General features: G+C 53.7%; 4 protein-coding genes, 2 long non-coding RNA genes, 2 other non-coding genes and 1 pseudogene across 17 annotated transcripts; 5 read left to right on the top strand and 4 right to left on the bottom strand.

Annotated features, from left to right (window-relative positions):
* The first annotated feature begins 44829 nt into the window (after positions 1-44829).
* Positions 44830-148465, top strand: Xpo6 (exportin 6). Of its 7 annotated transcripts, XM_058582641.1 has the most exons (27): positions 44830-45418; positions 55424-55498; positions 75932-76022; positions 79020-79132; positions 79888-80085; positions 88408-88567; positions 91160-91237; positions 96191-96644; positions 96741-96769; positions 99667-99700; positions 99852-99978; positions 105002-105111; positions 114710-114818; positions 116346-116438; positions 117586-117655; positions 124226-124385; positions 127766-127858; positions 132710-132854; positions 134547-134693; positions 135472-135661; positions 139444-139599; positions 140611-140725; positions 140904-141075; positions 142695-142856; positions 144905-145003; positions 145148-145378; positions 147841-148465. In XM_058582641.1, the coding sequence occupies exons 3-27, from the start codon at positions 75971-75973 to the stop codon at positions 147940-147942; spliced, it is 3399 nt and encodes a 1132-aa protein (XP_058438624.1). In that variant the 5' UTR covers positions 44830-45418; positions 55424-55498; positions 75932-75970; the 3' UTR covers positions 147943-148465. The 7 variants fall into 7 exon arrangements, with proteins under 7 accessions (XP_058438624.1, XP_046310341.1, XP_058438625.1 ...); XM_046454385.2 differs by lacking the exon at positions 55424-55498 and having other exon boundaries at positions 116349-116438; XM_046454384.2 differs by lacking the exon at positions 55424-55498 and having other exon boundaries at positions 44831-45418.
* Trnav-aac (transfer RNA valine (anticodon AAC)) lies at positions 111216-111288 on the bottom strand. Its single transcript has one exon. It is a non-coding gene; the product is annotated as a tRNA-Val (tRNA).
* Trnaa-agc (transfer RNA alanine (anticodon AGC)) lies at positions 141373-141445 on the bottom strand. Its single transcript has one exon. It is a non-coding gene; the product is annotated as a tRNA-Ala (tRNA).
* Positions 148466-172794: 24329 nt separating the features above from the next.
* Gsg1l (GSG1 like) lies at positions 172795-343104 on the top strand. The gene is made up of 8 exons (XM_046454586.1): positions 172795-173159; positions 232529-232576; positions 289747-289899; positions 315050-315161; positions 324845-325012; positions 328261-328314; positions 335923-335993; positions 342569-343104. The coding sequence occupies exons 1-8, from the start codon at positions 172829-172831 to the stop codon at positions 342664-342666; spliced, it is 1035 nt and encodes a 344-aa protein (XP_046310542.1). The 5' UTR covers positions 172795-172828; the 3' UTR covers positions 342667-343104.
* Positions 343105-344910: 1806 nt separating this feature from the next.
* LOC124099493 (uncharacterized) lies at positions 344911-347018 on the bottom strand. The gene is made up of 2 exons (XR_006853965.2): positions 346882-347018; positions 344911-346274 (listed from the first exon to the last, which is right to left on the bottom strand). It is a non-coding gene; the product is annotated as an uncharacterized LOC124099493 (long non-coding RNA).
* A 2223-nt stretch (positions 347019-349241) lies between these two features.
* Positions 349242-492290, bottom strand: Katnip (katanin interacting protein). Of its 3 annotated transcripts, XM_046454568.2 has the most exons (30): positions 492140-492206; positions 473685-473740; positions 445602-445678; positions 439180-439322; positions 437184-437260; positions 427861-427992; positions 425008-425136; positions 420020-420284; positions 415607-415738; positions 403431-403615; positions 402606-402671; positions 401844-401950; positions 400385-400487; positions 396194-396409; positions 389602-389739; positions 376439-377297; positions 372905-373036; positions 369990-370703; positions 369635-369840; positions 367977-368064; positions 362398-362575; positions 359303-359468; positions 356317-356474; positions 355059-355123; positions 354158-354268; positions 353276-353415; positions 351874-351975; positions 351232-351392; positions 351037-351125; positions 349242-350702 (listed from the first exon to the last, which is right to left on the bottom strand). In XM_046454568.2, exons 1-30 carry the CDS (start codon positions 492144-492146, stop codon positions 350644-350646), a joined length of 5061 nt encoding a protein of 1686 aa, XP_046310524.1. In that variant the 5' UTR covers positions 492147-492206; the 3' UTR covers positions 349242-350643. The 3 variants fall into 3 exon arrangements, with proteins under 3 accessions (XP_046310524.1, XP_046310525.1, XP_046310527.1); XM_046454569.2 differs by lacking the exon at positions 473685-473740 and having other exon boundaries at positions 492140-492290; XM_046454571.2 differs by lacking the exon at positions 415607-415738.
* On the top strand, positions 469892-470465 carry LOC124099455 (uncharacterized). Its single transcript, XR_006853956.2, has 2 exons — positions 469892-470004; positions 470148-470465. It is a non-coding gene; the product is annotated as an uncharacterized LOC124099455 (long non-coding RNA).
* A 79-nt stretch (positions 492291-492369) lies between the features above and the next one.
* Gtf3c1 (general transcription factor IIIC subunit 1) lies at positions 492370-556473 on the top strand. 2 transcript variants are annotated; one of them, XM_046454566.2, is made up of 37 exons: positions 492370-492644; positions 495861-496070; positions 500061-500237; positions 500413-500556; positions 502761-502857; positions 508826-508949; positions 520956-521117; positions 523417-523532; positions 524701-525010; positions 525597-525757; positions 527950-528086; positions 528973-529126; positions 531306-531409; positions 532155-532339; positions 533646-533915; positions 534090-534235; positions 535276-535373; positions 535751-535847; positions 535941-536118; positions 538164-538302; positions 538668-538803; positions 539084-539165; positions 539280-539468; positions 540799-540956; positions 542254-542396; positions 543401-543482; positions 544662-544774; positions 546799-546861; positions 547437-547530; positions 549242-549414; positions 550243-550530; positions 550987-551246; positions 552088-552377; positions 553421-553937; positions 554283-554334; positions 555342-555534; positions 555964-556473. In XM_046454566.2, exons 1-37 carry the CDS (start codon positions 492424-492426, stop codon positions 556165-556167), a joined length of 6267 nt encoding a protein of 2088 aa, XP_046310522.1. In that variant the 5' UTR covers positions 492370-492423; the 3' UTR covers positions 556168-556473. The 2 variants fall into 2 exon arrangements, with proteins under 2 accessions (XP_046310522.1, XP_046310521.1); XM_046454565.2 differs by having other exon boundaries at positions 525540-525757.
* LOC131424558 (proteasome subunit beta type-7-like) lies at positions 511432-518507 on the top strand (annotated as a pseudogene).
* Positions 556474-566669: the final 10196 nt, after the last annotated feature.

Here is a 566669-nt window from a genome sequence, read left to right as displayed (position 1 = left end):
TGACCATGGACTGAAACCTCCAGAACTTGGAGCCAAGATGAACCTTATCTCTTTATAAGTTGACTACCTCAGGCATTTCGCTACAGTGAAGGAAAGCTAATGTGAAAAATTTGTGCAGAGAGCTGGGTGGTCTCTGCTGTTACTACATACCTGTTGAGGTGAAGCCACCGGGACATCACAGAGTTCTTTCTAGAAGTGTGCTTGTGGAGAGGAGAAATTAGGTGTTCTGGGAGCAGGCAAGGGTGAGTTACTTTATCATTCTCTTAAAAGGAGAGAACTTTGCAATGTATAAATATTGATGAGTTGTCAAACTTGGGGATTTTTTTTTTGCGCTACACTTTAATGGGTGAAAAATAGCCTCTCAGTGTGGGTTTGATACACATTTCTCTTGTTATGATTGAACTTGGCATCTTTTCATAGATCTAGGAGAATTTTTTTTTTTTTTTGTGACTAGCTTTTTTATGTTTTTAACGTTTTTCCCACTGGGTCATCAATCTTTTCCTTATTGATTTCCAGAGTCCTATATATCAGGCAGAATGGCCCTTCATTAGTAATCTGAGTTGCTAAAAAAAATGTGTCGTTTTTCTTTTGACTCTAGTGAGGTGAAAGAGACATCCGCTCTTGTGTACGTTTCCGATGATTTGTACAAAGTGGTACAATTCCTATGATTGATGGTTGGGCATTACCTGTCAAAATTACAAATGTATTTGTTCTTTGACTCAACAGTCTCACTTCTGGGAATCAATGTTATAGAGCTACTTGATATGGAGAAAAAGCGTGTGTGTGTGTGTGTGTGTGTGTTGGTGGCGTTGACCTTTCTCTTACAAGACTAGAAATAGCCTAGGAGGCCATCAGGTGGGGGTCTGATCATATAAACTATGATATAATCTGCAAAGTGGAATATTTTGCTGCTGTAAAACATTGAAGTAAGTTTCTGTGTATCATAATGGAAACATTGCTAGGATGCAGCGTTAAATGAAAACAGGAAAGGAAGAGATATTTAGTGTGCCACAGTTTGTACAGGACCTGTGGGAGGTGGGAAACATGAGAATATACTTGTACTGTAGTTGCATAAAAACACTGAGAAAATCTGGGCCCGATGGCCTGTGCCTGTAATCCCCAGGGGCTCGGGAGGTTGAGGCAGGAGGATCGCAGGTTCAAAGCCGGCCTCAGCAATTTAGTGAGGCCTTTAAGCAATTTAGCGAGAACCTGTCTCAAAATAAAAAAATAGAAAGGGCTGGGGATGTGGCTCAGTGGTTAAGTGCCTCTGGTTCAATCCCCAGTACCAAAATAAACAAACAACAATTAAAATCCCACTGGGAAAAAAAGTAAAAGCTGATTACCAGAGAGCAGTTGGAATATGGAAGAATAGGAGACAGAGATGGCAAATGTAGCCTTTAAAAAAATAAATAATAAATAAAACTTGTGAATTTTCTACTTTTTTTTTTTTTTGGTTCCAGGGATTGAACCCAAGGCTACTCAACCACCAAGCCACATCTCCAGCCTATTTGTATTTTTATTAGAGATCGGGTCTCGCTGAGTTGCTTAGGGCCTCGCTAAGTTGCTGAGGCTGGGTTTGAACTAGCGATCCTCCTGCCTCAGCCTCCTGAGCCGCAGGGATTACAAGTGTGCACCACCACACTTAGCTCGATTTTCTACTTTTAAAAAGGTAAATGGATGGATGCAATTGAGAGAAAGTGTTTGCTGAGAAGGGGGGGAGGGGTGAGATTCAAGGCCCAGGTGTAGCTGTGGGTATCTGCCTCAGTTTCTCCATCCACAAAACAGGGTCTTTGGCCAACCATAAAAAGCACCCTAGCCCTGACCTTTGTCAGATGTAGCTCATCTCTCAGCTGAGGCTCAGGCCACTGGGCAGATGCCTGCCCGGGAAGCAGGCCTTGCCCACCACTCATCCAAGTGCACCCTGGGAGGACTCTCAGTGGTCAATTGAGACCCGGGTCCCTCTAGGAAAGGAAGGGAGGCCTTGCGTGAAGCCGGGAGAGGGGAAGCCGCAGGCCTGCAGCCATCAATTTGAGAATCCACCCACGCCCTTCTCTACTCTGTGGAGCCCACGGTGGGGACAGATTGGCCCTAAATTTAGCTGAAAAACAGGCCCAGAAGTTGCTTTTGAGAAGCCTGGCGGCACATCCCACCCTTTGGTTCACAAAAGAGGAAACTGAGGCCCAGAAAGGGCAGAGGACTTGTCTGCAGAGAACTTCTCTGCAGGAGGGTCCGGCTTCTGCTGCCAAGTGTATGTTAGGTGTCCTGAAAAGTGTCCTCCTAAAATGTGTTTGTTGAATCCTAACTCCCAACACCTCAGAATGTGGCTGGATTTGGAGATGGGGCGTTTAAGGAAATAATAAAGTTAAAATGAGGTTGTCAGGGTGGGCCCTAACCCGATAGGACATGTACCTTTAAAATAAGAGTGTAGAGCCCGGCATGGTGGCCCACGTTTGTAATTTCAGCGGCTCCAGAGGCTGAGGCAGGAGGATCACGCGCTCAAGATCAGCCTCAGCAACTTAGTGAGGCCCTAAGCAACTTAGTGAGACCCTGTCTCTGAATAAAATATAAAACTGGCTAGGGCTGGGGCTCAGTGGCTAAGCACCCCTGGGATTGATCCCAGGTATCAAAAAATAATGATAAAATAAGGGTTTAGGACCCAGACTCACAAAGAGAGAAGCTGATGTAAAGGCTCAGGGAGAAAACGGAGGCCATCTACATGCCAAAAAGAGTGGTTTCAGAAGAAACTGATTCTCCTGGTACCTTGATCTCAGACTTCTTTGCTGAGAGCCATTGCCAAGTAGGAATGACGCATGGCAATTTCTTCGTCAGCCTACCCCATATTGCTTAGAGGAAGGACTCTCCATTGTGGACCCAGATCATTTGCAGTGACTTTGCATGAAAGGTGACCTTGCTCAAGGACCAGGGCGGTTCCAGGTTTAAGGTGTACCCTGCTGGGAATAGGGCGTATCCTGCTGCCTCAGACGTGCCGCTCCTTGAGTTCCCGTTGAGTTCTCGCAGGATTCAGAGAGTATTTTGGGATACAGAGCCCAGTGGAGATGTGGATTTGCCCAGAACGTGTTTGTAGAGTGCCGGTGTGAGTTCGGGAATAAAGAATTGCTGTTTGAATCTACAAGGCTGTGAGTGGCTCGTGATTTTGGGCCCAGCCAGACTGCGGCATTTGGTGGCCCGTACGCGGAACGTCTGAAACTTGGAGGTAAGTGAAATTGCTCATCTTGTCCCTGAGGGAAGGCGAGAGAATGGGTGACCATTTCAAAAAACAATGTGTTCTTGTTTTGATTTATTTTGTTTTTGTTTCAAGCTGCCTATCCCTAGAAATTTCTCAGGCAAACTGGGAAAAATGGTTGGCTAAAGGTTTGAAGTTTGTTGGCCCTGAGGAAGAGAAAATTGATACAACGATTTTTTATTCCGTTTTTGTTTCATTCAGTTTTGGTTTTGTTTTGTGTTATCTTATTGGGTTGCATTATCTTTATAGTAGATTAGAAATTAGTAAAAAACAAACCAAAAAGGTGTTAAGTAAATTGTTAGCGGTTCAGACCATGGAGAAATACATTTTAGATCAAGCAAAAGAGAAGGTCTCTCGAGCTAGTCAGACAGAGGAAGAAAATTTAAAGGAAAAGGGGTATTAGGAAAAAGGCTACAACAGGAGGCTGTTACTAACTCCGTTTTATCACCAGAGGGCGTAATTCAACCAACAGCCCCACCTATGGAGACAGCTGAGTGGCCCTCAAACCCCATAGTTGATAAATGGGATCCTGAGACAGGACCTCAAAGATTAGCATGCCCTGTACTTGAACAGGTAGGAGGGCAGCGAATTCACCGTGCTTTAGATTTTAAAATAGTGAAGCAGTTAAAGGAGGCTGTAACAACCTATGGTCCCCAAGCACCCTTCACGGTAAGCATGGTCGAGTCCATTACTAACTTGGACATGACGCCAGCAGATTGGGCTAGCATGTGTAAATCTGTGCTAAATGGAGGACAATATTAGTTATGGAAGGTTGCCAATGAGGAATTTTGCACGGAGACAGCTAGGTGAAATGCAGCAGCCGGTTACCCTCAAAGAAATCTAGATATGTTGTTAGGAAAAGGACCTTATGAGGGTAAACGGCAACAAATTGAATATGATCCTGCTATATATGCACAAATTGCTGCAGATGCAGTTAGGGCATGGAAGACTTTACAAGGACATGGAGATTTACAAGGTCAGCTATCTAAGGTAATACAGAGAACTAATGAAACTTACACTGAAGGTTCAAACAGCTTCCAGAATTTTTGGGGATACAGAACAGGCAATGCCATTAATAAAACAACTGGCTTATGACCAAGCAAATCATTGCTGCAGAGAGGTCATTAGACCATGGAGACGTGAAGATTTAAACACATATATTAAATTATGTAGAGACATTAATGAACAAGGGCAAGTCTTGGCAGCTGCAGTACAACAGGCTTTAGATGCCAGGCCAAAAACATGCTTCAATTGTGAACAAACAGGACATTTTAAAAGGAGTTGCCCCATAGGAGGAGGGTTTAACAAAACTAGGTATCAAAGGAATAGAATACCGGGTATTTGCCCACGATGCCGTAGAGGGAGACATTGGGCTAATGAATGCCGTTCTCAAACCACCATAGAGGGTATTCCCTTATCAAAAAACGGACAAGGACCAGGTATTTACCCACGATATCGTGGAGAAAGGCATCAGGCTCCATTGCCAAAAAACGGACTGGGGGGCCCAATGCTCTGGGGCCCACAACCACAAATATACAGGGCAGTGGAGGAACCCAGCAACACCATCAGGGTAGTGCCCAGGACACATTGTCCATTAAATCCCTCATCAGACAAACCCAAGGGAGCGCAGGGTTGGACATCTGCGCCTCTGCCAGAGCAGTACTAACTCCAGAGATGGGAGTTCAAATCATTCCCACAGGAGTACAAGGACCTCTTCCCCAAGGAACAGTAGGCTTATTATTGGGACGTAGTTCATCTACACTAAAAGGACTTTTGATAAGTCCTGGGGTAATTGATCCCGATTATGTAGGTGAAATAAAAATTATAGCTAGTTATCCAAGAGGTATATCAGTAATTTCACCAGGAGATAGAATAGCACAGTTGTTAATAATACCCAGCCTACATAATAAATTTTCCAGTCATGCTGTAGAAAGAGGTTCCAGGGGATTAGGCTCCACAGGTGTAGATTGGGCTATGCTGTCTTTAAATTTAGATTCTCGCCCAATGCTAAAACTAAATATTCAAGGCATGAGTTTAATGGGATACTGGACACAGGTGCTGACCTTAGCATCATATCTCGTCAAGAATGGCCAAAACATTGGCCATTACAACAAGCCACTCAAACGCTTTGAGGCCTAGGAGTGGCAACTAATCCCCATAGAAGTGCAATGGTATTAGATTGGAAGGATCCTGAAGGATGTGAAGGAACTATACAGCCATATGTATTGGATCATCTTCCCGTAAATTTATGGGGACGAGATGTCCTAGATCAATTAGGTTTGACATTAACAAATAACATCAACCAAAATGCACCCACTACTAGGGCTAGACAAGGTTTTAGGAAAGAAAAAAAGATTAGGAGAACAAGAACAAGGTATAGCAGCACCAATACAAATAGATCAAGGAACAGACAGACATGGGTTGGATTTTCAGAAAGGGCCACTGAGACAATCAAAATTACTTGGAAATCAGAAAGACCAGTGTGGGTTCCTCAGTGGCCCCTGACTAAAGAAAAGATACAAGTAGCCCATGATCTGGTCAAACAACAATTAGCGGAGGGACATATACAACCTTTCGTATCTCCCCATAATACTCCCATTTTTGTCATCAAAAAGAAATCTGGTAAATGGAGATTATTGCAAGATTTAAGAGCCATTAATAATGAGATGGTTATTATGGGACCTGCTCAATCAGGGATTCCCCAATTGTCTGCTTTGCCAAAAACCTGGTATGTTTTAGTTATAGATATTAAAGATTGTTTTTTTTTCAATTCCAATTCATCCCGAGATTAGTCCATGTTTTGCATTTACTATCCCTGCACTAAATCATGAAGGTCCTGATCAGAGATATGAATGGAAAGTACTCCCTCAAGGGATGGCTAACAGTCCAATTATGTGTCAAATCTATGTTAACAAAGCAATACAGCCACTTAGAAATCAAAATCCTGAACTACAAATATTTTACTATATGGATGATGTATTATTAGCACATAAAGATAAAAACATATTGCTGGAATGTTATGCCACACTTACAAACTTATTAAAAAATTATAATCTAGAGATAGCAATAGATAAAGTACAATTAAATTTTCCAATTAATTATTTAGGAGTTCTATTATCCTCAACCACCGTCTATCCACCAAAAATTCAAATACGAGTAGGTCAACTCAAATCACTTAAAGACTTTCAAAAGTTATTGGGAGACATAAATTGGATAAGGCCTTATCTAGGCATACCAACAGGAGAGTTGGGACCTTTATTTGATATCCTAAAAGGTCCATCAGATCCAAATTCACCCCGCATGTTAACTCCTAAAGCAAGAAAGGCATTAAAAATTATTGAAACATATATGGAAAATATGCATTTGGACCTCTGATCAAACTTTTACATTTTTAGTACCCAAACAATCAGCTCAAAAGGTAGAGCTTAATGCAGTTTTACAAGCTTTTGTGATGTTTAAAGATTTTGTATTTAATTTATTTTCTGATAGTCAGTATATAGTTAATGCTATAGCATCCCTTGAAGATGCTGGTAGGATTTCTCCTTCCTCTACTGTTTTCTCTTTGTTTTCCACTATACAAAGTCTAATCTGGGACAGAAAAGATCCATTCTTTATAGGACATATCAGGGCACATACAGGATTGCCTGGAGCCCTTAGTTTGGGCAATGATTTAGCAGATAAAACTACACATGACATACATATTTTTTCTACACTAGAAGAAGCTACAAATTTTCATAAAAGATTCCATGTTAATGCTAATACTTTACAAAAGCATTTTAAAATAACTAAGGAACAAGCCAGACATATAATAAAACAATGTCAAAATTGTGTGACCTTTTTACCACAAGTTAATCTTGGAGTTAATCCTAGAGGATTGATACCTAACCATATTTGGCAGATGGACGTCACACACTTGCCAGAATTTGGAAAATTAAAATATTTGCATGTTACAGTTGATACTTCTTCTGGATTTTTGATGGGCTCCCTTCATGCCGGAGAAAAAACTAAAGATGTTATAGCTCATTGCTTACAAAATTTTGCCACTGTGGGCGTTCCTAAACAGTTAAAAACAGATAATGGTCCTGGCTATACCTCTACCTCTTTTAAACAATTTTGCTCATCATTTGGCATTATTCATATAACAGGAATCCCATACAATCCACAGGGACAAGGCATAGTTGAAAGAGCTCATCAAACTATTAAAACGTACTTATTAAAGCAAAAAGAGGGAATTGGAAAGGGGTATATATATATATCCCCCAAAGATAAACTTAAAATAACGCTTTTTACTCTAAACTTTTAAAATTTGGATTCATCAGGACTTAGTGCTGCGGAAAGACATATGTATCCAAAAAATGTACATAAGCCTAAGGTACTTTGGAAAGATATTCTAACAGGACAATGGAAAGGTCCTGACCCAGTGATTGTCTGGAGTCAGGGTTCTGTTTGTGTGTTTCCACAGGGAGAACAGCAGCCGATTTGGATTCCAGAGAGACTAACCAAAACAATTTCTACAGACCAAAAAGAAGATGATTTGACTCAAATCCATAACAGCTGATATCCAGAGCTCCAGCTTGGCTATTCTTACATCTGTGACAGTGATTAACCAGGATGCTTTTTTCAATATCTATTTTATTATTGCCTTTTCCCACATCATAAAGTTCTATTTTATTTTTGAGCTCATACAGACCTAGGTTAATGTTTTTCTGATCAGTTTTATTTTTTGACTGTGGAGTTTTTAAACATTGCAATGGAGATTTCACCTAGGTAAAGCTACAAGGCCTTTACTATTGTCTTATGTGTTATACGTTTGTGTGAACATTTGTGTTTTGTGTTGTATGTCTGTGTGTGCGTATGTCCATATATCATATATGAGGAGCGCTCATGAAAAAATGGATCCGAATTATTATTTTTTTTATTCACGTGATTTAAATGGTTTAATTTAAATTAGGTAAACAGCTGTTAAGGATTGTTTTTTAAGGAGGTTAACAGATCTGTTTACTTTCACCTTTCCTTTTTATTATTTTTAATCATTCTGTTTAGGATAATGTCTCTTTAGCATCATTGCCAGAATTCCTATCTCCATCCCAGTGCCGGTGAAGACTAAGATAAAACCAAACTACAGCTTCTATGATAGCTATCACAGTAAACTGTATAAACTGATGCATCAATGAATATAACTCAACAAGAAATGCTCAATCAAGGAGTCGATTTACTTTGGGAGGAAATGGACATATTGATAGACTCCTCCACTTTGAACTGCTTGCAGAACTTGCCTGGACTATGTATCACTTGTATACATTGTGAACTGTCGTTTGGTGCAGCAAATTGTGGTAGTGCTGGCATATCTTTGCTGATGGTGTCACCAGTGATGCAATTTTTCCAAAGGAGCCGTCAATTGGCTTGGTGTCGTGGCATTTCTGTATCCTCCTCCCTTCTGCTAGTGATGGTCTAAAATTTGGGGGCCAACAGAGGTGAGGCAAGAACCTCACCCCCCCACCGGTGCATAGGCCTATCCACAAGTATGGTCGTATGCTGGACCGGTAGTCAGTGACGGGTATCATCCAATTGCAGTGGTACCAACCTAAGACAGGAGGCTGATGCCTAGAGGTCAGTTTTTCCCATGACGGGTAAGGACCATATGTTGAATTGGACAACCTACCAGGCACGGTCCTTAAGCCACATTGTTTGTTGTTTAATTAATCAGAAGGGGGGAGATGCTGGGAGCCATTGCCAAGTAGGAATGACGCATGGCAATTTCTTCGTCAGCCTACCCCATGTTGCTTAGAGGAAGGACTCTCCATTGTGGACCCAGATCATTTGCAGTGACTTTGCATGAAAGGTGACCTTGCTCAAGGACCAGGGTGGTTCCAGGTTTAAGGTGTACCCTGCTGGGAATAGGGCGTATCCTGCTGCCTCAGATGTGCCTGCTCCTTGAGTTCCCGTTGAGTTCTCGCAGGATTCAGAGAGTATTTTGGGATACAGAGCCCAGTGGAGATGTGGATTTGCCCAGAACGTGTTTGTAGAGTGCCGGTGTGAGTTCGGGAATAAAGAATTGCTGTTTGAATCTACAAGGCTGTGAGTGGCTCGTGATTTTGGGCCCAGCCAGACTGCGGCACTTCTTGTCCTCAGAACTGTGAGAAAATTAGTTCCTGTTGTTCGAGCCTCTGGTTAGGTCCTCTGGCTGGGCCGGTGCCTGACCTCCTCCTCAGCTCTCTGCCCTCGGCTTGGACTGGGACTGGCTGCTTGGCTCCTTTGACCTCTTCTGCTCCAGGCTCAAAGCCCAAAGATTGTCCTGTTGCTCCTGGGCCCGGGGAGGTGGGGGCGGTTGGGGACAGAGCATGTGTCAATCATATCTTTTCCCATCTGCTCCTGGCTACTGCAACCTCTCTTTGTGATCTCACCATTTTCCCCACAAGAAGTGGGGTTCAGAGCTTCTCCTCTAGGATTCCCCAAACTAACTCTGTCTCTCTCTCCCCCTCTATCTGGGGTACTGGAGATCAAATCCACCACGGAGCTCCATCCCCGCCCCTCGCCTTCTATTCCCCAGGAACAGTCCTGATCTAAAGGGAGGAAACCTCATTCTTGGCTTTTATGTTTCTTTAATAAGGATTTAAGGTACCGGGTCACAAATGCCAGAGATTTATGCCCTCCACCCCCCCGTTTTTTTCATTCCTCTGTGGAATGACAAGGACAGGTTTTGGCTTAACATCAAGGAAGGGAAAAAAAGCAACAATAACATGCAAAATATCAGAAAGTTAAAAAGGAATGTTTGCTGTTGTCTCAAAAAAATCTGATCCTAGGGCTGGGGTTGGGGCTCAGTGGTAGAGAGCTCGTCTTGCACCCGTGAGACCCTGGGTTCAATCCTCAGCATCACATAAAAATAAATAAATAAAAATAAAGATATTGTGTCCACCTACAACTAAAAACAATAAAAATATATAATCTTGCCATATTTACAATAAACTGTCCTGCAATTGATACCTTTTGGGATTCCTCACCCCCTCCTTTCTCTCTCTCTCTCTTTCTTTTGTACCAGTCATTGAACTCAGAGGCACTAGACCACGGAGCTGCATCCCCATCCCTATTTTGTATTTTAGAAGAGACGGGGTCTCACTGAGTTGCTTAGTGCCTCTCTAAATTGCTGAGGCTGGCTTTGAACTTGCGATCCTCCAGCCTCAGCCTCCCTCACGGCTGGGATTATGGGCATGCACCACGGTGCCCAGCTTTAGCCCCTCCTCTCTGTCACAGTGCAGTCTAGAAAAGCTAAACATCTCTTTGCCCAGTCCCTCTTGCTGCTCAGGGAGGCAATTGTTTCTAGTTCTGGTAAATCAGATGGGAGTGGAAGGTTTGTAGGAGGGTTTTGTCTTTATAAAAAAAAATGTGTGACTTGGGGGTCGAGTATGACTATGCCATCTCCTTCCCTCTGCATCTACTTAGAATGTGAACACAATGTGAACACACTTAGAATATGAACACAATCACTTGGCACTATTATCATTTGGGTCTTAAATGTCCCCTATAGGTCCGTATTATAAAGGCTTGGTGGCCAGCCTAGGGTTCCAGAGGTGGAACCTTAATGAGGTTTGGCTGGTGAAAGAAGTTAGGTTATTGGGTAATTGGGGGCAAGCCCTTGAGCGGGATATTGGGACCCCAGCATTCTCTCTCTCTCTCTCTCTCTCTCTCTCTCTCTCTCTCTCTCTCTCTCTCTGTTTCCTGCTGCCATTAGCCAACAGACCTTCTCTACCTGAGCTCCACCGTGACGTTCTGTGTCAGCACAGGCCCTAGGCCATGGGGTCCATGACCGTGGACTGTTACCTCTGAAACTGTGAGCCCAAGGCAACCTTTCCTCCTCTGAAGCTGCTTTTCTCAGGTATTTTGTCACAGGAATGAAAAGCTAACAGCCACTGTGAGGATAAGGCCAAGAGGACCACAGGCGGGCCACTGTCCCACTGAGCACCAGAGTGTGCACAGTATCATTTATTTACTTTGAAGCAAGAAAACTAAATTCCCTCTTTTAAAAAGTCTTGTTACTTGCTGCTGAAAGCATCACTAACGTAGATACTTTATTTATTTCTTATTTTTACTTTTTGGGGTACCAGGTATTGAACTCAGGGGCACTCAACCACTGAGCCCCATCCCCAGCCCTATTTTGTATTTAATTTAGAGACAGGGTCTCACTGGGTTGCTTAGTGCCTTGCTTTTGCTGAGGCTGGCTTTCAACTAGTAATCCTCCTGCCTCAGCCCCCGAGCTATGCCTGGCTACTTTAACTTTATTTAAATTAACCCTAGAAGTTTTCTCTGTATTGCCCCAAACTGTGCCCAGACAGTTACAGACCTCTGTGTCCTACATAGATGCAAGACAGCTTCTAACCATTCTTCCATGCTGCTTAGCACAGTCCACACACCCGTTCCAACCCAGGTATATCATTGCTATGGTCTGAACACTTGTGTCCCTTCAAAACTCATATGTTGAAATCTCACCCGTCTCTTGGCGCAGCAGTGCATGCCTGTAATTCCAGCAGCTTGGGAGGCTGAGGTAGGAGGATTTCATGTTTGAGGCCAGCCTCAGAAACTTAGCAAGATCTTCCGCCACTTAAGCAAGACCCTATCTCAAAAAATAAAAAAATAAAAAAATAAAAAGGACCAAGGAGGCAGCTCAGTGGTATAGAGCCCCTGGGTTCGATCCCCAGGACAAAAGAAGAAGGAGGAGGAGGAGGAGAAGAAGGAGGAGACCCTACCTCCATGGTGATGATATTAAGAAATTGGACCTTTGGGAAGTGACTGGGTCATAAGGGCAGGGCTTTCCTACATGGGATTAGTGGCCTGATAAAAGAGGTTTGAGGAGCCAGTTTGTGCCTTCTGCGGTGGGAGGACAGATCAGCAAGGAGCCATCCACAAGGAACAAGCCCTCACCGGATACCGAATCTCTCAGGACCTCGATCGTAGATTTCCCAGACTCCAGAACTAGGAGCAATAAATTTCTGTTGTTGACAAGACACCCGGTCTAGGGTATTTTGTCATAGCAATCTGAATGGACCAAGGCAGTCTTCATGTGCTAGACAGGCTCTTGGCCACTCCAGAGGCTGAGGGCTCTTTCTCTGAGGGGAAGTCCCTTTTGCACTCAGGCCTGGAAATGGAGGGAGACAGAGTACAGAGGGTCGGAGTGTGGAATATGTGTACCATGGACTTTAAAGTCCCCCCCAGGACTTTAAATCAGATTGCAGTCACCTCAAAAGCCCTGACCCAAGCCAAGCCAAACAATGGGACACTTTGTAGAACAATTCAGGAAGAAAAGCCTATTCCTTTTAGCCTTAATCCTGAGGGGATGACAGTCAGGAACAGCCAGGTGCTCCACTAGGAGAGAGGCTGCTCAGAAGTCAAGCAAAAGCTAAGAGAGAGACCAAGTAGTGAAGACGTAACAGAGATCTCCTGGATCCAGCTATGCCTGAAGGTCATCAATGACCAGATTTTTCATATATGCGAATCAGAATCTATCCTCGTTTTGCTAAAGTCAGTTTGAATTACTTTTCTCTCATATAAACTTATAAAAACATCTTGAGACTTTTAACCCGTGTCAAACACTGTGGTATGCAGCCTGCTGGGCTGGGATCTAAAGCCCAAATTGCCTGCTCTTGGATGAATGGCAGTGAACCCATTAACCAAAGCCTGAACCCAAAGCGACCCTGGGATCATTTCTGTGCACAAAGCTTATCCTGATGTTGGTGCTCTGCCCCGTCTCGGAGGATTTCCCAGATCACTGGGTTCAGCCCAAAGCGCATCTCTCTGCTGTCCGCATTGGTCTGAGCAGAGCATTTGGCTCTGATGCGTGCCCGTCTCATCTCTTATTATGCTGAGCTGGTCTTTCAATCTTGGTAAATTTGGGCTGCTCTTCAGATTTTTTTTCTTTTGATGTGAACACTCCCCAGGCCAGGGATGGGCTCTTATTGATTTAGTTTTCCTACATAGTTCTTGACACAGGGCTCTGTCTACAGATGGAACTTTTGAGCGTCAGCATGGGATAGTAAAAGGACCTCTGGATTTTATTTTATTTTATTTTTTTGTACCAGGGATTGAACCCAGGGGCACTCAAGCCCTGAGCCACATCATCAGCCCTTTTAATTTTTTAATTTTGAGACAGGGTCTCTCTAAGTTGCTTAGGGCCTCACTAAACTGCTGAGGCTGGCTTTGAACTTGCGATCCTCCTGCCTCAGCCTCCCAAACCGCTGGGATTACAGGTGTGCGCCACTGTGCCCAGCAGGAACACTGGATTTTAATTCTGGCTCCACCGTTTACTGTCACGAGCTGTTCATGGGTGCGTAGTAGCCCAATGAGGGGACAGGCCAGGCATTGCGGGCTCCCTGTCAGGGATTGATCCCATGATGCAGGTGTGCCTCCCCCTCTGGCTCTGCCTAAGGTTCCACACATCACCTGAGATGGGTGTGAGTCGCCGAGATGTCAACCCATCTGCTGACCACGGGACATCAAGAAGCAAGACCCCATCCTTGAAACCTTATGCCCCTCTGATGTCTCCGCTATAAAATAAAGGAGAGTGGGCTCACCACCGTCTCTTTGGGGGAATGATGCTCTAGGAGGGGGCGTCACCCAATGAGACTGGGCTACACCCCCCCGAGACCCAGTCCCTTACCTCATTTGGGTGGAACTTTCTCGAATGTCTTTCTCCCCAATAAGCAGAAGATTTTCAGGTGGCTTGCTCTGTCTTTCCAACTGACCCTTAAGGTCAAGAGCTGTCCCTGATTCCTGCAAGCAATGTGTGATGTGAGCTTCTTTCGCCGTTTTTCAGTTATTGAAGTAGCCAGATTTTGTGAAACCCAGCACAGGTGGCCAGCCCGGCTGGATGGCCATAACTTCACCACCCTGAGCTTCACGGGGATAATGACGACTGAGCAACATCACGTGTATGATAGTCCCTTTGGGCTGCTGCAATAAAAGACCATGAACCAGGTAGTTTAGAATCAATGCACTTTTATTGCTCATGGTTTTGGGAGCTGAGAAGTCCAAAATCAAGGTGGTGAGGGCCCGCTTTCTGCTTCAAACATGACGCCTTCTAGCTATGTCCTCACAGAGTGGAAGGGACAGGTGGCTCTCTAGGGACCCGTCTATAAGGGCGTCAGTTCCATTCATGAGACCAGACCCTTCATGATGATCACTTCCCGGCCCTATCTATCTCCCTCTCCTTTTCTTTCTTTCCTTCTCCCTCCCTCCTTCTCTTCCTCCCTCCCTCCTTCTGTGTGTGTGTGTGTATGTGTGTTTCTAGGCATTGAACCTGCGAGGCTCTCTCCCTGAGCCACATCCACAGCCCTTTCTATTTTTTTAATTTTGAGACAGGCGCTCACTAAGTTCTCCCAGGCTGGACTTGAACGTGCAATCCTCCTGCCCGGTCTCTCAGGGGGCCGGTATTACAGGTGTGCGCCCGCCGTGATCAGCGAGGCACTGTCTCTTAATACCATCACATCGGTGACTGGGCTTCAACCTATGGATTTGGGAAGGACACAAATAGACCATAGCCTCCGGCCATTCCTTTGTTTGTTCATTCCATAAGTATTTATGGAGTGCATACTCTGTGGCAGGTGTGCAGCTGGAAGCTAAAAATATAATGGTGAGTGCATCAGATAAGATGTACTTTGAGCTGGGTGTGGTGGAGCATGTAATCCCAGTGAGTCTGGAGGCGGAGGCAGGAGGATTGAGGGTTCGAAGCCAACCTCAGCAATTTAGCGAGGCTCTAAGCGACTCGGCGAGATCCTGTCTCAAAATAAAATAAAAAAAATTAAAAAAATAAAATAAAAGGGCTCAGGGGGCTGGGATTGTGGCTCAGTGGTAGATCATTTGCCTTGCATGTGTGAGGCCCTGGGTTCGGTCCTCAGCACCACTTAAAAATAAATAAAATAAAGATATTGTGTCCACCTACAACTAAAAAGAAAAAAAAAATTTTAAATCTTGGGATGTGGCTCAATGGTTAAGCACCCCTGGGTTCAACCCCCTGGTACCAAAAAAAAAAAAAAAAAAATCAAAAAACCTACGGCTGTGACACGAACAAGAAACTTCCACTGTGTTGAGCTACTGGAATTAGAGGTTGTTACAGCAGCACAACCTACCCTGACATCCACTGTGGCCAACTTAAAGCGAGAGTGGATTTCATAGAAAGAAAAGGATGAGGGAGGCTGGGATTGTGGCTCAGCGGTAGAGCGCTTTTCTAGCATGTGCGGGGCCCTGGGTTTGATCCTCAGCACCACATAAAAGTAAATGAATGGAATAAAGGCATTGTGTCCAACTACAGCTAAATAAAATAAATATTAAAAAAAAAAGAAAGAAGTGGATGAGCTGTTCATGGGCTCAACAGGAGGCTCAGAAAGGGGCAGCTGCGGAGTGGGCCCTACTTCTGGAATCATCGTGGAACCATTTCCATTTCTTTGTCCCGATATTCAAAGTCCTGGGAGGGAGAGTCCTTTGGCCTAGATTTGATCCAGTCTTCCCTCTGCCTAGAGGACCGTGCACTTTGGATTCCAATCCCTGCTAACAATATTTTATGAAAAGACAAAAAATCTCAAGGGGAAATCCAAAGGACGAGACGGGAGCTGGGCTGAAAACCAGTGCTCCCCAGAGTGTGCACACCGCCTTCCTGTCCTGGGGCTCAATCTGGGAGCCACTGCTGATAACCTGCTCCCCCAAACATGGCTCAGTGGGCTGGGGGACCTCCAGGATGGAGTCACACAGGCCAGCCGGACTTGCTAGGGCTGAGAGGTCAAAGAGAGCTTCCTGGAGGAAGTGACCTGGGAGCTGGGACTTGAAGAGCAGTGGGGTCACGCTAGGTGCAGGGGGCGTGGCAAGTGGGATGACAGAGGGAGGGGCAAATGTAAATGATATGCAAATCGCCCCCCCTTTTCTTCCTCCCTGAAGGTGAAGGCCTGAAGCTTTTGATTTTCAGCCAAATACTGTTGGAATGATGCAGGACGGAAACTGACAGGCACAGAGGCGAGCGCCTATAACACCAGCGACTCAGGAGGCTGAGGCAGGAGGATTGTGAGTTCAAAGCCAGCCTCAGCAACTTAGCGAGGCCCTAAGCAGCTCAGTGAGACCCTGTCTCTAAATAAAATACAAAATAGCTCTTGGGCATTTCCTTTGTTCTAGGCATCAGGCCCTGCTAAGTGGCCTGCCTCTTTCTGGGAACTAGATCACCCCTAAGTCTGCCCCCGCCTTGGGTTTGGCTTTTGCTGTCTCAAAATGATGTCTTGGATCCGTCCCTTATACCGTACACCACAATGCACTCCACGTTGATTAATGATTTACCTGGCTTCTAAAAAAAGCCATTGAAAGTGCTTGGAAAAAAAAATCATGGGCAAATTCTTTTATTGCTTTGGCATAAGAGCATCCTTTCTAACCATGACTCAAAACCCAGAAGCAATAGAGGAGACAAATTCAACTATAAAAAGTACAATAAGCATATCTGTTATTCCCAGTGGTTTGGGAGGCTGAGGCAGGAGGATCACAAATTCAAAGTCACTTTCAGCAATTTAGCGAGGCCCTAAGCAACTTATGGCTCAGTGATTAAGAGCCCCTGGGTTTAACCCCTGGTACTAAAACAAACAAACAAACAAATCAAAAACACTATTTAAAACTTCTTCAAGGGAAATAGGAAAGTAAAATGAGAAAGCAAATGATAATCTGAGAAAAATGTTTGCAAGTCATTTCACAGATAGTCTATTATATAGCTAATTTCCAGAAGTTCAGACAAAAAAGCCCAAGTAGTCAATAGAACAGGCTAGACAGCCAATTCACAGAACAATGGCCAGGATGCTCAAGTATTGGTTCTTATCTCTCAAATTAGCAAAAATCTGAAGATTGACAATTGTCTGTGTATATATAAATTATTTCTGGGTTGATGGTAGGAGCTCACAACTCCAGGGGTGATTTGACACAAGCTATCCAAAATATAAAGGTGGTTATCTTTTGACCTAGCAATTCCACCAGTGATCATTTATTTACTCTGTAGATAGGCGCAGGCACACTAATATATGTACATATGGGAGGCTCTTTTTATAGCATTGTCTTAGTGCAAAGGAAATAAAAAAAAGGAAACAATATAAGCTCACCACAAACTCACTCTGGACACAAAGAGTAGTGTCAGTTTCACCCAAACATTAGGAACTGTGTGTGGATAAGAGGCGATCCTTCATAGGGAAATCAAGTTTATCAGAGGAAAAAACAAAACAAAACAAAACCTGACTTTGTATTAGTCAGGTTTCCATTGCTATAACAAATACTTGACATAAAGCAACTTATAAAGAAAAAAGGTTTATTGGCTCACGATCCCCATTGCTTTGGGCCATGTTGAGGGAGCACATCATGGCTGGTGCACCTGGCAAAGCAAAAACATTTACCTCATGGCCAGGGAGCAAAAGAGAGAGGAAGGGTCCAGGATCCCATAATACCCTTCAAGGGCACATCCTCAATGGCCTGAAGACCGCCCACTAGGTCTTAAAGTTACACCACCTCCTGATTGTTCCAAGCTGAGACCAAACCTCTAACACATGGACCTCTGTGGGGTATTCCAGATTCAAACCACAGCAAAAAAATAGATGTTCTCTGTGCCATCCAGGCCCTTCCTATTAACAAGATGGAGACAAGTTATACTTGTCTTACATCAGAATGTTCTAGAATGAGCACAGGGACACATCCCTGGGGCAGAGGGATAGGATTTCAAGGTGTTGGCTGAGGATGTAGCTCAAGTGTGGAGCATTGGCCTAGCAGGTGCGAGGCACTGGGTTCCCCAGTGCCAGGGGTTCAGGGAGAGAGAGAGAGAGAGAGAGAGAGAGAGAGAGAGAGAGAGAGAGAGAGAATTTCAAGTGTGTTCAGAAATGATAGGTAAACCACCTTCCTAGGGTGGTGGGTTCTGTTGGGATGAAGACCCTTTGTGTGCTGAGCACGGTGAGTGTGGCTCACACATGTGAGGCAGCATCTGTACAAAAAGCAAGGAGAAAAACTTCAAGTGTGAGGTGAAGTTCTGGAACGAGGAGAGATGCACTAGGCAGCCAGGCAGAATGTGAAATAAGAGACTCAGGAAAATAATCATCTAGGAACAGTCCCACTGGTGGAGGATCATGGGAGAAAGCAAAAGGTGGGAGCAGATGGTTTTGCGTTGTTTGCTTTGGGGGTTGCGATGGAAGACCTACCTGTCTTCTGTCTCCTCAGGAAATCTTCAGTAAAGAAAATCCCTGTGGCTGGGCTCAGTAGCAAACCCATGTAATCCCAGTGACTCAGGAGGCTGAGGCAGGAGGACGGAAAGTTCGAGGCCAGCCTCAGCAAGTTAGAGAGACCCTCAGGAACTTAGAGAGACCCTGTCTCAAAGTGAAAACAAACAAACAATAAACAAAATGAAACAAAACTGGGGATGTAGCTCAGTGGTCAAGGGCCCCGAGTGGTTCAATCCCCAGTATTTGGGGGGGGGGTTCTCTATGGCTTTGGTGTAGCAGTTCTCATCCAGCTGACAGTGGGTGGAGGAGAGAGCACGTAGGAGACAGAGGACAAAGGAGCAGCTGATGCCTGGTGGCACCTGTATTTAAGACTCGGTTGTATCACAGCTGCATTGTTTAGTGAGTCTTTTTATATCTTCCTCTATTGCAGTGCTAGGTTTGCTTCCTCAATTGTTACCTGCTTCACAGTAGGTTGTCCTTACTTTTTAAAATTAGTTCCAAACTGCATATAAAATCGAGGAAATTTTATACTCGATTTGTATTCGTTGGTCACGTTATATTTTTTGATCCATTCGTGACCCTAATTATCCTCACCAATTTCATGTACCATTAAAACAAGTGATGATTGGGCTGGGGATGTAGTTTAATGGTAGAACACTTGTATAGCATGTGTGAGGACCTGGTTCAATCCTAGCATCCAAACCACACACACACACACACACACACGCACACACAGTGACTATTGTTCGATAACACACTGAATTCCCTAAATTTAGATCTTGTTTGAGAAATAATCTGGTTAAAAATAACTATTATTCGAGACTGTTCGGAACTGAGGTGTGGACATTTCACAATTTTTTTTCTATTAATAATACATACGCCCTGATTTATCATTTTATAATTTCTTCCCAAGTTTTTTATGCCAACAGAAATCCATCAATTAGGACGACAAGCTAAAAGTGAAGGTGGAGATGGGTGAGGTGGCAGATGCCCATAATCCCAACAACTCGGGAGGCTGAGGTAGGAGGAGCACAAGTTCGAGGCTCGTCTCAGCAATTTGGCAAGACCCTCCGCAAGTTAGAGAGAGACCCTGTCTCAAAATAAAGACAAACAAAACGTGTATTAGTCAGATTTCCAATGCTATAACAAATATTTGAGATAAATCAACTTATAAAGAAAAAAAGGTTTATTGGCTCACGATCCTCACATCCTCAATGGCCTGAAGACCTCCTATGAGGTCTTTTCACTTGGAAGAGAAGTGAAAACTGGGGATGTAGATCAGTGGTCAAGTACCCTTGGGTTCAGTCCCCAGTAACACACACACACACACACAGGTGCAGGGGGAAGTTGGGTTTGAGCAGAGGGGTCTCACAATCTGAAAGTGGCCTGGGGCTCACTGAAGCCCTTGTGGGTTGTCTTGGAGGTGGAGGGAAATAGCCTCAAGGAACATGAGCCTCGGGTATTTCTTGTCTTTTAAGGATACAGTCAGTAGATGTCAAATCAGGTCTCCATGTTGGGTTGTCCTGCACTGGTTGGTTGGCTGGTTGGGGTTACGAACAGCTGGTTTTCATCGTCCTAGAGAAAGGAGCTATGGTGGTTCTTGATTACTTCCCTTAAAGAGCAGACCCGTACTGGGTGTTCTGGTTCTATATTATGGCATGACAAATGTATTTGTTAGTTTTCCGCCGCTATAACAAATGCCTGAGATGATCAACTCATAAAGAAAAAAGGTAAACTTTGGCTCAGAGTTTTAAATGTTCTAGCCCATGATGAGTTAGACCCACTGCTTTTAGGTCTCTGGTGCTGGGGGGCAATGGTGGGGTGCACAGGATGGAGTTTACCCCCAGCCAGGAAATGAAAGAGAAAGAATAGGGACGGGGGTTCCACAATACCCTTCAAGAACATGCTCCCAAAGACTAAAGGCCTCCCTACTAAGCCCCATGTCCAAAAGGTTCCACTGCCTCCTCATGGCACCAAGCTGAGGACCAACTCTTTAACTCACGGCCTTTGAAGGACGCTTTTCCAAACCACAGCAACAGATCACCTCAAAACTTAATGACGCCCTCCCCCTGCGCCGGCAAGGTAGACGGAACTGTGATCACCCACAGAACAGGCCCAGCGGCCTGCTGGGGGCAGAGCCGCCACCCACCCCCCGCGCCTGCCAGGTAGGCGGAACTGTGACCACCGACAGAAAAGGCCCAGTGGCCCGCGGAGGAGCAGAGTTGCCAACCACTCCTGCAAGGTAGGCGGGCCTGTGACCCACCGGCAGAACAGGCGCAGCGGCCTGCTGAGAGGCAGAGCCGCCCCCTCCCCCCGCGCCTGTAAGGTAGACGGAACTGTGACCACCAACAGAACAGGCCAGACCTGCAACCGACAGACAGAACAGGCCCAGTGGCCTGAGGAAGGGTAGAGCCGCCCCCCCCCCCCAGCGCCTGCAAGGTAGGCGGACCTGCGACCCACTGGCAGAACAGCCCCAGAGGCCTGCAGAGGGGCAGTGCCGCTGCCTGCGCCTGCAAAGTAGGCAGAACTGCGACCACTGACAGAACAAGCCTAGCGGCCTGCAGAGGGACAGAGCCGCTGCCCACGCCTGCAAGGTAGGCGGTCCTGCTACCGACCGGCAGAGCAGGCCCAGTGGCCTGCTGGCGTGGTAGGCACATTGCCCCAATTGGAGGAGGGGCAGAGCCGCCGCCCGCGCCTGCGAGGGAGACTTTGCAACTATACAAGACCAATATAAATATATAGGGGGAAAATTCAATAGCACAACAGTTTCACCAAGTAGAAAGGAACGCGAACAGTATGAAGAGACAAGGAAAGAAAGGACCACAAGCAATGCAGGTCAACTCAACGTTAGAAGAGGTAATAGCTGCAGCAGATGGAATGTCAGATAAAGAATTCAGGATATACATGCTTCAGATGATCTGGAGTCTCAAGGAAGACATCAGACAGCAAAATCAGACAATGAAAGATCACTTCAACAATGAATTACATAAACAAATCCAAGAAGCAAAAGATCAACTATACAGGGAGATAGAGGTTATAAAAAACAAACAAACAGAAATCCTAGAAATGCAGAAAGCAATAAACCAACTTAAAAACTCAATTGAGAATACTACCAGCAGAGTAGAACACTTAGAAGATAGAACATCAGACAATGAAGATAAAGTATTTCAACTTGAAAAGAACATAGACAGCTCAGCAAGACTGTTAAGAAACCATGAGCAGAACATCCAAGAAATATGGGATAACATCAAGAGACCAAATTTAAGAGTCATTGGGATACAGGAAGGGACAGAGTTTCAAACCAAAGGAATGAGCAATCTATTCAATGAAATAATATGAGAAAACTTCCCAGACTTGAAGAATGAGACAGAATCCCAAATCCTAGAAGCCTACAGGACGCCGAATGTGCAAAATCATAAGAGACCCACACCTAGACACATTATAATGAAGATGCCCAACATACAGAATAAGGAGAGAATTTTAAAAGCTACAAGAGAAAGGAAGCAGATCACATTTAGGGGTAAGCCAATCAGGATAACAGCTGATCTTTCAACACAGACTCTGAAAGCTAGAAGATCCTGGAATAACGTATTTCAAACACTGAAAGAAAATGGGTTCCAACCAAGAATTGTGTTTCCAGTGAAATTAAGCTTCAGGATGGAAGATGAAATTAAAACCTTCCACGATAAACAAAAGTTAAAAGAATTTGCATCTAGAAAACCATCTCTTCAAAACATCCTTGGCAAAACATTACAGGAAGAGGAAATGGAAAATAACAATGAAAACCAACAGTGGGAGGTAGGACAGTAAAGGGGGGAAAAATAATCAAAGAGGAAAACAAACCATGTTTAGTAACATAAATAAACAAATATGGCTGGAAGAACAACCCATATCTCAATAATAACCCTAAATGTTAATGGCTTAAACTCACCAATCAAGAGACACAGGCTAGTAGAATGGATCACAAAACAAGACCCAACAATATGCTGCCTACAGGAGACGCATTTGATAGGAAAAGACATACATAGGCTGAAGGTGAAAGGTTGGGAAAAATCATATCACTCATATGGACTTCGGAAACAAGCAGGAGTGTCCATACTCATATCAAATAAAATAGATTTCAAGCCAAAGTTAATCAAAAGGGATAAAGAGGGACACTACATACTGCTTAAGGGAACCATACACCAACAAGACATAACAATCATAAATATATATGCCCCAAACAATGGTGCAGCTATGTTCATCAAACAAACTCTTCTCAAGTTCAAGAGTCTAATAGACCACCATACAATAATCATGGGAGACTTCAACACACCTCTCTCGCCACTGGACAGATCTTCCAAACAAAAGTTGAATAAGGAAACTATAGAACTCAATGACACAATTAATAACCTAGACTTAATTGACATATATAGAATATACCACCCAACATCAAGCAGTTACACTTTTTTTCTCAGCAGCACATGGATCCTTCTCAAAAATAGATCATATATTATGTCACAGGGCAACTCTTAGACAATATAAAGGAGTAGAGATAATACCATGCATCCTATCTGATCATAATGGAATGGAACTGAAAATCAACGATAAAAGAAGGAAGGAAAAAGCATACATCACTTGGAGAATGAACAATAGGTTACTGAATGATCAATGGGTTATAGAAGACATCAAGGAGGAAATTAAAAAATTCTTAGAGATAAATGAAAACACAGACACAACATATTGGAATCTATGGGACACATTGAAAGCAGTTCTAAGAGGAAAATTCATTGCTTGGAGTTCATTCCTTAAAAAAAGAAAAAAAACCAACAAATAAATGATCTCATACTTCATCTCAAAATCCTAGAAAAAGAAGAGCAAAACAACAGCAAAAGAAGTAGAAGGTAAGAAATAATTAAAATCAGAGCTGAAATTAATGAAATCGAAACAAAAGAAACAATTGAAAAAATTGACAAAACTAAAAGTTGGTTCTTTGAAAAAATAAACAAAATCGACAGACCCTTAGCCATGCTAGCGAAGAGAAGAAGAGAGAGAACTCAAATTACTAGCATACGGGATGAAAAAGACAATATCACAACAGACACTTCAGATATACAGAAGATAATCAAAAATTATTTTGAATCCTTATACTCCAATAAATTAGAAGATAGTGAAGACATCGATAAATTTCTTAAGTCATATGATCTGCCCAGATTGAGTCAGGAGGATATAGACAACCTAAACAGACCAATATCAATTGAGGAAATAGAAGAAACCATCAAAAGACTACCAACTAAGAAAAGCCCAGGACCGGATGGGTATACAGCAGAGTTTTACAAAACCTTTAAAGAGGAACTAATACCAATACTTTTCAAGCTACTTCAGGAAATAGAAAAAGAGGGAGAACTTCCAAATTCATTCTACGAAGCCAACATCACCCTGATACCTAAACCAGACAAAGACACTTCAAAGAAAGAAAACTACAGACCAATATCTCTAATGAACCTAGATGCAAAAATCCTCAATAAAATTCTGGCGAATCGGATACAAAAACATATCAAAAAAATTGTGCACCATGATCAAGTAGGATTCATCCCTGGGATGCAAGGCTGGTTCAATATACGGAAATCAATAAATGTTATTCACCACATCAATAGACTTAAAAATAAGAACCATATGATCATCTCCATAGATGCGGAAAAAGCATTCGACAAAGTACAGCATCCCTTTATGTTCAAAACTCTAGAAAAACTAGGGATAACAGGAACATACCTCAATATTGTAAAAGCAATCTATGCTAAGCCTCAGGCTAGCATCATTCTGAATGGAGAAAAATTGAAGGCATTCCCTCTAAAATCTGGAACAAGACAGGGATGCCCTCTCTCACCACTTCTGTTCAACATAGTTCTCGAAACACTGGCCAGAGCAATTAGACAGACGAAAGAAATTAAAGGCATCAAAATAGGAAAAGAAGAACTTAAATTATCACTATTTGCAGATGACATGATTCTATACCTAGCACACCCAAAAGGGTCTACCAAGAAACTATTAGAGCTAATAAATGAATTCAGCAAAGTGGCAGGATATAAAATCAACCTGCATAAATCAAAGGCATTCCTGTGTATCAGCAACAAATCCTCTGAAATGGAAATGAGGACAACCACTCCATTCACAATATCTTCAAAAAAAATAAAATACTTGGGAATCAACCTAACAAAAGAGGTGAAAGACTTATACAATGAAAACTACAGAACCCTAAAGAGAGAAATAGAAGAAGATCTTAGAAGATGGAAAAATATACCCTGTTCATGGATAGGCAGAACTAACATCATCAAAATGGCGATATTACCAAGAGTTCTCTATAGGTTTAATGCAATGCCAATCAAAATCCCAACGGCATTTCTTGTAGAAATAGAGAAAGCAATCATGAAATTCATATGGAAAAATAAACGACCCAGAATAGCAAAAACAATGCTAAGCAGGAAGTGTGAATCAGGCTGTATAGCGATACCAGACTTCAAACTATCCTACAGAGCAATAGTAACAAAAACAGCATGGTACTGGTACCAAAACAGGTGGGTGGACAAATGGTACAGAATAGAGGACACAGAAACCAATCCACAAAACTACAACTATCTTATATTTGATAAAGGGGCTAAAAGCATGCAATGGAGGAAGGATAGCATCTTCAACAAATGGTGCTGGGAAAACTGGAAATCCATATGCAACAAAATGAAACTGAATCCCTTTCTCTCGCCATGCACAAAAGTGAATTCAAAATGGATCAAGGAGCTTGATATCAAATCAGAGACACGCCGTCTGATAGAAGAAAAAGTTGGCTACGATCTACATACTGTGGGGTCGGGCTCCAAATTCCTCAATAGGACACCCATAGCACAAGAGTTAATAACTAGAATCAACAAATGGGACTTACTCAAACTAAAAAGTTTTTTCTCAGCAAAAGAAACAATAAGAGAGGTAAATAGAGAGCCTACATCCTGGGAACAAATCTTACTCCTTACACTTCAGATAGAGCCCTAATATCCAGAGTATACAAAGAACTCAAAAAATTAGACAATAAGAGAACAAACAACCCAATCAACAAATGGGCCAAGGACCTGAACAGACACTTCTCAGAGGAGGACATACAATCAATCAACAAGTACATGAAAAAATGCTCACCATCTCTAGCAGTCAGAGAAATGCAAATCAAAACCACCCTAAGATACCATCTCACTCCAGTTAGATTGGCAGCCATTATGAAGTCAAACAACAACAAGTGCTGGCGAGGATGTGGGGAAAAGGGTACACTTGTACATTGCTGGTGGGACTGCAAATTGGTGCAGCCAATTTGGAAAGCAGTATGGAGATTTCTTGGAAAGCTGGGAATGGAGCCACCATTTGACCCAGCTATTCCCCTTCTCGGTCTATTCCCTAAAGACCTAAAAAGAGCATGCTACAGGGACACTGCTACATCGATGTTCATAGCAGCACAATTCACAATAGCAAGACTGTGGAACCAACCTAGATGCCCTTCAATAGATGAATGGATAAAAAAAATGTGGCATTTATACACAATGGAGTATTACTCTGCATTAAAAAATGACAAAATCATAGAATTTACAGGGAAATGGATGGCATTAGAGCAGATTATGCTAAGTGAAGCTAGCCAATCCCTAAAAAACAAATGCCAAATGTCTTCTTTGATATAAGGAGAGTAACTAAGAACAGAGTAGGGTCGAAGAGCATGAGAAGAAGATTAACATTAAATAGGGATGAGAGGTGGGAGGGAAAGGGAGAGAGAAGGGAAATTGCATGGAAATGGAAGGAGACCCTCAGAGTTATACAAAAGTACATACAAGAGGAAGTGAGGGGAAAGGGAAAAATAATACAAGGGGGACAAATGAATGTCAGTAGAGGGGGCAGAGAGAGAAGAGGGGAGGGGAGGGGAGGGGAGGGGGGATAGTAGAGGATAGGAAAGGCAGCAGAACACAACAGACACTAGTATGGCAATATGTAAATCAATGGATGTGTAACTGATGTGATTCTGCAATCTGTATATGGGGTAAAAATGGGAGCTCATAACCCACTTGAATCAAAGTGTGAAATATGATATATCAAGAACTATGTAATGTTTTGAACAGCCAACAATAAAAAATTAAAAAAAAAAGAAAATTAAAAAAAAAAACTTAATGACTTCAAACAACAAGTTATTATGATCTCTCAGAAGATGGAAGCCTTCTTTCTGTCTGGCTAAGCAGAACTTCCCCACGGCACAATGTTCTGAAGTAATTGTACTTCCTATGCAGTGGTTGAGGGGCTCTAGAGGAATAAGTTGTCCAAGAGACCCGGGCAAAAGCTATAGAGCTTCCTGTGATTCATGCTCCACTTCACTGGTCAAAAGTGAATTCATAGGGCCAAAACTCAGATTCAACAGTGGCGGGGCTGCATAAAGATGTGAAAAATGAGTGACATTGTTCAGTGAGAAAGTATCTTTATAAACCATTTCTCACCTGCGCTCATGTGTATCAGTCAGGACAAGTCAGGATAAGCCGCAATAACAAATACCCCCAGACCCCAGGGCCTCAAAACACACAAAATATATTTATTTCTCATTCTGATGGTCTGGTGTAAGTCAGTGAGGGGTTCAGTCCTAATAATCACTCCATCTCACAATGTCACCATGTCAGCATGATGTCTCAGGATTCATCCTGGCAGGGAAAGCACAGAATCAGAGGGATTTGCCCAGGCAATGGAATGATCTGGCTCAGAAGCGACATATGTCATTTCCACCCAGTTTCTCAGTCCTGTGAATTGCAAGGAGTAAGAAAGGTGTAATCCTCCCTTGTACTTGGAAGAGAAGTGAGGCAGATAAAGATCGCTCCCACGTCATGCTACGCAAATGGATATTTCTGGGCTGATGTCACAATTACATAAACCTTTGGGCACAACTTCTCCATTAATCATGTTAATGGATGTTTATAAAACATCCATGTACTCTGTGTGCAGAGGACCCTGAAGAGGAGACACATGAGATGAGTCTTCCGGACGAGTAGGAATTTGAAAGGAAGCTGAGAAGGATGAGAAAGGAGACATTCCACATGACGGAAAAAAGAAATCACAGGCTCAGAGACATGAAAGAAGTCTGCTGATTCTGGGAGCCACGAGGAGTCTGGCTTTGTGGGCTTAGAGAGGGCCAGGATACAGAAAGGTGTGTTGGAATCGGGATGGAAATAGTCATTAATAACCAGTAATTAAAATCTATTGAAAATATTTTAATGTGCCCAGCACAGTTGTAAACACTTCACGTGTTTAATTGCAGCAATGGTGGCCTGCTGATCTCATCCACCTGCCATCCTGGAGTCCCTCGCCCCCTTCTGTACCCTCCCTTGTGCCTAGGAGATTGACTTCTATGACCTGCGTGTTCCTTTGGGCTTCCTTCTACCCTCCCTTTTGGAAATACTCTCCTTGTTAATTCTTCAAATCCTAATCTGAGTTTGATGATAGAACCCGAGTGGTATAGGTACCTATCCAGCTAAGTACTCGTATTATTCCCATGTTATAGAGGAGGAAACTGTGGTTAGAGCGATTAAGCATTTCTCACGGTTGCCTAGCTATGGAAGGCTCACTCCAAAGAGTTTGGCTTCAGAGCTTCAAGGGCCTGGCAGATCAGACTAAGCAAGGACATTCGGGTTACCTTCAGAGGGAGCCAGACCCGCCCCCTTTCTTTCTCCTTGAATGCCACATTGAGTGACCTTGCTATTTCCATGCCTGTTGGGAAAACCACGTGGGACCTCATTTGTGAAATGGGAGAAGTCTCAATCTTGACTAGCCACTCAGAGGCTACGGTGGGGCTCAGGGGAACCTTGGCCAGGAAAGAGCTATTGTGGAGCTTGTGGGCGGGGCATGTGACCAGGCCCAGCCAATCAGAGCAGTGTGTGGCCCTGGTCACAGTGATGGCTTGAGGAGTGGACATTTGAACCCAGCAAGGCCAATGGGATGACCGTAGGCAGTACTCTGGGAGTACACGGGAGGAGTCAAAGCCTGGGTGTCTCCACTGTCCCCATGAGGATATGGGACCTCCTTTCAGACACTGCATCCACCATGTTTGAAGGCTCCCAGGGCTTTGGGTGGTTCTTTTACATGACACAGTATCTTTCCTTTCCCCGCCTTATGTCAGTTAAGCCCCAATTCTCTGGAGTCCCCACTTTGTCACAAGGAAAAGAGTCCTGAAAGTGGATGACAGATTGAAATGAAAAAATAGAGTGAAGACCGCAGCAGTGAATTTCTTTTTTTTTTTTTAATTTTAATTTTTTTCAGTTGTAGGTGGACACAATACCTTCATTTTACTTATTATTTATTGCTGGCAGCTGGAAGTCTGTTTGGCTGGGCAGTCTGGCTGGGCACAATCAGGAGCCACTTGTCAAAAGAAACTAACTTTATTTTTAGAACCACACACGCCAAACAAAACAGCCTCTCAGGAAAAACCCTCAGAGACTCAACTGCCACCACCGGCTTTCCACAAGCCTCTCTCTCCCACACAAGCTTCTCTCCACCTCCCACAATCCTCCTGCTCTTGAGGCCGATTGGCTGGGTCACGTGGGCGGAGCCAAAAAAGTCCCCCAATGAGCAGCTCCGTGGTCTGAAAGGGCAGGGAAACAGCCCAATGAGCATCACCGCAGAGGAGCCAATCAGCTAGATGTTGCTGGGGCCGAGGAGCCAATCAGCTAGAGATCAGCTAGATGTTGCTGGGGCCGCTGTGAGCCAATCATCAGCCAGCAGCTGGAAGTTTGCTGGCAGCTGGAAGTTTGCTGGGGCCCCTTTGGCTGTGGCTGTGGCTCTCAACAATTTATTCATTCATTTATTTCATGTGGCCTGAGGCTCGGACCCGGGGCCTGGCACAGGCTAGGCAAGCGCTCACCACTGAGCTACACCCCCAGCCCAGCAGACAGCTTCTGTTCATCCGGACCTTTCCCCACGACCCAGCCCCAAGGTTCTTCCAAGTGACCTTCCAACTACTCACGGGTGGCCAGAGTTAGTCGCCCCCTCCCACGCCTGCTATGTGCTTAGAAAGTTTAGACGCCTCCGTGACAGCACCTGTCACACTGAGTGGCTTCTGCTGCCACCAGGCTATGAGCAATTTGTCTGAATTTGCTTTCATTTTAGGAGTCTCAGGTTTTAGCCAAAATTCAGGCACAAGGTTGACGTTCACTGGACGTTTGTTGACTAACAAAATAAATAAGGCCAGGGCGTACCGACAGGCAGGCAGAGGATGGATGGGGGCTGCCCCTGCGGTGTCAACAAAAAGTAATAGCTGTCTTAAGTCCTTTTTGGAACAAGGTAGGCTTGAGATTAATATTAATAACAAAATGTTATTTAGTTGACTTGGGCAAAAATCCCTGGGGTGAAATTAAAAACAGCTGTCATTTACTGAGTGGCTCATGTGCTAGGTGTTTTATGTACATTAAATTTTCACCCCAAAGCCAGGAGCAGTGGCGCATGTCTGTAATCCCAGTGGATCAGGAGGCTGAGGCAGGAGGATTGTGAGTTCAAAGCCAGCCTCGGCAATTTAGCGAGGCCCTAGGCCACTCAGTGAGACCCTGTCTCTAAATAAAATAGAAAAAAGGGCTGGGGATGTGAGTGCCCTGGGTTAAATCCTCAGTACCAAAAAAAAAAAAAAAAATTCATCCCAGCTTGGAAATGGAGGTACAAGGGACATGTGGTGACCTGACTCCATAACATCCAGATTATTACGAGGAACTGAAAGCGGCTCTAGGGGTGGATTTTCTGAGCTAATCACTCTCCTTCACTGTGGTTAGAAGAGGGAAGAGGCCAACTAGGATCAGTTGGGTAAATCTTTTTTTTTTGGGGGGGGGCGGGTACCAGGGATTGAACCCAAGGGCACTTAACTACTGAGCCACATTCTCAACCCTTTTTATTTATTATTATCATTTTTTAAAATTTTGAGATGGGGGTCTCACTAAGTTGCTTACAGTCTCACTAAATTGCTGAGGCTGGCCTTGAACTTGTGATCCTCTTTCCTCAGTCTCCCAAGTTGCTGGGATAATAAGCATGTGCCGCTGTGCCTGGCTCAGTTGGGTAAATTTTATTGCTGTGGGAAGTGATTCAAGAAAACCCTCTCTCTCTTGCTGGATGTAAGGGGAAGTCTATGGCTTGGGCTATCTCTGGTAGCCATCTTGAGGTCAGGCCTGACGCATGGAGAATAACAGAGCCGAGAAAGTCCTTGGAGGAGTGGATCTCAGGTGTGGGGGCCCCACTGCACCCAGCCTGAAACTGACCTGTCCCCACTGCACCCAGCCTGAAGCTGTCCGGTTATAGGTTTATGTGAGTCAAAAATCACACCTGTATATGAGTCTAGTTCAACTTCTGTCACTTCATTCAGTTACATAGTGAGGAAACCAAGACTTGGCTCGAGATACCTCAGCTAGTGAACTTTTAAAAATTTCTTCTGATTAGTTATATGTGACAGTAGAATGCATTTTAACACATCATACACATTTGGAGTATAATTTATTCTTCTGGTGGTGCATGGTGTAGAATCACACTGGTCATGTAGTCATACATGCACACAAGGTAATAATATCCGATTCATTCTACTATCATTCCTACTCCCATATCCCCTCCCCATCCTTCATTCCCCTCTGTCTAATCAAAAGTACCTCTATTTTTCCCGAGTCCACCCACCCCTCATTGTGAATTAGCATCCACATATCAGAAAGAACAGTCAGCTATGGTTGTTTGTGATTGGCTTATTTCACTTAGTATGATATTCTCCAGCTCCATCCATTTACCTGCAAATGCCATTATTTCATCCTTCTTTAAAGCTGAGTAATATTCCATTGTGTGTGTGTGTGTGTGTGTATGTGTATATATATATATATATATATATATATATATATATATATATATCTCACATTTTCTTTATCCATTCATGTGTTGAAGGGCACCTAGGTTGGTTTCATAATTTAGCTATTGTGATTGAGCTGCTATAAACATTGATGTGGCTGCATCGCGATAGTATGCTGTTTTTAAATCCTTTGGGTATAAACCGAGGTGTGGGATAGCTGGGTCAAATAGGTGGTTCCATTTCAAGTTTTCTGAGGAATCTCCATACTGATTTCCATAGTGGTTGCACCAATTTGCAGTCCCACCAGCAATGTATAAACATACCTTTTCCTCCATATCCTCGCCAACATTTATTGTTATATGTATTCTTGATATTTGCCATTCTGACTGGAGTGAGATCAAATGAGTAGTTTTGGTTTGCATAGGAAAACTACACCATTCACAATAGTGTCAAAAAAAAAAAAACTTGGGAATCAATCTAACAAAAGAGAGGAAAGACCTCTACAATGAAAACTACAGAACACTAGAGAAAGATATTGAAGAAGACCTTAGAAGATGGAAAGATCTCTCATGTTCTTGGATAGGCAGAATTAATATTGTCAAAAATGGCCACTCTAACCAAAGGGTTATTCAGATTTCATTCAATTCCTATTAAAATCCCAATGACATTCTTTATAGAACTAGAAAAAGCAATCATGAAATTCATTTGGAAAAATGAGAGATCCAGAATAGCCAAAACAATCCTCAGCAAGAAGAGTGAAGCAGGAGGCATCACAATGCCAGACCTTAAACTATACTACAGAGCAATAGTAACCAAAATGGTGTGGTGTTGGCACCAAAATAGACGTGTAGACTGATGGAACAGAATAGAGGACACAGAGACAAACCTGCATAAATACGGTTATCCCATACTGGACAGAAGTGCCCAAAACATTCATTGGAGAAAAGAGACCCTCTTCAACAAATGGTGCTTGGAAAACTGGAAATCCATATGCAACAAAATGAAATTAAACCTCTCTCTCTCACCATGCACAACATTCAACTCAACGTGGATCAAAGACTTAGGCCCTAGAACAGGGACCCTCTGCCTAATAGGAGAAAAAGCAAGCCCGAATCCCCATCATGTTAGCTTAGGAACTGACTCCCTGACAAGACTCCTAAAGTGCAAGAAGTAAAATCAAGAGTTGATAAATGGGATGGAGTCAAGTTAAAATGCTTCTTCTCAGCACAGAAAACAATAGCGTGAGGAAGGAGCCTACGGATGGGGAGAAAATCTTTACCCCCCACACCTGGATATCTCCAGGATATAGAAAGAACTCATAAATCTCAACAAGGAAGCAAAACAAAACAACCCAAAATATCCAATAAACAAATGGACTAAGGAACCAAACAGATGCTTCACAGAAAAAATACAATCGATCAACAAATATATGAAAAAATGTTCAACGCCGCTAGCAATTAGAGAAATGCAAACCAGCTAGTAAATTTAAGAGACGGATTCCACTCCAAATGCAACTTATCCTACAGCTTTCTCATCCCCCTGAACTTGGCCTCCATCCTGATTCATCTGTTCACCTGCTGAGACGGCTTCTCTCGTTCATGCTGTTTCTAATGCTTAGAATGTTCTATGCCTCCTCTCTTTGCCTGGCAAGCTCCAACTTGTTTCAGGTCACAGCTTCAATAAATGCCACTTACCTACCTGACCCCACCCCCCCACCATCTCCACCCCCCAGGTTATCCTAGATCATGTCGTTAGTGAACCCAGGGGCACTTAAGAAATGAGCCACATCCCCAGCCCTTTTTAAAATTTTTTTATTTTGAGACAGGGTTTTGATAAATTGCTTGGGCCTCGATAAATTTTGGAGGCTGGCTTTGAACTTGCAATCCTCCTGTCTCAGGCTCTCAAGCCGCTGGGATTACAGGTGTGTGCCACCTCCTCGGCTAACATATAGCTACGTTAACATAACACTAGAGTTACCAATGGGGTATGGATTTTTCCTTCATTGCTCTTATTCCAATTGAAAGGAAAGAGAGGAACTAGGAGAAGGGTGAGTGAGAAATGGAAGACGGAGACCAGGCAGGGATCCACACGAGAGCTTATCTGTCAGAGCTGACAAAGGAAGGCCACCTCTCCATAGATGGTGAAAGGCAATACAGGCTTGGGTTCTGGGACTTTTATGGGGAAGGCTCAGGGATTAGAGCCGGTGGATCCTAATGCCAGCGGTGAAGGGTGGAATTGGTATGAGGGGTGGTGAGCCTTTCTCAGAGCCTTTCCCTTGGGAGGGAAAGCGAAACTTTTTTCTTAAAAATGACCACTGTCACTTAAGATGGCCACCCAGATGCTAAGCAATGACTTTACATCTCCCCCCTTTTTTTGTTTGTTATTGGGCCCCTTAAGGGACAGGGGCCTAGATCAATCTTCTGTATCTTCTTTCTGCTGGGAAGGGGCAGCATCTGGACCCTTGTTAGGGGTGTGGGGTGTCACGGAGACAGTGATGATGGTTAGGAGGTGCCAGGCGATGCTGACTCTGGACGGCTCAGTTTTGGTGGGGGATGGGAAGTCCTGTGACAGAAACTGGTTTGGTTAGAGATCCTTTGAATCTTGTCATGAATAAATCTAATGGCACAGGAGGCAAGCATTAGCCAAAGGCCTATGACAAGGAGAGAGGTCAGGAAAGGAAGTGCCCACTGGAGAAGGGGGTTACTTAGCTGCCATCCCTCAGTTCCAATGGCAGTGGGGAAGCTTTGAGGCCTGAAGGAGATCGGAGATAAAGGGGGCATTGTTGAACCCTGATGCAAGAAAAGACCACCTACTCCAATTTTAAATTAAATTAAAGCACGCTTGTATTTGTGTACACAAAGGCTGGCCAGCTGCCGCAGTCTGGCTGGGCACAATTCACGAGCCACTTGTCAAGCGGAAACAAACTTTATTTTTAGAACCACACATGCCACACCACACGAGCTCTTCAGGAATTCCCTCAGAGCCCAACTGCCACCACTGGCTTCCCACAAGCCTCTCAACCTCCCCCACTCCTCCTGCTCTTGAAGCCGATTGGCTGGGTCACGTGGGCGGAACAAAAAAAAAGTCCCCCAATGAGCAGCTCCGTGGTCTGAAAGGGCGGGGAAACAGCCCAATGGGCATCACCGCAGAGAGGCCAATCAGTTGGCAGCTAGAAGTTGCTGGGGCCGCTGTGAGCCAATCATCAGCTGGCAGCTGGAAGTTTGCTGGGGCCCCTTTGGCTGTGGCTGTCAACATCTCTCCCTCTCTGTTTAAACAACAAGCATGTGGCTTAGGGACTGTGCCTGCCTTAGGTTGTCCAATACTACATATGGTCCTTACCGGTCATCGGATGAGCTGACCTCAAGGTGTCAGCCTCCTGTCTTAGGTTGGTACCAATGCAATTGGATCTTACCCGTCATTGACTACCGGTTCAGCATACAGCCACACCTGTGGATAGGCCTTTGTACCAGCGGGGGGGGGTGAGGTTCTTTGCCTCACCTCTGTTGGCCCCCAAATTTTAGCTGAACAACCATCAAAAGCAGAAGGGAGGAGGATACATCAAGCCAATTGACAGCTCCTTTTGGAAAAATTGTACCACTGATGACACCATTAGCAAAAATACCCCGGCACTACCACAAGTCGCTGCACCAACAGATAGTTCACAATGCATACAAGTGAGTTCACAATGCATACAAGTGATACATAGTCCAGGCAAGTTCTGCAAACAGTTCAGTGATAGCTATTGCAGAAGCTGTAGATTGGTTTTATCTTTGTCTTCACCGGCACTGGGATGAAGATAGGAATTCTGGCAATAATGGCTAAAGAAAAAATTATGTAACATTCCAGCAGGCACTAAAAGAAAACAATTTTCTGAACAATTTACATTATCCTGAACAGAATTATTAAATATAATGAAAAGGAAAGGTGAAAGTAAACAAACAGATCTGTTAACCTCCTTTTTTGTTCACATATTAAAACAACCCTCAACAGCTGTTTACCCAATTTAAATTAAACCATTTAAATCACGTGAATAAAAAAAACCAATATTTGGATCCATTTTTTCATGAGTGCTCATCATATATGATATATGGACATACGTACAAACACACATACAACACAAAACACAAGTGTGCACACATAATATAATACATACAACACATAACATAATAGTAAAGGCCTTATAACTTTTTACAGGTGAAATCTCCATTGCAATGTTTAAAAACTCTATAGTCAAAAAATAGAACTGATCAGCAAAACATTAACCTAGGTCTGTATGAGCTCAAAAAACAAAATAGAACTTCATGATGTGGGAAAGGGTAATAATAAAATAGATATTGAAAAAAGCATCCTGGTTCTGTCGCAGATGTAAGGATAACCAAACTGGAGTTTTGGATATCAGCTGTTATGGATTTGAGCCAAATCATTTTCTTTTTGTTCTGTAGAAATCGCTTTAGTTAATCTCTCTGGAATCCAAATCGGCTGCTGTTCTCCCTGTGGAAACACACAAACAGACCCCCGACTCCAGACAATCACTGGGTCAGGACCTTAGTCAATCTCTCTGGAATCCAAATTGGCTGCTGTTCTCCCTCTACGGCATTGTGGGCAAATACCCAGTATTCTACCCCTTTGATACCTAGTATTGTTAAACCCTCCTTCTATGGGGGCAATTCCTTTTAAAATGTCCTGTTTGTTCACAATTATAGCATGTTTTTGGCCTGGCATCTAAAACCTGTTGTACTACAGCTGCCAAGACTTGCCCTTGTTCATTAATGTCTCTACATAATTTAATATATGTGTTTAAATCTTCATGTTTCCATGGTCTAATGACCTCTCTGCACCAACGATTTGCTTGCTCATAAGCCAGTTGTTTTATTAATGGCATTGCTTGTTCTGTATCCCTAAAAACTCTGGTAGCTGTTTGAATAAGCCTATCTACAAATTCAGCGTAAGGTTCATTAGCTCCTTGTATTACCTTAGATAACTGACCTTGTAAACTTCCATGTCCTTGTAAAGTCTTCCATGCCCTAACCGCCTCTGCATTAATTTGTGCATATACGCCAGGATCATATGCAATTTGTTGCTGCTGATCCTCATAAGGTCCCTCTCCTAACAACATATCTAAATTTCTCTGAGGATGACCAGCTGCTGCATTTCGCCTAGCCGTCTCCTTGCAAAATTCCTCATTGGCAACCTTCCATAACAGGTATTGTCCTCCATTTAGCACAGCTTTACACATACTAGTCCAATCTGCTGGCGTCATGCTCAAATTGGTAATGGATTCGACCATGTTTACAGTGAAGGGTGCTTGAGGACCATAGGTTGTTACAGCCTCTTTTAGCTGCTTCACTGTTTTGAAATCTAAAACATGGTGAATTCACTGCCCTCCTGACTGTTCAAATACAGAGCATGCTGATCTTTGAGGTCCTGTCTCAGGATCCCATCTATCAACTGTGGGCGTTGGGGGCCTCGCAGCATATGGAGGTGGCGCAGTTGGTTGGACACTTACGCCCTCTGGTGATAGAAAGGTGTTAGTAGCAGTCTCCTGTTGTAACTTTCCCCCTGATGGCTTTTTCTTCACTAAACTTTCTTTCTCTGACTAGCTCGAGAGGCCTTCTCTTTTACTTGAATTTTTTCCTCTGTCTGACTAACTTGAGAGACCTTCTCTTTTACTTGAATATTTCTACTATAACTATAATACAACCCAACAAGATAACGCCAAACAAAACTGAAAAAGAGTGAAACAAAAATGGAACAAGAAAAAAATCATTATAATAGCCTTTCTATCCTCCTGAAATCTCCATCCGTCCTTTCTCCCTATCTGTTCCTCAGATGTGAGCTGTTTTACTTCCATCTCACTCATCTCCAGGGACAGGCAACTTAAAACAAAAGTGAAGCAAGACAAAAGAAGAATCTTAAAATGGCTACCCATCCTCTCTCCCTGCCCTCAGGGGCAAGCAGTTTACCTTATCACTTACCCTCAGTCGTTTTCCCCTTGTGGGCCACCAAATGCCGCAGTCTGGCTGGGCACAATTCAGGAGCCACTTGTCAAAGGAAACGAACTTTATTTTTAGAACACACACACCACACCACACGAGCTCCTCAGGAAAACCCTCAGAGCCCAACTGCCACCACCGGCTTCCCACAAGCCTCTCAACCTCCCCCACTCCTCCTGCTCTTGAGGCCGATTGGCTGGGTTGCGTGGGCGGAGCCAAAAAAAGTCCCCCAATGAGCAGCTCCGTGGTCTGAAAGGGCAGGGAAACAGCCCAATGGGCATCACCGCAGAGAGGCCAATCAGTTGGCAGCTAGAAGGTTGCTGGGGCCCCTTTGGCTGTGGCTCTCAACAGCCAGCGACTGTCTCACTCAAAATCCCGGGCCAGAGAACAGCACCCCAGCTCTCCAGGAACAAGATTTTATAGCACAAAAAGTTGCAAATGGGGGCGTTTTGAGAACTTACAGATAACAGGATGTTAACAAGCGTAAAACAAAGGCAGATGGTAGGTTAATGATCTACATGGCATGATATTCCAAGGTAGGGAGTAAATTCAGATCCCAACATCAGAATTTATGAGGTGCCACTGAGGTTTCAGAGAGAAAATTGTTATCCGGTCAGGGGGAACCAGGATTTATGAGGCACCACTAAGGTTTCAGAGAGGGTTGTTATCTGGTCAGGGAGAGCCAGGCATGGGCGAGTTCAAGGCACGGGCAGGAATTCCTAACAAGTTTAGAGATCGCAGTAATTTATAGGAAAACAGAAATTAGCTTTTCATGACTTTGTGATGAGATGGCTCCCAATTTTAAGATGAAATTGGGCTGGGTTCATCAGCATTAGTAATTGAAGTTCCCTTGGTGGTAAGGAATCCGTGCTCCTTCCAAGTAGCAGAGTGGGAGAGAAGTATGTGAAAAGCATGTTTGGAGTCCGTGGAGACATGGAGGGAGGCTCCCTTTGCCAAAGCAAAGGCTCTGATGAGGGCACCCAGTCCAGCCTGCTGGGTGGATGTGTTACTGGGGAGGGGAGCGGCTTCCACAACCGAGGTGAGAGAGACTGGAGCAGACCCTGCCTGAGGAGCTCCCTCCTGAAGGAAGGAGGAGCCATCTGTGGACCATGGGCCTGTGGCCTGGAGCAAGGGGCCTTCCTGTACGTGAGAGGGATATAAAAGAAGCTCTTCCAGAGTTTCAGTGCATGAATGGGTGAGAGGAGGAGAGTTGGGAGAGTCCTGAGGAGCAGGGAGGAGAGGAGCAGGGTTTAAAGGTGAGCACCAGTGGAAAGTAAGACTGGGATCTTCCAGTCTTAGTTTAGCACCTTAGTTTAGCCTCAATATCAGAAGAAGGGAGCAGGGTTCTGGGTCCCTTGTTTGTCTAGAAGTTGGGTCTCTGGAGGAGTCCAGAGCTTTAGTGGCAGGTAGAAGCTGGGCGGGGGAGCAAGAGGAGCCAAGGGAAGGCTTAGAGCGGAGACAGGAGAAAGCCCACACATAAGGGACTTCCTTCCATTTTCCTGAGCACTCGTAATAAAAGTTATGAAGATGGGAAGATTGAATTGTGGTTGGGCCTTCAGATCAGGAGCCAAATGGAGCAGGGCTAAGGGTGCGAGGAGGCAGCCGAGAGGGCGTCAGGTGGGATTTTGGAGTTCCCATGGTGACCTGGAGTCTGGGACTGAGAGAAGGGAGTCACCCACTACTTCCCTAGTCCTGGGCTTGGCCGGTAGAGAGCCTTGGTTGCCTGGCCAGGGCTTTCACGAGACCCGAGAGTGAACTCGCCAGGGGGAAGAGATGGCCGAGAATCTTGGTGCTGGGCCAAGATCTAAGTTCTAGAGAGGAGACTTGTCACTGTCGTCTCTAGGGAGTAGACTTGTGGGGAGGAGAGGAGGGGAAGGGCGAAGTCACTTACCCAAATGAGGTGGGAGTCCGTGGATGCAGAAGACAACCACGAGGTGCATGGAGGAAGGTGTGTGGTCATTGTCCTGGGCCCTCAGGCCAGGATCCCAGAGCAGCTCAAATCCCCAGAGGGGAGAGCAAGGCTGATGGGAGAATGTGACCGAGTCACTGGCATCAATGAAAGAAAAGTGGCTCAGGACTAATCATAATTACACACACCTGGGGTAAGGAGCGGTTATTATCAGGAGCCTGATGAGGCTGTTCTGCAAAAAAGAGAGGGACAGCAGCAGCAGTAAGGGGGGACAGCAGTATTGTGACTGGGCCAGAAAATGGAGGGGGTTTTGAGACAGAGGTGACTGGGATCGTGGTGTGAGGCGATAGGAGGACTTGAAACACCCCAGACAGTAGGGTTCACCTTGGAAGGGGTGGTGGGAAGGCACTGGCAGACGGGATTGGGAAGGGGCCTAAGGTCAGGGTGAGGATCAGGGGAGTGAACATGAGGGGAGAAGGAAAGCGTAGCCCCCAACTTTGTGAGGATGTCCCTTCCCATAACGGGAACAGGACACTGTGGAATGACCAAAAAGATATGGGATAAAATTAGAGAGCCAAAGGCGCAAACAAGGCTAGGTGTCTGTAAGGGTTGGCAGCAGGCCCCCAGAACTCCTTGGGGACTGACTATGTAGCCCTAGTGTCCAGGAGGAAGGAGACAGGCCGACCCAAAATACACAGAGTACCCTGGGTTCCTGCCGAGTAATGGTAGTGGTCAGTGATGGGGACCTGGGCTTTGTAAGTCCTCTGCAGCCAGTTCTTAGAGTTGGAAAGGAGAACCAGAAGGGCCGATGGCCAGGGGCTGCTATGGGCTCAGGGACAGTCAATGACCCAGTGTCCCTCCTGACAGCCTTTAGGACCAGGGCCGGAGGTTTGCAAGGCTTGGGACATGTATGAGCCCAGTGACCTGTCTGACCCTGTTTAAAACAGGGTCCGCGTGGTCCCTTCCCTGGGCCAGTGGAACAAGGGACAGATGCTGAGGCCGGATAGGGGGCTTGAGCGAGCATCTGATATATTTCTGCTTCTGGGCTTCTCATCTCTCCCGTTATAACCTTAAAGTCCACTCCCAGAACCTCAGCTTGGGGAGTTAGGGGCTCCCTTTTGAGGCACCTTAGTTTAGCCTCCATATTGGGGAAACTCTGGGAGAAAAAGTAGGTCATTAGTCGTTGTCTCCCATCTGGAGTCTCAGGTCCAGCTTAGTATATTGTCATAAAGCCCTGGTCAGGCAGTCTAAAAATGCTGAAGGGTTTTCATTCTTATCTTGGATGACTTCCTGGAGCTTTTCATAATTGATAGCCTTATGGGCTGCCTTTCTAAGTCCTGCCATGAGGTGAGTAATGAATTGGTCTCTACTAGTTACTCCTCCAGGCGAATTATAATCCCAGCTGGGGTTCTGACCAGGGACCATTTCAGTGCCAATCAGATGGGCAGGACAGGTCTGATGTACCCCATCAGCATGATTTCTAGCTTGCTCCCAAATTCGCCTGCACTCCTTGGGCAGGAGGGTGTTCGACAAGATCATATGGACATCATGGAAGATCAAATCATATGATTGGGTCAGAGATTCAAACTCTTTGATATAGGTGGTGGGGCTTGAAGTACAAGACCCAAGCTGCTTTTGTATCTGTGAAAGATCTGACTAAGAGAAAGGCACATGAACCCGGATTACACCATGTACCCCAGCCACCTAGTGTAGAGGACTTAGAGATTCATGTTGGGCAGCAGCAGCCTGTGAGCATGTAGCAGGAGGAGACAAGGGCGGAGGGGGGGCTGAGGGGACAGTTGCTGTGATAGCTTCATCAGAAAGAGAATTGTGGTATGGTGGGGGCTCATCCACTGGGTTGAAGGAGGAGGAGTCCTCAGTTGGATTTTCTGTCCCTTTGGAAACAGGCATAGGGGAGGTGACAGCTAAGAGGACTTGTGCAGGAGAGCAAGAGTTGCAGGGAGAGGGCTTAGAACACAGAGAAGAGAAGGCCTGGATGTATGATATCTCTTTCCATTTTCCCAAACGCTCACAATAGTTGAAAAGATCCCTGATAATATTGGGATCTAGAATGCCGTTAAGCGGCCATTTAGAGTTCACATGATATTGAGGCCAGATCTGATTGCACAAATGGCTAAATTTTGGGGGGGGTTAGGCAGAGAGAGAGAGAGAGACCCCCTAGGTTAGCCAGAAGGCAGCCTTGGGGACTATGGGAGGGAATGGAGGAGGGGCCACCCATGGTGAGATGTAGGAGGTGAATTTTGAGGTGGGGCATCCCCCAGTCTCTAGTATCACCTGGTTGAGAGGACGGTTATGCTTAAGGGGTTGTCACCACCACTGGGTAAGCATTGGGGACAGGAGCCCATGGAGGCACATGGGCGCCCGGCCAGGACTACATAGGACCAGAGGCCATAGAGATTAACCCAAGGCCAAGAGGTCTCACCAGGAACAACTCCCAATCACCCTCAGTGGCTTTTCTCAAAACCCAGGACCCAAATAAAAGGGCACCTATAGACCTGGTTAGCAGTAGGGACCAGCCAAAGCTGTGAAAGCTGAGGCTGGGGGTGCCCCTGACCACATGGTAACTCTGGGAGTGCTGGACAATCCATGGTCACCTCCCAGGACTCATAGGTTGTTTAAGTCAACCAGAGACGGGGTATTACCTGAGATGTCTGGTGGTGGGTGCAGAGAGGGTGTTCTGCAGAATGGAGGGCCTGGGCCCATGATGGAATTCAGATCGGGGCCCAGGAATGCTCAGTGACCCTCGAAGAGGGGAGTGGGCACACTGGGAACCTGATCCCAGGTTTTGATACCATGAAAGAAAGTGAAGAACCGAGAGAAGGGCGAGCGAGAAATGAAAGACGGACACCAGGCAGAGATCCACACGAGAGCTTCTCTGTCAGAGCTGACAAATGAAGGCCATCTCCATAGATGGAGAGAGGCAATACAGGCTTGAGTTCTGGGACTTTTATGGGGCAGGCTCAGGGATTAGAGCCCATGGGCCCTAATGGGGGCAGTTGAGTGTGGGGTTGGTGGGAGGGAGTGGTGAGTCTTTCTCAAAAAGGCCCTTGGGCGGGAAAGTGAAACTTTTCTTAAAATGGCGGCTATTTCTTAAGATGGCCGTCCCGTTGCTGAGCAAGGACCTTATTGCAATTGTAACTGATTCATCATTGCATAATACTTTTAAAATAACTTCTTTAAGTTCCATAAGAAATTCTGGAATATACACAAGTATGTCTCTTTTTTTCAGCAGTGAATCTGGAACACGGGTCCACTTTATGCTTTGAATACAATCCTTGCTGCTCTGCCTCTGCAACTTATTTCTAGAATAGACATGTTTGTTTCCCTGCTCCTCCCTAGTCTCTCCCCCTCTCCAATATCAGGGGAACAGGATCACTTTTCTTCCCCATCCTAGGCAGATTTATCTGTCCTTGAGTACACATCCACCATAGGAATGAAGTCATCCAGACTTTGGGGATGGTACCAGAAGATCTCAGAAATGACTGTCTCCCAAATTATCAAGTGAATTACCACTGCGACAGAGAACACGTGGAATGTAGCCTTTGAGTCGCCTCTTTGAAAGCCCCCTGTTTCTGCAGATGGGGGAGGAAACACAGCCTTTGGGACAGGACTCCCCTGTGTTTCTCCTTTACTGAAGGTGAAGCAATAAACCTTTTTTTTTTTTTTTCTTAAAACTATGTCCTTGTTATTGGATTGGCATTGGGGACAAGGACTGAGCATTCAGCAACAAATCCTTAGAACGGTGGTTGTCACTTAGTGCACCAAAATAAATATTTGCTAAAAAGTAAACAAAATTGTTGACCTCCATGGTAATCAATATTAAATAAAATTTGCAGGAGGCCATTGGTTTGTACTGAGCTCCTACACCAGGCCTAAGAGACCAAACCAAAATGGAGGCGCTCATGCTGAAGTTCCATGTCACCTAGCTGAAACTAGTTTATCTGACCTTCTGAGAAGTCAGGAGAGTTAAAGCCAAATTTCTCAAAAGGCCAGTTTTAGCTGGCCCAATAAGGAGGTCTGCTTTGCTTAGGAAAACCAACTTTGAAATGACTAATCTGCTTTTTGGTTTCTGTTTCTGCTTTCCTCAGCCTTTTTTCTGTCTATAAAACTAAACTCCTTTGCTCTGGGTTCATTGGAACACTCCCATTTTATGGAATGAGGTGTCCACCGATTCTAGACTCACGAATAAAAGCCTTAAAACTTATCTTATTAAACTTATCTGTAAACTTATTTGTAATTTTGTTTTTTGACATGAATAATGCCTGGTGGTTCTCCACAAGTGGTCTCAGCATCTGCATCACCTGAGAACTTGTTAAGAGATGCAAATTATCAGGTCCTACTTAACAAGCAGGGGTTGAGCAATCCCTAGTTAAATATGCCTTCCAGTGAGATTTTGATTCACACTCAGATTTGAGGCCATGGGTTAGATTGCTACAATGTATGCAGGAGGCACACCCTAGAACTCAACCGCAGCTGCTTGGGTTTGCTTCCTGACACTATTCCTCAAAAGCAGCATTTTACAACTGCGTGGCCAATAGCAGCATAGTGAATTCTTGCTTTGAATACAATCCATTTTTTTTTTCTTTTCCCTCTCACAATCTTTGGAGTTGCATTTCCTTTGGCTGTGGGCAAATCTGATTTGAGCCTTCAGGTCTCAGTTGACATTTGACAGGGCAGGGACTACAAAAGCTTTATTTACCTCTTGTAAAATAAAAATTCTAGGAGGCCACCGTTTTGGACTAAGCTCCCGCACTAGACCTCAGCAGGGGAGGCTAAACATAAAAATGGAATCCCTCATGCCAAAGCTCCATCTTACCAAGCTGAAACCAAGTATCTGACTTTATGAGAAATCAGGATTGGAGAAAAACAACCAAATTTTCTCAGGTCAATTTAATTTAGTGAAGTTCCCTCATCTCAATCCTTAAACATTATAAGTAACCTGGTGTTAACCAGCTATTTTTCTATTGTCTTCCTGTCTCAGCCTTCAGGAGAGTAACTTTGAAACAACAACAAATCCGTTTTTTTTTTTTTTTTGATGGGGGGGGGGGTTTGATTATGATTTTCTTTTGCCCTTTTTCTATCCATAAGGCCCACGTTTATAGCTGAGCTCATTAGAACACTTAATTCTATTTTATGGACTTTAGTGTCACCTGATTTTATAATTGAAAAGTCAATGGAGATCGTTGGGCAAAATTGTCCTTTGACACTTTCGACTCCTAGGGCTAAATTGTGTGTGTAACGAAGGTAGATAAGCTCCGCGAGAGCAGGAGCTGTGCGCCGCTAAATTACTAGCCCGGAGCGTGGCATTTGAAATGCGCTCCGCAAAGATTTGCAGGATGAAAGAAGGAAGCGAAAGAAAAACCTCCCCTTTACTAAAATGGCAGACCCCGTTTCCTTTACCAAGATGGCTGCGCGCAGGCGCACGAGACGGCGGGCACAGGGGGCGGGGCCGTGGAGAGGCGGAGTCAGCGGGAGCCGTCAGGTGCGGCCCCGCCCCTCGCCCTCCGCCCTCCTTCTTGATTCCGGATTGGTCCGGTTCCAGCGCCGCAGCCTGGCGGCAGCGCTTTGGCGCCGCCCGGCGTTCGCCACTTCCGGCGCGTTGGGGCTGTTGGTCCGGGGCTGCCGCGCGGCGTGAGCGGGCAGCTCCGGGGCGGGCGCGCGCAGGGATGCTCTGGGGGGCGGCGGCGGCCTTGTGGGCTGAGGCAGTGGGGACAGCGCGGGCCCGCGGGCCTCTCTCCTGAGCCGGCCACCCGGGCCTAGCCGCTCCGCCGCGGCCCCTTCAGCCTCCGCCCCTTAAGCCTCGGGGCCGGGCCCGCCGCCGCCTCTGTCCGCGGAAGCCGGGGAGCCCCTGCCTGGGCCCGTAGCCTCCCCCTCGGGGGTCGGGCCCGGGCGGGGGGCCCCGAGCCGCTGCCCTCCTTGCCGGCCTCGGAGCCCCATTTCCTGCTTTTTCAGTTTTCTTGGGGAGGAACGGGTGGGTCTGGATGAATTGCCCCCGGGGGTCCTCCATGAGGTGGACCGGGAGGCCGTGCTCCTTTTAGAGGGTCCCTGCGGGACCGGGTGGGGAAGGGGTTGCCTTTGCATGGTCGGGGGACTTCCCGAGCTTGCCGGGACCATGACCTGAACTGTGCGGGCGGGACGTGTCCGAAGCCCTAGAGCCAGCTCACCTGAGCTGCCCCCTCCCCGGCCAGCATGGTAAGTGGAGTGGGACCCCCGCCCCACTGAGGGCCCTGCCGCAGGGGTGGGAGTGGGTCCCGGGGCTGCTGAGCCATCGTTTCTCTCCCCCGGGCGGGGAGAGGCGCGTGCGGAGCCTGGCTGGTGACACATGCGTGCAGGGTGTGCAGCCCCGGCTGTGCGCTCCCATCCCCCCCAGGGATGTCTCAGGACTGGGAGGGCCCTGGAAGCGCTGCAGGCACAACCCTTGCATCTCCTTGTTTGCTTCCTTCATAATGATAATAACTATCATTTACTTATGGAGGGTTTTCTGTGTGCCCAGGGCCTGTGCTAAGTGATTGACGGGTATTACCTAATTATCACACCAACTCCTTTGATCGGAAGTGGGGAGACTGAGGCATAGAATCATTAATTACCCGGCTCAAGGTCAAGCGCTTTTTAAGTGGCAGTGGCAGTGGCAGTATTTGAACCTAGGCATCCTGACTTGAGAACTCCTCCGGGTTCGGGGAGAACATCGTGTCCAGGTGTAGGTTTATATATATGGGAAAACAGCAAGATTTGCAGAGGTCACTTGGATGATAGCAGAGTCGGCAGGAGTATCCCCTGGACCCACAGCAGCTGTTCTTCATGCTGCGAGCTCTCTGGCCTTCTCCCTGGTAGTGTTGGAAAGCTCCGTCCTTTCTGATCCTGCTAAGAAGCCTCTAGAGGATATCTTCCTCATTTTCCTGAGCCATAAGTATTCTCAGTGCTCCTTTAGATTTGTGTACCGCCATCTATCTATAGAGCATTGTCTTTTTACTTATTTTTGTGGTGCCAGGGATGGGACCCGCGACTTTGTGGGTACTAGGCAAGGCTGTATCGCTGAGCTATATCCCCAGGCTGAGCATTTGTCTTTTTGCAATTTTTTTTTAATCGAGCCTTATCTGTCCATTGCAGTAGACTCAACTGTCTCAAAGGTGAAGTTGTCTGAATCTTTATCTGCCCTAGTTCTTGGCACCGTAGTAAGCCCATGGTGAGTAGTTAATTGCCCAGCCTGTGTTTGGGCACATCCAGGGCTAGCTCTGTGCTCCTCAAGGCCACTTGTTTTACCGCTGCCAAGTTAGTGGAGTAGTAGAGAAAGGGATGCCGCTTCTGTGACACAGCCAGTGGAGGTTTGAAAACTTTCAAGGGGCCTGCTTGTGGTTTGGTAGGTCCTGGAGTATAGAAAGAGGATCTATGTCATTGACCTTTTCCTCATAGGGCTTTTATCCAGCTGGATAAAATACAGCCGTTAATGTCCAGCAGCATGGCATAAGTCGTACTCACACACTCTGTCTCTGTACGTGTAAATTATGCGTTTATATGTGTGCACACATACTCTGGTGGCAGACGAATAAAGCTCTTTGAGTTCCAATTTTCTTATATATACAGTGTGGAGATAGGAATTCTCTAAATAATCCAAAGGTATGAGGTACATGTAACATTTAGCAACCGAGGAAAGTAGTACTCCTTTCCTTCATTTATAATTTCAATAATTAAAACATTTCTAAATTATTCTTTCAGTTTTTAATTTTTGTTTTTTAGCTCTGGTAGAATTTACATAAAACAAAACATTTTACCTGTACAGTTAGTTGAGTGGCATCACATACATTTACGTTGCTGTGCAACTTTCTTGGCCATCTACTCCAGAAGTTTCTCATCTCCCCAAACTGAAACTCTGTACCTTGGGCATGAACTCCTAGTCCCCTCTGTCAGCAGTCCTTCTCCTCTGGGGCCTTGGAAACCATCATTTTGCTTTCTGTAAATGTGACTACGTTAGGGCCCTCATGGAAGTGGAATCATACAGTATTTGCCCTTTGGTGACTGGCTTATTTCACTCAGCTTAATACCTTCAGGTTCATCCATGTCGTAGGGTGTGTCAGTTTCCTTCCTTTTTAAGGCTGAATTCCATTGTGTACGAGGCACATTTTGTTTATCCATTCCTCCGTCAGTGGATACCTGGCTATTGTGCTTAATGCTGCTGTGAATATGAGTGTACAGCTATTTCCGTGGATTTTACAAGGCGACTATATGCCACATCCTGGAGAAGGCACCGAAGGAGCCAGACCCCAGGTACCTCCCAGGGAACTTAGATCACCGTTTGCACCCTTGTATTCAGGTTTCACTTAATTGGCAGTCAGTAGAGCACTGGAATGACCACCTTTGAGTAATTAATTGTAAAGTTGTTGACTTCTTGACCTCTAGTAGATTTTTTTCCTGAGGTAAGTTGTGATCAACCTTAGTTATTTAAGCACACAGTGAGTGGCCACTGTGGATGTGAGGTGAATGATCACATCCTCTTTGTGTCTTTGATGCCAGTGGGTTGCCTGTAGTTGTTCCAGGGGTTTGGGTGGGGCAGGCTTTCCCCCCTAAAAGCCAGGAAATCATTGCCTGGTTTGTGTCTGTCAAGAGAAGGGTCTTTTCCCTGGGATCACAGCTCTTAATTCAAAGAATTCTTTCTTCATTTATTACTGATTTACAGTTTGACTTTTAAGAGTGTTGGTTGGTCTAAGTTTGAGCTTTTTTAATATCTTTTTAAAACATCAAGTCTAGGAAGACTTGAAGAAAACTATCATTTATTAAGTATGCAGTGCGCATGTCAAATATGCAGTTTTTCATTTAGCCATTCAGTATCAGTTCACCTCACCAACCCTGTTAGGTCACATTGTTGCTGTTACTACCAGAGGAAGAGATTAATAGACCTGCTCTAGGATGGAGCTGGCATCTGGACCCATGGTATTGTATTCCAAATCCTGTGTTCTTCACATTGGGGCATGTCATGGGAAAGATTATCAGGAATGTCACTGAACTGTGTGCTTGTTTAGTTCTGAGATAGATAGTGGTGGAGCGTAGGGAGAATGGGGGAATTTCTTTAAACTGTCCCTCCAGCCGAAGAGAATTTGACCTGCATATTTACAGCCAGTTAAATGAGAATGGTAGTTCCAGTACAGAATTAGTTAGCTGTACTCTAACTCCGTTTGATTAAATCATCATTTTTTGTGGAATTCCCATGAGATTTTAAGTGGTGTAACATGTTAGAGGTTCCTACTACTTCTCTGAAGAGTTGTTACTTAATATTGAATGAGCTGCTGCTTAAAACGGAAATTTTGTGCAAAATTGAATCTTTGCTTAAGTTAGTATTTCTTTTTTAGTTGCTTAGAAATTCCATTGGTTACAAAGGCTTATTTATTTATTTATTTATTTTTTACGTCCCAGTCCGTGAATGGTCCCTGTAATGGAGACAAAATCAGACTTTAAATTTGGCCACTCACATGGTGTGTCATGGTGCCAGATTGTGTCCACAGTGTTGTGTGGTACACAGTGCTGTGTGAGGCACAAGGAAGCCACCATGGTGGTGTGAGCAGATGCAGGGAAAGGTTCAGCAGAATCTAGGGGTTCTGTAGTTCTGTCACATCATTAGAGATAGTTTGGGTGACATTTAAATATCAAGAAGTGACTTTAACAGCTTTTGGAAAAATTGGTGCATGACATGGTTCAAATGATGAAATTGCCTGGTAAACAAAAACTCCTGTTAATGTATGTAAAAGCAATTCTCAGCATTAAGCCCAAAGCTTTTTAGTATCTCATACATTCATGAAATATTTTTTGATTTCTGTTTCAAACTTAAAATCTCAGGTGCTGTGACTACAGTATAACAGTGTGTTAGTTAATGTTAAATATAGGTTAGTTTATGCCAGCTATTTTACATATATTAATTTACTTTTTCTTCTAAACAATGCTAGGAGGTAGAGGCTATATTTATATCCCATTTTGTTTTGTTTTGTTTTTTAGATGATGACATTCAAGACACTAAGAAGTCAGGCAGCTTCTCAGAATTACACTGCAACCAAGTGGTAGAATTGGGGTTCAAACCCAGGTAGTCTGGCTCTGGAGTCAGTGCTCAGGGTGTAGGAAGTGTTTGTTTAGCATGCTCAAGGCCGTGGGCTCCCTCCCCTGCAGTGCAGAAATGTTGTTGCTTATAACTGTTACACTTTCTGGGTAATTGTCCTTGCCCCTGAGGAGTCAGGTTAGTGGGGAAGAGGAGATGGATATTCTGATGAATACAGGGCCTGTGGTGAGAGCTGTGGAGAGGAATGCTTTGGTACTAAGGCATGTTGCCATGAAGGTACCTGGGGACAAAGAATGCATTGAGAGCCCGGGTGAGGGTCAAGGAAGGATTTCCAGGAGGGCATATTTGAGTCTTGAAGGATAAGGAAGAGTTTGATAGTTGAATAAGGAAAAAAAGGGCTTTCAAAGTAAATGTCATTTACATAAAGATCAGATATGTATCAATAAAAATAATAAAATAATGGGTGTCAGGTGAGAGTGAAGGAAGGAGTAAATGTTGAGTGTTTAGGACTTTCTGGGGCTTTATCTGCACACATATCTTACAGTACACAAACATGCTGTGTTTTTCTCATCTTCAGAATTCTTCATTCATACTTTGAAGTGTATTGCTCCATTTCTTTGTTCCCTTTTCAAGGAAACTTCAGGAGAGTGTGTTCTATACCTGGTCTCTAGTTCTTTACTTTGTGTTCTGTCTTAAGCTTACTTGTCAAAATTCCTCCTGCCTCTGTTACTGACTCCAGTGGTTGTCTCTTAGCCTTCATCTTATTTGATCAGTGGCCTCAGACAAATCAGACGTTCCCCCTTCACTTAAATATTTCTTTACTTGGCCTCCAGGACACTAAGATGTGCACTTGATTTCCTCCTCCCATCTCCTGAATGTTTCTTCCCATCTCACTGATCTGGGGATGGAACTGAGGAGGAATGATGTTCTAGCATTTTTAAATTTTGAGACAGGATCTTGTTAAGATGCCCAAGCTGGCCTTGAACTTGTGTTCCTCCTTCCTCACCCTCTCTGGTCCCTGGGTGGACAACACCACCCTGGCCTTCTCTCTGATCTTTAAACAGTTGGAGCACTCCAGGCCTCAGACTTTGTGAACTCTTCCAGGCTACCATAAGCCAAGAACTCTAATCCAGGCCTTTTTCCCCAGCTCCAGTGCTCATATATGCAATTGCCTGCTTGACAGACTTGTCACACTTTCTTTCCTGCAGGTGCTGTTACTGTTACTCTACCCTGTGCTCACTCTGTTCAGCTTCCCTGGCCCCTTGTCCTTCTAACCTTCTGGATGTGCTCCTGCTCCAGCTTTGGTCTTGCTGTTGGCTCTACTGGCCTGTTGATGTGACTAAACTTCTTCAAGCTTCCTCAGAGTTACCTTCCCAATGAGGTCTGCCCTTACCAACCTATGTAAAATGGTAATCTCGATGGGCGTGGTGGTACACACCTATTATCTCAGGTGTGGAAGGCTGAGGCAGGAGGATTGTGAGTTCAAAGCCAGCCTCAGCAAAAAACGAGGCATTAAGCAACTCAGTGAGACCCTGTCTCTAAATAAAATACAAAATAGGGCTGAGGATTTGGCTTTGTGGTCGAGTGCCCCTGAGTTCAATCCCTGGTACCCAGAAAAAAAAAAAAAGGTAATTTGTGGGCTGGGGCTATATAGCTTTAGTGGTAGAGTGCTTGCTTTCATGTGTGAGGCCCTGGGTTCCTCCTCAACACCATCAAACAAATCAAAAAAGGTAATCCCATTTCAGAATGCCCAGTTCCTCTGACATCCTGCTTTACTTCTTTTTGTAGCATTTACAGGTTTTAAATATTTTATATACTTAAGGCTTAGTTGTATAGTCCATTTTTTGTTGTTTCCTGCTAACATATTAGCTTTGTAAAGCTAGGGATTTCTGTTTTGTTCACTGATGTATCTCTAGTGTAGAACAGATTCCCAGCGTAGCACACAGTTACATGGTGGTAGGAATGAGTGGAGGCCTTAGGTGTTCAGAGGGGGTTTCAGAGGTTTCCTTGGTGATTAAAAGTTGCAGAGAGGATATTTGAGAAGAGAAGAGAGTAACAATAAGATATGTAATGTTAAGAAAACACTGGAGGACTGGTTTGGCTGTGGTGCTGGTTTATGAAAGGAGGTGGAGGAGGGCCATAACGTTAGTTTATGGCGAGGTTGTGGAGGGTCCTCTCGGCTACCCTTGGGAATTTGGCTTTGATTTTTGGCTGATTTTTCAGTCCATCTGTTGTATATAGGTTAGATTGGTGTGGGAAGCTAGATGTGACACCATACCTGTGTAGACGTGACAAAGGCCTTTTCTCAGATGTAGAATTAGGAATGGAGAGGAAGACTTTTACTCAAAATAAGAGAATTGTCCCTTAAATCTCTCAACTGATTTCAGAGTGTAAGGATGAAGGGAAGAGCCTACACTTTAGCCTGGAGATGGGAATAGTGAGAAGTGTGAAATAGTTGGTGATTTGGAATTGGAGGAATGGAAGCGATGACATTGACCATTACACATGGTAAAGTGTTGGTTTGTTGTTTGGCAGTGCTGGGGATGGAACCCAGGGCCTCACACAGTCAGAAACAAAGCTGACAGGAAGAGATGACAGGAGACGGCCATGTGCTGATAAGTAAGGGTTTGGCTGTGTGGGCTGCTGTGTGGAGAGGGAGGTAATTGGTACCTGGCTGGAGGAGGATGTTGGATATTTTAGGGAGTTGAATTGTCAGTGCACACGGCTGCATAAAGGAAGGCGTGATGGCATGCACTAGGGTGAAGAGGGAGAAATTCTGGACAGTATAGCTGCATCTCTCTGCCCCCGTTTCTCTTCCTTCCTTTCCATCTTTCTTCCTTTTTTCCCCCCAGTGCTAGGGATTGAACCCAGGGCTCTGTGCCTGCTAGGCATGTGCTTTCCCATAGAGCTGCATCCCCAGCCTCACCTCTTAATTTTTCAACCTTCCCCTACCCATTTTCCCCCATATTCTACAACCCATTGTGGACTGACTTTAAAAAAAAAAAATCTTATTGTATTTCCCCTAAGATTCTTTTATTCTTTTTTTTTTTTTTTTAATTGTCACATATTTGTGGCGTAAAGTGTGATTTTTTTGGTGGGGGGGCAGGGAACCAGGGATTGAACTCTGAGGCATTCAACCACTGGGCCACAACACCAGCCTTATTTTATATTTTATTTAGAGACAACGTCTCACTGAGTTGCTTAGCGCCTCGCTTTTGCTGAGGCTGGCTTTGAACTCCTGCCTCAGCCACCCAAGCCACTGGGATTATAGGCGTGAGGACCAGCACAGTGTGATATTTTGATACACGTATACCATGCGTAATGGTCAATTATATATCCATCACCTCAAACAATTATTTCTTTTGGTGAGAGCATTTAAAATCCTGTCCCCTATCTATTTTGAAATATATAATAATTGCTTACTGGCAGACGGACTTTTTGTCTTGATTTTTCAAGATTGCCTATAACCTTAGTGTGCTGAGTCCAGTTTCCATCCATAAGCCATTTGAATTCTTGTGGCCTTTGGCAGCTACTGTCTCCTTTTGTTGAGACACTTGTTCTTGGCTCCCTTGTCTTTCACGTGTTACTTTCTTGGGTTAGTCTCCCTGATCTTTTCTTCCCATGACTTCCTATTCTGGAAGAGTGAAACCCTCCTCTCCAGGCTTGGATATCCACTTAAGTGTGCATTGAATTATTTGAAACCCATCATTTCTCTTCCGGTTAGTCCTCCTCCCATGCCCTAGTTCTGTTAATGACCTTATCTACCAGACTAGTCATAGACCTTGAGTCATCTTTAACTTCCTCCTCTCCTTTAGCCCCCACTCCCAGACCTCTTGATGATGTTACTGTAACATACTATGCCCTGACTGGTTTTCCCTTTATTTCCTCCACTTGGGTGGGACTTCGTTGTCTTTTGCTTTGATTGTTGCTGTCTTGTCTGGGCTGTGCCTTCCAGGTTCTCCCTTCATCAGCCCATCTCTGTGCCTCTGTCAGAGCTACTTCATAGAGCTCAAATGGGAGCCTGCCACTTGACCCCGGTCCTTCACAGCAGAGGGTCCCCATTGCTGTCAGAGAGCAGGTTTCCATTAGGGCAGAATAGTGGAAGCACACAGGCTCTGGGTTTTCACAGACAGATTGACTTTCAGGCCGCAGTAGGGAAGAGGATGACTTATTAAATACTTAAAGTGATTTATTTGGAATATCTTTTTTGTTTGTTTGTTGTTTTGGTGGTGCTGGGGATTGAACCCAGTGCCTTGTGCATGTGAGGCAAACACTCAACCAACTGAGCTATATCCCCAGCCCTTGGAATATCTTTAAAGATTTCCCAAATTGTACCTTGTTCTCCAGCCACAACAAACTTCTTGTCATTCCAGACCATCCAGCACACTCCCGTGCTTCTCTGACTTTACTCTTGCTGCTGTTTCTCTGCTTGTCCTTTTCTTGAGGGAGACTCATCCATCATATTCATGGTCATCATAAGCATGTCTTTGAAGCTTTCTAACTCCTGGTTTAACGTACATTATCTTTTATTTTTTGGCTTTTATTATTTTTATTTATTTATTTTTATTACATAAGAATTACAGGACTACATTCTTGTAGTGATGTTCAGAAGTTTGAAGAGAATAATATGAAACCTGTGCCTCCTTTATGCTCCCTCCTCTCCATCCCAACCCAAGTCTGGTTCTCTTTAATAAAAGAGTCCATATCAGGTGTGTCTTCCTCCTCTCTGCCTCTCCAGTGCCTAGTAAGGATTCAACAGGCATTTATTTGGTTGAGTCAGGAGTGAAAATAAATCCAAGGAGGTCAAGGTGGCCCTTGAGATTAGAAATGATGAAAGTAGCAGTACTTGGAGAGACTGGTAAAATTGAAACAGTATGAATGTAGTTACCACCCTGTTTAACCAGAATCCAGCCAGTGAGCAAGGGCAGTGGTTAGGGCACTTGCTGTGTAGATTGTGTGCTCAGAAGCCCCAACAGCTGGGGGTGGGGTCAGGTGAGGTGAGGCAGTTGGTTGTAGATACCTAGGAAAGCCACAAAGCAGAGAATCAAGGGAGGTGGAAGAGGCCAACGGGAAGGAATTTAGAGGAACAAAAAAATGGGTAGTTCATAATTACATTCTGTGCTAGCCATTGCTTGGGGGCCCTGCTGCAAACTCCTACTCCCATAGCCACCCTACAAGGTGGTTATTATGTTCCCATTTTACACTTGAGGAAGATATGGACACTGAGGCTCAGGGGAGGGTAAAGTTAAGTTGCTTGTCAAAAATTTACATAGTGAGGGCTGGAGTTGTGGCTCAGCGGTAGAGCACTTGCCTCTCATGTGTGAGATCCTGGGTTCGATCCTCAGCACCACATAAAAAAATAAATAAATAAACAAAATAAAGATTAAAAAAAAAGAAGCTTAAAAAAATTTACATAGTGAGTTACATAGCTAGGTTTCAGACCCAAGGTTCCAACCCCCAAACACGTGTTTTTTCGTAGATCATTAGATTTCTTTTTAACCCTATGCATATATACGTAGACATATTTACTTGAAATATAGCCTATCTACTTATATTGTCCCATGAAAACAGTGCATCTAGCCGGTTAAACTTAATACCTGAAAAAATTTGCCTCATAGTAGAAGGGTTCAGATGGTCAGCATTGGCTAATAAATAGCTATCTCTGCATGTCCTATAATGTGATAGAATAGAGAAAGTGGACTGTTGAGGGCACAATGGTAGCTGGAATAATGGAATTGACAGAGGAAAGTTGCTTTCCTTGAGTTTCAGTTCAGATAAGCCCATTAAGCTTAGTCTATGCAGTAGGCTCACTTAAATCACAGCAGCTTTCTGTCGTTTTATATTAAGGTCATAATAAAAACTGTCTCTGGTCTAGGACTCTCTCAAAAGGTTAGGTGGAAAAGAAAGGCCATCATTGTTTTCTCAGCCAGTAATTAGACCTGGGAAGTGTTTCCTTTTTTTTTTTTTAGAGGAATAACTACATAAAAAAAAAAAAATTTGTGTGTGTGTATCCATGTGCCTGTCTGACCATTTTTCCAATACTGGGGATTGAGCCCAGGGCCTCACTTCTGCAGGCAAGCACTCTACCTCTGAGCTACATACATCTCTGTCTTTTTATTTTTTTTAATTATTATTTTTTAAAAATATTTATTTTTTAGGTGTAGATGGACACAACATAATGCCTTTATTTTTATGTGGTGCTGAGGATCGAACCTGTGACCTGCCCGTGCTAGGTGAGCACTCTACCGCTGAGCCACAATCCCAGCCCCACATCTCTAGTATTTTATTTTGAGACAGGGTCTTACTAAGTTGCGCAGGTTGACCTTAAATTCCTGCCTCAGACTCCCAAGTAGCTGGGATTTCTAGCTCCTACTTTAAGACATATTATCTTTGATTTTGTTTAGTTTAGCAAGCCTGCACCACTGTGTGCCTGGCTGAATTTTTTTTTTTTTTTTTGAGAGAGAGAGAGAGAGAGAGAGAGAGAGAATTTTTAAATATTTTTTTTTTTTTTTTTTAGTTTTTGGTGGACACAATATCTTTATTTTTATGTGGTGCTGAGGATCGAACCCAGTGCCCCACACATGCCAGGCGAGCGCGTTACTGCTTGAGCCACAACCCCAGCCCGGGAAAATTTTTAAAAAAGTGACACGTGGCTTCAGTGACACACACCTTGTAATCCCAGTTACTCTGGAGGCTGAAGCAGGAGGATGGCAAGTTTCCAGCTTTGACAGCTTAGTGAGATCCTGACTCAATATAAAAAATAAAAAGGGCTGGGGTAAAACCCAGCTTAGTGTAAAGCCCCCTGGATTTAGTTCATAGTATCACAAAACAAAAACAAAAAACCAATAAAATGACAAACCAAAAAAAAAAAAAAAAAAAAAAACAACCCAAAACTCTAAAATACCAAAGTACAAAGCCATGACAAAAGGGAAAAAAGGAAATCACTGATTTTTTTATATTATATAAATATCCCATAATTTTCTGAAAATTTATCTATAGCTATATATCTGTAGATGGATGAGGGATACTTAGCATAAGTACTTTTGTTAAGAAAGTGAATGTACTGATGCTTTTTGATCAGAATATTTAAAAAATAAAAACTAAATTACTGTCATTTATTTTGAAATAATTATATGATCACAGGAAGTTGTAAAACTATGAGTTCTATGTACCCTTCACCCAGATCCCCCGATGGTGGCATTTTATGTACCTTTGTGCAATATCAAAACCAGGAAATAGGCATTGGTATGTGTCAATTATTGACTAGACTACAGGCCTGATTGAGTTTTTACCAGTTTTAGACCTGCATTTATTTGTATGTATATGTTTCTGTGCAGTTTATTCCATGTGTTGATTCGTGTAATCACCACCCCAGGTAAGGTACAGAATTCTCTCATCACAGAACTCCTCATGGGTACCGCCTCTTTGTCTTCGTACCCCCCCCCCCCCCCAGCAACTACTCATCTCTAGGGTTTTGTCAATGTTATTTTGAGAATGTTATATAAATGTAATCAGCAGTATGTAACTTTTTAAAAATTTTTTTCTTTTAGTTGTAATTGGACATAATACCTTTTATTTTTATGTGGTGCTGGGGATCCAGCCCAGCGCCTCACACGTGCTAGGCGAGCTCTCCACCACTGAGCCACAACCCCAGCCCCAGTATGTAACCTTTTGAGATTGACTTATTCACTCACCATAATGCTTTTGGCTGCTGTCCATTTCACTTGAATTTATAGCAAAAAAAGAAAAAAGTGAAACTGAAAGGAAGTAACACATTTCAAGTAAGTCTTTGTCTCAGTTATTAGTGCTGCATAAATCCTCGTTGGTTAAGGAAGAAGACTATAAAAAACATTTGGAAGATGGCATCATTTTTTATCAATATACTATGTCCCAGTTGTAATCAGTATTGGTGAACTTTGTAACAGCAAAAATAAGAAAATTTGTACTCTTTCCACTTCCCCTCTTCTTCCCTTTTGATTGTTAATTTACTTTGTTATGTTTTAGAGCATTTTTATACTATTTTATTATCATAATTTCCTCACTTTAGTGTTACATGTTTTCAAGGATTCAGTATTTCCCACTGGTTCTTTTTATGTTTTTTTTTTTTCCCCTCATATTCTGTAGTTCATTTCCTTACTGCTGGATTTTATTGTCAATTTTTGTACAGAGTGCCCTATTTGGTCATGTGTGTTTGTATTTTGAAGAACATTTTGGCTAGGTATAACATTCTTGGGATTTACTCTTTCCCTCTGATTTTGTAGACATTGTTCTACCATCTGGGATGGAGTGTTCTTTTGATCTTTTCTGTCATTTATTAGCTGATAATCCTTTTTCAAAAGAGTTTGTAATTGTTATTTTTCTGGAATTATTTCATATTTTAAAATGCCTATGTATTATCCTTATCCATAAATGGTAACCTTGCTGGGCATAATACTTATAGGTAGTGCATTCTTTTCCCAAGTATTTTGGAGACCTTTCTTCATTGTTTTCTGAAGGATGACATGTGGAATATAGTAATTTCTACCTCAGTGAGAACCAGCTTGACTTCTGCCTGGCTGCTGGAAGAAATCTGCAAGTTCAGCAACTTCTGCATCTCTCAGAGTAGATAATTTTTTTTTTTTTTAATCAATTTGCCCTGGAACACCAGTGGTGTGCCTGTGTTAATGAATTAATACTGAATGTTACTGTGTTTCTGTTAACTTACTTTTTAAGTTTGTAGGATAGATAACTTTTTTTTTTGGTGTTGGGGATTGAACTCAGGGGCACTCAACCACTGAGCCACACCCTCAGCCCTGTTTTGTATTTTATTTAGAGATAAGGTCTCACTGAGTGCTTAGCACCTCACCTTAGCTGAGGCTGCATTTGAACTTGGACCCTTCTGTTTCAGCTTCCTGAGCCTCTGGGATTACAGGCATGCGCCACTGTGCCCTTCTAGATAACATTTTCGCAATACTCAAGAGTTGGGTAGGCCCTGTTCCCCACTTTTGGTTAACATTATTAAAACTAATTAATGTGAAGGGTGAAATTGAACTTCAGGAATTACTTTTTGAAATAAAATACCAAAAGATGTTCCACTTCACTCATCACTTATCACCTAAGGCACTCTTGAGTGGAGTGGAACTTTTTTTGATGTTTATTACAGTATATATTTAATTCCCATATCAGCTTACCATTCTTGATCTCCTGATCTTTGTACATTTTCTATTGGGTCAGCCAACATTTGTTTAATTTTAAATATAATTTGGTTGGATAATTTTGGAGTAGCTTGCACATTTGGTTGAGCAGTTATAGGGTAAATTGAACGCAGGTACTTTTGTTGAAAGGAGAGCGCTAACTAGCATTTCATGTGCACTAATTATTTGGAATTGAATAAAATGAGAATATCGAAGGGGCTGTGGAATCTGATGGTTTTCTAAATCACTGCACATGTACCTTTTGTCTTATCGTGTAATTAAAGTGTTCATTCCCTCCTGCTTGGCTAAAGGTTTATTTGTCATAACATAATTTAAGAACTTTAGAAATACAGGTCTCATTGTAGGATAGAGTTTCCTTTACCAGAAAGTTTGGAGTTTCTTTGAAGTGATTTTCCAGTAATTTTTTATTGTTGATTCTGTTAGTTGGGCTTATGAACCAAAGTGTGAATTTACAATGTTAAGAGGTCGTTTCATAGAAGGATTGGCTAGTCATGCTTAGAGTTTCTGTAAAGGAAAGCACATGTCCGTGGACTACAAGTCATAGAAGGCTTCCTGTAAACTTGAAAATTCTTGAAAATCTTGGCTTGTACCTTAAACATTTATTGTTTAATAACCAGTGTAGCTAAGTGTGGTTGTGCACACCTGTAGTCCCATTTATTTGGAAGGTGGAGGCAAGAGGATCACCGAATTGGAGGCCAGCCTGGGCAACTTAGCAAAGACCCTGTTTTAAAGTACATCAGTAAGTCTGGGAATGTAACTCAGAGGTAGAGGGCATGTCTAGCATGTGAGACCCTGGGTTCCATCACTAGTATAGGGAGGAGGGAACAGCGTAGAATCTTTTTGCTTATCTATTAACTAGTCATAACTGTTTGAATCTTCACAAGGAAATAAAAGTACCAGGCACACATGTTTGAGGAACACAATGTGGATTCATCTCATTTGTCTGTGGGGTGAGTGGCTCATCCTCACATCCTCATCTCACTCTGCACAGACATACTTTATTGAGACATGCTGCAAAATCATATCTTGATCTATTGGTAAGTGAAGCCTCTTATGAAGAGAGAAAACTTGAAGGTGTTTGAAAAGGTCTCAAAGCACTATAAGAAAACATTTTGAGAAATAATGAAGAACTCCCATTTCAATAGTGTCAGATTGAAAGAGTTTTGAGTTGATACTCTTATTGGGATACTTAACAGACCAGTTGATAATTTAACATTTGTGTTTCTGACTGCCAGGAACCTTCAGAGCTTTTAAGGAGGAATTTGTTAGGATCTGCATTGCCTCCAGTGGTCTGGAGCAGGTCACAGTGAGTGGACCCAGCTTAAGGCACTTCCTAAAACTTGGATGAGTGGTGAGCCGTGGCAAAAATTGCTGATTATTTATTTAGAGAAAGTTGAAAAGACAAGTTGTAGAGAGAATCTGCACTGAAATGCATGAAATTTGTAATTTTTTTCTAAAATGGAAAGTCAGGAGCTGGGATAAGCACTGGTTCATTTGGGGAATCACTTGAAAAAAGTTACAAATAGTTGGGCATTCGTCTAGTCCACAGATATAGATGTAAGAATGGAAAGGGGTGAGTAGAAGTTTTGAAAGTTTATAATTCCTGGGTGAGTCTAATCTTGGATGAGGGAGATGTACAGGCCAGCGTATGATTTCAGTGCTGGGGATAAGTGCAGAAATAGAACTTGTAAGAGAGATAGCTGCACTTAAAAAACAAAAATAAGCCTTGCTAAATTGGGGATGGGAGTCTGTATCAGGGAAGGCTTCCCAAAGGAGGTGATGTCTAACTTAAGTTTCAGAGCAGCTGTGGGAAGTCTTTTGGCAGAATGGTTTTTCTTTTGATTCATGAGGAAAGGAACCGTGGACTTATTATCGCCCAGGAAACTGTTCATGTACATTCTGCATTCTGTTTTTAGAGAAAGACAAATTAAGTGATATCAGGATTGATTTATTTTAAGCCTGTTATTGAGATACTTTTAGACTTATAGAAAAGCTGCTAAGATCTTACAGGGAATTTCTCTGTACTCTTCTTTTGTAGGGATTTATTAAAAGCAAACATCAACAAAAATCGCAGTAGCCACCCTTTGAAACATTTGTGACCACTCCGTAGTTCAATTTTTACCTTCTTCATTCTGGTAGAATGAAGGAATTAAAGGAGAAACTGATGCTCCTACAGAATCATAAAATCTGCCGCCTCTTGATTTTGCTTAGTTAACTATTTTGAACTCTTACAAATATTTGAAAAAAATTTTTTTTAGTTGTAGATAAACACAATACTTTTATTTTATTTATTTTTATGTGGTGCTGAGAATTGAACCCAGTGCCTCACACATGCTAGGCAAGCACTCTACCACTGAGCTATGACTGCAGCCTTCTTAAAAATATTTGATAGCTTAAAAAAAAAAAGAAATTACCACCATCTGATTCAACTATTAATAACATTTTGGTTTGGTTTGCTCCCTTCTAGCTTTTTTCTCTTTACATATGGTTGAGGTCATACTGTCAATGCACTTTCTTCTTTTTTTACTTAACATTATAGCAGAAGTGTTTTTTGTTTTGTTACCAGGGATTGAAATTGGGGGCACTCACTGAGCCATATCCCCAACCCTACTTTGTATTTTACTTAGAGACAGGGTCTCACTGAGTTGTTTAGCCCTCGATTTTGGTGAGGCTGGCTTTGAATTAGCAATTCTCCTGCCTCAGCCTCCCAAACTGCTGGGATTACACCATTGCACCTGGCTAAAAGTTTTTTTTTTTTGCCACGGTAAAATGTGATTAAAGTCTTTGCAAAAAGCTTTTTCTTTATTATAGAAAATTGCTTCAGAATAGGGTCCCAGAAAAGCCCAAGGGTATCGAGATTTTTTTTTTGTCATAAAGTTTTTATTTTCAAATAATTTTTACATTTGGTATGAATTCTTTTTTTTTTTTAATGTGGTGCCAGAGATTGAACCCAGGGCCTTGTGCATGTGAGGCAAGCACTCTGCCAACTGAGCTATATCCCCAGCTCCAGTATGAAAATTTTTAAGGCACTTCATCACATGGTACAATAGAAAGGTTGCACCAGTTTATTCTTCCCACTAGTTGTACATAATTATGCTCATTAGCATTGGTAATCTTAAGAAAATTGTTGCTAGTTTTTTTTTTTTTTTTTTAAACTGTAGATGGACACAACACCTTTACTTATTTTTATGTGGTTCTGAGGATCGAACACATTGCCTCACACATGCTAGGCAAGCCCTCTACTACTGAGCTCCAACTCTAGCCCCCAAACTTGCTATTCTATACAGTACAAAATTCAGCAACAGGTCTGGGGGTGTAGCTCAGAGGTAGATCACTTGCCTAGCATGTGCAGGGCCTTGGGTTCCATCCCTAGTACTATGTGCAGCATATAAAAATCAGCTCTATTAAGTACATTTATCATGTTGTGTTCTTTCATTACTCCGAAGGAAACCTCATCACTTCCCATTTCTCTCCCCAGCCCCCGGCAATCACAAGTCTACTTTCTGTGTCTATGGTTATCCTTATTCTGGACTTTTCATATGAATGAAATCATGTAGTACATGGCCCTTCAGTATCTTTTCTTTTTTGAGATGGTAGTCTCTCTATATTGGCCAGGCTTGCCTCAAACTCCTGGGCTCTAGTGATCCTCCTGCTCCAGCCCCCTGAGTAGCTGGGTAACTACATCAGTATATTTTAAAGCATAGAAAAAGGTGAAGATGAATGAGCTGGGTGTGGTGACATGTGTCTATAATCCCAGCCACTTGCTGGGATCCTGGTCTGGGCAACACATCGCCAAAAAAAAAAAAAAAGTTTAAATTGGTCAGGATGCCCCATGCTCCAGCCATTAGGAAGAAATAGTTTACAGCTATTGTCAGTGGACAAAGGGCTCTAGGGAAGGATGGAACCTAAAATAAGGAAAAGGGGGAAAATTTATCGTGCCTAGAGAGTGAAAGCCAATGAAATGACAGCACATTTCCTGGATGGGAATATGCAGGAAACTTCTAGACATTACTCTTGATTTGGAATGTGATTTGGAGAACTTGCAGGTAAGGTGTTTTTATTTCTGTCATAGAAAATAGCCAGCCTAGAAATGAGTATGACAACATCTAATACAGAGGACCTTAGGAAATGTATGAATTTTTGCCTAAAAACAAGAGTTCTATTGGATGTCAAGGAGAACAGACAAGGCTCCAGAGCATCAGTTTCTCAGTATTGGATATTTTCACTGGGACCCCTGGGGAGAGAAGTCCTGTGTTTTTATTTAGGTGAGTGGTTTTTATCCTTCATGTAGGACTTTTTCCAAAACTGGGACTGAGCCCTTCAGAATTTGATCTGACAGCTGTGTTGGAATGGGAGTGCTTGATGTAGATGAGGATTTTATGTTAACAGTTATCACTTAGGTATTACATTCAGGTTCTGGCTGATAAGTCAGGTCTTGTTTTGATCAGTGTGTTAATCATTCCCCAGGGCCTGAGCCCTTAGGGGTGGTGGTGGGGGCTGGAAGATGTGAATTCGCAAGGCCAAGGATCAGAGCCTGCATGATGTTATGAAATATTTGGTCTTCACTTCCGAAGATCCTTAGAATCTCCAGAGTGATGTTCTTTTGTATGTCATTGAATTGACTGATGGCTGCTAGCCTCTAGGGACCTTCAGGATGGGGACTGGTCATAGGAAAAACAAAAGCAGGATTAGAGAATTGGGACTTTGAGCTCCACCCCTCGACCTCATGGAAAGGAGAGGGCTGAAGATGGCTAACGTGAGGAAGCTGTCATAAAAGTCCCAAAGGACTAAGTTTGGGGAGGTTCTGGATAATGTCACATGGAAGTTCCTGGAGGGTGTTGCACCAGGGGAGGGAGTGCCTTCTGCCCTCTCCGCATCCACCTATGCATCTCTTCATCTGTGTTCTCTGTAGGATCAGTTTTAATAAGCTGGTAAATGTAAGCATTTCCCTGAATTCTGTGAGCCACTTTAGGAAAGGAATTGAACTCAAGGAAGGGGTTGTGGAAATGTGGATTTATGACTTTTTAGAAGCACAGTTAGAACAGCTGTGCTAGGTCTTGGTGACTGGCACCAGAAGTGATGTGAGGCAGAGCCCCCCACCTGTGGGTGGGATCTGATGCTGTATTCCAAGAATTGAGGTGGCACTGAGATTTGCACACCTGAGTTCATTTTAGCTTATTGAATTCATTGTAATGTGATAAGCCCAGGGGTGGCTGCTCTGTGTGGGAATTGCAGTAGTCATGGTTATGCTTATTCTGGACTTTGGTGGTGACTTTGCCAAGGAGTGAAAGGCATTCTAAAGAGAAAATGGCATGGACCTATAATGTGGAGGGAAAAGTGAGGCTTTGGGTCTGGCTGGAGTAGAGGATGGATAGGGGGTCTGGGTAGGGACAGTAAATTGTCTGTCATACATTAGGGCCAGAAGGTGGAGTGACTCCATCACCCCTGGTGATCAGGTGGCAAAGACACTCGGTGTTGGTGGTGTGGTGATGTGCAATTGAAAGGTGCTTGAGAATTAACAAACCAGTATTTCAGCGACTGTTTATTAGCTGGACTTGATAGAACCTGAATCATGAATCTGCAAGGGCTTTGGCTTACAGGTGGTATTAGCTAAGGGATTATTTTTTCTTTTCTTTTCTTTTTTTTTTTTGCTGGGGATTGAACCCAAGAGCAAGGGTTTCTGTGCTCTGTAGGCCCATAGGGTTTCTTGGAGATGTCACAGGTGCTGGGCTTGGGAGTACAGGCATTTTGGGGTCATAGTAATTAAGCAGAGTCTCTGAGTCTGTTTTAAATGGTGGAACTCTGGGCAATACATTTCTTTAAAAAACAAACAAAAATGCAGCTTTTGCTGCTGGAATTATGGATCTGTTCCCAAACCCTTCCTGTCTCGAGCACAAATGGAGGCCCGCAGGGCATGTGGTATCATTGTCTCATACTTTGTTTGCAGCACATTTGTATATGATCCATATAAAAATGAAAGTGAAAGCATTTGGTATTATTGGAACTTTCTGAGCATTTGGTTGGTTTATTATGTGGGATTTTTGTTTATTTGGTTTCTTTTTTAAAAGCTCATTGAGTCACCCATGATATGTGTAGTGAAGGTAGTGATGTAGTTTTGTTTATGGTTAGGGTGTCATTTAGTTCTCACAACTACCTGGTGAAGGGATGTGCTGTTGTAAGTTCATTTTGCAAATAAGAAACTTAAGGCTCAGAGTGGTTAAGTAGTTTGCTCATCATGTCATTACTGTATAGGGTGTTAGGGTTAAATCCTTATTTTAAAATAACAATTTTTACTTAAAAAAAACACAACAACTTTATTTTTACTTCTCCTTGCCCCCATATTCTAGCAGGGTTGTTTGAGAACTGTGGAAAAGATGATCCATGCCTCTCTCCCATGCTAATTATGCTTGTCCTGCTGGGAATTGGAGGTTGACAGAAAACTGCGTGTAGGGCTATCTTTCCATTATCTAGAATGCTAGCAGGGCCAAGGTTTTTGGCAGGGTAACAGGACACAAGTGAAGTAAGTACTTGTTTTCTTCCTCCTGTGTACCTCCACCACCCCTAAAAAAAGTCACCATCTGCTTTTCAGCTGCCATAGCCGTTTGGGAATCACAAGTGGGATGGGGAAGGAACAGTGTATAGCCCAGCATTGCAATATAGTTTTCTTTTTTTATTACAATTTTTTTTCTTTTGGTGTATTTTGGTGAGATATATATATTTTTTTGGTGATGGTGCTGGGGATTGAACCCAGGCCCTGTGTATGCTAGGGAAGCACTCTCCCACTGAGCTATGTTCCCGGCCCATTTTTTATTTTTGTTTGCAATAGTTTTCTATATTGTATACGTTATAGCTATTTTTAAAATCATAGTTTTAATGAGAAAAATTGCATTGATTGGTAGTACTGTGTGGAACCCAGAGCACACGAGTTCCTGGTTAGAGAGTTGCTAAGCAGACTTCTCACTTTGTGGCTAGTGATCATCTGTGGTGATGGGAGGAGTATCATCCCCTGGCCAGGAAGAGTCACTTCCTATTAGACAGATCTCTGCTTGTGCAGCACCCTCACACTTCCGGTAGAATGTAATGCCCTCAGCAGCTGCTCCTATGGGCTCCTATCTCTTGCATGAGATACTGCTTGGTCATTGGTTATGAGCCTTTGAGAACCTTCGAAAATGTGGCTGAACAGCAATTAAAAATTGAAATATTAGGGTTGTGTTAGGCATATTCAGAGGGAAAAGTTGGTGACTGTCTAATGGACTTTGATTTTTTAAAAGCAAGTGCATACGTGGAGTTTGTGCAAGGAAACGTGTTATGAGAGATGGCTCTTATAGTGCTTTAAAACCATACACATTGTACACACCTGATCACATTTAATGCCCAGGGTGCTACAGGAGCTTTCAGGGTTTGCCTAAAGTTTTATACAGGCTGTCCTCAGTGGAGTCAGGCAGGACTGGCTCTAGCCTGGTCCTTTCTCTGCCTGCCATGCCGGGCTGTGTTCCTCTCTTGGAGGTGCACTGTTCCTGTAAGTTTTCTCCTTGCTCATGTGGTGGGCACCCTTTCTAGGTTCCCTCATTCTTGCTTTGGTTTACATTCAGGGGCGGGTTGTTTGTACCCCAGGTGGGAGCAGGATTGGAGCAGTTCTCCTCTGCCCTGTCTCCATCCTCTTTGTTTCTTCCTTTCTACAGGAATGATTGGTGCACTGGGGACAGTGTGACACGTTGGCTTACATCTGCCAGGTGTAAAGTCACTGCATCAGAACACTGCGTAGTTTCGGACTTAGAAACTGTCTCACCTGCTTGAAATGTCTCACCTGCGTATCCCTTAAGAGAAGCCTGTCCTCCCTGTTGTGGTCAGAACCAGCTGTATTTTTGCCTGGCCAAGGGGTATGGGGTGGTAAAACCAGTTCAGAATGGTAAGGAGGAGGCATTGTGGCTTTGTGAGTAATAGGGACATTCAGCTTTGATCTGCACTTGGTTTCTTGATACATCCTGGAGGGGAGAAAGAAAGTGATTCTGCTCCCCCAGTTCCCAACAGTCTGTTAAACAGTCTGGAGGTTTCATCCGACATTAAATATATTTTAATTGGTATTTAAAATGCTAGATCTGTTTGATAATAATTTAGGATGAGGTGATATGCGTTTGACAAAAGAGACTTAGGACAGGTGGTAACAGCAACTGCAATGAAATTATTTACACATGAGCAGTAGTGTTGATCATGATTTTAGATTTGCAGCATGATTTTATAGTGGTCTAGCAGCATCATACTCATCATCACCTGATTTCATCCGATGCCAACTCACTTGTTATCTTTAAAACCCATGGGAGCAGAACCATCACTGTTCAAGGGATGGGGAACCATCACTGGAAGGAGCTTTGCTGGCCTCCATGTCTTGACTTGACCAATAACAGGAGACTTTGGGCAAGATACTCTGGCCTGAGACTTATTTTCCTTACTGGTAAAGCACGTTCGACTTGCTGTTCTTTGAGGTTTATTTTTGTCACAAGATTCTCTGATCCTGTTGTAGAATTTCTTGGTAGCATGCCTGTGTTAATGTACTCAGTATAGGTCTTTGGAATTTAATTGACTAGGCATACAAACACTTATCCTCCTGGGATATGTACCTGGGAAAGAGAAGCAGATGGGATGGTGAAGAGAGAGCCTGTTCTCTGCTGTATTACTCATTATGTTCCTGTAGAATAAATATTTTTATCATTTACTTTTTTGGCTGTCTAATTAAAGCTGTCTGGAATGTAAAATAAGTAAAAAAATATATGTATTCTAGCTCCCTGTGAATATGGTTGTTGCCCAACTACTAGATGCAAAATTTTTTAATGTCTATATAGCGTTCTTTTCAAAAATAGTGGATGAAAATACGCTTGGAATCTGAGAGACAAGAAGAATACTCTCTGCTTTTATCACTTTCTTACCCTCTTTACTGTTTGCAAAGCCAGCTTGGAGTAGTAGTGAGGAAGGAGCAAGGTGGAAGATGGCAGTCCAATAGATTTTTTTTGGGGGGGGGGCGGTACTAGGGGCACTTAACCACTGAGCCACATCCCCAACCTCCACTCCTTTTCTTTTGGTACCAGGGATTGAACTCAGGGCACTCAACCACTGAGATACATCCCTAGCCCTATTTTGTATTTTATTTAGAGACAGGGTCTCCCTGATTTGCTTAGTGCCTTGATTTTGCCAATGCTGGATTTGAACTAGCAGTCCTCCTCTCTCAACCTCCTGAGCCACTGGGAGGGATTACCACCGCGCCCAGCCCCAGCACCCCACCCTTTTAAAAAAAATATTTTATTGCACTCTAAGTTGCTGAGGCTGGCTTTGAACTTGTGATCTTCCTGCTTCAGCCCCCAAGCCAGTGGGATTACAGATGTGTGTCACTGTGCCTGGCTCAATTGATGAAATTTTAAAAAACCTTTTAGAGTTGGGGAATGGTTCAGTGGTCCAAGACCCTGGGTTCCATTCCTAGCACTACAAAAAACCCCAAACTAAATCAAACAAACAGAAACACCCCTCATTCACTGTTAACATTTTGCCCTGTTTCCTTTGTTTTATAATAAGGATACTTTTTTTATATTGCCATTTATACTTACAAATCAATTTATTGCTTCAGTACTTTTATCTACCATCTGTAGTCCACTTTTGTCAGTTGGCGTAATTATGTCCTTCATAGAATTGTTTCCCCTTTTCAGTACAGGGGCCAGTCAAGGATCAGATGTTGCATTTATTTGTCAAGACCCTTTGGTTTTTAGATTTGTTTTAAAATTTTGAAACTGGTGTACCTATACTTGGTAGCTGCTTGGTGACCCTTGTTCTTATGCATTCAGTAGTACATAGATAAGTTTTCCCAGCATAAAATGTACTATCCTCTGTCTACAAGGATGTTTCTTCTGATTGGTCCCCATGGGGACAGAGTAGATGCCTCCACCTTATCACTCCCACAGTGGGACCAGTTGAACTTGCTAGCTCAGATGCCTGGCAGTCACCCAGCATCTCACTCATGGTCCTCAGAAATAATCAAGTCCCTTTTTGTTCTTGAAGGAGACAGAATCTGACTTGGCAGTTTGTACAAACCCAAGAAGTACTGGAGGAATGTTCTACCATTGATCAGCTTTATGGGAGTTTTAGTCTCAAGCAGAAAAGTGCCCTTTAATGACTAGAATTATGTTTGGATGCAGCCCAAGTGTAATAAATATTAAGTCTCTACATAAAGATACTGTGCAGTATCTATGGTATCAGAAGATATTTTCCCTGCAAACCCTGTGCCTAAATTTTTAGAGTTAATACCATCAGTGCATATTGGTACCTCAGTATCCTCTGTTTCACCAGCCCTCACTCCTCTGTCACAGACAGGCTAGGGCAAAGGACTGCCACACCGCATGGGTGGGCTTGTGTGGGAGTGCTCTCCTCACAACCTCTGTCTTTGAGGGAGTCGTTCAGGACCTCAGGTTTCAGCACTGCCACTTCTGACTGCTGGACTTCAGAAGGGTCAGCTGGCCCCACCCATTTGCTTATGAAGAAGTACAGTGAGATTCCTGCTTGTGGGCCTGTGTTTAGTTTGTGTTTTTAAAGGAAAGTACCTGCAGGCTGAGACACAAAAGAGCAGTGATGGGGAAGCGGGAAAATGGGAGGAAGAAACCTTGTTCTGAACGGTGCTCTCCCAGCGGGGCTTTCCTTCCTGTCCTTTGCTATTTTCTAGCTTTTTGAGCAGCATGACTTCAGGAGGGGGTTAGGTAGACAACACTCACATTGATTACCACGTGGGTTACTTTGAGTTTAGTATCTCATCTCATATTTATCTGCAGGCCTACAATAGGCCAAAGAGATTTTCCCCTGTGTTCTTTGCGGTGGTGAAAGGCTTAGGGAAGAATGAGAGTGCTCATTAGAGAGTTTAAACATCTATGATAATCCTGTTAGCTTTCAGGGAGAGTTTACAAGAGATCAAATTTCTTTGCTAATGGCATCTGTTGTAACACACCAGGTAGGTTTTGCATGCTTTTATACCTTGGCTAGCAGCTAGCGTAGAATCCATTTTCTCAGAAGCATTCTTTATATACAAGCAAATAGAGAAATAAACTTGTTCCAGGCATACCACAGGATGGGCATATGTTTGAGGATCTTGTTTGAAAGGGACTGTGGGATGCTAGCCCATTTTGTTGAGGTTTGGTATCAAGGAGGCCATGAACCTGAATACAGGACACCTGTATAATGCACTTTGTAGTAGGATATACAAGATGTAGCAGAAAGTGAGAAAAACTTTTAAAAGTGCATGCCTGTAATCCCAGCAACTTGGGAGTCTTTGGCAGGAAGATCTTTAAAGTTTGAGACCAGCCTGGGCAACATGGCAAGTCTCTGGCTCAAAGAAAGGAAAGGCAGGGAGGGGACCTAACCTGTGTGTGGGGCCTGGGTTCTTCATCAGTACTGCCTCTTCCTTCCAAGAAAGGTAATTTTTTTTAATATAGTTGTGCTGTAGAGGTTTATTCAGGGTTTGAGAAAACTGTCTTCTAGGTGTCTTATCTTTATCTTAACAGACAAAAGTATCATTGTTATCCACCTTCAGCTTAGTGTCTTTTAAGAAAAATTTTAGCAATTTCTTACTTTTCAAAACAGATTGACTTTGAGCAAAGGTCATTATGATCAGAGCCCTTAATGGGGAATTTTTTTTTTTTTTTTGTATGTAGACACAATATCTTTATTTATTTATTTGTTTATTTTTATGTGGTGCTGAGGATCAAACCCAGTGCCTCACACATGCCAGGCAAGTGCTCTACCACTGAGCTACAAGCCCAACCCCAACCCAGAATTTTTTTTTTTTTTAAGTTTCTAAGGATTGAATTCAGGGGCACTTTACCATTGAATTACATCTTCAGCCTTTTTATTTTAAGACAGGGTCTCAATAAGTTACTTGGAGCTATGCTAAGTTGCTGAGGCTGGCCTGGAACTGGTAATCTTTCTGTCTCAGCCTCCTGAGCAGCTGAGAGTACAGGTACCACTGTGCCTGGCTAGGGGTTAATTAAATAGATAATCACATGCATCTTAAATATGGAGGAATTACAGATATTCCTTAGATGCTGAAAGCCATACTAGCAGTCTTCTTGTTCCTTTTACTCTCCTGAATTTGATCCATATGAGACCAGTCTTCGCTGGATGTTGTAGAAAATACAAGGATATTATGCATTCTCTTTGCAGATAGCTATGTTGTGATTAGATAGAGAAATGTAGCATCTATGAGGCAGTAACAGTGCTGGCCACTATATGGAGATTATTTAATCCTCAGAAGAACCCAGTGCTTTTGTTATTCCCAAATGTGCACAAAAGGAAAAAGTGACAGGTTAAAAAAATAGGCCAACACTGAGGTGCGTTTGGGTTGGAGCTCTAGGAACTTGTCCTCTGAGGCTGCTTTCTTTAGTGTTTTGTCATTGGAAATGACCAAAGAACAGTAGCATGGGCAAAAGTCTATGGTACTTGGGGCTGGGGTTGTGACTCAGTGGTAGAGCGCTTGCCTAGCATGTGTGAGGCACTGGGTCTGATTTTCAGCTCCACATATAAATAAACGAATAAACATAGGTTCATCAACATCTAAAAAATTTTTTTTAAAAAGTGTGATATTGATTACAAGACAAAGAATGAATGGGTTCATGCTGTAATCTTTGTCATAAATTTCATGAAGGTCGAACTATGAATTGCAGACCTATGAGCAGGTACAGGATGGGAGTAGACATTTACTTCTGAGACCAGTGAGTTCAGATGGAGTGATGGTTTCCTATGGGGAGTGATGTGGAGCCAGGCAGTACACTCTCCTCTTAGTAAACTCTGCATTCTTCAAGACTTAAGGTAGCTGCCACCCCTGTGGAGCTTTCCCTCAGTTAGTGTGCACTCTGGGCTCTGAGGCTGTGATCTGTGTGCCTCTACTATAGGATGCTAACCATCACATTCTGTTTTTCACTTACAGGTTCTGCTTTCCCCTCTCAGGCAAGCTCCAGTTCTTTGAAGTCAGGGACCAAGCTAGTTTAGAATAGTTGGGGTAGGACGTCATATATGGGAGAATTCATCTGGTAGTGAAGTACAGATTGGATTGGAATTGGAAAAGCTGGTATCAGTGTGACCAGGTAAAAGAAGGTACAGTAATCTAGGCAGGAGGTAAGTAGGGCTTGGTAGAAATAGGGACGAGAGAGAAGATACAGATTTAAGAAACAGTGTGAAGAGTCATCAGGCCTGATGGCATTTGTTGTGGGCATAGAGAATATGAAGAATCCGAGAATATTCCAAATTATGTGACCTTTTCCCTTGTCTCAAGTTTTCTTTTATGAGTTGATTTTGAGTCTTGGTTGACTTAGTAGTCTCTTAATAAATGAGCCAGTCGCACAGGTCTCTGAACTGCTGACCCATGAACAGCAATAAAAGGAGCAGATAAAAATCAAGGCAGGCTGTTGAAAGCTTATCAGCTTTGTAGGTTTTAACTGTTTCTGGAACAGAAAACTTTGAGTTTGTCTTAGCTGTCCAGGAGTATATTTTGAGCCAAACTTACCTCATCATCGGGGCCAGGGATGTAAGTATGTATGCCATTTGCTATTGAGGTGAGTGAGCCATGTAGTCCTCTGGGATGCATAGGCAAAGGGGGTGCTAATATCTTCTATTGCTTCTCTGGTGGCGCAGAACGTAAACAGGTGACGGTACCAGAAGTCTTATCTGCATGTAGTCCCCAAATTGCTTTGAATAGTTGTGCTAGTGGAAGGAAGACAGTTTTAAACTCAGTCTAAAAATGCCAATCTAAATTTTAAAAATAAGTATAACATAGTTTTAAATATTGAAGTATAGTACATACAGAGAAGTGCAGAAATTATAAGGCAAAACGATGAGCCTTGTATAATTAATATAATTAACACTTAGATCAAGAAATAGAATATTACTAGAATTCTGAAGTCCTTCTCCAAAAGTCACCACTGTTCTGATAATAACACCATAGTTTTTTGCTTCTTTTTAATATAAAATCAATAATGGAAGGGTGTGTTTTGGTTACTCTTTAAGTAGTATATGTGAGATTTTTGCATGTTGTTGCAATTAGAGTCATTCATTTATGTATATTCTTCTGTATAAATAAAAAAGTTTATCCATTTCACTAGTGGTATACAGTTGGGTTCTTTTGGGTATTGGTGTAATGGTGCTGAACATGTGTGTACCTTCTTTTTCTTATCCATGCACAGATTTTTGTTCGTTATTATCAAGGAGTAGAATTGCAGGGCTATAAGATATGCATATGATTAACCATCAGTTTTCCACAGCGATTGTACAGTTTATGCTTCCACCAGTGGTGTGCATGCATGTTCCAGGTGCCTGGCATTCTCACCAGCACTTGTTATTATCAGTCTTTTTAATTTTAACCATTATACTAGATGTGTGGCACTAGCTAGTTTTTACTTGTAGTTCCTTGATAATTAATGAGGTTGAACAGTTACTCATAGGTCTTTTTTTTTAATTTTTTTTTTTTTTTAGGTGTAGTTGAACACAATACCTTTATTTTACTTGTTTATTTTTATGTGGTGCTGAAGATCGAACCCAGCCCCTCACATGTGCTAGGCGAGCGCTCCACCGCTGAGCCACAACCCCAGTCCCCTCATAGGTCTTTTGATTATCTTCTTTCTTAAGTACCTATTTGCCTATCTAAAAAAGCCTTTGTGTTTTTCATATTGATTTGTATGAGTTACTTTACAAACTGATATAGGTTCTCTGTCACTTACTATATTGCAAATATCCTTTTCCATTTTGTAGCTCTCTCTGAACTCTATACTGTGCCATCTGATGATTATTCCAGTTTATCAATCTGTTCCTTTGTTTCATGCTCTATCTTTGGGAAGAGAAAAAATATTTCCTGCCCCTGAATCATGGAGATACTATAAAAACTTTATTGCTTTCCTTTTCACATTTTGTATCTATAATTTGACTTTTTTTTTTTTTTTGCATGTGAATGTATCTCACTTAGTTTTATTTTTTTGTATGGTGAGAATTAAACTTGGGGCTTCATGCCTGCTAGACAAGCACTGTACCCCTGAGCTACATCCCTAGCCCCCTCACCGAGTTTTAAACTAATCTATCTTTATTTTGTCAATACAAGAGGCATAAATCCCTAGCCCATGATGGGAAGCAGTCAGATAAAATTGGATCATGAATGTTCTTCATAAACGAATTAGTGTAGTGTAGAAGATAAAGTGAATAGGCTTTGAGAATTGAAGTCTTCTCTTCTACCACACAGTGTCACTTGATTTTGTTTTAGATTCTTTGTCCCTTTCACAACTTGAAAGTACAGTGATTTATGGAGTGTTACCAGTTCCTCACTTGCCATTAATTCCTTAACCCACATAGTCTGGATTCTGGCTTCACCACTTGATTGAAACAGCTGGCAGAGGTTCCAGTGGCCTTCTTGCCAAGGGCGGGAGGGCATTCTGCAGGATCCTTCAGCTGTTCGCAGGTCTTGAACACATCCTTTTTTCTTTGTTCTTGTCCTTGGCTCTGATTGTATAACTTTGGCAAGGTCTCAGCCTCTTTTTTTTTTTTTTAACCCCCTCTAAATTTAAATAGTTTCATTTTGAAATCTGATTGAAAAACCCAATAAATAGGTTTGGGATGAAGCCCCATGAGTCTCTGCTAGGCCCGACCTCCTCTGCTCTGCATTGGTCTTGCCTTGGTCTGTTTCATTTTGAATCTAGGACCAAGTGAAAATGAGAGCAGCTATAACTAACTACTAGTTAAGACAATTCCTTACAGTTTATGTAGTAGTTTTATGTGGATCACCTCATTTGATCCTCATAACATCCTGTGAGTCAGGTATTAGCCCACGGCTCCTGCTGGGAAGTACCTGGTGATGCTGCTGGATTAGGTTCTGGCGTTTCCTTTTCTCTGTAACCATCTGTAATCCTTACATGTACTTTTTTTTTTTTTTGGCAGTACTGGAATGGAACCCTGGGCCTCAGGCATTCTCGGCAGACACTCTACCCCTCCACCCCAGCCCCCTTATGTGTGCTTTTGTCTTTTCATTTTCCTTAGCTGTTTGGATTGGGACAGGGAATGTGGAGTAGGTAGGACTAGGGATGGAGACAGAGTTGGTTCTTTGGGACTCTCATCTAGGGTGACTGGGATTACAGCAGGCTCACCGCCTGGTACCTGGACTTGTAGTTTGGACACGTAAGCAAAGCTTATCATAACTATAAAGTTCCTCAAACTCACAAGTGCTTGAACTCTGCGATAATTCAGTACTCAGCAGGTTGGAGTTCAGTTGTCATTGTGTAGCCATCACACTGTGGATAGTCTGAGGGGGACAGCTGTGCCTGGCACTGCTTAAACATGGCCCATGCTCTAGGTCGTGAACTTGTATGTACTAGTTGATGTGGATGTGCTTGTGCAAGCCTGGGTTAGTTTCTTAATTGGTACTCATCCTGGGAAGTGCTGGTGATTGTCCTCAGTCTCTACTAAAGTAAGCTACTAGTTGGAGGCCTTTCTAATACAGTTTGACATGGAACACATTTGAATGTGGGCCTGTTGTTTTAAAATGCAGTTTTTATAGTCAGCTCTCACTCTGGGGTTAATAGAGGGCCTCTGGGGGAGGAAGGGATATGAAGAAAGGAATTAAGACATAATTCAAAAATCAGTAATGCCTTAGGCTCTTGATCCCCTCAGGGGTAGGTTAACGCCAACAAGGATCCTGGTCTGAGAGTGCTCACTGTTTTGCAAACAGGTGTGTGAAGTTTTGACTCAAGTTCATTGCTGCAACAGCTGTTTGTCCTCCTACTTATCAGTGAAAAGGAAGTGGGTTTTGGGGACTCCATATGGAAGAGGGAGAGGATGAGCACTGGGGGCCTCGGTACCTTCTCCTTTCTCAGCCTGGGGAGTTCTGGGAGTCTGGTTCTCTGTGGGTCTGTGGTTTGGAGGTGTGGTCTCTGCTCAGCTTGGCTCTGAGCTGCATGCACCTGCTCTCCGTTGGCTGCTCATGCAAGATTGAGAACTGTCTGTATGCATGACTCCTGAAGCATCTTTAGTAACCCCAGGGATCCATGAGGCAGTGCAAAACAATTCCTGTGAATCAAAATAGGTGATGATTCAGACATGGAGCAAGTATATTGTGGAAGGAGAGTCTCCAAGTCTCCCTGAATCTCTTCAATCTGCCTATTCAGGCAGAGTCAGGGACTGTTGATTTTCTTCATTCCAGAATTGACTTATTTGTTCCCTTTTCTTTAACATAAATAATTAAAAATTACACAGTAGCATGAATTACTAGAGGATACAAAAACTTGTGTTTCAAGCCAGCTGGGAAATTCCCTTTAATTTTTCTGGCTTGTACCACATATTTGAAGAATGTTGAACCCAAATGTTTTGAGGAAGTAAATTGCTCTTGCTATTGAGTGTGATCTGGAAGGAAATGAGAACAGTAGAACTGAAGATATAGTTTATTGATGTTTTTTCAAATTCTTTTGTCAGGCATCTGAAGAAGCCTCCCTCAGGGCACTGGAAAGTTTGATGACAGAATTTTTCCATGATTGTACAACCAATGAAAGAAAACGTGAGATAGGTAAGTGAAGTGTTGTGCTGTGAGGAATTGTTTACAATAAGTGGGGAGGAAGGAGTTGGTGCCTTGGCTGCTCAAGCCTGCTTCTTTTCCCTTGAATCATTTCTCTTTTTCTCTGATTCTCTTGTGTGGCTGGTGAGGTCTGCAAACCTAGCTATAAGGGCATAGTGAAGGATTTTCTTTTTCTTTTTTGTGGGTTCTCTATGGCTGAGAAACATCCCCAACCCTTTTTATTTTTTGAGATAGGGTCTCACTAAGTTGCTGATGCTGGCCTTGAACTTGTGATACTTCTGCCTCCGGAGTTGTTGGGATTATAGGTGTGCACCACCAAGCCAGGCGTCAATGGATTTTTTTTCCATTGGTCAAGTGTAAAACTTCTCTCCCACTTTATTCCTAATTTCAACAATGTTGTTGAACTTTTATAAGAAGCCTGCAGCTGTTGATTAAAATAAACGTGAGAATTCACTGAAGTGTGAAACATGTTTTGTAGGCACAGGTCTGATCTGAATCCCTTACCTGGTATTGCTTTGGGGGCTTCAGCTTTTTCTTATCTCTGCTATTATCTTTTTCATTCTGCAAATTTTTAGGAACTAAGGGCTTCAAACAACAAAGAGATGTAGGTGTAATCACTTCAAGTCTTCTGGGGCCTCAGCATGTTCTGGAACCCACTTTTGATTTTTATATTCATTCACACAAACAATATTAATTAAAGCATACTATGCAATAGAAACTGCATTCAAGTGTCAGATTCTGCATTAGGGGCATGCTGTATTGTGGTGCTGGAATAGTCTTTTTCCCCCCAAATTTTCAGTAAATTGAATAGAAAATGCTTTTCTCTGTCCAAACCTGCAGGCTTTTCTCTTGGGTGTCTGCTTTGTACTAATCTTGTATTCATTGCTTCCACCTCCTTGGAGGTCTCTTTCTGTGACTCCTAGGCCCTGTCTTCATTGGTTTCTGTAATCATTTTGGCCAATTAAATCTCATGGTTGAGTCCATCTTTGGCACAGAGCTCATTTGTGGTTCAGATTTTTCCAGGTGGCCAGAAGACCTCTGGCTGCCTCCCATTTCCCCTGCACATGTTTTAAACATCACATTGGCTCCTGAGGAGATGCTGCTTCTCTTTCAGTTTTAAACTTGAAGGTGTCTTTTGGGCCTGCCCCCTGCATGTCTTTCTTCCTGAGGGAGTACGCTGTGCATCATCAGAGCATTTATGAAGAAGGAGTCACTGACATACTGAGCCCCACCTGCTCTGCCCCTCTTGCTTCTCTGATTGCTCTTATCCAGGTGGGCAGACCCTCTTGCTGCTAAGTGGACCACTGGCTAGTTTTATGCTACCAAATGCCTTACACTTTCAGTGAAAATACGAGCTGGGATTTTTACCAAAGGAGGAGGAGGAACTTTCCCTCACATTAGTTTACTGTATTCCAGATTCTCATTTCTTTGAAGGTTTTTTTTTTTTTTAAAGCTTATGATTGAAATGCTCTTTTTTAAAAATTTTGGTTTGCAAATTAAATGTTGCTCACCTTGTGTACTCATGAATTAAAAGTGTAACCTTCTATAACATGTTCATGTTTGAATTTGATTTTAAAATTGGTCTAAATAACCAGATGCTCCAGTGTCTAATTAAATGGAGTCTGAGGGGAATCCGGAGGTTTGGCTCTACACAGTGGGCATGTCTTCTTTCAGTTCTCTTTGTACCCAGTCTTTGTAGCGTTGAGTGTGTGGGCTATAGCCATTTGCTTCTTTTCTGTTGTCTTAGGATCTAAAGGCTCTATTCCTAGCAAGGTGGGAGAAAGGAAGGAAGTCTTTTCTTAAAAGGGCTTCCCCTTCCTCCAGCAAAGGCGAGTTACTAGTGCCTAGAGGGTGACAGAGCTGTTAGAGGGGACCTTGAGAGGGCATCTGGTTCTTTTAACAGTGTAGGAAATGGAAGCATCAAGGAGCACTGACTCGCTTGGGGTCAGACTCAGTAAATTTGTGGCAGGATCTGTGCCTCGGGTACAGCCACAGCTCATTCTGTCTGATTTGACTTCACCTCTGGGATTCATAGAGACTTCTGCTCAGTTAGTAGGACAGGCGTCCGTTTCCTTTTACGGAGTTTTTAATGAGACTGCCTTATTGCATTTAGCCTAGATGGTCGGGGACTAGCAGAGCAGTGCGTTTAGGATTGGAAAGCGTTCTGCCTTTCCACAGGCTTCCTAGAATCTCAGCATTGGGGCCTTTTTGGGTTATATTTCACTGCCTGTGCAGCAGGTCAAGGTGACTGAGGGGCAGCATGTCTAGAAACATGGTGAAAGTCTCCCAGTGCTTGCTGTCTTGTGGATTTTGGCTGATGCTGGCAATAGCCTAAGCAGGAGAACCATTGCCAACTGATTCAGTGTGTGGACACGCTGCTCCTGGCAGCTCTCATGATTGTTAACTCTCAGATTTTTTTTTTTTTGTGTGTGTGTGTGTGTGTGTGATTTTTTAAAAAATAAAACTGACCCGAATAAAGAGAGTTAGCCAACTTGAATTCACTTAAATTTTTTTTTCTGTCATCTTTGTAAGGTCTTAATCTTTTTTTCCTCCTCATTTTGTATGAGCATGTGAACAATGTAGACTTTACTGAAGATTTATAGAGGAGTGGTTGGGAAATCCATAATAGCTCAAATGTGAGGAAACAAGTAAGCCATCATTTTTAAGAAGGTGAAATGACAGTCTTATGACTTGCCATCTACAGCTGAGCTTAAGTAAGAACTTTAACAGTGAGAATTTCTGTACCTCAAAAAGAATTCACAGTAAAGTTACTGGCTTTTTGATGGCTGAGAACACTGCATTGATGGTTACCGCAGAGTCAGTAAAATATTGCATCATCTGTTCTATCTTGAGAATTAGCTGGGTTTTGTGGTTGTTTTTGATGCCATTTAAATGAAGAAGCACACTAAAAAAAATAAAAAAGCCCAGCCTTCTGTTAATTGCATGTGTTTTTATAAACTTTCTTTTGTTGCTTTTTAACTTTTCCAGAGGAGCTTCTTAATAACTTTGCCCAGCAAATAGGAGCCTGGAGATTCTGCCTCTATTTTCTCTCCAGCACGAGGAATGACTATGTAATGATGTACAGTTTAACGGTTTTTGAGGTAAGTTGTCAGATAATTTCACACTTTTCTGAAATGTTTGCTGTAGTCACTTTGCCATGTTATTGGGACTAGACTTTAGCTTTAATGTACCAGGTGACTAGGAGCAGTGGGAACTCAGCCCAGGGACTTTGTCCCACACACTGCTTCTGTCTAGATACCTGGTGTTCTTAGGCACCTTTCTGTCCTTGACACCAGACAGATCAGATGGGTGGTTGACTATATATATTGTTGAGCTAAGTTGTGTTTAATGACATGTACCTTTCCCCTCCCTATTATTATTTAAAAGAGAAAAATAACTAGAGAAGAATGTTATTAGAGGAGAAATGAGGCCCCCAATATCATTATCCCCCGCCACAAAGGTTTCATTTTATATTAACTTTCTTCCAGTGCACTTAAAAAATGTAATAATCATGTTAGTTAAGCTATCTGCCTGCCACCGCCACCATGTTATATTCTCAGAGATGGTTGTACCATTATTCATCGCTAGTTTTGAACAGTGGTTTAATTGTCATTATTTTTGGGTGGCCATTAGAGTCAATGGTATAATAGAAAATTTTTTGTACATATTACAGCCTTTTGTTTTTATTAGATTATTTAGCAGGTTTTCCTAGGAATGTGGTTGTTATATCATAGGATTTTAATATTTTTGTTGCTCTTTTTGCCAAATGCTTCAAACCATTAGGATTTTTTTGGAAGTGAACTAGTTATTTTTGCATGTAGATCATTAATTTAAAAGATGTATGTTTGTTTTTCAGAATCTGATCAATAAAATGTGGCTTGGGGTCCCATCTCAGGATAAGATGGAAATCCGCAGCTGCCTGCCCAAACTCCTTTTGGCTCACCATAAAACCTTACCTTACTTTATCCGGAACAAACTCTGCAAAGTTATTGTTGATATAGGACGTCAGGATTGGCCCATGTTCTACCATGACTTTTTTACTAATATTTTACAGGTGAGGATATTCCTGAGGAAAATTTATCCTGTCAATTATTTGTTTGCAGAAGTTATTGTTTCTTTCCCTTGAGGAACACTGTTTTAAGATCAGTGACATGGGACTTAAGTCCTGAGGTTATTGCAGGATTATTGCATTCACTTAACTTTATATTCCTGAGACATGTCGTCACTTTCTGTAATGGAGGAATGGGGAAGAAACCCCACCACTTTGTTAACCTCTGGTGAAATTGGGTTCAGTCTGTGAGTTATTGTAGGTGTTGGGGTGTGAAGATGAGGGCTTCTGTAGTTTCTGAAATTAGTGGGAAAATAGCTGTGTGAACAGTTAACCATTGACAACGGTGTACTTACTATAGTACAAGCACACGCAGAGTGCAGAGCTGTCAGGGCACATAGGCTCAGTGTTGCTGGGCTTAGGGGTGAGCTGGGGAGGCCGTGGTGGGGTTTCCATGTTTAATTCATAGTACTTTCTTGGGAGGTGATGAGAGGGGAAAAAAAGACACATTTTCACATTGGAATGATGATGCTCGCATAGAGGGGAGGCAAGAGGGAAGGGGACCTGTAAGGCAGCTGTTGGAGTCTGGCAAGGTTTTCCAGGCCAAGAATGAAGGAAAGGGAATAGTTTTGGGTAGAAGATGGTAACTTCTGTTTGACAGAAAGTACATGTAAGATTTGTGTATTTTAAATAAAACAACAAAAAAAGGTGCATTTTTTTTTTTTTTTTTCTGTGTGATATCTAGGAAATGAAGATCTGGGGTTTAGGAGAGAGGTGTGGTTATAGGCAGGGTTGGAAGCTGTTAGGGAATAGGTGGGCCCTAAAAGCTAAGGGAGATACTATTGCTTATTTGAATCATGTGATCAAGATGGAATCATTTTCATGTTATTAAGACAGTATTGGGTATACAGGAAATGGACACTAGGTGCTTTTATAGAAATAAAATCCTTTGAAAATTGGCTGTGATCTGAGTGCCTGTAGGTTGGGATTTTTCAGAATGCTGTCTTTTTTTGGACGGGGTGGTGGTGGTGGGGTGGTGTGGGGGAGAGGTTACCTGGGATTGAATTCAGAGGCACTCAACCACTGAACATCTCCAGCCCTATTTTTGTGTGTGTGTGTGTGTGTGTGTGTGTGGTGCTAGGGATTAAACCCAGGGTCTTGTGCATGTTCACATGCAAGTACTCTATCAAGTGAGCTATATTCCCAGCCCTCCCAGCCCTATTTTGTATTTTATTTAGAGACAGGGTCTTACGGAGTTGCTTAGAACCTTGCTTTTGCTGATTCTGGCTTTGAACTTGTGATCCTCCTGCCTCTGCCTCCTGAACCACTGGGGTTACAGGCATGCGCCACTGCGCCTGGCCCAGAACACTATCTTTTTCTGATGTTTTCCTGCTTTCCCTACAAATCATTTGAATGATGCATCAATTTAAAAACATTTGGTATTCATTATGGCTTCTCTTAGATTGCCTCAAGAGTGACCTGAGAATTCTTTATTTAGTTTTGTTTTGTTCTATATGATTCATTTACCTTGAGACTTATTGGATTATAATGCACAGAAGAGTGATGCACTTATTCAGAAAACTGCTTATTGAGCACCTGCCTTGTGCTAACCAAGTATGTGGTAGGAGTATAGTAATGAATAGATGTAGTCTTCCCCTTTATTCTTGGGATATGACCCAAGGTTCCTAACGAAAGGTTGAATCACTGGTAGTATTAGGCCCTAGATGTTACTGTGTGTATTCCTCTACACACATGCTTATGAGAAGGTTTAATTTATAAATCAGGTACAGCAAGAGATGAGTAACAATAACTAATAATAAAATAGAGCAGTTATAACAATGTATTGTAAAAAAATTATGTGGTCTCTTCCCCATCAGAATCTTCCTATACTTCTACGTTTTCTTTTTTAAAAATTTATTTATTTATTTATTTATTTATTTATTTATTTATTTATAGCAGTAGAATGCATTAGAATTCTTATTACGTATGTAGAGCTCAATTTTTCATATCTCTGGTTGTATATATAGTATACTCACACCAATTCGTGTCTTCATACATGTACTTTGGATAATAATGATCATCACATTCAACCATCATTAATTTCCCCATGCCCCCTCCCTTCCCCTCTTACCCCTCTGCCCTGTCTAGAGTTCGTCTATTCCTCCCATGCTCTCTCTCCCTATTCCACTATGAATCAGTTTCCTTATATCAAAGAAAACATTCGGCATTTGTTTTTTTGGAATTGACTAACTTCACTTAGCATTATCTTCTCCAATGCCATCCATCTACCTGCAAACGCCATGATTTTATTCTCTTTTATTGCTGAGTAAAATTCCATTGATTATATATGCCACATTTTTTTTATCCATTCATCTACTGAAGGGCATCTAGATTGGCTCCACAGTTCAGCTATTGTGAATTGTGCTGCTATAAACATTGATGTGGCTGTGTCCCTGTAGTATGCTGTTTTTAAGTCCTTTGGGTATAGTCTGTTGAGGGCCACATCCGAGTCGGGATGACGCATGGCATTTTTGCCAGAAGTAGTGGTTGAGAGGTGACGTTAGCGAGCCAGTAAGATGATGAGTTCCCGTTGAGTTCCGCTTGAGCTCTCGCGGGGATTCCCAGAGAGTTCCCATTGGTTGGGGAAGTGCCGGAGGAGGGATATTTCCGGTTGCTGGTTCCTGGAGGAGCCGCGTGGCATTTGGGAGAGTGTGGTGTTTGGGAGAGTTCCCGGGGGGATCGTATGTGGAGTGTGCTGGTGGAGTTCAGAAATAAAGTTTGTTCCTGCTTCAGTGGCTCATGATTTGTGCCCAGCCAGACTTCGGCAATAGTCCAAGGAGAGGGATAGCTGGGTCAAATGGTGGTTCCATTCCCAGATTTCCAAGGAAACTCCAAACTGCTTTCCATATTGGCTGCACCAATTTGCAGTCCCACCAGCAATGTATGAGTGTGCCTTTTTCCCCACATCCTCGCCAACACTTAATGTTGTTTGTCTTCATAATGGCTGCCATTCTGACTGGAATGAGATGGTATCTTAGAGTAGTTTTGATTTGCATTTCTCTAATTGCTAGAGATGATGGACATTTTTTATATATTTGTTGATTGATTGAATATCCTCTTCTGAGAAGTGTCTGTTCAGGTCCTTGGCCCATTTGTTGATTGGGTTATTGGTTTTTTCGGTGCTTAGCTTTTTGAGTTCTTTGTATACTCTAGAGATTAGTGCTCTATCTGATGTGTGAGGGGTAAAAATTTGCTCCCAGGATGTAGGCTCTCTATTCACCTCACAGATTGTTTCTTTTGCTAAGAAGAAACTTTTTAGTTGAGTCCATCCCATTTATTGATTCTTGATTTTAATTCTTGTGCCACAGGAGTCTTTTTTTTTTTTTTTTTATTTATTTATTTATTTTTAAGTTTTTTCGGTGGACACAACATCTTTGTTTGTATGTGGTGCTGAGGAGGATCGAACCTGGGCCGCACGCATGCCAGGCGAGTGCGCTACCGCTTGAGCCACATCCCCAGCCCCAGCCACAGGAGTCTTATTAAGGAAGTTGGGTCCTCATCCCACAGGATGAAGATTAGGGCCTGCTTTTTCTTCTATTAGACGCAGGCTCTCGGGTTGTATTCCAGGAAGCTTCTTTCTCTTTGGCAGATATGGCTAAGAGAAGTGTACGGTCCTTGCACCTTATTTCACTAATAAGTGAAATAAGGGTTGAAATAAGGGTTCTTTGAACATCACTGAAGTGCCAAGACTGTTGATCTGCTGACTGAGGTGGCTACTCTGCCTAATGGGATACACTGGACAAGGGAGGACTCATATCTAATGTGGATTGGAGCAGGATTCCGAGATTTATCACATGACTCAGAAGGGCTTATTGTTTAAAACTTAGCTGTTTGTTTCTGGAATTTCTGTTTAATTTTTTTAGACCATGGTTGACTATGGGTAACTTCAACCTCAGGAACTGAAACTGTGACAAAGGGGGTACTTCATTCGAATTACTTGCCATTAGGGAGTTTAGATTTTTGAGGTGGGAACTGCAGCAAACCATAGCAAGTGAATACCGTGAGGTAGTTATAAGTATCGTGAAGAAAACTGAATCCAGGGTGGGCGAAGAGACTCTCGGGGGTGTTATTTAGATGGGATGCTCTTGGACACACAGTTGAGTAGAAACCTGAGCGGAAGTGTTGGAGTGGGCCATGTGGGTATCTAGGGGAATAGTGTTAGGAGCAGAAGGAATAGCAAGTGCCAGGAGCCTGCGGAATAGCGGGACGCTGGAGAGCCCGGAGTGCTGGAGGTAGGCGACAAGGTCCTGGCTGCTACACTTGCCTTCCTGCCCAGTTGAGGACAGTATGATAACTTCATGGCTCCTAGGGGGGAGCCAGGGAAGCCTGCTGGGCGTCTTAAGTGAGTTGATTCCTGGTTTGTCTATGTCTTGGAGAAGCAGCGAGGAATGTCAGGTGGAGACCTGAATCCTGGTGGTGGCCGGCTAGGAGGAGCTGTTTCTGCCCTGGTGGGATTGGTTCTGTGGATGAAGCCTGGAGCATAATGTCCTGTCTTTTCTCTCTCTCTCTCTCTCTCTCTGTCTCTCTCTCTCTCTCTCTTTCATAACCAGGGATTAAACCTAGGGGTGCTCAACCACTGAGCCACATCCACAGCCCTTTTATTAATTTTGAAATTTTGAGACAGGGACTCTCATTAAGTTACTGAGGGCCTTGCTGAGTTGCTGGGTTGCTGACTTTGAGGCACAAGGATCCTTGAAGCCTAATTATTTCTAACATATGAGAATCTAAAAGAACATTTTTAGTTGAAACACTCATAGAGGTTTAGAAAGATTGGTTGTGTTCTGTGCTCCGCAATTACCCACTTTGTACTTGTTCAAAAACAGCTCCTTTTGCCTGAAGCCTTCGTGACTTTGAAACCACAGATTGTGGAAGGAACACTGGACTGGGAGGCCGAGGGATGAGTTCCTTGTCCTTTGCTGTGTAAGTCATCTCCGACTGCAGCAACCCCGAGCCTCCGTTTTCTTCTTTGTAAAGTGAAAGGGCTGGACTAAGCAGTGTTTAAAATCCTTTGTAATTATATTATTTCCTACTTCTAATTTATCCATGCAGTCAAGTCAGTGTATGGAAGCCAGGTCAGGAGTGATGCATGCTCAGTTGCTGACAGTTTTGATAATGATAATAAATTAAACCTTTTCTCCAGTTACTGGTAAACAAGAGCAAACTGGTTCTAGAACAGAGCTAACTCTGACAGGATCCTGAGAGTAAAACATATAAGAGGTTTTTCGGTTCTTTTCTGCTGTGTTCTGTTTGCAGCCTAGGTGCCTAGATTTGTCTTTTTAAGAAACAATTGACACTAGACTGGGAATCTGTGCAGTTTGTTATAATTGTGGCAAATATAATACCAGGCAGAGAGTTGATTCAGGGTCACAGCATCAAAACTTCTGTGGTTGGTTATATTCTTTCTAGGCCACTGGAGAAGGGAGTAATTGAAGTTGGAACTGACCTCAGTTCTCCTTCCCCATCCCACCCCCTGCACCAGCACACACAGGACACCTTTCTAGAATCTGTTCTCAAGATTCCAGAAGTCTGCAGAGGCCAACCAAACCTTTGGTCACATTGTGCCTGGGTACAGATAATTAAGGGACAAGCAGCACAGGAAAGAATAGCTCGCTCTTCTGTTTGTTTCTGGTTGTGTAATCAAAACTGTTATAGAAGTTCACTAGAAATCTGATCTTGATCTTCCCTAAACATACTTACTTGTTAAAAATCAGTTGCAGAGGGCTGGGGATGTGGCTCAAGCGGTAGCGCGCTCGCCTGGCATGCGTGCAGCCGGGTTCGATCCTCAGAACCACATACAAACAAAGATGTTGTGTCCGCCGAGAACTGAAAAATAAATATTAAAAATTCTCTCTCTCTCTCTCTCTCTTAAAAAAAAATCAGTTTCAGAGATAACAGTGTTGTGAGCTTAAATTATATATGTGAAGATGACGAAGGGAAGCATTTTAATAAAGTTTTTTGGATATAAAGTTAATGAGAAGAAAATTTACAAGTACTCAAGCTCTTTTTTTTTTTTTTTTTTTTTTTTTAAGTAAAGAATGACTTTTTCTAGCATGTTTGAGGCCCCAGGTTTGATTCCCAGTACTGCCCCCCCCATAAAAACAACAAAACCCCAAACCCACAAAAACCGAAACAATAGCAACCCAAACCAGGAAGCAGCCAGGAAGAAGAATGACTGTTTTTTCATCAGGCTTCTTGCCTTGCCTCTTCCTTCCCCTAAATGATGAGAGAAGGGAGAGCTTTATGGTACATTTCCCATTTTGTAGGATTTTCTTTTCTCTCCCCACCCCAGGATCACAGAAGCATTAACTGTCTATAGGAAAGTACATAGTGCCAAAGGAAGCAGTTGGCAACACAAGTCCTTCCCAGCTCAGAAAGTAGGGCTGAGGGCTTGGGGGAAAGTAGGGGCCAAAAGAGGAAGAAGAGAAAGGAAATAAAGGGGAAAGGAATGGCAGCTTTTATCTGGAGCAGAGATTGGTAACCCAGAGGTCTCATGAAGAGGGCCAGTTCTACTCCACGGTGAAAAATGTGTAGGGGCAGGTTTCCTGTTCCTCTAGTGTGTGATTTGATTTTAAGTTAGTGTTAGAAATAGTTTGGCTTTGTAGGAAAATGAAGAGAAAAATTGCAGAGGTGGTAGCACTCTACAGAGCTGCCTGTCACAGAGCTGTAGCACACGGCTGGTGGTTGCTGGCCTCACAGGGTGCTGTCTTTGTGAGCAGGTGGAGTTTTCTTATGGTTCCTCTGGAGAGTGCTTTTCCTACTTTTTGGAGATGAGATTTTCCTTAGATGTGATGGGAAGAGTTTTCAAAGGAAAGGAAGGTGCCCCTGCAGTTTTTGAATGAAGAACATCTGGTTTGTGGGTGCACTTCCTGAGCCTATGTTTCGTAGCTTGAGTAAGGAACTTATGTGTGCCAGGGAATGAACCACATGTAAAGTTCATGATGACTAAAGGAAAAGTGAAATTCTCCTTAAATTGTTTGCTTTTAATAGATTGTAGATATAACTCAGCAGAGAACGTCAGTGACAACTTGAGCTTACTTTGATCATTTCTGGAAACTAGGAAATAAACACAATAATAATGTTCTGAATTTTGTGAAAATGATTAGGAAGATATGTGACCTTTTTTTCCTATCTTTTATTTAATTAGACTTATGGTAGAATATAGAAAAAGCAACTTAATTCCCTACATAATTATTTGCAAAACTATAACCATAATCATAGTTTAATGGCACGTATGTGTGTTGCTGTTTTGCCATGTTTAATGTTGAATTTTCCTGAAGCATGCAAAGCTTAAGAATGTAAAGTTTACTTAACAACCTGAATGTTGAAAAGAAAGCACAAATTAATTTACACATATTTTAATCACTAATATGCAAAATATAGTTACCACTAATATATACAGTGATGTGCCATTTAACAACAGGCACATTATGAAAAATGCATTGTTAGTGTGTCTTACACACCACTGGGTGGTGTAGCCTACTACACATCTGGCTGTGTGGTGTGACTTGTTGCTGCTTTTTGCAAACCTGTGCAGCCTGATACTAGACTCCCAAATACTCTAGGCACTGTTAACACAGTGGTGGATGTTTGTGTATTTTTAGTGTATTTAACATTGAAAATATGCAGTAAAAATGCAGGATGATAGGAATTTTTCAGCTCTGTTGTAATCTTATAAGACCACTGTAGAGTATGTGGTCTGTCCTTGAAGGAGATGTCAGTACTCTGTGTGCTCCGTGTGTGTGTGTGTGTGTGTGTGTGTGTGTGTGTGTGTGTAATTAGGTCATTAGGCAAAGAGTAACAAGGCTCTGTTGGGAGTCAGAACTTGTATAAAAATTGTCATGTTATATGTGAGAGCATACTGTCTGGTTGTCTAGTTTTTAAGTTCATGGTATTAGATTTTTGTACTTAAAGTAAGGGATTTTTTTTTTTTTTTTCATTTTATTGTACTTCAATTTTACTTCAATAAAGCTATGGGGGAAAAAAGTAAGACAATTTTTTTGTGTTTGTTTTTGCGGTACTGGGTATTGAACCCAGGTCTTTGCATGTGCTAGGCAAGAGGTCTACCACTGAGCTACACACCCAGGCTGGTAAGAATATATTTTGAATGGTTAGTAAGGCTATATAAATTGTTCTTAAATTGTTTTTGTAGTGTTGATTTATGTAGCCTATTCATGTAAGATCAAACATGTACAAAGATACTACCCAGGTTTGGTGCTATGAAGTCTTCTTTGTGCCCGACGCTGCTCAGAATTTGTTTTTTCTTACTAGTTGATCCAGTCACCTGTGACAACCCCCCTTGGGCTGATCATGTTGAAGACAACTTCGGAAGAGCTAGCTTGTCCCCGCGAGGATCTTAGCGTGGCTCGGAAGGAGGAGTTGCGGAAGCTGCTGCTGGACCAGGTGCAGACGGTGCTCGGGCTCCTGACAGGTGAGCAGTTTGGCACCCATGGACAGGGGTCTGCCAAGATAGGCAGAACTCAGGCCTTTGAACTGTTCCTGAACTGAACATAAAAGTGTAAAGAATATAGTGCTGCTCTCCCAGCCCAGTGTCTGGCACGGGATAGGACTACAAATAGATTTGTAACTTAATTTTCTTATAGTCTTGATTGATCCTCACCATTCCTGTGATTAGCAAGGTAGAGTCCAAGTCATGGAATTTGATTGAAATACTGATACTGTAGTGTAAGGTGGGTAGCAAGCACTTTATTTAAAATGATTTGAATTTAAGATCAGGAGAATTTGCAGGAATAAGTCGATATGAAAATTTCCCATTCTTTATTGGGAGGTGAGATGAGACGTGGAATCAGCCCCCGTGCCCCCTGAGGTGTATGTAGCTTCTCACCTTGTCTGTTCAGTTAGAGCCTCATGATATGTGAAGGATGAGAGTAAACAGGAAGCAAGCCACCCAGCGAGGCAGGCGGGTGCAGGGAGAGTGGAGCACAGGAGTACCAACGGCCGGGTGCCTGCTCAGTGTGCGGGGGGTGTGCCGTGCCAGCCCAGGTCCCGAATGTCCGGGGCCAGGCTCACTACTTGAAGGAGTGCTGTAGTCAGAAGAGATCTAGTCTCCAACTCCTCTGCTCTAGGTTTTCTGTATGTTTAGGATTTCTTTCTTTCCTATGTCCTCTTAAGTGCTTGGCATGTGTGGGCACTTAAATTATTGATACTATGATTGAGAGTGAATTTATCATTTTCCCCTCAACATTTCCCTAGATCCCAGGTGGAAGCTCAAGCGTAGACCATCCACTCAGAGCACACTAGGTGCTCAGTTGATAGTTAGGGACCTCATATTAATAGCTCTGTGTCCTGTGCCTACCAGCATTTTAAATATTTTAAGACTTGAGATATAATTCACATTTCATAACTTTCATCATTTTAAAATGCAGCAGTCAAGTGGTTTTCATATACTCATAGGTTGCGTAGCCTATCACCACTAACTGCAGAACAGTTTCCTCATCCCAGAAAGACACCCTGTACCCATCAGTAGCCACTCCCTGGTCCCTCTTCCCATTCCCTGGAAACCAAGACTCTCCTATCTGTGTGTGGATTTGCCTATCTTAGACTTTTCTTAAAATAGAATCATAATATACAATTTTTTGTCTTTTTGTGTCAGGTTTCTTTCATTTAACATCTTTTCAAGATTTATCCATGTTGTAACATGGATTGATATTGTGGGGACAAAATATTTTCATAAGCCTCTATGAAAATCTCTTGTGCCAGGTTCTGTAGGTACACAGAGAATAAGAAGTTCTTGCCCTCATTGGGGAGAGGCAAGGAAACAGGTAAAACAGTGTCTTGGGGTGAAGAGGTGTGTTCCATGTGCAGGCACCACTGAGCAGGCAGGTAGTCTTCCTGGAGAAGGTGACAGCTGGGTAGAATTCTGAGGGCCAGCCAGGTGGCAGTTCGCCTGGAGGAAAGGTCAACTTGGGATTTGGAAGAGGAGTGCAGGTCAGAAGTTGAGAAAGAAAGAAGACACCTGTTTAAGGAACAGCAGGTGGTCTGGGCAGTGCATGTGTGCATGTGGGCTGGGCTGCAGGCTGGGCCAGAGGGGTGAGCAGAGGCCTGTTTGTAGGTGAGGAATGTATGAGGATTAGTGACAGGTTTGGGGATGGAAGAAAAATTGAATCTGGGACATCCAGGAAGCAGATGGACCTGCAGGACTGTGAGTGAATGGCTGGCCTTTTTCTAAATCCCTGCCAGGACTGGGAGTTGGTGAATATAGTTTGGGATGAGTTTTGGCCTGAGAAACTCCACAGGGTTTTGTTGAAGCCGTGACTGTGGGTGAGCTACTCCAGCTGAGAGGGTGAAAGGAGAGGAAAGAGGGCCAACGAGAGAAGCTGAGAAAGACAGGTAGTATCGTGATGGATGGCAGAGCATCGTAGAGATGGTGAAAGAGGTGGAGTCTTATTTAAAGAAGCCAAGAAAATCCAGAAAAGGATGGCATCATGGGGCTCAGAGAAGAGTTTGGGCAGCGCCCAGAACACCATGGAGTTGTGAAGGAGGATGAGGTTTAAAGCAGCCCCGAGAGGACACAGCAGCCAGCTGGCCTGGGTACGAGCAGAGCTGGGGGAGACAGTGGGGAGAGCCACACGGCCAGCAGAGATCCTGAGTGAGGACCGCGCTCTTCCAGAAGGCGGCTGGAGGTGAAGCAGAGAGGTGCAGCCATTAGCTAGAGGGGCCATGTGGCTGAGAGCTGGCTGTTTAAACACTGATGGTTGATTATAAAGGTATCAATAACTCACAACAAATAACTTTTTTTAAAAAAAAATTTTAGTCCTGAGGATTTAACCCAGGGGTGCTTTACCACTGCGCTACATCCCTAGCCCTTTTTTATTTTTTATTTTGAGGCAGGGTCTAAGTTGCTGAGGCTGGCCTCAAGCTTATGACCCTCCTGCTGCAACCTCCCAAGTCACTGGGATTACAGTCGTGTGTCACTGTGCCTGGCTTCAATAAATCACTTTTTAAAATTTGATTTTTATGTGCTGGATTTTATATCTCAAACTCAGCTTCTCTTTTCTTATAGGTATCTTGGAGACTGTCTGGGACAAACACAGTGTTACTGCTGCCACTCCACCACCATCCCCGACCTCAGGAGAAAGTGGTATGGGCTGTGTCCAGCTACAGCATTTCTGTCTTTAAACATGGTCGGGCGTCTCGCAGGGCCACGTACAGAAGCTTGTTCTTTCCTAAGCTATTTTTGTTTTTCTTCCCCCGCTATCTGAGTGGCTAGCTTTCTGTTTTCATAGGTGCATGTGCTGTTTAATATAATATTTTTGAAAAGCACTTCTTCCTTGTCCATCATGCACATGGCGTCTCTGATCTTCTGTCATTCACTTCTGTTTCTGTCAGGTTTAACTGCTGCCCCTCCTAGTTGGTGGCCATCTTTGTTTTTCCTCTTTTTCTCAAATTGTATTGCTGTGTTGCTTGTGCTGAGGTTGACATGAGCCTGAGGGCTTTAAAGATCTGCTCCCCCTTCTGTAGGGTGGAGGCAGCCCGAAGGGGATGATGTAGGAATGTGGAGCACTGTCTTCCCCCTTGGACCAGGGCAGAAGTCATGTTGGCCAGGATAGATTGGGGAGCAGTGTGCAGTAGTCAGTGCTGAATTTACATCTGTTAAGAATAATTCAATCAAGCCTGGGTGTATTAGCATTGGTTATTAAATACTTCATGGGTAGGTAGAAATTGTCCACAGTTATATCTGTTTCAAAAGTCATCTAAATATCTGCTTCAGAAGCCATTGAGTACTTTCAAGGATGGATAGAAAGAGGAAATTGTGTATGAGCAGGAACTTTTAGTTTGTAAATGCTTCTGTTTACACTAAATATCACAGAAGCTTTTCAAGTAAAGTACATCCTGTGAATTGGCACATATTTCTTCCTCTACTGTAAAAGTTGATGTGGCTAATGAGAAGTATTTCCACATCTTTCTCTCTTACCCCAGGGAAATGGACTGTTGAATGCAGACGTCTCTAAGCTCAGGCCGTTTTGTATAGCCTGTTGCTGATAATGTAGAAATTGAAGTTCTTTCAGTTATTGGAGAAATGAAAACATTCCATGAATTTTGAGGCTGCTGATAGTACTGTATCTCAAATTGCATTTATCGTACTTGGATTAAAAACTGTTAGATATTTATTAGACTACTTGATTAAAAACTATTACAGAGAGTCCTAGAGTATATTAAAAGCCCATGGGAATTTCAGCTTTATTTGTACTTGGTGGCAAACCCAATAAAAGTAGGGTGTTTGAAGTGGCTCAGCATATTTGTATTTTGAAGTGTTTGAAGGATTAAAGAAAAATTTGTAAATGATGTATAGATTTGATTTTGTGATTGGACAGATACTTTGTAGCATCCTATTATTTGCCTACTATATTTGGGGGGATATGGGGGAGTTACCGGAAATTGAACCACTAAGCCACATCCCCACCCCTATTTTGTATTTTGTTTAGAGACAGGGTCTCACTGAGTTGCTTAGTGCCTCACCATTGCTGAGGCTGGCTTTGAACTCATGATCCTCCTGCCTTAGCCTCCCAAGCCACTGGGATTACAGGCATGTGCCACTGTGCCTGGCTTGCCTAGTTTTAAGTTTGTCATTTAATTGTGGTTTGCAAAGATTAGTTATTTGGAATTAGATTTGTCTTTAGGTAATGCAGTACTAGTCTAGCATCTAGTTTAAGTTAGCCTCAGCTGTTTACTGCAGTAAAATTTAATTGTTTTTCTGAACTCATTTTCCATTACCAAGAGCTGTGTTTTACTTGGCTTTGTTCAGGTATGTTCTGAGCTAACTCCATTTATATTCTGATAGACTTGATTTTCCTTGGGGTCCAGTTGGGGAATATCAGATCTTACAAATCAGAAATATGTGCTTGTCTGTTTTATGGGTTGCATAGGTTATGCTTATGAGTTTAGGTGAAGTAACCTGACACTTTGTATTATAAAACCTAAGCACATTGGTGCCTGCTTCTTGGGAATTGCCATTTAGATGCTGTTCAATTTTTTGAAGTCCTGAATTTTGGTATTTGAGAAAAAGCTAAATAAATTGAGACTTTTTTTGGTGGGGAGTGGGGATCGCAGGGAGTTAAGTAAGCTGGTTTACTTCCTCTTTTTTTGTTTTTGAAGAACTGCATGTTCATTTGTTAAGTTTCTTCTCTTTGTAATTGTACATGAGGTCATCAGAACTTGCTCCATTATTTGCACAGTGCTGATGATTTAATCAACATTTATTTTGCTGCTTTTACTCAACTATCTTTGTGCACTTAAGACACCAAGTAAAATTTCCTGAAAACTCTTTCTTTAGCAATCTTAACCCCATAAACTTAGTTTTGTAGAGGAAATTCATTCTGAGAAACTCCAATGCCAGAAAATAAACCAAACTAATTCCTTAGCGTACCCCATGGGCAGTGCCTGCTGGATGTACACTGTTCTGCCTGAAGTCTGTCACTCACAGTCAGATTTAGGAGCCTCCTCAGGCTTTTGGTCCTCCTGCCCCAGCCCCGGGTGCTGGGGATTGTACCCAGTGCTGTACCGTATACTTATCAGTCATCTACCGTGCCCTTTCTTTTGGTATAATTTTCTGTTTGTCACTGTCAAAGAAGAAAGACCCGCAACAGCTACTCTAGGCCTGGATGTAGAAAAAGATTTGAAGGCCACGTATGGTTCGTTTCTCAGTCGTTCCCCTCCTGAGCCTCCTCCAATGCTTGCCCAGACTGCTGTGGAGCAGCTGGTGGTTCATCTCTCTCATTTACAACCAAGGGAACTGGGGCTTCTGGAGGAAACTTGTGGAGATGACAAGTCTCGTGAGTGGTGGAACTGACTGAGTGAGTGCTAGAACATTGTCCCAAAGTCTGGGCACACAGTCTGCCTCTTAACTTCGGCCTTCTTAGTCACTATCACTGCTACTGGTGGCATCCTCCTTCCCCTGGTTTGAGTCCTAGCCTTGCTACTTACTGTGTGACCTTAATTTGATCTTTTTACCTTCTCTGACCATTGATGTCCTCAGCTGTAAAAAGAGATTAACTACCTCTGAGGATGAATGGAGGAGGAAGATGTGGATAGTGTTTCCCACCCAGGACGGCCGTTCCTTCCTACTGCACTTTTGTGGCCGGTGCCTCTTAGTCTCCTCTTGGCTGTGTCTCTTCCTGTTTGGACAGATGACTCTTCCCAGTCGCATTTGCAAATCTTTTCACTTATCCCATATAAACTACCTGTAGAAAGATGAGACTCAGGAGGGTCACCCACAACTCCTTGTGATCCCATGTTCTTCTCCTACGGGCTCCTTGAATAGAGTCTTCCCTTACTTTATTGAGTTGAGGCTACAGTTACAGTAGTGGTTCTTAGCTGGGATGTTTCGCCCCACAGGGAACATTTGACGGCATCTGGAGAAGTTTTTGGTTAACACAACTGGAGAAATGCTGCTGGCATCTAGGCCACGGAGGCCGGGATGCTGCTGAAGAGGCCTAGATGAGAAACATGTTAAAATGTTCTTTTTTTTTTTTTGAGGGGATTAAAAGAAAGCAAACAAACCACAGATCATCTCTATCACAATTTTTACCTTTTTACCTTCCATGATTCCATTGTATCTTTGTTCTTGTGCATATAGTTGCAGTTATGGCATATACAGTTTATTTTATGTATGATTTTAAATCCTGCATATTTTTCTGCATTATTACCTTTCTCACTATTCTTTTTTTCCTAGGTAAATAATCTTTCTAGTTGACAAGTATTTTGGAAAGGACATTGGCTTTGGAGCCAGACCTGATTTCAGTTTCATTTTTCTGTCTTATTGGCCGAGGGACTAGATGGAACACTTGATCCATCTAAGCCTAGGCTATCCTAACAGTTCCTAATCATAGCTATTAATAATTTTTACCTTACAGCTATTAAAATAAGAATTGGCATTAAAGGAGAATGAGAACACACATGTAAAGTTGTCAGCATGGGGCTGCCGGGCCAAAGCAAATAATAACACAAATGGGAGCTATTAGAAATCCCTTCCTAAGAAAATTTTTTTGAGCCCACAGAATAGGGACAATTTTTAAATCTACTTTTAACTAGGAAATTAAGCCCTGTTATTAAAAAATAACAGCCCTCATGTAATGGCTGAGGAGATTAGGGTCAGACTGAGAAAGGTTAACTTACTTGTTTATATTAAAAACTAAAGTAGAAGTTCTTGACAGGTCTGGGCACCTTTGGAGGTCCCCCTTCCCCCTTTTTGGAAGGTCCCACAGGTCAGTTGTATATTCACAGAAATCCTAAGACATTCTCATTTAGTCCCATTCTCTTACCACAAAATAATAAAATGTTCAGATTCTACATGGATGTGAGCCTCACATGTGCTAGGTGAGCACTCTACCACTGAGCCACAACCCCAACCCCCAAAGTAACTTCTTAATAGGGATCCCTTGACACAGTGCCCATGCTCCTGCCAGTGAACATTCTTCTATCCCTTCCTCATCCTCTGAATTCAGCATTCTCCAACATTCTTATTTTTCTCACTTTCCTTTTAATTTGTGTTTTCTGATTTTTAATTTGTTATCTGTATGCTGGTTTTCCTTTTGTATTTCTTCTCCTGAAAATTGTCTCTTAACATGCATTGACTGTCTTTGTATTGGGGTGGTACTTACTAATGTGCAGCATTTTCCCTTCCCTCCTTCCTTCCCCCACTCCTTTCCTTCCTCCCTCCTTCCTTCCTTCCTTCCCCGGGGATTGAACTCGGGTACACAGCCCTGTTTTGCGTGTTATTTAGAGACAGGGTCTCACTGAGTTGCTTAGCGTCTCCCCATTGCTGAGGCTGACTTTGAACTCGTGATCCTCCTTTCTCAGTCTCATGAGCTGCTGGGATTACAGGCCTGTGCACTGTGCCCAGTGCAGCATTTTTCTTGTACATTAAAATAGATTTAGATTTAAAGTAGAAATAGATTTTAGTCGTCCTTGGTATTAGACATTATGACCATCTTCTTGTAGTCTTTATCTGCCTGGTCACATTTCTTTCATGTTTTTCATTGATTATTAAGAGATTTGATACTGGATGTTGTAAAAACCTTTTTTAAATTTTTAGGTGACTTACTGAGTAACCTGTTGCAAAGTCCTAGTTCAGCCAAACTGTTGAATCAGCCAATTCCCATCCTCGATGCGGAGAGTGAGTATATCTGTTCCCTGGCCTTGGAGTGCCTGGCCCACCTCTTCAGTTGGATTCCTCTGTCTGCCAGCATCACCCCGTCCCTCCTCACCACCATCTTCCACTTTGCGCGCTTTGGCTGTGACAGCCGGGCCAGAAAGATGGCATCAGTGAATGGTAGCAGCCAGAACTGTGTTTTGGGTCAGGAGCGCGGCCGGCTAGGGGTCCTGGCCATGTCCTGCATCAATGAACTCATGTCCAAGAACTGTGTGCCTATGGAGTTCGAGGAGTACTTACTGCGTATGTTCCAGCAGACTTTCTACCTCCTGCAGAAAATCACCAAGGATAGCAATGCCCACACAGTGAAGAGCAGGCTAGAAGAGCTCGATGAGAGGTAATGGAAACAGGTGTGAGTGGGTTGTGTCCTGAGAAAGGGCCTTGGCTGTTTAGCATGCTGTGCCGCAGTGTCTGTAATCCCCTTTGATTTCAGAATGTGGGCTCCTGGTGAGGACCAGAAAGGTAGGTGTGTACAGTAAGTCCCAGATGAGCTGGAAGGGCTAGGGTGGTCCAGGGCAATGAGATGACATGAAAAGTGATGGTGGATGGTGTAGGTTGTTGTTTTTTCTTTCCCATCCATTTCCTGTCTTCCCTCCACCACTCTTCCCCCTCTCCCTCACTATTTGCCTGCAGGTCTGAGGTGGTACAGGAACTGACTCTGCTGCTCCTGCGTAGGCAAGAACAGGAGAAGAGGTCCGGGAGGTACAGGAGTCACAGTCGCCCTTTCCCAAGGGGTGTTGCTTGTCAGTTTTTACTCTTTGACTTTTTCCAAGTGAACATCTTGCAATGTAAATGTACCAAGGATTACTATTATTGTGAGTTTTACCCAAATGACAGGTGCTCATCAAATGATAGGAGAGATGGTAATGTGAGTCCAAGTTAATGTGGAGCACATCTATTTTGCTTTGTTATGATTCCCTGGAATGGAGCCCAAGGTTGCCCAGGCCCATTTTTCTTAAAATATTTTAAAAGATGACTTCATCACAGTAGTCAGAGGCAGTGATCATTATTTATTTCCTTTGCAGATGATGTCATTTATGTATCTTACAACTTGCATTAACCCGATGCCATTGCTGCATAAACACAAGGGGAATTGGAAACATATTATGAACAATCCTGTTGACTGTTCAGAAACATCCAAGCTGATAAATTGTATTGAATTAGAAAATATAACTTGCCTGACAGTAAAAGTTGTTAATATCTTAATGAGTTTTCCTTGGACTGTGTGTTGTTATTAAGCTATAACAGAATTAAGCTATTTCCTTTTTCTTAAAGTAGCAGAATATAAAGGTAATTGCCTAAAGTGAAGAAAGATTTATGCTTTTGAAATCAGACACTTTTTTAATGTTTCTATTTAAAAAATTGATAACGTATGATTATTTTGGTTTGGTTCATTGTAAACAAGGTTTGTTGGCATTTGCTTTGTATAAATACAGAAACTCATGGTATGGTATATTTTTTCATGACTTAATGGTAACTTTCTATAAGAACACAAAGGTTTTAGTATTCACACAATTTCATCTCCTTTCTAGTTTTGGTTAAGAAAGTCTGTCTTGTCTTCATATGTTAATAAAATGTAGCTGCTTGTACCAACCATCAGTATCAGTTGTTTTGACTTTTCCTTGAGGCACAACACAGTCCCATGCACTGTTATGCCTTAGTCCAGATGGTATAGAAATGTCTTCATGGATTATCTGTGTACTGATTTTGTTCCATGTAACTTCTGTGCTCTTGGTTTCATATTTTAATCCTATGCTTCCTCTTGCCCTGTGAAAGCTGAGAGGTACCTGGAGGCAGAAAGGTGACATAAATAATGCTGTGTGCTTGTTTCTGGTTCTGGGGTCCCTTGTACTAATTCTAAACAGCTCTGTCCGTCCTCAGTTGTTTAGGAGCTGCTTAACCGGGTCCTTGGCTTCTCTCATCCTCTATTGCCTCCCCCTCCTAACTTCCTACTGTTCATTAGCACCTGTACCAGAAGGTGGGCAAGGGAAAGAAAATGAGGTGAAATCAAACCTATAGTTTAAATATTGAGCAGCCTTGTTTGTAATTTTTAAAAAATTGGGTTGGACAGTAAAATAAAATTGAGATTGCTGGATATCTTACCCATGCTTCTCTTTGGTCTTTTATGGGTGATAGGAAATTGAGTGCATTTTACTAAAGAGCAGTAAACTGGGTGACTTTGAAGATCATGTAAAAATATAATGTAATAAACATGTTGAGTGAGGAATGAGGGGTCTGCACCCGTGAGTGTTAGTGATTGGAGACATCAGAGAGCAGTCTCCCTGTACTTTGCTGTCTTTCAGCCATTTAGTGCATGTTTCCAAGTGTTTGACTCCTTGGTATACAGAAATAGCCATTCTCTTTATCCGATCAAAATCTCATATTTTCAAAAAAGCTGAGAATAAGCTCATGTATCTGTGAGCTGGCTGAGTAGAAGTCATACAGGCAGTTGGCCACCCTCGTGGAGATAGGTCCTGCGAATGGCATGGGACATTTTATTTCTGGACCAGTTTTGCTCTCTGAGGAGTAATTGTCTTTTCACCTTTATTATTTCACACCTCTGTTTTAAAAAACAGCTTTTGCAGGTATGAGTTTCAGAATTGCTTTTAGACATTAATTTTTAGCTAAGGCCTATTATGTTCTTACTTTTTTGTTGGTCTCTGAAATGTGATTTTTGGAGGTATGTCCATCTCATTTTCTAATCACCTTTTGGTATCGAGGGGCTTAAAATGACAGTTTCTGAAATGTGAGAGTGATGATGTGCTGTGTATTTAATAACAAAAATCTCTTATCCTTGCAGCTGTGACCCACACTCCTCTGTGAAATGATTTTGTGAATACAAATGAGTTGGGGATTCACTGTGATGTGAAAAGAAAGAGCCCTGGATTGGGAATGACTTTGGCCCGTCTCTGGGCTTCATCTGTCAAATGGAAATGTCAGACTAAATTGTCCTTGAGCCTTGGCCAGCACAGCCTTCCTTCTTAGAGCTGAAAATCACTTTTAGGGTGGAGTGGGATGTGCTAAGCTTCACTGGCTCCAGGAGCCAGAGGGGGAGACCTGAGTGTTAGGGTGTAGGTCTGAATGTCTTTTGCCTAGATGCCACGCCCTCATGTAGCCTTGTTGTTATGTCTGTAGCACAACCTGTTTTAATATTTTGGCCTCTTGGTACAGAAGACCAGACCTCTAGATTTGCAAGATTGAAATAACACAATAATCTGCCATCAACTTCTGAGCACCATTTCCTTTCATTCTAATTGAGTCTTAATACTAATGAGTGAGGAAATAAGAGAGCACTAGCTCACAGCAAGCCTTGGTGGATGGTGTCTAAGGATTAAAGTTGCTTTTCTGCTATGTTTCAGGTGGTAATGGAATGAAGGGTTGCCTGTCCTGTAGGTAATTGTTGTAGGTCTTTATATTTTTAACTGAAAAAATATATAAATCTATATAGTTCTATACTGAATGAAATTTGGGTTGAATTTAAGTTCTCTTCTGAGGAAGATGGCTAGGTTCATTTGGTCACTTTTTGTCTTCTTGTCTTATCTAGCTATATTGAGAAGTTTACTGACTTTCTGCGGCTCTTTGTAAGTGTTCACCTGAGAAGAATCGAGTCCTACTCCCAGTTCCCGGTGGTAGAGTTTTTGACGCTTTTGTTCAAGTACACGTTTCATCAGGTAAAGCACCAACGTGGCCTTTCCTTGTTCCTTCACGGTGTTTACTCTGTGTGCTCTGTACCAATAAACTAACACCTTAGTCTTTACAGCAGCCTGTGAGGATGGCACTACTGTTACAGCTCCACTTTACACACACAGAGACCGAGGCACAGGAGTAAGTGTGCTCAGGTCATATAGGCAGTGAGTGGTAGAACCAGGGTTTGGACACACAGTCTGTGCTCTTTACCACTGTTATGTTAGGGAAGCAGAGTACAGAAAAAGTCTCAAATTAGGGACTTTAATTCCATTCTGTAACTGTCACTAAAATTCCACAGATTATATATGGTGAAGCTCTTGAGTTAAGTTTGTGTGGTATCAAGTTTTTTTTCCTGTTCAGTAAATATATTTGAGCTCCCATTATATTTTAGGAGCTAGGCATATAAACTTCACTAGCTGCCTTTGCTTTCAATCATTTGGTAGCCAAGTGACCCAGGTTTTACACACACACACACACACACACACATACTTTTAAAAATTTTATTGAGGTATAATTTTACATACCCTGGAATTCACTCATTATGATTTGACACTTCATTGAACTGATAGTCACGTAACTGTTACCACAGTCTAGATTTAACGTTTCTGTCACACCTTGTCCCTTTGCTTATTTGTGGGTATGTTTAAAACAAATAAGCTTTCAAATAGAGCATGACACAATACAGAAAAATACATAAGTCATGTACAGCTTGATGAATTTTCTCCAAATGAACATGTCCATGGAATTACCACCCAAGTCAGGAATAGAACTTTACCAGCACCCCAGAAATTCCCTCACGACCTTTCCCTGAATCACTCTCCCTCCCTTCTACTTAGAAGTAGCATGGTTCTGGCCTGGATACCACAGGTCAGTTGTGTCTGGTTTAGAATTTCTCTGAAAAGCATATAATGTATGTTTGGTATTTTTTTGTCTGGCATCTGTTTGTTTTTTTTTTTAGATATTTATTTCATAGTTGGACACAATACCTTTATTTCACTCAATTATTTTTTACATGGTGCTGAGGATTCAACCCAGGGTCCCACGCGTGGGAGATGAGCACTCTACTGCTGAGCCACAACCCCAGCCCCTGGCATCTGTTTTTTTGGGGGGGTGGTGGTGGTAGTGGTACTGGTGATTGAACCCAAGGGTGCTCTACCACTAAGCCATGTCCCCATCTTTTTTTTTTTTTAATATTTACTTTTTAGTTATCGATGGACACAATATCTTTATTTTATTTTTATGTGGTGCTAAGGATCGAAGGCAAACGTTCTACCTCTAAGCCAAATCCCAGCCCCCCAGCCCTTTTTATTTTTTATTTTTTTGGTAGCAGGGTTTGAATTCAGGGACATTTGACTGCTGAGCCCCATCCCCAGCCCTATTTTGTATTTTATTTAGAGACAGGGTCTCACTGAGTTGCTTAGTTAGTGCCTTATTTTTGCTGAGCCTGGCTTTGAACTCATGATTCTCCTCCTGTCTCAGCCTCCCAAGCTGCTGGGATTATAGACATGCGCCACAGCACCCAGCTATTTTTTATTTTGAGACAGGATTTTGCTAATGCTGAGACTGGCCTCGACCTTGCCATCTTCCTGCCTCTGCCTCCCAAGTTCCTAGAATTTAGGCACGTGCCACTGTGCTTGGCTTTCTCTGGCTTTTCTTTTTTGCCCCCGTTCGACATTTTGCATGTGAGCTTCCTCCATGTTGCTTGTAGCAGAGGTTTGGTAGCAGGTTTGAATTCAGGGACATTCTTGCTCATTGTGTTGTGGTAAGCCATTGTCTGAAAATCCATTCCACTGCTGATTTGGCTGCTTCTGGTTCTGGATAATTATGAATCCTGCTGCAGTGAGCACTCTTGAATTTGCTTTTTGATGCACATGGGTAGCTCTTTCTGTTTGTGTATACCAGGGATGAGATTGCTGGATCAGAGAGGACGTCTGATTTTAAAGATTTAAAGAAAAAAACAAGCACTGACACTATACCTTAATAAGGCTAGAAGAGGCAAGGGTCGATCCTGGGTGGTGTGGGCAATGCGTATGTGATTGGGGACTTGGAGCAAGGGTTAAAAGCCAGCCTTTCTCAAAGAGGGACTTGGTATGTAAAAATAAGATTCCCCAGTGGTAAGGGTGACCTTTCCTGGGAGCAGGGGCAAGGGCTAGGGCACAGGTGGCAGGACAGAGGAGGACCCAAGCTTGAGGATGTGTGGAAGGGGAGGGGGTCATTGTGCAGAGCAGGGAGGAGGCCACCTGCTCACAGGCCTGGTGGGAGGGCAGCAGAAGAGGTGACCACGAGATGATGGGTGGGGGCCGTGGGAGGAGCAATGGAGATGGAGAAGCTGTTTGAGAAAGATGCAGAGCAATCTTAAAGGGACAAGGAAAATTGGATTTGAGAGAAGTTTGAGTGAGTGTCAGATAGATCCTGTATGAGTGAGGCAGAAAATAAAAGATAGGGAGTCAGGGCTGAGATCATAAAGGAAGGGCTGCTTTGGGAAAGAGGGATGAAAATGTCTTGAAATTCCCTCCCCTGCCAGATGCAGAGGAAAACTGGAGACTGCCCCAGGGCTGGGCTGGGCCTCAGTGAGGAGCGCTGGCCCAGCCTGGGCAAGGTCCTGGGGATTGTCCCCCCCCATTAAAGAACAAAGACTTTTCAAGTGTGCACATCTTACTTGTCCTTCTTCATACGTGAACCCCAGAAGTTCTATGTTCCAACTCTGGTTATTTCTATGGGTCTGTGTCTTGGATGAGCCATTTTAGTTTCTTACCTTAGATTTCAGTTTCCGCTCCCAATGAGGTGGGTTAGGAATTTCTTTCTTTCTCAAATTAATGGAATTTTAGTACTGGAAAATATATTTTGAAAGAAGAGCAATTAGACAAAGGATGATACTGATGTCTTCAGCCATTTCTTCTTTTCCGTTCCTTTCCCTGCATTTTTCTTCAATCTGTACTTCCTGCCACCAGTTCCTGCAGCACCTCTCTCCCGGCTCGGGGCTTCCACCTGACTGTCTGACCGCTGAGCCTCCCGAGCCTTCTGTGCGAGCTCCTGCTCTCCTGGGCCTGCAGCTCCTGCCGCTGCGCATTCATCTGCCCCTTCTTGCTAAAGCCGTGCCTGAGGGGGTGTGGCTTGGGGGACAGATTCTGGACAGGGAGCTGATCCTCGTGCTGGTTCTGATTGTGTTGCTTAGTTGTCTTGTCATCTTGGCTGGGTGACTTGACTTATGAAACTTGGCTTCTTTGGTATACGGGGAGGGGGGGACACAAGCCACTTTCCAAGGTTACTGTGAAGATCAGAGAGAGCAGCGCAGATGAGAACAGAGCGCTGTAAACTCCCTGGAAGACAAGATGGGGTGTCGTTCATTTCTAGAGAAACCTGTCAGGATTCTCAATGATCAGGAGCCCTAGAATGTGAAAAGTGAACCTGAGTATAGGTACCTTCTAAAATGCACCTGTGAGAGTTAGGAAACTGGGTGACTCCAGAAGTGGTGTCAGGCTATCCTCGTAAGACCTTCCTGACTGGATCCACAGATACGATCAAAGGCCACATCCTGGCCAGCCTGTGTGCAGCGCCAGGCTCCCAGTGGGGCCTGCAGGTGCAGATGTGAATGGCAGCGTTTCTGGCTGTACAGGGGTATGCCTCCACCCCTGCCCCCTCAGGGTAGTGAGTCCCCAGTTCAAAGGCACGGAAGGTGACACATGTAACTGTAAAGTGCTTAATGCAGCCATCAAGGTGTAATTATGTGGTGGCTTTTCCTAAAAGCACTTCTGCATGCATCTGATCAGTCATTTTCTTTAGAGGGTAGATATTTTCAACAAAGGAAGGATGATTGGGTGACTGACCGATTTAAGGGAAGTTCAGCAAGTGATAGCAGGACAAGTCGCATCTTCTGGATGTGCAAGTCTTAAGGCCTATCTGCTGACTCCCCACGTTATTTCCACGTCTTTCTTATTGTTTTTCTCGATTATTCTCCTGGTTCACTTCATGTCATAGACATCCTGGCTTTTACCAAGTAAGAAGTAGAGGCAGGACATGGGTCATTGAGGTTGGTCCTGTCAGCTCCGGACTGATCTTAGCAGTATAGTCCCAGGGATGCTTTTCAGGTTGTGAGGTTGGCATCTATGGTCAATTGTGATTTCGGACGATATGTAGGACGCCATGGCTACCTACCACCAATGTTAGTTATTCTTGGCACATTCCTTCTGTGCCCTTGTAAACTTTTGAATTTCCTCGTGGCTCAGAAACAGAAGGAAACTGATCCAAGAAGGTAAATGTGTTCTTTCTTTCCATATCTGACCCTGTCCCCAAATATGTGGTTCATGAGGCAAGACATTAGCAAAACCAAATAAAGGACTCTTGTGGACCAGCATTTGGGGGTCACAGGTTGAACCTGAATGTGTGTGGTAAAGATTAGCTATTGGAGAGAATGGTCCCTGGATTTTTCATGAAAGAGAATCTCAGGGCTCTTAGTAAAGTTAACAGTGTAGCAGTCCGGGCACTAGGACCCTGCAGTTGCTCTACTCTTGTTCCTTTTTGTCCTTATCAAAACCTAGTTTGAGGTTGCTGCCAGCCTGTTGACACCCTTGCTTTTGCAAATGGCATGTGCCTTGGGGAGTGACACTTAACAGCTCCTTTTCAATCTGTTATATAAGAAGACTTGCGAGTAGTACTTTCCTTATATTCAAATGTGTAAACCTGTCACCTTTGAAGCCGCTTTTACTTTTGGTTTTGTAATGGTTTGTAGCAGAAAAAGCATTGACTCTAGAACTGGGCACTGGGCACTCAGTTTGTCCTGCATAGCATCTCCCTAATGATGTGTTCCACTGCACCCTTGTCTTGTTAAGTTCCATAGGGGTCAATGGTGAAGACACCAAAAGCCCCCAATGATGGTTACAAGGAAATAGAGGGAGTCTGTCTGTGCCTATGTTGTGCCCTTTTGGTGGAGGTAAACCCTGGTGAGTGTGTTTCTAAGCAATAGTTGCATTAAGTAATTTCATTGTCTGGATTTCTTTTGTACCATAGCCTACTCATGAAGGTTACTTCTCTTGTTTGGATATCTGGACACTCTTTTTGGACTATCTGACAAGTAAAATTAAAAGTCGTCTGGGAGACAAGGAAGCAGTTCTCAACAGGTAAACCCCAGAAACACTGATCAATAGAAACAGTCATTTTTGCCAGTTATTCTCGTGGACTATAGGGGCAGCCATGTCTCTGGACCTTTTTAGTGAAATTTGACCCATGTGAGCTGTTCAGAAGTAATGCCATTGAGTGTTTTCTTCATTTTTTTTTTTCTTTTAAAGATCTTATTTTTAAAAAACTTTTTTTCTGATTAAAAAAGTAATTGTGTTATTAATTTTTTAGATATGACAATTGTATGTTCTCTTTAAAGGCTTTTGTTTTAGAGATATAAACAAAAATATATTGAATGAAATGATATGACCTCTGAAATTTGCTTTAAATAACCCACTGAGGGTAGGAGGGAAATACTTTGTTACATTAAAAAAAACAGGATTGGTTATGTGTTGATAACTGAAGTTGAAGTTAGTTGATAGAAACTTGGGGTTCATTATATTCTTAACTCCTTTTTATGTGTTAACAAATTTCCTAAACATACTGGTTGTGTGGCGCATGTCTATAATTCCAGTGACTTGGGAGGCTAGGCAGGAGGATAGTAAGTTTGAAGCCAGCCTCGACAACTTTGTGAGTCCCTGCTATAAGGAGGCAGAATGCTTACAGGCATAATGTTCCTGGATTCAATTCCCAGTTCCACAAAAAAGAAAAAGAACAAAATGTCCTAAATAAATTAATAAATATATTATGGAGGGCTGGGGTTGTAGCTCATTGGTAGAGCACTTGCCTAGCACGTGTGAGGCACTGGGTTTGATCCTCAGCACCACATAAAAATAAATAAATAAATAAAATAAAAGGTATTGTATCCATCTCTACAAAAAAATAATGTCATGGAAAAAAATGTTCTTTTTCCCCCCCCTTTTTTTCTTTTTTTGCCCATTGTTGTTTTGTTTTTAGTGGGGCTTGAACCCAGGGGCACTTTACCACTAAGTCACATCCCGAGTCCTTTTCATTTTTTATTTTGAGACGGGGTTTCACTAAGTTGCTTGGGCCTCAGTAAATTGCTAAACTGGCCTTAAACTTGTAATTCTATTGCCTCAGCCTCCTGGGTCTCTGGGATTACAGGCATGAGCCACTGCACTTGGATCCTATGCATATTTGTTTGTTTTTAATGTATTTTTTTAAAAACAGGAAAAGATGAAAAACATAAGGGAGATATTTATCCATAATCCTTCACTCCACAGTAATTGTGTAATTTTTATCGCATTTTTTTTTAAACACAGATAATAGGGAAAGGTTGCCCATGCCCCATTTCTTGCTTGCAAGCAGCGTGTTTCTTGTACGGTGTAGTGCCACGGAGTGGGGAGAAGAGGAGGGGAAGTTGGGAGTTCAGCATGCTGGAAAATTGCAAAGGCCACGTGTAGGTCCACATGTAGTAGAATGGCTGCTTTTCTTAGCAGAAATAGACACATGACATTTTGGCTGTTCCGGTGGAGTGGCTGTATTCCAGTCACATCCTCAACAGGCAGGCTGGAAAGAGGCAGAGAATTCTGTTTTTATTATCAATCTGGTTCTTAGGTTTCTAGTGCACGCGTGTAAGGATGCTGGGAGGGCACTGTTGGTGATCTCATCCCAGGGACTTTCTCACACTAGAGCGTCTCAGGTTCTGTCCAGTTTAGTCATAGCTCTTGTGTCTTTGCACAGTATTAATAAGAGAGGTTTCAGAGCAGGTAGTCAATGTGTGTGAAACTGACCAGCGGCTGAGGGAGGTTCTGCACTGTGATGTCATGCTTGGGAATTCTGGCTTTGTAGTGTCTTTCTTTGTTTTTAAAGAAATTTTATTTCATTCTGATTTGTTTTATATGATAGTAGAATGCAATTAAATTCATATTACACAAATAGAGCACAATTTTTCATGTCTCTGGTTGTACACAAAGTAGAGTCCCACCATTCATGTTTTCATACCCATGTACTTAGGATGATGATGTCTGTCTCATTCCACCCTCTTTGCTACCCCCACGCCCTCTCCCCTCCTCTCCCTCCCCTTTGCCCTGTCTAAAGTTCTTCTATTCCTCTCATACTGTCCCCTTCCCTCCTTGTAAAAATGGGGACAGTGATGGTTGTTTTTCAGACATTTAATAAATGTTGTTTAAAAGAGTGTTGTAAGTGCTGAGTACATGGGACCTGTGGGTGGTGGTAGCATTAGTGGACACCCTCCTCAGTCATGTGCCCCGGGGAGGGAGGCTGATGGGAGAAACTCCACCTGGGTAGAGAGGCTGGATTGGATCATTCTAAGTAAGACATTTTAAATTTAAGCATGTGTTCTTTTGTTTCCAAACATCATTTTTGTTATTACAGAATAGTGTCTAAATTGCTGTAATGTCAGGGCAGAAATTACACAATAGTAGATTCTGTTTTTATTGAAATAATTGTCTTTTTGAATGAAATTCTTCAAAGAGAATCTCCTTCTACCAAAATATCTTTCTCATACACTGATCAGACATATCTTTTGATTCTGGGATTGTGCCAGATTTTTCTGTTCAGTGATAGGTATTTCTTCATATCCCTCAAGCTTGTTGAGAGATAAGCAGAAAGAGGGATTAATATGAAAATGCTTTTTTAAAAATAATACAATTTGGAGGTGTGACGAATATAGTTATGTTGAGAAAGCATATGCTAGCAGATTAGTAACATTAAACATGTAGATGAGGGCTGGGGTTTTAGCTCAGTTGGTAGAGCACTTGACTCACACGTGTGAGGCACTGGGTTTGATCCTCAGCTCCATATAAAAATAAAGGTATTGTGTCCATCTACTACAAAAAATATTTTAAAAAAACATGTAGATGAGTATTATAGGTAAGTGAGTATTACTTTGTGCAGGTTGTTGTACCTAGAGATGGAGCAGTGAGACAGCTTAAATTCTTTTCCTGCTCTGTGATTGCAGTGTTCTGTTGGTCAAATTTTATGTGCTCATCTCATTTCCAAGATGGACATACTAATGTCTCATATTTTTTACTTTGTTTTGTTTTTAATGTGGTGCTGGGGATAGAACTCAGAGTCTCACACATGCCAGGCAAGCATCCTACCACTCTACTACTGAGGTGCATCCCTAGGCCACTCACATAACTCTTGAAGAATGGTTAGTATTCAGATAAATCACGTACATAAAACACTGGCACTGTGTCTTGATATATTAGGCACTGAATAAGTGGTCTCATCGATGATGATAGCAGCATGTAATGGAAATGTTACTGCCAGTCAACAGTAATCCCTGGAGAGGCTGAGGGCCTTTATCCCGTGCAGATGTTGACCTGGCTGCCTAGGTACCTGTTACCTGATGATATCACAGGTGATTGAGTTGCTGGCTAGCCACTTCAGACACTAGAAATTTTCTCATTGATTGTTTGATTACACTAAAAGAGGTTTTTTTTTTTTTTTTTTCCTTCCCCAGATATACACACAATATTTGTATAACACCCTTTTTTTTTTTTTTTTTAATGCCTTTTGAAAATTAAACAGAATAAGGGAAAATCCCTCAAAGCTGGTCAATCCCTCAAAGTTGTTCAATAGTAACCACCATCTGGGAACTGCCTCTTCTGTCACACACCCCCTCGTGGGTTAAGGTGGTAGACTGTGAAGAAGAGCATATTGGGCAGTCCACTGGTTTTGTGTCCACTGGTGCACAAAACATTTGAACTTTGCTTATGTCACCCTTACATTGTACGTTTGTACAAGTATATGCTCCATAGCTTTTAATTGAAAGCTTGAAAGTTGGTGATCACTGCTCCATGTTACGAGAGCCCCAGTTTATCAGAGGTGTGCTGTTTTTGTTGGAGCAGCTGATAAAGACCATTGGCTACTGGTGATCACATTTATTTTAACTGAGAGCTTGCAAACATGGTCAAATGTTTTTTAACTGATAAAATAATGTGGGGATGCTTTTGGAATCACATTTGTGGCTTAAGCCAGAATTTCAGAAGCAACTAATCTTGCAGGAAGTTTTTTTGTGTGTGTGTCTTAAATGGGAAACGTAGGTGTGGTTAAGTCACAGAGACAGCACTTAGTTCCTGTCCCTTGTGGTTTAAGGTTTTGCATCATTCATCACAACAAAGTGGTAGGCATTGTAAGCTACAAATTTAGAAGCACAAATGTACATAGGTTTATTTTTGGTTCTAGGAGCTTGGAGATTGGAGCTTTGCGTGTTTCTTACTCAGAATGCTCAAGAGTGTCTTGATCAGAGCTGTGGGGACTTGAGAGAACTGGGTTCCAGTGTTAATGGGATGAACGTTCCGCTGAGCAAAGTTGCTTTTGGAGTGATTGTCCTGATTGCCATTGTGAGCTGTCCTATGTAGAAAGGTGTGGGTTTCAGGCTCCCTTTCCTCATTTGTACTTGGGGGATGGTCGCACCTTCACAGGCTCCTGAGAAAACGGGCCGAGCCAATGCACGTTGGTGCTCACTAAATGGTGTTGCTTCTCTTCCCTCTTTTCTCTCCCCCCTTTCTTTACGCTCACTGATGTGAAGGGAGGCACCTGTGTAGAAACTTATTTTTACAAGAAGATGAGGAAACCTGTGTGTGTGAAGCAACCTAAAGTATTTTGAGTCATGTCCTGTGAACCTCTTTGTCATAAGAATAATGGCAAGAGCTGGCCACCAGCAGCACAGGAATTCTGGGTAACATGAGATTTCCCTGTAAACAAATGTGGATGAGAAAGACTGCTGCTCTCTTTTTGGAGTGGATTATTCAGCTTCATAGAGGAAGTGCCATTTCTACACGTAACATTGATGTACTTAATAACGTAGTGCAGAGGAGCGTTAGACCAGTGGCCTTCTAGCTCCTGCTAGGAGAAATTATTTTGTTATTTTATTTTCTGTTAGGAGAAATTAATGCCCCAGATTGCTCTGGATAGCAAATGATGGGATCTTTGTTATTTTATTGAGTTGAAAAAGCTATCCAGGATCATGCTTCTGTCTTTCACCATTTCTGACTCGGAGTTTTGTTTATTGCCTATGTGCTTATTCATTTCTTTGTTTGTGTGTTTATTCATTATGCATTTATTAGGCAACTACTTTACCATAATAACGATACATTTTGTTTAACTTCCAGAACTTTGTGAGGTATATAGGGTTTTTATCCATAGTGTATATAAGCATTCAATGCTTTTATTGGCTTTATCCATCAGATTTTAATGTTGCGTATCATTGTTATTTGATTTACAGTATTTTCTAATTTCTCTTGATATGTCTTATTTCCAAATATTTGGGGATTTTCCTTGTATCTTTTTGTTACTCTCTTCTAGTTCAGTCTTAGTATGGTCTGTAAACATAGATCTTTTAAATTTGTTAAAGATTGTTTTATGACCCAGTCTTCATGCACCTGAAAAAAAGATGTGTATTTCTGCTGTTCTTGAATGTTCTATAAATATCAGGTCAGGTTGGTTGATAGTATTGAACACATCTTCTTTATCCTACTCGTTCTATCACTTAGAAGTGGATTCTGCCAGTGTAATTGTGGATTTGCTTATGTTTCCTATTAGTTCTGTTAGTTTTTGCTTCTATTTTTCTTTTGAGACGCTGATGTTAGTTGTATGCACATTAGTTTTCCTCAACATATCTATTAGTGCTTTTTTTTAATATATATATTTTTTAGTTGTAGTTGGACACAATACCTTTATTTTGTTTATTTATTTTTTATGTGGTGCTGAGGATCGAACCCAGGGCCTCGCATGTGCTAGACGAGCGCTCTACCGCTGAGCCACAACTCCAGCCCTCTATTAGTGTTTGATCATAACTCTCTATATATGGGTATATTTTAGTGGTTGCTCTGGGTCTTTATATATTCTCTTAATGTGAAAAATTAACATTTTATATCCATGTAATAGAGAAATCTTACCACCATAGAGATTCTTTTTACCCTCCCTTCTTTACTTTGTGGTTGTCATGTGTTTTATGACTATGAGCTTTGAAAACCCAATCAGAGAATGTTACAAGTTTTGCTTTTATCCATCACCCATCTTTTAAAGATCTTACCAGCAGAGAAATAGTCTTCTCAGATTTACCCAGACATTTGGCCACTCTTGCTTTTCGTCCCAAGTTTTTCTTTCTTTCTTTCTTTTTCTTTTTTAGATTTATCTTTTAGTTGTTGTTGGACACAATACCTTTATTTTTATGTGGTGCTGAGGATCGAACCCAGGGCCTCGCACGTGTTAGGCGAGCGCTCTACCACTGAGCCACAACCCCAGCCCGCCCCCAACCCCCCTGAGTTTCTTTTTCTTATCAGTTGTCTTTGATATTACTCTGCTTGGGCTGCCATAACAAAAGGCATAACAGGTTGTGTGGCTTAAACAGTGGAAGTTTATTTTCTCACAGTTCTGGGGGCTGGAAGCTCAAAGGTAAAGGTGCCAGTGGTTGATTTGTGGTTAGAACTGTCTTGATGGCTTGCAGACGACTGCTTTCTTGTTGTGTGTTCATGTGGCCTTTCTTTTCTGTGCATGTATGGGAAAAGAGACCTCTCTTGTGTCTCTTATGAGGGCATCAGTCCTCATGAGAGGATGAAGATCCTACCCTCTCACTCCACTTAACCGTTATTGCCTCTTTGTAAGCCCTGACTCCAAATATAGTCACACTGGGGGGTACTTTTAGTGCTTCAACTTGTGAATTGGGGGTGTGGAGGGACACAGTTCTGCACAACACTTTCCATTCAAAGAACCTCATGTTATAATAGTGCATTAAAGTCATTGATAGTCCCAGCATTTGTGACATCTTGATATGGGCATCTTTGATTGGTTGTCTTTCTCTTGGGAAATGGTCAGTGTCTGCTTTTCTTTGTTTACCAAGTAATTTGCTGGATCCTTTTGCCTGTGTTTTTTTACCAGTTTTACGTGTAGAAACGGCCTTCCTATCCACAGTTGCCCTGTGGTCAGTGATGAATGCTGGATGATGCTGCACCACAACCCTGACTTAGGAATGATGGGTGGCAAAGGCTTTCCTAGAAGTCTCAGTGATGTCATTGACAACCTTTATATTCTGCAAGGGAACCTGGGAAATGTGTCTTTCAGGTGGCCTCCATACCCATTATTCTCTTAGACGGGGAGAATGGGAAGAGGGCACAAAACTCGCATCCCCGCCCTGTCCCTGTGCCTAGTCCAACTTTGTCAGACACCTTGGGAGATAAATGAGTAGACTTCACAGAGGGGTGACGTCAAAAGCGGTACCTGCAGCACAGTTGCTGGTAGTTTTCTAAGTGATGAGGTTTTCTTTTCTTTTTCCTTTTTGGCAGCTAGAGTTGCCAACTGCTAGTAAGGATTTGAGGTCTAATTTACAGTTCTCTTTTTCATACAGAGTCTCTGAATTCCCTTTTAGTTCAGAAAGACTGTTTATGGATGATGTAAACAGAATTTATCTGTTCTCTTGTCTGCCCTCTTGTCTAAAGATTTTCTTTCTGTGAAAATGTTTTGGTCTGACACAGCAATTTATAGCATGAAATTTCTATTAACTTTAGGAATTTTTAAAATTTATAAATTTATAAAATGGAACTATAAGCTCTAAGTCTAAGTGTTTGGTCTTACCTTTCTGTAAAGTCTCCTGAAGTGGGATTTGGACTCTGGGGTAGTTGCCCCCAGGTGTTGCCAATTTTATTAATGGTTTTTCTTGCTGGCATTTTTTCCTGGCCATCTTCACTTGCTGGTCTAGGACCAATGCTTGGTAGGTTGTGAAGTCATTTGCACACATTTGGCAGTCACTGTTGGGGTGGATGGGCTGAGGCTCTGTGTTAAGACTTGAGCGGCTGTGCACATCAGACTCTGAAATGTGACATTCCAGGAGGATCTGTAAGGGCTGGAGATGGGCTCTGCAGAGTCTCATCTCCTGGGTTGCAACTTTTAGAGTAGATGGATTGTATTTGGTTTGAATTTTGGTTGTCTTCTTGTTCCTGGACTCAATCTGGATTAGATTGGGTGACATATGAGGGCACTCTGAGGAGAACAGAAAGCACGCATACAGAATTATTTTAACAGAGACTTGAGTGTAGGAGATTGGTTTAGTAGGTTTTAGAAGACCAGAGAAGCACAAAGGGAACATTGAGCTGCGCAGTTAGAAACTACAGGAAGCAGCTCCACCCCTACAGCTAGGGGCTCGAAGAAAGGAGATGGGGGTTTATCACAATCAGAGGGATGGGCCCCCGGGAGCCAGGACTCTGCATCTAGCTGCCTTCAGAGGAGGGCCCCCCCAACCCCGAGGAGGTAGGCTCATTCCTTTGAGGAGCAGGTGCAGTCCACTTCTGGTAGCTCTGAGGGCCAGCAGGTTGGTTCTGGAAGTGTGGAATGAAGGTGGAAATGGGAACTGATTGCTGCTGCCAGGTGACCATTGCTGGAGCAGTATTGCCGTGACAGCAAGCCCATGGGAAGAATGGCGTCTCCTCATCCCTCCTTCTGCTTTCCTGTCCTCCTCAAAAGTGTTCTTTTCGGTAGAGCCTAACAGGCCGAGGAGATATGTGCTTTGCACAGCCTAAGTCCTTGAGTCACAAAGTATGGCAAGTAGATTAGTATTGCGGTTTGCTTTATGAGTGGGAGCAGTCCTTTAACTAGTCTCTGAAACATTTCAGGACAGGCAAGCATTTAGGCAATGATTTGTTTTTGAAAATGAGTTGTTTGTTGACTCATGTGGTAGCAATGTTGTTCTCTGCGTTAGGTTCTTATCAAATGGAAAGTATCCAAACCTAGGGATCCAAAGACACAGACCAGACCGTCAGGATTTCCCCAGGCCTTTCCCATTGCTGCTTTTAGTTTCTGAGTCTTCTTAAAATTGACTCAAGGTTAGGTTTTGGAGTTGTGTGGAACAGGTTCAAAGTCCACTGGTGGTTTATGTGTAGAGGGAACATGGGATTTTGAGTCCAAAGTGGCTAGCTAGCTTTGTGACCTCAGGCAATTTATTTTACTTTTGTTAACTTTGGTTTCCTCATCAGAAAAATATGGATGATACAGACACCTTTCCCAGCTGTTAAAGCATTGAATTATTATTTAATTGATTTTTATATATAATGTCTATAATCTCCAGGATAATTGCTAAAAAAAGAAATCCCTCAGGAACATATAAGTAAAAGAAATGACAAAGTATTTAAAATGATATACTAGAAAATATCTATTTAATGGGAAAAAACGAAACAGTGAAAGAACTTAGGAACTTAAGGGAAGATGCATTTCTTCCATTTTGCTACTTAAGTCTTATCAGCAATTACATTAAATGTAATGGATTAAATTCTCCAGTTAAAAGGCAGAGATTTCACACAGGTTGAAAGTGAAAAAATGAAAAATATATTCCATGCAAACAATAAACAAAAGAGCTGGGCTAGTTGTACAAGTATCAGACATGATAAATGTTAAGCACCCAAAGAAGGACATTATGTAATAATTAAAAGAGTTGATACATCAAGAAGATATTTGGTGCCTATTTACATAGTTAAGTAAGCAATACCTCTGCTCCTGTTCCACTCTCCATGCCCTTGCTGACCCATAAACCAAGCATTGGGGATTCAATTTATTTAGATGCTTCTTGTGTGTGGTAGCCCAGTGGATATCATTCCCTTCATAATGCAGGAGGCCTTTTTGAATTCCTGGAATAAAGCTCCCTTTTCACCTGATGTTGAGTTTCCCCCTCCCACATAGGTACGAAGATGCCCTGGTCCTCTTGCTCACAGAGGTGTTGAATCGAATCCAGTTCAGATACAACCAGGCCCAGTTGGAGGAGTTGGATGATGAGACTCTGGATGATGATGTAAGTGACATGCCTTAATTGACCCTTGATCATTGTCATGTGTATGGAGACTTGGAGCCTCTAACCCTCTCCTCTGGAGAATTCTTAAACCAGAGTACTATCACCGATTGAATTTGAAACTTCAAAATACATTTGAAATTCTTTTATCTCCTACTGGTCTCTTGGCTCATTGAGTATAAAAATTGCTGTACAGGCCACCTGTTTGGACCAGACATGCAAGTAGAGAAACGGTTGTGTAGTGAAAAGCGGTTTAGTGCGAACTCTGTACCCTTACTTCCCTTGCCTTGCTCCCCCCACTCTGCTCTCTATCCCTAGTGACAGAGAATATTTGAGCGGATATTGATGGAAATAGTTTAAGAGATATTTAAATGATGAGGCTAGAATGAAAGGAAGTCTGTTTTGAGTATATGTTGTATGGCTGATTTTGTTTTCATTTTGTTTTGTTTTGCAGTTCTGGGGATGGAACCCAGGGCCTTGAGCATGCTAGGCAAGTGCTCTACCACTGAGCTACTTCCCCAGCTTAAGTTTATATCTTTTTGATATAATCTTGAATGTATTGATGCTGGTGTGTTCAACATTGATAAGGAAAATGTCTCTAAGAACACAACTCCAGTCCTCCTCTCTCTTAACCACCAGGCACTTTAAAATTTTCAAGTAATTGCTGTCATTCTTGAAATTAGAGTGATGGTGGTGTGGTGATAGCCACATTTGGGTTGGGAGGAAGAACAAGAACGCTGTGCTTGGAACCAGGTGGCCTGAATTTGAATCCCTGCAGCTTTGGGCATGGAACAGATGGAGGGTCTGGGAATCAAGTTTCTCTGAGCCATAATTTATGCTTATCACCCCAAAGGGGAGTGACTTGCCTCACTGACTTGTGTTAACAATTACATGTGGCAACATATATGGCAGGGCTGGTCGAGTGCAGGAGACACAGAAGGTGCATGGTAAACTTGGGTTTCCTTTCTTATTAACTGATTTAGGCTACTGCTTCTTAACCTTTAGCTTGGTTGAGAATCACTGGGCCAGCTTCTTTAAAATAGAGTGATTTTGGAGGTCTGGGTAGGGGCCAGAGAGTTTGCATTGCTGACAGGCCCTTGGGATAGGATGTCCATCTATGGGCCACACCTTGAGTGACACTGAGGTAGTCAGTATGTTCAGATACATGGTAATGGACTGTCTCAGAAGGTGAAGTGACCAACTGATTCCTACAGATGGAACCATGTAAAGGGCTCTTAGACCTTTCACAAGTGGCTCTTAGGTATCTGCACTCCTATGATCATAGGGAAAGGTAGGTTATTCTGTGTAGATCATTTACCTTCTGAGAAAACAGCTTGTTATGAAATTAACATAACAATTTTTGTTGGATTAAAAAATAATTCTAACTTGGCCTTTTAAAATACCTGGTTCCATTATTGATTATTTCTTCAGAATTTTGTTTGAGAGTGAATTTGAGGCAAAAGGGAGATTGGCAAGGAAGATGGCGAGGTTCTTCCTGTTTGGGAGAACTGATTTCCTTTGTTTCCACAGCAGCAGACCGAGTGGCAGCGGTACTTACGCCAGAGCTTGGAGGTAGTGGCCAAAGTGATGGAGCTCCTTCCCACACACGCCTTCTCAACCCTGGTAACTCACGAGGGAGGGGACCAAGAATCCTCTTACTTCCTACACCTGTAGCCTGGCTTTTTTTCTTTCTTTCTTTCTTTTTTGTTTTTACTTATCTGTCTGCCTTAATCTCCTCTTTAAAACAAACAAAACACACACACACAGAATAACTCCCATAACCAACTCTCAAATTTTACAAATGTTAACAATTTTGCAAACTATTTTAAACTAACTTTTAGAAGCCTTGTTTAGTCTTGGATAGAACACGAATTTTACTCTTGTCTTAATACCTTCATTGAAGTTTGAAGGTAGTTGGGCCACACAGAGGAGATGTTATTTTTAAAAGTGACATTACTGAAAAGCTAGACTCTGTAGAGCTTACTATGGGCTAATTGCTAGCACTTTCTGCCTGTGTTTGTATATTGGTGTCTTTAGTCATAGGGACGCATTTCATGCACCGAGTCGTGCTTGCTATTTGAAGAAATGTCATTAAATTCATCTCTTCTTCAAAGGCAAGAACTTCCTGGTTCAGCTTTTGCATATCCAGCCCGGCTGTATTGTGTCTTCTTATGGAAAGAGCCATTTTACCGTGCTGTCTGCCCCTCTTAGGCACATACAAGGGGCACATAAAAGTCTTTGTTTTTATCTTGATGGTGAACATAGCAGCTTTGCAAAGAAAGACCCATCTCTGGTTGTCTCCTTGTCCCATTCTAGAAAGGGAAACTGACTTCCAAATAATGTGGCCCATCTTTTCACTTTGCCATGCTCTTTAACAAGGTGTGCCTGATCTCTCTCTCCTTGAGAAGGGAGACATGACCCTGTAGTAGAGCTCTAGAAGGATAGATAGATGATTTAGGGGCTTGATAGTCTATGCTTGGAATGTAATAGCCATGCCCCAGTATCCTTTGCTTTGCTTAAAAACAAAAAACAAACCGAGATACTGTTTTCTTTCTTACTCTATTACTTGGTGGTTTTGGCCATAGGAATTGTTGGCATGGCGGGTGTCTGAGGTGGGGGCGCCATCTCATCTTAGCTGCATGTGACTGTTCCTGGAGAAAAGTCTTTTATCCTGTCCCTCTGGCTACAGGCACTTAATGTTTTAATGTTAAAATTTTATTAGACTGTGCATTTTATTTTGTTTTTTAAAACTTTGTTTCTTTGTTTTCAGTTCCCAGTTCTTCAGGACAATTTAGAAGTGTATTTGGGATTACAGCAGTTTGTAGTTACTTCAGAGTCAGGTAAGCAGGTTTTTATTTTCTGATGTAATCAGACATTTAAAAAATTGCACCAGTATTTAATTCCCACTGCCCCTGCTGTCACGTGTGACTTCCCCACTGTGGCCCCTCCTCTCCCCAATTCTCCCTGCTTCTAAACAGAGAACACTTATAAAAACTCATGAATAGTGAAGCTGTGGGGAAGTAAATGATAAGTTTATGACATTGTATTCCAAAGAAGCATTTGGAAAAGAAGCTAATATGGAGCGGAGATAAGACTTACCAAAATCCCCAGAATATTTCCTTATGTCCTTTAAAATAACAAATAGGGTGAAAAGAAAATGGCCTTGGACTTCCCTGAGATGTGCTCCTTCTCTGGTTTGTAGAATCAAGAGACAGGAGCAGGTCAGAGCAGGCAGGGTCATGGTGGAGGTGACGGCGAGCTCAGCAGCTCTCCTGCTGCAGTGGCCTGGAGATGCTCCTGCGAGCCTGCTGGGAAGACTCTGGGCCACTGTTCAGAGTCCTCACCCGCTTGGGATGTAGACTGAGCACTTGTTGTCACTTGGCTGTTATATTAATAGCCTCCCTTTGTTGAGCACTCCTTAGACGCCAGGCACCGTTATTCAAATGTCTCTCAACTGTCCTGGAGGTGTCCGTGCTGTTACTTGGTGCCTGTGTTTTACAGAAGAGGACACTTATGTTCACAGATATCATTGACCCAGAGTCTCATAGCTGGTTAATGCTGGTCCCAGGTGATACAGTGGGGAGCCATAAAACATTGACATGCGGGGTGTTCCTTTTTGCCAGCTACAAACACCAGTGACTTTAAGTCCCATGTGCCATCCCCAACCCCTGTCATGCGTGTCTTGACACCATTTCATACCACTCTCCCTCCTACGTGGCATTTTCTTACAGGAGTTACCCCTGGCCCTGGCCCTGGCCTGGCCTGCAGCCTGCCCCTCTGTAGTGTCACTGTTGTTCAGTGGCACCAAGCTCCCTGGACAGCAGCCATCTCCTGGGTGAGCGTGTTATTTGTGGCAGAGCCTCCAGGGGAGGCTTTTTCTGAGGCTGCCCTTCCTGATGGCCTGTGGTGGCCTGTTTCCATGATTATATTAGCTTCTCAATGACCCAGTGGGCCCCAGGAGGTTGATGGGACTCTGCATTCCCCGGGGCCAGGCGCAGCTTTGTGGATGGAGTAACAGCAGTGTATGCATAATTCTGAAGGGCACTTTTCAAAACAAGCATTCCTATGAAACATACTTTCAACTTATGAAAATCATTTGACTTTGTATAAATGCTGTAGATGTTTCCAGAATCCATTCTTGGAACTAATGTACCCAGGTGTTCTCTTCCTCAGGACTATTATTCAAATTAGCATGTACTCTGGACCCTAAAAACATTCTTGATATGTTGAAAAAATTAAGCATGTACCCCTACCCCATTGACCCGTAAGTTTCCTATTCAGTGTTATTGTTGACTTTTTTACATTATAGAGTCTGTCTTGAAGTGAAAATCTGCAGTGAGTCTTAAATCCTTTTTCTGAGACAACTGATAACTGAAGAGTTTCCCATTCTAGAAAGATAATCTGATTTATTTTCCTCCTAAATCAAATATCATCTACCTGCTCTTGTTGCAGCCCATTTACTGGCAATTTCACAGAGCACTTGGTTCTTCCAGGTCGTTCATAAATCTCATTCTCACCATGATCCTCGGTGCATACTCTAGTGCAAAACCTCTCAGGCTAGAGAAACACTTATTTCCTGTTTTAAAATGAGCTTTCTTATCCATGACGAAGCATTCTCCCATGTCTTAGTGGTACAAAAGCCAAGTTTCCAGGGCAGAGGCTATTAAAAAATTGAAACTGTTGAGTACAGAGTGTTCCCTGGTTCCCAGGCCGCTTGCTCCCTCAGATAACTGCCTTGCCTCTCAGTGGAGACCATGTGCTCTTCTCCTCTGTCAGGGGATGGCCTGCTCCTTCCATTTGCATTTACCTCTACCTAGCCCTTATTCTTGGGTTCCTGGAACTTGTGTGGGTGGGAGTCAGCCACAGTTTTTGCCCTCTTCTGGTACTGTGATCTTTGTGGTGTTATTACCAGAGTGAAAGCTGTGGGGTGTCACCCAGCTCACCCTTGGATCCCATTAGAGCATGTGATTGAGAAGGTCAGCTGCGCTTGCTGTTGCCCAACGACTGCTGACCCTCTTGCTTCCACCATAAAGACCAGGGCAAAACATGTTGTGTGGATGTGGCCATCACTTGCTGTGTGCCTGTGCTCTTGCAGGTCGTCCTCTGTTCTCTCTTTCCTACAGTGTGTGGGTTATAGAACCTTCTCATTGGTTCTTCTCTTTATATCCATTGTGCATTTGACCTCTGCTGGTCCTCCTCACTGAGACAGTATTTCAGCTGAGCAACCCTTCAACTTTTTTGGTCAGCCATGCAGGCTCTTGCCAAAGAGATTGTGTCATCTGCGATATGTAAGATTTCGACTTATTTTCTTTGTTCTGCTTGGGTTCATTTAATATTTGTTCTCTCAGGGTGGAATTCCTCCAGTGCTGATTCTCATACCTCTACCCTCCCTCACCTCCCCGAAATGAGAACATTGTGCTGTGCTTAACTTGAAGACCCCCCCCTTCCCCGGCAGTGACTGCCAAGGAGTGTTCTGGAAGCACATTTTATACACTTGCAGATGACTTTGTTTATGGGAGATGGGATATTTAAATGTCTCTGCGTAAGTCTGCAGAGCAGAATTCTCATCTGGAGGTCCCACTTCACACATGTTCTGTGCTTTTGGAGGTGGCAGTCTAAGTCGTAGCCAAATAGCAGAAAACATGGGTAGGTGTGAGCAGCTTTCATGTCCCCCTCAGCTTAGTTGGTGCTTTGTGTGATTTTAGTTGGGGGGAGACAGTAGGTTTCTAGGCTGGGGAATTGATTTGGGGTACGTCCTGCTTGTGTGTTTGCCTTGGAGATGAAACCAAAAAGAACCTGCAATTCTCAAGAACGGGAACCATAGAGGGCACATATGTATTAATTGAATTCTGTGGAATGCAGTTTTGTTGTTGTTGTTTTTAAAGAGAGAAAGAGAATTTTTTAATATTTATTTTTTAGTTTTCGGTGGACACAACATCTTTATTTGTATGTGGTGCTGAGGATCGAATCCAGTGCCTCACGCATGTCAGGCGAGTGCGCTACCGCTTGAGCCACATCCCCAGCCCTGGAATGCAGTTTTGTTCAGTCAGAAATGGCCCAATCTCCCAATTTCGTGAGGTTTAACCTAGTAGTTTACACACACAGCACTGCCAGGCCCTTCCATTCCAGGCGCTGTGCTTCTCTGGTCAGGACAGCCAGGGTTCTCAGAGGAGGGTAGCACGGGAAAAGGAAGGGACCCAAGAATGCGTTCCAACCCAAAGGGGATTTGGAAGGACAGCCAGTCTTCCCATCGTGTGCTGGCAGGCTGTGACTAGATTAGTGGCCTACGGAGTGGGTGGGACCAGGGATGAGAAGGAAGAGTGATAGGGAGTCATTTTCCCTGTGTTTTGACCAAATTGTCCAAAGATGGAGGCCTCCCTCAGGAGACTGAGCTCCCTAGTGCTCAGGTGAGGTGTCTAGGGGAGACTGGGCCAGGAGAGGAAGGGGAAATGCTGGAGCAAGGGGCAGCGGGGACGGGCTTGGGCAGCAAACCCTGAAGTGCTCGGGGCTGTATTCAGGGGCAGGCTGAATTTAGGGTGGGCTGTTGGTTTGGTTTTTAAAAGAAACAGTGTGTTTCCTTTATATGTTTAAATACTTCAAGACCTAGATCTTAGGTATCCCTAAGGGTCGGAGTGTGCAGTACAGGGAGGAAGAGGAGACCAGCCAGTGGCCTGGAGAGGAGGACGAGCTCTAGCAGGAGGGTGAGGGCTACTGGCGCCAAGTCCGCGGCCTTCCTGAGCTGCGCCTTGAACACCACCTGGCCGCACCTCTTCCTGCCCCTGCCCCATTCCAGGGGGTCCTTTTTGTTTTTTTTATCATGGAGCAGTGATGCTTTAGTGAGCACTGGAGGGGCACACCTTCAGGAGCAAAATGGCGGCAGGCCACCATGAGGGTCTGGCTTTTTTTTTTTTTTTTTTAGTTAATTTTATTTTTTAAATACATGACAGTGGAATGCATTACAATTCTTATTACACAGATAGAACACAATTTTTCATGTTTCTGGTTGTATATAAAGTATGTTCACACCAATTCATGTCTTCATACATGTATTTTGGATGGAAAGCAGTATGGAGATTCCTTGGAAATCTGGAAATGGAACCACCGTTTGACCCAGCTATCCCACTCTTCGGTCTATACCCAAAGGACTTAAAAACAGCGTACTACAGGGACACAGCCACATCAATGTTTATAGCAGCACAATTCACAATAGCTGAACTGTGGAGCCAACCTAGGTGTCCTTCAGTGGATGAATAGATTAAAAAAAAAAGTGGTATATATACACAATGGAATATTACTTAGTAATAAAAGACAATAAAATCATGGCATTTGCAGGTAAATGGATGCAGTTGGAGAAGATAGTGCTAAGTGAAATTAGACAATCCCAAAAAAACAAATGCCGAATGTTTGCTCTGATATAAGGAGGTTGACTCATAGTGGGGTAGGGAGGGGGAGCACGGAGGAATAGACAAACTCTAGATAGGGGTGGGAGGGGAAGGTAGGGGCAGGGGCTTAGCAAGGGTGGTGGACTGTGATGGACATCATTATGCAGGTTGTCTTTTTCATTAGAGTTTAAATCTCACAGAACCCTAAGGTTTGGTCAGAAGGAGCAGCAGGCTTTAGAAGCTGGCCCTGGGAGTTGGTTGCACTTATACCTTGGCATTCAGAAGGTGTGCAGTTGTGGCACTTTTGTTAACTTGACAGTTAGGGCCGTCTCACTCTGTGGCTCACGAAGGCAGTGTTCCCTCATGACCAGAATCCACGCCGTGGGCTGTCTGCCTGGCCCTCCCCTGCTCAGCTGGCAGAGCTATTGCTCTCTGAGCTGCCAACCCAGCATCCCCATGGAGCTGCCGACAGGCTGGGGATGCTGTTTTCTGCACCAGGGCGCTGCCCCATTCCTGTGGAGCAGAGGAGGAGGAAGCGGGGAATTGGGGGCAGGTCAGAGCTGATTTTTGTCACTGCTTCTCCTTGTATTGCCCTTCCTTGAGTTTTTCCTTCTTTCACTCTGTTCCTTGGGCTGTGGCCTGCTGTGACAACACCCTAGCTAAAGTGTCCCCTTCTCAGGCTTGTCTTCCTTTGGTGGCTGTCACAGGCACCACTGCTGGCCTCATCACTTGGAAGTTCGTGTAGAGTCCGGGGCATTGCTGCCGCTGCAATCACCGGTTTCTGTGTGTGTGTGTGTGTGTGTGTGTGTGTGTGTGTGTGTGTGTGTCTGTATCTCTCTCTCGCTGGCTTCCTCTGAGTAGGTGCTTCCTGTCCATGTTCATCTTTAAATAACAGAAGTGAATAATTGAGGGACAGTAAGAGGAAGGCAAACTCCTGGAGACCCCTGTCGTGCTCTAGATGGCCACCAAAATACTCATACACTTATGGTCACTCACTAGTACAAGGTGCTATGCTGGTTGTGGGGGCGTGGCCCTTCACCACAGGGGTCTTCATGGCTGGTAGGTGGTCGTAGAGTTCCTGGGGAAGAGGGTTGGTGACAGGTAAAACCCTGGGATGGCTGAGGAGGGAGCAGATCTGAAAGAGAGCTGTGGGCGCTCAAGGGCGGGGCTGGGAGCTCACTGATACTGCCTCCGTCTCTCCTTAGCCTGCATCCTTACTGTTCTCTGCTTTGTGGACATAGTGAGGAGAAGGGACTGACTGAATAAAGGATATTTTTGTCCTTCATTTTAGCACCCTTCCTAGGTTGGACATCTGTCGAAAAGTAAGAAACTTCAGGTCTTAGAAAATCCCTAGTTCTTCATTCATGATAGTCATGACATTGAACAGTGCCCTGTGGTTTATAGGTTTTCTTTATGCATTCTGACTTAGCCTTAAAATAGTGAATGGAATTTAGCCCCTTTTCCATTTTAAGGATGAGAAGACTGAGACTTGGAAGGGCTCGTGAGGTTGGAGCCTGAAAATGGCAGGGAATTGTGTCCTCTGAATGCGAGTCCTGGCTCTTTATTCTAGTCTGTGCCACCTAAAAACCTTCTGGGTGTAATGTGGGATGCACCCTGTTCTTCTAGTGGGGGATTGCTATCTGCCATGGGGGTTTTATTCTGAGAGGGGCCCTGGGTAGGGCAGCAGGTTTGGAGCCACACACCTAGCTAAGAACACCAGCTCTGCCTTAGAGATAGAACCCATGTTGGGCAAATTACTGCCCCCCCCCCCCCCCCCGTCCTCATTGTGTGAAACTAATGGCATCCACATCTTGGGAGGATCCTGAGGAACCAGGTCAGGCTCTTGTCTGTGACATCACCCCAGGCAGTCTGTTTCGAAGTGCGTGTGGTGATGGCTTTGGTGGAGCTGGGCTGTTCCCCACTGGGTCCTGGGGTCTTGGGTCTGCCCCACGCAGCTGCTCTGGACGAGGTGTTCTGTGTTAACTGAAGCGTGTTCTTCCTGTGACAAACTGTGGCGCGTTGTTGCAGGACACAGGTTGAACATCACAGCGGAGAATGACTGTCGGCGGCTGCACTGCTCCCTGAGAGACCTGAGCTCCCTGCTGCAGGCCGTGGGCCGCCTGGCCGAGTACTTCATCGGGGATGTGTTTGCTGCAAGGTTCAATGACGCCCTCACGGTGGTGGAGAGGTAGGCCGCCTGCCCCCAGGGGCCGCTCCTCCTGCAGAGCTGCTTCACCTGCCGCACACTTCCCCTCTGGTGCCAGCTCTGCCACATTCGCCTCTCTGAACTTCAGGTTGCTCATCTGTAAAGTGGAGTGGGGGTCGTTTCTTACAGGCCTGTTGTGGTAAGGCACTTAGCACAGTGTCTCGCGTCTAATCCAGCAGTCCGCAGCCTGGCCCATGTTTCCACTGCTGTCTGAGGTGTAGATGTGGAGACAGGGTTGAACTCAGAAGGAACCAGAGCAGGTCAGTCCCCATGACTTTTCTCATAGGAGCAAGCCACATTAAGGGGACAGCGTCACTATCCTAATAGCCAGATATGAGAGCTATGGGGCTCTTCCTGGTTGGTCTTGTCCCATTAGGGTCCTATGGAGTTAAAGCTGGGTGGCTCCGAGGCCTGGCCTGAGAGCTGGTCTCAGCCTTTCACCAACAGGCATCTTTTATTACTGCTTCCCCTGAGGTCCCTTGAAGAAATTTCCCAGCTGATTTTATTCTAGCTGTACGTAAGAGGGGACTGGATCATTCCAGACTAGCTAGTGAATTGATTAGATCCACCTGGTGGATGTGGCTCCAGCCTGACGCCCAGGCACCTGCTGCTTTCCTTGGTGCAGTATCCTTATTGCTGTAAGACACAGGGAAACCAAGCTCAAAGAGCTTAATTACGTGTGTACCAGATTTTTAACTGTTAAATCTTAGCTTAAAAGCAGAGATAACTAAGAATTTTAAATCCCTTAAAAGGCAGATTGATATTAATTCATAAAAGGCTGGTCGTGATAGCTCTTGCCTGTAATCCCAGCAACTGAGGAGGCTGATGCAGGAGGATCATAAGTTTGAGGCCAGCCTCAGCAATTTATTGAGACCTGCAGCAACTTGATCCTGTCTCAAAAAGAAGGACTGGGGATGTAGCCAAGTAGTAAAATACCCCTGAGTTTAGTCCATCCCTAGTACTAAATAAATAATAAATCTTGATAATATAATAATAAAAGCAGCATCCAATAGAAGGACATTTTCAAAATGGGGTTTTTTTTTTTTTTTTCATTCTACACTTTGAGAGATCAGGCCATTTTACTGGTGAGTAAATTGTGGCTCAAGAGTTGGCAAATATCTTAGTCCACGTGGTTTATAAGAGGGAATTTTAATGAGTTTCCTGAGTTCAGATGTCAGGCTTTCCATATGACAGCCTTTCCTCTTCCACAGTTGTCTGTCTTCTTCATCCTGTACGAGGCCCATTCCCACTGATGTTTAGCAGGGATGAGACAGGTTGTTTGAATTACTCTGTAAGCAATATCAAAATGTCTGTCAGTCAACTATGTAGTGAGATGATTGGCAGAGATCCCAAGCTGCTATTTTGTAAGTTCTTGTTTATACATCTTTCTGCACTGCTTAGAGATGCTTACTGTTTTGTCTTTATATAGAATAAAGTGTGAGGGAAGGCTCTCCTGTGCCACATAATCTCACTACTTAGTGTGATTAGCAGTGTTTTCACTTATAAGTCACATAGAACAAACCTAATGTGAAAACTGTGAAATATAGATGTGTTAAGAGGGACATGTTTAGAAGTCCATTTTTAGTGTGGAACAGGAGAAATAGTAGGTGCACATAGTGCCTTATCACATTGTAGGTGCTTACTGAGAGGTAAGTTTTGATTCTTAGTTATTACCAACACTTTCTTGGGCTTCAAATGAAGAACGTGGCTCTTCACCCTCACTTTCTAGACTCACTGGAAGTACCCTTTTTGAATGCTCTCCAGCCCTGAGCAGTTTGTGGTTTTCTGTTTGAAGAAAGTCCTGCATTTTCTCCCATCAGACAGGAATGTTTTCCAGGGTGTGGGCCTTCATGTATCAGTCCTGGCCGCTTTGTAGAGGTGCTGATTTCCAGATCCTCTTCACATCTGCAGAATCTGCCTGGGGGTGGGACTAGGCAGCTGGTGTTGTAGCACTTTCCCAGTTGATGGCCCTGTGCCCAGGTTTCCATGCAGAGTAGCCTAGGGCCTTGGCAGCTGTGGGATTCCTCTTTGGGGAGAGAGGCACTTTCCCAATGGAGCCGGCTGTTGGTTACTGTACTTAATGCTCATTTGTATACAGTGAGCTCTTGAGCAATCCTGGGCTCATTTGACCTCTGTTTACCCTAAAAACATTTGCTCCCCTCTCTCTCTGTCCTCCAATGTTTTATTATAAACATTTTCAACCCTTCAGAAAAGTTGAGAGAATATAGGGGAATACCTATATCGCTACCCGCCCTCCTGATTCTGCAGTGTACATTTTGCTGCATTTTCTTTGTTACATGTAATTCCATCTGATACATTTTCTTTTAAAAGTAATTTTACAAGAATGGGAGTTTGCAGTGACTCAGACATGCACAGATATTCACCTTGGCATTACTTATAGCAAAAAATATTGAAAATAGTTTAATGTCGTATAAATACACTGAAGTAGGAACGAAAGGAAAGAATGATGAACATCTCTGTGTACTGATGTGGACAGAGTTTTCAGATGCTCACAGGAAAAAAGGCATATGTGTTTGTTGAGATATAATTATATTGCCATTAAAGCCACCATTTTAAAATATAAAACCAAAACGGGGAGTGTGGTTCAGCAGGAGAGCACTTGTCTAGTGTGTGCAGTGGCCCCGGGTTCCATCCTCAGCACTATAGTCAGACAAAGTTTTAAGTCAAAGTTAAGTTGATTTTAACATTACAAATTTTATAAAAAGGTCTTTGTCAACCTATTTAGATAAATTTTCAGTAGAACAAGTCTGCTTTTTAAATTTTTTTTTATTCTCATTTATAAAAGCATTGTTTATTCATTATAGAAATACAGAAAAATAGAGGGGGAAAAATCATCCATACTCTACCTATTCCGTCCTACCCCTAAGAGCAAGTGATACCGAGAGCACATTTTGATGGGTTTTTTTCCTTAACAGATACACATTTGAAAAGTTAGGACATTTTCTCTGTGTGTGTACATAAGAGCCTTTTCACGTTTTGACTACCTTGAACATTTGTCATTAAATATACCTCTAGCATGGTTTTTATTGAATATTATATTACATACTTTGTGTTGGATATTTATTTTGCTTTTAAGTAATGTAGATAATGCTTTTAGTATCCTTGTTATATAAATCTTTATGTACATCACAGATTATTTTCTTTGGGAAAAAAAATGATGATAATGTATTCCCTCCCTCCCTGCCTCCTTCCCTCTCTCCTTCCTTTCTTTTTCTTTTTCTTTTTTTTTGGTATGGGGAAGAAAAGTATGTCCTGGGGCTTCTCCTTGTTGAAACTTGTTAATTTTGTCACTTTAGTTCCTAAGCTGAATGTTCTTTCTTAACCTGCCTCTTTGCCAACAGGTTGGTCAAGGTCACTCTGTACGGATCTCAGATAAAACTGTACAACATTGAAACTGCTGTGCCATCGGTGCTGAAGCCCGACCTCATTGATGTGTAAGTGTGGAGTTTGGGATTTTGCCTTCTCAGGAAGCACCATTTACCCCCAGATCATTTTATAGAAAATAGGAAGAGTGGGAGCTGCTACAAGAAGGGGGGAGTGACTTTGAACTTTGGAGGAAGGATTGTTGGGTTTTGGGGACAGGAGGGGTGGGCAGGAGTGGCCGGGGCAGGGGGACTCCCCATCAGGCAGCTGAGAGCTGTGGTGAAGGGGCTGTGAGTACTGTGTGGCAGGAGAGGCTGGGAGGGTCCACAGGACTGACACGGGAGCTCCTTAAATGCAGTGAATATCAGCCTGCCCAGAGCCCATTCACCGAAACGGAGATGTGTGGAAAAAACAGCAGTTTTAATTCCCAAGATGCTTCTGAGGCCAGATGAGGGGTGGGGTGGATGTATCTCCCCATTCACAAGCAGCAGAGACCAGCTGGCTGTCCTCATAATTTAATTTAGTCTGACACCACCTGGAAATAGTGTCAGATCCTACAGGTCATACTCAGTTCCCAGTTCTGTCCCCTCCGTGTCCTTCTTTCCAATGCTGGAGACAAGCTCCAGGTTATTTCCCTGTGCTTCTGCCCAATTGGCAACAGGTTGAGGTTGCCCCAACCTCTTCTGGTTTGTAGAATTTGCCTAGAGTTGGTCAGAACTCAGGAAAACCCTTAGGCTGCTGGTTTACTTGTTTGTACAGGGTATTACAAAATAGACCCAGGAACCCCGGATGAGAGGGGGGTGGGGCCGATGGGGCGGAGCACAGCTGCCCTGCAGGAGCCTCCAGCCCTCAGGCGATTGGTTCTCTAGAAGCTGGCAGAGCCTCTACCCAGTGCTTTTGGGTTTTTATGGGAACCTCATTAGGAGGTGTAAGTGTGTGATGAATCATCAGAGTGACCTCCACTCCCTTCTACCCTCCTCAAAGCTTAGGGGTGAGACTCAGAGCTTCAACCCTCTGAGCAGAAGGTTCCCCTGACAGCTAGGTTCCATCCTGTGCCCATCTAGGGATTTTCCAGAAATCCCCTTATTTTAACATTTGCTCAGGGGTGTTGAGAGGGCTTGTTACCAATAACAGGAGATTGTATTTCACTACTTGGAAGGGACTGGAGGAACCCAAGACAAAAGGCCAAATATTTTGTTGTTGTTGTTGTTGTTGATGTTTGTTTTGGTGCCAGGGATTGAATTCAGGGGCACTCAACCACTGAGCCCCATCCCCAGCTCTATTTTGTATTTTATTTAGAGACAGGGTCTCACTGAGTTGCTTAGTGCCTCACTATTGCTGAGGCTGGCTTTGAACTTGCTCCTCCTGCCTCAGCCTCCTGAGCTGTTTGAATTACACTTGTGCACCACTGTGCCCGGCTGAAAGGCCAAATATTTTTAAACAAAGATGCTCTTTTAACCAAAACACATGTATCATAATATCCTAGAAAGGTACAGGAGAATACTAGGGGAACACAGTTCTTCAGAGATTCTGATTTGGGTAGGATGGTGTAGGCATTTATTTGATATTTGCATATTAAACAAGAACTTCAGATTGTTTTGAAACAAGACATCCAGGGACTGTCTTAAGAGGAGGAGGCCCCAAGGAAGTCCTGGAGAAGGGAACCTCAACTCAGAATGACAGATTCCTTGACCCACATGAAGGAAAAGAATCTGAGCACACATAGATACCAAGCCACACAGATTTATTTAGGAAATCAAGGTTTATACCTTGAAGGAAGAGAGCACAGGCTCTTCAGAGTGTGGAGGCCACCCCTGGGTCTGGGGTGTTAACACTTATAATGCCACAGTGGCTAGGGCTGGACTGAGGTCAGGTTCTGCTGATTTCCCTGGCTTTAGCTGTTGTCCTTGCTTCCTGGTGCTACTTTCTGCAGACAAGGAGGGCTGAGGACACTGGCTGGCTCACTCAGGACCTGCTTGTTTTGCATTCCAGAGGTTTAAGGGCACTTCTGTCTTTAGATTCAGTTCATCTTTATTTCTCTGTACCCTCAAATTCTTAGGACCACACTTTGAGGACTGTACACATGGGAAGCCATTAAGAGAGTGACATGGTCGGGATAGAGGGCGGGGCTGAGGTGGGTCCTGTCCCAGAGTCTGTCCTGATCAAGTGGCTCACACTAGAGTAGAGTACCACAGCTGCCCCCGGCCCCCCCCCCCCCCGGCATGTTTCTGTAAATAGTTTCCGAGGACAGAATGACAAGTTAAATATCTTAATTGCCTTTTTTGGATTCTAGAATCAGGCCATACTTAATTCCATAAAATAGAATAATCGTTCCAGTGAGTTAAGCAAGAGACCCTCCTCCTCGTGTGACCGTTCCTGGATGTCTTGTTTCAAAATAATCTGAAGTTCAATATGCAAATATCAAACAAATGCCTACACCATCCTACCAAATCAGAATCCCTGAGGGAATGTGTTCCCCAAGTATTCTCCTGTACCTTTCTAGGAAAAGTGCTTTGGGTTTATCCATTAGAACAACAAGAACATCTTTGTTTAAGGGAGAACAAAGAGAGAACATTGGTTTAGTAGATATAGAAAGGATTAAAGAAAACAGAAACAAAAAACAAAAAGGGGATTGGTCATTTCAAAGTTACCTTCCCTGGAAAGCTGGGGCAAGAACACAGAACAATAGAAATATAACTGGTTCACTTCAGATTGCCTTTTTGTGTAAAGATTAAGTCAGAGGGACTTCATTTTCATGCCATTTGAAACTGATTTGTTTGGGGAATTTGGCTGTTCTGTCTAATCCTGAATTCTGGGACTGGCAGGGTAAATAGCTTAGTTTCAGCCTGGTGGTGTGGAACTTGAGCTTGAGTGACTGCATTATGGTTTCTAGCCTGGGATGTTGGACTAGTGCAGCAGCTTAGCCCAAAACAATGGCCTCCTGGAATTTTTTTTTTTTTTTTTAATTTAACAGGAGTTTTATTGGAACAGGCCCTTGCCTTGTCATTTGCATATCACCTGTGGCTGTTTCACACTCAGCAGAGTTGAGTAGTTGGGACAGTCTGTGGCCTGCAAAGCCTAAGACACGTGCACTGTATTTACAGAGAGAGAGAGAAGGCTGCTATTCCTGTTGTAGAGCATTCTTGAGCTGCACATTAAACAAGTGAACTTTAAGAAGAATCTATATACTGTGGTCTTAAACTTTTTCCCTTAGTTATTACTTTCCACTTTGAGAATTAGAGGAAGCCGTGATGCATCCTCTGGGTGAGACACCAATTTGCTCATGAACTCCCCAGCTTACAGTTTCAGGAAGTTTGAGAGCACCCCCACCACCTCGCCTTTTTCAGCCGTAAGACGCTCCAAATGTGGTAGACTGACTGAGATTCTTGGGTTTCAAAAGCTGACTTTGATGTCCTTCCTATTTAGTTTTGATGCTTAGAACTCAGGTAAAATGATCAATGGATTCTGAATATAAAATACAAAATAACTGCCTGGTCTCTCTGAATTTCAAACTCTTGATTGGCATGCATATATATGTGTGTGTGTGTGTGTGTATTTTTTTTTTTTTTTAAACCTTAGGGTACTTAGAACCTTTTCTTCCTATTTTGATAAAGTTCAAACCTATAGAATATGGTAAAAGCAGAATAGATGCCCTCATTTTTTTTTTTCTGAGCCATTTGAAAGTAAATTGTAGATAACATGTCACTTTACCCACAAATCCTTTAGCGTGTGTTTCCTAGGAATAAGGTCATTCTTCTACATAACCATAATACCATTGTCAGCACTTAATACATTTAATGGATACAGTAATATAATTTGATAGTCCAGATTCACATTTCCCCATTTGTCCTTTATGTATATATAATTTTTTGGATTGAAGATCTAACTAATCGTGAACTACACATTAAATTTGCCCCAGATAATCTAGAATAGCTCCCCCAATCATATGTCTACCTTTGTCCTGTGTCTACTGAGAGGTTCCAGAAACTGTGACATCCCCCAGCAGTGCACCTCTCATGCCTACCCCCATCTCCGTTTTTAAAGTAGTGTCTCCAGCATAAGAGCCAGAGCTCCTTGGAGAAACGATCCAAGTCTGGGGCGGGGCAATCCTGGAGAATCCTGTTCATCAGTGAGTGGGGAAACACGGGGCAAGTGTTGAGAACGTGTGAGAAGGACATGTGGGGCTGACGTGAGACCAGGCCATTGGATCATCCAGAAGAAATAAGGGTGATAGTAAATTATTCCATGTTGATTGATCTTTTAAAATTAGGTCATCTCAAAAGTATCACCTTACACAGAGTACTCTATAGTTCTTAACAGGAAGAGGAGAGGTTACACTTAGGTGTATTGCATGGTCTGGTGTTATCTTGGAAGAATTATGAGCTTTTGTGATGTATATTTTATCATATGTCAGATGCAGTTCATCCTTTGCAAAACCAGAGTCTTTGCTGCCTCAGTTAATCTCTAGCCAGATGTGTGGTGTGATGGAAACTTAAGCTTTGGGATCTTAGGTCAAAGCTTTATTTGTAAAACTGCAATACCTAGTATTTACCTGAATCTATGGATGTTCATTATCACTAATAGGTCCTCTGTGAGCAGGTAAATGGTTTCCATGCTGTTGCCATGTCCGGGGACAGCCAGCACAGTGGGTAGTTTTTGTTTTTTTGGGTACTGATGTTTTTGAGCCCAGGGGCACTTCATCATGGAGCTACATCCCCAGTCCTTTTTATTTGGGACAGGGTCTAAAGTTTCTGAGGCTGACTGTGAACCTGTGATCCTCCTGCCTTGACCTCCTAGGTAGCTGGGATTTCAGGTGGGCACCATTATGCCCAGCTATCGGGTTGAATTCTTATCTCCTGTGGGAACAAGTTTTATGAATGTTCACCTGACCCTCTGGACCTCGTCTTCTTTCCTTTTCGCAGGCATGCTCAGTCCCTGGCTGCTCTCCAGGCCTACTCCCACTGGTTAGCACAGTACTGCAGCGAAGCCCATCGGCAGAACACGCAGCAGTTTGTGACACTCGTCTCTACCACCATGGATGCCATCACACCCCTGATCAACACCAAGGTTTGAAATAGTGAAGACCACACCTTTTATCTAATTCTCTGTCCTTCTGTTTATGATTTGTTTACTATAAAATCAAAATATTAAACAAAGTTCAACAGATAATTCTTACTACTCTGATGTAATGGCTAGCTCGTGTCCTTCATAGTAGTAGTCCACGTGCACCCAGGTAATGCAGGTAAATTTTAATTCTTTTAGTCCCACATGATGCATTCTCATTGTGAAAAAGTAACGTATTGTTCATGTTCACAGAGTAAGAAATTTTGCCTTCTTTAATCCCTTCCTTAAAACACTTTCTTCCCAGGGGCAGCACGGTCAGCTGCAGGTTATATATTATTCTAGACTTTTTTCTATTTTACATACATAAGTAAAAGTTGGTAGGTAACTGGAGATGGCCCCTGCTTTTTTAAAAAAATAGGCATAGAACAACTACAGTTTTTCACATTGGCCAGTGCTTTCTTTTGTGAGATTTATTATGATTTTCTGTTGATGAAAGGACTGTCCTTAACTGCCCATTTTTCTGTATACATTAGTGGGTATGGTTTCCCATAAGTGGGATTACTGAGTTAGAGGTTAAGTCTGGAGGAAGTTTGTCCTCCAAGAAGACTTCCAGTTTGTTACTAGACTATACAGATGCTTACATTTCTTAATTTTTTAATGTAATTTTAATCATGCATAGCATTTTGTACCACTTTTAACAATGTATTGTTTTAATAAAATAATGTATTTTTTCTATAAATTTGTGTTGTGTTTATAATTATAATTTGTAAAAGAGCTGTAATATCCCCTTAGGAGTGTATTTCATAATTGACCTGACTGTTGCTGGACTTTATGGCTGCCTCCATTTAAAAGAAAAAAAAATTAGATAATTCTGAGATGCATGCATTCATGAATGTAGCTTTATCCTTTTAGATCATTTCCTTAGATAAGTAGAGATCATAGTGTTAAAAGTTGGAATATTTTGTGGTTCTAGGAAATTATAGTGATATTTCTTTCCTAAATAATTCCTGCGTGCCTTGACTCTGGTGTGCTGTGGCCATCACAGTCTTACCAGCATTAGGTCCTATCTATAAAAAGTTTTCTTGGGGCTGGGCGTATAGCTCAGTGGCAGGACATGTTCATAACATGCATAAGGCCCCAGGTTCAATCCCTAACCCCCCCACTCCCAGGTTTTCTCTTTTGCTAATTTGAAAGTGACAGTGACACCTACACCCAATTTTTGATAGGCATGTGGAGGTCAAAGCAGCGGGTGAGATGAGTTGATTGATGAAGCACAGACAGGAAGGGCTGAGGGAAGTCTTGGCTTGGTGGGAGCCAGAGGAGTGAGCTGAGGAATCCCACATTGTTTGAAGCAGGAAGACTTAGATGCTGTACCAGGGAGTGTGCCGTGTGATGTGACAGCTCTCAGGGATCCACTGTAGATTCTTGAGCTAAGAATTTAAGAATTGACTGAGTTTAGAGATACCAGTTACAGTGAAGAAGAGTCTAGAAGAAATAATATTGGCTCGAGGGCAGGAGCTATGGATGTGGCAAAGAAGAAGGAACCTTGTTGCTGATAGTTATCTTGGGAAGAATTCTGGAGGTAGAGCCTTGTTGGTATGATTTGGCAGCCAAGAACTGAGTTCAGATTGTGGCTGCCTCAAATACCAGTCCCCTAGGGCATGTGGCGCGCTCACATGTTCTCTCCTTTTCCAGGTCCAAGACAAGCTGCTGCTTTCTGCGTGCCACTTACTGGTCTCACTAGCCACCACTGTGCGGCCTGTCTTTCTGATCAGCATTCCTGCAGTGCAGAAGGTGTTCAACAGGATCACGGATGCGTCTGCCCAGCGACTTGTTGATAAGGTGAGACCCAGGACACCCTGGGATCCCCACGACATGTGGCTCAGATCCAGGGAAGTGGAAGAAGAAGAGGCAGGCTTTGTGTGCGCTCTCGGCTTACAGGCCATGCCAACACTGGCACACTTCAGGGGTTCATCTCCTTCCCTTTCTGAGGCCAACTGAGTGCCAGTGCAGGTGTGGAAATGTCTTCCCGACATGCAGAGAGGTCTTGCTGCTCTGAAGTCTCATGATTTGGCCAACGTCATGAGAATCCTCTTTGTGTACTTTTTGGTTCAAACCATTCTGGTTTGCGTTGTTTGTGGGTTGAGAAGTTCCAGGCAAGTGTATTCTCTAGAAAAAGAAGTGGAATGGGGTGGGGTAGGGGGTGGGGCAGGTTCTTTAGAGTGTGTGCACGTGCGCTCCTGCTGACGAGTCCCCTCGCAGTCCTGTTCTAAGTGGCTTCTCCAAGACTGTCAGAAGGAGCTGCCAAGGTCCTGGCTAGATGCTGTGTCCTCAGTGGGACTTTTCCCTCTGTAATGCCCAGGTGCTGGGTTGGAGAGGAAGTGTGAGCACCAGTAAGGATTCTTGAGGGCAGCCCTGGGGGCTGCTGGACTGACATGGGGGGTTATTTCTGCCTTTCTTTTCCCTGCCTGGGTTACCTTGGAGGTGGACTGCAGACTGCACTTAAGTTATGAAAAAAGGAGCCTGGTAACTAAGCTCTAAGGCAGGCTTCTAAAAGCTCGGTCAGGCATGGCCGTCTACTCTGGTCTCTGACCTCACGGTGCCTTTGGATCTCTTGCAGGCCCAGGTGCTGGTGTGCCGAGCACTCTCCAATATCTTACTGCTCCCATGGCCCAACCTTCCTGAGAGCGAGCAGCAGTGGCCCGTGCGCTCCGTCAACCACGCCAGTCTCATCTCTGCACTGTCTCGGGACTATCGCAACCTGAAACCCAGTGCCGTCGCCCCCCAGAGAAAGATGCCACTGGATGACAGTAAGTGACCCCTGGACTGGGAGAGCACAAGGAAGACAGCAAGGCAGGCATCGCTCTCCCTTGTGGCAGATGAGCATGTCCACAGTCACTGCTGAGTCAACTGTGGGGGTGGGTCCAGCTCATCCATAGAGCCCAGGTAACACAGCAGCTGGACATATTTCCTGAGTGCAGGCTGCCCTTTCTCTTAATTAAAATGTGAAAAACATTGGAGACCCTAGGAAGACATCCACAGAAGACCCTTGACGATGCCGTCAATAAATACCACCAAGATTATTGACCCATTTCAGAGACTGCGTAAGCAAAGAAAGCCATTCCCCTCTACTGGGAAAATGAACTTTAGAACTGCCTTGTGAGATTAGTTTGAATCTTTCCCAAATACAACTACTTCAGAGGTTTTGGAAGAGGTTTTTTCACAAGTGGTACTTGAAGTTTGGTTGTTTAAAAAAAAAAAAAATGAATTAGGAGAGCTGTAGTTTAAATAAAAGGTGACAGGTTTCCCTGAAAAATCTTCCTGAAATAACAAATATTATAGAAATAATTCTAAATTGTAGTCTGTTTTTACAAGAAGAAAATAATAAGGGTGTCATTTATGAAATGTCAACAGTGGTTTATGAAATGTCAACTAGTATTAATATTTGGCATTCTATTTAAAAATAGTGTTTTATAAACAAGTCAATATATGTTTGCTCAAAAATAGTAGGATAGTATAAAGAAGGAAACTCTTTAAATCTTACCAGTTCTGATATTTTAGAAAGAAGCCATTTAACCATGCTGTGTTTATCTTCCTTTTTCTACTTTTAAGTATATTTGTAGTGACATGGTTGGGTGAGAGCAGCTGATCATCGAGGGCATACCGTGTACGAAGCTCTCGCCTCCATGATTTTATGTCCATCATCAAATCTCTGATAGTTTCAGCATCAGTCTTCTAAGTCTGATATTTCTGATTTGGGGTCTAAGTATTTTTTTAAACATTCATTTCATGTTCATATTAGCCGTGAGTTAGGTGCTATTATCCTGATTTCATCCATGAGGAAACCAAGGTCCAGGAAGGTTAAATAGCTTGCCCTGGAGGTCACGTGGCAAAGGGCACATGGCACTGTGGAGGAATCATGTTTTATGAGATTTAACCATCTTCTTTTCTCTTTCTTTTATGTGGTCTTCCTGTCATAGCACAGGCTAGATTGTGCTATGTAGTAACAAACAATCCCAGCGACTTAGTGGCTTCTTGTGAGGGGAAAATAGTTCTGCTCACGTCTGGCCTGGCACAAAGCCCAGGAGGCCACTCAAGCTCCAGGCTCATGAGCCTCCCCTTCAGTCTGTGCTCACACTGGGAAGTGCACATGGTGAGGGGTGGAGCATTCCCAGAGGTCCTGCCTGAGAGCGACACGTGTCACTTCCATTCACATCACATCAGTCTGAGCCAGCTGTGTGCGGTCTTGCCGCACCCTCAGAGCGGGTGCTAGGGACAGAGGAGCATCTCTTTCCCCCAGGGAACATGGTTGGAAACACTGTGCGTGGTTCTGAGTGTGCCAGCGCTGAGCGGGAAACTCGGTGCACAGAGTGTCATTCAGTCTTGTGTGACCCTGTGAGGTGGCTCTTACATCCTGATTCCAGAGCAATGAAATGAAGATCCAAAGGTTTTCTTTCAACTTTATATTTTGAAAAAATTTCAAACCTACACAGTAGTTGAAAGAATAAGAAAATGAACAAATATATGTGTTTCACCCAGATTCACCAGCTACTAATGTTTTGCCACATAGGTGCTTGAATGCCTGATCTTTATTTGGAAACTTTACATGGAACCTAATTAGAACCTTTATGTAACCCAGTCTTCCATAACCCAAACTCCATCAGCACAGCCAGGATGGTAACCATTGTCACAGTGTCACGTAGCATTGAGACCACATTGAAAACTCCCACAGTTGGTATCAAAATGTCTTTGTTGCTTTGTAAAAGTCCTGGATTGTGCATTATATTTGGTTGTCTTGTCTCCTTCATCTCCTTCAATATAGAAAAGCGTCCCCCTTTTTTGACTTCCGTGACATTGGCATTTTGAAGAGTCCATACTTGTTCTCTTGTAGAATGGTTATCTGATTGTTCCCAGAGAGTTTGATACTGTGATGTGTACTTCCTATTGCATCACTTTTGTCAGTTTTCCGGTGGCTGCCAGTCTGTCCTTGGAGAGGTACCTCCCCCCGAGGCCTGGCAGGTGTAAGTTGCTTAGAAACCCAGGGAATGTGGTGGGTCAGGGGTCCCACCTGGCTGAGCGGCTCAAAGGCTGGACTCTGCCATGTGGCTCTGTGGCCTCCTTGGGAATCTGGTTTAGAAGGGTTTATAGTATCCTGTCCCCATAGAAGTACCATTCTATTATTATGTACTTACCATGCTTTCAATTTCTGACTTTTACAATTTTGTCAAATAAACTTTGCTCTTTGTTTTAATTTTCTTAAGTCAGAGGTCAGATTTTCGTCTCTTGATTGTTGGTTTTTCTCCCTAAACTGCTTCCCCAGGGCCGTGTTCCTCTTAGGGAAACACCTGCCCTGTGTGTGGGGCCCTGGCTGGGTGGGTGTCCTGTGCTTGCCGTCGTTGTGGGGGCTCATTTCAGCCTGGTCATGCCTTGCCTTTACTTTCCAGTCACCACCCCGGGTCTTAGTGGACAGGGCCTGTTGTGAGCCCGTCTTCTTCCACCCTCAGTCGTGCAGGTCAGGTGATATGAGCTACCCGTGATTTCAAATCAGGAAAATAAGACTCAGCTTCTCGCACAGTTCGGGGTCAGACCCAGTTCTGTGCATTCCCTGTCACGTCTTCTTTCTGCCATACCCTGCCCTGGAAGTGGCTTCAGCTTGGACTGGGGAGCTTTGCGGGTCAGGACGGCTCTCAGCCTGGTTCTGGTTCAGCCTGGAGGTTGAGTCTTCCAGGCCTGTGCTGAGCCCTGGGGGTCTCCACGCATGCTGAGGACCTTCCTGTCCTGGACCTTCTTAGGTTCCAGGTACCTTGTTAGAATTATTCAGAACCAGTGTCCCGTCCTCGTAGCACTGCAAAGGGGGTCTGTGGGCTCTCCCTCGTGTACTGAGGAGGATCCTGCCCAAGGCTCAGAGCTGTTTTCTGACCTCTGGGTTTTCTCTCCAGGGCTCTCTGACCACCTGCCTGTTGGCTGTCTACCACCTTCATTTTTCCTTGTGCTTTGTGAAACATTGATGTTAACTCGTACAACAGGGTACTGTAGGGTTGTGTATTGCTGATTACATATAATAATAATTATATATTATCAGCCTACAGGCCTACTAGGCCAAGGATTGATTGGGCATTCTATTTCTGAATCCAGCATCACTGCACTGCACGGCAGGGTATGAGTGTGGGTTGGCAGACCGGGGAGCATCTGTAGTTGAAGGAGAAGGTTTGATCTGCATGTGTCCTTTGTGGTGTGTGGTAATTACCTTCTGGCACTTATTTTCTCACCAGTCTTCTCAGCGCCTTATAGTTTTGATTAAGTCCATGTCACCTAACTTGGAAGTACGAGTCATTTTTTCTTCTCTGTGAACTTGTTGCTGGTAGGTAGAGGCACAGCCTGTACAAGCAGATGCCTGGAGTCTTGGCAGTAAAAAGGTGGGGTAAGGTGAGAGAGGAGAAGATGTAAAGGAATCGAGGGAAACTGTTCAGCAAAACTTGAGTGTGACCATCTTCCTGACCCCGTGGCAGGTGTCTTTCCCTCCCTCTGTGTTCCCTCGTCTGTGCTTTATTCTCAGATAACTTACAGCCTGCACCTTATTCTTGATTTGCAGCCAAAGTGATTATCCACCAGACACTGAGTGTCTTAGAAGATATTGTGGAGAACATCTCCGGGGAGTCCACCAAGTCCCGGCAGATCTGCTACCAGTCGCTGCAGGAGTCCGTTCAGGTCTCCCTGGCCCTCTTCCCAGCTTTTATCCACCAGTCAGGTAGGAGCTGGCCCAGAGGCCTTCCGTGGGCCTCGTGCTAACCAGGCCTGCTTAGATCTCCTGAGCACGCCAGGATGGCGCAGTGCAGGCCTTGGCACGCTCTGGTGGAACAGTGGGGTGTGGAAGGCAGAGGGCAGTGCTGTTTCTTGGGAGAGTGTGGCCCCTGGCCCTTGTCACATGGCAGCGAGTCACTTGCAGCCCCCTTCCTAGTCCTTGTGTTCCCTCAGCGGGGAAGACAGATGGGTGAGCGGGTAAGGGGCTTTACACAGGAAGCAAGAGAGCTTTCATTTATGCAGCCTGCGTATGTGGCAAGGTGAGCTTGGCTGAGATTGTTCCCTTGCCACACTGTCACTGACAGGCTTTTCAGCTCTCTGGGTGTACTTGTCTGGCTCTCCTGAGAGCATTTAGAGTGGACTTGCCAGTCTTGTGAGAGAAGTGTGGGTTCTTCTCAGCATGTGTTCACTGATTGCCTCTTGCAAGCTGAGCATGTGCAGTAAGAGCCAGACGGTTGCCGAGGTCTGGAGGAGGAACCACACCAACTGTGACCAGTGTTTTCTGCAGTTAATTCATTTGATGGAACAGGGCCATGCAGCCTGGTACACCCTCATTATCCACTTCAGCCACTCAACCCCTGACCCAGCTGCAGAGATTCTTGGTCAGAGAGAGCAGTGGCTGCGGCTGTGAACAGTTCCATCAGCGTGGGCCCCAAATGATCCATCTGCAAAGAAAATTTTGACCGTGGCTGGATGCTAGGCCCTGAGTGAGGCTTTCAGTTGACCTCCATTTCCTGTTGTGAACCATCAGGCAGAGGTTCCCTGGACCAGAGTTGTTTTCTCAGCAGGTCCTTAATCATTTTCCACTTTCCATCATTGGCTCTGATGGTACTGGGGAAATTTTTTCCAGCAGGAAGCATTAGAGAGAGATGACAGTGCAGTTTGCAAAAGAAGTCAAGCCGAGGGCTGTTTGCCCCGTGTGTGGAGCTTTGACCACGTGTTCTGTCCTTTTATTTAGATGTGACTGATGAGATGCTGAGCTTCTTCCTCACTCTGTTTCGAGGCCTTAGAGTACAGATGGGTGTGCCTTTCACTGAACAGATCATACAGACTTTCCTCAACATGTTTACCAGGTAACCACGCACACCGCTGCCCAGGCTTTCAGGCTTTTCAGATTCAAGTGAGAAGTAGCGGGACCTGGCTACAAAGTATGGGTCTCTGTTCCCTTTCTTCATTGGCCACAAGCATTGGTTTTCATGTGCTCTGTGGACAGAGTTCTTTAGTTATCATGTGGCTGTGTCTTGTCTGCAGAGAACAGCTGGCGGAGAGCATCCTCCACGAAGGCAGCACTGGCTGCCGGGTGGTGGAGAAGTTCCTGAAGATCCTACAGGTGGTGGTGCAGGAGCCAGGCCAGGTGTTCAAGCCCTTCCTCCCCAGCATCATCGCCCTGTGCATGGAGCAGGTGTACCCCATCATTGCAGAGGTACGCAGGGCCGAGGGAATGAATTTTCAAAAAACACCTTGTATTCTAAAGTGCATTTGTTAGTTGTTTTAATGCTCTTAAAAAAATATTTATTTATTTATTTTTAGTTGTAATTGAACACAATACCTCTATTTCGTTTATTTTTTTGTGGTGCTGAGGATCGAACCCAGGGCCCCGCACATGTGAGGCCAGTGCTCTACCGCTGAGCCACAACCCCAGCCCCCCCCCTTTTTAAAAAATATTTATTTTTTAGCTAGACACAATATCTATTATTTATTTGTTTGTTTGTTTATTTTTATGTGGTGCTGAGGATCGAACCCAGGGCCTCTCACATGCTAGGCGAGCGCTCTACCACTGAGCCACAACCCCAACCCTGTTTTAATATTCTTGTAAAATTGTTTTTGTTTTTTCCAAGAAAGAATGCCTTCAGCTGACAGAATCTTATTAAATTGGTCAAGTTAGTTAGAAAGTCTAGGATAAGCCTAGCAGGCCAGTCATCACAAGATTGGTCGGTAAGGAGGGTCAGTTTGTAAAGTCGGGGGCTGTGTGGTTTTCTACAGGCAACACGACAGATTTACCTTTCCATTTAAAAGCATTCTTGGTCTCAAGGATGCAAGGCAACTCTTGGGACCAAACAAACCTGTCACTGTTAGAGGAAAGCACTTGGTCCTTGGAAAACAAGCCCTCAGCATGACAAGGTCCAGGGTCAGTATAGCTGTAACTCGAGCTTTCTGGAAATAGTTATGTAACTAAGAACTAACCTTTTTAACTGTCTGAACTAAGACCAAAGCGAGTGCCTTGCATCACAAGATACATGTGAGCCCTGTATGGTTTTCTACCATGGAAGCTTGTGACCCGAGGTGTTGGTTTTAATTTTAATTAAGGCTGGGCCTTATAGTTTTGAATTTTGCAGAGACATCTGGAGTCATGTGACTTGCATGTTCTCTAGTAATTTTGGAGATTTTCTTTAGTTAAAAAATCCTGCTGAGCCCGCCCCCTGCTCCTCTCAGAATCCAGGCTGCCAGCGAAAGAAGAGGCGAGTCCAGAGAGCAATCAGCTCAGCCTGCGGCCTCCACCAAGGGGTCCTCTGTAGTGCTGCTTTCTGTGGTTCCTGAGTGCTCTTTAAACCCTCTTTCTATGGAGAGCAGCCCTGCTTTTAAGGATCTTACTGTCTTTAGCCTCATAGGTTGTGGAAGACCAGCAGGTTAGCTGGGATAGTGTTTTTATCCTGGGAAAGGGAACAGCACAATCAGGAAGAGAAGACACATCAAATTGGCTGTTTTCTCAACAGAAAATCCATATTCCTAATTGTTCCTCTGCTCCGTAGCCTTTTCTCCTAGTGTATAAAGCTGAGTTCTTCTACCAGAGAAAGGGCCGTGGGCACTGACCTGTGCATTCTGAATCAAGTGCCCTCCAGTGCTCAAGCATTCTGGTGTGAACTGCCACCTCCAGGGGCTTGAAGCTTTCTGCCCAGGAAGTGACATGGTGTAGGGGGCTTGTTGACACTGCATGCTTCACCTGGTGTCTCTTAGGCTTCTGTGTTGCCCTGGCACCAGCTGTGAGTGGCTCCCTGAGCTGCATGAAGAAAGGGCTGAGCTTGTGTGTGTGTGTCCCCACAGCGCCCTTCCCCTGATGTGAAGGCTGAGCTGTTCGAACTCCTTTTCCGGACGCTCCATCACAACTGGCGGTACTTCTTCAAGTCCACTGTCCTGGCCAGCGTGCAGAGGGGCATTGCTGAGGAGCAGATGGAGAATGAGCCCCAGTTCAGTGCCATCATGCAGGTAAGGGGGACGAGCCAGTGAGCACGTACCCTGGAGCAGATGATTGTCCTGGGGGCCACCTGGGCCCACTGAACTGCTGCCCTTGGGTAGCCTCTCAGGCACGTAGTCCCACTTCCGCAGCCTGACCACATTGGCATACTGACTTTGAACCCCTGTAGGTTGGGTCTGAAGCTCAGCCCCACATGCCTGTCTGTATTATTAACTAGCGTCTTCGGGTCTTAGTTTCTTCACCTGTGAGTAGGGCTCTTACTGCCTGTGTGATGGGTTGGCTTTGAGGTAAGTGAGACAACATGCGTGACCAGCCTGGACGTGTGACCTCAGCTTGCTTTACTGTAGAGCAGTATTGCCCCAAGTGTGCAAGAAGCGGGGACGAAGAAAATGGGAGTCTTTCTGGGAGGGGCCCAGCAGTCTGTGTTTTTCAGAGATGGTTCTGGCACATACCACATTGGGGGAAATGCACCCCCGTGGATCAGTCCTCACCTTCAGGTCAGTGCAGCTGTTACAGCAGCAGGCTTGATAACATTTTTGTTCTAAGCCCTCATCTAAGTGGAGGTTTTTTTAAGTACAGGCTTTTTGTCGCAGGAAGCTGGGCAGAGGGTTTCCTCCTTCCCTCCCTCCCTCCCGCCCACCTCCCAACCCACAGAAAACCTCAGCCTGCTGGGTCTTCCATCTACCATGCTGTGCTGAGGCTGGGGTTTGGGGTGCTCAGGACTTTGCTCCCCTCTTGCCTCTCTCAAGCTTAAATTCTGTCCTTGCTCGTAAGACTTCTTGGGAAGATTGAGGCCTGGTCCCACACTCAGAGCTGGTAAAAACCATTCTGGAAAACAGTCTCACACTTTGGCAATTTCTTACATGTTAAACATAGGTAGCGTGTGACCCAGCAATGCCATTTCTAAGGGTTTTGCCAAAGATAAGTGAAACCTGTACATATTTATTTGAAGTGGCTTTTTTCACAATTGTCAAAACCCAGAAGCAATCCAAATGTCCATCTGCCGGTGAGGGGGTGAACCCACGGGGACAGTTGTAAAGTAGGTTACTGCACAGAAATACAAAGGAACATATTATTGGTGCAAACAACAAGCGTGGATTTCAGGTACATTGTGCTAGGTGGGAGAGGCCTGACCCCAAAGGCTGTGCACTGTGTGGTTCCAGCCATTATGGGACATTCTGGGAAAGGTGAAGCAGAGACACAGAGTGTCACTCGTGGCCCAGGGGCAGCGGGAGATGATGCTACACGGGGCATGAGGGAGCATTCTGGGTCAGTGGGAATCCTATGTGTCTTGACTGTGCCGGTGACTGACTCCTGTAACGGCAGCCTCAGGAGGTGCCTCTGTGTCACCCTCAGTAACCCTGATGTTAAATAATAAGTCAGTGGAAACTTATCATTATGGAGGTCCCAGGGCTGCAGCAGGGGTTACAGGAGCCCCCTCTCAGCAGCCCAGGTGGAATGATGAAGTGGTGACACTCAGAGAGATTTTCTGTGGGCCACCAGCCTCCCTTCCTACCAGGGTCACTTTCTATTAGATCAAGGCACTTGGTGTTTTGGGGGGGCATGCTTCATTTTGTTCCTGAACTAGTAATTTTTATATCCAGAGCTTCCAGGGCAGTTTCAGAACTGGTGGTCACTTAACCCTGAGGCAGATGCAGCTGATCAAGAGGAGCTCTCAGGATTCGGGGCCTGGGAGGCCTGGGAGGCCTGGAATGCCGAGGAAGGGGGGAGGTGGTCACTTACTGGAGACACACAGATTGCTGAGGGGTTTGGCCAGAGCTGTGGGCTTCCTGCTTTAAAGTCAGGTCCTGTGAAGGGATTCTAGAGATTTCTTATAAAAGGTGAAAGATGAGGCTGAAGTAGACATCAAGGCCAGTGGGGAAGACTTTAGCCTGGAGACTCCAGGGAGCACCGTGGAAACCTAGCCAACTGAGAAGTCCAGCTGGGCCTCGTCCTGGCATCGGTGTGGGGAGCCGCACCTGGGAACAGGTTTTTTGGCATGGGGTGGCTGTCACAGAGGGTGGCTCTGGGAGGCCTTACCTGATGGTCTCACTTCCAGGCTTTTGGACAGTCCTTTCTCCAGCCCGACATCCACCTTTTCAAACAGAATCTCTTCTACTTGGAGACGCTCAACACCAAGCAGAAGCTGTACCACAAGGTGAGTGCCCCTCTCTCCCAAAAGAGCCCTTCATCCAGGTGTCCTTGAGCTTCCTCACTGGGGAGCATCATGGGGGATAGGTGGGACCTGGGGCAGGCCCAGGGGCCTGAGGGCGGCCCCACTCACCATTGCCTCTGCCTGTAGAAGATCTTCCGGACCACCATGCTGTTCCAGTTCGTGAACGTGCTGCTCCAGGTCCTGGTTCACAAGTCCCATGACCTTCTGCAAGAGGAGATTGGCATTGCCATTTACAACATGGCCTCTGTCGATTTCGATGGCTTCTTTGCAGCCTTCCTTCCAGAGTTCCTGACCAGCTGTGACGGTGTGGATGCCAACCAGAAAAATGTGCTGGGGCGGAATTTCAAGATGGATCGGGTGAGGAAAGAAAGGTCCAGGCCAAAAGGAGGGCAAGTGTGGGCCTCAGGTGTGGCACCTGCCCAGCGAGGGGCAGACTGCCTCAGGCACATTAGGTCCTCTGGGCAGGGCTCTGCCGGCTGGCAACTTGGTAGCAGCCTAAGCAGTGCTTGGGTGACATACTCTCTGGCCTTGGCTTCTGTCGCAGTGTTCTTAGTCTCAGCCATTGAGGCCTGCTGCTTTGTCTCAGAGAAGGGACTTGTCTCAGCTTGCTGTGTGTACCCACCCCACCCGAGCACACCCTGACTAGAGGGTTCTGGGGGGGGGATGAGCCCCCGCAGGGCCAACACTGTAGAGTGTGGTAGAAGACACACTTGTCACTCTTGCTAAAACTCAATTAAGAAGACCGGTGCTTTGGGGCTGCAGCTGTGGGCCCCCAGGGTCAGAGACTGACTCAGGTTGCCTGGACTCTCTCCAGATTGGCTCCAGCTCAGTGTGGGCTGACGTGCTCCATGGCCATGGAGGGCCCCTTACAGCACCAGTGCTCTCTACCTCAGGGACATCCGGTGGGCTGTCCCTGCCTGAGCATTACCTTGGGTGGGAGCTGGTCTCTCTTGTCTGTCTCCCCCCCCCCCCCCCTCTCTCTCTCTCTCTCTCTCTCTCTCTGGTAGTACTGGGGATTTGAGCCCAGGGCCTCATGCCAAGCAAGTATTCAGCTGCATCCTGAGCTCTTTTTATTTTATTTTGAGACAGAGTCTCGCTAAGTTGCCCAGGCTGACCTCAAACCTGTGACCTCTTGTCTCAGCCTCTCAAGTGGCTGAGATTACAGGTGTGCACCACCGTGTCTGACCAGGCTCTGCCTCTTCATGCCATCACCCTGGTGCCAGCACGCCAGGCCCCCTGGTGCTCTTGGTGCTCTGCTGAGCAGCCTGTGCAGTTCCTCTCCAGGGCTCACAGCGCCCCTGCTGGGCAGACGCTGCCTGCTGCCACTCTGGCCTCTGATAAGCACCAGGAAAGTGTCTCCTAGACTGAGGTCCTGCTTGCCCTTGTCTTGGAATCTTCCTTTCCTTGAATCTTTCCTGTTCCATCCTAAGCTTGAGGTTCACTTAGGAACCTAAGTGGGATTCCCCGCTTCTTTTTCCTACAGCCCAAATCCCAATGACCAGTTTCTGAGTACAGCACTCAGTAGCTTCTTGACTAACACAGTGGTTTCTAAATTTAGTTATTCATCAGAAGCACCCAGGGTGCCGATTAAAAATGGAGAAACAAATTCCTGTGTTCCACTGAAAATTCTGATGAGGTGTTTGTGTGCTGCATCCCTTGGTTGGTTTTCTTGGGGGTGAGGTGTGGAGTCACGCTGTGTGCTTGTGTACTCCCCGTGTGTGCCGAGGCCCAGCGCCAGTCTCTGCCTTCACCCCGTCTTTTGTAGAAGACAGTCAGCACAGCACCCTCTGGGCCCAGAGCAAAGCTCACTCCAGGCCCTTGCGGGCTGGGGCTTCCTTGGTCTCTGAGGAGCAGGTGCTGTTCCCTCCCCTCATGGATGGCTCAGGCCCGGGCTCAGGGCAGCTGGCAGCGGCGGCATTTGGAAGTTGCAGAGCCAGGGAACAGGGTCCTGACCTGGGTGTTCTGGCTCCAGAACCCCAGGGTGAGCCAGGGGTGCCCAGAGGGCTGTGAGCAGGAGGCTGACCGGCCAGGAAAGAGGAGAGTCCAGGCAGAGGAGGAGGCCAGCTTTGAGCCAGGCTCTGGAGAAGCTGGGGTAACAGGAGAAGTCCTGGTGGGTGGGTGGGTGAGGAGAGCCGTAGGGCTCCTTTAGCCTTGTCCTGTCACCGGCCAGGGTGGTGTCAGCTTTGTGTTGCCTACTGTGCTGCTCATTTCAGCCTGCACAGCAGGTGTCAGTGGGACATGGTTCCAACTGTGAGGCCCTCACTTCACAGCCCTCGTGCTTCCCACGGTTGCTGCTCCCTGCTGGGTCACTAGGGGGTGCCATGTGCACCTCTGCACCCGTCACCCTTGACTGGCGGCAGTGCTGGAGCCCTGTGTGGGAAGGGTCTGGATGTTGCTGAGTGCTTGCTGCCTGCCTGCAGCAGCCATGCCAGAGCCAGAGAACCTGGACTTGGCAGCAGGCGTACTGACTCCACCTGGACCCTCTCCCTTCCCATCTGTGTAACAAGCAAGGTTCCTCATGTGTCCTGCTGACGGAGCCTGTGGCGCAGTGTCACTTGGAGGGTTTAGTGGGCTGATAGCTGAGCTGAGCCTTGCTTGCAGGAGCGCCTGGTGTGGTGGGCCCAGGCCGTGTCTGCGAGTTTTCTTCCCCCATAGTGCTCTGCAGGTAGGATTTGAGGCTATACGTTTCAGCCTAGCTCCAGAGCCTGCTGAGGCCCCGGGTGTGGGAGCAGCTGGTAGGTTTTCGCCGTGGGGCCTGGGTGTTGGGGGCGTGGGCCGCAGCCCCCTGCATCTAGTTGCAGCTGTCCCCTGCCTTCCAGGACCTGCCCTCGTTCACCCAGAATGTGCACAGGCTGGTCAACGACCTGCGCTACTACAGACTCTGCAACGACAGCCTGCCCCCCGGCACCGTGAAGCTCTAGGAGCCCTGTGTGCAGCTGCGGCCTGCTTACTGCCTGAGGGACACGGGCTGCTGCCCCCTGCACCACCTCCACCTTCTGCCGCAGATGTCTCCCAGACAGGCCTGGCCACCCCCCGGAATCTCACGCCCTGAGCCACGCTGCCTGGATTCAGGGCCCATCTTAGCGCTGGCTGGAGGTCCCAGTCCAGGGAGCCCCGGCAACCCCCAGGGGTGGGCCGTGCAGATCATGTGCATATCAGCCGAGCAGAAACGCCAAGGACAGCTTACAACAGTGCCACCTTCTCACCATTCCACCTCCCCACCCTCCCGGCGCAGCCCGCCATGGAGAGAGCCGCAAGTGGGCGCTGCCTCTGTGGAGCCCGCCCGATTGCCTTGAAGTCCCTGCTCTTTGTCAGGGATTTGCAAAGACTCCTGTTTTTTTTTTTGTTGTTGTTGTTGTTCTTGTTTTCTCATCATTCCATTGTGATACTAAGGAACTAAGAAGCTTAATGGGAAAATAAAAGCTTACAATGTTGTTCTATAAATTCCGCTTCGAGAGCTTCATTCCGTTCCTCCTCAAGGCTCCTCCAGGTGAGTGGGCCGTGCTGGGGGCACAGTGGGCAGCAAGGGCGCCCGGAGCCCCTCTTTGCCCTTGGCAATCACAGCAGAGAGGTGCTGACGGGGTGGGGTCTGACTGCGTCCCACGGTCTTCTAGAAAACACCCTAAACTTCTAAGCCATGTGGGAAAACGCACTCAGTGCCGGGAGTGGGTGTGGCCAGCAGGCAGCCTGTGATGGAGCAGGACGCAGGCCCTGCGCTTTGGCATGGCGAGCCTGGACCTTCCCCTCCCAGAAGAGGATCCCTCCCACAAAGGGCCCCACAATGGACCCAAGTCTCACCTGAGCACGGCAGGGAGGTGTAGAGGTTGCCGTGGGTGCCAGAAGACAGCTTGGCATGGGTGAGGCCCCGCGCCCTCTGAGTGAGGGCCGGGTGGAAACAGCGTCCGTGCTTGCATGCTCCAGAACAGATCAGCAGAGGCTCTTGCTCCAAGACGCAGCGTGACTGGATGGACAGGCAGAGCCGGGGTGGATCTGCTCACCTGGAAGTGAGGCGGGCAGTGGCTGCGCCTCGGCTTCTTGGTGAGCCAGGATGCAGGAGGGAGTTGGGGGATGCTTCTGTTTCTGAGGCCTTTATGGGAAGCCTTTGCCTTAGTCTGGGCCAGCCGGAGGTGTGTGAGTGTGTGTGCATGCGCACACTCGCATGGGACTTCAGATATGCCTCGCGGCCCCTCTGCAGCCCCTCGCCCTGGCAGCTGCGGTCGGCCCCTCTGCAGAGCTGGAAGGGGGTGCTTGGGAGCTGGCTGCTCTTCTGCAGGGGCATCGGCCTCCAGTTATCCCCAGGCTATAAATAGGCGTCACCTGTGCACTAGGGAGGCTGGGGCGGCTTTCTACTCTTAGAGGTGGGGCTTGTCCCTGTGGGCCCCACTTTTGGACAGGGAACACCGGCAGGAGCTGGGACAGTAAAGGAGCAGCTGAGGGGAGGGAGCAGACTCGGGTGTTGGGGGGTCTTGATCAGGACTGATGGGCAGGGCCCAGCTCTGAGTTCTGCTCCTGGTTCTTGGCAGTGCGGGCAGAGAGCGGAGGGAGATCTCTGTTCCAATTCTACTTTTTTTTTTCTTTTTGGTGTTGGGGCCTGAACCCAGGAGTGGATTACCTCTGAGCCACGTACCCAGCTTTTCAAATAAGTCTTGAGACAGGTGCTCACTAAGTTGCCCAGGCTTGCCTGGAACTTGTGAGCCTTCTGCTCAGCCTTCTGAGTTGCTGGGTTCACGGGGGTGCCACCACACCCGGCTGTGCCTCCACACCTGGCTGATCTGGTTCTCAGGGGCAGTACCCCAAACAGGGCCTGTACCACGCAGGCCTTCAGAAGCCGGGTGAGTCAGGTGAACTACTGGACTCTGACAAATCCAGAGGTCGTCCTTGCATTCCGGGGATGGGGAAGGGTGGAGATGGACCTTACTGAGCCTTTGATTAGTCTCTAGTGGAGACAGATCACGGCAGGGGCCTCTCAACCAGGGGGACTGCTTTTGGTCACCTTGGAGTGTGAGGAGGATGCCCCATGTTCTGCTGTGGCCCGCGTCCTGGCTTCTTTTGGTTTATGTCACTTATATCCACCAAAGACAAAGCCACCTGCTTTGGGAAATCTGATGAACTTTTTCTGTTTTCTTTTTTTAACCTGGGGAATCTCATTGGGCTATACTCCAGCCACTTTTATTTTTTGTGACAAGGTCTTGATAAATTGCCCAAGCTGGACTGGATCTTGGGATCCTCCTGTCCCAGCCTCCCAAGCCGCTCAGTGTTATGGTCTGGATGTGAGGTGTCCCCCAAAAGCTCATGTGTAAGACAATGCAAGAAGGTTCAGAGGGGAGATGATGGGTTATGAGAGATTCAACCCAAGGGATCCCCTGATGGGGGTGAACTGGTAACTGGAGGCAGGTGGGGTGGGCACTGGGGACATACGTAGTTTGGGGGTACATACCTGTGTCTGGGGAGTCTCCACTTCCTGATCACCATGCCGCCTGCTTCCTCCCCCACACTCCTGCCCTGGTTTTCAGCCTCACCTCGAGCCCCAGGGACTGCGCCTCCAAATAAAACATTTTCTCCTCTACAATTGTTCTGGTCAGATCTTTTAGTCACAGCAGCGAAAAAGCTGACTAAAACAGAAATCAGGTTCTGCGGTGCCCTGGTGCCCGCCTGATGGGATCTCCATCCTCGCCAGTTGTATCATTCTCCTCCACGGCTGGCCACTGACCTCGTGCAATGAAAGGTGAAGGTTTTTGTTTTAAAACAGCAAGTGTTTTTCTCCCAGCTATAAAATGTTCATAACAGACTGTAAACTATGCAGAACATTCTTTAAAAATGGCCGTCTAATGCTCTGCCACAGGAAACAGCTGCTGATATTTTGGTGCGTCCTCCCTTCTCCTTTCCCTGTATGTGTACAAATGCGCTTTTTCTTTTCTTTGTTCCCATTGGTAAACTTGAGCTCTCCCTGTGTTGTAGCTCCTTTTTGTACACTGTATTGTGACCTCCTCATCTTATTTTTTTTTTTTAAGTTTTTCGTGCCTTTTTTTTTTTTTTAAGAGAATTTTAATATTTATTTTTTAGTTCTCAGCGGACACAACCTCTGTGTTTGTATGTGGTGCTGGGGATCGAACCCGGGCCGCACGCATGCCAGACGAGCGCGCCACCGCTTGAGCCACATCCCCAGCCCCGACCTCCTCATCTTATTAATATTCTACCAAAACCTGCTCCCTGTGGCAAGTGGCGTCTCCACACGCGGAGGTGCCCTGTCCTGACTGTCCACCTTCGTGGCCAGGGAGGTGGCCCTGGGCGTCCGTGTGCACGAGTCCCTGTGGTTGTCTGGTTTCTTCCAACGAGGAATTGCTCCTTGGTTTGGCCTCATGGTGGGGATTGTTGGAGCTCAATTTCTGTTCTGAAAAAGGATGGGAGGTGCAGGCTTTGGAGTCACCAGGAATCTGAGCAGAGAAGCTCCGCACAGACCACTGGACTCCATCAACCCTGTCTGTGCATCTTGGAGACTCAGGCCCTTGGAGAGTCAGGTCCCTGTGCACTCTGAACACCTTTGCTGTCCCAGAGCCCTCTCCATTGCCACATGTCTCAGGGCAGCTGACAGGGACAGGACAGGTGGATACTTCTAGTTGGCTCCCCGGGCTTTGGCAGGACCCTGATTGGTGGCCAGTCGTCAATTTAACACACATCATTTGTCAAACTCTTCTGCAAGCCAAGTGCTGGCTGCAGGGGGCGGGTGGCGAGACAGACCCGCAGATAGCTGCAGACTGATGTGCTCAGCACATAGTGGGTGGGGACAGGTAGAAGATGCTGGAGGGAGCAGGTGGGGCTCTCCCCAAGTGACAGACATCGGGCAGCTCCATGGAGCATGTGAATTTGCCAGGAACTTGGCAGTGGGCAGATAGGGGGGCCGGGTGGGGTCTCCAGGACAGGGTGAAGAGCGAGAGAGGGGCAGGATTTTCCTTCTGGCTGGAGCTGACACATTGCGGGTCACCAGGAAGGTTTGGTGGGGCACTGGGGAACATGGCTGTCATCTTTTCCCTTGAAGCCAGGACATGGTGAGCAGAGACATTCTCGGTGATAATTGTGGGGCAGCAGGTGTATGCCAGGACTTGTCTCCTTGGTCATGGGAGAGGAATCCCTGACTGAATGTCACGGAGAAGACAAGAAGCCCTGGGACAGATGGGTGGCAGGCAGCATTCTGGTGGGCGTGATCTGGCCACCTGGGGCCTCCCAGGCAGCTCTGGGTGGCTACTGGCTCCTGCTCCTACTGCCCCAGGGCCCCTTTGTCCCTTCTGGTCACTGGTGCCACGTGTCCCCCCACCAATAGGAGAACTCGAAGGCAGAGATGGCCCTGCTCCCCAGCACCGGGCATTGGGGCTCAGCCTGCAGCAGATGCCCCCAGGATGTCAAGCTGTGAGGATTTTTCAGATGTAGCCAAACGGGGTTTTCCTCCCAGGAAGCAGCTTGGAGTCACACTGGGTGCCCTTGACTAACTTTCAGCCTAAGGAAGCCCTGTCCTTGGCGTCTGGGGCCTGGGCTTCTCCTGAGCTCCGCAGGAGGCGGGAGTGCAGCTCTTAGTGAAGGACCCCTTCAGCTCCAAGCCCCCCCTCCGCACTCTTCGCTATCACTTGCAAACATCTTTTCAAAGCCTTGTTAATTAATTGGCTCGGGCCTTGGGCAGTGGCAAGGTGGCAGCTCGAGAGCACAGGGCAGATCCGTGTCTCCTCGTCAGAGCTGCTGCCCGCTCCCAGGGGCTCTGAAGGGCAGTGACAACCTGCACAGGGTCACGGGTAGGGGAGGGTGGAAAGTTAATTATCTAGACGAACCACCCAGGAGATCCACAGGCCTGACGTGGAAGGCGTTTTGACAACAGGTAGATTTCCTTTTTAGAAATCAGGGCCCGGGGTGCGGCTGTGGCAGGACACTTGCCTGGCCTGCTCAAGGCTCTGGGTCCCATCCCTAGCAGTGCACAAAATACCAAGTGTTTCTTCCTCCCTTTTAGTGTGGAAATAATACATGTCTTTGTAGATAAATAAGCCTCTGAAGGCACTCAATAATGGTGGGTGGGCTTCCCGACCTTTCTGTGCATTTATGTGCATATACTCATCCATCAGGAGTAAGGTCATGTTACATGCAGGTCAGGGTCCTCCTGCCCCCGGGCCTGGCACAGACCCCTTCAGGAGGCCCCTGGAGACCCCAGCTGTCAGTCTGTCTCCTTCTAAGCCACAGACTGGCCCCTGGGGCAGACCCAGCCTGTGTGGAACATGGATCCGGGCCTCATCTCGGACCCACACTTGTGTTGGGATCCTCAAGGGCCAAGGCCAGGCACATGAGACACAGGTCACCTTGGAAACCCCGAGGATGGTGGAGCCCCATTTGCCAAGGCTATAGCTTCCTCCCACCCCAGTCCCAGTGCGCCACGCAGGGTAGATGATTCCCAAGCTCCCGAGTCGCAGTGACCTTGCTTCCAGCCTCTGAAGGGCACTCGAGTGGAAGTGATGCAGCTCCTGGAGAAGGATGTGCCCGGCATCTTAATCTCCCCTCACCCAGCTGCCCGGGGAGGGCCCGGAGCAGGGGAGTCTCTGGGGCTGGTGTTAGGTCACTGATCTGTTCTGTGGCATTGCCCAAAATGGTCCCCCTGCCTTCCACAGAGGAGACCAGCCCAAGGGTTTGCCTTCTGCAGACACCCACCCCACCCTTTAGGATTCCTTAACCTTGAAGCAAATACTTCCTCGTGAGGCCTCTGAAGCCCAGAGAGGGGAATGATTTGCCCAAGGCCACAAAGCCCCGGCTCACTTGTCTGCCTTCTCATCCACTGGGGACCTCGGTGCAAGGGCCTGGGAAGCCTCAGCTATCCATAACCTCACACTGACAACAGAGGAAACAGGTCCTCTGTCACTGTTCCCACTGAGCCAGAAGGACAGGCTCCCAGCTTACATGACTTGCCTAGAACGACCTAGGGGACAGGAATTCAGGCCAGATTCTGCCCTTCCCTCTGTTCTCACAGAGGAGTGGCCGCGGGTTCCCTCCTGTCCCCCCCCCCCCCCCGGGAAGGCCTGAAATGGCTCTTCCCAGGCTCTGTGTGGCTCTGCCAGAGGGGTCCAGGGCTGGGCCTGGCTTCAGGAAGAAAGGAGGCCAGCAGTGTGTGGTCAGAGTCCCTTTGGGCCCTGGACTGGCCCTGACTGCCACATCCCCTCAGGCCTCGTGGGGCCGTGTGCGCCAGGGATGGCTGGGTCCTGGCTGGTTCTGCTTCCCCGGCAGCTCGGAGCTGGGCTGGCAGAGTCCACCTGCAGGTGGCCCAGGAGCGGCTGCCCCAGGGAGAGGCCCCGGTGCTGAGCGGAAGGCCCGGGACTGTCGCATGGCATCTGACCTGGCACCCCCTCCCCAGGATGGGGACACTTAGGCATCACAGTCTCTCTCCTACCACCTCCTGGGGCTCTGCTCTGTGACAGGTGCCAGATCAGGAACTAGGAAGGACAGGGACCAGCGACCGGGAACAGGTGCCTCGCGGGGCTCTGCACATGTGCGCTGTGTGGCCGCCCGAGCAGACCCCGCGGAGCGGCTGGGGAGCCCAGAAGGTCCCCGCTTTCGTGACGTCTCCTCTTGCTCTGGAACCTGAGGGCGGGAAAAGATGTTTTCTAACCTTCGCCAGTTGGAACCGCGTCTACTGGGTGTTCATGTGTCAGCCAAGAAAAGGGAGAACTGAAGACCCAGGGCGGCGACCCGCGGAGTCCAGGGCCACGCCGCGGCCACTTCCTGCGAGTGTCCGCGACCAACAGACAGCACTGACCTCACTTCACGTCCAAAAAGTCCAGGGATTTATTTTAAAATCAAATTAAAAAAAAATAGCCCGATTACCTGCCTGTGGGGTGTCCGCTCTGTGGCCCCGGGAGCACTCCCAGGTCCTTTGCCACCCAGAGGGACAATGGCAGTGGCACTTGAACAAATAATAGTGTGGTTCCTGGTCATATTTTGACAAATCGCCTTTTCATTACTATTTTCAGACCAAAAATAACCATATTCATTGGTGACCAAGAGTTCCAGCCCCAAATCCATCCACACGTGAAATAGCATTTAAATAAGCAGAAGTGTCCTGTCGCCCACTCCCTGGCTCAGGGCTGGACCCGAGAGAGAAGGCGGCTGCAGGTTCCCGGGAGGGCCAGGCAGGGGAGAGGAGCGCGCTGCGGGCCTGATCTCAAGCCTCTATGGTCCCCACTGGGCTCTGCCTCCCACTCCCAGAGGCGACTCCCGTCCTCCGGGGTTGGGATCTCTGAAGGGGTGTGCACCTGGTAGAGCCCCCGCTGCCCCCAGGGTGTGGCCGGCCCCAGAGAGTTGACTTCTCTCCCCTGGAGAGGCGGGACCCACAGAACTGCCCCCAAACTCTAGAATCCACCTGTTCTCACTGAGGAGACCTGGTCCTGAGAGCCACACTTGGGCAGGTCTGGGCTCACGGTCACACAGACCGCTTACTAAGACCAGGGTCGACCCTCAGCCCTAACCCTGGACAACCACGGGTGCACTACTGCAGTGCGAGTCCCCTCTCCACCTCAAGGTAACTCAAAATGTAAACAACACTGAGCCACAGAATGAGGTTTCATATTTCAAGGCAATGCTCACCTCGTGTGGCCAACTTCTCTCTCTGGGGCTCTTAGCTCATGCATCCGTCCAGCCTCGTAGACCTCAGGTGCATCACTTAGGTTCAGTCCTCATCTGTAGAGTGGAGTTGGTGAAGGACCCCGGGAAGAAGCTGGGGGAGAGCAGGATTCAGCTGTGGACCTGGGTCTCAGTAGTTGCTCAATAAACAGCAGCAGGTTATGGGCTCTGCAGTCTGTAACCATGGCAATGGTGGTCTTGTGGCCACAGGTCAGCAGTAGTTGGGTGATGGGGTTTGGCTGATCCCTGACCTGGAAAGGATGAAGAGTGTGACCCCTGGGTGGACAGGGTACAGATGGCCGAAGATGAGCCTGTCCCAGCCCGGGCCCCCAGGGCTCATCTCACATCCCCACCACATCCCTTGGGCATTCCCCAGGCCTTGGTGTTAGAGTCTGTAAACAAGTCAAAATAACACCTGGCATTTTGCCAGGGGAATGTTAGAGTTCGTAAACAAGTCTGGATGGTGCCTGGCAAAATGCCAGAGGGAGTGGTTTGAGAAGTAACAAAAGTGAGCCATTAAGTGTGGAGATTCCTGATTGGTTGACTGATGTATCTAGTTTATGCTAATTAAGATAAGCTGGGTACAATGTATAAATATCTCTGTTGTCCTACAGTAAACGGCTCCTACTCCTGCTGTATCAACGTACGCAAGTTATTCGTCACCCCCCGGTTATTCTGCTGCAGCCGGACTGCGGCACCTTGGCACCGGGGAGAGTGGATTAACTTCCCTTTCAGAGACTCAGAGACGCTCAGAGATGGCCTGAGACTTGGGCAGTGCCAAGGGCGGGGAGCTGGGTGGCTGCAGTGTCCCCGATCAGTGGGAGGGAAGGCCCAGCGGCTGACACTCCTGAGCACACACTCGGCTCACTCCTGGGGTATAAACGGGAAAAGATGTCCTTCCTTCAACAGGACGGCTCAGGGCTGGGGCGACGCTCAGGGGAAGAGCATGTGCCGAGCAAGCCCGAGGCCCCGGTTCTAGCCCAGCCCTGCAAAAAGAAAAAAAAAAAATCAAAGTAGAGCAATAGCACCCGACAGCCTCTAGATCCCAGTGACCCGGAGCCAGATCCTGGTCCCTCACCCTCTGCTGTGTGAACTTGGGCACCTTAGGACCCCTCAGCCTGGGTGTCCTTGTCTTTGACACGAAGGTCATCGTGCACACCAAATGCCCAAACAGTGCAGCCCTCCGTATCCACGGAGAGCACGTCCTGCGTCCAACCAACCCCGGGTCAGAGACAGCCAGAAAAACACTGCGTCTGTCTGGAACATGCGCAGCCTCTTTTTTTCTTGTCATTATTTTCTGAACATCCACACTTTTTACAGCATTTACATTACATCAGGTATCGTAGTCATTTAGAGAGGATTTAAAGTAGATGGGGGCTGGGGATGTGGCTCAAGTGGTAGCGTGCTCGCCTGGCACACGTGAGGCACTGGGTTCCATTCTCAGCACCACATAAAAATGAAATAAAGATATTGTGTCCAGCTAAAACTAAAAAAATAAATAAAAAAAAAAGTAGACGGCAGGGTGTGTGCAGGTTATATATGCAAATACTCTCCACATAAGGGATGCCAGCACCGTGCACTTTGGTATCTGAGAGGATCCAGGAGCCAGCCGCTGTGTCACAGAGAAACGCATGTGCTGTTCTTGTGGGGTGGCCTCAAAGCTCGCTACACAGAAAGCACTTAGAGCTGGTGGCTCTCGGAGGCCATGTGTGCGGGGTTGCTGTGTCCTCTTTCTTAGGTGGCTTTTTTTTAGAGAGTAGGTACCAGGGATGGAACTCAGGGGCACTCCACCACTGAGGCCCATCCCCAGCCCTGTTTTGCATTTTATTTAGAGACAGGGTCTCACTGAGTTGCTCAGGGCCTCGCTGTTGCTGAGGCTGGCTTTGAACTCACGATCCTCCTGCCTCAGCCTCCCGAGCTGCTGGGATGACAGGCGTGCGCCACTGCACCCGGCGGGTCCCCTTTTATTTTTACAGTAGTGAAGCTTGGGCCTGCACAACTCAGTCTTCAGGTCAGCTCAGAGCGTCCCTCCCTACCTCCCCACCACGGGCCAGAAGGCCATGTGGCACTGCTCGTGGTGGAAATATGGTGGGCAGTGCCATGTGTGTGACCCACGCCCCCCAGTGGCCCCCATCTCCTGAGGAACTGCGTCCAGGCCAGGGGGTCACGGCGTCTGAGCCGACATGAACTGGGAGTCCTTGCAGGGCTCCTCCCTGACTCCTTCCCCACCTTCCCAGAAGAGCAGCTGCCCGGGCTGCGTGGGGACTGCCTGATGTTTGCCAGAAACAGTAAGAAGAGAGGTGGACCCCGGCGGATGCTCTCTGCCTGCCCCTCCCTCCTCCTTCATCTCTTCCTCTGATGGACATTCGGCAAGACTTGACCTCCTCCCAGGCTCTCCTCCAGGCGCACAGGACTCAGCAGTGGGGTGGACAGCCCGGACCTGCCCCTGTGTAGCCGGCAGGCCAGTGGAGGCAGAGCAAACAGTCCAATTCGTCCATTTCCGTTACTATGATAAAATGCCTGAGGCTGGGTAATGCGTAAAAAAAGGTTTATTTAGCTCACAGTTTTGAAGGCTGCAAATCCAAAAACCAAGGATCCCCCTTATCTGACTCACATCATGGTGGATGGGATCCTGATGGAAGCATGAGAGACGGAGACGCCTCAGCAGGACAGGAAGCCAGAGAGTCTGGGGAGGGGCCAGCCTTGCTAGTGTGACCCTCTCGTGAGAACAAACATTGCCTCCTTTCCCAATCACCCAATTGCCACTAGTTCCCACCCCCTCGAGGTCCTACCACCTCTCATATCTCCACTCTGGGGACCCAGCTTCCGACCCACAAATCCTTGGGGGCCACACTCCAACCATATCCAGTCACAGCACTGGGCCACACAGGGGAGGCCACGCTGGGATGGGAGACGGACCGTAGTGGGGAGTGGACGCCTGTGGATGAGCAATCGGGGAGGCCTCTGCAGAGGTGACCTGGGATTGAGTCCATAGAGGGCTCTTCAGGCAGCAGGAACAACGTGCAAAGGTCCTGTGGCAGGGACCACTGGGTGTGTCTGAGAACAGAAGCAGCCAGTATGGCGGAGGGCGCGGGGGACGCGGATATCATCCCTTTATGGAGATGTGTGGGTGCGTTATCTGGACAGGATTTTCAAACAATAATTGGGAAACACCAGCAGAGTGCAATACAGGGCTCCCCACCCCCTGCAGTGTCCGGGTCAGGGCTGCCATCTCGCCGTGGCCACCTTGTCTGGGTGGGGGCTCACCTTCCCTTCCTGCCTCAAACTCAGGCATCCGAGCGGCCCCCCAGCCCCTCTGGCTCCACAGAGGGAAGTGGTCAGGGCGGTGGCTCAGAGCGGGCGTGCTGGCCTGTCCAGCCTGCCATGGCCCCCACAGCAGCAGGCCGGAGGGTGGAGGTTCAGTGCAGGGATGTTGGATCTCCTTCAAAGTCACGCAGGACCGTCCCCCCGCCCTCCCCAGCGCCACCAAAGCCTCCGCTGCAAGAGGAACCCATTTGTCTTTGGTCCTCCACTGACCTCCTTTTCCTTCTCTTTGTTTCCTGGAAGCCCCTCGCGGAAGCCCCGTGAGGAAGCGGTGGGGACAGGGGACCCTGGGCTGGGGTCCCAGCTCGGTGGCCTCCTCTGGAAGTGACCCCACGCAAGCGACCTCAGTTTCTTTATCCAAACGATGAGGAGCGTTTTGATTATTAAAAGACGAACAGATAACTGGAGGGAAAGGAGAGGAGGAGACCACCTGTCCCTCTGTCCCCCCACGCGTGACACCGGGGTGGGGACTTGGCCCCCAACCAGCTCCCCAGGGACCCCAGCCGGCCTCCTGAGCCAATCGATCCTGACCCTGTCCACCCGGAGCTGGCCCCGGATCCCACAAATGAAGGGCTCCGCCATGGAAGACTGACCCCATTTCAGATGCCAGTCACCAGCCCTGGGTGTGGCCTGTGCTTCTGCCCAACAAGTGGTACCTTCGGGGCAACTCGCGGGACTCGGGGTAACACCCCACTGACGTTTCCCCCCTTATTCTAAAGGCTCTGATAGAGGAGAGCGACAAGCAGCCCGGAGAAGAGAAGCAGGGGACATGCCACCCTCGGGCATCTCCCAGCCTGTTCAGCCCGGCAGCCGGTGGACCGTGTCCTTTTGGGCCTTACGGAGTCCTCGTTAGATGGCACTGGATGTCGGTGACCAGCCAAACTTCAGCCAGAGGTCAGGGTTCGGGGCAGGGGGGCTGGAAGTTCCAACTCTCTCGTCACACGGTTGTTTCCCGGCCCCCTCCCCAGGCCATCGGGGGCCCATTAGCAACCTGCTCATTAGAACAAAAGATGCTCCTTTCACTCAGGAAGTTCCAAGGGACCTAGGAACGGTGTTGGAGCCCGAGTCAAAGACCCAACACCACAGCGAGACTCTCAAATGTCCCCATCTTCAAGAGTTTTAGTCAAGAACCGGGGACAGAGACCAAATTCGGGGCATATGTCTTCTGACAAGAGCAGGCCCCTTCTTCCCCAGGAGGTTAACCGTGAGAGCTTCAGACGAGGCTGGTTGAAGGCACAGCTCATCCCGGTGAAGCGTGGGCCCAGCAAGGACCCCGGGGAGGAAGCCGTCCTTGTTGCATGGTAACCAGTGGCACCTGGGACCATAACTACTGTTCTGTCCCGTGCTCACTCCCACCCCAGCTACAGGTCTCCCCTGCGGCTCCTCCTGGTGCAGCCTCCCCCAGGTGTCCAGGGCTCAGCCTCTGCTCAGGAATATGCAAGTGGGAGCCTCCTCCCCCTTCTCCCTCCTCCTCGCTCTGCCTTCCTCTTGCTCACGGTTCTTATCCACACCTGGCCTGTTATTCATTTGGCGTGGAGGGTGCATCAGTCCGCTTTCCGTCACTGTGACAAAATGCCTGAGGTAATCAACTTAAAAGGAGGAAAGGTTTGCTTGGCCCTGTTGCTTTGGCCCTGTGGCAGCTCCTTACATGGTGGAGGGAGCACACGGCAGAAGCGGACTGCTGAATGGTCATGTCTTCCTTCAAAAGAATGGAATCTTGTAGAAGGCACGGAACTGATTGTATTGGTTGAATGGTGGCTCCCTTCCCCAGACCCATATCCACTTCCCAGAACCTGCGAAGGTCACTTTATTTGCAAAAAGGAAACTTGAGATGAGACCATCCTGGATCACCTGCGGACAAGTCTCCTTGTAAGAGACACAGCAGGAAGACACGCGGAGGAGATGGGGACAGAGCCTGGAGCCCGGTGGCCACCGCAGCACGACACAGGGCCTGGGGTGTGGCGGGGCTGGGAACAGCAGTCTTCCCCAGAAGGGCTCTGCGGGCCGTGAGCGCCTGTCACAGACGCTCCAGGTAGCATGTAACCAGCGGCCTCGTTCGGATAAGACTTTATTTACAGACACCAAAATTTGAATTTCATATCATTTCCACGTGTCACAAGATACGATTCTTATTTTGACTTTTTCAACCGCTTAAAAATGTCAAGCCCGTCCTTAGCTGTGGGTCGAACAAAACCAGGTGGTGGTGGGGGCTCCCGCCAGGGCCCGAGGCTGCTGCCTCTGTGGCAGATGCTGCGTGAGTATTTGTTGAGGTTGGGGAAGCGTCAGAGGTGGCAGCTGGATGTTCCAGTCCAGTAGCCCCGAGACAGAGATGAGCCATTTGCAAACTCAACTCCCCGAGAATAAAAACAGACGTGGGCTCCGCTTCTTGGCAGCCACATCCTGAGCTGCGTCCCTCTGCAGCGCCCTCCGCCCCACGGTCTGCCTCACCTTGGGCCCAGAGCTGTGGGGCCCGCAGACCTGGGGCTGAACCTCTGAAACCAGGTGCCTGGCTGGCGTGCAGTGCTGGTCAGTGGTCCCCCGCCCTTCCTGCGTGGGACTGGGGGTGTCACTCTGTAGGTATGGGAGGGTGGATCCTGACACCAGGAGCTGGTGGAGCTCTGGAGGACGGTGAGCCACCACGCTGAACAGAGGTGGCAGACTGTGGGGATCCCGGGATCAGGCCAGGAAGGCAGTGAGCAGAGTAGGTCTGAAGCAAGACAGCGGGGCATGGTGGGGACTGTGGCCAAGTGGGGACCCGTCCCCTATCTAAAGCCGTTGTCAGCTCCAGCCAGTTCTGCTGGGTGGGGACGCAGGCCCAGGGCTGCAGGACTTGGACTGCTCCTGAGAAGCTAGAGAGTTTGGGGGTTCACGTGAAATCTGATTCAGAAATTGGGGGGGGCTGGGGTGTCACTCAGGGATAGAGGGCGTGCTTAGCATGTTAGGCCTTGGTTCTGCCCACTCTTTCTCACACACACAGACACAGTGAATAACAAATAAATAAATAAAATATTGACTCCAATACAAAAAACAAAAGTGAGCTGGGAACCTAGCTCAGGGGTACAGCACTTGCTTCATGGCCCTGGGAGAAAGAAAGAAAGAAGAAAAACCAATGAATTGTGCCAGGTGGTTGTTGTACCTGTCCTACGGAGAGTTCTGATGGGCTGCGGCATTTGATCAACAGCACACCACCAAGAGATGGCCACAGAGACCTCACATCTATCTTCCAAGTTGCACCTCTGTGTGGCCCTGTAACTGGGGGAAGAGGGAGAGGCTCAGAGGGTCTCTTTCCAGTCAGATTTCAGCCCCAGTCGGAACTTGGAAACTAATTCTAGCTCATCCATTTCCAAAGAGCGTTATTTCAGAGCATTCAGTTAGTGGCTGGAGTGGAATGCTCATTGTGAAGTGTTTAAGCTTACACACACATATCTAAGAAGATTCTAGAACTACTATCCTCTGGTCTGTTGGAAAACAATTTTCAGAAAAATTGATACAGTGACCATGTTTGTGTTAGTCAGCTCTCTACTACTATAACAAAATACCAGAGGTCATTGCCTTAAAAAGAGGAAAGGTTTATTTTGGCTAATAGTTCTGGAGGGTTAGTCCATGTTGCTTTCAGGTCTGTGATCAGGCAACACACCATGGTGGGCATATGTGGAGGGGCACACCTCACTGCAGCTGGAAAGTGTGAGAGAGAAAGAGATGAATATCCCACAATTCCCTTTGAGGTCATGCTCCCAATGACCTAACTTCCTTCCACTAGGCCCCACCTCTTAAAGGTTCCACTATCTCCAAATAGAGCCAGAGGCCTTTAACACATGGGCCTTTGGAGGACAATCCAGATCCAAATGATCATATTTAAAGACACAGGCATTAAAGAAGACATTAACATGGCTCCGTGCTCTCCTCTTCGTGAACAGTGACAGTAGCAATATTATGATCATTATGATATGGCTATGATTTGATTACTAATACTATAAACCTGAAGGCTCCCTCCTAAACCCCAAGAATAAATCTCAGTTTTAACTGCCAAGCTGCGCCACCTGCACCCTAAAACTCTGCCCTCCCCATGGCTGGGCCATCTGGGCCATCTGGTAGACCTTCTGCACCTCCAGCAAGGTGGACTGGTGGCTCCTGTGGCCTCCATTCACAGGGGCAGGAATCCTCTGGCTCCTGGAGGGACAAAGCCATGCGGGACCCCCTTGGGCACACGCAGCCGGGATGTGGCTGCTGCTCAGGGACCGGGAGGCCTCGGCCTGAGCTCAGCTGTGAGACAGCCTCTTCTGCGAATCCCCTCTGTCCGCCCCCAGCTCCAGGTTCCATCAAAACCCGCGACGGCACGAGTGCAGGAGGATCTTCTCTTAATGAGTCTGCCCAGAATTGCCTTGTTGTTTGACGTTGACAAACTCTATCCCTTAATAAAAGTTTCATGACTTAATTCAGTGTGGGAGCGATGTCATCCCAGCCCCCCGCTGATCTCAGGGACTGCCTCTGAGCACTGGTCCCACCCAGGCTGGTCTCGGGGAGGTCACCCACCCAGATTGGTGAGGGCGTCCCTGCACCCAAGGAGCCTCCTCTGGGAAGGCCTCTCTGCCCTGGCCTCCTCCTGTCCTCTCAGGGTGGCCACGGGTGACTTGGGCGGTCCAGATCTGCCCTCGCACTGGGAGAGAGATGGCTTTCAGGCAGCCACACGGTCCCTCCACCCTGCCAGCCTGGGGCAATAGGCTCCTCCCCAGGAGGTGGAGCCAATTCCCTGCCCCTCCCCCAAGAGGTGGAGCCTATCTACCATCCTTTGCTTGGGCTCTTCCTTTGCCCCGTGGAAAGCAGCAGCAGAGAGTCCACGAGTAGTAACTCAGAGAGTCCTTGAGCCTCGAGAGGCTGCGCAGCTTCCACCTGGGCCTTCTTAGGCCCAGGGCTCCAATGCGCAAGAGAGGCCCAGTCTAGCTCCCTGGAGGGGGAAAATGAGAATTGGGGCACTCCACCCACCGCCAGTGCCAGATTGTCATTGACCCTACAGCTGAGCCTGCAATCCGTGAAGGATCCCAGGAGAGAAAGGGTCCCTGCCACCCAGGTTCCAACCCACACCATCATGGGGAATAATTGTTGCTTTAAGCTACCGAGTTTTGAAAGTTTGTTATGTAGCTATAAACAACAGTTGCAGTCACCTCTGAGCCTCAGCCATGATATTTGTGGGGTCATTGCAGCTCCGGGGATAGGTCTTGACTGGTGTAAGCCAATCAGAACACCCCCTTCTCCCTATCCACAGTGAGACTTCAGAAACCATTTGCTAGAGCTTCCCTAGCATCTTAAAAAGAGATGGTGTGGGATGAGAATGTGATGTCTGGAATGGAGGCAGCCGTTTTGTTCCACAGGAATTTCCATGTGAAGCCAGAGGACAAAAGAATGAAAGTTAATATCTGAGAACGAAAACTAGAAGTTTGGAAGAACCCAAGTCCTTGATATCTTTGAGTCACCAGGTCAAGTCACACCTAAAGCAAGATATCCCTGTGAGCTTTTCAGTTGTACAAACCAATGATATCCCTAAATGATATAGCTTCAAGTTGTGGCACAACTGTAAGCAGAGATGTATTTATAGTTTTTGTCTTTAAAAGAAAAGAAATTGAAGCCTGTGGGAACAAAGAAGTGTGTTAAAGGATGTCCATTAGAGCCTTGCTTCTGTTGAAAAACTAGAAATAACCTAATTATCCAGCAGCAAGATATTTTAAAAGTAGACCAGGACATCTCTGTATGCAGTAAAACACACAGCAGTCATTAGGATCTAATAGAACTCGTCAGATCTGATGTCTCACGGAGTCACTTATTTCCTGTGTGACCCTAAGCTAGCTGGGTAACTTCTCTGAGACTCCGTTTTTGTCTGAAAAATTGGTACATGAGCAGAGCCTACCCCTGAGATTTGTATGAAACTTAAATGAAATATGCAGAGAGATCGACCCAGCGCCTAGAGCATTCCAAATGTTTAATTAATGACCTATTATTATTAACATCTAATGACATTGGGCCGTGATCTCGATACGATTTCAAGTATAAAAAGTCAGATTAAAAAGTGGATATGCAGTGTAATTAAAATTTTATGAAATGTACACGCGATTTTGCGATAAAACCTTGACTTATTCACTGGAATGCATATCAAATACTTGTGAAATTGCAGGCAGTTTAAATAAAATCGTGTACTTTTTTTTTTTTTTGTATTCTCTAAGATTTCTACAACACAGACCTTTAAGTTCAGAAGGAAAAATTTTGAAAAAGAAGAAGGGGAGGGAGGGTAAAAGGAAGGAGAGAGGAAGGAAGGAAGGAAGAGAGGAGGGGGGAAGGCAAAGGAAGGGACCCCGCCTCCTGTCAGTCACCCCTCTGTGTGCTCCTCTCCCATGGTGCATAGCACTGAACTGCGTGAACCACAGAAATGACAGCGTGTGACATCAGGACTTGATTCTAGTTGTGTTAGTCAGCTTTCTGAGACTATAACAATTATCAGAGATAATCACGTTATAAAGAAAAAAAAACATCAGGGCTGGGTCACAAAAGACATTGTAGCTTTCTCTATGATCACTCATTCTTGTGGGAGTGGGCGGCCATGGTGTGAGGACACTCAACCAGCTCTGTATCTGTTATTTCCACCATTACTACTAAAAATAAGATCTTCCCCAGAGGACTCGGATGATACTCTGTTACCAGAAGGGGAGGAGAGACCATGTTCAGGTGACACCAAATGGCTGCTAAGTCCAAAGATGAGTTTCAAGTTTTTCTTTTGTGAAAAAGACACGTGCTCACATTTGCTAACCTCTTCTGGGGTGACCCGTGGCTGTAGCAATTTGTTTCTCCCCAAACAAAGCACCTAATCTGCCTCTTCAAGAGAAGAGTGTTTTTTTTTTTTCCTGTATTGGGGATTGAACCCAGGAGTGCTTAACCACCAAGCCACAGCCCCACTCTTTTTTATTTTTTATTTTGAGACAGGATCTCACTAAGGAAAGTGATTTCTAAACAAGGGATAAGAGTTATGTTAGCTTTCTGAGACTATAACTATTACCAGAGATAATCACCTTATAAAGAAAAAAGGTTTCTCTGGCTCAGTTTTGGAGGTTTCAGCTCATGATCCTATTGGTCCTATTTCTTTTGAGCCTGTGGCAGGGGCAGCCCATCATGGTGGGGGTACGTGGTGGAGCCAAACTGCTCCTCTCAGAAACAGAAATAGAGGAAAGGACTGGGATTCCACAATCCTTCAAAGGCATGCGCCCAGTGACATGAAGACCTCCCACTAGGGCTCACTTCTTAAAGGGTCCAGCCTCCACTCTGCTGGTACCATGGACCGGGGCCCAGGCTTCTACCACATGGGACTTTGGGAGGACATTTAAGATTTTAACTATAGCAAGAACGAAACTGCATTTTGAGAGAAGCTCAATGTTTTAGGAATAGTTTTTATTTTTATTTCTTTTTGAGGTGGTGGGGATTCGATTCAGGGGTAAGTCTACCATGGAGCTGCATCCCCAGATTGATTTTTTAAGACTGGGTCTCACTAAGTGGCCCAGGCTGGACTTGAACTTGCAATCCTTTTACTTTAGTTTCTGAGTTGCTGGAATCACGGGCCTATGCCAAGGCACCTGGTGGGAAGAACAGTTTGAAAGCAGAAGTTTGGAAATGTTGCCATTGAGCTTTTATCTGCCCCAAAGCTGTGAAAGTATGATTCCTTGTAAAACCTCCCCGATCTGCACACTTTAAGAACTGGAAAAAGAAAAATTTCAGATTTAAGGAAGATATCAATTTCAGGAAGATAGCCAATTCCAGATTTAAGGAAGGAATCAAAGGAGTGAATCTATTTGTTTGCAAAACACACACACATGCTAACACTCTGATCTGTTTGGCGGACTGAATGACGGGCACCCGAAAAAAAATGGATGCATATTAACCAAATCCCACCCAGCATCGTACCCTACTTGGTGAATGGGATTCTAATATGAAAACAAAATATTAAAACAAAAAAAGCATATCCACTTGCATTGAGATCAGTAAAAAAAATAATTAAGACTGTTTAAATGAAGGTCAAAGGGTCATTGTAAAGGAAAATGAAAATATTTAAAAGCAATGTTTAAGTTTTATGTTCTCCTGTATCAATCTCTCGGCTTCGTATGCACTTGATATCTGGCTCATATCTGTGCATCGTTTGCAGTGTGCAGATATTTCTACCCCTTGGAGACCTCTGTTCCTAATCACATCCCTGAGTGCGGGTCCCCCTCTGGGCAGTTCAGATTCTTGAGGTGCAGGTGGGCGTGGAACTGGGCTCTGCTTGGTCCCAGGGTGGCCGCTCTGCTCTTGGCCCCTAGGGGGCAGCAGAGGGATGAAAACGACAGCTCCCAGCACTACCCGAAAATCAGCCCAAGAAAAGGGACCGCCCCAGACACCCCAAATCCTCTTGTTCCCACGTCCTGACCTTCCTTCCCGTCCCTCCTCAGGAACGGAGTGAAATAAACCAAAGACCCCGAGGACCGAGAAAGATCCCGCCCAGTGCGGGGAGGGAGGATGGGGGGACTTTAACTGAAGGCTCGTCTCATTTGAGGATGACAGAGAGAGAGATGTGCCAGGCCACGAAAGGTCAAGGGGACCCCGGGTGGCCCTGGACTCTGGACCTTGCCTTGCTCCTTCTTGAGGAGCCTCAGTTTCCCCAGCAGAGATCTGGGAGTGCTGGGGACTTGGGAAGGATTCCCCCAAAGCCTCAATCAATCCCATTCCTTTGGCCAACGTGCTTGACATGCAGTTGGTGCCAAATCAATGTTCATCGGCCCCAACCTTCCTCCTCCTGCCCCTGAAGACAAGGTCAAGTTGAGTTTGATGGCTGCCCAATCACTGGTTTCTGAGCACCTCAGCCCTGGTCGGTCTCCTTCAGGAAAATCCTGGGTCAGAGAAACTTCCTGAAGCCCGTGAGGGTTGCACAGACCAGGCTGAGGGGCAGAGGGGTGGCTCAGGGGTCGACCGCTAGCCCCGCAGGTGCAAGGGCCTGGGTTCTAGCCGCAGCACCCCACCCCACCCGGGGACCAGGCAGGGACGTCCAGCCAATGACTCTCCCAGGGCGCTGGGCCCTTGCTCCTCTGAGACTCTACCCCCCCCCCCAGATGCCTTTGATTGCTGGAACTGCAGACCCCTCTGTCCCCTGGGGACCACCCCAGCAGCAGGCCACCCTGCAAACGCACCTCTGGGCCTGCGTCTGAGCTGAGGAGTGGAGGGGGCATCGGGCGAGGGGACCTTGGGAGTCAGAGTTTAGGACAACCTCTGATCATTGGAAACGGCTAATCCCTTGCTATAATTAGGAGGCCCCAGGCCAGCCTGCTCTGCTTTCCCAGGCTCGTGTTTTGAAGGTTTAAGAAACAGGAAGTGACTGTTTCGGAAGACCAGAAGCTGGCTGGTGTCTTTGTAGCCGCCGACTCCAAGGGAAAGTCGCAAGTGGGAATACACTGGGGACGTGTCCCCTCAAAGCGCATCCGTAGTTCCTGAAAAGCGCGGATTCATTATTAATGGCCACGGTCTTTCAGGTAATTTTTGTTGAACATAACAAAGCGGACAATTCCCAACTGTATGGCTCTGAGTTTACGTGAACTGAACACACCTTATAACCAGCCCCCCCAAAGTCCCCTCTCGGGGTCCCTCCCAACCCCTACACCACTCCCCAAGGGGAGCCATCGCCCTGACTTGTAGCATCATCGTAGGTTGGTTTTATCAAACGTGCTTTGGGCCTTGATTCTGAGTTCTCAAATTCACATGGCCCTGGTGACCCCATAAGTATCTTTAATGCTAGAAGGGCCTGGGGGTCCTTGTGCCCTCATGCAGGGACATTTGCCAATGTCTGTCAGACAAAGGCTCTGGGCTGGTAGGTCGGTGATTCAATCTTGCAAGAGAAGCTCAAGTGCAGACTTTTATGTGAGCCCATTATATCCCATGCATGAACAATTACGTCCAAACGAACCCCAACAGTGTGTGTAGCTCCAGTGCACGGAGAGAACGTTTTAAAAAATGAGATCTCATGGTTCTAGAATGTTGGCTGCGTGGAGGCCGCCCGCATCCTGGCCAAACAAAACACGCCTTTGGGGCCAGATTTGACCTTCAGACTGCCAGAGGGTGACTAGAGGGTCCCCAGGTCGTGGGAGACACAGGGGTGGGAGACAGCACAACTGGGCGATTCACTGAGATCCCGGTGGGAAGAGGGGCGACACACCGCAGGGACAGTTGGGGTGGAGGTGAGGGAAGGCTGTGTCTAGGAGAGGGATCTCAGGGACACCCGAAGTCACCCAGGGAGAGAAGAGCCAGGCGTTCTAGGCAGAGGCAGGGGATCCAGTGGTTTTGACCTGAAGGACAATCGGAGGCCATTAGACTTGGGCGGGCTGGGCTGGCCCCTCTGGCAGCAGGTGCGGGGGCGGGGGAGGCCACCTGGGGTGGCCGGGTCACCGGAGGCTGTTGAAGGGACTTGACCTCTGCCAGTGGACCAGGAGGGCCATGGGCCCCAATTTCTGGCCTAGTGCACAAATCCCACCTCCCACAATCCCCTGTCCAGGCCCAAGGTCATTACCACGGTGTCCTTATCCGAGACAAACATTCTCCTGTGTCCAAGGGGCTTGCTGAGGAGTCTGGACTCGTTTCAGGAAGGGAGCCTAGAGGTGGCCCTAGAGGTGGCTCCACTCAGCTCCAGGTGGAAGGCCCAGCGTGGAATCAGACAGAATTGGGGTTTTCTTGGCAGGGGCTGTCTGTCGCTGGATGGCGAGGGCTCCCCTACCACCACAAGACCCCGAGGTCCATGGCCGGCAACGTAAAGTGAAAGAATTTGAATTTTCCCTGTCCCTGCCCCCTGCCACCAGGCCTGCATCCATCCCCGGAAACGTGGAGCGGAACGTGGCTGTCACCCCGGGGTCCATCTTTGAGAAAATCCTGCTGGACCCACCTTTCAGACCGACTCGGATATTGGGGTGAAGCTCCGTGGGAGAGGGCTTACCTAGCACATTTGAGGTCCGTTCAATCCCAGGACCCCCCCCCCAAACACAATCCAGAACGCTCAAGGTCACGGCCACCACCCTGGGCTGAGCCCTCGGCCCCGCTCACCAGCCCCCTGCTGGCCTCTCATCGCCCACAAAAGGGCCCCAAGTTAGAGTTGGCCCCTCTCTGCCAGGACCCTCTGTGGGCTTCTGCCTCGCTCAGTAAATGCCGCAGTCCTTACAATAGCTGCCCAGGCCTCTGTGGTCTGTCCCCAGCCCTGTCATCTCTCGGACTTCTTTCTTCTGCTCGGCCTCTTGCTCCCCAGGATCTGCTCACCCCATGGGGCTGGCGGGCTCTATCCTCAGGGCCTTTGCACAGGCCGTCCGCCTGCCTGGAACCTTTTTTCCCTGGCAGATATCCTCAGGGCTCCCTCCCATGCCTCCTTCAAGTCTTTGCTCCAATGTCACCTTCTCAACGAGGCCTTCCTCAAAGCTGTCACCCCCCTCTATCATTCCCTGCAGTATTTTTCTCTGTGGCCGACCCTCAAGGCAGTCAAGATTCTTTATTGGGGGGTTCGGCAGTACTGGGTTTAAACCCAGGGGTGCTTAACCACGGAGCCCCCCCCCCAGCCCTCTTTATTTTTTATTTTGAGACAGGGTCTCACTGAGTAGCTCAGGGCCTCACTGAGTTGCTGAGGCTGGCCCTCAGACTTACAGTCCTCCTGCCTCAGCCTCTAGAGTGGCTGAGATTATGGGTGCGCAGCCCATGCTCTGACCCCTGGGTATTTCTTCAGAGACTGGGTGATCCCTAAAGTCGAATTCCCTGGGCTTTCTTGGCTTTGTGCGCCCAGGATATGGTTCCTAATCGGAAGGGCATTGAGTCCTGCCACATATAACACCAACCACAGGCTCAAACCCACAGAAGCGCCAGACTGAGGCACACATCCTGTGGACTGGCTTTCAAATGTGGACAGGCACTGGGGTGATGAATATTGCATGCCCATTTAGAAGGGCTGCTGGGTTCCTCGCAGCTATTTGGCCATGATACATCTTCTCTGTCAACCAACACCCCCTGCACCGTCATTATTACACAGAGGTCCTTCCAGCCCAAATAGTTGGGAACCCCTTGCCTGGGGCCAGAAGAGGGCTCTGATAAACAAGGCTAGAGATCTCTGGTCATCCTTCTTGCCAGTTCCTGCCAGGGACATTGCCCACAATGCTTTACTCTCACCTACCCCCAGGCAGAGTGGCAGCAGCAGACAGTGAGCGTGGACCCCCCACAGGAGTGAGGCAGTTCATAATCCCGGTCACCTTGAGTTCTGCAAGTCCCGCCACTTGGCCAGCCGGGGGTAGTTGGAATGCTCAGCTTGGGCAGAATTCAAATCAGCCTTTGCAGTCAACATGTGGTTCATTGTCACATACCCTGGGCATTGGTCACTGTGCGAGGTGCCCTGGGGAGCTCAGAGAAAAATGCCCAACTCAGGGCCGAGGTGGGGACAGAGGTGTCACAGTTGGGCACTGGCACTTTGCACGAGCCATCTGAAGAGGCTTATCTAAGTTTGTCATCTGTCTTGGGTACAGATATTAATAACAGTGGCTAGAATTCAGTGCGTGATGGGCCAAGTGCTTTTGGGGGACATGATTTCAGCAGCAGACCCCTGTGATGTACCTCTGGGGTGTATTCCTCCCCTTTTCATAGACACGGAAATTGATGCTCAGAGACAGCAAACCACTTGTTCCAAGTCACACAGCTGGTCAGGCCCTAGATTTGCCTGACCCCAGTCAGTATACTTGACCACTCGGACCCATCCTGACCTTGGAGACTCCAAGTTGGCAGTCAAGTTGCTTTGCCTCTGCAGGGCACCCTTTCTAGGTGTGGCAGGGGACCTCCTTAGGTCACGCTTTGCAGGATCTCAAGCAAGGACAAGCCATGGGGTCCTGTTTTTCTTACCGTACACTTGGCACCTGTGTGTGCACCTCTTTGCCTTGAAGGAAGCCCAGGTGACTGCTTCCTCCTTAGAGGAGGCTGTTCCCAGACCCTGGAGGTGACCTAGGGCTACACAAACCTTCCAAACTCTGGGACCCAGCATTCCTGGTAGGGCACCGCTCCTGTCCTGCTTTTTGACTCCGGGTCCTACAGGTCCCTGGCTGTGGGAAGGCCCGTGTTCAGACCCTTTGGAGAACTCCCCTTTCGGTCTGGTGTGAGGTTCTTTTCCTGGGGTCAGGGGGACTGCTGGTCCATGTCCCTGGTGGGCACCCACAGGCTCTGGCCTTATTTTTCACGCGCAGGGCCTCTCTGGGTCTGAGTGAGATGCCACCCCCTCCTACTCGGGTGCCCTGTTGTGTCGCCCCATGTCCCCATGTCGATCCTGTCTTTGGGAGCGCCTTGCCTACAATTCTTGTTGCTCAGACTCTCCACTCGGGTGCGGGTCTCCCTCGGGGGCGGCCCTTCTCTCCCACTTCCCCGCCCGCGCCCGCCGCGGGGCGCCCCCTCTCCCGTGCGGGCGGGCGCCAGAACAGTGTCGCCGGCCGCCTGCAGGTGTCTCCCCACGGAGGGGCGCGCGTCCCTGCGCCGTGGCCGCTGCCAGGCGCCAGCAGCTCCTCGCCGAGGTGCACTCGCGCTCCGGGCTCCGGGCGCGCCGGGTCCGCTCCGCCGCTGCCGCCCGCCGCCCGCGCCCCCGGCGCGCTCCGCGTCCCCCGAGCCGCGCCCCCAGCCCGGGGGGGGGCCATGGGCCCGCGCCGCGTCCACCGCCGCCGATCGCAGGCGCCCGAGCCCCGGGGCGCGGCGGGCAGCGGCCACTGACGCGGGGCGCCGGCTGCCAACTTCGCGCGCGGAGCTCCCCGGCGGCGCGGTCCCGGCGGCGCGGGCGGCATGAAGACGAGCCGCCGCGGCCGAGCGCTCCTGGCCGTGGCCCTGAACCTGCTGGCGCTGCTCTTCGCCACCACCGCCTTCCTCACCACGCACTGGTGCCAGGGCACGCAGCGGGTGCCCAAGCCCGGCTGCGGCCAGGGCGGGAGCGCCAACTGCCCCAACTCGGGCGCCAACGCCACGGCCAACGGCACCGCCGCCCCCGCCGCCGCCGCCGGGAGCGGCCCCCCTGGCGGCGCGCTCTACAGCTGGGAGACGGGCGACGACCGCTTCCTCCTGAGGAATTTCCACACCGGCATCTGGTACTCGTGCGAGGAGCAGCTCGGCGGGCCCGGTGAGTGCGCGGCGCCCGGCTCCGGCTCCGGGCGGTGCGGCCCCGGCCGCCGAGCCACAGCCGCGCTCCGCGCTCCGCGCTCCAGGCTGCCGAGGGGCCCCGCGGCCGGCCGCACGGACCCCGCGCCCCGCAGGGCTGGCCGAGCGCTCGGCGGGGACGCGCCTTTGCGCGGCCGGGGGCCGGGGGCCGGGTACGGGACGCCCCGCCGGTAAAGGCTGGGGCAGGCTCCTGCGACGCCGGGCGGCTTTGGGGACGTTGCCGCCCCCGGAGGCGCGTCTCCCCGACACCCACCCCAGCTCGGGTCGGAGGGGCGCGCGTTCCTTTCCCCGCTTGAACTCGTCTCCGCGCTCCCCCACCGCCCTCTCCACCCGCTCCGGACGCCCCACACCGCCCCGTCGCGACCCTGGGGGTGGTGGCGGTGCAGGGGGCTTTGCGCAGGGCTGCCCTCCCATCGCAGATCCGCGGGGCCAGGAACTCGGGGGTCATTCTCCTACCCCCACCTCCCGCTGCACTCAGCCTCCCAGACGGGCTTGGGAAGCACAGGAGTGGGGACTGGGGGGAGTCCCGTGGGTTCCTGGGAAGCTGCACGCACCCCGAAGCCGGGGAACCCTTGGTATCCTGTCCCCCTCCTGGAATAGGATGTGGCCAGAGGGACACCAAGGCAGGCGGGAAGATGGGACAGCTGCCACACTCGGCTTTGGGAGTCTGGGAGGACTTGGCTCAGCAGGAGGCTCTTGGGAACTGGGGAGGGGGCTTGGTTCTCTGGAGGCAGGTCTGTGTCCCTTCCTCTGTCCTCCTGAGGCAGCCAGGGCTGGAGGGAGTGTCCCCGAGGCAGGCATATGGTAGGGCTCAGGGGACAGCTGCCTGACGGGGTTTGCTGGGTAGTGGTGGTGCTGGCCCCACAGGACCCAGTGCCGCTGACATGGTGTGGCTGCAGGTTGTGTGTGGGACCCTCCAGTGTGAGTGGACCTCTTCCCCAAGGTTAAACCTCCTCCACGCATGTAGATCTCTTCAAATGCACTTGGCACGTGTGGCTCAAGGGTGATGGCAGTGGACATCAACAGACAGAACAAGCCACTTGCTTACTTGGCTGAGGCAGGGTCCTCTGGGGAGAAGACCCACGTCCTTCCCACTTTCGAGGCAAGGTCTCAGGGTATTCTCACTCTTGCTTCTGTGTCACCACTCCAGCCACCGTCTGAAATTCCCTGGGGCCTACCTACCTTTGATCCCTAGCATATTGTCCCCCTCCCCAGGATGTCCCTCTGTGAGGGTCTCACTGGGAGGTCTGGCTGCCTCCCCGACTTCTGGGGAGTGTCTGTCACACAGTAGGCCTTCAGTAAATAGTTGCAACATAAACATGTTAATTTGCAATATAGGGACGTTGGATGGGGCCTTGGGATGACAGGCCAGTGGTTTCTTGGGGTGCTGTGTTGTCCCCTGTCTTGCTGCTGGGGCTGCTGACTGAACTTTCCTGGACTTCACCTGGTATGTGCTGGCCCCTTGTCAAAGACATGATGTGTTTAGGAGGGTCCTGCCTTGACCAGTTCACCCCATCAGTTCATTTCTGGGGTGCATTCAGGACACGAGTAGTCACTGTGGCGTGTCACAACACTAACAGGAGAAATCAGCCTCAAAGCCATCTTGGCTCACGTCCCTGCTTCTACCAGCCCGGCCCTCACCTCCCCCACGGAGGCCTCATACACCGGGCAACAAGGTCCCTCTGCACCCTTTGGAGCCGAGGTCCCCGTAATTCTTTCTCCAAGTTCAAGAATCTGTTTCTGAGCTTCAGGAGACCTTCCCTGGGGACGTGTGGCCTGTGCCTCTGGCCAGGTTTCTGCTCTGCGTGGAGACCAGCCTTCTCCCCGCGCACACACTTGGAAACACAGACTGTGTCTTGTCAGTGACAGTCCCAAGGGTCCTGTCCCTGCCTCGGTGGCATGTCCCAGCCCCACACTGGCCAGCCGGAGCCTGTGAATTATTGCCAGTCTCTCCTGACCACTCCTGAAGGTCACAGTCCTGATGCTTGCTGTCATTTCCCCGTAGCTCACGCAGGCTCCACTCGGGATGTTCAAACCTGTGTACGGCCCTTAAAAAAAGTGTCAGTTGAAAATATCGAAGAACAAATGTTGGGGAGCACTTATGGAACCCTCTGCGCACCCCAGGCCCTGTGGGGACATCTCCCCTGCGGTCTTACTAAAATCCCGGCCACCACCCACCTCAGGGGCAGGCAGATCTAGGGGCCACCTCTCAGGTGAGAGACTTGGGACTCAGGGGCTTCTGGAAAGGGATCCTCTATCTTCTTTTCAGGGGCAGAAAGAAACCCCGGAGAAGTGACGTGGGAAGAGAGTGGATAGTCTGAGGTCAAGGTGGCATCTGGGGTAGCTGAGACGAGACCCCTGTCCTCTGTGAGTCCATCGTGGCTGGTTAATTCATTTCCTGGGCAAATAAAACGAACCCACGTTTCTCTCGTCCCTCCCAGAAGAATCCCGATTTTCCTCCCCGGGGCCTGGGACCCAGTCAGGGGCTTGTCTTGTCCTTGCTGGTGAGAAATCGGGATGGCCTGCTGCTGCTGACCCCGCAGCTCCCAGATGCTCCCCGAATCCTCCACCTCTGGGCCTGAAAGGGTGTCCAAGTACCTGGCCTCAAACTTTTGTTGCCATGACAACCTGTCTTCTGGGTTCTGTGACCATTTTATTTTATTTTATTTTTTCTCCAAGAGGAAAAGCCATCCCAACATCACCCGATAAAGCCCCTGCCCTCTGCTTCCTCCCCCCAGGTCCCCCCAGGACCCCCCCCACAACAGCGGGGACCACTTCTTCCCTCCCTCCTGGAAGCCTCGGGCAAAGCTGTGTCCCTCTCTGGTTTCCACCCAATGCAGAGACGCCCCGGCCGCAGATCCAGCCTCTCGGTGGGTGACAAGCAGCCGCTCCAGGGCTTGCTCGGCCACTTCTCTGTGTCTCATTTGTCCCCACCGAGGTCACTCCCCCCCCCACCACCCAGGGCGGCCCCCCTGCGACGCCCCCTTCCCACACCCCAAGCCGCAGCCTTGGCAGAGGAGGCCGCGTCCTGAACAGACCCACTGTGGCAGCCGGGCACAAAGGAGCCCTTTCTCCTCCGTGTCCCCGCCCAGATGGGGGGGTGGCCAGGCCTCTGCAGAGTCGCCCCCAGGCCCCCCCGGGAGGGCGGAGGATGAAGTCCAGGGGCGGATGGGGCGGGGTGGGGGCGCTGGGTGTGTCTGAGCCTGGGGGAGGCCTGGAGAGAGGACGAGGGGGACAGGTCACAGGTGGGCCGCGGGTGGGAGGGTCCCACGTCTGGGACCCCACGTGCCCCCGCCCAGAGAGGCCCCATCCAGGGTCCCGGAGACCAGGGAAAGGGCAGGTTTGGGGTCTGACACTGGAGCCCCTCCCCCTGGGGGATGGGTGGGTGGGTATCCCCTCGGGGACAGTGCAGGCAGCTCTCCGGCCACCCGTGCCCTAGTCCCAGTCACCCGCCTCTCTCCCCTGGACCCTCAGAGGCCTCCCCGCCTCTGCCTGTGCCCCCGCCCTGCTCGGGGTGGGTTCTCGCCCGGCATCAGAGGCTCCCCAGGGCCTCCCCTGTGCCCAGCGCCCTCCCAGGGTCCTCCCTCCCACCCAGAGCCCGAGCCAAGGCCCTCTCTGAACTCGTCTCCGCTGCCCCCAGGGTCCCTGCGCTCCTGAGTCTCTGGCCTCCCCCGGCACGAGGCCCCCTCTGGCCTCAGGGCCTTTGCACTGGCTATTCCCACTGCTCTTCCCCCAGACCCACCCGAGACCATTTCCTGGAACTTTAAAAGGTCTGGACTCAGTTTTCTCTGCCTGATTCAAAATGAACCCTGCCCCCCTATGTGTCCTGCTTGATTTTTCTCCTGGCACTTCCTGTCCTTGACCCTGTACCCACGTCACTCCTCTGTGTTGTCCACCGGCTCCGTGAAGGTGGGGATTGATCTTTATGGGCATTGTTTGCTTAGAACACTGGCACATAGTAGGTGCTCCATAAATCTTTATGGATGAGTATTAGCTGTCGTCACCGTTGCCGTTGTGTGTTGGTGGGACATTGGGCAGCCTTCGTGTTGGGAGCATCTCATGGGCAAAGACTTGGACTTTGGAAGCTGTTGCCATGAGCCCTGGACAAGTGTTATTTGCTGTCATTCCGATAGTGGCAGGTGCCATGGTTATTAGCCCCTTTTCCTGCAGAGGAAACAAGGCACAGAGAGGCAAAGCAACTTACCCCAGGTCACACAGCAGGCAAATGGCAAACCTGGTGTGTGTGCCCAGAGGCTGCTGTGCTGCTTGTGCACTGACCCTGGCCTGACGCCTCAGTCTCCCTGGGCCCCTCCAGCCAGTCCTGCTGGAAGGGCGCTGTGCAGGGACCCACGAGCCTGGGCGCGAGTCTAGATTCTGCTGCCCACTTGCCGGGTGGCTTCTCAGAAGTCCCACTTCTTTTTTTTTCTGGACTTTTCTTTCCTCAGGTGTAAAAATGAGTCTTTATTTATTTATTTTTAAATTTTTTTTCCTGCAAGTTGAAGATGGCAGAGCGCTGTCCTTGTGACCACAGGCTTTGGAGTCAGGCCCGTCTGTGTACAGTCCCCACACCACACTCAACTGCTGTGTGGCCTTGGGTAGGAGATCACCCTCTCTGGGCCTCAGTTTCCTTGGCTGGGGCATGAGGATGGTGCTGTTTGCTGGGTCTTACAGGAGTGGCCGCTGTCCCGCGGGGGCGTCCGCAGTTTGCCCACCCGCCCCCTCCTCACTGCTACCTGCAGGTGCTCAGGCCCCGAGACGTGGGTCCTGCAGGACACGCTGCCATCTGACGTCTGGCTGCTGGGGATCCCACCCGTGCCTCCCCAGAGTCCAGCCACCTGACTGTGTCCTGACAGCTCCGCCCATGTCTGACCCCAGCACCTCTCCTGGGCCTCTCTGGGCCCCTGCTTCTGCCCTCGGTCTGTTCTCCACCCCACAGCCACGAGGAGTCCTGTTAAACCCGGGCCAGACCACCTCCGGTCCTACTCGGGACCTCTGATGCCGTCGGTCACACCCAGGGTCAAAGCCGAATACCTCCAAGGCCCCTCTGACCTGTCCACCGCCTCTCTGACCTTCCCTCTGTCTTCTCTCCCCACCAGTCCCTCTGCCCCAGTCACACCAGCCTCCGCACTGGCCCTTGAACAGGCTGAGATGCTTCTACCTCAGGGCCTTTGCACCTGCCCATCCTTCACCTGGAATTCCCTTCCTTGATTCGTGAAAAACCGGTGTCTTCCATCTCGGCTGCCTTGTCCGCTGTGTCCTCCCACAGCATGGCCTGGTTGGGAACTTGTGCAGGTGTTTACCTCAGGACAGAGCAGAGACCCAGACCCGGTGGCCCTCAGTAGGTGGCTGAGACTCTGGCCCCAGGGCGTCTCTGCCCTTCCCTGGAGAGACTCGTGGTAAAGGAAGAGCAGTTTAGGAGGGGGCCACTGAGGGCTGCCCGGAGGCCTGGCTGGGGACAGAGAGGGACTGTGGGGCTGGAGCACACGCCCCCCCGGGCTGTGGGGAGCTGCGTGCTGGGGGAGGCGTCGGGGGCTCCAGGGGCGGATGGAGGGGACGCGGCTCTCAGCTTCCTCTCTGAAGGGTGGGGACGCGCCCTTGGTGGGTTCCTTGCCGGGTTCCCTGGTTGCTCCAGCTGCCCTTGGGGGGCCACCATCTGCGTCCAAAAGTAGCCCTTCGACTCCGAAAAAGCTCTGGCTGGTGCGGTGGCCTGGCCCCAGCTGCCCGCGCCCGGCACTTTCAGGTGACTTGGTGGCAGGAGCCAGGTCCCCTCCCGCGGGCTGTGGTCTTCCTGGTGGTGGGGACGAGGACGGAGCCAGCTCGGCCTCTGGAGGTGGGGCAGGGGCCTTGGCCTGCGTCCCGGCCTCCCGGGGAGTGGGTCAGACACAGCCACAGGGAGGAGAGGAGACGCCACGTGGTGAGGGTGACAGAGACCAGGGGGAGGGTGACACAGAGCCACAAAGGCAGGGGCCACCCAGGTGTGCTGCGCCCTGGGAGGGAGGAGGGAGGGGCCCGGAGTGGCCGGGGCGGTGGGGACACCTGTCCCTGTCCTGAGGGGCTGGTCCAGGCCTGGTCGAGGCCCCTGCAGGGAGACCCTGTGTCCAGGCCCGGCTGGTTGAGGCCCAAGGCAGCCAGTTGGGAGGCCGGGCTGGGCCTCTGGCCTCCCCTTCCTCCTGTGGGTGGCGGGCAGCTGGGGCTCCAGGCCTTCAGCCTGATGCAGCCCCTGTCCACCCCGCTCCGCCCGGCGCCTGTGAGTCACATGGAGTTTGAACAGAGTCATTGAAACACCCGGGGACAGAAGGCCCAGGGCTCTGGTTATCACCCACCTGGGGACGGCTGCCCACAAGCCCAGGACCCCCTGCCCCGACTCCCTGTCCCCGGCTCTCTGCGCCTGGCTCCGTGGAGAAGGGAGGAGGAGGCAGGCGGCAGGATGCATCCTCCGAGCCGCCATCAGCCCAGCTCCTGTCCCTCCTGCCTGGACGGGGCAGTCCCGCTGGGCCCCTGCACAGAGGTCTTCTGGGTGGTCCCCAAGGAAGCAGAGGTCAGACCCTCCCTAGAGCACTCTGGCCGGGGCAGGGGACCTGGGCGCAGGCCGCTGGCTGTCCACTCAGCGGGGCCAGGCCAGGGCTGTGACAGCCTGTGACAGCTGTGTCAGCCTGCGGGTCCCTCCCAGCACTGGCTTCCTGTTCACAGGCCCCTGGCAGGTCAGCTGGGCTCTGCGTCCTGCTGTCCTCCCTAGGGACCCAGCACAGGAGGGTCCATCCTGGGGTTTCTGTGGCGGTCGCGGCAGGAGAGGGGATGAGCTCTTGACCACGTGTGGCATGCGCCATTCTGGGGACATATCACTGGCCACAGCAAACCACCGGCCACGTCCCACCGTCTCCTGAGGCTGGAGGATGGTGGTCCTACCCTCTGCCCAGAGAGCAGAGCGCTGGGAAGGGTGGTGGGCACACAGGGAGCCCTCTGCCCCACCCTGTCCCCACCCTGCCCCATCTCAGCAGGTCTCTTCAGGGAAAGCGCTTTCTGACCACGAGTGAGTTGACTGGACAGGCTGCCCCCGGGAGCCCTGCAGAGAGAGTGGCCTGGCTTGGAGTCTCCAGGGTCTGTCCTGGGACCTCCCGTCCTAGGCTCTGACGGGTGACGTCCCAGTTCTCTCCTTTCTTCAGTCCACACAGGGGACAGCGTGGCTCCTCCAGGGCCCTCCCCTGCCCCTCCACTCTCCTTTTTAAGGCATTGGTAATTGTGTATTTACTAATTGTTTAAATTTTCTGATTTACCCTGGTTTTCTTTGGGCCCGCTTTCCTGAGGTTTGTCATTGGTAACATTCTCAAGTTTTGAGGTCGAGGACTCGGTTTCTGTAGTACAAAATGAGGGATCCATTCAGTGCTACGAATTTGCCTCTGGGTAAAGCTTTGGCCACATCCTCTGGGTTTTAACAGGCAGGACCTTCTCCAAAACAACTTTCTAAAGATTCTGCAACGGCAAGTTGTGGAATTTTGGTTTTGTCGTTTCATGGGTCCAAGGATGATTTAGTAGAGTGTTTAAAAATTTCCCCAGGGGGTGGGAGGGAAAGGGAGGGGGCAGGGGGTTAGCAAGGATGGTGGAATGTGATGGACATTGTTAAACAAAGTACATGTATGAAGACTCGAATTGGGTGTCAACACACCTTATATACAAACAGAGATATGAAAAATTGTGGTATATATGGGTATTAAAAATCATAATGCAAAAAAAGTACATGTATAAAGGCAAAAATAATTTTCCTAGAGCTTTGTATTATTGCTTAAATGTTTGCCATTAATTTTAAACTGAATTTGTTAAATGATAAAAAAAAGGTGATGAGAGTAATTTCTGCTTTATTTTTTTTGGTAAATATTTTATATGAAAAATCAGGTATGCTTCCTGAGTGTAGCTTAAAGCAGCTTCATACATAGGATTATTTAATGACTTTACTTTGCTATTCATCTATCTTTGCTGTCTTGATCTTCATCAGGCTAGATGAGGTGGGTGACAATCTTGCTCATTAGTGGGGGCTTCTCTCCATTTTAAGTTGCATTTCTCATAATTTTGGTTTTGATAAACTTCAGTTCTATAATATATATATATATATCACAAAAAGATTCTTGAGTAAGATTTTCATTGTGGAGCTGTGGGTCTTAGCTTGTGTCAAGATGAAAATGACTGTTATCCCCCGGTGAATGCTTTTTATTTTGAATTCTATTTTTTTTCATATTTTAATATTGCTCTTCCTGCCTTCTTCTGCCGGTGTCCCTTGATAGATCTCCTAGGAGCCTTTTTATTTCAACTTTTCTAGGTCTTCTTGCCAGGTGCAGCTCTGACGAGAACAGTTGAGTCAGCTTTCTTTCTTTTAGTAAAACCTGAGGGTCTCAACCAAATAATATTTATTTCTGTAACAAATACATTTGGTCTCACTTCTTTCTTTTATTTTTGGTACTGGGGACTGACTGCTGGCGGCTTGGACTGCGGCTCAGATGCTGCAGGTGTGGGTCACCGGCTGTGTGCCAGTTCCCCTGCCGGTTGCCGGACGGGATGGCAAAGGGGCTGCCAGGTTCCAGCCCTCGCGGACTTCCAGTCGGGTGTGCGTGCACCTGTGTGCGTGTGGAGGGGACCTGGGAAAGCAGCCCTCCTTCCTGTGGAGGTGACGTGGGGTGGAGACCTGAAGCAGCTGCGAGCCATCAGAAGAAACGGTGGCCAGGCAGAGGGTTCAGCGCAGGCACATCTTTGCACAGGGAGACGACCTGGTGGCGGATCTTAAAGGGCTGGTGTGGCCGGGGAGCAGCGGGAGGGAGGGCAGCCAGGGGACGTGGGAGAGGGACAGTGTGGGCCGGGGAGGGGCTCAGAGCCCAACACAGGTGATGCGCCTCTGAGCCCCAGTGGCTTTGGCTCTGGGTGGCCGCGTGGCCGGTGGAGAACACAGGCTTAACCTGTGGCCATGGCCCCTGCTTTCTGGCCTCCAGTGTTAGGAAGGACTGTTGGAGGCCATTTGGTCTCTTGTTCCTGGGAAGGAAACTCAGAGGTTTCTCCTGTTCAGATTCTTGAGGATTCTCCTTGTGCATCCTCCAGACGGAGACTCCACCACGGAGGGCAGAAATGTCTCCTGGTCACTTATTTATTCCAGCTCGGGTGGAGCCCAGGGCCTCCCACGTGCCAGGCAGGTGCCCTACCACCGAGCTGTGCACCAGGCCGAAATCAGCCTGGCACCTACTTGATTTGTTAGATTCATAACAAATCAAATGGGAGGTACAGAGATGTCCCATCTGTCCCTTGTCCTCTATAACCCCACCCGAGGGGTGCATTTGCTAATGACCCAGATCCACCCTATAGGATCCCCTAGAACAGTCCCACTGTCCTGAATGTCCTCTGCACTCTGCCTGCCCATCCAGCCCCTCTTCTGTCCCCAGCAACCAGTCATCTTTTCACTGTACCCATAGTTTGTCTTTCCCAGAGCGTCAGAGATTTGGAATCAAATATGTGTGTCGCTTTCTCAGGTTGGATTTTCTTCCCTGAGCCGTGGGCACTTAAGCTTCCTCCATGTTTTCGTAGCTCATTTTCTTTTTCTGCGCTGCATAATATTCCACTGCCTGTGCGTGATGCGGTTTATTTACCCACCCACCCACTCCAAGACAACCTTGGCTGCTTCCAAGTTTCGGCAATTACGAACGAAACCTACTATCAACATCTGCGTGCAGGTTTTTGTGTGGACACAAATTTTCAGCTCCTTTGGGTAAACACCAAGAAGTGTGATTTTTGGGCCATGTGATAAGAGTGTGTTTGGTTTTGTTAGGAAACTGCCAAACTGTCTTTCACGGTCGCTCTTCACTGTTGGTTCCCACCCGCAGTGACTCAGCCTTCTCATTTGGCACCGTTGCCAGCGCCGGGTGCTGTTGGGGTCCTGGGTTTACCTTCTCGTTTCTTTCCACGGCTCCTCTTCCCGTCACAGCAGCACCGTCCCCAGGCGCTCCGGGGGCACCCCTCGCTGGGTTGGTTTCTGTGCCTGTCATTGTGTGGCTCAAGATTTCCGAGTTCCTTCTGCCTCCTCCTGTTGCGTTCCAAGGTGGTTTAGAAGGTTCCTTCTGCAGCGTTGGCGGGCCAGGGATCCCCAAGGCTCCTCTCAGCTGTGGTGTGCACTGGCTTGGGAGCCTCTGTCTGGTGCTGGTGGCCTCTGCGGTGCCTCTCCAGGGGCGCTCTGGCTTGTTTGTTTTTGGTACCAGGGATTGAACCCCGGGGTGCTTTACCACCGAGCCCCATCCCCAGCCCTTTTAAAACATTTTATCTAGAGACAGGGCCTCGCTGAGTTGCTGAGGGCCTCGCTGAGTTGCTGAGGCTGGCTTTGAACTCGCGATCCTCCTGCCTCAGCCTCCCGAGCTGCTGGAGTGACAGTGGGCTCCATGGAGCCCAGCGTGGCTTGGTTTTCTAAGGATGGGCAAGTGGGTCCCTCCACCAAAGCCAGAGAGGGCAGGGGCTCTCCTCCCAGATCTAGCTCAGAGGACACAGAAAGAAGGAAGCCACCCTCTGCCCGCGAGCTGGGCTCCTGACTCATGCAAAATACCTCCGCTGTCACAGGGAAGGAAGCGGGGGACCTTGGTGTCGCCAGCGGCGCCCGATGCCCCTCGCCGTGGGGCTGAGTCTGCACTTCCCCGTGGGGACATCGTTCCTCTGCTCAGGTTGCTCGGTTGTCTCCGGGGCCGTCTGTGGTTGTTTTCTCCTTTTTCCTGCATCTTGGGGTGCGGAGGCTGCGCCCATCAGCGGGGTGTCGGGGTGGCCCTTGCCCCTCCCGCCTGGCTTCTGTTGAGCTCTTACTTGATGACCTTAAACTTCCAAGTGCTCCTCGGCCTGTTGATCTCTGGGCAGCTTTTCTGAATTTACTTTTTATATTTATTTCATTTTAGGATTGACTTAGGTTTTGCGACTGGCTAGCTGAAGGTGAAGCCCCCTCTCTCACCTCCTAGGGTCTGCGTCTCAAAACCAGGAATCACCTCCCTGTTCCTTGAAGTCGCCTGTTGTTCCTTTCTTCACAGAAACGGTGAATTAAGACTGCAGTCGCCAGCAGGCACTGTCCCCTCCGCCACCTCTCACCTGGCCAGCCCTCCTTGGCAGTTCGGGGGCTGCTGCTGCACCTGCCGCCACCCTCTGGCTTCCAGGCGAGGAGTGGGCGGGGCCAGGGGAGGAGCCCTTCTGTCCTCCTCGGCTGTGTCCAGTGATCAGCCGGCCAGCGGAGATTCCTTCTTGGTCTGATGATTGACAGGAGGCCCGAAGCCGGGTCGCCTGGGACACCTCCCTGCCTGGTGTCTCTTGGGCACTTTGCTTGAAGGCTGGGTGAACTGGCCAGGCACACGTCCCTGCTGGACGCCGAGCTTGTCGCCGAGGCCCTGTCCTCTGTCGGGGGTAGATTTGAGGACAGGAGCGTGGCATCGTCTCAGAGCTGGAATCAGGGCCCGCTCATTCCTGCGCGGCCTCGTTGGCTTCTTCGTGGTGACCATTAATTGGCTCGGAGTCCACAGTGACATTAACCAGGAGCTTTATCCTGACGGAGCAGCTTGGGCCCAGCTGGTCCCGGAGATCAATGACAATTACCAGCGGCCTTGGTCCTCGGGGGAGGCCGCCATCCCTTGCTCCGGGTGACCTTGACTCCTGACCCAAACTAATGGAGCTTCCTTTCTCCCGTCGATGAAATGGACTCCCAAACCTCACGGCCTCCGGGTTCTCCGCGAGGTGGCCAGGGTGTCCACAGGCTCAGCATCAGGACACGTTTGTGCGACGAGGTCCCACGGGGACACCCGGAATGCAGACAGTGGCTGTGGTGGGGACACTGGGTGGGGAAGCAGGGCCTGGTCAGATCGGAGCTGGTTCTGGGAGATGCCCGGGCGGCCCTGCTCGGGGTGCCAGGCCCAGGGCTGCCTGCAAGTCCCCGCCCGCCCGCCGGAGGGAAGCTTCCCAGTCCAGGGGACCGTGAGACTGTCCTTAATTCCCAGGGACGTCTCCCCCGGGGTTTCTGGAAGGTGTCCGCCTGGCCCTTTCATCCATTCAAGATTTTTTTGGGTCTGATTCTTGCTTTGGCTTCTTCATAAGGTCGCAGGGCGCACAGGCAGGGTCTCTACGATAGTGGAGTTTTGGAGGTAGCAAGTGAACCAGCCAACACGGAGGGTCTTGGTAGTGAGGGTCCCAATGAAGGGTGCAGGGTGACCGGGGAGCTGCTCTGGTTTGGGTGGCCAGGGAGGAAGGACTCTCCGGGGGTGACCTTCTTTTAGGACACAGATGTCCAGACAGAAGATGTCAGGAGAGAGAATCACCAGAGGGAATGGCAAGTGCAAAGGCCCTGAGGTGGGACTGGGAGCCTGGGGGAGGTGTGTCTGGCGGGGAGCCAAGTCATGAGGCATCTGGTCCAGGGAGGGACAGCAGTGTGAGCTGCGGAGATGGTTGTGGGGATCATTTTGCAGGAAAAACCAGGGGCTCGATGAGGCCATTGGAGAAGGAGAGCAGGCAGGGATGACCCCAGGGCATTTGCTCTGCAAAACCGGTGGGAGATGCCATTTATGGAGGTGGAGAACAGGGAGGGAAGGGCTTGGGGAGAAGAGTCAGGAATTTTGTTCTCAGACATCTGAATGTGTAGGTGCTCCTGTGGACGGGCCCGCTGGGGACCAAGGACAGGTGTCCCAGCTCACACAGGGCTAGCATTCTGGATGGCATCCATCCTGGCTGGAGGGCGCTGTCCTGTGCGCTGTAGGGATTTTAGAGGCTCCGGTACCAGTCCGATGGCAGCAGCACCCACCCCTGCTTGTGACAATCATGATGTCTCCAGGCGTCACCAAGCATCTCCTGGGGGGCAGAATCGCTCCTGGTTGAGAACAAGCATGGAACTTTCACAGGGACATTCGCTGACATTGTAGGAAGGGACAGCACAGGTGCGGGCACCTCCCCTTCCCAGCTCAGGGTCAGTGCTCCTAACTGATCCCGTTGCTCTTTCCTCCAAATCTATGATCCTCGGAATCCTTCCTAACACAGCTGACCGGTCACCTGTGGTGACGGGGCCTGGTGATCGGGTGAGGCTCATTCACTCTCCCTTCCCTAGGGACAGAAAGAGACAGAACCCCAGACGCTCTCTGTGGCGTTTGCAGTCAGACCCTGGACAGCGTCTCTCACCGCCTGGGCCTTGGGTCCCCTGGGTAGGTGGAGGCGATCTGAGCTGCTTTCTGGGGACACGCAGAGCCCTGAAGTGGGAGATCAGCGGGGTCACCTGGGTAACTCAGCTGGAGTTTCTGGAGGCCGCAGAGTGTTAGAGAAATGTGCAGCGGAATCATCCCGTGGGGCGCCGTGAAGGTGAACCCGTAAATAATTAGGAAATATTTGGCGGTTATCAAGTGCCAGGTTTGATCTCGAGAATAATGAAAAAGGAGGGTTCCCGGGGCGGCCTGGCGGGCGGCTCTCAGCTGCGGTGGGAGGACGCGGTGGCGAGGCTCAAGGCTACGGTGATCTGCGAAGGATGTTTTGTTCAGGTTCAGCGTAACCATGGAGACAGACTCTCCCCTCCTTCCCGTGGAGCCGATTCCAACTCTTGTGCCAATGTGTACACCGCACACCCCCTGCCTTCCTCCCGGCTCTGTCGCAGGTGGAGGCAAGAGTCGGGGGGACCCTGGAGAGGGCCAGCCTGGTGGGATCTGGGGTCCAGTCTTGCCTTTGCCTCTTAAGTGCAGGGAATGAACCTGGGGGCGCTTAACCACTGAGCCACACCCCCAGCCCCCTTTTTTTTAAAATTTTGAGACAAGGTCTTGCTAAGTTTCTGAGGCTGGCCTCAACTTGGGGTCCTCCCGCCTCAGCCTCCTGAGTCCGGGATTACACATGTGGGCCACCGCACCTGGCCCCTTTGTTGTATTTGTGTATTTAATAAGGGCCCCAGGGAGCTGGACCGACCCCTAGTGCACCCTCCTATGGCAGGCGGCAGCCTGGGACATTGCTAAGGGCTGTCTCACCTCAGCTTTATGGTGGGTCACTGCAAGCTATCTGACCGCCCCCTGGCATGATGGCATCTGTCCATGACCTGCGATGGGGACCTTCTGACCACACGTGTAGGTGTAAGGCAGTCCCTGGAGGTTCGGGTGCGCAGAGATGAGGAGGGGCTGGGGGTGGCCTCACCTGAGGGGGAATAGGTGGGACGGCACCACGTGGCACTCGGGTGTGAAGAGCAAGCAGACAGGACCTGATGGGTGAGTCCAGTCTGTGAGAAGCAGCGGGGCTTGGCCAGCGGTGAGTGGACGGGAGAGCAGTGCCTGGCGCCTTGTTATATAACCATATGTCACATGTATTATTGTGATTATTGCTGCTGCTGTTACTGTTATCTTTTTACTTATCTATTTATTTTTTAGCTCTAGGTGGACACAGTATCTTTATTTTACATTTATGTGGTGCTGAGGCTCGAACCCAGGGCCCCACGCATGCCAGGAGAGCGCGCTACCACTTGAGCCACATCCCCAGCCCCAACTGTCATCTTTTAAATCAACAATGAAAAGTGATGCCCCCAAACCAGAATGTGACCTTGGGTTACATCAATAGAAACACTGAGGGGAGTGGCCACAGGAAGGGCACCTCAGAAGCGTTTGGGGTCCGTTCTGGGCGGATGTTCTGGGGAGGAGCCTGGGGACGTGTCGTGGGGAGACTGAGGCGGTGTCTGCTCGTCCACTGGGGGCTCCAGGTCCTGGGAACGGAGAGCTACAAAGGCAAGTTCTGCCCCGGGGAGTGCGGCCCCTCGTCCCCAGGCATGGGGGGGGCGTGGTATGGGGGGAGCCGCAGAAAGAAGCATCTGGAAGGAGAGTGGGAGGGCTCTGGGGCACCTGGGAGCTGTCTTGAGAGGTGCCCAGGGCTTCTAAGGGGACGAGGGTCCTGGCTTGTCCCACGAGCCCAGGGCCACCATCAGAGGAGATGCTGATGGGCGACCGATGGAAGGACGTCCAGCCAGAGCCGCGCCACGTGGCCACTGCTGCGGTGGCTCCCCCATTAGTCACACTGAAACGAGAGCTTGCCGACTCCTGTCTGGGCACTTTATTTGGGAAAGGAATTCCAGGAAGTCCCCGTGAAGGAGGGGACAGAGAGAGGGACATGGGAAGCAGTCCATGCAGGGGACGCTCCTGAGCAGAGCCCCAGGGCAGGGACACCCAGTGAGGGACCCTGGATACTGCGAGGAGCAGGCCTCGGGGTCATCACCGTCCCCAACAGGGCAGGGAGGAGGGGCTTCCCCGCCATCAGGGACCGGGAAACTCCAACAGGGGGTCACAGCAGCGCTCAGCAAGAAACCTGGGGCATTTTGGGGACTGGCAAGTGCCAGGTGCACATGGGTGGCTTTGGGAGGTGACAGTTTCCTGACACAGGGTCACACAGCCATGTCTGCCAGGGTGACCCTGCGATAGGGCACAGGCTGAGTGTGGAGGTGGCCCCAGGGGATCCTACAGCCTTTTGCTGCCCACTGGAGAGATGACGTCAGCCCAGACCTCGCCGTCCACGGTGGTTGGGGAGCGGCGGGTGGCCTTGGAGGAGGGGACTTTTTCAAGCTGCTGCTCCTTCCCTGAGCCGCCCACGGGCCTCTCCCGGGCTGATTCCAAACAGGGCGCCCACGGGTGCTCGGCTCGGCCAGCGAGCCTGCTTTGCTGACCTGGGCGAGTCCCGCACGGTGAACCATGTTTTCCAGGGCAGGGTGGCCCGGTGGCCTGGAGGTGGCCCAGGAGGCCAGGAGACTCCGTCCTTTCCAGACTGCGAGACCTCAGCCAGCGCGTTCCCGGGGTGGGGGTGCCACACTTGCCCTCGGCCAGGCCGGAGCTGACCTCGCCCCCTCGGAAGACTCTAAGACTAAAGCCATTAAGGACCCTGTGGGCCATCAGGCTGACTTGCCTGGTGGGGGCGCTGGGTGGGGGGTGCTCTTTTTGTGATGACACCTTGGGTGACTGCCCTAAGGAAAGCTGGACACTATCTGGAGACATGTTGTCACCGTTGGAGGTGACATTCTTTGATGCAGGGACAGCTCTGGCAGGAACGGACCGCCCAGCCCCAGGTGTCAGCAGGCTGAGAAGCCTGGAGGGGGCCACCCAGCTGAGGTCGCCCCAAGTCCCAGCCTTGGCCCCTCGGCTGTCTTTGTGGCCAGCCCAGGTTCTGTGGGCAGCGCTGCCAGCCGAGTCCCTGGTCTCTAGGAGGGCGGGCGCTCAGGGCTGGGCGGTGGCCCTCACCTTCTGTGGGTCTCCAGTGACTTCCTACTTCCCAACTCTCTTTTCTTTCCTAAGTGTCCCCTCGGTGTCTTCCTTCCCACTGGTCACCATCAGCAGTTCTCCATGCCTCTGTTACGGACAGCTTCCCGCCACTCCGCCCTCTTCATAAGGCCGTCGCTGTGTCCTGTGTCGCTGGACATTTAGTTTGGGTTTCTGTGTAGCCGATACCACAGGATTATCTTCTTCCTGCTCCTTCTTCTTGGTACTGGGGATGGAACCCGGGGCACTGAGCCACTGAGCCACATCCCCATCCTTTTAATTTTGAAACAGGGTCTCGCTGCAATCCTCCTGCCTCAGCCTCCCAAGCCGTTGGGATTACAGGCCTGTGCCACCACGCCCGGCCCATGATGATATTTTTCTTGAAGAGACCATTTTTTGGTGGTTGCTGGTTATTTCCTTAGGACAGTTTCCCAGGGTGCTCTTCCTCTCTCCCCCCTTCCTCTCTCCCCCCTTCCTCTCTCCTCCTTTTCTTATTTTATTTGATTTAGTTAAAAATTTTTGGAATGATACTGTATGAATATGATTTAATGTTCAAAGGCACAAAAGAACACACAGCACAAAGTCCCCATATTCCAAGCTACCTGCTTCCTCTCCCAGGAGTGACCCCGGGCAGTATTTTTTTTCAAGTCTACATCTGCATCCAATTTAAAAAGCAAATGACGGCTCTCTCTGCTCACTGTTTTGCTCTTTTGGGTGTAAATGGGGAGCAGATGTCCTTCACTTGAGAAGAGCAAAGAGGAGGTGACTCTTGAGTTACATAAAGGATGGTAAAAGTGGGAGTAGAGTGTCACAGGAAGAAGGGGCAGCAAGTGCAAAGGCCCTGGGGTAGGAATCAATGGGCAGATCTGAAAAGCTCCAAGGAGACCAATGGGGCTGTTGCAGAACCAGAGAGGTCAAACTGCCTGTGAGGGACCTGTTTGTGCAGAGTACTGTTGGCTGACATAAAAGTTGGACTTTCCTTCAAAGACTAAAAGGGATGCCTTTGAGGACTTATAAGCAGGGAGCTGATAGGGTGTGATTTGTATTTAACAAAAGAATGTTTCAACTGATGCTTGGAGAATATTGGACAGAGGCAGAAATAGGTTTAACAAATGGTGTGTGTGTGGGGGGGGAGGGGGTGGGAAGAGAGGCTGGTGCCCTGCCTCGAGGGCAGAGTGAGGGAACCGGAAGGATTCAGGATGTGGTTTGGAGGTAGAACCAACAGGAGCTGCTGGCAGTTGGTTGGTGTGAAGGAGAAAGACCCCCGAGGACCCCTCCTGGGTTTTTGGCCTGAACAAATGTTTGTGTCCATTGCTGAGAAGACTGAGGTGGAACCAGTTTTTTTTTTTTTTTTGCTTGGTAACATAGTGTGAGGGGAGGCGTCTTGAATTTGGACCTTGTTATGTCTGGTAATATGCATGTCATAGACAAGTGGACATGAAAGTACACCCTAGGGACCAGAGATGTGATCCAAGCTGGAAATACCAACACAGAAACCATCAGGCTGAGATGACCTAGGCAGCACCCACTACATCAACTGGTGTGTTTGTTTCACCCTAACTACACCAGATCCGTGTGTTATCACTCATTTTTTTTTCTTCTTAATTTTCTAATTTTTGAAAGCAAAGACAATCTGTAGAAAATTTAAAGGAACGGTGGGGCTGCTTGTATTTGGATTCTGGAGACGTCCACGCTTGTTTTAGTGGCTTTACCTCATCTGAGGTGAGAATCAAAGTCTGACGGATGGGAAATTAAGAAAAAAAAAATCCTTTCTGGTTTTCCTGTCATGTCCGCGCAGCTCCAGCCATTTCTGCCTTGGAAGTCAGAGGTGCTCACTGGAGAGGAACCTTCTGGTAAAGACTTAGAGCAGCCTCTTCTCTTCCATGTCTCCTGAATACCCAAGAGACGCAGCTGTCTCACAACTTGCTGAGATGAATTCTGTTGCTTTTTTATTATAAGTCCTAGCTTTCTCTGCTTTCAGGTGGTATCTCTTTCCAGTGGGGTTATAATTCCTTGTGGAAGAGTCCTGAGCCATGTTCCCTGCCCCCCGCCCCACCCCCAGACATCAAGAGTGGAATTAGGAAAGTCCTTCAGAGTGTCTGACTCTGACACTTGGCATGGTGTGTGCACACCCAGGAGGGGGATCTCGTGTCTGTGCTACGTTTTCATCAGGTGGCATCAGCTAATCCTAATGTATGTAAGGAGCACCATCTGCATGTGAACCTGCCTGTCTCTCAACTTGCCCTGGGGAGTCTGGAATCTTAAAGTATGCAGGGAACTGTAGGTCACACCTACAGTCACACCTTTGGTAGATGGACAACGGGAATGGGCGTGCACTTTGATAACCTAGAGGGGCCAGGAGATTTTGGACATCCTGCTTTGAGCAAGTCAGGAGGTGAATGCAAGTAATAGTGTTCATAGTCTCAGTCCGGAATGGTGTGGTTTCCATAACGGGTCAGGCAGAATCCCAGCCCAGCCCACCCTGTCCCTATGGTCCAGAGTTCCAGGCACGGGTGTTGGAACCCAAAAATGAATTAGGAAACTTGTTTGCTTGAAAGTGACCAGCTTAGGCACCAAGGTGAATTTCTGCTGGCTCAATGAGGAAGAAGTAGTGTGGCTTCAGGCTCAGCTGGATCCAGCTGCTCAGATGATGTCAAGAGTTCAGTCTCAACTTTCTTTTGTCACTTTTCCGGTTCTGTTTTTTTCCTTCTTTCCTCCGCCTCTTTCAGAGTTCTGTGCCTTTGTTGGTTTTCTTTCTCTCTCCAGCATCCTTCTTCATGTGCTATCCCCCAACAGCTCTGTGTATCTCCCCATTCAGTCCCATGAGGACTCGGATCATCCGGGTTCCTCAGGAGGGAGGCGGCCCTCGGCCCGGCTGGTCCTCTGCGGCCCGGATGGTCCTCTGCGGCCCTCTGGCGCTGGGGGCGAGGTCGGCACCAACCGTCTGAGCAGGGGCTTCCCGGGGAGATGCGGTGCTGCCACCAGAGGAGCAGGGCCCGGTGCCGCCACAGCTCGGCCGCTCCTTCCTTCAGATGCTGCTCCAGCCGCTGTCCTTACGGGCAGCTGCCTCCGGAATGGCCCCATCGGCCCTCTTGGGGAGGAAATTCCCTCTTCCTCTTCCTCCGGAGTTGTTCTGTGATGCTTCCACCGTCTCCTCCCCACGACCTGCCATTGACTCTCCACGCCTGTTCTGTGCCTCCACAGCTCACGGAGAAGCAGAAAGCCGCCCCTGTGTCCACTCGGTGTGATTATCCGTGTCAGTGAACACACGGCCTGCGGGAGAAGGGGCCCCAGAATATGGCGGACCTGTGCTCTGCATGGCTGACTTCCGGGCAGTCCTAGAACTTCCGGGTTATATGCGACTTCCGGTGGTCTCTAAGCCTTCCGGATTATCATAAGACTTCCGGGCGGCCCTAGGCCTTCCTGCTATCATAGGACTACTGCGGGAGTCCTAGGCCTTCCGGGTTATCATAACACTTCCGGGCGGGCTCCAGGCCCTCCGGTGACTTCCTCTGCATTCGCGTCCTTCCGGCTTTAACTGGAGGCTGAGCCCTGCTGCCTTGATAAAGCCTCCCTGGGCCCTGGGAGTCATGGGTGATGCTCTTCCTCTGGCCGCCATCAGGGTGGTTCGCCGGCCGCCGCTCCTGGTGGAGGAATCGTTGCCGTCTCCGCCTCAGGCCGAGGAGGGCCCGAGAGGCCTGCAGCCAGGTGGACCGGTGGACCGGCTCTGAGGCCAAGCCGTCACAGGCGGCCCCAGAGGAAGGCCGTGCAGGTCCCGGTAGCGAGTCCCCCCGGAGCCTCAGTCCAGCCCTTGGAAGACCCTTCTGAGAAGGTGGCGCCCGCGGCTCGCGGCGTGACTGTGCAATGGTGGGCTTCCCCGCAGCCCACCGGGCACAGCCTTCCTCAGTGCGGATGCAGGGAGAGCCCGCATCGGAGATCGGGGAGTCCGGGAGGATGTGGAGAGGGCGTCCTGAAGCCATTTTTAGAGCACATTCTTTTTTTAAAAAATTGAACACACATTGATGGAGCACTATGTCTTTTTTTTGTTGTTGTTGTTGTTGCCAGGGCTTGAACCCAGGGCGCTTAACCACTGAGCATGTCCTCAGCCCTTTTAAAAAATATTTTCTTTTGGAACGGTCTAGCTAAGTTGCTTAGGGCCTTGCTAAATTGCTGAGGCTGCTCTCGAATTTGGGATCCTCCTGCCTCAGCCTACCAAGTGGCTTCGATTATAGGCCTGCACCACCATGTGATGTTTTGAAACATGTACTGAAGAACAATTTTGTTTGCAACCCTTCCTCCCATTCTCTGGCAAATTCTCCCTCAGGGTAGCACAGCCAGTCAGTGCACACATGTCTTTTTGGTTTGAGGCTTCAGAGTAGCTGGCATCCAGTACTGGAGTAAGATTCAGACTTCTCTGATGTTGCATGCTAAGCTGCATCTGGATTCTGTCACCCCTCTGCCGTCCATCCTTCTATCCATCTACCCAACATCCATCGCTCAGGCACCACATGCCCACCCCCTGCTATCAGTTACCCATGGACCATGCACTTGACTGATAGCTGCTGCTGCCTCGGCTGTGCCAAGCACTGCCTCAGCCACGGAGCTGCCCAGAGTGTAGTCAGTTGCTGCCCCTGAGCGAAAAATGCAGTTGAGGAGACAGATCTCCAAACAAAGGGAATTCAGAGAGAGCAGGGTCCCATGTCACCCTGGCGGTGGGCATTCACTTGTGCTGATGCAAATAAAGCTCTTGTACCTGAGCGGTGGAAACAACAGCCCACCTGGCCCGCTCTGCGCACAGCTTGTGCTCATGCACAGCCTTGTGTGTTTCTTAGCACCATTCTTCTTGGGGGTAGGTAAGAAAACTGAGGCAGAGAGGGCCAGGAGCAGCTCAGGGACCCTCACCTTGGATGCCATGGGAAAAACGTCAGATAAGGGGCGGTGGCTGCTAACCCCAGGCAGGACGTGCTTCTGCAACTCCACCCTGCACGGTGTGAAGGTTTGTCCCTCAGCTGATGAGGCAGGCTGTGTGACACTGGTCCCTGGTGCCTGACCATCCACCACCCTTCTAAGCACAGTTGGGCTTGGAGTGAGAGCCTGGATGGCCATTGGCCAGCACAGCAGCCTCTGAGGCCCAGGCCTCTCCTTTCTGGCTGCAGGGAGCCACAGCACAGGTACAGGGAGGAAGTTCCTGCATCTGCCTGGGACTTGTAGCTCAGTGGTTGGCATAAGGCCCATTGAAACCCCTCTAGATAGTGTGGTCTGCTCTGAACCTCAGGCTCTCTCTTTGTTCAAAAGAGATTAACAAGCACTAGAGAGGTATTCAGGGCGCCAGCACCAAGCTGGGACTTTCTCCTTGGTAGTAATAAAAGGACAGGAGGAACATTAGAAAGGGAACAATTTTCTTTCTCTGAGAGTTAAAAGCTTGTGCTCTGAAGCAAAGCTTCCCGGGATTTAGATTCTTAAGCATGCGATGAGCATTAACTCTTATTAATATGGCTCTGGTCCTGACTGTGGGCTGAGTTGAAAAGCCACACGCCGAACAATGTGGGGTCAGGAACTCACATCTTGGAGTCGTGGACCTGTGTTCCCACCGCTGCTTTGTCACCTCTGCTAACTCCAGGTGACTTCTCTTCGAGCTTTGGTTTCTCGACCTGCAGGACTGGCCTGAGGATCCCAGTAGTGAGCACGGGGAAGTGGCATGATGTTGGCACTTCACATGGAACAACTCATGTGGCCTTTGTGAGGCAGCAACTGGCACATCCACTGGACAGATGAGGAAACTGAGGCAGACGGAACAGTGCTGGCCCCACTATCACTCACAGCCATCCCTGGGTGATAGTGGGATGTGAGCCCCAGTGGGCTGGACCCAAGTTCCTCACCAACATGGTGGAGGGACTGTGAGATCAACACACACAATGACCCACCAATGACCCCACAAGTAAAATGAGGGGGTTTGCTGCCGCAAAGCTGAGATTTCTACTAATGATGGGCGATTCCACCAACCTAAGGAAAAAATCTGTTTCCTTTGATAAACTACAAAGTCTAGGTGGCATCAGTTTCAGCTGGACACAGGGACTCTGTGTCACAAAGGGCTCTTGATTTCTTAGACTCTCAGTTCACCCAAGACCGTCGCCTCTGGCCATGTGGCATTAGATTGAAGGGTAAGTTCATGAGAATCAAATCAAATGTAAATGAAACCCAAATAAACTTTACAGTTCAGTCTCTTTGGCACGGGCCACGTTTCTCACGCAGTGAGCAGCCACTGTGTTCAAGGACACAACGTCCATCCCTGCTACCATTTTGGACTCTGGAGATCTGTGTGGCTGCTTGTCAGGGGCACTGGGCCCCGCCTGCCTTGCCATCCCAGAGGGACTTTCTGAGCTCTGGCTGCAGAGGCTCAGGGAGGCTCTCATTGGCCTGAGTGACCCCAGGTGTCTCTTCCTGTGCCAACCATCAGGCCTGCAGGTGAATGGAGTGCTTTGATTGGCTGGCCTGAACCTCCTGCCTACCTGAGTGATGCTGGGGAGGGCCGCCCAAACAACAGGGGACAAGTTTCCAGAAGGAGGGGGATGGGAGACTGGAGAGCAGAAAGTCACATGCTGTGATAAGTGGCATTATCTGCCGGCGATTGCCATTGTCCCCCGGTGTCCACCAGGGATTGGCTCCCCGCGTGCACCAAACCCGGAGGATGCTCAGGCCCCTTGAGTGCAGCAGCACAGCGCCCGCGGGGAACCTAGGCCTGTCCTCCTGCTTCACGAGATCACCTCCAGGGTTACTTAGACCATCTAATAGGATGTAAATGCTGTGTAAATGGTTGTTACGCTTTAGCGTTTGGGGAATAATGACAAAAAAAAAATAGCCTGTGCGTGTTTAGTGCAGACGGACTTTTTTTTCTCCCTAATATATTCTGAGATTGGTTGAACCCGCGGACGGGAAGAGCTGATTCATTTCCTACCCCCATCATTGCTATGTGTCCCTAAAGGCCATGTGGCATTCCCATCCCCATTGCTGTTAGATTTGGTTATGTGGCTCGTTTTGACCACTGAGATATGAGCAGAGGGGACATGCACCCTACCCAGCATGGTGAGGCTCTGCTGTCCGTCGCAGGACAACAAATCAGATCATGGCTCTTCCTTCTGCCTGGCCCTAGGATGAGAAACTACAGGGTCAGTGTAGTCAGGAGCAGCTGGGCCTCGCTGAGCATCCAGCCTGCTGCCTCCATGTAACAGGAGCACGGAATACATGCTTGGTCTTTGGGACTCTTTGTTGCAGCAGCAAAAGCTGACTCATACAAACCCTGTTCGTCTTCTACCCAGGCCTGTCCTACTTCCTGCTCTAGCCGACTTTGGGCTTCTGTTAGGATCACAGGATAGGGTGAGGCAAATCTGGCAGATTCAGACTCCATTGAGGAGTAAACTCAGGCTGGAGGAGAATCCTGACATTTCTGCAGGCTCCTCTCCTGATTTAACTCAGCATAAACATTTACTGATCTGTGGTTGATCTGTGGTTTGCTGGGGCCAGAGCTGCAAAATCTTGAGTCCTGTTCCCTATTATCAAGGTGCCCAGAATCCACAGAGAGAGAGACGGGTGAGCAGGTAAGGAAGGTGTGGCGGCACCTGGGCTCTGCCAGACCAGGGCCCACCAGGAGCTTGGCTTGGCGGTATTGGTGGGCCTGGACCCAGCACAGTGGACTTGACCCAGGACTGGACCTGTGACTGTGCTGTGCCCATGCAGTGAGACTTGGGGACCCTGGAGTTGTGTGGTGGCGGGAGCTGTCCTCCCTGGGCTCATTATCCCTGACCTGTGTCACCCTGCATTTCTCTGCCTTGCCTGCGGGTCACATTGTGGTCCCGTTGCAGTCCTTGGGGCCATCAGAATGACAGGAGCATTGCGCCCACTGTCAGCCCTCTGCTGTCCCCACATGCTGTGGCCTGACTGTAGGCCTGGCCATTCCCGGTTACAGAAGGACAGGTAGGTGTGGGGTCCCCCTCTTTCAGAGCGTCTGAGGCAAAGCCTGGCCCCGTATTGATCCTTCATTGAGCCTGCGGTTATTGGAAGCCAGTTACGTCCAGCTGCAGGGCGGGGAGGGCCTTGGATGCCATCAGGCTGCTGTCAGCCCTACTAGCCAGGGCAGGGCCGAGGGCAGGGGGGAGACCTGGGAGATGGTGAGATGAAGGGCAGGGAGCATTTGGGGCAGAAGGACCAGCTTAGCGAGGATCGGAAACTTGGCCCCAGTTAGAGTCCGGCCTGTGGTTGGGGCCACGTCCTTCTTGGAGGACGCATCCCAGGCCCTGTTGGGTGTCCGCATCTGGGGAGGTGTCAGGCTCTCCCAGGGTCCGCCTCAGCTCTGGGCTCCCTGCCTCCCCTTCCTGCCCCGACCCCTGTGGATGCAGCTTTCGGGTGCCCTCCTGGTTAGGCCAAGGACGCTCCTGTACCTTTACTCTTCCAGGCCCAGCCTTCCTGTTTGGGCTCCGTCCTCTCAGGGCCCTGGGGTAGCACTTCCTCTGGTTCTGCAGAGGGACTCTTGTCACAGCAGGGGTCAGAACGGCTTGAGCCCCCAAATGGGAAATTAGATGACTGTGATTATGCCACCTCCCCTTATTGAGCACCTGTTATGTGCTGTGTCCTCTCAGGCTGCAGGAGCACATGGGGGCTGTGGTGTATTACAAATCCTGCCCTTGGGTGTGGAAGATGGGCCTGATGGCAGCCCTGCTCAGACTCACTCCTTGCCTTGTTCATGCACAACTTGAGCAGCTGTGCTTGGCGCCCTGAGAGGTAGTAGTTTCTGGTTCGCTCCTGCTGTACAGATGAGGAGACCAAATTTCCAAGAGCATCAGCAGCTTGTTTAAGGTCCCCCAGCCAGCAGAAGTGGGGGCCACTTCACACCAGGCTGCTCTGATGGCAAGTGCCACCCTCTCTGTTGCACTCACCACCCTGCCGTCAGCAGCGACTGCCCCTTCCTGACGGGCTCTTAGCTGATTTTCCAATAACTCTCCCTGCTGTTCCGGGGCCTGTTATCATTCATTACTGCATCCTGGAGCTTCATAGATTGTTTTATTTTCCTCTCCCCGTGGCTCCTGGCTTGGAAGCAGCTGGGGACCCGAGGTGCCCCTGCTCTAAATGCATCGTGTCAGATGCAAGTTTATCTAATTTACTATCAGAGTCGGCGGCAGCACCTTGTCGATTCCATTTCCAGCTAATTTCCTCCCTTATGATTTCCAGGGAGGTGACTATCTCCTTGCCTCTGGGGATCTCTGCCAGCCCAGAGTGGTGCTGCACACGCCTCAGCTGGTTGCGACTGTGAGGACATGGGGTTGACTTCAGCCCCAAAGAGGGGTCCTTTGTGGAATATCCCAGGAGTGCCTGCTCTTTAGAGGGCAGAACCTCAGATCATGTCAAGATCTTGGGTTTGGAGGAAAATATCTGAATTCAAATCCTCTTGATACCACTCTCTTGCTGTGTGGTCTCAGGCAAAGTGCTTAAGCTCTCTGAACCTCAGTTTCTTCATCTGTGAGCGGACAATAATCAGACACTGTTTTCCTTCCCCAAGGTTGTTAGGGAAAGTGGAACAGTTAAAAAAATATCACAAATTGATAAGGATGTAGGAACATGGGAATTTTCAATAGTCAGCTTTCTGTTACTATGACAAGATGCCTGAGACAATTGACTTTAAAAGAGAGAAGGTTTGTTTTGCCTCATGGTTGCAGACCGTTGTTGTTTTGGGCCTGTGGCGGCACAGTACATCATGGTGGGAGTGTGTGGTGGAGGAGCTGCTGATTTGTGGCAGCTGGGAAGCAAAGTGGGGGGTCCCAATATCCCCTTCAAGGACACATCCCTGATGACCTGATTGCCTTCTGCCAGGTCCCACCTCCTTCCAACAGTGCCACAGGTTGGGGACCAGGCCTTCAATATGGCCCACTGGGGGTATCCACGGTCCACTGTAGCAGGGAGGAACCTGTGTAGTCTCAGTGGAGGATGCTCTGATGATGTTTATCAGCACCGTCCCTGCACATGCCCCATGCCCCCTGCCCCAGCAGTTCCGTCAGGTGGAGGCACAGCCGGAGAGACACTTAGGGGCACAGGATGTCCCGCAGTCCCCTTCTGCACAGAGAAGAGGAGCAGCAACCACATGCCCCCCGGGGGGGTGGGGCAAATGTGGGGGTTTGCTCCATGAGATGGGCCACAGCTGCTGAGAGGGAGGACAGGAGCCGGTGGGTACCTGTTGGCAAGTGGAAGAAAAGCAGCGTTGAGGTCGGAGACAGAGAGACAGGATGAGACATTGTTATATGACAAAATAGAAAATAATGTGTTCTTAAAAACATAATTGTGAACTAAAGCTGGGCGCGGTGGTGCGGACCTGGAATCCCAGCAGCTTGGGAGGCTGAGGCAGGAGGATCCCAAGCTCAAAGCCAGCCTCGGCAATTTAGCAAAGGACCGTCTCTAAATAAAATACAAAAAAGGGCTGGGGGTGTGGCTCAGTGATTAAGCACTCTTGGGTTTAATCCTAGTACCAAAAAAAAAGAAAAAAAAAAGAATTATGAACTTCACAGGTCCACAAAAGACCCACAAAACAAAGAGAAGCAAAGATACTCTGATTAATTATTTATTTCATTTTATCTTATTTTATTTTATTGAGATGGGGTCTGGCTGTGTTGTCCAGACTAGCTCAAAAAGCCTGAACTCAAACGTCCTCCTGAGTGGCTGGGATTCCAGCACCAGCCTAATGATTTAGCACAAACAGGACCTCACAGAACCACCTCTGAGGTCAAAAATAGAACCTCACTCCCATCCAGAAGCCCCTGAGGCCCCCACCGTGGCTCTGAGCAGTGCCCGCTGTCTGGGTGTTTATGGTGGTCAGTTCCTTAATTCACTTTATAATTTTGATAATCTGCTCTGAACTTGTGTGTGTGTGTGTGTGTTTAAAGGACCCACCGTGCATGTCCTGTTGTGACTTGTGTCTTGTTCAGCATGTCTTGTGGGGCTCCATCTCCACTTGCTCTGCACGTAAATTAGAACATGAAGGATACACGCCGAAGGTCTCCAAGGTGCACCCCAAAGTGGAGGTGTGAATCTGGACACAGGGACGGAACCATTCCAAAGGAGAGTTAAAGGTCTCCTCTACCATCTCGGTTCCTCTAAAGGAGAAAGGTACTGGTGTATTATTTGGCTGACTAAATTGGAATAGAATAAATTTGAGAAAATAAGGCCTGTTGTTGAGCTGTCAGGAGGGCGTAGTGAGTTCCTGGGTCCGAATCTGGAACATGGAGCAGGCCCTTGGTGACAGGAGACAAACAGGGGTGAACACATGTGGAAGGGCTTTCAGAAGCAGCGGAGGGGCAGTGTAGTACAGTGGTTAGGGTTCCGTGACTGGATGGCCAGGGTTCAGATCCCGACTCCGCCACCTGCCGTGTGGGAACTCAGGCAAACTGCTCACCTTCTCTCTTCTCCACTTGTGTTAATTAGCACCGTCTGACAAATGGCCCCCCAAGCAAGGGCTCCAAAGAACACTATCAGTCATCATGATCCCCCACTGTTTCTGTGGGGTAGGAATTTGGGAGTGGTTTGCTGGAAGGTTCTGGGTTGAGGCTGCAGTCACTCAAGCCCAGACCAAGGGTGGAGATCCCCCCTAGGTGGCACAGACACTGGGTTGCCTGCTGGGGCTGCTGCTTGCTTTCCTTCCACGTGAGCCTTGCCACGCGGCTGCTTGAGCACCCTCACAGCATGGCATTTGAGAGACCAAGCCAGATGCGCCAATGCCTTCTGTGACCCAGCTTTGGGGTCTCTGTCTCTTTTTTTAGGGGGAGGTACTGAGGATTGAACCCAGGATACCTGACCACGGAGCCACGTCCCCAGCCCTTTTTATTTTTTAATTTGAGACAGGGTCTCTTTAAGTTGCTGAGGCTGGCCTCGAACTTGTGATCCTCTTACCTTAGCCTCCCGAACCACTTTGATTACGGATGTGCACCAGCTGCTTCTGTAGTATTCTACTGGTCACGCAGGTCATCCCAGATTCAGTAAGAGGGGGCCCACAAGGGTGCGAAAACCAGGAAGCCAGGCTCCCTGGGGCTGGAGGGACTGGCTCTCCCCTCTGAAAGAGGGACAGTGGTACCACCGTTCTGGGGTGTTAGCAAAGGTGAAGTGAATGACTCCGTGAAAGGCCCGGGACTGGGCTGGTGCAGGGGAAGCCTCCACCAACATGAGCCGCTGCCGAGTGCACCTGCTCCGGCCGTTCCCCGGGTTTTATCTGACGTCCTAATTTCATAACCGTGAGTCCGTCCTCAGCTTTCCTGGAACGACACCCACGTAACCAGGACCGCGATGGCCGCACTTTGGAGCAGCGCCAGGGCTGCGTTTGAGCCGCTGCACAAAGACGGCGCCCCGCGGGGCCCTTTGGCAGGTCTGCTGCGCGGGGACTGGGTCTCGGACGCCCAGCGACAGACATCTCTCTGGCAGCAGGCATGAGTCCCCGACTTCAATCGCCTGCCACATCAATGCCTCTGTGCCCACAAAGACACTGATGTGAGAGTAGACTTGTTACTGTCACCAAAGAACAGGAAACTTGACGTCGCCAGCGCTTCAGTGCAGGATCCGAACACTCAAGTGCAGACGAGGCCAGACCGGGAGCCCACATTTGGGGGTGTCCAAGGATAAGGGGGGCCTCGTGGGCGGGGTGAGAGAGGCGGCGACCCTCGGCCTGCCCTCGCCTGTGGGAGCAGTGGGGACCGTGGCGGACAGGAAGTCACGTGCTCTGGGGGCTGCGAATCTAAGGCCACTCGGGCATCCCTCGAGCTCCTCATGGAGGACACAGGCACCTCTGCAGTCCTTTTGGGCTTCGAGGTCTATGGCTCCCCTCTCCCTGGGAGGCGGGGCCTGCATGATTTGATGGGTCTGAGGAATGCTGTCTATTTCTGCATTTGGAAGTGGTTGGATGAGGACTTGATCTCTGGAGCTGTAGCAGCTCTCTTGTGCCTCTAAGAGAAGGGCAGACCTAGATTCCTGATGCTACTTAGCACCTGGATCTACCTTTAACCACTTAATTCCAGCTCTTTTTATTATTATTATTTATTCATTTATTTATTCTGGTACTGGTGATTGAACTCAGGGGTTCACTACCACTGAGTCCCATCCTCAGCCCTTTTTATTTATTTATTTTTAATTAGCAGGTCAAGATAGCAGGTCTTGCTAAGTTGCCCAAACTGGTCTTGAACTTGTGATCCTCCTGCCTCAGCCTCCTGAGCCACTGGGATTACTGGTGTGCACCACTGTCCACGGCTTCAGCTTTCCTGTGTAAGAATTGACTGAATACCCTTTATTAGGGCCATTGCTATTTTTGTAGCCAAAAGCTGCATTCCTAATGTCATAAGGAATATTTGAGCATGTCATCTGAGGACATGGGTTGGAGAACTGAGTGTCCCTTAAATACTCACAAAAGCTTGAAGTTGGCTATTCTGGCTCTGTCTTGTCCCTAGGGCCATTTTCCTTCTCTTAAAAGAAATCTCTAGATTGAAAAAACCAAATGTGCACTCTGTCACTCATCACACTGTCCCTGTGGTCTGAGTGAATGGACAGTTGTGCCTCAGGGCCTCAGTTAAGGCCAGGACCTTACCAGGCTCAGGCACTGTCCGCCACACCCACTCCCCAAGGGTAACCATCACCCTTAATTTTGGGGTGATCGTTTTCTGCCACTCTTCAGAGTTCTCCCCACCTCGCACCCCCAGCGTCCCGATGTCCCCTTGTGCCGTCTTCCCACTCTACCTAGGCGCACGCGCACTCTGAGGTTCTTGCAAACTCGCTTTCCTGTCCTGCGCACCATCCTGCGTTTCTGGGCGTGTGTGTTGATGTGAGCAGGAGCCGTCTGTCCCCTTCCTGGCTGCACAGCCTTTTGTTGTGAGCTCAGTTTCCGTCGCGGTTGACAGACATGAGGATGCCTCCGGGTCTTCGGCCACCACACGCCCCGCTGCTCGGAACCTCTGGTTCTACGTCCCGGGTCCGTGCTGTGGGGCGCATGCGTGCTTTTGGGTGGAACCACTGAATCCGAGAAAAGCCTGTCACCTTCCTTAGCGAAGGCCAGACAGTTTTCCCAGGTGACACCGATCCCTGCTCCTGCCAGCGGTGGCCGATGCTTTTGTCGCTCAGGGACCCACCAACATTTGGTCCTGGGCCTGCTCAATTCTGAGTGCCCTGGGACCCTGCAGAGGTGACCTCTGACCTTTGAAGATGCCCCGCCCCTTTGCCCCGACCTAGCAGCTTCCATACTTTAAATGGCCTTGCGACTGGAGGCGGGGTCCTGGCGTCCAGCGTCGTCTCCGCGCTGCTCTTTATCTTTGGGATCTGCCGATTTCAGAGTTTCTGACACGAGGAAAAAGCAGTTTCATATTCCCAGTCACGGGGACGGCCCGGGATCCGACCTGCCCACAGACAGCGGGGCTTTCCCTGAAGGTCGCGGTCCTCGCCTCCTCTCCGTGCAATTTGAACAACCCAAGGCGGAGGCCAGGGCGCCCTGGACGTGGTGGCGGGAGGTTTGAAGGAAGCTGGGGGGACGCTCTGCGGGCTCTAAGTGCAGCCCAAGGACAGATCACTCGAATTCCCCGAGCTCCAGTTTCCTCTTCCCTCAGGTCGCCCTGAAGCCGGGTCGTGCACGTCAGGAGCCCGGTCACGAGCCCCGCGGGAGGAGCAGGGGCGTCTCCCGCGCCGGTTCCCGGGGTTCCCGGGGTGGTGCCCGGTGCGGTGGATGGAGGAAGGTTCCAGGCGTCGCGCCGTCGTCCTACCTGCGTGGTCCCACCAACCCTGGCCATCGGTAAAATCCGGCGCTAACGGGAGCTCTGCTTGTGACAAAAAGAGTTGGGGGAGATGGCGAAACCCAGGGGACCTTGCACCCCCGCCCCAGCAAAAGCGACAGCGATCCTCACACAAATAGGGCAGAGCCACACCCAGGGCCTCTGCACCCAGAGCTGCTGTCAGTCAAACGTTCTGACCTTAAATCCCTGGAGGCCACTGACTGCTGGCTCCTTTGAGATGCGGGTCTTGGAAGGCCATTTGCTTCTAATCAGGGACGGTTCCATCCACATTAAAAATATGGTTGAAAGTGTCACCTTCCGTCAGTGCACTGTTTCAGCAGAGGAGTCAATTTTTTAATATGAAGTATTAAAATATTAACGCGCTGGGGAAAGTCGCGTATGGACAGTTTCCCGGGGTCTCCACATCCTTCCCATTTACCAGGCACATGGCATCAGGCCTTGGAGTCTCCAGGGCCACCTGTTGGTGTCACACTGTCTTCCAGAGGAATGCACATCACCTCCTGTGGGCCGGTTTTCCCAAGTGACTGCTCCAACTCAAAGGTTCTCGCAGCATCTCGGGACCCCCAGTGCCATCTCTGGCTTTTCAGCTCTAATGTTCCAGAATAGGGGTTGGCAAACCACAGCCCAGGGGCCAGATCCAGCCCCTGCCTGTTTTAATTTGTAATTTGCTTTTCTTTTTTCTTGTGGTGCAGAGGACCAAACCCAGGGCCTCGCGCATGCTCAGTGGGTGCTGTGCCACTGAGCCACACCCTCAGACCTTAGTTGGTAATATTTTTGGGGGGAGGGGTAAGGGGGTTGAACTCAGGGACACTCAGCCACTGAGCCATACCCCCAGCCCTGTTTTGTATTTTATTTAGAGACAGGGTCTCACTGAGTTGTTTAGTGCCTCACTGTTGCTGATGCTGGCTTTGAACTTGGGATCCTCTTGTCTCAGACTCCAGAGCTGCTGGGATTTCAGGCGTGTGCCACAGCACCCAGCAGTTTGTAATTTTTAATTGCAGATAAAAACACATAGTGGGAAACTTACCATCTTACCCATTTTTCAGTTTTGACTCTTTAAAGAAAAAGGTTTCTCATTCCTATTCTAGAATTACAAAAATCATGGATTTCTAATGTCGTGGTCTCTTCCTGTCCTGAATTCCTAGAGCTCCATCCCTTTGTCCTGCCCTATAACAGGATAAAGCTGTTCTCCTATAACAGAGGTGCTAGGATTCAGTGAGTCCCAGTTAGCCATTGCTAGTTGTATTAGTCTGTTTCTTGTTGCTATAACAAAATACCTGAAGCTGGGTGATCTGTAAGGGAAGTTTATTTAGCTCACAGCTTTGGAGGCTGGAAATCCAAGATAAGGCAGCCCCATCTGTTCCAGCCTCTAGTGAAGGTCCCTGTGGCTGCATCACAACATGAAGGACAGCATCGTGTGTCAGACTGTGTGAGAGGAGAGACCATGTGATGGGACTGGAAGCCAGACACCCAGCAGAGGCCCGTCTTGTTCTTAACAGCAAGAGAGAACTTACTCTTTTCAGCATTAATCAGCATTAATCCTTTCCAAGGTCGAGGACCCCAATGACCTAAATATCTCCCACTAGGCTCCACCTCTTAAAGACTCCACCACCTTTTAATACCACCACATTAGGGACCAAAGTTTCAGCACGTGGACCTTTGGGGGAACGTACCCCAACCACATCCAAAGCACAGCACTGACCAAGCTGCCTCAGTTCCTCCCATGTGACCAAGGACAGACCAGATCGGAAGACTAATTGAAGAAGCTACAATTCGTCTGGCTGCCTTTGTGTGGGTGAGCTCCCTTTCCTAAGCCACCTCCTGTCCCTGGTGCCATCAGGAGACAAGAACCTGCCCAGGTCTAATAGGATGCTGCCAGGCCCTCGCTGGTTATCAAAGTCATGGTCTGATGAGAACGAACTTCTGGCTTCTGGCAAATTCCCAGCCTCTGAGACTTTCGTCTCTGGGAAAGTACTGAGCTCATTTCTAACTCATTGGAAATCAGTCCCTGCGATCCCAACAGTGGTCTGGGTTCTGGCCACACTGAATTCTGCCCAGGACTCTGAGGCCACACCAAGGCCTCCATTCAAAGCTCCCAGCCCTGCTGGGACAGGACAGTGTCCAGTTAAGAGCTGAGCCTGCCCTTTCCTGGGAGGGCAGGACAAGCAAATTCCTAACTTCCGGGCTGGGGTTTAGCTCAGTGGCAGAGCGCTCTCCTCGCACGCGTGAGGCCCTGGGTTCCATCCTCAGCACCACAGAAAAATAAATAAATAAAAATAAAGACATTGTGTCCATCTATGAGTAAAAAATGTTCTTTAAAAATTCCTAACTTCCTTCAAAAAGGCAGGAAGGTCTTATTATAGCATAAACAGGTATGCATTGCCAAAATATATGACAGTCCCGCAGACAGAAAAGTGACATTTAAGATAGTCCCTCCCCTTCCTTTGTTTTTAGCCTACTCCTCCATCTACAGTGTATTTTTCTAGAATTTTCTCTCTGATCAGCCTCAAACTTACACGAAGCCGTGGAAGCACAGCCCTTTCCTTTCTTCCCGTGACACCCCCAGGTCTGCGACAGGGATCGGCTCATTCTCCTCAATGGCTGTCTGGTCGCTCCCAACGTGTGTGCAGCTTGGTTTATTAGAGTATAGACTTCCTTTGAGCCAAGTGCAAATGCTGTCTTTCTCCAGGAACCTCCCCAATGCCTTCAGCACAAGGGCCACTTCCTGTTCCAAACCCCTAGGCCCTGCCTTTTCTCAGCCCCTGTCCCTTAGGTCAGTCAGGGCAAAGTTATGGGGCTGTGACAAAGAGACCTTGCAATCCAGAGGCTTGAAGAGCAGAGGAGCTGTTTCCTTTCTAGGTGGCCATCCTGACCAGTGGGGCTGCTTGGCCCCTGCCAGCATTCCAGGGTCCTTCTAAGCCATGGCTGTGCCATTCCTGGGGACACACCACTGTCTGCATGATTGAAACTGGACCACCAAGGCAGGCCTGCCTGATGGCCTCAGCCCTGGCCTGGAGTGTCCATTGTCAAGCTATGCATGGCCAGGCCTACTGCCCAGGAGTCCTGAGTGTCTTCCAACCATGAGGAGGGGACATAGGTCATGGCGGACAACGTATATTTGCTATAAATCTTGATGCTGATGCCTTAATCTCATGTTTGTTTTTCCGGACTGTATTAGTCAGCTTGCCATCACTATAACAAAGTACCTGAGATAATTAACTTATAAAGAGAAAAGCCCTATTTTGTTTTATGCTTCTGGAGGTTCCAGTCTGAGATTGAGTGGCCCAGTTGCCTTAGGTCTCTGATGAGGCAGCACATCGTGGTGGGAGCGTGTGTTGGAGCAAAACAGCTTACATTCATGAGCCAGGGAGAAAGGAGGAAGAGGAAAAGACCAGGGTCCCACAATCTCCCTGGTAGGCCTCACCTCCTAAAGGTTCCATACCTCCCAGAATGCCACCTGGGGGACCAAGCCTTGGGTCTTTGGGACACATTCACTCTCCAAACTGTGGCACCGGCTTAGAGCAGGATCCAGGCTGGTGCATCTTCACATCCTCCTCCATGTCCAGCACAGCATCTGGCGTATTTCTGAGTCAGTGCATGGTCACGTAGTCATTGGGTCAGAGGTGGAGGACTCTGAACAGAGCTACTCACTCCTTTGTCCGACACCTGGTAATATTTACTATGGACCAAACACCGTTCAGGGGCCCTGGAGTTCCAAAGACACAGTTGTTCTGCCCTCAAAATCATTATCAGTACCCTTTTGGGCTCCAGGAATAGAAATTCTTCTTCTGCCTCAGGGCCTTTGCATGTACCATTCTTGCTTCTTCCCAATGCTCCTTCTCTCTTGCCTAGCCAGCTCCTATTTTATATCTCTTCATAAAGGTCGCCTCCTCAGGGAAACCTCCTGTGACCCTCTACCAAATTACCTTGGATATACACATTATCTCTATATGTATCACATCTTTTTTTTCTGTATATGTTTAATTTTTTTTCCTTTTCTGATGCTGGAGATGGAACCCAGGGCCTCTTGCATGTTGGCAAATGCTCCACCTCTGAGCTACATCCCCAGCCCTGCTTTGCACGTTATCTGAACTGTACAGCAGCCACTTTTGGATGGGATTTTATTTCCGCTCTGTCCCTGCTATGATTTTTAAGCTCCGTGATGACAGGTGCAGTGTTCCATGCTCAGCACCGGGAAGAATGTTGACTACAAGAGGAGTTCTGTCTCATGCTTATTAAATGGTTAAACACTATTGTCACCAGTTCACAGATGAGGAAATTGAGGCTCAGAGAGGTTGAGTAACTGGCCTTGGACCACACAGCATGTGAGTGTGGCATGTAGCTTTCAGCCTGCTGCCTCCAGAGCCCTGGCTTTCCGAGCTTAACACAATTAGAACGCCACATGATGTGTGCTATCATAGGGTTTATTAATAGGGTGTGTTTAAGGGGTGGTGGGAGGGCAGAGGAGGGCGAGACTGACTCAGCCTGGGGGAGAGATGGCTGCCTGGAGGAGGCGATGACCTTGGAGGCTCAAAAACTGTGGGCAGTTTGGAGTAGTTATAGCGCCTGCGTAGGCGCCCGAGAGATGAGACCAAAAGCAGGGTGGCGGTGGGCCTGCTCTGGGTGTAAGGAGTTGGGATTTCTTTGAGCCGCTGTGAGTTCGCTGAGGTTCTAAGTAGGGGACCGGCATGATCCAGTAGGTTCCATTCAGAATGTCACCGGAGGTCAAGGCTGCAAAAGGGCAGCTGGTGGTGGCTGGGCTCACTTGGTGTCTTCAGATGGGCTCTGTGGCCACCTGTGTCAGCTAAGATCCAAATCCAGCTACTGAGGCAGGATAACGGTGGCTACAGGAGCTCGAAGCTTCTTCTCACGTCAGAGTCTGAGCCAGGCAGGCAACTCACTGCCCCGGAGCCCAGGGGCCTCTGGGAAGCTGCTCTCCCTGTCCACAGGCCCAAGATGGCCACTGCCACCGCTAGTGCCCAGCCCCCCAAGGGGAGGCCAGGCTGGATCCAGGGGCCAAAGAGCAACTGCTCTCACGTGGAACCTGAAAACCCAGGACGTTCCACCTGGAAGTCAAGGTCCTGGCTTCTGGTGGACACAGGCTCTGGCAGTGCTGGGTGCTGTGTGACAGGGACAGGATGGAGCGAGTGCACGCCCCTCTCTGGAGAGACAGCGCTGCTCTCCAGGTCTCCGCAGTCCCCCCCCGCCCGTCGCGTCCCTGGCCCCTGGGGGGAGGTGTGGTATCTCTTGGCATCAGCCCTCTTCCTGGTCTCTTGGTCTTGCCAGCCGTGGCCCCGAGGGGCATGAGTTCCCTGTCCTTGTCTTGGGTGGAGGGTGTCCTACAGGATGCCACGCCAGGGCCGCATTCCAGCAGGGGCCGCTGGGACAAGGCTCGGCTCTGGCTTTGAACTGTCAACTCCCTGTCCTTCTCTGGTGACTGCGATGCCAACCAGTTCCTCTGCCCTCGGGACCCGCAGGCTGCCCAGGACGCCTGGTCGGGAGTCAGGGTGAGGCCCCTTTCAAGTGGCCGTGAGGGTCTGTGTGCAGGGCTGCTGTACCCTTCCCGGGGGGCTGGCTGTCATGGGGTATCCCCGTTGGGGAGCCGGCCCCGCCAGCCTGCTCCAGCCAGGACGACCTGTCAGAGCTGCTCCTTGGCCCGGTCCCCTGCAGGGTTCTCAGATGCCCTTTGCTACCCTAGAAGGAGCTGTGGCGGGTACAGGGTCCCCATTCCCCTGGGTGCCATTCAGACCTCCCGTCCCGTGGGCTGGGACCAGCAGTGGAGGAGCGACTTCCTGTGTGCGGATCTTGGCTGCCACCTTTAGACGCTCCTCCTGACCCGGGCTCCTTCCCAGGCTTGGCCAGCGGGAGGGGATGCGTGGTCTCCTCTTTAAGGGGCAGGTCTGAAGGAGGACGCTGGAGCCAGAGAGCAGAGAAGCCGGGTTCCACTGTCCTGCAGACGGAAGGCCCTGGGAAGGAAAGGCACTGGGACGGCAGAGCGCCAAGGTCAGGTTCAGGAAGGTTCACAAAGGGCTGCTTTGCCTTCTGGTGGGTTCCTCCTTAACCCCAGCGACACCTGGGGCCTCTGTGCCTCCAGGCGCCTCTAGTACAACGCCCCACAGATGCCCTGGCCTCTGGAGTCCAAGCCCCCACACGTTCTCCTGAGGCCTCCTGTGCATCCGGGTCTCCTCCTGAGTGGGGCTGGCGTCAAGATGTGATACTGTCCCTTGTTAGGTTTCCATAGTGACAAATCCCTCTCAAAGAGCGTCTAAGGATTCGCTGACTTTACTGAAGATCCGTGGGAGGTTCCACGCACAGTACAGGTTCCAGGGCACATCTGTCACCCACGGGCCCTCCCCTTCTACCTGGGTTCCCCGAGGAGTTCCCGAGGCCTCTCCCTCTGTCCGGCAGAGCTGCTTCCCCCCACTCTGAACTTGACCCTGCCAACAGTCACCCTCCAGCACCTTCCAAGTGTGCTTGGTGAGGTGGCCCAGTGTGGCCAGAGTGTGGGTGTCAGAGCAGAGCATCTGTCTACCGATCCAGCCACTTAGATGTGCGGGCGCTGCCAGGCCCGGCCAGTGCTGGGAGTCAGCAAGTGGCGGAAACCCAGCCTTATCCCCAGAGCTCTGTCCCCAGTTAGGTGTACATGCCGCCGAGGTACCTGCAGCAGGGTCAAGGGTCAGGGTGTGTGGGGTCGGGTGCTGTGATGATGGGAAGTAGGATGGCCTCTTGGAGGGAGCGAGTCCCACTGGTCCCCAGGGTCACAGGACAGGCAGGCGCAACGGTGAGCCGGTGCTTGGTGCGTGTGGCGCCGTGAGGAAGCCCCAGGGCCCGGGTGCAGAGGGTGCAGGACAGGGTGGGACGCAGGAAGGAGAGCTCAGAGGCCACTGCGCTCAGAGCTGGCTGCACTCCAGGGCCACCTGGGTCCCACCTCCCGGACATGAGTCATTTTTAAAGAGGCCCCAGGTGGCTCGGCTGTACGAGAGCCACTCACGACGTGGGCTGCTCTTTGTGACGAGCAGCCCCTGGAGGGCAGGCAGGGAGGCCTGTAGTTGGATCAATTTTCTAGACGCTCTCGCTGGTGGCCGGGTTGGAACGGATGGAAAGGGGAGAGGAGGTGGGGGACATCCAGGGCTGCAAGGTGGCCAGGTAAGGGACATCAGTGGCTGACCAAGAAACCAGTCTTGGCCAGGGTGCCCATGTGACCACAGATCCTCAGCTCATGGTAATACAGGACTCTCTTCCAGTCCCAGAGCCCAGCGGCCTCACCTCGAACTGGTGGCCACGCTGGGCTCTGGCCGGTGGCCACAAGGGTTCAATTTCCCTGCTGTTCTCAGCTTCTAAGGGCCACCTGTGTGCCTCGCTGTGGCCCTGCTCCACTTCACTTCTGTTCTGTTCCGTCGTCCACTGCCCTTCTCTTGGTTGTTTCTTCTTCCTCCTCCCTCCTCTGCCACCCCTGCCCCTGCTCCTTAGAAGGATCTTTGTGATCCTTTTGGATCCCCCTGGATAACCCATGATCCTAATCACATCTACAAAGTCCCCTTTGCGACATAAGATAACATATCACAGATTCTGGGGATTAGAATGGGGACATCTTGGGGGGGCATTTTTATCACAATTGGGGTCCTCTCTTGAGGAGGGGAGAGGTCTAAGTGTGGGGCCTAGGGCTCTCTCATCTCCTTGGGAGACCTCAGATGTCCCCCTCACTGGGCGCAGGCACCCCTTGGCTTTTCTCTCTGTACGGATTCCAAAGTCCCCACTGTGCGTTCTCCCCCTCTTTCCTGGGGATCCTCCAGGTGTGCAGACCTCTCTGCACAGGGTGGGACGGCGGCCAGAGTTGCTTGCTGCCTCTAGAGGGCGCTGATGCCCACCTGGCCTCCAACTGGGGGTGTGTCCATCTGACGGCCACTCCCACTTGACTGGCATTTTCAGAATGTATCAGTTTTCTGTGGCTGCTGTAACAAATGTCAAATTTAGTGACTTAAAACAGCACAGATTTATGATCCTACAGTTCTGCGGTGAAAAGTCCAATGTAGCCAAGGCCTTGTCGGGCTGAGTTCCTTTCTGGAGGCTTTTCAGGAGAATCTGGTTCTGCATGTTGTTGTTGGCAGAATTCATTTCCTTAGAGCTGTGGGACTGAGGTCCCCATTTTTTCGCTGACTGTACATTGAGGGTGATCTCAGTGTCTCGAGGTTGTTGTCTGCCTTGATTCCCAACCTTCCTCCTTCATCTTCAAAGCCAGCGATGGCTGGGTAGGGCCCTGCATGTCACATCTGTTTGACCTTGCTGCTCTCAACACCTTGGCGCTCAGCACCGCTGGATGGGACCTGTGCTGTTAAGGTTCTTGACTACACTGAATCATCCAGAATCATCTCAAGGTCTGCAGCCGCAATCCCATCTACAAAGTCCCTCTTGTCATAGAATGAATATTTACAGTTGCCAAGGATTAAGATGTGAGCATTTCGGGGGCCATTATTGTGCCTGCCACATTATGGTGACCTTATAATGTGACTGACACAGGCCAAGCCTTTGCTGCATGGCAGACTTGATTTTTTGGTAGCTTATTGACTCTTCAGAGGAAGGCCTTATTATGCCCATTTTATAGATGAGAACACTGAGAAACAGGAAGGCTAAGAAATGCAATGGATTGAATTGTCTTCCCCCCAGTCGTGTTGAAGTCCTAACCCTTAATATCTCAAAAGGTGACCTCAGTTGTACATAGAGGTCATCAAGTTGAAATGAAGTCAATTCTGTGGCCCTAATTCCTCATGCGACGGAGTCATTTAGAAATCCACACACATGCAGGGAAATTGTTGTGTGTTCATAAAACTCACCATCTACAAGGCAGGGAGAGCCCTGGAAGGATCCGGCCCTGCCAGCACCTTGATTTTGGGCCTCCAGCCTTCAGAAAGGTGAGACGGAGCATGGCTGTGTTTACCCAGGCTGTGGCACTTCTCCGGCAGCCCTAGCAAACTGAGACAGGTTGTTGTCATCTGATGTGGCAGCTGGATTCCAACTCAGGTGCTTCTCTGTCTTTGGCCCTTGGAGTGGTTTCTCTTTGCTTCTCTCCTCCTTCCCCGTCCTTTTTGGCCCCTGCTGCCGTTTGCACTGATTTTCCTTTTCCACGGTCTTTTCTCTCCCTCATTTCCCCCTGGTTGTCCCCCTTCCTCTGGGCCCAGAGTGCCCCTTAGCAATGAAGCTGCTGACCCACCGAGGCCCAGACATGCCAGTGTCCCAGGTGGTCCTCCCTGGTTCTTCCTGGGGCCTCTGGCAGTGGCACTGAGGACGGGCCCAGAGGGCCCCAGCTGAGAGGAGCCCCGAGCTGCAGGAGGAGCCGAGCTGAGCCCCCGCCGCCAACCTGTGGGCTCTTCCTCCCCCTCAGCCCTGCTGTGCACACAGGAGCCTGAGCTGGTGGCTCGCAGCCCAGCCGTCTGCCAGGCCTGGCTGGCCCGTGACGCCCACCACGGGCATCAGCAGATGTCCCCGCATTACGACCCTGCCACACAGATGCTTGTTTTTCTGCTCCTGGTTCCTAGCCTCAGGGTCCTCAGAGAAGTCTTCCAGCTTGCAGACCCAGCCTCCATGTTTTGGATTTGTCCTTTCCTTTCTGTTACCCTGGTTCTGAGGTGGCCGTTGCCCCCGGTGAGAAGCTCCCCAGTCTGAGCTCTGAGGCTGTCCAGTGGTGGGGCCAGCCTGGTCCACCTGTTGGGTTGGGTTTGGGATTGGGATGGAGACAGGAATGGGGGAGGCCAACCATGGCTGCCAAAGGGAACTCTGGGGACCAGCTGAAGAATCAACATGTTGGCGTGGCCTGCCTAGCTCAGCCCTCCCTGAGCACTTCCCACCTCTAGTTGTGGTGGTTGCTGGCAGCCACGTTGTTTCGGATGGCCACACCCTTCGGGCCTTGCTGATTAACCACTAGAGCTGGACATGTGACCTGAGCTGGCCAATCACTTCTCTCTCTGGGGAATTTGGAGGACCTTGAGAGACCTACCAGGTTCCGTGGGGTTGGGTACAGGGTCGGCGCTGGAGGACTTAAGAGAAGCTTGTGTTAGAGGAGCCGAGAAGAGAGATTCTAGAGCCAAGACGCAGAGAGAGACCTGGCTGCAGATGGTTCAGTGAGACACTGTTACCTTCTCCTTGTCAACCAGCTCCCATGCTAAAGCTTTGGTGCGTGGCTTCTTTTGCAGTAACTCAGCCTCCAGATAGCGCTTTTAGAAATGCAAATAGATCACAAGGCTCTCCTGCTTGAGCCCTCCAGTGGCTTCCAGGAGCTACATCATACCTCCTCCCCAGGCTGCCCCTGTCCCCAAGACCTAAGAGACCCTACTCTGCCTGCTCCTCCAACTTCCCCTCTTGCTCTCACCCCTCAACTCACTCAGCCCCAGGCCCTCTGGTCTCTGCTCTTCCTCTAGCACTCCAACTTCATTCCTGCCCCAGGGCCTTAGCATGACATGGGATGCTCTTTACATTGCTGGTTGTTCTTACCAGGTTCTGCTGGAATGTTCTCTTAGCAGAGAAAAAGACCCTAATTAGCTCATCAAAGAACCCTCATCGCCTCTGGTCACTCTATCACAGCACCCTGTCCTATTTCATGCAGAGTGCATGTCACCATCTGTTGCTTGTCTAATTGTTTACTGTCTCTCCTTTTAGAATGAGAACTTGTTTTGCTCACCACTGAGTCCTCAGTGCTTCCAACAATGCCTCGCCCATGATGGCCACCTAACACATACTGTTGAGTGGATGTAAAAAATTGAGATCAGAGGGCCCACAGCTAAGATTACCTGGAGCTCAGCCAGGTTTGCTGGGAGAGTCAAAGGCCCCATCTCCCAGGACCCCTGCTCTTTCCCATCAACTTCTCTGGCTTTGTGGATGACAGTTCTAAAACGTCCAGGCTGCCAGGCTGCAGAAGGTCACCTCTGCTCATTCTGGGCTGATGCATACTCCATCCATAAGGCCAGTGTCTGTCCTTTCTCTTGGGGATCCAGAATGATCTCCCCAGGAACGTCCTCATTTGTCCTGCAGTCCTTCAGTAAAGCCCAGGGCTCATACTACCCAAGATGAGGGTCTTTGGCCTGGGAGAGGGCCTCCTGGCTGAAAACAAGCCCCATGCCAGTGAGCTGGCAGAGGACAGCATTTCCCGAGAGCCTGAGTTGCCTCGAGCCTGTCTCTCTCTGCTTTGTTTTTAAAAATCCATTGTATTTATTAGATATGCCACTACACAATGGTCCCTGGACATGTTTCATGCTGTAAAGAGACAGCCCCTGCCATCAAGCTGAATGTGGGTAGCTGACAACATCGGGTGTCTCGTGTGCGTGCACACACACACACACACACACACACAGGCTCACACGTGCACACACGCTGCTGTCAAGCACACAGACGTCACAGGTGGTGGGAGCAGCCCTGCAGATGAAAGGCTGAGGCTGGTGGTGGCTGCACTTCTCCTGTCCCTGGAAAAACATGGGAAACTCTGGGTGATCCAGGCTAATTGGGAAGAAGCCATGAGGACGAAGTCCAGGGTCCCAGTTGCCTCCCTGGCCAGAGAGAAATGGCTAACCAGCAACAGGATCTGATGAATCGGAGTTTCACAAACTTTCTTGCCTGATGGAGGAGGTGCAAATGAGCGGTACACAGCCCACAGAGGAAGGGGGAAGCAAAAAGCCAGAATAATCCACTCTCTGAATAATCAGCTCTGAATCACTGAGAATTGACTTGTAATTGCAATTGTCTCCGAGCAGAGAAGCGACGCTGATGCTGAGATGTGAGGGACGGGCAGGAAGGCATCGCAGGGCTTCGAGAAGGGCTGCTGCTGCTGGATTGATGCGGGGCAGGGCATCTGGGGGCCAGAGGACATTTTTACTATGAGTTAAATTACAAGAGCAAAGGGGTCCCACTGCCGGGGAAGGCTGCGGGGAGGAGGCGGGGAGGAACAAGGACAGGAAGGCGCAATATTTCTTTCCAGACAGTAAACAACTGCCAAATAAACCCCAGAAACGACACTCCGAGAGCGTCTGTGGGAAGCTTAGAGAGGCGCTCGTCCTGAAAGTTATTGGTTTTGTTCAAGCTTCATCTGATGCTTGCTTAAAAAAAGAAATAGATTTGGTCTCCCCTCTTGCGACAATCAAGAGGAGAACCGGCGCACATCTGCCTTGTGCCACCATTTAGACGCTTAGGAATAAACCGAGGGCGGCAGGGCCAGGCACAGGGATCCTGGGACACCGGACCCGGCCCACCGCCGAGGGGCGTCTGGTGGGTCGCCGCTGCGGCACCGTCTGGAGGAAATGTCCTGTCCCAGGGCGGTCAGGGGCCTTCCTGGCCCGCAGCCTGTTCTCTGGGGTGGCTTGGTCTGTATGGACAGCAGGGGAAGATCCAGGGCTGGGTCTTCACTCCTCACTCCTCTGAAACCCCGGGTCACTAGCCCCAGGAGGAGCAGGACGCTCACAATGGGGGCCGCAACTCCTGTAACCGCCAGCCCCTTCGCCTTTGCCGGCCTCCTTGGCGCTTCGTTGACCATGTGACTAGTCTGACCAATGGGCTGAGAGCGGAAGCGTTGTGCGTCACTTCCGGGCTGAGGTGGGCGTATACGCAGCCAGCTCTTCCGGTGCAGCTGTGCCTGGGTCCCTGGGTCACTACATGGATGAGCTTCGGGCAGGACTGGCAGCCAGGAAGGAAGCCATTGAGGTCTTGAACTGTCTGTAGCTGCAGCTGCTATTTACCCGAACCAATATGGTAGCCCACCCTGGACCATTAGTGTGAAAAATGAATTAAGGAAGCGAAGAGGGCGGCATAGAGGAAGTGGTAATAAGTAACGAGGTGGAAGTGTCCATTTATTTACTCAGCAAAATGTTTATTGAGCTCCCAGCACGCGCTGGGTGTACGGAATGACGACAGTAGACACAGGAAACTATTTGGGGTCGCACAGTTTTCACTGCCTTCCACAGTGAGAGAGAAGGGACCCAGCCCTTCACTCCATCAGTGTATGCTAGACCTACTGTGTACCAGGCATGGTGACGGGGGCGGGATATGTGCTTGGTTAAGTCAGTTTTCACTCTTAAAGTGCTTACAGGCTACTGAGAGATACACAACGTATACAAATAATTTGAATACCAAGCGACGACGAATGTCTTTATCAAAGTGCTAGTGGTGTCACTAATTCTGCCTGGGAGTAATGGGGAGGGCTTCCTGGAGGAGAAGACTTGAAGGTCTGAGCAGGAATTGGGTGGGTGAGTGTGAACATTCTGGGCAGAGGGATAGGCACCTTGTCAGGAGGTCTGTTTGAAAAGTGCTCGGGCAGCTGGATCCTGGGGTATCTGTGGTAGGCAGAATACTGTCCCGACACTGCCAAGGATGTCCACCATAAGCCCTGTGAATGTATCACCTTACATGGCCAGAGGGATGTTTTCAGTTTTGATCATATTAAGGATCTTGACATGAGGAGATTATCTGGATTATCATAATCAGCCCGACCAAGTCATGTGAGTCCTTGAAAGTAGAGAAACTTCCCTTGCATAAGTAGAGAGGGGTGTGTCTGTGAATGAACAGATCCAACATGGCGGATTTTGAGAACAGAGGAAGTGAACCCTGAGTCAAGGGCTGTGGGTGGCCACAAGCAGCTAGACAGGGCAAGGGAATGGAGACTCCCCAAAGGAGTGTGGCCAGGCCAACACCTTCTTTCTAGCCCAGGGAGACTTCTGGGGGACCTCTGGCCTTAAGCCAATAAGCGTGTGGTGCTTTGTTATAGCAGCAATGGGAAACTGATACAGGCTTGGATAATAAATGTCTGAGCGCACACTGGACAGAAAAGCAAGCATTTGGACTTTTTCTAGAACTTCAGTGGGATTCCCACGTCTCCATGTGACATTCCGTATAAAATTAATATTGATATTCTTTGCTAATGTTCTGAGAGAACTATCTTGTTCGTTTTAATGAGTGAGCATCTTCCATAAATCGAATGTACATTTCTAATCTAATTAATGGAAATTTAGGTTCTTTCTAGTCCTTTGCCATTTAAATAATGCTTCAGTGAATGTTCTTGACCTTGAATTGTTTTGCCCATGTGGAAGATGAATTCCAAGAAGTGGCATTGTTGGTCTCTGAGACTATGCATTTTTAGGAGTCTGAATTTTAATAAATGTCTGAGGTCATAATGTCCCTGGTGAGCCCTGAAGGCTAGGGGAGATTCCTGGACAGAATTCAGACCTGATCTCTACAAATATGCCTGTGCCTGGTGGAGGCAGGGAGGCCTGGGGAGAGGCAGAGGCAGTGGGCCTCCTGTGTGTGGATGACAGGTGGGCATGGGTGAGCACAAGTAGAGTTTCTTGTGTGTGTCTGTTTCACTGGGGGAATTTTCAGAACATTCAAGGTTCTTCCTCAGTGGCCCTTGGCTGGACCCAGGGGGGCCCTGGGGACAAGCAGGGTGTTCACATTTCAAGTCTGAATGTTAATCTCCATTTTCTTCTGCCTGGTCACTTTGGCCCTGGGTAGGTAATTATTTTTGTGCCTTTAGGGAAGAGGGAGAAGACAGATGTGTCACTGCAGTCTTTAAACGAGGTCTTTCCAGTGTCAGACCCCTCTAAGGTAGAGGCCATGGCTTGTGCTCCTCCTGCCTCTGACCTGGTTCTGATGTTTGATGAGTCCTTCAACATCAAGGTGCCACCCTGAGAGCATCTTCTCTTGTTTCTGTTTGGTTGTTTCTGTGGTCCTTGCCCACCGTGGCGTTTTTACTACGAATTCTGTGCTCCTGGGTTTCTTTGGATTGTTTCCTTGGTGAGCTGCCTTTCAATGTCAACTTGCTTTTTCAAGAATGGCTCGTGTATCTCTCAAGGGCTCTCGTGTGTTAGGACTTCTGCCTGCTTGCTTTGTACCAGAATGTGCAGTCACTCTGCTCATCCTCCCGCCTCTCGATGGGGTTATCTTTGGGACTCTCCTTGGAGGAGAACCCTGTGCCTGTTTCCTCCATCCTTCCTCCCGATGAGGGGCTGGGCCCAACTGCTGCTGGGGCTGCCTGAGCGTGGGGATGCTGTCAGAGGATCATGAACAGAAAATAACATAATTTCGAGTGAGGAACTTTGGCTGCCAATTTCAGGGCAGCTGGCCAGAAGATTATCTCTCTTCCCTCATATGTTTGGGATATTTGTTACTCTAAAAATATCCGTGGCTGCTGTGTACACTCACACAGGCTGTGCACTGCACGACTCCAGGGGACGTCATTTGCATAAACCATCAGGGGGATGGCCCTCCTGTTGTATGCAGCCGGTGGGCCCTGGAGCGCTCGGCCGGGAGTGAGCCTGGGAGTGGACAGTTCTCTAATCCCAGTGATTCTCAGATTTCGGTCATTTTCATATCACATTTTTAAAATGTATTCCAAACCACATGCCCTTGTTCTACTATGATTTCTTTTTGTTCTACATTGGCTCCCATTTTCCTTCCATAAATGAATTTAAAAGAGAAGCTTTCCATCTCAATTAGAGACAGAAAACCAGTATTATATGCTCCAAATAAAAGGAATTTATACACATATGTGTGTGCGTGCGTGCATGTGTGTCTGTATACTCGTGTATGTGTGAACATAAATGAAAACACTGCTGTTGAATGCTGGCTGGATCCTGGGGCCTTTGCTCTTCTTATTGTTCACCTCTGCCCCTGTGGGGCCCCCACACCACACTCCTGTGTCCCCTCCCAGCCTCTCTCTCTCTTTTTTTTTGGGGGGGTACCAGGCATTGAACCCAGGGGTGCTTAACCACTGAGCCACACGCCCAACCCTTTTTCATATTTTATTTAGAAGCAGGGTCTTGCTGAGTTGCTTAGTGCCTCACCAAATTGCTGAGGCTGGCTTTGAACCTGTGATCCTCCTGCCTCAGCCTCCTGAGATGCTGGAATTATAGACATGTGCCACTGCTCCTGGCCCACCCTCCTTTGTAGAACAGGAGGCGAGCAGGTGTCAGGCTGATGTTAGGGAGGGGAGACCGTAAACCCCAACATTTCTCCTGGATGGAATCCAAGGGGTTGGGAGGGAATTTGGAGGGAGCATCACTGTCCGCAAAGCAGCACAGTGTCATTCAGCATCGTCCCCATGGTGATCCCCCCAGGGTCCTGAGATGTGGCTTCATCCTCCACCAGCTGCTTGAGCATCTGGGGACATCTCCATGTGGGGCTCCAAGCCTTTCACCACTGGGAGGTCTAACATCACCACGGAGGGGCTTCCTGAGGCTGGACTGTCCTTTGTGGTGTCAGAAGGAGTCCTGCTCCTTGGGCCCAAGTCAAGCAGACTACATCAGATCCTCTTTACAAGTTCCTTCCTTCCAAACTCGAGGAAAAGCGACCCACTTTGGAGTTGGAGTGGGTCCACCACTCACCATCTCTGTGCCTTGGGGGAAGTTTCTTCTCCTCATGGTGCCTCAGTTTCCCCATCCATAAAATGGGAATAGTAACCATCCCTCTGCCTCCTGGTTGTTATAACAGACAAATGGGCTTTCAGAACATCACCTGGCACCTGGTAAGCGCTCAGCCAGGTGACGTATTACTATGTTATGTGGCAGGGACTGGGACGCTGGCTGCTTCTAGATGAGGAGGCAGCGTGCTTGGCCCAGTTTTGGCTGCACATCTGGTTTCTGCATCTGGAAACTGTTGTCCCTACTTGCTCTGCTACTTCCCTAGCGGAGCTGAGAATTCTTCCAAGGCAGAACTGGAGTGTGATAATGGCACCCCTCATCTTCCTGGGTCAGCCATGGTCCACCTCAGAAAAACTACCCAGTGCTCCTCTGGCCTCTTAACTTTTTTTTTTTTTGGCTCGAGCTGAGGCTTCACCAGTGTTGGGCAAGCCCCGCCCCCCCATCTGCATCTCCAGCCACAGCTTTTACACTTTGCTGTCAAAGCATGCATGTGAGGAATGAGGACAAATCATGAAGGATTCCTGGTAATTCAAATAAAGGCCACAAACAAGACTAAGGTATTGGAAAAAGAGATTTGCCTGCTCTATCCAAACCCAACATATGGGATGTGACAGAAAAAAAAATCACAATATCCTTGACTTATCAAGCTTTCTTAGAAAATGTTGCAAATAATGAATTCTTACTGAGTCCTTGTCATGTGCCAGGCACCTCAGATGTCTCCTCTCATTTGCTCCCCAGTTAGCCTGTGTATAGGTCAACACTAGCTGCTGTAACAAATAAACCCCTGACATGTCCATGAATTACACAGAAATTTATATCCTGCTCATGTAACGGTTTAGTACATGTTGTTGTCCTGGTAGGTGGCAGTTTTCTTCCATGTTGTGATTAGGACTAGGAAACTTCCACATTGTGGCTCTATCATTTCCTAGGGACTTGGAGCCCTCTGCATCTAAGAGGAAGAGAAAGGACAGGGCACATTCTCTTCCTAAGAGCCCTCCCAGGAAGTGCCACATAGCACTCTGCCCACACAGTCACACACCTTCCCAGATGCAGGGCATGCTGGGAAATATCATACCTGGCAGGGCAGCTGCTTGTTAGTGGTCATTCCCCACTAGGGAAAGAGAAGCGTGTCTTTCGGCACATAGGACAGCTAGCTGTTTCTGCCCACTGCATGTGACGGAGATGGCCATTTTACCAATTTACAGATACACAAGCTAAGAGCCAGAGTCTAGCCGTGGGCCACAGAGCTGGACGTGGCCGACTTAGGACTTGCACCTCAGAGCCTGTGAGTTCCAAGTTCTTCCATCCAACCATTATGACGATGATCTTAGATAAGAGTTCAGGTTCTTCAGCTTTCGAATTCTTTAGAAAGAACTTGTCTCTTTGATCTACGTACAATGCTCCAAGTGCCCAAGCAAGGGATATCTGGTGGCCACGGTGGCCCCAGTCGCCATGCCAGGCAGGGCTTTGGTCTTCAGCGTCTCCTCCACTTGTAGAAACGATTATCCTCAGAAAGTTGACCTGCACCCTGGACTCCTGCCAGAACCCAAGGCCTGGTACCATCTGTAAGAGGTAAATAAATCAAAATATCATCAGCAGATAAGTGTGTGCCATCTGCTGCCCTGTCAGTTGAACTGGCAGAAGCCTCCGGAGAATTCCAAGGAAGCTCTTGCCAAGACTCAGCTGCCAGCCGGAGAGAGGAGCCGCTTGATGCAGGATCTGCTGGCATTTTCTCTCCTCCTGGCTCCCGGTGCCACATTCCTTGAATCTGGCCCGCGGAGGTGTGTGGACTCTCGCCCTTGCCAAGCTGCTGAAATCCTTTGCCACGGGGCACATTTGTAGGGGATGAGGCCCGAGGCTTCCTGGCCCTCCCAGCAAGAGGAAGTACCTACTGGAGAGAAAACGACTGGGCACCTGCCAGGAGGCGAGCCCTCGTGGGATCTGGGTCTCAGAACCAAGCTCAGAACCACGCAGATCCGAGGCCCTTGCGAACGAGCCACTTCTGAAGGCTGCTGGCATTCCTGCTGCAGGCGGAGTCCCTTGGAGGGCATCTGGGACTTCCCTGAGGAAGGATGGATTTCTCCAGACCCTGCCTGCTCTGCTAAGATACCAGAGAGAGCAGTGGTCCAAACAGAGGCTCTGGGCCAAGCTGGATTCCAGTCCTTTCTCCTCCACCAGCTGTGTGACGTTAGATGGGTGACTCTATCTTCTTGTGCTTCAGTTTCTTCATCTGTGAAATGGGGGTGTCATAACCCCAGCTCTCAGGGCCGTGTGAGGGTTATGAGTTACACATGGAAAGCACGGAGAGCCAGGTTTGGCCCACGGGACCTGCACAATTTCCATTAGCTAGTGTTATTTGTTGGCTGACTTTGGGACGCCGAGGTTACTGGCTCCTTCTGTTGCCCCTGCACCCCCAACTCTCCCCACCGCAGAACCTCAGCTACACCATCTGGTGGGGCATGGAATTAAGTCACGATCCTCACACCCAGGATGTGGGGATCCAGCCAATGATGCTGGGCTCCCCAGCGCCTCTCCCTCTCTCCGCTCGAGTCTCCCCTGCCAACCGAGACCTGGGCTCCCGCATGCCCATGCCAAGGGTAACTTGGCCAGCCCAAAACGCTCCTCACACCTTCTGCCAGCACTGGGCGTCCGTCTCTGGCTGCCTCCCTTGATTCTGACTGTGGCCCTGCCAGGCTCCCTCCACCTGCTCAGGCTGAGGTTGCAGAATTGTAGCCTCCTGCTTCTAGTTTGGGGAGACGTGCAGCTCTTCTTAGGAAAAACAATGTGTGTCTCTAACCTGGGATCCAGGGAAGGAATACAAAACAGCTCCTACTAATGGAGCCAAGCACGGGTCAGGTGCTTTCCCTCTCTCTCCTGTTTCAGTGCTTTTGGCAAGCCTGGAGTGCAGCACAGTCATCTCCATTTATCTGTGAGTTTGCTTTCTGTGCTGTCAGTTAGCAGTGGCCAAACATAGTAAAAAGTACTACATGGAAAACTCCAGAAGTAAACAATGTGTAAGTTTTACATTGTAGGCCAAATGAGTAAGGTGATGAAACCTCTTGCTGTCCTACTCTGTCCTTCCTGGGTTGTGAATCATCCCTTTCTCCAATGTATCCATGTTGTATATGCTACCCACCCACTAGGCATTTTGTGGCCATCTTGGTTTTTCAGATAGTCTATGTATGGTGTGCAAGAGAGAAAGACCATATTCACATAATTTTATTATAGTATATTGTTTTAATTGTTGTATTTTATTGTTAGTTGTTGTTATTGATTTCTTGTGCCTAATTTATAAAGCAAACTTCATCATAAGTATGTATATGTAGGAAAAACCAGTATATGTAGGGTTTGGTATTCTTTGTGGTTTCAGGAATCTATTGAGGGTCTTGGAACATGTCCCCCATGGATAAGGGAGATGACTGTACTTGGACAGTTCCCACTTGGCAGGGGAGGAAAAGGCTCAGAGAGGTGAAGCCACTCACTGAGGTCACGTGGCTAGCAGGAGGTGGAGGATGGATTTGAACTCACATCTTCTGGTTTCTGAGCCCCAATGCCCATTTGGCTTGGAGTACTTCCTCTTTCAAAGAGGGAGGCTCAAGACCCATGGTGAATGTCATAGGGTGTGGGTGTCAGAACAGGAGCTGCTCTCCTTGCAGAGGTTTCTGAGTTGAACCCTAACAGAAGGCTTCTCATTTCACACCTGTTTCTTCATTCAACCTCCAAGTACCCCTGGAAGGCCGAACCACCATCCTTTACGGGTGGAAAAAAATCTTCCTAACCAAATTTCAGAAATTATCTACCACAGTCTCCCAGGCGGCGGACGGCAGGATGGGGATCTGTACCAGGTCCAGGCGAAGCCTCCTTCCCACAGTGAGCCCACCTTGCTGGCCTCCGGCTGGTCCCAGGCACCTTGCCTTCCCTCGACACCCACATGCGGGCTTCTTGATTCTCACTCCAGAGACCAGGCTGGACGTCCTGAACTGGGGCAGAGCCAGCCAGTGACTCTGCGGTGGATTCCTCAGAAGCTCCACTGCTCCCCAGGCCCTGCGCCAGGTTGCCTTTGGCCAGAGTAGGGATGTGCCCGCCGATGGGCCCGCTGACAGCTCAGGCCTTGCACTGAGGGACTCCTGGCCTCCCTCCCCCAGCCGGGACCCTGAGACAGCAGGAGGGGGGGCTGTGGGGAGGGAGGGCTGTGGGGAGGGAGGGCTGTGGGGAGGCAGGGAGGGCTGGGCCTCTTGGGTCTTTCGCTGCAAAGCCAGCAGTCTCAGGAGAGAAATGACTTTCCATTTGTCTCTTTTGAGTATCTTCAAAAAGCCGTTTACGTATGATATATCAAAGTTCATAAACGCACTCCACTGTCATATTAACTAATTAAAACAAATAAGAAGGTTTTTAAAAAAGACATTTTAAATCCAACTTCTGGGATTTGTTTCAAAATAACCCCGTGCTGGTGGGGGTAGGTGGGTACAGACAGGATGAGACTGGCCGTGGCTGACAGGTATTGCAGCTGGGCGTGGGGACATGAGGGTTTTTTTTTTTTTTTAATTAGTCTCTCCACTTTTTGTAAAAGATGGACATTTTCCATTATAATATGTTTAAAAATGATTTCCGAGACTGTCTGGCCTGGCCGTGGCATGTCCTGGGTCCCTGCTCCAAGCTGGTCAAGCCTTCAAGTCAGTCCCCTCCACAGTGGGAAGAGCTTGGACAGGCACAGCCCTGGGTCCAGACCACCGACTGTGTGACTGTGGGGAGATCACTCCACCTCTGTGAGCCTCGGGCTCCTCCTCTGTAAACTGGGGGTGGACACTGACCTCCATGCAGCTGTTCTGATGAGTGGCAGGTCCTTGGCATGGTACTCACCCAGGACTCTCCCTGGGGCCACTGGATCCTGGAGCCAAAGCAACATGACAAACCTGCCCCTACGACCCCAGCCCACCAAGCGGCCCCCAGGGAGGACGAGACAATGTAAGCAGAGGCTCAGATGATGAAACTGCAGCAATTCTGAGCAGGGGACCCCTCTGGGAGCGGGGCAGCTGCTTGGGGAACCAGGTGGGTCACCGTGGGGGAGCTGGATCTGGAAGGCTGGGGAGGGCCCAGAAACGGAGAAACCGAGGGAGAGAAGGTTTTGAGTGGATGGAAGTCCAAGGGCCCAGGCACAGAGCGGGGAGGGGAGAACTGAACCCGCGGAGCAGGCAGCACAAAGGGAGGGCTGCGGGGAAGGGCGGCCCTCGGGGCCACCGTGTGCAAGGCGACCTCTGGGTGTCCAGGCCTGTGCCTGGTGCCTGTGTGAGGCTCCATGGGGCGTCCCGCAGCTGCCCTTGACCACGGCTTTTCCCCTGGATAACGCACGTGTCCATTTCCCGGACGCATCTCCTCTTAGGTCAGCCCCCAGCTCTCCACTGCTTCTCTTGCCACCTCCCCGCCCTCCAGGTGTGCTGGCCACGCCCTCCCCGTCCTGCCTCCAGGTGTGCTGGCCACGCCCTCCCCGCCCTCCAGGTGTGCTGGCCACGCCCTCCCCCTCCTGCCTCCAGGTGTGCTGGCCACGCCCTCCCCGTCCTGCAGCTGGAGGGAGCTCCTGACTGAGGCGCTGTAGGAAATGCTCCGCACGGTTCATTCCAGGTCACGTCTGCAGCCCTGATCCCTGTCCCAGGCTTTGAGGACACCACAGGGAACAGGACACACGTGGTCACAAAACTTCTATTTCTTGCTGAAAACAGTTGCAGAGATGTTGTCATTTAGAAGAGCCCGGGAATGCCCTTCTTTGATGAGCACATTCCAAAGAGTGGGCTGATCCGTGCACAGGCTTCACCCTGGGACAGAAGCGCTCCAGGGCTGGGGATTTGTCTTTCTGGTTCACGGCTGTATTCCCAGCACCCAGGTCAGCGCCTGGTATGTAGTAGGTGCTCAATAAAGGCCGGTGGACAATCACATTGATATGAAACACTGACATTGGAAACTTAAGTATAGCCTGGGCCCTGGGCCCTCTGGTTTCTCATTGGTTTGAGTCTATGGGGGCTGATGGGAATCAGGCCATCTCCCAGCGGCCTGCTGTCTCCCTGTCCCGGGCTTGATGGGGACTCCATTCCTCTCAGGACTGGTTCTCAAAGTGCTTTCCAGACCAGTCGCCTCAGCAGCCCTCCCAGAACTTGTTGGAAAGGCACATTCCCGGCTGCACCCAGCATCTCTGATTCCGATGCTTCCGTGTGGCTCTGGCTCCCGGCCGTGGCTCCTCCTCTGTGGATTGGGCTCCTCCAGACCCTTGCCCTGTCCTGCCCCTCAGAGCTGGGCCGCTCAGGGCCCGGGTCACTGTCCCTCCACCCTGTCCACACCTGTCTATAAATAGTGCCCCTTAGCAGTTGCCTGCCAGCCCCTCCCAGGGTGCCGTCTGCTTCCCGCCAGGCCCCCACTGGTCCAGATGGTCCGTGTGTCGATCGTAACCATCTCGATGGGCACATCCCCTCCTGCTGCCGTCCCCACAGGCTCCCTTCCGTCGCTGCCTGTCACCGATCTCTCCAGCTGATGTCCTTGTGTGTGGGCTGGGTTTCAAGTCCCTGACCTCAGGGCGAGTCTGGGGCTGAGGGGGCCAAGGGGGCAAGAACACGCACCCCCCCTTCCTCCAGGCACAGGATCAATTACTTATCAATAGCCTAGAGTTGATTTCTCTATACCCAGGGGAGCAGGGCTCGAGCATCCTCTGCAACGTGCTGAGAAATCCATCTCCACATAACTGAGGCCCCTCCAAGCCACAGCGGCACGAAGTGTCCAGAACTTTCTGGAGAAAGCTCCGGTCCCCTCTGTCCCCTCCCCAACCCCACAGATGGTTCTGCGGGTCCCTTCCTGGTGCAAGGCTCTTGCTGAGCCCAGTGTCTTGCGTTCCTGGGACGTCGATCCTCCAGGTCCCAGACGTCTTGCTGCTCATGGGTCTCAGACCCTTCTCCCCAGGTCTGTGGTCCCCTCCCACCTGCATGAATGCCCCTGCTGTCCCCTCCCTGGAGCAGATGATAGGGGCCTCTGGGGACTCTCCTTCCTGGGGAGGAGGTGGCACCTCCCATTTGCTTTCTCTCTGTTAGAACGTCAGGGGGGCAGGGGGGCAGGAGAAGGGGGCACTTTTTAAGAAGTGAAGTCAAGGCGTGTGTCAAAAATCAGGGCATGTGTCAGGCCACATCCATGGCAGGGGGTGACAATGGGCAGCACAGGGCTGGCCCATGGAGGAGCCCATTAGCCCCTGCAGCTGTCGCTGGGCTCTCTGGACTCCGCCCACCGCCCTGTCCCAGCTGTACTACCTGGGGTTTGTCACCAACCCCTCCTGACCCACCCACCCTGTGGCATGTGCTAGGGGAACACTAGCATCGGGGATTCTTGCTTTCTTAGGTAGGGACATTGAGCCACGAATGACGTCACCCATCTCTAAGTGAAGGAGCCAGGCTGACTCAGCAGGCCTGGCTCTGGGGTCCCTGCTCCGGACCAGTGTCCCAGCCCCTCCCCACTGTGTGCTAGTGTCCATGTCTCTCTCCCCGCGAGAAAGCAGAGGACGGGCCCCGTGTTCCCTGGAGCCCACCTGTGGGAGCCAGCGATGGTGACGAGGACACTACCTCCTCAGCACCCTGCCCAGCTCTTTGCCCACGCTGGGCCCACACAGGACCCCAGGGGCTGCACCCCTTTCAGCAGCACAGAGTTCAAGGCATGGGAAGGCCGGGGACAACTGTGGCAGGAAGTGGCAGAGCCGGCATTAGAACTCGGCTCTGTTGATCCCAGACCTGGGGCTGTCCCACCCTCCATCGCTGTCATGGGACAGATCCTCTAGCACGACTGTGAGCGTCCCCAAAACGACTCAAGGTTCAATTTTTTCGTAAGTCAAAGTCTCTTGGGATTGGAGTGTGACTCTCACCCCAGGTGTGGGTGACATCACCTGGGGCCTGTGGACCTCACTGATGTTTAGGCCTCGACCAGCTGAATCCCACTCTTTTGGACCTGACCCCCCGAGGGCAGGCCACTCCACTTAGCTGACCTCGGGCAGCCTGGCCATCTGTGGTGTCCACGGTTCAAGGAAGGTATGCTGCCATCAGGTGGCGGTGACAGGCCACAGCTCTGGGACCTATTGGTCAAGCCCTGAGAGGAAGTGTGAGTGGCGGAGAGATAAATGTACTTGTCTTCAGTTTTCTACCAAAATAAACCCCTCGATGAAACACATCCGTTTAACGACAGTCGACACGATGGTGTCAACGTGTTAAGGTCATTTCTAAAAGCAGTGAAGTCAGTGTCAGGCCGGTCGATATCTTTCTCATTAATGCTTGGCTAATCTTTAGGATGGAGACTAAGGATTCGGAGCAAAAAAAACCTCTAGTGTTTGGATTTCAGCTGTGAGACTTTGGGCCGTGGGAACAGCCTGTCTTCCTCAGGTTCTATGATTTTGCCTTAAAATTCAGCTTTGCCTTACACCAACCACATGAGCTGCTGGACCATATCGGCTCAGACTGCTTCTTCCTGACCTTGTCCAGCAGAAATAGAAATGGGAGAGCCAGTTACTCAGCCCCTTGAGAATCTCCCTGCCCACATGGAGGTGGGGCCCCCAGGGATTCCTTCTGGCCCGTGTGGAAAGTCCTGACGTAGTCAATGGGAATGGATATCTGGGAATAGGTTAGGGCAGGGATTTCGGGGTGTATGGACCCGGGGGTGTCCTGTTCTGTCATTAGCTGGGTGTCTGGTCTAGATGTCTGGAGCCTGGGCTTTTCATTGCTATAACCCAAATGCCCGGGAAAATCAACTTAGAGGAGGAGAAATTTATTTGGGTTCACAGTTTCAGGGGTTCAGTCCATGGTCGGTGGCTCCGTTGCTCCTGAGGTGAGACAGGACAGCACGGAGGGATAAAGCTGCTGAGATCGTGACAACCAGGAAGTAGGGGTGGGGACAGAGACAGAGATGGACCAGGGACAGGATATAGTCCCCGAGGGCACACCCCCAAGGACCCACTCCTATGAGGTCCCATCTCTTAAACTTTCTACCACCTCCCAATGGGACGTTCAAATTGCGAGTCCCCCAGTGGATTAACCCACCAACAGGTCAGAGCCTTGGGGCTCCAGTCCCCTCCCAAGGGCCTCACCTCTGAATACTGCTGATGGGGACCGAGCCTTCAGCACATCACGAGTCTTTGGGAGACACTTCATGTACAAGCTGTAACAGTCTCAGCCTGTCTGTCTCTACGATGGGGATTCTTGGGGTGCATTGCAGGTTGTTATGGGATTAAAACAAGAGGGAACACCGTTCCTGATAAATCCACTCAACAAGTAGAAGGTAAATTATGTAACCCGGCAAAGGACAAGAGTAAAACACAGCTAATAACAAACTTAATGTACAAGAATGAGTGTCCCCCCCCCCAGTGGGGGAAGAATAGTCTGTCTTCAGCAGGTTGATCTGGCAAGACAGAATGTCACGTAGATGAGGATCTCTTATCCGCTCCACCCAAAAGCAACTCTAAATGGGAAACAGGTATAAATGGAAGAGTTAAAATTACAAAACACTGAGGAAAAAAAGGTGAATTTTCATAATCTTGGGTTAAGCAAAACTTTCTTAGATATGCTATTCAAAGCATAAACAGCACCATAATTTCAGAAGCTCAGGAGGCTGAGGCAGGAGGATTGCAAGTTTGAGGTTGGCCTCAGCAACTCAGTGAGGCTCTTAACAACTTACTGACACCCTGTCTCAAAGTGAAAAATAATAAGGGCTGGGGATGTGGCTCAGTGACAAAGTGCCCCTGGGTTCAATCCCTGGTACCAAAATAAATAAATAAAAACAATAAAAAACCCAAAAGAAACAAAAATCCAGTTTATCTAAACTGAGCTTCATTAAAACTCAAAACTTTTGCCCTTCAAATGACATCATCAAAAAAAGTAGAACCTGCAAAAGGAATAAGATATTGGCAAATCAGATGTCTAATAAGGAATGTGTATGCAGAATATATGAAGAAATCTTACCACTCATAATAAAAAGATAACTCAATCTAAAAAAATGGCCAAAGTGTGATTAACGGGCAGGTAGCATATACAGCACAGACACGTGGCATAGAGGAATGATTCATGCCTTGGGCAGGACACAGTGGGAAGGGAGGAGATGTCATTATGCTACTTGGAATAGTATACAGTTTAAAACCTCTGAATTTTTTGTTTATAGAATTTTCCACTTACTATTTTCAGACTGCAGTTGACCACAGGTCACGGAAACCTCAGAAAGAAAAATCACAGAGTAGGGGAGAGGGGACACTATATATCCATACAATGGAATATTATTTTTTCATGAAAAGAAATGAAGTACTGAGACATGGTATAGCATGGACATCCTTGAAAACAGACTCAGTGAAAGAAGCCAGTCATCAGAGACCACAGCTTGCCTGATTTCATTTGTACAAAATGCCCAGACAGTAATAGATTAGCTGTAGCCTAGGGCTGGGAGGTGGGGAAATGAGGATTGACTGCTGATAGGTATGGGCTTTCTTTTGGGTGTGATGAAAATGATCTAAGACTGATTGTGGTGATGGCCACACAATCTTGTGTCTACAGTAAGAATACACTGAAAAACCATTGAGTTGTACATTTTATTTTATTACTTTAAACTTTTTTTTTTTTTTTTTGTATTGTGGATTGAACGCAAGGGCACTTTACCACTGAGTTACATCCTCAGCACATTCCATTTTTTATTTTGAGGCAACACCTTGCTAAGTTGCTGAGGTTGGCCTCGAACTTGCGATCCTTCTGCCTCAGCCTCCCAAGTGGCTGGAATTACCAGCATGCTTCCCCACACCCGGCTCGAATTGTACACTGTAAATGGATGAACGGCATGGCTTATGAGTCACACCTCAAACAAACCATTGAGGAAGGCAGAAGACAAAGCGCTCAGCACGTAAATCCTAGATATGATTAAGGAGCCCAGTCGGGGTAGGAGTAGGAACCGGGCTCGGGAAAGCCTGTGTCTCCCTCAGGCCCAGGAGACAAGAGCTGAGGGCCTCCAAAGCTTTCATGGGCCACGAAAATGTTTTAATTTCTTTTAAAATCAGAAGGAAAAAAAAAAAACTTTGAGGTGATTGTAAAATACAGTTTTTAATTTCACTTTTATTATGTTGGAAAGTGTCCCTGAAGGCCAAAGGACCCGAGATCCCCCAGGTGTTTCCCTGCTCTGGTCTGAATTTGGTTATTTACCAAATTTACCCCACTATAGCTTTGGAGAGAACAATAAGTATTAAAGAAAGGTTAAATTCATTTGAAATAAAAAACAACACGTCCTTTCCCCCTCTTTGGTTTCAATTCTCCCTCTCGTTCTTGGTTGTCAGCAAATACTTCTTGATATGGTTGGTTACAGTCCCAGCACCACTGTCTGCTGTGTGACCCAGGCTGGTGGCACAGCTACTCTGAGCCTCCTTACCTTCATGGCCCAGGCCACCGCGGGAGGCAGGGACCCTGGCAAACCAGAGCCTCCCGAGCCCCATCCAGGGCACCCAGGTGCCAACCTTGTGACTGCTGCTGAGTGGGGCTGGCCCTCCACGGGGGTGTCCGGAGCCTGGGTGGCCCGGCGACCTTCGGCCTATTCTGCGGGACCCGGGGGGCGGGGCGATCGGCAAGGGGAGCGGGGGGCGTCTGCGGACCTCCCTCCTGGACGCTGTCCACTTGTGCGCATGCGCGCCTGTGGCTGGCGCGGTCAGCCGGGGGGAGCCCAGCGGGGAGGCGCCCGGGTTAGGGGGGCGGCCAGGAGGGGCCCCTGGGTGGGGAGGAGGTCGGGCCCAGTGGGCTGCTGGCCACCGGGGCCGGGGGCCGTGGCAGCTGGGGTTGCGTTGGAGGTGCTGTTGGCTCCAGACGGGGCCTGAGCCCTGGGTGCTGTCACATTCTGAAAACCCTTCTTTTCTTTTCAAAGGTGAGAAATGTCGCAGCTTCATTGACCTGGCCCCGGCATCGGAGAAAGGTGAGTGCCGCCCGCCGAGGGGCCAGCTTCGGCCTCCGGAGATGGTCCCCTGCCCCTGGCCTCCCAGCGACCCGGTGACAGGCCCAGGAAGCCAGCTGTCTTGTTGTGAAGCGCTGATCACTGAAGCCGGGGAGGCAGGTGCGGGAGGACCATCTGTCCTCCTGCCCCAAGGGTACCCTGGGTCCTTGGTGCCCTCTTCCATCCGGGGCACTCTGGGACCCTGGAGGAGGCAGGATGGGTGTTAGAAGTGGAGTTCAGACAGTTCTGGGGCCTTGCCTCCTGCTGGGGCTTTGCTCCCAGAAGATGGAGACCAGAAGTCTGGCCGCTCTTGTCTCACAGGTGTGGGGAGGGCCAGTCTGAGAGGTTTCTGCTGCTCTGAGTCCCCAGGACCTGGACTCCTGCTGTGTCCCCGCATCACCCCCGTGGTCTTTGTCTTCATGGTCTAAAGGGGTGGCTGGAGCGCCAGCCATAGCATCTGCATTCCAGGCAATACAGTGGAGGAAGGGCAAAGGTTGCAGATCAACTGTAAGGTTCCCAGACGTTGCCCAGATATACCTGTGGATATCTCCGTGTCCAGAATTTAACACAGGGCTGTGCTCAGCTGCAAGGGAGGCTGGGAAATGCTGTGACCAGCTGAGTCAGGGAGTCTCTGAGTATGGAAGAAGTAACTTGATACTGGAGGGGGATCTGTCGTGGGGACAGAGAGGCTGGCCATCTCCCCACCTGTCTACCCCCCTAAAAGAGCCCGCAAGAGAAACAAGTGGCCTGGAGATGGGGGGAGGGCCGGGTCCTGGAGTCAGGCCAGGGGAAGCCAAGGCAGCAGCCCAGGCACGGGCACTGTCCCCACATGGAGAGCGCCAGGTGTCCAGTGGTCTCTCCTCTCAGGAGGTTATCAAAGGCAGACGGGGCAGCCAGTTGGCCCCGTGTCATGGAGGGTGGTGACATTCCTGCTGCACAGGTGCCGAGTGGTCCTCTTGAGACTGAGGGGTGAGTGACAGGCCCCCCACTGTCCCTCCGCCCGCAGGAAGAAGCCAGGACCCCGGAGCAGGCCTTTGGGAGAGGGAAGGCTCCGCTTCCTGTTTCCCACAGCCATTTCCTGTGGGTCACTGCATGCAGCTGTCCCTGAAGCATTTGGTGGAGCACCTGGGGCCTGGCTTCCAGCTCCAGGTCACTAGTAAGCAAAGCTGCTGGCACCGGGGACAAGAGGTGGAGGTTTATTGAGCAGTTACTATGGGCCATGCCCCAGGCACTGAGAACCCCCTGGGGGGCTGTCCTCACCTCCACCTGGGGGCAGAGGACTGAGGCTGAGCCGCCCACTAGCTGGTGTCTCCCATCTCCTAAGGTGCAGAGCCGGGTGTTGGCCCAGGTCCTGGTCCCGGAGTCCATGATCCACGCCCTCCCTGTCCCCTGGGATGCACGTCCCACCACCCCCAGGGCCGCGGGGATCCCAGCTCGGCGCTGCCCACCAGGCTGACAGCGAGCGGGGCCCGCGTGTGTGCCCTGGCCAGGTGGCTGTGGCACATGGCAGCTGCTCCCGGGGCCTGTGCCCACCTGTAGGCGCTTCCCAGTGCGTCCGCCCAGGGCCGAGTGCCCGTGTCCGTGTGCGAGTCAGCCGGGTGGCTCCTACCCCCCAGGTGGCCTTGGGCCTCTCCTCCTGGTTCTTTTACGAGGCCCCAGGGCCCCAGAGGCGTCCACCATTCTGTTTGACTGGCTTTGCTCACCCTGTGACTCTAGGGCTTGGCGGCCATGCCGAGGACCTTCCGGCTGTGTGTAGAGAAATGTTTACAAGAGGTCGAGGGGACAGCTTTGCCACCGTGTCGCAGGGTGGTCTCTATGTACTCACCGCCTCTCAAACACTTTAGCTGTCCTGGGCATGGGCAGGGTTAGGTCCACAGCAGCCGCGTGGCCTCTCGTGGTGGCCACCCATGGGAGTGTGACACAGATCCACCCACTAGCTCACCCTCTGCCCTGCACGACTGGAGTCTCCACTGTGCAGTCCAGGCTCCCGGGGGACGGGGACATGGGGTGACTTATTGCAGGTGTTTTCTCACCCAAAGGGCTGTCTTCCCAGGGAGGCTGGTCGCCGCCCCAGCTCACCTGTGACTCCTCTCCTGGTGTTTTCTGGTTGACCAGATGTGATCAAGATGGTGACCCTAACACCAGTGGACCTTCAGGGGACGCCTACCATGGGCCAGCCTGATTGATGTGGTCCACCTTCACAGATGAGGAGACCGAGACACAGGGCCGTCCCACAGCTAGGGGACAGTGGGGCTGGGATTTGAACTTGAGCAGTCTGGTTCTTCTGCTTCAAAAAGCTGGACCCAGGAGGGTCACAAGGGGATCCCCTCCAAGACCTGGGGGATTCCCCTTCGTCCTCCTCCATCCAGGACCTCTGAGCTGAGTCCGGAGCTTCCCTCTGTCTGAATCTCTGGTTTCCGTGACTGGAACAAAATACTCCAGATGAGCAACTTAAACAGAAGGAAGGTTTATCTTGACTTACAGTTTGGGAGCCTTCCGTTCATGGTGGTTCATCTGCTGCTTTGGGGCCTGCGGTGGGAGCACGTGGTAGAGTCAGCTGTCACTCGTGGTGGCAAGGAAGCCAGGGAGTCAGCAGGAGACCCGTGTCCCATAATCCCCCTCTGGGACACACCCCCAATAACCTAACTTCCTCCCGCCAGGCTCCACCTCTTAAAGGTCCACTACCTCCCAATCGCGTCAAACTGAGGACCACAACCTTCCACACGTGGACCTTCAGGGAACATTCCAGGTCCAGACAGTGGCAGCCTCCTTCCACCTGGCAACCGCACATGTGCTCTCTTGGCCCTTCTCAGGTGCTGCCTCCTCGTCCCCACCTCTGCCCGCTGGCCAAGCACTTGCCTGTCATCTGTGTCCCATGCCATGGTGTGGAGTGTTCTTCCTTTGTCTGACCACTCCAGTTTCACCTTCCATGTGGGGAACACATTTTTTGTGTGACACTGGCCTAAGCCATGACCATTTTTCATCTGCATTCCTGCCACACTCTGCCTTTGGATTCTCTTGGTAGTTGGAACAATCTTTTTAAAGCATAAAATCACATCCCAGGATTCCCTTGTTTAAAACCCTTCCACAGCTCTTCTTGAGATAAAAGTGAGTGTCCCTAGGGTGACCTAAAAGGTCCTGCATAGCCTGGCCCTATACCTGGGATCTCATCTCCTGCCACCTTCCCTCCACACTCTAGCTCAGAATTCTTGCTGTTCCTTGAGTCAGCCAAGCTAGTGGGTGCCCCAGAGCCTTTGCACATGCTGTTCCCCTGCTCCTGCCAATTCTTTCAAAATTTTGCATGTTATGAATACAATACTGCAATTGAACATACTTGTTCAATTTGAGTGTGTAATTTGAAAGTTGGTGTGTAAATTAGAGATGAAAGACTCTTATAAACCCACCCTTAGGTAATAATTATTACAAAAACCCCCATATACATACACACACGTATATGTTTATATGTAGGTATGTATATTTATATAGAAGTCATGGATTAATTTTCCTATTAGTATACGGAGACTTGCCTTCATTTTGTGTGTGTGTGTGTGTGTGTGTTTGGTGTTCTGTTGGGAATTGTGAATGCTAAGCACGTGTTCTATTGCTGAGCCACACCCCAGCCACTGTGTTCATTTTTGAAACAACCGTGTCCCATTCCATCACAAGGAGACAATTTATTTAGCCAGATCCTGCAGCTGGACATTCAGATTATGTCCCCCTTGCCCTTGAGCGTCCTGTGTCATAGCTGGATAATGGTGCCTTGCACATCCCTCTGTCCCTCATAAGCCTGGTCTCCAGCCCCAAAGGTCTCTTCCTTTCCCTGAGCCCCCAGGGCTCTGCCCACCTCGGGGCAGCACTGGCATAATCAGCGCTGCACTGAAGGTCTGCACAGGAGGCTGTGCCAGGCAGAGGGCAAGGAACTAACTCAAGATGCCCGAGGGATTCATGAAGGTGAAACGTGCCAATTCAGGTGAACAGCAATGCCCACAAGCTGTGACCTTGACTCTGAAAATGCAGCAGCAAAGCTTTTTGGACCCCTCCATCATCTTCTTCCAGGCTTCCCTGCATTTCAAAGCCTCAGTCACTTATTAAGTCAGTGACCAACTGATAGTCTTAAAGCCTGGTGTATCAGTCAGCAAGACCCGTGTTAATGCTGTGTAACAAGCCATCCCACTACAGTTATTATTACAGCAGTGATTATGGTGATGATGATTACTCATCTGTGGATTTTCTTGGGGTTCGCTGATGTAGAATAACTTGGTTCCAAGATTTAGACTAGGTTCAAATCAGCTCTGCACAGGTCTGTTTTGGGGACCAGGTAGAGGGACCTGCAGATACCTGAAGGAGCTTTTCTTGTGGTCATGCCAGAAATGCAAGATGGGGAGCCTAATTCCACAGGCACATTTGAAGTGTGTGCTTGCATTGTACCTGCGAACATCCCACCTGCAGGCCACATCCAACACCAATGGGGGGGGGGAAGTACCCTACCCACATGGAGGCCAGGGTTACAGCAGGAATGAAGAATTGCTGAGCCACATCCTGGCCTGGCCACAGGTCTCGAGGGTGGCTGGTGGCGAGCCATGCTGCAGCTGGCCTGACCCCAGATCCTAGAGAGTCCTTGAAGATGTTTGGGTTTCCCCCTTTGCTGTATTAACAGGGACCCTGGTAAAGATCAGTCCCAAGTAGGGGGACACGGGGAAGCCCCCAGCTCCCAAGTCCCAGGTTAGAGCTTCTCACTGGTGGATGGACTCACAGTGGGAATAAATGAATGAACAGGCGCACACACCCAGCCTCAGGATTCATTCACACTGTCCAGGCTGCACCAGGGACCTCCCGACGGCCGAGCCACCTGCTACTTCTCAGTCCTCATCTGCCTGGACCCGTGTGTGGCCACGGACAGCCTGGACCCAGCAGTGTGTTAATTGAGTGTTTACTATGTGCTGGGCGCACCTTCTGGAAGCTTGTGCCCCTCTTAGCCTCAGGTGCCTCCCCCCTCCAGCTCTTTCTGCCCCTCCCTCCCCTCCCCAGTTTCCTTTCTGCATTTGAGTGCTCCGTCTGCCCTCCGTCCCCAGCTCCTCCAGTTCCGTCCCACACTGTCCTTGATCTCATTCTGCTTCATGATTAGTGTTATCCGTACCCTACTGACGATAACCGCTTTGGCACTTAGGATATTTAAAAAGTAGGATATTTAAAAAGTGATTTTAATTAAAGTCAAAGTCCTTCATGTATAATGTATAAAGAGCAGTGGCTCGGGAGGCTGAGGCAGGAGGATCGTGAGTTCAAAGCCAGCCTCAGCAAAAGTGAGGTGCTAATCAACTTAGTGAGACTCTGTCTCTATAAAATACAAAATAGGGCTGGGGATGGGGCTCAGTGATTGAGTGCCCCTGAGTTCAATCCCTGGTACAAAAAATTAAAAAGTACTATCAGCCTAAAAGTGAAAAACTGCACCTTGACCTACATCCATCTCAGCCTCTCCCCCCCACCTTCGGCTCACTTTCCTCCTATTTATCTGGGTACACCTGCTCTTTGACTGTCCCTGGGGCCACAGCCTGCTCAACCCATCCTAAGCTGACAAGATCCTAAGTCAAGGTGACTGAGCCCACTCACCTGCTGCACATCTTTGCTGAGCACAGGTCCCTGGAGGGGAGGGGGTGGCTGCTTCCCCGTGAAACAACTGGGGCCACCTGGGAGCTGAGCCGCGGCCCCTGCCCGCATCACCAGAGTGTCACAACCCCTATGGCTAGGCTGGGAAGAGATCCAAAAGCAAAATTTTAAGTGTGTTCTTTTACTGAGTGCAGATCTCTTCCACAGCGTTGTAAAGTTGAGAAGTCAGAAATGGAACTGTCAAGCTGTCACAAGTGGGGGACCCTCTATATTTTAAAATAATGTGCTTGTTTTTTTGTTGTTGTTATTGTTGATTGTTCACTTTTAAATATCAGTTTGCTTACAAACTTCCAACATACTTAACCTCTTTGGTCTTCCCAATATTGTCATGGCACAACTTTTGGTGAATCTGGACAGCAAAGTCATTGGCTTACATTATTGGGACACAATAAATATACACAATGGAGCCAAGTGAAGTGCTGACCGCATTTCCTCTTAATATGACTTTTCTCGAGGTTAAATAATATTTGCACAGCTTTCTGGTTTTCATACAATCATTCTCAAGTACATTTTCTTCCTCTCTGACACTCCTATGGTGACTTTGACCTCCAGCCCCAATTTAGCCCAATGACTGCTTAGGACTATAATTTCTAGGCCCCACTTTAACATCGTTCTAGAATTTTCTCCCCTCTGTCCTGTTGGCGGCCTGCCTCCTCTACCCAAGCTGGTCCATTTTCTAGTTTACTTTTTCATTTTTTGGGGAAAATATCTTTTAGTAGCTTTCCAAGAAAGAGACCATGGCTGATTGACAGTATTCCTGCAGAAACGTTTGCCCTCATTCCTGGACACTGGACTGTTTAGCTGGGTATAACAATTCTAGGTTGGAAATGATTTTCTCACAAAACTTGGGAAACGTTGGCTGTTCTCTTGTCTTCCAGCTTGTTAAACTCAATGCCTTTCAGATTCTTTTGTGCAACCTATTTTATCTTTCCTCTCCGGAAGCTTTCAATATTTTATTTTCTGTCCTTCGTTTTTAATTTTCTATTTTTGTTTCCATTTCATCCTGAGATATTGACTCAACTCTTATCTTTCCACTATTCTATTTTTAACATTTCTGCAGTTATATTTTAAAATTTAAGAGCTTTTTTTTTTTCTTGTGATCAGAAGTTTCCTTTATATAGAGTCTCTTGCCTTGGTTTGATGGACAGAATTTCGTCTCAGATTTCTTGAGGGCATTAATCTTTTAAAAGTTTTCTTCTGTATCTTTTAATGTCTCTGTTCTTTCCAAGTTCTTTTGCTTATTTTATTTTAATTTTTGATCTTTTTTTTAAAATATTATAATTTCCCCTCACATATCTGATGTATCTATTTAGGAGTAAGGCACCAGGTACTCTTTGGAAGCTGTAGGTGCATGGGGGAGAGGACATCCAGTTATTGAGGTGACAAGTCCCCCCTGAAAACAGTCCATCTGGTCAACCCAGTCCCTGTCGCCAGGCAGTTTCCCAGGGAGGAGCCCTCCCATCTCCAGTCTCTGAACCCAGCCTCCAGAATTCTGGGAACAAAGCATGCAGAGCACGCTGGAGGACACATCAGTGTCCCCAAACTCATCTGTCACTTAACTTTTGGTTTTCAATTTGGAACTCCTGGAATTCTGTCCCAGGACTTCCCCTCTGTGCAGGTCACCGGCTCCCGCTGTGCCGTGCCACCCACCTCTGACCTTTCCATCTCTTAAAACGCTGTTCCCATCTTGTGTCCCCCCCATCCTCTCTCTCCTGTAGTCGTTGGTGGTGTTCAAAGACGGCAGAGACTGTCCCTCAGTTTGGCCTTGGGCTCTATCCCCCTGGTGATGCCCTAGGCCCAGCCGTCCCTCCTGACTTCTAGAATCTTCCTCCAGCTGCCTGTTGGGCTCTTCCCCTGGGAAGCCCCAGGTACCACAAACTCAGCTGGTCCACCGTGAAGGTCCCAGGCCTCATCCTTCCCCACCTCCCCTCCCAGCATCTGCTCCGTCTCCCAAGCCAGGGCCCAGTGGTCACCCCTCGCTCCTCCTCCTCAGTGCAGTTATTTGACATGGGAAGTTTCTTCCACCTCTCAGGTGGCTTCTGTTTCCGTGGTTGCTCACTGTTGCTGTGAGTCTTGTTCAGCCTGCCGTCACGTCCCTCCTGGATGACGAACCTCTTAGCCGGCCTCCCAGACTCCAGGTGCTACCTGTAAGGCCCATCAGCAAGCAGAGTGGAATACTCTACAGCCCCGAGAATGAAGAGTGACCACCTGCCCACAGCATCATGGGTGGCGAGCACATAAAGCCATGTTTGAAAAAAACACCTGCCACGTGTCTCCATGAACAGGACCCTGGAAAACAGAAGAGCCGCCCCATCAGGGCATTAGCTGCTCTTGCAGAGGAGGAAGGACCACGTGAGCTGGAGAGGCCTGGCAGCTGGTGATGCTCACCATCCAGGGGTGTGCTCACCGTCGACGCACTTTCCCGTGTGTGTTACACTTCATTGGAAAGGAAAGAAAACTATTCCCCACATCAAATTTTAAATTATCTTTTTAAGATGAAAATCCATCCTAGCAGACCCCTTCCATGGCTCCCAACTTACACGAGGCGCTTGGAGATGGCGGTCCTGGCTCATCATGGTCTCTGCCTTTTCCACCTGATACTGCATCCTGATGTGAACCCTGTGCCCTGGCTCTGCCTCCATGCTCTCTCTCATTTCCTGTGCATAACTGTTCCTCTGTCTGACCTGCCTTTACCTCTTCATGAACTTCTATTCATCCTTCAAAACCCAGCGCAGACATGACCCATTATGAAAAGTCGTTACCCAATGCCTAGAGGTCCTGTTAGCACCATCACACTGTATTGAGGTGCTCTCCTGCACCAGGCTGGACCCTCCCAGAGGACAAGCACCTGTCCCTCAATCTTCTCTGTGCCCCTCAGGCTCCAGAAGGAGTTGGTACCGAGAAGGAATTTAGCAAAGGTTTGTTGAATGAATAAAGAAAGGAAGAAATGAACAGAGACCATGTTATGGGTCCTGCGGGGGGGGGGGGGTCAATTTAAGTCTTGAGACCCGGATCCGGCTTCTGAAGCCTTGGTCTCCTCTGACCCACGGGGGCTGGGCTGGGCTTTAAGTCATCTCTGCTTCTTGCCCCTGTTCCCAGGGAGCCAGGATTTCTTCTAGCCACCAGGCAGCAATTTCTGGGACACAGTCTCCAAAGCTGATAGGTTCATTTGTTGAATATCTCAGGGGTGTGGGACGACGTGGTGGCTCCGCGCCCACAGTCCCGAGTCCTGGGTGAGTGATTTCGCACTTGAGCTCCCATTATAGTCTCCTGTTGTTTCCCTCAACCTCTCTGTTCTCCGCCCGAAATCGATTTACAATTCCGCTGCTCACTTAATTTATTTAGTGCATTTTATTGATTTATGTCATGGAACTGAAATGTGCATAGATCAGAACATGCTGGGCAGGGAAGGGAGAGGGGAGCCCACTTCCACGGCTGCACGTGGGGGTCGGCCTGCTGGATGCAGCTGGAGCAGCTGGAGCAGGCAGGCGGCCAGGGCATCTGGGGTCCCCTCCCGCCAACGTCCATCAGCCAGCCCAGAGGTCCTGCCTCTGAGCCCCCCTTGCTCCCAGACTGCAGCAGTTTCTCCTGCCTGGGCTCCCGAGGGACCAGGGACACAGCCATGGTCCACAGCCAGACAGAATAGGAGCTCTGGTTCTTTCCACCCTGAAAAGACAGGCATTTTGAGACAGAGAGGTGGGAGACCCTCCAGAGTGGTCCATGAGTCCGTGACTTCCCCTCCCCTCCATTTCTAGGTCCCATGGAGCCCTCGGGCACAAGGTGGGCCTCATTAGCCCTCTGAATGGTCCTGGTCCATCTGTAGATCATTTTCTGGCCATTCTCAAAAAATGCACAACACAGACGGCAGACCTGGGGCCGTTTACTTCCCAGAGGCAGGGCTTTCAGGAAAGGGCCGCCATGCCCTGCATCCACCTGGCCTTGGACTCTGGGTCTCATCCCTTGAGCCAGGCTGTGTGTGTGCCAGGAGCTGGGGCAGTGAGGAGACCCGCCCCAGCCCCTGCTCCCCAGGGTCTCACCTTCTAATTGCAGGGAGAGACCCAGGGACAGAGGGCCGCGGGAGGCTGCGTGGAGGAGCGTTATGTTGGCTTTCTGTTGCTGTGACAAAATACCTGAGAGAAACAACTTAAAAGGAAGCAAGGTTTCTTTTGGCCCTCAGTTTCAGAGGTTTTAGTCCACGGCCGTTTGCTTTGGTCCCGTGGCGAGGCTGAACATCACGGCAGGGAACGCGATGGTGGAGCAAAGCGGCTCACATCATGGCGTCCAGGAGGCAAGAGAGAGAGGAAGAGGCTGGAGCTCCACATGGCCTTCAAAGCCACGCCCCCAATCACCTAACTTTCTCCCACTAGGCTCCACCTCTTAAAGGTTCCACCACCTTCCAATAGCACCACAGGCTGCTGACCAAGCCGTCAACGTGTGACCTTTGTGAGACATTCAAGATGCAAACCACATAACAGGTCCCACATGGGAAGGGTCTTGAAGGAGAGGTGCAAATCCTCCTTGTGCATAAGGACGTCAGGGGAAACCACGCCAGTAGGATGAACAGCCTGTGCAATGGTGAAAGGCAGGGCCAGGCAACAGCAGGCGCTCAGCAGACATTTGCTGAGTGACTGAAGGATGGAAGGAGGAGAGCCCAGAGAAGTTAAGTGTCGCGCTCAAGGTCAGACAGCAGGTTTAGGTCAGGGTTGGCTCAGCCTCCAGGGTGCTGAGGACTTAGAAGCACACCCAGCTGCCCTGCCACTTGGCCCGTGCTCCCTCAGCTCGGTCTTCTCTCCCCCTCAACCTCATTTCCAGCACAGTCGCTCCCTCGCCGGTTCTGAAGTGCTGGTTCTGCCGCACTCATCTCTGAAGTCCCGGATCCCTCTAATTATGTGCTGTTATTAAATCCCTGAGCCTGGTGGAGGATTGCTCCCAGAGATCACAACATCGAATAATTGCTTTAGTTGCTCTAATTCCAATTATTCAAGATTATCTTTCCAGGTAATTAGGTATCTGGGCACCCTCGCCTGCTCACTCTCGCGCCGAGCGTCGTATTAACCCCAACCAGTGACCAGCTTTCATGTTTCATAATTGGAAACAGTTTCTCCAGGGCGAGCAGCCTGTTAAGTGTAAAGAGTGGCAATTTAAATTTCTAAATGGCCCCGTGGTCTTGTCATACTTTAGGGTGAGAAATTGTGCGACTCTGGGGTCATGTTTTGTGGTGGATCTAGATGAGCAGCAGAGGGTTGTGCCGTGCACATCTTGCACAGCTGCACCATGGGGCCAGGGATACACACAGACGGGGTTAACAGGAGACAATGCTCATCCTACAAGTCTGTGCCTGGCAGACCTGCTGAATCACATTGCTGTGACCTATTGGTCATTTGTGATTCTATTTTTGTCCTGTGTATCGGCTAGCTTTCTGTAACTATAACAAATACATGAGACAATCAGCTTATAAAGAGAAAAGGTTGATTTGGGCTCTTGGCTCTAGAGGTTCCAATCTATGATCAGTTGACCTTGTTGCTTTGGGCCCAGAGCAGGGGTGTTCACCTCATCACCAGGGAAGAAAAGGGATTGGGATACCACAATCCCTTTCAAGGGCATGCCCCCATCTCTTAGGGACCTCCACATAGCCCGCTTCTCAGAGGCTCCTCCACCTCCCAAATAATAGTGCACAGAGCTGTGCTGTAGTCTGAGTCTGGAATGTCCCTCAAGGGCCTCCAGCCTGTGGTGCTATTGGTGGTGGGACCTGTAGCAGGTGGGGCCTAGTGGGAGGAAGTTAGGTCATTGGAGGCGTGGCCTTGGGGGAGTGTTGGCCCCAGCCCCTCCCCTCCCTCTCCCGCTTTGCTTCTCTGTTGCCATGACATGAGCCGCTTCCTCTGCCACCAGCTTCCACAAGCCTTCCTCTGTCACCACAGGCCCAACTGCCATGGGGACATGTGACCATGGACTGAAACCTTTGAAACCATGGCTCAAAATAAACCTTCCTCCTTTAGGTTGATTTACCTCAGGTATTTTGTCCCAGCAACCGAAAGCTGAGTGACATGGAAGGGCTCAGAGATCTGGTCTCACTTGTTCCATTTTACAGATGGGGAAACTGAGGCCCCGAGATAAAACCCTCTGTGGCTGCCACATGCTGACTATAGTAAGTCTGCTTCCTGCACACCAGGCCCTGAGAAGGGGGCCCTCCCTCAGCCCAGCCCTGACGCACACAGTGAGCACTCATTGAGCACCTGCTGTGTACCCGTGCCTTTCAGACATGCTATTCCACTGAGCCCTCTTCCCAGCCAGCCGGATTGCTAACTTGGAGAGTAACTCAATTTGCATTTATTTCTACCCAGCCAACCTTCAACTAACCTTTATTGAGTAATGCACAGAACTCTGTTCCCTGCCAGGTACTTTTACACCCCTTGCATCACTGAATTCTTCTGCCAGCTTTTTGGGGTGGGAGCTACTATCTCTAGTTTATACCAGAGCGTCGAGGTAGCTGACTCAGAGAAGTTGAGCTGTTTCCCTGAGGTCACACAGCATAGTAATGGATTCCATTAACCTTTTGCTATTTCTGCCTCACCTCACAGATCTTTCCAACCTGCCCGGGGCCTCCTGGTCCCTCCTCCGCATCTCTAGGAAGTTCTTTGGCCCGCTCTCCGTGTGCTGTGACCCAGCGGGGAGGCCCACTGGGTCACAGCTGTCGGGGTCTGCGTGGAGCGGGAGGGAGGCGGCAGCTGAGGGAATCCGAGGCACCCTCTGCTCCTGACGCATCCCATCTGCTGGCTCCTGCAAGCCTCATCATTCGCAGCCATCTGCCAGGCTCCCGGGAGACGCTGCGAGGGCTGGGACGCAACCCAGAGCCCCCGAACGTGCGCGCGGCGTGGGTGCGCAGGGGTTGCAGCCCGACACCCTGCGCAGCCAACTCCAACCAAAGCCTGGTTCGGCCTCCAGGATCCTGCCCGACTCCCCCAGCCTCTGCCTCCTCTGGAAATGGCCTTTGGAATGTCAAAAGCCCGTCCCGTCTGGGGGCGGGGGACCCTGGCTCCCGCAGCATCTCTGGCCTCTTGGGCTTCGGATTTGCAGCCCTTTTGGCCAGAGAGAGAGGGGCGGGGGGCTGATGGGTGGTCATGGGGCTTCTGGAGCAGGAGAGAGGACAAGTGGCTTCTCCAGATTAGTTTTCACCTGGGTGGCCTCTGTCCCCGCCTGCCCATCCTCGGTTTCTGCCTTGGTGGAGCTGGGGAGGGGACCCAGGGCTTCCCACGTGGGAGGACAGGGCTGTACCACTGAGCCCCAGCCCAGCCCCAGTGTTGAATTAGAGAAGTTATTTTGATATTCACTTTATTGATTTTTTCCCCTTTCCATACATTTTGCCTGTGTAAAGTGTACAGTTCGTTGGTTGCTAGGACCCTCCGAGTGGTGCAGCCACAGCCACGATGAATTTTAGAGCATTTTGACTTGAGAGGACCCCTGCGTCCCTGAGCCATCTACCCGCAACCCTCCTGTCCCCACAAACATGGTCAACACCGCCTACTTTTCGGTCCTTGTAGATTCACCCATTTGGACACACATGAATGGAGTCCTGGGATGCGAGGACTTTGCGTCTGGCTTTGTGCATTTGACGTGATGTTTTCAAGATTTACCAAGGTTGAAGCGTTTATCAGTGCTCCATGTCACTTGAGTGCCAAATAATATGTTTTAAAATTTTGCCAAGTACTCTTCGTATTTAGGGACTGTTATGATTTGATACAACATATAATAATCAAATCAAGGTCACCCGCATGGCTGTCTCAAATATCTGTTATTTCTATATGCAGGGATCATTCAAACTCTTCTAGTTACTTTGAAATATCTAATACACTGTCGTAGATGGTCGTCTCCCTACTGTGCTACAGAGGAGCAGAACAAATCTTCTCGTCTAGCTTTGGTTTGGAACCCAGGGGTCTGGTACCCTCGAGGCTTGGCTTGGCTTCTGCTGGAAACTTCGTTTTGAGTTTTAAAATCCCCTTGTGCCTTGGAGAAGATGCCCTGACACCTGTCCTTCATCGTCCCTCTCTGTTTCCACCGCACCCCTTCCTCGCCCCCAGGGACCGCTCTTCTACTCCAGGATCACATTTTAACTTTTTTTCCTTGTGTGTATAAACTACTATTATTTACTTGCTTAAACGTATTTAAAACTGGGAAATATAATACAATTCGGAGAGGCACATCATGTATAAATACAAAGCTTAACAAGTCTTTAGAAAGCAGCTGGGCGCTGTAGCGCAGGCCTGTCATCCCAGGGACTCGGGAGGCCGAGGCAGGAGGATTGCAGGTTTAAAGCCGCCTGGGCAATGTAATGAGGCCCTAAGCAACTTATCAAGAGCCTTCCTCAAAATAAAAACTACAAAGGGCTGGGGATGTAGCTCATTGGTAAAGCACCCCTGGATTCAATCCTCAGTACCAAAAAAAAAACAACAACCACCACCACCAAAACAAATTCACTTTTTGTTTTTTTGTAAAGCAAAATCTATTTTCCATTTTGGTTTGGAAATTGTCATCGCCAGCCTCCAAAAGGTGCCTTTTTGTCCCCTCCCTGACCTCTACCCACTCCCAGAGAGGAGGCTTCTTGCTACCTTGCTTAACTTCATAGCAGTGGTCTGCAAACCCTCCTGGAGCCTCTTCCTAGAAATACATTTTGCTGGGACACAGCCACGCCCATTCCTCTGTAAGGTTGTCTGTGATTGGTTATCGGTTGAGCAGCTGACCCAGAGCCCAGGCCTGCACCAGGCAGAACACTGGCCCTCTGTTCCTTCCCCCAAAAGTTGGCTGCCCTGCTTTACTGTGTTACCAAGGATGCAACCTCAGGCACTGTAGTTTTGCTTGTTTTTAACTTCATTTATTTTATTTTATTTTGGCAGGGGGGCAGTCCCAGGAATTGAACTCAGGGACCCTCGACCACTGAGCCCCATCCCCAGCCCTGTTTTGGATTTTATTTAGAGACAGGGCCTCACTGAGCTGCTTAGGGCCTCGCTTTGATTGAGGCTGGCTTTGAACTCGAGATCCTCCTGCCTCGGCCTCCCAAGCCGCTGGGATGACAGGCGTGCTCCACCGCGCCCGGGCTTGTTTTTAAACTTTTTATATCAACGTGAAGGGGGAGCTTTCTGAGTGTCTGGTTTCTTGAACTCCAGGTTGTGAGGGTCACAGAACTGTCAGCTGTTGGTATGGCTGGGTGAAGGTCCGCGGCGCCCACACCACCTCATCTTTTGCTTTTAATGGATATTTGGGTCATTTTCAGAGTTTACAATGAATAACAGCAGCCGATTCTTCACGGCGGTCCCTAGACCAGCAGCTTCAGCACCCCCGGGGAACTCGTTAGAGAGGCCAGTCCTCAGGCCGCAGCCGACCTCCAAAACGGAGGCCCTGGGGCCCAGCTGCCCGGGCTTAACAAGCCCCTGGGGACTCCCAAGTCTGGTCCAGCCTGCAAACCACCTGCCTGGAGTTCACCCCGAGTGGAACTGTGGCTTGGCTCTGCGCATCTTCCACTTCCGGACGCCCTCCCCTGTCCCCAAGTGACCATGCCATTTGTACTCCCACTAATGGGGTCTGAAAACTCCCCTCTCTCCCTCCTTGGCAACCCTGGGCACGATCAGGTTTATAAATGTTGCCAATCTGGTGGGTGAGAAATGGCCTCTCTGCGTGGTTTACAATTTGCATTTCTCTGATGGCTAATGAGGCCGAGCATCTTTTTATGTTCATGGCTATTTGGATTTTCTGTAGCATGAAGTGCGGGTTTGCATCTTTTGCCTGTGTTTCCATAAGCTAGTTTGTCTTTTTTCTTATTGATTTATGGGAGTTTTTGAAAAAAAAATAAATAAACCTACTACAATCCTTGGTGGCTCAGAGGTATTGCAAATAATTTTTCCCCCGCTCTGAGGCTGGTCTTGTCTCAGATGTCCTGTGATGAACCGACGTTCTTAATTTTTTTGTTGTGGTAAAATACATATAACATAAAATTTACCGTCTTAACCATCTTGAATGCACAGTTTGGTGGAATTAAACACACAGGCCTTCTGTGAACCACAGTCCTCATCCATCTCCAGGACTGTCACCATTCCAAACTGAAGTCATGGGACAAGAATTTCCCATTTCCCTTCCCTCAGCCCCTAGCAACCAACATGCCTCTTTCTGTCCTTACGCATTTGAGTCATGGAGGTTCTTCATGTAAGTAGAATCATCCATATTTGACCTCCTGTGTCCGGTTTATGTCAGTGTGATGTCTTCAGCGTTCATTGGTCACGTCAGAATTTCCTTTTTATTTCATTTTTTGGTACCATGGATCGAACTCAGGGGAACTTAACCACTGAGCCACCTCCCCAGCCCATTTTTGTATTTTATTGAGAGACAAAGTGTCACTGAGATGCTCAGGGCCTCGCTAAGTTGCTGAGGCTGGCTTTGAACTTGAGATTCTCCTGCCTCAGCCTCCTAGGTTGCTGAAATTACAGGTGCGTGCCACCAGGTCCAGCTTCCTTCCTTCTTAAGACTAAATATAGTATTCCACATTTTGTTTATAGACCACATTTTGTTTATCCATTGATCCAGTAAGGGACACTGGGGCAGTTTCCATCTGTAGGCGGTTGACAATAATGCTGCTATGATCATGGGTACACACACACACATATATTTAAGACACTGGCTTCCATTTTTCTTTTTGGTGGGTAAACACCCAGAACTGGAATTGCTGGATCATATACTAACTCCGTGTTTGGTAGTTTGAGGGGCCGCCATATTGTTTCCCAAAGTGGTTGCACTGTCTTGCATTTCCACTAGCAGCGAAGAAGCATTCCCATTTCTCCAGATCCTGGCCAGCGCTTATTATTTATCTCCTTCCTTCGTTCCTCCCCTCCCTAAGGTTTCATGCTGCTGAGGATCTTTTCATGATGCTCATTGGCCATTTGTGTGTCTGATTCAGAGAAATGTCCATTCAAGTCCTTTGTCCATGTTTTCAGTCAGAGGGGTTCTTTGGTCATTGCTGTTGTTGAGCTACAGGAGGAGTTATTTATATATTCTGGATATTCACCCCTTATCAGATATCGGATTTGCAAATATTTCTTCCATTCCATGGGGTTAGCCCCTTGATGCTCAAATTTGAATTTGAGGTAGTTCGGGTTATCTATTTTTTTTTCTTTTGTGGCCTATGCTTCTGGCTTCCTACCCAAGAAATCATTGCCAAATCCAGTGTCATGAGGCTTTTCCTCTAAGAGTTTTATATGTTAGTTCTTATGTTGAGGTCTTTGATCAATTTTGAGTTAATTTTTTATATGGCATCAGGTACGGATCCAAAGAAGTTCTTAATTTTAAAGTGGCTAAATTTATCCACCCTTTTCTTTAGGATTGGCACTTTTTCTGTCCTTATTGAAGATGTCCTTCCCTACCCCAAGTTCACGGACACCAGTACTCTTATATTTTCAGGGAGGTCTCTGCTGTGTATTTGAATGTATGTCTGCCTGGGAGGAAGTATTGAGGGGGGCCCTGCTGGCCCCATCTCTCCCCCGCACTGTTTGCATTCTGCTTCCCAGTGGGAGCTCCACGGGACCCCTGCTCTAGGTCCTGCCCCAGAGCCTGTGTGGCACTGGCCTTGGCTCCAAACACATTCCATCCATGTTTGCCACTGACCCCTCCCAGGACCAGGGTTTCTTTCTCTCATTAATTTGACACACACTAAATGTCTATGGGCTTCTTCCAGGGGGCAAAAATCAAACACTTACAGGACACACGCAGAAAAGTTAGATGAAGGAAGCAGGTGGGAGGGTTCAGGGCCTAATCAGAGCCAAACATGTAGTAGGTGCTCAGTAAATACGGGAGCTCCAGCTATAATGGGCGTCCCCACCTGAAGTGGTGATGAAGCTCCAACCAGCTGTGGCCTTGCACGACACGTGGGCTCAAATATGCTGGGTGCCACCAAGAGGACTCGACATCCAGATTGATTGATTGATTGGATTTTTTTGGCTGAACTTATTCAATCGAAAAAAATGCACTAATAGCTAAGTGCTTCCCATTTCTCCAAGAGTCGGAGACTGCTTGGGTTCAAATCGTACCACCTCCACTTTCTAGCTATATGATTTAGTAAAATTTATTTAAATCTTATTGGACCTCAGTGTACTTGACTGTGATATGGGAATAATAACAGCATCTACCTGTCTGGGTTGTAGTGAAGCTTAACTGTGGTCATACGAATATCAGGCTGTCTTTGCCACCAGACGAAGAATTTATATTTGTTTTGTTCACGATTATCTTTCCAGTACTTAGAACAGTGTCAGGTACGCAGACCAGCAAGGACAGGAGCATTCCCAGAATAGGTTCCTCCTTCCATCGGCCCACCCACCCATCCATTCACCCACCTTCCATCCATCTATCCATCTACCCTCAGGTCCACACAGCCATGCATCCACCCATCCATCCTCCATGCATCCACCCACCTACCCATCCACCTTCCCACCCACCCGTGCACACATCTATCCTTATACACATCCAGCCATCCAACCGTCCATCCTTGTGGATCCACCACGTGTCAGTCACTTCTGCAAACCTGCTGCAAACTCATTTGTCATGTTTTGGAGGAACAGCACAGCAGCCCATTTCCACCACCTCCCGCTTTCTTTGCTTTCCTTGTATTAGTTCTACTAGCTGCTATAACAAGCAAGCCCCCTGCTCACATCAATACGATACAAGCGTCATGCATTCACAGACCCATCATCCTTCCCTTTGGTAGCTTTGCCCCTTTCTGGGCTTTGGGGTCTCCTGCATTCCGCCAGTGGTGCAGAAAGAGAGCAAGTGGAGGGTGGTGTGGAAGTTTCCTACAGGCTGGGATTGGACATGGCTCATTCCAGTAGCCAGAACTGAGTTATATGGCTGCACCCAACCACAAGGGATATTGGCAAATGTATTTCCATCGTGTGCCCATGAGAAAAAGGAAATGGATTTTTGGTGATGCATGGAAATCTGTCATTTCCTGAATTCCCCTTCTTTTCTCCCCAGGCCAGTATGGCACGTGTCTGGCCCGGGGTCATGAGATGGGGGGGGGTCAACTCTGACCTTCGTCTCTTCTAAATATATGCAGCACAAATTGTGGCTTTTGAACTTAAAAGCCCAGACTCTTGCAATTCAAAAGTCCTCCTCTCGTGGCCTGAGAACTATCTCTCTGTGTCCCAAGGTGCCATCCTCCCCTGTAGCCAGGATCATGGATGGGAAGGGATAAGAAGTTCCAGGAGGGTGTGGGAAGCCTGTGTCACCCTGTGTCCCCCCCCCCATGGTAACCCAGAATCCCCCAGCTGGTGGGTCTGCACCCTTTAGCTTGCAGAGTCTCGGTTCCTTCTTTTTTGGAGTGCTTTATTACAAATTGGAATTTGAAATGCACCTGCTTTCAGGAGCTCCGTTTCTCACCAGTTCCCCAGAGGTCCCCCCTGCACACGGATCCCTGCGGAGGGTCCCCACCGCGGGTCTGTGTGTGTTCCTGCTGGCAGCTGGAACGAATGGGGCAGGCGCAGGCCTGGGCTTTCATTTGGACTTGGGTTCACCTGTCAGTGCTCACTCTGCCCTTTTCAGTTTAAATTATCCTCTTTCCTGCCAGAAGAGTCGGAGACAATGGAGGACTCGGGGAGATCCGCTGGCTCCTGTCACACTCTTGACACTGTACCTTTGGATCTGAGCAGCTCATTCATCCTTTGTTATTTCTGTCCTTAACACGACGGCGGAGCCCTTTCCCGCTCTCCGCAGCACTTTTCGCCGCTCAGCCCCTGGTGGCAGGTGTGCGCTCCGCCCGACGGGATCCTGATGTCCCTTGACAACTGCCTGCGCCGACTTCTGAAGTCTCCTCCGCCAGGGCCTCTGCCCATTCCCCCAAAGACTCCAGCAAGGCGCCAAAGGACGCGCGCCTCGGTGGACACCTTGGCGGGGTCTAGCAATCCGACGCGCGACCCTCTGCCCTTCCAGGACACCATCTCCTTTGATGACAAGGACATCTACAGGCAGGTCACCATTCACCGCTTGGCCCCCTGGGTGAAGGTGACCTGGCCGTGTCACGGAGTGCTCCCGAAGTCCTTGGCACCACACTTGGACGGGGACTTGGTGGGGTTTTTAGAGCAGGGGAGGGATTGACCGGAAGACCCAGAATCTGCTCAAACGAGCTCAGCTACCAAGGAGGCTGTGAGGGGACACAGGGGACTGTCCCAGGGCCCAGGTGCGAGGCGTCTGAGGAGCAGACTCAGAGAGTGAGCAGGAGACCCCCGTCTGCCTCTGATGGCCAGGGTCTCACCTGCAATCCTCGGCACACCTACTGCATCTTTATCCTCCGTCTGCAAGCCCCACAGGACCACCACAGCTGGGCGTCGTCTGTGTCACCCTCCAGATCCGCAGGGGCCCCCTAACAGGCAGAATTAGCCAAATCTCTTGGTCCCATTTTCAAAAACCCAGAGAGAAAGCATCTGATTGGTCCAGGTGGACCCGGGAGCAGTTCAGGTCCAATAAGCTGAGGCCGGGGGCGGGACCACACAGGGCAAGGGGTGTGGCCAGAGAGGCAGTGATTGGCAAGGGGATGGGGAGCCCCGTAGTCTGGTGTGTGTGAGATTCTGATGCAGTTGCCAGGGCCGGACTTGACCGTGCTTGTGCTCAGGGTGGGACGCCGTGGTCAGGCGCGGGTGTCGTCCCCAGAGCATCCTGCAGGCTGGGGGTCAGGGTAGGGATAGGCATTCAGGTCGGGGGAACCCCCTTGTGCAAATTCCAGGAGGATGAGTGGGCGGGGCCAGTTTGGTCCACAGCAGTTCTCGGTTACATCGACACCGAGGAGCCCGAGGCAGTGAGGAGCCAGACCCCAGGGGTCAGCAGGTCTGGGTTGCAACAGTCTCAAAAGTTACATCAAGCCATAGCCTGGAAGCCACCTAGAGGACAAACTGTGGGGCTTCGAGGTGGCATGATCTGATCTGAGCTCTGAAAGCTGCCCCCAGGCGGAGGGAGGGGTGACATCTGTGGGAGCTTCCTGATTCCTGTTTGCACCCCTGTCACCCCAGCAGGCTTCTCCTTAGCTTCCAGTCCACCTCGTGTCCTCCCATCAGAAAGTCCTCCAAACATCCCCAGTCACCCCTCTCCGATTGCTCCCCTTCCTCCTGCCCGCAGATCCCTGGGGTGATCTTGTTTTATTCATTTACTTGTTTTCTGCCTGGGTCCTGAACACCACGGGGGCACTGCCTTGCCTGCCTCATTCAGTGCCAAACCTGGTGCGATGCCTGGCACCTGGCAGGTGCTCAGCAAATACCTGAGCTACACGGCTCGTTGCCTGCACCTGGGGCCAGGTGCCGTGCATGGACCCTCGCATCCTCTCATGCACTCTCCTAACACGTGCTATTTTTGCTCTTATTTTGCACATGGGAAAACAGAGGCTCAGAGTGGTCAAGCGCATTACTCAATCTCACACAGCTACACAGCAGTGGGGTCAGGATAGAAACCCAGGGCTGGCGGACACCCGAACCAGAGCTCTGTGGGTGGCGCCCTTCTGCTCCGGGTTTTTTCCAGCTTCCCATTCTCTTCTGCGCCCTCCTTTTCCTTGGAAAGAAACTGAACAGCTCACTCCCCTGAAAAGTGATGGCTGCCTGGGGAGCGGGGCCTGGGTCACCTGTCTCTTCAGCGTGTTTCGTTTCTGTCCTGTGGAGTCCTCACCAGCGTCCCCTTAGGACCCAAGTTGACAAATATTCTGGTTGAGATGGTGGGAAGATTGATTTTGGTTCAACCGAGCGTCCTTGATCCTCCCGGTGAGGACAGGCGCTGGGCAGGCGGGCTCAGAACAGGGACTTCAGCCTCCAGCTAGTCCTCGTCACAGGCAGGGTGACACTGAGCCATCCTGGGACCTCCGACCTGTTTCCAAACCTCTCAGACTAGGAGGCAGAGTGACAGAGACCCCTTGGGGCATTCGGGGTTTGTACTCAGACACGACAGTGCCAAATGTCATTCCAGAAGTGAGGTTCTGGGGTTCTGAGAGTCAAGGCTTCTAACATTTTGAGCCTTGAGCCTTGTCTCATCAAGCATTTATTGAGTACCAACTGTGTACCTCCTTGGTACTATTTCTAGGGCCTTGTCCTTGAGTACTTGTTTGTGGTGAGACCAAAACTCAGGAGAAGAGAGGGAGCTAATATTTCTGCTCTTATTAAGATCAGGGCCCAGCTGTCCACTCATGTCTTCAACTGATTGATCAATTCATTGTTCTCTTCCCCCATTATCCTACCTGTCCCCTCCCTCTCATAGTGGCAGCCCTCCAATTCCGGTTAAATCATTTCATTTGCATGTGTCCTCACAGATATGTTGCTTTTTGCAAGTGCTTTAAATGTAAACAAGTAGTATGTGTATTAGTCAGTGATTTCTGCAACCAGGCTGTGTAACAAATCATCCTGAACTAAGTGAGCAGATTGCAAACCCAAGCAGTAGTCTTCTGGCTCCTGGGTCTGTGGGCAGAGTGTGGTGGCTGCGGAGGACTTGGGGCTGATGGAGGAGGGAGCGGGGTCCAGGCTATGATTTTGGTTCACGTCTACTCACCCTCATTCTCCCTGGTATCCTGAACTGGCATCGACCCTGAGCATTTTCTCATGACAGTGGGAAAAATGGAAGGAGCAGTGAGCAGGGACCTGCAGGACTCATGAGCCTTGACAGGGGGTGGCACAGGGTCACTTCTGCCCATATCCCACTGGACAAGTCACATAGTCAGGCCCCAAGTTAGCAGGATAGGTAAGTGGCATTTTGGCTAACGACCTGCATATATGACTGTGGTGGCATAAGGTCAGACTGCAGCTGGAAAATTCCTATCGCCTGGTGACATCGGAATCCTTGTAAAGTCATGGTGTGACACGTCATAACATTTGTGGTGACATTGATACAAAGGAACCTGTGCAAAATGTTGACGGATGTGTAAGTGTCTGTTCTGCCCCATGGGGGAGGCGGTGCCTGCTGTCTGCACAGCAGGGCGGTTGATCTCGCTGGGGGTCTCCCTCTGTTGCTTACGTTCTCCACGCGGCGCCTGCATTTGACATCAGCCCACATGACGGTGTCTGCGCCCAGCCCAGCCCCCGCTGGATGCCACCTGCTGGCCCCTACATGCTTTGGCTCATGTCTTAGCAATGGACACGGAGGTGGTTTGCAAGTCCCTTCACCCCAGATGATGCAGCAAAGAGCGTCCTTAGGACCTGCATGAGAACACCCTTGGGGCGTATGGTCCTGGGGTCTGTCACCTGTGGGTGGAGACACTGTCTGAGAAAAGCATCCTGGGACCATCATCTTCTGCGCAGTTTGTAGTTGATGGACTCATCACTCCGTAGCTCACGACTCTGCTTCATTTGCACAATTAATGGCCGCCCTGCCCAAGGTCCCCACATCTGGACCAACACTAGGCTTTACCTGGCCTTCTCAGGAGCACCTGGCCCCCGTCACTTGCATCTCTCTGATCAGCAGTGCGGCTGTGCGGCTCCTGCGCACTCCTCAGGTTGGGTCTCTGAGTTTGGAGCCTGTCCCTGCTGGGTCTGTGCGTCGTGCTCCTCCTGAGAGGCAGGCTGGCCAGCTGCGGCTGGAGGCAGCTAGGCGGAGGCCGGCCTTTGGACACAGAGGCTCACGGGCATCGCAGGAAGCCTTGGGCCCCATGCAGGAGATTTGAGCCGGGAGGAAGTCCAAGCTGGCCTGCTTTGTCCCAGACATTAATTATTTAGCCTTCCTTAGCAGCTCTGAGATGGGGACCTCGTGGTCCCTTTGATTGGCACCACAAAGAGCCCAAATGAAGGAGCAGATGCTAAATTACGGTTGCCCCTTGGTACCTGTGGGGGGTTGCTTCCAGAACCCCCCCTTGGAAGTCTCCCCTATATTTGCATATTTGTAGTATTTGCATGTAACTTCTGCACAACCTCATGTATACTTTAAATCATCTCTAGGTGACTTAAAATACCAAATACAATGTAAATGCTATGTAAATTGTTAGGCTGTTCTGTTTCAGAAATAACAGCAACAACAAAAAAGCTGGACATGTTTAGTGCAGACACAATTTAAAGAGCATGCTTTCTCTCTTTGTTTGTTTGAACCTTTAGATCTGGGAGTCCTGCCGTATTGGCTTTGTTATGATTAAGTTGGAGAGAAGGCTAACTAAGAGCCCCCTGTCCCCTGGTGCCTTTCTTGAGTTGCCCAAATCGAGAAAAAAATATTGAGGACCTACTATGGGCTCAGCATCCCCTACACACCAAACTCTCAGGTCTCACGATGATCTTAGGGGTAATAACAGCATGTACCTGTCTGGAGGATTGAATTCCTTCCTTCAGCCAGCACCCAGGTGGGAGGAAATCCAGCCCATACCCACCTTGACAAGCTCACGATGGAGCAGACATTATTATAATAATTGTGTTGGTCAAGACTTTTAAAACCACACATAAGCCAAGCATATTGGCACATGCCTGTAATCCCAGCGGCTAAGGCAGGAGGATCAGGAGTTCAAAGCCAGCCTCAGCAATGGCAAGATGCTAAGCAACTCAGTGAGACCCTGTCTCTAAATAAAATACAAAACAGGGCTGGGGATGTGGCTCCGTGGTTGAGTGCCCTTGAGTTTTATCCCCGGTACCAAAACAAACAAAAAACATATAGCAGAAACACAACTCAGATAATCTGAAGGGTAAAAAGCAAATGTCTGGGCTCAAGGAATTGATTAACCACCTTCAGGCACGGCTGGATCCAGGACTCAGACTGTCACTGGAATTGGCTCTGGGCTTTGTGGTTCTCCTGTTATGATTTCAGTCTCTGGCAGACTGTCTCCAGGAGGCTGCAAAAACACATCTGCAGAGTCCATCCATAGCAATCCAAGGAGATAAAGAGCTTTTCCTCCTTGGCAGAACTCACCGAAGCCCTTGGGCTGATTCTCACTGGTCTGACTTGGGTTCTGGGCTCTTTCTGAATCCATCACTGTCGCCAGGGACATTTGAAACTCTGGCAAAGCTTGGCTTTTGAGACCTCCCTTGGGGCTGTGAGTGAGGCCAGTTCCACAGCACAGGGACAGAAGGTGGGGAGGGCTGGTTCCTGAGGTGAGCCAGTCACTGATGGCCTACCCCCCAGACTGTGAGCCCACCCTCTGTCACCTGCAGGCGCCACTTTATCCCCAAACGTTCTAATGTTGGACCTGCCCAAATTAGAACCCCCTGGGGGAAATTTTTAAAAACACAGTACCTGGCCCCCGCTCAGCAGAATCAGACACAGGAGGTAGGACCCGGGCATCGCTTGTTTTGAAAAGCTCTGGGGGTTCCTACATGTGGATAATATATATTCTTTTTCGGGGGGTACTGGGGATTGAACTCGGGGGCACGTGACCCCTGAGCCACTCCCCAGCCCTATTTTGCATTTTATTTAAAGACAGGGTCTCACTGAGTTGCTTGGCGCCTCGCCGTTGCTGAGGCTGGCTCTGAACTCTGATCCTCCTGCCCCAGCCTCCAGAGCCGCTGGGAATATTTATTCTTATGCTCTTATATGACAAGCGCGGCTCTCCCGGGCCTCCAGCCTTCCTGAACTCTGTGTTATTGTTCTGTGGTTCAGAAAGCGTTGCCCTGAGTTCATAAGGAAGAAAATGAGGAGGGACCAAGGGCCACAGCGGACTCCCAGCCCCGTGGCCGTTCTCTGGCTTGTAATAAACCGAGCTCTGGCTGGCCCTGGGCTCCGGGGAGGGAGAGTGTAGCTCCTGCCCACATCAAAGCCGCCCAGGCTCAACTCCTGCTCCAGGGCTGGCCACCTCCGACCCGGCCACAGCGGGAGGCCAGCGGTGGGCTGAGTGGAGTCCAACTAGCGGCTCTCCCTGGGCGGGGGCCAGCCTTAACCTTGTTTTCTTCTCTGTCTGCTCCTGAGGATTCTTGTTTTCCTCAGAGCCGGGCTCACAGCCCATCAGAGGGACGGGAGGGGACTGCATCCAACGCACCAGGCCCACTCCCTCTGGCAGAGATGCGTCTGCAGGTGTGGGTTGCGTTTGGTTTGTTTTTTTCCCACGGTGTCCATCTGGGGAGGGAGTAAATTCTTCCAGGTGGGTCCTGGACTCTGCGGCACAAAGGCTGGAATCCATGCTCTGCACCGTGCTTCTCTCTCACCCCCTGGGCCTCAGTTTCCCCTCTGTCCAGTGGGTAGGAGTTCCCATCCCACAACAGCGAGTGTGAAGCCCGTGGGCAGGTGGGCCCGGGTTCTTTGCTGGAGGGGTATTTACCGGATACTTGCTTTCCCCGGCTGGTGGGAGGCATGGGGGACAGCCCCCAGCTCCCCTGGTGTCCCTCAGGGGAGACACACCTGAGCCGATTCTTTCAAAGGGTCCCCATGGCGGCGGTGTGGACAGTAGACTAGAGGGAGGCCCTTGGGGACAGGAACCCAGGTGGGCAAAGACGGAGGAGGGGAAGGACCCAGGGAGGTGGCTCCATTGTGGTCTGGGTTCTGGCCTCCACCTCTGAGATGTTCCTCAACAGTCTGAGCCTCTTCTGGAAAGCAGGGATTGTACCGGGGTCCCCTCCCCGGTTGCTGGGGTAACTCCGCGGGATCTAATCAGATGCCGCCATCCCTGTGAGTGCTTCCCTGGGTGGACGCTCTCTGCTTCTTTCACGTAGGTGACCCCTCACACTCATGCACCCCAATGCCATGCCCTCCAGCCGGGTCCTTCTCAGAGCCTCTTCTAGACCATCTGGCCTCTGCCTGGGTCTCCCACCCCCTGACCGTGAGCTCTGCAGGGCCAGGGGCCGCCCCTCCCTTGATCACGGCTCCATTCCCAGCCTGGTGCCTGGTGCACAGCGGGGAGGTGTCCATGGGGACATGAGTGGACTCCAGAGGGGATCAATCAACGCAGACTGAACGCCTCCTTCGTTGTCCAGAGCAGGGCCGGGCCCAGGCTGGCTGGTGGTCAGGTGGCCACAGGCTTCAGCAATGGCTTCTCATGCTCAGCATCTAACGCCCAGGGCCTTTCTCTGGAAAGCATGGGCCACCGGCACTAGATAAGGCCTTGTCACCCGGTCGCTGTTGGTTGGAATCCAGCTGGAGGCCGCTCCTCGGTGTACACGGTGGTCCGGGAGCAGACCCTCCCCGACGTAGCGCACATGTCACTACCTTCCTCTCGTCCCCTCCCCCTGATGCTGGCATGACTGAATTTCTTTTTGACCCCCCCTGGGCTACTCTCTGCTGTCACCCTGAGAAGTGTGGGCACCTGGTCTGGGAGTCCAGGACTCCACGCACACCCCCAGCAGGGCCATATTCTGGATGGGTCTTCTGCCCTCTCCCCTTTGCTGGCTTGGTCCACGATGCTATCAGTCACATTGTCACCCCCCCTGACCTTCCATTTCTGTCCTATAATTTGGACTCTGGTGGGTGCTGTGAGGCCAGACTCCCTGCAAGGGGGGAATTTCTCTGCTCCCCTGTGAACCCCGTGTGGGAGGGGCCTGGGGTCCAGTGTTTTTCAATCAACATTTGGTTCCTTCCTCTCCCGGTGGCCCTGGTCTGGGTCACCTGCCACCACTCCTTATTTTCAGCACCTGCCGCTCCAGCCTCCCAGGGAAACGCCCCTCAATTTACCGCCTGGCTGCCTCTGCTCGGGACCGGGGTCTGAAACGCGGCCCCTCCCGCTGTTGACATTTACACATTCTAGAAAGCCCAGGTCAGGTGCATGTAAGAATTTTAATTCCTTCACTCAGAATTAATTGCTCCACCAAGTTGAAAGAAGGGAAATATCCAGATATCCAGGAGCAAGACAGATGCTGTCCGCGGTCTTCTGCTGTCTCCCCACTCTCCTTCTTACAAAGAGAATTTTCTCTCCTTCAGCTTCCTGCTCTTGGGTACGTGACCCCGAGTCACCAGGAGTGAATCCCCATGGTCTAAATCAACACAGTTGTCCTGTCCCCTCATGGGGGCTGGTTTAGAAACAGGCGTGTGGCCAGTTCCGCCGGAAGCTGCGAGAAGCTTTGCTTTCTCTTAGGAGGAGAAGAAGAAAGAGCCCGTCTCCCTGTCCTCCCTCCTCAGCCTGAATCGCTGCAGGCAGAGGAGGCACAGAACGGCCAACATCAGGACAAACCTCCATCCATCACCCTCAGGTGGCAGAGCACAAATATAGACAGTCCTTATCTGTGACGATACTGCTGAGCTGCTAACGGTCCTTCCACGGTTTCTTATCGTGGAGATGAGAAAATCCCGGATTGTTTAAGGGAGTTGAATCAGGACTTCCTCTTACTTGCAGCCTGATGCACCCCAGCCAGAAACAAGGACAATGGCTTAGTCAATTCAGGATGGTCCACCCCTTGGCATATTATACAGCGACAAAAAGAAGCTCAAAAGTTACAAGGTCATAGGAGACAAATGGGTATGATGATATCTAGGCCCCAAACTCAAGATGCAAAGCTGTAGGTCTCGCACACTGTAAGAATTCATGCCAATGAAAACTATTCAGAAGGAAATCATTTTTGAAATGTGTCAGTTTGTACACGCGCTCATGCAAACGTAGGCATTATTTTAAATATGCACATTCTATCAAGTATAACAGAGTATACTTAATGATACATTCTATTTACTGTATGATTCAATAAGTGTATCATATAATGATACTAAATAATATTATATGTTACATATTGGGTTTATATATATGTCTCTATACATTATGTATATTTATACATATATTTGCAATTTTTATCTTATTCCTTTTAGAACTTTATAATTATTCCATTTATAGATATTAAGATGAATTAACCCTCACAAACCATATGAGTAAGTACTATTATTATTCTCGTTTTACTTCAAGGAGAAGGAGACCCAGAGGGGTTATGTAACTTGATCGAAGTCACAGAATAAGGTCAAGATTTCAACACAGGATCTAGAGTTTGTGTCCTTAATGACTATGGTACGCCCTCTATCTGTAATTGATCTTTTTGGCACTTTCTGTAGCATGCCAAGAATCATGGATTTCTAGTCAAGTCTTCCCCTTTGCCATTTAGACCAGGGAGGCCCTGAGGGCAGGACACTGACGATACGTCAGGGATATGGAAATGGTCCTCAGCTGAGGGGTCCCGTGGGGGTCCTGGAGGGCTCCAGGAACACTGGTACAGAGGCAGCGGTTGGTGTGTTTCAATGGTGTGTGTTGGAGCGGTTGTCCAGGGTTGGGGGGATGAGGCTCCTGAACGTCCACCCACGAGGATGCCTCTACCTGTCTGTCTGGGAAGAAGGCAGGTGCACAGGTGTGGCTACCACCCACCACTGGACTCTCCGCCCAGGGCACGGGATACTGGGGAGCTGTCCAGAGGGCAGTGCTGAAATCTGGAGTTTCTCCAGAAAGATGGAGGCAGCGTAGACAGAGGGAAAAGAGAGGGGGAGGGAGTGCCAGGCACTGGGACTCCAGGTCAGCACCTGATTCGGAGAGTCCTGTCCTCCATGGAGGTGACTGGGGTCATTGATTCTGGAGACGATCTATTATAATTGGATAGGAACACTTATTAAGTTAGGTAGTGAATATATAAAATGCATTTGGCTGAAGGTATGGGATGGCAAAAGCATAATTGTATGACCATGCATGTTGGGGAATATGTTCTAGGTTTTTTTGGCAGGGGTGTGCGCAGGAGAAATAGAATAGACAAATACGTTGGGCAGCGAGACACTGGGAGACTCTGGGGTGATAAAGAGGAGGAAACTGCAGTTTTGACAGGCTTGTGGCCACAAGAGAGATGGAGGGCTACGGTGGTGCAGAGGAGGGAGAAATAAGTCATTTCAGGTGTGGGAGGGGCGGGTGATGGATAAGGAGATGCATATGGCATCGTCAAAACAGGGACGAAGAAATGCACGTTGATGGATTTGCTTATTATGTCGCGTTCATCGGCACAGTGGGTGAGAGGGCACGAGTTAGACTGGGGAAGGCAGGCGACCTCCCCTGATGTCCTTTGGGGGTCGGCTTGAGTTATTTGAAATGATGACGTTCTGGTCCTTCAGTCTTCCTCCCCGTCTCCTGCTAATGCCAAAAAAATGATGAGCGACTTGTGTGATCAAGGCAGATCCCCATCTTGGGAGGGCGCGACAGCCCTAAGACACATCACTAAAACAGGAACTTGGTGGTGGGGGGAGAAACGAGACAAGATCTGGTTATACACAGGACAGTATCCAAGCTGTCAAGCGGGTTTCTTGGGCAGGAAACCCAGTTGGAAGAACTGGGGCACAAATGAAAAGGCTCTGAGGGATAAATAGGAGTTTGGGAGGAAAGATGAGGGAGAGGGAAATCTAAACAGGGAGAATGTGCCTTGCTCTTCTGCTTTTCAGTTAATGCTGGGAATTGACGTACCTGGAATTCATGGTGGTTGTGTGGTGGGAGTTGAGCTGCAAAAGTCAACAGGGAGGATGCTATAAAAGAAAATGTTAGCATCGGGATAGTCACAGGCCACAGTGCAGAAGCACATCGTGGAAGGGGAACCCATGGGTCTTGAGGAGGCTGCGGGAATTGGGGGCCGGGCAGCTGGGCAGGAGCTACTTACTTAGGGAGGAAGGCATTTCAATATTGGGACCTTCAAATCGGCTGCGCAGGTGTGTATGGCTGACCTGAGGCGGAGTCGGGGGATGGTGGCATTGGATTTATGCTTTGAAAACCGGCTCTGGCCACAGCCCGTGCTCACCGGGTAGATGGCTGGGTCATAGAATTTTGGACCGAGGGGGGACCCAGGCTGATTTCTCTCCACCGTCAGGAGAGGAAAAGTTTCCAGCCCTTCTCAGCCTGGGCCCCGGCTAGAAATCACCTGCTTCCATCTGGCCCTTCATCCTCCGAGCCCCAGCACCTCCCCGGCCCTGCTTGTCCCCTGCTTGGGCCACCGCGCTGCGGCCGAGCTCCCTGTCCCTGCCTGGCTGTCTGTGTCTGGACACGCCCGCTGTGTCTTGCTCTTTTCTCCCCTCACCAGCGGGGAGGACTGGCAATCTTCTGGGATTTAATTACAGGTTCCCCGAGGGCCTTTCAGCCCCATCACAAGGCTCCTGCCGGCTGCCGGCTGGGAGGGTGACAGGCGCATGCCGTGATGAACAGCCACTTCCCGGCATGGCGGCTGTGCCCGGTGGCCGGCCCACGCTCCTGGGGCTGTTCTGCATTTTTCTGAGCAAAACATGTCTCACTCCCATTTTGCAAGATCAGACAGCGACGGGGAAACACTTGCAGCGGAGAGGATGATAAAAGCCAGAGGGCTGTGCGGATGGGCAGGGGACAGGAAGCACAGCGGGTCCCCTGGCGGTGGCGCTGCCTCCCGAGGCCGCCCGGAAGCTCTTTACCTCTTTAAATAATGACTTAGTAATTCTGCTCACTTTAATTAAGCCAGTCTGGTGTGCTGGCAGCCCGGATTTGGGTGTGGATCATTTTTGGTCTCAGGAGGTCACACCAGAGTCCAAAAGAGTCCCCAGGTTAGGGGGTCAGCAAGCACAGAAGGCCAGTCCTGCGCCCATGGCAGACGTTGCTAATTGATCATGCACCTCTAAATCCCAACGTCTCGGGAGCCCGGAAGGAAGCTGTGGCCACTCAGGGCTTGGGGCAGCTCAAGACAGGACGATAAGAGGGCTTTTGCTGTTGCTGTCTAAAGGACAATGGCTACTCAACAGGAAGGCCATCATGGAGGGTCTCAAGGGCGTCTCCACCAAGCCACATGTCTTTTCCCCCCGCAATCAGGATCCCTAGATCTTTCCCCAGTCTGGCCCCCTGCAGATATGCCATTTGGCATAGGACAGGGTGGACCCTCCCTGGAGAGGTGGAATAAGTCCACAAACCTCTGATCTTTTGTCCTTGCCCTTGGGAAAAATAAGCATCGAGAGATCCGGGTCCTTCTAAGCCTTCCGTTTCCCACGTCCCACCTTCCAGGTGAAAACCAGGTGATGTGGCCTCTCCGTTATCAGTTAGGGTGCAGGGCGGAGCCCATCCCCCACCCTCTTCAGCACAAGGCAGTTTCCCCCGGGTCCCGCCTCCCCACCACTCTGTGGCTAAGCTGAGGGGACTCTTCAGGGGCTGGCTCAGGGTCCAGGCGTCACCAGTTGAGTCTCTATCGCGTGGCTGCCGTGGTGGGCACCAGATGCCAGGTGGTCCCACATTCTGCTGCTCTTGCTGAGACGGGGCTCTGTGCCTCCCCGGGGCTCGTGGGCTAAACTGGAGGCACACCAGCCTGGAGGGGCGGGGGCGCGTCCTCGTCACCCCTGGGGAGACCCTGCGAAGGCCCCGAGGTGGGCCTGAGCTTGGCGTGTTCTAAGAGACAGAGAGAATGGTGGCGCCCCGTGAGCGAGGGTGGAGGAGATGGGGTAGGAGGGAGGCAGGGCCTGGGGGAGGGTGGGGGACTCACCCTAACAGCAGGGGAAGCCTGGCCCTTTGGCCGCCCACACACCCTGGAACCTTCTTTGCTCCAAACTCATTTGACTGAGAGTTGGAAGGCGCTGCGTGTCTGCAGGCTCTGCTGATAACCCGTCCAGTGCAACGGGCCAGCTGTCTCCCTCTCTGGGCCTGTGCAGCCTCTGGCTTCTGATGGAATCCGACTAATTCAAAGGAGAACCAAAGATGGACTCTTCCTCCCTTCTCTGTCAACTGGTAGTGCCTGCCTGGTCAGCTGTGGGCAGAAGGATGCAAAGCGTCTCCCCGTCTCGGTGGGGGAGCGCCATGATCCACTAGCCATGTCTGCCCTGGGTAAAGGAGAGGAAGGGGTGAATCGCTTATCTCAAGACCATCTGATCCCCGAGGTGTCTCTTGTAGCATGGGATGGCACTTTAAGTGTGATGTATCGGGAGCTTGCAGCACCCAGACCAGGAATAAACGTGTCCAGTGAGTTAGAGGATCGGTGCGGGGCTTTGTGCTTCACAAAGACTTTGCTTGACCATTTTCACATCGGATCCTCATACCCTCCAGAAAATCTGCATTTTCCTCTCACCAGCATCATTTCTTCTGGTAGCCACACTCCAGTTTTTGTTTTTTTGCTGGGTATCAATCCCTTCTCTGCCCAGCCCTCGTGCTTTCTGACCGAAGAGACCAAGGCTCACAAGCAACCAAAGTGCCCCTGCCCCGTGGCAACTGGCCCAGTGGAGGTTGTGAGAAGCAATCAAGTGTCTCTTCAACCTCAGGAGAAGGGGACTGTGCCCTGGAGGTGTAGGAGATGGCCTCAGTGTGCCCCGCTGCTTCCCCGTGACTCTGAGAACGGATTTTGTACATTTCTTCTCAACTTGATGTTCAGCAATATCAGATTGGCAGCTTGACATCAACTTACTAGAAGCTAGGAATTTTTTTGCTCCCTGAGAGCCATTTTGGCTCTTGCTGTTTTCTCATGGCTACACAGAGCCCAAGACCTAAGCCACAAAAAGGAAGATGGAGATGGAGCCAACAGATAGAGAAGGACCGACTCTTGAATGCAGCTGTGCCTGAAGCTGGATCTGCTTGACACCTTTCAGGAGATAAATTTGTCTTCATTTAAGCTTGTTTGGGTTGCATTTTCTGTCCCCTGCAACAAAGACAGGTTTGATATCGCTTTCATATTCAGCAGGTGAAAGAAAAAAATGGATTAATCCTTATGCCTTTCAAATTCTGTGAATGTAGCTCTACACTTTCTTGGAAAGAATGGCCAGATTCTCACTTGGCACCCACGATTTCCCATGGTCTGGCTCCACTTTCTTTCTCTGGCATTATGCTAAGGAATCCTGTGCTCTGGGCTCATCAGACAGCTTAGCTATTTTTTTTGGGGGGGGGGGTGCTGGGGATTGAACCCAGGGCCTTGTGCATGTGAGGCTAGCACTCTACCAACTGAGCTATATCTCCAGCCAGATGGCTTAACTCTTGTCAATAGTCTCCTCCTTTCCCACCTCTGTGCTTTGGCCCATGTTGTCCCATCTGGAACGCCCTTTTTCTCTTTCCACATCTATTCCTTTCATCATCTAAGATCCAGCTTCTGCCCATCCTCACTCCTCCCCCTTTGTCTGAGCTCCCTCAGCTCTCACCTGACCCCCTCAGTCAATACCTGTCATGTGTCCGTCAGCTTTCTGTTACTGTAACAAAACACCTGAGAAAAATGACTTAGAGGAGAAAAGATTTATTTTGTCTCAGGGTTTCAGAGGGAGTCCATGGTCACTTTGCTTCAAGCATTATGGTGGGGAGTGCATGGTAGAATCAAGCTGATCATCTCATTGGAAGGAGAGAGGGAGAGGGAGAGAGGGAGAGGGAGGGAGGGAGAGAGGAGGGGGCTGGAACAAGGTAGGCCTTTGAGTGACATATGACCTACTTCCTCCAACCAGGTCCCCCTCCTAAGGTTTCCCCAACTGGAGACCAGGCCTTGGGCACACAAGCCTCTCAGGAACACCCAGATCGGGACTGGAACACGGCTCTATCTAGATCGTAGTCTCGATGCCCAGGCGCACTGCCCCTTCTGGATTTGAGCATTTTGTGGTCAGTGACTACATCAAGTTCACCTTCAAATCCTTCAAACACCTATTAAATCACCTTTAAAGAAAAGGACAGCAGGGGCGGAGGATGCGCCTCTTTCCCTCCATGGCTGCCTCCGGTTGGAAGGGATGGTCGTGACCTTCCAGGCAAGGTGGCTCTGAGAGGTCGTCCACCTGCTGCCAAGGGCATCCAGGCAGGGCGCCAGGAAGGTTGTCCGCAAAGAGCTGAAACGGCTTGCCCGAGGCCCCCACCTCGTAAGTAGCGCAGCCAGGATTCGAGCCCAGGGTTCTTGGCTCCAGAGTCTGCGCCTCCAGCCACTCGGCAGGGGCTGTCACTGTCAGACATGAGCGCTGTGGGATGCGACCAATGCCCCCAGGAAAATGGGTGCATTTGCTTTCTTCACAGCTGTGCACCCAGTGCCAGGCACCTGTGGGTGCTCGGTGCTGGTGGAGGGACTGTGGGACTGGGGGCGTGGCCTGTGGGGATAGGGGCGTGGCCTGTGAGGCTGGGGCGTGGCCTGCTGGGTTGGGGGCGTGGCCTGCAGTCCAAGCGGCCCAGCTGCGCTCTGCAGGCTCAGCGCCCCCCAGAGGCTCCCCCCACCGCCTCCTGCTGCTCATGGGTTTCTTTGCCTTCAAATATTCCTTTTATAACCTAAATGGAAATCTGGCAAACTCCCCCTAAATCACCACTGTGGGATGCGACCCCAGGAGAGTGGGGACATTAGTCATCCCTTGGCTGGTCCCACCCCCCGCTGTCCCTCCTTCCCTGTTTCCCGCGAGTTCTCAAAACGGTGTGAGTGTGTGTACACGCGTGCGCTCGTGGGTGTGCACACATCCTGGAGGGCGGGTGAGGGAGGACCCTGTGCGGCTCGGACCCCTCTGACAGTGGCCTCTTCTCCGGCCTGGGTTGGCCTCCGCTCTGATCAGTACCTGCTTGGCGGCACCTGCACTCTGCGGGCTGTCCAGGGTCACTTGATGGCAGGTAGATTCTCATCCAAGCCCACTGGGGATCACAGCCTTTTGAGGGCCACACAAACGACATGGGGACAGTAGCCTCGGGGCTCCAAAGCAGAGGTAGAAGAACCGCTATCGGCCCCTTGTATGATGGTCCTTCCGGACACTTGTTCTTTTTATTGAGGTGGGGTGTCACCAGAAGCGGTCCTCAGAGCACCGACAGGCTGGTCGAAGGCAGATCTGACCCATCAGCTGGTGACGTCCTCTCCTCCCATCAATGTGTACATGATGGGATTGATTATTACTTAATAGTAGAACAGGCAACGCAACCTGTGTGCGAGGCTCATTTGTGCTAAGAATCTTTCCAAAATCATCCTCGGACTGGGGGTGCAGCTCCCTGGGAGAGCGCTGGCCTCGCATGCGCAGGCCCTGGGCTTCCTCCCAGCACCCCACACACCTGGGAAGCATCATCCTCACTGAACCGAAGAGGAAACTGAGGCTCAGAGCGAACCCTTCTCCGATTCTTCACCAGCATCACATTTAAACCTGCAGAAGATTGTGTCTGATGTTGGCCCAAGTTCATGGAATGATTCTCCTAGCGCCAGGCCATTTATATTGTTTCTGGTCGTTTTGCTGGTATAAATAATGTAGCCACGACAGTCTTCACATCATTAAAAATTCCTTGAAGAATTCATTTTGGACGACTATCTAATATTTCATAATGTCAACAGAGACGTGTGTACAAGGATACTAATTGCACCATTATTTATAATAGCAAATATGGAATGTAATTAAGTGACACATAAAAACGTTCCTCGGATGATATTAAGGGAGAGCAACAGGGTACAAAAGTGCACAATCAGCTCCTGCTTCTAGAGGGGAAATTTACATATGCATAAAAAATGGGAAGGAAATAATCCCGTTTCACCAATGCTTGTAGGGCTGGTGACCTCATATGGAAAATTGTACATTTTTTTGTGTTTCTATATTTTCCAAATTCTTCACAAGAAGCACATCTTGTTTTAAATTAAAAAATAAGTCGCCAGGTGTGGGGGTGCATTCCTGTAATCCCAGCAGTTCAGAAGGCTGAGGCAGGAGGATCGCAAGTTCAAAGCCAGCCTCAGCAACTTAGTGAGAATCTGTCTCTAAATAAAAATTTAAAAAGGGCTGGGGATGAGTTCAAGTGGGTAAGCAACCCTGGGTTTAATCTCTGGTACAAAAAAAAAAAAAGATTGGCTTTGTGGGCCACTTTACCTTTGACTTGAGCACATGGTTGTGACTGTATTCCAATAAAATGTAATTTGTTCCAATAAAACTTTATTTACAAAAACAGGAGGCAGGCCAGAATCGGCCCACAGGCTCTACTTTGCTGATCCCTACTCCAGCCCCAACAAATCATTACTTTCCTTGAAAAAAAAAGAACTTTGAAAAATATTTTCACAGATGCAAAAGACATTTATGAAAATAAACTCAAAATGACAGAAGTAAAAAAAACACAATGAATCACCAACCCAAGCAATTCTCTTATGACTCTTATCTTTGAATTCCTGGGTCCCCCACCCTCAGATCTCAACCCCTTCCCTCAAGGGGAATTTCCTCCCTGATGTCTGAATTAAAGGTCCTTCCCATTTCTTTATAGTTTTGCCATCAGTTTACAGTTCTGAATATGTTGTAGAGTTTTGGTTATTTTTGAAGTGTGGGTGGACTGGAATGTGGTTCAGGAGTTATACTGTAAAATACCATTCACATCGTGTTCTTAGACGTCCTCTGTGTTGTGGTATGTGGCCATAATCCATTTCTTTTCACGGCTGCATAGTATTCCACAATATGAATACACCATCATGCACGTATCCACATGCTGTGGGTAGCCATTTGGTCTTTCCCACTTTTTTTCCATCTCAAACTGTGCAGTTCTGAACATTCTTGAGCTTGTATTATGATGAAAGAGTTTCTTTAACTTGCATTGATAGACTTGGGGTCACTGACCATGGCACACAGACGTGCTCCACTACACTTGGTACGGTCAGATTGGTCTCCAGTGGGGGTGCCCCATCCACACTCCCTGCACCATGGGATGAGTGTTCCCGAAGTTCCACATTCTTCACTGCCTGTCCTCTTCCTCTGAGCCACGTACCCAGCCCTATTTTGTATTTTATTGTGAGACAGGGTCTCACTGAGTTGCTTAGCACCTTGCTTTTGCTGAGGCTGGCTTTGAACTTGAGATCCTCCTGCCTCAGCCTCCCGAGCCACTGGGATGACAGGCGTGCACCAATGCACCCATTATAATGTTTAATATTAATGTTTTCATTGAGCCTATTATCTTACCCACCAAAGCTCTGTGAAATTCAAAGATGTAACAGGCAGATCTTGAGCCTTAATGCCAGTCTTCTTCCCTCGGACAGGCATGGTCCTGAGGCATGCTGGGAACTTGGGTGCAAGGATGGTTAGATCATGGTGGGAGTCAGATCCTGGAGGGGTTTGTGGGGACTGACCAAGCCTGAACCCCCAAATCAGGTGGCCACTGTCCTTGTAGCTTGAACTCAAAGCTGATAAGCTAATCATTAATTTATTAAAAATATTACCAAATGCCCACCCTGGGCCAGATGCGGTCCAGGATGGAAGGGCAGAGGTGTGTAACTGAGATGAAAACCCTGCCTTCATGGAGCTTACACTCTCAAAGATGGAAACTAACTTTCAAATAAGAAGAAAACTCATCCATCCCAGGGTGTTATTAGGTGGTGATAAATGTTCAAAAAACAAAGCGGGGGGTGGGGGGGGGTGGGGTAAAGAGCAGCAGGGAGTGAGAGGACGTTGCATTCCTGATGGGGGGCCAGGGTGGGCATCAGGGAGAAGGTGACATTGGAGCAAAGGTGCAAAGGAGGCAGGGGAGCAGGCCACGGGAATATTTGGGGGATGAATCTTCTGCACAACAGGAACAGCCAGTGCAAAGGCCCTGGGGCAGGAGGAGGTGCAGGGCCCAGCTGAGCAGCAGGGAGACCAGTGTGCCCAGAGTCTGGGGAGAAAGGGGGAGTAAGAGGAGAAGAGCTAGAGTGGAAGGGCGGCCGGGTTTGCTCCATGAGCAGCAGGTTTGATCAGGCTACAGAGAAGCTCTGGAGGGAGTCAAAGGGTTGGCAGGGTCTGGTGGCTGCTAGGGAGGAAGTGGGCGGTGTCTATGGAGCGTCAGTCCTTGCCTGGGGTTCATGGCTGGGAAGTGGCATGTTGGGGAGACAGCCGCCCACGTGGGGAGGCAGGCAGAGCAGGCGTGTGCACCTGTATCTGTGGTGGGAAGACCGAGGATCATGAAGCAGTGGTTCACAGTCAGCAGCAACGAGGCTAATGCAGAACTCACGGGCCACTGGGACAGGAGGAGGGGTGGGGAAGGGCCGGAGCAGGGCCCCAGCCCCGGTCAAAGCTGGGCACAGGCATTCCCCACCCCTTGGATTCTGTCTTCTGCCACCGCCCTTTGCCCACCAGACCTAGAAAGCTTCATGGAACAGAGTGGCTTGGCTCAAATCCTGGTTAGGCCACTTAACAGACTGCGTTAAGCAAATCAGTGAACGTTCTGTGCCTCGTTTTCTTGGCTGTCAAATGGGGATAATCCGATACATACCAAACAGAGGTTTTCATGAGGACCCAATGAAGCTGAACCACATGATTAGAACAGCACCAGCAAAATAGTAAATGCTACAGAAATACAGTCAGCGCTCTGCACCTGCTGGCCCTGTGTCCCCAGATTCAGCTGACCATGGATCCAAAGTATTCTAGAAGAGCCAGGCACTGAGATGCACTCCTGTAATCCCAGCAGCTGGAGGCTGAGGCAGGAGGATCAAAAGTTGGAGGCCAGTCTGGGCTACTTAGTGAGATCCTGCCTCAAAATAAAAAGGGCTGGAAATGTAGCTCAGTGGTAGAGCACTTGGGGTTCAATCCCAGGACTAAAAAGAAACACAAATTAAACGGCGTCTGTTCTGAATATGCACGGTCTTGTTTTTCTCGTCATTAAGCCCTGAACAAGCAGCATAATGACTCAGAGAGCACTGACATTATCTCAGGTGTCGTAAGTCATCTGCAGAGGATTTAAAGTAGACGGAGGGTGTGGGTAGGCTGTGGGGCAGGCTACCCCATTTGCTATAAGGGACCTGAGTCATCTGTGGCTCTGACTATCCGTGGGGGGGTGGGAACCAACATCTGTGGACACCGACGGATGACTGTGTGAGGTTTTATGAGTTTGATTGTTCCTCGTGGAGACAATCATTCATGTGTCCTCGGCCCAAAGACGGGTGAGAGCAGGAGGGGTGCAGACGGTCGAATATTCCTTGATTGTGACTTGCTCATGGGCAAGTGAGGCTGCCTCCCTGCACCTTGTTCATCTTAGCAGTGCAATGGGACCACTGGTGCCCTCCTCGGAGAATTAGCAGGGCACCTTACGCAGAGCTGGTGGGGAATGGGGTCTCGGTGCTCGTGGGCTGATTCCTTGACTTCTTCATGGTTCCATTAGGATTTCCCTCTCTGTCCTGGGTGGAGGGCAAGACATGGTGAATAAGATGAGGGTCCTGATGGCTAGGGCCCAGAGTCTCCTAAGGGAGGCCAATAATTGCGTCCCAGTGCAGAAGCACCATCGTAATGAGGGTAGCCACTAAGTACACGGAGGCCTTGCCGTGGACCCAGCACTCTGTGAATTAACCACAAGGTGGGTGACGTTTCTATGGTCCCATTTTCCGGTAAGGAAACTGAGCTGCAGACCAGTTGAACGATGCGCCCAAAGTCCCCAGAGCCAGCAAGGGATGGTGCCATGACTTGAACCCTCCTATCAGATGCAGCCTGCCTTAATACAGCTGCTGCAAGAGCACAAAAAGTGAGCTAATGACCCTCGGGATGGGTGGTAAGAGGGCTGCTGAAGCCCCTGTTGGATGACAAACTGGGTATTCAAGGATGTGTAGGAGTTCGCCAGGAAGTTGGCTATGGGTTGAATGGTTTTGCTCCCTCCCAAAATTCACAGGCTGGAAACTTCACCCCCAGGGTGACTGTGTTGGGGGGAGGTATTTAGGTCATGAGGCCTCTGCCCTCATGAGAGGATGGGTGCTCTTATAAAATTTGGGAGTGGGTTGGCTCTGTCTTGACCTTCCCTCTTCCACCATGGGATGATGCACCAGGTGCTGACACCTTGATCCTGGACTTGCCAGCCTCCGGATCTGTGAGAGAATGAATTTCTCTCTTCTTTATAAATGACCCAGACTCAGGTATTATATTCTAGCCGCACAAAATGGGCAAAGACACAGATCCAAATTGGACCAGGAAGTGCAGCCAGGCAGATGGAAGACCGAAGCCTGGCGGGGTCCAGGGCAAGCGTGGGCGTGTCCATGGTCCATTGCCACGACCGTGCTGCACCTGACCACAGCCCTCAGAGGCACGCAAGGACTATCTGTGGCTCTCACAGCTACCTGGTGGCTAGACGGTTCCACTCCGTGTGCCTGGCTGGCTCCATGGTAGGGACTGACCACTGGCTGATCAGGCCACCTCCGTTAGGATGCTTGAGCCCTGGTCCTGCCCTGAGGGCCCTCGTCCTCAGCAGGCTAGCCTGGGCATGGCCTCGGGGTGGGGCCAGGTGCCGGGCAGAAGCGCTGAGCCGGTTCTGCAGGGTGCGGGTGTCTGGTCCATTAGTGCCCCATTGGCCAGAGCGCTCACGTGGCTGAGCCGAGCGTCAGGGTGGGCGGGTCCTTTGCAAAGGGCGCAGCCAGGAAGATTTGGCGGCAGCTTGCATCTGCCACGTGGGGCGTTGGGGAACGTTGAAGGGCGGGGTGGGGGGAGCTGGGGGAAGTTGCTGAGGTCTTTGGGGACAGTCTGTGCAGGCTGCGCTGGAGCCGGGTGGCAGAAGTGGGAGGAGTTGGTGAGCGATGGCAGGCCTGGACCAGGGCAGCAGCAGTGGCGACAGGAGAGATTGATGGCTCTACATTTGTCCTATAAAACCCAAGACAGCCAGGCTGAGGCACTGGGTCTATTTCGCAGATGTCACAGATGGCCCCCGGGATATAATTGGCCTTGGCCTCTGCAGAAAGGTTAATTGCTCAGATCACACAGTCGGAAGCTTCTGGAACTGACAGAGCAGGTCCCCAATTAAGGCCCTGAAGCTGCCGAGCTTTCTGTCTTCTCTGGTCACTTGGCCAGGGCTGTGCAGGGCAGTGGAGGGGCAGAGGGGCCAGGGACCCTGCCCTGAGCCTCAGGGAGCTCATAGGCCTGGGGACTAATCAGTAAGCAAACATCACAGCGCTGTGACACACATCCTTACAGGGACAGCGATGCTTTGTCTATAAGAGAAAAAAAAAACTTGCTGCAAACAGGCTTGAGTCTGGAGGAATTTACGGGCCCAGTGACTCAGGGAGCAGGGACAGATCTGGTTCCTGCACAGCTGGATCCAGGTGCGGCGACAGCGCGCTTCGAATGCAACTTCTTTGTCACCTCAGCCTTCGCGTGTGGCTTCACTCCCTGGCAGAGTTCCCTGGGACCGCTTGGCAATTGCTCATCCGAAGGGAACATCCCTTTGCCAGATATCTCCGCAAAGTCCCAGGACTGCCTCTGATTGGCTCAGCTTGAGTCACGTGCCCAACTCTGAACCAATCACCATGGACCCTGACGATCCAGGCCTGGAGCCCCGCCCTGCCCTGGAGCCCCGCCCCACAGCCCCGCCCCGCCCTGGAGCCCCGCCCTGTGAGCAGCTGCCCCTCCAAAGGCAGGGAACCGGGCAGGGAGGACCCGGAACGTAAAGCCAGTTTCCATCCCCAAAGGGATGTGGCTGGACTGGCCCTGGGCACAGGAGGTTTGGTGGTGGCGGAGACCAGGTGTCAGTCCCCACCAAGGTCTCCGGAATCACCTTGGAGAGAAAAGAGCCCATTTCACCGAGGAAGCTGATGACAAGATCATTTCCAAACCGGAAACCTGCTAGGGAGACACGGATGTCGTAATGGGCAGTGTCCAGGGAGGGGACCTTCTGGATCTTCTCTGAGGAGCTGACACTGGGAGACTGGAATGGATAAAAGGAGCCAGCCATGTGAGGATAAGAGGAAAGAACCTTCTAGAGGGAACAGCCAGGGCCCCAGGGCCCCAGGCGGAGGGCCACACTCACCTCTCAACAGGTGACCCCACCGCTTGGGCGAGGAGGGGCCACACACCAGCTTCTCCCACCGTGGTCCTGAAAGCCACTCCTTGTGTCTGCTCAGAGCCTGGTGGCCAGGGCGAGTCCCACCGTGGCCCCGCTCACCTGCAAGGGAGCCTGGGAAACAGGGCCACCGACTTCCAGGTGAGCAGCGGCTGTTTCCGGAGGAAAATCCTCTTTCCCTTTAGCCTCTCTTAGCTGAATTCGTGTTTGAAAAATCTTTGCTTAACGTGGCAGCTTCAGGAAGCGCCTCAGGGGGATTTAAATCTAAATTTTACAACTAGGGAGGTCGGATCTCTTTCTCCCTGTGACTTTAGGTTGCTTCCTTCCTCTGTGAACTATCAGGAAACCTAACCTTTCGGGCCTCCTTAAAAAAAACTTTTTTTTAAAACCTGAAACAGGAGGCATTTGAAAGTTCCTTTCTCAAAGGCCTCCATCCAGTTTGCTTACTCCCTTGGATTCTCTGATCTTTAAAAATACCAAAGGAAATGCCATTTATATTGGCAAAAGCTTTGTGGGGGCCTCCCAGATGAGAGAATAAACCCATGAAGTTAGCGAGTGCGGATATTTTTAGACTCCTCTGCCAGACGGTAAAGCCCAGATCCCTTTGGTCCAGGTGGAGGTCGGGTGGGGGCTGGGGCTTTGGAAAAGATTCTGTCTGAGCCCAGAGTCCTAAGATGGAGACTCGCAGTGCAAGACAGACCCACGTGAAATGCTGCCTTAAAGGTGAATGTCTTACTCAGCCCAAGGAAGCCCATCCACTGTGCGGGAGCAGCCTTGCTGACAGCACCCTTGCGGATAAGCCCTTGCAGAGACTTCTGCCCCGGAACATTTTTACCCCCGTTCTTCGGCCCATGCCTGGAGATCAGCTCTTGTTACTTGTTACCGACCCCACTTGTTACTGGGTGTGCTGTTATCTAAGGAGGAAAGCAAGAGGTTTCTTGTATCCATGTTTCTGTCCAAAGTGGTTAAAGCATGTGCAAAGGCCCCGGGGTGAGCATGCATTTTGTACCTTTCTAGATGAAAAGGAGCCTTGGGGAGGCAGGTGAGGAGGCTGGAGAGGAGGGTAGGAGCCAGATCCATCAGGGTCCTGGAAGGAGCAACAGGAAGTCATCAGAGCAGCAGATTTGACTGACCTTCTCACAAGAGCCCTAAACACTAGGGGGAAAAAATAAAGGAAGGGGCTAGGAGTATCAGAAAGGGGTGTTGGTAATCTTAAGTACTGGGATTAGGGAGCCATGGTTGAGAAGTGACATCTAGGCCAAACAAGGGGGGAGTTAGATTTCAACAGATTCACCCTCAGGTCACACTCAGATCATATCCAAGCCACAGCAGACCCTGCAGGAACAGCATGGCAGACAGAGGGAACAGTCAGTGCAAAGCCTCAGGGCAGGCTAGTGCCTGCTGCATGGAGACCTCTGTGAGCGCAGGAAGTGAGGGGGGCAGGGGACAAGAGGGAGGCCATAGGGGAGGACAGTGAAGGGCCACAGTACAGGTGGAGTTGGTCCCTTGTGGCTCATCCTTGCTGCCAGGTGGCTGTCCCTCCACGGCCCCCAGGGGAGGGGGCATCTCAGCAGCTGGAGCCCCTCCCTCAGGACCCCCGAGGACAGGCCAGGACGGCTGGTGGGGGAGGGGTTAGTGGTGTCAGGTGGGAGTCTGCCACCGCTTGGTTACTTGTCCTCGGGACGTGGCCTGGAGTCTTCGGGGTGACCCCTCTGTGCTGCCCCCAGGAGGCTCTGTCTTGCTTGGAGCCCCCAACCTTGGTTCCCACTGTCCAGGAGGCCCCGTTGCTTCCCGGGGTCCTCAAGGCCACCCCCACAGGACGAGGTGGACCCGCTGGCTCCTCCTCTGCACAGCAGCTGGCAGGGGCTCCGACGGGGACACCCAGCTGTGACCACGCCACTCCTCTGGCCTCCTCTGCCCGCCCCTCGCCCCTGTGGTTGGGCTCTGGCTGCGGCCTCCCCGGCTCCCGGGTCCTGCTTCCTCCGTCTGGTTCACTTTCCCTGGAACCTTCCAGACTCTCGAGAGCTGCCTCCTCCACAAACCCTGGGGACCCCCAGCCCGGCCAGGCCGCCCCTCCTCTTCCCCTCGTCCCTGCTCGCTGTCCCCGTGGGCTGACGGGCCTCACTGCTTTGCATCTGTCCTCGGGTCTCTGCGGAGGCCCTGAGGGGACTTTCCTGCCGCATTCTGGCCCCGGCACCAAAGAGCAATAAGAAGACAAGATGCCACACCTGTCCCTCCCGGGGGACCGTCCCTCCACACTTCATCGAGCCTCACTGCAGACGGGAGGAGGCCCAGCCAGATCCAGACACCGGCTGCATCGCCCGGCTGGGGGCGCAGGGGGCGGGGTGGGATTTGAACCCGCTCTGCCCCCCAAAGTGAATGGCCGAATGAGTCCGTGAACCCTGCCCCAGCCCCGAGGTCAGCTCCTCCGGGCATCGGCCTCCCTCCCTGCAAATGTCCCTGGAGGGTCTCATCTCTGGGTCCTCCTTGCCCTTGACCTTGACCTTTAGGCGGCCCTCACTCGGGGGCCTCCCACCTCCTCCCAGAAGCTGCTTCGGGTCTCTTTGCTGTGGGTCTGGAACCCCCTCTTCTCACCACTCAGCAGGTGCAGCGTGTCCCCCAGTTCCCGGCCTCAGACTCCACCAGGCACAGATCAGAAAGAGGTGAAGAAAACATGGCATCTGCACGAGACGCCCACAGGCTTCTCCTAGTGCTGGGGAGGCTGAGGCAGGAGGATCGCGAGTTCAAAGCCAGCCTCAGCCAAAAGCGAGGCCCTAAGCAACTCAGTGAGACCCTGTCTCTAAATAAAATACAAAATAGGGCTGGGGATGGGGCTCAGTGGCCAAGTGCCCCTGAATACCAAAGATTAAATAATAGTAATAATAATAATGATAATACAGTGTAGCAGCGACTCACGGAGCACCCCGCTGTCCTAGGTATTACAGGTGATGTACTGTACGCAGGAGGCCGTGTAGGCCACGTACAGATGCTGGCTGTTACGTAAGGGTCTTAGCATCCGTGGACTTTGGATCTGTGGGGGATTCTGGAACCAGTCCCCCAGGGAATCCCAGGGACGGCTGAATTTGCTGAGTGTCTCCTGTCACACGGGACACAGCCTGTCCCTGTGGGGTCCTCATGACAGGCGAGCAGACCCAGAGAAACCAACGCCTGTCACCATTTCAAGTGACACAGAGGTTGGGAAAAGATCACAGGGTACAGGAGGAAGAGTGGCTGGGGGTCACTGTCCCATAGGGCATTGCCCAACCCCTTCCGGGACCCGAGGCATCAGACCCCTTGGGGACCAGCCCAGGAATCTGCCATTTAGCACCACGCCTTGGCCAACGGCTGGTTAGTGGAGACTCTTAACCTGACACTCCCAGGGGGTCGGCGGGCAGTATTCAGGGGACCTAGAGCGTGGTGGCAGAACATTCCGTCTCGACAGTGGCAGTTCCCGTTTCCCTCAGTGATGCGTGGAGGTGACAAACCTCAGAGGACCTCACTGAGCCCGGGTCCTTGTCACCAACAACAGTCGCCCTTTCCTGTTACCTGGAAGGTCTGCAGGTATCTTGGAATACAGCTCCCAACCTTGCGACTTTGAACTTGCCTTCGTTATTGGACTCGCGGTAGATCTCGTTATTTCACGCCTTAATAATGAAGCGCGAGGATGAGTATGACACATCTCATTTAAACGTGCTTTGATAACTCCACTTCAGTTTAATTGGTTCCTTTGCAATTCCATGTGTGCTTGCGCTGTGTGTTTAAAAACAATATTTGGAGGAGGGCTGGGGTTGTGGCTCCGCCGTAGAGCGCTCGTCTAGCACGTGCGAGGCACTGGGTTCGATCCTCAGCACCACTGGGGAAAAAAAATAAATGTGCAACTACAACTAAAAAAATATTTTAAAAAACAATATTTGGAGAACCCCAGGCTTTCCTAGGTGCCAAAGAGGTCCGTGGCCCAGAAGAGAGGTGCAGAGAATGAGAGGATGAGGCTCAGACAGGCCTGGGTGCCGTTCCTGTTGCCCCTTGCCAATGCTGTGTGACCTTGGGCAGAAGGTCAACTTCTCTGTGCCTCAGGGTCCTCCCTTATAACACGGAGCCTATTTCTCCTACTTCAAACGCTTGTTGCCAGGAACCAGCCAGAGCCCCCTGCAGGGCCGGCCATGCAGAGGGAGCCCAGTTAGGCTGCCACTTATCTGCCAGGGCTGGGCGGGCCACGTGACCTGGGCCTCAGTTTCCTCTCACGTGAGGCAGGGAGGTCCCAGGAGCACCTGACTCTGAGGTGGAGTGAAATGAGTTTGTGTCCGGGACGCAGCACAGTCCTTGGCACTGCTAGGTGATGTATGACACAGTCGCCGCTGGGTGACCTGACACGTCTCCGACCCCTTGTCAGGACAGTGGGGGTGGGTCAGGATGCAGCTGGAAATCCACGCCACCCAGTGGGACCAGCTCTGCACACCCCCCCCCCCCAGCCTGGCTCTTTCAGGCTGGACACACTCCGCATTCTCATCTGTTCAAGGGGAAGCTGGCACGCGGTGAGGCTTATCGAGAGCCGAGCCTGGGAAGTGCCTCTTTCCATGTCTCTTCTAACCCTCAAAATCACCCTCTGAGATGGAGGAAGAAACGGATGCTCAGAGAGGTAAGGTAACTTGCTCAGGGCCACACAGCGGGTCAGGAACAAAGCTGGGTTTTGCACTACTACCCCACATCAGGTAGGCACTTCCCTTATTTCTCCCCTCCACGGGGACCAGCCCCTGTCACACCCACTGTGCAGCAGGTGGCAGCCGGACAGGAGCTGGCAGGCTCCTGGACGCAGGCCTTTCCCAGCATGCTCGGCTGGCTCCCTCCCCAGCTGTGGCCATCTCTGCTTCCTTGACTGCACTTGGCCTGGCTCCTCCTGCCCACAGGGGACACTGCTCAGACTCTGAGGGTCTCTGGGAGGTAGCCCTCAGCCTCTGGGGTGGGACAACAGGGAGGGGTGGAGACTGCAGCAAAGTAGGGACGGGGCAGCTGTCACTCGGCTCCCACCGCTGTCCTCGAGTGGGAACACGGCCCTGGCCGCCAGGTTGGCAACAGCATCTCCGTTTCCATGTGATTTCCCCATTTTTCAATATTGACTTGGCATTGAGAGAGAGAGAGAGAGAGAGAAGTGGTAGGAGGGGAGAGAGACAGATGGACAGACAGAAAGGAGGAAGGAAAACAGAGAGAGAAGGCGGGGGGAGGAACAAACATAAGAAAGAACAAAATCAAACAGATTCCACACCCGTCCTCAGCTGGGTGACGGTCCTGGCCATTCCTCTGCCTATAGGGCCGCCCAGGTGCAGCCAGGGAGGGAGGCTCAGGGAGGGAGGCCCAGGTGTGGCCAGGGAGGGAGGCTCAGTGAGGGAGGCCAGGGAGGGAGGCCCAGGAAGGGAGGCCCAGGTGCAGCCAGGGAGGGAGGCTCAGGAAGGGAGGCCCAGGTGTGGCCAGGGAGGGAGGCTCAGTGAGGGAGGCCAAGGAGGGAGGCCCAGGAAGGGAGGCCCAGGTGCAGCCAGGGAGGGAGGCTCAGGGAGGGAGGCCCAGGTGTGGCCAGGGAGGGAGGCTCAGTGAGGGAGGCCAGGGAGGGAGGCCCAGGAAGGGAGGCCCAGGTGCAGCCAGGGAGGGAGGCTCAGGAAGGGAGGCCCAGGTGTGGCCAGGGAGGGAGGCTCAGTGAGGGAGGCCAGGGAGGGAGGCCCAGGAAGGGAGGCCCAGGTGCAGCCAGGGAGGGAGGCTCAGGGAGGGAGGCCCAGGTGTGGCCAGGGAGGGAGGCTCAGGGAGGGAGGCCCAGGTGTGGCCAGGGAGGGAGGCTCAGTGAGGGAGGCCAGGGAGGGAGACCCAGGAAGGGAGGCCCAGGTGCAGCCAGGGAGGGAGGCTCAGGAAGGGAGGCCCAGGTGTGGCCAGGGAGGGAGGCTCAGTGAGGGAGGCCAAGGAGGGAGGCCCAGGAAGGGAGGCCCAGGTGCAGCCAGGGAGGGAGGCTCAGGGAGGGAGGCCCAGGTGTGGCCAGGGAGGGAGGCTCAGGGAGGGAGGCCCAGGAAGGGAGGCCCAGGTGCAGCCAGGGAGGGAGGCTCAGGAAGGGAGGCCCAGGTGCAGCCAGGGAGGGAGGCCCAGGGAGGGAGGCTCAGGAAGGGAGGCCCAGGGAGGGAGGCCCAGGGTGACCTGGCAGGGCGTGTGTGACTGGAACTCACCCAGGTCACTCCCCTAAGTCCCCGCCTTACTGCCCTCTGCCCACCTGCAGCCCCGGGCTGTGCGGACCACAGCTTATTTTCAAAGTCAGTTTCTGGATTCTGAAAATAAAGAAAAATTGCTGTCATCCGATGCTGAAGGCCAAGGTCACCACGACACATCTCCCAGGCTGGCGGACTGTTGGCGGATTCCAGCAGAGCCACCTCTAAAGGGCACGTCTGCCAGAGATGTTCCTGGATCCACAGGGACCAGAGCCTTGTGGAACTCCAGGGGCAAGAGGCGTTGTCAAAATCTGTCCCGATGATTAACCGCCTGTGCAGCTGTGACGGCGGCAGGGAAGGGTCGCACGTCTCTGGGCCCAGCTCCTTGGCTGGCTAGGCCACGATTCCCAGGGACCTGCCGTGAGCTGAGTCACTGGCCGGGAAACCTGTCAGATTGGCCCTGTTGACCCCAAATAGACTGAGGCTCAGAGGGGTCAGGCAAGGGTCAAGGTCAGACTCAGATCTGCTTAGCCCCAAGTCCAGGCTCTCCCCACCACGGGGAGTGGCGGAGGGACTCTCCGGGGACCACACAGGAGCTGGGTGGTCAGGACAGACTCCCTGGAGGAGGGCCTTTGAATGCAGAGGAGGTGTATTAGTTTCCTGTTGCTGATGTAACAAATAACCACAAACCTCCTCGTGGCTTAAAACGGCAGATTCAGCTCACCTTTGTGGAGGTCAGGATCCTGAAGGAGTCTTAGGGGTGACACCACAGGGCTTCCTGGCTGTGTTCCTCTCCGAAGGCTGAAAGGAAGACCCGCCTCCTGGCCTTTTCCTGATTCTAGAGGTCACCGACGTGACCTTGGCTTACAGCCCCACGTCCCTTCAACCTCTGCCTCTGTGGCCACGTCTCCGTCTCTGACTCTAGCCCTCTGGGTCCCTTCTTATAATCCCTGTGTGGTTCCACTGAGCTACCCAGGTAACCAGGAGGACGTCCCCATCTTGAGATCTTAGTCACATCGGCAAAGTCCCTTGTGCCCTGCGAGGTAGCATGTCCAGACCTGGGGATTAGGACATGGACGTCTGGGGGGGGCACCCAAGAGGTGGGCATGCTGGACAGCCGCTCTTCCTCAGGTGCCGAGGCTGGGGATCTGAGCATTGTGGCTTTGGGTAACTCACTCACCCTCTCTGGGCCTTTGTGGAAGGGACATGGAACAGGGTGGGCAAGACGACTCTCAGGAAGAGCCTTCGGGTCCAACAAGCCACTCAGGGCACCTGAGTCGAACGCCTTTTATGTAACTCTGAAAAGGGACACCCTCGAGCCTGCTGGAACCCCCAGGCCCCGAGTCAGTGGGTGACTGAGAGTGTGCAGGTCCCTTGCCACTCCATAGATACCAGGGGGACCGTCGGGGTCTTCAGACGTTGCCCGGATGCAGAGCGTCGTCGGGGGAGACGTGACACCGACGGTTGAGGGGACTGTAAACTCAGATGCTCGTGGGACCCGGCAGGAGCGTGGTGGCCGGGTGGGGGCTATGCTGGCCTGACAGTGGTGCCCTGTGGAGAGGGGACAGCCCCAGCCTGGCCCCGGAGCAGTCATCGTGTGGGGACACGGGTCCGGTATTGCATCCACTCGTTGCACGAACAGAGTCCAAAAAATCTGGATTTTTATGAGGAGTTTCCTATTTTTAAATGTCGATAATGAATTCAGATATTTTTAAAAACACCGTGTGGGCCCAACAAGGCCCTCTGTGGGCTGGATCCAGCCCCTGGCAGCTCCACGGGAGCCCACAGCCTTCACCGGGGGAAGCTGAGCTGCAGGGCAGGGGGGGTCTGCAGGGGTCTGCAGCTGCAGGGCTCCCCGGGGGGATGGCGAGAGCCACCATCTGTGGCTCCCCTGCCCCAGCTCTGAAGGAGCTCCCGTCCTGGTGACAGCACCCAAGGCACCTCCCTCCTCCACTCGCTCCCCGACTTGCTCTGGGACGTGGGCAGGTCCCAGATTCTCCCTGGAACGGGGTCCTTCCTCTGCAGGGGGTGGTGGCTCCGAGTCCCCTGAAGTCCCCCTGCGGTTCCCCAGGCCCCTGGCCTTTCCCACCAGCCCCACGCATCCCTCGCTGCCTCTGAGCTTCCCGTTGACATTTCACAAACAGCAGCTGTCACCGAGGCCTGGCTCATGTCATTTACATGATTTAACAGGCTCAGGACCAGGGACAGCTCACCCATCTCCCCGCTGCCAGCCGCTGCACCGTGACTTATTGATCTGATGCATTAAACTAATGGATTTTTTTTTTTTGAGAAAAAAAAATATTTCCTTTTGAAATAGCATTGCACCTTGGGACTCCGTGGGACTTGGCCACCGTCCCCTCCGACCCCCTCAATGGACTCACTTGTCTGACACCTGGCAGGCACCTGTGGCAGGCACCTGTGGCAGACCTGGGTCTCCCTGGCTGCTTGGCCTTGGAGACGTCATCTAGGTCGTCTAGGTCACAGCTGACCCTCCACACGCGGCTCTCCTGACCTCCTGACTCACCAATGGGTCCACAGAGTGGACTCCTGGACCCATGTTACAGGTGAGAAAACTGAGGTTCAGCGGGTACGGAGGCCATGTCTCCTTGCTAGTCCCTGGCAGGGTCAGGAGCCGCCCCAGATGGAGTGGCCCAGGGCCACCATCTCCACCTCTGTGCCTCGCCGCCACTTATAACTGTCTACAGTGATGCGGCCAGACCTGATCCGCACCCCGCCGTGGGGCCGAGCTGGGGCTGTCCCTGCAACCAAGGCACACTCTAGAGGGTCAGCAGAGACTCTCCAGCTCAGATGCCAAGGCGGCCCCAGACTACCATGGAGTTGAGGCTTTCCGGTCGTCCAGCGCTCGTGTGGCCGTCCCAACATGACGCATCGCCATGCGTCACTCACCTGCTTGTGGCAATGCTTGTGTCAACACACCTACTGTGCAGGCTAGTCGTGTAACGTAGATGCACAGCCAGCTGTGGTGGTGCATACCAGTCATTGTGACTGCTTGGGAGGCTGAGGCAGGAGGATCACAAGTTTGAGGCCAGCCTCAGCAACTTAGCAAGGCCATAAGCAACTCAGTGAGACCCTGTCTCAAAATAAAACACAAAAAGGGCTGGAGAAGTGGCTCAGTGGTTAAGTGCCCCTGGGTTCAATCCCAGGTATCCCCCAAAATATAAATAAATAGAATAAGATGGACAGTATGTCGTGTCTGATCATGAACAGCTACACAACTCTGCTTCTATACTCTGCTTTTTTATTGTTACTTTAGAGAGGACCCTTTCTACTCTTATTTATTTTTATGTGGTGCTCAGGGTCGAACCCGGCCCCTCACACGTGCCAGGCAGCCATGAGCCCAGCCCCAGCCCCTTTCTACACTTGAAGCAGAGTTTACTCTGTAAACAAGGAGCCTTGTGACGGTGGCAGAGACTCATGCACTCGGTGTTTATGGCCCCTCTTGACTGCACGAGGGGCCAGGTTGTGTGATCTGCCCACCCACCTCCGTGGGCACCAGCCTGAGCTCGGTTCGTAGAATGACACCAGGGACCTCGGGGCTCTCTGGCGCCTCCCATAGTTAGTGGCAGTCGTGGTCACCTTTCTTGAACACTCCCCAAGGGTGAGGTGCGTGGCACTGACAGGTCTTGTCCCGTCCAGTGCTCACGACTTGTCTATGAAGCCCAGGACCTAGGACTCAGGCCCCAGGCAGGGTCACACAGCCAGGACTTGGTTTCCCGCTCAGCCCAGGAGCCCTGGGGACGCTCTCCTCCAGGGGGGATGGGCGAGGGGGGACGGTTCCTATAAACCCATCAACTCCACCAGAGCTGGCCTCCTGGGCTCCTGGGCTCCCAGGCCATTTTTTTAAAAAGGCAAGAAGTGCAGGCAGCAGGGCGGGCTGTCACCCACGGGCCCTGCCCCCGGTGACAGATCACTTCACTCCTTCTGCCCCCGGAGGTCACCCATTCTCCTCTGCAAATCGAGCCATTAGTAGCAGGTTTTGGAGGCTGGGGACAATCATCTCTGTGATTATGGAACGTCTGCCCCGCATGGCCACAGCGATGAGCCTCCAATGAGCCGCGGGCCCTGTGTCCCTTCCCATATCCCTGCCGCGGGCCCTGGGGTGTCCCTTCCCATCTCTGCGTTCACGCATGCGCCGTCCGCTTTAAAAAGAGCCTTAGGTTAGTGGATCTCGGATCAGAGCGCGTGTCCCCACCGCGGGGGGCGGGATGGGGGCTTTAGGACGCAGCAGGGGCTCCGTCACCGAGACCCTCCTCCAGCAGGTCCCCGGTGGGTGAAGTCCCCGACATTGCACCACCATCTCCTGGCAACCCTGAGGCTGCCGGTCGGGAGCAAACCTGGAGCGCTGGCCTGGATCCTGCTCCATCAGGGGACGGGGATTTATTGCAATGACACGACATGAGTCAGGGGGGGACCCAGCCCGGGTGGCTGGAATGGAGGCGGCTGATAAACCGAGGAAGGGCAGGGCTGGGAATCGGGCCCCCAAGTCCAACAGTGGGGAGCTGCTACTCCCCGAGGCAGGCGGGGAAGGGTGGAGGCAGTGATCTAGAGCCAGTGAGCCCCGACCTGGGGTGGGGGACCCCGGGAGTGGAAGTCACAGGCAGGAGGACAAAGTCCAACCAGGGATGCTCCGGGAGGGTGAGCCGGGCTTCTCCCACCCAGCAGCAGGGAGATGGGCAGGTCAGCGCCCTGGGCACAGAGCAGGGTGCACACAGAGAGGGGTGCCGGGGTGGGGTGACGGAGGACCTCAGCCCAGGAGGTGGCTCACACGGTCACACTGACTGGCCAGGAAGGTTCTGAGCCGGGGGCCCACGCTCGGCTTCAAAATCATGCCCAAATGTCAGAAGGTGTGGGGGACACACAGCACCACACGCCCCTTCCCACGGAGGAAAGAAGAGGTTCAGACATGGCCGGAGTGACTGGCTCCTTCGCTGTTTGGCTGTGACAATTTTATGTTGTGACTCAGCATTAAACCATCCGTGGGAAGACACAGGTGCTGACTGCGTCCCAGTAGGACCCACCTCAGGGACTTGGGCACCACCTCAGTGCAACACGGAGCCCTCGTGGTGGGCACAGTGGGCACTGGTGGCCAGGGCATCCCTGGGCAGAGTGATGCAGGGGTTGAAAAGTGGTGGCGCACCCCAGGGGCTGTGGGCAGCCGGGCCTCCCCGTGGCATCTGCTGGACCTCCGTGGCCCCCGGCCCCTCCCTTTTAGTAATGCTGTCCTCTTGGGTCCCTCCCCCAGCTGCCCTCTAGTGCCCCACGGGCCTCTCAGAGGCACTGACTGGCTCCCAGCCTCCAGCCACCATCGCCGTCCACATCAGCAAACACCTCCCAGAGCCTGTCCACGGCTGCGGGACAACACCCGCGGGGTCTTCGGGTTCAACCGCTTGTGTTCAACTTTATCGTGGCCACAGCCCGTCCCCCGTCATCTTGAGGGCAGGGAGAGGCTAGAGACCCTGGCAGGGCTCCCCGTCACCAGGTTCCTCTGTCCCTTCTCAGCTGTCCCCCTGCAGAGACCCTTCAGAGGGCCTCACTGGCCTGTGTGCCCAAGTCAAGCCCGGCCTCCACAGCATCAGGATTTGCATCCAGGTCTTTGCTGCCAGGGGACACTGGGAGGGAGCTGGGGACCGGAGGGAGGTGGTTCATGGTGGGAACCAGACAATAACCATCTCCCTGGCACCAGCCAAGCTCGCATAGCCCCTGGGGACAGAGGCCTGGCTCCAGAACCTAGTTCATTCGCTGTGGCCACACTGGGAGGAGGCAGGGGACCTGCCCAGCTCCAGGGTTGCCCAGGGAAAGAACTAGAGCAGGTGGAACAAGAAATGTGTCATCGAGACGTCCTGGTCAAACTGTGGTCTGCTGGACTGTCCCCTCGGTCTGCGACAGCAGGGTCCTACGTGTGCCAGGAAGACATCAATGCTAAGGGGACAGTTTTGGTCCCCTGCCCGGTGATCGGCCTGCGGGGCTCGCTGATTCTGGAACTTGAGATAAGCCGGGGAAGGGAAGTGACTCAGAACGGGTTGGAGGGACAAAAGGGAATTAAGGTGGACAATGGCCAGGTCCTCCCTACAGTGTGGGTCACCTCAGAGTTGCCCCAGCTAGAGCCCCAGGACGGGGCCCCACTGGTCACACGCAGGTTGATGACCGCCCAGAGAGGGACATGTAAGTTCCCAGGCACTTTCGGAGCCAAGATGAGCAAAGTGGGGTCCCGTCGCCCCAAAATAATTCTCCAAAGACTAAAAACACTGAAAAGAGTGTCCAGGAGATGGGTCATGAGCATTGGTCATGGGGACCAGGCACGTCACAATCACCTCCTAACTGTCAAGCTGTATTGTGACCCTGGCTGCTGCCCTCAGCAGAAACCCGGTGATGATCATCATAGCTGCTGTCCTCGCAATGCTCGGTGGCTTGGGGACAGGGGTTGGGGACTTTCAAACATGCTCCAGCCTGCAGCGGTCAGAAGGCACAGGAACGGATCTAGCCAGGCAGCAGGACTGAGGAACCCGATCCTGGCCGGCCTGTGACAGGGCCGGGCTCACTGCCCATCTCAGAGAGGAGCTAGTGGGCGAAAGAGGCCACATGGCCACCCTGGGCTCCTGCTGTCCCTGGGCTGCACCCCCCCCAGGTGGCACCCACCCCCTCCTCCCATCTGAAAGAGCAGAGCAGGGCCCTACTGTGCGTGCACGTGGGAGGGACGCCTGGCCCAGGGCCAATGTGGGTTGGGACAAGGCCCCCCGGGAGGCTCCCGAGTCGGGGCTGTCACCCGTCCTGGGCAGCCAGCTTCCTGGCACGGCCCGGCTCCCCTCGCTTCCCTGCCTCCCTCCTGCTGCCTGGTGGGCGCTGGGCCAGCCGAGGGCCCCGGAGCTGCGCACCCGTGCCAGGGAGTGTTCCAACAGCGCCCGGCTGCCAAGAGCGCACTCTTCTCTCTCAGAAATCCAAGGGATTGCTCAGGAGACGCGATATTTTTGTAGCAAAACGAGAAAGAGAAAGAGAAAAGTTCTCCCCAAACTCTGAAAGCCCCATTTGTTCGAAAGGATAGTGGGTGTTTCAGAATCTGGATTTTTCTTTAGCAAACAGATGGGGGCCCAGAATTAGCTGTTTGTTTGCTTCATTTAGTAAACAGGATCCATTGGGTGCTCCCTGGGACGTTTTCACATGGGAGGGGGCACCACGGGGAGCCGCAGAGGTCGGAAAGAACACACACAGGACGGTTTCAGAGGACAGCAACGGAGAGTGATGTGAGTCCTCCCTCAAGCTTACCTGGGCCTGGCTGGATCGCGGGCACCAGACAGCGTCATCGGGATACACTCTCCCGCCCTGTCTCAGCTTGACATCCACCTCACCTTCAGGAAGGTTCTGCTCCCACACAGTTCAGCTGGTTCCATCCTTCCAACCTCCAACCTGGCAGAAAGAAAGGGCGTCTCTTTCCTGCGAGATCCTGCAAAAGTCCTGTAGCCCAGGCTCATGAAACTGACTTGAGTCCTGGGGCCATCTCTGACCAGTCAGGCCTGGTCCCTGTCCCTTTTCTAAAGCCTGGGTCTTGCTTGAACCCCCGGCTAGTGGGGCTTGCAGAGCCAGCTACACAAGTGTGCCTACAGTTCCCTCTCCTCGCCTCCCCCCGATTCTCAGAAATCATGGGCTTCATTCCTCACTCTTGAATCTGTCTGTGGGTCTCCATCTCCCTCGGTCAAGGGTTCCTGAGCTCCATGTCCCGCCCACTGGCCGTGTCCCCACCATGTTCTCCCATAGGACCACTGTAATAATACACAGGATGCAAGCCTTCCCTGTGTGCTGATCCTGGGATCTTGGAATACAAATAAATACCCATTTCATAGAGAAAGAAACTGAGGCTCAGAGGGAGAGTCATTCCTGAGCTCAAACTGCAGACTGAGAGACATGGAGCTAGTTAAGAGCCCTGTGCCCCAAACTTGGAGCCAAGATGTGGGTTAGCAGCAACTCAACCACCAAGACTGGAAGAAAGGATGTAGGAAGAAAAGGGAAGAATGTGGGGTAGAGGAACAGCAGATGCCCCCTAAACTAAGCAGCCCTGTGGGGGAAAGGAAGCCGTGCTGTCTTGGGGAAGACAAAATTTGAATAGCTAAACCACTAGAAGGCCCAGAGTGGAGCTGGCCTTCAGGAATGGCTGGATCCAGGCGCTCACCTGCTCTGACTCTCTTCTGAGCTCTTTTCTCCTGGTCTGTCTCTGTGGCTCCCTGCTCAGATTCCTAGAGAAGGGCTTTGATTGGTCCGTTCTGGGTCCGATGATCAGACTGGACCAATCGGCTGCATCTGGGAGGACGGGACATAATAGCTGGGAGAATTACCAGGTTGAAGTCACGGGAATAGCAGGGGTGACTTCTAGAAAAAAGCAGGAAGGACACAGGGCAGGTCAAGGTGTAGGTGTCCCTGGAGGGCAGCATGATGTGTGGATGTGACTCGGGATTCTTAGGGCCGCAGGTGACAGAGAACCCTATGCCCTCTGGTCAGCACCGGGGAACTTGGTCAGCCTGCAGACAAAGCCCCCCAGGGAGGCCATCTGCTCGCACCTCTGCAGCTCAGCCCTGGCCCCACCCGAGCCACGCAGCCCGGGGATAAAGGAGAGAGGCCCTTGGTGGGTCGCACCCTGCCCTGGCCAGTAGCGGTCAGCGGAGGCAGCCACACCCCGGCTGGCTTTGCTGGGTTCCCATCCAGTCCCTGGAGAGGGCGGCGCGGCGGGTCCCTCCATCCGCGGGGACCGTCGGGGAGCCGGCCCTCACCGGGGCCTCTGCTGTCCTCTGCAGGGGTGCTGTGGCTGTCGGTGGTCTCCGAGGTGCTCTACATCCTCCTGCTGGTGGTCGGCTTCAGCCTCATGTGCCTCGAGCTCTTCCACTCGAGCAGCGTCATCGACGGGCTCAAGCTCAACGCCTTCGCCGCCGTCTTCACGGTGCTCTCAGGTAGGACTGGTCGCGGCCCGGGGCGGGGCGGGCAGCCAGCGGCCCGCAGGGAGCGCAGCCCCGGGACCCACGCTGAGGGGCGTGTCCGTCCCGCGCAGCGAGCCGGGCGGAGTCCTGGGGCTCCAGGAGCCCCGCCCCCAGCCCCGCCCCTCGGAGCCTGACAGCTTGGCGATGGGCGGATCCAGGGCGCAGGCGGAGAGGGTGGCTTCATAGAATGGGTGGGTCGTGGTGGCTTTTGTGGGGCAGGGGTTATGGCTCAGTGGTAGAGCATTTGCCCAGGATGCATGAGGCACCCTTGTGTGCGCACACCAATTAGAAAAAGAAGAAGGGCCAGGCCCAGCGAGGCACGCCTGTAATCCCAGCGATGTGGGAGGCTCGAGCGGGAGGACCACAAGTTGGAGGCCAGCCTCAGCAACTTAGTGAGGCCCTAAGCAACTTAGCAAGACCCTGTCTCAAAATAAAAAAAAAAAAAAAAAAAAAAAAATAATAATAATAATAAAATGTTAAAAAAGGCCTGGGGGTGTGGCTCGGTGGTAAAGCGGCTCTGGGTTCAATCTCTGGTACAAAAATAAAAAGAAGAAGAAGAGGGCGCTCACTGGGGTGGAGGACACCCACATCACTCCTCCGCCTCTGTTTATTGGCCTTTGACCCTTCCTTCCACCGGGAGATGCTGAGTAGGACGCAGATGGTCAAACACACAGAAGCTAGAGGGGGGTGTGGGGGGTCAGAGACTGCCGGAAAAGACCTCAGAGGCAAAGATTTCGAGGGTTTCAGGAAGGAGGGGACAGTCACCAGCATCGTGCCACTCAGAGAAGTGCAGCCACAGGGCGCCAAGGAAAGGCCCCTGGATCCGGTGGCCTGCTGCCCAGGGCCTGGGGTGACCCCTAGGTGGAGAGTGTGTCAGAGGGAATCAAAGGTGCCCCTGAGCGCTGGTTCCAGGATGCACAGTGACATGTGGCCTGGTGGCCCTCCATCCCGCCGAGGAGCCGCGTGTGGCCTGAATCTCCACCACAACATAATGACCGGGGGTCCCGCCCGCCCCTTCCCAGCTCCTGGAGGCTGAGAACCTGTTTCTCATGTGCTCAGCATTTATTGACCGCCTGCTGCACACGGCCACTGTGCGGGGAGGTGGAGGGAGTAGGAGGAAGAAGGCTCAGGCCTCGTGAAGGCTGCCGTCCTGCAGAGGGACGGGCTCAGATGGTGACGACTTGGCGTGTGGACCTTGGCAACCCCTGGTGTGGTGCCCACCCGACCTCTGCCCAGGGCGTGGGGACAGGCAGGGTGGGGCCTGAGGAAGGCAGCCTTTGAGCCGAGGCCTGGAGGGGCAGGCAGAGTCCACTCCGTGGGCAACTTAGAGGCAGCGGCATGGCCCAGCCTGGTGGGGGGCAGAGTCTGGGAGTTTCCTGTAGGAAGTTCAGAAAGACAGGAAGGTAGGGGGTAGGAAGAGGGCTGTTGAGAGATGGCACTGAGAGCCGAGGGAGGGCCTTGACGCTTCGCAGAGATCTTCAGATTTCACCAGGCCCGCAATAGGGAGCCATTGAGGAATTCAGAGCAAGGGGCGATGTGGTCAGGAGGGGAAGGACCACTAGTCCACTTTGAGCAGGTCTGCATGCTGTGCGTGGAGCATCCTGGCCCTCGGTCACCCCCTTCATCTCTTCTTCAAAGAACCCTCTTGGTGGTCCCAAGCACCCAGCCTTCCCCCTCAACCTGGTGACTCCAGTCACGAACGATGGTTGTGGCCCAGGACCATCGCAGGCTCAGTTCTACAGAAGGTCCTGGTGGCCGAGGAGACAGAGACCCGTCCCTCATCCTCCAAAGGTTTACCAAAGTTTTCAACCCTCAAAAAATTTTTTGAAATCCACTTTTCCTCCCAGTGGAGAGTCTGGCTGCTCCACTAAATAAGATTGTCTCCATAATTCCACGCAGATAAACAATCCAGGGCTCAGGGAGGTTAATTGACTTGCCCGGGGTCACACAGCTGGCTCACTGTGGAGCTGGGATGAAGCCCCCCTCCAGCCCGCTTCAAAGCGACCGGGCGGAAGGGGGAAGATTTCATTTTTTAAGTCCCGTGGAAAACAGTAACTGAGAAGCACGCAGCAGGCAGATGAGATATTAAGACCAAAGTGGCACGTGGCGGAGGGGAGGGACTTGGAATTCACGCCTGGGAGAGAGGCGTGGGGAAGGGAGACCAACTTGGAGGTGGCAGCTGTCTGACCCACAGGGCCAGGAAGCCGGATTCAGGGACACCTCAGAGAGCAGGGCACCGGTGCAAAGGGCCCCAGAGGGGTGACCTAGCTTCTGGCCTGCGACCAGGGCAGGGAAGTGCTTCTGTCCGGGAAGGAGCGGGCAGGAGGCGTGGACGGCAGCCAGCCGCGGAAGCCGGAAGCCGGGGGAGAGCCTGGCTCCTGCCATCTGCTGGCCCAGCTCAGCCCAAGGTCAGCGGCTCTAGAGCAGAGGAGGACGCTGAGTTTGGGGACAGCCCCTGCTCAGCTGGTTATTAGGATTAATTAGCCAAATCAACCCCTTGGCTGGGTTAGTCATACAGGCCACCTGCTGAGCTGTGGCAGGGCCTCTCTCACTTGTCCCACTGGAATCAGGCCCCCCTGAGTCCCCTTGTTGACTGGGTCTTGTCCTTGGCCCGGGGAGTCCGGTTTAGCAGGCGCCCTGCTCTTGATACCTGATCCAACGCCCGTCCCGGACCCTCGCTAGGCCCGGGCCTGCCTTCTGTAGGAATCCTGTGCGGTTTTGCCAGAACCCCGCTTAGCCCTGGTGTTTCGTCTTTTTATCCATTTTTTAAAATTCCTGTGGTGCTGGGATTGAACCCAGGGCCTTGCGCACACCAGGCACGTGCCTTGTCCCTGAGCTGCACCCCAGCCCCGAGGTATCCTTTTAAGTGACATTCCATCCACTGACCCCTGCTCCTTGCTAGACATCTCCATCTGTGCCCGTGTGGATGCCCCTGAACTCACCGCGAGGTTTCCTCCAGACACTCGTCATAAGTCGGAAACATCCTCCGTCGAAAATGCATTAAATACACGGACTCTGCCATCCTCCAGGCTCAGCCCCCCAGTGCAATGCAGAGCGTGGCTCATCCTCCCTGTGGTCACAAAGTTGACCGGGAGCCGTGGATGGCCCTGCTGCGGATCGGCTGGGCACAGTGGCACACACCTGTAACCCCAGCCGTTCTGGAGGCCGAGGCAGGAGGATTGCAAGTTCAAGGCGAGCCTCAGCAGCATCGAGAGGCCCTTAGCAACACAGTGAGATCCTGTCTCCAAATAAAATATTTTAAAAGGGCTAGGGATGTGGCTCAGGGGTTAAGTTGCCCATTTACGGGTGGACAGGTTGTTTTCAGGGTTGACTTTTTGGAGCTGTGTCTGGGACGTTGCGTGTTCTCCAACCAGGAAGCCCCGCTGGGCTCTAGTGTCCAGAGTGTTGATGGGGATTTGGTGGCACGGGCTTGGTGGGAGGAAGCCTTGGCCACCTGGTTGATGGCCGTCTCTAGGGCCCTCCCCTGGGTCAGGCTGGTGCAAAGCCCCAAACTTCTTATAGGGTGATCTCATTAGCATCTCATTAGCATAAACTCCCAGGGGCGGGCTCCAAGGGGCTGGTGGATAACAGATTAGAGTTTCCTTCCAGGAACCGGGGACAACAGCCAGTCAAATTCTTTCTTATACAACTGGTGGCCTAGCTGGGCCTCTGAGCTGTCCTCTGCTCCCAGCTGTGTTTTCTTTGGGCAGATGGGAGCCATTGATAACATTTGAGGGAGGGAGGGGCCAGGACTGATCTTCCCTAATCTGGGACCAAAGTCTTAATTTGCACGAGGGCTGGGGCCGCTTGGCCAGGTCCCCTGGGGAGTCCCTGTGAGCTCTGGATGCTACAGGTGTCGCCCTCTGCACCAGCCTCTTCCAGCCCCTCAGGTGCCCACAGACTCAGCGGAATCTTTCCAGATCCCAAAGTGAAGGAGGCCAGTGCTGAGCCCAACCCCAAACCAGGTGTGCCGGGGACAGGCCAGCCCTTTCCTGCAGAGTATCCCTCTTAATCCTAGTGTCCATCCCCCTGGGCTCTGGATTTGTCTTCAGAAATCTCCAGGCCTCTGTCCCCACTGTCTTTGCTGGGGCTGTGCCACAATGACATATGTAGTCAGTCTTATTCGAGGTCAGGCAAAGAGGGTTGGGTCAGGGGTCTGAAACCCCTGGGGCTAGGAGTGTTCCAGAATTCAGAAGTTTCTGGATTCTGGATGGTGACATACTCCCCCAGATGGGTGCACCCTGGAAGCTGACATATTCCTATTCCTGCAGGAAAACCTGCATGAGCACACCAGGGGTGTCACGAGAGGTGACAAGTGGCCTCACATCTGTTGGCTCAGGCTTTGCTCTCTAGGAGTTTCGGCCAAGTCCGGTTTTTGTGTCCAAATGAATCATGAAAAAAGCGTATGGATTTCAGAATGTCCTGGAATTGGAGACTGCGGACAAGAAATTGCAGTCCGTAGCTCACATTTATTGAGCACCAAGTGTATGCTGGGCACAGCACCTCAGTTTAGCCCTGTGATGGTGGCTGCTGTGATTGTCCCCATTCTGTAGTTTAGAAAACCGAGGTGCTCTGAGCTGGTCGGTGGCGATTCTGGCTTCAAAGCTCATGTGCTTTGAAATCCCTGGAGCAGTCAGTGTACCACGCTGTGCATCCACCGCCCGCGCACACAACCCTCCTGGTCCAGGGCTCTGTGTGTCTACGGACAGACATGAGACCAGGGCTGGTAACTTTGGCACCTGTGGTCATTTTGGTCTCGAGTTCAACACCCACACGGTCCATGCAGATGACACCAAAGCTGCCCAGGTGTGATACAGCAGGCAGTGTGGGGACTCTGGTAGACTCGGGGACAGCTCATCGTTGCCATGGAGAAACATGCCTGGCATTCAAGGAGAGCCAGAATCTGGATTTTTATGGAAAAGTCTCCTGATTTTTTACTTCAGAATGTTTTAAAAATGACTTTATTAAGGTGTAATTTACATACCATAAACTTTGCCCATGGGAAGCATGTGATTCAGTGGTTTTTAGTCACCGCCGTCTAATTTTAAAACATTTTCACTGTCCCCCAAGTAAACCCCATATCCACCAGCAGCCACTCCCCATTTTCCACCAACGGGTCCAGCCCTAGGTCACCGCTAATCCACTATCTATTCCAAAGGTTTGCCTGTCCTAGCCACTTTATATAAATGAACTATACAGCCAGGCATGGTGATGCACAACTCTCATCCCATCGGCTTGGGAGGCTGAGGCAGGAGGATCGTGAGTTCAAAGCCAGCCTCAGCAAAGGTGAGGCCCTAAGCAACTCAGTGAGACCCTGTCTCTAAATCAAATACAAAATAGGGCTGGGGATGGGGCTCAGTGGTCGAGTGCCCCTGAGTGCAATTCCCCACACCAAAAATAAATCAATAAAGGGATCATACAATCATACGGTTGTATATGGCTGGCTTACTTCATGGAGTATTATGTCTCCAAGGTTCATGATGAGGCAGAACTTCCCGAACTCGACTCCATTCCGTGGCTGTGTCCCGTCATCTCTGTGCGCACTGGCGGATAGACGCTTGGGTCGCTTCTGCCTTTGGCTGTTGTGAACAGGCTGCGGTCAGCCTCCTTGGGCTAGAGTTTGTGTGGATGCACGTTTTCATGTCTCTTGGGCAGATAAAGGGGAGAAATTGCTGGGTTACTCGGTGTTTAACTTTTTAATTCAAAAATGTTTTGTGCTGGCCAATGAAGCACCACCCAGATCCCCAGCGCACCCCCGCCCCCGCCAAGGAAAACGCAACCTCTTTTCACCCTGAAGATTAAAAGACGTCTCGCTCTTTCTCTTTGCTCCTTTAGAGGCCCCAGGCAAAATCTCCTCTGTAAATTAAGGCTTTTGAAGACAGAAACCGCCATGGGAAGGCTTTTCTCAGAGGGTTTGCTTCCCCTTTCCTGCAAATCTCTGGAGGGAGGCAGTTCTGAGCCTCTGACCTGTTGCATCAAGGGAAGAGAAAGGGGTCTGAGGCAGGGGAGGAGCAGAAATGGACATGCAAAGGATCATGGAGTGGCCTGGGGGTCGGTTCACACGCCACCGCTGGACCTGGAGCTGGCCCGCGCCATCGCAGGGTTGCAGCCCCGCAGACGCTGGGCAATAGGTGGAATCCTGTTCTCACTGAGCCTGATTTGACCGTCAGAGGGGTTTGTTTGAAAATCCGATCTTGTCATTTCTACTTGGTATTTATCAAGTGTTCCATTTGTGGAATAAAGATCCTAACTCCTTGCCATGAGTACAAAATGTGGCCTTTGCCTTCCTGTGTAATGTCACCAGCTACTGCTCATCCCCCAATCCGGCTGTTGCTCTGGGCCTCGCCTGGGCCTCCCCTGCGCCTCCCCTGCCTGGGCCTCCCTTGACACTGTATCTCCCCTCCTTGACATTCAGGCCTTGCTCAACGTCACCTCCTTAGGAGCTCTTCCCGCGCCACTCTACCTTCTGGTCCCTTCCGATTTGTTTCCTTGACAGCACTTGCCAGTCTCCAAGCCCATCTGGCATGTGGCGGGCACCCCATAAATATTCGTTTGAGTGGCTGACAGACCTTAGGTAGCCACACATCACTTAAAGACGGGGACGCGTCTGAGAGCTGTGCCATCAGGCGATTGTGTCATCGCAGGAACATCACCACAGGTGCACCCGACCCCGGGAACCTGGCGACGTTGGGGGGGGGGGGGGGCGGGCGGAGGGAACCAGAGAGGACGCGCGAGGCTGCTGCGCGGTGCAGGGCTCTAGGAGTGCGCATGCGCCTGCCACAGCTGACCCGCAGCGCTCCCTGCGCTGTGACCAGGTGCGGTGTGACCGCGGTGGCCCCCGCTCGGCTTCTGAGACAGGGACAAAGCTGGGGTGATCATACTGGTATCGCCTCGAACGTGAATAACACCTTGGGCTGTGACCTCACGCTGCCACAAGGTCACTAGGTGGTAGGAATTTGGTCATCTTAAGGGGTCACTTGTGTACGTGGCCATCATTGACTGACAGGTCCTGGGCAGCACAGGACTCTATATGACGCCCCAGGGCCAGGGTTCCTCATCCTGGAGACATCTGGGGCTGAATCTCCCTCTGTCACCACCTTGTCCTGTGCACTGGAGGGTGTTTTGCCCATCTTGGGTCCTCCCACTCTGGATGCCGGTGGCAGTCCTTTCCAAGTCTCCACTGCCCTAAGGGACTTCTCAGCGGGCAGTGTTCCGGGAGGCGGCTCACCTGGAGAGGCGGCTCACCTGGAGTGGCGGCTCACCTGGAGTGGCGGCTCACCTGCGCTGCGCTGGGCTGGACGCCAAGCTAGGAACTGTGGGCTCCCTGGGATGGGGTGCAGCGGGGACCCTCGGAGGCTCTAATCCGCGAGGGACAGTTCAGGATGGTGAGATTTGCAAAGACAGCTCTTGGGGTGGAGGAGGGGCCAGCACACCTCTGGGGCAGGGGGCAGCGGAGGGGTTACTGAAGATGTGCGGCCACAGGAGCCCGTGGCAGCGGGGGTCAGGGAGGCGAGGGATTTGGGAGAAGCAGGTCTTAGGGATCCACACCCCAGAGAGCCAGGACAGGAGGCCTGTGGAGTCCAGTGGCCAGGTGTGGCCACGACTACCTTGTCCCCTCTGCCTGGACACTGTGCTCTATCCACCACCCCCTCCCCTCTGCCTCACCCCCACTTTGGAAGCTTCATGAAGCCCAGGAGGAGGGTGCTGTCTTCGCTTTTCAGGAGGAGATAACAAAAGACACTGAGAACTGGGCGCCTAGAAACCATAGGTGTTTATAGGTCTCTGTTCAGAAGCCGGAAGTTCAAGGCCAGTGCCCTGGCTGACTTGGTGTCTCTGGGAGCTTCCTGGTTTATAGTGGGCGCCTTCTGGCTGTGTCCTCGTGTGGCTGCAGAGGAAGGCACTAACACTAACCTTCTCAGAAGGCCACTAACCCCATTCCTAGGGCTCCACCCACATGATGTCATCACTTCCCAGAGGCCCCACCCCCAATACCATCAGGCAGGAAATTTGGCCTCAACAGGTGAATTTGGGGGGGGGGCGGAACACACACATTTAGACCGTCGCAGTTGCCAAGGGGAAAATGTCACTCGGGTGTTGCCAGTATTTCTGAGAAGCCCAAACTCCCATATTTTAATGGAAATCTTCCAGATATTTGAAAAGTTGGCCAAAAGGTCCATCAGGTTTAAGGGCCTTGCCAACATCTGCTCCTGGAGTCGCCGCGGGCTGCCAGACTTCGGTGGTGGCTGTGCATATTTCTGTCTTGGGTCTCTGTAGTCATCGATTGTACTTCGCTGTTTATGTCACGCGGCTCCTTAGCCCTGGGGGATGGCTGCCGTCTCCCCAGGCTGGTCCCACGCCTGGTATGTCCACGGCGCTTCCTAAATGTTCGCTGCATGACTGAGCTGGAGTCTTGCAGGAAGACAGTGGCCCGCGCACGTTCAGAACGTTCTAGAAGGGAAATCGGACTTGTCAGCTGGAGACAGCCGGTGAGTCTTCTCCAGAAGGCCGGGCAGCGGGGCAGCTGCGTCCTGTCACGGGTCCCCCCAGGTTGATCATCCGTGATTTAAATTCTGCCACATCCTTGGCAGGCTCCTGGAAACCGGGCCCGGGGACTCTCCGGCCGTCGGGCCTTTCATACCAATGAGCCTGGCCTCAGGCCCAGGGCCAGGTGGAAATTGGGCCTTGGGGGTGTGGGAAAAGGCCAGAATTTTAATAAGTCTAATAAAAATTGGAAGGAAGCCCCACGTGGCCGAACTGCTGGCTTCTGTCCGTTTCAGTGGACGGGAGGAGTGGGTGGAGACGGGTGCTGGGAGCTCGGGCCTGCTCTCTGGGGATTGCCAGGAGGCGGGGACCAGAAGGGAGGCCCAGGCCCTGGTTCAAGGGGCAGGCTGGACTTGGGGTGCACTTCCCGGAAGCCAAGTCCCCATGGGTGGGGAAGTCAGAGGTCTTGGGTTCCTGTGCGCCTCTTCCCAGTGGCCAGGACTCCGTCCAGCAGAGGGCAGTAGAGGCAGGGGCTCCAGCCCCAAAGGAGCCAATGGGGTGGACCACCAGGCTGGGAAACTGAGGCCAGAACCTTGTGGTCGGGGAAAGCTGGGCTCTGGAGTCCCTCAAGCTCCCTGCAGGCAAGAGCTTCAGCCTCTCCAACCAGAGGGAGCCAGGCTCTGGGGGACTCCTGGGACAGCCTGCGGGAAGGGGCCCACTAGTCTGATGAGTGTGTGACTGATCCAAGGAAGAGCCGGCCCACCCTCTGCCTCCCAGAGGGTCCTGCTTTGCCACTGACGTGCCAGGTATTTTAGTTGGCATCTCGCCTTCACTTTAGAAGGAAAAGCAAGCCCAGAGAGGTTGATTAACATGCCTGAAGTCACACAGCTGTGAGTAGGGGAGGCAGGCCTACAGCCATGGATGCCTTCCCCTCGGCTCTGCCTCACTCACCGCTTTTCCGGGGTGAGTGTGTGTGTTTCCCTGGGTCTTGGGTGTTCCTCACTAGAGCGTGAGCCTCAGGCCAGGTCTCGGTCTCTCGTGGTCATTCCTGGGTCCTTTGTGCCTGGCAGGGGGCTTGGCGTGGGCTGCAGTCATGCCCTGAGCTCATTCCTGGGTGGGGGCTGGGTGCTCTAACAGGTGCTTCAGAGGTGCTGAAGGCCGGTGGCCCAGCTGTGGCTCCTCTCCTCCATGGAACCTCCGTGTTCCCTGGGCCCGGCTCTGTAAACGGGATCATGGCCGCGGCTACCGTGGGGGCTGTGGGGATCTGAGGAGGGACAGAGTGCAGGCTGGCCCAGCAGGACTCGAACCGGGGTCTGGCCTCGTGTAGTTGTCTGCACTGGGGTCCTTCCTGGTGCGGCCAGCAGGGGGCGGCCTGGCCTTGGAGAGCAGATCTGGGGCCTCCGCTCTGAGGCTGGGAGCTTTCCGGTCTCGTTTCTGGTTTCCGGCCATCTCACGGTCCAAGGGGCTGAGACCTAATGGATCTCAGGCAGAGCTGCATTTTAAAGGTCACGCTGTAATTTCATCTCTCGGTGCTTTTCTGGGTGGTGGAGCAGAGGGGAGGGACAGCTGCCCTTGAGAAGATGAAGTCCAGCCATGACTTTGGCTTTCGAGGACTCTTCTGAGAGCTGCCGGACGTGGCTGTCCCAGAGAGGAGGCAGCGAGGGGCTGAGCTTCGCTGGCCTCTGACTGTTTTGGGGTCACCAAGTGACAGTGGGTCTCTCTGGTTTTACCCCCACACACTTGTTCAACTTGGGTCACCACGATTGTGCCTTGGGAAGCTCTTTGCCATTCTCAGGCCGGGTCGATTGCACCCCATCCTCAGCCCAGAGGCGGCCCCCTGGTCACCAGGCATGTGACAATGGTATGACGTTCAATCCCATGAAGTTTGTAGCCACTGCCAAGACACCAGAGATGTCTCTTAAGATGAGAAGATGTGATCCCACGTGTGGTCGTTAGTGTCCTAATACAGCTGGGATGGGCTGAGCCACAAAGGAGGGTGAGCCTTCAGCACAGGGTGGGTGGAGGGGCTGGGCCAGGGCCACTGGGACTCCCTGGGCTGCTGTCTCATTCTCTCCTGCCCCCATACGAGGGGCTTGGGCTTTAGGGCTGTCATCACAGAACCATGATATTCCTGTGAGCGACTGAGGCCTCGGGGCTGGGCCTCTCTGCTGCCTTGACAGACTGTGACACAGTAAGTGGGAAAAAAAACACCAAATTATAATAAATGTAACTGGGTTAAATTCACCAATTAAAAGGCAGAGTTCTTGGGCTATAGAAATAAAAACAACCAGATCCAACAATTCGAGAAGTACATTTTAAAAGTTATAGAAAGGTAGATACGAATGGATTAAGATATACCTGGAAAATACAAACCATGGTAATCTGGGTTAATAATATTGTTATCAGAACAAATAGAATCTAAGGGCTGGGGTTGTGGCTCAGTGGCAGAGCGCTTGCCTAACGTGTGTGAGGCCCTGGGTTTGATTCTCAGCACCACATATAAATAAATAAAATAAAGGTCCATTGCCAACTAAAAAATATTTTTTTTAAAAAAGAATAAATGAATTTAAGACCGAAAACAAAACCCCAAGAGACAAAGCACTTGCCTACCATGGGCGAGGCCCTGGGTTTGATCCTCAGCACCACATAAAGATAAATCAATAAATAAAGGCATTGTGTCCATCTACAACTCAAAAAACTAAAATCCCCAAACTATATTGATCTGCATCATGTGGGGTATGTGTGGGAGAGAGAGAGAGAGAGAGAGAGAGAGAGAGAGAGCGCCGGTGGAGCGTAGGGGCTGGGAAAGACAGACTGCCCGTGGCCGATCCTGGCTGGGGCTGGAGGGGCGCCCCAGGCAGGGCAGTGAGAGGTCTGGACTCTGCCGTCTGTGTTGGGCCATGAGTGTGGCCCCCCGTAACACCCAGGAGGGGAGAACCTTCCCCAACCCCACCAACCAGCTGAGGCTCAGGCTGGAGGGGTCTTGCCTGCCCTGGTCAGGTGTGGCCCGGGCCCCAGCTCTGTCACCTGCTCCTGCTGTTGCTCTGCGCGTACCCATTATCTGTGCCTTCCTGGTGACGGTAGCACGAGCTTAGCAACTTGAAACTGAACACAGTTATGGGCTCACAGATCCGTGGGTCAGGAGCCTGGGACTGGCCCTTGGGGTGCTCCGCAAGGTCACGGCCAAGGCGTTGGCCAGAGTGGGATCCTCCCTGGGGCTCGCTGGCCAGAGACCACCCCAAACCTCCTGAACCTTTGGTTCCTCGCCACGAGGACCCCAACGTGGCTACTGACTCCCTCAAGCCGCCCCGGGGTGAAAGGCTCCTGCAGGAGAGGTGCCACAGCCTTAAGTCAGGTAGTCTTATACACTCTGTCACCTCTTCATGTCTCGTTGACGGTGGCAGTTCAGGGGAAACATGAAGTGAGGGCCTGGGGGTGCCCTAGGATCTCCCCACCACACCTTCATAAATGGCAGCTTGGCAGACTTGGTAGAGAGCTCCCTGGGACTGAAAGCTAAATGGTGTGTGATGTGTTGGGTCCCCTGTGAGACCCTGAGATGTTCTAGGCCACTGACTGCTCTGGGCTGGAGGGTCTCCACGGTGGATGAGGGGACACTGACATTTCTGAAACATAGTGAACTTGGCCTCCAAAGGCCACAGCCACGGCCACTGGGGAAGGGCCTGGAATCTGAGCCTGCAGAGAGGAAGAAGTAAAAAGATAAGTGAATGTCTAGAGCAGTGGAAACAGTAAGTGCAAAGGCCCTGCGGCAGGAATAAGCTGGGGGCCTCCAGAGACAAGGAGACCAGAGATTGGAGAGGAGTGGAAGAGGGCAGAGGGTGGGAGGTGAGGTCAGCGACGAGGCAGAAATCTCCTTTGCCAGAACTTTAGCTACGGATCCCCTATTGGTGGATTTTAAAGCCGTTTCCCACACTTTCGTATAATAATACCCTTGTCTGTAAGTCTTTGCCGGCACACGCAAATGTACCTCAGGGTAAATTCCCGTGGGGGAGCTGCTGGGTCAAAAGGAAACTGCATATTTCGATAACTCCGAAGAGGCGGCGACCCCGTTGGCCCCTCTGTGGGTCCTCTGTCCTTGGTCCCTCCCTGGACTCCGTGTTTCCCACGAGGAGCTGCTGCTGTCCCCCTAGGCGCCTGCCTTTCCTCTGTCCCCAACCCCCTCCCTTTAGACGCCAGCTGTGGAGTCCAGGGCCCTGGAGGCCCCCTCCCCTTGGGGAAGGGTCTCCTCGCCCACAGTGTTTTCTGTGCGCCCCCCCCCCGCGGTCCTCCCCCCAAGGAGGTGGAGACTCCCCCCCCAGGAGGCGGGGACTCACTCTCAACCCCCCAGGAGGCGGAGACTCTCCCCCCCCAGGAGGCGGGGACAGTGACTCTCCCCCCCCAGGAGGCGGGGACAGTGACTCTCCCCCCCCCCAGGAGGCGGGGACTCACTCTCAACCCCCCAGGAGGCAGGGACTCTTCCCCCCCCAGGAGGCGGGGACAGTGACTCTCCCCCCCCAGGAGGCGGGGACAGTGACTCTCCCCCCCCAGGAGGCGGGGACTGCTCCTTGTGGCTATTGTGAGGCGCTGAGTGAGCCTGTGCCTGCCACCGTTTGTCTCTGGGAGGTGGCGGCTGGCACCGAGGACAGGGACACCCTGCCTGGAAGGAGGGGCCGCTCTCCCGGTCCTCCTCCCTCTGACAGAGCCAGGCTGCGCGCGGCGTGTGACATTGCCCGGCCTGGAGGAGCCTGGGGGCCGAGGGCTTCCCCACGACCTCCGCTGCTCTGCAGATGTGGGTCCCCGAGCAGTGGCACCACGCAGACCCCGGGGCGTCCCAGACCTACGCCCCCGTCTGAGCCAGAGGGAGCCTGGCTGGGGCCACCTGCGGGAGTCGCAGGACCCCTCAGAGGATGGCAGGAAACTCCACCCCGGGCCCACGGAATACGCCAGATAGAAATTGCCGAGGGCCTTGAGCAGGGGCCCCAGGGCCAGTGGGAGTAACGGCAGTGACATCCAGGCCAGGTGTGAGGTGCCGGAGGTCCCCTGGGCGCTGCCCTCCCTGTCCCAGGCAGCCTCAGAGCTGCTCCGCCCAGGGCCGGGCCTCAGCGTCCCCGCGGACCTCAGTGCAGCCCCGTCCTCCTGCCCCCTGGCCAGGTGTGGGTCTGGGTCCCAGTCCTGAAGGGGACACAGCTCAGATCCAGTCCCAGGACAGAGGTGGCCGCCAGAGCCTGCAGTCCACCTGTTTTCCACCTGTTTCTGGGTCCCTCCGTGAGCCCTGGAGCCAGAGGTCAGGGGAAGCCCAGGGGCCGGCAGAGGAACTTGGGGCTTTGGACGTGAGGCTGACAGTGTCGCCCAGCCCCAGACCCTCTGGTGACTCCTCAAGGGAGCATCCCCCCACTCCCCGCCCGGGGTGTGACGCTGAGCGGCCCCGTGCCCTTCCTGCCTTGCTCTTCTCCCCACCGTGGCTTCCTTGGCTCAACCACCGCCCCGGCCACCCTCCCGTCCCCTCCTGTCCCCTTCTTCCCTGCGTAGCATTAATAAAACTCAGAGTTTTAAAATTGGCTCACGGTTTTATTTTCTGTCTCCTTTCGTAAGAGTCTCAGCTTCACGCGGGCAGGAAAACTGTCTTGTACGTTCCTCTATTTCCTGGACCATGGAGAGAGCCTGCCATAAAGTAGATGCTTAATAAACATTTGTTGAATGAATGAACGAAGAGGCGGCGATGGGATCACCTGGACTCAGGCTCTGGCAGACTTCATGCTGTGTTACCCTTGGATAGGTTGCTTTGCCTTTCTGAGCTTTGCTCTCTCCTGTGTCAAATAAGCTGTGACCAAGCCTCACCCTCCTGGGATAAGGCTAGGATGGCGCAGGACTCAGGATGGTTGCGTCTTTACAAACCGTGAAGCGCCCCGGGTGGGGGAACAGCCTCTCTTGGCTCTCTGGAGGTTCTGCAGCCACACGGCTGCTCCATCCGTCATTTTCCCCATGCACAGGCAGCTTCCTGAGGACTGGAGCTAATTGGCTGGTATCGCAGCCCCGGGCAGGGAGGTGGCGCTCAGGGCACTGGGAGCCCAGCCGGCCAGAGCAGCAGGTTGGCGGTTCGGCTAATTCAACCCCCCGAGCAGGGAGGGCCGGGCAGGGCGGCTCCTGGGGCTCCCCAGGCTGGCAGGGGTGAGGAGGGGCCTGAAATTCCAGTCCCCAACCTGTCACGGGTTGCTTCGTGCAGGTCAGGGGACCCACACCTGAGATGGGGACCCAGGGACCATTCCTGCCCGGAGCCCCGGCCTGTGGTCAGACCTCTGCGGAAGGGGGGGTTAGAACAACAGACCAAGGCAATCAGAGGGACAGAGGGGATTGACACAGCCTCCCTCTCGCTCCACCTCCCGGATGTCCCCCCTCAATGTCACCCCTGCACGGGCCCCGAGTACCCTGTGGACTTAGCCTCGCCTCCAAATCACTCGGGGTTGTTTTTGGAAACTGGAATTTATTCAGAAAGGGAACCTCAGGTCCCTACCAGAAACATAAGGCCAGTGTCACTTCAATAAAGAGCAGGTGACTATGAAAGCCATCGGGGTCAGCTTGGCTGCCTCGCCCCGGGTCCCAAGGACATCCGCAGCACTTGCAGTCACATCTGGATGTCACATCAGGGCTGTGTGTGCTTGTGTGTGGCTCCTAATGGGCAGAGGCTGGGGACACTGCTAAGCATCCCTCGGTGCCCAGGGGTCCCACGGCCAAGGATCTTCTGTCCCCAAATGCAGGGAGGGCTGAGGCTTAGAAATGGTGGCTTTAAATAGGTCCGAGTGGCCCAGAGGGGCACCTGGGCTCTGGGCAGCTCTGACCTGGTCAGTCCTGTGTCTTCGGGGCTCTGCTCACTCCTCCTCCACGGGGGACCCCAGATGTCACTTCCATTCCACCGTCATTTCGGCCCCTGCCCTCCTGCGGTGCCAGGACCATTTTAATTTTTAATCTTTCACTCCCAGAAATGGCCTGGGCAGCTAATTCCATGATTTTACCAGCTCTCAACCGTCCTGGTCGAGAGGACCATCGGGAGAGCCAAGAGGGCACCTGAGGCACGGCAGAACCTGTGCAGGGCCCTGTCCCCTGTGCTGCATCTGCAAGACGCCCCCACTCTCCCGACCGCGATCTTAATAATGGCACACGGTGAGCTGGTGCCGTGGTCTGCAACCCAGTGACTCGGGAGGCTGAGGCAGGAGGATCAGAAGTTCGAGGCCAGCCAACCAGGACGCACTGAGTAGGTGCCAGCTCTTTGGGGGACATGTAGCCCTCGGGATCATCCTGTCTTCCCTCCCCTGCCTGCCCCACCCCCCTCCCTTCCCCCAGTCCCCGGCTCCCTGTCCCCTAGGCAGGTGGCTTTACCTGGCTTCAAGGTGGACGACGGAATAGCAATGGCCGCTGCTTGACCTTGCAAGTCCCCAAACCCGTGTCCTCACACACCTCATGTCAGCTTTTGAAGTCCCCAAAGCCAGAAAATGGCCCTTGTACCCCAGGTCTCCTGCAGCTGTGCCCTGACGCCACGAATGTTTTACCTCTGGTCACCCAAGTGAGGAAGGAGACGGGCGGTGGAGAATATGGGTGTCCAGCACCCGCTCACCCGGGCTGCCAGTCCCCGGGGCCACGTTCTCATGGACCATCCTGGAGCCCCACCTGCAGGGCCTGGGTCTTTTCATCACCTTGGGGCTGGGTGGGGGTGGCTGGGTAGAGAAGGAGGGTCCCCCTTTAAATGTCACCTCCGATTTGGGCCACTCCACTGTAAAAGGCAGAATCCAAACAAGAGGGAGGGGGTGACTCAGGTGGTCTGAGAGGAGACCCTTCTGGACAGGGCAAAGGCTCTGGAAGTGAGAAGTTGCCATCCCGCCCGTCCCTGGTCCTCGGAGGCCAGAGCATGAGATCAGCTGAAGTCGGAGCTGGAAGGTGGAGGTTACGTGTGAGGAGCAACTTTGAAAACCCCGAAATACGCTACCAAGAGAGGCTGCGGGTTCTCTGGAGAGTGGCTAAAAATAGCTCCTTCTTTAAAAATAGGTCTGAGCCTTTCAACAGCCCTGGCTCCCGGCCGGGGGAGGGTGTGCAGAGCAGGCGACCGGGTGCACGCGGTGTGCCACCCCCCCACCAGGCTGAAGGACACCGCCGTGACAGCCTGACAGCCTGTGCTCTCCGCTGGGGCCAGCAGCTGGGGCTGGGGTCGGTGTGCATAAGGGATTTATCTTATTTTCCCTCTGCCTCCCGCTGACGGTCTCATGGACACCGACACTTTCCCTCTCCGGGAGGCTGCGGTGGGGCAGATGGGAACTGGGTCACTCCAAACAGCCTCCTCCAGCAGCGCCCAGATCCCCCCGGGCCCTCCCCGTTCCTGACTTTCCGGGGTTGGGGGGTTTGCTGATACCCAGGCATCCTGGCCGCCCACCTGCCCACCCCTCCTGTACCCCACTCCTTGGGTGGAGCGTCCTGTGCTGCCCCTCCTGAGCCCCGTGGCCTCCGATTCTCTCCAATCCATTCACCACTCAGCAGCGAGGCCCCGGGTTCCATCTCCAGTGCCGCAAAAAAAAAAAAAAAATGCACCCAACTTATAGTGGTGTCCTCAGGGTGAGGCTAGGTGGCTTAGAACTGCCCATCAAGTGCCCTGCTTAGCCCTCCGTGGCCTCCCTCCCCTCCCCGCCATCCCTACTTAACCTCCTCAAGCCAGCCTCCTGCCTCGGCCTCCCCAGTGGCTGGGACCACCACACCAAGCAGGGAGCCTCTCCTGGCCTCCCCAGCCGGCCAGCCCTGGGCTTCTCTGACTCAGGGTGGAGCCTGGCTGTGGCTGTCCCTCCTGTCCCCCTGGGAGCACGGGGAGGCCTGGCCACTTGCCCCAGTCGCTTTCCCTCCATCGACAAGAAAGTCCTGGTGCATCCCACTGGGCTACCCGCCACGCGTCCGTAAGAGCAGTGAGTTTTCCTGCAGCTGTCTGTCCTTCCATCCTGCCCTGCCCCGACAGACCAGGGAGGGGTGGACGGAGCCCGCGTGGGGTCCAGCGAGGGCCCATGTCGGGTGGCACTGGGGGACGACAGGAGCCTGTTCCTCCAGGAGGGTGTTGTCCTGAGCCCTGCCCAGGCCTGAGCTGGAGAGGGAGCTGTGGGGGGGACGGGGAGGGGTCAGTCCTGCTTGTCACAGAACAGGAGGAGCAGAGGCAGGGACACCAAGTATACGTGAGCAGGTCACTCACGAGACACTCAGATCTCGAGCGTTCGTGTCCCAAGGGCACAGAGCAGAGCGATTCGTGGGTTCATGGCGCTCCCGACGCCTCACCTCCAGATGGACAGTTCCGTCATTCCTAAATGGGCCACCCCCTGGTGACACCTGTTCTGGCTCCAGGTATCCTCTGCCCGAGACATGCAGGTAAGGGTCACAGCTGCTCCACGGGAGAATGGTCTTGCCCGTGTCCCCAGCGCAGCAGCACGTGCTGGCCCCAGGCTTGTGGCCCGGCTCCAGGGCTCCCTGTGGTCATGCCCCCCAAGGGGACAAGAAAGAGGCAAAGAGATGGGGGGAGGGCAGGGCCTCTCACCCCAGGCTCCTGCCCCAGGCCAGCGGTCCCTGCCCTCCCTGGCTCCTCGCTGTGGTCTCAGTTAATTCAGCAGGTACCTGAGCGGGGCGTCCTGATTTGGTCTGTGGCCTCTGGGGTCTGTGGCCTCTTGCTGGCCTGCCTGGGCCTGTATGTGAGGTCACCACCCATGGCCCCGGGTCCTGCTTCTCCCCATCCCCCGCCCTGGAGGGTCCAGACCAGCTCCCGACCACAGGAGGCTGTGGATTTGGGCGCTGGGCTCCCGGGAACAGCCTGGCGTCTTCGGTAACGATCCCTACCGTGGTCAGTTCATCAGCCACCTCCCGACACCGTCCCTGAGGGCAGCCTGGAATTCACAGGAGACATCCAAACAGCCAGGCAGGTGCCAGCCGGGTCCTGGAATCTGGGTCGCCCAGCAGCCCCTGCAGCCTGGAGCGTGTGTCCTCAGAAGGTGTCCTGGGGACCTGGGTCCAGGTCTCGGGGATGCCCAGGCACCAGCGCCCCACCCCCCAGGGACGTGGCGAAGGATGACGGGGGCGTCCCCACTGGCAGCCCTGTGTCACCTGAATCCATGGCCTTGCTGCCTGAGCTCACTTTGGAGCACAGGTCTCCCAGGGCTGGGGACACTGCCCAGCAAGTCACGTGCCCTTCCTTGGTTGTACTGCCCCCCCGGCCCTCGAGCCTCCCCACTGCCAGCCTCCCCTCTGACCTTGCCTCACCGGGGCTCCCTGGCGAGGAGCGAATCTGCCCTGGAGCTGGAGTCTCACGTTCAGGTTCCTGGTGCCCCGAGCCCCTGGCCAGGCGTCCCAGCCCTGTGTTCTAGAACCTTCTGCGACCTTCTCTTGACCCTGCCTCTAGGATCGCCCCCTCGCTGCTCTGCTAGGATCCCATCTCCCTCTGCACGTGACCCCCGGGGTAGGCATGGAAACCTCCTCGACCCCCACAGTTAAATCCCCCCTGTCCCCGTGCCCTCTGCTGCCACCGCCCCCTTTCCTGATGCTCCGGTGGCAGGGTGCTTGGAGGGTCTCCTCAGTCGTTTTCTGTCCTCTGCTCCGCCTGTCTCCACGGGCTGAGCTGGAGATGGAGCCAGTCAGGGTCCCCAAGGACCTCCTTGTTGGTACCTCCGATGGTCTGTCCCTCCCCTGCCCCCAGCGTCCCCCGCCAGCCCCTCTCACTCCGCATAGGCACTACTGTCACCTTGGCCCAGGGCTCCAACTTGGGACCCTTCCTTCCCTTCCTCTGTTGTCTCCTGTAGACACACAGATTTTTTTGTCATCCCTGAGCTGATGACTCATGCACTGAAGTCCCCGCTCTGGCTACTCCAGGAACCCCGGCTCCTTCGCTCAACGGCTCACTTGATATCTCTGCTTGGATAGAAAACAGGCATTTCAGGCTAATGCAGCCCCCGAAGGATTCCACCCACCCAACTTCCTCCTCTCTCAGCTTCTTAGTAAATGGCACCACCCTCTGCCCAGTTGCTCAACCCAGAACCCTCGAGTCCACCCTAGATTCTGAGAAGCCCTCACCACCCATCTCAGACCATTGCAAGTCTGTTCATTTCCTGTCCAAGGCCTTTTTCTGTTGCTGTAACAAAATGCCGGACACTGGGGAATTTATAAAAAAAAAAAAATAGGAGTTTATTTGGCTCAGGGTTCTGGAGGCTGGGACCATGTCCAAGGGCATGGAGCGGGCTCTGTCTGCACCTGAGGAACACAGAGGGTATCACATGGTGAACCAGAGTGAGGAGCTAGTTCGGGCATCTCTTCTTCCTCAAGCCACTGAGGCCATCAAGCCCCGCCCCATGACCTCAGCTACTCCTACTTACCTTCCAAAGGCCCCACCTCCACACTCACTAGCGTATGGATCCGGGCTTAGGTTCCTAACACAGGCACTTTGGGGGAACGCATTCAAACCAGAGTGCCCAGTCTTCAAGAGCTGCCACCAACTCTGGTCCAAGCAGCCCAGCTCAGCCTGGCCTTGCGATGTCCTCTCCTCTGGGTCCCTTCTTCCCTCCTCCCCCATCACCATCTGTCTCCACCCAATGCAACCGACGGTCATTTGTTCATTCAACAAACACATCAACTATCCACTGTGTACCAGGCACAGGGCGAGGTGCTGGGGACCTAGTGGGAGGCAAAACAGACCAGGGCCGCGGCGTGGCGTGCGCCGTGCGTCTCAGCTCCGTGCGCCTTCACCACTCCAGAACACTTAACGAGGGCTCCCGCGTGCCCAGGGCTGTTTTAAGTGCAAATACCTGTGTGTAATAAGAACTGGGATGCATTCCGCTGTCGTTTATTTCTTAAAAAATCAATTAAAAAAATAAAGAAGATCACTTTCTGTGATCCCGGCCCTGACCACAGACTCGGCTCTCAGTCTGGCCGGCGGGAGCAGCTGGGAGTCTCGGGGCAGCTCGTCCTGCTCTGGCCTCTGGCTGGCCCCCCACCAGCCCGGCTCTGGGCCCTTGACCTCATCCTGCACCCCGAGGGTTCTCAGGATCCCCCCTCGAGCAGCGAGGACCTGTCCCCACCTCAGGATGAGGCTCAGGTGCCCCAACGCAGTGGGAAGTCTCTTCCCGATTTGGAGGCCCTGGGAGCGTCCCTCCAGCTGAGGACACTCGGGACAGACCCTGCCGCGGACCCCGCTGGACAGAACAAACTCACGTCTCACAACGAGACCGAGGGCCCATTTTTCGAAGCAGACTCTTTAAAATGCGATCACGGAGTCTCTCCGAGGTGTCTCTGAGTGAATTGTAATTTTCATTTATTGAGTTTTCCTAAAGCCCGGCCTTTCCTGTTTGGGGATGAATGGAATTCAATTTAGGAATCGATGCTTTTCTCAACTAAGATTTTGGGAAATCAATTATTCCGCAGCAGGCTGGGCCTCGCCTTCCGGGCGTAGCTGGGAGGTGTCACATGAAGATACCGCGGGTCACGTCTCCCCGGTCCTTCCAGAAGGCCGGCTCCGCTCAGCCTCACTTCCCTTCCTCGCCGAAGCTCCTCAGATGTGCCTGCCCACAATTCCCATTTTACAGATGGAAAATCTAAGGAACTGGGAAGTCAGGTAACTCTCCAAGGAGCCGGACTGGCTGGGCATTCTGCTGGATGGGACCTGGGTCAAGTGATGGGCGGGAGAGATTCAGAGGTCCACTGGGGCCGGAGGGGCCTCTCTGATATAAAGCTTAAAAACAAAACAAAACAAAACAAAAAAACGACTGGGGGTGTGGCTCAGTGGGAGCCGCCGAGGCCGTCGTAATAGCCGAGGACCTGGAGAGCGAGGAGAAGGACCGTGTCCATGCCCTGCCTGCCCGGGGCTGGCTCCTGGGGAGGGCAGCCCGTTCGAGACCAAAGGAGCAGAGATCTGCCCTGGATCACGGAGGACACCAAGGTCTGATGACTTAACCAGTGTGGCACTGTCACAGGAACAGAGACAGAGGGGCCGGTGGGACAGATCGATGACTCGGGAAACAGGGCTTGGGGGACGCTTGAGGATCCCTTATCCGAAATGCTCGGGACCAGACGTGCTTTGGATTTTGGATTTTTTTCGGATTGGGGAATATTTACGGACACGTGGAGAGCCATCTCAGGGGTGGGAGGGAGCCAAGTCCCCACACCAGCTTCTTGCCTGTTTCCTCCACGCCTCGGACACTCGGCCGCAAGATGATTTCCTCGATGGTTTTAACACACCTGCGCCTGGACTGCAATGTGTCACGTGGGGCCGGGTGGTGGTGTCAACTCAGTGCCCAAAAGATGGTTAGATTCTGGAGTATTTTGGATTTTCAGGTTCTGGATGCTTTCAGACCTGTACAATGGAGTCGTTTAGAGTCAGTGAGGAAAGAAGGGACTGTTCTGTAAGAACTCAAGGCAATTTGTTAATTGAAAAAAAAAATGCAAAACTTAAGTCTTCTCCACGCCTCCCGTCCTCTGCAAATCCTCCAAGTAAATTCCTGACGGATTAACATCAACATCTCTGGGTCCGTTAGAAAAATATAGGAGACCGTGTGAACGGTGTTGGTTTTCTTAAAGTAGCTCCAGGAAGCCAAGACCACAAAGGGAAAGACAGATATGTTCTGCACCAACTTCAAAAACGCGTGACCAAATCGAGATGTCCAGCCGAGGGGAGATGGAGATGGAGACATGCCGCGTCCTGAGAATGGAATGTTTTTTTCCTGAAATAAAAAGGAAGGAGCTATCAGGCCGGAAAAGCCAGAAACCTGAAATTTATGTTGCTAGTTGGAAAGAGTCAATCTAAAAGGCGACATTGTGTGCAACTCCAGCGCATATGACCCAAACCGTGGGGCAGGAAAAAGATCAGTGGTTGCCAAGGGTTTGGTCCGAGTTGGATGAACAGGTGGGGCCCAGGAGACTTGCCACAGAGTATTCTATTCTGGATGAGCCTGTCCTGATGGGCTCAGGTGGATGGATACATTTGTCAAAACCCAGAGAATCCACAGTAGAAAGAAGGAACCAGATCATGAAGGATGGGTCTCGGTCACAGAGTATCGATATGCGTTTATCCACCGTTACAGAAGCGAGTCGTGATCCATAAGGGAAAACTGCACAGGCCCAGAAAGGGGTTTATGGGAGCTCTGTGCTTCATGCTCAGTTTTTTTAAATGAACCTAAAACTGCTCTTAGGAATGTTTAGCAGGGCACGGAGGTGCATATTTGTAATCTTGGCGGCTCAGGAGGCTGAGGCGGGAGGATCACACATTGGAGGTCAGCCTCAGCAACTTAGTGAGACCTTGTTTCAAAAAAAAAAAAAAACAAACAAAAAAATGACTGGGGATGTGGCTCAGTGGCAAAACACCCCTGGGACCATCCCTGCTACCAAAAATAAATAAACTTTATCAGTTTTTTTTTAATGTGCTATACAGGAGGAAAGAGAAACACTGGGCCATCAACCGTCCGTGCAGAGATAGGGTCAGTATCCTGTATAGACAGAGTCCTCAGCGAGTGAGAAGGAAGCTGACTTTTCAAAAGCACGTGCTCACAGAGACGTTGACAAAGGACACGAGCGGTGCATTCCCAGAAGACAAAATAAAAACGGTCAAGAATCAGGTGAAGCCGCCCAGACTCACCTGTCACAAGGGAAATACAAAACCCCAAATGCTGGGCTGTCGTTTTTCACCATGTGACAGGCAAAAATTTTCAGGCTTTATGTTGGTGGGGGTTTGGGTGAGTCTTTGGGGACCTCAGCACCTGTCATTGTCACCCTCCTCCGTTCCTGGACTTCCTGACCCAGGACGTCCACACGGCCCTGAAAAGGCGCCTCCCTCTGAGGTCAGAGAGCACCGTGGAGTGACCCTGGCTGAGACTTGGCAAGGTCCAGTCCCCCGTCTGGGTGGGGCCTGGGCAAGTGTCGGGCGGGAGAGACACAGAGGTCCACTGGGACCGGAGGGGCCCCTCTGATCTGCCCCAGGGACTCCGCATTGGTTGCATGGGGACTAGCAAATGCTACAAATTAGGGCACGTCCCCCTTTTCCTTTTTATTTTGATTTTTTCAGATTTGCTGAACATTCACCTCGCACCCTGGAAGGCAGGGTGTCCCCCCCTCCCCAGGCTGGTTCGGGACTCGAGCCTCTTTCCCTCTTCGCTTCTGTCTCTCTTGTCCCCACTCCTGTCCTTACCGCCACCCTTTCTCTGGCCACCTCTTTAGGAGTTAGGGAAGTGGTGGCGGGGCCAGCCAGGCGAGGGACAGGAGCATTCCAGGCAGCCGAGCCATCCACAGTGCGACCTCGGACCGACTTTACCACGAGGAGCTTTCATTTTCTTTCCTTTGAAATAGGAATGATCAGAATCGGAGCCGCCACAGACAGCTCGCAGGTGTGACTGCCTCAGTCAGGGAGTGGCATTCACAGACTGTGATACGACCCGCTCCCTGTAGCAATGTGCAGTGGGCAACCTGGACAACGGTGCATGGGCCCTAATCATGCTCCTTACTTCGGCGGGTTGTTATGAAGATGAGAAGAGAGAACGTGGGAGGTGAAGGCGTCTGACTGAGGGCCTGGCATACAGGAGGCGCACAAGCATGGTGGCTTGCTCACTCTATCCCTGCTTCCTAAGCTTAACTCCGTGTCACTTAGCCACATGCTGTGGTACCCACGAGGGCTCCAGCCACCCCAGTCCACACACCCGCTTCCCGCAGAGAAGTGCCCCGCTTTGAAAGAACCCTGGGCTCTGTAATGACTCACGTGCACTTGGCACCAGGCACCGAGGCCTCCTGCCTCTAGTCACTGGTGACCCAGCGCACCTGCCGTCATCCTCATTTGGGGGTTGATGGAAAGATTTGAGGCTCAGAGAGGTGAAGTGCCTTGCCCAGGGCCACACAGGAAAAGTACCAATGGAAGACAATTCACATTCGGATCCCTTGAGGCCAAAGTTTCTCCAAGCCAGAGCTTCTGAGCCACACAACTCACATTATAATCACTGCACCCACGGGCACATACACGGAACTGATTTTTTTTAACCAAGTAATATTCCACTCCTGCTACAGTTGACGGTACCAGATGGCTCCTCTCCTTTTTTTCTTGGGGGGGAGGATACTGGGATTGAACTCAGGGGCCCTCACCCACTGAGCCCCATCCCAGCCCTATTTTGTAATTTATTTAGAGACAGGGTCTCACTGAGTTGCTTAGCACCTTGCTTTGGCTGAGGCTGGCTTTGAACTCGTGATCCTCCTGCCTCAGCCTCCCGAGCCATGTGCACCATATGCCCAGCTAGTGAAGACCTGCAGTTTGAAGGACACGCCCCAGGCTGCTTGTCCCCGGAGACCTTAGAACATAGGCAGCAGCACACCATGGCCGTGGGCTGAATCCGGCCCCCTGCCTGCTTGTGTAAATAAAGTTTTATTGGGACACAGCCAGGATTCTCACTTACACAGTGCACAGAGACCAGACCTGAGGCCATGTACTCACCGGCCCTTTACAGAAAGGCTTCCGACCGGTGGCTGCCCTTGACCTCACCTGGGCTCTTTGACCTGGAAAACCCTCCCTCCCCCGGGCGCCTCTCTCCCGGCAGGTGGCTCAGGGCCCTGGGGCTGGGGAGCGAGGTCCCCTCTGGCTTCTCTGGTGCTGACCCCTCTGTCCCGCCCACAGGCCTCCTGGGAATGGTCGCCCACATGATGTACACTCAGGTGTTCCAGGTCACCGTGAGCCTCGGCCCTGAAGACTGGAGGCCCCATTCCTGGGACTACGGATGGTCCTTCTGGTGAGTGGCGTTACTCCAGGTGACAGCCTGCGAGGCCCAGAGCCCTGGGGCCTGGGGGGCTTCAGAGGCCCGGCCAGGCGGGCAGGAGCCACGACAAGGACTCAACAGGCCCCAGAGCCAGGCAGGGTTCCAGACCACGGCCCGCGAGTCACAGCCGGCTCACCCCAGTTCCCAGGGGTCCTCGGGCTCCGTGTCCTGTCCACATTTTTAAACCCCTGAAAATAAACCAATAAGGAATGTTCTGGGCCAGGTGAGGGTTAAGGAGATTGAGAGTCCAGCGTCGGTACACAGTCCTCCTCGGAGCACTGTGGGGTCTCATCTGTGACCACTCTCACACGACATCCCCAGCCCCGAGCGTTGTCACGGAGACCAAATGGTCCACGGTCTAAAATGTCTACTCTTGGGCCCTCGGCCAGCCGCTGTCCTTGGCCAGCTCTGGGAGTGGAGATGGGAGCCCGTGGGGCCTGGGGTCCCGGGGCCGGGGAAGATTCTGGTGGTCCCCCAGGGTAGGAGGGAGCCCTGGGTACAGGGGCTGGGTCAGCGCCTCAGAGTTCCACGTGCAGAAGAAAGAAAAGTCAGGGGACCTTTGCCTGTGGGTGGACACAGGGTGTTTATTCGTTCCTGTAACGGAAAGATCCGGTGGCTCCACGGGGCTCTCTGCCCCCGGAATGGGAAAATCCACCCGCCTGAGTCCAAGCAAGGAGGAGAGGCCGCGGATCATGGCGCCAGAGGGCTGCTGAGCCTGGTGATGGACAGCATCACGCCTGCTTCTCCCTCTGAAGGGCTTGGGTCATTTTGTCCGTCTGGATTTGCCACCAAGGCCAGGGACAATGCCATGAGCTTATTGGCCCTGCCCAGCCAGGTCTGCCTCTGGAGCTAGGAATGAGTCCAAATCTCTCAAATGGCAAAAGATTGGAACGGATGCTGATGAGCTACCGCAATGTCTGCTTCAGGTTCAGCTGGATCCAGGTGACCAGGTGCTTCCATCCAAAGCTCAGTCTTTCTCCCCCGCTTTCCTGTTTTGTTCCGTGTGTATCAGCTTCGTCCTCAAGCAGCTTCCCCCAGGTGGTGACAAAGATGGCACCTAGTGCATTTCCAGGCTTGCCTATCACAAATGTAGCGAAACCAGCAGAGAGATGGCTTCTTCCCAATATGGTCAGAAACACTTCCATTGGCTCAGTGAAGTCACGTGACCCTCCTGGAACCAATGAGAGAGGCTTGAGTCTCCTAGTCAAAAAGGATTTACCTTAAAGGGGCCTTGACCTGTTCACACCATCCCTCTTCCCACAAGCAGAACCATCCCAGGGAAACAGCTTGGCTCTGGCCCCTCTACCTTCCCTTCCTTGAGCAGTTCCTTCTTACGACCTTGACCTTGGAACACAGTCACCCTGACCCAGAGAAGTGGACAAAGGAAGGGGGCTCACGTTTGAGAGTGGGCCGTGTGCACTGGAGTCGTGAATCATAGTGGAGCACAAGGCACAGAGAAGTCAAGGAGTCCAGCCTCGGGGTGAAGCACGTGGGCCTGGCACGGAGCAGGAGCCTGGTGACACCAGCACGTGACGAGGCCCAGAGCTCAGGGTCACCACTGTCCCCTCCACTGAGGGACGACAGAACGCGTGTCTAGCCAGGCTGGAAGGCCATGGGGACCAGGCTCCTGCTTCATCACAGCGGTGACCACCAGTGACGCTGTGACCTTGAGCCTGGGTAAGGCCACCGCACTCACTGCGAGCTGTGGGACCCAAAGGGCCACATCTGGGGAGCCTCCTGCCTGCCCTTCCTCCACCTCTGCCCCTCTGTCCCCAGGCACAAGAAGACCTGGGCCCCGGGCAGCAGGCAGCGTGTGGCTCCAGGGATGGAGGTGGTGGACCAGCCCAGGACACCAGCTGTGCCCAGCTGCCTCCCCTGCCCTGGACCCCAGGGGAGGAGTCGGTATCCCCACTTCAGGGATTAGGAAGCTAAGGGACATTCAGGTCTGTGGCCCCAAGTCACGTGATCAGCCTCGGAGGCTGCAGGTCACAGCCCTGGGCTGAGCCCGCAGGTTAGTTTGGCCACCGGGTTCTTTAAGTTTGGTCTGTGACATCCCCAAGGTCAAGGGTCCACCTCGATGCACAGATTTCCGTTTGTCCCTGCCCTTGGGACATCTCCAGGCCCTGACTGGCTTTGTACCCGGCATCTCCATCTGGGCCTCGCCTGCCCCAGGCCCCACCTGTCCCTCCTGCCCCACACTCCCCACCCCCTTCCCTCAGTGGCCCGCCTGGCCCTGCTCGGTTGTCAACATGGCAGGGGGTGGGAGTCCGTCCGCCGCCTTCTGTTCTGCATTCGGGCTCCACGGAGAGGAGGGCAGGTGGCCTCTCGGGCCCAGCACCCAGGGACCCCCATCCAGAGCAGACACGCCCTAGACCCATGGAGTGGGAGACCATGTGATCTAGGAGCCCAGAGGAGTTAAGCAATCTGTCCCAGGTCACAGAGCAGAGAGTGGCACAGTGGTCCAGGAGCATCCTTCCTCCTGGGCGCCTCTCTGCACCCGACGCCCAGGCTCTGTGGAGCCCAGGGCCCTCACGGCGGCCTCCCCCCTCTCCAGCCTCCCGGGCCCTGCGGAATGGGCAGGGCAGGCTCCTTCCTCGGTGGGGCCTCCAGCTGCCCCTCCCTCCCTGCAGAGCTGAGCTGGCGTCGGGGCAGCTGATCCTTAGTGGGGCAGGGCTGCTGCTGCCCCCAAGACCTCAGGGGAGACTTACTTTGCTGTGCTTGTCACCGCGGAGTGGCTGCGTGGTCAGCAGGAAGCTGCCTTTACTCCTCCCCCGCGGGGCTCTGGCCTCCTTTTCTCTGGGACCAGGACGGAGAGGGAGGTGGCTGCCCGAGGGGCCCTGAAGCCGTGGCCGGATCAGCTGCGCCCTAGGGCCTGTGGGGTTCAGCTCCCCACCTGCTGACTCTTGGGCAAGAAGGGCCAGGCTCGGGGCTAGTGCCCTGCTCCACCCCAACAGGGAACCTGGGCTTCTCGGGCCTCCCTCCTGGTCACTCACCATCTTCCCACGGGGCAGGGCCGGGAGCGCTCATGTGGATCTGCAGCCGCTCCTCAGCCCCCCTCCGCCCCTCCCCCTGCAGCTCCTAGAGGACAGAGTAGGTGGACAACCACCCCTTCCTCGTCACCCCTCCCCTCTCCTCCCCAGTGTCCACTCTCCCCCAGCTCCCAAAACCAGGCCATGCACCCACAAGTCTCATTGCACCAGCTCAGAAATGCAAGCCACAAACTCCTGGACGTGTTCCAGCCTGAGTTTTCAAGGTCCTCACTGTCCTGTGAGGGTGCCCTCTGGGGCCTGAGGGCGAGAGGGACAGGGAGTTGAGGGCTCGTGGACAGAGCCCCGAGCCCCTCAGCCACGCGGACACCAGAGGAGCATTTCCATATCTGTTTTTAGCTGTTTTCATTGGATCTGCATTTATTCACTCACCCCTCAACTATTTATTGAGCACCTACTATGTGCCAGGCACTGTGCTAGGTGCCAAGCGATCGCAGTGAACCGAACAAGGCTCTCGTTTTCCTAATGCTGACATTTTGGAGTGTGAGAGGAGATGGGATGATCAGAAGGAGAAACGCTCAGGAATTCCACTTCCAGGAAGTCGGAGTCGACATTCTTTTCCCCTCTTCCTCCTGCTCAGCACAGCTAGAATCCTTGGGTGTTAACACAGTAAACAAGGAGACTCTGGGAGGTGGATCAGGGAATAATGCTTTGGTGAGTTCTGTCATCCATCCCAGACTCCGGCTGAAGTTGGAAACTCAGAGATGCCCAAAGGCACAGAACAAAACAAACAAGTGAATCCACCCCGACCTGGGCCAGCAAGGGATGGGGAACCCATCTTTGCTTTAATGAGGCAGCTCAACCTCCCTGTTTACCCACGTTCTGCCAGAGTTGGGGGACCCACCCACTGGACAGTAAAAAGCCCCACCCTCAGTGCAGTGGAGGCCACATGCCTCCACCAGGCAGTAGCTAGGAGAGCCTCCTTCTCCCAGCTGGTACCTGTCAGAGGACAAGCAGAGGATTTTTGCCTAACGGTGATGAGACCACTGCTCCTCCCCATGTGTCAGTGGAGGCTGCTTCAGGGGCTGTAATGAAGGACCCTTGCCCCTCCCAGCCAGAGGCCTCATTGGAGCCAGAACCCAACCCTGCTTAGCATTAACCAGGAGTCATCTCCATCTTAAATGCCAAAGGTAGCCCAGCGGGAAATCCAGACTCCCACCCTTACCTGGAAGTGACCAGGCAGAGCACCCCTTCCACTCAGCACGGCGTCAGAGGAAGTCGGCTAATGCAGAAGGTTTACACACGATCCAGAGTCTCACAAAACATACCCCAAAATGTCAAGATTGCAGTTGGAATCACTGACCATCTCAAGAGCCAGGGAGATCCCAACTTGAATAGAAAAAAAAAAGGGCAGTCAATGTGAAAGAAGGATCAAGGCTTGCCGTTGGAGAAAATGCCCGTTTACTGAGGAACAGCTCTGCATATTTATAGAGCCGGGGGGGTTGACAGTTGGCATGGGGTGCTTTTTGAATTGGTGGGTAAGGATCAGGTGAGCCAGCGGGGCTAGTCTGATTGGTGGGTAAGGATCATGTGAGCCAGGGGGCTCACCATTGGACGGCTCTTCTTGGGGGATGGGGAAGTTAGTCTTTGGAGCCAGGATGACTCCCAACACAATAGACCCCAATATGGAAATGAGAGAGATGTTGAAATTATCTGATAAAGGTTCTAAGGCACTTGTGATAACAATATGCGAACAAACAATTGCAAACACCCTTGACAAAATATGAAGTCTTCAGAAAGAACTCAAAGATATGAAGAAAAATTGAATGGAAAGTATAGAGTTGGAAACTACAATGACCAAAATAGAAAATGGATTGGGAACAACAGATGAAGGACTCAGTGGAATCAATGAGAGGACAATGTACGTGACCCCATCTCTGAACAAAATACAGAAAATAGACTTAAAACATGAACAGACATTGGTGTTCCAGAAGGAGAAGAGAAAGATGGTAGGACTTAAAAAGTACCCAAATGATGGCTGAAAACATCCCAGATTTTATAAGACATGAATCAACAGAGTCAAGAGATTAAATAGTAGAACCCAAAGAAAGCCATACCAAGACACATCCTAGTCAAACTTAAAAACTTTTTCTTTCAGAAATTAGAAGAGGGAACATTTTACAATTTAAAAGTTGATGAGATGCGTATTATCCTGTGCTTTGGACAAGTGTTTTTGCTGCTGTGACCAAAAGACCTGACCTCTTGGTTTCAGAGGTCTCAGCCCAGGGACTGCCAACTCTGTGGCTGCAGGCCAGGGTGAGGACATCATGGCAGAAGGGGGTGGATAAGGAAAGCAGCTTGGGACATGGCAACCGGGAAGCAGAGAGAGAGCTCAGCTCACCAGGGACAAAAGGCATGCTCCCCATGACCTGCCCCCTCCAGCTGCACCCCACCTGTCCATGGTCACCCCCCAGTTAGTCCATTCAGGGGGATTAATGTGCCGATGAGGTTGAGGCTCTCCTGACCCAGTCACTTCACCCCGAGACTTGCTTGCGTCGTCTCACACCTCAGCTCTTGGGGGACACCTCATATCTGAACCCCAACATCCCGACATCAGAGCAGACAAAGACAGTGCCTGAGAGAGAACCACCAACTAGTGGTTTCTCATGAATATAGATGTTAGAAATCCTTAATGAAATAGTAGCCAACGGGGAGTCATGAATATTTATAGAGTGGATTTTATTTTAGGATGAAAGCTGGTTCAATATTTGAAAATCAGTCAGTGTCCGCCACCCTGTTAACAGGCTAAAGAAGAAAAAAAAAATCACAAGATCGTATCAATTGATGAAGAAAAAGAATGACATAATTTGAAATCTATTTACAACTGGAAAAAAAGAAAAACATCTCTCCCAGAAAATTAGGAGTAGAGGGAATTTCCTCAATGTGATAACTAACATCTACAAAATACCTATAGTGAACATGGTGCTTAATGTTGAAAGACTGAATGTTTTCTGATGAATGTCGGGAATACCACTGTTATTCAAAATAGTGTGGAAGTTCTAGCTAGTGCAATAAAACATGCAAAGGAAATAAGACTCATGCAAGTCAGAAAGGAAGAAATAAACTCTGCCTACGTGTAAATGACAGAAAATGTAGAAAAATCTAAGGAGTCTACCCCACAAAATGCTTAGACCTAATCCCAAGCACAATCTTAGGATCTGAGATGAAAATACAAAATCACTTATATTTCTATAAACTTAACAATGAAAATTTGGACCACACAACTAAAAACATGATACCAAATGCTAAAAAAAAATATGAAATGGGCTTCAATTCCACAATTCCATAGGACTTGCATGCTGAAAAAAAAAATCACAACATACCAACGAAAGAAATAAGTGATCTTGATAAACAGAGAGACATACCATGTTCATGGACCAAAACACTCCACATAGTGAAGCTACCAATTCATACATTGGCAAATAGGTTTCATACAACACCTGTCCGTTTTCAGCAAAATTTCCTTTAGAGATAAATAAGAATATTCTGAAAATTATATGGAAAGGTGAGGAAACTCAAATAACAGAAACAATTTTGAAAAAGAAGAATGAAATGAGGTGGGACAGTTCTACCCAATTTCAAGACTTATTACATACTTCTGGTAATCCAGGCTGAGTGATACTAGAGCAGAATAAGGCACCTAAAAATAGACCCAGATAAGTTGCCCAACTAATTTTGACAAAGGTGCAAATTAGTTTGGACCTAATTTTCACCTTTCCAACAAATGGTGCTGGAGCTATTAGACACGTCTAGGAAGAAAAATCAGCACTGATCTAAATTCCACACCTTCTCCAACAATTAATGCCAAATGGGTCACAGACTTACATACAAACTATGAAACTTTTAGAAAAGTACAGGAGAAAATCTTTGGGCTCTTGGACGAGGCCAAGAGTTCTTAGACTAGACATCAAAAGTGTAAAAGGGAAAAACTGATCAATTAGATTTCCTCAAAATCAAACCTTTTGATTTTGTAAAACAGCCTTTTAAGAAGTTGAAAAGAGCAGCTACGGAAAGGAAATATTTACAAATCACACATCTGACGAAGGACTAAGGGGTAAGCTCTCTAGAGACCTCCCAACACTCAACAGTCAAGAAAAACAAAATCATCCAATTAGAAAATGGGCAAAAGAACACACATGTTGTTAAAGATGATATACAGAGAGCATATCAGCAAGGGAAAAGTTGTTCAATTCCATTAGCAATTGGGGAAATGCAAACTAAAGTTGCGATGATATTACGGCACATCTATCAGAGTAGCTAAAGTGAAAAACAGCAGCAACAGCAAATGCTGGTGAAGATGTGAAGAAATTCACACATCACCGTTGAGAATGCTATTCAGCAATGTAAAGGAACTGTGCATCTACACGATAATTTGGATGAGTCACCGGAGAAGTATGCTGACTGGACAAGCCAATCCCAAGCATTCAGACTGTACGATTTCATTTATATAACATTCTTGAAGCAATGAAACTCTAGAAATGAAGAACAGATTAATGGTGGTCAGGGATTGATTGGGTGAGGTCACTAATGGATGTGCTTAGAAATGGCAATAGGAGGGATTCTTTGTGCATATTTAGAATTCCCACCCCCCTCCCCCAAAATAAACACTCTGCGCTCTCATGATTGACAGGCCCAGGGATAATGGCTTCCACTCCTTTATGACCCTGTTTTCTCTTGGTTCGGCTTCATGATCGGGCTGGGTGGTGGCGAGAGGGTCCCTGCTGCTCCTGGGCCACCAGCTTAGCACTCTTGTAGGAAGATGAGCCCTGTTTCCCCAGAGCTCCCGCCAAAGTCCTGAGATTGAGTTTCCTGGGCCTGACCAGGGTCATGTGCCCATCCTTGAACCAGGGTTGAGGCTGGAGAGAAGCCGCAAGCTCATTGGCCGGGCCTGGGTCACATGCTCACCCCCCGGGGTTGGGGGTGGGGCTCCTCTGCACCTACCAGGTGACCTGTGAGGAGTGCAGGGGTGACCCTCCCAGAATCGGGGCCTGTTAGCCGAGAGTGGGATGGACCCTGCCCCACGGTCCCCCCCGTCAAGTTCTGAGTTTTCATGGCACCAACATAAAGAGACACCTTGAGCCTCGGGGGAGAGGGTGATTGGAGCCCCTTGGCCCAGATGTTCAGCCCTCGTCCAGTCGTCTGTGAGTGGCTCTGGGTGCTGGGCTTTGGTGGACAAGGAAGTTCTTAGAAAGGCCAGGCCCATGTCCCCAAACTGTGTTACAAACACACGGGGCGTCTGGGAGACCTCAGTGAGCTTCTTATCACAAAGGACCTGGGGGAGCTATTGGCGGGTTTGGCGTTGAAGGAAATAGATGATTATTGGCGATTCCTCTGAGAAAGGCCGAGTCCTCGGATTTTCCCTTGCTCTGTCGTTCTGTGAAGCTGGCCAAAGAGTCTCAGTGGGCGCAGGAGGTGGGCTACCCTGACCTTGGGAAGTGCTGGGGGGTGGTGTCCAGAGACCAGCTTCCGAAGGCCGCTGTGCTGCTCGGGAAATCGGGCAGAAATTGGCTGTCATAATCCCTAACCTCAGAGCAGTGTCAGATCTGAGTGAGCCGGTCCCCGGGAGCCCCAGGGGCTGGGACAGTGCAGGGCTGGAACAGCCCCATGGAACCCCTGGGGTGGAGGAAGCCAGTCCTCAAGACAGAGACTGGAAACAGGGACCAGAAACCAAGTCAGGCGGGGCTGGAGCCGGGCAGGGCCCCCACTCCTGGAACCGAACACAAACGCAGCTTTGGTCACGGGAATCGGGCACGAAGCAGTTTCTAGAGTTGACGCGTGGCCAGCTGAGACCCCGAGCTCACCCCTCCCTTCCCTCTCTGTCCTGGGGTGGACAAGAGACTCCCCAGCTTTGGGCTCAGCACCCCCGTCCAGGGAGGGCAGCCCAGCCTCCCCGCCACCCTGGGAAAGACACGGAATAGGGACCAAGCAGGTCCCTGTGACCACAAACCATGTCACAGAGAAGCAGGGAGCGGGAAGCCTGGTGATAGTGACCACAGTGACGAGAGCCAGCTTCCCGAGCGCCTCCTCGTTCCATTCCAAGATGTGTTCTGTGGGCCGTCGTGATCCATGTGACAACCCTGTGAGACAATGCCATTGTGAACGTCCACCAAAGTGACACAAAGAATGTGAGGCCCAGAGGCTAGACATCGTGCCACACGTGAACAAAAGTTCTCATCTCCTCCTCCATCATCCCCTCCCGTTAATCCCCATCCTCACGCCAGTGTCCAGTGTCCCCACCTCCCACAGGGAGTGGCCCGTGGTCTGTGGATGCCCGAGGCCACCTCATGTCTCTGTGCCTCTGCCTGGATGTTCCCTTCAGGGATGCCCTTTCCAGACGCAGGTGTGACCTTCCTGATGCCAGCCCCCTGGGACAGGATGACTCGCTGTCCTCCTCCCTCCCCTCTGGGAGCGCTGTCCACGGTGCAGTGGACCCTGACTCTCCCCAGATCCCACTGGGAGTGGGCGGCCAGGTCTTGTGCTGTCCTCAGCCGCATCTGCTCAGGGTGTGGCCCAGAGGGGACAGGCACGAAGCCCCGGTGAATGTGGGTGTGTGCGTAGGTTTCCTGTCCCCTGCGCCCTCACGGTGGCGTGTCCCCGATCTCTCTGCAGCCTGGCGTGGGGCTCCTTCACCTGCTGCATGGCGGCCTCTGTCACCACGCTCAACTCCTACACCAAGACGGTCATCGAGTTCCGGCACAAGCGCAAGGTGTTTGAGCAGGGCTACCGGGAGGAGCCGACCTTCATCGACCCCGAGGCCATCAAGTACTTCCGCGAGAGGTCAGCGCACACGGGCACCTCTGGCCACCTTTGGGAAACCAAAGCTCGGGGTCTGGCCTCAGCAGGCGCCGGGGCCATCCAGAATCGGGAGTGACGGACAGGGGGGTGGGGGGGGAGGGGAAGGGGGAGGGCAGGCAGGGGGGAGGGCAGGTGGGGGAGGGTGGGGGGGGAGCCTTCTGGATTCCACTGTGTTGAAGTCCTGAGCTATTTAATGCTCTGTGGGCCGTGGAGTCAGCTCGGGCTTAAGTGACCAGACCGTGGGAAGCCGCGAGGGGGGCCAGTTTGAGCACTTGCCGTTTGGCCCTGTGCTACTTAATCCAAGTGCCCAACCCAGATTCCTTCCCGGGCTCTGTCCTGGCCACAGGGGGATGGCCCTGAAGGTCAGGGACTGCATCTGGTCACCAGTCTTCAGAAGCCAGATGGGGACAGAGGAGGTGACAGTAGAGGGTGGTTAGATGGGTGGACTGGTGGGTGGGTGGACGAGTGGTCAGTTAAGTAGGGGAGTGGACGGTGGCTGGGTGGGGGTGGCTGACGCTGTGGATGAGCAGGTGTGAGGATGTGAGCAGGGGTGGGTGGGAGGGGAGTGGGTGGACGGATGATTAGGCGAGTGAGAGGTGAATGGAGGGAGGGAGGGGTGAGTGGAGGGACAGACAGGCAGAGGGGGGACGTCAGGATTTCAGAACCTGGGGCCACCCCGAGGAGGAGCCAGGACACCTTCTCCTGTGCCCACTCAGACCTCGGCTGCCGGACCCCGGCCTGTCGGAGCCCCCCCTGAGGAGTTCAGTGCTGCTCAGGGCCCCCTCGCTCTCCGCTGCTCCCCCCTGGCCCTGGGGACAGCTGCCATGGCCACTCCTTGCCCAGTGCCAACTGCACCCCCCAGCTGCCCCAGCCCCTTCCCTGGCTCATTCTGCACCCCCAGAGCACAGCCCCCGGCCGCAGCCTGGGCCACTCGCAGGGCCCTGTCTGCCCCACCCCCAGCCCCCTCCATCAGAGGCCGTGACAGAGCCACTCGACCCACGTCCTGGCACACAGCCTGTCCTGCTGGGTCCTGGCGCACTCGGCCTGACCTGTGGGTCCAGGAAGAGCCGAGCTGGGCCTGGGGTCCCTGCTCCCAGAGCTGGGGACGGAGCCCAGGGCCTCCCCGAGCCACACGCCAACCCCCTGAGGGGGCACAGCTGAGAGTCTAGTCCTGAGCCGCGGCGGCATCCCGCCTGCCTGCGCCAGGCCCCAGGCGTCACTGTCATCCTGTGACCTCCCCTTGCAGCAGGCACTCCTGGGCTGAGGAAAACTGAGGCTCAGAGAAGTGAAGACACTGACTTCAGGTTGCACAGGGATGGGAAGGGGTTTGGGTGCCAGGTCTCTCCTCTGTCTCTCTCCAAGATCAAAGAAATTCAGAGCTGGCAGTGTCCCCAGGGCAGAGGAGCCAGAGCCAGGATCCACCCAGGTTGCCACTTCTGTGTCCACACATTGGACACATCCGCAGGTGCTGGTGGGTGGCAGGCAGCCGGGGGGGCTCCTCACTGCACATCCACAGGACCCTCACCTGCGGGATCCCGCACCCGGGATGTGCTTTTGTCCGATGCGTGGGTGCTCCCAGAGTGCTCAGGAGATGGGTGCTCCTGGAGGCTGGTGGGAACTCCTCCCACCCTGCACCTCCCCCCCAGAGGTCCCCAGTGGGGCTGAGCTGCAGTTGCCCAGAGCAGGAGCCTCGCTCTGAACCCAGTCTTTACTGTCCCCTGCCCTTCCCCGTCCGGCCCCGTCTCTCCCCACCTGTGTTTCCCGGGACACCTCCCACATGAGCTCCCTGTCTCCAAATCCCTACCCCAGGGTCTACTTCTAGGGCAGCCGGAGGAGAGGTACCTTTCAGTGCCAGGGAACTAAGCAGGGCCTTAGGGACCAGCCAGCCGGAGTCCCAGCAGGAAGGGAGGAGAGGAGGCTGGGGCTGGGGGGGCTCTGTTTGCTCCGCGAGGCACGTGGGAGTTTCCAAGGGAGGCGCGTGGGCCGTGGGGGGCCACAGGAAGCCCTCTCTGACTGTCCCAGACCTTCCTGGGACCACTGGTTTCTTTCCTCTGCCACAGGGGCCCCTTCTGTCCCTGGAGGCACCAAGCTCGCCCTGCCTTGGCCCTTTCACTTGCTTGGTCTCAGCTCAGCCGTCCCCGGTTCAGTGACTTCAGTCCCGGGTCAGGTTAGGCCGGCCCCCAGGCTCACCCTGGCCAAGCCATGGACCTCCCGGGGCCAGAGTCGGTGCACAGACACGTGAATAAGCCCACGTCAGCAGGTGTCCCGTGGGGGCTGCGGCCTGCTGTCACCTGGGCGGTGGGCAGCGCACCCCGTGGCTTGCCTGAGGGCAGTGGCACTGCTCCTGCTGGGGGAGCACCCGGGAGCCGTGTGCACCCCAGCAGCAGGCGCTGCGGCTCCGTGGTGCCCCAGATCTGGCGGCGCCCAGCGGCTCAGGCCCAGGCTGGGAGCTGCTCAGCATATGTGCAGAGGAGCCTTTGCACATTCATAACACGAACATTACGCAGAGGTTCATCAAATTTTATTTCCCTTCCCCTCTGAGGAGAACGTTTCAGCTTAGCAGGGCTGTTCTATTTTTTTCTTTCTTTATTTCTTTCTCTTTTTTTTTTGCCTCCTTCCCTGCAAAATGATCGGCGTGCACAGGTCTCTGTGCAGGTTGGCAGGGGCTACCCAGCAGGCTGAAGGGCTGCGGTGGCCGGCCTCCCTGCAGCCACATCCAGGGACAGGAGGGAGGGGGTCTCCTGCTCCTTGGGGGACAGAGGTGCTGTGGAAAGAGCCGGGCTCTGGAGGCCCCTCCTGGAGTGTGTTTTCTGGTTCTGTGCCTTGGCTGCGGCTGTGTGACTTGGAGTAAGGTGCTCAGCCTCTCTGGGCCTGTTTCTTGTGGCCCATGACAGGAGATTCCAGAACTTGTAGTGTCCCAGGAAGGCTCGTGTCTGATACCTCTGTGACACGCAGGACAGAGTGCCTAGAACGTGTGTGTGTGTGTGTGAGAGAGAGAGAGAGAGAGAGACCCTGTCCCTCTGCTACTCATGCCTGGCTGGCCTAGGGGAAGCAGGGGCTGGGCAGCCATCGGCCAGATACAGCCGGAGCCGGAGAGGCTCTGAGGTGCTGCTAACAGCCCTGCTGCCCCCCACCAACCCGCACCTGGCACGTCTCCAAATGCCTGAGATGGGACTTTGCTTGTTTCCATAGCACAACTGTGAGATGTTGTCATTGTCCCCATTTTACAGATGCAAAATCGAGGCCCAGAGAAGTGACATGACTTATCCAAGGTCACTCAGCTGGTAAGTACCAGAGCTGGGGTCTGGCCCCAGGCCACGGTCAGCAACCACGCTGTGCAGCGCTCCGCACTGGTCACTGGCGTCTGCCCAGCACTGAGGGGACCTGGGCTCACCTGAGGTCCTCAGAGCTAGGGCAGAGGGGCCTGGGCTGCCGTGTGCTGGGGGGTGACCTCCCTGGCGCCCCCAGTCCCCATAGCAGGGGGGAACCACGTGACCCCACCCCAGCCAGGGCTCTCTGGCTGTCCTCCTGGGGACGGGGGACAGGGTGGTGGCCTTTGGGGACTGATGGACAGAGGGCGAGCTTCCCCTTCCCAGCCCAGCCCTTTGCCACCCAGGGCCTGTTGGGTCATTCTCTCAGGGGCCTGCCGTGGGCACTCGGGGTTGGCAGACTCTGATGGGTCGGGGGCTTTGAAACTGCGCTGTGTGTGGAAGAAAGGCGTGTGGGCGCGTGTGTGTGCAAGTGTGTGTGTGCGTGTCTGTGGGGGTGTCTGTGTGTGTATTTGTGTGTGCGAGTGTGTGCGTGTGAGCTCGAGTGCACACATGGGGGACAGTGGGCATGCGCTGGCTCTGGGGCAGGGACGGCCAGTCTGGGCTCTGAGAAACATCTGGAATTGAAGTGTCCTGGTGTCACCCTGCCTGCTGTCCCTAAGGACCGCCTCTTGGCAGGGCCTCACGCGGGGAGCTGGGTGCCAGGTCGGCAGAGCGGGCTGCCATGGCCCCGTGTCCTCCGTGGCCCAGCGGCTCTGGGAGACCCAGGGGCACCCTTCAGGCCTGGGTCTGCTGAGCAAGCGCCCGCCTGGCCTGGGAGCAGGGCCCGGGGGACCTGGGGGCAGCCGCGCTCCGGCCCCGCCCCCGCCCCCCCCCCTGCGCAGTCCTGACTCCTGTCCACTCGGGGTTTCCATCTGCCTCCTTCCTGGTGGTCCCGGGCGGGGGCTGGTCTTTCTTGCCTCCATCTCCAGGGCCCAGAGCCAGGGGCGCTCAGTGACCTTGGCCCACTGCGGGCACCGCCCAGGTGCCTGCCCGCCATCTGCCCCCAGTCCACGTGGAAAACACCAAGAAACAGACCCGAGGTGGACTCCAGTCTGCATCACCAGCGGGGTCCCCCCCCCCCCCGCTCCCCAGGCAAGTCTCCTCCCCTCGGGAGTCGTTCTGCCTGGAGGCTGATGCACAGCGGCCAGCCGGTGGTTAGGGTCCCGAGACAGGAGATTGGACCAGGGGCTCCCCCTCCCTGACCCCGCGGGATTTCACTCTGAGCATCAGACCCTCCCTGACCGAGAAAGGGGCCGGGGCGTGGCGCAGACCAGTAGCCCTTGGCCGATCCTGCCTGAAGACGGAGTTTCTTTACACACTCTGGTGGATTTCAAATGCTTAAATTTTGGCTAAGTTTTAAAATCAGGAAGTTTCATATTAAAAGTTAAGGGTTTTGAGCTGGGCACGGTGGAGCACGACTGTCATCCCAGTGGCTTGGGAGGCTGAAGCAGGAGGATCCCAAGTTCAAAGCCAGCCTCAGCAATGGTGAGGTCCTAAGCAACTCAGGGAGAACCTGTCTCTAAATACCATACAAAATAGGGCTGGGGATGGGGCTCAGTGGTCGAGGGCCCATGAGTGCAATTCCTGGTACCCCGACGCCCCACCCCCAAATTAAGGGTTTTGGCTTCTCATAAGAAAGCAGAGGATCTGGCCACGCTGGCTTCCTGATCCTGTTTGAAACAATGGGCTGAAGTGTTTGAGTTTGCAGTCCCCTGTCCACAGCTCAGTGAGCATAGCAGAGTTTTGATGGGTGCCCTTAGGAGATCTCCTGGAGTTGACCCCAAGCAGGAGGGGTCAGTCCCATCCTGGTGGGAGACTGAGGCTAGAACAGGCTTCATGCCGGAGATCCTTGAGCCACGTTTTTCAAAACCATGAATCCTTCACCAGACAGACCCGTGGTGAGGGAAGGGGGGCACTTTAGACACAGGGAGTGACATGAACGAAGGACAAAGGGGGCAAATAAACCAAGAGCGTTCAGGAAAGTCTCCGCCGTTGGGTGGGATTTGAGAGCAAGGTGTGGGTGGGCGGAGAGCTCAGGTCTGTTCCTTCTCTTATCCTCCCATTGTGCTTGGGGTGGTGGCTGCTATTTCACTAGTACGGGCTGAATCTGCAGACAAGACAGAAACTGCCCGATGCCCTGTCCCTCGGTGCCATCATTCACCCGGGGGGCCAGCCGAGCCTTGGCCTCTGCACACGGCACAGGGGCGACCCGGCCAGGGCTCCACCAGCTGGCCCCGCCCTCCCGCAGCACGTGGCCCCGTGTGGGGACTTTGAAGCTTGTCTCCACGTCCTCACCTCCCACTCACCACGCCACACGCTCCAATCTGGCGTCCACCCCCTCGCGCCACCAGACGGCTCTCAGCGGTGACACGCAACCTCCGATGGCTCTTCCCGGGGCCCCACGGCCCCCTCCCGGGTCCGTGCACGGGCTGCCCTGTGGTTCCCGCCGCGTCCTTCTCCTCGGAGCTGCCGGCTTGGCCTCCCCCAGGGAGGGGCCAGCCCATGTCCCCCTCTGGCCTCAGTCCCAGTGGCCATGGGGCCCAGGGGTCTACATGGCACCCAGGACCACCTCCAGCTGCCCTCTCAAGGTCACTTCAGGTGGACAGTCCATTCCTGGCACTGACCCCCTACCACCCGCCTCATCTCCACCTCTAAGTGGCCCGGCCGGTCTGCAGGAGCCAGGGGCTGCATGTCCCCCTGGGCCACTTTCTTCACCCCCACACCCTTCCCTGGGGACAGGGTGCCTTCTCCCCAGTCACCGTGGTCCCCCTTAACCCTGGTCTCACTTTGCAAAGTTTCAGGGACCTGCCGCTGACCAGTGTCTGACAGGATGAAGGAAAATTCTAGAAATAAGAAATTCTCAGGTTTCCGATGGTTTGTGGCAACCTGTTGTCACTGTCCCGTTCTGGGAGTGGCTCTGTCGTGACTCTCGTTGTGTCTCGTTTATACACTAAAATTGATCCTGGGAAAAATCAGGGGGTCCTTCTAGAGGGTTCTCCCTGTCCGCGGTCCCGGCATCCGCGGGGGTCCTGGACCCACTATCCACAGAGAGGAGGGACGACTGCAGGTCACCTCTGCCCGCTCCTGCCCGCCACTCTGAACCCAGCAGCTCCTGTGTGGCCCTTGTGTCTCCGTCCTTGTCCCCGCCGCCCACGTCCCTTCCTATGCTAATGGCCAGGGTTGCTCTGACCCTCCTCCCGTCTCAGACACCGGAGTCCTTTCTCACGGCCTTCGGGACAGACACCAGCTCCTTGTCGAACTCTCCAGCCTCGGGGTTCCTCAGACCCCGCCCCTGTGCCCAGTGACCCCGGGCCTCTGCAGTCACCCGGTCATCCTCCTGCCTCGGTGGCTCTGACCCGTCCTCTCCTGCTGGACCTGTCCCCAGCATTTCCCCCACTGTTCTGTGGTCAAGTCGTGAGCAGTGTCACCACCCTGGTGTCCCCCACCTCCCTCCGTGACTGCCCACCCCACTGCTTCCTGGTGTCCAGTCTGGGCTGGGGAGGGGGCTTCACGGTGTCGGTGGTGCCCTGGTGGCTGGGGGAACCCTTTCAGGTTGTCAGAGGGGCTGGGGCTGGAGGGTGGGTACCACCTTCCTGCGGGTGAGCGTCCCAGGTCCCAACGTCCTGGCCGCCATCATCAGGGTGTTTGCATTTATGGGTCCCCCCCCTCTGGTGCTGGGGATTGAACCCAGAGGGGCTTAACCGCCGAGCCCCACCCCCAGCCCTTTTTTATATTTTATTTAGAGACAGGGTCTCGCTAAGTTGCTGAGGCTGGCTCTGAACCTTCGATCCTCCTGCCTCAGCCTCCTGAGCGGCTGGGATCCCAGGCGTGGGCCACTGCGCTGGGCACAGATCTCTTTAAGCCCAGTAGTGCTGGAGGGGGGGAGACTGTAGACCACCACAGAGATCGGCCAGGGCATGGACGCTGGGCACGACTTTATGTTCTTCTCTGTTCTTCTCCAAATGCTTTGCACCGTGATATCTCTCTCTCTCTCTCTCTCTCTCTCTCTCTCTCCCCCTCCCCCCCCTCTCCCCCCCCCCACACACACACACGCAGGAAAAGGCAAAGGAACGAATGTTTTTAAAACCCACTTATTCCCCACCTCGGGGTGGCCCTTTGGATGGCTCTGTGGAGTCTTGATTTGCTACCCATGGCCATTTATTTGCCAGACTCCTCTTCATTCCGTTGCAAACTGGTCATTGCAAGATCAACATGTCCCTTGTCCTCGGTGACTGTTTCCTGGGTCTGCACCCTGGGGGCGCCCTGTCCCAGCCCCTCGTCCATCTGCTTGGCGGCTGGCTGCTTGGCCCTCTGGGGCCCTGCTTTCTTCCTGAGAGGGGGGCGGCGCCCAGAGCGCACAGGCGGCCCCTGGAGACGGTGGTCCCTGGGTGACCTGCACTGTTAGATAGTGACCAGCGCTGGCCTAAGGAAGGTGGAGGCACAGGGGTCCCTCAGTGGGAAGTGCTGGAGGGACGATGGGGGGATGGTGGGGGGACGGCGGAGGTTCATCTGGAAGGAGTGGGTGTTCCTGGGTCTCCGCAGCCTCCTCCCAAATACCAGCCAGTGGAGGGGGGGGGCAGGAGGGAGTCTCTGGGAGGGTCTCTGGGAGGTCTCCCGCCCAGACCTCCGTCCTGTGGGTGATGCCCCCGTGTCACGGGAACTGTGGGATGAGACGCGGGGCCAGCAGCCTGGGCCTCACCAGGTGGCTGCCAAGCCCTGCAGACGCGGGACCTGGGTTTTCACGGTGGGAGTGAGGGGGGAGGCCTGTGTTTGTGCGAGGAACCAGCTCTTTCCACAAGGGTGACCCTGAGGACAGCAGATCCGCTTGCAGCTCAGCTTCAACTTTGAGAGGAGAGCAGGTCCGGCGGTCTCCAGGAGCTGAAGGGCCGCTCCTCCCCCTCAAGTCCTCTGCCGGTCCCGACACAGGGGTTTCCCACCCCGACTGGCCACTACCGCCCCTGGGGGAGCTCAAAACTGCCCCCACTGACGACTTTCCCCTCTGAGAGCCGCGGGCTGGGCAGGGGTTAAAACAGAATCTGTGTGGGCCAAATCCCTCCGGCCACCTGCTGCTGTAAGTAAGCAGCTAACAACCAACCACACCCATGTGACCTGTGGCTTGGGGCGACAGAGACAGAGACCATATGGCTCCCAAAGCCTCCAGTATTCACTGTTTGGCTCTTTACAGGCCACGTTGGCCAACCCTGGACTGGACGGGCCTCCGCCCGCCGGCCTTGAACACCCTGGGCGCCAGCAACGCAGGGCGCGTGGCCGTGACCGTGCGCGCGGCCATGACCGTGCCAAGTGTAAAACCAGCCCATTCTCAAGATCAGGGCCCTCGCCGGGTCACCCCGTGGCCCCCAGCCCCACCGGGGCCTGGCCGCGTAGATGCCCGCTAATTGGCGTGTGTGGCTGGATACCACTGAACTTGGGGCTTCTTGGCAGCCAGATTGGGACCGCCAGGGAGGGAAGGGACCTCCTGAGCATCAGCCCCTGGGCTCTGGGTCCCTCCTTCTGGGCTGAGGCTCCAGGCGGAACCCAGGGGGAGGCCCACATGGAGACCTGGAGCAGGTGAATCCTAAGAACCAGGAGAACGAGGAGCCTGCGCTCAGGTTGAGACCGAGAAGCAGAGGCTGGGAAAGCGCTGTCCACGGCCAGGGGTGCCAGACATGGCCCACAGGTGGCCCCCAGTGGGGTGCGGCTGTCCCCTGGTCCAGCCTCCCGCCCAGTGTCTGACCCAGCTGCAGCTTCACGATGGGCAGCTCTGGTGGTGACGGGGACGCACCACCTGGACACACACACACACTCAGGGAAATCCATGCCAGTGGGATTTTGAATCGTAAATTACTTTTTCATCCGCAGCTTCGGGGAGAAGAGGCGAGGGGGACCTATCGTGCAGATCCCCAAAGGTGGTGGGAGTCTCTGGGTAAACAGAACACAGGGCGCACAGCAGTGTGTTGAGTCTGAGGTTCAGAGGGTGAAAACAAATGTATGAATTCTCCAAAGACAAGCGCCACAGTGTCACAGTGCCACAGCGCTGCCCCCCCCCCCCCCGCCGGAGCGTGACGGAAGGAGGACTCTGCCCTCTCTGGGCTGTAGGAGTGCCTTTCCCCAAGCTTGCAATATCAGGACATAACAAGGACGCTTCCACTTCAAGAAAAAGAAATGAAATAGAAAATAGAGGACATCCACTTTCCACCCAACTGAAATTGTTTTCCTATGACATCAACAAAGGCGTTCCGCCCTCTGGGACCACCTGGGCCACAGAACAAGAACGGTGTTCCTATTGTCCCCAGGAAAGTCAGGCCCCGACCCCGGGAGTAGGCAGAGTGGACGGCTGGTGTGCTGTGGTTTGGTGTCCACCATTCTCTACCTCGTGTGCAGGCCGCCTCCCGGCCAGGGCAGAGGCTGTGGAGCAGGCCCGTCCCTCCCCACAGAGCAGGTCCTGGAGAAGGAGCCAGGGAGCCGCGGGTCTCAGAGGACCACAGGCCCGGGGTGTGTGTGCTTGCGCGTTCCCGGCTCCTCTTCCCCGGGGTCCCTGCACCTTCTCCAGCAGAGCCGGGCTCTGCTGTGGAAAGGGAGGTGACTTCCCGGCAGGAGAGAAAAGAGGGGAGCGGTGGAGAGAAGGGGAGGTGAGAAGGGAGGGGCCGGGGTGCGCTGAGAGAGGCGGGAGGAGAGAGTCGTCTGGAGCAGCGGCAAGGTCAAAGGCAAAGGTGGGCAGGGAAGAGGGGCAGGGGCGCTGCTGGGAGACCCCGATGTTTCTGGGGAGGCGCGGAGGTGACTGGGGTCGTTCCTCCTCCGGGGGCCGGTGCACGTCCAGGCTGGACCCCGAGGAGGGGGCATCTATTCGGGTTAAGGAGGAGTGACGGAGGGTGGCCACGCCCACTGCCCGTGGGACGGGAGGGTCAGGTTGGAGCAGGTGGGGCGCAGGTGACTCCCCCACTCCCCGGCTGCCGCTCCGCTGCCCCTCCGCTGCCCCCCGGGGAGGCCGTGAGGCCTCGGTAGCCTTGATGCCCGGAGGAGACCACAGGGGCCAGTCTCGGCTGCAGGGGCGGCTCGGGACGAGGGTCCCCCCAGCGTGCGGGGGCCTGGGCTCCATCCCCAGCCTGGGGGGGGGGAGAGAGGAAGAGGAAGGAGGGAGAGTGGGGGTGGCAGGAGCCCTGCGCCCGTGGGAGAGCAGAGTGGAACTTCCTCTGGGAAGCGTTTTAACTCAGTTAAGAATGTCACACAGCGGTACAGAGCCACTGTCCCCTGCTATTCTGTGCCCCTCGGTGCATAGCTTTGAAAGCAAACTGCAGCGTCTCCTGTAACGTGCTGCTATTTATCATGCGCATATTGTGATGCACACACTTATTGGGGTGCGGTTGGGACCCTCCATCTGTAAGAATGGTGGGGACCCCCGTCCTGCCTCCAGCCCCTCCAGGTGCCTCAATAAAATGCGAGCAGGGACACCGGCTGCAGGGCTTGGCAGAGGCCGAGGGCGGTCGGTGGGAAAGTGCTTACAGAATGTTCTCCTAAAGGGGGGCTGCAGCTTCGCCCCTGCTCTCGCTGACTCGGCCTCTTATTCCCTCCTCCTCTTTCCAGGATGGAGAAGGGGGACGGGAGCGAGGAGGAGGACTTCCACTTGGACTGTCACCACGAGAGGTACCCCGCCCGTAAGTACCTCCTGCACAGGCACCTGCCGCCCGAGGACCAGGAACCCTGGAGACGAGCCCGGCCGGCTGCCCTGGGGCCTGCTGCTCCCCGGGCCGTGGTACAGAGGGGGACACTGCGGCTGGTGTCCAGGGTGGCAGGCCCATGGGGACACTGCACCTGGCGTCCAGGGTGGCAGGCCATTTCTGCACAGTGCCTGTGTCCCTGCCCCCCAGTGGAGTTGGGATGCTAAGAAAGGAGGCGGGGAGCCAGGAAGTGGCCAAAACATGCCTGGGGCCAGGGGTGGCCCTGACTGGACATGGGGCCTCCCTCCCAGCATCGTGCCAGGCGTCTGAGCTGGGCTGGGGGCTTCGTGGGAGAAGGGGCCTGGAGGAAGCCAGGGGATGGAGTGACCGGGCGTCTCCTGGGGAGACGGAGAGGAGCGTCCACTGGGGAGAGGACCAGGCCGAGGACCCTGGCCTGGCATTTGTGCTGTTGCCGTTGTTCCTGGGGGACCTGGCGGTGGCCTGAGGTGGCAGTGGAGAGGGAAGGGGTGACCGAGGAGCACTTTGCTGGTCGTTTCCGACGGTGTTGGCCTGGGGTCCCCTGGAAGCAAAGCCCCCGAGACGGGGCCACCGCAGACCCCAGAGCAGAGGAAGCCACCTAGGAGGGCCCCGGAGGGAGTGGGGCACAGGGCGCAGGGCACAGGCGCGGAGCCAGCCCAGCTGTGGCAGGAGCTCCTTGGGGTCACTAAGGGTCACTGGGATGGCCAGACGTGTGACCGCTGACACTCCTGGCTCAAGGCTGGCCAGCTCAGCCCGAGGCCCGCAGGGACAGGGGAGCCTGAGCCCAGGGCCTGCCCGGGGACTCCGCCCGTGTGGTCAGGGCGTTGGTGACATGCGGAGCCCGGGAGGGCGCGGGGCCTCGGGGCGGTGGGTGTGCAGCGTGGGCGACGGGGCGGCGTCCAGCATGAGGGTCCCTTCCCCCAGGAGCCAGAGGCAGAGGGGGAGGCAGGGGGCCATCGGCTGCCCCAGGAGGTCCCAAGCCCTGCTTCTGAGGTGCCCCGTGTGCCTCCGTCAGGTGGCCTCGCCCAGGGAGGGCTGCAGACCCCATGTCACACGGCAGGGGACAGACCAGTCACCCTAACAGGGCTGCCTTGTGGGGTCATCTATTTATCAGAGAGGCGTCTCTGTGTCCTGGGGACACGGAGGCAGGACAGGCTCCTGGACGCTGGTGAGGCCCCAGGTCTGCAGTGGGCAGAGAGACCCTCCCCCCCGCCTCGGCTGCGTGGCCATCGCTGCCATGAAGTCAACACAGAGGGCGGCGCCCACGCAGCTCGGGGCGAGGCTGGGGACTGCCGTGGGTGGCCGTGAGGACACTGACTGGGGGCTGGTTCACGGCTTGGTGCTGACCCCTGGACTTGATGGTGAAGCTGGTCTGAGCCATGTCACTCAACACGCCCGACGGCAGGTCCAGCCCAGGTCCTCTTACGGGGGTGGAGGACCCAGCACCAAGAGGCCAGGCCACACTGCGGGGCTCTCTTGGCCTCTAGATTTCCCAGTCCTTGTCTGAGGCGGCCCCTGCTCACAGCCTCCCGCCCCAGGGCCCGACTTCACCTCCTCCCGGCTCCTCTGTGTCCTGCTGCTCAGCCAAAAGCCGGAACATGCACTTCCTGTCCTCTCCGCCTAATGCTCTCCCTCTAACCCTTTGCATGGCTCACGCTGTCCCACCTTTAACATCAGCTGAAAGGCCACTTCCTGTGGAAGGCACCGTGCTTGACATAAACGGTTACATAAGCTTTGGGTTATCTTTGCTGTCCCCAGATTTCCTCCCACCTTCCCCCCTTGGGTTTCTGTGATATGGATTCTGCCACTTTCCCTCTCTCTCTTTTTTTTAATTCCTGAGGAAAGATTTTGCCTTTGAAACCCGCCTTTGGGGCTTCCCAGTGCCACCAGCTAGCTCAGGAGCACATCAGACGTGACATTTGATGAGGAGACACTGCCGTACGGGCCAGGTGTCTGCATCTTCCGTTCCGGGGCGGCTGGGTTTTGCAGCTGATTGTGGCTGTCAAGTTCAATGCCAGAGACGAGCCTCTGATTTTTCCAGGTGTGTCTGGGAGGCCTGGCTCAGCGAGAGGCTGTCACTCGGCGGGCACAGAGGTGGCTTCTGGGAGCTCCGTCTAGACGGGTCTCAGCCACAGCTGCCCTCAAAATAGCAGAGGGAATTTCAAGAAAGACTTTTTTCCTGGTCCCCGAGCAACTTGGCATTTTTATTAGATCAAAAGCAAATCCAGCCGAGCCCCTCGCGTGGCCTCCTTTATTAAAACGGAAGCAGACGGTGCTTCTGAAATAAATATCAAGGCCAATTTGCTGGAAGCACGGGTGGGCACACAACTTGAAGACGTCGGAGACCCCAGCCCTGGGGCCAAGAGACTCAAGCCACCGTTAGCATCAGAGTCCCACGGTGTGGGGGGGTACTCGTTAGAGGGCTTGACGGACAGCTGGCCCCACCCTGGGAGGTCCCCGGTCAGCTCTGGCCGGGACCTGGGGTCTGCGTTGTACCAAGGATGCCGATGCCCCTGGTCCATGCACCAAATTCAGAATAGCGCTCAGCCCTGCGCCAGCCCCGGCCCCTCTGAAGTCAGGAGGTCTGAGCGCTGCGCAGCGTCTCCGTCTTACAGTGAAGGCACTTGGTTCCCAGAAGCAGAGCCTCTGGCCCTGGGTCACAGCCCATGGGACCCTCCCTCCTTCGGGAGGCCCCTGTTTGTCCGAGGCAGGGGCACCCCAGCCGTCCTGTTGCTAAGAACACGCGGGGCACTTGTTAAGGTGTAGAGTCCCTGGGAAGTCCTCCGTTGGGAGGGACCAGGGACCTGCGACAGGTGAGAGGAGGTGGAGACCCTGGGACCCCGGGGTGAATCCTCGCTCCTTGGGGGTCTGCTGGGCTCCCAGGAGCCTTTGCAGCTGTAGCCTTTCAGCCCGGGGACCTGTCACTCACCCGGCTGTCCCTCACCCGGCATTGCTGGGCTCCCCACACCTCCTGAGACCCCTGCAGGCTGCCAGGAGTCCACTTGGCACCCCGCTCCCTGTGCCCAAGGTGGCCTGGCCTCGCTCACCAGGCAGAAAACAGGACCTACTAGTGGGTCAGGGGCTGCAGCAGGGGCTTGCTTTGCAAGTCCAGCTCAGAAGCCCGGGAATGGCCACCGGCCCCCCTCCAGCCCCTGAAGAGGGGGGTGTCCTTCTCCACGCGTCCCAGTCCCTGGCCCTTGTGTGTGTGAATGTCATCGTGAGTCCGAGCCCAACCTTCGGAGGAGTCTGCCTGGACTCAGATCCCAACGGTGAGACCTTGGGCTGGTGACGGGACCTCTCTGGGCCTCGGTTTCCTCATCTGCAAAATGGGCCTCCGCTGACGTGGGTTTTACAAGATCCGAGGAGCTGACGCTCAGGGCACGTCGACGGGCTCACAGCCTTAGTAGGTGCTGCAGGTGTGTGTCCGTCCCCCTCATGCCACCTGAGCACCCAGAGGACAGACGGTGTGTCACTTGGCTCTGAGACCCAGTGCCCAACATGGAGGAATGCCAGTCATCAGTGACTCTCAGGGGAGGTGGCAGGAACGCTCCGCCCCCCCATCCCAAATTTGAAAAAGAGACAAAGGGCCCAGAAACAAGGGGTCCCCAGAAGACAGACGAAGGGGGAGGGGTGGTGATCTGCCCTCCCACGTGGATGCTGCGCAGACCAACGTCCACCCTGTGCAGGGCTGGGCAGCCACCGGTCGGATGTCAGAGGGGCTCTCGGCCAGCTGAAGAGAGGGCCGTGTCTGGGTATCTGGGTTGGAAGGAAAGAGAGTTCACCCCCCGGGGACACATATGCCCTCCCGGAACTCTGCTGAGCCTGGGTGGGGCAGGCTCCCATGGACTTCAAAACACGGTGCCTCCACCAACTGTGGGACGAGGCTGGGACTTGGAGAACCTCTTCTTGTTAGGAGCCTGTTTCCCCTTCTGTGAACAGAGGCCGGGGCCCAGCCCTATCCCAGGACGGGCGTTGGGTCATTTTCCATCAGTATCTGAGGTCGCGTGGGGAGGGGCTCCCCGTGGGAGGCCGGCTGGGCCTTTGTACCTCACATGCATTTGCAGGCTCAGAGAGGTGGAGCTGCTTGTCAAAAGCCACACAGCTTAAAAAATGTACATGGCTTGTAAGTGGTGGAGCCGGGACTGTTGAACCCTCTGAGTTACCCCGTGGGTGGGAGGATTCCATCAGCTCAGAGCAGGAAGGCCGCAGGGACCCCACGAGCTCAGCCTCCCTCGCCCCTCCTCCCCCACCTCAGCCCAGGGTGTGCTCTGGGCCAGGCCAGGCCAGGGGCTGGGGACAGAGGGCTGCAGGTAGAGGCCCACCCTGTCCCTGCCCACAGACATCCCCGTCCCTGGGTGACAGAGAGAGCCACACGAAACTGGCTCTTACCACACAAAGTGACAAGCACTGGGATCAAGGACACGGGACAGAGTCTAAGGGACAAACCAGAGGTCATGAAGTGGCCTCGGTGGGCTGAGTCACCTGAGGGGTGCGGCTCTCTCGGTGGCCTGAATGTTTAAAAGTCCCAATTGCTCTCATTTAAAGGCCAGGGGCTCTTATTTTGAAATCCACATTTTCAGTGTCTCGGACGTTTTGGAAGAGCTGTCCCCCTGCCTGTGGTGACACTGACTAGGGAAGAGCAGGCCGCCTCTGCCCTGTCACCTGTGGTTCACTGTGGCCCAGAGGCTGTTTTGAGTTGGGATCCTCAGTCCACAGCACAGGCTCCAAACCAAAAAGATCGGGGAGAAGGGCAGTGGGCGGGGTCCCGGTGCCCTGCAGGTGGGTCCTGGTGCCCTGTGGGGGACACGCACTGTCAGTGGCTCAGTGTCCCTTTCTGGAGGCCAGAGAAGAGGAGGGGAGCCTCGGTGCTCAGTGACCTGGTCTCCAGACCCAGGGACAGAGCGTCCCATTGTGACTCGAGGATGCACAGGGTCCTGGGCTTCTCTTTTTCCTGACAATGTATGTGACCCCTGGGTGCGTGGCACACAGCTGTCATCTGTCATCCCAGCGACTCAGGAGGCTGAGGCAGGAGGATCCCAAGTTCGAGGCCAGCCTCAGCAACGTAGCCAGACCTTAATTAGCGACAACGTGTCTCAAAATCAAAATAGGAAGGACTGGGCTGTGGCTCGGGGCAAAGAGCCTCTGGGTCCAGTCCCCAGCACCCACCCGCCCAAGATCACTTCCTCAGGGAACTGTCCAGGGTTAGAGCAGCTCCCATCTAAACACTCCTTGAGAAAACAACAGACCTCCCCATGCACCAAATATTTGCTTCTCAATTAAAAAAAAAAAAAAAAACAAACCCAGACGCCTCCCTCTTGGCAGCCAGCACTTCTGTTCCTAAGGCCGTTCCAGTGGCTGCGGCCAAAACAAATGGTTGGCAAACGTTTCCCGCTGCCTAAAAACACAGAGACCCACTCACAGGACAGCGGACACAGCCCTCTGTCCTCGCCTCCGTCCCGCCTTCGCGACTGGGAAGAGCCCCCTGCGACCTGAGCTCCCGTCCTGGGGTGACAGGCAGGACAGGGATTCCTGCCTCGTGGGTTTCCCAGAGGAGCCCGTCCCCCCCTAAAATTCAGAAGTGGGAGTGGACGAGCCGGAGAGCCCAGGCGGGGAACAGGACCTGGGCCAGCCCTCCAGCGGCTCAGGTCACCATCAGGAAGAGGCCAGTCCAGCCGCCGCAGGGTGGCCGCTGGGCCCCCGGCTGGGCCTCCGCCCTCCCCGGTGTAAGACGGTGGACATCACCCCGCGGGCCAGCTGGGGACTCGGGCTCAGGAAGGGCCCACCACTCTCCCCGTCCCTGTGCCATCTCTGCCCCTCGCCACGGGTCTGTCATTGCTCCCTGGGGCTCAGAGTCATGGGGCGCAGGGGACAGGGCAGGGCCCTCAGGGTGTCCCGAGATGGTGGAGGACAATGTCAGGTTAGGCCCTCTGCAGGGGGGTCCTAGCGGGGCGTGGCCTGGGGCGCCAGAGGGACTGGGGGGATGGAGGTCGCCTCTATAGACTTCAGAGTGGACCCACTGGACGGAGGCCGTGCCTCCCCAGGGTGGACGGGAAGTGGAGAGATGGGCATGAAGGCTGGGCTGCGGTGGACAGGTGGGTGGACAGGGGGTGGGAAAGGCAGGATGGAGCCAGTAGCCTGAGGAGGGTGAGCATCGGGCAGGACACCTGTGGGCACGTGGTGGACGCCACAGTGGACTCCCGGGGACGTGCCCGTGAGTCGGGGGCGAAGACGGGGGTGGCTCGGGGGTGTTGTGTGCGAAAGGGGTTCAGATGTGTGGTCTTGGGTGGGAGGTGGGGGTGCCAGTGGCTGCGTCCTGGGTGGCAGGCGTGGATGGGGGACTGCGGGTGACCTGTGGGGAGAGAGCCGGGGTCGGGGCAGGTGCATTTCTGGGTCCTTGGGTGGATGGCGGCAGGGGTGGCTGGTGTGCGTCCAGGCTGGCGAGCCGATGGGTGGCCGTGGGGACTGGGCTGCGGTGGCCGGGGCGGGAGGCCTGGTGGGTGGGCGCCCAGTGCTGACCGCTGTTTCTCTCGCAGGACACCAGCCGCACCTGGGGGACTCCTGGCCCCGCAGCGCAGCACAGGAGGCGCCCGAGCTGAACCGCCAGTGTTGGGTCCTGGGACACTGGGTGTGACCGAGCCCGGCCCAGCCCCAGACGCCCGCCATCGCCGGCACCATCCCTCCCACGAGAGCCTGGTCTGGGGCCTGGAACCCGGCCTGGGTGGACTCGGTGGCCGTGAGGGGACCCCAGGCCTGTCCTGCCACCACCGGGGCTCGGGCCCTGAGTCATGCCAGGGTGGCCCCGGGGGCTGCTGGCCACACAGAGGGGATGCCAGCTCTGGACTCCTGCCACCACCGCACGCAGCGCCCCGCTGGGCACGGCCCGCAAAGACCCAGGACACTGGCCACTGAGTGCTGGACCCCCACGACCAGCCAGGAAGCTGAGGAGGTGCCCAGAGGAGCAGAGCCCTGTGGGGACGTGGGGTCCTGAAGGACAGGGCAGCGGCTGGCACCGCGGAGGGCCACCCAACAGGCACACAGCAGGAGCTCAATAAATGCTTGTTGAACCCGACTTCTTGTGGAGTGTGGAGCCCAGTTGCTCTCTGGGCGATGGCTGTCGTGTCATTGCCCCACCGAGGGTCAGTGTCACCCCAAGGAGCCTGGACTGAGCCAAGTGCACTGGGCCAGGGCCCAGCAGAGGGATGCGGGAGCCTGGGGCAAGCGGGAGGGACGGGCCGGAGGGCCGCCGAGGGCTCCAGGTGGGGACAGAGGTGGCCCTGAGCCGGAAGGTGAAGCCCGCTCCCCCTGAGAGCCCAGCGATGTCACAGCCCTGGCCCAGGGGACCCTTCACCCTGGGGCCACCTCTCTCTGAAACCCCAGGTGCAGACGCCGGCGAAGTGGATCCCTGTCCTCAGAATGACCGAGTTTAGGGTCACAGAGACGAAGCCACCTGCCGAGGACTCCAGAGCCGGCCAAGGGCCGAGCTGAGTCAGACCAGGAAGCCGGACCCCAGGCTCCGTCCCCAGGGGCCCCCAGGGGTGTCGAGAGTTTTCTGCCCAAGAGAACACAGTGTCCACTGTCTGTCGTCCACCACCCGGACTCCTCCACCATCCATCCACCCGCCTGTCCACCTGTCCACCTGTCCATCACCCACCCACTCACCATCCACCCACCTGTCCACCCACACACCCATCCATCACCCACCCATCCCACCCTCCCTCCGTCCCTCACTGGTTGTCCCCGACACCAGATGTCCCCACCATCCTCCAGGTGTTACCTTCCTCGTCACCCCCCCCCCCCGTGGCTCCACCCGCCCAGGGTGTCGTCCGAGCCTCCACCGTGACCAGGCCCTGGGGCAGGCACTCCAGGTGGGCCACGGGAGAGGCCATCTGTTGTCACTCGGTGCCCGCAGACGGCAGGACAGAGGACGAGCCAGGCCGTCACAGCTCAGTGTCCCCTTCTGGGACGAGGCCACCAGGGTCAGGTTCCCTCTCTGTTGGTGACCTGGGACAGGTTGCTTGACCCCTCTGGGTCTCAGTTTCCTCATCCACTAAATGGACGTCCTTGTCAGAGGGCCAAGGGGCCAGCTGCGGACCTTCACCCCAGGCGCTTCCTTGGAGCTCACTGTCACGAGGAGGGATGCTGGGGCCACGGGAGCCTACGGGCGTCCCCTGCTGGGGACAGGTGGAGGGAGTGGTCAGGGGAGGCTCTTCAAGAAAATGAGGTCCAGGCCCAGGTGCAGGTGATCGAGGCCCAGGCAGCAGGAGAGGGACAGCTCGGCCACCCTCCAGGTGGCTGGCCAGTTACCCAGGGGCACGCGTGGCGAGGAGCCAGCCAGAGCTGTGGTGGCCGTCACTGCAGGGGTCAGTGGGGACAGCCAGGGCACCGGTTTCTGGAGGAGCCTGGGGCTGAGCCGGGCAATGGCCACTCCCACAGAGCAGGTGGGCAGGTGGTGTCCCAGGAAGGCAGCTGCCCGGGAGCGGGACCCTGTCCTCATCCCACGCCTACAGTGAGCCTAGGACAGTGGCCGGGGGCCAGGGCCTGGTAGGAGGGACGAGCCACAGGACCTAGAGGGGACCCCTGTGGGAGGCGGCCAGCCAGGTGACCTCCGCTGAGTGCTGGGGAAGGTGGAGATTTCAGTCTTGGACGTCGGGCGTCTCAGTGCCTGGGGACACCGCGAGGCCTGGGTCACCCATGCACTCACTCATCCTGTGGCCACCATGCGTCCTTCTCCTTCCCTGGTGGATACCGAGGACCCCCCATGGGGGGCAGAGCCTGGGAGAGACGGGCCAGTGACCATGACCTCGACCGGCAGGACCAGGTCAGACAGAGCCTCCAGGAACGGGGCCCGGCTGGGACAAGTCGGGCAGGAATCGGCCCAGGTCACCAAGCGGCTTTATTGTCACCGGGGTCAACTGAAGTCGGCCAACAGGCCCCAGGAGACCCAGGGGTGGCTGTAGTTGACACTGGGACGATCTCCATCTCTTTTAACAGTCGTGTTTCTGTGTGTTAGAAAACAGTGTCTCCAGCCACATCAGAGCCACCAAGCCACCGAGTCATGGACTTCCCTCTGGGATGAAGCCAAAGGGGCATTTCAGTAACAAGCAAAGAGGTGGCTCAAAGGAAATATCAAATAAACAATCCTGCACTGGTGTGTGATCATGGCGTGGGGGCGGCTTGCAAGGGCCCCTGTCACATGGGAAGGGAAGAGGTAGGAGGGTCACGGGGCCACTGGGACTTCAAGTCCTCCTGTCTCCTCCTGAGCACGTCCGGAAGGGGCTGGAAACTAGCTATTTTCCAGTGTAACAAGAGGGCTGCTGGTTAGATAACAGGGAGCACTTCCAGGATGTTCAGGTGACTAATCCAGGAGCCACTGAGAGTTACTTGGAGGGAACTAAGGCCACTGTTGGCTTGGGAGGAGGGGCATGCCACCTGGGGGCCCCTGGGGAACACACAGAGGACGGGGTGCCTTCCTCTGCCCCTGCAAAGCGCTTTCCCAGAGAACAGTCCCCTGTGCTGAGTGGACTTGTGCTGACCCTGATGGCCTTGGGTGTGTGCCTGTGGTGTGGACACCACACCGGGCCCGACCCGCGGCCCTGCTCTCCCCTGGGCGCCCGAGCTCAGCCTCTCTGTCCCCACAGGCCCCGGCTCCCTGTGCCCGGCTGTGTGCTGAGCCTGGTGGCCCCCGCATGTGACCCTCAGAGGCCCTGGGCTCCTCTGCCCGGTGGCCCCTCTTCTGCCAGGTGCAGGCGAACCTGGGGCCAGGGTTCACCCTCTGGCGGGAGGTGACGAGTTAACAGGGTTGACGTCCTCCTAGGCTGGTGACAGTGACCAGCAATTGTCCCCACCACCCCCGCCGAAGCCACCCCGTGCCTGGCCACACACTCGTTTCCCGCGGGTAATGGAAACGTCAGCTTGATTCATGGGCAGCGTCTGTAGCGGCCAGGGCTGAGGACGAGGCTGGCCGGGAGCATGTCCCCGGGGAAGAGCCGCTGCCGCTGGGCTGACCGCTGCTCGGGAGGAAGCCGGGACCCAGAGAGCCGCTGGGTTGTGGAGTTAGGTGGGCCTGGGTTCAAGTCCTGCGGCCACCAACCTGCTGCGGCCTCCCTCCTCCAAGGAACACTGACCAAGGGACAAAAGGTGCCAGGAACCGAGCTCAGGCAGGAGCTGCCCTTCTGGAACAGGAAGCTGTCCTTCCTCCTCACTCGGGAGCACTCGGGAGACTCAGATCCTGCACCAAACCTTAAACAGTAAAAGCTCACCTCAAACAGTGACAATGTCATGCAGGAGGGGCAGAGGGCAGGGAGGGCCTGTCCACAGGAGGGTGAGGCAGGAGGAACAGCGTGTGCAAAGGTCCTGGGGCTGAGAACAAGCCTGTGTGGACCGTGCAGTGAGGTGAGGACCTGCGGCTACTTCCCACCAGTCCTCGGGTCTGAGTCTGGGCTTCCTGGGCGATGACAAGGGCTGTGCTTTCACCTTGAGGGACCCAGGGAGCAGCTGACAGGAGGGATTTTAAAGGAAGACAGGACCAGCACGGCTGTGAGAGGCTCCTCTGACTGTGGGGTGCAGGCCTGGGAGACGGGGTGCAGGGCAGAAATGGGGCCAGCAGATCGGGGACTGCAGCAGGGCCTGGTGGGAGTGGAGGCAGCCCTGGTGCTGGCCAATGGACGGTAGTGCCCGGGGCCTCCAAGATAGAGACCAACCTCCTCCACGTGGGGTTCACTACATGGTCAGGCAGGAGGCCACCGGACGGGCCCCTGCCTGTCCCCATCTAGCCAGGGACACGGTTCCCCTTGCTGTCACTTCTTGGGCCACATTTCGCTCCGGACTGACACTTTCTGGTCCCTACCTTAGACAAAGCCGGGGGCGTTGACACTTGTGGGCCTGGCAGGGGGCAGCCACTGGGAGGGTGGCCGGGAAACACGGGTCCTGAGGGCCCTAAGGCCCAGGAGGAGCCAGTCGGCCTCTGCCTTGTGCTTGAGGCCAACCTGGGGCTCCCTGGGCCTTCGGGGCACCTGCAGGGTGGTGGGGCGGGCCTGGGGTGGGCGTGGGGCGGGCATCGGGTCCCCCCCCCCAGGAGTCAGGGGAGGTGGCGGGGCCTGTGGAACCACACAGGAGCAGGATTGGCAGAGGAGGGGCGGGACATCCATCCCTGCTCAGCCAATAGGTCTGCAGCCCTAAGGCCAGTGCCCTTCAGGGACCAATCAGCTGAGCTTGTCCTGGACTTTGGAAAGGGGCCAGGCTGGAGGTGGTGCCCGGCTGCTCTGGGGAAGAGCCTGGGCTCAAGGGTCACGCCGCAGCCCCAAGGTCCCTCTCACCGAGCCTGTCTACACCTGTGGAGTGCGGGGAATCCTGAGACAGAGGGTCGTCTCAACCAGGAGGGCTAGAGCTATGAGGGTCTCATGGGGACCACCGTGGCACCGTGAAGCAGGTACCCTTGGTTCACCTGCCACCTGGGTAAGGAAGCCCGGTCCAGGGTGTAAAGTCACTTGCCAAGGTCACATGGCCAGGAAGTGGTGGAGCCTGGACTTGAACCCAGGCCTGCTGGCCCCAGGACCGTGGCACAGCATCCCCGGTGCGGGGAGGAGGACTTTCCTGGAGCATGCGCACAGGAGGCTGCGAGGAGCGGGCAGCTGTCTGTGGGGCTCTTATCACCGCCGAAGGAGCCGAGGCCGCTTCCTCAGCTGGGGCTGTGAGTGGAAGTCCCCCTGGAGAGCTGGGACACTGGAAAGGGTGTCATGATTGCCACAGGGAGACGTGGGACACACCTGCAGCAAAGGACACCCCTTGGCCACTTGGGGACACACACAGCATATGGCCAGCCTGGTTTTGTTGCCCAATGGGATGCCACAGGCTTAAGCCCCAGGCCCCCCAGTGGGTGGCGTGCCCACCTGGCCAAGCCTCTGCCCGTGGAGCCACAGCACTGTCCCTGTGTCCCCTCCTGCTCCTCCACGTTCACATGCCTGGGGCGCTGTGAGCAGGCAAGTGAGGAGCCAGGAGGGCGGCAGGAGGGCGGCAGGAGGCCCTATGGCCTGGGGATCTGGAGGGACCGCCAGGGGCATGGCCAGCAGGGAACGCAGGACAAGGGTGACCTCTTTCCAGAGCAGGGGGAGCCTGAGCTCTCCAGTGAGAGGGGCAGCAGCCAAACGGCGACTGGATGGCACAGTGGGTACTGTGCAAACCGAGTCCCCAGAGCGGGAGCCCCGGGCAGGGAAGGGGCCGCCTGGCCCTGGGGAGGTGGCAGGTGGCCCCAGGCGGCTTGGCACACGTGCCTGAGCAGGGCCTCCTGAGGTGGCATGGGTGCCCTGCAAGACACCAGCGGTCCCCAAAGAGGAGCTGCCACAGCTGGACGGAGAGGCTGAGCCCAGGGACAGGGCCTGCGCCATTCCTCTGGGAGCCCTGCCAGCTGTCCCTTGGCTGTGGCCAAGATCCGTTTCCAGTAACCCAGGCCTGGGTGCCAACAAACCCCGGCTCTGATGCTCTAGCTGGGTCACATTCGCCCTGGGGTGGGAGTGGGAAGCCCAGATGGGGACATGCAGGCTGTGGGGGAGGGGACCCTCACCCAGGAGGGCCAGGGTGGGGATGTCACCTCTGGGACCCAAAGGACTAATGCTCTGTCTGTCCCTGAGTAACAGGGACCCAGCCCAGAGACCTCGCCAGTGGGGGTGGGGAGCGGTCAAGACTGAGGTGACCTTGGTCACGATCCCCCTGAGCTGCTGCCAGTGTTGTGCTGGCCCCTGAGCTGCAGTGTGTCGCCCCGCCCCTCCACGCCCCGCCTAACGGCACCATCTTCCCACTGGGAAGCCAGGAGTCTGACAGAATCGGGAGTCAGGAGTGCGGCAGGGAGGGGGCCTGGGAATCGGGCACCTGGGTGCTGGCAGAGCCACACCTGGTGGGAAACCAGCCAGACTCACAGGATTGCCACCCGCCTTGCTGCCCAGTGGTCATCTCAGGATCTGCATGTTGACCAACAGCTTCTGAAGCTGTGTGTCCTGGGGAGGTTGCACAGCCTCTCTGTGAAATCATGACAGAGCCTAACCCAAGGACTGTGACATGAGCAGCCAGGCGTATAATAACGGCGACATTCTGTTTGTGACCTGTGGGTGAGGGCGCATGCCCCTGTGCTGGGCCAGTTTCAAGTGGACTCTTGCCCAGGGCCTTGGAGGCGGCACGGGCTCGCCCGTCTGACCCAAGTGCAGTGCGCCCGACTCCATTCTTAATAACATCTTTTATTGATTTTGCAAGAGAAAAAAATAGACATTCATTTTCCAGTTAATGCCTCCACAGCTCCTTTCCTCCCCCCTTCAATGCAGGGTGCACACGTCGGTTGTGAGACCCACGGGTCCTGGCAGCCAGTGCGCAGCGTCTCCCGTGCCTGGGGCGGGATGGGGGTCCCTTCAGGGCAATGGCACTGTCTGGGTGACCAGCCCGGCTCCAGGGGCAGCTTTCGAGTGGGAGCGGGAGGCGGGGCGGGCTCGGCACATCTGGAGCCGCGGCCGGAGCTGGCGATGATGGATCTTCTCCGGGGAAGCGGTTCCTACCTCCGCATCAGCCGAGCTCTCAACGCAAAGCTCCCAACGCAAAGTGCATCCGCGTGGCCCCGCGCGCGGGAAGCGGAGCCCATAAAGCCCGGGCCGCGGTTGCGCAGGAACGCGCGGGAGAATCGCACCGCGCAGACCGGGCCGGGCGCCAGGAAGGCAGCGGATTAATATGGGAACGAGAAATGACCCACCACGGGAACCAATTAGGTGCCCGATCTGAGCTGGTTACAGGGATGGGAACAGCCGCGGGGGCTCCGCTCGGCCGGGGGCGCAGGCACCCGTCCAGGCGCGACCACCCCGGAGGGAGGAGGGCGGGGCCTGGGCACCGGAGCCTCCCTGTCACTCCAGGGGCCGACAGCGGCACAGGCAGGGAGGGTAGGAAGAGGCCAGGGGTCAGAGGGCAGGGCCAGGGCAGGGAGCAGCCAGGCCAAGTTCAAGTTCAAGGGGGAGGTGCTGCGCCTGGCCCCAGGGTGGTGGTCCTCACTCCCCTTTCCCTCAGCAGGACACACACCAGGGCCAATCCTGTCCCAGGCTCTGCAAGAGGCCAGAGGTCCTGCAGGCTCACCCCTGAAGGGCCTGGGGGACCCTGGATACACGAGGGGACGGTGGCAGTCCGGGCAGACCTTGAGGGGCCAACAACGGCACCCTGTAGGCTCCGCCAGCTCCCAGTGGGGCAGGCATGCAGGGGAGGTGGGGCCACCACAGCTGGGCTGGCCTCCTCTGGGGCACCTATGCATGGAGGGGCTAGGGTTGAGGCCTGGCCTCCCCCCAACCCTGTCCTGGCCTAAGAAGCTGGACAGACGGACCAGATGGACGCCCCGCACACCGCACCCAGGCGTGAGGCAGGGTCAGCGGGTCCGAGTGGTCACGGGCCAGACTTGCTGGAGAGGCAAAGCAGGCGTCCCTGAGTCTCTGCAGCAGCCGGCGTTGCAGGGCACTGCCACCCTCTGCAGCGGCAGCCTGTCCCCAGTGGTTTCCAGGGCTGTCACCCCAGAGTCTCCTGTCCCTCTGTGCTGTGTTCTTCAGCCTCGGGATCCTGGCTGGTGACACTGAGGGCGGGGCTCCGCACGTCAGCACCGCCACCGCCTGGCTGGCTCCTTCTCACTTATGCAGGTTTTGGGGCGCAGAGCTGTGGAAGCAGAGCACAGAGGGGCGGTGTCCCCAGCTTTACACCTCGGGTGTCCCACACCCCGGGGAGGCCCCACCACGGGGCTGCCCTCCAGGTCCCTGAGGCCTGGCCCCCGCCTGCAGCTCCAACAGGCCGAGTCCTCCGCGCCCCAGGGCAGGGGACCCTGTCCCCACAAGGCTTCCGCTGCCCTTGACCTCTCCCCTCTGCACAGGGCTGCAGGGTTAGGTCCCTGTCACCCTCCGGGTGCCGGAGGTGTGCAGGGCGTGTAGGTGTGGGGTGCCAGCCCCTCCCTGGCGCGTTCCCAGGCGGACACTCTGGGCAGACCGTGGCTGACCTGGGTCGGCCACGCTCGGCTTCCTTCTGCAGCTGGTGACGGCCTGGTTGTCGTTTGTCATCTGGACGTCCTGGTCCTCTGCCTGGTTACTGTGTGGAGGAGGAGGCAGCAGGTCCCATGGGGCCCAGGGCCGAGTGTCCCTACCATCCATCCTCGTTAGGGCCGCAGGGAGAGGCGCGGGGGCCAGGGACACACCTGATGGCCGTGTGCTTCTCCTGGTGACAGATGTCCATGTCCTCGGTGAAGAGGATGGTGTGGTAGGGCACCGTGGGCTCGCACGTCGGCAGGATGCCCCCAACCAGGTGGCTCACCATGGCCAGGACCCCGTTGTACACCAGCAGGTCGTCCACCAGGAGCTGGGCAGGGACGGGGGGATGAGGGACCCGCTCTCCCACACTGTCCCCACAGAGCCCCACTGAGGCTTCTCTGAAGACGGTGTCACTAGCCAGGGCCCCTGTGTGCCTGGACTGTGTGACTCCAGACCTTCACCCCCACAGGAGAGGCTGCAGGGGACTTGAAGGAGGGGACAGCACCCAGTAGAGAGCCCTGGACACAGTGGGGCTGGTGGGATCTCTGGCCCCTGTGCCTGCTGTCCTGTCCCCGTGGGGCTCTGGGGAGACCCTGGCAAAAAGCCTGCTTTTCAGTGTCGGGTGATGACCCAGATCATCTCAGGGGGTGTGAAGGCCTGGCTGGTGGCCAGCGTCCCTGCCTCTGGGACCAGGCCCCATGTCTAAGGTGGCCATGGAGGGAGGCACATCAAGGGGCGACACATGATCACAGCCAGCAGCCTGATCCCCAGTGAGCGCCATCACCCCAAGCCCAGCTGGGGGGACTCACACCAAACTCCTTCACCCCGCGATGCGGCGTCTTGGCGTAGTTCCACAGCTTGATCATGGACACGGTGGTGGGCAGGTCAAAGATCACGTACACGCGGTTCACCTGGGGGAGCGTCCGGTGAGAGGTGCTCTGCTGGGCCGCTGCCCAGGCTATGGCTGCGCCTGGCGGTGCCCGAGGAGGCCCCTGCCCCCCAGAGGCCTGCAGTCCACCCGCCTCCTCCCCTTGCCCATCTTGAGTCAGGTCACGTGTGGCTGCGTTTGCAACAAACCGCTGAGCTGGCTCTTGCAGGGCCTCGCTCCTGGGCTGGTGGCCTGCATCTACATACGGGCAGAGCCTGGTGGCCCTCATCTATGTATGGGCAGAACCTCGGGCCTCCCCAGATGGGCCCAGAAATGGTACAGGCTCCCTGGGCCCAGGACCCCTCTGTCCCTTCCCGAGGCACAGATGAAAGCCTGCAGGGCCCCCCAGGGCATGGCCACCCAGCAGGTGTCTCTGGAGCTCCCGGGCAGGGAGGGAGGGGCTGCTGGGTCAGTGGCAGGATGCAGCCAGGCGACCCCGGACCTTCCCCTGCCCACCCCAACAGCCACTCTCAAGATCAGGGTCCCCGGCCGGCAGGGGCCAGCCTGCAGCACTCAGGGGAGGACGTGGGGCTGGCTGTGGGGGACAAAGGTCCACGGGGTCCTGCCCCTCAGTGCCCAGGGGCTCCAGCAGACACAGCGGGAGAGGTGGCCTGACACCAGGTGTGGCACCCACCTGCTGGCCACGTCCCATGTGCAACGGCAGGCGGGGGCTGAGGGGCTCTCGAGGAGCTGACCACTGGGCCCATTTGGGGTGGCTTTGGAGAACATCAGCATGGCACTGATGCTGCCACTCCTCCCTGTGGCAATCTGAGAGGACAATGTCCCCTTGCCTCCCACCCAGTCATATGGGTGGAAAAGGGACAGTGGGCCAGGGACCCAAGGCTGCCCGAGACCCCGCCCCCTGTGCCCTGGGTGCTCCTGGCCCTGGGGAGGGGTGCGAACCCACGGCCCATCCCGGGCTCCCTCCCTCCACTATGACTGACAGGTGGAGAAGCCACCTCCAGGCGTCCTGTCAGGCCCGAGAGCTGGGAACAGTCCTGGCCAGAAGGCTGACCAGGCGGTTTGGGGACAGAGAGGACGGGGTCCAGAGGATCAAGTGCCCTGAGGGTCAGGGAGGCACAGGAGCACCTGGGGGGGGGGGCTGGGGAAGGGCAGAGGAGGGGCGGAGACCAGGACCAGCAGAGGCTGTACCCTCCATCCTGCCCAGGGGCCCGATCCTCCTGTTGCCCCCTCTGCCAGCTCCCAGGCTTCCTGCTGTGTCCCCAGCCCGAGGACACCAAGCTCCCTCCTGCCAGCCCCAAGCTGCGTGCGCGCTGACCCACCAGGCCAGGCAGGATGGGGGCCAGCCACATGTGCCGGCCGTCGCTGGTGTTGTTCACTTGGTCCACCAGCTTGTCCGGCGTCCGCACGTCCCCGCTCACGCCCTCCAGCGAGTTCACGCTGTCGGGGAAGGCCGCGATGTCTGAGGAGGTGGCTAAGCTGCTGTAACACGGGGTTGGGCCTGTGCTCGGGGTGACAGCTAAGTGACCTGGGGAGTGGCTGTGGGGAGGGACTGGGGCTGCCGGAAAGGGGGCCGCAGGACTGCGGGGCCGGAGCAGCCCAGATGCAGCTGTTGGGACAGCGGGACTGGGCGATGGCGGGTTCTGCCTCGGCCTGTGAGGGCCGCTGGGGACAGTCCCCTGGCCACAGGGGCGGGATGGGGAGGCCTGGCCACCCCCTGACACTGTGGAGCTGCAGACCCGGCTTCCCTCCTGGGCTCTACCACCGACCAGGCAAGCCAGGGCAGGCGTGGACCCAGGCCTCCGGCAGATGGCTCTGAGTTGGCCTGCGGGTGTCGGGGCCGTGTGCAGAGGCTGGTCCTACAGAGGCGGGCAGCTCAGTGGTCAGAGGCTGGCTCTAGAGCCAGGCTCACTGGCTGTGTGACCTGAGGCAAGTTACTCAGTCTCTCTGTGCCTCAGGGTGGGGACTGAGGAGAACTGGAAGGGTGCTGGGGACAAGGGCAGCAGAGCGTCACCACTGTGCTTGGCCCCGGGCCTGGCAGGGCCGGTTTCTCCAGAGCAGCCACAGACTGGGCTCTCATTTAGCCCCAGTGCGGGCGGTTCTCTGGGACAGGGCTGGGGTGGGGCCTGTCCCCACCCACCTGGCCACAGGGCTCTGGTCTGCGGAACCCCTGCCCCGGGCCCGGCTGCCTTTGGGAAGGATACTGCTCTCCGACAGGGGGATCCGCTCTCCGCGCTCGTCGTACAGCTCCAGCCCCGTGAGCCCGATGTAGTAGGGGTCGCCCCAGCTGGTCAGCAGCTGGAACTGGAAGATGACTGGGCATCTCACTCAGGAAAGCAGCCACGAGGTGGCAGGGTTCGGGGTGTGCGTCCGGGAGGGCGGGACGCCATCAGGGTCTGTGTGGCCTCTGTCCAGGGGCAGGCAGGGTGTGGAGGCTGTGTCCCCTGGTGCTGAATGGCACCCCCACGCCTCTGGCCTCAGTCTCCCTGGCTGTGGGATGACGAGCACAGGGCACCTGTCCCCTCCTGTCCCTTTTGGGTGCGTGGGGTGAGGGGCCGTGGCTGGACAGTACAGGGCAGGACGCCCGGGGCAGGTGGCCTGCCACTGCTAATCTCGTGCACAGAGGGACGGACGTGGGACATCCAGCCCTCCTCAGCCTGCTTCCCGCTGGCTCCCCCACCCCAGGCACAGGGAGGGTGGCTCCCGGTGACAGACAACCCAGCCAGAGCAGCCCAGGAGGGCAGGGGCACCCATGGGCTCGGGGGCGGGCGGCCTGGCTCCGGCCCCGCTGTGCCCGGTTCCCCAGCTGGGCTCAGGCTGCTGTGGGGCCCAGTGCGTCCAGGCAGCGAGTTCGGCTCCCTCTGGCTGGGTTCCAAGGCCAGTCCAGGGTCCAGCCCCGGGTCACTTTCTGCTGCTTGAGCCCCTCCCAGCTGGGTCCCCAGCCTCCTGCCACCTCAGGGGCCCTGCAGCTAGTGTTGCTGTCCCGCCCCCTGCAGTGCCCGCCTGCCAGAGGGCAGGGAGCCCTGCCCGGGGGGCGAGGGGGAGGGGGAGGGGAGGGGAGGAGGAGGACGAGGACAAGGGCACGAGGGCACGAGAGCAGGATACAGCCGCAGGGCATCAGCGGGGCCTCGTAGTCCATGCTGGCGCGCTCGGCGGTCCTCGTGCTGAGCCTGGCAAACCAAACCGCACCCTGAGGAAGACCCCAGTGGCCAGCACCCCGGCCAGCCGCCGTCCAGGACGGTCCCGCGTGCCCTGCACTCCCACCTCCCAGGGGAGACCGTCCCCTATTCAAGGTGGCGTGCGGCTCGGCCAAGGGCAGGGCCACCCCAGCAGCTGCGCCCCTGGCTCCTTGGCTCAGTGGGCACCAGGCCAGCACGAGGCCAGCGTGGGGCTGGCCAGGAGCCCTGCTCCAGGAGTGTCTCCTGACACAGAGTCCAAACGCCCCAGGAGCAGGCACCGTTGTCCTGGGTTGAGGACCCTGGAACTCAGAGGTGACGTGCTCAGGGCCATGCAGCTGGTGGGTGGCAGAGGCAGGAAGTGCCTGAGGTTTCCAGGGTCTCTGCCCACTCTTAGCCGCCCCTCTCCTGCCTCCCCTGGACAAGCAGAGGCCACCCTGTGTCGAGCACAGGGAGACGTCTGGGAGGGGACGTGGGCAGGACGGGCAGAGGGCAGGTCCCACCTCTGGGGCGTGGGCATGGCCCTCCCTCAAGGCTGGCAGGGCCCGGGCACCAGTACCAGGCCTGCGGCCGCTCGGCACCCCCCCCACCTCCCACCCACTGGCTCCTCTCTGCCCCCTGCAGGGCCGCCCTGCCCAGGCCTGGCCGCATCCCTTTCAAGGCATTGCTACCATGAAGTGACTGTCCCCAGCCACAGGCCCAAGCAACAGTGGGTGCTGAGGAGGGAACCGGGGACTCTGAGCCTGGCCGCGGGCGCTGGGCTCAGGGGCCAGGAGCAAACTGAACGTGGCCTTTACAGATGGCCTTGAGCTCAGCGCAGCTGAGATGGGCGACATCCCAGCGAGTTCACGAACTGCGTGGCCCGTGTCCTCCTGAATCTTCCTAAATCCGAGCACAGAAGCCAGGGGACAGCCCCCGCACTGGCCGCGGGCATCTCGGATGGGCGGCTGCGGCCTCTTCCCAGCAGGACGCGCAGCGAGGCATTTAAAGCCGTCAGCCCTGCAACCTGGAAACCCAGCGTCCCCAGACAGGGACGTCCCCAGACGGGCAGCGCAGCCCCAGGCTTCGGAGAGGCTCAGCCGAGCTTTAGAAAATGGCCCAGCGTCACGTGTGATCGTGTTTCAAGACCCCACAGGACGCGCTCCAGAGCAAGCGGGTGGACAGTGGTGGGTGTCCCCGGCCCTCACCTCCTGGCCGGCTGTGGCCGCGGCCGAGCCTGCAGGTGGTCCACGAAGAGGATTTCTTGAGCAAAATCGAAGTGGCAGTTGCCTGGCCCCTTCCGGAGGAGGAAGCCCTCGGGGGGTGACACACACAAGCCGTCCAGGGACACGTGGGCGATTTTGGCCTGGTGGACAGAGACAACCTGAAGCTGGGAGCCTGTGGGGACAGGTGCACGCTGGCGGCCAGCGGCTCTGGGCACAGGCAGCAGCTGGGCACGAACTTCCTCGACACCAGGCCCCAGCTGGGGCCCGCCCAATGTCCCTTGGCCTACCCTATGCCAGGACCTGGGCACTGGGGCGCTGGAGGACAGACGGGTGACACCCCTGCTGCTGCACCCAGTGACGTGCTCTCTGGTCCCCAAGTTTCAGAGGTACAAGTGACTTGGCCAAGGTACCATCCAGGGCACCTGCTGTATGGGCACTGGTGGGGGACGGCCACCATGCAGTGGTGCCGGTGGCTGAGCCTCCCCAGGCTCGCTCCCCTCAGCTGCCAGGTGGGCACGGCGAGGAGTTCAGGGGTGTGACGTGCCCATCAGGTGGCCTGGGCTGCCATCCCCACAGCCCTGGCCAGGCGACCCTGGGTCAGGAGAGGCCCCTCCCGGTCCCTCTCCAGCGCTGAGCTCATCTTCTGCAGGCTCTCGCTGCCTGGCAGTGTCCCTGGCTGTTTCTGGGTCCCTACTGATGGCAGAGACCCCAGCGGGCCCCACTTTACCTGCCTCGGGGCCTGTAGGCAGTAGGTGCATACTAAGAGCTTGCTGAGGGTGTGGATTGGGCCAACACATCCCCTGGCTCTGGACCAGAACTCTCCAGCTAAATGCCCGGATCCGCCAGCCGCTCTCTGGTCCCCACTGGCAGGGTGGGAGGCGGCTGGGGCCAGGGGCCCACCGCCAGCACCCACTGCCTGACCCCGGAGTCTGGAAGCCGGTCCCCTCCCACCCCAGGACTGGGGGTGCAGCTGCTGGAATCTCCTTTTGGGAGACGCAGAGAGGAGGGAGAAGGGGGGAGCCCTGCCTGGTCTCAGGGACAGTGCCCAGGCCCCTTGTCTGCGCCAGGCACTCCCAGCGGGTGACCTGCGTGTGCAGCAGAGGGCCTCCGCGGCCGCCTGGGGCCTGCCTGGGTGTCCTGTCCTCTGCCTCCCTCAGGCCGATCCCCAGCCCGGCCTCGGAGCTCCAGGACCTGTGGGACCACCACACCCTGGTCTGCTGGCTGGTCTCTGGGAGGGACCTGTCCTCTGGCTTGGGGCCAGCAGGACGGAGGCCTGCATCTCCTCCTGGGCAGGGTCACCGAGTGAATCCGGGAGCAGAACCGGGCCGAGCCCCGGGAAGCCCCGTGTCCACTCCCCAGGAAGCGCCGCCGACTCCCCTGGCTGCAGTGGCCGGTCCTCTCTGCCCTCCTCTGACTGACTGTTGTTCAAGGGGGGAGGGAGGCAGAGCCGTGTGCGCCCCCCCCCCCCGCAGGAGCCCACGGCCGGCCTGCCACCCACAACTGGGGTGTCCCCTGGGGTCGGGGGGGGACTAGAGTCATAGGGTCTGTCCCTCTGCAGCTGGGACCTGCCCCTCATGCCCACATGGCCCCGTGGCCACTTGTGCCAAGGCTGGGGGCCGACCTGGGGGCAGGGACTCGGGCCCAGTTTCCTGGGGAAGCCGGCAGAAGCTCACGTGGAGGTACCGTGATCTGCTCAGGGGGACCCAAAGACCCAAAGGTCAGCCTGAGGGAAAGGCCTTGTTGTTCTTGTTTTGGGGGATCGCGATGGACCCAAGGTGCTGACCCTGTTCTTGTATCATAGAGACAGGGTTTGGCCGCGTTGCTGAGGGTCTCGCCAAGTTGCCGAGGCGCCTTTGAACTCGGGGTCCTCCTGCCTCAGCCTCCTGAGCGCCTGGGCTCACGGGCGTGCGTCCCCGGGCCTGGCGGGGAGCCTGTCTTCCGAGGCCAGCACATCTGGCTTTTCCAACGTGCTGAACGTGAGAGGCGCTACCCAGAAACGGGGCCGCGTGAGGGGTTTGTGCCTCCTGCCCAAGGAGCCCTTGCCCCAGAGGGCTCAGCACCAGCCGTGCCAGGAGGGCCAGGCTGCCACCCCAGCCTAGTGACCATGGCCCTGCAGGGTCCATGGGAGAAGGTGCGTGGCCTGGCACATGGTGGGGACCCAGATCTGGGGACCACAGGACTGAGGTCGAGTCCTGGCCTTGCCAAATGCAGTGTGGTAAGGGGACGCACCCTGCCCAAGGCAGATGGCAGCCCCTTCCCTGTCCTCCAGCCGAGGGAAAGCAGGACACACAGCTGGTCAGGGAAGGGCCGAGTTTCAGCCCCAGGCCTCTCTGCACTGCCGTCTTTTGGGACCTGACAGCTTTGTGCCACGGGAGGGTGACTGTCCACCTGTTCAGTCACCTCGGGTCGGACGGCCTGTGGAAAGGGGCTCCTGTTGCACCTTCCTTGCCCCAACAGAGGCTCGTCTTAGAACCCTTGCGTTTTCACCCACAGCATGAGAACAGCGCAGAAGTCAGGCCCTGTGGGCTCCTACTCTGACTCGGACAGGGAGCCTCGCTGTGTGACCTGGGGCAAGAGACTGAACCTCTCTGAACCTCAGTTTAACACCCTGGGAGACAGCATTAACAGCTGTCCCAGAGCCTGGGGTAAGGATCTAACACGGGAAGCCCCAGCATAGGCCTGGTCCTGGGGCTCAGTGGACATCAGGGCCATAGCTGTTCACTGTGAATGGAGGCCCCTCGCCTCAGCACCAGAAGAAAGGAGGCCCGCTGTCCCCGCGGCTGCCCGGGGCTCCTGGCTGCAGCTGCTGTCTGCAGGGGGAAGCAGCAGCCGCGCTCTCCCTGGATGCCACCCCTGGCTCCATTTGGAAAGTTCTGGAGGATTTATGCTCCTCCCCCTGGTGGGGGGGCAGCCATTCATCAAGCGCCGTCCCCTGGCAGTGGGCTGAGCGTGGCCGGCTCCGGCTTACCCCTCGGTAGGTGTCCTCGGGAGATTTATTGTAGTTCCAGAACCGCAGGCCCGCGATGCTTTCGGCTCTGTCGAAGCGGATCGTGACCACGTGGTCCATCCCCGGCGAGAAGGGGACCAGCCACATGTGCTTGTCCTCCATGGTGATGTTGACTCCGTCAATCAGCCTGCAGCAACGGGACGGGGGCCAGGTGGGCGGCCCAGCGGGGGGCTAAGCCCTCCTCTGCACCCTGCCTGGCCCTGGCCCAGCCGGACGGGCTCCTGGGTGGGGGAGGACGGCTGAGCCCAGCAGGGAGGCGCCACCGTCATCTATGGCCTTAGATGAGACAATTTTTAATATCTTCATATTCACCGATTTGTTTATTTGTGAATGTGCTGAGGCTGGACCCCAGGGCCTCACACACGATGGGCAAGAGCTCTGTCCCTGAGCCCCAGCCCCAGCCCCAGAGGAAATTTCAAAAACAAAAAAAATGAGCAAAAGCAGCCCGTACCTTCCAGGGCACAGCAAAGCAATCACCACGGTTTAAAGCAACAAGGGAGCGAGCGTGTGTCGTCTCCAGGTCCCCGAGCAGCAGCCCCATTCCGGGGGGTGGTTGTTTTCTTAAGGAGGACAGGAGGCACCCCCCATCTTCCTGAGCCCCCAGCCCACCCGGGTCCACTGTGTTTCCTGGATTTGAAAATAAACTCGATTTTTCTTTTACATTTTAAAGTTTGGGTCTGGAATGAATCTCGCGCTCTAAGTGTGCATCCAAGAGGTGATTTTTTTCCTCTAAAAGGCTGTTATTAAGTTGATGGATGGCGTGTCGTGCGACTGCTGGCATTTAGAGCTGAGGAGACGCAGCCACGACGCTGGGTGTGGGGGGCTGAGCTGACGGAGGACGGCCACCCCAGAACCTTCTACTTCCTTCCAAAAGCAATTATTTGCGTGTCCTAGAAATCGGAAACCACTGCCCAACTCTGAAGCACCAGATGACGGAGACGGGGGCCTTCCAGAGACCCTCGGGGGCTTAAATGAGTCCCCAGCTGTGACCTTGATCAGGCCTGGAAAGGGGCGGGGTCAACCTGGCAGCAGGAGCATCCTGGTGGCCCAGCTCTGGTCTCTAGGTACCGTTCTCCAGCACAGGGATGTGGCCAGGTGGGACCTAGGACCAGACCCACCCAAGAGGAGCCGGGGACATCCTGTCGCAGGAGGAAGCAGGGATGCTCTCAGGGGTGACGGTGTTAAAGCGTTCAGGTGGCGGGTGGGGGCTCAGCAGAAGGTCTGGCCTGGCACGAGCAAGGCCCTGGTCCCGCCCCGAACCACGAAAATGAGGCCATAAAAATACAAGTGAATTAATACGTGGGCTGGGGAGTCCTCGGGGTCCCAGAAGGGGACAACCTCACAATAGTGAGGACAGTGGACGGCCGAGACCCTCCACGGCCTGTTTACGTGTCTGTGATGCTCAGAGCACCCAGTGCTTCAGAGAAAGTCTGCTGTTTTGAAACTTTTAGGGAAATGTGGGGAAGACTCCACCCAAGGTTTCCTCTCTGACTTGTGCCGAGTCACCAGGAGCTGGGGACCGCAGTCACTCCAGGAAACGAGAGAGAGAGAGAGAGAGAGAGAGAGAGAGAGAGAGAGAGAGAGACAGAGAGAGAGGAGACACAAGGCAGAAGCCCAGTCTCCCCACCCCACAGACGAAGGGCCCAGGCGCTGAGTGAGACTGGCTGCCGGCCTTGGGGCAGCTGGACGGGCAGTCAGGGGGACAGTCAGGGGGACAGTCAGGGGGACAGTCAGGCGGACGTCCCCACGGCACACACAGTAACACCGCTTGCCCCTGTGGCCACCTGCACCCGACCGGCCTCCAGGACTAGTTAACAGTCTGCCAGAGACGCGCGGGACCCAGGAACGGGCTCAGGACCCCACAGAGAGGTAAGGTCCAGGCGCTGCAGACAGGAAACCTGGCTCCTGCCCCCGGTGACTGCAGGAGAAGAGGACGAAGACAGAGGGACCTGGAGATGACAGGGAGCGGGGGAGACCAGCTGGATGAACGAGAGGATCTGGGTGGGGACCACCAGGCAGGAGCCAGGCCCACAGGCCCAGGTGGCTGGGATCTGGAGGTCCGAGTGGCCCAGGGCCGTCAGCGCCAGCAGAGGATGGCCGGGAACAAAGGCCACTCTACAGAGACGCAAGCAGGAGCCACGATGACCCCACGCTCGCTAGCTCTGGCCAGGCCCGGGGTGCCGCCGTTCCCAGGGACAGTCTGCCGACAAGGAGCCCAGGCAGGCGGCCTCGCTCAGGGCCGGGGCTCGGAGCCTGGATCCCCTGGGCCTGTGTCCAAGTCACGACGGCCCCTCAACGAGGCTGACTGACCGCTCGGTCTCTGCTTCTATCTGCAAAGGCAGCAGTGACAGTGACAGTCTGCGTCACCCTAAGTCAGGACGTGACTGGACGAAGGCCTGCACCCCTCGGCTCGTCCTGTGCTCCCCTGGGAAGCACCCAGACGGCAGCTCCGACTCAGTTACTGCAGCGTCACCGCTGTCCTTACTGAGAGGTGGCAGAGGGGCACCTCAAGTGTTCCTCACCTCCCCGCTGCTCCAGGCAGTGCCCGGGTGCCGAGCAGGCGCTGGCCTGTGGCAAGTCCCCGTGGGGGGATGGGGCCTTTGAGGCTGGTCCCTCCTGGGCCTGCCCTGCCCTGGCCCATGCAGTCTGACGCGTGTCGGGCCAAGTGGGGCTGCGGCGGCCCGTGGCGTCTTCCCAGGCCCCAGTCACCACCTCCGGCCCCCGGGGAGGCGGGGAGCCTGTGGCCCCCGGGAGGTGGGGAGGTGGGGAGCCTGCGCCCCGGGCCTGGGGGTGCACTAAGCAGCTGCCTGAGACATGGACCCGGCAGGTCCGCAGGCAGCCCCGGCTCCCGTCCTGCCCACCCCTCCCAGCTGTGCGGCCCTGGGAGCGTCCCCTCCCTTTCTGAGCCCCAGTTTTCCTGCAAGCACAGGACCCCAGAGGCAGGGTGGCTCTGGGGAGGTGACATGGGGACGCTAGGCGATGTCTGAAGTCTAACATGCAGAACAGGCTCCGGGACGCCTGCTGACTCAAGTTGGGGGGCCCCTGGAGGCACTTACTTGTCCAGGGTGCGCGAGTCCTCCGTGTACTCAGGGAGGTCATTCAGGTCCCTGGGGGAGGCGGAGACCTGGCGCAGGAGGATGGGCAGAGCTTGGCCGTCCTTGCCCACCACCTCCAGGCCGGTGAGCCCCAGGTAGTGCGGGTCCCCCCAGGAGGCCGTGAAATTCAGCCGAAGGCCTGCAACAGGGAGAAGAGTGGCCATCAACGCCTGAGGCTCTGGGGGAGGGTCAAGGGTGGAGATGAGGCTCTGAGGAAGGGCCTCAGGTGGCCATATTGAGCCAGATGGGCCCCGTCCTTTCCTTGGGCCCAGGAAAGGTGTGCGGCTGCCCATGCTGTTTGGTCCACCGGCTTTCCCCGTGGGGCTTCTTTGTGAGCCAGGGGCCTCCCGGTAGCCCATACTCCTAGTCCCCTCTTCCACCTCAGGGCCTTTGCACATGCTGCTCCTGGCCTTGGAACACACATGGCCCAGGTAACTTGTGCTCACCCCTCAGGTTCCAGCCCACTTCCTTTTGCCATCTTGGGCCAAGCCAGGCCTTCCCCACTGGCCTGCCATACTGTGCGCTCCTCTTCCAAGCCCTGGTGGGCCCCTGGGGTCTCGAGATCACTTGGTACATATCCATCTGGCTGCCAGGGGTCTTTCTGGACCACAGGATCGTGTCCCAGAGAGGCAGTGACTTAGGGAAATTGACATTTTATGCAAATTGGCCACTCGAAGGATCCGCGCGGCTTCGGGATAAAGGAAGTGACCTCTGGTGACACCGCTACCCTCTTGCCCTGTCCCACCCCGACTCCCATCAGAGACCGTCAGACGTGCCCTGGCCCTGGGGCGGCACAGCACAGGTGACTCACTGGCTTGCCCAGAAAGCTCCCGAGGAAGCTCTTGGTCACGCCCTGGTACGGACCTGCTCAGAGGAGGGACTGGACGCCCGGGAGAACACGGCGCCCCGTGGCCAGGCTGTGCCCAGCCTCCCTCAGCCTGGGGTGCTCCCCAGGCCCTGCTGTTCCGCAGCACGGCTTCTGTGACTCAGCCCTCAGACTCTTCTGCCCCAAGGTGCCAAGGTCCCCTCATTTCCTCGGGGCCACCTGCGGCCAGCCCGGCACCCGGCACGTCAGTTCTCACCCTGCTGTGGAGCGAGAGGCGACCATTCCTCTGCCCCCGTCCCCGCCCCTTTGCATGTGGCTCTGCAGAGCCTGCTGCCCCCTGCGTCCAGGCGGTGGGACCTGCTGGCCATCAGGCAGGACTGACAGGGGCTGGGGCACGGGCTCTCTGTCCCCAGGTCCTTGAGCCTGCCCTGTAGAGGGCCAGGCCAGCCCAGTCACTGTCTCGCTGGCCACCAGCTGGGCCCAGGGGAGTCAGCCCGGCCCACTCAGCTGCTGGTCCTGTGCTGGGTGGTCGGCTGAGGACGATGGCCCAGGAAGGCCACAGAATCAGGAGCAAGTCAGACCAGACAGACGGTGGCTGTGTTAAGCGACTAGATTTCGGGTTTGTCTGTTCCACAGCAAAAGTTGACAGACTCTTCTCGGTCTATGTTCCAAGGTCACCTTCTGAGAGGCCTTTCCTGAACCATGTCACTCTCTACACCCTCACTCTGAGGGTCTTGGTGATAACACTGCCTGCAGCATAAGCTATGTTTACTCACGAGCTCATTCCCACTAGTCTTCCCAATTCAAACAGAGGCCCCCTGGGGCCAGGACTTGGTTTTGCTCATTGCTGTATCCGCAGAGCCTAGAACAGTGCCTGACAAATACATGCTCAATAAAGATTTATTAAAAAAAAAACCTCAAGATCGATTGAAAAGTAGGTATTCAGTATCTGTCTGCTAGCAAATGAGGCCACGTAAAACTCCCGGGTCTCACTAAATTCAGAGTGAAAAGTAAATAAATATTTATTGATCATCGACTATGAACCAGGTCCTGGTTTGGGCAGGGACTCACTCACACCAGCGAGGTCGCAGAGGGGCTTTCACTCTGGCAAAGACAGTCAACACCTAACAAATAAACAAATGCACAGCAAGGGCAGCGGGGTCACCAGGAGGGAGAGACGGTAGGGTGGTCAGGAAGGAGGCCTGGGGCTGACGCCTGGTGTGGAGGAGGAGATCTGCTGTGTTTTTGCATTTCTGGAACATTCTAGGCTGAGAGGAGGACAAAGAGGCCCCACAACTGGAAGCAGGCAGCCAGGGGTGAGCGGAGGAGGACGAGGATGTCCCTGGCCTAGGTACGGGGCTCCGGGGGGTCACACTTAAGGCAAGGGCGGGTGACGGGTCTGCCTGGCATCTTAGAAAGCTGTCCTGTGGGCCTGGCCGGGAGACCAGCGGGGAGGAGGCTGGTGCCGAGGACGTCCTGGGCTGGGTGGCCTCTGTGCGGCAGACCGAGCCCAGCACTCTCCAGGGCCTGGGGCGGAAGGGAGGGCAAGCAACCTCTGGTCCCCATGAAGAAGGCTGGGACAGAGAGGGGTGGCTCTGGACGAGAGGGACATCTGGGGAGGAACAGCGCCTCCCCCTGCGAGACCCCAGAGCCTGGCCGGCCTTCCTGCTGCGTCCTGCTGGCCAGGCGCCCACGGTGCGCTCCGCCCAGGCTGCTCTGGCCACCGCAGCTCTGCTTCTGAGCGCAGAGCCCCACTCCTCATCCATCTTCCTCGGTGTATCAATTGGTATTTATACAAATGGAAATTAATTTTGCTTTTCTCTCCCGTGTTTCAACCCTCTCTGCTGCTGCTGATATTTGCCAAACTTCCAAAATTAGTGTCGATTGCAAATTAGCAAGTCACACATTCCCTTTCAAACCATTAATAGGATTTGGCCCTATTTACCAACCCGATACGTCCCCTGGGCCCCTTTATTAAAGTGCGCGCCGTTTGCACAGACGGGCAAGGCCGGCTGAGGGTTCAGGCGCCGGCGGGGACACCAGAGCCTCAGAGAGGAGTTCAGAGGTCCCGGGCCTCGTCGCAAATGCCCAGGTATGCGGCCAGCGGCCTTCCCGCGAGGACAGAGGCAGAGGAACCCCACTGTCCTGGCCACCAAGGTCTCTGAGCTCTGCCGGGCTCCGCCCACGGTACTGCTCTGCCATCTCCGGGAAAGGCCAGGAGCCGCGTTCAGAGACACCAGCAGAGGAAGGGGACAGTGGCTGCTCAGCCTGGCCAGCACCCCTGCCCTCCTTCCTCCTCCGCCTAGGCCACCCCCTGGTCTCCCCCAGGGAGCCCTGCAGAGCTCAGTCCCTGCTGCCTGGGCGGCTCGGGGCGGGGCTGTGGGCCGAGCCTGGCCAATCCCTGCCCTCCTCGCCCACCCCTCCCTCCCCATGGCGAGCCACGTGATTGGCTTATGGGTGGGCACGTGACCAGCTGGACCCAGAGGCTTAACTCTGGGAGGCTGTGGGCCGTTGGGAAGCAGCAGGCCCCTCGCGCCTGGGATTGCTGGGTGGAAGGTGGCTAAGAGGCCAGCGCCCAGGAGTCCCCACGGGGACAGTCTGAACGTAGGACGGGGCAGGAAACAGGCCAAGAGCCAGAGGGCCACCGAGTCTTGATGGTACCATCCTTTGTCCTGATCCACTTCTCAGGAAGCTAGTGACCCCTAACCTTTTAGTTGCATAAACCACTAAATTCCCATTTTTGCTGAACTCAGCTTGAATTCAGTTTCTATTGTTGGTAAAAAGAAAAAAAAAAAAAAAAAAAGAATTGGGACCAATGCTGGGAGACCAAACTAAGAAATGACTGCTGTCTTGTGGGATTTCCCAGCTTCACAGGGGATGTTGACTTTGTGGAACCTCTGATGTGAGGTGGCCTGACAAAACTGTGAGGTAATGTGACAGTGCGGTGGGACATTCTGTGTGACCTTGAGTGGGTTACTCAACCTCTCTGTGCCTTGGTTGCCTGATCGAATCTGGAAAATGGGGATGGATAGGAAGAGCTGAGGGGCGGGCAGAGGGATGAAGCAGAAGCCCTGGCACAGTGCCTGGGAGAGATGGAATGGGGTCTCAAGCCAGGCTCCTGCCTGACGTTAGGTTGGCTTTTAAAACTCGGGTCCATTACTCTAAAGTCCTTGAGAGTGGCTCAGCATTTTAGGGGCTGGAGACTTTGGCAACTGTCATCACAGTGGCCTGCACGTCTCCTGTTGGGTTCATTCCTTAGCAGTTTATCGTGGGATGATCCTGTCAATGACAGCGTCCAATGTTGCATTCCAACTGTGGGACAGTAGTGCGTAAAAACGTGGCCGGTCCTGCGCTGTGACCTTTGACCCTGCTGTGTTAGTGTCTGGGAGGCTCCTGCGTGTTTCCTACAGGTCATCCTAACACCCGTCCTCTGCCAGGAGGTGACTTCCACCCTGGGGCGGGAGGAGGGCTTTCTCAGGACAGTGGGGGAGACCTCAGCAGGACATGGGGCTGCAGCCGGTGTTTAAGGACCCAGGGTGACACCGATGCCCCTCCCAGCCTGGGACTGAGGAGCAGGGAGGGCCAGGGCTGCCAGCCCCTGAGTCTGCAAGAGCCACGTCCCTCCCCAGGACAGCCCTGTCCAAGGACTTGAGGGGCAGGATGTGGACACCTGGCCCCCAGTCACCTGGGTCAGCTCCAGCTCCGGAGCCCCCAAGGAGCAGCTCGGGCCTGGCCTGCCCCCACCCCCCCGCCTGTCCGGCCCCGGCCTGCGCCAGCTGAGGTCCACGGGCAGCCCCCACGGCCTCCACCTGGGGGCATCCCTCTGGGGACCCCTGAGGACAGCTGGGCTGCAGCTGGCTGGCAGAGGGAAGGGCCCAGGCCAGGGCCAGGAGAGCCCTCCGGAGGGGCAGAGGGCAGAGGCCAGAGCCCGGGGGCTGGCTGCATCCTGAGACGAGGGTGGGGGCGGGCACAGTGTCACAGCTCCTATCTTCAGGACATAAACTGGAAGCAAGTGACACGTAGAGGGGCCAAGGAAGAGCAGGCAGCCCGGAGCTTGGCCAGTGCCTGCTGACAGTGGGGAGGGGAGGTCACAGCTGGCTGCGACCTCAGCCTGAAGACTCCGGGTGGCCGAGGCGCTGACGTGGACTGAGAGAGGGCCTGGCTGGAGGGGGACAGGGAGGGGATCTGGGAAGCCAGATGGGATTCGCTCAGAGGTCACCGGCTGGCCGCGGGCGGGCGGGCCGTTCGGCATGTTTTCTGCCGCTCACGCGGTGTCTCCAAACGTCACAAAATGTGTCAACACTTACCAACCTGGAGAGTCACCCAGGACCTGGATTTCCGGCCCTGAGGAGTGAGAGGACCCGGCCCTGGGCTGTTTCTGCTGTCCCTCCCGGAGCGGGGACAAGGGCTGCCAACCGCCAGCTCTGCAGCGTGGGGGGGAGGCTCAGCCACTGAACCGGGGCCCCAGGTCCCGCCTCACCCGAGCTGGGCGCCCACCGCAGCCTCGGGTCAGAGCCCCTGGCACACGGAGGGTCACGGCGAATGCAAACAGGCCCCTCAGAAGCCGCGGGGAGGGGACCGGGCCTGCTCTGAGCTGAGCCTGGGGTTCAGCCCTGACCCACTGGCCTGGCGTCTCCGCAGGGTGCCACCTGCCTGAGGACCCCGGGGAGCCCTGTCCCAGGTGGCCGCCCCGCCTGCCCCGCAGGGTACTCACAGATCCCGTGGTAGATGCCAGGCTCTGGCGTGCTGACCTCGGCGACAGGGGTGACCGGGGGGCTGGGCGTCAGCTCTGGCCCTGGGACCTGCATGGCCGTCGGGAAGAAGCAGGGGGACGGGTCAGTCTCAGTGGCCTCCACACAGCCCATGGCTTTTCCCAGAGCGCACTGCGCACCCTGGGCCCTGGGAGGCCGCCCTGTAAGCCGTGGTTAGCGGGACGGTGACCAGGACTGGTCCTGGCCAGCAGCAGGTGCCCCCTAGGTGTCCAGACCTGCTGAGCAGAGAGTGACCCACAGGCTCATCCCGAGGGTGGACGGAGGGGCAGGAAGGGGGAAGGACCCGCAGCTCAGAGAGGCCCCTGAAGGTCCAAGCAGGCCACTGCGTGGCTCCCCGGGCCTCTGGGGGACCTGGGCCCCCTGTTTCCCTGGGAAAGTTGGGGCCAAAGGGCCTCCACTGCTTCATCATGGGGACAGCAGGTGCAAAGCAGGCAGAGTCACTGTCACCAGCAAGATGAGCCCTGCGGCCCTCGCTGGGGGGTCCACCCGCAGCCCCTGAGAGCCTCGAACTGTCTGGAAGCCCTCAAGGTCACTCCCAGCTGGAGGCCATGGCTCAAGGTCACCTCACGCTTTGGTGGCCCACGGAAAGGTTGAAATAGTTGCCTTTTTATCGCCCCCCCATGGTGCGGGGACTGAACCCAGGGCCCGGGGCCGTGAGGCAGGCGCTCTGCCAACTGAGCTGTCCCCAGCCCTCGGAGCTCAGGGCTGCCATTTTTTTAAATTAGGAGACTTGACATAAAATTCAGATTTTTGCTTCTCTTGAAAAAAAATGAGAAGAAAGAGCAAATGTCACCTGGGAGGAGTGGCAGCTGCTTTCCTCAGAAGCCGGGAGGGGTCCCCAGTGCCAGCCCTCAGCGTGCAGCCCCCTCCCCACCCAGGCCTGCAGCCAGGCCTGGCTGTGACCTCCCTCCTTCCCCCGGTGGCATCTGCGTCCCCTCCTCCTCAACCAGGTCCCCTCCATGTTTGCAAGGACACCCTCAGAGGGCCAGAGGGGTCTCCTCTCCTGACTTGGCTGACCCTTGCTATGAAGCTTATCTTTTATTTTTTAAAAAATTAGTTTATGGATGAAAAACACAAGGTTGGGAGTGACCCGCTCCAGCCCCAGCCCCGATTCCCTGTCACTGTGCGCTTCTGTCCCCAAGGAAGTCACTTCACCCGCCGGAGTCTCACTTCACCCATGGGACACGAGCAGGTCTTCCCGAGGGTCCTCGTGGGTGGGCATCTGCTCACCGCACCCACCTGGACCCTGACGGTGCCCCAGGTACCCCAGATGCCCCAGCTGGGCCACCCGCTACGGCAATGGTGAGGTCACTGTGAAAGGCCTTCCCTGTCCTTCCACCCAAACAGCCACGAGTGATCCAGACCCAGAGCCCAGCAGGAGTCCCCGCACTGCCCGCCTCTGAGTCACCCACACGACAGCCTGTTCCTCCTGCTTTGATTAAAACCTGGGGACTTGCTCCACTTCAGTTAAAGGAAATTAAAAAAATAGTAATTAAGGAATGAAAGATGACATAAAGGACAAAAAATGAAGTGGAAAATGGGGACTGTCCCAGCAGCCCCGGGCAGCTCGAGGACACCGTCCTGATTCTTGCCGCCGCACCTGGTCGTCCGCGCAGGAGCCGGCCTGGGTGAAGGGGCGCTCGTGGCCCTCGCCGTCGGCCGTGCTGGGCCTCCCCGGCGCCTCCTCCAGCTGCAGGCTGCCCGGGGCCTCCACGTCCACCTCGAACGTCTCGTCGGAGCAGAAGATGGCCTCCAGGATGTCGTCGTCAGTGGTGAATAAGATGGTGTCCCCAAAGTGCTCCGGGGCTACAGGCGTCATGGAAGACAGGGTCAGCTCGCCCACCCAGCCGGACCCCGAAGCCCTCGTCCCTTCTGCTCGGCCACCTCTGCCACCCCCGGCGTGTGTGGGCCCTGCGGCCGAGGGCTTCCAGAACGTTCCAACAGACACACTGTACCTCCCGTCAGCGTCCCCGAGGCCTTGGCGATCTCTCCGTCGAAGATGCACCGGGCGTCCAGCCACATCACCACGTCCTTCACGCCGCGGAAGGAGTGGATCCGGGACTTGTTGTAGTTCCAGACCCGGATCAGCGCCACGTGGCAGGGCTGGGCGAAGTCCAGGGAGATGGCGTGGGGCTTGCCGGGCGTGAAGGGGGCCAGCCAGACGTGCATGTCATCCTGGGTCCGGTTCACGCCGTCGATGAGGTTGGCCACCACGCGGGGGTCCTTCCCGTAGGCCGGGAGGACGTTGATGTCGGGGGGCTCGGCCCTGATGCTCAGGACCTGCACGGGCTCGCCCTGGGCGCTGAAGATCTCGATCCCGTTGAGGCCCACGTAGTGTCTGTCCCCCCAGGTGGACTTGATGTCGATGACCAGGTGCTGTCCGTAAGGCAACACGGGGATCTTGAAGTCACCGTCGCCCTCGGTGTCGACAGAGCAGTCGCCCTGCCCCCTGGGGGGCCCCGGCTCCTCCTCCCTCCAGGGGGGCGGCTGGTCCCCGAGGCGGCCACTCCTCTGCTGCTGCAGGAACTCGTCCAGGACGTCGCCCTGGACGTCCAGGTTGGAGATGCGGCCGCGGTGGGAGCGGTCGAAGGCACCGAGGGAGTCCCAGGACGCGCGCAGAGAGAGGTCCTGCTCGCTGCGCCAGCGCGCCCGGGCGGCCCGCGTGTCTTCTGTAAGAGAGGACACGGGAGGGGGGACCTCAGAGACTGACTCAGCGTGGCCTCGGCCTGCAGGGACAGCTCAGGTGTCACCATCCTGCACTCGGTGCCACGGCGCCAACACAGAGCAAGGCCACCCGTGCACAGAACCTGGGACCGTCCGTCGGACGCTGGGTCTGCACAACACTGTCCTCCATCACCCGAGTCTAGAAGCCCCGCCCCCATACCTTGATTGGCGTGACTGTCACACCAATCAGGGAAGGGTGTACTTGGGTCCTCAATGTCCTCTGAAGACCCGTGAGTTGGAGGCTTGGTCCCCGGCCCACGGGGCTCCTGGGAGGTGGTGGAACCTCCTGGGGCGGGGTCTGTGGAGGAAGCCAGGTCACAGGGTCGCCCTGGAGAGTCCTTAGCACCCCAGCCCCTCCTTCCTCTGTCTGCTCCCTGCCACCAGGAGGTGACAGCTTCCTCCACCAGGGGGGCCCAAGGCAGCAGTGCCAAGCAAAGACAGGAAAGCCTCCAGAACGTGAGCCCCGAGAAACCTTTCTTCCTTGTAGTTGCTCACCTCAGGCATTCTGTCACAGTGACGGGGAGCCGGCACAGGGAGACTGGGCACCTTAGGAACTCTGCCAGAGCGGCCCCCTTGATGAGCTCTCAAGACTGGGGGACGCTGCTGTCTGGGGGTCTGAGTTGGCCCTCAGGGGCGGGGGATTGTATTTGAGGCTGCGTAGCCATGGGACTCCAACAGTGTCCCCAAAGCTCATAATGAACAATCAATGGGGAAAAGCTGGACACGCAGTTTAGACGTGACTGGGCAAGGGCAATGCGCTCCGGTGTTAGCAGTGAGCGCTTCTGGGGGTGAGTGGGAAGGACGTCTGTTTTCTTCTCTGCACCTTCATCTTCTAAGCCCTTGTATTACTTTTAGAAGCAGAAAACAATGCTGTTCTACAAAGTGGACAAAGTGGTGATGGTGGGCACTCCTGCAATCCCAAGGCTCAGGAGGCTGAGACAGGAAGGTCACGAGTTCGAGGCCAGCCTGGGCAACTCAGTGAGACTCTAAGCAACTCAGTGAGGCCTGACTCTAAATAAAATATAAAAATGGCTGGGGTGGGGCTTGGTGGTTAAGCACCCTGGGTTCAACCCCTGGTACCAAAAACTAAAAAAAGTAAACAAGCCGACAAACGTGTGTCACAAGGGCTCGGCTGCCACACGTGGCTATCGCCTGTGTCCTGAGCACGTCGAGGACACCGGCAGCCCTCTCAGGGCGTGCTGACAGATCAAGGCCCTGACACCTGCCTCAAGCAGTGGCCGGTCCTCAGAGCCCTGCAGCAGCCAACCACCATTTTCTCCAGGTGTCACTCTGAGAAAACAGCATCCAGTGACACTGACGTGGCCTCTCCCCTTTCCTGTGCCCTGGGCCCCGGGCCCCGCCTCCGAGGGGTGCTGCGGTCAGTTGTCTCCTCCTTCTAGACTCAGGCAGCCCGTCTCACTGTGACACAGGACGAGGGCAGCGCCTGAGCCCTCCCTCCAGGCCTGGCCCACTGTCCCTCTGCCCCCGGCCATCTGGTCCTCTTTGCTGCTGTTTGGCCAGCCCCAGCAGCCTCCCCTTTCTTCTGGAAACAACTTCTGATTGTCCTTTGGAGAGTCCCCCACCTTCAGGCCACCCAGACTGAGTGGATCCTGACCGCATCCCCTTTCCAGCAGAACTCAAAGATGGGCTGTCTTTGAACTGGCCACAGGAGGCTGGTGGGGGAGGAGTTGCCAGGGACCATTTTGCTACATGGCAGAGAACCTGCCTGAGGAGGGAATGACACAGGGAGCATGAGGTGAGGGGTGGGGAGGAGGACAGGATGACAGCTGAGCTCCTGGATCAAGCCGTGCCTGAAGCTGTGCCTCTGGCAGCCTTCTGTCCTTTGTATCAATGGGAACCCACCGTTCCCAGAACTCACAGCCTTCTCCAGGGGACTATGACTCCGGGCCTTTCCTCAGTCTTCGTCTCATGCCTAATACCCTAGGCAAACCTCTTTCGTCTGACATTCCCTCCTCCACTGTAGAGACACACCACTCTCTAGCTGCCAGCTCCTCCATCACACCAGGGCCACCTGCCACATCCTACTGGGAGTGTCCCCAGGCCAGGTCCCAGCTCCCTGGTCCTCCCCTGGTGCCGCCTCCTGTCCCAGCCCCTGGGCCCACAGAGGCGCAGCTCTACCTCATACCTCCAGGTCCGGCTCCCTCCTCCGCCAACGTCGTCCAGCTCTGGTGACCGCTCGGCAGGCCCAGCCCTGTCCACACTGTGTCTTCAGTTTCCACGGAGCTGCCATCCACCCCTCTAATGGGCACTGTGTGTCCTACGCCGAGAAGGAAGACGAGCTACCCTCAGTGCCCACAGGTTGGACTGTGCCCAGCAGGACCCACCAGCCCCGTCCCTCCCAGTCCCCTGCGGCCAGGCCGCCCTCTGCCCAGCGAGTCCCCTTCTGCCTCCGGGCCTTTGCCCTTGCTGTGCCCTCTGCCAGGACTGCCCTTCCCCCAGAGCCCTGGCTGCCCTTCCCGTCCCCTCCTGGGACAGGCCCTCTCTGTGGCTCCCCCTTGCTCCAGGGATGCACTGGGCTTAGCTCAGCCCCAGTGCCCGGAAGAGCCTGGGAGGTGGCCGCCTGTCCCTGCCCCAGTCCCTGGAGCAGGCCTGGAGGCCGAGGGTGCCCTCCTCTGCCGCCCCCCAGCTCCCGCCTCCTCCCCTCCCTCATCTGCGGGGGAGAGCCTGGGCGGAGGCCTGTCCCCTCCAGCAGCGAGGCTGGACATCTGCAGGAGTCCGTGTGGACCGTGGGGACTCGGCTTCAAGTGACCCATCTCCGTGACCGGGAGGAACGGCCTGGCTGGCTGCGAGCACACCAGGGAGACGGCGCCCGAGGGCACTGGGTCCAAGTGACGCAGAGACCCTGCTCACAGCCCGTCCCCCACCCTCGTCCTGAGTCGCACATGCTGGATACAGAAGCAGAGGAGTGGGGACTCTCTCCTGGGCCACTGGGAGACGCCAGCTACCAGACCCCGCCCCAGGCCGTGTCCCCCTCCGCCTGCAGGGACACAGGTTGGGAGGGACGTCTGACAGGAGCTGCCCAGCTCAGCACTTGGATGGATGAGGGTCGAGGGCAGCACGAGACGCTCGCTCACTGCCACTCACACACACCTGATGGCCACCCAGACAGGGAATGGAGACGCACCAGGGACACCCCAGACGGCCACGTCCATGCCAGCCAGTGGTGCCTCAGCCCCTGCTGACCCGACGGGAGTGGACGCCTGATCCCGAGCCCCTGGGGTTGCTGGAACCAGAGCCGGGACATGTCACTGAGAGCCGTGAGGCCACTGGTGACAGAGCAGGGAGCCGGTCTCGGGAAGGGGAGGACACGGGCCACAGAGAGGCCGAGAGGCCAGCGGCCCTGGGAGCACAGGGAGCTGGGGCTTAGGTTCCTGCCACCTTCCTGGTCCCAGTTCCCAGGGGTGGCCTTCCTGCCCTGGGGCGAGGTGCTCTTTGAACGTCCCCCAATAGCACCCCGCCCTGCTCAAGCTGGGTGGACGGACGTGTCACCTGCAGCCATCTGGCCTGGCGAGGGTGCTCCTCCGAGGCCAATGTCATCCCAGTAAGGAGCTCTGGGGACTGGCCTGGGGACGTGGCCTCTCAGGCTTCCCTCACGGAGGCCGCACTGTTGCAGTCCTGGGGGGCTCAGGCAGCCCAGCGCTGTGGGGGGCTCGGGCAGCGCGTCTCCTGAGGGCGCGTGGGTCTGCTCTGGGTCGCGGGGCAACCCTCCAACACGAGCATCTTAACAAGCACCAAGTCCCACGGGCTCAACGCTCACGTGTCACCGAGCCAAGCAGCGAGGGCCCGGGGAGATGGGGTCTCCCGCGCTGGTGGGGTCACAGGATCGCTTCTCCTCGGGACTCCCGGGGCCCGTGGTCTGTCTACCAGGAAGGCTCAGAGCTGCCTGGCTCTCCTGGGGCGGGGGCCAACGGTGGCTGTGGCAACAGGCCACGGGAGTCAGCGGTTCCGAGTGTGGACGCCAGGGCCACTCCACCTGGGGTCAGCAGCTGTGACCCAGGAACACACCTTAAACCTCACACTTAAAAGTGGGGCTCACGTGGGGCTTCAAGGTCACCCGGGAAGGTGCTTGGGCCAGAGGCTGGCAGCTAAGAGGCCATGGATCCAGCCCTCCCTGCTCCGTCCCCACACTGTCCCTCCCTCACTGCATGAGCCGGGGACCTGCCTCGGTTTCTCCCTCTTTTTCGATGCTGGGAATTTAACTCTGGGTTGCTCTACCACGAGCCACGTCCCCAGCCCTTTTTATTTTGAGACAGGGTCTCACTAAGTCGCTTAGGGCCTTGCTAACTTGCTGAGGCTGGCCTTGACCTTGAGATCCTCCTGCCCCAGCCTCCAGAGCTGCTGAAGTTACAGGCGTGGGCACCAAGCCCGGCTCAAAGAGCTCCCGATTCTTCCCTTCCACTCGGCTCCCGACCCCCAGGCTCGCAGGGGGCGCAGAGAGGTCTGAGGGACCAGAGAGGGACCACAGGGGCAGCTCCGCTCAGGCAGGCGCTCAGAGCCCAGGGACTTGCTCTGGTGTCTGGAGTGACGGCTCAGGGCCACTAAACACTGATGCAGGGGATGCTGATGTGACCCAGAGAGCGACGGGCCACCCAGAGGCAGAATCAGAGCAGGCAGGTGGCTGAGCGTGCGGGGAGGGGCGAGCGCAGCTGCTGCTGTCTGGGGGGCGCCCCGTGTGCCAAGCCGTGGATCCCCCGGAATGCGTGTGGGTACGGCCGAGCGTCCTCTAAAGACGGGAAACGGAGACTGCCCAGGATGTGGGTGGCGGGTACAGGAGCTGGGGGACACATGCCCCTGCAGCCTGACTCCGCGTGCCCCCACCTGGTGCAGGGAAGCACCTGGGGTGAGCGCGATGTGGCAGGTGGGACGCTCGGTGGATGGGAAGGACGCACGAGCGTATCCAAGCCTGGCTGCCGCTGGCGTGGCCCTGTGGCCGGCCCCGTGGCCCTGCTTTGAGGCCACCCATCATCCCACTTGCTTCTTGCAGCACTGGGGGGGTTCAGCCCATTTTACAGATGGAGACACGGAGGCTCCGGGGTGGAGTGCTGGCCGGGCCAGGTGGCTGCGCAGCGCTGAGAGCCCCAGGACGGTGTGCGGCAGAGCCCAGCCGCTTCCCGTGAGCCCGGCCAACGCATGGCGCTTTCCTGGGACACACAGTGGCTTAGGGACACTCTCCGTCAGTCACCAGTGTGGGAAGTACGCCTCCTCCTCAGCCCCGCTTCTCGAGAAAAGGAAAGGGCCAGCGGCGCCCTGTGGGGCCTCCCGGGCGGGCCACCGCAGTCCCTGCCACTCCCTGAGGTCCCTCCCAGGCCCAGGCCAGCCTCGACTGCGAGCAGCGCACGGGGGTACTGTCCAGGGCCAGGTGAAGGAGCCAGAGGCCAGTATGTCCAAAGGTGGAACTAACCCAGGCGATGCTGGAGAACAAGGCCAAGGGACGCGTCTTGGGGACAATGACACCTATGTGTATGACTTCAACAGAGCGCCCGCCCGCTTCTCTCACTGGCACCGCCTCTCTGGACCCTGAGGCAGTGGAACTGCGGCCACCGGTGGCCACCAATCCCCTCATTTTGCAGATAGAGAAACTGAGGTCCAGGGAGCTAAGTGGCTTCTGCCACGAGAGGTGCAGGACGGTGGCCCCGAGCTGGACGGCCCCAGGGCTTACCTCGGCTGGCTGCCTGGTCGTCCCCGTGCCCACTGCCGGGGGCCTCCTTCCTCGGGCCCCTCCGCCCACTGGCAGGGCGCCCCCTGGTGGGGGGCTGGCCAAACAAGTCCAGGTCGTCACTGGAGACTTTGGGTGACTCCCTCTGGGGCCTCTCCCTGGCGATGGCAGTCCCGCTGGTCGCCTGCCCTTGGTCGCACTGGGGGCCTTTGTCCTTGGCCCCGGGCTCTCTAGGGGTCTCCCCAGTGGTGTCCTCGGATGGGGGACGGCCTTCCTGGCCCAGCGGCTCCCCAGGGCCAAGCCACAGGGGCCGGGGCTTCCCCGCTGCCTTCTGCCCGGCCTCGCCCACGGGAGAGGGCCGCAGCCAGCAGGGCGTCCTCCCCGGAGGCTCAGAGGACCCCCTGCCCGTGAGGCCTCCCAGCTGCTGGGGTGGCGGGGGCTCCCTGTCCAGAGGGGGCGGGCAGGGAAGGGCGTTGGGCACGTGGCCCGTGGGGGCAGGCGCTGCCAACACCCTCAGATCCTCCTCCGACCTGGACAGGTCACCTCTGGTGCCACCAGGAGGACTCGCCCTTCCACCAGATGGATTTCCTCGTGGGGAAAACTTGGCGTCCATCAAGGCCTCTGCGGGCTGTGAGCCGGTGGGGCTGAGCTCCTTGTCCCCGTCCCTGCCGGCCACCTGGGAGGCATCTCTGCCTCCGTCACAGCGAGTGGCGTCCAGGGCGCCCTCGCTCCTCTCGGGCTCCAGGTCCACGGGGAAGGTGTGACCAGCCGGCGCCGCCCCGTCTCCTTTCTGCAACACGCCCTCGAAGATGAGGCTCTCGTTGACATAAAGCTTCAGGTTCCTGACACCAACGTCGAGGTCCTGGAAACACAAGGTTTGACAAGGTGAGGACGTGCCTCTTCACGGGTCAGGAAAAGGAAATCGTGGGCTGGTGAGCGGGACTTGGCGGGCCTTCAGCCGGGTGTCACCCAAGGCCCGGCCTCATCTCTGTGCAGAGTGCTACGGACTCTGTGAATCAAAGGACATCCCTAAAGCCACGGCCGACACTGTCTTTGTCATCGTCACCTCCTGCGGGGACATCTGTAACAGGCTACTAATTGGCCTCCCTGCTCCCCGTCTCTTGCTGCTGCAGCCTGACTTCACGTTGCCACCAGAGCTGACTTTCCACAGTCGCCTGCTCGGCGAACCCCTCACAGTTTCTCCACCGCCTCTGATGGGGTCCTTGCGCAGGCTTCCTGAGCCCTGGGGCCACCGCCCGTGCAGGACACAGCGCCTGGGCTCCACAGCGGCTCACTGGGTGTCTTGAGAGCAGCACCCGAGACCGGGCCTAATGCACATTTGGTGGATGATCCCAAGGGAAGGGGACCCCCAGGAGTGTCTGAGCTGGTCACTGCTGTGGGCGGCTGGGCCCCTTCCTACTGGGGCTCTCCAAGGGACGCGCCTCAGCCATGTCCCTCCTAAGGCTGGGGTTGGGGCACTCACACGGCTTGAAGTCTGTGCCTCCCCAGGGCACAGTGCTGTCTCTACACGGGCAAATGTCCCACTCAGGGGAGGGACATTGGGGATGCGCACTGGGCTTGGTCACGGTTTCCAGGGTCTCTGTCCTAGCAAGTTTCCAGATGCTGCCTTTGCACAGGGAAGGAGGGAACGTGGGCTGATGGGATGATCCCGGCCACTCAGCTGGCACTGACCCTCACTGAAGGGCCCGCCCAGCTTCCTGGGCTCCTTCTCCTCCTGCTGCGCCTGCCTCGGGGTGTCGTGGGACCGAGTGTCCAGCACCGCAGGCGGACGCGTTACAGGAACCACGTGAGGAGTCTCCATGCGCAGGATAAGGGACGTGCCTGTCACCCACGGCCCCCTCCTGCCCTCCGCACGCCTCCCCCCCCCCCCCCCCCGTCCTGGGCAACCACCTGTCGTCCTGCCACCCTGGTCGGTGCCCTGCGTTGTCCAGAGTGTGATATAAAAGGAATGGGGCGGCATGGACCCCTCTTGCCTGGCTCCTTTCATGCCACATTGTCACTCCATCCAAGTCACGTGAGATCAACACCCCCCTGGCCCCTGGCCCCCGGGGTCTCTAGGAGGCGTCTCAGCGGGACGCCCCGAACAGAGCTCTCCATCTGCTTCTCCCAGACGGGACCGTCACCTGGTAACAGCTCCCCACTCAGCCTCTCCAGAGACCCCGGTCCCCTCCGCCTCTCGCTCACGTCCAGCTGTCAGCGAGCCCTGGCTCTCTCCAAACTGCCCCGAATCTGACCTCTTCCGCAAGATGCGGCTGCCCCAGCGCAGGCCACCGTCATCTCTCCTGGAGACACTGCCATCGCCTCCTAATTGGTCTCTCTGCTTCCACTCAGCACTGTCACCCGCCTGCCCCCGCGCACGCCCCGCTCCCTCCAGAGCAGCCCAGTCCTTCCAACAGCCTCCTCCCATCACGGCCACTCCCGCTGGGAACTGCCTCCCGCCCAAACCCAAGGCCCCAAACCAGAGCCCCGTGTGTGACCTGGCCTCGGAGACCTCTGGCCATCTGGCTCAGCCACTCCCCACCCTGGTCGCTCCTGCAGGCCCCTAACTGCCCCAGGCTCTGTCTTGGGGAATTTCCTGGCCACCTCCGGGCTCCCCTGTCCCTCCCTGTCCCTCCTCAATTTCCTTTCTGTCCCTGAAATGGCCTCGCTCGCTCCCTCCTCCCCGCTCCAAGTGAAGACCCAGGACAGCAGAGGGCCTGCCCATCATGTCCCGGGCCTGGTGCATAGTAGGCCCTCGGCAGCGACTTTGGGGTCGTGAGTGACTGAACAGGGCTCTTCTGCAGAAGCGCATCAGGAGGGTGGCCGCTGCTGGCTGTACCCCAGGGTGTGCCCACCTTGCTTTGGCTCCTGGTCCCCTGGGCCTGGGATCTGGGACCCCGCGATGCCCGCTCTGCCAGGGTGAGCAGCTCTGACTGAGCCTAGATCCCGAGGTGAGGTCCCCAGAGTGACAGGAGCGAGCGCTGGAGCCCGCCTCGGCCACGGGACCAGGCGTCAATCATCCAATCGCGGGTGGCAGCTGCTATTTGCCACCTGTCAGAAAAGTGGGCTCTCCCGCGGGTCCCTAGGGAGGCACCTTCTGTGGGCGGAGGCGCAGGGCCGCGCACCCGAGGGTGGTCAGGAGGCTCCTGGTGAAGGACAGCGCGGGCAGCTCTCAACGACTAGTTCTGCAAAATCGCCACCTGGAAACCTCTGGCGAGACGCGCACTCATCTCAGGAGGCGGCGGGGTGGCCTTTCTGTCCCGTGCAGGCACCAGGCGGGCCTCCCGGCTTTGCTTACGGGATGTCTGCTACCAAGACGCGTCACCTCCCTTCCATGGGCAGTCAGGGGCCCACCTGACCTCCAGCCGTCTGCTGCCCACGCGGTCCTTGGAACAGCTCTGCAAGGTGGGCTTCAGGACACCAACGTCTCACGGCCAGCTGTGGGAGGCCACTCTGGCTGACGTGCCCGAGGTGCTGAGTGCCACCTCCCTTTGGGTCAAGGCAACGTGATCTTGGCTTGTGCCAACCTGGCCTGGGGTGCAGTCACCTGCAGAGTGGAACTCTGAGCCCCACGTTGAAAATCAAGTCCCCGTGGACCTTCTCCCTCCAGAGGGTCACCGAGTACAGTGAGGTGGACGTGGGTGTCCACCTCTAAAGGGACATCCTTCCTGATGTCACCTCTAGGGACCTGCGTGGATTTATGCCAGGACTCATGTAGCTCCAGCCGAGGGGCTCCCGCCCCTCACACGACCTCTGCACACCTTCGCGGGCTCTTCCCGTCACCTCCAGGTTGACCATGACACCCGACACCCTGTGAATGCTCTGGGAATAACTGTGACACTGTACGAATGGAATTCCTCCTAGACCTTCTCCATCCACGGGAGGGTGAGTTCCAGATGTGGGACCTGCAGGAAGGGAAGGCCACCGTCTTTCGTAGATGTCCACGTGGCCACCTCCAGGGCCGTGCCAGGAAGCCGTATGGGACAGCACCTGCGGGGGCGGGTCTTGCAGGTCGCGCCTTGGCCTCTTCTCAGTGTCTTTGGGGTGGATCTGGGGGACATCTCTCATTCTCAAGAACCAGCCTGTGTCCTCCCTGGTGTCACCAGGCTCCAGCTGCAGGCTTGGTCCTCCTTGCCCTAATGGCCAAGAACCCAGGGGCCCAACCTCGCCTCGCCTTCGGGGCCTTGTGTGCCCGCGCCCTCTGCTGTCCCAGTGCGGGCCTTTCCTCACCGTTAACCAGGACACTCGCACCTTCTGATGTGCCTGGAGGCCCCTGAATGAAGTTCTGAAGGACACTCTGGAGCTCCGCGGCTGGCACGTGGCTCACGGGCGCCCTTTCCCACGCCCCGGACGGCCTTACCCTCCTTTAGCCTCACAAGAACCGTGCTGGGACGACACTGTTTTAATACCGCGACACACGTGCCGTCTCCATCTCAGTGACTTCACGAGCTCCCAGGCCCCTCCTGCCCTGGCCCGGGTGCGACGCGGCTCGCTTCCCAGAACAGACCAGCTGCTCAGCCTGATGGACGCCCGCGGTTCCACCAGGACAAGACCCAAAGCTGAGCCCTGGGCTGTGACACTCAAGGCACTTTCCCTGGGGACGACATCTGCCTTCAGTGCTGCCAGCCCAGCTGCTTTGGGGCAGTGCCGTGGCTAAGCCTCAGTCCCGCGTGCAGGGTGCCCGTCACGCACGGCCAGCCCAGGCCCATGCTGAAGGCGCCCCATGCCTGGCCCATGAGACACCCCCACGCCTGGCCCACGACATCCAACACCCAGAACATGGGCTTCCCCCCCACGCTCTGCCCTGAAGCTGGCTCCAGACCAGAGGCTGGGCCTCAGATCCCCTCCTAGGCCCACCTGACCCTGGGTTACGGGGGTGCGGAGGGCTCGGGAGGGCGCCTGTCCGGTCACCAGCCACACTGGGACTGGCTCAAGGGCAGATCCTCCCGGGAGCCCCTGGCCCACCCTGCCCCCGCCTCCCTGACCCAGGTGGAGGGTCTTCCTGCGGAGCACAGAGCTTGGTGGGCAGCCTGGGTCCCGGTGCCCACTGCCTGAGCCACAGGAGCAGCCTGTCCCCATAGGGCAGGAGGGATTTGGGGACAGGCCGGGGCCGATGCCTGTCCAGTGAGCCCAGCACTGGGGCTGAACCCGCCCCCACTGCAGCTCGGTTCTGCTGGGAGGAGGACTCAGCGGTCTCTCTGTGTCACTTGGGAGGAAGTCCAAGGCAAACTGTCCTTCCTGACATGGACACTTTGTTTTTTTGAAAGGGGACAAAATGAGGGGACACTGTGACACTCAGTAAGCACTGACATGCCAGGCTCCGGGCGGATCATTCTGGACCCTGCCCAACATTATGGACCCCAAGGATGATGTACATGGACGGGATCTGACAGACGAGGTCACACGCTGGTGTCCCTGTGGCTGACACTTGCCCGTGTGGCCCTCAGCATTTACTAACTGCAGAATGAGCCGAGGGTCCGTGAAACGGGGACTTTCCACCCACTCTGCCTCGCTGGGAAACCTGGGCCACCTGCCAACAGGGGCCAGAGCTGGAGTGCCCAGTCACCGCTGCCCTCAGCCTGACACAGCGCTCGCTCTCTCAAGGGGCCCTGTGGTGGGCGCCACATGCTGGTCATCGTGTGGCCACCAGCAGGTGTTCTGTGTTCTGGGCCTCGGTGTCCCCATCTGTGGAATGGAGCTGGTGGCTGCAGCCCCTTCCGACAGGATCTTTGTGCAGAACTAACAGGCTGGCACAGGCAGAGTGCCCGAATGCCACCTGCAGCACACACAGGCGCAGGAGACGAGCAGCTGTCACGTCCTGCCCCAGGCCGCTGCCTGGCTGTGTGCACCTGCTGGCTGTGGGGCCGGCGTGGCCCAGAGCAGCACCCGCCCTCCTGGCAGAGGCTGGCACAGGAGGGGGCCCGTCTGCTCTGGGGATGCCCACCATTTTTTGTTTTTTTTTTTTGGTTCCAGGGATTGAACCCAAGGGCACTTACCACTGGGCTCCATCCTCTGCCCTTTTTATTTTTTATTTTGAGGCAGAGCCTCACTAAGTTACTTAGAGCCTCACTAAATTGCCAAATCTGGCCTCAAACTCGCAGTTCTCCTGCCTCAGCCTCCAGAGCGGCTGGGATGCCAGGTGCGCACGTCACCACTCCAGGCGAGAATTCTTGCTACGTCACCTGTGCAGGTGTGCTGGGGCCCCCGCACAGTTAGCGATGCTATTCAATCCAGCACTGAACGGGGCCTGCTGGGGCCCTGGCCAGAGAAGGACTCAGAGGCGGCAAGTGGGGAGGTCTCATCCGGCTGTGGGTGAGGGTCACAGACCCAGGGGGCAGAGTGCACTGGGGCCTGGCAGCCGGGGACACATGCCTCAGAGTCCAGGGAAAATGTCACCAGCTCTTGCAAAGCCGATTTCCAGAGGTTGTCTGGTGACTCACAGGCTGTGGAGCACGAGGGCCACACAGAAGGAGCTGCAGGAGGCGCTGGTGTGGGACACCCGGGGCTCGGGACCCAGGAACACCCTCGGGCGGCTGGGGGTGTGTGAGACGGCCAGAGGGCCCAGGCAGGCGGGGCGGGGAGGCCCAGGCAGAGCCGGGCACCCTGAGGCAGGGCTGTCCCCAGGCAGGCGGCGTCCAGGCAGCCCAGGCCCGGGCAGAGGAGAACTTGGGGCCCGGATGGAAGGGCAGGGAGCCAGATTCGGGGTCCAGGAGGGGAAGAGATCACCAAGGCAGATGCACCCAAGGCCCAGGCAAACGCCACAAAGGACAGGCAGTACAGTGTAAGGACAACGGTGCCACCGTGACAGGGACATGGGGGGCACTCGCCTTCACCAGAGCCTGTGGCGTGCGGCCAGGGACCCACGTTCTCATGCAGAACCTCACGATTGAAATGAACCATGGATCCGCGGCCTGAGAGTTGTGCCCGAGCTGCTGGGCACCGCCTGGCCCCGTGGCGGGGTGGGGGTGGCCTGGCCGCAGAGGACCTCTGCTCCTGAGGGCCCTGCAGCCAGAGACCCTGGCTCACCCCCTCAGCAGGCTGGCTCCGCTGGACCAGGGCACCTTGCTGACCCCCGGGGCTGCCCTGCCCTGGTGAGAGGTAGCAGGGCTGGGCCTGCACAGAGCCTGGGCACAGCCCCCAGGACCCTCTGACGACCAGACTGAGCCAGGAGCATGTGCAGGGGGACGGGGACGAGGTCCTGGGCACGTGGGCAGATGGGAAGGAGGAGCTGGACTGGGAAGGAGAGTTCCAGACGGAAATGGCGGTTCTCTGAGGTGACCAAGAGGGCAGGGGACGGTGCAGGTGGAGGCAGGCCTTGGGAGTCAGGGAGGAACCCAGGAGGGCAGCGGGTGGGAAGCAGGCCAGGTCCAGGTAGGCCAGGGAGGGCCCAGCGCTCGCCCAGGGAGAAGCGCAGGAAGTGTCGGGGCCAAGGGAGGCTGAGGGCTGGGGAGGACGCACAGGCTCAGCCGCGCCACCAGCGGGCGTTAGAAAGGAGGAGGGGCCAGGCGTGGTGGCAGCGCGGGAGGCTGAGGCAGGAGGACGGTAAGTTCAACACCAGCCTCAGCAACTCAGTGAGACCCAGTTTCAAAATGAAGTATAAGAAAGGCTGGGGTGGGGCTCCTGGTTAAGCGCCGGGTTCCATCCCCAGGACCCCCCCAAAAAAAGGAAGAAAAGAAGGGGGGACCTGGCTTCCTGGCCTGGGCATCGTTTTCCAGCCTCCCTGGTGATGCCCTGCGGAGCCGGCCCAGAGGTTCCACTGGCACCCACCCCCACCTCCATGGCCCTTCTAAGGAGGCCTCAGCCCACACAGCGGCCGGGCAGCCAGCGGGGGGCTCTGGGCCTCCCTGAGCACTGGCTCTTTCTGCAGGGAGCCTGAGGTGAGCAATGGGGGTGACGTCATCAGGTGCTGGTGCTGGGGACCTGGGACGAAGCCAACCCAGAGCACACAGGAGGCAAGGTGGAGGAAGGCAGGTTCCTGGAGGCCTCCTGGGAGCGCCTGGATGCCGCCAGACCTGAAGCCAGCGGCTCAGACTCTCTGAGAGCGAGGCCAGCAGTTCCCCTCTGTGCGTGACCCAGTTTTACTGGGCTTTCTGCCCTTTGCTACCAGGAGCCCTGGCCGACTCCCCAGCTCGGTCACCGGGAACTTTCATCAAGAGACACAGCAACCACACGGGTCCTGGCCAAGGCCGGCAGAGGCCGGAGGGAGGCCACCCAGACACCCTAGCTCTACTGCCGCCCTGGGCCAGCACCCCACCTCAGCGGGCAGCCCTCCAGGTCAGCACCTATGTGGCCAGGGCTGCAGCCCACCGCAGTTTGGGATCAGTCCCTTCCAGCCACCCTGCTGTGACGGCATCAGGCCTCCCAAGCCTGGAAGAGGCCAGAGCCCTGAGGCCTCCTGACCCAGCTGACCACACGAAGGTCACAGATTGGCTTCAAAGTCATTGCCACAGTGGGCCTTGGTTTGAGCGCTGACTCAAGCCAACCAGGCGTCAAGACAATTTTGAGACAATTAGGAGAATTAATACAGAGCGGGTGACACAAAACAACGACTGGCCTCGGGCAGCAGATGGGCGGGGACTACTGACCGTCAGAGGCACTGCGCACAGTCCTGAGGGAGATGGGACAAGGGCCGCGGCGGTGTCAGATGTCTGGGCAGAGACGGAACAGGAGGGCAGGACCTTGGTAATGGCTGAGGCTGAGGTGGGCCTGCGGTCACTGTCACACTGGCCTCCAGTGCTGCCTCCCGGCATGGCCCCTAGTATGGCTGCCCTCAGCCTGGCCAGAGCCTCCTCTCCAGGCTCCCCCATCCCTCTGCCCACTGGAAGCGTCAGCTTGGTGGCCTTTGAAACTCCTCAGCCAGGTCTTGTCCCCGATGACCAAAGCCCTGCAGTAAGGACGCCAACCGCGGCCACCTGTGTGGAGCCCGTAGGCCAGGGATGGCGCCAAGTGCTCTGCTCATGGTCACAGGGCAGCATCTGCCCACGCGACAGATGGACCCTGCACAGGGCCGTCTGGTAACATGACTGTGGTGCGTGGACCTGGCCTGCTGGGCTGGCTCTGATGGGCACCCTTGCTCTGACCACCCCCAGTTCTACTTCTCTCCTAATAAGATCCAGACCTTCACGGGCCCCAACCTGGGCCTGCCTCCCTGCAGCCGGCCCTCCAGCTCCCCTGCCCACCAGGCTCCTGCCCCCGCCTCAGCCTGTCCTGGAAGTGGCCATGCACGTGGTGCCTCAGGGCCTTTGCTCCTGCCAGGCGGGGCCAGGGACGCCCTCCCCACAGACGCCCAAGTGGAGCCTCCTCCTCGCCAGGTCAGGGAAGGCCACCACCTGCAGAGCCCTGCCTTGGCCCCCAGGCCTCCCACTCACTGTCCCAGTCACTCAGCCCTGCCTCGGCCACACCATTCCCACGCGTCCCACCAGCAGGGACAGGCTGTGCGGTGGGACCCTGGCCTCTGCTCACCATCACCTGGTCCCCTGCCCCACGTGGCTACTTATGAAATGAAAGTTGACTAGGATCTACAGGCCGTTCTCCAGTCACACTGACCGCAGTTCGAGTTTGCGGTAGCATTTGTGCCCAGCGGCCACCGTGCTTGGAAGACATGGCACATTCCTGTCACTGCAGAAAGCCCTGGTGGGCAGTGGCCTGGACCACAGCAGGGCCCAGAAACACCAGCGGGAAAGGCCATGCTCGTTCGTTCGTAAGCTGCAGCGCATGCACCGTCCTGAGCATAAGGTATGTCCTCAGTGCAAGTCCTGCTTGCGTGCCACTGTCACCCCACTTCCTGTGACGATCAGGCTGGAGCTGGCATTTGTGTGGCGGGCTGTGGGTGCAGATGGTGATGGTGCCTGTCTGTGGCGAGGGTGGTGCCTTTGAGCAGGGGACCATGAGGCTGTTATAGAGGTAGACTGGGGACGGGGAGCTGGCAGAAGCAAATTTTGGGGTGGTGTATCCGTCTGTTTTCTGTTACTGTAACAAAATACCTGAGGTTGGGTAACTTTATAAGGAAGAGAGGTCTATTCAGCTCACAGGTCTGGAGGTCAAGGGCAAGGCAGTGTCATAAGGTACCACAGCAGGAGTGTGTGTGACAGTGAGAGATCACATCCCAGGAACAAAAAGCCAGAGGCCAGGGCGAAGCCTGGCTTGTTCTCTAACCACCTTCATAAGAGTTCAAACTCTTCAGTCCCTTCAGGGCTCAGTGTCCCCCGCATCCCCTAGGCCCCACCTCTGCAGGGCACCCCCACAATGCTCTTCACTGCACCCAGCCCGGGGGGGGGCGGGCCTGCCACACCAGACCACAGAGGACTGCAACTGCCTCTACAGAGGGAGGCCCGGGTCCCCTCCTCCCCTTGGATGTCACCTGCAGGGGAGAAGGGCAGGGCAAAACCAAAGGCGCTCCTGGGTCACCTCCCAGAGCCACCCCTGCGCCCTGGGGCTGGGCAAGTCATCTGGGGACGTGGAAGACCTGGCAGCCCCTCTGTCACCCTGCCCCAGCCCCAGGCAGGCGGTGCAGGTCGGTGCGGCTTCCCCTCCTCCAGGGGCCAGAGGAAGGTTCCAGATCCCCTCGAGGCAGCACCGGGCGGCCCTTCGCTTCAGAGTTGGCGGGGAGAGTCTGCCTGCCACTGCCCGCAGGGACTGCCCTCTGCTCGCCGACACCTGCCACCTTCCACAGACGGCAGCTGTCAGGGCACAAGTGGCTGTGCCCACCTTTGGATGAGGTATGTGCAGATGGAGGCCAGCCTCTGCCTCCGCCTCCCTCCAGCTGTCCCCTGGCCAGCTCACTTGCGCTGTGCCGCCTACCAAGGGCGAAGGGAAAGCCTACACCTGAGACATAACCTGCAGGGAACTGTGTCCTGAAGCAGCGGGGGCCATCAGCTCCCCTGGCGGCACCGTCTCACAGCCCTGGCCGCCGGCTGCGCACTGTCATCCTACCTCCTCCCAACCAGCCGCGCTCTCTGGAGGAGATTAAATCAGACCCACCTGCAGCTGCGCCGGTAATTCTGGCGACAGATGGCCGCACCTTACGTCAGGGTGCCCGCCGGGCCCAGCGCCCTCCGCGTTCCCCACCCAGGGCCACAGGGACCCTCTGTGAGCTGCCCACGCAAGGAGGGCCAAGCACAGGGCCGAGCAGAAAGGCCGCTGTGGCCCAGGGGGGAGCTCCTCCTCGCCGTAATCCAGGCTGAGATGTGTGTCAGTGTCACGGGGGCCACAGGGCAGGCGCGGCAGCCAGCAGGGCTCCCACCCACTCCAGGAGGTGCCCAGCAGGCCCGGGGACGGGGCGCAGGGCCTAGGTGCTGGTGCTGGCTGCATCCGGGGCCTGTAGTCGCCCTCTGAGCGCACAGGGGGCCAGTGAGCAGGGCGCAGGGGGCCAGTGAGCAGGGCGCAGGCCCGCGGAAGCTTCCCGAGTCATTCTAGGGCTGGACCTAGGTTCCTCAGATTTAAACTTCAGGTGATTGTTTTAAAAAACTCAAAAAGCAGGAATCAGAGGCTCTGTGTCCCTCCTGTGCTCAGTGTCACTCCTGTGGACACACAGAGCTGGCTGGGGTCATGTCTGCCTCATTGATGTCCAGCTCTGCAGAGGCCAGCAGTGGATGGGTGCTCAGGACAAGGTCACTAGGTAGACAGCTGGCTGCGGTGGGGTGGGCGGGAGAACCAGAGGATGGGAGGGAAGGACGCACTGCACAGGAACAGGTTCCCAGCACTGCCCCTAACTTGCTGTGTGGCCCTGTGCAAATCACCTAACCTCTCTGATCCTCATGTTCTCCCCCGGATCTCTTAAGGTCATTGGAGCACGGGCTCACTCACTCACTCACTCGTGGACCATTTGTGTCCTCTGAATGAGCAGTCACAGAGACACCTCAGGCTCTGCCCTCCAGGTGCCCACAGCCTGGCAGGGAAGGCAGGGTGACTCGGGATAGTGGGGAATGGGACATGTGGGGTGCAGTGCAAAGGGCAGGGGGCAGGGACTCTGCTATCACCCTCAGGGCCTGACCGCGGTCCTCAGGTGAACGGGGGCCTCTGAGGGTCTGAAGCAGCAGAGAAGAGGGACGGCCCCCGGGGAGGGGCCGCTGGACGGACCACAGGGCAGGGCCTAGAGTCGGGGCACACAGGCGGCCTCGCGCCTGCACCTGGACGCCCCTGCAGCCCTCCACCAGGACCACAGACTCCTCTTCTGCCTCTGCTCCTGGGAGCTGCAGCCTCTCTGCGCCCAGAACCTTCCGGAACCTGCCCGATCCCCGTGTTCCATGCGGTCGGCGGCCGGTTCCAGCCCAGAGAGGGGTCTTACTGGAACCGCGTCGTGGTCTGAAAGTCCCTGGGGTCTTCACCTCAGGAAGGCCAGGCGACCTCGGATTCCTGCCCCCGGGCGGGGCTGGCCCAGGCCCCTCCTCACCCGGCCACAGGCTGCCGCAGTCCCCACCGCTCCCCAGTGTCCCTCTGATAAGACTGAGGCTGGGGACGGTCCCTTGTCACCTCACCTGACCATGGCCTCCCTGACAGAAGGCCCAAGGGCAGGAGTGGCCATTCTCGTCCCTCAGTCCCTCTGTCCCTCACCAGAGGGTGGACAAGATGGCAGACTGCGCCCTGCCCTCCCCCCTCGCTCTGCTCACTGCTGAATCCTGGGGTGCAGGCAGGTGTGAGGGCAGGACGGGAGGCCGGGGCCTCAGCCAGAGGGCCCTGCAGCCTGCGGTGACCATTCAGCACGACTCCACACACCCGGGAGCGGGCTGGACACAGGGACTCTCGGGCCCCGCCTCACGTCCGCTGAATTTGCGTCACTTAGGTTACCATGTGGGAAGCGACAGCTTAGAGAACGGGCCTGAGTCTGAGGGCACGGCTCACACTCATGCGAGGCTGGCTGGCTGTGTGACTCGGGCAGGTTACATAACCTCTCTGTTTCCTTCACTGTAAAACCGAATCTCGATTTCTATTTTCCCAGTCTCCCCAAAGTGGCAGGGTGTGGGGGTGCTAGATGACATCACTTCCCCCACCACTGGGAGCTTGTTCCCCTGGCTCTGACGGAAGCAGGTGTGAAGTCTCTAGCAGGCTTCACAGTGGCACCCACGAGGAAGAGCAGCCGAGCCCCCTCGTACCCCTCAGAACCTCAGAAATCAGGTGACGACACTTCCACCACCAGGTGCCCGCGAGGAGCCAGAGCCGTTACTCACGCCGTCCTCTGTCCAGTAGTTCACCACCTTGACCTTGGCCAGACGGAAGTCGGGGTGCCGCCTCGGGTTCCGGATGACAAAACGCAGCTGGAGTGGCGGGCGGAAGGGGCAGGTCCACACCGGGGGGTCCCTCTCGCTCTGCAAGGCCAGCAAGGGGGGACTCGTTAGGCGGGTCTCTGCCTCTCTCCCAGGCACCCCCACAGTGACCCTCAGGACCCGGGGGCTGGGCGGCTCTCCAGACCTGCGCCACCTGACCTGCGCCTCCCGGGCCCGGCCTGTCCCTGCGCCTCACCATGGGCCCAGCCTGTCCCTGCACAGAGCTGCCACCCGGCCGGGCTCTGCCCGCCAGATGGAATTTGAAATGCAGCGGGCTTTACTTAACCGGCCTAATCGGCTTTGAGGAGGGCTCTGGGCAGGGACAGGCACTGGGGAAAGACAGGCAGAGCCACCACCTGCGGCCCTGGGGTCACTGGCCAGCGGTGCCTCTGGCACCTGTTGGGATGGGGACATGGCAGGAGCCTGGGGTTGTCTGTCCACTCGGGGCAGAGGGCAGGGCTCAGGTCATCTCCACTGGCACCAACAGGATATCAGGTCACGGGTGCTTTGGTGGCAGACGGAGAAAGTCACTCAGGGGACCTCCTCAGCTGTCGTCACCACCCTGTCTCTCTGGACGTCTACAGTCCAGGGAACAAAACCCAAAGCTGCACCCAAAGGTGTCCACGCCGGGCCTCTGCAGCCGGCCACGCCCTCCCGTCCTGGGAGAGCCAGACGCAGGACGCAGGCCCACCGTCACCCCTCCCTGACACAAGGGCTCTCCTCGGGGCATCTGGCTCCTTGAGTCCCCGAGCGGAGCATCTGCCCAGGCGGCTCACGGGCACTGCTCTCCCGCCTGGGTCAGCGCCTCTCAGCCTGCGCCACACTCTCTCCAGAACCGGCAGCCCTTGGCAGGGTCCTCGGCTCACGGCCAACAACAAGGACAAAATGGAGACGTGACCCAGTGAGCGGAAGAGTCAGGCGTGCCTCTTGACACACAGGTGTCTCCCGTCCAGCCTCGCAGAAGGAAGCGCCTGCTGGGCTGGGCTGGGCCCGCAGAGGTGCGGGATGGCTCAGGGAATGAGACAGAGCAAACTTCATCACCAGTTCTTAAAATGGGGGAGATTTTCGGGAGCCTGAAGCTGGAAGATCTCAAGTTCAAGGCCAGACTAGGCAATTTGGTGAGGTCCTAAGCAACTCGGGGAGACCCTGTCTGAACATAAAAAAGATTTAAAAGGGCTGGGGACGGGGCTCAGTGGGCAAGCACCCCCAGGTTTTAAACGGGGAGTTTCCCCAAGAGCCATATTTCCGGCTTCTCTGCAGACTTGGGCTGGGTGGTAGCTCAGGCCACCGCCGGGACCCGTGCACGCCCTGGAGCCAGGACTCCTTTGCCACAGTCCCCACCACTCCCAACTGCCTCACTGCCCTCCTGTGTCCTGTAGGGCCCACAGGCATCGGGCTGGAGTCCTTGTTTAGAGGCTGAGCGGTTTCAGCAGGTCCTATCTGAGCCCTCTGCCTGCCTGACACCACCCGGGGTCCCTCTTCCTAAGAGGAGCATCGCCCTGCATTGGGAGCATCTCCTAGAGTCCCCATCACCGGGGACGGGCCTGCGGCTGGACAGAGCCAGGCAGGAGGATGGCTGGTCCTGGGGCCTTGTTGACTCCAGGAGATGGAGGCCCAGGCTCCAGCTGTGGGGCAGAACACGGGGACTTGTTTTGGTGACAGTGGTGCCCTTCAGGAGGGAGGAGGTGGCCTTTGTTAAGGGCGAGAGATGAGTTCAAGGGGCTCTGACTTACTCTGGCCAGTTCCTCGAGCTGGGCAAGAACTGTCAGTGCCCGGGCAGCCACGGGGGTCACCATCGCAAAACCCCAGGGACCACTCTAGGTCCTTCCCGGGGCCAGGGCCTGAAGTGGGTCACTGTGATCACTTGACAAAGGAAGAGATGGCAGGCTGACCCCGTTCCCTGGGTGGGAGAGTCCAAGAGCATCCACCTGCGGACAGCCCTGGGCCATCAGTACGGAGCCTCTGGAGTGTCCTGTCCATGGGGGGAGGCGCGAGCTGACCCCCAGGGCCTAGCCACCACAGGGGATAAGAAAGTGGGCAGCCCAAGGATCAGGCCACTTCCTGAAACCCCAGGGCACAGGCACGGCCGGGACCCCCGGCTCTGGGCCCCCAAAGTCCTACCTCCAGGCTTAGGCCCAAAAGGGACCCGAGGAGGGAAACGCAGGCCGCGCGTGAACACGGGAGGCGAGGGCGGTGGACAGGCCCCTGTGCCTGCCCACACCTGCCCACCAAGTGCCGCGTCCCTGCTGGGGGCAGGACGTGAGGAAGGGGACCGACGAGTCTCAGGAGCTGCCAGCACAAGAGCCACATGCTTCCCAGGACAGAAATGCACAGGACAGGCACCAAGGTAGAGCGCCAGGCGTTCAGCGTGAGGGGACACGAGGGAGGGAAGGCCTCTCGACGAAGGCCACTCCCTGACTCTAAAACCAAGGCAGTGGACCGCCCGCAGGCCAACACCCGTTTAATGAAGAATCACATGAGAAGGGAAAGACTGCTGATGGGCACGGCCCTCGGCATGGACCCCAGGGACGCTGGGCGGGAAACAAGCCAGTCCCAGAAAGGCCACGGACTGTGGGAGGCTTTGGGTCTGACTTAGTCCCCCCATTAGGGACTGAACCCAGGGCCTTGCACACGTGCCCCACCACCGAGCACACCCCCAACCCTTCTGATTTTGAGACAGGGTCTTGCTAAATTGTTGAGGCTGGCCTCGAATTTGTGATCTTCCTGCCTCAGCCTCCCAAATTGCTGGGAGTACAGGCGTGTGCCCGTCCAGCCCAAACTCACAATTTAAAAGTGTAGAATTCAGGGTTGTTGTTTTTCTAGCATATTCACAAGGTTGTGCAACCATCACCACCATCTTTTCCCAGCACATTTTCACCACTACAAAAAGAAAACCTGTCCCCATTAGGAGTCACTTCCCACTCTGGCCTCTCTAGTCCCTTGTCATCGCTCACTGCTTTCTGTCTTTATGGATTTGCCTGTTGTGGCCACTTTGTGTAAGTAGAATCACACGTGGCCTCCACGTCTGGATTCTTTCACGTGGTGAGCAGGTGAGGCTCAGCCACGTTACAGCCTGTGTTAATACTCCACTCCTTTTATGGCTGCATAATATTCCACTCTAGTGACAAACCATGTTTTACCATCTGTCCATCAGTCAATGTATAGTTGGGTGGTTTCTATATTTTGGCTATTATGAACAATTCCACTAATTAACATTCATGTACAAGTTTTTTAAATGAATACGGTCATTTAAAATACTTTTTGCCAGATGCAGTGATGCACACCTGTAATCCCAGTGGCTCAGGAGGCTGAGGCAGGAGGATCACAAGTTCCAAGCCTCAGCAACTTAGTGAGGCCCTAAGCAACCCAGAGAGGCCCTTCTTAAATAGAATATTTTAAAGGCAGGGGACGTGGCTCAGTGGTTAAGGGCCCCTGGGTTCAATTCCTGGGTTAAAAACCACAAAACTCTTTATTTGGAAATAAACACAGACTCATAGGACATCTGCGTATTTGAAGGCTCTGGGTGGTGGGCCTGGGGACCTGGGTGGACAGAGATGCCATTTACTGAGCACAGGAACAGTGGCGGGGACAAGACGGGAGGCACGTGCTGAGGAACTAGAACTTAGGTTCTGATCTCGGAGTCTGAGGCCTAATGGCTGCCTGAGGAGCTGCCTGCTGGTGGGGGACGTCCACGTTGGGCACTCAGAGGGGCCAGGCTGGGGCACAGATTTGGAGTCACCCTGAAGCCGTGGGTCAGGTGTGGCCAGGGAGAGGTGAGGCGCAGAGGGAGGGGCCTCCTGGGCCTGGCTGCCCAGGGCTGCAGCACGCCCGGCCCCTCCCCGCCCCCAGACTCTGCCGCCGCCTGGGCAGGTCCCTCCCCCTCGGGGCTCCTCACGGTACCCGGGGGACCACGGTAAGGCTCGCGGGGGTTCACCAGGCTGTGGCGGCACACGCGTGTGAGACACGTCCCCGATGGCCCAGGCCTCGCAGGCTTCCAGCTCCAGGGACAGCAGGAAGGACCAGCCCCCCCCCCAGTGGGTCCAGAAGGCCAGCAGTCGGCCGGCACAGCTGCCTGTGTCCCAACCTCAGTGAGCCCGACAAATAACCCAAACCGATCGAGGCCACGGACCAGTGTCCCCTCGGCCACCACACGGCAAAGCCCATCGCCTCTGGGGACAGAGGGGCAGGACAGCGAGGGCCAGAACTGGCCCCATCAAGCCCAGCTGTGCGGCTCATGGCCCGCGTGCAGTCTGGGCCAGCTGCAGGTTTCCAGGGCCCGCTGCCTGCTGCCCAGGGGCGTGGGGACGGGGCGTGGGGACCGGCCAGGGCTGCTCCAGGCCCAGCAGCCACCACCCTCCCTGCTGCTGGTCTGGAGGGGCTCGGAGGCCCCCCCCCTAGCTGTGCCCGGCTACTGCACAGCTGTCCACCTGTCGGCAGGGCCCCCCAGCCCCGCAGGCATCTTGCTGGAGCTGAACCCAAGCACCTGCCTCTGGCCCTGGGCGGTCCACTGGGCGGTCCACTGGTGTCCCTCTGGGTTCTGGACACCTCTGCAGAGCAACCTGGGGACAAGCTAACCAGCCCACCCAGCCACCCTCCCCAGCACCCCTTTCGTGACAGTGTGTCCCCCCCCATGGCCAGGCTGGAGCCACAGGACTGCTCTACCCAGAGGCCGCGGCAGGACAGTCTCCCGGGGACACCAGGACTTCCCAGCAAGCCCTCAAGTCTGGGCACTTCTCTAGCTGAACCTCGTTCGCTGCTGTCCACCCCTAAAGACCAGACCCCCGTGCTCAGCGTCTCGGATACCACGGGGACCCTGGCATGACCAGGAGGGCGTGCCCTTTGGCCTTGGCACTCACAAGACGTGAAATGAACTTGCTTTTAAATATTGGCCTAGGGCTGGGGCTGGGCTCAGGGGCCGGCCTGCCTAGCCCTCGTAGGCGCTGGGTTCCGCCCTCAGCACCACAAAAAACATTAATAAAGATGCTGAGCCACCCACCACGGAAAGTGAGTAATAAAAAAATAATGATTAGGGGAGGGAGACTCACGTTCGTGGAGGGAATTTACACCCGTCCCCTCCCCACCCAGCCCCGGCCCGCGGGGATCTCTGTTTCTCAGGACTCCCCCGGACACGATCACGAAGGACGCTGAGGGACGGCACAGGGACAGCAGGGGGCGACGTGGCTGCCGTCCAGCTCAGCTCAGGGTCCCTGCGCTCTCTGCCCATCTCTCATGTTTGGACAGGGCTGGCCCCACCTCCCAGGCTCATGCCATCCTGTGCCTGCCTCCGAGGCACTGGGACTGCCAGCGAGGGCCACTGTGTTGGCTCTCGCTCTCGTGTCCAGCGTGGAAGTGACAGGACGGGGAAACCAGCGCTCAACACCACAGCTCTCCAAGGGACAGGAAGGCGCTGAGCGTCGGATGTGTCAGTGCGCACCCCAGGACAGGGGGCAGGACCTGGGGGGCACCCCAGGACTGGGGGCAGGACCTGGGGGGTGGGGCACCCCTGGCCTGGGGGGCAGGACCTGGGGGGTGGGGAACCCCAGGACTGGGGGCAGAATCTGGGGGTGTGGGGCACCCCTGGCCTGGGGGGCAGGACCTGGGGGGTGGGGAACCCCAGGACTGGGGGCAGGACCTGGGGATGTGGGGCACCCCTGGCCTGGGGGGCAGGACCTGGGGGTGGGGAACCCCAGGACTGGGGGCAGGACCTGGGGGTGTGGGGTACCTCAGGCCTGGGGGGCAGGACCTGAGGGATAGGGTACCCCAGGACTGGGGGCAGGACCTGGGGGTGGGGAACCCCAAGACTGGGGGCAGGACCTGAGGGATACGGTACCCCAGGACTGGGGGCAGGACCTGGGGGTGTGGGGCACCCCTGGCCTGGGGGGCAGGACCTGGGGGATAGGGTACCCCAGGACTAGGGGGGCAGGACCTGGGGGTATGGGGTACCTCAGGCCTGGGGGGCAGGACCTGGGGGGTAGGGTACCCCAGGACTAGGGGGGCAGGACCTGGGGGTATGGGGTACCTCAAGCCTGGGCAGGTCCTGGGGGGCAGGACCTGGGGTGTGGGGTGCCCTAGGACCAGGGGTCAGGACCTGGGGGATATGGGGTACCTCAGGACTAGGGGTAGGACCTGGGGGACAGAACCTGGGGGGCAGGCCCTGGGGGTGTGTGCCCCAGGCCAGGGCGGCTCTGCAGGAGGTGGGCCTGGTGGGCTCCCCCACCCTGCGCTGTCTGCCTGGGGCCCCGCCCAGGCCCCTCTCTAAGCCGCAGCTCTTCATCTACCACATCAGGACACTAACGACCCCCGAGGCCCTGAGTTTGGTGGTGACTGTGGACAACGGGAGGCAGACGAAAGGGCCGAACTGTCTCCCAGGAAACCGGGGCAGGGTGGGCGGGGCCAGGAGGCGCCGCAGGCCCAGGGAGGACACCCAGCCCAGTCACGAGGGCAGAGGAAACCCCAAACCCACGGCCAGGCGCCGACCCCGGTGGCGTCCACTTACGGCTAAGTTCCTGTTGACCAGACTGCCCAGCTCCCCTGGGGAGCCGGAGCTCCGGACGGCCACGTCGTGAGGAGACACGTAGAGCTTTGTGTTGCTCACGTCGAAGAACTCGACCTCCGTGAGGCCCACCCGGGACACGCTGCCCCAGGTGGACAGGATCTCCATGGTCACACAGACGGCATCGCCCATGTCCCCTGGCGCCATCCTCCAGTTGTCCTTCAGGAAGAGAAAGAGACCACCAAAGGATCAGACACCGCGGCCCGCGTCCAGTCTGCCCCTCGGAAGGGCCTCGGCAAGGACACTGACCTCAGGGTCTCGGCTCCCTGTCTTTACCACGAGGACAGCACCCCGGGCCAGGGCTGGGCTGGGGGTCAGTGCAGAGCGCTGGCCTCCCACGTGCGAGGCCCCGGGTGGGATTCTCAGCGCCACGTAACAACAGATAAATAAAATAAAGGTATCGTGTCCCTCTACGACTAAAATAATGACGATGGCAGGTCTGCTACCCTGGCTGTAGATCTGCAAGGCATCTGAAATGCAGGGCCAGGGCCAGGCTGTGGCTCAGTGGTCCAGCACTTGCCTAGCACGTGTGCGTCCCCAGGCTCCATGCCCAGCAGTGCCCCAAACTAAAACAGCAAAATAAAAGATAACGACTGTGTTCCCCACGCTTGGTGAGCACTGTGTTTAAAGGTTTGCCAATAAGTAGAAATGTTCTGAAACCATCCCTGTCGGCCAGGCACAGTGGACCAGGCCTGTAATTCCAGTGACTCGGGAGGCTGAGGCAGGAGGACTGCAGGTCGAGGCCAGCCTCAGCCACTTAGTGAGGCCCTCAGCCAATAAGCAAAACCCAGTCTCCTGATCAAGAGCAGGAAGGACTGGGAATGGAGGTCAGTGGTGGGGTCCGCGCTCCTGGTTGAGTCCTCAGCTCATCTGCCCCAGGCGCGTCTCCCCGTCCCTAGGCAGGCACGCTGGATCTCAGAAGGACACTCTACTTGGAGAAAGGGAGGTAATTAAACCAAAATGGGGCCATGAGGGTGGGCCCCAGTCCAGCGTGACTGCTGTCCTCATAAGGGGAGGAATCTGGCCCGGTCACATTGCGGGTGACAGTGATAAGGGGCCAGCTGCACCCACCGAGCGAAGCCCTGTCCACTCCTTGACCTTGGACCTGTGGTCTCCGGAAATGCGAGAAAATCAGCTACTGTCAAAGCCACCGAGTCTGTGCCTTGCCCTGGTGACCTGGGCAGGCGGCTCAGTGAGCAGCCCCGACGCTGCCTCAGACCAGCCCCTCGAGGCCCAGGTGGACAGGAGAGCGGGGACCCACAGGAGGCTGAGCAGGACACCACGGCACCGGGCCCTGGGCCCCTCTTCCCTCACACTCTGTCCCCCGGGGACTCCGAGGCCGCTTTCCCGGGCAGGCTGAGGGCCACCATCTGCGTGAGCGCCACCCACAGCGGGCAGCCGGGGGGCTCTCCTGGCCCTCGGGCCGACTGCAGCGCTGGTCGCCTCGGATCAGTCACTCGTAAAATGGCGCTTTCCCTGCGCACGCGTGCCCTCTGTTAATTGGCACCGTGTCTTTCGCGGCCGCGAGCAGGACGCAGCCAGGGACCAGCGGCTGCCCCCCACTTGTGTTTTTAATTAATAGCCAGCGAGACGTGCTAGGGCTCCCGGCGTGGGCTTGGCCGCCGGGCGCCACGCGGCAGGAATGGGAAAGCAGATGGAGACGGGAGGAGAGGTCAGCTCGGCGGTCAGCCACATCGCTCCTCAGCCTCCTTCTCCCCCGCCTGGGTCCGAGGCTCGGGCTTGCAGCGTGGCCCAGCTGAGGGCTGGCTGACTGGGGGACTGGCAGGGCATGAGCCTGGAGCCATCCAGGGCCCTGTGAGCGGTCTGGGAGGTGCTGGTGGCGGAGAGCAGGGCCAGATGGAAGGACGGCTGCCCGCAGAGGGGCTGCTGGACCTCCCGCCCGGAGCCGTCTAAAGGTGCCAACTCCCGAGCTGAGCTTCTAAACGAAGCTGCCGGAGGGTCTGTTAATTAAGGAGGCGTCACCACCCGTCAGTCTGGCACCTGGGCCTTCTGTTGTCTGATGCAGGATCCCTCCTGGGGGAGCCGCGGGGACACAGCCGGGAAGCGCTGGCCCCTGCCGTCCACTGCCCTCTTGCGGAGACCACCTGATTTTCCTGTGGAAAAGTCACCTCTCTCTTTGCTCAGCCATGAAGGACACGAGGACTGACCCTTTCTGATCCCTACGGGCCCAGAGAATCAGTGTGTGCTGTCCTCTGGGCCACCCAGGAGGGAGCGGCTCAGGGGGGCACATAGCCAGTGTCATGCCACCTGCCAGGCTCAGCTCTGTGGAGGGCGCGCTCCTGACAGTGGGTCGGAGAGGGTGGGGTTGCTGTCCCAGCTATCCATGGACCTCGGGGACAGCAGAGCTGGGACTGGCACCGTGGGCGTGGAGCTCAGAGGTGCAGAGGACGTGTGGGGACGAGGGGACACATACAGGGGCCCTGCAGGTCCAGCCCCACCAGCCCTGCCCTTGCACCTTCCATGACAAGCTAAGCCCAGGGGCAGACGGACGTGGTGGGACACACACCTTCTGCACAAAAGAGAAAGAATCCTGCGCTATCTGCCACCCTGTGGTTCACTGTCCTGCTGTGGACGTGGCCAGGCTCCAGCCTGGGCTCACATCGAACTTGGTGAGGATGACTGTCACCTGCTGCGGTGAACTTAACCGCTTCATATGTCCACCTGAGGCTCCTGACCACAGCTTGTCCTGGGGCCTGGCATCATGTGGATACGCCACACTCTCCTGGTGAGCCCCATCCTCAGGCGACACAGGTTATTTCTGTGCATTTCCCCAAACCCTAACCCTAACCCTCACCCTAACCCTAAACCCTAACCCAAAACCCTCACCCTCACACTAATCCTTACCCTCACCCTAACCCTAAACCCTAACCCTCACCCTAACCCTAAACCTAACCCTAATCCTAAACCCTAACCCTAACCCTCACCCTCACTCTCACCCTCACCCTAACCCTCACACTCACTCTAACCCTCACCCTAACCCTCACACTCACTCTAACCCCTAACCCTAAACCTAACCCTAACCCCTAAACTCTCACCCTAACCCTAACCCTAACCCGAATTCTAAACCCTAACCCTAACCCTAATCCTCACCCTAACCCCTAAACCTAACCCTAACTCCTAACCCTCACCCTCACCCTCACCCAAACCCCTAACCCTAACCCTCACCCTAACCCCTAACCCTAACCCTAACCCTCACCCTAACCCTAACCCTAACCCTAATCCTCACCCTAACCCTCACCCTAACCCTAACCCCTAACCCTAACTCCTAACCCTCACCCTCACCCAAACCCCAAACCCTAACCCTCACCCTAACCCCTAACCCTCACCCTATGACGGTTCTCTGCAGACAGCTCTGCGCCAGGGTCGCTCTTTCTTTTTTTGGGGGGGAGGAGGGTACCAGGGATTGAACTCAAGGGCACTCGACCACTGAGCCCAGGCCCCAGCCCTATTTTGTATTTTATTTAGAGATGGGGTCTCACTGACTGGCTTAGTGCCTTGCTGTTGCTGAGGCTGGCCTTGAAATCGCAATCCTCCTGCCTCAGCCTCCTGAGCTGCTAGGATGACAGGCAAGGGCCCCCACATCCAGCCAGGCTTTCTGTTGGGTGGTCTTCTCAAGGGGAGGAGGTAGGCTTGCTGGGCTTTCCAAGGCTCTCCCTGCGCCTGGCCACTCTGCTTTCTGGGAGAGTGCCATCCGTGCACACAGCCATCAGCAAGGCACGGCAGGTGGGGCTCAGTGTCACCTTGGGGGCCCTGGAGATCACCTGTCATCAACAATAATTGGCCAGTGCAGCTACCAGATGGGGTGTTGGGGTGGCTCTAGTTTGCACGTCTTGATTACTGGCAGCGTGGGGCATTTTCCTAGGGCTCACGGGCTCTCTATATTTCCTCTTGCACGGACAGACTTCCTTCCAGAAACTTCTGGCCCACACCTTGCTTTCTCTGCTTCCACTGCCCAGTCATGCGTAGGACTGTGCTGGGGAGGAGGGGACAGGGGGACTCGGGCGGAGATGCTCAGTGGCCACCAGCAGAGGAATCCCACCGCCTAGGAATGAGTGGTCTCCGGACTCCCCCCGGCCTTCAGGGAGGCAGTGATCGTCTCTGCCCGGCTCTCACCTCTGGGTCCTGTGCTCGCTCCTTGCTTGAAACAACAATCCCGCTGAAATGGGCGGAGTCACTCTCGATGGCCTGCAGGACTTCCAGAAGCTTCTGCTGTTGTCTGAAATGGGATTTGTTTTGGTGTAGGCAGGGACAGAGACACACAGAGCACATCCCTGTCTCTTCCTTTGTAACAGCTCTATGTCAGCGAGGACATCAGAGCCCAGCTGGAGACACCGTATGGAGCAGAGCTGTGCAGCCAGCTAGCCTCCTGGGCTGGCCTCCTGATCAGGCCTCCTGAGCTGGCCTCCTGATCAGGCCTCCTGAGCTGGCCTCCTGGGCTGGCCTCCTGAGCCGACAGGGAACTCACTAAGACTCAAGAGCAGGGTTCAGCTGAACTCAGGTCTGGTCAAACTCAGCCGGTGGCCTGTTTCGTGTGACCCACTAGCTAAGGAAGGTTTCATGCTTTCAAAGTGTCATTAAAGCAAACCACACAACGCCAAAACAGCGGCCAGGTCACAGGCCTTCCCGTCTGGCCCTTTACAGAGACCGCTCTGCTCCCCTCATCTCGGAGGACAAAGGTGACCCAGCAGAGGGGGCCGGTCACTCCCCACTGAGCTGTTGAAGGCCAAGCACCCCCAAGTCTGGGCAGCAAGGAGGGTCTTGTGGCGGAGAAAGACACCCAGGTGCGTGGCCGCCACAGTGGACCACCAGTGCCCCCAGCCTCGCGGCCAGGCCTCTGCGCGGGCAGACAGCTCTTATTTATGGCCGCCACAGAGCACAGCCAGGTTTCCACCTGGGTCTGAGGAAGCTCGAAGGAAGGGACGGCTCTGCCCTGAGCCTCTTCCATTTTTTGACAAGTTATAAACAGGAGCCCCCTGGGCGTGCGCAGACCTGGGGCCACACAGCTTTGCTAATAAATTCCTCCTTCGAAAAGAGGAAGCGCCCCCTCCCCTTTCTGCACGGACGCAGTCTCAGCTCGGGGCTGCTTGGTGACCAGCACGCAGGCAGGATTTAGGCACCCTCTGCCCCTCAGCCTGGCTTTTGCACAGTCTGCAACACACACAACCCTACAAGACAGACCTGGGTGCGTGCCTGTGTGCCAAGGCTGTGCCAGGCCCCAGGGGGTGCATCTTTCTGAAGATTAAGGGAAGCCTTTGTTTTGATAATGAAACATGACAATTTCTGAACCTGACGCTACAAGACAAGGGACAAATGCTCTACCTGGACGAACTTGAACAGAGAAAAGGAGTTTCCAGGTCCGTGGCAACCTTGAGAAGGCTGTTTACACAGCTGGGGACCAGGGGAGCAGGCTGAGAGTCACTTGCCTGAAAGAAGTCAGGCCAGTTTGGGGCTTTGGGCTGGACGGGTGCAGAAGGAGGGTACAGTCTAGAGTGTCACTTTCAAATGGCCTGGCATGACAGGGAGTGGCAAGAAGAAGCAGGGCGGTAAGTCCTGGGGCCGCCCCCGTCTGTACCTGCTTCCCCAGAGGCCGATTCTGTCAATGGCTTGGTCCACGGCTCTGGCTCCCACTGCCGTCCCCGGGGGCTCAGGACTGCTGGTCACTAGGGCCTTGGGAGGCGGCTGAGGAGGGAAACAGTCAATTAACAGACGTCCACGCAACACTCCTGGCCAAGACGACGGGCCACTGTCAAAGGCACATGCCCCTCAGGCCATCGTCCTGCCCTGGAGACAGGAAAGAACTTGCAAGAGTGACAGTGGTCAGGGCTGGCCGACCCAGAGCCACCCCTATGAGCCCCGTGTTCCAATCTGGGGGTTCCTGGGACAACTGCTTCAGTGAGCTACTGGAAACTTTCTCACATCAAAAGTTTTCTATTTCACTGTGCACCGTGGCGCACGCCTGTCATCCCAGCAGCTCGGGAGGCCGAGGCAGGAGGATCATACTTCAAATCCAGCCTCAGCCATGGCGAGGCCCTAAGCAACTCAGTGAGACCCTGTCTCTAAGTAAAACACAAAACAGGGCTGGGGGTGTGGCTCAGTGGCTGAGTGCCCCTGAGTTCAATCCCCTCAAAAAACCCAAAAACCTTTCTATCTCAGTGGAACTCCAGCTGTGTCCAGGGCAAACCAGGCGGAGTCCAGTGGGAACCCTGGATCCACCCCTCCAGGCCCAGACCCCCAACTGTGGAGCGGGCAGGGTGCAGAGGCCCTGCTGGCCATGGGAGGGAAGGCCCTGCAGAGCCATGGGCACCCGGAGCTTTGGCTTGGCTCACCCACTGACCTCAGTGGCCTCCTCCTTGGCGGGCAGCAGACTGCTCCATGGTTTTGCTGGTGGCCCCTCGGCATCCTGGGAAGATGTCGTCACACGACGTGAGGTCAGAACAAAGTCGTCACCAGACACTCTTCACTCACAGAAGGGGGCAGAGGGGCAGAGACCCCAAACCCCCAGACACAGTGTGGGCGGAACACAGCCCCAGGAAGGGACCATAGTGTCCCCTGATGGCCCTGAGGGAGTCTGGGCAGCAGTGGTGGTGGGTAAAGCCAAGCAGACCTGGGCCACCATCTGAGCAGGCCACCTTGCTCCGTCAGGGGCCAGTGGCCACCAGGGCTAAATGACTAGCCCTGCCTGTTTCAGGGTGACTGTGGGCACCAAGTGGGACAAGGCTCTTGGTGGAAGAGACAGAAACGGGCTTTGAGCAGGGACATGCGCATTGAGGACCCCCAGGGCCCTCCTGTTAGCAGCTCAAGGCCAGGGAGGCTCGTGAACAAGAGGAGCGGCGAGGACCCTGGGAGCCTGTGGGGCTCAGGCTCGGGAACCGACATCGGCAGAGAGCCAGAGCTTGGTGGCCGCCCTTCTTTCACGGACTCCGCTGTTTGCAACCCTGGTCCCGGGTAGCCAGGGCTTGCAAGGAAATCAGCCACAACGAAGGCAGATCGCACCCAGGGCTTCCAGAAATGGGCAAAAAAGCTACAAGACGTTGGTAAACTGGGGCCTGGCAGGGCGGGGAGGACTGTCCCAGGTCAGGGAGGCCGCGGGGCCTCTCTCCCCACAGGCTCTTCCAGCTGCTGCTCAGACCCCGCCCGGCCCCGCCCCCTCGCCAGGCACCTGTGGGCCGGTGGGCGGGGCCTTCCCGGTGGGCGGGGCCTTCCCGCCGCGCAGCGCCCTCTGCAGGGCGGCGTTCTCCACCTGGATGGCGCGCAGCACCTCGGAGGCCGCCTCCTCGGGGTCCGCGGAGGTGCACACGGGTTTGCGGGTTGCTGACAGCGGTCGCTCTCGCCTGCTGCTGGGTCCTGGGGAAAGAAAACAGGAGGGCGCTGCTTTGGATCGTGTTCTCGGAGCGCAGCTCGGGATCTATTAGACCCGACTCAGGAAGATTCTCTAAATGACTGGCTGGTCCTCTCCCAAAATGTCAAGGTCGCCAGAGACAAAGCCAGCCGGAGAACCCTCCCCAGCAAAGGGGACCAGGAGGCAGACAGGCACGTGGTGCAGCCGTGGCCCTGGGTGGGAACAAGATTGCTGTAAAGAATGTTCTCGCGCCAGGTGGAGGCACCTGAATCCAGCCGGCGGGTGGCGCGGGTAACAGTGTCTTGAGAATGTTAAACACTGAATTTCCTAAGCCGACTGTGGCAATGGGACACGTTCCGGGAGAGACAGACTGCAGTGTTGGGGGTGAGCAGGAATGATGGCTACACTTAAATTCAGATGATTAGAAAAAAATTATAAACAAGTAAATTTGAAAAAATGTACACATACATTAGAAAATCTGAGCACGTGCCAGCCCAGTGCAGGATAGGGCAGTGTTTGCATATAACTCCCTGACCTTCCCATGTACTCCAAATCATCTCTAGATGACTGACAAGACCTAGTAGAGTGCACATGCTGTTTGGCATCGCAAAATGAAAAAATGTTCACCACCATGAATCCTCAAGGAAATGCAAATCTAAAGCCCAAGGAAGCCGGGTGTGATGGCGCATGCCTGTCATCCCAGCAGCTCAGGAGGCTGAGGCAGGAGGATCGCAAGTTCAAAGCCAGCCTCAACAACGTAGTGAGGCCCTAAGCAACTCAGCGAGACCCCGTCTCTAGCTAAAGTACAAACAAGGGCTGGGGATGAGGTCCAGGGGTTGAGGGCCCTGGGTTCAATCCCCAGCACCATAAAAGCATAAACAAAAACAGAACACCCCCAATGAGCTGTCCCCTCACCCGTCAGAACGACCACAAATGACCAAAACAAGAATGAAGGGCAGCACGGATTTGGGGAGGGCAGCTTGTACAGACCGTGGGTGGGAACGTAAATGACCCCAGCCTTCAGACAACAGCAGAGTGTCCCTTAGACCACACACAGAACAGCTGGCCTCGACCAGCATCCCCCATCTGGATCCCCCCAAAGCCTGTGGCAGCCTCATGGCAGAGATGTCTGCAGCCACAGCAGCCATGTCCCGAGCCAACGCGGGTCACCAAACATGTGGGTGTCCACTGAGGGACGCACGGATTTTTTAAAAAATGTGTTTACACAACAGACTGTGGTTCAGCCATCAGAAAGGACACATCCTGTCGTTGGTGGCTACATGGATGGGACAGAGGGCATCGTGCCAAGTGACATAAGCCAGGCGCATACAGAAAGGCCACCCGTCTTCACTCGTTTGTGGAAACTAAAAAGACTGGTCACACAGAAGTAGAGGGTAGACTACAGGGGACTGGGGGGGCAGAGAGAGGTGGGGAAACGGGGACCCGAATACTGTTGGGCGGGTGAGCACCGTGTGCTCGAGGACAGCGGCGCTCCAGCTGACGACAGCCTGTCACACACACGCCACACGGCTGGGAGCTTAGGGTCTTAGCACAGACAGGAGGCACGGTGTGAAGCCGCAGGCGTGCGCTGAGTGCAGACCGCAGTGCTCACCACCGGCTTGCGCGCGACTGAGTGGCCACCTGCACCATGTAAGTAAGTCCATGTCGATCATAAAAGCCGAGTGGCACTGGCTGAGGCACTGATGGCATCTGTGTCCCAGGCAGGAGGCACACAGGTCATGTCCAGGGCTGGCTCCAGACGGCAGGACACGGGCTTCACGGGGACAGGGCTCTTGTGGACAGCTGAGCGACTGTCCCAGCACCCAGGAGCGGGTGTGAGGGCGAATCGCCCAGGGACCTGAGGCAGGAGCCACAGGTGCAGGACAGGTGCCACCTCCCAGCTGTGGCCAGTCACACCCAGCTCCGAGCTCCCCCCACTGCCTAGTGCTTTTCAATTTTCCAGGAAAAGCTAGAATTTGAAATCTGTGCAGGGTCATCATCGCGAGGGGAGTCTGGGGGGTGGTCGGTGGTGAGGGCCACACGGGGACCTTGTCCCTCAGTGGGGAAAGGATCAGGTCCCTGAAAGAGCTGGGAGGACAGGATGAGTGGGAGAGAAGCTGAGGCCATAGGCTTGACCCTTCTCTGGGGCGAGAGGCGCAAAGCCCTGAAGCCTAAACTCATCTTGGCCCAGGGCAGGCAAGACAGAGACAGGATTTAACATCCCAGGCCCTCCACTGCACCCCCCATGCGCTTCCTGGATGGGGGAGACACTGCGCTGGGTGTGGGTGACAGAGGTGGCAGCAAGCACATGACTTCACAGAGACAGGGTCAAGGGCTAGAGACGGTGGGTGAGGATGCATCCATCATCCGAGATGCCTGGTCAGGGAGGAGGACAGCCAAGTGGAGACCCAGAGGCAGCCAGCCCTGTGAGTGCACACGTGGGGAGGCTGCTCCACCCCTGGAGCAGAGCAGGTGCCAAGGCCCTGAGGCCAGTAGAGCTCGGCATGTGGGGTGGGGGGGAAGCCAGGGCAAGGAAGGCTGGCAACCAGAGTGGGGCTCAGTTTGTGGCTTGGCTCTCGGGGGGCCTTGAAGTCCATCAGCCCCCCCAGGCAAAGCACGTCATGAGGTCACACCCGTCTTCTTACTGTCATATCCCTGGCATCTGGCAATAGAGCTTTTGCCAAATGCAAGGATGGGAAATGACTTCAGTTCCAGGGATTGTACACCTGAGCACCTGTGACCACGGCGGAAGCAGGCTCTCCCCTTCAGGCCTGCAGCCAAGCAGAGGGGGCGGGCCCGGCCCCAGCAGGCCTGCAGAGGTTGCCGTCAGAAGGGACGGAGCTCGCGCACCCGGCTGAGCGAAGCCAGCACCCCGACGTGGGTGGTGCAGACGCCGGCGCTGGTGGGAAGCTCGCAGCACCGGGACCAGCAGGGTCTGAAAGGCAGCGCTCCTTTCCCATTTCCTGCAAGAACGCTGATAAAATCGGCCCCCAAATAGCCACGTGGCCCCCAGCACTGGCCAAGGCGCGAGCCCTGGGGCCGAGAGCCACAGTGCGCCCCAGGTGGGTGGAGGCCCACTGTGGGGACCCGGCAGGGGTGCTGTCCTTCGCTACCGAGACCTGCGCCCAGCTCTGCCTGGAAAGCATGCTCTGGGGACATCTTCTCCCCGGGGACCCGTTTCACCTGCACAAGACCCTGTGCCCCAGGCGTCTTTCATGTGGGGGACACTCCTCCCCAGTGACGGGGTCATCAGTGCTGCCCGTGCCCTCTGAGTCCTATGATGCTAAGAAAACACTAAAAATTAAAAATTAGATCATCCTTCCTCCTAGTGAAGGTCAGCTCTGCAGCCCGTCCCTGTGCTCCCCCCTGCTGGCTGCCCAGAAGCCTCGGCGCACGGGGCCCAGTTCCCAGATCCCATTCTGCCCGGCGGCTGGCGCTTCCCACACGCCCCCTCCCAGGGCGCCAGGGTGACCGCCTTTTAACTCTTTTTGACGGTCTCATCGCTCACTGGTGAGGCTGGCCGGAGCGCCCGCGGCGGGGCTTTATTCTCGCCATAGATCTCGAGGATGGAGGGTTGACTCACCCAGTGAACGTGAGCCCAGCAGAAGCCAAACTGCAGGTTTAATTTATCCCAAGCTGCTCCTTTCTGGCCAGAGCTCCCCTTCCCATAACCACCTTCCCCGCTTCCCTGGCGCCTGCCCCCCTTCTGTCTCGCAGAGAACCAGAAGCGCCGTCACCTCGGGAGATTTACCAGGGACAAGACACGCGATGCCACAGGCAGCCTGCGGCTCCCCAGCCAGTGACCTGCTCCCTGGACAGCCGTGACTCCAAAGCTCAAGTTCAGAGTCGCTACAAAGTCATGTTTTACCACATGCAAGGGACCCTGGGGGTCACTGGAAACCCACTGAAACAGCAAATGTTAAACCTGAGAACAAGGCTCAACTGCAGTGACCACAAACCAACGGCCCGCGCCAGAAACCGCCTCCGGATATTGCGCGACTTTTATTTGATTGACGGATGGATCGATTGATTGGTTCTGGGATCCGGGGGCTCCACCCCTGAGCTCCCTCCCCAGCCCTTTTTATTTTGAGACGGGGTCTTGCTCAGTTGCCCAGGCTGGTATTGAGGGGCTCCTCCTGCCTCAGCCTCCTGGGTCGCTGGGTACAGGTGCGCCACCCTGGCTGCCTTTTACTGCTTTTGTAAGAAACTGGAAATAGATGCTGAGCCTTTTTTTTTTTAAAGAAGCAAATCCACCTGGAAATCGGGATCCCCAGCATCTCTTGGAGAGCGGCGTGCCTGGCCCGCCTGGCCTGGCATCCCCACGTGGCAACCGTGGCCAGGGTGCAGTGGCGTGCCCAGTTACACAGGCGCCCGTTAACAGCTTCCCCACCGCGCCCTCCTCGGTTGCCCACGGCTGCTCGGCCAGGAAACCACCCTGCTCTGCGTGGCAGGAGGTCCAGGAAGATGCCTGTCGGCCTGTGACGTCGCACTCACCTCCAGAACCCACAGGGAGGGTGGGGAAGGGAAGGTGCACCCAGGGGTCATGATGACGCCCCAAGACCCCAAGACTCAGCGCCGGTGGGCGCCCCACTTCTCAAGGTGGAACAGACCCTGGGAACAGATGGCCCCAGCTCCTCCCAGCCACGTCGCCACGTGATTTCCTGCATTTCCTGTCAAGGCAGGCAGTCTCCTGCCCTAGCTAGACTTGGCCTGCTGATTCTCCTTGGTGGCCACACATTAGCCATCAGGACCAAGCAGAGAACAAAGGCGCCCACACCCTGGGGCCTGTCCTCCGCTGCTGCCCGGGGACCGTCCCTGCTGAGGTCCTCAGGCCACACCAGCTGCCAGGCCCCGGGTGAAGGGAGGCCACGGATCCACCCAGCTCAGCCACCCGCCCGCGCTGCAGAACCCGCCTGCAGACACTTGCACGGTCGTAAAGGGCTGCAGCTTGAAGCCAGGGCCCTCGGGTGACGGTGAGGTGACTGCCTGGCCTTTCTGTCGCCTCTGAATCTTGTTCTGGGCTCTCCATGGCAGGCCTGTCCTGTCCCTGGCTACTCTTCATCCATCTGTCTGTTTATCTATTCTGTGGTGCTGGGGATGGAACCCAGGGTCTCCCACACACTGGACAGACTGTACCCCGGCCCGTGCTGGTCCTTCTTGAGCCCGGGATGACTCGTGATTTTCAGGGAAGATAACCAAGGCCCCCGGACTAAGTGGCTCCCGTTCCTCCTGGACGTGACAGTCCTTTGGCTCCCCAGCCTGGCTCTGAGATTGAGGACTCCACGACCTTGAACAGTGACCTTCCCTGAAGTATCGATGGCACAGCTGCTCGAGGAGCCAGACACCAGGAGCGGCCAGTATCCAACCTGACTTCTATCCGACGGACCAGGGATTTCTCTGCCATGGTGGCTGGGAAGCTCAGGTCCCCACTATGACTACTTCATAGCAAAGCCCCTTGGGGACGATGTGGGGGGGGAACGGGGACCCTGTGCCTCTGTCTTCCTGGCCCAGGGGCCTCCGCACGCCCGGGTCTCCTGTGGGGAAGCGCTCCGGGCCCACTCGGCTTGGTCTCTGGGTGGGTCTGATGTGACCTGCCCTCTGGCCAGGCCTGGGTCAGGACAGACCCACATCCCTGTTCTGGTTTGGAGGTGAGGGGTCCCCCAAGCTCACGTGTGAGATACTGGAGAAGGTTCAGAGGAGGAAGAACTGGGCTCCAAGAGTCTCGGCCAGTTAGTGGACTGGTCCCCGATGGGGTTAACTGAGTGGTAGCTGAAGTGGCGGGTGAGGCGGGAGGAGGCGGGCCTTGGGGACGTGGCTGGGGGCACATATTTGTATCTGGCGAGTGGAGTCTCTCTCTGCTGCCTGATCACCATGTGAGCTGCTCCCTCTGCCACACTCCTCCTCCATGATGTCCCCTGCCTCCCTCGAGCCCCGAGGAACGGAGCTGCTCTCTATGGACTGAGACCCTGGAAACTGTGACCCTTAAACGCGCTCTTCCTCCTCTCCAGTTGTGCTGGTCGGTCCTTCAGTCACAGCGGGGAAGAGCTGGCTAACAGTCTCGCTGACGACGGGGGCTGGAAATGGCTCAGGAGACAGCGGATCTGGGCCCACGCTGGGCCGTGGGGAGAGTCTCTTCCCCACCAGGGCTGCAGAGGGACAGGGAAGCCCGGGCCTCTGGGCCACAGTGAAATACCGGCTGACCATGACCCCAGATGTGGTTCCCGAACATCAGGGTCAATAAGAACTGGCTAGGAGTTAAAATGCGAGTCGTTGCCCCAGCCCCACTGAGTCAGAAACTGGGACTCGGGCCCAAGGACCCACAAGTGACTCCGATGCGGTTCAGGCCTGAGAGCCTCTGGACTGGAGGAGAACAGGTCAGTGATGAAGGAACAGTCCTGGCCATATTTTCTGAGAACCTGGATCCCACCGTGCCTGAGGCCATATCTATAGTCCTGGCCTTTTTAGGTCTGTGGGCAATGCATCTTTCTTGTAACTTAGGCCAGTTTGTCGCTTGCTGTTAGTGAACACTGACTAACATGAGACTCTGGATCTGATATAACCGTCTTCCTGCGGCAGCTTTTCCAACTGAACGCCAACTACAACTTGCCTGCTCCCTCTGATCCACTCACACCAAGGGGCTACTTCATTATTACAGCTGGCAGCTTGTCGGGGAACAGTGGTCCAGACACATCGCCTCCCTGGGACCCTGAAACCTCGACAGTCAACTTTCTACATTAAACACTAATGTTCCTCCAGAAGCCACCGGGTCTCTGGAAGGAGATCATATGTGTTTCCTGGAAGGTCGATGGCTGGGGATGGGACAATATGGGACAAGAGGCCCTTTCATTACAATGACACAGTCACACTGAACGAGGGGAAGGCCACCGTGGACTTACGGCACAACACAAGACCAATCGTGTGGGGCTGCCCAGAGAAAAGGGGCAGGGGAGAAACGACTCTTTGAAGAGGATGGGCCACAGGTTATTCTTCTGGAATGGGAGGCACCTAATTCAAACGAATCCTTCTACGCCTAGAAAACGTGGGCCGCCAGGTTGTGGTGGTGCTCACCTGCAATCCCAGCGACTCGGGAGGCTGAGGCAGGAGGATCGCAAGTTTGAGGCCAGCCTCAGCAACTTAGCAAGACCCTAAACAGCTTAGTGAAACCTTGACTCAAAATAAAAAGTAAAAAGGGCTGGGGACGTGGATCGGTGGTAAAGCACCCCTGGGTTCAAACCCCAGTACAAAAAAAACCCACAAAAACAAACAAACAAACAAAAAAAACCCCCCCAAAAATGGACCAAATAACATACAGATATGTTGGGAGAAAAAGAGATCCGATGACACGGAGTGAAGAGAGCTGTGAAGAGTGGCAGGGTCAAGAGCTGAGGGACCAGAGAGCTGAGCCGAGCCCAGGCCTCCCCCTCCAGGTGCTGACGATCCTGAGCAGAAGAGCCAGGAGGCCGGGGAGCCCGGCTGGACGTGAGACAGACGGGGCTGCAGCCTGAGAGCCGGGTGACCAGCAAGTAGCCGGCAGTGACTGGTGTAGGTCAGCAGTGTGGGCAAATCCAGTCACCATCGACTGCGACTGCATGAACCAATGACAATCACGAGGTCTCGTGGGTTAAACCTAGGTGGCATTAGAATGCACGAGGACACCATCTCCAGTGGAGGGAGCTGGAGCTGAGGCAGGTGGGGGGTGGGGGAGGGGAGCTGCGAACTCGCTGATCAGAACAGACTCAGCAAGTCAGGAACCCGCTGTCATGACCAGAAAGATGATGAAAGGCTTGTAACTCACAAGCTAATGACGGGAGAAGACGCATAACACAAGGCAATTGGCTCAAAGGAAGGTGAGAAAGGAGAAAAAGACAAACGTAAAACAAGTGGAACAAATGAACAGTAGACAATAAGACAGGAGATTTAAACTCAATACCTCAGCAATTACATTAAACGTAAATGGACTAAACGCTCCCATTAAAACACACAGACTGTTAGAGGATAAAAGTAAAAACCAATTACAGGCTGTTTACAAGAGACAAACCTTAACATAAAGATGCAGAACGTCGGAAAGTGAAAGGGTGGAAAAGAGACAGACTACGTAAACAGTAGCCGAAAGAAAGCCGCAATATGTCTGTATCAGACGAAGCTAACTTTAAGGCAAAAAGCATTCCTAGAGTAATAAGAGAGAACATATAATGAGAAAATGTTCAATTTACTAGGAAGATAGAAAAAAGTCTAGCTTTCACACACCAGAAAAAAACAGCTGGCTGGGCATGGTAGTGTACACCTGCAATCTCAAGGACTGGGGAGGCTGAGGCAGGAGGACCACAGATTTGAGGCCAGCCTCAGCAACTCAGTGAGACCCTGCTCATAATAAAAAATAAAGAGAACTAGGGACGCAGCTTACTGGTAAAGCTCTCCTGGTTTCCATCCCCAATACTCCTCCAAAAGACTTTTCCAAGTAAGACAGCCCCACCCAGGTCAAAGCAGGGCAGATTACGTTTGCCTGCGGGAGGGTGAGTCTGTTTGGGATTCTCTGCAGATGCCTCTGTTCCTTGTGCCTCTGGTGGTGTGACCATCCCAGGACGCTCAGCAGGACGCCAGGGTTTGAAAACACATCTTCCCCACAACCCAGGCCCTGGCCAAGGCCAAATGCTCCATCTGGCTCGGCCAGGGAGCCGTGGACCTTCCCACCCGGGGAGAGAGGCTGGCTCCAGGGCCTCTGTGCAGAGTGGGCTCTGCAAAGCCTCTTGCTGCCCTTGACCACCAGTCTGAGGGACCCCAGGATGGCTCTGGCCTCTGCCCATGTGGCTGCCCTTGGAACCTGCTCTCTGCAACCCCGTTTCCAGTGAGGGAGGTGACAATGCAGGGACCTCAGTGTTCCTCTTGGTGACCCAGCTCTCCAGACCTGGCCAAGTGGATCTAAGAGACAAATGCTGGGCCCCAGCGGTGCTCGGGAGGGGGGTCCACCACCTCCCACGGCGGCCTCTTGAACGACAGATGGGACAAGCCACTCTCCCACCAAAGGCCAGCAGGAGCCGGTGACCGCTTCCTCCCAGGTGCACCCTGTGACGCGCGTTCCTGTCCGAGCGCAGGCTTCTCTGCAGTGGGGCAGGAAGGTCATGGTCACCACCGTGACCACCTTGGACAGTCACCATTCACGCGGCCTCTCTGCTCTCCCCACTCTGGTTTCCCGTCACCCTGATCTCACCACCTGTTTTTACTTATCTGACAGTTTTCAGTGCGCACCGTAGGCACACGACAGCGGGCGCATTGTGACGTGTTCAGAAAAGCAAATAACGAAGCTCTCTCTATTCAGACACTCAGCGCTGTCCACGCCCCCCCCCCCCCACTTCTGGACTCTGCTGGTCGACCTGTTACTCGTTCATTCATTCTGGGGGTTGGATGGAGGCGGGACTGACCCACTGGGCCCCACCCCCAGCCTCTTTTATTTTTCTTTTTGAGACAGGGTCTCACAGAATTGCTTAGGTCTCCCTAAATTGCTGAGGCTGGCCTTGAACTCACGATCCTCCTGCCTCAGCCTCCCAAGTGCGGGGATCACAGGCGTGTGCCACCGCGCCCAGCTGTTTATCTATTTATTTTAACAGGTGCATTGTAGGCACATATAGAACTGGAACATGTCGTCCTCACATATTTTTAAAGTTTCGCACTTATGCTAACTGTGACTTGTCAGACCATCTGAGAGCTTTCCAGAGAGAGGACTAATCCTGATTATCTGAGCTCTGCTTCTCACGGGGCTGCGTGAGGGCCGTGTTACAGGGTGGGCCGAGTCTCCTAAGCAGATGTTAGACCCTCACCCTCTTTCCTGGGAATGTGGCCTTGTTGGAAATAGGGTCTTTGCAGATGATCAAGGTAAGATGAGGTCATCAGGGCCATGTGCGGTGGCACACACCTGTGATCCCAGTGACTCGGGTGGCTGAGGCGGGAGGATCGCAAGTTCAAAGCCAGCCTCAGCAACTTAGCAGGACCCTGTCTCAAAGTAAAAATAGAAGGGCTGGGGACGTGGCTCAAGGGGCGTGCACTCCTGGGTCCTCACTGGACACGGCCGGTGTTGTCATGACTGGGATGTCTGGACACGGACACTCGTGCACCCTGGGAGGAGACCACGGCGACAGGGCTGTACTGCCACAAGCTGAGGACTGCAGGAGCTCAGGGAGGGACCTGGGACGGGTCTCCCCCGGGACCTTCTGTGGACGGCCCTCGACACTGGAACTTGGCCTTCTAGCTTCAAACTGCAAGACGACGTGTCTGGTATTTAAGTCACACAGCCCTGGCAACCAACCCAGGGTGCAAGGAGACCTTAGCTGACATGTGGCTTGTCTTTTAAAAAATACTCATGGTGACATGCATGTATTAATGAGCACTAGGAAAAAAGGTGACAAGTGACTCAAACCTGGATTCTGGGCATTTTGTTGCTTAGAACTAGACTAAGGTGGTACGATTTATTCAAAATCTAGTTTAGCTGGTGCACGAATAATTAGGAGCAGAGATTCTGCAGCTTAGGTTCTCAAACACTGACCGGTCTTGAGCCATGGGCTGTGTGACCTTGGACAGATTCCTTCACCTCTCTGTGCCTGTGTCCTCTGTACCAGGATTTTGATAATGAAGCACCTACTGCGTGGGTTATTTGGATGATCAAATGTACGATGACATCACTGGTCCTGGACATAGCCTGGGAGTTAGGTGGGTGCTTTGTCAGCGCTGGCTCTTAATTTTGTTCTCTGGATATGGAAGATCCATGATCCTGGCACATGCCTGAGAGGAAGTCCTGTCAGCTCAGTGGCGAGTGCCACAGTGCCTGGCCACGGTGGCATAGGGGCACGGTGGCACGCCACCCTGGGTTCCATTGCTTTAATGACTGGCTTTGGAGGAACTTCTGAATGCCCCTGAGACCTGCATGTTGCAGAGACGGCACGGGCAGCGCAGGCGGGAGCGGTCAGCCGGGCAGGCTCAGTGACCACGTGGGACGGCCCCGTTCCCAGCCCTGGTGCAGCTGCAGGGCCGATGGCCGCTCACCTTGCCTGGGGTCCCTCTCCTCTCTCCCTCCCAGACCCTCCGGGGGCCAAGCCGGGACCCACAGTGGCTCTCAGGGCAGCTTCCTCTCCTCAGACCACTGCTGCCACTCCCCAAGGTGACGCCGTGTGGCCCCGCCACCGTAGGACCTTGACTGCCGCCCACCTCTACCTTCCTCAGGGCCCAGACAGGCCTCCTCCCCGGCTCCGGGCCTTTCCAAGAAGCCACCTCTGCCCCTTGGGGTCTGGCTGCCGCAGTCCCTGGGCCACTCCCCACAGAAGCAGAACCCAGGGCAGAGCCCGGAGCCCTCCTCTGGGGGCTGAGACCTGGGTGGCTTGTCCACGCACAGATCCCAGCTCTGGGGACCTGGGTGCCCAGTCTCCTTCACAGCTGGAGCAGACCCGGCCCCGCCCCATCCACATGAGAAGCCCAGGCCCCACGACACGGCCGACTCCCAGCTTCCCCATCCCATCCCGCAGGCTCCGGGCCTTTCATTCTCAGGCACTTAGCAAGGGAGAGAGGAAGACTGCGGATCTGTTTTAGCTGCCTGGATCCAGCTGTGCCTGAAGGTCACCCTCCTTTGTCCTCCTCGGTTACATGGCTGACATTCTCCTTTAGGTAAAGTCACTCTTCATACCTGTTATCTAGACTGTCTTGTCTGACATTGGTAGCCTTCCCAAGGGGTTAACTAGCAGCGCCTGGGTGCCATCCTTCCACACACCCTCAGCCAGACCTCCTCCCAGCTCCCTCCCTACAGGCCACCCTGGAGACTGGACTTAAATAAAGCTGCATGAACAACTCCCTCATCTCCCCACCCGGGCCTTTCTCCCTCCCCGTCTCTCTGGGGAGTTTCTCTAGAGACCCCGACTGACGAGCCCAGCCCTGGCAGGGAGAATAGGGAGGCGAGTTCCCCCGGTGGTGCCCCACGGGGCACCCCAGTCCCGCGCAGGGGCCCCAGCTCTTACGGGAGCAGGCCCTCTCCTGGTCCGGGGCCACCGCGGGCGGCTGGGGGTTCCGGTTCAGGTCAGGTTTGGTGGGAATGAAGACCTCGGGGTCGTTCTTCCGCTTGGCTGACAGACTCCTCTCCCTCTGGTGACCTGCAGGAGGCAGGTCAGTCAGACACCGGCTGGTGGGCTGGGCTGGGAGGCCACAAACCACGGTCAGCCACGGACGGCCACCTCAGAGGGAAACAGCTGCTGCCCTCGGGATCTCGGCTGGAGGGGAGGACAGCTGAGGGGACGCGAGAGCCGGGCGTGACAGGGGCTGGCCCAGGTCAGGAGGCGCGTGCAGCCAGAGGGCGAGGGACCGTGTGTGGCCTGTGGCAGTGAGGAGGCCCTGGGCTGGCCATGGGCACCACGCTGGCACTCCGGACTTGGGAACAGTGTGTGCAGAGGCCTGGGGCAGGCTGACGGCTGCTGGGCTGCGAGTCGGCAGACGGTGCTGGGCCAGGCCCACGGGGAGGCGGGTGAGAGTTCCAGCTTGGGAGGATGGAAACTGGATGTGGGCGGTGAAGGTTCCAGAAGGTGAATGCACTTTAATGACACTGAGTGGACTGGGAAATGGTTAACATGGGACACTTCATGTCACCTGTACACTGACAATAACCCGCACCCTGTGCGCACCCACACGGGGCGGGGGAAGCAGGATGGGGCATGGGAGCAGCCTGGGACATGCGGGTCAGTTCCTGGCTGTGAAGACGGGCGTGCTGAGCTGAGCAGCTGGACGTGCTGGACGAGGCCTGGACACAGGGTCCCGCAGCCTCCCATGGGTGCTGTCCTGCCGACACCCTGACCTGGCTCCAGCGGGACCCAGATCTGCAGGATGACAAACCTGTGCTGTTTGAATTCACTGAGTTTGAGCTCACTTGTTACAGCAGCAGGAGGAAACTGATACAGCCTACTAGAGGGGAGGACTCTGGGGTCCAGGTCATTTGACAAGGTCACAGAGCTTGGTGATGGAATTGGGGTTTGGCCAGGCCTGCCTGGCTCCAGGTGCAGCCCTGAGTCCCTGGGCTCACTGGGTACCAACCCCTCTCCTCTCCACATGGAGGACATCCAGAAGTGGTAGCTGAAGGTCCACCCAGGCCATCAACAGTTTAGAAAGGATATCTTCTAAGGACCCAAAGACCAGACTTTGTTACTGCAACCCTAGGCCCCCCGGTTCTTCAGGGACCTGGCCCAGAACTTCCACCGGCCTCCTCTGCTTAGCTCCATGGCTCACTCAGTCCTTGTCCTGGGCACACCACGCCCAACCTCCTCCAGCCCTGGTCTTGCTGAGCCCTGCACCTGAGAGCTGGGCCCCAGCTCATCCCTCCTGTCGCAGCTTCAATACACCTCCTCTGAGGTGCTCTGACCACTCCAGCTACAGTGGCCCCAAGCCCATCCCCCACCAGCATCTTGTTATAATCTTGGTGGCTTTTGAGACCAAGCGGTCCCTGTCTCTCCTCCTGAATTTCCCAACTTGACCCTGACACCTGGCCCTCCTCTTTCCATGTCTTAGAAAAACAACTCTACCTTCCCGAGTCCCACGCCCACCTCTCATTTGTTTCCCACCCTTGGAGGTGACATGAAGAGTGACCTATTGGCTCCCCAAAGCCCAACTACTGCTTTATGACTTTGTTTGGCCTGTTTGTTGAGCCTAGTGGTTAACAGCTCAGGCTCTACTCCCAGATTTTTAGAGTTTTGATTCCAGCTCTGCTGCTTCTTACTGTGTGACCTTAGGCAAGTTACATGACCGCTCTGTGCCTTGGTTTCCCTTCCTGTGAAACAAGTACAATGACAGGATTTTCCTTGGGGCTGTGGTGGGGATTCAAGGAGGGACTCCATGGGAAGCTCTTAGACTAGTGTCTGCCACATGTCAACAGGATAAATGCTGCCTTGTTCCTGTTTGTGTATTGATGGGCATGGCTCCCATCCCCCTTGCTGGCATGGAGTGCCCTGGGGGGTGATGTGCATGAGAATGGACAGCGGGACCAGCCGGCTTCTCGGGTCACTGGGACTGTTCTCAGGTCTGCAGCTCCAGTCCCACGCTGGGGTCTGGGGAGACCCCCAGAGGCCCCGGGGCACCTGGCCATCCTTTCTTGGGAGCTCGTCTCCGGCTAGGGCTAAACCCACCAGAGGCTGCAGATGGAAGGGGACAGAGGGGCAGGGCCGCACTCACGGGCCTGCGCAGGGCCATCGTCAGCCCCAGTCGGCGTGGGGACTGCCGAACAGCCCGAGTGTTCAAACACAAAGTGCCAGGAGATTCGGGCCCGTCCTGCCTCACTGCTCTGTGGCCTGGTCCTTCCCACCCAGAAATGGCCGGAGCCGTGTCCAGGCAGGACTCGGGGGACCTCCTGGAAGCCCTCCCCTGCCTCCCGGCTCTGGCAGAGGAGCACATTCACACTGCCCCGGCCACTCGCTGCCCAGCAGGTGGGCACGCACCTCTGTGGACTTGGCAGTGACCTCCCACAGCACACAGGCCAGCTGGGTACCACAGGGGAGGCCCGCGCTGGCCCGTGGCCTGGCAGAGTGTCACAGGCTGGGGGACAGAGGCAACTGGGTTGGTGAGACAAGGTACCCCAGTGACAATTTGGGAGCACAGCGGGGGCCTGGCCAGTGGGTCCTGGGGGAAGTGCAAAGGCGACTTGGCAGAGAAGGTCGCCCTGAGCAGAGGCCGGGGAGGGGCAGGGCCAGTGTCAGGTTCAGGCTCAGGCTCAGGCGCGGAGGGCGCTGGGGATCCTGGCGGGAGCAGCTGCGCAGGGCAGGAGGGGACAGGACACGGGGGCAGGTCTGAGGGACAAGTGTCCTCGTTGGAGACACAGGCCACGGGTGTGGCCTTCCCAGGACTGCCCGCTACGGACTCGGCTATGCCCCCAAGTTCACCTACTGAAGTCCAGACCCCAGGCCACCCTGAAGGTGGCCATATTTGGAGATGGGACAAGTCAGTTAAAATGAGGCCACTATTGTGGGGCCAATCCAAGACCTGTCCTTGGGAGAAGAGAATGGGCCCGGTGACACAGAGGAAGCCCTTGGAGAAGCACGGAGACGCCATCTGCAAGCTGAGGAGAGGGACTCGGCCCTGGACTTACTCCTGCCCACTTCACATGCCGCAGCCCACTAAGGCCCTGCCCACTTCACATGCCCCAGCCCACTAAGGCCCCGCCCACTTCACATGCCCCAGCCCAAGGCCCCGCCCACTTCAGATGCCCCAGCCCACTAAGGCCCCGCCCACTTCAGATGCCCCAGCCCACTAAGGCCCCGCCCACTTCAGATGCCCCAGCCCACTAAGGCCCCGCCCACTTCACATGCCCCAGCCCAAGGCCCCGCCCACTTCAGATGCCCCAGCCCACTAAGGCCCCGCCCACTTCAGATGCCCCAGCCCACTAAGGCCCTGCCCACTTCACATGCCCCAGCCCACTAAGGCCCCGCCCACTTCACATGCCCCAGCCCACTAAGGCCCCGCCCACTTCAGATGCCCCAGCCCACTAAGGCCCCGCCCACTTCAGATGCCCCAGCCCACTAAGGCCCCGCCCACTTCACAGGCCCCTGGTTTCCCTTTCCCGATATTCAGGTCAGTTCAGGAACCACGACCTGCTCTTTGCTGGCTCACGGCTTTGGGGACGCTCTTGGGATGGAAAGAGGGGCAGCGGGGCCAAGTCCTGAGCCAGAGCTTGGGGTCCGCAGCACTGGGCGGGCCCGACGGTGCCAGGTGATTAGTTTAGAGATGGCACCCGACTCGGGTGGGTCCCCTGATGTGGTCTGGAGAGCCCGATCTGGGAGTTTTGCTAAAGCTTTTAGGAAAGAAAAATGCACTTTCCAATGGAACTGCCAAGCCAACATCTCACAGGAAGGCACAGCTGTGGCTCCGCACTGTGGACACTGCCTGAGAATGACACCCACCAAGTCACTGCAAAGGGGAGGAGATGAGAGGGAGGGGACAGGGGAGGAGAGGGAGGGGAGAGGGGAAGGGAGAGGAGGAGAGAGGGGAGGGGAGGAGAGGGGAGGGGAAGAGAGGGAGGGGAGAGAAGAGAGGAGGGGAAGGGAGGGGAGGAGAGGGGAGGGGAGGGAGCTGAGTCTGACCCACAGCTCTCCATTTTCAGCTCTGAGCCAATGAACAGCCTCTTTTGCAGAAGCCACCCAGCCGTTAGCCAACTGGATGCTGCTCGACCCCCTCCCCCCAGTGCTTAGGGACGGCCCCAGGTCTCCCTGGCAGCACCTAGGACCTGGAATTCCAGGGCCATCTGGACCCCTCATGACCTCTGCCTCTTGCAAACAATAGAGACCTGGTGGACAGCCTCCCTGCCCTCGAGGCGGCCTACTGAGGGGGGAATTCAGAGCAGAGCTGCTCAGGTTCAAGTCCTAGGATCAGATCATGAACGCCCGGGGTGGGGGGCTCACTTTTGGAGGCCGGGTTGAACTCCAGCACCACGAGGGGCTCCGGGCGCTGGGGAGGCCGTGCTGCCTCCCGGTCCTCGGACACGTCCGTCGGTTCTGGGACCCCGCAGGACGGAGCAGGGTCGTCTCTGGGGCATCCCCCGGGGGCCGGGTCCCCAGGCTCAGGCTCCGGGAGCACGTCCTCCTCGATAGAATCGTACTCGTCGCTGGAACAGTCCTCCTGGGTCCTCTGCCGGCTGACGCGCGCTTCCAGACTCTTCCTGAGTTCCTGCCGAGAGCCGAGAAGACAGGTGGAGGGCCAGGCCGGTGCCAGGAGGGAGCCTCACTTGACAGACAGGTCACGCCACCCCAGGAGCCGTCCCCCCAGCTGACGTCTACTAACAACCTCTGTGTGTGTCGCCGCTCCCCAAGTTCAGGAGGGAGCAGCGTCTACGGCAGGGATCAGCAGGGACAGAGACGCCACCAGAACACAGAGGGGAGAGGGAGCGAAGAGAGGACGCGGTGGGTGCTGGGCTTGTCACCACAGACCCCGGGCCACACCCAGACTTTCTGAGCCAGCGGGTCTGTGACGGGGCCTGAGAATTCACATTCCTAATCAGGCAACCCTGGTGCTGAATGGAAAATCGTATTGAATACGAAATTCCAGGGTCCTCCACACGACCTGGAAGTCCAGAGGTAAAACATGGCAGAGCAGGCCGTCCCCACGTTGCAGGACGCTTTAGCAGAGCCTCCAAGTGTCCCCACGGTGAGCACTTAGCTGCATCTGCCTGGGGATCTTCCCGGGCTTCCTTTGTCTCCCTGAGACCAGGCCACAAGTCAGGATCCCCACTTTAGCACTTATTCTAACGGCCTGATAATTCTTATGGGTTTCTTTTGTCCCCATGAGACAGTAGGCTGAGCATTAAATTCTATATTTAGAGTGACCAGAAACCCATCAGCCAAACCACGACACTTCTGAGAGGGGAAAAAAGGGCACTTTACATTTTATTCTGGGACCAAAAAAGACACACTAGACCTGGGGCCAAACCAGGACATGGGGCCAACCTCAGTCGGCCACCCTGCGTCCTCACAGCCCCCACACGGCCCTGAGAAAGGGAGAAGCAATCGATGGAGGTTTGATGACTGGCTAATAAACCTAGCAGCGTGGTAGGCTGGATGACGGCTCCCAAGGATGTCCCCGTCCTAGTCCCGGTGCCTGGGAACGAGCAGGGCTGAGCGGGGAGGGCAGCTTTGATCAACTTCGAGAAAACATCCTAGACAGACGGATGGTGGGAAGACGGGCATCAATGTGCTGCTGTTGGGAATTCTGGCAATGAGGTGCGTGAACTGGAAACCCCAGGAGGGGGTCTGACTCTGTCACAGCAGGATCTTGGCTGAACTGTGTCCTAGGTGGGCGGGGGACTCGGATGTTAGCTCAGGAGGCTTCCGAGTGCAGAGCTGAAGGCGTGCTCTGGCTTCCCCAGGAGGACACCGGCAGAGAGGAGCTGTTAGGAACCTGGACGGAGGTTGGGGAGGGTCTCAGCCTGGCTGCCAAAGATGCTGAGAGGAGATCGGGGACACAACCAGGACTGGCTGAGGGGCCTCTGCTGCAGCCTGAAGTGACTCAGGTGCCACCGGGGAGGAGAAGCCCTCTCCTCTCAGAAGCCGACAGTGCCTAAGGCGGAAGTTGCAGATGGCACCCCAGGGCCAAATCTGACCAGCAGGTCTACTCCACTCAGTCCCCAGAAAATTGTGAACTGATTAACCAAAAAAAAAAATGGGAAAAAAATCAAACACCAAGGAACGCAGGCACCTGGCTTTTCTTAAAACCAGAAAGCCGACAAGGATCTGTCTGTCTCTCCCCATGGCCGTCTTGGCTGTGACTGTCCCCCAGGTCCCCGCCACTCCCTCCCAGGGCACGTGCTGTGGCTGGGGACATCCCCCTGCCTCACGTGCCACTTAAAACATTCTTTGGAATGAACACCAGGGGCCAGAGGTCCCAGGACCACCCCACGTTTCCCAAACGGGCACCTCAACCCCGAACAGCACGAGGATTTTTTTTTGTCAGATTCTGTGACCTGATCCATACTCTGGGAAACACTGTCCCCATGATGTGACAACTGGACGCAGCCTGTGTGGCCCACACTGACTCTGACCCTCGATTATTCGACTCACTTCTCCACAAAGATTCACTCACAGCTAACTCCAGACGAGGCCCTCCTCTAGGGACCAGAGGCACAGTGGGGACGGGACAAGGTGTGTCTGCTGTCCCCAAGCTTGATGGGGAAGGGGCACGCCTGTTCTGAGTAGCACACGTCTAACTCACAAGACGGCCATGGCAGTCCGGGGACAAGAGGGGCGTGGGCTACGTGTGGACAGGGTTTCCTTGAAACCTGACCGAGGACTCAATCTCAGTGCTGGCGGCGACAGAGACAGCCAACCTCCTAGTTGGAGGAGGAAATGGGGCTCCAAAGGGGGGATTCAGCCCCGGCCCCGTTAAGGGAGCTGTAGTGCCACTCAGGAGGGCCTAGGGGCCACTGCGAACGCGAGGTGCACGCTCAGATTACGTTTTTCAGTTCAAAATAAATCAGTGACAAAGGTGAGCGCGGCCCGGATGGCCAGCCACACACACCCAGGGCCCAGCTGCCTCCTGGTCCTGGCCCAGCCTCCCCCGCGGCCAAGCCCCTCCCACAAGCACAGTCCTGTCCACCCTGAGCTTGGGCGTCCACCCTGAGCTGGGCGTGTTGAGACTCTGCTTCACATCTCTGTCTTCTCTGCACTGTTTTCCCAAGTGTGAGCCACACCCCCCCACCCCCCCACACACCCCCCCACACCCCCCCACACCCCCCTGCACTGGGCTGATCTCAGGGGTGCTCTGCACTGAGCTGACTCCAGCTTCCGTCATTTTGATTCGGGGTCTCACTAAACTGCCCACACCAATCTCAATCCATATGCAAATGACCGGTGACCTCTCTACTGTGGATTTTGTCTTTAAAACACCTTAAGACCTGTCAGACCCCGGATTGCGCATCAGTTGGCCTGGGCTGGCGAATTCTCAGTCGCAACTGATCGGTCCAAGTAAACTCCCGTTCCTGATCAATGTGCCTCAGTCTCACGGGGATCAACGGCTTTGTATGATACGGCAGAGCCTTTGATCAGACCGTTCAGACTTCCAAACCACAGAGTACACAGCATCTCGAGGAAAAAAAAAAAAACCAAAAACCAGAAAACCCCAAACCCTCCCTCATCCACTGAGGCATCCAGGACCCTTCCGGTCGCTCCGACGAGCCAAGAGTTCTTTTGTTAAAAAATGTGCCCCGTCCTACATACAAATCCTGTGGCTTCAAACTCAGCCCCGACACATTTCAACAACTCCCCTAAGTGCTTCTTCGTGTACCAGATTCTGAGAACCGCCGTCTCCTTCCCTTTTAACTGGTTTTCAGACTTGGCCATAAATCATAGTCACAGGGAAACTGAAAAGGAGGAGCCCAGGATCAGAACTGCCGGGAGGCGGGGGAGCGCATTTGTGTGGGGTCTGTGTGTCTGTCTGTCTCTTTGCTTTTTATCTTGAGCTAATCTAGATCTCGCCTGCGATCTGTGGGGACCAATGTGGAGAGATCCCACATCCCACCCCCCAGCCGCCCCAGGGGTGACGTCCTGGAGAGGAGGAGCGGAAACTCAGTGGGGACCTGAGCTGGACACGGTGGCCGGCCAGGCTTTGTCCCCAGGCCTGTTTCCCGTCATCCCCCCCTACCCCCTGAGCTCAGCACGGTTCTGCTGACGCGGCTCTTTGCCTCCGGACGTATCAGCTCTTTTTGTAACTTATAATTTTGAAAAATGGAAAACCCACAGAAAATTGGCCACAGTGTGCGATGGCCACCAGCTGTGGCCTCCTGACGAGGGCCAGTCACTGTCCTCTTGCTCGTCTCTCCTCCCGATCGTCACGAGTGCTCCTCATTCTGACCCCCACAGACGCTGGTTTCTGACACTGTGACCCGGCCTCACCCTTGGGGACGGTCTCCTGAGAACAGGGAGCTCTCCTGCACGGCCACCACATGGACCTCACACTCAGGCAACCGAGCACCTCGGCAGCATCACACGGATGGAGTCCACCCTCAACTGTTGCCCGCTGCCCCAGGCCATCTGGATCAGCACCCCCTCCTCAGGGTGCACAATGGCCACCTCTCTTTGCCACCCTTTAATCCGGGACAGCCCCTGACCCTCTTGGTCTCTCATGCCGCTGATGTTGGTGAAGACCCTAGGCCAGGTGTCTGGGAGACTGCCCCTCCACTGGGGACTGTCTGGTTATTTCTCATTTGTTCCGTTTCTGCAAAGCACTTTCCACTGATGGGCTCGGCTAAGGGTCACCGGGAGGCATCTGGCTAAGGGGCTCCTCCCTGTTGCTGTTTAGAACACTATTAAGCATGACTGATGGACGGCCACCTCGGACACCCTGCTCCCAGGGAGGGCATCGGTCATGGTCACTGCAGACGGTGGCGAGTTCTCAAGCAGAAGCAGGCCTGTGACGTCAGCACCAAAGGGCCAGCAGCAGGAGCCTGGGCTCCGGTGTCGGCTCCCCTCCGACCCAGGTGAGTGACATCATTTCTCTGCCCCTCAATGTCCTCAAGCCGTAACAGGGAATGGGAACTCCCAGCCTGAATGAACCCCGGGGTAACCTGGCAACGGACGTGACGTGCTCAACGGGGTTCTCAGCACTTAGTAAGTGCTCACTTAACGTGGACGCCCACCATTAAGAAATGTCATGCAGGCGCTGGGGCGGGGGCTCAGTGGCAGAGCGCTTGCCTGGCACGTTTGAGGCCCTGGGTTCGATCCTCAGCACCACATAAAAGTAAATCAGTGAACAAAGACTGTGTCCACCTACAACTAAAAAAATTTAAAATAATAAAAAAAATAAGCCAACGCCTCTGAGAATCTGGACTTTCCCAGAATCACTCAGGGCAGCCCAGGACCCCGCTGCCTCACGGCTGGACTGAAACCCAACCTTGACCTACCGTCACATCCTGAATCGTGAGGAGGATCCTGTCCTTGTCAGTGCTGCCTGGAGGCTCGGGGTGCTCACGCGCCTTCAGGAGGGAGAACCTGAAGTCACAGCGTGTGGTGCGCGGGGGAGACTTGGAATCCTGGGGACAAGCAGAGAGGACCGGCGTGTTACAAGCGACGTCCCATACGGACCCTGGAGGCCGCCGGCGCCTGGCTCTCCTGTGGGCCTCCCTGCCCTCCATCCTCCTCCTCAGTACGCCCTCCCCCCGCCCCAGAGCTGGTCCCCCACGCCCTCCCTGCTGGCCCAGTGCCACCGCAGGTGCACAGCGGGTGAGGGCACCAGGTGTCACATCCGGGCCCCCAGCTCCTGCCGCTGTGCCCTCAGCCCTGGGCTACAGGAAGGTCGGGAGAGCTTGCCTGGGGACGTGGCCGTGGGGCTACTGAGTTGACAGTGAGCTCATCAAGGGGACGGACGGTGTGGTCCCTGTTACTCGGCTGTTACAGGGTCGTCCCAGACCTCAGGGGCACCCAAGCCAGGGAACTGCGCTACGAGTGACCCCGCGGCTTTCCAGTTCCGCTGTTGGAATCAACCAGAGTCCAGGGAGGGGACACACCGAGAGCCCTTCGGAGGCCAGTGGGCACTGGGACGCTGGGACACTGGGACGCTGGGCAGGATGGCCTTCCCACGCCCAGATGGGCCCGTGGTCACAACAGCCGTGGGGGGTGGATATCCCCGTGGGAAGTCCCATGTCACCTGGCTTATTTATCACCAGGATTTTTATATCGGTTGTGCATTATCTGGGAAATAAGACATTTTAATAGGGGAAAAAGTCCTTCATCTCATTCCCGACATGTGATCAGAGCTGCTCCTGTACGTGGAAATGACGCCACCCATCGCGGAACACTGCCCGGGTTCCAAGGAAAGGGGACAGCAGACCCAGCACCTGGTGGAACTCTCTGGAAAGAGGTACCTTCTCTTCACCGGTTGTTCAAGTGCTCAAATCCCTGTCATGGCTTCCTGTCTGACATAAGGAAAATCCCACATCTTTACCGCGGCCCTCACGCCCTCTGCAATCTGACCCTCCTCCTCTTTCTCACCCCTCCTTCCCCGCTGGCTCCCTGTCTCAGGGCCTTTGCACCTGCTACCCCTGGGCCCAGGAGTCTCTGCTCCACCTGGCTCACTCCCTCACTCCCTGGAGGTCTCCATGGAGCTGTCACCTGTCAAAGGGAAGTCCCTGTCCAGCCACTTCATATAAAACAGCAGCCTGCCTGTCTATCTGAGCCCCTCCTGACATATTATTCACTTCTCTAGCGTCTCTGTCTCCAGCATGTGGCCTGGGGACGCCTGGGGCTCGCACACCTGTCCAGCGGGACAGCTGCTGCCCGGCTCCAGTCCTGGTTCTCAGGCAGGAACGTGGAGCCCAGACCTTCCCACAGTTCAAGAGAAGACCCTGATTCAGACTGTCACTCGGAACCTCCTGCTCTAATGTCACCCAGTCACCCGCATTTTAAAAATCGCAGAGCAGGGGACGAGGTGGAGGCCAACGGGCCACGCCCGCAGCACCGAGGGCGCAGGGCCGCCCAGAAGCTGGAGTTCCCGGGGCTGGGAGCGAGGCCAGGGAGGCCCCTCCAGGTGGCGGGGGCAGGAGAGAGGACAATCAGACGCTCTGCGGGGGGCGGGGAATGAAGGGCCCCTCCCGGGCTGTGCCCAGGAAGGCTGGTGGGGCTGGCGCTGCGGCCACGCCGCCCTGTGTGGCAGGGAGCGCGGAGCTGGCAGAGGACGTGGTGCTCGTTAACACAGCTGCCAGGCCAGCCAGAGGGACAGCCGGGGGGACCCTAACGCAGCGTGTGTGTGGGGAGGGTGTTCTGATGGCGGCCACAGCGCCACCTGCTTGACCCTGCTCTGTGGACTGTGTAAGGAGACAAGGTCACTGACAGGTCGTGGGACAGAAAATGGCTTTTTTTTTTGCAACCAGGATGTGAACAAGGTGACCCCTGGCCCCTACCTGCCCCTCTCCCAGAGCCAACGAGGAGACCCGAACACAGGCACAGAACCAGGGGTGTCTCCGGGACCACACCCCCCTGTCTTTTAGGGGCCACTTTCATTTTGTAAAAGCAGTTTTGGGTTCAGAAGCGACAAGCAGGAGCAAGACTGCGCCCAGGGTGAGGCTGTGGGACCTGCAGCCGGGTCCGCGGCCGACAAAGCTGCTTGGGCAAAGGTGGCAGGTCCTGCTCAGAACGCGGCTCTCGTGGGCCCCCTCTAGGTGAGCTGGCTTCGTGTAACCTTGGAGGTAACTGCCCCATTCCTTTTAACTATAAAAGCAACAACCTTAGAATAAGTCCCGACTGTCCATCCCCACTGCCATGTGCCAGCCCAAGCCTACTGCTGGCTGCCTGGTCGGACCCATAGCCCCTCCTACCTCAGTCTGTTCCCCTTGATCAAGCCATGCCTGCACACTGCCCCTGAACAAGCTCAGCCTCAGCGCATCTGTGCTAGCTGTTCCCTCTGCCTGACCTGCTTTTCCCATCGCTCCTTGCCTGGTGTTCCTTCTTACCCATCAGGTGTCAGCTGAAGTGCCACACCTGAGGCCTCCTTTCTCCTCTGTCCTGACTAATGTCACTCTCTACCCACAGGTCCCCCTCGCCCTGCCAGGCCCCCTCACCCCACAGCTCCCTCTCGCGTGCGGGGACTGATGCCCTGGCCCTGTCCACACCAGCCCTGCTGACCGCTGACCCCAGATGCCTCTGGACACTGGTCTCTAGCTGCTCTGTGTGGAGACGGACGTCAGAATGAGGGACGGCGGAGGTGAGGGACGGGACCCCTAGGACGCGGCACCCTGTGCACAGACCAAGACAGCCCCTACCTGTGGACGGTCTCCAGAAGTGTCCTTTGCCTCGACAGTCACATCCTCCAAGGGCTCAAAATCTTCGGAATAGTCCAGAGGAGGCTGGATGTGGAGCCGGGAGCCAGCTTCTGTTCGGATCTGCACTGATTTCTGTGCCGAGAAATTCAGACCGTCTCAGACCCGGGGACGCGCACCTTCATCCCGCTCGGGGGCAAGGACGGGTGCTGGGGCCCACCCCGGGGATCAGACCTAGTGCTGCTGTGCCTTGGTGCCACAGCGGTGCGTCATGGTGGACGCTGACCCCTGGGCCAGCCTGGACCTCGCACAGCCCAGCGCAGCCAGGTCGGGCCACCTCGGCTCAAAAGTCCATCGTCTCTGGCCCGGCAGCGCATGCCTGGGGGCCCAGCCACTCAGGAGGTGGAGGCAGGGGGATCACAGGTTTGGGGCCTATCTGGACAACTAGTGAGGCCCCGTCTCAAAGTCAAATACAACATGCGAGGGGCTTGGCCCAGTGGCAGAGCCCTGGGTTCAATCCCCAGAACGGAGAAAGGAAGAGTCGACCATTTCCAACTGGAACTTCTGAAGAGCGTCCAAGAGTGTCCAGCCAGACTTTTTAAATAGCTTTTTTTGGTTCCAGGGATTGAGGGATGCTCAACCACGGAGCCCCATCCCCAGCCCTATTTTGCATTTTATCTAGAGACAGGGTCTCACTGAGTTGCTTAGGGCCCTGAGTGCTGAGGCTGGCCTTGAACTCGCGATCCTCGTGCCTCAGCCTCCCGAGCCCCTGGGATTGCAGGCGTGTGCCACCTCATGTACGGGCACTTGTCATCTGTGGCTATCACCACAGCTCACTTTGGTGAGGACCTGGGTCTTAGACCCGGGCAGCTTGGTTAGATTCCTGGGACTCTGATTTATTCTCCATGTGACTCTGGGCAAGTGGCACGATCTCCCTGAGCACCAGCTCCCAGATCTGTTGAGAGGGCACCCGGTGGCTCTGTCCAGGGCTGCTGGGAGGCTGACAGGCAGCGCCGCGGTCACCACTGAGCCCTGGCCTGGCTCCCCTTGGGTGTGTGCTCCACTCAACCCGAGCCTCCAGGAGGCCAGTCTGCTGGGCAGTGGGAAAGTGTCCCCATCCCTGAGGTCCAGCTGAGGTCCAGCTGGCTGTGCTATGCTCCACCAGAAGGGCCTGGGCTTGGCTAGGTGGTGCCCAGGTGACATCTGGGAGCTGTCCTCCAGGGCTGACCTGCAGGTGCATGTGTCTGAGTGGTGTGTCTAGTCCACTGCAGTGCCCCCTGGCCCTGTCCTGGTCCCATGAGGGAAACTCCAGATGACCTGGGCCGTACGTGTCCCGTGCCCTCATGTGAGAACCTGTCGCCCCTGGGACATTTAACGTCCCCTTACACGCAGGAAACGGAGCCATGAAGTGAGGCTGAGGGACGTGGCCCTCCAGGTGCTCAGCAGACTAGGACGGCCCCCGACTGTCTCCACATCCTGCACCATCCCTGCTTTCACCAACACCCTGTCACTTAATGTGGCCTGAGTGCCACCTACGCACCTCAGATGAATCTGCCGGTTAAGCCCTCGCCACGACCCAGGTACCAGGTACAAGGCCACCCAGCTGGCAGCCAGAGCCACGAGCCGGAGCCTCGCCTGGGACCCGCAGCGTGGCTCCAGAGGCCCGGCTCCCACCACAAAGCTGCCATGTCCTACGCAGGCCCCAGAGGAGATGCTTCGGGACTCGCCGACCACATGGTCCCCAGGCAGCGTCCACCTGTCCTGAGGCAGCTGCAAGGCAGGGACGGTGCCCAGGAGCAGCTGAGGGCTATGCTCCTGTCATACAGGCCACAGCTGCCCAGGGGTGCAGTGCTGGCCAGCCCCGGCCTGACCCAGGTGGCCCCGTTGGACTGCCTCGGCCTCTGGAGAGCAGAGGGGCTGAGGATGTCCTGTAAACAGCTCACACTGCAGGCAAGGCCTGGGTCTACGGGCACCAGGGGGAGGCATGGGGAGAGGCCTGAGGGGCACCAGGGGCTCCCCGTCGGGGGGCGGGGGCAGAGGCAGAGCAGAGCTGCCGCAGGAGGCGACCTCCTGTAGGACACTGACGGGGCCCCTCCTGGCCCTGAGTGCCCGGTGACAGTGCTGGAACCACATTCCCTCCATTCCTCTCACTGCCTGCCTCGGCCATCTACCATGCTGCCCGGGCTCCAGGATGTGAAGTGGCAGCCCCAGGTTTGTCACCTGGAGAGAAAACACCACTGGGCAGAGGAGTTCAGGGCACAGCATTCCCAGCGGCCTTCCGGCCTCAGCTGGAGAAGCTGGGAGGGCTTCACACTGACCACGAGATGGACGCCCCTTGACTTGTTGGGGAGACCGCACCCCCCGCCGGGCGTTCTGTAGCCCAGCAGCCAGGGAGGCTGAGGCAGGAGGATCCCGAGTTTAAAGCCAGGGGCCTCCTAGTCAGGAAGACATATGAGAAGAAGGGGGAGGGAGTCCATGCAGGGCTGGGCCTGGGCCAGGCCGGAGGAAGAGCCCGGCTCACCAGCCTCAGCGAGGGCCTGGGTGCCACCAGGGCCTTGCAGGTTGCTGGTCCTCTACCTAGAGGGGAGGATCCTGGACCAGGGCCTGCTACTCCAGGGGCACCCCATGGCCAGCCCATTGTTCCCTCCTGGGAATCTGAGAAGTGTAGAGTCTCAGGTCCCCCCTCTGCCCCAAGAATCAGAATATGCACTCCAACAGCACTGGACGTGCCCCTGCCCGCCCAGACGCATCCCCTGCCTTCTGGTAAGAGCACCTGGTTTTCTTTTGGGAAATCCTCTCCACTCCCTGCCCCCAAACCTAGTGTTTCATGTGGAACTGGGTCCCCACCACCGGGGGTAAAGGGAGCATGTGATCCAACAGGGTCCATCAGAGCAGGAGACCCCCTGGCCCACTGTGACTGGGTGTTCATTCTGGGGAGCAGATGGGGGGCAACAGCAAGGTGACAGGATGTAAGTGGGCAGCTGCTGGTGGCCTTGTGGTATCCCATGGGACACAGGGGAAAGCAAAGCTGAGAGATGGAGAGGAATCCTGTTCGTGGTCTGAGCTCCTGGACCAAGCCGCACCTGAATGTAAGCTGGCAAGAAAGGGAGTCAGACGGCACAGAGGCGCAGGAGAGCCAGCTCTCTCCTCTGCGGACCCCAGCCTCCGACCCAGCAGCTCTCCACGGCTGCTCATTTCAGGGGCTCCAAGCTGCAAGCACAGGTCAGCAGTGGCCTTAAAGCACTTAGTCAGCAGGTTCTTAGCAAGCACTGACTGCGAACAGGGCTCCGCAAACATGGGAAGATACAAGGAAAAAACCGAACACTTAAAAACCAATGCCCCAACCTCAGGGAGTTCACAGTGGAGACCGAGCTTAGGAAGCAGCGTGGACAAAGCGGTGTTCCTATCAGAGTTTCTCATACCAGGGCTGGGGCTGTGGCTCAGCTGTAGAGCGCTCACCTTGCATGTGCAAGACCCTGGGTTCCATCCTCAGCACCACATAAAAATAAAATAAAGATGTTGTGTCTGCCAAGAACTAAAAAATGAATATTGAAAAATTCTCTCTCTTAAAACAAAAATATATTATGTCTAACTACAAAAAAAAAAAAAAAAAAGAATTTCTCATACCAAGTGGCTCAGTGGGTAACAAACAGGCCCGCCCTCTGCCTGTGCTCCACCCCCAGACCCGGGGAGCCTCCCCTGCCCCCCAGTGGGAGGAGACTGGAGCAGCCCCGCCCACACCTACCAGCAGCTCCGCCCCCACCGCCCCCTCGCACCCATGCTCCCTGCCTCCCACCAGCCGACCCAGCTCCGGATGAGGCCACACTCTGGGCTGGGGGTTCGCAGCTGCTCTCTCCTGCCCACTGCGTGCCAGGCCTGGGTAGACGCGGGCAGTGTATACCCCGAGGAGGACTGAAAACCCTTGACCCCCAAACCCCCTGTTCTGGTCACCAGCCCAAGGCCAGCTTGACCGAGCCCCAGCCCACTCAGCCCGTCCATGCACAGTTATAGGGATCCCGAGGCCTGTGTTCAAGCTCATTGTCAAGTACAGAAAAGAGCAGCGCCGGGCTGCCCCGTAGGGTTGTGCAGGTTGTGCGGTATGTCAGCGGCTCCCTCTAGAGGCGGAAGAGCTCTGCCAAGACCCTTTTGGCAGAGTTGGGGGTGCAGGTTGGGGGTGCAAGTCTGTCTGCCTGCGGGGACCTCTTCTTTCCAAATTTGTCTGACCTCAAAAAAAAAAAAAAATTCTTGACACTAGCGCAGTCTAGACCGTGAAGTCCCCGGGGGCTGAAAGCCTGGGGCTCTGTGGGCGGTTTCCCCTTCTGTCCTCACTCAGGTGTTCAGAGCTCAGAAGGAGGGGACCAAGGGAGAAAGGAAGCCAGCTATGGCGGCTGAGGGAGAGGCAAGCCCTGCCTTCAGTGCAGGGAGCCTGCTGCCTGGACCTTTAAGGAAAGCCCACCCCGTGGTGAAGCCTGCAGGGCTGTCCCTTCACTACCAATTTAATGCCAAGAGCGCTGACGTTCATCAAATCTGACAGCGTTTTGGTAAACGACGGCTCTGTTGATTAGGCCGCTGTCCACCCAAGTATCACAAGGCCGAGGGAGCCATAAATCTTAATCCACTGATGGCGGCAAAAAGATCCAGGGCCCAGGAGCAGAGGGGGGAAGGACAGTAGGAACAAGAGCCCATATATCACTGCCAGCCCCTGGCAGCAAGGCAGCGGGTCACAGCCCACAGCCGTCACTTCGGACTCCAGGCGCCAGAGCTGGGGTCTCGGGGAGGGTCTTGGGAGAGCTGTGGGCTGTTGGGCAGCGTGGACGCCTCTGACCTCTGCCCTGGAAGCCTCGGTTCTGTGGCCTGAGGCGGCCCCTCCTGGGGGGCAGCTTTGCCCACGGTGCGTCCTGACTGTTGGGCGAGACCAGGGGAAGGGGCAAGTGTCCTGGGCTGGTCAGCGGGCCTGGGCGGGGGTTGGGAGGGTTTTGTGAGGCTGCTGAGGAGACCTAGCAGCAGAGGGTGCAGGGGACGAGGTGGGGAGCGAAAGGGGCAGTCACCAGACTTGGGGTGGCACTGGGACAACATGGGGTCCCTGCTGACGAGCCACGGCTAAGTGACCGTGTGGCCCCAACCCCTCCTGGCAGGCCCTGCTATACAGGACAACCCGGGCAGGCACAGGGCTTGGTCCCTCCCCAGTGGGGTGGCCCCTGAGCACTGGGGACTCTGTCACCCTGACCACTCCACCTGCCTGTGGCTGCCGAGGGCGTCAGGACAGACTGCCTGTCCCTAATACTGTCTCGAGGACTTCATTCCATGGAACTTCCCCCATCCCTCCAATACTCGGGACCGGAGGACAGGGATCCCGTGCTCTCCTCCTGGTGGTGACGACACGCAGCTGGGCACAGTCTCCACCAGCCACTCCCAGCCTCCTCTGGGAGAAGCCGCGGGGCCCACAGGCTGCTCGAGGGCCGCCAGGGCAGGACCTGCAAGGGACAGCCTGGCCCTGCCTGAGTCCCGCGGGCACCTTGTGCAGGCTGCCCAGCCGCAGCCCAGGCCTTGCCCCAAGCAGCCAGTGAGCCAGGGACACTGAGGCAGTGGGTGTGATGGAGGTGGCCGCTCAGGGGAAGCCAGGGGACAGGGAACAGGGTGCACACAGGGGCTGTGGGGACCAGCAAGGAGAAAAAGCGGCCTCCAAGCCTCCCGCGGAGCTCTCCTGCTGCCCCCTGTCCCCTCCGGTGTCCACTCGGGGATTCCTCACATCCAAGCCTCTAAGGCGGGGGGGCGGGGCTTAAGTGCCGCAGTCTGACTGGGCACAAAATAACCGGGAGGTCACGAGCCACTTGTAGGTTCAAACAGCAACTACTTTATTCCCAGAACCCAACGGGAACTCTCCAGAACTCCACGGAAAAACTGCGAGAACCAACGGGAACTCAAAAGTAGCGGGCACCCGAGGTAGCAGGAGCCGCCTTATTGCCGGACAGCAGAGATTTATATACAACTGAATACACAGCTTGTTTCAATTTAGCATCATCCAGTTACAGCAATCATCACCATCCCAATAACCACACACAGCTTAACTTCATCATCATCATCTTAATGGCTCGCCAGTGTCACCTCTCAACCACTCCTTCTGGCAAAATGCCAGACGCCATCCTGACTCAGCCGTGGCTCCCAACACTTAAGGCCTTTTGTGAGCCTGACACCATCTGCCACCACACACTGGCTACCCTGCCTCGTTCACCCAGTACCCGTGTCCCTACTGTGCCCTTCACCAGGGACACTCTCCCCAGATCCTCCAGGGCCACCTCTGCTGGACGCGCAGGCCTCCACTGCCTGCCCACTCACGTGGTGTCTGGGCGCTGCCTACCTCCCCGTGTCTTCCCCCAGCACCTCCCGGCTCCCGGCTGGCTCTTCTGCACCTCCCCACCTGCTCCTGGGAACAGCCCGGGAGAGCAGGCGGGCCTCATTCCTGCCCTGGCCCCGGCCCCCAGGAGGCCCAACACTTCATAGGTGCTCCACAAACAGTCACAGAACGAGTGGGGGCTGGCAGACTACAGGGACATACCAGAAGGAAGAGCCCAAGGTCCCCAACAGGAGTCCCCCTTGCCCTCTGCCCCTCTGTCCACTGCAGCAAAGCTCAATACTATTTACTGGCCCTTCTCGAATTTCCGCAGACCCCGGCTCGGCTGATCTGCTGAGTAGCTGTGAGGAGGGCACTGGTGCCACTCCCACCACAGTGACCGGGAAGCAAGTCCTTGATGCCACCAGGAAGCCCAGAGCTGCGCTCTTCCCACTTCTCTGGATCCATCTGTCACCTGTCACCAGGTCCTCCTAGCTGAAGAGGCAGAGTCCCTGCCGCGGGACTCCCTGTGACACCACTGCCCACATTCATTCCCAGCAGCCACAAGAAGGTTCCTGGATGACAGAACCAAGGCTCAGAGAGGCTGCATCCCCAACTCGGGGCACACAGCAGGGAAGCAGACCACTGACCCCCGACTCTCCAGGGCCACAGACTCTGAACCACGTGGGCAGCGGACCCAGGCACGAGGACGAACCGCAGGTCCCGCTGCTGCCCTGACTGGAGTGGTGGCACCCAACAGGAGGGGAAAGGCCCAGAGTCGGGGCCAGGTCTTCCTGTTTTTCAGGGAAATAGGAATCTAGGTTTTTCATATAAAATCTTTTGAATTAAAAGATTAGCAAGGACTAAAGTCTTTTAAAATTATGGGGCGCGGAAAGGTTATCTGGGGCAAGCTGGACCCAAGCTGGACACGGTCCCTCCACAGCCATCGACAGGCAGCAGAAATCTCGAGGGGGCACTGGGCCTGCTTTGGTCCATTAACCCCAGGACCCTGCACACGCCCGGGCCCTGGCAGTTGCCCAGAAGTGTCATTAAGTCACGGGATGACTTCGTACACGCGTGCCTCCTGGCCCACTCTGCCACTTCTAGTGTGCCCTGCTCACCTGGGTCTTGGGGTGGTACTCTTGGGACCACAGGTGGGCAGAGTGGTCTGCTGGGGAGGGACCTGCCCGACCCCTTCAGTCTGGTAGAGGCCAAGGAGCCAAGTCCCGTGTCCACAGGTCCCTTTGGCTCTGGTTCTGGTGCGACTTAGGTTCAGCCAATCAGAGCCTCCCAGGAGACAGAGCAGGAGGGGACAGGGACAGATGCTGGTGCTTCTCTGCTGAGCACAGCCATGCGGGTGACAGGTTTTTCACCCGTGTCCCACACTGGACAGGCCCCAGGGCCCTCTGGGCCCATGGTGGTGTGGTGGCTTCCTGATCCCAGGCCGGGTGGCGGTCCCTCCTGCCCGACTGTGTCTGGCCACGGCTCTCCTCGCAGGCCAGGGAGGGGCAGCTGCGCTTGCTGGACCTTGTTCCCAGAGCCTCGCTCAGAGCCGCCGGCCACCAGGCCGGAGCACCCATGCCCAACCCTGCATTCCACCGAGCAGGCTCCTGGTCAGGCACTGGCTGACCCCGACTGAGAACAGTGCAGAAGGACAATCACTGCCCCCGAGTCAGGAAGCCAGGAATCAGCCGAGATCCGGCCTGTGAAGTGGGGGCCTCGGGGAGACTGGGGACGGGAGCTAATGAATCTCAGGCCAAGTCTTTTAAATGGCACAGACTCTGGGGCCAGCTGTTAAGTCACAGTCTCAGACACAAATACGGCTCTGGGTAATAGAAGGCACTCGGAACAACGGGAGAGCGACTTGAGTGGGAAGAGGAGAAAGGCCTCATTAATGAGAAATTAACAGTCATTGCTGGGGACAAAGGGAGGTCTCCAGGCTGCTGCCCTGCGGCTGCGTGTTAGCCCTGAGCCAGGCAGGAACGCCCCTCCACAGGGCCCCTGAGGGGCAGGTGGAGAACCAGAGTCCACTGCCCTGCTGCCCTCTCCCCTTAGTAGCCATGAGGCTCCAAGCAAACTGCCCTACGTCTCTGGGCCTCAATTTCTGCAGGGGCTGTGCAGACAGGCTGAGCCGACGGAGCCCACGTGCGCCTTGCCACGGGCCCATCCACTCGGTCCAGTGTGAGACGCGGCTGCCCATCTTGGTGAGTGCGAGATGAACACAGTAACAAGGAAACCCGGGCCGGAGCCCACCCGGTTAGCCTTGCCAGGGTGGAGCCTGACCATTAGTATCTTAACCCCCCAGGCAATCAGCACATGCACCCTGTACCCCGGGCTGAGGAAGGGGTCCTGGTCCCAGGTAAGGTGTGCGAGACCTGCAGGGAGGTGTCGAGGACGACGTGGAAAGAACGGAACAGAAAGAACAGAAAGCTGTGTGTTTGCGTCTCAGTTCTGCCACTTCTTACCTGTTGACCTGGAAAAGCTCTGAGCCTCTGTCTCCCTCACTCCCTAAGAGGAGGGACGACACTGGAACCCACCCTATAGGTCCACTGTGGGTGCAAAGGAGAGTTGTCACGCAGGACCTCAGGCCACGCCTGCATCCTGTCCTGAGGGGCGGGGGATCAGCAGCACCCACGTGGCACTACTTCTAAGGGGCAGGGGCTTTGTCAGTATATCCCTGGCATCTAAGACCAGGCGTGGCACATAGTAGGTGCTCGATTTAATAAAAAACTGGACGCATGAGTCTTCATGAAGGGGCTGTGTCTACCCTTCTGTCCTCCCAGTGGGGCCCAGTGCAGAAGGAGGACATGCAGCAGAGGGGACCCCGAGAAGCCAGTCCCATGCTCGGGGGGGGGGCACCCCTTCCTGCCCAGCACACCCACCCACTGCCCAAGGGCTTCTAAACCCTTGACTATGTCTGTCCCCACCACGGCCCTGCTCCAGAGTCTAAGGCATGAGCTGGGGCCAAAGTCGGGATCTGCCTGCGTCCCCAGACCTGGTGCCATCCTCGGCGCTGGGCCTTGCGTCTTACGATGTCTTCAGCTTCTCGAAGTGGGAGCCTCCGTCCATGATCTGCACCAGAGAAGGGGAGGGAGGCTGGTGAGACACCGGCAGTGAGCGCTGACACTCCACGGCAGGCCGAGGCGCGTCTCCCTGGGCGAGGCCTCCGACTGCACATATGCCCAGCGGCCTGTCTGGGGCAGCGAGCCGGAGAGCGCAGGCCAGGTGCCGGGGGCAAGGGCACATCTGACCATGGAGTGACGGGACAGTGTCCAGCCAGGCAGGCACTGTGACCCATGTGAAGAACAATGGCCAAGACGGAGAAGCAAGGGACAGGGACGGAGCGTGCGTGGGACAGGTTCCCAGTGTGCGAGGGGGAGAGCGCGGCAGGTTTGCCGAATGACCGCGCGTGCGGTTAGGGCGCAGAGCAGCGGGCTGTGACCTGTGCGTCCTCCCTGCCGCCTAGGAGAGTCCCAGCTCCCCTCTCTGCCCGGGGCCTAGGAAGCTCAAGGGCAGGGTTTTCCCCGGGAACCTCCTGGGACCTGGCTTCCCCCTTCTCTCCTTTCCTGTGGACGGTGGCTGGAGAGTGCGCCTCGTCCAGGAGGCAAAGAATCAGAATATCTCAAACCAAGGCCACTGGGTGCTGGACACTTTGCATTTTTTAAACATGTCATTAAATCTCTGTGGCAAGCCTACAAATGGGCGTGATTAATCCCCATTGTAAAGAAGAGACTGAGGATCAGAGAGCTTGCAAGTTGCCTGAGAAATCAAAGCTGGAGATGGCAGAACAGGCCTCGTTCAAATCTCGCTCTGTCTTGTGCCAAATCCTCTTCTTAAAACCTGGTAGTATCCTGGCCTCTCAGAGGGGGCTTTTCTTTTTAAATTTTTTTTTCCTTTGGTACCAGGGATTGAACCTAGGGACACTGTAGCTCTGAGCTACATTCTCCATCTTTTTTATTTTTTTATTTTATTCATTTTTTTAGTTGTAGTTGGACACAATACCTTTATTTTATTTATTTATTTTTATGTGATGCTGAGGATTGAACCCAGCGCCTGGCACAACCCCAGCCCCCCTTTTTAGTTTTTGAGACAGGGTCTTGCTAAGTTGCTTACGGCCTCCATAAATTGCTGAGGCTGGCCTTGAACTTGCAATCCTCCTGTCTCAGCCTCCTGAGTTGCTGAGGTTACAGGCCTGCCCGGCAAGCTGCCTGGCTTGAAGGGCACTTTGGCACCTGGGGTAGGCACCTGTGTTATGTGGGCCCTGCCGATCCACTGGGTCAACCCCAGACCACCTCGGTGCCTGTGCTGAGCCAGTCACAGGACAGGGAGCTTTGCCATTACTCAAGGCATTTCGGGCTTTTTAAAAATAGGGCAGACAAAATCCACTTAAAATATGAGGGGTGTGGATTAAGTCAACGCAGAAATGAACGGTGGAATCGGGTATTAGACAGGGGTCAGGGGCTAACGCTAAGAAATATTAAGTAGAAACCAGGTGCCATCAAAGTCACCCGGACACCTAGACGAGTCCTTAAACTTCTGACACCGTGTCCCAGGAAACCTAACTAGGAATGCTTGCCCTGGCGGTGTCCGCTCCGGGGACGGGGCTGAGACCAGTTAAACAGGAAGGAGGACCCCTGGCTGGGGGGGCGCAGCGGTGGGGCAGGCACGGCAGGGTGAGGCCCAGTTCCCACCTCCCACTGCTGGGGAAGAGGAAAGAAGAGAAGAGGGATCTCTCCCTCTCTCCCTCTCCCTCTGATAGTCTCTCTGGCCGAGGGCCATGGTCAACTCGGCGTGTTAACTAGTTGTCATGGCGTAGGGCAGGGTCCCCCACTGCCTGATCTTTCTTTTTCTTCCTTCTCTCTCCTTTGGCCCTCTGTGGTGCTGGGTGGCACCCAGGCCTCACGCGTGCCAGGCCAGCCTGGACCCTGGGCTCCCCCGCCAGCCTGAGTCTCAGTGGACAGCCCTGCTGCCTGGCCCGGGGCTGTGCTCACCAAGCGGGCCCTCGGCGTGCGCGGCCTTCCGCGGGGAGGTCCTGGGCTCCGAGTTGGCCCCGTTGACGTAGACGGAGAAGCCTTGCTCCAGGTGCTGCAGCCTCAGCTGCGCGGGGTCCTTGGCTCTCAGATGCCTCAGGATCCTGCAGGAGAGATGGTCGCGGGACATCTGAGCCGCCACCGCCCCAGGCCAGAGGTGAGCTGCTTTAGGAATGGGGACCGAGGGGACGCTGATGGGGGGCTGTGCCCAGCTGGTCACCTACAAACAGCCCCCAGAGGCCGTTTCACACGCGGGGAAGCTGTGTGGGGCCTGCAGGGGACGTTCTGCCACGGTTCTGGGGCTCAAATGCACCGCCCCCCCCCGGGGCTGACACAGAAAGGAGGCCGTTCCCTGCCACGCACTGCTGGGTCTCAGAGACCACCACCTTTGTGCCCGTTTACATTGTGTGGAGAGCAACAGTTTATCAGACGGGTGACTAAACGGGCCTAGGGTGGACGCCCCTGTGGGAGGCCTCTCATGTGACACGGCTCATCAGGAAACAGCCTTTGCCACACGGGGCAGCCTAGTTTTTTTTTTCTTGAGTGAATATGTGTTCCCGGTCACCCCCAATATCTCAGGTGCCACCATTTCACGCCCCAGGGGAGGCTGAAATACGTCAGCGGGGGCGCTGGCTCATGATGGGTGATATGATGTCACACCCCTTGGCATGAGTGTGGCCAGGTCTCCGGGTGAGCTATCCCTGGGCCCCCGCCTCACATTTCACACCTGGCCTTGACACACTCCTGACACTGCACTACCACCAACCACACCATGTCCTTGTCAGCCCTGCCAGAACTGCGGCCATGGGAGCCACACTCTGCAGGGCCTACCCAAGCACCTCCACACCCACAGCTTGGCCAGATTGACATAGAAAACCAATGGTCAGGGCTAGAAATATGGACCTGCCAAGTCAGAAAAAGGTACACTTTCAAAAATAACTGCAATCAGACAGGTGCGGTGGCGCACACTTGTAATCCTGGCAGCTTGGGAGGCTGAGGCAGGAGGATTGCAAGTTCAAGGCCAGCCTCAGCAACTTAGTAAGATCCCAAACAACTCAGTGAGACCCTGTCTCAAAATAAAACATAAGAAGGGCTGGGGATGTGGCTCAGTGGTTAAGTGCCCCTGGGTTCAATCCCTGGCACCAAAATAATTAATAATAATAATAATAATAGCAATCACATAAAAGGTGACCACTGCGGGGATCTGGTCAGCCAGGCAGGGAGCTGCCCCGCTTCCCTCCCCTGGGCCTCCCCAGGGTCTCCAGGCCTGAGGCCCTGGGGAGGCCCAGGGGAGGGAAGCGGGGTGGCTCAAGATGCCCATCTGCGCAGCAGCACTCCTGGGTGTCACTTTGTCACCCCCACTTAACAGATGAAAAACTGAGGTCCAGAGAGGACCAGCTACTGGCCCAACATCACCCAGCTGGTTGGTGGCAGGGTTAGGATACAAGTTTAGGCGATGGCTAAATCAGAGTTGTTACCCAAACAAAGACCTCTTCTAAGTTGAGGAGATGATGCTGAGACGGGCAAACTTAGCCATTGCTGGAAACTCACAGAAGGTTCTTGGAAGAAAGACGGAAACCTAGCCAACGTCATACACCTGGTGCTGCCCGGCAAGCTCCCGCCAGCTGGTTACTCCCGAGATCCACCCTGGGCAAGGAGACGGCTTCAGACAAAGCCCTGAAGGCCGCCCAAACTTCCAACCCAGGGAGGGAGAAGTCGGGGTGTCGTGGAGACGTAATAACTGCCAAGACCCGGTGGAAAGACGGGGCTGTCTGTGACCTCTCTACAGGCTGGGGGTGGGGGGGACGAAACGATACAAAGGGCCTAGGTACAAGTGTAAATTTGGGGGCAAAAAAAGCGTCTGTGGGCCCAGAGAGGACGGTGACAGACGGAGACTTCAGTCTAGGGGGAGGCAGGCGTGGCGCGGGGGCGATGTCTTTGTTTTCTGTTTAAGTCCCTGTAGCGGGTCACACATCCATCTTGTCATCACGGTGGCAGGGGCATTTATTAGGACTGCTTATCTCCTGCCAGCTGGGAGCCTGGGAGGCGCCTGATTGTTAGGCAACAACAGAAACAGAGGCAAACACAAGTCACCGGGAGACGCTGTCCCCAGATGCCAGGCAGCTCGGGGAGCAAGGGATCAAGGGATGCTGGCCCTGCGCGGTGGAGGGAGCTGCCCGCTGCCCTCCCTGGGCCCAGGGCCTCTCAGTTGCAGCCTCCCGTCCTGGGACCTGGGGCTGGGCTGCACGTGCGTCTCTGCTCAGGCAGGATGATTTATGAAAACGTGGATTCATGAAGCTGATAAATTAGGAGACAATTATTCAGACGGTGAAAGGAATTGCTAAAGGAACGCCCCACCCCCTGTAGCCAGCGCATCAGTGACAGTCAGGTGGCATCAGGGAAAAGGACTCTCTCAAAAACTGATGGGCTACTTTGCATAAAAAGCTGTCCAAGGTGGGGGATTTGGATAAATCTGATCGGTTCCCGCCCCGTCCAACACCAGCCCCCGGCTGGCAGGCCTGTGATCAGCAGCTCAGGAGGCAGGAGGATCATGAGTTCAAGGCCAGCCTCAGCCAACGCGAGGCCCTAAGCAGCTCAGTGAGACCCTGTGTCTAAATAAAATACAAAATGGGGCTGGGGATGGGGCTCAGTGCAGAGTGGCCCTGAGTTCAATGCCCAGGACCAAAAAAATCCCAGGCCTGCCCACCAGCTGGCCACGGCCTCGAGGCTCTCCCACGACCCCTGTCACTATGGACATGTGCTACGGCTTCGTCTGCATGCTTGGCTCTTGTCCCTCCTTTTCCACCGAAGGCGAGCGCCTGGGCACGGGCATCGTCCCGCCAGCGGTGCTGCCTACAGCGAGGACCGCAGGACGCTCTCAAGGGCTCCTTCTAGAACCAGCCGCCCAGGGAACTGCGGGCCTAGCAGGGAACGCAGAGGAGCACCCGACCCACGGCTGGCGCCCACCGCGGGCACACCACAGCCGCGGGTCCCACCTCATGCTCATGGTGGCCTCTGGGTCACCGGCACCCAGGGCTCTAGTGCCCAGTGGGGAGGCGCAGGCCCCAAGTTCAGAGTGCAGGGCCCAGGGCGGTGGGGGAGCAGGGCTGGGCGCGGGCCCTGCCGGAGCTGGGGGCTTGGGGAGCGTCCCCTCCTCAGGGCCAGCAGCACAGGGACATGGTGAGGACACAGAAGCACAAAGGGCAGCTGCACTGTTGCTCCTGGGGCCGCAGCGTGGGGGATGGGGCTCCTGACTGAACTGTGGTCCCTGGGCCATTCGAGGCCCAGGACTGAGGTCCAGCCACATGGCTCTCGGGACCTTTGTTACCTCAATCTGAGGGTCAGCTCTCTGCCTGTGGCCTGGGGAGAAGGCGAGTTTGAGATGAGGAGCGGGGAGAACGGCAAACGGTGACCTGGGCACAGGCTGCCCGTCCCCTGCGTCCTTCAGTGGGTGAGTTTAAGGGTGAGCCTGCCCGAGACCCAGGGCCAGGGCAGCCGCCCGCGCTCGCCCGCCCCGCCCCCACTCTGCCTCCGCAGCGGGCTCAGGGGACAGCGGGCTCCCGGCTGGGACTCAGGAGGGGGCAATGAGCCCAGCTCTGAAGGACATGGGGGCAGGGCCGGGTCCTGCAGGACCCGCGCATCCTCCAGACGCCGCCTCAGAGCGCGGGCCGGGCCGGGTGGGGACCCTGCTGCCCACCAGGGCCCGAGTCCTCCTCTGGGCACCCAGAGTCCATGCTGACACCTCCCGGCCGGCGGAGGACACCATGGGGTCAGTGACGACCGCACCTGGGGCTGGCCCGAGGCCCCGGGCGGGTCCCGCCTCCCTTCCTCCTGCCTGGCCCTCCTCTGGGGCAGCGGGCCCCTCCGCCCTGGGCACGCTTTCCTCTGACAACCCTTCCCAAGGACCGGACGGCCATCGCTGTCCATCGGGTCTGGTGAACAAAGCTGTGTCCCCCATGACCCACGGCAGCCCCTCTGCCGTCCCCCCTTCAATGCCCTGACCTTTCCAGCCACCCAGAGCTTAGCCCTTGGGTCACTCTGGTGGCCCTTTCATGACTCCCGCTGGGCGTGATGACACCCTGCATGCGGCTGGATGACCTGTGACCTGGGACACAGGACAACTTTCTGCTGCTTCAGGTATGTCCACACACAGACCTGGACTTCCGTGGGAAAAGCCCACTCCTCTTGCTCCAGTGGCTTGGGGGGGACTGACTCTGCGCCTGCCTCAGTGACCCCTCCCCAGACGTGGGGGTGGGGCCCATGGCAGCCTCAGCACTTTCTCTAAGAGGACTGGGAAGAGGTGGGATGTAAACCGAGGCTTCCTGGTGGTCCGAGCCTTGGCCAGGGAAGTCCCCACCTGAGAATGACCCACAAAGGGAAAGAGAGGAAGAGATGGAGAATGACTGACTGCAGTGACATAGGGCAAGCCCCTGGACCCTGCCACACCTGAAACCTTGATTTCATGAGCTATAAGTTTCCTACTTGTTGAATCCACTTTTCTTGGGCATCCTCCCTGTGCCAGGTAACGCTGGGCCCTGAGAGGGGCTCGCGAACATCCTGCTGAGTGACTGTCAGAACAAGGTCATCTGGTGCCCGCTTGCTCCCTTCTGGGGTTCCAGGCAACCCCGCTGAACAGTGGGGTGTCATCTCCCCGAGGCCTGAGTAAGGCTCAGACACTGGTTTTCTGCCGTCCGTAGACCTGGTCTCCAGGTAAATTGGTTCAGTCCCTACTTAGTAACGCAGGTGGCTGGCAGCTCGGGGGTTCCCTCTCTGCGGTTATGTATGACGACAGAGTGTGGCCAGCTGCACCACCTCTCAGCTTGCGAGAGACCGTGGTGTCCCCTCCGTGGCGCCCACTTGGTCCCCTGTACAATGGGCGTCATCACCCGTCTGCCTGGCTGGTTGGACATGTCGGGCTGCGGTGCCGGGCACGGGTTTGGACTCGGCAAAGTGCCCCCGAGGCCCCCACCCATGGCCGGGACTCCCCCTCTCCACGGCTCGCGGGAAGACCTTTCACCCAGCTCCGCCTCTCGTTTCCTGCCACCAGACGCTCCCTCCTGGTAACAGCCCCAGGTGGCCATGCTCAGTGCCCACGGGCTCCGGCTGCCTGTGGCGCTGACCTTGGTTCTGGAAACCCTCCCGCGGGCTCGGGTTGGCACCTCTTTGGTGGCACATATTGACCCCCCGATTCATGAGGAACAATTTGCTCATAAGGAACTGTGACACTGTCCCCACGGGTCCCGTGGAGATGATGAAGCCATCACCCCCGTGTCCATGGCCCCACCCGCCAATGACCCTAAGAGCCACCGCGGCCTCACCGGGGGCCTTCCGCTGTTCCAGTTTGAGGTCGCCCAGGATGGGGGGAGGTAAGGGCGCCTCCTGGGCACCAGGACACTCTCCACAGAGAGGCGCCGTCACTAGGGGGCATCTGGGTGGGAGGGCGGGCGTTGCCATAGAAACAGGGCTCTTACTGGATGCCAAACTCGGACGCAGGGGACTACCCTGTGCCACGAGAACTTGCTCCACACAGTGCGCCACCAGGGGCCCTGGTGACACATACCAGAGTCCAGCCAGGCTGACGAGACCTAGAGCCACCTGCAGGAGGACAGCCTCCCGGCGTCCCCTGCCCTCCCCCAGGGCACAGAGGCCCCTGTGCCCTGCCCTCCTGGCCCGACTGGCCTCCCGCTGGCACTTTAATGTGGACACGTCACCAACACCCTAAAGCCCAGGGGATTTCACACAGATTCTGGCAAACCTGGAGGACCTGGACCCTGTGGCCCATGTCCCCACAGAGGACAACTGGCCTGAGCTGAGCAGCGTGGGTGGGACAGCTCCCGGTGCACTGTCACCTCCAGTCAGCCTCACCTCCGCCCAGCCCAGACCCACACGGTGCTTGGCTCTGCGGAGGGACCCAAGGAGGGACACACGCAGGCCACCACAGCTCTTCAGACCCACCACCCCTCTGACCTTGACCTGAGAGGTTTCGAGGAGTCAACATCGGCCCCACTGACCCTCGACACAGAGAGAACCGAGTCCACCTTGACGTAACACAGGTCAGGTGTCACGGGCTGTCACAGCCTGTGCGGTGGCAGCCTGGGCTGCTGAGGTGACTGTGGCACAGTCCCTGCGGCCTTCTCCCGACACTCACGGTCCCCAGAACAGAGGCCCACGGCCGCCCCCTCCCCCCCACCAAGCAGGCTGCCCAGGCTCCGTCACAAGATGCAGTGGCCTCAGCGAGGGGAGGGACAGGGCTGGGGCTGCAGGGGTAGCCCAGCCCTGAGCGGGGACGCGGCCCCCCCCGGCTGACACAGGCCCGCGTGCGCTGACAAACCTGAACGGGTCTCTATGTGGCTGGACGAGGGCCGCCGGGCGGCTGCACTTACCGGTTCCTCTGCTGAAGCAATATTAAATACTCATCGTGCCTCTCATCAAAGTCTGTCACCATGTCCTTAGTGTCACCCTGAAAGGAAGAAACAGAGCGGTGTGACACCGGAATGCAGGGACGCCTTCACTGAGACCAGCGCTGGCTGCGCGCACCACCCGGGAGGCCGAGAGGCGGAGGCCGAGAGGCAGAGGCCGGGCTCCCTGGGCGCGTCGCTCGGGCGACCCAGGGCCCCAGAGACCGTCTGAGGGCCCAGAGGGCCTTCGACACGCGCAACTTCCACCGTCGACCAAGGGGCTGGTTCCCGGGCTGGCTCCTGTCCATTCCTCGTGTGCCTCTAAAGTCAGGGGCCTGCCCTGCCCTGGGCCTTAGCCGTCTCTTCTCTCAGCGCTCATGACGTAGGGACTGGACTGCGTGTCCAGGGGCCACCCAGGCCAGCTGTTCAAAGGGGACCTCGTGCTCTCTCGGCCACTGCAAGAGGAACGCTGCTTATCACACACACCGCGGCCGTTACAGAAACAGACGCCCTGAGAGCGAGGGCCGTGAGGGGACAGCGGCCATCGGCACCTCCACCTGTGGAGACAGGGCTCTGTGGGAGACCCCTCGGGGCCCTGCTTCCTTCCTGCCTCTGAAGTTCTCTGTGCTCCTCCTGGGTCAATCGTCATGGAGCTTCCCTTGGCCACAGCCGAGTCCAGGTTTAGGGGTGGAATGACCAAGTCCGCCTGGAAGGAGCTGCCCTCTTTCCCCTGGGGAGCTGGGCAGGTGACGTGCGGCCTGCAACTGCCTGAGAACAAAGCCAATTAAAAAGACAGCAGATCCAAGAGACGGAGAGACGCAGGTTCCTAACGACACCATTTGAGTCCCTGGGTCCACCCAGGCCTGAAGAATGATCTGGACGATACATTCGTGGCTTTAAAACTCCAGGTGAGCCTCTGTGCTCTCTTACAGATTTTAAGTAATAAACCATGATCTGACCACCAGAGACAAGCCCTGATACAATTATCACTGCTTTATGGAGGAACGATGAACGCGTGATACCTAGATACACGTCAAGTGACACACGCATGCGCCAGTCAAGCCTCGGTTATCATTTGATGATATTCCTCTGGATGCTCTCCTTTGCTCACAGCGTACACAGACGTCTGCACACACACGCACACACACAGACACACACGTTCTTGTAAACAAAAAGGAGGTCACACTACAGACATATAATCTGTAAAAAGCTTTGTGATTTGCTGCTTCTTATATAACTTTTTGACAAGAGATGGATTAAAAATACAGTGTCAACTTGGCGTTGGTCACGAGTGACAGAGATCAAGATCTCTGTAATTGGCAAATACAGCATTTGGAACAGAAATGCAGTTTGTGTCAGAATCCTTCTGATCATCAGGGGAAGGAGAAAAAGAAAGGAATTTCCACCATTCTCTTCTTATAGTCCCCAAATCTATTTTAACCCTATTAGTCTACTGGAACCCTCCCTCAGGGGGACCTGGGCCCACCTCAGATGGTCCCCACCCTGTGATGGTTTGGCTTTAGCGATGCACAACTGTTCCGTCTTTCAATTTCAGTTCAGTGTTCACTGAATTCCACTTGGTTAGGAACCAGGTTTTATAGATGGTGTGAGATGGTCTCACCCAGATGAAGGCTGCTGTTCAACGTCCCAGCAGGTTCACGGCAGGCGGGGCTAAGTCACGGTGGTTGCTGGGTTAGGTTTATCAGATGCATTTCCTTTTTCTTTCTTTTTGGTACTGGGGATTGAACCCAGGGGGGCTTAACCACTGAGCAGCATCCCCTGCCCTTTTTAATATTTTAGAGACAGGGTCTCATTAAGTTGCCTAGGGCCTCACTAAACTGCTGAGGCTGGCTTTGAACTCGCGATCCTCCTGCCTCAGCCTCCTGAGCTGCTGGGATTTCCAGGCCAGCGCCAGCGTGCCCAGCCTAAGTGCGTTTTCAATAACGGTATTTTCAACTTTGATGGGCCTATTGGGGTGTAGCCCCCTGTAAGTGGGGGCGCCCTGTGTAATGCTCTTCTCTCCTCCTCCTCGGTGGCTCTGGGCTGTGGGGACTTACTGCTGACCTCCCCTTCCCCACTCTCGACTTTGGCAGTGCTGCTTCTGGTGGCCCTTTGCCTGACCTCTGCTGTGCATGGTCAGTGTCTGTCTGTCTCCTTCTGCCTTCACATCTCCCTCCAGTTACAAAAAGTGGGGTCCTCTGGTGGGGATCCCAGAGTCACTCCTAGGGCAGCTGAGGGCCCGATGCCCCCCTCCCCCGCGTGCTGTAGGCCCCGGACGCTGCAATCTGCTTATCTTACCTCTCCCCTGACCCCCTCTCTCCAGAGCCACGGGGAGAGGACACACTGTGGCCACCTCTCCTCGTCTCCTGACGTCTGTGGCTCCTGAGCCTCCCTGGGCCCTGCCAGCTAACCTGGCCAACCAGGACCGTGCCATCGTAAGAAAGGGTGATCTCAGAACGTTACCAGAATCATTTAAAGACAACTGGCAGTAGTCACTGGCTCCCTGACCTCTCTGGCTTCCTGAGGTGCCCACGCAGGCTGCTCTGTCCTCCCCTGGCTCTGGGAACCCGCCTCATCCTGGGTGTTTGGAAGGCACAGGAGGCCTCAGCCCTCGGGAGCAGCGGCTGCAGGACACTGGCTCTGGGGAGAAGGCTCAGCGCCATCCAGAAGGACAACGTGTGTGATGAGGACCATTCACGGGGCATTTCCATAGACAAGAGTCTCCTTCGATCCCAGTCGCCGTGGTCATTATTGCTCCATTTAGCAGACAAGGAAATGCATCTGTGCATCTTCCCGGAACACAGATCCCTCCACCGCAATTTACATGACCATTTTGAAACACCGAAATGACCGCGGATACATTATGGAATGGAATGAAACATTTGATGGCATTTTTAGAAGAAATAGGGACTTCAAAGAGTCCAAGTCTGTGCTGGGCTGGCCTGGCCCTCTCCCCACCCGCCAGGGTGAGCATCTAACTCTCCTGCGCCAGGAAGGAGATGTCATTAGGAAGACTGGAGGGACAAGGCCAGCCAGACAGCCTTGCTGCTTCTCGAATGCTGATGTGACAGAGCACCTGGGCGTGCGGATCCAACTCCGCGGGCCTGGGAGGGGCCCGGGAGGGGCCCAAGGGCACAGTTCACATGAGCTCCTGGTCTGGCCTGGGGACCACACTTAGAGGAGCGAGGCCCGCACTAGCCAGCGTGACCCCTCGCTCTTCTCCTGACCACCACCCGGTCAGCTGGTCTCTGAGCTGGCCTGGGGAACATGAGCTCCGAGTGCTCCCTCGGCTCCACGTCACAATGCGGCCACCTCGCTTCTCTGTCGATACAGTCAGTGGGTGACGTGGGACCTGCCTGCTGTGGTTTGGAAATACATGGCTCAGGATGATATCTGGGCCCCAGGGTAACAGCACGGGAGGTGGTGGGACCCTACGAGGTGTTTGGGTCGTGGGGGCTCTGCGTGCTTGAGGGGATGGGTGAGGCTGGGATGGGCCACGCCTGCAGGAGGGAGCAAGCACTCATTCTCCCGAGACTGGTCAGCTTCTGTGAAGCGGGTTGTCACCCAGCCGGGCTGTCCCTAGGATCTGCGTCTTTCTCCCAGGCACGTGCTTGCCCTTCTGCTTTCTACCATGTTCTGTTCTCTTCCTCCTGGCTCCTGGGCTGAGGCCCACGGTGTGTGTATGAGGCAAGAGCTCTGCGCTGAGCCACATCCCAGCCCCCCATTCCACCATGTTCTGCTGCTCCTTGCTGGGAGCTGTGGCCATGCCCTTTGGTCTCCCCACGCTCCAGAACCAGAAGCCAAATAAATTTCTTTTCTTTATACATCACCCAGACACAGGTATTCCACTATAGCAACAGAAGACAGACTAAGACAGGGTTAAATGTAGAGTGGAGGTCATAACAGTGGGAAGGACTTAGTAAAGCACCCATCACTTATAAAGTTCTCGAGATGACCCCTCATTAGTCACATCGACACTTACAGAACTTTGTTACTGAGAGAGTATGAATCCCAGCCCCTGACACCCCACCTGGTGCCCGCCCCTGACCTGCCTCCTGAATTACCTTCCAGTCTCCAAAGATTCTCCAGGGGCCAGCTCAGTTCCAAAGTCCCCATGACCCCTCCCTTGCCACCCTCACCCCCATCCCTTAAGTTCATCTCCAAACCCTTCAGTTAGTGTTAAATTATATACAATGCACTGGGAAATGGCACAGAATTAAGTGAACATTGTTAGCATCTACATAAACTGCTCACTGATTATCTGGGGATTTGGAGACTTGTGTGTGTGTGTGGGGGGGGGGATCCTGAATTCTATTTACCTCTCCTGAGCCTCAGTTTCCTTATCTGCAAAAAGGGGATATTCACACTGTCTACCTCACGGGGCTGCAATTGAATCAACTAGAATAAAAGTGGAAGTAGTTTAGGATCATTTTCCTTCTTGTTTTTCTCCCTTTTTAAAATTCAGTTTTATTTATTTTTTAATTTTTTGGTACTGGGAACTGAACCAGAGGTGCCCAACCCCTGAGCCACATCCCAGCCCTTCTTATTTCTATTTTTTATTGTATTTTTTTATTTTGAAACAGGATCTCACTAAGTTGCTGAGGCTGGCCTCAAACTCGTGATCCTCAGGCCTCAGCCTCTAGAGTTGCTGGGATCAGAGGCGTGGGCCACCGCACTGGCCCTGGTTCTTCTTCTTAATCCCCACCTTGGATCACAGATTCCTGGGGGGCAGCCTGCAGCATGGGGGAGGGGCAGTGCAAGGGGAGGCTGGGCTTCACAGTGGCTGAAGTTGATCAAGCACTTTCCACGGGCCAGGCCAGGCCCCCCGACCCTTTCCACGGCCACGCGCCTGGTGGGGCTCAGTGCGCCTCCCTCGCAGGGCGCTGCATTTTGCTGAGGCTTTAGTTCCTTGCTTACAGAACGAAGGTAGGAAAACCTAAGCCACCAGCAAAGGCGTCACCTCCCTGCAGAGGGCCCAGTTCATCCCCACTGTCTTCCATGGACATTCATCAGGTGCTTGCTGTGTACCTATGTGACAGTTCTCCTGCCCTGCCCTGCCCTGCCCTACTCACCCCATCCTGTCCTGTCAACCAGGGCCCCATGCCCACGAGGCTCTGCTCTACCACTGAGCTAGATTCCTGGCCTGCAAATAGGTCAGCAAGAGCTCTGGCCTAGTGCACATTGGCCCATGCAGAGGCCATGCGGCGTAGCCACTGATCGGGTTGGGTGGCACTTTAGGGGTAGCCCCAGTGTCGTAGAACACAGTACTGAACCCTGGACAGACAGCGCTTTACATCCTTTCTTTGTTAGCATAATTGCTCTTGCACTTTGGGACCTTTATTAAATACAAGAAGGACTATCTGAAGACGAGCATGCGGTGCTGTCAGAGCCCATCAGATAACCAGATGGCTCCTGAGTCTCCTATGGGCAGGTAGCGCACACAGTGTGGACACACTGCACAGAGGAAAGATGGACGTTCCAGGAAGGAAGGAGCGAGGGCATGGGGTTTAATCCTGCTACTCTGAATGGCATGTGACTTAGAACTTATTGTTTATTTCTGCAACTTTCCATTTAATATTTTTGGACTGTAGCTGACTGCAGATAATTGAAACCACAGGAAGAAAACTTCAGATAACGGGGAACCACTGAACCCCAAGTTGGACTGCTTCTCCCCCATCTCCTCTCCCAGGCTGGGCCACAACCCCCGTGGGCCTTCCGAGGCTGCCCTCATCCCTGCAGGCTGCTCCCCGACACAGCTGGGGACCTGATGAAAGGTGACTGGAACTACACTGTCCCTGTGCTCCTATCTCGCGTGGGCTCCTCACCAGGACAGCCACCCAACAGCACTGAGCCTCTGCTCCCACCTCTGACCCCCCCCCCCGGGCTCCAGGGCCCTAACGCCCACCTGCCCCCACCTCAGGGCTCCTGACCCTCCTTCCTTCCGCCTGGAGAAAATGCCCAGATCCCTCACTCCTTCAAGCCTGGCCAGTCCTTTCCTCCTCAGCGAGGTCTTCCTTGGCCACCTGTTTAAACTGTCAGCCCTGAGCAGGTGACGACCGCTGATTCTCAGTGCCCGGCTGTCTCAATGGCTAACGACTCACCGACTACGCCTTTCATTCACCAGAGTGGAAGCTCTAGGAAGGCAGAGGACTCGTCCCTCCGAGGCCACAGAACAGCGCCGGCAGACAACGGTGCCCTCGTAAGTATTGACTGAGTGAAGGAACATGAGAGGTGACATCTGAGCTGGAATCTGAGGGCCAACTGGGCAAAAAGAAAGGGAGAGGCCTTCCAGGGCGCAGAAGCTGCCAGTGCGGAGGTGCAGGGGCTGGAAACGCACGCCACGTGCAGGGACGGACAGAGACCGGGTTTGCCTGGAGCCGCAGGTGCTGGGGGGGACGGTGGGGGATGGTGGCGGGGGGCAGGTGGCACACAGCGAAGGGTCTGCGGAGCCAGTGCTGGCCCCAGAGAAGTGCAGAATTTTCTCAATGGCCATATTATTAATTCTCCCTGGGGAAAAACTGGAATTGGAAGAAACGCCAAGAATTAGTTGTAATTAGACACTCAGCAGAGGCCCCACTTGAAGGCTCGTGTATTCCTTGGGGCCAGGATATTGGGGTTCTCCTCGACGTGGCTGATCGGAAGTGCTGAAGCCTGGGGTGCGTCTGTGACTCCCAGGAACGAGCAGCTGGGAGCGTAGTGTCACCTTCTAGGGCTTCACAATGACTTTGCAAGGGTCGGGTCCCAGCAGAGAAGAACAATAACTCACAGTGGGGAAAGACGAGGCCGTGTGTACCCCTGTCCAGGGTCCAAAAGTCTGGTAACTCCAGCCCAGCGCCTCCCCAGAGCCACACGGTAACTGAGGGACAATTCAGTAATGGCAACGCTAATGCTCTGGGTCACGGGGCTCCGTAGGTCACTTCAACTGCCCTTTCCCAGGCCCTCTCTACGTGCTTATTTAATTCCCACAACGAGCCCTAGGACCATCCTCCCCATCCTACAGTCGAAGAAACTGAGGCTTTAGCTGACGCGAACTGCCTGAGGGCCACAAAACACCTGCCCAAGGGTGACACCAACCTAGGGGCAGCAGAACTGAGGACAGAGATAGAAACCAGATCCTCCTAACAGTGGTTAGCCCCTATATCTAGCCATGCCTGGAGCCAACTCTGTGTGGAACTTCTCAGTCCCAGGAGCTAACACACTGCCTTCTCTTCTCAAGCCAGTTTGAACGTGTGTGATTCACACCCAGGTTTGAGGCAGTCAAGTGGAAGAACTGAGTCTGAATCCAAGTGCGTGCTGTGGCCAACAGCTCAGGGGAGCCTTTAGGACTAATGATACTCTGAGGAAGCTTCTTTGTTTTGCGGCAGTGCTGGGCCTCGCACACACTGGCAAGTGCTGTCCCGCTCAGCCCCAGCCCCAGCCCCATGACTTTTGGTTGTTCGTCTGTTGTTTGCAGTGCTAGAGACAGAACCCAGCGCCTGCGTAGGCCAGGCCGAGCTCCACTGCTGAGCACACCCCTCGCCCAGAAAGAAGGTTCTTTTTATTTTTCCTCGGTACTGGGGACTGAATCCAGGGATACTCAACCACTGAGCCACGTCCTACACCCTAGCCCTTTCTTAAAAAGGTACTTTTTAGTTGTAGATGGACACCATGCCTTTATTTACTTTTATGTTGTGCTGAGGATTGAACCCAGTGCCTCACACATAGGAGGCAGGGGAGATCCACCACTGAGCCACCATCCTGCCCCTTCCTAGTCTTTTTATTTCTATTTAGAGACAGGGTCTCGGATAAGTTGCTTAGGGCCTCACTAAGTTCCTGAGGCTGGCCTCGAACTTGAATCCTCCTGCCTCAGACTCCCAAGTCACTGGGATATAGGTGTGAGCTCCAGTGCCTGGCTCACGATTTGTTTTTGTTTTTGTTTTTTTTGTACCAGAGCTAGAACCCAGGGGTGCTTAACCACTGAGCAACATCCCAGTCCATTTTTTATTTTTAATTTTGAGACAGGGTCTCACTAAGTTGCTGAGGTTGGGCTTGAACTAGTGATCCTCCTGCCTCAGCCTCCCAAGCCACTGAGATTACAGGTGTGCACCACGGTGCCAGCCAGGCACAATGGATGCTCTTAATGGCTCTATGCCCACAACAAAAGATGACTCAAATAGATCTTATAGTGTAAAGCTCCCACTCTTTCTTCAAAACCCACCGCGTGCAACTGCTTTCCCAGCGACTCTGTATATCCCAGGGCTGTGTCGTTAAGTCTTGGCTGAATGCAAAAAGACTTTGTATTTGCTAACCTATCAGACTTGCTTCCATCCACAAAGAAGGAACGATAAATACTCTGCATTCAATATGCCTGTGTCCCAAACAGAAGCCCCACCATGAGGCCCTAAACCAGTGGCTGATACTGCCCCCTGGAGTTGGAACAAACAAAACACCTCACAGCCCGGAGTGGGCGTCCGGAGGAAATATCACGGCTGTGTACCGCCAGATGGGTAACCAAGGGCAGAGGCTGGGTTATTTTTGGAAAATCTTAGACTTACACTCATTATCACCTCTCCTGCTGTGTACTACTATTTATCGCTACCAATACAATACATCCCGTGAGGTTCTCTCCTTAGTTCAGGGTTTAGAGATTATCCATGCAGATCTCGAATCCTAGATTTCCTCCTGGACTCCAGGTCACAGTACGCTGTATTTTTAAAAAATGTTTCCCCCTCAGCTATCTCAGGAATCATTTTTAAAATATAACTGATAGGAAATAATTAGCATTTTTTATTGTCAGAAAAGTTTTCTAATAAAATTGCATTGTGCATTGTAAATTATCTTCTTGGCTGGTGAATACGGGTTTGTGAATTCCTGAAGGAGCTTGCTCTAAACAGGAAACTTTAAACGCTATAAATGGAAATCATTAGTGCTTGCCATAAACCAAAGGTAACTGCAGATGTAAATACGGAGCCACTGAAATAGGAGATGTTTACGGAGCCACCTCCGAGGCATGGGGGGGTGTGCAAACCGACACTGGCCCCTCCTCACTCACACCCCAAGTCTGTGCTGGGTCCAGGGGCTCAGAGCGCAGCTAGCAGAGACTCCCACACTCACCGAGTGCGGCCCCTGCACGGGCACTGATCTCAGGTGCTGTGGACACAGCAGTGGCACATGCAGTCCACATCCTAATGGAACAACCAGGTGACTTTACAAAGTCAGACCCACAGGATGGCAGCCGGAGATGGGTGCCATGGAGACAGGCAGGCAGGGACATGGGGGTGGCAGGGGACAGGATCCACTTGCCAGTGGCTCAGGAGGCCTCCTTGGCAAGGGCGCATTCAAGGGGCACTGAAAGCCAGGAGGAGGTGATCTGGGGGAGCCAGGAACGACAGCGCCCAGGCCAGGGGAGCACCCTCAGTGTCACTGGGGAGGGGTGCGGAGGCCAGAGAAGCTGTCACGGAGCTCGAGAGGCAGGGCCTGGAGGGCTGGGGCGGGGGGCTGACCTGGCCAGCCTCTGGCGCCCCTGCAGCTCGGTGGGAGGCCTTTGGCCTTACACGGAGGCCACCTAGAAGCTACTGGAGGGTTTGGCAGAACTGGCGTCATCTCACCCAGGTGTCAAGTGAGTCCTGAGTCAAGAAGGGCCGAGGGCTGGAGAAGCACTGCAAAGGGCCTGTGGCAGGAGGCCGAGGCGGCGGCCTCCCAGGAGAGCCCACGGGGGCGGGGCTGCCACACACAGCCTCTGCCCCCTAAGGAGGGGGGTGCTCCTTCTACCCTGGGCAGCTGCAGAGCAGCCTCTGCTGGCAGAGCCTCCGAGTCCTGCAAGACGGCCCTCGGTCCGCTAGGACGAGGGGCCGCAGGGTGAAGTCCCCAGTCTGTTTCCATCTGCCCGATTTTCATCAGGACCTTTCCTTCCAGGGGAGAGGGCCTCCCGCCCAGCACAGGTATCCCCAGGAGCCACCCAGGCCCTAAAGGGGAAAGAAACGAGGGCCTCCTCCTGTGCCTCCTGCAGATGCCCCCTGGGCTCCTGCTGGACGGGCGCTGGGCTACGGCTGCAGAGGCCACCTCCTGCGTATCCCAAGGGCGACCCAGTGCCCTTCCTCTTCAGTGGGTGCCCTTGCTGTCTCCCTGCCCGGAACGTCCCCTCTGTGAGGCTGAGCTGGTTTGTGCCCTGTCCTCTCTCGGGGCCTCTCCTGACTATGTACCCCACGAGCCCAGTCCTCAGCCCTTACCCGGGCTTCTCTAAAGCACCTGTGTTTTCCCGTCCCCCTCAGGAGGCTGGACGCACGTGGGCAGGCACGGCGCACACTCCGGCACTGCCCCGTGGGTCGCGGCAGCTCCTGGCGCCCAGGAGGAGCCATGAGGTACCTGTGGGGAGGAAGGAAGGGGGAGGGAGGGATGAACGGAGGGAGGCAAGATCCTGCTCTCAGAGAACCAGGTGAGGAAACATGGAGGCAGCTGCTCCAACGCAGCGCAGCAGGCACCTGGAGGTGCAGGCAGGTGGCGGCTGGCACTGCTCTGCGGGGCCTGGTCAGGAAGAGCTCCGCAGGAGACTGGGTGCGGGCAGGGGCTGCAGGAGGGAGGGCGGTGTCAGGGAACAGCTCCAGGGGACCCCGAGCCCCTGGGGGCTGGGGTGGGGTGCTGGGGTGGGGGTGGAGGAGGGACCCGGCAGGTGGGCTTCAGCCCAGGGAGGGCCAGTCCCACCTTCACAGTGACAAGGAACCTCACTCCTGGTCCGGGGGGCACAGCAGAGTTCTGGGGCCCCAAATTGGCTTTATGCTCAAAAATGAGTCTGGTTATTTTCCACACAAGACAACGCTGGTCTGAGAATTGAGAGGTGCCAGGTAACGTGACGCCCCTGTGCCACCCCCTCCCTGGCCACTGAGGGCTTCATTCCTCCCCGCCCTTGCCTGGCTGCCTTCTGGCAGGTTCCAGCCAGGAGGTGCTCCGCGATGTGCTGCCTCACCTCAGGCCAGAGGAATGGAGCCGGCTGGCCACGGACTGACCTCCCCTCCTCTGAGGGGCTCCTGTTAGGTATTTTGGTCACAGCAACAAAAAACTGACTAAACCAAATGGAATATTCTCCGGGCCTCATCTTAGCTCCTTTTCTGTTGCTATAACAAAATACCTGAGCCTGGATGCTTTACGGTGAAGACATGTACCTGGCTCATGGCTCCAGAGTCCCAAGAGAGTGACCCCAGCCTCTGCTCAGCTGCTGGCGAGGGTCTCACGGTGGGAAGTGGGAAAGTGAGTGACCTTGCGCAGCAGACCCCGCAGAGAGAGGAGCCAGGAAGCTTCATGACGCCCTCCTTCAGGTGGCAAAGCTACCCTTGAGGGGATCACGGGGATCCCCCACAAGGACGGCTCCCTGACACCCGGCTCTTGGGGGCTGCTCCTCAGCGCTGCTCCCCTGGAGGTGGAGTCTTAGTGGGGTCACCACCCCAAACCACAGCAGCCCCAGGAAGGAATGAGGCCGCGTCCAGGCTCCAATAGGGACAAGCCTCAGCAACATGATACCAAGTGACAGAGGCCAGCCACTGAAGGCACAGGCTGTAGGACTCTATTCTTATGAGATGTCTAGAAGGGGCCAATCCAGAGACGGAAATGGGGGGGGGGCGGTTACCAGGGAAGGAGGGGGGGGACCCGCCCTCGGTCCAGGTCCCCCTGGACAGAGGTGCCCACTCTGAATCAGCTGGTGGCCATGGTGGCGATGGCAGCACCACCCATACACACTGGCCGGACACTTTAAAACAGGGCATTTTGTTATGCGGATTACGTACCAATAAAAATATTAAAAAATGAGATGGATGAGCGCCCACCACGTGGATAGAAATTGCTCAGAGGCCGAGAAGACGGGCTCCATGGCGCTGGCGCCCAGGACGATGCCGATTAGAAACATTTGGTTGTTCCTGAATATGGGGCAGGTTGAACGCAGGTGGCCCCAGCTCCCTGCGTTGACACCGCAGAGGGGACACCCGCCGGAAACCCCACAAGGGATAGAGTGAGGCTCTGGATTTGGGAAGGATCCCGACTTCCCTTTGCCGTGAAGGACATTGAGCCAACGCCTCTGACTGGCTGGGGCCTGTGGGGGGACACTCAGCGCAGGCGACCAGGCTGTGACGGTCACACCTGGGCTGTACACCAGCCCTTGAAAGCTTTGCCACAGTGGCAGACGAGGAGTGGCACCAGGCTGGAGGCAGAAGGCAGGATCCAGGACGTGGCCAGGGAACGAGGGGGTGGTGGCAGAGGAGTCCCTGCAGAGCTACTGGTGTTTGTCACAGAGACTGGGAGCCGGCGAAGCTGGCGAGGAGGCCTGGGATGGGGGCTGTGGGGAGGGGACAGGGGCCAGCTGTGTCTAGGAGGGAGGGAGGCTGGGACCTCCTCAGCCCAGGGTGGCCCGCTCCTCCCAGAGCGGCCACAAGCTCCGTCCTCCCGGCCTCCTCCTCTCCCTCCAGCCTGCAGCGCCAGGGGCTGGGCCAGCGCGCCCAGGGGCAGGTCGGGAGCCTGCGGCAGATGAACTAAAACAAGAAAAACCAACAAAACAACAACCAGCAGCATCCGGCCTCCATGTACCCAGACCTGCCCCATGCCCTGGAGCCCACCCAGAGGAAGCCACACGGTGCCCAAGGAGAAGGGACAACGTGCCAGGCAGAGGCCCCATGTGTCCTCCAGCTGGGGACTGTCCAGCCCTGCTTCCAGGCTTGGGAGCTGACAGCCCTTCTCCCGCCCTGAGGCTCTGCCTCGCCTCTGGCCTGGGGCAGTGGACCTGGCCAGCCCTGGACCTGACCAGCCCTCCTTCAGACAGATAGAAGATTAAAAGAGCCAGCAAACACCAGGCGTGAATCCCAAGACCGCAGCCCCGGGACGGCAGGTCAGAAAGCCGCTGCACAATGGTGACTCATGACACCAAGGTACAACAGCCCCCAAGCTCCCCAGATGCCACTTTTATTCTTTGCAGTCCTGGGACCTGAACCCAGAGCACTCTCTGTACCTCTGAGTCACACTCCCAGTCCTTCTGGTTTTTGATTTGAGATGGTCTCCCTATGTTCCTGAGGCCCCCTGAGGTGCTGAGGCCGGCCTGGAACTTGTGAGGCCCCTGCTTCGGCCTCGTGGCTGCTGGGCTCCCAGGGAGCACCATGACACGAGCTCCGGGTGTATTTGGGTACACTCAGGTATGTACACACACACAAAGAAAGGTCTAGAAGGTGGCAGCCAGGCTTCTCCAGCGGCAATGGTTACTCCAGGCCAGAGGTTGGGGAGAGAAGGAGGTAGGGAAAGACAGGGGTGAGCAGAAGGGACTAGAAATGGTTTTTATTTTCAAGGAAGCCATTCTCATTATTATCCCACAAGTAATCACCTTTTCCAACCCTTCCTCCCTCCCTCCTCAGAAAAGGAAAACAATCAGGCCAGGCACCGTGGCGCCCACCTGTGATCCCAACCACCAGGAGGCTGAGGCAGGAGGATCTCAAGTCCAAGACCAGCCTCAGCATTTTAGCAAGGCCCTAAGCGACTTAGCAAGACCCTGCCTCAAAAACAAAATCAACAAATTAAAAGGGCTGGGCACGCGGGATGGTGGTAGAGCACCTCTGGGTCCGGTCCCGGGGGGACAGTGTCCACTTCATGCTTTGAATAGAGCCTTGCTGCTCTGCCCTTGGGACTATTTCTAAATGGTCAGGTTCTTTCTCTTCCTCTCTCCTTCTCTCCAGCTCAGGGACACAGGATGACTCTCCTCCCACCTGGGCAGAGCTTCCTGTCCAGGAGCACGGCCTTCCCACTGCAGGAGGAAGTCACCCAGACTTGGGGACGGCCCCAGAAGGTCTCAGAACTGACCGTTTCCCAGGTTAGCCAGACAGAGAGCACCTGGAGTGAAGGCTCGAGTCACCTCCTTAAAACCCCCTGGGACAGGAGTCCCCTGTGCTTCTCTTTTGCGAGCAAACCAAGAAAACGTTTTCCTGTTTCTCAAACCATGTCCTGGTCATTGAATGGCATCGAAGGCCAGGTCTGAGCTCTCAGTTACACCAGTGCCAAAAAGAAAGAGGGAAACTATCCTCAGTGTTCAACCCCCACCCAGACCCCGCCTCGGGGGCTCCTCCCCACTGCAGGCTCCCCCACCCCTGCCCGCAAGGTCCTGTGAGCTGGACACCACTCGGGATGATCCTCAAACCTGCATACGCAACGGCCATCTTTCTGGTCCTCAGACCAAAACTTGAGGTCCTCTGGGGCCCCTCCTTTCCTCTCCCAGACACGCCCCACCCACCCCACACCCAATAGGCTGACCTTCCCAGGGCCGGGACCTGCCCCTTCTCAGCAGCCCTGCTGCTGTCCCCAGGCCAAACCACCAGCACCCCTTTAGGGCTCCCCAGGGGCCTGGTGCCCCTGCAGCCTGCTCTCCACCCCAGGAGCACAGCCTGTGAGAAGCTGCAGGTTTGACTTTCAGGGTGGCTCCCCCTCACCCCAGCAAAAGCCCTCACCCTTACAAATGGCTGCAGGCCCAGTGTGACCTGACCGAGACCGTCCTAGTCTCTCACAACCCAGCCCAGTTCCTGCCCCTAGGCCCCACTGCCCCTCCCCCAGCTCCACAGGGCTCCCCACTTCTCTCCTCTCCGCGCACCCATCAGCCGGGCCTTCCCCAGGCCCCCAGGCCCTGCCCGGCCCCCACCTGCCTCTCTGTTGTCCCTGATGCGCTTCATGCCTTTCTTATTTGCTGACAGTCGGCCTCCAACCCCGAGGACATGGAGTTCAGGACCGTGAGGCTCTGAGGGGCCCACGGAGGGTCTCCAGGCCTGGGCCAGCCCAGGGCACCACAGGTACTTGAAAACACCCCCAAGTTCATGAACGCACGTGCTCGCATGCCTGTGCCATGAAGTCCCCGGCCCCGCCAGCCCCAGTGACCCGAATGCTACTCCCGCTGCACAGGGAGTCGTCCAAGGGGACGCGACGGAGCCAGAACTTGACCCCAACTCTACAGGACTCCAGAGTCTGCTCTTGTGCCTTTCAGGGTCACGTCCCTCCGTGAAACGTGGGTTCTGAGACACGGCGTCAACTGAGTCGTCCAGAAAGAAGTACCAAGGACCTCTGCACCCTGGCCAGGGGCTGAACTGTGGTGACGACACACGGTGGGTCCCTCGCCTGAGTCAGTGGCCAGTCCTCAGTGACACACAGTAGAGCCAGCCTGGGCAGAACGCTCACCGAGCTGCCCCAGAGACCCAGGGCCATCAAGCCCGGCTCCTCCCACCCAGGCTGCGCGCCTGGGGCCTCACTTCCACTTGTCAATGTGCAGCTATCCTCTGTGTCACCCTGTCCTGTGAGCCAGCGGGTCACAGCACTGAGTCCTGGGAGTCTGGTCAAGACAGACCCTGCCACCGGCCGTGGCTGACTGGACCAGACCCAGGGAGTTTGGATTCAGAGATTTGGGCAGGGTCTGGCGACTCTCTTGGAAGGGGGAAGTGAATTGAGGAGTCACTGGTGGGGACTCTTCTCTGCCAGGTGAACTGAGAAAAAGAGAAAGCTGGACTGGGGCGGTGACACAAGCTTGTAGTGCCAGTGACTCAGGAGGCTGGGGCAGGAGGATCCCAAGCTCAAAGCCAGCCTCAGCGAGCTAATGAGACCCAGTGTCAAAAATAAATAATAAAGTAAAATAAAAAGGGCTGGAGACACAGCTCAGGGGAGAGCCTCTGGAGAGCTCGTTTGTACCAAGGAGGAAGAATGACACCGGAGCAGAGGGCCACGGGAAGAACTGAGAGGCGCCTCCTGGGACCTGGGACCAGGAGGGCTCCGGCTGCCCACGTCACCTGATGCGTCCCTGCCCTTGGCTTCTTGGAACTGGCCGCTCCCTCTCAGAGCTTCATGATGAAGTCACCTGTCCTTCTGCCGCTGCAGCTAGGTCGAGTTTATTTTTTTAACCGAGTCCTAAGTAATACGAATACCCTGCAGAGCTGCTCTAAGAAATACAAGTAACACATGAAAAATGGTTCCTCGGTGTCTGTCCCTTGGTCAACGACACCCACTGTGGTCACTAATGTCGTTGTTGTGATCAAGCCACAAGGACATGCTAATCCAGGACCTCGGCCAATTAATCATCCTACCCAGTCGTCTAGATTACTCTTCCTGGGAAGGGGGGCACGCGTGGGCTCTGTCCTTGTCCTATCCCAGGCCATAATTTTATCAATGGCTGTTTATTAAGTCTGTGGATGACATTCAGATGAGGGACACTTGGAAAAACCTCGGTGACAGATTCTGAGTTCAGATCAATTTCTGTGGGCTCCACGGTGGACCTTTACGAGGCGGATAAAATCCACATGGACAAGGTCAAGGTCCCAGGCGGCAGAAGCCTGGGAGGGAAGCGTGGCCTGGGGAAAGTTCCGGGACAGAGACAGAGCACTGGGCTCAGGTGCTTGGCATGGTGACAGCTGGTGTGGTGGCCTCAAGCTCCCACCCAGGGCACACACGGTGGCACGCTGGGACCTGGAGAGAGGAAGGGTACTGACAAGCATTGGCACCTGCTGGGTGCCAGGCCCCACCCCCTGTCAGCTGACCCTCCCATTGACCCAGTGAGGTGGCACCCTTGTCCTCATCCTCACAGCACAGGGAGGGTGCCAGGCTCCGAGGTGGAGCCCAGCTCTCAATGGGCAGTGCACCCCATTCCACAGGGGACCAGTGCGTAGCTGGAACGTTCTGTCTGGTCCCAATTCTGTCTCATTTTAGAGGAAAACGAACTTGTCCAGATGCAGGTGACCAGGAAGGTGAAACCCTACCAAGAAGTCACCCTGAGAAGGGATGGAGCTGGGCAGACCAAGAGCAATCGGCACATTGTCCTCTCCCACCCACGCATGTCCTCAGAAAGGACACCTGCGAGGACGAGGAGGGGCAATGGCAGATTAAAAATGTGGAGAAGTCCCCAAGGAGTGGACGGACGGCAGACAGAACCGGAACAAGACAAAGAGACACGGGCAAAGCAGAGGAGGCGCTGTCCAGGCAGAGGGTGGCCTGGGCGGCTCCAAACCAAGCTCATGAGCCCAGGGAGGGGCAGGCCTGGGCAGAGGGCGGGAGAGTCCCCCACCTGCAACACCAGCCTCTGAGAGCCATGATGGTGGCCACTGGGACAGAAAGGACACGGATGGAAGGACAAGGGAGGCCCTGTGTTCAGAAGACAGGCCACCACCACCACCACGCTCTCGCGACAAGTCCTCCCCTCTGCCACAATCGCTGTGGCAAACTAAGAAGACACGGTACCCCCCAGGGAGTCCCACCTGGGTCCATCCACAGGAATGGGACCCAGTTAGAATGAGAGTCATTCCACGTTGGTAAAGCCACATCAAAATGTGAGGGAGGGAGGGAGGGAGGGAGGGAGGAAAGGGTACCCACCGAGCAGAAAACAGGCCACCTCGGTACCCCTAGGTGTATGTCCACAGAGCACCAAGGCTCCAGGAAAGCCTGCACTAGGGAAGTGGGGGCCGTGTGATGAGTAGAACAAATGACAACCAAGGACTGGAGTGTGGCTCAGGGGGAGGGAGACTGTCTGGAAAGCACAGGCCCTGGGTTCAAGACCCAGCACTGCACACACACACACACTCACACACACACACACACACTCTCTCTCACACACACAAACACACACACACTCACTCTCACACACAAACACACACACACACACTCTCACACACAAACACACACACACACACACTCTCACACACAAACACACACACACACACTCTCACACACACAAACACACACACTCTCACACACACAAACACACACACACTCACTCTCACACACAAACACACACACACACACACACTCACACACACAAACACACACACGCACACACACACACAAACTCTCTCACACACACAAACACACACACACTCACTCTCACACACAAACACACACACACACACACACTCTCACACACACAAACACACACACGCACACACACACACAAACTCTCTCTCACACACACAAACACACACACACTCACTCTCACACACAAACACACACACACACACACTCTCACACACACAAACACACACACGCACACACACACACACACTCTCACACAAACACACACGCGCACACACACACTCTCACACACACAAACACACGCGCACACACACTCACTCTCACACACAAACACACACACACGCACACACACTCACTCTCACACACTCACACACAAACACACACACACACTCACTCTCACACACAAACACACACACGCACACACACACACTCACACACACACAAGAAAGAACAACCAAAGAACAGAGAAAACAACGAAGCAGAGAGATTTTAAATGTGCCCGACAGTGTCGGAGGATTTGACAGGGCCTTGCAGTCTGTTAAGGGAGAGAATCAATGAGAAATTACAAATAAAAGATGTTAATCATCAAAATGAAAAAAACATCAAAAGATGCTGGAGGAAACACTGACAAAGACAGATAGGAGATCAGTGACGTGGACGATCAGGCAGAGACACTCACCCAAACACAGGAGTGGGGACAGGGAGGACTGGCGAAACGTAAAAGGCCATTCACGCTATTGGCAAGGCTTTAGAGAGACGGGCTTCCCCAACAGAGGTACAGATTAAGATTCCCTCACAAGGTTATTTACAGATTTCTTGCCACATAAACCAAATAAATTCCTATTATTTAGGTGAAGGGTCAAGAAATTACAATCACAGGCTGAATGTGGCCACTTTTTAAAATAAAGTTTTATTGGCACACAGCCACACTCACTCATTTACATATTAACTAGGGCTGTTTGCACTCAGTGGCAGAATCGAGTAATGGTGACAGAGTCAGACCGAAGCGTTTATTATCTGCCCTTTATAGAAAAAAAGTCGCTGACCCCCACTTCAGGCTCTTATCAGTTGTGTTTTCTGTTACTTGAAGCCAAATGCACTCCTAACTAAATGATGAAGGGAGGCGCACAAATACAGAAAGCTCTAGAAAAATGAATATCCAGTTAATAGTAGTTACTTCTGGGGAGGGGAATGAGACTGAGGGAAGATCGATGGCATATTTTAATTTATTGTACAAACAAGAATTGTAAAATAATGACCATAAACTCCAGTTGTTCTGAAGCTGTCACCACAATGGCAAAGAATGGACTGCTGACACACCTGAAAACACGAGTGAGTCTCACAGACACATTCAGCAGGGAAAAAAGACATAAAAAGTACTCACACTGTGATTCCACTTGTATGAAGTTCTATCACAGGCAGATTTATGCTGTCAGAGTCAAGATCACGGTTATTTCTGGAGAGGTGTTACCTGGGAGGGGACATGCAGGTCTCCTAGGGCCCGAGGAATGCTCCACATTGCTGATGTGGGCAGTGTCAGCTCAGGTGTATTCCTGCATAAGTGCTCATACAATTCTACTCCTAAGTTGTCTATTTTGGGGGAGCTGGGGTTGTGGCTCAGCGGTAGAGCGCTTGCCTGGTGCTAGGTTCGATCCTCAGCACCATATAAAAATAAATAACTAAAAAGATCATCTACTTTTTTATACATAAGTCATACCTCAATAAATAAAAAGTTAAGAATAATGGAAGGTACTCATTGTCCCTAATTAAAGGACGAGTCTAATTCTGAAATATATGTAATTGTACAGGAAAAAGTGGGAAGGCAACATCTAAACAAGTAACAGGTACGATCCAGAATGGGGGAGGATTTTTATGCCTTTCTGCATGTTCTAATCTCTCTGCTGTCGGTGGCATTAGTCTGGAAACCAGGGACTCCGAGTGTCTGGCCCACTGGGATGGGGCTGCAGGTGTCACCACACTTCTGCTGCCCTCTGCCCTGAGCCCACCACCCCAGTGGACAGAGCGGGAAGGACCTGGGGCCGAGTGGAGGAGCAGCCAGCCCTGGCGCCGGCAGGTGTGGCTCCGGGTATCTTACATGTGCCACTCTTTGGACTCCCTGCCCAGCCCACCAGGAGGTACTATTTTCAGTTCCATTTTGCAGATAAGGACACCGAGACACCAAGGTTTCAGAACTTTCCAGAAGTCACACCATCCTTGAGTGGTACTGCCAGCATGCAAACCCAGACAGTCCAGCCCAGACCCTGGCCCTCCACCACTGCTGTTCTATTTTTTTTGGTGACAACCATCTCCCAGGTGTGAAATGAAAATACAAGTGACCCAAAGAACATTTTTTGAAACAATTTAAGTTTCTACATGTTTTTTCTTTCTTTTTTTAATACTGAGGATGTAACCCAGGAGTGCTTTACCACTGGGCTATGTCTCCAGACTTATTTATTTATTGAGATGGGGACTCACTAAGTTGCTCAGGGCCTCCCTAAGTTGCTGAGGCCGGCCTCGAACTCACAATCCTCCTGCCTTGGCCTCCCAAGTCACTGGGACTGCAGGCATGTACCACGGTGCCCAGCTGAAAGCCACTTGGAGTGACTATGCCATCTTGGCTCTGCCATTCCCTCCACAAAGTGGCCAGGCAGTGGCGCCTGGCTTTGCCCGCCACCCTTTCCCCTTTTCCACCCTTTCTCTGTGGTCCTTATGTTCCTTTGGGAAGACGCCCCTCTCTGACCATCTTAATGTCCCCAGGATGGTGCCAGACTGAGCCTGGCTAGTGCCACAATGTGCCAGGCCCTCTTCTAACCCCCCCACCCCGGTGACAGACACCCATTCTACATGTGAAGGAACTGAGGCTCAGTGGGTAAGTGTTGCGCCAGGATCATCCAGGCTTCCTGGCTCCAGGCCCAGGCTCTCTCCCGATGCCATCTCATCTCCACGCAGTCAGCCTGGGCAGCTGGCAGCTGTCTTACCACTGAAAGCCTGCTGAGAACGGACCCGTCGTGCAGGACAGCAGGGCGCAGAGGGCTGAGTCAGGACACCTGGATACAGCCATGCCTGCTGCCACCCACCCTGGGAACAGATTCCCTCTTTCACCGAAGCTGGCTTCAGGAGGGCTTCTACCATCTGAGCAGGGTCTGGAGACCTGGCCCCCGGGCCCCGATGAGGTTACAGTCAGAACTGCTGGTTCTTGCCAGGCCTGGGGAACCCAGAGGAAACAGAGGCTCTCAGAGGAGAGAGGAGTGTCCTCACGCTCAGTGACAGCGGCAGCACGGGGGCCTACATGGCCTGGTGTGCTCCAGGCCCCTGCCCGAGACGGAGGGGCAGTCCCCAGGGCTGCCTGTGACCTGGAGACACGCCGTCCAGGGGTCACTCGCAGGCGCCTCCCTTTCTTACATCATACCACTCTTTTCTAATCATATTCCACACCCCACAAGCTGACTTCTCCGAGTGTAGGGAGGAGGTGACAGGGACACTGTAAAGGCAATTTCATGCCTGTGATTTGAGGACCGAGCAAACTTTGCGGATGCTCTGTTGAGGCCGGGAAGGGAAGCCGTCATCACATCTCCTGGTCCAGCTGCAGCTCTCGGAGGGGCTCTTCCTCTGGTTCAGTCGGTGCTGGGAGCTAAGCTGGCCCAGGAGGCCCCAGACACGTCACTGTCCTCCCTGGCATTGCATCAGAAATGGATCCTCTCTGCTTTTCGAGGTTCAAATTTTGGCCCTGCTGCTGTTAAACTGGGGTTACGAGGGGCTGTGTCTGTGTACGTGTCTCCTGCAGCTCCTACCTGCTTGCCAGAGCCTGGGGCAGGTGGCTGATTCAGTCACAAGGTCATTCCCAAGGGGGACAGATTACATGCCCCCCCCCTTTGGTACCAGGGATTGAACCCAGGGGTGTTTAACCACTGAGCCCCATCCCCAGCCCTTTTTATATTTTATTTAGAGACAGGGTCTCACTGAGTTGCCTGTGGCCTTACTAAGTTGCTGAGGCTGGCTTTGAACTCACAATCCTCCAGTCTCACCCTCCTGAGCTGCTGGGATTACGGGGTGCGTCACCTCGCCCGGCACACATGATGGTACCAAATGAGTGAGGGACACTGGCCCAAACTGAGTCCTGCTCTTTCCCGGCAAGACTCACCCCTGACCTTTTGTCTTTGAAGGATCAGCTTTATCACCAAAGCTACTTTCCCTGCCACTCCTAAATCACAATCCTCAACATTTACTGAGCTGCTAGTATGTGCCAGCCCCGTTCTAAGCACTTGGCCCACGTGAACTCACTGACTCCTCACCTCAGTGCCGTGCCACAGGTTCTGCCATCCCTACCCTTGAGAAGGGAGGTCGAGCCACGGCGAGGTTAAGTCACGTGCCTGGTCGAGGAACCCAGGCTGTTTGGTTCCAGGGCTCACAGGCTCAACACTTCACTGTCCTGCTTCCAACCCTGCAGAAATCACAAGTGGCCAATGTTGCAGGGGCCCTACCCACTCCAAGTTCTCTAAGTTACAGAGACCAAGACCTCAAGAGTCAAAAGGACTGGCCGTGATAACTGGGAATTCATCTGGCAGTTGAACCCAAAACGGATTTCGCTCTTGTCTGCCCAGAAACACGAACTAAGAGGTTTCATTCCAGGAGAAGTGCCCATCTGGAACGTCAGCTGTCCTGCAGGCTCCCGTAACGCTGCCTCGCCAGCCCGCATGCCTACTTGTCTTTCTTCCTCTTTCACTCACATGTTTTGAGGCAGGTAGTGCTGGGGACGGAGCCCGAGGCCCTGTGCCAGCTAAGCCCGTGCTCTGTCGCTGAGCTGCACCCCCCTCAAAAAGGGCAATTGGGCTCTTGTAAATGTGGAGGGACAGCTCCCGGTGGCCCAAGGACTAAGCTGCAAGGACACTGAGAACTGCAGGGAAGAAGGGAGAAGGGCCTGCCGTCTTCTCACCAGCGGGGTCAGAACCGACAGGAGAGTGGCCAGTCCCCCGGCCTCCTGCAGGCAGCCAGGACGGGGCTCTGAGCTAAGGCTGTAAGAGATTTTCAGAAATCGAGGCGCTGGACATGCCCCCAAGTCCTTCCCAAGAGACTGACCCAAGGCTTCAATGCGGGAACTGCTGCCAAGGACAGCCACACTTGAACTTGGCCAGCACTCAACAAGGTGGCCTCGAACAGAGAGCTCTGCCCCTCTTGTGCGTTATTAGGAGATGAAGTGGACACATTGATCTCAATGAAGCACACAGCCTTTGATCCATTAATTCTACTTTTAAGAAATTTAACCTTTGGCTATTTCTGCACATGTGCACAAAGATGTGCTTTAGGACACTCTTGATTCTTAGGGTAGCAAAAGACTATTAATAGCCTAGACATTCATTAACCAGGACCCTCTAGTGCATTATGCAATCATTTAGCAGCAAAATCCCATCCAAGTGGACATGAAATGTATGACCTTTATACGTCTCACTCTGGATGAATATTCATATTTTGCTGCACATATATTAATGTATATGATTACAGGACACTTCTCTAGGCCCTACTAGGATGGTCTCTTTTCTTTCTTTCTTCTTTTCTTTTTTTTGGGGGGGAGGGGTAATTGGGAATTGAACCCAGGGATATTCTACCACAAAACTACATCTCCATTAAGCTGGCCTCTAACTTGGGATCCTCCTGCCCCAGTCTCCTGAGCAGCTGAATTAGAGGCATGCATTACCGCACACAACTGGTATTAATGAAGGACTGGGTTCTGGTATATCTGTAATGAGATAAAGCCATAAAAAGAATGAGGTCTGCCCATGCAACCTGCTAGGAATGTTCTCCAAGACACAATAAGGTGTAAAACTACTAATACTTCTACTAATAATAATCCAGGAACAAAATAATGGGTGTCATTGCCATGTTGGACAAGGAGGGCATGGCTAGGTGGCACAGGAGCCAGAACACACACTCTGCGTAGTTGGAGACTGTGGAGTATTCAGGGAAGGGCACAGAAGGAGCTGACTACAGTGGGAACTGAGGGCTGGTGCTAGAAGCACTGGATCCTCAAACACCCCTCCTCCTCCTTCTCCTTTGTTTTCCTTTTGTGGGGCTGGGGAGGGGTCTCATGCGGACGAGGCGAGCTCTCCATCACTGAGCTACCCCATACCCTCAGTCCCACCTGCCTTGATGAATATTCTCACGTGCTGATTAGCCAGGGGACCAGGCTCTCCCTCTGGCCTGTGAACTGAACTCCTAGATGAAGAGCCACCAGTAGAGAGAAGCGTCAAGACAGCAGCAAGATGCTGAGACGGTGCTTGTGGTGGTGCACTGAAGAGACAGAGGTGGTGTCCAGAAAACCTTGTGCCTGCAAGCACTGTCTCCTTTCCTGTGTTCCCCTGAGACCTCTGTCTCCTCCTCTGCTTGGGAAAAGTGAAGGGAGCCTCTAGTCTTACACCAAAGTCTCTGCTAATAACAGGAAGTGGCATGTGTGTGCACGCCCATGCAGAGGGGAGGTGTGGCGTTTTCTAGGTGGGAGAGTTAAACGACTTCTGCAGTTCTTTACAAAGCGAGCTCGGCAGATGTGAGCACTGTCAACAGCAGTTTTGGGGATCTTCAATCAACTGCAAAAGATGGCAGTCCATGATCACAAGTGGCTGTGAGTGTTAGGAATGGGCATCGGGGGCTAGGCTGCCGGGGGACACACACAGGAAAGGCTGGAGGGGTCCGCCTGTGGTCTGGAGGGAGCCAGCAGGCCCCTGCAGGGGGAGGAGCAACGTGCCCCTCTCACTGCCACTCTAGGTACCTGAATGCATGGCTGCCCTCAGCTTCTACGCCAGCTCACCAGAGGGCATTAGAGACAGGTCACAGGGGTCCAGGGACACGACGAGGTCACACCATGGGATCTGCGGCTGATCTCCTTAACTCGGGGACTCAGGACCTGCACCACAGCCCTCCAGGCACATCATGGGTACTAACCAACAGAGTGGCAGGGGCCTCCATGGCTCTGCACAGGAGGACATGACCCCAGCCCCAGGCCTGTGAGCTGCACAGTGCCCTGGGCACCAGCGTGGACCCTGGGGAATTGGGACTGAATAAAGATTTCAACCTCCTCAGTGATTTTCATTCTTTTTTTTCTTTTTTTTAAGCACTGTATGATAAATTGGCTTCCTAATGATTTTTGAGTAAACTACAATGACCACAATTTCAAAAGCATTAATAATTCATGACCAAGGGCCATAAACACTCCATAATCTCTGCAGGCAGGAACCATGGCTACTTGTTAGAGACGAGCCAGAGAATATTTTTACCCGCTGAACTGAAAGAATTTACTGACTTTGCGCAAACTAACTGTGCTCTGATTTCCAGAAATGACTGTGACCCTTCCCAGGCCGCAGCTCAAGCCGCCTCTCCCAGGAAGTCTTCCTGGACGGGCGCTGCCAGGCTCCCGTATGCGGCTAACTCTTGGCTTCCTGATGTGCGTCTTCTGGTGTCTGTGACGCGGGGAGCACAGGGGCTCTGAGCCAGTGGCGTACAGAGCTCCTGCTCCAGAGCCAGGGGCCACCTCATGCAAGGAAGCCCTGGTTCACACCCACACCGCCACGTGGCACCTGGGGGGGGGGGGTTAAGAAATGCTGACATCGAGGCCTCGCCCCCAGAGGTTCTAGTTTAGTGGCTTGGGAACGGACCTTGACATCAGGGCATTTAAAGATTCCAGGTGGTTCCAATAGGTGGCAGTTGGGGACCTCTGACAAAAAGTGCCAGGCCCTGTGGGGACATGGTCACTGTGGACCTGCTTGATATCAAGCAGGTGGGGGGCAGGGATGGCAAACTGGGGACCCCATCTGAAGGGGCAGCCACACTGATCATGGCCACTGCCCATGGATACTTGGTAGGAGTAAGGACTCAGTGGTTCCTTATTTTTCCAAAGAAGCCAGGAGATGGCGTGTGGAGGTGAGCCCAGCCTCGTCCAAACCGGGGCACGCCTGCTTCCCCCAAAGCTGTCACAGGGTGTGGGCCAGGCCCAGCTTACCTTTGGACGACTCTGGCCTGGCAAGCTCATGGGGCAGCCTCCCTCTTCCCCTCACCAGGCAGGCCCAGGACCACTGGGAGGTGTCCCCAGTCCCTACCTGGGGGGACCCCGGGCACCCCAGCCAGGGAGCGAGCCGGCCACGCGAGCTCAACGCGGGCCTAGCAGCTGTTCCAAGCTGCTCTGGGAAAGAGATGCTCGTCTCCTCCCTGCCTTTCCTGGGGACGGGGCCTGATCTGGACCTGGCAACCTGCAGAAGCCACAGACTGCGGGGGGAGTCCCTGCTTCACGGCCCAGGACTTGGCGGGGAGGCTGCTGCGACAGAGCAGAGGGCCGCCCCTCTGCGCCTCTTTCTTTTGTTTCTCTAACCAAACAAAAACCCCGTGAAGAAAGGCGGCCCCCTCTTTTCTCAGAAGCCAGAAACCATCTTAAATCTCTTAAGTCTCTGGGTTGAGCCTGGGGTGGAGATTAACAGCCCGGCTCTTTGTTTTCCTTCCAGCACTTTCTAGAAGAGGTAGGAGCTACAGGCTCCTACATGCTCCCCAGCAAGGGGAGGAGCCCGGTCACCAAGGAGGGGAGAGCACCGGTGGCCCCGCCCTGCGGCGAGCTTTCCCAGCTGAGTGCCCAAGGTGGGGGAGTGGGGGGCGCCACTGCTCCGTGACCCAAGGCCCGGGGGAGGTGGCAACGAGTCCCCTTGAACGCTGGTCTCCACCGCTGGCACTTGCGGAGGGGGCTGCAGGCTATCAGAGCAGGGGACCCAGGCTCGCCCAGGTTAGATGCCCACCCAGGCCATAGCAGATGCCCACCCAGGCCACAGCAGATGCCCACCCAGGCCACAGTAGAGGCCCACCCAGGCCACAGTTAGAGCTCAGCGGCAGCAAGACGCCTGCGCTGCTCCCGGCCCTAACCAGGTGGGTGGACTGAGGCAGAGGAGCGGCCCACGCTGCAGAGGGGACAGGCCCAGCAGGGCCCCGGGGCCTCTGCAGCCCAAGCCCAGCACACCTCCTCAGAGCTGGCCGAGAGCAAGAGGAAAGCAACAGAAAGAGAAAGAGCCAACTTTTGGGCCATTTTTGAGCCCTGGGACCCAGCTGACCTGACAAATGCCCTTTGTCACTGGAATGACATCACTGTGCCATCAGAAGTGTCAGGGTGAGTGTCGATGACTTCAGGATCAGCGGGTATCCATCATGATGTCACGCACTTCATTCCCCGGCACCCTGCACCCACGTGCCACTAAATGAGGACTAATTTAAACTCCCATGAGCCTGGGACTTGCTCCGAGGGCCTGTGGTGACCTGTGTCCTTGCCATGGCTTCCCACCCAGCTCAGGCTCGGAGAACTTGCAACTTTCCTTATTGGCGTCGCTCTGGCTTTGACCGTGTTGCTCCCTGGGCCTGGAGAACAGTCCTCCTTGAGAGGCAGCCTGCAGTGACCTTCGTGGACGGTGCTGGCAGTTGGGGGGCCCAGGGCCTGCACGACCCTCCTGCTTCCTCTGCCCACTGTGACGATGCCGCTCCCATCTCTTCTGACCACACAGTGCACACAGTGACTGAGTCCCCGTCCCCAAGGCCTGACAGTCAGGGGAGGCTTCAGGCCAGCCATAACGTTCTGTGGCTCCTTCCCTCAGGAAGTGAGGCCTGGCCTCCCCCCCCCCACCCCCCCGCTCCCCTGTTCTTACTCTGCCCCACCCCTGGAGTCTGGGCTGACCTTGTGACTTGCTTTGAAGCTCCTGGACCCAGTGAGCCTTGCAAATATCCTTTCGTTTTAAAAAGTGGCACGAGTGACAAAGTGCCAGTTGTGGGCCTGTGACTCAAGAGGTCCTGCAGCTGCCACTCTCCTACTCTCAAACCCAGACGCCCCACATGGGCAACCCTGGCCAGCCTGCTGGGAGATGAGAACCTGTGGGGAGAAATGACACCCCGCCGGACCCCAGGGTGCCCCCCGGGGAAACAGCAGTGAGTGCAGACGCAGGGGGGTCCCCAGAATCAGCAGAGCCAGCCCCTCAGCACAACCACCGGGGAGGCCCAAACTGCCGATTCATAGAACCAGGAACCCAATGCACATTTTAATCCACTGAAATCGGAGTGATTTATTACATGCAGCTAACTGATATGATCTGGAAGACATTACTGTTCTAAGTGACACTGGGTTGACAAGTCTAGCTGCCAACTCTAATTTGGTCTAGGATCCAAGTTGAGAACTCAGTAAGAAAAGAAGAGAAGGACCCAGCATACTTATTTACCACCCGGCTCCCCAGCTCCTTTCAGACACATCGGCCTCCCCCTGGCCCTCACGAGTGGCACGTTTACCTCCTTTTTCTCCCGAGAGCAGGACCGACTTCTCTGAGCCTTTCGCAGGGTCTGACCTGTGGCGGTTCAAAGGCAGAAGCAGAGGTTGAGGCTGCTGGGAACAGCTAGTTTATCACCGCAAAAGCTTTTTATTTGCAAACTGAATAGACAGGACCGATCATAATCAAATGATTTTAAGAAAATGTAGCCTATTATTATAATGGGAAAATGGCACACTTCTGAAATACACCAACGGCAAGAAAAACGGTGATTCACACGCTCACGTTATTTGACTATAATGAACAAAGCTCCAGCCCTTTAATCTGGAACATTATCTGCTCTCTGAAAGGGCCGACGGACTGTGGTTTTCCCAGTCGAATTACATTTCTATTAAATTGTTTGGAATTATATAAAATGCCTTCCACTAAAATGCCTTCCGCTGTGCGCACACACATAAACCTGGACGGTGCATAGCAATGGGCCGCGCCAAAGCCCCAATCTCACCACTTGGGTGACGCTGCCCTTGTGAATCAGCAGTAATCACCTGCATTTCACATAATGGGCAATTTCGGAGAGAATTGTTGCTTTTCTCGGAAAACTTGAAGACTAACATTTGAAAGCATGCATAAATTCAACTCAGAGGCATCACCATGTAAATACGCCTCTCCAGGTGCTGCCTCCACACCTTTTCTGGAAGGGTCCACTGCACAAGGCTCCCTTGATGGAAGATGAATGAATTATCTTGGTTTTCAAATATAAAACAGGAGCCACTGTGCGTTCCCAGTGCAGCTCCACAACTGCCCAGCTCTGCTCCCAGGTGGCTGTTTGTGAAATTGTCACAACCACAGGGCCCATTAGACAGGGGCACTCAAAAGGCTTTGGGACAGCACGCTGAGAGGCACGAGGTGGGGACGAGGCGCCCAGAAGATGCTTGCCTCTAGACAGGGCCACTCACGGGGGTCTAGGCCCCTGTGGGGGGAGGGGCAGGGTCGCGACTGGTGGTCAAGCCCCTGGGAAGGTGATCTTTCCAAGAAAGCGGGACTAGGGGCGAGCAGAGGCCCCGGGAGGAACTTCTGGCAACAAACTCTGAGGCCATTAGAGAAAAGGAGTCGGGGGATGTAGGACAAGGATCGTCACCCATCACAGTAGAAAGCAGAGTTATCTGTCGCTAGAGTTCCCAAGTGGAATGTCCCCCAAAGGCCCCCGTTGAATCCTGGTCCCCAGCCCATGGTGCGGCTGGAAGGTGGGGGACCTTTCGGGGGTGGGCCTGGAGGAAGGAAGGAAAGTCACCTGCAGACAAGCCCTGGAAGCGGGTGCTGGGACCCCACTCTTGCTCTCCTGCTCGTCCCATTTCCTGCTCACCCTGGGGTGATTGGCTTCCCCCAGCACATGCTCCCGTCCTATGGCGCTGCCTCGACCCAAGCCCGACAGCGACACAGCACCAGGCACCAGGCCGTGGAGAAGGATGCACAACTGGATCCAGAATGAACCTTTCCTCTCTCCAGCTGACTGCTCCGGGTGTTTGTTACAGTAGCAGAAAGCTGGCGAGGCGCCTGCTCGGCTAACACCGACTAGAGACACTGCCCTCAACTGCTTCCCCCTCCTCCCAGGGAGTGAGGACCCAGGGAAGCCACCAGGGCACATGATCCCAGGCCTCAAATCTCAGAATGCAGTACCAGGGATAGACCCTGATTCAGCCCCAGGCAATCAGAATCCCCGCCCAGGAACTTGGAGTTGGTTGAGACAGAGATGGCCAGGACAGGGCCACCTTCCATTATGGGTGAGCTCTGATGTTGTGAGTAGCCACCAGCCACCAGGCAGAGTATAAATGACGGGATTTCGAGACAGAAGGACTGACCTGAAACTGACTGTGTGCCTGTTTGTGACCCAGGGACACCTGTGTATGACTGTCTTCTGGGCCCAGAATAATGTGCAGTGGATAATGTGGGGTGCTGATGGTGGGGCAGGCTGTGGCGGGCAGGGTTGGGGGTGTACGGGAGCTTAACTTGTCTGTGAACTTAAAGTTGCTCCAAAAAGATAAAGTTCATTAGCCAGCAGGAGTGTGCACGCCTGGATCCCAGCGACTCAGGAGGCTGAGGCAGGAGGACCACCAAGTGCCAGACCAGCCTCAGGAACCCAGCCAGACACCGTCTCGAAATAAAAATAAAAAGGAAGTGCTGGGGCTGTTGCTCAGGGGAGGAGCACCTGGGCTCAACCCCTAGTACCACTCAAATGATCAAGTCAATAACAAAAAACAAAGTTTATTAAACACATGCACAAAACAACTAAAAGAGCCCACTGCTCAGGGGCTGCGAGAGCCGGCTGGGCTGACTTGATCCTGACCGGATGCTCGGGAGCAGGAGCCAGACAGAGCCGCTCCCATAAGCCCTCGGGCACACTGCTCTGGCCGCCAATCTGCAGATTCCTTTCGGGCCCCAAGGCCGGCCAGAGACCACGAAGTACCAGGCAGCCAGCCCACGTGATGCTGGAGGAGCCCGCAGACGGGCCTGTGCTGGAAGGGACAGAGCGGCTGGGAGGCCAGGTTGCTGACAGACAGGGGGTTCAGTGGGAACAGAGACACGTGACAGGCCAGCGGGACCCAGTAGAGCCAGAGAAAGGGCCAGGAGCAGGAGGGACCCAGAGCCAGGCCAGGGGTGCGCACGGCAGCCCCTTTATTTGCTGGTCACACTGACTCCTGGGGGACAGCCCAGGGACCTCTGATAAGTCATAGGATCTCTCTGGGCCAGAGCTGCCTCTGATTTTTTGTTTGCTTTAAATGAGAGGCTGAATCTTCTCCGGGTTTGCTCTTCATCTCCAAAAATTCCATACACCAGTAAGTACGGTAAAAAAATAAAAAAGAAAAACAACAGGTGAACTATAAATACAAAATATTAATACAATGACTACAGCGCTTAACTGCTGAAATTTGAAGGCAGATCTCTCTGCTGGAGTTAATTAGAAGCGTCTTTATTCATTAAACTGGGAAATAATTCTCTTATTTTCCAACGAAGATAATTCGCTCTAATTATGAGCATTTGTTACGTAACCTCCCCACAAGGCTGGCCGGCCCAGCCCGCGCCTGGGCTCCCTCTGCTCCAGGTAGCTCCATGTGGAGACGGCTGCTTCCTGCCAAGGACAGGAGTGCTGTGACCAGATCCACTGCGCCTGTCGGCTGCACTTAGCATCTCTGAGCATCTTCTACCTGTATCTCATTGATTCCCACAACTCTGGGAGGGAAGCTGGAGAAGGTGACATTAATATCAATATATGCCGTTTGCAAAATTAAAGGGGTGTTCCTCTGCGTTTTGCAAGGTGACCTGCCTGCATCAGCTCCAAAGCAACAAATAAGGCCGAATGTAAATGATGCGCATGTGCTTCTCTTTATGGAACAGATGTGTGCCTGGGGAGAAGCCACAAAGAAGCGAATGCATTGAATTTTTGTAAATATAATACTATTCTTCCACTTAGGATTTCAGAGAAGCTTTATCTGCACTTAGGATTTATTTTCAATGGGTAGAAGGTTCTGATACTTCAGTTTTACTTTGCTCCAGAGGCAGATGATATTCACAGCCACCAATTACAGGGGAAGTCACGTCTTCCTTTCTGATATCATCAGGCAAAAGAAAATCAATGTCAAAATTAGCTTTGGAGCTGGGCACAGTGGTGCACGCCTGTAATCCCAGTGGCTCAGGAGGCTGAGGCAGGAGGATCGTGAGTTCAAAGCCAGCCTCAGCAAAAGCAAGGCGCTAAGCAACTCAGTGAGACCCTGTCTCCAAGTAAAATATATATATATATATATATATATATATATATATATATGAAAGGGTGGGGGATGTAGCTCAGTGGTTAATTACCCTTTGGAATAAAGCCTTGAGCCACCTGTAAAGTACAGTCTACAGGGCACAGACTCATGAATGCATAAATTTGGTGCATATGGAAATGCAGAGAACACAATAGAAATACGTATGCAAAGTATAGTCCTATGCTATTCCTGACTCACACGGTAACCTAGGTCCATTCCTTATGGGTGGAGGAGAGTGGAGAGTTCAAGGTCTGCCTGGTGCAGCTCTGCCCCACCAATACCCCATGCAGCCAGCTTCTCCGCAGAGCATCTGCCTAGATTTTCACAGCCTCTCTCTTAGACCAGGGGTCACCAAACTTTTTGTATAAAAGGCCAGAAAGTAAATACTTTTGACTGTGACAGCCATTAGGTCATAAGACCATGAGGTCTCTAGTGTAGCTACTTGACTCTGCCACTGTAGCACAAAAGGGGCCACAAACAGTATGTAAACAATGGCCGTGGCTGTGTGCCAATAAAACTTTATTTACACAAGCAGGCAGTGGGTCAGAAGTGGCCTCTGGGCTGAGGTCTGCTAACTCTAGGTTTGGATGACAGATACTATTCCTCTTGGTACAAACAAACAGAGAAAAGAGAATTAAGCAAACTGATGGTGAGAGATTAAATTGCTCGCTCACTCACAAAAGTGTGCCTTGTAAGTGTCAGGGCTCAGTGTGCTCCCGAATGCCAGCATCACTACCATTATCTTCATCCTGCCACCATTATCATGATCACCATCACCCAGGGGACTCGCCCTTAGGGTCAACCAGGAGCCAGCCCCGGGCTCCAGGCCAAGTACCTACTACATCCACTCATTTCTGGGTGGCTCCTCCCAGTTGCTGTGGTGATCCCAGATGTCATATGAGGGCACTGAGTCCCAAAGAGGTCAAAAACCTTCCCAGTATCACATGGCTAGTGATTATGAGAGGAATTTGGGAATACGGAAAAAGAAAACTATACTGAGCTTCAAAAGAGAAGTGCTCCTGGTGTGGTGGCTCACACCTGTCGTCCCAGCAACTCAGGAGGCTGAGGCAGGAGGATCGCAAGTTCAAGGCCAGCCTGGGCAACTTAGCAAGGCCATAAGCAACTTAGTGAGACCCTGTCTCAAAATAAAAAATAAAAAAGGGCTGGAAATGTGATTCAGTGGTTAAGCACCCCGGGATGAAACTGAGGGAGGTGGGGTGGTGGGTGGAGAGAGTGCACCCAGGAGCCTTTAGAATGCAGGCAACACCCACAAACACTTGAAATGCAAAACAAGCACTCACAGCAGCTCACCCCATTCCCTATTCCCTGCCCTCGCCTATGCCCTAGACCCATGTCCTTGACCCAAGCCTTTGACCCATGCCCTTGCCTATAAAGAGTGACATGATGGGCAATGGGCCAGGGTGGGGAGAACTGGCATGGACCTTCTGACTGCCGACTCCACCTCTCGCTGGGCCCTAGCTACGGTCCCTCTGTAAGTATTACCCCAACTCCCCACCCCCGGGGGGCGCTGTCCTCCCTGGAGAGGCCCACAAGCCCCTTGAATGAGGATTCCTCATTTTACCCACGAACCTTTTCACTCTCAAAATGGCCAGCGCTCTCCCTTGAATGCACATTTCTTACTGTAACCCCAAAAGGCCTCTCCCTTGAGAGAGCCCACATTCTCCCTTGAATGTGTAATCTTCTTTCTTAAATCAATGTGTCTCTGACCAGCATATCCTGGAATTCTTTTCTGTCATGTACAGCAAGGACCCGATTTGTCCTGAGTCAAAGTCCCCTCTCCAGGAACTCTTCAGGTGACAAGCAGGGGAGATTCGATGTGAATCTGGGCACCTTCTCCAGAGGCCTGGTCTCCTAACCACTCAGCCACGCTGGCCCTCAGTCAGGTGGTTAAAACCCAGGACAAGAACAAATTCAGTACAAGAATGTGTGGGGAGTGGGGTGCAGTGGCGCCTGTCTGTAACCCCAGTGGCTCAGGAGGCTGAGGCAGGAGGATCATGAGTTCAAAGCCAGCCTCAGCAATGGTGAGGCACAAAGCAACTCAGTGAGACCCTGTCTCTTAATAAAATACAAAATAGGCCTGGGGATGTGGCTCAAGCGGTAGCGTGCTCGCCTGGCATGCGTGCGGCCCGTGTTTGATCCTCAGCACCACATACAAACAAAGATGTTGTGTCGGCCGAAAACTAAAAAAATAAATAAATATTAAAAAAATTCTCTCTCTCTCTTAAAAAAAATACAAAAAAAATAAAATAAAATAAAATACAAAGTAGGGCTGGGGGGTGGCTCTGTACTTGAGTGACCCTGAGTTCAATCCCTGGTACCCCCCCCCCACCATCCACAAAAAGGAATGTGTGAGGAAAGAGTCTGGGTTAAGGGACTTTTTCTGTGCCTTAGCTTTTAAATGTCTTGGGCTCCCAGAGCAATTAATAAGGAGCTTAGAAGAAAATACTTTCCCCAAAGAAGATAAAGCTGCTGATCTGGACGACGGCAAAGGCATGAAGAGGTGATTGTAGAGAGGGGTCTTGATGCTGGACTCAGTCCCACTGGGCCTTTGGAGAAGACAGGTGACTTGGTGGGACTCCTACAGACAAAGAAACCCTGTGCAGAGGCTCCTCAGCACACGGACCTTTGAATAAAGAACTTGTTGCGGGGCCCAGTGGCGCACACCTGTAATCCCAGTGGCTCAGGAGGCTGAGGCTAGAGGATTGCAAGTTCAAAGTCAGCCTCAGCAAAAGCAGGTGCTAAGCAGCTCAGTGAGACCCGTCTCTAAATGAAATACAAAATCGGGCTGGGGATGGGGCTCGGTGGTTGAGTGCCTCTGAGTTCGATCCTTGGTACTCCCCCTAAGAAAGGAATTTGTTTGTCCCTGGGGCTGAGTCGGTGGGGTAAGCAGGATGGAGAGGGTGATGGTGCTCCCCATCAACGTCCCACAACTTAGTTCTGTTGTCCAGTTACGTGGGGCTCCCACTGGGCTCGTTCATGTCTGTGCAGTCTAATGACGGGACGAGCATCCTACAGAGTCCCTGCTTTCTCTCACCTGTCAGACGAGCACAAATCCAGAGCCTGACGACACACGGGGCTGGGCTGGGAGACGGCACTGCTGGGCGAGCACAGAAGGGCGCTGCTCCTCTGGAGAATGTGTCGCCAACACTGTCAAGAGCTCTAGTTCATATTCCCTCTGAGCTAACCAGGTCACTGCTGGGAACGTGCTGTGGAGAAACTCTCCACAAACTGGAAACAACATGTCTGTCGTGGTTGGATATAAAGTGTCCCCCAAAGACTGGTCTGGCCCCCAATACTGGAAAGTTGTGAAGTGGGGACTTAGTGATCGGCTCACGAGGGCTCTGACCTCCTCCTCCTCAAGAGACAACAGGATCTAGTGGACTAGGATCTTCTACCTGCAGGCAGGTTGGGCTGCCTGGAGGAAGCAGCTCACGGGGGTGTGCCCCTGGGAGGCCACCTGTGTCTGGCCTCTCCCTTGCTCTTTCTCTCTTTCCCTTCCCCGCACCCCCTTCCCCTCTCTGTTTTCTAGTTGCCATAAGCTGAGCCCCTCCACCATTCACCTTGGGCCCAAAGCTATGGAGTCAGCCGACCATGGACAGAAACCTCTGGACCCGGGAGCAGAAATCAATCGTCCCTCCTTCCAGAGGTTCTTGTCAGGTGTTTCGGTCACAGTGACGAAAGGTGTCACGGCTGGCATTAGCAAATATTAGAAATCAGCGGCAAGTCCATCCGCAGGGAACCACTGAGTCAGTGTGGTGCGTCCAGGGGTGGGACGAGGACCCTGTGGAGGGCCAGAGGGGGAGGGGGCTCCTCACAGCGCACTTCTCATATAGGCTTGAAAGATGGTCAGATTTTAAGTAAAACAAAACAAAACAAAAAAACCCCAATGGGCAAAAAGTTTCTTTCTTTTCTGAAAGAAGCTGAGGAAAAAGAAGATCTACTCCTCTCGGTTCTATTTGTACAAAGAACCAAAGGCACTTGTGACTTTGAAATGCACACACTGTTCTACATGGTTTAAACTTTTAAATGAATATATTCCTTTGAAACTTAAATAATATTTTAAGTTGACGTATCCAAAAGCGGATTAAAAAAAAAAAAAACAAAAAAAAACCTCATAAGAAATCATAAGAAATACTGTAGCCTTTCCCGGCCAAGGCCTGGGGGGCCGGAGTGTGAGCTGCAGACGGAGCAGGGAGCAGCCGCCGCCAGCAACCTCAGGACCCCGGAGCTGGCTGGAAAGAGAAGTCGGTGTTTCCAGAGGACAAATGCCTCCTTTTAAGAGGCCCGTCTCTAAAGGGTGAGAGATAAGAATGATGTGATGACAAAAAAATTGTTTCTGGAAACTGAAGCAGTAGTTCCTTAGCTACGCCAGTGGCCTGTGGGTGACCTGCTCATTTACTTGCGGGCGAAGGTTTTATGAAATGGCAGAGACGACAGGGAGGGAGGAGGAGCAGAAAAAGATAAAGGCAGGCGACGGAAGGCCTGTCCCCTGGGCTGTCTGGAACCGGGGCTTCTCCTGGGTGGGGTCACTAGTGCTCACTGGGCACCTACCAGTCAGGCTCTTCCCTGGTGACAGCTCTTGGGATTTGCTACCTTCAACCACAAAGCTGCATGGAGAGGCAGAGCCACCCGACACCCCTGACTTTGGTCGGCTGCTGCGTGCTCAGGAGAGCGGGGATGGGGAGCACTCCCAGGCTCATTGCCCCTTTTACTGCGCCCCATTCCAACTCCCTGCGTGTCCCCTAACCCTCCTTCTGGCATCCACCTTGGGGTGTGCAAACACGCCCATGTGCCAGGGCCAGGCAGATACAAGTGGCAGAGGAAGGCAACAGGGTGGGTCGGGCAGGTTGGGGACAGCTGCCAGCCTGAGGGGACAGGGTCTGGGCTCAGCCCCACCGCTGGCTTCCGTGTGGGAAGCAGGTCCTGTTCTACTGGGTTTGAAGAAGCAGCAGTAAACCCAGGCTTAGGAGAAAGTGTCCAGTTTTAACTGTTGACAAGTAATTAGAAAAAATCAAAGCTCAACAAAAGAGGGCCCTAGTCTCCAACCTAACAGGTAACCAGACAGAGGAGCGCAGACTCCGGCTTTCCCACCGAGACGGCCTCTGGATCTCTGGGTTCTGCATCTGCAGACTCCACCAAGCCCCCAGGGGAAACATCTGGGGGAAACCCCACATCTGTACTGAGCACGCCCAGACTTTTTCCCTTGTTGTTATTCCATAAATAATGCAATAAGACAAGCACCCGTGCAGCGTTCACGTTGTGTTAGGTTTGATTTAAAATATAAAGAGGCACAGGGGCCACATGCAAATACCATGGATGTCAGGGTCCTCAGGTTCTGCATCCTTGGGGACGCTGGGACCGTCTCCTACAGACACTGGGGACAACCACCAGGGCAGACTCTGCCACCTACACGCTCCCTTCTTGGCCCACGTGTGCCCCAGGCTGGTTCTGGGTCTTTAAGTTCCTTTCCGCCTTCTGAAAGCCTGAAACAATGTCCCTGTCACTCTTCCTTTGCATTTTCTGTGTAACTCAAATTCCCAGAGCCCAGTTTACTGCCAAATTACCTGAGATAAACAAGTCATGCTAAGCTCCTCTTCTCCTTTCCAAACCCAAACAGCAGCTGGCACCTACAAAGGTTATATAGAACCTGCACACCGCCGCGTGCTCACTTGGTTGAGAAATGCTTCGCCATGCGTTCTGTGGCCGCTTTCCTCATTAGGTGAGAGGCTGGGGACAATGCTGTGCAGTGGCTACGAGGCTGGGCCCCCCCTTACCTGTCTGGGAGTCCTGCAGTCCCAACTCCACTTAGGGGGAAGTGCCTGCCAAGCACTTGGCCCCAGCAGGTCCTGGGTAGTTATTAATTCTCTCCTCCAACAGCTCCTGACTACTTGGGGACCTCAGTGAATTCTAATGAACTCTGGCTCCCAAGGAAACCCCGAGGCTGCCTGTCCACTCCTCTCCATCAGCCCCCACTAGCCCCTCTCCCTGGGCTTTTCTAATTGCCACCGGCAGCAGGTGGCCCGGCCCCCATTCCTGCCCAGATTCCCCACAGCAGCCAAATATTAACAAGACCATATTGCTTCCCCCACGCTTCCCTGTGTGTGTGTCAGAACCTACACCCTCTGCCCTGACTGAACAGGCTGCCAGTGACATCTCAGCTCCCCTGCCCCCGCCCCCACTCTCTGGTGGTGACATCCTCTTCTCCTTGGCCCAGGACTCCCAGCCTCAGGGCCCTGGTCCTCTCCTCCCCTCTTTCTGGAGCACCCTCCCTGGATCTCGTACGGGCTCCTCCTTCATGGCCAACTCTCAGCCTCAAGTGACCTCTGTTCTGAGTGAACTTGACCCCAGACTCCCTTCTGTAACCTGCAAAGCACCCGTCTGACCCTTCACACTACCATGTCTGCAGTCTGTGGCTCCCACCAAACAGCAGCTCCGTGACACTCGAGGCTGCCGCAGGGCTCCATTACCATCGGCCTCCCCAACCTCCCCAACCTCCCCAACCTGAGGCTGTGCCTGGCATGGAGGAGGCGGCACGGTAGATATTTCTAGAATCAAACACCAATGAATGGCTGAGTTTTTGAATGGACAATGCCGGAAGGGACAGGGAGCATGATTTTGAACGCAGAAAAGACTTCATTTCTCTCACAGTGTCATTTCCTGAGCCCTTGCCTCTGCCCTTTCTGGGAGGGTGAAACAAAATATGACACAGAAAGTTTGATACTCCATTGGAGATAATTGGAAAATATTGATTTCTTCCCATTTGAAACAGTAAAGATAAGTAAACGCGGCACTTGTGTAATCGGATCAGTGGCTTCTGTGACAACATGCTTCTCAGGCTGGAATGGATTCTGGTTTCTCTCTGCATCCATCACACAGGCTCCTCAACCCATCCCACTTCCCACCCCAGCCCAGCCCCTTCCACCCACCCGGTCCCCAAAGGATGCCAGAGAGGACTCTGCATTTGTGTGTGTGGCCGAGTTAAAGTACCTCCTCTCTATTTAAATCCCCAAGTAACCTGCCAAACTCCCTTAACAAATATGGAAGACGGCACATGAGATCCTTCAGAAGCCTAAGGAAAAGATGTGCTCCTTCCCCAGATGCGTATTTTTACTGAAAGCCTACTAAGTGCCAGCCACTCCTCCAAGGGCTTTAGATGGATGAATTCATCCTCTCTAGGAAGGTCCTGCTATGAATCTCTGGAATCTTCATCTCAAAGGAGACAAGAGGCAGAGCTTCAGACGGCACCGCTCATGACCAGGGAGGCCTGGTGGCGTGTAAGGAGTGCTGGACTCGAACAGAACTGGACATGATGACCCCATTCCTGAGCTGCACAGCAGCGGGCCCCTAACGCCCCTGGGCCTCAGCCCACAGTTAATAAATGAGAAGGATCAGGCTAGATCCAAGTCACTCACTGGCTGATTCTAGCCAGCAGATGTTTGTCTAGACTCCTTAATGTTAAAAAAAAATGCTTTTTTCAGCCAACAGTTAAAGTTGAGGAGATTTCACATTTTAAAATCCTAAGTTCTGGATTCTTGTGAAAAACTGAATGCTCTGGCACAGCAGAGCCCCATTCCTGCCCGGCGATGCTGTCAGGAGCTGAGGGCAGCAGCCCGCCAGATGGCACGGTGCCCTCTGATTCCCACCCCACCTCTCCCAGTTGTCTCTCTGCCCCTGAGGTCACATCCAAAGTGCCACTTATCAGCAGGTCTGGAGGTTCTTCTCGATAGCAAAAATAAAAGTGAAGGCTTATGTATCCAGCAAAAGTGAGAATTCCCACCACCATCGTCACAGGTACCTGCAAAAGCACTTCCTGTGAGCCAGGCCCTCACCAAAGGGCTGTGCATCTGTTAACGCACTGGATTCTCACACTCGGGAAGGTACAGTTATGCCTTCTTTTTTAACAGATCATGTGGAGGCAGAGGAGGCCATGTGCATCAAGAAATCAGCAGATAACAGAGGGAGTCAGGAGATAGCTTTAGGAAGTGAGAGAACATTCTGAGTATGCAGACCATGGTTAGGTATGGGCAGGAAGGGATGCGAACAGCAGAAGGAAATCACCCTTGGCATATTTATGTTACTTGGCCCAGCAGGCCTCTAGATTTGTAAACTCTGCAAGGGATCCTCAGAGTCCCCAAAAGGGGGATCCTGGACGAGATCTCTCAGGTTGCTTCCAGCTCGAATCTGTGATTTTAGGTGGTGTCATAAAATGTGTCTAAGTAGTCTGTGACCCTTTTGTTTGGGGGAGGAGACACACATACACACTGACCCTGCAAGCTCACTTCAGATTCAGGAAAGAGGTGGCCCTGCAGGGGGCCAGACGTCTGTGGTGCTCCAACCTGCTGTCAGGGGCTGGTTCATCCAGTGACTCTTCTGTCCCTGAGGACATGTGGAGTCAGAGAACCCATCAGCTAAGGGTGGGGTCAAGGTAGCAGTGGCCTCGATGCAGAGGACAGATGGCTGACAGCAGAGCGGGGACGAGGGGGCGGGGGGGCGACGGGGTAATAAGGGCAGCCAGAGCAGGAGAGTCATTAAGGCTGTGCTTGACTATTCTGAAGGACAGTGTCTGCGGGAGCCACACTGGTCCACTGGGGGAAGAGGAACCAGCCAAGGTCCCTGGAGGCTTGGCTATGGGGTCTTCTCTCTGTCTGCTTAATGGAGACTGGCCAGCGACTCAGGAGGGGACAAACTGGCTAATGTCTTTCCTGGTTACGATGTCAACCCAGCAAACATTCAGGTGCCAGACCTTGGGCATACAAAGGAACCAGACTGGGTCTCCAGCCTCCAAGAGGGAGAGAGGCTGGAGCCCCACGCCTGAGCTGCAATCTGTGGGGTGACAGGGCACACTGCAGGCGAGGCAGGAAGGAATATGGGTGCTCAGAGGATGGCCAGCTTCCTGGGACGGCTTGGGCAGGGGCTGAAATCTCAGATGTCACAGGGAGGCCAAAATGCTCAAGGCAAGGTGTAGGCAATGTTCACCAGCACCAAAGACCGGCACCACCAACCAGAGGGGAATGACCTATAGCACACGTCCAAGGTCAAGTGCTGTTCAGTGCCGGGGGGGGGGGGGGGGGGGGGGGGGGGGGGGGGGGGATGGGCCTGTGAGACCAGCCAGACCCAGTGGGGCCAAAGCACCTGGTTTATCAGAAGACTGCAAAGTTCAGGGTCTGATATGGAATCCCCATTTTGATTACAGGAAACACATCCACAGACCCAATCCATACAGCCCAGCACATGGGCGTGAGAGGGGTGAGCAGGTGACTCAAGATGGGAGACTGTTTCCCCAGAACAAGCCTCTAGTTAAGGGTGACATATCCATAGGGAAATTGCTAAGGGGCAAGAGCCAGGCTGTTTAAACCCCACAGGACATCAGGAGCCACACTTTCTTACTCTTATGTAAAGTGCTTAGGTGACAGCTTCAAGCTCCTCCCAAGGACAGCACTACTCCCCACAAGCCCCTCCCACCTGGGAAGAGGCCAGCCCAGGGCAGACTCTGAGGGCCCAGGAGGGATTTCAGCTCAGTGGTGGGGTCAACAGTGGGGCCTTTTTGAACTTTCTTCTTCTTACCAGCTCCATGGGCAGGCCGTGCTGACTCTCCAGATGTGAGAGCCTGGCCGACCACCGGCAGGGACAGGGCCAACAGGGTCTTTTATGACATACTACAGAGTTTTTTTTTTTGGCAGTACCAGGAATGGAACCCAGAGGCTCACGCATGCTCAGCACGGGCTCCATCAGTGAGCCACTCCTCAGGCCCAGGAAAGGTCACAGAACAGTGCAACAGACTCCCATTTACCCTTCACCGGGATTCAATCCTACTTATTTTCATACCTTAGGATCCCAGTGCCCAGACCCCACTGGATGCCACCAAGTCCCTCTAGGAGTCGCTCCAGGAACACCGCAAGGGACAGAACTGAGCAAAACACAGCGTGGTGGGCCACCTTCTTGTAACCAAAGCGACAGGGTGGAAGGAACACTGAAAGCAACGGCAGGAAGGAAGTAGAGAACCCAGAGTGGACACAGACTACCCGGGGCACACAGTCACTCTGCCAGCTGGGGCTTTATCTTCTTAATTTTTGCTTGATATTTATTTATTTATTCATTCATTCATTCATACTGGAAATTGAATCCAAAGTCACTTAACCCACTGAGCGGCATCCCCAGCCCTTTTTACTTTTTATTTAGAGACAGAGTCTTGCTAAGTTGCTTAGGGTCTCACTAAATTGCTGAGATTGGCCTTGAACTTGTGATCCTCCTGCCTCAACCTCCGGAGCGGCTGGGATTACAGGCATGTGCCACTGTGCCTGGCTTGGTTTATTTTAAGTAGGAAGAGAAACAGACAAATTATCAAGAGCCCAGATGAATATAACACAGGGACAAAAGAGACCAGACACACTACACTGACTGTGTACTTTGGGCAAAACCTTGCTAATTCATCCGTCACCCATTCTGCAGTTTGGGGTTATTTGGACAAGCTAGGCTAGATTTCATCTTGCCGTTATTAATTCTTGGAGAAAGTTTGCTGAGCAAATTAACAGTATAAACAGGAGAAATGTTGACTTATTTGTTCGGGGGCGGGGGGCAAAACAAAGGATCAACTTTCAAGTCCTTTCTAATTACACTGATGAGCTGAACTTTTGCCTAATTATTATGTTCTTCACCAACTGAGTTGGTTTTTTTTTTCCTAAACCATCTCACTGGAGAGAATTTGACTTTCTTACAAAGGGTGAACATTTTCATAGGCTTAAGACTCACACACACTGCCAATTACTTTTATGCAAATAAGCAATATCAAACATGGAGTTTTCTCCTAAACAAAGAGTGAGCTCATTACAAAGATGATTATTTGCTCAAGCGCTTCATCAGAAGCACCTCCCTCTTCTGTCAGCAGTTTGGAAGTCCTAACTTTTGCAGATAATGACACCATCTGCTCCCTCTAGGAATGTTTTCTTGTGGGCCACACTGGTCGACAAGTGCCTTAGTGCATTATTTGACCGAGTCCACAAAACATCATCTATTTCACAGAAAGGAAAACTGAGGCTCAGAAAGGTCAAAGTTCATAGCCTCAAAGTCAAAGGGGAAATGTAAAGAGCTATGGTAAAAAAAACCAAAGGAACCAGCACTGGTGACTTGCAGAATAAACCAAATAGTCCAATTTGGGGATACTTGTTAGACATTTAAGTTTATGTGAGTTTAGGATATAAGCATCTTTCTGACACCGACACACTTGGCTTATCTAATTGGCTAGAATCACAATTCATTAAGGCCCGTATCGGTATAACCAATAGATATGTGCCTATAAAAAGTATGCATAAATCAATGTTTCAAAAGTTAGAATGGAAAATTGGATTTTTTGATGGTTAAATCTAATCTTAAGGTAATTTTTTTTTTTTTTTTGGAGGGGGTATTGGGAATTGAACCCAGGGTAGTTAACCACTAAGCCACATCCCTCACTAAGTTGCTTAACACCTCACTAAGTTGCTGAGGCTGCCTTTGAACTTGGGATCCTCCTGTCTCAACCTCCTGAGCAACTGGAATTACAGGTATGAGTCACTGGGAATTCCAGGCATGTGCCACTATGTCCACCTAGGGTAAATTCTTTCTTAGAATAAATGATTCCCTTTTGTAGCCAATCAGAAAAGGAACAGATTCCTCCATGGGTATAAAATAATGTTCCAGGAGGGCAGAGATGGTGACAAGTAGAAGCAATAAAACAGGTTTCTTGGAAATGTTCGGTAGCAATGTTTCCCAATGTGTGTTCCAAAGGTCTTGGGAGGAGGAGGATTCATATAGACCAGACCATTCTCATGGTAATGTGAAGACTTTTTCTCTCTGTTGACATCTGTACTCATAAGGCAATGCAAGGGGGGTAAAACTGCTTGTGGCCTGAACCAATTCAGTGGTGCCCAACTGTATCAGTAGCTACACTAATAGTTTATTAGTATTATATACTTCACTGATGCATGCTCTCAAAAAAACAAACAAAAAAAATCTTCTCCACTTCAGAATATCCTGAAACAGTTAATAATCTCAACCCATGAGTACACATCTTTTTTTAAAAAAGGATTGGATATATTTTATTTTATTTTATTGAGTTGTTGATGGGCCTTTATTTATTTATTTATTTATTTATTTATTTATTTATTTATATGTTGTGCTGAAATCGAACCCAGGGCCTCACACCCGCCAGGCAAGTGCTCTACCACTGAGCCACAACTCAAGCCTGAGTGCACATCATTTTAATATTCTGTGTGAAAAAAAGGAAGCACACATAAACCAGTTTTGCTACAAGCCAAGAACAATGGTTGGTCTCAGAAAATGCCTATTCAATTTCTTGAACTGTCAGATGAACAACCACATTTTGTATGGTATGTCATTTCTACTCAAATGAACAACAGAGAACTTGTAGTTCTCCAGACCTAGATGTTTTGCCGTCATCTGCTCAAATACAAATGAAGTGAGGCTATCACTTCAAGAAAACAACTGACAATATATTTGGTGCCAATGATAAAATTCAAGCTTTCAAGTGGAAAACTTGTTTCTATTACCTTGCCAGCTTAATAGCTTCCCAACACTTACATTTATTTTAAAATGACATAGGTGGTGATACTAAGGAACGTGAGGTATTGATACTGGAAATTACCAATGTCAACACTTGGAATATTTGCATAACTTATTAACAAGACAAATGGATAATGTTATAAAATCATATAGGGGTAAAACAGCTAGTCAAAGGTCAAGAGAGGCTAATGGATTTTAATGCAATTGAGTACCGAAGTTCACTCACATAGTTTCAGATACCATTCTGTGACTGACCTTTAACAAGCCACCATTTGCTGAGTTTGGTGTAGTCATAAGAGTATCTACAGTTACCCAAAAGGAAATTGAAATATTCCTTCCTATTCCAGTTATACAGCAATATGACACCAGTTCTTTATATACATTGGTCAAAACAGCATGATTGTTATTAGGAAACAGTTCAGATCTTGAAGCATAAATGAGTCTACTGTTTTCTATTAAGCCAGACATGGAAGACAATTGAGAAAATGTAAAACAAGGCCACTCTTCCTACTAATTATTTGGGGTAGGGGGCAGAAATATAGTTATTTTTCACTAAATACATATTTATGCTTGGATGTAATTGGCTTATTGTTATTTTCTTTCTTTCTTTTTGCTGGGAATTGAATCCATGGTGCTTATACACTAAGCCTTGTCCCCCGCCCTTTTTTTTTTTTTAATTTTGAGACAGGGTCTTGCTAAGTTGCTCAGGGCTGGTTTGAACTTGCAATCCTCCTGCCTCAGCCTCCCAAGCTGCTGAGATTACATATGCTACTATTGTTATTTTCAAATGAAATGATAAGTGTTTTAAGAATTTTCCAGCTTTAACTTCTAATATGGTAAATATTGTAGATATAATAGACACAAAGATCTTTTCAGAGAAGAGCATAAAAGTATCTTGAGATCTAAAAGGTTTGAGAACTGTTGTTCTTTTAGCAACATCACACTGACCTTTCCACAGGGTAAGCTGGTAAGACATTTTTATGGTACTGCTGAAGCCCAAAGGGCAAAGATATCTATCTACTAAGCACATGATGGAATGCTCAATTAAAAACATTTTTTTTTCTGCACTGCATTCAGAGGCTATCAATGGGATGCAAATTCTCCAGAATGGGCCAGTGGTGTAGTAAGAAAAATGATCTAGGTTCTAGCAGATCCTGCCATTCTCCCTAGACATTAGTCTCCCCATCTGGAAAATGAGAAATCAGAGTAACTTATTTCCAGATGGCTTCCGAAATCAGTACCACGATTTCCATCAGGGTGCTTCTGGACTTCAGACTGACTGGCTGTCATGATTTTTTGAGAAGCACCCAAGAAGACATTTGGCTATAGTTGAATGAGCAGCTCCCCTTTCAGATGGGGAAACTGATTTTCAGTCACAGTCCCATTCCAGCCCAACTGAACTTGACTCTGCAGACATTCGCATCGGCAACCTCTGGATAAAGAATCCCTAAAAACACGTCTAAATCTCAGGCCCCCTAATTCAGCTCCAGAGACAATGCCTCACTGTTTCTGTCACTCGGTGTCTGTTTGACTTTGGGCAAAGTTACTTAACTTTTCTTGGCCCCAGTTTCCTTCTCTGTGAACGGAGTAACACTAATCTCAAAGGATGGCTGCGAAGTTTGGCCAAGCGTTGCGTTTACAGAGTTCCTAGCACCAGACAGGACTCTGTGAATGGGGGCTGCTACAATCAACGCCAAAGCACAGAAGAGGGACATTCCTGATCTCCCCAGATTTCCCGCACCAGCTCCCTTCTCCGAGCGCACTCGGCAGGATTACCCTTCCCTCCGTCCCAATTCCCAGATCCCTCCATGCCACCCTCCACCTCTCCTTTCCCACCGTAATTCCCTTCTCTGGGCCCCGGCCAGGGTCGAGGTCCCCCAGGACCACGGCTTGGCACTGGGCCAGACCACTGACCACGCCCCCCGCCTTTCCTCCCCATGCCGGACCACTAAGCCCTGCTTTCCCTCTGCCTGGAGAACATCCCGGGTCGGGAAGCGGTGATCCAGGGGGGTTACGGCCTAGTATTCGGCGCAGGGAAGACTCGGGAGGCCTTAAAGAATAACCGCCCGACCTCCCGGAGGGGCCCACGAACACTCACCGTCCATCCCTAGAGGCGGCGGTTCCGGGTGTTCGAACCGGAAGCGGCCCCTACACTGTTTGCAGTTCCCCTGGTTACTGCGGGGTTCCGGACCAATGGCGGCGGAGCTCCACTCACTGAACCCGCCTCCGAGGGGAGTGACGTCACGTCGGCGCGCTGGAACTCCTCCTCCAATCTCCCGGTCCGACCCCCCCTCCCGCGGATCGCTGTGCGCAGGCGCGCTGGACCAGGGGCCTCGGCGGCTGGGTGCGCAGGCGCTCTGGGCGCCGCCGATTCAAGCAGCCATGGACGCGTTAGAGTCCTTGTTGGACGAAGTGGCCCTCGAGGGGCTGGATGGCTTGTGTCTGCCCGCACTGTGGAGCCGTCTGGAATCCCGAGTGCCTCCCTTCCCGCTGCCGTTGGAGCCCTACACGCAGGAGTTTCTGTGGCGGGCCCTGGCCACGCACCCGGGCATCAGCTTCTACGAGGAGCCGCGGGAGCGACCCGACCTCCAGCTCCAGGACCGGTCAGCGGCCGGGCCCGCGGGCGCGCGCGCGCGCAGCCGGGGTCTGATGGAGCTGGGAGCGGGGCGGGAAAGCGGTGGGAGCCAGAGGAGGACCTGGCGTCCGACGACGGGAGGGGCGGGAGCGCGGCGGGAGGCTGGTTTGGTTTTGTGGTTTGTGTTTTTTTGTTTGGGTGCTGGGCATCGAACCCAGGCCTTGGGCATGCCAGGCAAGCCCTCTACCAACCGAGCCATAGCCCCAGCCCGGGAAGGCTGCTTTGAGGTCCTCGAGGCTGGCAGGGCCCAGGAGTCTGATGAAGTTTGGGAGTCATCAGTGGTGCCCCATTGTGTGTGTTTGGGGGTGCTGGGGAGTCGGTGTTATTCTTCAGGCTTAGGATGTTTCCTTTATATTGGATGCTAGGTTTGGAGCAGGAAGGCAGTTCAGAGCAAGACTGAAGACATGGGGGTCCACAGACAGACCTTTATGGAGAGTTCACTCAGTGTCAGTCTGGAGAGCTCAGGCACAGCAGCGAGCTTAGCAGGAATACCCATAGCTGCCGGGTATTAGGTGCTTGCCTTAAGTGCCATTCTAAGAGCCTCGGGAAATTGAGCTCCTTGATCCTCACTATGATCCTCCGAGTAGGTGCTGCTGTCTTCCTCATTTTACAGAAAAGGAAATTGAGTCACAGAGGTTAAATGACCTGTCCAAGACTCGGGGGCCACTAAGTGACTAAGTATTGATTTGAACCCAGGCCACCTGTCTTTGAAATCTGTGCTCTTAAGTCATATTGTTGAGGTCAGGAAGGTTCCCGGGGTAATAATGTCCAAGACGGGACTTAAAGGTTGGGCTTAGGCCACCAGTTGGCAATGGGGTGGTCTGGAAAAACAACAAACGTGAAAGTGTGATAGAAGAGAAATAGGCAAAGTTTGGCCCAAGTCTAGAATCAGAAGTAGAGAACATCAGTTGGTGCACATACATACACGCTTCTTATTATGAGCTGGAACTGTTCTAAGTTGTTTACATGTAGCAGGTTTTAATTTTCATAAAAACACAAGAAGGTGGGCATTATTATCCCCATTTTCTGAAGAGAAAGTTGAGGCACAGAGGGTTTGAGTGAATTGCTGAAGGTCATCAACTTGCAAGAACAGATTCTAGAATTTGAACCAGAAAATCTGGATCAAAAATTCACTCTCCTTCTAATCAAATTTAACTGACAGGTAATCGGTAATTATTTCATCCACTTAAAAGAGTTTATCTTTTATCAAAAACACTATAGGAAGCCGGGTGCGGTGCCACACACCTATAATCCCAGTGGCTTAGGAGGCTGAGCCAGCCTCAGCAAAAGCAAGGCACTAAGCAACTCAATGAGACCTGTCTCTAAATAAAGTACAAAAATAAGGCTGAGGATGTGGCTTGGTGGCCTAGTGCTCCTGAGTTCAATCTCTGGTACTGTCCCCACTCCTCAAAAAAAACCAACAAAAACACAATAGGAAACCAATGAAGGGTGGGTCAGACCAGAAGCAAAGAGTGAATCTGATTGGTAGTGATCTAGTTGTGATCAGCCAGTGTTGGGCTGATGATATAATGAGGGATGGAGAAGAGATGGTGAGGGCTGGGGATGTGGCTCAAGCGGTAGCGCGCTCGCCTGGCATGCATGCGGCCCAGGTTCGATCCTCAGCACCACATACAAAACAGAGATGTTGTGTCCGCTGATAACTAAAAAATAAATATTAAAAAAAATTCTCTCTCTCTCTCTCCCTCTCTTCTCTCTTAAAAAAAAAAAAAAGAAGAAGAGATGGTGAATTGGAGACAACTAGTCAAAAGAACCAAGAGAATTTGGTGACTGGATGTAAAGTGTAGGGAAAGATAAGTGCCAAGGACAGTGACCCTGGTGCCTGGGGAAGGGGATCAGTATTCACTCGGGTACCTGAACAGCAGGCTGCAGGGTCACTGTCCTTGGCGCAGTCATTGGCTGAGTCTGGTAGAGGGGGAACGTGCGGAGCATACTTTTGAGAGGCACTGGGTTTGAGCTCCCTTCGGGTTGTCCAAGTGAAGATTCTGTTTAATAAACATCTGGCTTCCTGGGAGTGAAAGCAGGCCAGAGGGAGGGGCCGAAAGGCATCTGAGTCATCCCTGTAGTTAGCAATTAGAGCTGTTGGCTAAGCACAGCGTTAGAAGAGAGGGTGTTGTGACTGGAGGTTCAGACAAGCCCTGAGCTGCGTGTGCATTTCAGGACAGGATGGAGGATGCAGAACCTTCACAAGAAGATCTAAGTGTGGCTGGAGAGGTCGGGGACAGGGCAGAGTGGCGTGCTGGAGGCTGTGGAGAAGACAGACATGATTTGAGAAGGGAGGGCTAACAGTGCAGAAGTCGCAGGACAGGCGAGGAAGACGCAAGGTGAAGACACACATGGGCTTTTGCCTCAGTCAGGCCAGTGCAGAATGTGAGTGGGCTCCAGAGGAAACCCTGCCTGACCCACGGGGCTGGCGGGTTAGGGAGAAAAGAAGGGTGTCTCATGGGATTGGTAAGGGGCAGCTGGGAGCTGGTAATAGCAAGGAGGGGCACGTCGGGGGGGTGAGGCCTCCATAGCTTTCTGATCTCATGGAATTTGAGATGTTTTTAGATGTTGAAGACATTGAATTAGTGTTTAGGGGGAAATAAGCTGGACTGAGGATTCAGGGGTGAGCCTTGTTAAGGCGCACGTGATAATCACAACCATAATCACAGATGGGGAGACCAGAGAGATAATTAAAGGGAGATGAAAAGATGGCAGAGGAGGGTGGGGGCTGTGGCTCAGCGGTACAGCGCTCACCTAGCATGTGCGAGGCCCTGGGTTCGATCCTCAGCACCCCATAAAAATAAATAAAGATATTGAGTCTAACTACAACTAAAAAATAAATATGAAAAAAAAAGATGACAGAGGAGGAGGACCTTGAATCGGTCAGGCCACACTTAGTGGTCTGGAGACTAAGCGCTGAATTTGGAGGGAAAGCAGAGGCCATGACTCGTGTCAGGAGGTGGTTTGGGTCCTAGCGCCCACCTTCTGGGGTGGTTGGGGGATCTGGAAAGATCGTGTTCTCTAGGATACACAGGGGAACCTGCCCATCAAGACTGTCTGCATTTGTGGGTAGAGGCTGAGCCATCTCCTCTGGTCCCTGCTAGGGGGTGGCAGAAGAGCACACTAGTTGTACCTTATTTCTGAGGCTAAGTGGGGTTTGGTATTTGTGCTTTATCTTCAGGTATGAAGAGATCGACCTAGAAACTGGGATTTTGGAGTCCAGGAGGGACCCAGTCCCCTTGGAGGATGTCTACCCCATCCACATGATCTTGGAGAATAAAGATGGCATCCAGGGCTCGTGCCGGTACTTTAAGGAAAGGAAAAACATCACCAATAGCATCAGGACTAAGTGTCTGCAGCCTCGGTGTACCATGGTGGAGGCCTTCGGCAGGTGAGTTCCTGGGGGTCAGCTGTTTGCATCACTTGGCTCTGGGCAGAGCCTCCAGGTCTCTTGCTAGCTCGGCACTGAGGCAGTCCCCATCCTTCTCCCTCCTGTGGGACAATGGCGGTGGCCCTGACCGAGGCTGTGGTCTGGACTCTCCTCCTCCCTCCCCGACCCCTGAGCCCAGCTCCTGTGCCCTCCGCCACCCGTCTCTTAGCTTCTCCTGGGGTTTCTGCTCAGCATAGTGACGTGGCTCAGCTGCTCTGGACGCTAGGTCCTCTGTGGTAGCCATCCCCAGGTCCTGAGCCCGGCGTCCTGGAGGACACAGCTTTAATCGCTGCTTCTGCTTTTTTGTTTTTTCTCCCCCTCCCTTTTTTTGGTGCTGGGGATTGAACCCAGGGGCACTTACCTGCTGAGCCACATCCCAGCCTCTTTCCGTATTTCATTTGGGGACAGGGTCTGGCTCAGTTGCCTGGGGCCTTCACTAAGGTGCTGGCTTTGAACTCGCCATCCTCCGGCCTCTGCTTCCTGAGCCACTGGGGTCACAGACGTGCCTACCTCTTCACCTCCACCTCGCTCCTCTGCCCAGACAGACCCGATCCCGCCTTCGTCACTTCATCCCAGTGGGGTCCCCTAGGCAGTTAGCAAGCCCCTCAGCACTGCTGGGCCCTTGAGGAGAGGACAGCACCAGGGCTCCAGAGCTTTGCCCTGTGGCTTCCTCCCTGTGTCTTTCCACGTTCTCGTGGCCTCTCACCAGCTTCTTTGTGAGCTCCCCTGCCCTCACCCAGGCTCCATCTCTTCCCCAGGCCTGTCGAGGGCCATGTGTGTCCTGTCAGTGGCCCGTCCCTCATGTCCATGTGGTCCTCAGTCTCCTGCCCCAGACCTGCTTCTCTTGCTCTCCTTCTCTCTATTCTGGTCGAGGTGCCCCATGCCCCACACAGTACAAGGGGCTCTTCCTGGGCCCTTTCTCCTGACGTCTACATTCAGGTGGCCACCACGTCCTCCTGACTCGACCTTCTATAGTTTCCTCAAGCTTCCTTTGGCCTCCAGCTAATGCAGTGGTCTCCCCTCTCCACGGGGGCCACCTCTCCTTTTGTCCTGAGATGGAAATGTGACGGCTGGTTCTCTGATCTCTCCAGGTGGAGGTTACAGCTGGCCCCATCTGCCCACAAACAAGCCCTGTTTGTCCTGCGAGGCGTGGTGTTAGTTTTTAATTTTATTTCGTAGCTAATGTTTAGAAACATGCATTTCCAGCTTTTCTTAAAGTCACAACATCTAGCCTCGGGGCACTGTAGGGCAGAGTCCCCTTCAGACGGGCCAGTGCTGCCCCGCGCTGCGTGTCTCAGGTTTCGTTCATGTCTTCTCCCCTCCGCCTGGCTGTCCTGGGAGGCTCGCGGTGACCTCCCCTGCCCACGCTGTCCTCTGGCCGCGGCTCTCTCGGCTTCCTCTTTTCCCAGTCTGCTGCAGCGGGACCATAGCAGGCTCCTTCCTGTCCCTAAGCAAAGGCTCGTGCTGTTCCTGCAGCTTAGACTGTTCTACTGTCGGAGCTTCACCCAGCACCTCCCCCTCATGGCTCCAGCTTCAACTGACTCCACAAAAGTGTCCTTTGTTGCCCGGGCGCCACCAGATCACTCTGTTACAGTCTGCTGAGAAAGTAGGCATACATAAGCACGTCAGCTCATTCTGCTACTAGAAACACGATACCTGGGTGATGGCCACAGTCAGCAGATTGGAACTAGCAGGAGTCATTGCATGGGACCCGGATGGTGGCGCTCTTTCTTCATGAGACTGTGCCCTCCTCGAGGGCAGGGCACTGTCCATCCTGTTGGTCTCTGTATCTCGAGTCTAGGAAATGCTGGCTCAGTCGGCTCCTGGCCGGCCCCCTGCTGACTGTGGGTTTGAGGCTGAAACCCCGGAGCCATGTCATGGAACCCAACTCCTCAGCATGGCCTGGTGGGGCCCTTCAGAGTGCAGGCTGCCTCTGGCCCCGGGCGCTCTTCCTGTGCCTTTAGCTCACTCCGCACACCTGGCTGTCCAGCTGTGCCACCCCAGGGCCCTGGAGCAGGCCAGCCTCTTGTGTCCTTGCTGCCTTCCATCCCCCAGCTCACTGCTGACTCAACCCCCTCCTGGACGGGTTCCCACCTGGGGCTGCAGTGCGGCTCCTCAGGGGTGTGTCTTGACCGCTCCCCACCAGGCTGCTGTCCGTGGCAGAGGGGCTCCTCGCGATGGGATTGTTCCTTGTCTTCCTTTTCTTCTTCAGCAAGCTGGGCTCCTGGAGGGGGTAGCATTTTTGTTTTTCTTGGTGCTCTGGCTCTTTACACGGCGCCTCATCAGTATTTGGTGACTTGAATTTGACCACAGTTAGCAAACTAGCAGGTGCCGTTGAACCAGCTAACTGGCAATAATTAACAGAAACACTGGGCTTCTGGTGTGCAGGATAGTGCCCTAATCTGAGTAATAAAATTTAGTGAGCAGCAAACCAGTCTTTTTTATTCCCAGTCAGCCTCTTACAATTTAATGAGCCTGTTTTGAGAAATGAGAACATAGGTCCTATGTTTGTCACATTCAGACACAAAAAGTGGACCCTCTTTTATGTCTTTACAGCCTAACTTTTCTTTTTTAAAGAGAGAGAAAATTTTAATATTTTTTTAAGAGGGAGGGGGAGAGAGAGAGAGAATTTTTTAATATTTATTTTTTTAGTTTTCTGCGGACACAACATCTTTGTTTGTATGTGGTGCTGAGGATGGAACCCAGGCCGTACACATGCCAGGCGAGCATGCTACTGCTTGAGCCACATCCCCAGCCCCAGCCTAACTTTTTTAAAATATTTATTTTGTGGTTGTAGTTGGACACAATGTCTTTATTTTATTTATTTATTTTTATGTGGTGCTCAGGAAGGAACCCAGGGCCTCGTGTGTGCTGGGCGAGCGCTCTAATGCTGAGCGCCCACCCCAGCCCCTAACGTTCTTTTGTTTATTTATTGAGATAGCCTTGCTAAGTTGCCCAGGACAAGCTCAAACTTAGATCCTTCTGCCTCCTCCTCCTGAGCATGGTATTACAGACGTGTGTCACCGTGCCTGACTTCACTACCTAATGTTCTTTTTGAAGATGGACTATATGATTTCTGTGCCTTATGCAGAAAACTAATTATTGGTCACAAACAATGCAAAGGAAGAGGCACTTAACACAAAAACAGACTCTATTTCCTTTTTGTCTGCTTGGAATCAGAAGCAAAATTATCTGAGCCAGGAGCTACAGCACACGCCTGTAATCCCAGCAGCTCAGGAGGCTGAGGCAGGAGGATCATAGGTTCAAAGCCAGCATTGGCAAGTTAGTGAGGCCCTAAGCACTAGTGAGACCCTGTCTCAAAATAAAAAAGGCTGGGGATGTGGCTCAGTGGTTAAGTGCCCCTGGGTTCAGTCCCCATAGCTCCTCCAGTGGACTTCAGTCCATTGGTTTTGGCCCTGAAGTTTTATCAGCTCACGTCACTGGGTTAGTCGTTTAACACATAGGTTCTGAGCCCCTACTGGGCACAGAATCTCTAGGCAAGGATGCCCTGGGGAGTGCCCATGGTGTGTTGTCTGTGGCACTCAGTTTGAATAAGGGAGACAGACCATAATGTTGGCAGGGAGGCTCTCTGCAGAGCGCCAAATGCTGTAGAAGATACGGGAATGGTGAGGGGCCTGGAACCTCAGGCAGTATTTTCTGAAGGCCTGAGGCGTGGCCAGCTGAGCTGTGACCTGAATGATAAGGACTCTGTTCCTAAAGATCCAAGAGGAAAGCAGTGGGCAGAGGGGACACCAGGGCAGCAGCCTGGGGTTTGTTTTAGGAAGAAGCCGTGTGGTGAGGGGCAGTCTGGCAAGTCGCCAGGCGTGGGGCAGCGAGGACTGGACTGTGGGGGTCTCGCCGGCCACCGCAGGGAGTGTCGATCTTGCTCCGAGTGCCTGGCAGTCTTAGCCAGTGGGAGTGACTTCTGCCTGTGGTTTTGCTGACCTGCAGGTGGGGCAAGAAACTGATCATCGTCGCCTCCCAGGACATGCGCTACAGGGCCTTGATCGGCGCAGAGGGGGACCCTGACCTGAAGCTCCCTGACTTCTCCTACTGCATTCTGGAGCGACTAGGCCGCTCCCGGTGGCAGGGGGAGCTGCAGCGAGACCTTCACAGCACCGCTTTCAAGTAAGGGGCGGGTGGCTTCCCTGCTTTAGATTGGGACACGAGGAGTGCCACTTTGTTCCAGGCCATTGGAACACGGTGTCTGTTCCCTTAGGTTGGTTCCGTGGGAGGTGTGTGTCCAGGTGAGAGACCCTGTACGTTGTCAAAATGACGGGCCCACACTCTTGTCTTCCTGCAGGGTTGATGCTGGGAAGCTTCATTATCATAGGAAAATTTTGAATAAAAACGGGCTCATTACGATGCAGTCGCACGTGATCCGACTACCCACGGGAGCCCAGCAGCACTCAATCCTCCTCCTCCTGAACCGGTTTCACGTGGACAGGTAAGTGCAGAAAACAAAATGGGGTGAATACTGCAGCCATGTGTATATGCTTTTAAAAATCTTAAAAGGCCAAATCATAATGTGACTATATCTTTTTTATTTGTTTTTTTAATATCATTTGTGTGGGTATTTATTTATTTTTGCAGTACTTGGGATTGAACCAGGGACCATGACTATATTTTTTAACTAAGTTATCTATTGTTATCTATTTCTGATGAAAATATGTCCTGTTCATTTAGAAAATTTGAAATTTATGCAGAAAAAAATACCTAGACCCCACAGCCCAATAGGAACTGTTAACATTTAGTTGAAACGGCAGGGAAGGGTGGTTAAAAACAAAAGTCCTGTCAGTCGTGGTCTGTCACTGCGGTAGAGTTGACTTAATGTTGACTTCAAATCAGGAGTTTTGAAGCCTGGGGCTCAGTGAGGCATAACATGGTATCTCAGCCTGGATGGATGAGGTGGTGAGGTTCTGCCAGATGGCTGTAGTAAGGGATGTTGCTCTTCCAACTAGGGGTCACAGTCCACATGCTCCAGCAGGCTGGTAAAATACGGGCATTCCCTTCCGAGCCCCCAGGAGTGTCTGGAAGTCAGTAGGTTACCTCTGACTCTAATCCTTGCGGTTGGGGTAAGAATTACCTGGCATGAGAATGGGAAAAAGAAACACTCTACTAGTCTTAGCGTACACCCCACAACCCCATGCTCTCCTTGTGGGGGGAACAGAAGCCAGGGTGGGAGGGCCTCGCTGGTACAGGGCCTAGGAGCAACCTGGGGTGAGTCAGCTCAGGGCTAGCGCCTGGCCACTAGCTCTCCCTGGTGGAATTAGGCAGTGGCTGGGATAGTTGAGAGGTGGTGGGCAGACCCTACCCCGGGCCATGGGGAGCTAACCTCTGGTCTCCCTGGCTGGTCAGTGGAGTCCTCATCCTCTTCTTTAGGAGCAAGGCGCATCCTCCAAAAGGGAGGGGAGCAAACCCTCAGGATTAAGTGTGAGTTTTAAAGTTTACACCATCTGCCGCAGTGCACGTGGCTTGGCCCAAAGAGAGTACCTGATACACACAGGAGACTGCTGACTGCGGACTCGGGAGTGGGGATCACCTCTGTCCCTGGTCGGCTGTCCTGGAATCCAGCCTTCACACCTGTACACTGTCAGAATGTGGTGACTGAAGCCCTAACTGCAGGCCTGGGCTTTGGAGATGCTGTGTTGGGGAGAATTGTGCTCTGTGGACTCAGACTGTGGTCATGCCATCCAGTGATTAAGTGACTCCCACCAGCCTCCTAACTGAAGTGGACCTGAGAACATGGGCGGCTATGGAGGGGCTTGCTGCAATGGGTCAAGACCTGTGTCTTGCTCTTTGTCCTTCTCCTGGGCAAAGTCCCTGGGCCTCTCTGACCAGTTTTCCTCCTGTGTGGCGTGGCCATGACGCCGTATTTCCTGTGCGCTGGGTCATCTGTGCCTGTCCCTGATGGTGGTTTCCTTCCTCAGAGTCAGTGCAACGGAGGAGTGGTGCAGATCTGGATCCCACACGGCCTTCTCTTCCCTCGGGACACTGGTCAAGCCACGCTGTCCTTGTCCACCTGAACTGGCAGAAAGGCTCTGCTCCTCGCACCCCTCCCCCAGCCTCTGCTCTTTTTAGTGGCTTCCATTGATGGCTGTTTGTTTGAAAGCATTTATTGTCACAGGGCTTCACAACAGAGTGGGATGGCAAGTGGCTGGTCACATCAGGGAAGTCTGCGGTAGAAAGCAGGGCTTCACGACGCGCTGAGGGTGTCGGTTTAGAGGAGGACCTGGCTTTGTGTCAAGGACAAGGATTATCACCTTGGCCTTTCAGTCCTAGAGTCTGGTCTGTGCACTCTCACCAGTTGGATGGCCTTAGACATGTGATTGAAAGTTCCCAGCCCCAGTGTCTCCAGATACAAGATGAGGATGATCGATAGGACCTAGAGCTAGATTCTGGTCAGGCACAGTGGCTCACGTCTGTCATCCCAGCAACTTAGTGAGGCCCTAAGCAACTTAGCGAGACCCTGTCTCAAAATAAAGAAGGGCTGGGGAGGTCTCTCAGTGCTTAAATGACCCTGGGTTCAATCTCTACCATTAGGCTCTGTAGTTTCCTGTGTTGTCCTTTAAGTCCTGCTATGTTGTCTTCAAAAATCAGGTGTTCTTTAGCAAGAGGCCTGAAAAGTGACCTGGTTGGTGTTTGTTACAGGAGGAGCAAGTACGACATCCTCATGGAGAAGCTCTCAATGATGCTGAGCACGCGGAGCAAGCAGATCGAGACGCTGGGCAAGCTGCGGGAGGAACTGGTGAGCTGCCGGCCTCCCCAGGGCTGGCTGGCCCGACGGCCACGCACAGATTGACGGGCACCCAGCTCAGAGGGCTTGGCCGGGTGCAGGTTCATGCCTCGTGCCCAGGGCTTGGCAGAGTGGGGCTCTCCTTTATTTTACACAAGGAGAAGACACCGAGTCCTTTGTTGAGCTCCTGCCCCTGGCTGGCTTCCGTTCCTGGGGGCGAGTTGTCTCAACCCGCTGTAGAGGGTCACCTGGGTGGGGGGTCTGGACACTTCAATTTCCTTCCATAACGAGACTTGTCATTTCATTCCCATTGGGTTTATGATGAGATAACAGAGTGACTGTACCGAGAAGGAAGCAAGGTGACGTGGGGAGAAAGCCATTGCTGGCCTGTTTTGTCCTGGGCCTGGCAATGGGAGCAGCAAGGTGGGAGGAAGATGTCGTGGGGGGCGCCTGAGCCGGACAGCACCACCTGAGCGGGACATGCCACTTAACACAGGGCTGACGTCGGGGATGGAGAGAGGTGAGATCGCCTACGGGCTGCTCTGCGGGACTTAGAGTCTGAAGTCTCGTTAGGGATACTGGCAGTTGGTCCCAAAGGTGCATGGTGGCAGTCTGCTCATGGACACCAGCAGGTCTGTCCTCCCTGCGACCCTGTGCTGTGTCCTTGCAGCTGTAGTCCCTGATGTCACCATCTGTCAGGAGAGCGGCTCCCGCTGTTATGTTCATCGCACGCTCCAGTCTCTCTGCAGCAGACTTGTGGCCAGACGTGGCCACTGGAGACGGGCCTGGCCTGGCCTTTTCCCTTTTCCTCTCTTTGCCCTGAGCTTTCCCGGGGGAATCTAGGTTTCCGCTTCCCTTGAGAAGTCAGAAGCCCCGGCGAGCCACAGCTGCAGCCACTTGTGACAGCGGTCAGCTGGAGCTCCTGCACTGCCAGCCCCCTCTGTCCCCCTGCATCCTGTCACAGAGACACCGTCCCTGCCAGTGGTCATCCACATACCCTGAGGCTCAGGGCAGCTCTCTGGATTGAGTCTATCAAACGTGGAAATAGGGCTGGGGTGTCGTCGGAGGTCGAGGGCTCGCCCAGCATGGCGGGGTCCGGGTGTCATCCTCACCACTGCAAAGAAAGAAGAAGTAGAACATAAGAGGCGGACTGTGAAGGCCCCTCAGGAGACTCCAGTAGAAACAAAATTCTTACATTTTTTTTAATGTCTTTATTTCTATGTGGTGTCGGGGATCGAACCCAGGGCCTCGCCTGTGCTAGGCAAGCGCTCTACCTCTGAGCCCCAGCCCCAGCCCTCTTAGATGTTTAATAAGCAAATATGTGACCCTTGGTGACTGTTACTCGTCTGGCCCACACAGACTTGGGGGATGGAGATCCCCTGTTGTGCCCAGTCCCTCGGCAGGGAGATGGGGCTAGTGTCAGTCGGCACTGTGGAGTTTGTGTCACGAGGCTCCCCTGCGCAGGACGGTGTTCATTCAGTAAATAGTTCAGTGAGTGTCTACTTTGAGTCAGAGCTGGGTTCCACAGCAGGGGGACAGAGTGAATGTGGCTGCCAGACCTCACGGGTGCGGAGCTGTGTAAGGGCAGGCCGTGCGTGTGAACACACGGTGACAGCACAGGTGTGCTCAGAGAGCCAGGCAGCTTGGGAGAGCAAGTCGCTTTCCCCAGACAAAGGGGGACCGCCATATTGGGCAAAGGAGAACAGAGACATGGAGTTGTGGGGGGTCGTGGGGCATTCAGAGGTCACCAGTGATCTGGGAGCAGCCATTAGCAGGGTGCTGGAGATGTGGCTGCAAAGGAGAGTAGGGAGAAGGGCCAGGGCACTGTGAGCACAGAGAGGGAGGTGAGCCCCAGAGGGAAGGAGATCAGCTGGTGCCTGGGGAGGTGGATGCTGTTACCCCACTGGCCACTAGGGGGCCCCGAGTGTGGAGATTGAGCAGCGCTTGGGCGTTGAACTGACAGGACTCAGTGACAGACTGAGCCGGGAGATGAAGAGGAGGACCTTAAGACAAAGCATGTTGGCCCTGGCGGCTGACCCTCATGAACCGGGGCTGGGGTGTGAAGGCCAGATCCAGAGCACGAGGTCCGTGCCTCTGCCCGTGCTGGGTCCCGCTGTGTGGCGGTACCTGGCCCCGGGAGCAGATGGGTGTTGAATGGAGTGCAGAGACAGTGTGGGTGGGGAGGCCTGGGACAGTCCTGCTTCCCTGACACGTGTTGAGTTGACGATCTTCAGCCTGGTGCTGTGGATCAGGGTGCTCCTCTGTGGGTGGAGAGACCCCTGTTCTTTCTCTTCTTGCTGGGCAGATTGACGCCCTCGGTGGCACCCCAGGAGGCAGGGCCACGTCACGCTCCCTCAGGACTGCCCAGGCTCTGTTCCGTATGTTGACGGCTGTGTTTGATGGATGAGCTTCTGCAGGGTCTTTCCCCAATGCTGGGGGCTCGGCTAGATCAACAGTAGATGCCATTTACGAGCCAGTGTGTTCGAATGGGCTATCAGGGACGCATCAGTAGTGTTGGTGGCCATCTGTTCTGCTGCCCAGTGGCGCAGGTGCTGGCTGGTCTGAAAGCCTGTCTCACGTGTGTGGCCGTGGAGGTCATGGTCTTTGGCTCCCGGTCTCCCCTAAAGGTAAGAGAAGCCTGGAGACCCGCTCACGACCCGCGGTCCCGAGTGCCTGCCAGAGTTCAGCCTGTGGCTGGAGCAGGGCGAACTCCAGCTTGCTGTTCCTCAGTCGCAGCCAGGCCAGGAGGGGTCGCGAGGGCCAGGCTGGCCGAGCTGGCCACGCGCAGGAAGGTTTTGATGGCAGTAGAGGTTTAGGGAACTCGCTTTGCTCTTAAGGACCATTAGAGAGGAGCTGCACAGGAATGGTGCTCCGTAGGGCTGGCCTCCTGGCTCGCCGTCCAGGGGTTGGCCAGGGAGCACAAGGGCCATGGCACTCTGGGGACAGCCTGCCCCGCTGCAGGGAGCTCCTAGCATCGGTTGCCAGATCTTCCAAGAGAAGCCAGAGTGTGTTTCTTATTTTTTTCTTTTTCCTGGGTGCACTATAACTGTGCACGACAGTGGGCATCACACCATGTCTGTTGATACCCACGACACAGTTGATCATCTCCTCCCTGGTACCTCTTCCTCCCCTCCCCTCGTCCTCCCCCATCTCCCTGATAGGGTGATTATCAGTATCGGGTTATCGCAGTTACTGCGTCATACCCATATATGTGTGTGTATCAGCAGGATTGGCATTTCGTTCCCAGGACTTACCCGTTCCCTCCACTGGACACACCAGGGTGCCACAAGAAGTCAAATGTGGGCTCAGGAGTGGGTGAGCACAGCAGATTGTACTTCTGCAGAAGGGTGTGGCCCCGAGAACCCACGGGCAAGCAACCTGGGCAGACTGCTTTATCCCCAGTCCGGCTCTGTCCCTTGCTCTGATAGGAGTTGTTCAGGGTCACAGTCTAAGCAGTTAGCTAGTTTAAAATTGGGGAGGGCACAGGAAAAGGGCTACAGTTGGGACGGGACATCTGTTAGGGAGTTTACAAATGGCCACATTCTGACCACATGATTTTCTAACTGAAAATGTGTCCATTACTCATTGTGAAGTTTAAGTTATAGTAAACACGTCTGTGAGTCACATACAGGTTTAACTTTGATAGAAAAGGAGACATTAATCTTACACCCCCACTTGATAACCCTCCTCTACTCTATTGGTCTTCCTTCTGTTTTCATAAGAACCCCCCTTTTTTCTTTTCTTTTTTTTTCTTTTTCTCAAGCTTCCACATATGAAAGAAAACATTTGACTCTTGACTTTCTGAATTTGGCTTATTTCACTTAGCATGATATTCTTCTATTTGCAAACAAACGGCACGATTTCATTCTTCTTTATGGCTGAGTAAAACTCCATTCATCTGTTGCCAGGCACCTGGGCTGGTTCTGCACTGGGCTATTGATCACGTATCACTGTATATGCTGATTATATCGCGATCACATGCTGACTTTAGGTCCCTGGGATAAATACCAAGGAGTGGCAGAGCTGGGTCATGGGGGGATTCCGTGCCTGGTCTCCTGAGGAATCTCCATACTGCTTTCCAAAGGGATTGGACTAGTTTGCGGTCCACCCAGCAACAAGAGAGTGTTCCTTCCCCCCATGTCCTTGCCAGCGTTTGTTGTTATTTATATTCTTGGTAACGACCATCCTAATTGGAGTGAGATGGATTTCAGTGTAGTTTTGATTTGCCTTCCCCGACGGCTAAGGGTGGTAAGATTTTTCATGTATTTGTTGGCCATGTTTCATTTGTTTTTCTTTTGAGAAATAGCTATTTGGCCATTTTTTTATTGGGTTATTTGGGTTTTCTGGTGTTAAATTTTTTGAGTTCTTTATATGTGGTGGATATCAATCCCCTGTTGGGAGAGAAGCTGCAAAGATTTTCTCCCATTCTGTGGGTTCTCTCTTCATGTTCTTTATTGATTTTTGTTTTGTTTTTGGTACTGGGGATTAAACCCAGGGATGCTTTACCACTGAACTACATCCCCAGCCCCTTTTTAAAATGGTTTTTAGTTTGAGATAGGGTCTTGCTAACTTGCTTCGGGCTTTCACTAAATTGCTGAGGCTGGCCTCAGACTAGGGTTGCGATCCACCTTGCCTCAGACTCCTGAATTGCCAGCATGAGGAGCATTTACCTTAATTGTTTTCTTTGTTACGCAGAAGCTTTTAAATTAGATGCCCTCTCACACACTGATTCTTGGTTTCACTTCTTGAGCTTCAGGAATCTCACTAAGGAGGTCAGCGCCTGTACCCTGGCTGCAGTGCTGCCCTGTGGTTTCTTGGCATTGCAGAGTCTCTGGTCTAATTCCTAGGGCTTCCATCCACTTTGAGTTGGTTTTTGTTCAGGGTGAGAGAGGGGGATCTAGTTTCAGTCTCCTGCATGTGGATCTCCAGCTTTGCCCTGCATTTGTTAAAACCTCTTTCTTTTCTCCAGTGTAGGTTTGGGCACCTTTGTCAAGGATCAGACGAGTGTCTGGATTTGTCTCTGTGTCTTCTGTTCCTTGGTTTTTATGTCTGTTTTTATGCCAGTACCATGCAGTGTTTGTTACTAGAGCTCTGGAGTATTATTTGAGATCCGGGGTTGTTGTGATTCTCCAGCATTAGGCTCTTTAAAAAGAGTGTTTATATATATATATATATATATATATATTGTTGTTTGCTTGCTTGCTTCCAACATCACAGTTTTTGCTCAGTATTAGAAAGCTCTTACTTTCCGACATTGGTAGTAAATTACTTTTTAAAAAGGAAAATATGTCGATTAAAAGGCCTGGCCTGCCAGGCACAGTGACGCGCACCTGTCATTCCAGCGGCTCAGGAGGCCGCGGCAGGAGGATCGCGAGTTCAAAGCCAGCCTCAGCAACTGTGAGGCGCTAAGCCACACAGTGAGGCTCTGTCTCTAAATAAAATACAAAATAGGGCTGGGGATGTGGTTCAGTCCTTGGTGGGTGACCAAAAAACAAAAAAAAAAGGCCTGGCCTGTGCTGGCAGCCGTCCATTGGTAACCACAGGGAAACACGTAAGAGTATTTGGTTGTGCCAACCTTGGACCTTTTGGACCACATTTTAAATAATTTTGTAAAAACTCTTTTAAACCTAATACTTTTCTTGTTTGTTTCACTGCTTGTACGATCTGTGTGTGTCTGTGTGTGTGTGTGTGTGTGTGTGTGTGTGAATACTCTCCTGTGGGTAAAATCAAACAGTATGGGAAGGTGCCAGGCGAAGTCCTGTCCCCACACCCACCTGCCCGAAGCCCTCTGAAGGCAGCAGTCTTTCCCCTCGTAGGGTCACAGAGTCGTTCCAGCGCTGCCCTGGCCCTTTTTACTCCCTTGATGACAAGGCTTGGCGGTCCCTCTCGGCGTGCCCAGCATTTCCTCGTGTAGGATAGTCAGGTGACCCTGCTTCCCCACACCTTGCCTGACAGTGGCTTTTGGATTGTGTCTTGGCAGGGGCTGTGCGAGCGGACATTCAAGCGTCTCTACCAGTACATGCTGAACGCCGGGCTGGCCAAGGTGGTGTCTCTTCCCTTACAGGAGATTCACCCTGAGTGTGGACCCTGTAAGACCAAGAAAGGTAAAGGCAGTGCTGCCCGGGCCCTGGGTTGGCCGGCCAGCTCCTTCCCCTCCCTCCTCTGGCTCCAGCCTTTCTCCTGGGTCACCTTTTCCTGTAACTGCGTGACTCCACGTCCTTGTCCAGCTCTGCTATGCAGGGCCTGGCTCAGGACCGACTATGTAGAAAGTGCCCCTGATCCAGGCTCGGTGGGCACCCTGTCACCCCAGGGACTTGGAGGCTGAGGCAGGAGATCGTGAATTCAAGGCCAGCCTCAGCAACTTAGCAAGGCCCCATCTCAAAATAAAAAGTAAAGAAATGGGGCTGGGGGTGTGCTCATGGTGTGGTAAAGTGCTTCTGGGTTCAGCCCCAGCACCTCTGTAAAGTGCCCCCGAGTGTCTGCTGGAGGAAGGCGTCAGCCTCCGGCACACCCCACCTCTCCAGTCACAGTGCTCAAGACCAGTTCCTCTTTTCCTCCTTAAACCAAGCCACTCTCCCTTCAGTGAGCCATTTTGATGTGTTCATATGCCACTTACCAAGAGATTCACTCAGAGAAAAGCATCGTGGGTCATTTTATTTCAGTGTTTGAACCACACAGCAGGGACTTAGGGGAAACCCGGATGGTGCTGGTCAGCCCTCCCCCCCAGTAGCCTCTCTGAGGAAGAAGGAGCCTGAGTTCATATTAAAAGCCCAGAAACCCATCAGAGCGAGCAGTGGGGCAGGTTCCTACTTGTATCAGGGACCCAGACCAGAGTCCCAATGTGGGTTTGCCAGGGTGTCCTCGAACCAGGAGACAGGAGGCATCGTGGCCTGTTAAGCCACAAAGGCAGGAAGTCCCCAGCAGTGGGACCCCTTGATGCAGTCGAGACGGGCTGTGGGCTGCTGTCAGGGAGGGCGCTCTGTTTGCAGCTCATTCTTTATGAGTAGAAGGTCCGTGCGCCCAACCACAGGAAGAGCGGAGAGCAGGTGAACTGCGTCCTTCGTGTCGGGCTCTGAGCTGCAGCACGGCGTCCCTGCCTTCATGGGCTGGCCGCACGAGGGCTGTTCCCACAGCAGTCGCCACAGGTGTGGGGGGAACGCCTTGACCCCACAGTGATGTCCCTGGGGAGAGGAACCTTTCCACTCCCACCGTGGTATAGTGGGACCATCATGCCATGAGTGGCCCACCATTGCTCCCAGTGTAATCAGGTGGAGGCCACTGCCCTGCTCTGGCCGTGTGACCTCGTCACGGTGGGTGGTGTTGTCACTGTTGCACATGTAAGAAGGTGACAGTTAAGAGCTGCTACGTCACTTGTTGGAGGTCAAGCCATCAGTGCATGGCGGAGGGAGGATCTGAACCTTGTAAAAGACTAGAGACTGTGAGACTTCCAAACCCTCTTAGCTCTCTGTTCTTCCCTGTTCTGGATTCCCCTGCTCTTTCACCTGATGGACCAGAACCATTTTAAGAGCCGAGGGTCGGAGCTCTCGGTGAGACACAGTGGTTGGTATGTTTGTCCTCTTCTGTCCTCTGCCCAAATGCCACCGTGGTGAGGATGAGGATCTAAAAGGAATAAACCCACAAGAACAAAGAGAACGGGACAGGAAGTGGCTACAGAGAGCTGTCCTCAACCCGCTGCTGCTGCTGCAGCTGCAGGTGGACGGGCCAGGGGACATGGGGGGTGCTGAGCACCTGAGCAGGGCGGCGGCCAGGAGCATGAGATTTCAGAGATGCCAGGTGCCTGGGGATTCAAGAGGACTGCTGGGTGGTGTGGGAGAAGCAGCTGCACCCAGGTCCCTCCCCTGCACTGCACAGCCAGGTCACAGGAGTCTGGAGTCACTCAGGAGAGCAGGCACTGGAAGGTTCCAGACTGGGGACAGGGGGTACCAACAGCAGGGATAGGTGACAGTCTCCACAGGAGACCCAGTTGGCTCCCTTGGCTTGTCATTTCATGGTGCACAGCCCTCAGTGGCTTCCTAGGTTTTCACCACTTCCTGACCGACGTGGGGCGAGGATTGCTGCCTGTGCTGGCTGACAGGGCCCAGCGTCCCTCGCCACAGCCTCCAAAATGACAGGATCCAGTGCTGTTTGTGGGTGGTGGGTTTTCTTGAAGGTGGGGGTAGAGCCGGAGACTGAACCAGGACCTCGCCTGTGCTAGGTGAGCACCCTACTGAGCCGTGCCCCGCAGGAAGCGAGATTCTAGAACTCTGGTTTCCAGAACCTGGGCCAGGGATGGAGGCTCTTTTCGGAAGAAACTGACAAGTTTGCAGACACTAAACCGGGGGTTTCCCAAGAAAATAGCATCCCTGCTGGCTCACCCTTCACGGAGCCCAGGTGTGCAGCCTCATCCTTCCTTTGGCCACCTCTGAGGGACCAGACTGGGCAGTGTCAGTGCCTCTGCAGATAACCGAAGAGAACTGATGTTAGCAGAAGCGGTTTCACTTGCCAGGAAGCCACAGAAACAAAGGCAGGGGCAGAAGAGAACTTGCAACAACAGTCCTTGGGAGGGAGAAGAAGTTGTGTCCCTGAAACCGGAGCCAGAGGGACGAGGAGCAGGAAACGCGCAGCAGCTGGGGGGAAACGCAGTGGCTGCCGCCATTAAACCGCCCAGTGAGGGTGAGGCGTCAGGTAGAGGAGAGGACCCCCAGAGCAGCGGCTCCCGAGACAGGACGTGGGAAAGCCACGCCTGGGCTTCCTGGGAGATGGAGCTGCCAGGTGGAGCGCTGCGGGGAACTGCCCCAGGGATGCCACCGCAAGGTCGACTTTCCAAACAAGGGGTATAAGCTTCCAAAAGCCCATAAAACGGGCGCTGCCGTCGCGGGGTGGCCAGTGAGGGTGGGACAGCACGGGAGCAGACACAGAGCTACTGAAGGGTGCTTCTTGCTGACAGGAACTACTCAAAAACTCACTTCCTGTCTCCTGATCTTTATTGTTGTGCTGCTGGGACAGCAACAGACACGGACGGGGCGACCCCCTCGTTTCCTCCACCTCGGAGCTCCACTCCCCCTCCACCCGCCGCCTTCCCCGGGTTGTCCTGGCCAGGCGGATGCTGAGGCAGAGGCTTCTCAGGTACCAAGGTTGTGTTGGTGGCACCTGGTTCTGGGGGACCTCATCTCTACAGCACCTGTCCTCACAGTGAGCTGATAAGGTCCCTCGTGTCACCATGGGTTCTGGCTCCTTGGCAGCAACAACTGTGTGTGAAGATCAGGCTGAGCCAGATATGGAGGAGGAGGAGGAGGAGGAGGCCGAGAAGCTGGTGGGCAAGGCCACTGCCGCTGGCATCTTCAATGACTTGGGGTCTGGAAGCAACATCCATCTGTGTGACATCAGCACAAGCAAGCTGGACTTTCCTCACCCCTACTTAGTGCCCAAAAAGAAGGGGACCAGGTTTGGCTGGTACAGATGTGACAAAGGGACCACCACAGTCCTCACTGAGAAACTCACTGCCCTGGAGATGAAGCTGCTGGAGGACCCTCTCCAAACAGTGGCCACTTCCTGAATGGTGTTGGTGGGTGGCCGGGCACCACTCTGCCAAATGTGGTTCCCATTTGCTGAATGAAGTGCAATAAAAAATGAGACCCACAGTCCAGGCCTAAAAGGTCCAGCAGCCACATAATAGGAGGGTCTGTGGCGGAGGACCACCCGTGCAAGGCCAGCCTCAGCTACTCACTGAGGCCCTGTCCCGATAAATGCATAAATAAGGAAATAAGTGTGGATGGGTGGCCGTTTGGGTGGTAGCTCTGGTAAAGCACCCTGAGTTCAGTCAGAATGAGAAAGGGGGCTGCAGAGGTCCTGAGGGCCTGACTTTGTGGGCATAGCAAGTGACCTGAGGAGACTGGTTTGTCCGCACACCTCAGAAGAAGTATGTGTGGAGGGAGGGCGACCCCAGCACCCCGATATGGACCAGTGTGGCTGGCTGCTCGCCTTCTGCCCTGGCCCAACAGAAGGTGGGCAGCCGTGTTTGTTGAGAGAACGCAAACTTGGCAGGACCTAGCCCCTCGCCCTCCCTTCTCTCTCCCTCCCTTTATTTCCTGTCTTACTTTGTGGTGCCTGAGTCTGTGAGGTCACGTGGAGGAGCTGGTGACACAGGTAATCACTGGACCACAGGTGTGCGGACCAGAGAGGGAGCAGCTGGGAGGGAAGGGAGCCCTGCTGGGGCGGAGCCTCGTCCTTGGTCCCTGGCTCTTAACACCTTCCTCAGTGCTGAGTGACGGGAGGCCGATTGGCCGGCTGGATGAGTGGGGCATCGGCCTTTGAGTAGAGGGGAAAGAGGATGGCGGAGTCCTGGGCGAGGAAGAGAGGTCTTGGGGCTGAGAGGTGCCTGGGAGCTCACCTGCCCTGGAGTCTGCTGATCTGAGCACTTAAAGTGCTCTCGACCTGTGGATGTATGGGGGGGGGTGTGTGTTTTGGTTGGAGAGGGTGCCAGGATTTGAACCAGGAGTGCCTAGCCACTGAGCCACATCCCCAGTCCTTTTAAAAAATATCTTATTTAGAGACAGGGTCTCACTAAGTTGCTTATGGCTTCACTAAGTTGCTAAGGCTGGCTTTGAACTCACGATCCTCCTGCCTCAGCCTCCCAGGACCCTGGGATAACAGGTGTGCAGTACTGCACCCAGCTTATGTCCTGACCCTTGGAAGAAAGGCATTAAAAAATAAACAGACTTGAGTGATTTTGTCTTAAAAGTAGAAAGCAAATAAGGAGGAACCTTAGATTTTTTTTTATATTAGTTGTTGATGGACCTTAATTGTATTTGTTTGTATATGGCATTAGAATCGAACCCAGTGCCTCACACATGCTAGGCAGCGCTCCTCACTGAGCCGCAGCCCCAGTCTGGAACTTTAGATTTTTAAAGAACCTTTTTTTGCTGGACAGGCAACTGTGGGGAAGAGCATCTCCCAGGCCAGAGGTCGCTGGAAATTCAAACTGACCACTTGAAATGAACACTTACCCTAGTGGATGCTGGAGACGGGTGGGCCTGATTCCCTTGCTTCAGCCAGTTACTTGAACTCTCCACACCTGAGTTCCCTCGCCCGGATTACCTGGGGGTGATAGCACTTACTTCCTAGGGTGTCATGAGGCTCACAGGCAGTGGTCACTGAGCAGGGGTCACAAATGGGCAGCGTGTAGGCCAGCCCTGGCTCACAGCATTCTCATTGCCATCATTTAAAAATCGGGGATTTTTACCTAAGGAGTCTGATGGTCAGCTTCAGTGTAGAAGTCAAGTTAGCAACACTGAAGTGCGCTTCCCCCAGTACTGTGGGTGGAACCCAGGGGCGCGCTATCCCTGGGCTACATCCCAAGCCCTTTTTTAAATTTCGTTCTGAGACAGGGTCTCACTAAGTTGCATAGGCTAGGCTTGAACTTGGACCCTCCTGCCTCAGCTTTTGAGTCATTGAGCTGAAGTGCGTTATCCAGGCAGAGGGGACGCCTTCCTGTTCACTCAGGGCGCCCTGTGCGACCCACAACCTGCTTGACTGGCGTGTGTCCTGCCTGACCTCAAAAAGTGTGTCCATCCCTGGGCTGTCAGTCAGCGAATGCTGCCAGGGAGGACAGGACTCAGGAAGAGTCAGTGTGACTCGGAGCACAGGAGCGGTGGCTTTGGCCCCTGGTGAGGACTAAGAGGCGGGGGCACCCGAGATGAGCCAGTGTTGGTTGTCACCGGCACCCACATGGTGCACACTGAGCCTGTTCAGATTGCCAGAGGCTCATCTTGTTCCCCGTCTCTTCACCCACTTTCTGCTGCTCCGTGGAAACTAGCTCCTCCCAGCCCCTCCCTCACTTCCTGTGGCCCGTGATGTCTGAGCTCTTCATCTGTGTGGCTTTCTTGCAGGCCACGAGCTCCTAAGAGTGGGGCCAGCCCCTCACCTGCTTCCCATTCCCACTGCCGGGCTGGGAACAGAGCGCTCTCGGGAAGTGTCTAGCAGATTGAATTCAATTAAGTGCCACCCCAGTGACTTTCCCTGCGCAGGAGACTAGGGACAATGCAGTGTTTAGGGTTCTTTGTTTTTGCTTTTGTTTTGCTTTGAGCTTTGTTGTTCTTTGGCAGAATTAGCATAAAACTTTCCCTCTGAGGCATTATGGAATAGAAAAGGCTTAAATAATTAGTAAAGATGACGTAAACTCACAGGTGGGACGGTACATAGGCATCAAACAGAGAACGCAGGTTTAGCACATTTCACATACACATTTCTCTGCCCCAAGGCTGCAGTGATCTGTTTTGCAAAAAGCAAAAATAACCTTGGTAATGAAAACCGTTCCCCTGAGCTGCTCTGTTTTGCAAATTTGAATTCTTTCCTTCAAGTGTTGGCCCTTGCCCTGTGTTTATTAAATGGTGCTGAGAAAAAGAGGAAGGGGGACGAGGGTGGGGGCCGTCCCTCCTGCACGCCCAGTGGGAAGCTCCTGCCAGGCGTGCCCCTGGGACATGATTGGGTGGTCACTTGAGGGGCTCCCCAGGTTCATTGTCACGGTGACTTCCGTGCTGGGGGTGGGGGAAGTACCTGTCCTTCCCTGCTGATGATGTGGACTTCCCCTCAGCTGTTGCCCCGTGGCCCCTTAGAAATAGACGCTAAGCGAGATGGCAGGACGCGAGATCCGTGTAGGAAAGCCCTCTGTTTCTTGTGTACTTTTAACAGACAGTCTGAAAATCAAATTGAGAAAACAGTCTGTTCAATCTAGTTTAGGGGTAAAATTTAACAAAAGAACTGCAAAATGTATACTCTGAAAACTATAAAACCTTGTGGAGAAGAATTTAGATCTAAGTAAGTGGGAAGACGTCCGTGTTCACAGATACAAAGACTTGACTTCACAGAGGTGATCGTACACCCCAGATGAGCACGTCCGACTCCCGGCTGAGTTATTTCTGGACATTCACAGGTTGGTTCTGAAGTCTATAAGGAATTGCAAGAGACCCAAGAAGCTAAAACAGCCCTGAGAAAGAAGGGGACCAAGGACTCACACTTCCCACTTTGAGAACTTACTACACGTTATACGGGATGGAGACAGTGAGTGAAATAAGAAGAGGTCCGCGGACTGATGTGGGGGGTCAGGCATACGCCCACGCGTCTGTGGACCACTGAGTTTCCACGGTGCCAAGAGAGTGTAATGGAGGAAGATTGACAGGTCCCAGAGGCCATCGCCGCAGGACTCTGTCTGTATTAAAGTCCAGAACCCTCAACTCCAGAGCCCTGTTAGCAGTGCTGAGCGCTAGGTGAGCTGAGGCCGAGAACTGGTAGCTCGGCAGGAGGCGCTGAGAACGTCCTGCCCTGGCCTGGGTTGGGGGTGCAGACCTGCGAATGTCGCAGTTGACAGAGGGGACTCACAACAAGGTCCACTTCAGGCTTTGAACACGGCCCTGGCTGCTCTGCCACTGAGACTTATTTTTTCAATGGACAGGTTTCTTCCTCCTCCTCTCTCCCTGCTCCTTCCTGATCTCAGGGGAAACAGGATCACCTTTCTTCCCCATCCAGGCAGAGTATCTGTCCTGAGTACACGGCCACCATAGGAACGAGTCATCCAGACTCTGGGGATGGCACCAGAGAGCTCAGAAATGACTGTCTCCCAGATTAACAAGGGCATGTCCACTCCCCCAGAGAACCTCTTTCACAGCCCCTGTTCCTGCTGATGGGCAGAACCACAGCCTCTGGGGCAGGAGTCCCCTGTGTTTTTCCTCTGCTAGCAAAGCAATAAACCTTTTCCTTTCTCTATAAAAACAAAGCAAAAAACAAAAAAACACCGTTGCCTTGTATACACTAAATGAGTGAATCGTACAGTGTATGAATTAAAACTCAATAAACCTGTTAAATTTTTAAATAAAAAAATAAAAACTAAATTAAGAAACATAGCAGGGTACAGCAAACTAAATTATGATCATTAAAATGGCAAAAGGGAACATTTAAATAGGATTAAAGTATACAACCTAAGAAAAGAGAGAAATGAGCCGTATTAAGATTGACTAAGTGCAATAAAGTAAATAGAAAGGCTTAAAAGAGCTTCAAGATAAAAACAAAAACTAGAATTTAAAAGAACGAGAAAAACAAAAAACGACAGATCCAGAAAAGGATTGTCAGAAAGTTGAAAAACCTGGAGAATCAATGGTGGAATAAAAGCTCACGGCAGTTACAAATAAGCAATAAAAAATCAGCAAGGTTTCTCTAAGTTAAATGTGACAAGTAGAAGACACTACTGAAAAGATGACGAATATCATCAATAATCAAGATAAAGAAGCAAGAATATTTTAATGTGGCAAAAACTTGTTAAGATCAAGAAAATTTCTGCCCTTGAACTTCCGCAGAGCGAGGGCAGCTCTCCTGGGGGCCAGGGCACCTGGGGACCACCTTCATCTTCAGCCATCCTGCCCACGGGGGACCCGGACCTCCCTTGGCCAGGAATCGAGGGCTGGGAATGCATTCCAGGGAGCCAGACCAGGGGCCCAGGGGCAGTGGCAGACCTGAGGACTGGCCTCATTGAGAGAGGGGCCCTTCCTAGGGTGTGGCCAGCTGATTGCCTGGGGGACAAGGGACCTGAAGGGTCTGCTTCCTGAGCTGCGCATGCGAGGTCCCTAGGGTGACCAGCCTGTTAACAGAGGCAAGCAACAAGGGACCAGGGAGTTGACTGCGGTGACGTCACCTTCTTGGCCCGGGCTCAGGTGGTCATGGAGTTAGTGCTACACAGTTTACACATGGCCCTTCGCATCTGTGGGTCTCATTTGGAGAACTAGGGGGCTCAACTGTGTGGGTCACCAACTCAGCCTAAGCACTGGGGGGGTGACACTTGCAGGGAGTGTTTAATGGTGACTGTGAAACTAGACCAAGAACATTCATAGGACTTCCTTGACCTCCGGGAGCCCGTGTGTCGTGCCGTGCTCTGGCTTCCTGTGTCATCAGAAAGGACACCCCTCTGCCCTTAGGAGCAGGAAGTGGGCAGTGACACCCCATGGTGAGCCCACCTGCTGGTCACTCCCGAGTGGGCAGGTGGGGAAATCCAGATGACATGTCGAGGGGGACTTGTTTCACTCTGGTCTGACCACCCCATGCTATCATTTTGCTACCAAGAAAATGGCACAAATCTCTTGCTGAGGTCACAGAGCCGGGTCAGTGCTCGGGCAGGAACTGGACCCAGAAGGTGACTTTTGAGGCTGCACAGCACTCAGTCCCCTCTGGTGCCTCCCCCCAGAGACTGGGCCGCCCCTGCTCAGCCCCCTCCTGCTTCCTGCTTCTGCCCCTCTGCCGGGCAGACCATCTGTAGTATCCCCCCACTGTCACTGCTGTCCCCTGCTGGTGCCAGCCTGCTGTTTCTCATGTCCACGTCTGTGTGCTCGAAGCAGAGCAGGAGGGCAGGGTGGCCTGGCCGTGCAGCCAGGGAGCACGTGCTTCAGGCTCTTGCTTAGCTTCAGCTTGGCCTCCACCAGGCCCAGGGGTAACACCTCCCCAGGTGGGGCCAGGGGCTTCCCAGGTGCCAGGCCAGCGCCCTCCCCGCCCTGCCGGCCTCTCCTGGGAAGCCCCATGTGGTGCAGGGAGCCTGTCCCCTCTGTTTCTGTCCCCACCAGTGCAGAGCAAATGTTTGTGGAAGCCAGTTGAATTAAAGGCCCCAGGCCACCTTGACATTTTCAGTCCCAGTGACTGGGTATGACAATTGATCCTCAACGCTCTGTTTTCCCAGGTTGTGGCAATGATAATAGTGGTGACATTGGCAGTAACGGGGTCCATTGAGCGCTGCTCCTATGCCACACTGTGTCCTGAGCACTCTGTGAAGGAGATGCCACGTGTGTCCCCATTTCAGCTGAGGAGACTGACATGCAGAGAGGACACGTCCCTTAGGCAAGGAGGTGCAGCGGGCAGCCGCAGGTTCCCAGCAGATACCCGAGTCCGCTGCCCGCGCCCAGCCTGCAGCCGTGCCCTCTGCCCGTGGTCCTGGCTGCCCTGGGTCTGGGCTCCAGGTCTTAGGTCCCTGTGGTCTATCTCCACGCAGAGGTGGGTGGGGTGGGGTGAGGTGGCACCTGGATTTATGTGACACTTGCTGGCAGCTCCCAGCAGCCCTCTCCCTGTCTCGGACCCTCGGGTTGACAGTGCCATTTTGCCAGGTGGCCGGATGAGGGTTCTCGCTGAGAACGTGGGAAACGCAGGCTCTCGTGTCCGTTCCACGTCCACACTGCATTTTTTCTACCAGTAAATTGTGCTTCCTGATAGGGACGTGAAATTCTAACTTCACCAGGTGGGGGGGTCCATTAGATCACGTGATCTGCTGAGCCTCAGTTTCCTCTTCCTTAAAGCCAGTGACTTGCAGGGCACCAGGTGAGGAGCAGGAGGAGAAAGAGCTCCTGAAACCACCTGCTTGGCCCTCCTCCTTGGCTCCTCGAACGGCCATGTTCAGCCCTGGGTCTGCAGCGCTGGAGAGCCCGGGATTCCTTTGTGCTGACCTGCTGACCGCAGTGCACTGTACCTTTGAAAGGTTCCTCAGGCACTGTGGTCACCTGGCCCTTTGTTCCTGGGAGCAAGCCCTGCCAGGTCCAGTGGTTGCCATCAGCAGCCCCCAGTTCCCCCAGGGCGGGTTGCTGGTCTGGAGAGGGCAGCTCAGGTGGCGGGACAGGCAGCTGCTCTGGGCGCCTGTGCTCACTCGCGCTCCCTGGGGCCCTCTTTGCTTTTGGCTTTAGCCAATTAATGTTCTGGAACATGCTCCCCAGAAATGGAAAATAGCAGCTTAAGGGATTCCAGTAATAAGAACTGGGGGGTTTTGTCTTGTTTTGGGGTGCTGGGGATGGAGCCCAGGGCCGCGCACAGGCTGGGCAGGTGCTCACCCTGAGCTACATCCTCAGTCCCCAGAATTGGAATTCCAAGGCCAGTCAAGCTCCAGAGTTGTGGGAGAGGTGTGGTGTGAAGGGCATGCAGCAGGGTCCCCGGGTCCCCTGGAATCAGGAAGGCAGGCCCATCCCTCCCTTGCCTGCCCTATTTCCTCCATTGACCCTCAGCCCCGGGAGGCCAAATGCTGTGTCTAGCCCCGGTCACAGGCAAGGCGGTCAGGCTGAGGAAGGCTTGTGGCCTGCAGCCTCAGCCCACTGGGCAGGCTCACCCAGGTCCGGAGCAGGAGAGTCTAGGTGCTGACCCCTGGGCCCGCTGCCTGGGACACGAGCGTCTCCAAAGCCATGATGTGCTTGACATGGTTCAGGGAAAGGGACTGGTGTGTTGACAAAGTGCAGAGACGTTTGGGTAAATAAACTGGGACTGACTTGTCATGCATACAAAGAAAGTGTGGCTGGGACATAAGGTAAAGAAGTTGGCTGTGCTCTGGGGGACAGGCAGGGTGACCTGCCCCCTGGCCCCAGACCTGCCCAGCAGCCACCCAGCTGAGCTGCTCTGGTCCTTTGGAGAGCACCGCGGCCTCACAGGGTGAGGTGACGGAGCAGGCAGCCACAGCACCTCTGCTGCGTCTCGGGCCCTGTCAGCCCTGTGGCTGCTGACACCGCCCTGCGTGATTGCAGGGCAAGGAGTGACCGCGGCTCACAGCCTCCCAGAATCCTCTGCCTCGCTGCCCAGCCTCACTGCCCAGGCTGCAGGCCGTGCTCAGAACCCGAGCAGGTTCCCGTGACCGAGGCCAGTGCTGGGGCGAATCTTACCATAAGAGACCAGGAGCCCTTGACCCCGCTGGTGTCTGTGGTGCCTCCCTCTGTGCCAGGCCTGGCTGGCAGGGCCACGGCACCCCCTGTGCTGCTGCCACCCCGCCCCCCGTGGCTTTCCTCTTGTCACCAGGTCCCCTTCGCAGGCCTCCTCACGCAGGCCCCGTCCTGGGTGCCAGGGAGACAAGGCTCAAGGGCAGGCACAGGTCCCCAGCCTGGAGCCACCGCCCAGCGGGAGAGGCTGCCACATCCCAGGACAGCAGGCACTGCGCTGTCCCTTCCCTGGGCGTCTCTGATTACATTAAGGACCAAGTGGAGGTACTTTTCAGGCCTCGTGCCCCGACGTGCAGTTGTCAGCTGGCGGGTGACCGTCTGTCTGCAGGGGGAGGCGTGACCCCTCAGGTCCTGTCTCCTCACTGCTACAAACCTTGCTCCTGTTCCCAGGGACCAACGTCATGGTTCGGTGCCTTAAACTGCTGAAGGAATTTAAGCGGAAGGTTGAAGATGACCATGATGACGATGATGACGAGGAGGCCATCTCCAAGGGGCTGCCCCCCGTGGACATCGTGTACGAGCGGGACATGCTCACGCAGACCTACGAGCTCAGTGAGTCCCCTTGGCGCCCGCTCCGACGCCGCTCTGGAGCACTTGAGTGGAGGCCGTAGGCGGAGGCTGTGGTGCCTGGAAGCTCCGCGGTTCCCTTGGGTCAGAGTCAAGTTCAGAGCCTTGGTGCCACATTGCTGTGCAGTGTTAGTCTCCGAGCCTCGTCCCCTCATCTGTAAAGCGGGGTGTGTTGGGGTTCCTAGCTAGGCAGGACCAGGCCACATGTCAGGACAGAGATGGACCGAATTCGTTAGGGGTCGGCCTGCTGATGACAGAGGCTGGGCAGGCCTGCCCCAGCTGAGAAGCTGCAGCCAGTAGCCCAGAGACCCTGGAGCTCTGACGTCCCAGAGCAGAAGGGCATCCAGCTTTAGAAGAGGGAGCGGGTGAATTCACCTCTCCTCTCCGTCTTTTCATGCTCCCTGGGCCCCCGCTGATTCGTTGGTGCCTGCCCACCCTAGGGCAGGTCTTCCCCAAGCAGCCGACCCCCTCACAGGCCCATCTCCTCCAGAAATACGCTTGTAGACACTTCCAGAAATCATCCTTTCCCAGGCATCACTGCATCCAGTCAGGTCGATGTCTAAAACTGACCTGCACACGGGGTAGCACCTGCGCTACCAGTTATGAGGGCTGAAATATCCAGAACAGGGTCTGCTACGTAGACAGCATTAAAAAAAAACTGCTGTTTGTCTTAGTCCATTTTCTGGTCCTATAGCAAAGCACCCAAGACTGGATGATTTATAAAGAAAAGGTTTGACTCTGCCTTAGACTTAGGGAGGCCAGGAAGTTCAGACAGGGTCCCGGCATCGCTCAGTTTCTGGCTCTGGCCTTAGGCCACTCCATGCCTGGACAAAAAGCCAGAGGGTCGCAGATTTGTGGAGAAGAGACAGACACAGAGTGGCCTTGCTGCTAGGCCACCTGCTCTCGTGGTGACTAATCAGTGGAAACACACTGGCATTCGGCCATCCACAAGGGCCCTGCCCCCCCAGTCACCTCCCCCAGGTCCCCGCTCCCCACACTGCCGCAGGGAGGGTTCCGGCTCCACAGAGATGGAGATGGGGGAGATGAACGAACCCACAGCACGGCACCCGTGGCCCTACGTCCTGGCCTGCGGTCGCCACAGGCTGGGAGTCCTAATGACAAAGGGACAAAAACTCTCCCGTTCCTCACCTTTCCTCTGGGCCCCAGAATCTGTGTAGGACATCAGGGACCCAGTGCCACTGGGGACAGAGGACGCAGGGCCCTGGCTCAACCGCGGGTTGGAAGCCACACAGCACATCGCTGGCCTCCTTGGAGGGCGGCCGGGCAGTTGGCAGGATGGGTTCCTCAGACCCCGTTTGGGGACAGTGTCCCTTAGCTCTTCGTTCCCATTTGTAGCCTGTTGCTGATGGGAAGTGTCCCGGCTTCCTGGACGAGCTGGCCCCCTCTTGTTCCTGCCCGTGCTGTGGGGCAGGGCCTCCTCGCCCTGACTGGCTTCCTGGCAGGAAATGGAGAGGAGAGGGTTCCCAGCAGTCAGGAGCTTGGCCGCCAAGTCTGCCCTGCGGTTCACACATCCCCTGGGCACGGGCCCACCTCCGCTGCCCGCTGGCCTCCTTCCTGGGGTCCTCAGCCTCAGATTAGAAGAGAGAGTTTAAAAGGACCTCGTGGGAAGATGAGATAACAGTCCCCAGGAGCCAAGTTGGTGGCAGGACGAGAGTTGAGGACCTACATAGCACGGAGCTGTGCGCAGTCAGCAGCCAGTCCTTCCCCAGGGCACCAGGCAGTCATCTCCTCCCGTGGTCCGCACTGAAGGCTGCTGCAGAACAGTGTGGCTGTCGGTGTCCCAGTGCCTGGTCTACCAGGAAAGAAACCTGGGAAATGCACGTTAAAAAGTTCTCAGTTAAAAATTTTTGCTTTTGAAAAGCCTTCATCAGTGCATTATGGTCACACGTGGTGGTAGGGTTCATTTTGATGTGATCGTACGTGAACGTGACAGTTTGCTCAGGAGGGTTGGTCTCCTTCAGGTGAAAAAAGTCCATGTGAAAGGGCTGGTTTCCTGCTGCTGAGTGAAATGGCCCTCCTGGCCCTGGTGGACGAGCCCCCGGTAGACGAGCCCTGGTGGCCGTACACTTGGGGTGCTGGTGTGGTGGAGCCCACTAGAGCTGTCTTGTTCTCAAGTGTTGGTGGAGCCTGGGGGAGCAGGAGAGGAGGGCCCGTCCTACCCTCTCTGTTGGCTTTGCTGCTCCGACGCCCCTGCACCTGGGAGGGGGGTGACTTGGCACAGCTGCCCAGGCGCGGCTGGGGCTCACGCTGTTGTTCCTCACAGTCGAGCGCAGAGGCACCAAAGGAATTTCCCAGGCTGAGATCCGAGTGGCCATGAACGTGGGAAAGCTGGAAGCCAGGATGCTCTGCCGGCTGCTCCAGAGGTTCAAGGTCGTCAAGGTAACACGTCTGGCTGGGCCCAGCACACGCTCACGAAGCCATGTGTCAGAGGAGCAGATCACCTGCCATCTGTGCCTAGGAGCAAAGGCTCCCTGGGGCTCCCCCGTCACTGCTGCGACCTTGTCCGCACTTGTCAGACCTGGAGCAGTTGTCAGCTTTGGGAAGTCACAAGGCAGGGCACCTACGCCTGAAGCTGGCTCCCGGGTGGGGACGGGCAGCTGGGCCGTGAGTGTCCGTCCACCTGCCCGCTCCGTGTTTATGTGACAAGAGGGCGTCGGGCAAGCTAACTGCGTGTCCCCTTCTGTGATCCAGACCTGCCCTCCTGCTGCCCCTGTCAGTCAGCTCTCTGTCACTGTGTGGGATGTGACTCAGGAAAGGTCGCCCTGGCTCATGGTTCTGCAGTGTCCAGTCGCTGGCTCTGCGCAGCACATGGTTGCGGGGACACATGGTGAAACGACTGCTCCATCATGAGCCAGAAGGACAGAGAAGATGACTGGGGTCCCAGAACCTCTTTGGGAGCATGGTGACCTAAGGGCCTCCCACTAGGTCCCACCTCCTAGAAACTCTGTTACCCTCACTAGTGCCACCCTGGGTACTGAAACTCCCACGTCACCCTCTTCTTGCCCACATTTTGGACACTTTGCCTGAAGGCAGGATTCTGGGTGAGCTCATGATGGCAGAGCACTTGGTGCCCCCCACCCCTGTGCCGTGTGCACTGACGCCACTCCTTACCCCATGGAGCCTCCGCCCCCTGTTCCAAAAGATAAAGTGAGCACAGATCAGCGATGACCAGGCCACTAGTCCTGTGCTGTGGCTGCAGGCCTGGACGCTCTAGTGCCCGGCAGCCACTGAATTCTGTGTGACAAACACTCCCTACCTGCTGACCATTATTTTTGTGAGCCGGGCCTGTGCCCGGCCCAGAGGCTATTGGGAAGGTCACGTTAGGACCCTGCGCCCCAGGAGCTCGCAGTCTCAGTGCACACGGGGGCAGGATTGCATCCGGAGCCGTCTCCACCGGCTCGTGGAAGCAAGGGCCAGGAGACAGGGCAGGAAGGGGCCCCAGGCCATGAGACAGGAGAGCACTGGGGACAGCAAGACCAGGCCACCAGCCTGTGGTGGGTGCAGCAGGCTCTTTTCAGCAGAATAAGCACACTCCTGTCCCCTGTAGGGATTCATGGAAGACGAGGGCCGGCAGCGGACGACCAAGTATATCTCATGCGTGTTTGCGGAGGAGAGCGACCTGAGCCGCCAGTATGCCCGGGAGAAGGCCCGCAGCGAGCTGCTGACCACCGTGAGCCTGGCCTCGGTGCCCGAGGAGACACTTCTGCCCGAGGGCGAGGACGCCTTCCTCTCCGAGTCGGACAGCGAGGAAGAGAGCAGCCGCAGCAAGCGCAGGGGCAGGGCCTCCCAGGGCCACCTGAGGTCCTCTGTGGACCTGGGACCAGGCACCCAGCCTCATCACTCCACGCCAACCAAAGGTAGGTGGCTGGCACGGGTTGGGGCGTGTGGGGCCGAGCGCCTGGGCCTGCGGGCACCTGCAGGGGCTGCCGTTCAGCTCAGTAGGCACCTCCGGGCCCCTCGGTGCTGCCCTGAGTCGGGGCGCACAGGTGTCACTCGCATCTCCTAGGAGGCTTGGCGAGGACAGTCATGTGGTCTGTCTCCTGCCTGCACAGCAGTGTCCTTGGCAAATGTTTTGTTAGGTTTTTACTATTAAAGGAATAGAATTCCGGAAGGTTCCTCTGTTCCCTTCCCTCGACATCTATCCAGAGCTCCCTGGGGTTTTGGTTCAGTAGAGATGACTGTTTGTGAAGCGCCCAGGAGGTGGGGCTGATGGCGAGTTTGCAGATCTAGCATCTGGCCTTGTGAGAGGGACACTGGCTGCCCGCGGGTCCTCACCTGTCTTTGAAGTGACAGTCAGCAGGTGTGGCCTGTTGGCTCCTGTGGCTGCCAAGCACAGAAGCCCTTGTCCCTTCCCTCTTGATGGTTCCCCTCCTGCCCTCGTCACAGGTGGGTGGAAAGTCCTAAACCTACACCCGTTGAAGAAGCAGCCGTCTTCCTCCGCAGGAGCTGCCGAGGACAGGGCCTGCCGGGGCCCCGCGGGCAGGGACGGCCTGCTGGACTCCAGCAGCAACTCAGACCTCAACGTGTCCTTCGGCTCCCACTGCGTGGAGAGCAACAGCGGAGACATCGCAGTGATCGAGGAGGTCCGGCTGGACAACCCCAAGGTCAGAGTTGGCCAGGGGAGGGCATTGTCTCCGAGGGAGCCTGGCCGCTGGGCCAGCCTGCTCCTGCCTGTGCCTGAAACTCAAAGGATAGCAGCCGAGCCAGGGGCAGGGCCAGGGCCAGGCAGCAAGGGCCAGCTCTGTGCTCACAGGAGCCACGTCCTTGTTCCCACGCTCCTTCACGTGCCCGCACCCTGCACACAAGTCACCTGAACTGTGATGTCCCCAGGTTCCCTCTCCAACGGCTTATTCTTTTCACTCGAGTTTATTTTGCAAGGAGTTCTGTGTTGCCAGTTTAGATGGCTGTGAGCTGCTGTTGCCCCAGAGGACGCTGGCCAAAGAGACATTTTGATTGTCACCACTTAGGGAGGGGACTCTCCCAGCAGTGCGGCGGCCAGGCCGGGGTACTGGTTATGGCTGCTGTTGATTGGACAGGTCCTGGCATGTTGCCCAGTGGGCCTCGAACCAGGCTCAAGTGGTCCTCCTGCCTCGGCCTCCAGGCCGCCCTGCCTGCATGCAGAGTTAGGGCTAGGGCACCCTGCACCTGGCTACGGCTGCATGTTTTCTTCCTTTCTTTTTGTGGCTCTGGATGTCCAGCCCAGGGCCTGGTTTGTGCGGGCCAGTGCTCCAGCGCTGCGCCCCACCCTGCCGGTCAGTGGTGCCTTGTCCAGCACAGACTCAGCCACGATCCAGGCCAGGAGCACTCGCTGTGAGGGAAGAGTAACCCTCAAACAGATCAGAAAGCGTGTCCGGCATCTTGTCCACACGCTGCATGCTCCAAGGCGTCAAAGGCACAGTGGGGCAGGCCAGGGCTTTGTCATCCGTGTGAGGACAGGGTTAGAAGGTGACGGGCACAGGATGCCGTCTCATCACGCGATTCCAGAGGTGCCTCCGATTCTGCCAGGCCTTTGGGAGCAGAGCAGACGAGGCCCCTGGGGGTGGGCTGTGGTGGGTGGGTGGCTTCCTGCTGCTGCTGGTCTAGGGTACGGCCCTGCAGGGTAAATCCCAGCTCTGGGCTGTGGGGGACGTGGGGCCCTATGGGTTGGTGGCTGCCCCTGAATCAAGTGGGGACAGTGGGGACCGCACTCACCCTGCCCTGCCGCTCCTCTGCGCGCTGCTCCTGTCCCTGTGGACGTGCTCACGGACACACGGGGCCCTTCTGCCCTGCTGGCTGCCCAGGCTCCCTGTCCATCACTACTGGCCTTGTCCCCAGCAGGGCTCCCACTGTGTCCCCTGCCCTCCTCTCCCCGCCCCGTGCCATCAGGTCTGTGAGGCCCCAGCACGCGCTGCCTACAGCCTGGGCTCCGTGGTCTCCGCCCACTCGGCTCCTCTCTGGCGGAAAGTCACTCCTGAATGGCGGTGGCACTGCCTCCCCATTTTGGGTCTTTCTGGGGATAGTGGCGTCCTCTGCTCCTGGTGGCTCTGGGCAGGGTGTGTCTCCGCTCCCCAGCAGCCGTGGCCAGCAGCCTGCAGAGTGCTCTCTCTGACCCTCGGGGTGCCCTCTTGGGCCCAGCAGCCCACCCCCTGGTGGAAGTGCTGCCCGGCCTGAGTGCCCACATGGGCCGAGTGCACCTACGCGGCTGTGCTGAGCCGCTACCCCAGCCAGGAGTGAGGAGCCGGCCAGCAAGCCGTGCCCAGCTGCCATGCCCGCCACACAGTGACTTGTGCCCAGTGACCCACGGGGCGTGTGCTGGGTTTAGGGTCCACCCAGGGCTCGCTTCTGAGCTTCCCCAAGGTCTGACCCAGGGCACGTGGCGTGGGCTCCCGTTCACCCCAGGGACACCCGGGCTGGGCTCCAGAGCCTGCCGCTGCTTCTAGTCCGGTGCTTCCTGAGGGACGCGCAGGGGCCCTGTCCCAACTCCATCTCAGTGGCGCAGACAGTCCTGGGCTCCTCCCCTGTGAGGTGGATGGTACTGAGAAGGCCGTGGAGCATTTTGAGGACACAAACCCCATGGGCCTCAGTGAGAAGCCGTCCCTTGCCTCCCTGGGGTGGGCCCCGGGGTTGCTGCGGTAACACTGAGGCCTGTTCTGGGGCCAGCAGATCCCCCGGGCCCAGGAGCCCCTGCTGGCAGGTGGCTGTGCCACTTCAGAACCCTGAAGGGACCCACCTCTTGACTTCCCTTCCTGAGGGCTGGGAGGGCACGACCCCTTGGCAGTGTCCGGCCCTGGCTGAGCCCGCCTGTCTCGTCCCCCAGGACAGCAGTGGTTCCCAGAGGACCGGCAAGCACGGCACGGGCCAGGACAAGCCGCACAAGACGTACCGGCTCCTGAAGCGCAGGAACCTGATCATAGAGGCCGTCACCAACCTCCGCCTCATCGAGAGCCTGTTCACGTGAGCCCCGGGCACCCGCCCCGGCCCCGTCGGCCTCTGCTCTCCGTGTCCCTTTGTGGTCAGGAGGGTCCGAGTGCTCCTGCCGTTCTGAAGCTGGGCCTGACGGGGTGGGGGAGCGGGCGTGCCTCTGCCCCCCACGGCCACCATGGGCTGGGGGGGGGGCTTGTAAGGAAGGAGAAGCGGCCCCAGCAGCACTGGCCTGGGCTGGAGGAGGCCGATCTGTGGCCGGCCCCTGCAGCCCCCTCCGCCAGCGCCTCCTGGGCCAGCAGGCAGCGTGAGGGCCACTTCAGAGGAGGGGCCTTGCCCTCAGTCGAGGACGTGACTTCTTCATGCTCAGTCCCTGACTGGGGCTGGACTCAGGGACAGGGGCCATCTGCAGATACGGTGTCCCCTTGGTCCCCTCTTCTGTGCAGCGAGGGGCTTGGCGAGATGTTCCTAGCGAGCCTTTTAGACCTGGCATTCTGTGACCAGAGATCTAGAAGTGTCACTGTAGTGACTCAGTGAGACCTAGAGAGTGAGATGTGTCGAGGAGGAATAAGGAGGGGACGGTGGTGACGGGAACGTCCCTTAGCTAGACGATCAGTGAGCGCCTGGACTTGGTGAGGACGATGGCCTCCTGCCCCCGCTCCCCTCCCAGCTGTCCCAGGCCCCGATGCCTTGGGGTGCCGGCAGGGCTTGGCTGGGGGCCCTGCAGGGGGCCGTCTGGCATGTCCTCACGTGCTGTAGGGAGGGGTCTTCAGGGCTCCTGGAGGCCCACCTTCCTGGGGGAGGAACCCCATCACGCCTGGTTTGTGCTGGGTGCCGTCGGGGGGGGGTCCTTTGGCGTGGAGAGTGGCCTGCTGTGTTCTGATGGGCAGCCTGAACTGCTTGTTTTGTGACGTCGCAGGATACAGAAGATGATCATGGACCAGGAGAAGCAGGAGGGCGTGGCCACCAAGTGCTGCAAGAAGTCCATCGTGCGCTTGGTGCGGAACCTGTCCGAGGAGGGCCTCCTGAGGCTGTACCGCACCACGGTCATCCAGGACGGCATCAAGAAGAAGGTACTGGCTCCCCGGGCCCGCGCCAGCCCTGCTGAGGGTCTCTCCGCCCCTTGCCCTTGCCCTCGCCCTCGGCCTTGGCGCCTCTCAGTGGTCCCTCTGTTGTGGGTGACTCCGCGTGTCCCAGTGTGCGGCATGCCCCTGACCTGGGGATCAGGGGTTCCCAACTTTGAGAGATGGATACAGAAAAGAGTGACAGCGTGGTTGATGTGAGAGTGGCGAGTCACCCAGGCAGAAGTCCCCTGCAGCCGGCCTTGGGTAAGGGAGGGAGAGGGCAGGCAGCGTCCGGAGGAGCTCAGGGACATTCAGAAGGTGGAGCACCTTCCATCCCGGGAGGGCAGGAGGGAGTGGCGGCCCAGCGAGCGAGCACGCCAGTCTCCAGCCCACTGACCCATCACCTCCGTCTCACTTTGTTGATTTCTGTAAAATGTCAAGTTTGGGGCCCTTCCCATGGCAATGGTCGCTCCACGACTTTGCACATATTCTATGGCATAAATTTTTCAGGGTCAGTAATTTGTGGTGGCGCAGCTGGGCACTGGGGGACAGTCACTATTAATTTCTGACCTCCCTTCCAGACAGTGGTTCCCACCTTTGCCTTGAGAAAGCTCTGCTTGGGGCCTCTGCTTTCTCATCAGCCGCCAAGGCCGTTCCTGCTCTCACTGTCCCCAGCACGGGGCTGCACCCAGCCCTTCTCATTTCTGTTTGGAGACGGGGTCTGGCTGAGTGGCCTAGGCTGCCCTCAACCCTGGGACCCTCCTGCCTCGGCTCCCAGCAGCTGGGGCTGTAGCAGGAGCCACGGCGCCCGGCTCACGCCATCTTATTTCTCAAGAAATTTGAAAAAAAAAAAAGCGGTGCAGGAAGTGACCCAGGAAACAGCGTCTGCCGTTGCCAAAGTCTTTTAAAATAAAATGACATGTCCCTTTGACCCCCTCCCTCCCCGCAGCCTGCACGCTCCTCCTTATGAGGCGTCAGGATGTGCTGAAGTCCCTTCTCTGAAGGACAGATGGCCCATCGGCCGCACCTGATGTCTGTGGACCTTCGAGGGCCGATCTTCCAGATCGCAGCCTCGGGTGGCTGAGGGCGCTGGGGAGAGGCCACCCGGCTTTAGTGTCAGCTCTCTCTCTGGCTGCTCTGTGCCAGGGGCACAGGTGGGGAGTGGCAGGAAGGCACAGGGTAGCCGTCAGCACTGGGGTCACGTAACTGGAGATGGCAGCGTGCGGTCGGGGGTCGCGGGGTGCTGCTGTGGCCTGCCCTTCCACTGCGGGGGGCTGCAGCTCGTCAGCGCCCCTCTGGCCTGCCGTTCAGGGCTCGGGTTTGGTGGTGGGGGCTCGCGCTGGCCCCTCAGGTCCGCTGGCGCCACACTGGCTGGAGTGCCTGCTCCTGGCCAGCCTCTGCTCCTGTGTCCTGTCCCCGCTGTCAGGCCTGGGGGATTTCGGGGTGTGGACCTCGGAACCGTGAGTGCTGCGTTTTAAATTTCTGAGCTGTCTGTCACCTGACTGTGTCTCCTTTGAGCCTCGTGAACCTACAAAGAAGGGATGGTTCAGAGGAGGGGTGGGGTCTCCACAAATGAGGAGCAGGGACACCTGAGCAGAGGTGGCCTGTCAGGGCATTGCCGTCTGTCCCCTGTCCCACACCTCTCTGAGCCCATTAGGCCTGGCTCTCGGGTGCTGAGGCCACCAGCCTCCTCACCCATGGTTCAGCTGCCACGCTCAGCCTGTTCCGCCCGTCTCCCCTCTGCTGGGCGCTGCAGGGATGGCCCTGCGTCAGGTCCCCTTGTTCACTCCGGCTCTGCTGGAACCTGACCCACCCTCATGGTTCTGCTCGGTTCCTGGGAGAAAGTAAAATGAAAGCTGCCTAAATCCTCTGCCAGTTCATTTAGCCGTGCGCCTGGCAGGAGCCCCAGACGGAGGACAGCCGCTGGCTGATCCAGATGGAAGCGCTCGGGATTCTCCGGGGGAGGGGGGAGTGTTCCCCCAGGTGCAGCGGGGACCAGTGGGATGTGACGGCCCCGCCAGGGAACTGTGGGCGGACGGCTGCACCAGGCATGGCTGCTGGAGGGTTGGACAGCCGTGATGTGATGGCCAGCGGCTCAGCTACACCCTTCCTTCCCTCTCCCGCTTGTCTTCTGAAATGTCAGGACCTCGGCCCTCCCTGCCCACTGGGACACTGACTCTCTCTGCAGGTGGACCTGGTGGTGCACCCGTCCATGGATCAGAACGACCCCCTCGTGAGGAGTGCCATCGAGCAGGTGCGCTTCCGGATCTCCAACTCCAGCACCGCCAACAGGCAAGTGGCGGGACCCAAAAGAACCTCGAGCAAGGCACCGGGGCCTGTGTGTCCCGCATGTCCTCAGAAAGCCCTGTAGGTCACCTTGCGTGAAATCAGTGCGCTCATTGGGTCAGGATGGGTGGTTCACGACCCCAAATCTAAGTGAGGATTGATTCTTTGCTATTTTAAGAAAAAAATCCCAGTGTTCTGCCTCCAGGGATCTGCCAGCGAGGGTTCCGAGCTCTCCCTGCCCCGGGCCTCGGGTCCCGAACTCAGCCTCATAACGCTGCCCGGAGACTGCCCTTGACTACCCAGTGGCTGCCCTCGCCTTCCGGGGCTCTAATTTAGTTCATGGTCCACTTCAGACGGGAGAAGATGCAGGAAGAGAAAGTCCTCCGCCAGGCGTAAGCCCGAGGGCTGCAGAGTGCTAGTGGGGTGGCCTGCCATGAGGCCAGGGGTGGAAGACTAGTCTCAGAACTCCCGGCTGCTGGCAGCTCTGGAACCGCCCTCAGGCCTCATGTGTTGGGCTCCTTCCTCAGACGGCAGCGCAGCCCAGTTGGTGGGCAGCCCCTCCCAGCCCCTCCGTGCCCCCTGCCCCGTATCCTGTGACTGGCACACTGTTCAGTTGTGTCCTCTGCCTGGCCTCTGCAGACAGCGGGTTGGACCCGCCCCACCCGGTGCCTTCGTCTAGGTCACGCAGACCGACACCGAGGCTCCCGGCCAGCTTCTCTAACGTGTTCTTGTGCCTGGTGTTTGGCTGCAGGGTTAGAGTCCCCCAGCCTCCAGCCCCTCCAGAGGAGGCCGAGGAAGAGAGCCCAGGGAAGGAGGGCCCACGCACATCCGGAGACTCCGACCTGCACACGGCCGCGAAGCCAGAGAGCACGCGGGTGAAGAAGACCGAGGAGAAGATGGGCATAACCCCGCTTAAAAACTACCACCCCGTCGTAGGTAAAGAGCAGCCCCCGCCCGCCTGCGACCGCATCTCATGGCCACTTGCGTGATGCTGGCGCACCTGGGGCCCTGCGCTGGGGCTCTGGGCTGCAGGCAGTTGAATGGGGTTGGAATCGCTGGCTGGGCCCTGCTGGGCTGCCACGTGCCTTCTCCAGCCTCCTTTCTCCTGTCTGCACAATGGACGTGATCCGTGCCCAGCACGCCTCCCAGGCCCTTGGCAGACTCCTGGAATCAGGGTAGATCCCCACACGAGGAGTTGTTCACAGAGATTCCTTCCCTCTGCTGGCTGTCCTCTGAGGAACATTCCATGAGCTCAGAAAGTTCCCCCGTCCTGCCCTCACCTACCTCCCCAGCTCAGGTGGTCTCCCTGGGCTCAGGCTCCCTAGGCCGCCCTCCCTGCCTGCCCACTGCCCACCAGCTGAGGCTCCGCACTCAGGCGCCTGGCTCCCCTCAGACATGCACATGGCTCTCAGGGCAGCAGCCTCCACCAGGCAGTGTGGGGGTGGCCCAGGTCACAGGCATTTTGTGGGACTCCCCTCTGAGGTGCATGGCCTTCACCCCTGGCCTCGTAGCAGAGAACAGAGGGCACCGAGGGGCAGGAGCCCTGCGTGGCTGAGCAGCTGTGCCCAAGAGTGGGCCAGACTGGGCCCTAGAGTGGACTCTGCTGCTGTGTCCACCTTGTCCCACCCTGTCCTCGTCACCAGGAAAAGTCAGGGGACAGCTTATTTGTATCAATACAGAAATAAGTTACTTTAAAAGAACCAAAATTTCGGGCTGGTGCTGTGTCTCAGTGGAAGAGCACGCGCCCCGCCTGTGTGAGCCCCTGGGCTCACCCTCAGCACCATGTGGAAATAAATGAACAAGTGAATAAGTCAGCCATAAGGTATCGTGTCCATCTACAACTGAAATGTTTAAGGAAAAAAACGAAATTTTGGAATATTTGGCACGTTCCCACGAAGCCAGAGACCTTGTCCAGTGGCCTTCCGTGGAGGCAGCTGCCACCCATCTGTCCTGGCCCCCTTGCTCCCCACAGCCTGCCCTCTGCTCCTCACCCCCCATCTCGGCCCCTTGAGTCTGTCCTGGACACTCACCCGCTACTGCACTGCCCCGCGGCCCCCGCCCACCCCTCCCCCGCACATCTGCGCGTCTGATGAGCTACTGCAGGTGTCATCTTGAGTCACATTCCCCAGGAGGTGGACACCAAGGGAGGGCAGGCACTGGCCATCTCCCTGGGCCCAGGCGCGGTGCCCTGGGGGGGGGGTCTGGGGGTTTCCTGAGCGCTCTGCCCCCTTTCTTGCTTCAGTTCCGGGACTTGGGCGTTCCCTGGGGTTCCTGCCCAAAATGCCCCGCCTGCGGGTGGTCCACATGTTCCTGTGGTACCTGATCTACGGCCACCCTGCCAGCAAAACGGCCGAGCAGCCCGGCGTCGGCGGTGAGAGGAGAAAGCAGGAGCCAGGCAGGGCAGGCCCGCGGCCCTCCTCTGGAAGCGACCTCGAGGCCCCTGAAGGCCCCGCCAAGGACAGCAACGAGGGCGCCCCCTGGGAGGCCGAAATGGAGCTTCCCACAGAGACAGGTGAGGCGCCGGGCCTCCCCTGGACGGGCGTCCCCTGGATGGGCCGGGGCGGCTCCCAGGTGCTCAGATGAGAGCAGGGCCCACCCCAGCCCAGGCTCCTCCCTCCCTCCTACCCGTGGGGCCGGGACCTGCCGGAGGCGCCCAGCCGTCTGGGTGACGCCATCCTCTTCCTAGTGTACGTGGACGAGTGCTCCTGGATGCGCCACATCCCTCCCATCCCAGTCCACAGGGACTTTGGCTTTGGCTGGGCTCTTGTCAGTGACATCCTGCTCTGCCTGCCCCTGTCCATCTTCGTCCAGATCGTGCAAGTCAGCTACAAGGTACTGGGGCTGGCCGTCGCAGGTCCCAGGGCTGGAGACCACCAGTCACCCCGTCATGGGGAGAGTGCTTGGAGTTGCCCCCGGGAATGGGTGGTGGGGGTATGGGAGGAAGGATGGTAAAGGGGAGGACCTCAGAGACTCCTCCTTCTGGAGGGAGGGAGACAGATAACTGGTTCAGCAGTGACATAGGTCATAAAGAAAGGGAAAAAAAGAAATGACCTTCAGCCTTGTCATCCAGAGAGATAACCACTAGTTTCTGGTAGATTGTCTTTCTCATCCTTGTTATTTTTATTTTTTTATTTTGAGACAAGGTCTCACTCTGTTGCTGAGGCTGGCCTCAAACTTGGAATCCTCCTTCCTCAGCCTCCCCAAGTAACTGGGATCACTTGCCCAGCTCCTCATTTGTTTTGTTATGGTCGGGAGCGGGCGGTATGTGTTTCAATCAACCCTTAAAAAAAAAAAAAAACCCTGAGATTCTTTTTCTTCTTCTATTACCTGTTCTTTCCACTGGACAATTTATTGTATTTTCCACATCATTTTTATTTATTTATTTACTTTTTTGGTGGTGCTGGGGATCGAACCCAGGGCCTTATGCAGGCAAGGCACGCGCTCGACCAGCTGAGCCACATCCCCAGCCCACATCATTAAGTTTGTTAACTTGATGGATTCATAATAATTCTCCGTAAGCATGTACTGTGTTGGACCAATATTTTTTATTTAAATGCCATTTATTCTTCTAAATGACGTTAATGAATATCTTTTGGAGCATAAATACGTGGGCGGCTCCAGATTTTTCCTTTGGGGGTGACAGGGGAATGACAGAGGAGACGGCTGCCTTCCAGGGAGTGAGGTCCCCACCACCTCCTGGGAGTCCCCTTGCTCCGCCCACCAGCAGCCCCAGGGCACGCACTTGCTGTCACCAGGGGAAGGGAGGGGGCAGGTGTGAGCCCCGGGGAGGGGTGGAGTGTTGGTGGGTGTCTCCTCAGCCTTGTGGCCACCCTGGTCTGCTGGCCAAGTTGACCTGCAGTTGGCCTCCGCAGGTGGACAACCTTGAGGACTTTCTCAACGACCCTCTGAAGAAGCACACGCTGATCCGCTTCCTCCCCAGGCCCATCCGGCAGCAGCTCCTGTACAAGAGGTGAGGGCCTTGAGCAGCCCGGTCCCAGTGGCCTTGTACCAGGCTCCCAAAGGGCAGGCTCTGAGTGGCCCCCAGGCCCCCTGGACGGCAGGCCTCAGTGCGCAGGCGCTGTGCCTTTTCTTACGTGAGCAGGAGGCCGGGCAGCACCCGCTGAGGCCTGCAGTGGGCCGTATGGTCTGGGGTGGTTTTTCCTTTCGTTGACTTTCCAGATCAAACCCGAGTGTGGGGGTCCAGCCTCCATTGCCTGGTGGGGTTTGGGAAGGGTGGGGTGGCCCAGTGCCAGGCAGGCCAGAGGCCAGTCCTCCAGGGGCCCAGGTGGAAGCCAGACCCTGCTGCCCGCGGGGAGCAGCTGGGAGCAGGTGCCTGTGTGTGTCCAGGCGCTACATCTTCTCCGTGATTGAGAACCTGCAGCGGCTGTGCTACATGGGGCTGCTGCAGTTCGGTCCCACGGAGAAGTTTCAGGACAAAGACCAGGTAACGTTTCCAAGCCCAAGCGACGGTGGTGCCCCACGCGGGCCGCCCCAGTGCTGACCCACAGTGTGCTTCTCCCCACGGGGTCTCCTGCAGGTCTTTGTGTTCCTGAAGAAGAACGCGGTCATCATCGACACCACCATCTGCGACCCCCATTACAACCTGGCCCACAGCACCCGGCCCTTCGAGAGGCGGCTCTACGTCCTGAACTCCATGCAGGACGTGGAGAACTACTGGTTCGACCTGCAGTGCGTCTGCCTCAACACCCCGCTAGGTACACCTGCCTCCCCCATTCTCTGCGTCAGCGAGGCTGGGAGCCAGAGGAGGCTGCAGGTCGCTCACAGCCTCCAGGTTTCCAGGCTGCTCCCAAGGCCAGCAGAGTCCCTGGGGCTCCCTGAGAAAGCAGGATGGGGGGCCTTGGGCCAGGGGCTGCTGGGCCCCACCCAGCCGAGCACACACCTGGTCCTCATTCCTGTGCTCCCTGGATAAGTACCTGCGGAGCACCTGCCGTGGTCACGCGCTGCTCCTTGCCACACAGTGACGAGAGCACGGCCTGCCCTGCCCTCACCACGCTTGTGGCTGTGAAGTGGAGACACAGTTCACAGAGAGCCCCAGAGTGTGGCGGGTGCCAGAGCATTTTAGTGGGGTGCTTGGGAACAGCCTTCCCAGGTCCACCCGCCATCCCTAGGGGTTAGGCTGAACCAGCCAGGCCCAGAACTGGGGAGGTTCCAGGCAGGGAAACAGCCCATGCAAAGCCCCTGAGGTCCATGTTGGATCAAAGAGCAGAGACTGGCATGTTGAGGGGGTTGTGGGTGGCAGCCAGACTAGGGGGACCCTGGGGACCTGGTGAAGAGCAGTGACAGCCACAGGGTGGCTGTGGGCAAGGAGTACCTCACGCTGGCAGCTGTGTGAGAGTGGACGCAGGGTGGTCCATCAGGGGCTGTGCCTCATGTCTGGGTGAGGAGAAGGGGACAGCTCTGCAGAGGCTGAGGAGGGGAGCTGGCAGGGGCCCGTCAGTGGGCGGTGCTGGGCTTGGCCCAGGGACTCCTCTCCTGGACTGTCCCTTCACTCATATTGGCCTCACAGCAGCCCCCGCTGCTTCTAGACCTTCTCTCCAAGACCCCTGTCTGGCCGCATTCTGCGAATCCCTCAGGCGTATCTGCAGGGGTCAACAGGGCCTGTCCACAATGGGCATCTGCACACGCGTGTCGAATGCGGGGATCTGTGGAAGGTGCTAGAACCTTCACCCTGTGCTGCCTTTTCTAAGCTGCTCCACCCGCTCTGACCTTTTCTTGCCACGTCGGTTTGCACCTGGGAGAGGAGTCTCTGCCTCACCCCAGGGCCAAGAGGCCAGCAGCACCCTGGATCTAGGCGAAGCGGGAGCCACAGTTGTTGGCACTCAGAGCCAGCAGGGCAGCCCGTGCGTGTCATCTTGACACTGTCCTGTGCGCTCACAGCAAGAGTCGTGACCACCGCAGATGATAAAAACGCCCGACCCCTCCGGTTTCATCCCTCGATAAAGATTTGTGAGCCACGCGTAACTCACGTCAGAGGTTTTCAGGCCTGACAGTCAGGGATTCGTGTCCCTTTAGCGTCCCTGAGCAGAGCTGCGGGACCTTGCGCAGTCAATGAGGCAGTCGCTGCCCCTTCATTCAGAAGACATTCCCACAGGTTCTGCCCCAGGGACGGGGACATTGGGGAGGGCCACAGAGTCACCTTGTAAAGCAGGTGCTGCCCCGAATCACCCCGGGACAGGCCAGTTCCTAAGCCCACCCAGACACTGTCCACCCCACAGTGCTAGAACAGGGTGTCTCGGGTCCAGGTCCAGCTGACAGGTGTGTGGCGTTCCCACTGGCCACGCCAGGAAGCCAGGCTCTCCATGTGGACACCTGCCGGGAGTGTCCTTGACCTTGCTCCTGGGACCGGACCCTCCCTCACCTACTCAAGCCAGCGGTTTCCTCGTGACTTATATTGTCTGCAGGAAACGTCATTTTCTTGATTGTGGGATAATGACAACTTGTCGCCTGCATCAGGGCATCTCTTGAGTGGTTGGAAGGGTCTGCCATTGCGGGCAGCTGACCTGTGGCCACGGCAGCTCTGGCCTCCCTCTCTCTGGGTTCCACCTCCGTCCCTCCCTCCTCTCCCCCCCCAGCGCCTCTCCCTCCGCCTTCTGTCTCCCTTTATGTGGCCACTGGAGGCCTGGCCAGGTGGACCCTTCCCCTGGCAGGTCCCACAGGCCACCGGTCCTCGCACCGCTCACAAGTGGCTGCCAGAGCTCGGCCAGGAGCCCTGCTGGGCTGAGCTCGCGTTGGCTTTCAGGTGTGGTGCGCTGCCCGTGCGTCCAGAAGAACAGCCCGGATTCGAGCGGCGACAAGGAGGGCAGCCTGCAGAAGGAGCAGGAGAACGCCATCGACAGGCACAACCTGGAGCGCAAGTGCGCCATGCTGGAGTACACCACGTGCGTCCCCCGCCCCGCCCCTCCGCCCACCACTGTCCCCAACCCAGGCCACGCAGCCCAGCCCCTCCCTCCCGCTCAGGCCTCAGCAGAAGGCCGTGTCTGCAGAGGCAGGACCTGGGGGCCCGGCTGCGTCTGACCCTAGCTGTGCTTTGCGTGGTCACCAGCTGTTTTAAGTCCCATCAGTTGTCAACAGTCTAAAGTTGGGAATGTCACATAAAATTCTGGGTTTTCAACTTTGGAGAAAAGCGACCACCTGCCGACTCCGGCCTGTTGGGCTCCTCTGGGATTCGGGTCAGAAGTGAGTCCACACACGCTGCGGGCTGCTTCCGGTTGCAAGGAGGGCTCTTCCCCTGTTCCCTCCCCAGGGGCAGCCGGGAGGTGGTGGACGAGGGCCTGATCCCCGGAGATGGGCTGGGGGCCGCGGGGCTCGACTCCAGCTTCTATGCCCACCTGAAGCGCAACTGGATCTGGACCAGCTACATCATCAACAAGGCCAGAAAGGTGGGCACCGGGAGGAGCCAGGCTGCCCACGCTGCCCCGTCCGGCCGTCTTCCCTCTAGGCAAAGCCAGAGTCACCAGGGACACAGCCAGCTGGTCCTGGAGGTCGCTGGGCCCCTGAACGCCTGTGGCCTGTGCTCCCAGTGGCCTCTGACTTGCCCTGGTGGACAGCTGCTCCCTTGTAAAGCAGGAGCACCAGGCTGGGTGCCAGAGCGTGGGGGGCCCTGCAGGATGGTGGCTGGAGGCCAGTGCCCAGTCCTCACCCAGCACCCGCGTCTCTCAGGAGAACATCAACGCGGAGAACGGGCTCACCGTGAGGCTGCAGACCTTCCTGTCCAAGCGCCCGCTGCCCCTCGGTGCCGCAGGTGGGTGTGCCCAGAGTCTGCCCCGGGAAGGACATGGCACCAGGGCCCAGGCGACCGTGGTGTGTGGCCTCCGTAGCGCTCACCCTGAGGCTCCTCTCCCCTAACCGTCCCTAGGTGGTGGCCGGTTGGCTCTCTGGGGAGAAGCGCGGGCAGGCGCCGAGCTATGTGCTGACCGGGAGGAGCAGTTTGAGGTGGACCGCGAGCCCACGCTGGGCAGAAGCCGCAGGGTCAGGGGCGGCCGAAGCCAGAAGCGGAAACGGCTGAAGAAGGAGCCTGGGAAGAGGACCAAGAGGAGGAGGAAAGGTCTGTGTGGCTGGTGGGCGGCCATCCGCGTCTCAGTCCTGTGCCCCTCAGGCACAGGTGTCCGTGTCCCCGGGCTGCCAGCGCTGACTGCCACGGTCATCCCCAGCTGTGCGGCAGGAAGAGGCCTGCGCTGCTCCCAGGCATCTCCGAAGGCTGTGGGCTGTTTTCTGCAGGTCTCTGAGGGACTCCCACAGCTCAGTTCAATGTCATTTAAACTGAAAAAGCTTCTCAGCAAGGTCCTCAAACCAGCCAAGGTCTGCTCTTCTCTTTGTTTCTTTTGACGTCTGCATTGATGCCCGTCAGGCCACGGTCAGAGTCAGGCCAGGGTCAGTCGTGACTTTGGACTTGAGGAAGCCAGGAGTCAGGAAGCCTGCGGGGTCTCTCAGGTCTGACCAGCCTGCAGATGCCCCCTCCAGTCGGCCATGTGGGATCCATCAGCCCAGCTTAGTGCAGAGCAGAAGGGAGCGCGTGCTGAGGAGGCCAGCTCTTGCTCTTTATGTCACCCACGTGGGCCAGCCAGCCTGCTGTAGGTCCTTCCGTATGTCACCCATGCAGGCCACCTGCCGGCTGTAGCTCCTTCATGGCAGACAGTGTTGAAACAGGCGCCTGCCTTGAGTGGGTCAAGTGTGGGCATCCTGGTGGGGGCACCCTGGCCTCTGCCCATGAAGCAGTCCCCTCAGTCTCATCTGCGGCAGATCCATGTGAGCTCACAAGGATTGGGGTTCATCACGAGGCACAATATGGGGTACTGCCCTTGGAATCCAGATTCCTCCCCCAACTTCCCTTCTACCTCTTTTGGCACTGAAGCAAAGGTGTAGCAACGTGTGGTGTCTGCCTGGCCAGGTGCTGCCCGTGGGTCCCCAAGGCCAGGAGACCTTGGAGAGCCCCTTGACCAAGAGCTGAGATGCAGTCCCCACACCTGCTCCTGATGATGCCATGTCCCTTGGCACATCAAAATGGCGGTGATAACTGTATCCCTCTCCTCGGGTTGCTGTCAATATCCCTCCACAAACCTGCCTGCTTGGCACCCAGTGCATGTCCTGGAAGGTGTCGACTCCTCATTTAGTGAGCAGCTACTCCCCACCAGGCTCTGCGCCAAGTGTTCGTACTACTCATCCTCAGCAGCAGCTGAGGGCCAGCAGAGGCACCTCCAAAGAAGTGAGGTCACAGGGGGAGCCACTGGAGAGTGGCCGATGACCAGGTAGAGGCCGCCATCGGAGAGCTGGGTCTCTGGTCACTTGCTCTCAGGCACAGTGAGCGTCTGGGGACTGCTCCAAGGGCCCTGCCCTGGAGGGACAGCTCTGGAGGTCCTCTCCTCCCCGTTTTTCAGGAGAGGCCCCAGCAGAGAAAAGCAAACGGCTGCGCTACCACGACGAGGCCGACCAGAGCGCCCTGCGCAGGATGACCCGGCTGCGCGTGTCCTGGTCCATGCAGGAGGACGGGCTGCTCATGCTCTGCCGCATCGCCAGCAACGTGCTCAACGCCAAGGTAGCTGCCGCTGGCCCCGCCTGGTCCTGGCTCCCAGCGCCCATGCCTCTCCCAGGAGCTCCCAGGACGCGCCCTGCCTGGGACCCTGGTCTCTGGTGCCAGCGCACAGGGCTCGGCCGTGCTGCCTGGAGCTCTCCTCGCTTAGTGACCCCAGACCCTCCCTGGGAAGGTCATGGCCGTCTCCCTGCCCTGCCCCTGCTTCCCACCTGGGCCCTGCTGCGTCGGGTGCCCTTGGTCACCAGAATGGCTGTTCTAAGACGGCACTTCTCACCTGCTTTCTTGGCCGCAGCCCAAGCATGGTGCCCCTGCACCGTCGTCACAGTTGTGACCAGATTCTCATGGACTGGGGGCGGTGGCTGTGGCCTGGCCCAGGCAGGCGCCTCATGCTCACCCCCCACCCCACAGCCCCTGCTGCGCCTCCAGTGGCACTGAGCCCGACAGGTGGCTGCTCTGTGCCCTGACGCTCCTCAGGCCCACAGCCTGAGCCAGAGTCCGTCTCCCGTGTCCCCAGCACCTGCTGGCCCTGCTCTGGGGGTTCGTGTCGCCTGGTGCCGCCCTGCCCGTGTCAGTTGGCAGCAAGGTGTGGACAGGCGTCCGCCAAGCTGCTCGGCAGGAGGCGGCCGGAGAGGACTCTGCGGAGCCGCGGGTGCTGGCTGAGTCGCGGGCCGTGCTGCGCTTCACCCGCAGACTCACAGGGTCCCTTCTCCTGACCTTCATCCCTCCGTCCCCTCCAACCCATCCCTTCTCCAAGGAGGAGGCTGGGAGACACCTGCCGTCCCCATGGTGACTAGCACTGAGGTGCTGTTGGGGGTGGTCCCCACCCCAGCTCCATGAAGCCCAGAAACCCGGGCCTTCCGAGGCCCCCTGCTCTGAATGGCCCTCTGCTCTGCCCTCTAGAGCTCACACCGCCCCCGCCCCCTGCGTTGGCTTTCTGCAGTGTCCTGAGGGCTGGCAACCTTGCCCCCTCCCGCCCCCCTCGCCCCCTCCTCTCGCCCCCTCCTCGCCCCGCCTGCTCAGGGCCTGGCGGGAAGTCAGGCAGTGCATGCCCCTGTGTCCACCAGCGCACTGGAAGCCCTCAGCAGAGCACGTGATGCCCTCATGACCCGCTGGGCATTGACCCTCCAGTGGGTGCCGTCCACTTCTGGCCAGGCCTCGCCCTGTGCTGGGCACACGTTGGGGCCCAGACTTGACTGACCCAGAGGGAGGAGGCTCCTGGGCACGGGCCCCGCTTCTTGCCGCTGACCCGTCAGGTGGCCTGGGGAAGCTGACCTTCCGTCCCGCCTCTGTGTTTGTGCAGGTGAAGGGCCCGTTTGTCCCCTGGCAGGTCGTGCGGGACATTTTACACGCGACCTTTGAAGAGTCTTTGGACAAGACGTCGCACTCGGTCGGCCGCCGGGCTCGCTACATCGTCAAGAACCCCCAGGCCTACCTCAACTACAAGTACGCCGCTGCCCCGCGCTGGGCGTCTGTCCCGCCCTCTCCTCGCCCCCTCCTCGCCCGCTCCTCGCCCCTCCTGCTCAGGGCCTGGTGGGAGGTCAGGCAGTACGTGCCACGTGGCCCCCGAGGCCCTCGGTGGTGGAGTCGGTGTTGGCACTGCCCTGTCCCTCACTGTCGGCCGCGTGTGGCTCTGGGGACCAGCACCTGCTGGGTTTTATTGGAGGTAGAGCTCCCTTGCGAAGCAGGTGAGGAAAGCAGGCTTCCAGGCCATGGCCCCACCAGCAGCCTGGGACCACCTGTGGCAAGGCAGAGGAGCCAGGCCACCTCAGCAGCCGCTGCAGGGCCTGATCCTGGAAGGGGAAACAGCACAGAGGGAGCGTGAGCTGTCAGGGCCACAGTGAGGTCAGAGGCTTGGCTCCCTGACCCCTGACCCTCGGTTGATGCCGTTGTCCTTCCCTGGTGGCAGCGAGGATGTGGGGCGGGGGTTTCAGCATTAGCAGGGGCTCCGTGCTTGCTCTCAGTCTCGGAGTCACAGTGCTGGGGACAAGGCATTCACTCCTCACTCCCCTGTGAGGTAGGACGGGTACTGAGGACCTCGGCGACTGGCCTGCCTGCCCCTGGCCTGGGGTGGGGGCGTCCTTTTCATCACCAAGCCATAAAGTGGAATGACACTCACCTGGGAGCTCGGGGACATTGCAGGGGGCAGGACAGGTGGGGGCAGCGTGCTCAGGAGAGTGGCTGGAGTCGTGGCCGCCTTTGCTCCTGGCCCAGCCCTGTGGGGACCAGGCAGGAGCTCCCATTCTTGGTCTCCTAGTAGAGGACGGAGCGGTGACCACAGGCCAGGTTTGCTTCGCCCAAGTGACTTGTTTTCCAGAGCCAAGGGCACCTGCGGGTACACGGGCCAGTCATCCTGCAGCTGGCCAGGCGGAGCCACGGGTGGAGAGCGCCCGCTGGTGGGCAGGCGTGGGGGCATCGCCCAGACCTCACCTGGCCTTGCCTTCCCGCAGGGTCTGCCTGGCCGAGGTGTACCAGGATAAAGCGCTCGTCGGGGACTTCATGAGTCGGAAATGTGACTATGAGGACCCTAAGGTAGGCCTGTGGCAGCAGGGCCCGCCTCCCTGAGGCAGGTGCTGGGTGCTGGCTGCCCCGGGCTGCGGGCCTTCTCGGGGTCGGCTGTGGCGTTCTCCTGCTCACTTGGGAACCCTCCTGTCAGTCCTTGGGCTCGGGACCTTGTTTGATTCAGCTCCGAGCATCGCTTCTGAAGGTGACTGGAGTCACCCTGTGCTCTGAATGCTGCTGTGCCGGGGCCTCTTGTAAGGAGCGTGGGGCAGCTCCTCAGAGGTCCCCCAGCCGGGCTCCCAGAGCCTCCCTGGGAACATGCCACCGTGCGGGGCTGTGGCTGCGGCTGGCGAGGGAGAGCTATCTTCTCACCCAGGCTCAGTCCGCGCCTCTATCCTTGAGCTAGCCCTGGGCTCTGCTGCGTGGGTGCCAGGCCTGGTGCCCAGGAGCCTTGGGGAGGGGGCCGCAGCCTTCCCCTTCAGGAGCTGCACCCAGTGGGGACGAGCAGAGAAGCCAGTGGCCGTGACAGCGCAGCATCCCGCTCCCAAGGGCGGCAGGCACTGGGGCACGAAGCCGAACAGCCAGGGCATCCTGGTCGATGCTGGCAGCCGGCGTCCTGTCTCGCTGACCTGGTCAGGGCGTGCTCCGGCAGGGGAAGGTGTGGGCACAGAGAGAGGCCACCAGCAGCCTCTGTGCTGCGGCTCTTCAAAGGTGCCGAGCTCTGGACTGAGCCGGGGAAGTGGTGGGCAGGAAGGCCCAGGCCAAGAGGGAGGAGTGGCTGCATCCTTCCTGCCCAGGGGTGGGCCGGAGGAGGAGCCACCTCCCATCAGGCCCAGCAGCCTGGCTCCCTCACCTCCAGCCCAGAGGCGGCCGTGTGGCAGGTGCCCAGGGCTGGTGTGGGAGGAGGAGCAGGGGCAGCACCGGCCTGCCATGGCCTGCCAGGGGTCCCAGGAATGTGTCCGAGCCTCCCCTGGGGCCAGGGACCTCCCACACCAGCTGGCACCAGGGCCTTGGCTTCCTGGTACAGGGAGAGGAGTGTCCGCCGCCTCATCTGCCCTGACCTCCTCAGGTGACGGGTGACCGAGGACTTGGGGACGTGGAAAGTCAGGGCAGGCTGCGGGCTCCGTGTTTCTTGGGCATAGTGGCAGGAGTTGTCAGCACATGTTCCTTCACAGAGGGGGGGTTGACATGTCCCTCTCCACCTCACAGGTTTGTGCCAAGGAGTTCAAGGAGTTTGTGGAGAAACTCCAGGAGAAGTTCAGCTCGGCCCTCAGGAACCCCGACCTGGAGATCCCGGACACGCTGCGGGAGCTGTTCGCCAGGTGCGCCCTCGGGCTGGGTCTGCCTTGTCCTTGCCGGCAAAAGCCAGCGGTGAGCAGGACTGTGATGCCAGGCGCCTGCCCAGGTGCATTTGGCCTCCCCCGACCTGCACCTGAGCTCCTCTCACGGGTACTGTGAACCCAGGGCAGAGCGCCCGCTCGTGGCCCCTGGCGCCTGCGTTCCTCTCCCCCAGGGCTTCCTGCTCAGGAGATGCGCTTTTTGCTGAATTTTCTTGTTTTATATAGGAAACTCCAAAATATAAGTGAGGGAAAGGGGATGGTGGCCTCGGGGCCGCAGCCAGGTGCTGCAGGGGCTGTGTGCACCCAGCCCTGGTGCCTGGGGGGAGCGGGCATTCATCTATGAGATCTGGGCTCAGTGCTGCGGGCAGAAGGGCCAGAATCGGCCTCAGGTGCCTGAGACCCAGGCCCTGTGCTTCCAGCTCAGCCTCTCGGATCTGGAAGGACACTCCTGGGTCTCAGCAGCCCTGCGGGGTCTGTGAACTGCACCTGCTTCCACAGCAAAGTGCAGGTGCGACTCCCTCCCCCTCACCCGTCCAGAAAGCCCCCCGCCCTGCCTTTCAGAGCTTCTTCCTGTGTAGAGGTGACATCCTCCAGGAGGTTTCTGGCCAGGAGCCGCACAGTGGCGCCTTGGCCCTCAGCATCTCAGTTGGAGATTTCGTTCCTTCCTCCACTGGGCAGAGATTGGTGGAGTGTCCGCCATGTGCCAGGTCCAGGCAGTGATTCGTAGTCATCATGCACTGACATGCATGAGCCGTTTTCTGGATTCTGTTTTGTTTTTGCAGTAACTTGTTCCCTAGAATTCCTGATGGCATGGTTGATGCTCAGTCTTAAAGGTTTTCAGTGGTCTGTTGACCTCTGTGTGACTTATGTCCCCAAGTATTTTCAGTGAAGTTCTGGTCAGCTCCTGGTCCTAAACGAAGACAGTTAAAGATGGCAGAGGGGAGCTCACGGGCCCCAGGAGGACAGAGTGGGTTGCAGTTGGAACAGCTGAACGCTCCTTTGATCCTGAGCATTTGATCCTGAGGCAGGATTGAAAGGGGGTCCATATTTTTCCTGTTTGACTAAACGGAGGTCACGTTTTTCTGAAGAGGTGCTTTTTCTTGGCAGTAGATTTGAGATTTTACCTGACCTTTCTAGAAACCAAAGGAATGTCTTGCAAATGGCTGTTTTTAAAGTCAGCTCTGTAACTCATTTGCTTGGTGAAAACAGTCCAGTGACACCACGTCAGCTCCAAGGGGCGGGGGCAGGCACCCTGCGTTGTGCCGTCCACTCAGCGGCTCTCCCACATTTTTGTTGTCATTTTTGATCAATGCATGAGAGTTGCGGGCATTCACAGTGCTCCATGTGACGCTTTGCCACGTGTCCACACTGCAGGAAGACCACACCAAGCCCAGTAACATCCCATCGCTGTGTGTGTCGTGTGCACGTGTGTGTGTGTGTTTGTGTGTGTGTGTGTGCGCATGCGCGGGGGCGGGGGGGGGGGGACCCTGAACACCTCTCCTGAAGGCAGAGAGAGATGGGCAGTGCATTTTGGTAACTGAGGTCCCCTGCGTGCTCTAGGTGATGACTTCACTTCAGCGGTGGCCTGTGGTGCCCTCGTGGACTCCGTCCCTCCCCTTTCCAGTCCTGGGACAGTCACCCCCCCTGCTCCAGCCCCCAGAGGGGCCTCTTTAGATCACTCTGGGTATCCCCTCTGTCCCCCTCTTGTGCTTGTTTTCCAGTCACTGTGAGCTCCCAGCTCACCCCATGTTAGCCATGCCCAGCGCACCTCTGCCATTCAGTGACCGTCAGTGAGCGGACAGTTATGTCTCGTCCTCTCAGCCCCGTTTCTAAACGGGCCTGGTGGACGGGCAGGGCATGGTGTGTCCTCGTGTCACTGTGTGTGCGGGGTTCACTCACAGTCAGTCCGGCATCCCAGGCAGTGAGTGGCCCCGCGAGCAGCAGCGGTTGCCAGGCCCACTGTCCTGTGCTTTTGGCCCACTGTCCTGTGCTTCTGTCCTGTGCAGGTACCGAGTCTTGGCCATCGGCGATGAGAAGGACCAGATCAGGAAGGAAGACGAGCTTAACAGGTGAGCATCGCTGCGCAGAGCGACCTTGGTCAGTGACCTGCAGCCCAGCGCAGGGCGCCCCCTGTTCTGGTGGCCTGTGTTCAAACATAGCCAGGCCTCCTGTGCCAGCCGTGCTGCACTCCTGCAGTGTTGAGGCATCTGCGGAGTTTCTTTAGCCCGCGAGGACGAAGATCCTTGCTGTCCCTGATCTCAGGCTCGCCGGCCTAGCCCTAGGCTGGACTCGCTTTCCAAGCAGAATCCTGTAGAAAGCCAGCCGGGCCCTGCGCCTGGCTGCACCCTGCGCCTCAGGGAGGAGCTACTCTCCTGGGGAGAAAGGCTCACTGAGCATCAGAGGGAAGGAAGCCCTGAGCTCTGTGCCCTTGGTGTCCTGTGAACCATCCCAGGCTACGTCGCCCCAACCCACGAGAAGAGAATTTTCCTTTGAAACCAGACAGTCACTAAGGCCCAGTAACATCCAGTAACAGAGTGCCGCTGGCCGTGCTCCCTGGTGCACACCGTGGGCACGCGTCACGTTCCCAAGACTGGACACCAGCCGAGCAGCACCGTGCCCTCACGCCCTGTGGCCTCTCTTTCAGCGTGGACGACATCCACTTCCTGGTGCTGCAGAACCTGATCCAGAGCACGCTGTCCCTCTCCAACAGCCAGATGAAGTCCTGCCAGTCCTTCCAGGTGGGCTCGCTTTCCCGGCATGGGCCAGCTGGTTCGGCCGTCCCCTCGCTCTCCTCGGCTGCTGGGCCTCAGGGCTCGATCCCCCCTTGACGTCCAAGGCCTGCAGCCAAGGCCCTGGTCACACACACTCGGGTCACAGGGCTCCCTCCTCCCAGCACCTTTCAGACGTGTGGAATGGGGCGTTACCCCAGCCCCTGCCGCCGCAGATCTCGGAGCTGAGCCGCGCTGCTTGGAGGGGGCTTTTCGCCTCTCACCAGGTCTCCCCGTTCCCTTCTCCCGTCTTTAAAGCAACCTCCAAAAGCCCTGAATATTTTAAATATTTGGTTTAGGTTGTAAACCTCTTATTTAAAACAAAATTAGGCGGGAGAAGAAATGAGGTGTGACAACAAACTGGGAGTCACTGAGCCCGTGGCACCTTTCCCCTCAAGCGCGTGTGGAGACAGGTTGGTGGTCAGGGTCCTTGGAGGGCAGAGCTCCCCTTGGTGGCAGTGGTCTCCCGAGGACTCTGCTTCCTGTGGCTGGGGAGCAGGAGAGAAAGGGGCCAGTTCTGTTCAACCCACACGGAGCCTGGGAAGCAGGTGGGCTCAAGGCTCTTAGACCAACGTGGTCTAAGAGGTTCAGAGACGTCAGAACACATGCCCACGGCCACACAGCTCATCACACCAGGATGCCACCAGAGACTGCCAGGGGCTGTTCCCTGCACCAGTGCTGCCTGGTGATCTTCCCTCTTTAACAGTCACATAAGTGGATTCCCAGTGGGGCTCTTTGCTTTTGTGTCTGTAGACCTAAACCTCTACTGCTCCCGCCCGCCCCATCAACACCCAGCCAGACTGGAGTGGGAGGGCACAGTGGAGAAGACACAGGTGTCATTTCCTAAAAGTCCCACTGAAGAGGTCAGAACAGTGGCCTCCCAAGCTTAGGGTACCTCAGAGTCACCCAGAGAATTCCTGGAGCCTGTGTCCCCGAGCCCCACTCCGCAGATTCCTTAAGGGGGGGGGGGGCAGGGCACACAGAGGAGCAGGCCGGGAGGGGCTGAGGCCTGAGCACTGAGAAGCCAGTCGAGCTCAGGTTTGGGTCCAGCAAGTGCAAAGGCCCTGAGGTGGGAATGCTTTGACTTTTCCAAGAAAATTCAGGAGGATGGGGGGCGTGGGAACCTAGGGGTGGGCTATAGGAGGAGAGGCCACAGCAGTGGGCACAGTCCCACTCAGGGTTCTGGTAGGGACTGGATGTTGCTCCTTTGTGGAAGGAGGCCACTCGGATTTTCCAAGCAGGGAAAGAGCATGTGATCTGATTTCAGCACGAGAGGATCATGTTGGTTGCTGTGGAGAAAGGTCCGGGCCCTGGGGACTCGGGTGGCACAGAGCAGGGTAGCAGTTAGCTAGAGGCTAACCTTCTCCGAGCCCCAATGCGTCCTCGTGCTGTGTTTCCAAGGCTTTGGGTAGTGGTGGCCGGATCCAAGTGGTGACCACATGGGGCACTTGGGAACAGGGCAGAGGCTAAGGGACGGTGACGTCAGAACTGCTGCCACCTTGACTCCCAGGAACAGGCTTGGGGTGGGCAACCCCCTCCTCTCCAGGCGCCTTCCTCCACTCGGGGGTGAGGGGCAGACGCGGGTCTTCAAGGCTGGACCGGGGCACCTGCAGGGTCCCGGCCCCGCGGCCACACAGCAGCGCTGGCCGGGCTGGGCCCTGCTGACGGCGCTGTCTTGCAGACCTTCCGCCTGTACCGGGAGTACAAGGAGCAGGTGCTGGTGCGGGCCTTCATGGAGTGCCAGAAGAGGAGCCTGGTCAACCGGCGCCGCGTCAACCACACGCTCGGCCCCAAGAAGAACCGGGCGCTGCCCTTCGTGCCCATGTCCTACCAGCTGTCCCAGTCCTACTACAGGTGCGTGCCCTCCGGACAGCGCCACGGGGGCCTCCACGCCTGGCGCCCGCCCTCTCCCCGTGTGGACAGACCAGTGCTCCCAGGGCTTGTCAGGGTCCTGGCCACTTAGCTGTTCCTTTGTCTCCTGTCTTATCAGATGGGGACGGGTCAGTGTCCCAGCTGGGCACGGACCTCAGTCCTCATCCTCGAAGCTCAGAACCCCGGGGCCTCCTGCTCTGCTGCCCTGGCCCCGGGCAGCGGGCACCCTGCAGATGGGGCCATCCAGGAGCCCACTGCAGCACCGCCCAGGGGCACGCTCTTGGTGGCTTCACGCTGTGGCAGGCACCACTGGCCACCCCGCACACCAGGCATCGTGCCCACCAGCCTCCTGGCACGTGCCTGGACGTCCCTTCAGACAGGCCACAGCTGGCTTCCTGCCCACACTGCCCTCTGCCTGCCCCCTCCTCCTCCCGCGGTCTGTGTGCAGACGACGGATCAAGGCCGTGGTCTCCTGGTCCTCCTGCCCCTTCCTTTGCTGTGGCTCCAGCCTCTTCCTAAGCCCTCACCCTGGTGGCCCTCGGCTCCTCTTCTTGGGATGGGGAGCAGGTGTGGGTGCAGAGTCCAGCAGGCCAGCTGGTCGTCATCTGTGAACCGAGGTGGGGGCAGCGCAGCAGGAGGACCTCGGGTCTCCTCTGGCTGTTTCTGCAGGGTCACAGAGAGGCACGCTCCTGACAGGGACGGGGGCTGACCTCTGTGGCCCTGCAGGTGTGTCCTCTCCTGTGGGAGGTCAGCGCCCAGGGCTCTGGCCCGTCCTGGCCTGCGGGCCTCAGCCGCTCTCTGGTCTCGCAGGCTCTTCACCTGGCGCTTCCCCAGCTCTGTCTGCTCCGAGTCCTTCCAGTTCTATGAGAGGTTGCGGGCAGCCGGCAAGCAGGACCAGCCCGACCACTTCTCCTTCAAAGACCAGGACAGCAGTGACCCCCCAAGTGACATGGTGGCATTTTCTTTGGACGGCCCTGGGGGACACTGTGTGACCGCCCTGATCCTCTTTTCTCTGGGCCTGGTGTCCGTGGACGTCAGGATCCCAGAGCAGATCGTGGTGGTGGACAGCTCAGTGGTGGAGAGCGAGGTCATGAAGAGGTAAGGGCGCAGCAGCCCGTGGCCGTGCCCCCTCCCACAGTGGGGACGAGCCTGTTCTTGGGACTTGGCTCTGTGGTCTTCTCTCACCTGTCCTTTTGCGTGGACAGACGTGGGCTGCGCTTCGCTGCCGTGTGTTTGGCCTGCACCGGACCCTTGCCAGAGTGAGCAGGGAGCTGCAGGGGCTTCTGGGAGCTCCTGGGGACAGGCTCGTGTCTGTGGAGGGCCTGGAACAGACGTCCAGGGAGGGGTCTCTGCTGTGCCTTCCAGGGGCTCTGGTGCCTCCAGAGGTGGACACAGGAAGCATGGCGGGGGGTGGGGCGCATGAGCTGGGACTTCAGGGAAGGTGGGGTGGCGGGTCAGGAGTGGCCCAGGTCCAGCACGCTGCCACAGAGGCCCGGGCAGGGCAGGGGCGCAGAGGAAGTTCGGATCCGGCCCTCAGGTTTCCTTCTCCCCCAGCCTGGGGAAGGACGGCGGCTTGGATGACGACGAGGACGAGGAGGAAGACTTGGACGAGGGCTCGGGGGCCAAGCGCCAGGGCGTGGAGGTGAAGGCCCACCAGGCCTCCCACACCAAGTACCTGCTCATGCGGGGCTACTGCGCGCCCGGCCTCATCAGCACCCGCAACCTCAACCCCAACGACAGCGTCGTGGTCAATTCCTGCCAGGTCAGGTTCCGGCTCCGCTGCACCCCCGCGGCCACCCAGCTGGCGCCCAGTGGTGAGTGTCCTGCCACAGCGGGGAGCACGGGTCTGAGGACATGTGCAGCCAGTGGAACCAGGAAGGCCCCCTCCTCACAGCCGCCTCAAGGGGCAGGTCTGGGGGCCAGGGGGCCACCGCCTGGGCCTGCACCCTATGCCACTGCCCAGCACTGTCCTCTGACCCTGCACTTCCGACCTTGACACTTATCGCTGAAACTTGAGGCTAGCTGGGCCCCTCCGTGCCCTCAGGTTCAGATGTCCTCTCCTGCACTACGTAGAACACGAGGAGGACCTCCCCCACTTGCCTCCCCTCTGACCCTCCCCTCCCTCCCCTCTGACCCTCTTTACGTGGTCGAGGGTGGTGGCTTCGAGGTCGGCCACTACCCACAGTCGAACCCGTGCTGGTTCTGGGGTCTGGACTGGCTGAGCATAGTTGGCCTGTAGGCCGTGGTCTTGGCAGACGCCTCCTGTAGGAAGCAAGGGAAACTCATCTGTCCACGTCTGGCTGGTGGGAGCCCAGGGGAATGTCCTTAGAAGGGCTGCCGGAGGGGCGCAGGGCGCAGGGCACAGGGCACAGCAAGGGTCGGCCCAAGACAGCCAGAGTCGCGGCTCCCTCCGAGCCCTGGGTGCATGCTGTTAAGTCTCAAGCAAGAGAGGCCCAGTGGCCAGGGTGGCCAGTCCAGGAGCTGTCTTGGGGAGCCCAGGGTCACGTATCAGGAGTCCTGCAGCCAGGGCTCCATGTCCCCCACAAGGTGGCCCCATGCCCTTGGGGAGCAGGTTGACGCAGGGCAGGGCCCAGCTGGGCCATCTGCGCATTCGGGAGCAGGGCTCCCGCGGGCTGACCCCAGTCCTCCTCTCAGGCTTCACAGCTGCTTCCCTGGAGGGGCTGACCGTGGGGACCTCCTGCCTCCCCGACACCTTCACCAGGCTCATCGAGCCCCTGGGGCGCGCCTGCGGCTGGGAGGCCTTCGCCCGCCAGGCGCAGCTGTCTAGGTACAGCCCTGAAGACCTGGCCGCCGCCCTGGAGCTCCAGCAGGCCGTGGCCGCCACCGGCTGCTTTGGGGTGGACAAGGAGAAGCTGAGTAGACAGTACTCGGCCCTGGAGAGGACGGCAGGGCTGCGCACCAGGACCTTGGCGGACTACATCCAGGTGAGCCGGGCGGGCCCAGGTGCGCCCCGCAGGTGTCTTTGCTTCTTGTTTTTAGTTGAAATTAGTCATCGACGTTTAAAAATCAGGACACGTTGTGAGAGCCCCTGAGCCTGGCAGCCCTGCCCTCCCTGGAGCCGTGTCCCCACCCCAGCCCTAGTGGCCCCAGCACTCCCCGCCTGCTACACTCTCCCCTACCTGCCTGGACTCAGTGACCCTTGAACCAAAAGATGCCACAACCAAGGGGCCCCTTGGACTAGCATGTCCCCTGTGCTCGGTCAGCTGCAGGGTATGGGCCGAGGCCAGCGGAGCCGTGAGGACCCCACTGTGGTGTTGGTGTGGGGCGAGGCCTTGTGGCCTCCAGGGGTGGCAAGGCCCGGAGGATGGTCGGGGCTGCCCCAGCCTTCCTGGGGCAGAGTGGAAGCAGGGGCTGTGCCCAAGGCTCCGAAGACCCAGAGGGGACTCAGCTCCCAAGGCCCTGGTGGCAGAGCACAAGTGCTAGGTCCCACAACCGTCAAAGGGCAAGGTGAGGCGGCTCCCTATCCCCAGTGCCCTGCACTCCCCCTGATGGTGAGTGCCCACTGCCCGTCGCAGGCGCACGTGGTCTGACTCGAGCCCGAGTCCAGGCTTGGGCTGTCACGAAGCCCAGCAGCCTGAGTTTGTGGGGTCTTCGTATAATAAGAAGAGCGTTGGTGGCCCCACGCACCCGCTCGATGGAGCCAGCACGCGGGAGCGGGCTGTGTTGGCCTGAGCGGGCTCTTGTCCCTTCACGGGAGGGACGGCTGCTTCTCTGGGAGAGCTTGTGGGACTGCGTGGCGCTGATTCCCTGGGACAGCCCGCCAGCCTGGAGGTCCGGGAAGCCCCCTCAGCCCTGGGGTGTGGCTGGGCTCCCGGGCGGTTACGCCTTGGCTTTAATGAGGAGCCGCTGCTCCGGGGCCCTTCCAAGGAACGGGCTGCCCGCCCCGCAGCCGGGGCTCCAGCCGGGGCAGCACACCCGCCCGCCAGGCCTGTCCTGCTCCCGCACAGACACCCGGCTCCCTCCCCAGGACCTCCTGGAGCAGCGCCAGGTGCTGGAGGTGGGCGGCAACACCGTCCGCCTGGTGGCCAGGGCCTTGGCCGGGCCCTGGCTCCTGCACTCCGTGCGGCTGAGACACTCAGAAGAGGAGGCCCAGGCCCGCGAGGACGATCAGGCCCGAGCCCCAGAGGGACCCGCCAGCGAGGACAGTGCCCAGGAGGAGCTGGCCGCGCCCTCTTGCAGCCCCCAGGGCACCAAGAGGCGAGCCCGCTGGGCCAGTCAGGGCAGCGACACAGACACCGAGGGTCCCCTGAAGTCCCCGGCAAAGAGGCCCAGGCTCCAGGACGTGCGTCTGGCCGCCAGCCCCAGGTCCAGGGCAGAGGAAGGGGCAGAAGGCCAGGCCCTGGCTTTGCCCCCAGCTCCTGAAGACACAGCTGCCGGGGGGCCTGGGCAGGAGGACCAGGAAAATGTCGGTGGCCCCAGCGTCCCAGGCCAAGAGCAGCCGAGCTGTCAGGCCCAGCTCCCAGGGGGCTCTGAAGACTCCAGAGGTACCGGCTCGGCCCCGCCGTCCTCAGTCCTCCAGCTTGATTGGCCCCAGCCCCGGCCTCGCCCTTTCTCAGCTCCAGCCTGGGGTGGGTCCTGCTCCAGGGTGGCTGCTCCCTGGAGCCCTGAGCTGCGCTCTGGCTGGGCCTGGCTGGCTCCTGAGGGGGTGGAGGTGTCTGCTGCCCCCGCCCCTGGGGCCTCGGGTTTGTGCTGGGTCTGCTGGCCTCGCCCCCTCCCTCCTGGTGTGCACTGCGCACCCCCAGAGTGCCGTGGCTGCTGGGGCACGGCACCTGGGGGGGCAGCCGTGGGCTCCTGCTCTTTAACCCTCCCCCCACCCCATCTCCCCCCAGGGCTCTCAGAGAGCTCCACGGCCAGCAGCCTCTCCCAGGCGCCTCGGGAAAGGTGCGTGAGTGGTTCCCTCCCCGGCCCTGGGTGGGGGAGGCCAGTAGGGCAGAGTTTGTCCTTGGGGACAAACCAAGCAGGTGGCATGGTGTCAGTGGTGAGCATGGCCTGCGGTGCTAGATTTCGGCTCTGGTGACCTGGACAGGCAGGAGGGTGAGGGCGGAAGTGCCAGGCATCGTGGTGCTGTGTCCACCTCCTTCCAGAATGCCCATGGTGCTCTTTGAGAAGCACAAGCCAGGCACTTCCACATGAGCGACCCTGGGGCCTCCTCACAGCCACAGGTGTCCTCGTCACTACTTTACAGATAAGAAATGAGCCCAGAAAGGTGCTGCCCATGCCCAAGGTCACACAGCCCTTGGCTGACCACATGAACCAGGGCCCATCCCCCAGCCCAGGGCAACCCTGTCTCAGGGATTTGCACCTTCTGTCCCAGGACCACTGTGCCCTGAACCGGGAGGTAGCCTCGCCCTCGCACACTCGGCCAGGAAGGCTGCACCTCAAGCCTGAGAGCAGCCCCGAGCCCACACCCAGGCTCCCAGAGGCCTCCTGAAAGGCACCTTGCCCGGCGCGGTAGGGCCGTGTTCCCGTGTCCCAGCTCCCAGGGCTCAGACGCCACCTTCCCCGGCCCCACCAAGGCTCCAGAGCCAGGGGCAGCTGGAGGGGCCTGGCCACTCTTGGCCTGTTGCCGTCAGGGCCCGGGTGGGGGCAGAGGCCTCTGCTCCAAGGCAGTGCTGCAGAGTCCTGGGCAGCCCCACTGCCTGGTGGAGCTGGGAGACCCAGGTCCCTCCTGCCAGCGTGGAGTGACACAGGCCAGGGCTCATTGTGACCTTAGTGACGGCTGCAGCCAGCAGGTCCCCCCTTGACCAGAGATCTGGGCCTCCTCTAGGCAAGAGGGAGGGGAAAGCCAGAGAGCAAAAGGTGGACAGTCCCAACCTCATGACCTGGGCAGGCGCCATCTCCCTGCAGTCGGTGACCTGTGACCGGGCTGTCCCTCGCTTCCCCCTCAGGAACTGCGAGAACATCTGCTTCGTGGGCCGCCCGTGGCGCGGCGTGGACGGCCGCCTGAACACCGCCGTGTGCAAGGGCATGATGGAGGCCGTGCTGTACCACGTCATGAGCCGCCCGGGCGCGCCCGAGAGCTGCCTGCTGCAGCACTACCAGGGCGTGCTGCAGCCCGTGGCCGTGCTCGAGCTGCTGCAGGTGCGGGCCGCTCCTCCTCAGTCTCAGGCCCCACCCTGCCCCAGGCCCCTTGGCCCATCCTGCGCCCCCCACAGCTCCCCTGGGGCCACCACGGACCTCCCTAGGAGCCCTCAGCCCCTGCTTCCAGAGGGCAGCGCGCCCGGACTGGCCAGGTGGCTGCCCTGCTCCTGCCCCTCCCCCAGAGGGAGCTCCAAGTTCCGTGTGAAACTAGTGGACTGTCCAGCTCCGACAGGCCAGGGGGAGGGGCTGTCCATGGCAGTGCTGTGGATGCCACTGTCCAGGAGGCCTGTCTGCTGGTGGCCCCGCCCCCTGCCCGGCCTCGGCCTCCCACTGCCGCTGCCCCTGCGGAGGGAGGACGTGCCCCACACAGGCTGAAGGGCCAAACTCTTGGGTGGGGCCAGGCTGCGACCTCCTTCTGCTCGTCCCCAGGGCCTGGAGTCCCTTGGCTGCATCCGCAAGCGCCTGCTGAGGAAGCCCAGGGCCGCCGCGCTCTTCTCCAGGCCCGTGGTGGAGGAGGTGGAGGCGCCCGACGAGCACACCACGGCCTTCTACGAGCCCACGCTGGACTGCACCATCCGCCTGGGCCGCGTGTTCCCCCGGGAGGCCAACTGGAACCGCTGGGCCTCCCTCTAGGGCTCCGCCGCCGCCCACCACGGCCCTCGCCGCCTCGGCCGCAGACCTCGCAGTCCTCGCGGCTCCAGCCAGGCCGGGTCCCCTCCCCAGGACTGGACTTACCAGCTTGGGGCTGGAGTGGACCCCGCAGGCCCAGCGGGCACCTTGCCCCCAGCCCCCAGCCTGCCATGGCCGGTGATTGCAGGATAGAAAGGAGGCCCCCTAGGATTTGGCTTTGATTTTTTTCTTTCAACCTCTTTGCTCATTTAGAAACAAGTCCCCCGGCATGAGTTTATTTATTTTTTAATTAAAGTGAAGTCAAACGTGTCTGGTTTTATGTGTTTCCTGAACAATTGTTGGTCCCCGAGGGGCTCCCTGCTTTCAGCTGTGGACTCAGGAAGAACTTCCCAGGCACAGGAAGGCCCCTGGGCCCTGCCCCTCCCTGCCCAAGCTGTCCCTTCACAGGGCAGTGGGAGGGATTCCGTCCCTTGAAGTTCTTTTTTTTTGGTACTGAGGATTGAACCCAAGGGTCCTTCACCACTATGCCCCATCCCCAGCCTTTTTTTTTTTTTTTTTTTTTTTTAGAGACAGGGTCTCACTGAGTTGCTTAGCGCTTCGCTAAGTTGTTGAGGCTGGCTTTGAACTCATGATCCTCCTGCCTCAGCCTCCCGAGCTTCTGGGATTACAGGCGTGGGCCAGCGTGTCCAGCTTGAAGATCTCTTATCCTGACATTTAAATTATTAGTTGCACTATTTAAACATTCAGATTTTACACATTAAAAAATATTAGATTTCTATCTTCTCTTGAAAAAAGTGAAAAGTTCTAGCAACTTGCCTCCTTCATAGCACAGTCTGAGGTGGTGAGTAGAGGCCGTGTCCGATGGGTGGGACATCCTCCAGGATGTCCAGGATGTCTCCAAGGCCAGCCCCTTGGGGAGACCACACTGGCCTCTGATCTGACCTGGCCTAACTTCCATCCCTGTGTCCATTCTCCTCTGCAGGCCCAGGGCCTGTGTCACTCCAGGCCCTGCTTCAGTGAGGGACGAGGAGCAGGAGGACTGGACTCCAGGGGAACCCTGCGCGCCAATCCTTGGTCTCCTAGTTTTCATTTTTACTCTAGTATAAAAAGAGAATGTTCTGTGGGATTTTTTAAGGAGATTGGGCAGGAAAATGAACGTGATCTGCTTTACAAGCAGAAAACGCTACGAATGCTCACTGTTTGGAAAGCAGCCCGTGGTGGCAGGAAACAGGTATGTTTCAGCCGTGACATAAAACACTAGTTGACACTCAGGTCCCAGGGACCGAGTTTTCTATCTGCCTGAAGGAGAGCCGGGGACACTGAGGAGCCTGGGCGTGCCACACAGCACCTTCGGCACCGCATCTCCTTCCCAGTGCGTCCTGGACAAAGGCCAATTTGGACTCAGGTTTGGGGAAGCAAGATGGAGATTCAGGGAGCAGAGACGGGCGTGGTGGGCACGGCTGGACACTCCAGTCACTCCCTTCTCCCCGACCTGTCTACCCACCCACCTGCTTACCCATCTGCATGTCCTACTGTAATGCCCAATAGACCTCCAGGAGCCGAATCCAATGCAATCACACAAGAGTCTTTATTGCAAGCTCGAGCCTGGACTCACAACCGTTTCTGGCACAGCGGTCCCAGGGAGTGAGTCCCAGGGAGTGAGTTCAGCGAGATTTTATAGGTTTTGGGGGGATACTCTATGCTTCACAACATCACACAGCAAATCATTCCATACTGCGGGAAAATCCAACAACAGCTCTTAACATTGATTAGCACATTCACTGGCAGGAACAAGTTGGGTAGGGGTGTTCCAAGAGGGGTATTCCTTTGAACTGATTGGTTTAGGCCACGAGGGTGTATGTGCTAAACTACATGGTTTCCCATCATGTTATCAACCACCATAAACTACTGGGGGGTCACCTGGCATCCCAGGTATTTTCCCTGTCTCATGCTGATTGGAGGTTGCTAGGGGTTACTATAGGTCCACACGTAGCCTAACTGAGTCAGGGACACCTGGCGCCACAGACCTCTCCTGTTATTTGCAGACAAACAACTCAGCAGGGTGGGTATGTGCCTAGGAGTGCTCTGTGGGTTTTTCCCAGGACAAGGGTCACACCCCCTTCCTTAGGACAGGCCTTGAGGTAGAAGCTGCTGTTATTTATTTATTTTCAAAAATGGAGCCACATCAATTTCTCATTCCCCCTTTGTCTGGAAACTTGGGGACCAATCATGGTCCCCTCAGTTGGGGGTCTATTTGGGCAGGCCCTACATCTTAGTAGGATTCTCCTTCTGGGTCTAGGGCTTGATAGTGGGTACGCAGAACCATCATCTGAACTGTGTTTACTCTGTCCTTGACAGAAGCCACTAGCTTGTTCATGAGTGGTCCTACTAAGATTGACACTAGGGTAATTTTAGAGTAGATAGTAACCCTCAGGGGACAGTCCTCAACTTCCCAGACTCACTCAAAATTGGCCTCCTGACTCGATTTACCTATCTACACTGTCTATCTATTTCTGGCTTCATTTCCCCCCCTCTAATTTTAGGAACTCCTTATTGATGTAAGGAGAAGGGGCGACGGCTTGTTCTGGCTGCTTCAGAGCTGAGAGGAGGTGTCAAACGTGAGGGGGCTCGACGACGTGGGGGACATGAGTTCCCTTTTAGTAGTCAGTTCGGTTTGAAGTTTGGTTGGGGAAGAACAGGTTGTAAAGTCATCTGGGGATGGGCGCTTCTATGAGAAACAAAAAACATGAGTACTGAATAAATGTTGCAGCAGCTGGAAATGTCACTGTACAGAAGTTCCCTCACCAGGCTTTACCATCCCCAGTTATCAGGACTGTAAACATAACATTTAACTTTTAGTGTTACAGATGTCCTTCCCCTTAAGATACAGCTTAATAAGTTAATGTCATCTGATTTTGCAAAATCCTTTTACTAGTATGACCTCTGTGTCTAATAGAGAAACCTTTAATTCTGTTACTCAGGGCTGGATACTCATACTAGCAAACACTAATCCTACCTGTGTAGGTTAGGAATATCTGTAGGCCTTAAACTAAAAACTACTTTGGCTGTTCCTCTCGATAGTTATCAGGCATTCCTGCCTAAAATCTCTTCTGTAGCCTCCAGTCTTACTTATTCTTGGGGGCCAACACAAGGTGTTTACCTTAAGTTACATTTAACTATTATTATTATTTAAAGTGCCCAGGAATAGCTGTGTTTTGGCTTTAACTGTCTTTGCTAGGTGTTTAAGATGAAGCAGTCAAACTGACTTTTGTTTCTATCTATTGTTAACAGCTGAGTTTCCCTGGGAGTCCTGGGGGAACTTTACAGCAGCTTCTCAGTTCCGCTAGTGCCAGTTGCGCTAGGATGGATCCAGGCCTTGCTTGACCATGTGGCTCCCCTTGGAAGAAGCATCAGGGATTTCTCCCTTCTCTGATGACCCTCCTATTCATAGCAAGTGCACTGATTGGCTTTCTGTTCTCCAGTGGTCTCATTAATCTCCCTGATCGGGAGGTTATGTGGCCCAGAGTTGCAAAGCTCTTTAGAGAAGTCCCCTGTTCCCTGGATTCAGACTGACTCAGAGGGCAAGACCCAAATATTGTTTTCTTGGCCCTTTTAATTTAACTTTAATATTAAATCTTCATCTTAAACATCCAGCAAATAAATTTCAACAGCCTTATATTAAGAGTACTGGGCTTTAATGTCTGTCTCTCTATCCTGTAGGTGATAACTCATTATCTTAAATCAACCCAGGTTGTGTGTTCTTAAATCAGTGCCTCTGCAAAACATTAACAGGCAATCTTTAGACCGTTTATAAGGAAACTAGAAAATAAAATTAACACGAGTAAAACATATTTAGTTCATATAATAGCTACCTTGAACTTTGTCAGAGTTATACATCATATCCCCTGTTTGAGATCCTAGTAATTTTAACAAAAACCAACTTTTGGACACAACTTTAAATGTACTGAAATCTGGCCTACTTCTTTCATAGTCATTCTCACATGTAGTGAGATGGGACACAGAGCCTTATCTCAGGTAAGGCGGGACTCCTCATAAATCTCTTTTTTTTTTTAAAGGGAAAGTGAGAGAGGGAGAGAGAGAGAGAGAGAATTTTTTTAATATCTATTTTTTTTTAGTTATGGGCGGACACAACATCTTTGTTTGTATGTGGTGCTGAGGATCGAACCCGGGCCCCACGCATGCCAGGCGAGCGCGCTACCGCTTGAGCCACATCCCCAGCCCTCCTCATAAATCTTAAGTGCTGTAATTCTGAAGCTGATCTTTGCTTTTTAAACATCATTTTAGAAAGCTTACATAAATTGTTGTTCAAGTTCACATGAACATTAGCTAACACAATATGATATCACATCTAAAACATGAATTAAAGAAAGGCTGAAAGATTTTAACCTTTTGTAGAAAAGTAGCAAAGTACTTTTGTGTTTTACAATATTAACCTTTACACAGATTAGGCTCTCGTTAACTTAAAAATACATTTAAATTATACCTTAGTGTAAAAAGTAACATGGAACTTTACATATCTTTTTTATAATAGGTCCAGTTACAGAGCATCAAATGATATAAATAAATCTCCAACATGTTTTTCTTTTAAGCCTAAAATTTCCATACAACTTTAGATCACCAGCTTGATATAATGCCTTTTTAAAGTTTCTGCCTTACAGACTTGTACACCTGGAAGATATGAACACATTAATAGCACCACAATTACATTGATGTTTTTATATTAACCAAGTTTAACTTAAAGACATAACATAGCACAATTCTCTAAAATAACAGTTCTTGTTTAACCAGCTGTTTAATTCCTTTAAGATTACTTGCTCTAGGAACAAGAAACAAAACTTAATAAATAACAATGTTATGGTAAACTAATGTTTTAAGGAATCTTTGTCCTTTTAACATATGACTGATTGTAAAGACAAACTTACACAGACCTTCTTTATAACTTACTTAAACTCTCTTATTTACTTCATCACATAAAGACTTTCTTATCCAGGAAATTTTTTCTCTTCTATTAAGTATGATTTCCATACCTAGAACCTTCTAATTTCTCCTTTCCATCTGTTAACCTCCTTTTCTGTTCACATTCTGAAACAATCCTCGTAAATTTCTGAATTTAGGCAGATTATTTCATTTTAATAAAAAGAAATACTTGATTTTACTTATAATACTCTTAATTGGAACAGTTTAAACTTTTGAGCCTTTGTATGATGAAATCTTCTATAAACCCTTGTATACAGAATCACATCTGTTTACCATTTCATGAAAACACAACGTCTAAGTATCAGGGATGACAAAGCAACTTTATACCTTTTTTCTTCATTTACTAACTTACGAAAACATCAATAATGTTACCCAATGCAATTCAAGGAGTTAAGAGTGCTCAATGGATTATTTAACATTTAGCATTTTAACCTTGTAAATCAATCAGATATCCAACAAAAGTACTAATAAATGAGTAATCCCATGTCAAATCTACTTTACTTATTTTATCAAAAGTGTATTGAACAGTGTTAGCCATTTCTTCCTTGTTGAAGAAAAGTCCTAGAACCAAAGCATATCAGACATTTCATAGACATCAACATTTTATTAGTTTTTTTTTGAACACCTAGAAAAACTTGTAAGCTTAATTTTAAAGACGTCATTATTTTCATCTGTTTACCCAATTTAAATTGAACCATTTAAATCACGTGAATCAAAGATATTTGGATCCTTTTTAAAAATTTTTATGAGCGTTCCTCATATATCTGCCAATTTTCGTATCATGTGCATGATATATGGGCATATGCACATACAGACATACAACACATAACACAAGTGTGCACACATAACTCAATAGTAAAGGCCTTGTAGCTTTACTTGGGTGAAATTTCCATTGCAATGTTTAAAATCTCCACAGTTGATCAAAAATATAACTGATCAGAAAAACATTAACCTAGGTCTATAGGATCAAAATCATGAGTTCAAAAAAAATACAGAATCTAAGAAAAAGCAAGAGTCCTAGAAAAAATGACCGGCCAGAAATTAGTAAATAGCATACAATTTACTTCTTGGTTTAGTCTAGTTTGAGTTGGGGTAAAAAGACACCTTTACTCTTTTTTTTATTTTTTCTTGAGCCTCAGATCAGTCTCCTACTGAGCTTGCAGGCTTCTCCCATTTGCATTTCAACTTAAGTCCTGGCTGAGGTCTGGAAGGAACAGGGAAAACTGCTATTCTGAGCAGAAACCTCAGGCCTAAGGCATTTTAACCTTTAGTCATAATTTTCAGGTTTGGATGTTGAAAATTATGATGCAAGTTTAAGATACAATTCACAAAATTTCGTACATTTGCATCTTGTTTTGCCAAAGGAAAAAATTTCTTACACTAGAAAAACTTGCTCACACACAACTGAAAACAGGATCTTACTTGATAATATAAAAGCTACCATCAGAGGAAATCCCTTCAGGATCATTAAACCACTTCCTTTGTTCTGAACTTCCTAAAGTAATATTAAGTTACATTAAATCACCTGAAAAAAAATCCAAAAGAGAACCACAAACTACCATCTATATCCAAAATTAAGCTTTAGAAATTCCAAGACTGTTGCTATTCAATGTCATTCCAATCAGCCAGACCAACGTCCCAATCCAACACATTCCTTTCCTAAATCCTACACACTGAGGGGAACAGATACCATACCATGATTTACTGTTAGAGTCTGTAAACAAGTCAAAATAACACCTGGCATTTTGCCCGGGGAATGTTAGCGTTCGTAAACAAGTCTGGATGGTGCCTGGCAAAATGCCAGAGGGAGTGGTTTGTGAAGTAACGCCAGCGAGCCATTAAGTGTGGAGATTCCTTATTGGTTGACTGATGTATCTAGTTTATGCTAATTAGATAAGCTGTGTGGAATGTATAAATACTGCTCCTGTCCTACAATAAACGGCTCCCACTCCTGCTGTATCAACGTACACAAGTTGTTCGTCACCCCCCAGTTATTTTGCTGCAGCCGGACTGCTGCAATTTACTATCCTTGCCCAAATTAATAATGTGCTGGTACACCCAGTGACATCTTCCCAGGCTACCCAATTCAAAAATTGGTGAGAAAACTGAATGATTGGGAAGTTACCTGCCAACTTGGAAGTAGAGTTCTTTAGTTTCCCATCCTAAGTATTTAAGTTCTCTGGCATGAATCATCTGAAATCATAAACTAAACAATTACCTAAACCCAACTTTTAACTGCAAGATTGTTCAATGCTTCAAAAACCCATTCAGATACCAGATTGTCACAATAAAATATCTTTTAGACACATTCAGCCAAAATCATCCCCAGGAAATAGTCTATAACATCAACACATCATTGCCCATGTCTTATAGGGCCAGAAACAAAGACACAGGACAGACAGACAGAAAGGAGCTCCAGACTATGGCCGACAGACAGGAAACTTTAAAACAGGGCAGATGAGAGAAAAATCTCCCCAAGTTTCCAACTCCCATTTAATTATGACTCCTACACCAGTGGCACCACAGATGTCCCTGTGAGTGGACCGGATGTTCTCACAGAGGGGCAACCAGAAGTGTAAAATCTCAAGGGTCTGGGTGTGGCGACTTTACTGCATTCAGTGTCCCTCTCCCCCCCCCCCTTTTTTTAAGCAGACAGAGGTGGAGCAATCCTCACAGCGCAGGGAAGGAAGGAGGGAGTTCCCCGAAGCAAAAGGGCTTCAGCAGCTGCTGGGAGTCCCTCAGTCCCTCCTTTACTTACAGGATCAGCTCCTCTGGTTCCGTCTGACCCAGGCACCAGGCACGCTCCGTATCTCCTGACTTTCCAGTAGACAGCTCTCAAAAAGTCCATTTTTAGGCTTCCCAAGAAAGTGGAGTCGGGGCTCCTCTAGAGTCCCCCCTGGGGTATCAAAATTTGTAACTGAAAGTTCAGTTCCTGTCCTCGAAGCCAATTAATGCCAATTTAATAATGAGGACAGGGTTTTGAGAAAAAGAAAAAGGGAGATACTCAGTTCTTAGACCCCCAGCAGGCATTTCCCTCTGCAGTGGGTGCACTCAAGCCAACCAGGGGAAGAAAGAAAACGTTGCTTCCCTAATCCCATTTAACAAAGGGGGCTAAAGCTTATCAAAGTTCTTTAAAACACAGCTCAAAGGGGTGTAAGAGGTGAGAACAGAAACGCTGGCGGTTCTATTGACTTTGGGTCCCTTACAGGAGAAGCATACCAGGGACATTTTCAGGCTAAAATTTAGCTAAAGTTACCTCCACACATCGCAGGCAGAGCGGAACTTGGGACACTGCATCTGTCCAAAGTAAAACAATGCCCTCACACTTAACAGAGACACAGACAAAAAGACACACACAGATTCCCTTAGACGAAAAGATTGAGGGAGTATCCCCCTCAGATTGGGGTCTGGGACATCTCCCAGGAGCCCCCGCTGGCGACCCTATGGCAAGGCCAGTTGCCAGCCCAGAATACAGATTCTACGGGCCGTGGTGAGAACAAAGCAGACAACAGACACACGAATAACAAGACTCACCGGTGTTAGCTCCAGTTAGGAGGTCCTGGGGTCTGGGGGATCCCAGATGAGCCCCCAGATGTTATGCCAGATTCGTGGGACCCCAATAGACCTCCAGGAGCCGAATCCGATGCAATCACACAAGAGTCTTTATTGCAAGCTCGAGCCTGGACTCACAACCATTCCCGATGCAGCCGTCCCAGGGAGTGAGTCCTGGTCCTTTGTCCAGTGAGATTGTATAGGTTTTGGGGGGATACTGTATGGTCACAACATCACACAGCAAATCATTCCACACCGCGGGAAAGTCAAACAACAACTCTTAACATTGATGAGCACATTCACTGGCGGGAACAAGTTGGGTAGGGGTGATTGGTTAGTACAGAGGGGGATTCTTTGAACTGACTGGTTTAGGCCACGAGGGGTGTACGTGCTGAACTACATGGTTTCCCAACACGTTATCAACCACCAGAAACTACTGGGGGGTCATCGGGCGTCCCAGGTATTTCCCTGTCTCTTGCTGATTGGTGGTTGCTAGGCAGTTGCTATGGGTCCTCGCTTAGCCTGACTGAGTCAGGGACACCTGGCACCACAGATTTCTCCTGTTATTTGTAGACAAACAACTCAGCAGGGTGGGTATGTGCCTAGGAGTGCTCTGTGGGTTTTTCCAAGGACAAGGGTCACACCCCCTTCCTTGGACAGGCTTTGCTCTGAGGTAGAGGCTGGTTTCTCAAAAATGGAGACACATCAGTTTGTCACTACCCTCCTCCCAGCCAGCCTTCCATGTGCCATCCCCCCCGCCCACCCCCCAGCCGTCCCTCCACCCAGCACCACCCACCCCTCCGAGAAAGCCCTGTCTCCCAGCTGTGCGCAGTGTCTGCAGAAACCACGGTGCAGTGGCTGCGAGCTGAGTGGCAGGGCCAGCAGGGGCCATAAAGAAGGGGGCCCGGGGGCCATGCTTGGGCTAGAAGGGCACTTCAGAAGGAAAGAACCGCTGAGCGCTAACCACACTGAGGTCACTCAGGAAGGGGCCCAGGGGTCCGCCCACTGCCCATCTGCACCACCAGAGCAGGCCTAGCCGCTGTCACAGGCTCACACAGGGGACTTCTCCTTCTTCAGCTATTTTTTCTTAAGTGTCGGGAGCCACCCTGGAGGCCCAGGCCTTGAAGCCCTGACCACGAGGTTCCCAACACTGCTGCCTCCAGTCTGGCCGGGCAGTGTCACCCCTCCAGATAACAAGGCGTGGCCCCAGGCGTAGGCCTCACCCATCACCCGCTGGAGTTGAGCTACACTCCCCTGTTCCTTTGTAACCCTACCCCTTTGCCCTTTTGGGGATAGAATGTTCCATGGAACCTCCCCTCGTGGGTGAATTCCAGCACCTCGCTCTCTTTCCAAGGACCCTTGAGGTCGCAGAGCCAGCTCCGATTTTGAAAAGGAGCTTCTGGGGGCTGGGGATGTGGCTCAAGCGGTAGCGCGCTCGCCTGGCATGCGTGCGGCCCGGGTTCGACCCTCAGCACCACATACAAACAAAGATGCTGTGTCCGCCGAAAACTGAAAAATGAACATTAAAAATCCTCTCTCTCTCTCTCTCTCTCTCTCTCTCTCTCTCTTCTGTGAGGTCACCTGCTTTCTTAGCCCTTTTCCTAAGTTACTGGGACAGTCAGGTTCTGTGAACCAGCGTAGGTCTCCAGCTGGGACAGGTGGCCATAAACAAATGTGGGTGGCTCCCGTGCAAACCCAAAGCCCTACAGGCTGAAGCTCCCAGGTGGGCGCTCCTGCCCAGGCCCCTCCCAGGCCCCTGCATCTGTTTGCCCGGGAAACACAGCCATGATGCCCCTTTCACACCAGGCTCGCCATCGGCTCCCTGGCACACCTGCACCCTCACGGGCTGCAAGACCGCAGAGTGGCCCAGCCTCCTGACCACCCATCCTTCCCCTGGGCCCTTGACTCATTGCAGCCAGAGGTTTTCCAGATGTGCATATATGAGTGGGGCGTGT

The sequence above is a fragment of the Marmota monax genome, unplaced genomic scaffold (assembly GCF_021218885.2).
Source record: "Marmota monax isolate L192 unplaced genomic scaffold, Marmota_monax_Labrador192_F-V1.1 WCK01_AAM20220418_F8-fsc00086, whole genome shotgun sequence".
In the NCBI taxonomy this organism is placed as follows: domain Eukaryota; kingdom Metazoa; phylum Chordata; class Mammalia; order Rodentia; family Sciuridae; genus Marmota; species Marmota monax.
The sequence above is the reverse complement of the archived record's forward strand: the minus strand, read 5'-3'. Positions and strand labels throughout refer to the sequence as shown.

Excerpts from the sequence above, each read along its gene's own strand:
- Xpo6 (XM_046454384.2), top strand. Across the intron at positions 99,979-105,001 it reads TCAAGTACACGTTTCATCAG|CCTACTCATGAAGGTTACTT; the intron begins GTAAAGCACCAA and ends TTTGTACCATAG. Across the intron at positions 116,439-117,585 it reads CACACGCCTTCTCAACCCTG|TTCCCAGTTCTTCAGGACAA; the intron begins GTAACTCACGAG and ends CTTTGTTTTCAG.
- Gsg1l (XM_046454586.1), top strand. The coding sequence starts at position 172,829 with ATGAAGACGAGCCGCCGCGGCCGAGCGCTCCTGGCCGTGGCCCTGAAC. Across the intron at positions 315,162-324,844 it reads GACTACGGATGGTCCTTCTG|CCTGGCGTGGGGCTCCTTCA; the intron begins GTGAGTGGCGTT and ends ATCTCTCTGCAG. Across the intron at positions 325,013-328,260 it reads ATCAAGTACTTCCGCGAGAG|ATGCAAAATCGAGGCCCAGA; the intron begins GTCAGCGCACAC and ends CCCATTTTACAG.
- Katnip (XM_046454568.2), bottom strand. Across the intron at positions 368,065-369,634 it reads GCTCCTGCGCGGACGACCAG|GTCCCAGGGCCAGAGCTGAC; the intron begins GTGCGGCGGCAA and ends ACGGCCATGCAG. Across the intron at positions 350,703-351,036 it reads GCCGAGCGTGGCCGACCCAG|CTCTGCGCCCCAAAACCTGC; the intron begins GTCAGCCACGGT and ends CTGCTTCCACAG.
- Gtf3c1 (XM_046454565.2), top strand. The coding sequence starts at position 492,424 with ATGGACGCGTTAGAGTCCTTGTTGGACGAAGTGGCCCTCGAGGGGCTG. Across the intron at positions 492,645-495,860 it reads GACCTCCAGCTCCAGGACCG|GTATGAAGAGATCGACCTAG; the intron begins GTCAGCGGCCGG and ends CTTTATCTTCAG. Across the intron at positions 533,916-534,089 it reads GGAGCTTCCCACAGAGACAG|TGTACGTGGACGAGTGCTCC; the intron begins GTGAGGCGCCGG and ends TCCTCTTCCTAG.